Source organism: Leptopilina heterotoma, unplaced genomic scaffold, assembly GCF_015476425.1.
Source record: "Leptopilina heterotoma isolate Lh14 unplaced genomic scaffold, ASM1547642v1 Lhet_68, whole genome shotgun sequence".
Lineage (NCBI taxonomy): Eukaryota > Metazoa > Arthropoda > Insecta > Hymenoptera > Figitidae > Leptopilina > Leptopilina heterotoma.
The window spans coordinates 6,504,582-7,036,425 of record NW_025111157.1 but is presented as its reverse complement, the minus strand read 5'-3'; the positions used below and the strand labels follow the sequence as shown (position 1 = coordinate 7,036,425).

Genomic DNA, 531,844 nt, shown 5'->3' with positions numbered 1-531,844 from the left:
AGGTCTTAGGTTTACTCTTACCACTAATTATCATGTATCCATTCAATGTTAGTGTATGAAGTCACAAGTATATACCAAATGAGGATATAATATCACAAGCAATACAGTAGATGATTGCGTATAAATACTCCTGCTTTGATCATATGTTTGTGTCATATTCCCTCGACGGACATCATTTTCTTTTGTACAAACACATTTTATATTTGGAAAATTCATCTATTATTAATATTATTAATATTAATACTATAATATTTATGGAATTAATAATACTATTTTTATATTTAGTATAAATATTATTACTATTAATGATAATATTTATAATATTTATAATAAGAAAAATAACAATAATAAGATAAATAATAATTATAACAAAAATAACAAGGTTGACAAAAGAAAGGTCATGGTCAGGAAAATCAGGGAAATGTCAGGGAACTTTATCAAAATTACTGCAAAAATATCAAATTTCTGGAATTATTACAAAATTCTGTTTTTTGGTGTTTTGGTCATAAATATTTTTGAACATTTTTGGAATTACTACAAAATTCTGTTTTTTCGTGTTTTGGTCATAAATATTTTTGAACATTTTTGGAATTACTACAAAATTCTGTTTTTTTTGTGTTTTGTTCAGAAGTATTTTTGAACATTTCTGAAATTTCTATAAACTTCTGATTTTTGGTGTTTTTTCCGAAAATATTTTTGAAAAACTTGAAAAATCTTGAATTCTCCCTTGAATTTCTTTTCCCCTGAAAAACTTTTGAATGACAATGAAAATTTAAAACAATCCTTGATTTTTTATTATATTTGCAAACAATTAAATTTATTTTAAATAATTGAATTCTAGATAAAAAAAATTTTTGAAAGTTATTTATTAAATCTAATTAACTTAGAAAAGATTTTAGTTAAACATTGCTGAAATTTTCAGAAATAATTGAATTTCAGAGTAGATTTTAAATTAAAATTGTAAGAAAATTTAATTGTGAAGAAATTAATAGTAATTAAATGTTTATTTAAAAAATTATTTAAGTTTTAAATAATTGCCTTTAAGATTCAAATAATTTTATTTAAAATTATAAAAAATGCGGTTTTTGAGAAATTTTAATTCTATTTTTTCAAGATACTTCAATTTTTAAAACAATTTTATTAAAGAATTATAAAATTATGTTTTAATTTAAACTTCTTAACTGACTTGAAATATTATGAAATTGAAATATTTATGTAAATAAATAATGTACATAAAAATATTTATTTAAATATTGAATTTGAAAATAATTAAGTTTGTCAGAGCATTTCATTACAGATTTTGAAAAAAAGAAATTTCAAAGAATTTTAATCTAATAGTTAATTTTAAGATAAGATTTAAATTAAAATTTATTTAGTTTGAAGAAAAATTTTTTAAAAAATGTTAATTTTATAATTAGTCAAATTTAATAATTTTAGGAAGATTTAGATTAACATTTATTTATTTAAAAAAAAGAATTTTCAAAAAATATTAATTTGATAATTAGTTAATTTTAAGAAGATTTCAATGAAAATCTATTTATTCATTTATTTCCGAAAGGATTTATTTAAAATTCTAAAAAATTTGGGTTTAACATTTTCAATTTTATTTTTTTTTTAATAATTGAATGTTTATAAATAAATAATTGAAAATTTTGAAAACAATTGAAATTCTCTGAAATTGTATTAAAAATAATTGAAGTTTTGGTTAGAATTTATTGCAATTTTTGAAAATTTATATACCTATTTATAAATTTATTTCCGAAAAGTTTTATTTAAAATTCTGAAAAATTTTGGTTTAAAATTTTCCAATTCTATTTTTTAAAGATAATTGAATGTTTAGGTATAAATAAATAATTGAAAATTTTTTAAACAATTGAAATTCTCTGAAATTGTATTAAAAATAATTGAATTTCTGGTTAGAATTTATTGCAATTTTTGAAAATAATTACAATAGTAATGATATTATTATAATAAGAAGAGAAAAATTAATCAGTTAATTTTATTCTTTGTTACTTTATTGAACAATTTTAATGTCCCTTAAAGTTTTCAACGTTCAATAATGAATGAATATTTTTTCTTTATTTTAAATTTTATTATACAATAATATTGTGTCGAGTATTAAAGAATAAAATTCAAAGTTCCAAAATTTAGGAATTAATTTTTGAAAATAGTTATATCGAATAAATATTAATATTAATTAATAAATAATAATATTAATAAATCCTTCATTTGTATACTTTTAGAATTTCAATTTTGTTATTTTATCAATAATACAGTAATAATATATTTAAAAAATAATAAATAATATTTTTGTTAAACAGGAAATAATTTTTTCCAATTTTTTATTTTTAAAAATTATATTTAAAAGTTCACGTTTGTTTTCTCTTTATTTCGGTTATTGTATATTCAGTATACGTATATATGAGGTGAATAAACTTTTGTAGATTTATTGGGAAACGTTTAATTAGAATTTTTAAAAGAAAGGGGAATTATAATGATTCAGTTTTACATTGAATGATGAAATAGAAATGTACTTGATTCACTTTTTCCTGTTTAAACTTTAAACAGACAAGAATATATATATATATAAAACAAATTTGCCACGATTCACAACGTGTTCAATTAAATGTAAGTTCATCCGCGTACGTGACAACTCACATGTTTTATACTTAATTTCATTCTAATACATATCCTGTAATTTTGGATTATGATCTTCTCAAGACAAAAATTTTATACTCTGATAATTTCAAATGAGGTTAAATCAACAGCAAAAAAAAAAGTTTCTTTTCTTTTTGTCGCATGCGAAAATCGAGCAGACAATTACAATTATACACTTATTGTCAATTGCTGATAATTTTAATTACATTTTTTTTTCAATTAGACTTTTATTTAGTGTTCTGATTTTTTTTTATTTGTACCAAAAAATACAGCCGAAGGGGATTATTTTCTAATAATGTAATAATATTATTATTAATTTTGTGATAATAGTTTTTTTGGAGAGGAAAGTAATAGTAATAATTATTTATACTTGACATTTGTTATTTGGACAAAATGACTTAAAAATTTTTTATTAACGTGTTTAAACTTTAAAATAACTTTGATTTAAGTTTTTGACATTGCTTTTAAATCAAAATATTTTCTTATGCACTTTTTTTTCACGAACGACTCATAACATTGCCGATTTTATGGGAGGGACTTTAAAGAACTGGACGTACAAGTTTTCATGGTCACGTATATTTTTTTACTTTTTTTTTTTGTATTAATTTTTTTCTTTAAACGAAAACTTTAAGACATGATGATGAATCACCATATATATACAAATTCCAAATTTGTAAATGTTGGTATAGGTGTAATCATCAATATAAATATATATTGACTGTATCATATCTTTTTTAAGCTAATTTTTATTCCTTTTTCCATAATGAATAAAATGTAGAAACAAAAATTTTTACTCTATGAATAAAATATAGAAGCAAAATTTTTTCATAATGAATAAAATATAGAAACAAAATTTTTTCACAATGAATAAAATGTAGAAACAAAATTTTTATTCTATGAATGAAAAAAAGGGGAAAAAAAGAATAATAATAAAATTTTTTTACCGTCAATATAAATTAGGCAATTAGAAAAAAAAGTATGTAACTTCTTCAAGATCTGCGTAAACGTGTTTTGCAACTAATTATAACGTAAAAATATAATCATGTTTGTTCTTGTGCCTCATGAACCAAGGATAGCGTTAAATTTGCATCGCTTGAGGCTTGTTTGCAAATCTTTTTCAATTTCACAAATCTTGAACGCGACGAAAATAAATTTTTTTTAGTATGTAATTTTTTTATATTTTTCTATATTTTTTTTGTTATAAAGTGTTTTTTTTATTTTTATTATTATTTTCTTATTTTGGAAATAAATATTCAATTTATTATTATTATTATGCAGATTACAAAATTTTTTATTTTCAAATATCAATTTTTGTATAATTTCAGATTCAAACTTTTAAAAAATTCAATTATCAATTAATTTACTAATTAATTATTCTTTTTTTATTAATTTCAAAAATTTTAATAAAGTTCTTAGCAAGAATTCAATTATTTTTATAAATAATAACATTTTTCGTAAGAATTCAATTATTTCTATAAATAATAAATTTTTTTACAAAAATTCAATTATTTTTAAAGAAAGTTTTAATAAAATTTCACAAATGAATTGAATTATTTTCTAAAGTTTTAATAAATCCTTAATAGAAATAATTCAATTATTTTTTTAAATAATAAAATCTTTGCAAAAATTCAATTATTTTTCAAAAAATTTCACGAAAGAATTCAATTTTTTTCTTAATTCGTTATAAAATATTTCAATATAATATTGAATTAATTATTTAATAATTTCAATATTTTTTCGAAAAAATTCAATTATATTTATAAATAGTAAAATATTTGCAAAAATTAAATTTATTTTTCAATTCATTATAAAGTATTTCAATAGAATATTTTTATTAATTATTTAATATTTTCAATAATATTTTTTCGAAAAAATTCAATTATATTTATATGTAAATAGTAAAAATCATTTCAAAAATTCAATTATTTTGGAAAAAAATTTCACGACAGAATTCAATTTTTTTTTTTAATTCGTTATAAAATCTTTGCAAAAATTTAATTATTTTCAAAAAAATTTCACTAAAGAATTAAATTTTTTTCTCAATTCGTTATAAAATATTTTCAAAAAATTCAATTATTTTCTAAAAAATTAAATAAAATTTTATTAATCGAGATTTTTAATAAGATCTCTTTTTAATTACAATTTTTAACAAATACGATTATTTTGAAAACTTCAAAGAAATTGTTCATGAAGTTCAATTATTTTCAAAAAAATTTCACTAAAGAATTCAATTTTTTTCTTAATTCGTTATAAATTTTTTCAAAATAATTCAATAATTTCTATAAATAATAAAATTTTTTGCAGAACTTAAATTATTTTTAAACAAAATTTTAATAAAATTTCAGGAACGAATACAATTTTTTTCTAAAATTTTAATAAGTTCTTCGAAACAATTCAATTACTTTTTTTAAATAATAAAATCTTTGGAAAAATTCAAAAAATTTCATGGAAATTTCACGAAAGAATTCAATTTATTTCTTAATTCGTTATAAAGTATTTCAATAGCATTCAGTTATTTTCTAAAATTTTTAATAAATTCTTCAAAAAAATTCAATTATATTTGTAAATATCAAAATTCTTTGCAAAAATCCAATCATTTTTAATACAATTTTAATAAAACTTCTCAAAAGAATTTAAAAAAAAATTTTTTTGAAAAAATTCAATTATTATGTTTATTAATAGTAAAATTTATTGCAAAATTCAATTATTTTCAAAAAAATTTTTTCGAAAGAATTCCATTTTTTTTCTTAATTTTTTATAAAATTTTTAAGAATTCAACTATTTTCTAAAAATTTTAATAAAATTTTATTAATCGAGATTTTTAATTACAATTATTAATCAACACGATTATTTTGAAAACTTGAGAGAAATTGTTCATAAAATTCAATTATTTTTAAAACTTTTAATTAAAATTTTTAAAGAAATTCCATTATTTAAAAAAATCCAAAGAAATTCTTCAAAAAGAATTTAATTAGAATAATAAAAATTTTTAACATAATTCTTCACAAGAATTCAATTATTTTCCTAAATAATAAAATTCTTCGAAGGAAAAAAAAACTTTAAAAACTGAATATTACATTGAAAGTAGAAGTGAATATTATTTAGAATACATAACAATGATTTAATACTTTATTGCGCTGTAATTTATTATAAATATTGAATTCTGCATATTTTCGAATATTAAATTCAATATTCTCGAATAATGGAAAAATTTTTTCTCGCGTTTAGAGACGCAAATATTTCACGTTAGAATAAGTTTATTTTAATTGAGTTATTATTGTGTAACGCCATTTATACTGAATATCTTTTTGCTACTTAGTCAAGGAAACAAAGTATTGAAAAAATTTTAGTTCTCGGTAATTAAAGTTCGGTTTCCTCATCCTTGAAAAATGACCCTCATTGATTACAAGGATTCGTATTACTCGTATTTGATACTTTTTTACACTCTGTATTTCTGTATAAATGTGTATATTTTATCATGAAGGAAAAATTAAATTTTCAAATATATTTATTTATATTATTAATTTTATTATGTAGTTAATATATTTTTATTTTAATTTATTTTATTGTCCACTGAGAAAATTTTTTTTTTATTCAAATAACCGATTACTTATTGCGTCTATTATCAAACAAATATTTACTTGAATAAAATAACTTTTATTTAAATCAAGTATATATTTGATTCAAATACTGAATTTATTGTTATAAATGCAATTTATTTGATTTAAATAAAATAAATTTAGGAATTAAAATAAATTTATTGAATAAAGTTTTATTAAACAAAATTATTTGATTCAATAGTAAATATTTATTTTATAATATACAATAAGTAATCGGTATAATTCGAGTTAAATACATTTTTTTCAGTGTTAAACCGCGCACTTAAGTGATGTGAGCGAAAAAAATCTCTCACACTTTTTTTTCTCCTCGTTCGGTTAAATTTTGAAGTGAATTTTTAGAGTGAAAATAATTTATGCTCTTTTTTCACTCATATGTATATAGTTGACTTTCGTGAAACACGCGTTTTTTCGACTACTGTATATAATAGATTTATATAACACTTGTGTCATGTGTCATTTCTCTTAGGGCGTAAGTGGATCTACTTCCTGACAGTTTATGTCCTCTTTTAAACATGTATATATTTATATATAGTTATAGTCAGCTGGGCAACTATATTTGATTGGTATGACTATATTACAGACGCATTTATTTAAATGTTATCATACGACGATAACTTTGACACAAATAGAAATTGTACATATAATGCGGAAGTCCTTTTTTCATTTGTAATTTCCTTCATTTGTAAATCTTCACTTCCTGTGTCAGAATCCGTGAATTATATAGATATATCATTAGTCACCGGAAGTTGGGGATTAAGAAAACAGTTTTTGCTAAATGCAGCCTTTCGTCTGGACGAAATTCATTTTTGAATTTTTCTTTTTTTTTGACAGTTTTTAGAAAGTTTTTTTAATGATAGAATTTTGTTTGCCCCATGAACTATATGAAATTACCGTGAATTCTAATACAAAACCTTCGATTTTTTCCATTTCTGACAAGAATTTAATTTTAAATAACTTAATTCTTAAAGAACTATCGTAAAATTATTATTTATAAATTATTTAATTTTTTAATATTAATTTAATTTAAATTAATTAAATTTAATTATTAATTTATTTAATTTAATTATTAATATTAAAAATAATAGATTTATAAAAGAATTTTAGGTAAAAACACTAAAAAAAAATTGAATTTTGAAGAAGTAACAAATAATAATTGCAGAAATTCAATTATTTTCAAAAATAAAAAAATTCTTCGCAAAAATTCAATTATTTTCAAAATTCTTTAAAAATTCTCGTCAAAATTTCAATTATTTTTAAAAATAATGAAATTCATCTCGGAAATTCAATTATTTTCAAAAATTGTAATGAAATTCTTGGCAAAATTTTAATTATTATCAACAACTTTCCTTAATTCAATGATTTTCAATATCTAATAATTTAATAAAATTTTCAAACAGAATTCATTATTTTAAAAAAAATTTAATAAAATTCTGCGCAAACATTTAATTATTTTAAAAAATAATAAAAAATTTCACGGGAATTCAATAATTTACAAATTTTTTATTCACAATAATTCAATTATTTTTTATAAGTAATACAATTTTTACAGGGATGAAATTATTTTCATAAATAATAAAATTCTTTTTAGGAATTCAAATATTATCATAGATAATAAAACTTATCGTAGAATTTTAATTATTTTTTATTCAATTTAAATCGAATTCATTGAAAAATGAATTTCTTATTCTTAAAACTTTTATTAAAATACTTCAAAAGAATTCAATCACTAAAAAAAAAATTTAATAAAGTTCTTTGCATGAATTCAATTTTTTTCATAAATAAAATTCTTCTCCGAAATTCAATATATTTTAAAAAAATTTAGTAAAATTCTTCTCCAGAATTCAATTATTTTTATAAACAATAAAATTCTTGGAAAGAAATTAATTATTTTCATTAATAGTAAAATTCTTTGTCGAAATTAAATTATTTTCAGAAATAATAAAAATCATCACAGGATTTTAATTATTTTTGATACAATTTTAAATCAATTCCTCGGAAAATGCAATTATTTTTAAAAATTTCATTAAAATTTTTTGAAAGAATTGAATTATTGAAAAAAAAAAATTTGACTTAATTTGTGTGATAGAATTTAATAATTATTTGCAGTACATTTTTAATTAAATTTCTTGAAAGAATTGAATTATTTTCAAAAAATTTAATGAAATTTACCATAATAATTCAATTGTTTTTAAAAATTTTGATAAAGCTCTTTAGAAGAATTTAATTTTAAGAAATATTTGTTCATTCAATAAATTATTTATTTCTGTATTTAAATAATTGAATTCTCATAGAGCTATTTCTAATAAAAATTTATTTGAATGGAATTTTAGTTAAAATTCTAGGTAATTGAATATTAGAAACGTTATAGTGTGAAAGATTTTTATATTGAAATCTTTGTTATAAAACTGTAATAATGTTAAAATTTTTATTTTAAAAGAAAATAATTAAAGTTTTGAATGACTTTTTATTTATAAATTTCATCAAAAATATGATTGAATTTTGATAGAATTACAGTTGTAATTTTTAGAAATATAGAATTAAATTTCGAAAAGGCTTTACATTGAAATTATTTAAAATATTTTAATTCACGTGGGAAAATTAATAGTTATTTAAATATTTATTTAAAAGAAATTATTCTATTTTTAAATGTAATTTTAATTTAAAAATTATTAAACAATTGAGTTGTCAAATTTAATTTTTCAAAAGCTACTTTTTTTCAGTCTTAAAGCTACTAACTTTGTCAAAAATTGTTAAAAATAATTTAAAGAAAAATTTTAAAGAAGAATTTTAGTTAAAAATCCTAGAAATAATTTTACAATTAAAAAAATTCGTAAATAAATGTAATAGAACATTTTTTTTTAATATCTAATAATTTTTGGAGTGATTCAAAATATTCTTTAGGGAAAAAGTGAAAAATTTGTCTGGAAATTAGGGAAAAACAAATTTAAATTTTTATGACAACTCTGTAATAGAAATTGCTTTAATAATTTAAATTTCAAAAATAAGCGAATCAACGAAGATTAATCCAACTGGTATTTTAATTTACTTGCAAAATCTTCGTTTTGCCAAGTTCATCTATTTACATGAAATATCAATTGTCCTTCGACAGCTGCGGTAACGCAGAATTAATTAGGGAGCGATGAGGAAATCCTATACGAATAAAAACTTTTATCTTGCGAAATATTCAAATGATTTCTCTCGCCTATATCTATATAGAAATTTGTGTATCGCACAAATAAGATTGTAGTATTATAATTTTTGGATTTTTAATTGTAATTTTTAATTTTTATTTTTTAATGGAATTTTTAAAGGAAATATTCCATTGGAATTTTAATTGGAAGTAAAATACAATGCGATAAAGTATATAATTAGTGGAGTTTAAATGAAACAAGTAAGACTATTAAGATAAGTGAAATTAGAATTTTGAAAAATATATTTCACAACCTAAAAATGAAAAATGAAAAAAAAAATGAAACTGGCTGAATCTTACATAATGCTTTTATATACTCGTGTATTTATAAGGAATGTTACAAGTAGAGATAAATACAGTCAACTTCAATTTCCTATAGAGACATTTATAGATATTTTTATAATCTCCCCGGTTCTATATATGTGTCTATATGTGTTTTATAAAATTTTTTGAACCGGTTCGTTTGGCCATTTCGAATTATGAGAGAAGAAAACCTGCTTGAATTCTGTGTCGTAAAGAATTTCTGAATATTTGCAGATTAATTAAATGGTTAAAAAGTAATTCATATTGAAAAATAAATAATTAATGAAATACAAATAAATATCAGGGATCTTGGTCACACTTTTTTTTCCTCTTTTACCCTTTTTGTTATTTCTTAAGTTAATAAAATCCCCGAAAAAAACAAAATCCTAAAAACTCAAATTTATTAAAGACAAAATTGTTGTTTTCTAAAGTTATTGTGTTTATTCTTGAAATCTAATTTCACTTAAATATTTCAAAATTAATTCCATTTTAAAAGAATTGCGTTTACAATTTTTATAAGCAGATGAACTTTAAAAGATTTTGATTTAAAATTTTGTAAAATTTCTATTTTATATAATATATATGAATTTAATTATAGAAATGTAAAATAACTTAGTTTTAAAAACAAATTTTTATAACTAAAATTCTTTTGAAATTAGTTAAATTTTTTAATATACATATTTAATTGATTATAAAAAAGAGAATTTATAGAAGAATTTTAGTTAAAAACATTAAAACAAATTGAATTTTGAAGCAATTACAAATTATTGTAGAAATTCAATTATTTTCAAAAATAGTAAAATTCTTCTCAAAAGTTCAATTATTTTCAAAAATTTTAATAAAATTCTTGGAAGAATTTTAATTACTTTCAAAAGCTTTCCTCAATTCAATGATTTTTAATATCTACTACTTTAATAAAAATTCCTCGAAAAAAGTTATTAAATATTCTTAAAGATTTTATTAAAATTTATCAAAGAAATTTAATTATTTTAGTAACCTTTGCTAAAATTTATTTATTAGAATTTAAGTATTATATTTAATGAATTTTTCATTAAATTTCTTTAAAGAATAAAATTATTTTCAAAAATTTTAATGCAATTCGTTTTAACAATTAAATTTTCTTTTCAAAATAATTTTAATAAAATTCTTCGTAGAAATTTAATTACGTTTAAAAATTTACAAAAATTCTTGTCAAAATTTCAATTATCTTTATAAATAATAAAATTTTTCTCCGAAATACAATTATTTTTAAAACTTTTAATAAATTAATTCTTGTCAGAATTTCAATTATTTTTAATACAATTTTCATCAAATTTCTTGAAAATGCAATTATTCTTAAAATTTTTGTTAAAATTTGTCAAGAGAATTCAATTATTTAAAAAAATTTTTGATAAAATTATTTATGAAAATTCAATTTTAAGAAATATTCAATTAATAATAATAAAGTACATGTTCCGGTAATCTGTTCGCAGTTTGAAGAATTTTATTAAAATCTTTAAAAATCCTAATTAAATTCATTCGAAGAATTTCTTTGAATTTTTTAAACTAATGGAATTTCTTTAATAATTTTAATTTGAAAATTTTGAAAGCAATTGAATTTTATGAAGAAGAATTTTATTAAAATTGTATTGACATTAATTGCATTCTAGCGAAGAATTGTACTATTTATGAAAATAATTGAATTGTTACGAAGAATTTATTAAAATTTTAGAAAATAAATTAATTTTTTGTTAATATTTGAAAATTTAAATTCTTTCGAGGAATCCTATTAAAATTTTTTTGAAAAGAATTAAATTTCTGCAAAGGATTTTACTACTTATAAAAATAATTGAATTATTGCGAAGAATTTTATTATTTTTTGAAAATAATTGAATTCTTTGAAATTGAATTTTATGGAAATTTCTGAAAATAATTGAATTTTTGCGTGTAATTTTATTTAAATTGGATTAAAAATTATTTAATTGCTGCCAAAAATTTTAGTATTTATAAAAATAGTTGAATTGTTTCGAAGAATTTATTAAAATTTTAGGAAATAATTGAAATTTATGGAAATATTTAAAAATATTTGAATTCATCCGAAAAATTCAATAATTAAACTTGTTTTGAAAATAATTGAATTCCTACAACGAATTTTACTATTTATAAAATTAATTGAATTCTTGCGAAGAATTTTACTATTTATAAAAATAATTGAGTTTTTTCAAAGGATTTATTAAAATTTTAGAAAAAAATTGAATTTTTTCGAAATGTGTTAAATTTTTTTTCAAAAATTGAATTATTTCGAGGAATTTAATTAAAATTGTTTTGAAAATAATTGAATTTTGGTAAAGATTTTACTATTTAAAATAATAATTGAATTTTTTAGAAGGATTTATTAAAATTTTAGTAAATAATTGAATTCGTTTGTGAAATTTTATTAAAATTTTTGAAAATATAGAAATATAGGAATATAAATAAATATTGAAGTATAAAATATAGGAATATAAATAAATATTGGAGTATAAATAAATATGGTAATATAAATAAATATTGAAGTAAAAATAAACATGGAAAAAATTGGGAAAAAAACTTTCGTTATTCGCAAACTTTGATGTGAGTAATAATTTGGTTGAAATTTTTGTTATTTGTTCGTCTAAAAATACAACTTTGTACGTCTCTCAGAGTCTCAGAAAATTTTTTTGTTCCTTTTCTCGCATATTTGAAAAGTGAATTCTGCATTTTTGCCTGCTTACTCTTCAATCTTTTTGATAACAAATTTTCCACATGATTCCACACTCGTCCCACGTATTAATGTCGCGGCAACGAAAACGCGGAACGTGTTCCAAATTTATATTTTAGAGATGTATTTGCGTGAACAGGCGAGAATGTAAATTATAAATATACATATGCTTGCGCGCGGGTAAAAAGATACGGAATTTAAAGGTTCTTGTCCGTATATATTGTCGTAGATCAAGTGTTTTTTGCAAGTGTCTGATATTTGTTTAAAAAAAAAAAAAAAATAAAATGAAAATACGAATAAAGTCGCAAGCAGGAAGTGTTGTAGGAAAATGAAACTTCATAAGATTTATTTCTGCACTCGTTTACATAAAAATATGAAACGAATTTAGAATTCTTTTGAATTTTTTATTTCTATTGAAATATTTGTATTGAAATATTTAAAATATTTGGTATTTATTGTATAATTGTTATTATTAATTATATTACTTAAAACTTACACTGACAGAAAAGTTCTGCGCTTTTTTGGCAATTTTTACCATTTTTGAAGTAAAAGTCTACGATTTTTGTAAAAATTAGTTCGAGGGTAGTAAAATTTACTTTAAGAATAGTAAAATTTGACGGAATTGTTAATTAATTGAGAAATTATTTTTTTTCCAGAGTGAGTGGAGACTGAGATGGGACGAAGAATGCTGAGGCTAACTTTATCAACCGTCTTCGAGAAATGTGAGTAATTTTTTCTATTTTAAAATTTTAACTGTTCTTGAAACCATGTCATGTCATTACTACAGCGAATTGCGAGCGTTTTCTTATCGAAAATCCAAACCTTTGAGAAAAAGTAAATTCCTTGAAATTAAAAATTAAAAAATTTAGATACATTAAAATTTGAATTCAAAATCAAAATTCAAATCTCGAGTTCTGTTAAAAATCCTAATTCAGGGTTGCCACAGGTCAGAGAAACTTCAGGGAAAAGTCAGGGATTTTTATTAAAAGTAGGGGAAGAAATAAATATTTAGAATTCATAAGAAAATTCTGAATTTTGATGTCTTTTTTGTTTGCGCCTTATTAATAGAAAAACTTTTAAAAAGTTTCAATTTAAAATTTTAGAAAATTTCTATTTTGAATGAATTTAATTGGAAATTTTAAAAACTTAGATTTTTGAAAAATTGTAATACTTCCAATTCTTCTGAATTTAGTTAAAATTTTAAATATATATTTAATAAATTATTAACAATATTTATAGATTTATAGAAAATTTTTAGTTAAAAACACTAAAAAAAAATTGAATTTTGAAGAAGTTACGAATAATTGCAGAAATTCAATTCTTTTCAAAAGTAATAAAATTCTTCGCAGAAATTCAATTATGTTCAAAAGTTTTAAAAAATTCTCGTTAAAATTTAAATTATCTTTACAAATATTAAAATTCATCTCGGAAATTCAATTAATTTGAAAAATTGTAATGAAATTCTTGTCAAAATTTCAATTATTTTCAAAAATGATCCTCAATTCACTGATTTTCAATTCATATCTACTATTTTATTAAAATTTTCCAAAAGAATTGAATTATTTGAAAAAAAAAATTCAATGAAATGCTGCGCAAAACATTTAATTATTTTCATAAATAATAAAAATTCCACAGGAATGCAATTATTTATAAATTTTTTACAAATTTCTTCGCAAGTAATTCAATTATTTTCAAAAATAATAAAATTTTTAATAAAAATAAAATAAATAAAGTAATAAAATTCTTTGCAGAAATTGAATTATGTTTAAATTTTTTTTTTTAAATTCTCGTAAAAATTTCAATTATTTTTATGAATATAACAAAAATCATTTCCGAAATTCAATTATTTTTAAAAATTTTAATAAAATTCTTGGCAAGATTTCAATTATTTTCAAAAATTTTCCTCAATTCAATGATTGTCAAAATCTACTGTTTTAATAAAATTTGCCAAAAGAATTCAATTATTTTACAAAAAGTTGTAATAAAATTCTACGCAAACATCTAATTATTTTCATAAATAAGAAAATTCTTTGCTGAAATTCAATTATTTTTAAACAAAATTTTAATAAAATTTCACGAACGAATACAATTACTTTCTAAAATTTAAATAAATCCTTAGAAACAAATCAATTATTTTTTTAAATAGTAAAATCTTTGCAAAAATTCAATTATTTTCAAAGAAATTTCACGAAAGAATTCAATTTTTTTCTTAATTTGTTATAAGATCTTTGCAAAAATTCAAATATTTTAAATAAAGTTTTAATAAAACTTCTCGAAAGAATTCAATTTAAAAAAAATTTTTAATAATATTTTTCGAAAAAATTCAATTATATTGACAAATTATAAAATTCATTGCAAAAATTCAATATGTTCGAAATTAAAAAAAAAATCTGATCAATTTTCCATAATCTTAATAAATAATAAAATTCTTCCCCAAAATTTAATTTTTTGAAAAATTTTCAAAAAGAATTCAATTATTTTAAAAATTTTATAATAAAATTCTACGCAAACATTTAATTATATTTATAATTCATAAATAATAAAATTTTGTAACAGGATTCAATAATTTTCATATAAATAATAAAAAATCTTTTTAAAAATTTGTTAATAAAATTCTTTATAGGAATTAAATTTTAAGAAACATTTAATTTTTCAATAAATTATTTATTTTTCTATTTAAATAATTAAATTCTCGTAGAATTTTCTAATAAAAATTGATTTAAAAATGAATTTCAGTTAAAATTTTATATATAATAATTTAATATTAAAAGCATTATAGCGTGAATTTTTAGAATTAATTTAATTTTGAAAAGATTTCAAACTAATTATTTAATATTATTAATTAAATAATTAGTTTAAATTAGTATAAATAATTAATAATCACTCCGAGTCGATTACTCGGAGTTATCGATATCTTCATGATTTATAATAATTCTTACATTGTTGTTTAATTTCAAAAAGGTTTGAATTTGAAATTTTTGAAAATCTTAATTCTTTTGGAAAAATAATAATGATTAAATATTTATTTAAAAATTAAGTTATTGATATTTTCGAATAGTTTGACAATTATACTGTAAGAAGAAAGGTACTAATTTAGTATCAACTTTGCTACTAAATCGTAATTTGATTTTATTTTAATACCGAAATAATTTCTAATAAAGTTTTCTTTTATACAGTGTAAAGAAATTCGTAAATAAATTTAATAGAAAATTTTTTTGAGTATATAACCCTTTTTAGAGTGAATTGGAATATTCTCTAAGGTTTTTAAAGTGAAATTTTGTCTGGAAATCAGAAAACAAAATTAAATTTTTTGTGGCAAATGTGTATTTATTTAAAATCTTAATTTCCCATAACAATTCGCGATCTTAGACAATCAAAATCTAAAATTCAAAGAACGACTAGGTAAAAGTAACATTTTCGTTAAAATTTTTGTTTTAATAGAAGAAGTTGCATATGAAAACAAAGTTACAAGAAAAAATTTCGATTCATATATATTTTGTAATTTAATTGTGAAAGTGTTACAAGTTTGTGGTATTTAAATGGGAACTGAGTCACGAAAACTGGCGAAGAAAAATCGGCAAGGAGATTTAAAGTCTTTCTCTCTCTCTCTGTCTCTCTGGGTTGGGACCATGAGCCATAAATCGAAGGTCCTGATACATGGTCTTAATATATAATATATATAAGAGCGAAGATAATGTGCCACGCGCTACCCACTTGCATCCTGTTGCACGGCTGCTTGACACTACACCGGTCACCGCAATATGTTCCCTTCCCACTCACGTGTGCGTATTTTAACGAGAGAAGAGAGAAGACTTCAGCAGCCAACTGGCTAGAATACTATAGCATCAGATCTCGATCTCTTTTCTCGACTCGTGCTGCGCCTCGGGTACATTTTCGTGTGTATGGTTTCTCTCTCTCTCTCTCTCACTTTATACACCTTTTCCTTTTTTTAATACCAGTACTACTTTATACTGGTAATGCTAACTTCTTCCTCGTCCGGTCGACTGCCTCTCTCGTAGCAGCAGCAGCAACAGCAGCAGCTGCTCACGTCCATGCACAAAAGAAATAATCATGCCTGCAGGATGTTGCACATCCTTTGGGGAGTTTAAATGGATCCCCATTCGCCTTCGTTCGCATCCCATTCACTAATTTAACTCGCTTATTTCACTTTCAATAGTTTTCCGTCATTTTAATTATATTCTCTCAAGGATAATACACGCTCTCTGTTGTTGTGCCGAAAAAAAAGTTGATTACAATAATCTTTAGTGCGGTAGTGCCATACTTTTTTGTAGGTATGTTCGGCTGTGGGTACTACAATTTAAAAGCGACAATCAGCAACAATCTAGGTTGTTAAGAGTCCATAAAAAATAATAGAATTGAAAAGGATTTAATTTAAACGTCTTTTTATGATAATTATGATCTTCTGCTAGTGTTCGGTTGTGGATACTAGAAATTAAAAGCGTTAAAAAATTATAACAAATTTTTTTATCCCTCAGGATGTTGTTCAGCAAAATTCCAGAAATATTCTAGGTTGTAAGAAGTACATAAAAAAATATTAGAATTGAAAAGAGTTTAATTTAAACGTCTTTTTATGATAATTATATGATTAGCTAGCGTTCGGCTGTGGTTACTATCATTTAAAATGGCTTAAACGTTACAATAACATTTTTTAACCTTCAGGATGTTGTTTAGAAACATTCCAGCAACAATCTAGGTTGATAGAAGTCCATAAAAAATAATAGAATTAAAAAGAATTTCATTTGAATCCTTCTTATGACAATTATGATCTTCTGCTAGTATTCGGATGTGACTGCTAGTATGTAAAGAGCTTAAAAGTCACAATAAAATTTTTTAACCTTCAGGATGTTGTTCAGAAACATTCCAGCAACAGTCTAGATTGATAGCAGTCCATAAAAAATAACAGAATTGAAAAAAATTTAATGAAACGCCTTTTTATGACAATTATGATCTTCTTCTATAGTGTTCGGCTGTGGCTACTAGAAATTAAAAGCGCTTAAAAGTTACGAAAAATTTTTCTATCCTTCACGATGTTGTTCAGAAACATTCCAGCAACAATTTAGGTTGGTTGCAGTTCATAAAAAATAATAGATTGATCAAATCAATGATTAAAGTCATTTTTACCGCCTGTGATTGATCGGTTAAGGATTTAATCATTGATTAACTTTTAATCGGAGTTGGTGAAACTGTCCCTTAATCATTGATTAACTTTTAATCGTTGTTGGTGAAACCGAGGCTTAAAATTTAATTTTTAAAATTAAGTATAGTTGATGATAACTGCAAGTTTCAGCTTCATTTAAAAAAATATATATATGTCCACACAATTTCTCCATGTACAATCAAACACAGAGATGATAATTAATACATACACAATTGTAGTAACCTTTTAATCTAAAAATTCAATAAATTTTCTCGTCGATCCTTTTTCCATGACAATATTGCGAGAGTTCGGAATAAATATATACACATACACACAGAAAGAAGGTTTTGCGAAAAAAAGCCTGGATCACGATTTCGATAAAACAATAAGAGACATCGACGGAACGGTGAGAGGTCTACAATAATATAAAGAATAATTCTAATGTTGATTTGTGACTCATGAGGGAATTATATAGTCGCATTTCGATATCATTCTCACGTAATCAAATTCCAGTTGTTAATGTCATCGTTCGCTTTGTTAGTTTCAATTTTTTTTCTTTCTTTTTTTTATGTTATTCAATTATTATAAGCATATGGAATATATGGCGTAACTTTTGAGACATTTATCAATGAAGAAACAATTGCATTCGGGGAAATGTATAGGGAGAGAGAGAGAAAGATATTAATTCTTTGTGATCGCAACTAATTTTCGAATCCTACAAAAATAAATTGTATATTCAGCTTATGTCTAGATACTTTTGACGATTCAAACCGAAGGAAAAGTTTAGAACCATTTTCGATCTTGAATTCAGACTATACATTTGAATAGAAACTACAGAAAATATTAAATCATTTTTGATCTTATATTCAGCCTATAACTTTTGACTGTAAAACACTAGGTGCTTAAAAGTCCATAAAAATTATTAAAATTAAAAAGAATTTAATTTTAACTTCTTTTTATGACATTTTTTATCTTCTGCTGGTTTGCGGCTGTGGTTACTTTTATTTAAAAGCCTTTAAAAGTTTTTCAATAAAATTTTTTATTCTTCAGGGTGTTGTTAAACAACATCCCAGCAACAATCTAGATTGTTTACAGTCCATAAAAATTATTAAAATTCCAAAATATTTAATTTTAACTCTTCTTTCAACAATTTTGATCTTCTGTAAGTTCGCGGCTGTTGTTACTTTTATTTAAAAGCCTTTAAAAGTTACAATAAAATTTTTTATTCTTCAGGGTGTTGTTAAGCAACATCCCAGCAACAATCTAGATTGTTTACGGTCCATAAAAATTATTAAAATTAAAAAGAATTTAATTTTAACTTATATTTTTATGACAATTTTGATCTTCTGCTAGATTCTGGCTGTGGTTACTTTTATTTAAAAGCGTTTAAAAGTTTTAGTAAAATTTTTTATTCTTCAGGGTGTTGTTCAGCAACATCCCAGCAACAATCTAGATTGTTAACGGTTCATAAAAATTACTAAAATTAAAAAGAATTTAATTTTAAATCCTTTTTCGCCAACTTTGATCTTCTGCTGATTTGCGGCTGTGGTTACTTTTATTTAAAAGCCTTTAAAAGTTTCAATAAAATTTTTTATTCGTTTGGGTGCTGTTTAGCATTATGTTAGCAACAATTTAGGTAGTTAACAGTCTATAAAAAATAATAGAATTTAGTAGAATTTAATTTAATCTTTTTTGTTTGTCTTTATGCTTTTTCGTTGTCATTCTTATGATCATATAAAAAATTATACAATAATAGTGTTTAATTGTTGATGAAAATTTGACCTGGAAATTTTTAAAGATTGACCGTGAAAGACAGGGAAATGACTAGGAACTTGAATTTTAAAAAAAACTCGTTACCCTGAACAGAAAACAGTAGAACCATTTTTGACTGAATTTTAGCATTTGGAGTATAGTTCAAGTCTTGCATTAGATTTAATTTATTTTTAAGCTCATAGTTTTCCTATGGATAGAAAAATTGAAAATTTCTTGATTGTTTGTCGGATTCTTCCCTAAACATCGCAGAATTTCGGTTTTTAAAATAAACATTCCTTCTTTTAGTTAACATTACAAGGTAAAATCACTGTAAATTCTCTGTGAGATTTAAAATTTGAATATAGGTTGTAAATTTGCATTTATTTATGGACATTTATTTTTAATTGGAAAGATTTGGGAATATTTCGTTTTGTATATCTTGCCCTACTTTTGTCGGTTAATTTTTTTTCCTCTTTGCTCGAGTAATGAGTCCATTTCTTAATTTCAATTGAATTGAACCAAGCGTTCTATTGCGTTAACTCTTCTTTCTCCCTTTGATGTCGGAGATCTTTTTCGGATTGCGAACTTTGGAGGACTTTGTATGTACACATGGAGAGGATTTAAAGTGCGCGAAGGAGAAGTGACGGTCATGGAAGGCCAAGTTACTCACTTGACCTCGCACTTTGGCAAGTGTAGACCAATTTTTTCCTCTCCCAATTTAAAAAAAAAAAAATTTTTTTTAGATTTTTGTTTAGATTTTCGTTTAGATTTTTGTTTATGATTTTCATTTAGATTTTCGGCTAGATTTTCGTTTAGATTTTTGTTTATGATTTTCATTTAGATTTTCGGCTAGATTTTCGTTTAGATTTTTGTTTATGATTTTCATTTAGATTTTCGGCTAGATTTTCGTTTAGATTTTTATTTATGATTTTCATTTAGATTTTCGGCTAGATTTTCGTTTAGATTTTTGTTTATGATTTTCATCTAGATTTTTGGCTAGATTTTCGTTTAGATTTTTGTTTATGATTTTCATTTAGATTTTCGGCTAGATTTTCGTTTAGATTTTTGTTTATGATTTTCATTTAGATTTTCGGCTAGATTTTCGTTTAGATTTTTGTTTATGATTTTTATTTAGATTTTTGGCTAGATTTTCGTTTAGATTTTTGTTTATGATTTTCATTTAGATTTTTGGCTAGATTTTTGTTTATAGAAACGGGTTTTTCGACGTTTAGAAAATCTGAGGCAAAAACCTTAGCGATTTTTACCTTAGCGATGATTATTTTTTCTCGCTCATCTCTCGAGCGACGACGACCCTTTCAATGTTGCGCCAATGCAATTTGCAATATGGCAAAATACAAGCGATGCCTGCAAGCGAACAAGTGCTATAAAATAGTATTAAAAGGCAGAATTATGGCGCAAGAATCTCTTAAGAAATAAACGTGTCATTCGTTCCTCTCGTGTCCATTTTGTATTTATATATTTACCGAGAATTTATTACCTTTCCGCTTTTAACGGAAGCGCGTTTTGTATTGTACGCACTCGTACCTTTTTTTTCCAAATAAGGGACCTTCGAACGTGCTTTTCGGCAAATTGCTGTGAAGAATTTTCACAGCTTATGAAATCGAGATTAGACTTGCCGAGGGGAATCAGTTTCACAGCATTGGGGTTTTGGTAAATATTTTAGTACCTTATTTTTTTTAAATATGGTCAAAAATTCGAGTTAAAAAAATCTTTTCTCTCTTAAAAATATAAAATTCAAGTTACAAATAAAATTCGGATTCAAAATGTTAATAAAGTTCAACATGATTCTAAAGTTCTGAACGTTTATTTTTTCTTCAAATTAAATTTCTATTACAATAATTTTTCGTCACTATCAAAGCAGTTAATTATAATTTTACTAAATGTAAAATTTAAACCTTCATTTTTTTATTCCTATCAGTAATTTATAAATATATTTTTATTAAAAAACATTTCGTTTAATTCAGGATTGCCACAAGTCAGGGAAATCAGGGAAAAGTCAAAAATAAAAATAAAATTAAAATTAGGATTTAAAAAAAAATTAGTAATTAAAATTCCAAGTAACTTTCTTATATGTTCATTAATGTTTATTAAACTTTTTCCCATGTACTTTGACATTATATTGAGTACTTGTGACATCCGCTCCATTTGTAATTGGACAACATCTTGCATCATTATTTTAACCTCGAACCCAATTTCACTGATATTTCTTAGTAATTCAAGACCATTCATATATAATTCTGTTACATATTTCACTTACTTAATAATGGAAATAGTTACAGAAGCGTTTCATTAAAATTTCTTGATTAAAAAAGCTGTCTCCTGTTTCAAAAAAAAAAAAGAAAAATATTTTATTGTTATTGCATTTTTTTCAGTCGGGAAATTCTTTTCTGTTTTTGTCCTTATCAGGAGTCAATCACTGATTCGCATGTCCCTGACCAACACACATTGAGGAAAGTAATTAATTGAGAAATTTTCGCAAAGATAACAAAAAAAAAACTCTCTGAATTTGTAAAATCGATATTTTAATTTTGTAATACAAATTTCTACTAATTTTTAGTAATTTTTTCACTAAAAGTTTAGTAAACAATTCGAAAATAAATGTTAAATTTTACGAAGAGTTAGTTGAAATTTTTTTTTATTTAAATTAGTAGATTTCTCACTAATTCAAAATTAAGTGATTTCGAAAAATTACTCTTTATTGCACAAGTTAATTTTTGAGTACAATTTTCGTCGTCATTGATCGAATCATAAATTTATTGTTGTGTGTATTAGTGTATAACTTAATGTTAAACAATATTAAACAAGTAGTTGAGTAAACAAATTATTTACGTAGCTCATTATTATTGTTGTCATAAAAAAAGAGAAGCACGGCTCTTGTCATTAATGAAACGTCACTTTTCAACGAAAAAGCAACTCTTTGTCAACTTTCGTCATTTATGAAACACTTGGAAGGAATTTTTCGTCTTCAGATATAAGCTTCTAGTTAATATTCTTTTTCCTAACGATGACACATCACTTCCACTGTTTCCTTGTTTTATAGCTTTCAAAAAGGAAAAGACAAAATTCAAAAACTCGGTTCTGTTTCTCCTTTTTCCTGTTTCCTTTCCTATTATATAGATAAATGAAAACTTTTCTTCAAAATCTTACTATACAATGAAAGAAAATATTTTTAGAAACAAATAAAAAGTCTAGTTTATTTTGAGTCAAATATATTTTTTCTGTGGGTGTAAGATTATTAAAATTAATTTAATAAAATGTTAATGAAATGATAATAAAATGTTAACAAAATGCTAACGAAATTTTAATAAAATCTATATTCCGCGGTAATATGTTCGCAGATTGAAGTTAGTTGCTGTTTGCTTTTTTGTTACCGAAATTTTTAAATAATTTTTTTTTCAAATGTTTAAAATTTTTTTAATTACTGTACTTGAAAAAACCACTGAATTCTTGAAAAGCATTTATATAATAATTTATATAATTAATTAAAGAATTAATTTAAAGAATTATATCAACATTTTCTTCAATAATTGAATTCTTTCGAGAAAATTCGAGAAAGTAATTAAAATTGTATTGGAAATAATTTAATTCTTGGCGAGATTTTTATTAAAATTCTTTAAAATAATTGAATTGTTTTTAAGAATTTATTTCAATATTCTTCAAAATAGTGGAGTTTTTTTTAATAATTTTTACTGAAAAAAAAATGAAAATTTGAAAGTAATTGAATTTTATGAAGAATTCAATTATTTTCAGTAATTGAAATAAAATTCTTTTGTAAAATGTCAATTTATAAATAATAAAAATCTTCGTTAATAATTCAATTATTTTTATATAAATAATAAAATTCTTATCAGAATTTCACTTATTTTCAATACAATTTTAATTTATTTCTTTGAAAATTTCAATTATTTTTAAAAATAATTGAATTTTTCAAAGGAGTTTAATTATTTTTGAAAATAATTGAATTTCTCACAGGAGTTCAATTATTTAAAAAACTTTTAATAAAATTATTCAATTATTTTCGTAAATAATAAAATTTTCGATGAAATTCAAGTATTTTAAATACAATTTTAATTGAATTCCAGGGAAATAGTCACATTTTTTTTTAAGAATTTCATTAAATTTCGTAAAAATAATGTGATTTTTTAAAGTAATTTGAATTAAAAATTTTGAAAATAATTGAAATTTACAAAGAATTTTATTGAAAACTTTTGACAAAAAAATTATCTTGATTATAATTGAATTTATTCCTAAAAATTTAATTAAAATTTTATTGAAAATAATTAAATTTCTTAGAGGAATTTTATTATTTACAAAAATAATTAAATTCTTGCCAAAAATTTTACAGTTTATAAAAATAATTAAATTGTTTAGAAAAATTTTTTATCTGAATTGTTGAAAACAATTGAATTTTTATTAAAAATCTTGAAAATATAATTGAATTTAAGTAAGAGTTTTTTCAATAATTGAATTTTTTCGAGAAAATTCGAGAAAGTAATTAAAATTGTATTGAAAATAATTTTATTCTTGGCGATGTTTTTATTAAAATTCTTTAAAATAATTAAATTGTTTTTAAGAATTTATTCCAATATATTGGAAAAAAAAAATTTTTTTAAAAAAAATTATTTTTAAAAAAATCCACTATTTTGAAGAATTCTTCAAAATAGTGGATTTTTTTAAAAATAATTTTTACTGAAAATTTTCAAAATATTTGAATTTTATGAAGAATTCAATTATTTTCAGTAATTGAAATAAAATTCTTTTGTAAAATGTCAATTTATAAATAATAAAAATCTTCGTTAATAATTCAATTATTTTTATATAAATAATAAAATTCTTATCAGAATTTCACTTATTTTCAATAAAATTTAAATTTATTTCTTCGAAAATTTCAATTATTTTTAAAAATCTTGTATAAATTCTCCAAGATAATTCAATTATTTTAAAAAATAATTGAATTTTTTACAGGAGTTCAATTATTTAAAAAAACTTTTACTAAAATTCAATTATTTTCGTAAATAATAAAATTTTCGCTGAAATTAAAGTATTTTAAATACAATTTTAATTGAACTCCAGGGAAATAGTCACATTTTTTAAGAATTTCATTAAAATTCGTAAAAATAATGTAATTTTCTAAAGTAATTTTAATTAAAAATTTTGAAAATAATTGAAATTTACAAAGAATTTTATTAATAACTTAAAAAAAATTATCTTGATTACAATTGAATTTTTTTCTAGAAATTTAATTAAAATTGTATTAAAAATAATTAAATTTCTCAGCAGAATTTTACAGTCTATAAAAATAATTGAATTGTTTATAGAATAATTTGTTATCTGAATTGTTGAAAACAATTGAATTTTTATTAAAAATCTTGAAAATAATTGAATTTAAATAATATTTTTAAAAATAATTGCATTCTTTCGAGAAATTTTATTAAAATTGTATTGAAAATAATTGAATTCTTCCGAAACATTTTATTATTTATGGAAATAATTGAATTCCTTTGTAGAATTTTCTTATTTATGAAAGTAATTGAATTCTTACGAAGAATTTTCTTATTTATGAAAATAAATAAATTCCTGAGAACCGTTTTATTATTTTTAAAAATAATTGAATTGTTTCGAAGAATTTTTGAAAATAATGATTTTTTAAAAAGAATTTCATCAAAATTGTTGAAAATAATTGAATCTCATATTAATATTTTGAAAAATAATTGTATTCTTTCGAGAGAGAATAAAAAGAGAAGAGAAAGAATAGAATATTGTATTAATAAAAAATACAATATTATTCCTATTATAACTTGTTTCCATAAATATCTTTGTTTGGCAAAAGATTTCATCCCCTTTTTTCTCAAACAAACAAAAAAAGAAGAAGAGATGATTTTTATTTCTTTTCTGATGTTCAAATTTATATCCTAGACCTTGGCTCAGAACTCTGACACACACGGAATAAAGTTCTGACTCGTGTTGGTCGTGACGCAATTCAAAAGTATCATATTGGCTCATGCATTTGTATTTGTATATTTTCATAAATATCTACACCATTTTGTCTTTTGTATATGTGCACATCCGGCGAAGAAGTACCGTGCCTGTGTATATGTAACGTCCGAAAACAAAAATTCTCATGCAAAGCGTAGGTTGATATCGTCAGACAAAACAGGATCGAGAAAGATTCAAAATGGAAGTGGTATAAAATAGCACATACCTGCGCTGTGCGAAGGCTCAATGAACTTATATCAACGAATTTCTAGAAATAAGAGAAACAAAAAATTTCCTTTTCTTTTTTTTTTCCTTTCTGTTTCTCTTTTTCATTTCCGAAAATCGTTTGCAAAAAACATTTTCAAAAAATATTTTTTTGACAATAAAGAAACATTTTCCTTTCGGTGTTTAAACTTATAAACTTTTTAAAAACATTTCTGCTTGATTTTTTTCAAAAAGGAAGCAAAGGAGGAATTTTTTTCAAAATTGCGAAATTTCAAAAATCTGTACTCAGAAAATATATTTGACTCAGAGCCACACCCAGAGAAAAAATTTATTTAGACCAAGTGTATAATTTATTTCAGTTTAATAAAAGTATATTTGTCTTGGAGCCTAAAAATTATTTATTTGATCAAAATAAATTTTAGTTGAAACAAATAAAATTTATTTAAAACAAACAAAAAGTTTAGTTACCTCTGAATCAAATATAATTATATTTTTTCTGGGTGCAACTAAAGTTTCTATTTGTTCCAAGAAAATTTTATTGCTTCTGAAAAAATTTGATTTGGTTTGAATAAATTTTATTTGATTCAAATAATATTTGATTTCGTTCAAATAAAATTCGGTTTCGTTCAAATAAAATTCAGTTTCGTTCAAATAAAAAAACTTTATTTGTGTCGAATAAAATTTTTATTTAAAAGAAAAATTCAGCATTCTCCGAAACAAATATACTTGTACTTAACTCAAATAAATTAAATTTTGTTCAAATAAAATTTTTATTTGGCTTAAATAAAATTTTATTTAATTCAAATAAAAATTGTTCGCTTTACATTATTTTCCATTTTGTTTAGTATAATTTTCCAAAAAAAAAATATATTTAAACAGAAACATTTTTTTGATCATTCGAATGTTTTAAATTTTATAGAAAAATGATGAAAACTATTGGATTTTCAAAATATTTCAAATTTTAAAGTAATTCTTGTGATCTTAAAAATTATTCTTAAATATATTAAATTCAATATAGGAAATTTAATATTTTCAACTGTAGTTTATGATGATTGCAATAAATCTTGAATATAACAGGTGCAATATTGACACAATATTACATCATATGATATTACGATAAAAGAAATCATAAACAAAATTGCGTGTATATGAATAAATTATTCCCATTAAAGATAATAGAAAATTAAAAAAATTTCTTTTTTTTCAATATAAAATTTTACGAGACGTATAGAGAAAATGAAAAATTATTTTATTGTACACACAGAGAAAAAATATTTATTTTTCTCAGTGTCTTCTAAATTATTTTATTGTTTTAAGTAAATTTTATTTGGTTCAAATAAAATTTTAGTTAGTTCAAATAAAATTTTATTTACTTCAAATTAAAATTATATTGCTTTGGAAGAAATTTTTTACTTAAAACCAATAAATAATTCAGTAGACTTTGAGATAAATATGTTTTTTAATTAACTCAGATAAATTATATTTGGTTCAAATAAATATCATTTGAATCGACTAAATTTTATTTGATTAAAATAAAATTTTTCTCCTTTTTATTTATAAAAAATAGAAAATTGTTAATTGTTAAAAAATTATAATTAGGAAATAGGAAATATTTTATGCATAATTTATATTTCTCGATAACAATATTGTTCAGAAACTCATTCTTTTCTTTCTTTTCTTTCATTCATTTCATTCCTTCCTTTCATTCTATTCTATTTGTCAATTACAAATTTAAATTGAAAATGAAATTGAAAATTTTTAAATTTTTAGAAAATAAAGGAAAAAATTTTACTAAAAAAAAATGTTCTATTACATTTATTTACGAATTTCTTTAATTGTATAAAATTATTCGAAAACATCAATAACTTTTTTTTTAAATAAATATTTAATCAATATTATTTTTCCAATTGGAATTAAAAATTTCAAAAATTTCAAATTCAAACCTTTTTAAATTCAATAACTTATAATAATATTAAAGATGACCGAGTGATAAAATCATTGTTTTATATTATAAGAATATTATTACAATAACTTTTTCAAAATTACTTTCATCATTTCCAAATCAATTATTATTTTCTACAATTTTTAATTATTTTTTATGAAAATAATTGAAAAAATTTTATTATTTATAAAAATAATTGAATTTTTGCCAAGGAATTTATAAAAAATTTGTAAATAATTGAATTCTTGAGAAATTATTATTATTTATGAAAATAATTATATATTTGCGTACTATTTTTAGAAATTTGAAATTGATTTAAAGAAATTGAACTTTCGGGAACAATTTTGTTATTTATAAAGATAATTGGGATTTTGACGAGAATTTTTTTTTAATTTGAAAGATAATTAAATTTTATCACTCTTGGAAATAATTGAATTTCTGCAATTATTTGTAATTTTTTCAAAATTGGAAATTTTTATTTTTTTTAATTTGAAATTTCTTTTAAATTCTATTATTTTTAAAATTGCTAATTTTATCCTAAAAAAAATTGTATTATCAATTTGATCTACTTTGGTATTAATTTGATGTTTTCAAGAAAACTGTCAACGAACAGAATTATTTGATTGAAATTACCAATTATTTGTCCATTATCAAATAAATATTTACTTGATTCACACATTTTTTATTTGAATCAAATAAATTGTATACTTGGGTCAATAATTTCAGTATTTGTAGCAAATGCCATTTAATTGACTTGAATAAAAAAGTATTTGAAATAAATAAATATTCATTTGATAATAAACAATTATTTTAGAATTTTAGTGTTTTACTTTAATAATTAATAATAACTGGAATAGCGGCAATAATTCAAGTTATAATTATACAAATATAATATTATAATTATTATTTACTGTATAAAGTTCAAGCCTTTCAGCTTTGAACGTGTTATATATTATTATTAATAATTATGATAATCATATCAATAATAATTATTATTAATAAATATAATAATTTTGATATCACAATTTTTCCAATGATATCAAATTGAGACAAAAATGTATTAAAATTGATGTGATGTCACGCTTATATACTTTTTTTTGTTTCAATTTGATATCCTTAGAAAAATTGTGATAATAAAATAATAGTGATTAATAAAATAATAAATAATGATTAAAAATTACAATAATTATAATAATAATTATTAGAATTACAGTAATAATTATCATAATTATAGTAATAATAAATTAATAACTATTTAATTAAAACAATATTGACGCGCGTTAAATACGTATTTAAACTGATAACACACACATAATTATGATTATATGTATCATATTTATATTTGAGGCGGTTTGAAAATTAACATAAATTTAACTTATTCAATTTATAATCATAAATAATCATATATGCGTCTCATTTTTGAGGTGAACAAAATGAGGAAATTATTAGTGACGTACTATAATTTATGAACATTGATAAGTTACATATTATATCTATACATTTTTTTTCATGAAATTTTTTATTGTTCAATAGAAAGAAATTTAACATCAGCAATATTTTCAAAATTTTAAACATTATCATAATATTCCATTAGCTGTTTACTTAGAGACTGAATTCTTGAGGTTTTTTTTTATTCCGGCGGAAATCGCGTCATCAATTACACGATCTACTTCCGTTTCGTTTTATATTCAGTAGGTACTAAATTATTCATTATTCGGTTTATAAGCGAATGACTAAGTACATACATTCTTTTCGAATTTCAAAAACTGATACCGTTTTGTGATAATTTTTTAGCTCAATGAGCAATTTTTTTTTGTAAAATTTTTTTAATATTTTTTTTGTCTTGATTCTTTCTCTTCGTTGAATTTTTCTTTTTTATAAATAGTTTTTATGAAAAGGGAATAAATTTTTTAATTGAAGATGAAAGATTTTTTTTTTTTATTATTATTTAAGTATTATTTTTTTAATGTTTCTCAACATTAATTGGAGTTTCGGCAAGTCCTTATAAAATAAAGTTTTTTTTTGGAAAAACAATCTAACACCTGTGTTTAAAATTTAAATCGGTTTAAAGACCTCGTAAAATTAATTTTACTAAATATTTAGTAACGAATGTAAAATTATTTGTACAAAGATTATTTTTGTTTTCAATTTTTTCGTTTTTTGAATTAATTCAGTTCAAAGAAATTAAATTATTTTTATTTTCTTTGGCGTGTATTTTTTTAATTTCTCAACTTTTTTGGCTACCTTGTTTTTACAATTGTTTAAACGATTGAAGAAAAAGGTGAATTCGACGACGAGGATAAATATTGCACAACAGTAAAAGTCGAAATTGAAATTTTTCAAGTGAAAAATTATTGTTTGTTAATTGATTATTTAGTTATTCAATTTAACAAGAAATTCTATTTTTTTCTATTAAATTTTAATAATTTTTCATTTTCATTTTTATTTTAAATTAAATTTTTTTTTTAAATTTAATTTTTTAATATATTAATTAAATGTTAAATTTTGCAATTTTTGTCCAATAAAATTTTTATTTAAAACGAATAAATAATTCAGTATTTTCTGAAGCAAATATACTTTTAAATGACTCAAATAAATTATATTTGGTTCAAATAAATATCATTTGAATCGAATAAATTTTATTTTGGTTTATATAAATTTGATTTGTTTCAAATAAATTATATTTCTTTCAAATAAATTTTATTAAGTTCGAAAAAAATTCTATTTAAAAAAAATATTTTTTAAAATGAATGAATAAAATAAATGAAAAAATAAATATTCTTTGCAGTAAATATACTTTTATTTAAATCAAATAAATTATATTTGGTTCAAATAAATTTTATTTGGTTAAAAAAAAAAATTTTATTTTCGATCGAATAACAATTTTACTTAAAACAAATAAACAAATAAAATTTGTTAAAACAAATAAATTCGATATTCTCTGAAAAAATATACGATTTTTGAACTCAAATAAATTAAATTTTATTTAAATAAATTTTTTCTTCGCTTGTAAAAATAAATCAACTTGCGGTCAATTTTTGTCTATTTTTATTTTTTTTGGCAAATCTATAATTTTCTCTCATGTCGTTAAATGGTCAGGGTACATGCCGTCATTGGAAAAATGAATGGAAGCCCCAGGACGTTTCCTGCTTTAACCTAATTGCTTTTTAAACATTGTGGCATTATAATAAGGGACTTGTGTACAAACTTTTCTTAAAAAGGAAGAATTACAGATATTATAGGTATAGAGAAAAAAAAATGAGAAAAGTCTTTTTTTTGGGGGGGGGGAGACTTTGAAAAATTTCAATAAACCGGATGTTAGTAGCAGAGAATCGGTTTATCGTCGACTTCCGGGTTTATATATATTCATTTTTAAATACGCATCTTTCTCGTCCTTCCTGACTCTGTATTTCCAGTTTTATATATTTTATCCCCAAAAGTAGGATTATAAAATATAGGTAGGGGGATTTTTCCGTTTTCAAGTTTGACAGCTGCATTTTCCTACATCTATTTCTCTCTCTCTCTCTCTCACTCTCTCTATATTTTTCTTTAGGAAAAATATTTACCCTTTCGATTTTTTTGTATTTTGAAATAGATTTATTTTTATCGCTTTTACTCATGCATTTTATTTTTCTTTTCAAAAGGAACGTGCATGTTTACTTTTCTTCTATTCATACTAAAATGGAAAATTTTTTCGTTTTGTTAAATTTTGTTTTTTCTAAATTTATTTTTTTCGTGAATTTATTTTTTCAAACATTGGAAAAAAGAAATTTGTTCGATACAAGTATTTTTATTTGATAATAGACAAGTAATCGGTTATTTGAATCAATTTTTTTTCAGTGTAGATTTATTTTTTTTATTTTATTTCTTCATGAATTTACTTTTTTTTATAAATTTATTTCTTCGTAGATTTATTTACCTCGTAAATTTATTTCTTCATAAATTTATTTTTTTCAAATATTTATTTTTCCATAGATTTATTTTTTACAGTATTTTTTTTATAGATTTTTTTTCCAAATATTTTTTTTCATATAGATTTATTTTTTAAATATTTTTTTTCCATAGATTTACTTTTTTCAAATATTTATTTTTTCATAAATTCATATTTTTTAAAGTATTTTTTTTATATATTTTTTTCCAAATATTTTTTTTCATATAGATTTATTTTTTTAAATATTTTCTTCCATAGATTTATTTTTTCAAATATTTATTTTTTCGTGGATTCATTTTTTTAGAAATTTCTTTTTTCATTAATTTCTTTGTCGATTAATTTATTTTTTTCATAAATTAGTTTTTTTTTTATTTACAAAACAATAAAATGAAACCAAAAAAAGAAATGTATTTATAATAGTTACAAATATTATGTTAGTGATGATAATTGTTCGTCAAGTAATTCGTTTGATTTTTAATTTCTTAATTTTGTTAAAAAATGATTATTTATATTTTACGGAATTATTAGTATTATTATTTTTAATATTATAAATGAAAAAATATTTTGATGACATGTGATACTGCGCAATTATTACACCTGAAAAGTGAGAATAAAAGTGCAATACTTTTCCTGTGTTTGTAGCCAAGTGAAGAAATATTGTGAAATATTTGTGACCTTTTAGAAACATTGAAAATAATTATAAAAGAATGTTGAAGCAATTCAAGATTTTAAGTTTTTCTGTTAAATTTTATATTTTTTTAAAAAACAAAAAAAATCTTCTGTATCAAATTTTAATGAATGTTTCGAAAAATATTTAATTTTCAAATATTATTTTTATATTCACACAGTTTTTAAATTATTTTTATTATTAATTTATTTTATCAATTGTTTAATTTTACTCTTTTATTTATTATTTGTTAATTTTATTATGATTATTATTTATATATATTTTTACATAATATATTTATTACACTAATAATTAATTAATTAAAATAAAAAAATAAAAAATATAATTGAATATTATGAAAATTTAATTTGCAGTGAAAAATTGAATAATTGAATGAAATTGAAAATTTGAATAATTCTATATTTTTTTAATTAAATATTAAAATTCAATTATTTTTTCTTAGTTTTTTTTTAATTAATTAATTATTTAAATGAATGAATATAATAATAATTATTAGTAGTAGTTGTGAATATTTTAATGAATAATTGAACGAATTTGAAAATTTGAATAATTCTATATTTCTTCAATTGAATATTAAAATTCAATTTTTTTTTATTTTTTTTTAAATTTTTATTAATTAGATATTTAAATGAATAATTGACTGCAATTGAAAATTTTAGTAAATCAATATTACTAGAATAATTCAATTTTATTATTTAGTTTTTAATTTTAAATAATTTTTTATTTGAATGAATTTTAAATAATTAATTAGTATTTGTTAATAATTGAATGAATAATTAAATTAAATTGAAAATTAGAGTAATTCTATATTTCTTGAATTGAATATTAAAATTTAATTATGTTCTTTATTACTTTTTTAATTTCGAATTTGAAATAATTAATTATTAATTGAAAAATTAATTAATTAAATATTAATGGAAAAAAATTAATTGAATATTTAAAGAAAGAATTAATTAATTAAATATTAATAAAAAAAATTAATTGAATATTTTAAAGAAAAAATTAATTAAATTTTCAAAGAAAAAGATTAAATATAATAAAAGAGTAGAAAATAACGATTAATAAAATAAATTAATAACAAAAAAAAATTAAATGCAGTACTTTAAAATTTTTTTTTGTTCCTATAAATGAAATTTAGAAGAAATAAAAATGAATTCGAATTCTAATTATCGGTTATTGTAATTTGATTTCATACAATTTTGAAAAGAAAATAAATACAAGTCTAATTGAATATTTTGCTAATTTGAAAATAATTATCGTCTTTGTATCGAGTTTGATTGTATAATAGAAGTTATCTTTTGAAGGCTAATTTCTATACTAATTATCAAATAGATCCTAATTACTTTTAGCCTTGCAAAACTGAGATCTCTTATATAGTTATAATTGGTCTTAGAATTATTGCACTCCCACGAGTTTGAGGTTTGGGTTTATGACCTACTAAAGTAGGTGATGAGCTGTAGGTTGTCATGTGAAATCGTTTACACACTCAAAGAAAAAAAAGTGACGAAAAAGAATTATTTTTACCCTCTATTGCATAAATTTTTTAATTTTAAAAAGATGAATTTCTTTATATTCAAATTTCAAAGTTGAAAAATAATTTAAACTCAAAACTAAATTCAAATTAAAAATAAAATTATAGCTATAAATAATTAAGTGAACAATAAAAATAAATTAACTTAATTTCGTAAATAAAAGTAAATAAAAACTAATGTTAATATTTAATATTTAATTCAATTAAAGTTTAATATTTATTCAATCAATAATTGTTAATTATAATTGTTAATGTTACAAATTAATTTTTTTAACATTAAAAACGTTGAAAAATATAAAAACGTTGAAAAAATCGTTTAACTGAAAGTTGAAAAATAATTCAAATTAAAAATGAAATTCAAAATTAAATTAAAATTAAAAATAAAATTGTATAGATAATAATTAAATAAAGAATAAATTAATTGAATTTCGTAAATAAAAAATATTGTTAATATTTAATATTCAATTCAATTAAAGTTTAATAATTATTCGATTAATAATTGTTAATGCGTTACAAATTGATTTCTTTTAACATTAAAAACGTTTTGAAATTTGAATACGTGGGTAAATTTCAATTTCAACGTTAATGATCAATTATTATTCAGTAAAAATAAGTTTTACGTAAAAAGGAATATTTTTTGTTTACAAATTTTTCATTTTCAAAATTATTAATCAAGAAATATTGTAATTTTTTCTACAGATATTTGAAGGAAAAAATATTTTTTCTCAGTTAAAATCGTTAAAAACTTCATCAATTTCAATAATTTCGAAAATTTTTGTTATTTCTTCAAAAAAGAATTCGTAGTTTTTTCGCTTTGAATTAAAACTCCGCCTTTTAATGATTTTCATACGTTTGAAAGGAAAATAAAGTAAAACATCTTGACAGGGTAGTAAACGTATTTTTTTTCCTCCGCCTCCAATTTACATTTTCTTTCTTCTTTTATAAAAAATAAAAAATGTCTAGCTGACCAACAGATTTAGAAATGTATTTTTATATAAGAAAAATCGAACAAACTGTTTTTTTTTTGGAATCTTAATACATAAATGGTCCTGTATTTTGACAAAGCGAACAAGCCACACCAACATCTGCTGGATGAACCAGTATTTATGTATCGGGAGAGAACTATAGCGTGAATGTATATATTCGAGAAAGAGAAAAATTTCGTGAGCATTCGATAGAAAGACAAGTACGTGTCCAGGTTGAGAAATTGGGGCCCCCAAAAATCGGATCCAATTTCTGGCACCTGCCTCTTTTCTGGTCGCCAGTCCCTGATGAAAGAAAGCGAAAAGCATTCAAAATGAGGAAGGCTCGTGCTGCAACTCGATTCCTGTTCACCTTTTATAACAAACGTTTTAGACTCGGGATGTTTCTTCTCCCGAAAATACCTTGGGTGGTCATTAGCTTCAGGCTTCCTGAATTTTTTTTTCTCTCTTAATTTTCCTCTCATTCTCCAATGTTCGTCTATATATCTTTCAGGTAGAACGAATTTAACCGGAAGAGAGATTGTAAATGTTTTTCGGAAAAATCTCATTTATTTCTAACTTTCTGCTCGTTGGTGTTCATATATTTCACTCTATTTCTACTCTATTTTCACGTCAGGGTTGCTACAGGTCAGGGAAATCAGGGAAAAGTCAGGAAATTTTATTAAAGTACTAAAAAAAATTGAATTTTGCAGAAGTTACAAATGATTGCAGATATTCAATTATTTTCAAAAGTAATAAAATTCCTCGCAGAAATTCATTTATGTTAAAAATTTTTAAAAAATTCTAGTTAAATTAATTTTTTGTGGCAAACCTGCACATTAGTTCACTTTACTTTTGATTTAAAATTACTTTTATTTTATAGAAAAAAATTTTTTCCTCAGTATTTCTGATTTATGTATTATAATATTTTCTATCATTAAATCTATTATAAAATTTTTAAATTTTCCGTAAATTAAAGAATTTGACTTTCTATTTCTAAATTAGTGAAAAAAGTGTACAAGAAAGTGGAAAAATTGTTCATATTTTGCAAATAATTTTATTTAGCAATTTCGTCCTTTTTTTTATAAAAGTTTTACAATTTACGTATTGCGTAGAACTTATAAATTAGAACTTTGACTCGTCTTAATCGTTTGAATGACCAAAATTATATTAAAATTAATAATAATAGTAATAATAAAAATAACTACAATTTTCTATTTTTTTTTTTTAATAGAAACTAATTTTTAACATCTAATTATTAAATAATAACGAAGAATAAATTGAGAATAAATTAGACATTTAAGGAAAATTATTTTCAAATAATTAGATTTCTTTTGTAACGCACGTTACAATTTAGAAGGCACATAATTGAATTTGAAAATCACATTAAAGTTCATTTTATATTCAAAGACTAAGACAATAAACTAGAAATTGATTTTCCTAAAATAAAAATTGTTGTCTGGGGTCGTGGAAATTTTTGAATAAATAACTAGTTGAAATAAATAGATCAAATTAATTTGCGAATAAATTTTAACACTAAGATTCACAATTATTTCCACGTAGAAGAATTTAGGATTTTTATACTTCTAAGATTTTTAATTACTCTACGAAGGTTAATTAAGGTTTTTGCATTATTTTTATTCCTAAAATTTCTAATTATAGTATAAGTAACGATTTACAGAAGACTATTGTATTTAAATAGTAATCAATAAATTATTTCGTCAAATTGTAAAAATACAAATTGTCATTGAATTTGAACTATAGTCTTTTTAAAACAAAAGGACAATAATTATTAGCAGTTTGCGGGCGGTTAATTAAATTTACGATGATATTCCGGGCAAGCAGCGCCGTAGTCTTGAAGACTAAATAGCGAACTACTGTTTTTGTGCATGTACCTCAGAAAATCGTGAATGTGAAGAAGAAGTAATTGAATACTTCTTTCATCTAGTGGCGTATATGATAACATACTGCCAAGTTTTACTGGAAAAAGAAAAATATTTCATCAATTTATTCAATTAATTTTATTCTTTTTAAAAAAGAAAATGATACTCTAAAAATATTATAATTATAATATAATAATAATAATAATAATAATAATAATAATAATAATAATAATAATAATAATAATAATAATAATAATAATAATAATAATAATAATAATAATAATAATAATAATAATAATAGTAATAATAATAATAATAATAATAATAATAATAATAATAATAATAATAATAATAATATAATAATATAATAATAATAATAATTATAATATTATATTTTAAGTCGCTTACCAAAAAGTCTCAGTAAATGAAAAGAACCGTAAATTTGACTCGGAGTGGAATTTGGTTTTTCGGACATAATTTCTCCGTATTGTTGACGTTCCCATCTGTATAATAATTGGGTTCCTAACATTACATTGAAATATTCCTTCAGACCTTTCGTAACTTCTAGAACGGCTACTTCCCTGGAAGGAGAACATTTTTTTTTAATATAATAACAATTATAATAACAATTTTCGATATTACTTTCAGACGCCTACAAATTTTTTTAGTTGATTTAAAGTTGGAAAAAAATCGAAAAAAGAGTTTATTTTATTCTAATTTCGAAAAAAGTTTTTCTACTCTCTTCCTTATTTCGATAATAACTTTAATTTTATGTTTTTGGCAAATTCAATTAATTTCAAAACAGTTTTTCAAATTTTTTTGAAAGTTTTGAAAGTTTTTTTCTTTAAGCATACGATTATTCTCAAAAAATTGTAACAAAATTCTTGAAAGTATAAATTTTCTTTGATATTGAAATTCAATTTTATTGAAAGAAATTTTATATTTTGAAGAATTTTTAATGAAATTTAATTTTATTGAAAGAAATTTTATATTTTGAAGAATTTTGAATGAAATTCAATTTTATTGAACGAAATTTTATATTTTCAAGAATTTTGTTTAATTAGGATTATTTGACAATTTTTCAATTAATTACTTTTGGAAATTCAATTATCTTCAAAAAATTGTAATTGAAATTTTTCAAAAATCGAATATTTTTAGAATTTATAAATTCAATTATTCAAACATTCAATAAACTTGTTAAATAAATATTTAAATATTTACAGTAATATAAATATATTGTAACAATAAATAAATATATTGTAACCCACAGAAGTTAAAATTTAAAAAAAATGGCAATTTCCAACCTTCTGAAATTCTATTAATTCTAAAAATTGAAATTGAAATTCTTTCAATATTTAATTTTTTTCTAGAATTATGAACTAAAATTACTTGAAAGTTGAATAGATTTTGAAAAATAAAAATTTAAATATAGTTTAATTTCTACATCAATTAAACTTCTGAAATTTAATTATTTTGAAAAATTGTTACTGTAACTTTTTAAAAATTCAATTATTCTCTAGGATTTTTAACCAAAATTCTTTTAAAGACAATTACTTTTTAATAATTTTGAAAAAATTCTTTAAGAATCCAATTATTAAAAAAAAAATAAACACTTTAGAGGAAAATATTTGGCTGTAGTCATTTTTCACAGTTTGAAAATCGAAAAAATCGTAAATCGTACTGTCGGAGGCCCTGAAATTAGGAGTTAAATTTATAGAATAAAAATTAACTCTTTCATTTCTATTTAAAGAAATTCAAGATTTGAATTTCAATAAAAATTCCTTTTTCCATTCACTTACTTGTTGGGAGTATTTGTCTTGCTAGAAGTTTTAAATTTAACATAATCATCGAGAATTTGATCGACAGTGTGTCGAGCTGGTAAAATTGCTAATTTCCTTTGTCTACTAATCGCGTCCCAATCGTCTACCAACCAAGGTTTCAATTCGTCCGGAAGTTTTACTTTAACTTCGACCTTTGACAAAAATTGTTCTTCTGTTTCAATCGAAGGATCTAAACGACTGAAAAATAGAAAATCATTTACGTTATCAAATAGAAAATAAAATATTGAATAAAACAAAAATTCATTTTTCACGAGAGAGTAAAATTGAACTGAGAGAAATATTTATCTAAATAAATGAAAATTTATCTAGAAATGAAAAGAAATGAATTTTGATTGACTATTGGCAGAAATACCTTTTCTTTTTTCTTGGAACATCCGATGAGGAATCATTAGATGTTGGTGTTATAGATCCGCTATTTTTAGCCGATCGACTATTAATTTTTTCATTTGGCAAACTTGGAGTTGAGGAATTACTTTCAGCATCTTTTTCTTTAACATTCTCTCGACTTCGACTTTGTGTTTTAGATGCGACCGTTACTTTCTTTCCTTTTTGAGACGTTTGTTGAGAAGCATAGGCTCTTTGTACGTCTTTTTGTTTCTGAACATTTGCCTCATTGTACTTAAGAACACGACTTTCTGGCACCCATTCATCCCAACTATTTCACAAAAATACATTTTTATAAATTTCAAACACGAATTCAATTCCTTTCAATCTTTCTCTGAAGAGGTTATGTTTCGCAGAATTCCCCCAAAAACGATATTTTAATTAATAGTATTATTTTAATGTTTGTAAAAATAAGTAATTATGATAAAAAAAAGGATATCAACAAGAGAAACTATTAAAATGTAAATGTAAATTATTTTTTGTTGTAGAAAGTGTGGACTTTTAAAATATTTTTCACTTCACTTTCTACAGTTTAATAGTAAAAAAATAACTTACTTTTTATTCCAACCCGCGTAATGAATGAGATATTTAATTTGTTTCTCTTTAGTTACTGTTGATTTTAAACATTTTGCTTCGTATATTAATGGACCATGGAAGCAAAGGACTCTTTCTCCTGTTAAAGAAACGAAAGAAAACAAATCACTTTGACGTTACGTACAAATTTTTGTTAAAGGAGGAAATATATTTCTTACCTTCATTAAATTTATAGTTTGGAGTCATTAAGATAAATAATTAAATAACTTGTTTTTTTTTAAATAAAAACACTAATTGTTGCGTCTGGTTTGTTGACAGACAAACACAAGCAAACTGACACAAACACCAAGTAAATATTTTAGTAATTTAGTTCTCCCTAGGGCCGCTACAATCTTGCCAACCTCTAATTTCTCCAATTTACTTCGATCAAAATTAGAAACATACCGACGATAATCAAAAATGTTTATAAAAAAAATTATTAATTTACAATTATTTAATTTATGTTAAGTGTTTTTTAAAAAAAAATCCAAACGATTTGGTATTTATTTTAAATTTGCCGCTAAATATCCCCATTGACCAGTGTTATTTATCCACCGGCAAAGTAATATTGGCAGCAATTGTTCCGTGATACCAACTTCAGAGTATACTGCCGTGCTGGAGACGTCTCTTGTGTTTTTTGTCGTTGTTTTGTCGGTCGATTTTTGTTTATTACTATATTATTAAAAAATATTAGTGCAAAAACAAGAGAGAAGTTTAAATAGAGAAGTGTTTAATTGTGATTAATTTTGCAATTGCAAAAAAGTGAAACAAAATGAGTGAGGAGAAACAACAATTGAATGAAATGGATGTGGATGAAAACAATGGACTTTCGGGTGATGTACCGATGGAAATTGCACCTATCATCAATATTGAAAAAGAACATACAACATCGACGAATTCAAATACAGCGTGTCGAATAATGGCATCATCGGGAACAGTTGGTTCTGTTTCAATTAGTCTCCATCCTTTAGTGATAATGAACGTTAGTGAACACTGGACTAGGTTAAGAGCACAAGAAGGCAGTGATCAACTTGGTAATTATATCATTATTTAATTTTAATCATTTAATCAATTTATTCTATTTTTCGATTTATTTACAATTTTTATATTTTTCATTAATTTTTCTAATTTTTGGGTAATATTTTTCTTTTTAATGTTTTATTATTATTAATGTTGCAAGAAATAAATTTCAATTAGTTTTCAGGGTGGCCACATGTTAGTAAAGTCAGGGAAATTAGGAAAATTGAGACTTTTTTCGATTTATTTAAATAATTGAATTCTAGAAAAACTTTCGAAAAATTATTTAATAATTGATTTAAAGATGAAGTTTAGTTGAAAATTGTAGAAAATAATTGAATTCAGGAAGGGTTAGAATTGTAATTTTTACAAGTTATTAAAATTCATAAATTTGTCTCATTTTTCGTAAACTTTTATATTTTTCTATAAGAAGAATTTTGTCAAGGAAAATAATTTTAATGTCAGTAAATTGTCAGGGAAATTGATAAACTGAAACTTGTAACCATCCTGATTTCTTTCTGGCAAGTTTTTTAAAGAGTTTCTTTTTATTCTGAATTGTATAAATTTATGTGATTTTAATTGCAGTGTATGGAGCTTTGATTGGAAAGCAGAAGGGGCGTAATATTGAAATTATGAATTCGTTTGAATTATTATTCAACTGTATAGGCGACGATGTGATAATTGATCGAGATTATTACAACACAAAGGAGGAACAATTCAAGCAAGTTTTCAGCGAAATGGACTTTCTTGGATGGTACACAACAGGTGATATTCCAAACGATAGGGACATTAGAGTACACAAACAAATATGCGAAATTAACGAGAGTCCAGTGCTTTTAAAATTAGATCCAAGACCAAAAAACGCCGATGTAAGTAAAATATTTATTTTTCCTCTCTGGTAAAATATTTTTTTTCATTGTTAGAATTTATTAATTTATTTTCATCTAAATTGTTAATAACTTGACTAATTTCTATTTAATAATAATATAATTTTTATTTTATAATAATTAATCTAATTTTCATTTTATAATGATGGAACAAGTTTCTATTTTAATAATAATTGAACTAACTTCTATACTAATTATTATTTGGAGAAAATGAATATTTTTAATGAATTTTGTTTCAGCAATTACCGGTTTCAATTTACGAATCAGTAATTGATTTAGTCAATGGACAAGCTACGATGTTGTTTGTGCCATTAAATTACACATTGGCTACAGAAGAAGCTGAGAGGATAGGAGTCGATCATGTTGCAAGAATGTGCAGTAACGATCAAGGAGAGAGTTCCTTAGGTAAAATATTGTGGACAATATTTGCCAATTGTTCTATAATTGGCTCGTGATTAATTTTGATATTTTTTCTTTTTTAGTTGCTGAACATTTAATTGCTCAACATAGTGCCATTAAAATGTTGCACTCGAGAGTGAAACTTGTTTTGAGGTATGTCCAAGCTGTTGAGAGTGGAGAGTTAAAAGGTAATCATGAAGTATTGAGAGCTGCTTGCTCATTGAGCCATCGATTGCCAGTGTTGAATAGTTCAAAATTCAAAGCCGATTTCTACAACGTAAGTTTCAATTTCTGCAAATTTATCAAATTTATAAAAGTTCAGGTCTTGGATAATACGACTTTTTTTGAATTTTTACAATTATTTTTAAAAAGTACGACTTTTTTTTTGACTATTTAAAAAAAAAATACGATGTTCTTTGACTAATTTGAATAAAATACGACAATTTCTACTTTTCTTCTACATATTATAACAAAATAACACTTTTTTTAATATGAAACGATTCTTATCTTGATTTTCAAAGTGTAAAAAATATCTATAGTCAAATATTTTCCTCTAAAGTGTTTTATATTTTTCTCCAAATTTATCGATTTATAGAAATTTTGTAAAATTGAATTGAAAAGAATTTCATTTTAAATTATATTTAATACAAATTTTTTTTAATGTTTAACAACTTCGTTCTTTAAAAGAAATGTAATTCAATTTCTTTTAAAATACTAGATTATTAGTAATTTTTTAGAATTTATATACATATAAATTTAATTGAAAATTTTTGCATAACTGAAATTTTGTAAAGTTGAATTGAACACAATTTAATTTTAAATTGTATTTGATGGAAATAGTTTTTGAATCATTCAATTCTTGAAGCACTTTCTGAAAATTATTAAAACAGTTTGAATTTTTAATTGTATTTTATATGAATATTTTTTGAATATTTTAATTGTCAAAGAACTTTCTGAAAATAATTAAAACTAATTGACTTTGAGAAGAATGATTTAGTTTAAAATTCTCAAAAATAATTGCCTATTGGAAGAAATTTTTGAAAATAATTAAACTTGAGAAAGTTTTAAATTAAAATTTTTGAAGGTTTGAATTTTGAATAATTTTAATTAGAAATTATAAATAACTTAATTCTTAAAAAAAGTTGTAATTGAATTTCTTATAAAATACTAGATTATTAGTAATTTTTTAGAATTATTTAATATAAATTCAATTGAAAAAATTATTGAAATTAAAAAGTAAAAAATAATTTAAATTGAATACAATTTAATTTTAAATGGTTTTTAATGGAAATAGTTTTTGATTAATTCAATTCTTAAAACACTTTCTGAAAATTATTAAAACTGTTTGAATTTTTAATTGTATTTTATGTGAATATTTTCTGAATATTTTAATTCTCAAAGAACTTTTTGAAAATTATTAAAAATAATTGATTTAGAAAAGAATAATTAAGCTAAAAATTGTAGAAAATAATTGAATATTTGAAGAAATTTTTGAAAATAATTTAACTTGAGAAAGTTTCAAATTAAAATTTTTAAAGGTTTGAATTTTGAATAATTTTAATTAGAAATTATAAATAACTTAATTCTTAAAAAAAATTGTAATTGAATTTCTTATAAAATACTAGATTATTAGTAATATTTTTGGATTTTTGAATATAAATTCAATTTAAAAAAATTTTGAATAATCAAAATTTTGTAAAATTGAATTGAAAACAATTGAATTTTAATTTGTATTTTATCTGAACATTTTTTGAATAATTCAATTCTCAAAGATCTTTAAGAAAACTTTTGAAAATATTTCCTTTAGAGAAGAATTTTTATTTTAAAAATTCTATAATATTATTGAATTTTGTAAGAAATTTTTGGAAAAATTTGTTTAATTTAATAAATTAATTTTTCACAACGTTTCGAATTTAAATTTTAGAAGGTTTGAATTTTGAATAATTTTACTTAAAATTTTTAAACAATTTAGTTTTTTAAATAATTTTAATTCAAATTCTTCTGAAATTAGTTAATTTTTTGGAATTTTCAAATATTTATTCATTTGAAAAATGTTGACTAATTGAAATTTTTGTAAAATTCAATTGAAAAAAATTCACTTTTAGACGTATTTTAAATGAAATTTTCAGTTTTTTCTTGAATAACTAGATTTTTAAAGAACTTTCTCAAAATTATTTAAAAGTAATTGTTTTTAAAAAAATTTTAGTTAAAACTCCTAGAAAATAGTTGAATTTTGAAGAAGTTACAGTAGCAATTTGTAGAAATAATTAAATTTCAGAAGTTTTCAACTTAATTTTTGAAAATTTTAATTGACCTAGAAATTAAACTATAGGTATTTAAATATTTATTTTCAAAAATTATTTAACTTTGAAGTAGTTTTAGTTCAAAATTCTAGAAAACTATTAAATATTGAAAGAATTTCAATTTTTAGAATTAATAGAAATTCAGAAAGTTTGAAATTGAAATTTCTTTTAATTTTATTGGAAAAAATGTGATATTTTGAAGAATTTTGTTACAATTTTTTAAAATAATCGTATTTTTGAAGAAAAATTAATAAAAATTTGCAAAAAATTTTGTGAAATTAATTGAATTTCTACAAAAATCCGAGACCTGTAAAAGTTATTTTTATCCTGATGTGATAATTCATTTTGTGTTAATTTTAATTAATTTAATGAAATTTAATTAATAAATTTGAATTTTAATTGATAAAAAAATCGATTGAAGCTAAAATAATCATTTTTAATTTTCAGCAATGCAACGATTTTGGTTTAATGACCTACCTCGGAATAATAACCAAAGGCTGCAATGATTCAAAACAATTTGTAAACAAATTTAATCTGCTCTATGAGAGCCAGAGATTTGGTCAACGCTTAAGAAGTCTCTTCTTCTCTTGATTGTTCAACTGCGTTGCTTTTTATACTAGTTTTTGTTTTTCTACAAAATCAATCATCAAGGGCATTTTTTGTCACATCACTAAAAAAAACAAATTGGCATTATTTTATTTTTGCGGGCTACAAATTTCAACTTTACATCAAAATGCCCGTCGTCACGTCATCGATATTAAGGAAGAAATAAAAACCTAGTGTTGTGAGTTGATTGATTTTTTCTTTTATTTTTCATTTTATTTCAAAATATACTCTTTTTACGTTTCTAAGTTGATCCAATATTTTGTACGTGACAAGTTTAGTTGTAGTTCGAATTTAGAATAACGATCGTTTAATATTTGATTTTGAATAAAAAGGAAAAATATTGCATATTGTAAAATATAATATCGCATATTCTTAAAAACAAGTTTTTTCTTATTTCACTTTTATTTTTTTCACATATATTTTTCATAAGGAATTATTAAAAAAAAAATTTTCTGAAAGGTCTTTTTTGGGTAAATGAACTAAATTTAAATGGCATAAAAATTTATTCATTTGCCTAAGATACATACTTTACAATTTACATCTTTTGACTTGAAACCATTTTTATTATAATCGGTGATATCCGTTAGGATACTTTCACGTGTTTTGTTAAAAATTTCTTTTATGGAAGACCTTATCAATCGGCACGTTATACCGAACGTCTCTTTTTTTTATAGGCCACAAACGTCAATTTCTTAATTCTACATCAATTTGGAGTGAAAATTATTTTTTCTCTATATGAAAAATAAAAATTATCTGAATTTTCGTGAAAAGTTGAATTTTTTTTTCTCTGTAAATTAGTAAGATTTGTTTTCGTTTACTGTATAGTATTTAAAAAAATATTTTAACCCAATCTGATGAAGAGTTAAGATAAAGTTTCTTTCTTTCTTTCAATATACAGAATCATAAAAATTGCAAATAGTTTTTTATACTGGTAAAAATGCTGTCACTAGGCTCGTTTATTTATTATTATTATTATTATTATTATTTTTATTATATATAAAACATTATTTTCTAAAAATGGTTTCTAAAAATCTATAAGTGACTAATTTATATACATATTTTTTTTTTCTTTTTGGCTGTCAGTATACATATATAACATATTGAAATATCACTGTACAAAATATAGTATAGTATACTGTGCATTGGAAAATTATTAATTTTTTCCGTCAGTACATTTAAGCCGTTTTTGATAAAATTTCCGTTTATCGTCTTTATAGGTATTTGCAGTGTCTTAACAAAATTAGACATTTATTTTGTGCATGACATTGGCAATATACATCTTAATTTCATAAAATTATCTATATAAACAATGCGATTGATTTCATATGTTTGACGTCTATTCGTCACACTGTGATATTTAATTGATATGAGGAGATTAAAAAATCCCAATCGTCACGCGGAAAATGAGAAATTGTCAAGTATCTCTAATATTAAAATTTCTGTCTTGAAAATTAAGTGTTTTATAAATTTAATTAATATTAATTGAATACAAATTTAATTAATTTTTTTCTAAAATGTAATTGATAATTAATATTAATAGTAACCTTTTGTTAGTTAATATCAATATTAATTTTATTTGATTAATATTAATATTAATTTTACTTTATTAATATTAATTGAATGCAAATTTAATTGATTTTTTCTAAATAAAATTGAAAAATTGTTATTATTATATTGTGATAATTAATATTAATAGTAACTTGTTTTTTAGTTAATATTAATATTAATTTTATTTGATTTATATTAATATTAATTTTATTGAATTAATATTAATATTAATTTTATTGAATTAATATTAATTAAACACAAATTTATTTAATTTTGTTTTAAATAAAATTAAAAAATTGTAATTCTTATTTTGTGATAATTAATATTAATTTTATTGAATTAATATTGTTATTAACAATATTTAAATAATATTAATATTAACTGAATATAAATTTAATAAAATTTTTTTTTAAATTGAAAGGAAAATATACAAATATTATATTGTGAAAGATTTAATTATTTTAGCGATTGTTATTCTCTTTTATTTAGTTTTAAGTTATTTCGTTTCGTTTTTATTTTTTGAAAAAGATACTTGACCGAATTATCTCCGCGTAATTTTCATATTTATTTTTATTTTTAATCACAAGTACGTCCTATATAATTAAATGCAATAGAAAAAATTTAATTGTGCTTTGTTTTAATTATAGATTTTGTGTCCAGCTCAGCTGAATTAAGTTTGTGTGTTTAAAACAATTTCATAAATTTTTACATTTAAGTACTTTTCATTTTTTTTTAATGTAACATCATTTTTTGCGTTACTTCTGTAAAAAAAATTCTTTTAATATTTTCTGTTTTTTTTGTTTGATAAATACATATGTTTTTTTTGGTATTTTTCATTTTTTAAATACATTTTTTGCAAATGTTCCATTCGTTTGCTGCTTTTTTTGTGTTTTGAGTACTTGTTAAATTTTTTTAAAATACTTTTCATATTTTTTGAACACTTTTCATATTTTTGAATATGTTTCACATTTTTGAGTATGCGTCACATTTTTTCTAGTGTTTTTTATTTTGAACATAAATTTTCAGTGGGTTCAATGGGTTTATAGTTCATTGAGTAGTTGTTGGGAATTATTATTTTGAATTAAATAAATTTTTTTCCCCTAATTTTCGTCTCTTTTTTAAAGAACTCAAGTATTAAACCCACTTTTAGTTTTATAGAATTTTTTAATTGTGGTGTAATTTTTTTTTAATTTGATTAAATAGACATTTCATGATCCATACAAATGGAAAAGCCGTCTTCTATCATTGAGGCCAGAACGTCAACCATGACGGATATCATTGTATTGGGCTAAGGACTCGGTTTATCCATTCCTATTAAATCTTCAAAGAGACTATTTCTACTTTCCAGTCTTTCTTCAATTGTTTGAATGGCGAATCTTAATGTAGCTGCTGCTAAATTTCCCACCGTCCAATGCCTGTCCATTAATATTCTACTCACTGTGTCCAACTGAAAGGAAATTTAGAAACGTTTATTTATGTTCTTTTATTTTTCAATTCTTCTTCTAATTTTAAATAATGATTCGAAAATTTAATTATTTTTTCTCAATTCGAAAAATAGTTTACTAAATTTTTTACTTCTAAATTATTTTTTTCTGAATTCGAAAAATTGTAAATTAAATTTTTGACTTTTTAACTATTTTTTCTCAATTCGAAAAATAATAAATTTGCGACTTCTAAATTATTTTTTTTTCAATTCGAAAAATAAGTACTACTTTTTTGGATTTAATTATTTTAAATAGGAGAAAGTTGATTACTTTCATTTAATTAATTAATTAATTTTATTGTAGACTTTACTGGACTTATTTGTGATTTTTCTTTTTTAGTCGGAAGCGGATATTTTGATATTTGGATTTTTGCAGTCGAAAGTGGGCAAAATTTGAGATTATAAATTGAGAAAAATACCTTTGATAAACTTTGATGACCGGAAGTGTAGTATATTAATTTCGGAACACCCGCCAAAGAGGCAGCGAGCCATTGAATTACCAGTTTCAATTGAGGATCACCTTTCAAATGAGATCCACATCCCCAATTACCAGTGGCTACTGATAATAAGCCACCTCCAAGAGGGCTATTTTCCCTCGGCATCTAAAAAACGAATTTTTTCTATATTCTTTTTACTGGTTACGGTATTTTTCTATTTTATCAATAATCGTCACTATCATATTTATTTTATACATTTAAATATTTAAAATGACTTAAGTTTTTCTAGTTTTTTTTTGTAGAATTATAAATTATTATTTATTTAATTATTATTTTTTTTCTATTTTCTTTGCAAGAGATTTTTACAAAATTAAAAATAATAAAAGCATTTTTTGTTTTATTTAAATATTTTGTTAGAAATTGTCGAAAATAAAATCTTGAAAGAAAATTAACTATGTAAAGAAAAGTAGATAAGTAAATAAATTAAATTAATTGGAGAATGAAAGCAAAATACCTACATTTTGAACTTCTTTTTACTGCAGTTAAAAATATATTTCTCATTCATTTTCCAATTCATTTTAATTTATTTTGTTTTCATATTTATTTTCTTTTTTATTGTTCGTGTCGTTAATTTGTTTTGAATTAAAATTATTTTGAGTATGAAAGAAAAATACAGTTTTTTAACTTCATTTTACTTTGTGTTGAAACTGCTTTTTTCTTTTGTTCTAAAATTAAAAAAAAAAAATTTCTAGTGAATAAATATTTTGGATAAAATAAATCAAAATTTATTGGAGAATTGAATGAAATATATGCATTTTTAACTGATACAAAAAGTTAGAAATATATTTTTCCTTCATTCTCCAATTTATTCCAATTTATTTTATTTACAAATTATTCTAAATAATAATTCTAAAAATAAATTCTAAAAAATAATTATAATAAATAATTATGTTTTATACTTTTTAATTATTTTTTAAATTTTAGTTTACATAGTTAATTAATTAATTTTTTTACTTATTTTATTTATTTATTAACAGGACAAGCCGTTAATTTGTTTTGAAATTTGTTTCGAAGATTTTATTTTCTAAAATTTTAAACAAGTATTTTAAACAATTTTTTTTCTACATAGTAAATAAATAAAGAAATAAATAAAAATAAATTGGAGAAGGAAAAATACATATAAACTTTGGTAAAAAGAATTTAGAAGATAAAGTTAAAAATTCCCATGTTGGGAAAACCAAATCAAGAAGCACAATAGAACGAGAGACAGGTTTACAGTAATAGATTAGAAAAAATTATTTCAAGAAAGTTACAGTAAAAGTGTAAGGGAATTGTTATTAAATTGGATTCAATTTTCGTGTGTATTATTTTTTTTAAAAGTTATTTCGGTTAATTTTGTTTTCGGAAAAGTTTTTTCTGCGCATTTTTACATTAAAACTCGATAGTTATTGAAGATAGCAGATTTTCAGCGAAAGCGTAGTCAGTTTGCAATTTTAGATATTAAAGAATATTTATATCCTACAAAAAACATTCCTTGGGGAAAAATTTACTTCTACTGTAAAAAGAAAATTTTTTTTATTAATATTCAATTAATAAAAGGAAAAATATTTTAATTTCTGTTAGATTAGTTTTGCATATTAAGCCGAAATTAAAAGTTTAGTATCCTGAATTTCGATTTTCTTTTTTTTTTTTTTTTTTAATGGCGCAGCACCTGAAAATTTTCCGATGGTGCATCATTTAATAGATTCCGTTTGATATTTCCCACGAAGCTTGCGAAACATTCTAATAATTTAGAATTAGTCTCGACTTGAATTATATCCGGTTTGGATGATGGCAGAGAAATTGTTGTCTCTTCATCGATTAGTGTCTGGAATACTTGTGACGTAAAATTTATCGCCCAAAGTTGTTTTCTTCTTTGCGAAAAATTTTCTTCTTCTATTTTCGTTGTCGAATCATCCTCGCACATTGTGTCCTCGTAACAAGATGCTTCTTCAAAATCTAAATCCTGCGTAACGTTTTACGCGAATTCACTTTTGCTTTCTTTTTTTTCTTTAATTTTTTTCAATTAGTTCACAGTAGAGAGAGGAAATTGTTTATTAACAGAAAAAAAAAATTATGACTGCTTCTTCAAGTTTGTGTGAGTTGTGGATCGAAAAAAATTTTTTTTAACAGTAAATAATTAATTATTAATTTATTTGATAATTAATGTGAGTTATTAAATAATTCTGTAATTTATTTAATAATTATATCAGGGACCACAGACTGTCAACTTTCCATCTTCTTTTACCTTTTTAAAATTTTGGCACCTATTTCAACTGTTGCATTATTTTTTACTTATTTTTTTCTTCACCTATTTTAAATAATTTGTTTTAATTAATTAAAACCATTTTCTAAATTTTTTGACAATAACTGAATTCTTCCCAGGAATTTAATTAAAATTTTTAAAAATAATTGAATTATTTAGATAAATTTTATTAAAATAATTGTTTTATTAAAAATAATTGTATTTTTTCGAGAAAATCTATTAAAATTATATTGATAATAATTGATTTTTTTTGAAGAATTTTTTTAACGGTTTTGAAAATAATTGAATACCTGCGAAGAATTTTGTTATTTGGGAAAAAATTGAATTCTTGTCAATAATTTAATTACAATTTTTGGAAATAAGTGGATTCTTTCGAGAAATTGTAGTATTTAAGAAAGAAATTGAATTTCCTGCCAAATATTTAATTAAAAATTTTGAAAATAATTGAATATTCTTTCGAGAAAATCTATTAAAATTTTATCTATTGAAAATAATTGAATTCTTGCTAAAAATTATATTAACAATTTTGAATTTAATTGAATTCCTGGGAAGTATTTTGTTATTTACGAAAAAATTTGCATTCTTGACAAGAATTTTATTACAATTATAATTGTATTGAAACTAATTTAATTTTTGCGAAAAATTTTATGTAAATTTTTGAAAATAATTTAATTTTTTTGTAGAATTTTATTGCAAAATTTTCAAATTAATTAAATTCCCACTAAGAATATTATTAAAATTTTTGAAAATAATTTAATTCTTGCGGAGAATTTTATAAAAATTTTTGAAAATAATTCAATTCTTGACAAGAATAATTGTATTAAAATTTTTGAAAATAATTGAATTTTTTTGAAAATTTTTTATAATAATTAAATTATTTCGTAGAATTTTATTGAAATCTTTGAAAATAATTAAATTTTTGACAGAAATTGTATTAAAATATTTTAAAATAATTGAATTTCAGTGAAGAATTTTGTTTTTTTCTACAATAATTGAATTCCTTTGAAGAATTTTGTTATTTATGAAAATAATTTAATTTTTGTGAGGAATTTTATAAAAAATTTTGAGAATAATTGAATTCTTTCGAGAAATTCTATTATAATTGTATTAAAACTAATTTAATTTTTGCCAAGAATTTTTTGAAAATTTTTAGAATAATTGAATTTTTGCGAAGAATTATATGAAAATTTTTGAAAATAATTGAATTTTATTATTTATGGAAATTATTTAATTCTTGTGATGAATAATATTTAACAAAATAATAATAAATTTCTTTTTTAATTGTATTTATTTATTATAATTTTTTCCCTTTTTGTCACTTATTTATTTAGAAAATAATTCACTTTTTTTCTATTTTAAGGAAAAAAGATACTGTGATCCCTGTTATATAACTAATTTAACAATTGTATAATTTATTTATTAATGATATAATTTTTTTAATAGTTATATAATTTATTTGATAATTACATAATTTAATTTATATAATTAGATAATTAATTTAATATTTATGTTTAACAGTAATTTGAGATAAAATCGAAAAATTTATTTTTTGATTCACGGATAATAGATTTTACCTGGAACAGCGATAACTTTCTCTAGAATAGCGAAAGTCTTAACTAAAACAACTAAAAATTTTGCTAATGTAGTGAAATTTATAGCTGCTATAGGCAAACATTTTTTTCGTGTTTAATAAAAATATGTATAGTTTTTTGCAAAAAAATTATTTGTTAGTAGTAACAAGTTACACTTTTTTAAATTTATTTTTCGATCCAAACTTGTGCACTTTTATTGAGTAAAAAAAAAAGAAAAATTTTTACCGACTGGTTTTCTGTCTCTCATTCCATTTAAAGTTGTGTGTTTGTAAAATGTAAGTTAGTCTCCGTGTACAAATATTTATTTTAATTTAATTTGGACAAAATTTCAAAGAAATATATTTCTTCATGATAAAATTTACAAATATTGCTCTTGATGCTATAGTTAAAATATTCAAAATAATAATTATGTATTAAATAAACTAAATATTAAAAAGAAATATTAAATCAGAAAAAACAAATTGAAAGTTTTGTGGCTACCATGTAAATATTAATTTTCAACAAATATTTATATATACTTTCGAGTAAAAATCTAATAAAAAATTGAATTTAATTTCAAAATATAATGGAATGACCGAATTTATTTTTGTATTTAGAGAATTTTTGGAGAAATTAATTAGTTGAGTTAATTATTCTTAATATTGTCTGCGTCACTTACAGATTGTTGTCGTTTGTTTTTTTGTCGAGCGAGTTCTAAACTCAAACTTCTCACAGCCAATGCTAATTTATGCCTTTGATGAGCATCAGTGGAATCGATAAGTGGTTGTGGTTCGCCCTCCTGAACAGGAACGCCGGCAAAAGATTCACTCAATGCCCTCTTGAGAAGAGATCCCGCAAATCTCACAACCGCTTGATCTCTTGGATCCATTTCTCGATTCTCATCAGCCTCTCCCGGCTCCTCTAACCATTTTGATAATTGCTCATAAACCTCTTCCAATTCTGAGCAAAAATCTAAAGGCAAAAAAAAAAAGATTTAGAATTTTCTCTAAATTGTAAAAAATTTAAAAAATATGTTTTTTCTTTTCAATTTACCTGAACTGTATTCGGTGCTAAAACTATATCTACTGCTGGCGCTACTATCTTTTTTCTGAAACATGGCCGGTTGACTTTGTCGAAATCTTCCCAACCATTTTTGTTCAGCTTCGAGGGACACTTTCAAAAATTCCTCATCCACTGTCTCGTCCCTGAGGACAAAACCTCTCGATCCACCTCTTCTGAGTCTGAGAAATAACAATTTATTTTTATTTTCTGTTAACTGTACATTTTTTAATTATTATACTATTTAATTCTTTTTTACGATTTCCAACTATTTGGAAACTTTTTTTTTTAATTGAGACACTGAAACCTACCTTTTTCTATATTTCAAAATTTGCATTACTTCAAATTTAATTAAATTCAATTTGAATTCATAGATAAAATTTAAAAAAAATATTCCCAAAAATTTTTATAAAATTCTTATACTGAAAAAAGATTTATTTGTTCCAAATAACCGATTACTTGTCTATTGTCAAATAAATATTTATTTGAATCAAATAATTTTTTAGTTGAGTCAACTAAATTGTATTTAAATCAATAATTTCAGTATTTGTAAAATAAATACAATTTAATTGACTCAAATAAAATTTATTTCATTCAAGTAAATATTTCATTGATAAGTGAAGTAATCGGTTATATGAATCAGTTTGATTCAATCAAAAAAATTTTTTTCAGTGTGGAAAGAAATCTATAAAATTTATTCAAACGATTCAATTATTAAAAAATTATGGACAAAATTTAATAAAGTTCTTTCCAAGAATTCAATTATTTTCAATAAAATTTTTAAAAAATTCTTGTAAGAATTTAGTTATTTAAAAAAATTTTAATCAAATTCGTTGCAGGAATTCAATTTTAATAGATTTCCTCGAAAGAATTCAATTACCTATTTTCAAAATTTTTAATAAAATTATTGTCCAGAATTGAATTATTTTCCAAAATTTTTAATAAAATTTTTGTTAAGAATTCAATTACTTTTATAAATAATACAATTTTTCGCTGGAATTTAATTATTTTCATAAATAATAAAATTCTCAAAAATTCAATTATTTTCAAAAATTTTCAAAAAATTATTCGCAGAAACTAATTTTTATTTTCAAAAAATTTCCATAAAATGCTTCGAAAGATTTTAATTATTTTTCATACAATTTTAATAAAATTAGTCTAAAGAATTCAATTATTCTAAAAAATTTTCATATATAAATCTCCGCAAGAATTGAATTATTTTCGAAAATAATAAAATTCTTAGCAAGAATTCAATTATTTTTAAAAATTTTAATAAAATTCCAAGCAAGAATTTAATAACTTTCAAAAATTTTAATAAAATTCCTAGCAAGAATTTAATTACTTTCAAAAATTTTAATAAAATTCCTAGCAAGAATTTAATTATTTTCAAAAATTTTTAATAAAATTATTCCTGTCAAGAATTTAATTATTTTCAAAAATTTCAATAAAATTCTACGAGATAATTAAATTATTTAAAAAATTTTCCAAAAAATTTAATTACTTTTAATACAATTTTAATAAAATTACTCTAAAGAATTCAATTTTTTAAAAATTTTCATAAAATTCTCCGCAAGAATTGAAATTATTTTCGAAAAGAAGGAAATTCTTCTCCAGAATTCAATTATTTTTAAAAATTTTAATAAAATTCTTGTCAAGTATTCAATATTATTTTCAACAATTTTTAAAAAAATTCTTCGGATTTCAATTATTTTAAAAAAACATTAATAAAATTCTTCGTAAAAAATTATTTAAAAAATTGTTTAAGTATTCAATTAATTTTAACAATTTTTAATAAAATTCTTCGCAGGAATTCAATTATTTCTAAAAAACATTAATCAAATTCTTCGTAGAAAATTAGTTTAAAAAATTGTTAGGAATTTAATTATTTTCAATATCTCTACAATTTAATTAAAATTTTCCAAAAGAATTCAATTTAAAAAAATTTTTTTTAATACAGTTCTTCGTAAGAATTCAATATTTTTATAAGTTATAAATTATTTTCGGAAAATTCAATTATTTTCAGTACAATTTTAATTAAATTCCTCTTACCAAATTCAATTTTTCTCGAAATAATTGAATTCGTGTTTAAAAATGTTATTTTTTTAATAATTTTTGTCTATTATTTTCATAAAAAATAAAAGTTTTCCAGAAATTCAGTAAATAATTAATTAAATTTAATTATAATTATTTTTAATACAATTTCCAATGAATTCTTTGAGAAATGCAATTATCCTTTAAAATTTTATTAAAATTCTCCGGAAGAATTCAATTATTTAAAAAATTTTTGATAAAGTTCCTTTTATAAGAATTCAATTTTTAAAAATATTCAATTATTCAATATTTATTTTTCTATTTAAATAATTTTATTTAAAGATTTTAACAAAAAAATGTTTGAATTTTGGACAAATTACAATTGTAATTTTTAGAAATATAGTTAAATTTCAAAAATGCTTTACATTGAAATAATTTAAAATATTTTAATACCTGTGGAAAAAATGGGTATTTAAATATTTATTTTAAAAAAATTATTCTGTTTTTGAATATAACTTAATATTTAAATTATGATTATAATTTGAGAAACAATTTCAATTTGTAAAGTTAAAAAAGCCTACTTAATGTTCTGATCTCCCACGTGGCTACCAGTGACACTAATTCCAACTGCATAGCTACTTTCGGTGGAAGAATTATTGGAAGATGTACAAGTAGCCGAGCTTTCTCGTTTTAAAGCTTCCTTAAGTCTTTGAGCAAATGTTCCTTTTCTCTCCGAGGAATCCATCTGAGTGAAGCGTTTGAATAATTTCTGTTCATCGTCTTCTGTTTAACAACAAAAAATTTTCCTTTACTATCAGAAAAATAATCAGATATTTTGGACCTTTTTTTTATTATTGATAGGTATTTATTATTTTTTTCATAAATATTAATTAGAAGCGAATAGAGTACATAAATCTGTTGCAGTTGAAATATTTTTTTCTCGCTGCAAGATTCGAAAATTAAGAAAGAAAACATTTAAGTACCTGCATCTTCGTCTATTGTGTCCTTAGCACTATGAAAACTGTCAGTACTTTGACTATTACAACTACTGTAAACTGACATTTGGCCTATTGATTTTCGTGTGACTGGTAAAATTTCTCCACTCGATCCTAAAACTATAAAGCGATTTTTTCTATTCGGACAATTTAGTGTTGCATTTGTTAGGCCAGGATTCGATGCTCCATTTCCTCGTGTTCTAATTTCTTTCGTGCCCTCACAGGTTTCATTGAAAATCGTCTCATTTGCTGCAAAAAAAATTATCCCATCAGTTTGCACATTTAGAATTAGCGTCTAAACTATTTTTTGTCATGTTAACTATTTAGAAGAACATTCTAATTAATATAACGATTGGTTATTAATTGAGTATAGACTATTTTCGAAAATTCGAGTATGAAATTGACTATAAACTATTTTTGAAAAATTCGAGTATGAAATTGACTATAAACTATTTTTGAAAATGTTTTGAGAATAAATAGAGAGAATTTTGAATATTGAACCGTACTTTGACTTCCGGTACTATTTACAGTTGGCGGTTTTAATTCCTGATCGATTTCCGGTGGTGTACTGCTAAAACTTTCTCCAATTGGCGATAATCTTCGGGCACTTAAACTTGCTTCAGAATCGGATTCAGTGCGCACTGGGTCCGTGGGACTACTTGGAATATGTCTTTGTCGAAATCCCAAAAGAGATTTGTTCATTTCTCGTAAAATATTGTCTTCTTCGAATTGACTAATTGGTAGGTGAGAATAATCTTCCGCATCCATGCAGCATACCGTTACCTTGGTTCGAAAATTTTTGATTTACAATTTAAAATTTCTTTGAAAAATAAATCTTCTTTTCCTTCTTTAAAAATCTTTGTATAGTTTCATAGTTTTGCTGCAGATATCAAATTGAGACAGGGTTGCCACATGTCAGGGAAATTAGAATTGGTCAGAGAAATCAGGGAAAAGTCAGGGGTTTTTAGTAAAAGTATGAGAAAAAATTAAATTTTTTAAATTCATAAGAAAACTCTGAATTTTGATGTTTTTTTGTATAAACTATGAAATGACTACAAATTCTAATACAAAACCTTCAATTTTTTCTATTTCTCACAATAATTTCTCACAATAATTAATTGAATTTTACAAGAATTGCGTTTACAATTCTCATAAATAGATCAACTTCAAAAGGTTTTAATTTAAAATTTTACAAAATTTCAGTTTTGAATGAATTTCATTAGAAATTATAATGAAGTTAGATTTTTCAAAAATTTTAATAATTCAAATTCATTCATTTTTCAATATATATTTAATTAATTATTAAAAATAATAGATTTATAGAAGAATTTTAATTAAAAATACTTTTTAAAAAATTGAATTTAGGAAAAGTTACAAATGATTGGAGAAATTCAATTATTTTCAAAAGTAATAAAATTTTTCAAAGCAATTCAATTATGTTCAAAATTTTTTTAAATATCTCTTCAAAATTTCAAGTATTTTTATAAATAGCAAAAATTTCACAGTAATTCAATTATATTTACAATTTCTTATAAATTTCTTCTCAATAATTCAATTATTTTCATAAACAACATTTTTTACATGGATTCAATTATTTTCGTAAATAATAAAACTCATCGCAGAATTTCAAATATTTTTAATAAAATTTTAATTTCAATTCTGAAATTAGTTGGATTTTCAATTTGTATTTAATATTATTTCCAAAATTTTAACGCAATTCTACGAAAGAAATCAATTATCTTGATAAATATCAAATTTCATTATAGAAATTCAATTGTTTTCAATAATTTTAATAAAAATCTTTGCAAAATTTAATTATTCTCATAAATGATAATATTAATCACAAGAATAAAATTATTTTCAAGAGTAATAAAATTCTTTTCAGAAATTCAATTATTTTCAAAAATTAAAAAAAATTCTCATCATGATTTTAATTATTTTTATAAACAACAAAATTCTTCGCTGAAATTCAATTATTTAAAAAAATTTTAATAAAATTCTACGCAAACATTCAATTATTTTCATAAATAATAAAAATTTTTCAGTTTTTTAATTATTTACAAATTTTTTTTATAAATTTCTTCGCAATAATTCTATTATTTTTATAAATAAGAAAACTGTTCTCAGGAATTTAATTATTTTCATAAATAATATAATTCATAGCAGGATTTTAATTATTTTTAATACAATTTTAATCAAATTTCTCAAATTGATAATAAAATTTTTGTCAAAAATTCAATTATTTTCAATGCAAGTTTAATAGATTTTCTCTAAAAAAATTCAATTATTTTCAAAATTTTTAATAAAATTTTTGTCAAGAATTCAATTATTTATAATGCAATTTTAATAGATTTTCTTTAAAAAATTCAATTATTTTCAAAATTTTTAATAAATTTTTTGCGAAGAATTAAAATATTTTTGAAAATTTTAGTCAAATTCTTGGCAGAAATTAAATTATTTTAAAAAATTGTAATAAAATTTAAATAAAATTCTTCGTAAGAATTAAATTATTTTCATAAATAAAAAAATCCTTTTTAGGAATTCAATTATTGTGGGAAATATTAAGTTTCTTTGCTAGAATTAAATTAGTTTTCAAAAATTTTAATAAAATTCTTGGCATGAATTTAATTATTAATTATTTGCATAAACTTCAATAAAATTCTACGAAGTAATTCAATTATTTTAAAAATCATCAAAGAATTCTTTTGATTAATTCAATTTAAATTTCTTCGCAATAATTTAATTATTTTTATAAATAATAAAATTGTTCTCAGGAATTAAATTATTTTCATTAATAATAAAATTCATAGCACGATTTTAATTATTTTTGATATACAATTTTAATCAAATTTTTCGAAAAAAGTAATTATCTTAAAAATTTTATTGAAATTCGTTAGAAGAATTCAATTACTTAAAAATTTGTTGATAAAATTCTTTATAAGAATTCAATTTTAACAAACATTGAATTATTCAATATTTTATAATTATTCAATTATTTTATTTTGAATTTAAATAATTGAATTATTGCAACGAATTTTTTATTACATATTTTTTAAATGATTGAATTCTTTTGAGAAATTTTTCTACTTGTAAAAATAATTGAATTCTTGTGAAGTATTTTATTAGGATTTTTGTAAATAATTAAATTTTTTTTGAAAAATTTTATGGTAATTTAAATTATTATAAGGCATGAAGATATCGATCACTCGGAGTGATTGACTTCTTATCATGTTTTACAATAAAATTTTGTCTGGAAATCAGGGAAAAGTCTGGGAAAAACAAAAATAAACATTTGTGGTAACCCTGGCTAAAAAATTGTGTTAAGAGAAGAAAAAATTTTTTGAAATTCGATTAAATTTATTTTAAGAAAAGGCAAAAAAAAAACTTACGGTACACGGTTGAGAAATAGCTTCAAAAGAAGTTCTGTTTCTGGGATCATTTATGCGGGAAAAATGTCTTGCTCCCTCTACTATCAAAACTTCGTTGTCTTCTAAGGCCTCGACAGATAGCATTGCAGAAAGTAGTTCAGGATGTGTGCATAACTGGAAAATTTTAATTAAATAAAAACATTTATTGTACTTATCATCAATCAGTACATTATTTATTAAAAGAGGTTTTTTTTATTTTCGAAATGTTAATATTTTTCTTTATTGTTGTTATTTTGTTCGATAAAATCAATTAGATTGGAAATATTTTTCATTAATAGTTAAAATAAAAAATTGTATACTTACTTACATATATAGTTTCTTGTGAAAATTGTTCTTCTAAAACTCCACCACCTAATCTCGAACTTGAAAAACAAACGTGCAAAACCTTTGTTTCTGCTTCTATTCGATCTAAGCGACCTTCATGTCGAATAGATAAAGGACAAAGAGGTACACTACACTCTAGCCAGTCTTCAATTGTTAACCATTGTTTGGACGTCATTACCTATTTTTATCAGAAAGAAAAAAATTATTATTTAAATTATAAATTTTAATCTAAATTAACAAATAAATTATTTAAATAATAATTTAATTATATTTATTATATTTTAATTTATTTATTAATATTTTAAGTACCAACGGGCTTAGTTTTATTATTTTAGCCACTTTACTTGATTATTAATATTTTTTTATTTTTGTCCATAATTTACAATTTTTCGAAAATTTTGAATCAAAATTTTTGTTAGAATTCTACTTTTGCTTTAAAGTTTCCAAGATTTTTACTAAATTAAAAATAAAAAAAGTAAAAATTAGTAAAATTTACTTCGGAATTGGTAAAAAATAATATTAAAATTAATTTTTTTCGCTTTGATACTAAGTGAATAAAAAAATAAATACAATTTTAATATAAATTTTAATATTAAAATTACTTTAGTAATTATAATTTAATATTCATACCTGTCTTGATATTGTGATTTTTCCCTCTAACGCGTTTTCCTTCTCTAGATAATCGAAATAATTGAATATACATCGTAATTTAGCTTTCTGCGAGTTTCTGAAAAATTATTTAATGATGAAAAATTGCAATTATTATTTTTTACCGGAAAAATTTATCTATTTTATTTTAATTTATTCTCATCATAAAATGAGAAGAACTTACAAATGTAAATTTCGAAAAAAATGGGTGAAATTAAAGTCCCTGAGTGTGGGATGAGTCTTTGCTGTTCGTTTTGGATAAGTTGAGAAAAAAGCATTCGCTATCAATGATGATACAAAGCCATAATTATAATCTACAGTGTCACCTGAAAAATAACAATAATATAATTTAAAAAATAAATTTTAAATATTTTTTCCGAATCGCTGTAAGTTATAGAATGAAAAAATAGCAAATAAAAAAAAATAAAAATTCAAAAGTAAATTAAAACTATGAAAGTAAAACTAAAAAATAAAAATTAATATTAAAATTAAAAAATAAAATTAAACTAAAAAAATAAAAATTACAAATTAAAATTAAAATTTAATTAAAGAAATAAAAAAATATTCATAGAATGAACAAATTACAGAAAAAAAAATTAAAACGATTTACCTTGTTGTTGTAAACTGAAATGTAAACCCAACGGTGGTTTACATGATCTCAGAGCTTTTGCTCTTTCAACGATTTTTGGTATTGTCTTTAAAAACACTTGTTTTCGTTCTGCGGCTGTGAGATCGTCCTCTAAAAATCGTTCAAAAGCGTCGAATAAATCGGAATCGTGATTATCCTCATCAGGATCGAGACTGATGCTAAAAATAAAATTTCAAAGTTAATAAAAAATAGTTTTTTTTTTTCATTTAAATTTCAAACAAAGTCTGTAAACATATACTTGTCAGCAGGAGGTGAATTTTAATACCAATATTTTATTCTCTAAAATTCCTCAAAAATTCTCTGCCACAACGCACGTCTTACGGAAATAGAATACATTTTAATTTTTGACACAAATTTCATCAAAAAAAAAAATCTAAGACACGTTTTGAAATTCTTAGAACATTCAAAATCAAATTCCTAAAAATTATGCTACTTTTCAACATTTTTTCTTTTTTTCATTTTTAAAAATTGTTATTACAAGAGGAGCCGAATTTGAAAATATTTATTTACTAATATTTAAATTAAAAGAGGAATTAAACTGTCGTTCAAAATTTACGTCCCTTAATTTTTTAAAGTTCAAATGAACGACATTTTATTCCTATTTAAATAAATAATTAATTTGGTATTGTTTATGGAATATAAATAATTGAATACTGAGAAAACAATATGTTTGTATCAAACAAAATTATCTTTGTTATAAATTATTTTTATTTAAACATAATTATTTTGTTTCAATATTTAATTCAATAAAAATTTAATTAATTTAATTATTAAAATTTATTAATTCAATAAACTTCAATTATAAAATATGATAATATACTTTTCTGGTGGCTACTTATTTTTGAATTAAAAAAAATTTTTCTCAGTGAATTGGTATTGTTTATTAAATATAAATTATTGAATTGGTAATGTTTTTTGAATATAAATAATTGAATTAAATAACTAAATATATAAATAAATTTAATTCAATAAATATTAAATATAATAGAAATAATAATAATTAATAAATAATTTATATATTGTTATTTATTTATTTATATAAATAAATAAACCAATAAATAATTTAATTTTGTTTTGTATTTAAATTTTATTATAATAATTTTGCGATTGCGTATTAAAATATAATTTATAAAGTTCAATTTTTTTTTATTTTTTTATACAAAATTAATTTAAAAAAAAAATTCAAATTAATTTTTAAATCATTTTTAATTTTCAATTTTTAATAATTTAATAATTTAATAATTTAATAATTTATAAAGTTCCAAAAATTTACAAAGTTCAAATTTAATTTAAAATTTGTATTTTATTTTTAATGCAAACTGCAACTATTTTTGAGAATTTTTTATATTGAAAAAATATTTCTTTCATTTTAACGTTAAAATAGTTGATAAGACACGTTTTGAAATTTTTAGAATATATATTTGAAATCATATTCTTAAAAGTGATTTATTTTTGAAAATTTTTGTTTGTTATTGTATGTTGCATATCGTATAATAATTAAAATTTTCAATAAACAATTTTAAAATTTTTTAAAAAGTTAAAATAATTTTAATTTTTTTAAAATCGATTTTTTGTAAATAGAAAGTTTAGTAATATTTTTTTAATAACGTAAATAGTAGTAATAGTAATAATAACAATTGAATTAATAATAATAATTATTATTATTATGGAAATAGAGCAGTGTGATAATAATTAATAAATTATTGTTGAATAATAATTATTTATTATTATTATTATTATTATTATTATTATTATTATTATTATTATTATTATTATTATTATTTAATTATTTATCAATATTAAATAGTTATTATTATTAATTTATTATTGATTATTTACTATTATTATTTTTTTTATTTTGTTAAAAATAACACATGACAATCGTTTAAAAATAACAATAGCTCCTAAAAATAGCAGTAAAGACGAACTAAATTTGATGTTTAGGATAAATTTTTATCGGAATTTTAATATGATAAACGTTTTTGGGTCAAATTGAGAATTTTGAGAAACAAGGCAAATGTCAAAGTATGTTTGGAAACACGCGTCCAGTAGTGATTTATTTTTAATTCAATTATAGCGTGGACAGTGTTATATAGAAAGCGAAATAGACACTGCGGCTATATAGTGAGATCAGAGTCTGAATATAACTGGCTACTGTACATATAGAATACGGATGTTTGCAGCTGACAAGCATCGAAACAGGAACTGTTCTCATTTTTGAGATATGTTGATTAAAGGGAGAAAAAAAATTATTAAAATACATTTTTTTAATTTTCAAATATCGAGTTTCATTAATTATATATATATAGAAATTTAAGTAGAATGGGAGGAATTTTTTTTTTATTTTATTTTATTTTTTTTTGATACCTACTTGCACATATCGTGGAGCTTTAGCATTATGTCTAAAAGCTCTTTTGTATTTCTGGCAGCCGCTGCCTTGTCCAATTGTTTTATCACTGCTGGCCACCATGGCAGGTCACAAGGCAGCATTACCAATGCCATGATAATTAGGCCAGATCTGCGAATAATAGAAATGTTAACAATTAATTATTTATCTATAATTTTATCGAAAATATAATAATATATGTTAATTAGTCATTTTTAATTGCTTTTTAATAGTTTTTTAATTGATGTTTTTAATTGAAGTTATCACACTTTGTGAAAAGTAATTATTATTTAAAATTCTAATTAACAATTTTTTTTTACTTTTTAATTAAATTATTAATTCACAATTTTTTAAAATTCTAATTAAATTAATAATTCAACTATTTTGATAATTAACGATTTTAATACATTAGTATTTAAAGTTTCCTCCAATTATTATTTATTAAAAATTTATTTATAATTCAATTGTCATTTGCTTAATAATTTTGACAAATTATTATTTAAAAGCTTAATTATTTATAATTTTAACAAAATATTATTTGAAATTTGTATTTAAATTTGTACGCAAATTGTAAATTTAAATTTTCAGAAATTATTATATGGAATTTCAATCAATTATTATTTAAACATTCGTTTACTTACAATTGAATTGTTCTTTACAAACTTTACACAAATTATTATTTGACTATTTAAAAAAATTATTTTTTTTAAATTTCCATTATTTTTTTTACTTATAATTTAATTTTCACTTAAAATTTCAACCAATTATTATAGTTAAAATCTATTTATTACTAATTTAATTGTTATTTATTTAAAATTATAACAAATTATTAATTGTATTTTCAACCAATTATTTAAAAAAAATTTATTTGTTTTTTTCAAATGTTATTTAAAGTTTTAATAAATTTTTATTTTCAATTTTTAAGTAATTTCTTTTTATGTACAATTAAATTGTTAGTAATTTAAGAATTTTAACAAATTTTTGTGTTTTGTTTAAATTAGTTAAAATATTACTTGAAATTTTAATTATTTAAAATTTAAATTTTAAACTTATTATTATTTGAATATTTAACAAATTCTTATTCAAAAATTCAATTAACAATTATTTTTCATTTCTAATTGAAATTTTATTTAAAATGATATAAAATTATTATCTTAAATTTCAACTAATTATTTAAAAAAAAATTTTTAATAGTAATTTAATAGTTTTGTACTTAAAAATTTTAACAAATTATTATTTGAATTCTCAACAAATTATTAATTAAAAAATTTTTATTTGTTTTTGAATTGTTTTTACAGTTTCAACAAATTTTCATTCGAATTTTGGACAAATTATTATTTAAAACTTTAACCAATTATTAATTTTGTACTTTTTTAAATTGTTTATTTATAAAGTTTAACAAATGTTTGTGTTTTGTTTAAATTTGTTAAAATATCACTTGAAATTTCAATTATTTAAAATTTTAACAAATAATAATTTGAAATTATGATTAAAATTTTTTTGTTTCTATTTGAATTGTTAAGCATGGATATGGATAAGTATTTTTAGGTATATGAATTTTGGAGCAAATGGTATTAATTATAGTGTTAAAAAAATTATTTATTGTTGGAATCAAATTTACATAATTGTTTTCAAGTTTTGTAATTGATGTGTAATTTAGTTAAAATAGAAATATTTATTCTACAGATATTTGTGCTTTTTTTCGATAACTAAAAATTTAGCCAAAATATAAATATTTATTTTACAATAATTCGTGCTGCTTTTCTTCAAGTAAAAAATTCAAACTTCTGAAAAATATAAATAATACAGATATTTATTCTTCAGTCTTTTGTCCCTGTTTTGTCTTTATGTAATCAACGATATCACAATAATAGTGAAAATCCTTAATATCCAGCGAATTAATATCGGCCCCATATCTCGTCAATAAATCAATTGTCTTCTTGCGATCATATCTCCACGAATAGGAATAATTGTAAATAGTATCACTCACATTTTGCAAAGCTGTTTTACCATTGTTATCCTTAGCGTGAATATCTGCACCGTTCTTCAGAAGAAATTCGAGTAACTTTATGTCAGAACATTTAGTCCCATAGTGTAAAAGAGAACTACCATCTTTGTACTTTTCATTGATATCAGCCCCACGTTGCAGCAAAAATTCAGCAATCTCAAAATTATCCGTTTCACACGCTAAATGAATTAATGAAGAACCCATTTTATTTTTGTATTTAATCTGATCTTCGCATTGCTCCAGTAGAAGTTGAACCAAATTCGAGTGGTTGTAGATAACTGCTGCTTGTAAAATGCTCCTACCGTTTTGATCCTTGCAATGTACGTTGGCTCCTTTCTCTATTAGATATTCAACCGTCTGTCGGCTACCACTTTCAGCTGCACAATGCAATACGGATCTGCCTTCGTCATCTTTTGCGTTAACATCCGCGCCTTTTTGTATCAAAAAATTCACCATCTCAAAGTCACCTCTAATTGCCGCAATGTGCAAAATCGTTCGTTCATTTTCGTCGGCAACTAAAATATTCGCTCCTTTTTCTATCAAAAATTTAACAATCTCAAAGTTTGTATACTCAGCCGCCAAGTGCAAAATTGTTCTGCCCCGTCTATCCATAAAATTCACCTTGGCGCCTTGATTGACCAGAAATTCAACAATGTCCTTGTTGGCCGATTCCATCACACTGTGCAAAACCGAATAGTATTCCTTATTTTTAGCATTAACGTTCGCTCCTTGTTCAGTTAGGAATCGTACCATCTCTAAATTACCAATTCTTCCTGCAGTGTGCAAAAGAGTAGTCCCAAAATCGTCCTTGCTTCGTGCTATTTCGTCCTCATCCACATCGTTCATTAGGAATTTTACCATTTCCAAATTATTAACGTCCACAGCTCTGTGCAGAACAGATCTACCACTTTTGTCTCTAGCACGCACATTAGCGCCGGCAGCAACCAAAAATTTTACCATTTCCAAATTACCAGAACCGGCAGCAGAGTGTAAAATGGATCTGACATACTTGTCCCTCTCGTTGATCTTAGCTCTCTGCTTCACTAAGTATTTAACAATCTTCAAATCGCCCCGTTCTGCCGCGTAGTGCAAAACAGATTTCCCATCCTTATCCTTAGCATTCACCACAGCGCCTTTCCGTACAAGAAAATCAATTAGTTTTAAATTGCCAAATTTACAAGCATTGTGTAAAATTGTCACACTGTGTCGATCCTTATCATAAAACTTAGCATCGTTCTCAATCAAATACTCGACGATTTTTTGGGTGCCGAACTCGACCGCATAGTGCAAAACAGACCTTTCCTCCTGGTCTTTAGCATTACATTTCGCATCATGTTGTATCAAAAATTTGACAATATGAAATTGTGCCTTCGTTACTGCATAATGCAGAACCGATTTTCCATTTTGGTCTTTAGCATTCAAGTTAGCACCGTTTTTGGCTAGAAATTCGAATGTTTGTAAACTGCCACTTAGAGCTGCAGTGTGCAAAAGAGTTTTATGAGAATAGTCCTTATAATTAATCATTATGTCGACATTTATACCGTGTTTTATCAGAAGATCAATCATATCGATTGTAGCCATTTCAAACCCTATGGTCCATATTGGTATTCTGTAATTACCCTCGATGTTGATGTCCGCGCCTTTCTTTAGTAAAAATTCGACCATCTGCAAATTGCCTGATTCGAACGCGTAATACAAACTTGACCTACCATAACAGTCACGAGCATTGACATCAAAATTTTCTTGCAGTACAAATTCGACCATATTGAAATTTGATATTTCCACCGAGTACTCCAGTAAAGATTTGGAATATCTGTCCTTGGCGTGAATATCCGCTCCCTGCTCTATTAAAAATCTGACCATTTTTAATTTGTCAATTTCTGATTCTGATTCAGATACAGATTCAGATTTGAGGAATTCATGCTGGAAAAAATTCGAATCAGCAGCTGTTTTTAAAATTTTGTGACCTAATTTATCTTCGCAATTGACATCTGCTCCTTTCTTTAGTAAAAATTTGACAACTTTTAAATTTTCAGTTGCAACTGCAGTGTGGAGGACTGTTGCATCGATTGTGGCACCCAGGTTGATTAGAAGTTGTACAATGTCGAAATTAGTAGATATTACTGCAGTACACAAAAGAGATGTTCCGTTTTCGTCCGTAGAATTAAGATCCATTTGGTCAAAATTGTCTAGCACGAAATTTACAATTCCCGGATTGTTTTCCTCGATTGCCCTAAACAAAATGGTTGGGTGATAAAGTTCTTTTTCGAAACAGACGTCTTTAGGTCTTTCCTTCAAGAAATAGGTGTTTAGGAATTTTCTCATTATTCTAAAATCCGGTTCCACTAGTACTTTTGTGAAAAATTTCTTTTTCTCAGCATTCGGGAATTTGGTCCCATTTTCTCTCTTCCATTTTCGTATCCAGTTGGTGAAAATTTTGGTTGAGAAGTATTCGCTAAAAATTGGGTGGGTAAAGTTGATTGATGATGGAGTAAAGTTGACTGTTGATGGAGTTAAGTTGACTGATGATTGAGTCAAGTTACTTGATGATTGAATAGAGTTAATTTGATGATACCGAATAGTTCCAACAGAAGAAACGATTTCCTTCAATTCCTCCAAATATTCCTCTTTGACTGATTTGAAAAGTAAAAATTTCGCCAAATCTTTGTGGTACTTGTCGAAAATTATTTTATCTTGCATCCTTCTTGCAGTGTTCTCTTCTGAATTTATCTGAAAGTAAATATTATAACTTCTTTCAATAAAATTTTCCAATACTTCCCAAAGATCATCGCCTACATAACTGAAATCCGGAACCTTGTTTTTATCTTGAAGCCATGTTTTGAAATGTTCTGCAGAACCGTGTAGGATTAAATTTATCAGCAGGGGATTGCCAAAACTTTCGGAACAATTGAACACTTTTTGCATTTTGGCTAAAAGGGATTGTACGTATGTTATTGAACTTTCTTTTTTACTGTCATCATCTTCTGTGTCTGATGGAAAACTGAAATCTTTTTTACTATCATCCTCTTCTGTACTTGATAGCAAACTGAAATTGTTTAAATAATTTTTGATGAATTCGGTTGTTGTTGAATTATCCATAGCTTCGAGTTTTATAGCAAATGTCGATAGGGAAGCTTCTAAAATTTGCTGACAATTGGGAGGAGTTGTTATCAAAAGTTTGACAGGTGTTTTCTCCTTTAAAAATTTCAACAATGAGATAACATTGCTTCTGTTGTTTTCGTTTAGATTATCAAAGCCGTCAAAAGCGAGTAGTAACGGTCTTTTGAAATTTTCGTCACGTAGGGCTAAATTCAGCAACGTTTTGGTAAAACTATTCTTTTGAGTTTCTTGCAAATCTAGCAAGAAATCTACTACTTTGTCTAAGTTGACTGGAGTATTGATATCATCAGCATCATTATCGGTAGCATCACTATCTTTAGAATCACTACCTAATGATAGTGATGATAATGATAGTGCCGTTAGCAGACTACCAAAAGCATCATTATCATTAGCATCATTATCAGCAGCATAATTATCTTCACCATCATTATCATTAGCATTATTAGCATCATCATCCTTACCATTGTCATTATTAGCATCAGGATCCTTACCATCATTATCATTAGCATCATCATCATCCTTACTAAAATTAATTTTTCCCACCTCTTTCATTTCCAGATCAATTCTAATTACCCAATGGGTCTCTTCTGAACCAAACTTTTCCAATAATTTAATCATACTTGTACTTTTTCCGATACCTGGACAACCGGCAATAATAACACATTTTTGATTCCTAATTTTTTCCATTAAATCTCGTTCGTCTAGTAAAGATTTACTATTTTTGTACTTCTCACTTCGGTGTTTACTCAATTCTTCCAAGGAACCGTGACTTTTGAGCAAAACAATCTGACCTTGTCTAAATTCAAGTAAATGAACGGCTTCTTTTGGATTTTCGTCGTCTATGAGTTGAGAAGTGTTTTTAAGAATACATTCAAAAGAATTTTCGTTTGATGTTACAAATCTAATTCGATGATGTTCGTAATTATGTTCAAATTCAAATTTCTTTCGATCATTGGGAAATTGTAACCAACTTGTTAACTGCTTTTTGGTGATATTGATGAAAATAAATGTTTCCGATAATTTTGGACTTGATAGTAGTTGTTTTATGTTCCTGTCGATAATTACTTGATCATTGAATCTCTTTGCCTCGAGATAAAAATCAGTTTTGTAGATTTTTGTCAATTTTAATTTTGATTCTTGTAATTTTATCCAATAAATCCTTTTGTCAAAATTCTCTCCACATATTTTTTTGAATTGTTTGAATTCAAATTGATTGTCAAATATCTGTATTCTTGTGTTAATAATTCGGGTAATGCTCTCTTCGAAATCTGTTATTTGACTTTTAATACTTTTGTCAATGAGATTGTCATTTAGATGCTTAATTAGAGTTTCCTTTTTATCGTCTCCTGCTATTCCGCTAATGATGTAAATATTGTGATTATCGTGTTGTAATGTATTAATGAACCCTTTCATACTGATTTCTTCAAATAATGTAAAATATGCTCCTTCTAAATCTCTCGATCTTGGCGGCTTGGTTCCAATTTTTATTTCTTGATTCATTTTGAGTTCCACTAATGTTTCAGCATCAATAATCTGTTTTAGATTTTCACTTGAAATTAATTTATTTAAACTGATTTTTTCGTTCTGGAATATTATTTCTCGTTCTAAAAGCATCTTTTGTGTTTCTTCTGATAAGTCCTCAAAGTTCTCCATTGTTGAAATTTCCTAGAAGGTGAAAAGAATAAAATTTTGTTGATATTTATTTTGAATGTATTCTATTAATTAATTATTAATTTACTTATAATTCGTTTTTACCTAATTATTGACTAATTATTTATTTATAATTTATTCACTTATTCATTTATTCTTAACTAATTAGTCATTAAATATTTATTTACAATTTACTTCTAAGTAATTAATTATTAAATTTTGCTAGTATTTCGTTAAATATTATAATCAATTTTTTAAGGATACTTACAAATAAGTATTTTTTTTAGAGTTGCTTGAAATGTTGATTATTGTTGATGAAAAAATAGAACGATGATTTAGTAATTGCAGACGGAAAGATAAATTGTAAGAGTAATAAAGCAAATTCACTTTATAGATTTTCTTTTCTCTTTTTGATTTCGTTCTGAAAAAATAATAAATTTGAATAAAATAAATAACTATCTATTATTTATGATTATTAATGATGTATAAATAATTAATTATTTACTAATATAATGTTACACTGTAAGGCCCGATAAAGTTTATCTTATCTTATAAAATAAAATAAAAGAATCGATTAAAAAAACTACAAAGCAATTTTTAATTACTATGATTTTGATTATTATCATTATTATTAATCATTATTGCAATTCAAAATAAATAAAATACTTACATATAATTAATTATTGCCTAATTTAGTGTCATATTTTGTTATTTATCTTTAAAAATATAAAAAGCGAATCTTTTTAGAAAAAAATTACGGGACAAATTTTAATTATTAGAATTAGTAATTAATATTATTATTATTATTATTATTATTATTATATTATTATTATAATAGATAAGTAATGAAGTAACTACAAATAATTAATTAATTATTGCCTAATTTACTTTCAAAATTTGATCTTTATCTTTTAAAATCAAAAAAGCGTTTCGTTTTAGAGAGAAACTACGGAACAAATTTTAATTAGTATAATTATTAATAATTAATTATTATTATTTTTCATTATTATTACAATAGATATCTAATAAAATAATTACATATAATTAATTAATTAATTATTGCGTAATTTAGTGTCATATGTTTTTATTTATCTTTTAATATCAAAATAGCGAATCGTTTTAGAAAAAAACTACATGGCAAATTTTAATTATTATTATTATTTCTTTATTATTATTACTTATTATTATTATTATAGTAGATATGTAATAAACTCACTGCATATAATTAATTGATTATTGCCTAATTTAGTGTCATATTTTGTTATTTATCTTTTAAAATGAAGGAAGCGAATCCTTTTAGAAAAAAAAATACGGAACAAATTTTAATCATTATAATTATAAATTATTATTTGTACACATTATTACTAATTCTTATTATAATAATTATATAAATAATAAAATAATTACATACAATCCATTAACAATTGGCTTATTTAATGTAATATTTCGTTTTTAAATTTTATAAAATCAAAAACGAATCGTTTAAAAAAACAAGGGAACAAATTGGAATTATTATAATTTTTCCATTACTTTTATTATGTTAAAAAAATACTTACCGGCTTCACAAGTTGAAACTTTACTTTTAGGTTATATTCGGTTTACTTTTTTTTACTGTTACTTCAAAAGGACAAGGTGTATAATCAGAAAAATTATTTTATTTTCTACTTTACGTTCCGATGAAATAAATTTTGTCACTTTCCCAGGCAGTGAATCAGAAATGAACTGTCAATTCACTTGCTTATGTATATGTAGTTCTGCAGGACTGAACTATGTCGGCTGACTAAAACTGTTTATTGCGAGAGATGAAACAACATTATGAAATAAAGCGAAATGAACGAAATTGTTGAGCGTCTCCTCTAAGCTCTAATCATGCGCATTTGTAAGGTTTATATCGCACGCCTGTGGATAAGCAACCTGTTAACCTGCGAGCCTTTTTTTCTGACTGTTGTCCACTGTCAGGAGCAATAAATATCGATTTAAAAAATTGTCTGACCAAAATTGATTTTTACTACTGAATCGAAAAAATGTTTTGTGTTTAATTAATAATTATAAATTATTAATTAATATTTATAATGTAATTAATTACAACTATAATTATAACATTATATAATAATAATTATTATTATTATTGTTATAGGTAGTTAATTAATCAATAATTTAACGATATTTTACTATTCTGATAATAAAATAACTATTTTTCCTACTAGAAAGTACTTTCTACTGTTTACAAGTAGCAGAAGACTATTTTTTACTGCTTACAAGTATTTTTAATCATTTTGTACAACTTACAAATAGTTTTAACCAGTTTCTACCATTTACAAATTATTATTTTAAATTCACAACCAATTATTATTTGAAATTTTTTTTTCATTTTTGAATTGTTATTTACAGTTTTAACAATTTTTATTCGAAATTTTTAAAAACTATAGGGTAGTGGCACCAGTGAAAGTAACATTTAAGAAAATGTATACTTTCGATATTTTTTACATTTAATTGACATTCTTCAATCATATTTTCCTGATTACGCACCCAGAGATATTATTTAATTGCACGTGAAACTTGTAACCTTTTTTCTGTTTATGCTTCGTTTATTTATCATGTTCATAACCCACCAAAAAATAAAAAAATTATTTTCAGAAATAACTTGCATATTAAATCAATTTTTTTGATCAAAAACTATATTTTGAAGAAATAAGAAACTAAAAAATATTTTTTGTATAGTGCTTTCACTGGTGCAACTACCATATTATTTGAAATTTTAACCAGTTATTAATTTAATTTGCTTTTAATTATTCATTTAAAAATTCTAACAAATGGTTGTTGTTGAAAATGTTTGTGTTTTGTTTAAATTTTTTAAAATATTACTTGAAATTTCAATTATTTAAAATTTTAATAAATTATTTATAAAATTTTTTTTATTTATAATTGATTTGTTAATTATTTAAAAAATATTTAACAAATTGAATTGCGAGGCTCAATTATTGTTTAAACTTTCATCCATAATTTTTATTTAAAATTCTTTTAATTATAATATTGAATTGTTATTTATTTAAAAATTTTGACAAACTATTATTTGAATTTTCAATGTTTATTTAAAACTTCAATCAATTATTATTAAAATTTTCTTATTTATAATTAAATGATTACATAAAAGTTTTAACAAATTAGTATATATTTTAACAAATTGTTATTTAAAATTTTGACTTTTAATTATTGAAATTTCAAGAAAAGTGGAAAAGGATCTTTTTGTTTATGAAATTTAGAGCAAAAGGTATTATGTACACTACCGTCGGGAATTATCGGTACGGCTGCACGAGCACGGCCCAAAAACATACTAATCTTTAAATCACGATTCTTTTGTAAATACAAATGTCAGAAAATTAACAAATATACCATTCGAAAGATAATTAAATTCTACGATTAATAATACATAACTGAAAATTTTAATAATTTATACAAAGATTGCAGCAATCGACAAATTTGACAAAAAAGTTTTAAAAGTAAATTTTTTTTGGAATTTTTTTCAACCCCTGCACGAACCGAATAAGATTTTTAAACTCTTTTGGTCATAAATTAAAGATGAGACTTGAATGATCACACCTATAGAAGTTTTAAATTTTTTCTACATATTTTAGAAAATGTGCAGGGTTTGAAAAAATCTCCAAAAAAAATTTTATTTTTAAAATTTTTTTGTCAAATTTGTTGATTGCTGCAATCTTTGTATAAATTATTAAAATTTTCAGTTATGTATCATTAATCGTAGAATTTAATAATCTTTCGAATGGTATATTTGTTAATTTTTTGACATTTGTATTTACAAAAAAATCCTGATTTAATGATTGGTATGTTTTTGGGCCGTGCGCGTGCAGCCGTACCGATAATTCCCGACGGTAGTGTATAGATAGTTTAAAAAAAATTATTTATTGTTCAAATCAAATGTACATTTCAAATTTTTGAAAAATGTAAGTAATACAGCTATTTATTCTGCAGTCATTTGTTCCTGTTTTCCCTTTATATAATCAACGATATCAGGATAATAGTAAAAATCCTTAATATCCAGCGAATTAATATCGGCCCCATTACTTGTCAATAATTCAATTGTCTTCTTGGGATCATGATCATTTCTCAATGAAGAGGAATAATTGTCAATATTATCACTCACATATTGCAAAGCTGTTTTACCATTGTTATCCTTAGCATGAATATCCGCACCGTGCTTTAGAAGAAATTCAAGTAACTTTATGTCAGCATATTTAGTCGCACAGTGTAAAAGAGAACTACCATCTTTGTACTTTTCATTGATATCAGCCCCACGTTGCAGCAAAAATTCAGCAATAGCAAAATTATCCGTTTCACACGCTTTATGAATTAGTGAACACCCCATTTTATTTTTGTATTTCATCTGATCATCGCATTGCTCCAGTAGAAATTGAACCAAATTCCATTGGTTGTAGACGACTGCCGTTTGTAGAATGCCCCTACCGTTTTGATCCTTACAATATACGTTGGCACCTTTTTCTATTAGATATTCAACCGTCTGTTGGTTACCATTTTCAGCTGCACAATGCAATACGGATCTACCATTGTGATCTTTTGCGTTAACATCCGCTCCTTTTTGTATCAAAAAATTCACCATTTCAAAGTCACGTTTATTTGCCGCTATGTGCAAAGTTGTTATGCCCCATCTATCCATAACATTCACCTTGGCACCTTTATTGATCAGAAATTCGACCATGTCCATGTCGGCCGATTCGATCGCAGTGTGCAAAACCGAATAGGAATGCATATTTATAGCATTAACTATCGCTCCTTGTTCAGTTAGGAATCGTACCATCTCGAAATTATTATTTTCTGCTGCAATGTGTAAAAGAGTAGCCCCGTAATGATCCTCGCTTCGGGCTATTTCGTCCTTATCCACACCGTTCATTAGGAATTTTACCATTTCCAAATTATTAACGTCCACAGCTCTGTGCAGAACAGATCTACCACTTTGGTCTCTAGCACGCACATTAGCGCCGGCAGCAACCAAAAATTTTACCATTTCCAAACTGCCATAACCGGCAGCAGAGTGTAAAATCGATGTGATAGAATTGTCCTCCTCGTTGATCTCAGCTTTCTGCGTTACTAAGTACTTAACAATCTTAAAGTCGCCCCGTTCTGCCGCGTAGTGCAAAACAGATTTCCCATTCTTTTGCTTAGCATTTACCACAGCGCCTTTCTGTACAAGAAAATCAACTAGTTTCAAATCACCAAATTTACAAGCATAGTGCAAAATTGTCTCACCATATATATTCTCATCATTAAGCTTAGCACCGTTCTCAACCAAATACTCGACGATTTTATAAGTACCAAACTCGACAGCATAGTGCAAGACGGATTTTTCATTTAGGTCTTTAGCATTAAACTTCGCACCATGTTGTACCAAAAATTCGATAATATGAAATTGTACCTTCGTCACCGCAAAATGCAGAACCGATTTTCCAAATTGGTCTTCAGCATTCAAGTTAGCACCGTTTTTGGCTAGAAATTCGAATGTTTGTAAACTGCCACTTAGAGCTGCAGTGTGCAAAAGAGTTTTATGAGAATAGTCCTTATAGTTAATCATCATGTCGACATCTACACCGTTTTTTATCAGAAGATCAACGATTTCGATTGTAGCTGTTTCGAACCCTATGGTCCACATTGGTATTCCGTTATTATCCTCGATGTTGATGTCCGCGCCTTTCTTTAGTAAAAATTCGACCATCTGTAAATTGCCTGATTCGAATGCGTAATACAAAACTGTTCTACCATATTTGTCACGAGCATTGACATCAAAGTTTTTCCCCAATAAAAATTCGACCATTGTAAAATTTGATATTTCCACCGAGTACTCCAGTAAAGATTTGGAATATCTGTCATCCTTGGGGTGAATATCCGCTCCCTGCTCTATTAAAAATCTGACCATTTTTAATTTGTCAATTTCTGCTTTAGATTCAGATTCAGTCTGTAGGAATTCATATTGGAAAAAATTCGAATCGGCTGCTATTTGTAAAATTTTGCGACCTAATTTATCTGTGCAATTAATATCTGCTCCTTTTTTTAGTAAAAATTGGACAACTTCTAAATTTTCAGTTTCAACTGCAGTGTAGAGGACTGTTGTATCGATTGTGGCACCCAGGTGGATTAAAAGTTGTACAATGTCGAAATTAGTAGATATTACTGCAGTACACAAAAGAGATGTTCCGTTTTCGTCCGTAGAATTAAGATCCATTTGGTCAAAATTGTCTAGGACGAAATTTACGATTCCCGGATTGTTTTCCTCGATTGCCCTAAACAGAATGGTTGGGTGATAAAGTTCTTTTTCGAAACAGACGTCTTTAGGTCTTTCCTTCAAGAAATAGGTGTTTAGGAATTTTCTCACTATTCTAAAATCCGGTTCCACTAGTACTTTTGTGAAAAATTTCTTTTTCTCAGCATTCGGGAATTTGGTCCCATTTTCTCTCTTCCATTTTCGTATCCAGTTGGTGAAAATTTTGGTTGAGAAGTATTCGCTAAAAATTGGGTGGGCAAAGTTGATTGATGATGGAGTAAAGTTGACTGTTGATGGAGTTAAGTTGACTGATGATTGAGTCAAGTTACTTGATGATTGAATAGAGTTAATTTGATGATACCGAATAGTTCCAACAGAAGAAACGATTTCCTTCAATTCCTCCAAATATTCCTCTTTGACTGATTTGAAAAGTAAAAATTTCGCCAAATCTTTGTGGTACTTGTCGAAAATTATTTTATCTTGCATCCTTCTTACAGTGTTCTCTTCTGAATTTATCTGAAAGTAAATATTATAACTTCTTTCAATAAAATTTTCCAATACTTCCCAAAGATCATCGCCTACATAACTAAAATCCGGAACCTTGTTTTTATCTTGAAGCCATGTTTTGAAATGTACTGCAGAACCGTGTAGGATTAAATTTATCAGCAGGGGATTGCCAAAACTTTCGGAACAATTGAACACTTTTTGCATTTTGGCTAAAAGGGATTGTACGTATGTTATTGAACTTTCTTTTTTACTGTCATCATCTTCTGTGTCTGATGGAAAACTGAAATCTTCTTTAATATCATCCTCTTCTGCACTTGATAGCAAACTGAAATTGTTTAAATAATTTTTGATGAATTCGGTTGTTGTTGAATCATCCATAGCTTCAAGTTTTACAGCAAATGTCGATAGGGAAGCTTCTAAAATTTGCTGACAATTGGGAGGAGTTGTTATCAAAAGTTTGACATGTGTTTTGTCCTTTAAAAATTTCAACAATGAGATAACATTGCTTCTGTTGTTTTTGTCTAGATTATCAAAGCCATCAAAAGCGAGTAGTAACGGTCTTTTGAAATTTTCGTCACGTAGGGCTAAATTCAGCAACGTTTTGGTAAAACTATTCTTCTGAGTTTCTAGAAAATCTAGCAAGAAATCTGCCACTTTGTCTATGTCGACTGGAGTATTGTCATCATTAGCATCATTGTCCTTACCATCATTATCATTAGCATCATGATCCTTACCATTCTTATCATTAGCATCATTATCATCATGACTAAAATTAATTTTTCCCACCGCTATCATTTCCAGATCAATTCTAATTACCCAATGGGTCTCTTCTGAACCAAACTTTTCCAATAATTTAATCATACTTGTACTTTTTCCAACACCTGGACAACCGGCAATAATAACACATTTTTGATTCCTAATTTTTTCCATCAAATCTCGTTCGTCTAGTAAAGATTTACTATTTTTGTACTTCTCACTTCGGTGTTTACTCAATTCTTCCAAGGAACCGTGACTTTTGAGCAAAACAATCTGACCTTGTCTAAATTCAAGTAAATGAACGGCTTCTTTTGGATTTTCGTCGTCTATGAGTTGAGAAGTGTTTTTAAGAATACATTCAAAAGAATTTTCGTTTGATGTTACAAATCTAATTCGATTATGATTGCAATTTTGGTAAAATTTCAATATTTTATGTTCATTGGGAAATTGTAACCAACTTGTTAACTGCTTTTTGGTGATATTGATGAAAATAAATGTTTCCGATAATTTTGGACTTGATAGTAGTTGTTTTATATTCCTGTCGATAATTACTTGATCATTGAATCTCTTTGCCTCGAGATAAAAATCAGGTTTGTAGATTTTTGTCAATTTTAATTTTGATTCTTGTAATTTTATCCAATAAATCCTTTTGTCAAAATTCTCTCCACATATTTTTTTGAATTGTTTGAATTCGAATTGATTGTCAAATATCTGTATTCTTGTGTTAATAATTCGGGTAATGCTCTCTTCGATATCTGTTATTTGACTTTTAATACTTTTGTCAATGAGATTGTCATTTAGATGCTTAATTAGAGTTTCCTTTTTATCGTCTCCTGCTATTCCGCTAATGATGTAAATATTGTGATTATCGTGTTGCAATGTATTAATGAACCCTTTCATACTGATTTCTTCAAATAATGTACAATATGCTCCTTCTAAATCTTTCGTTCTTGGCGGTTTGGTTCCAATTTTTATTTCTGGATTCATTTTAAGTTCCACTAATGTTTCTGCATCAATAATCTGTTTTAGATTTTCACTTGAAATTAATTTATTTAAACTGATTTTTTCGTTCTGGAATATTATTTCTCGTTCTAAAAGCATCTTTTGAGTTTCTTCTGATAAGTCCTCAAAGTTCTCCATTGTATAAATTTCCTAGAAGGTGAAAAGAATAAAATTTTGTTGATATTTATTTTGAATGTAGACTATTAATTAATCATTAATTTATTTATGATTTGTTTTTACATAATTATTGAGTAATTATTTATTTATAATTTATTCACTTATTCATTTATTCATAACTGTTTGGTCATCAAATATTTATTTACAATTTACTTCTAAGTAATTAATTATTAAATTTTGCTAGTATTTCGTTAAATATTATAATCAATTTTTTAAGGATACTTACAAATAAATATTTTTCTTTAGATTTGCTTGAAATGTTGATTTTTGTTGATGGGAAAATAGTGTTTAGATTTTTTTCTCTTTTGGATTTTGTTCTGGAAAAAAATAATAAATTTGAATAAAATAAATAATTAATCTATTAATTATGATTATTAATGATGTATAAATAATTAATTTTTGTCTTATATAATATCACACAGTGAGGCTCAATAAATTAAGACGAATTAACCTTCAAAAAATCGAAGAAAAGTAAAGTTTATTTTAAAAGCCCTAAACCAATTTTTTTCATTTCAATCTTATAATCTTTTAATTTTATTAGTGAATAAATACCTGAAAAATAGTTTAACTGATAAAACTTTTGAGTGAAACTTCGTCGACTATTAATTATTAATTTATTTATTATTCATTTATTTATAACTAATTAGTCATTAAATATTTATGTACAGTTTACTTCTAAGTAATTAATTATTAATTTAGTTTATATTTCGTTAAATATTATAATTAATTTTTTAAAGATACTTACAAATAATTTTTTTTCTTTAGATTTGATTAAAATGTTGATTTTTGTTCATGGAAAAATATAGTGATGATTATTGATTGCAGAAGAAAAGATAAATTGCAAGAAAAACAGAGAAAATTCACTTTCTAAATTTTTTTCTCTTTTTGATTTCGTTCTGGAAAAAAATAATAAATTTTAATAAAATAAATATTCATTAATAAAGTATAAGTAATTAATTATTGTCTAATATAATGTCACACGGTGAGGCCCAATAAAGTTTAATGAATAAACCTAAAAAAAATCGAGTTTTTTTTAGAAGCATTAAACAGATTTCTTTTATTTAAATTTTATAATCTTTTAATTTTATCAGTGAATAAGTGTCTGTAAAAATAGTTTTAATAATAAATCTTTTTAATATAACTTTATCGAGCCTCACTGTGTGTTATATTTTGTTATTAATCTTATAAAATAAAAAAAATCCGGTTTAAACAAAAACTACAAGGCTAATGTTAATTAACTATTATTATTTTGATGATTATTATCATTATTATTAATTATTATTTCAATACGAAATAAATAATAAAATAATTACATATATAATAATTTTTAATTATTGACTAATTTAGTGTCATATTTTGTTACTTATCTTTTAAAATCAAAAAAGCATTTCGTTTTAGAAAAAAGTACAGAATAATTTTTAATTAGTATAATTAGTAATATTTAATAATTAATTATTATTGTATTATTGTAGTAGATAAGTAATAAATTAACTGCATATAATTAATTAATTATTGGCTAATTTAATGTAATATTTCATTTAAAAATTTTATAAAGTTTAAATAAACGAATCGTTAAGGTCATATTATTAACGTTTTTTTTTATTAGTAACGTTTTTCCATAGTAAAGTGTATGTGGCACGTGGCCACTGAATAACATAACCTTAAAATAATAACATAACCTTAAAAAAATAACTAGGGAACAAATTTGAATTATTCTAAGTTTTCTTATTTTATTACCATTTATTATTATAATTTTTCCATTATTTTTATTTTGTTAAAAAATACTTACCGGCTTCACAAGTTGAAACTTTACTTTCAGGTTATTTACTGCGTACTTTTTTTTACTATTACTTCAAAAGGCAAGGTTTATAATTAGAAAAATTATTTTATTTTCTACTTTATGTTCCGATAAAATGAATTTTGTCACTTACTCAGGCAGAGAATCAAAAAGGAACTGTCAATCCACTTGTTTATGTATATATAATGTATAAAATGTATAAAACAACATTATGAAATAATGCGACATATATCGCACGCCTGTGGATTAGCAACCTGTAAACCTTTGGGCCTTTTTTTCTGACTGTTGTTCAGTGTCAGGGGTAATAAATAACAATTAAAAAAATTAACTACCAAAATTGACTTTTACTGCTGAATCGACAATATGTTTTGTGTTTAATTATTAATTATCAATTATTTAATAATAATTTATTATAACTATAATTATAATATTATAAGTTTTATAATTAAGCTGAGAAAATTATTTTTTAATTCATAAATAAGTAGTCAACAAAAAAATCAACTTGTCAGTAATTCAAAAGTTATAGTAAAACTACTTTGCTAATAGTAAAGAATATTATAAAAAAAAACTGCTTGTATGTAGTAAATAATGGTCACAGCTACTTGAATATTGCAGAAATGATTTCAACAGCTTGCAAGTAGTTCAAAATATTTATTTAAAAAATTTTTTAAAAACATTTATTTTTATTTATAAAATCTAACTACATACTTGTACGTAGTAGAAATTGTTAGTAAAAGTACTTGTAAATAGTAAAAAAATGGTTAAATTACTTGTAATAGTAAATAGTGCAATATTGAATATTGCAAAAATGGTTATAACAATTTGTAAGTAGTAAACAAAATTTATATTAAAAAATTGTCTTTGATATTTATATTTATTTATAAAACCTAACTACTTTTAAGTATTAAAAATTGTTAATAAAATTACTTGTAAGTAGTAAAAAAATGATTATAACTACTTGGCAGTAGTTAAAAATATTAGTAATTCTACTTGTGAGGATGAAAAAAAATTTTTAAACTACTTTTAAGTAGTTAAAAATTATTAAAATTATACTTATAGGTAATATTTTTACAAGTTCCAGGTTCGTTAAACCATTTCTTCCTATTAATAAGTATTTTTTACTATTTTTTACTACTTACAAGTATTTTTAACTATTTTTGTACTACTTACAATTTTTAAAACCATGTTGAACTTCTCACAGATATCATCAGATATCATATATTTTAATCAGTTTTTACTATTTGCAATTAGTTACACTAGCATTGATAATTATAATTATTAATTTTAAATTATTATTTATTCTATTTAATAATAAACATTTTAATTACAATTGAATCTAATTATATTTAATTATTGAATATAATTATTATTTCATAGTAAATATATCATTTAATAGTTTTGTTATTTAATATTATTTATTAAGTAGTATTTTTAACCACTGACAAGTAGTTTAATATTTTTTTTATTTTCTGCTAACTACTTGTCAGTAATAAAAACAAAATATTAGTAAAACTACATGTAAATAGTAAAAACTAGTTAAAACTACTTGTAAGTAGGAAGAAATAGTTTAAACTACTTGTGAGTAATAAAAATGGTAGTGAAACTATTTCTAAATAGTAAAAAATTTTAACTACTTTTAAGTAGTAAAAAATGATTAAAATTACTTGTAAATAGAAACAAGTAATTAAAAAAACTAGTTAGTAGTTAAAAATATTAATAAAACTACTCATAAGTAGTAAAAATTTCTAGTAAAACTATTTGTAAGTAGTAAGAAAATGGTTAAAACTACTTACAAGTAGTAAAATACTGTCTTTTACAACTTGAATTAAAAAAGTAGTAAAAAATAGTAAATCTACTCATTAGTAGTAACTATTAACTAATTAATTAACTATTAACTAATTAGTAGTAACTGTTAAGCAGTAAAAAATGATCAAAATTACTTGTAAATTAAAAAAAAGTGATTTAAACTTCTTGTAAGTAGTAAAAAATATTAGTAAAACTACTTGTGAGTAATAAAAATGTTGATAAAACTACTTTTAAGTAGTAGAAATTTTTAGGAAAACTACTTGTAGTAAAAAATGTTACTAAAACTACTTTTATATAGTAAAAAAATTCTAGGATACCTACTTGTATGAAAAAATAGGTAAAACTACTTACAAGTCGTAAAATACTGTCTTTTACAACTTTATTAAAAAAAATTAGTTAAAAAATAGTAAATCTACTCATTAGTAGTATTATTAACTAATTAATTAACTATTAACTAATTAGTAGTAACTGTTAAGCAGTAAAAAATGATCAAAATTACTTGTAAATTAAAAAAAAGTGATTTAAACTTCTTGTAAGTAGTAAAAAATATTAGTAAAACTACTTGTGAGTAATAAAAATGTTGATAAAACTACTTTTAAGTAGTAGAAATTTTTAGGAAAACTACTTGTAGTAAAAAATGTTACTAAAACTACTTTTATATAGTAAAAAAATTCTAGGAAACCTACTTGTATGAAAAAATAGGTAAAACTACTTACAAGTCGTAAAATACTGTCTTTTACAACTTTATTAAAAAAAATTAGTTAAAAAATAGTAAATCTACTCATTAGTAGTACTATTAACTAATTAATTAACTATTAACTAATTAGTAGTAACTGTTAAGCAGTAAAAAATGAACAAAATTACTTGTAATTTAAAAAAAGTGATTTAAACTTCTTGTAAGTAGTAAAAAATATTAGTAAAACTACTTGTAAGTAATAAAAATGTTAATAAAACTACTTTTAAGTAGTAGAAATTTTTATGAAAACTACTTGTAGTAAAAAATGTTACTAAAACTACTTTTATGTAGTAAAAAAATTCTAGGAAACCTATTTGTATGAAAAAATAGGTAAAACTACTTACAAGTCGTAAAATACTGTCTTTTACAACTTGAATTAAAAAAGTAGTAAAAAATAGTAAATCTACTCATTAGTAGTAACTATTAACTAATTAATTAACTATTAACTAATTAGTAGTAACTGTTAAGCAGTAAAAAATGATTAAAATTACTTGTAAATTAAAAAAAGTGATTTAAACTTCTTGTAAGTAGTAAAAAATATTAGTAAAACTACTTGTAAGTAATTAAAATCTTAATAAAACTACTTTTAAGTAGTAGAAATTTTTAGGAAAACTACTTGTAGTAAAAAATGTTACTAAAACTACTTTTATGTAGTAAAAAAATTCTAGGAAACTTACTTGTATGAAAAAATAGGTAAAACTACTTACAAGTCGTAAAATACTGTCTTTTACAACTTGAATTAAAAAAGTAGTAAAAAATAGTAAATCTACTCATTAGTAGTAACTATTAACTAATTAATTAACTATTAACTAATTAGTAGTAACTGTTAAGCAGTAAAAAATGATTAAAATTACTTGTAATTTAAAAAAAGTGATTTAAACTTCTTGTAAGTGGTAAAAAATATTAGTAAAACTACTTGTAAGTAATAGAAATCTTAATAAAACTACTTTTAAGTAGTAGAAATTTTTAGGAAAACTACTTGTAGTAAAAAATGTTACTAAAACTACTTTTATGTAGTAAAAAAATTCTAGGAAATCTACTTGTATGAAAAAATAGGTAAAACTACTTACAAGTCGTAAAATACTGTCTTTTACAACTTTATTAAAAAAAAATTAGTTAAAAAATAGTAAATCTACTCATTAGTAGTAACTATTAACTAATTAATTAACTATTAACTAATTAGTAGTAACTGTTAAGCAGTAAAAAATGATTAAAATTACTTGTAATTTAAAAAAAGTGATTTAAACTTCTTGTAAGTGGTAAAAAATATTAGTAAAACTACTTGTAAGTAATAAAAATGTTGATAAAACTACTTTTAAATAGTAGAAATTTTTAGGAAAACTACTTGTAGTAAAAAATTTTACTAAAACTACTTTTATGTAGTAAAAAAATTCTAGGAAACCTACTTGTATGAAAAAATAGGTAAAACTACTTACAAGTCGTAAAATACTGTCTTTTACAACTTTATTAAAAAAAAATTAGTTAAAAAATAGTAAATCTATTCATTAGTAGTTACAAATCAAGTAATGTCACAGGAAATTACTTTAAAAATTTGTTTTTCAACTTTTTTCCTAATTTCGTGAAAATAAACACAAAAAGAAAAATTTCTATTTTCTTTTGCAGTATTAAAAGGCAATACAGAGAATCTTAGCACAGTTTATGTGTATTTATATACATTTTTTTTTTTTTTTTTTTTTTTGACTGTTATAATTTTAGAGAGTCTTTTTTTTTTCTATCGCCGCATGTTTCGAAAACTTGTGAAATTAACGCCCCACGTGCTTCAGGTTTTTGAATGTAAATGCCGCATGAACATGACATAATATACTATCAGATATCGTATATATAGTGGAAAATTTACGGATTGTGCGTTCCATAATGTATTTAAAGTATATTACGCAGCCGCGAATAGAGAGGCATCTTGTATAATAACCTCTCTTGTTCACTTCTCTGCCACCGGGCCTGGAGAGGGCTCAGCACGAGTATAATTAGTTTCCCGCTATTCCGGAAGAGACAACCTCAAAAAAATTAAATTTTCTTTTTTTCTAAACCAATTTTTTTAAAATTATTTTTATACTCTTCGAGTATGTGGACTATTATGACTATTATTGACTATTATTGACTATTATCACTATTATCACTACTTTATAGCTTTTATGTAATCTTACCTATTTTAGCAAAATTCTCCGCGCCCTTTTCTCTCTTTGCTCTCCTTCACTCTCTTGAACACTTGGATTTTTCAATTTTCACATTTCACAATTTTATTTTATTTTCTTGTCAAAAATCCATTATTTTGAGTTTTGATTCACTTTTTTTTCACCCTCCCCCCCCCTATTTTAGGCCTGTGCTTGATTTTAAAAATGGAAAAATTTTCTTCATTCTGAGAATGATGGGTCGAAGTTTCTTGCTTCTTGTCATTTTTTTTTTCGATGATAATTTTTTTAGCCGCGCGAGTTTAGCCCCATGGTATAATAATCGATGTTTGCGAGTTTGACTTTCAACCCTCTTTTAGTTTTCTTTTCTTCCCCTTTCGTTCTGCTTTTTTTTTGTTTTATTGACTTGGGAGTTAATTGGTATTTTTTTGTAATTGCTTTTTTGTAAACTTTTTTTGTAAACTTTTTTTTTGTTGAAACACTGTGTGAGAACTGAGAGGGGGGGGGCAGAGAGGGGGGCTTGGGTTTGAGTTTTATTGTGAGAGAAATGAAGGGTGAGTGTTTGCGAATGCTCTCATCGCGAAATTGTATTGAAAAATAGGAGCACTTTGTGAGGAAGTGCAAGTGGTGGAATACACCGTGCAGTACTAGGTTTTTAGTTCTTGTGTGAGCCACCGGCAAACAGAAAGCGCAGTGCAATCTCTATTTATAGAACGGCGCCGGCGCTCTGCCAACCCTTATTTAGAATCTTGACAATGCGCACCAAGAAAATCAGTGACGAGTTAAGTGAAAGGGCTTTTTTTTTTGAAAATACTTTATTTCAATGGGTTCATATAAGATTTGTTTGTTTTTCTGTACTATTCTACTTCTTTTTTCCTTTTTTTTTTTATTTGAAAGATTTTCTTCTATATCGTATTTTAAAATTGAATTTTTAAGTTATATAGAGGGGAAAAATTTATTTGATACTATATTTGTGTATTGACAAATAAAGATTTATTGGTACCAAATAATTTTATTATTATTATAATAACAACTTTTTTTAATTAATAATTTTTTTTAGTCAATTGGTATTTGCTTACAACAACTACTGAAATTATTGGTTCGAATATTATTTGTTTGATTTAAATACACAATTTAGTTGATTTAAGCAAAAATTATTTGATTCAAAACATTTATTAAAAAATCGTTCAAATAAAAAGAATTATTATTAAATAATTGTTATAGAATACAAACAATAATTATTACTTGAAATTAAAAAATAATTTAAATACTGCTTCTAACTTTTTATAATTAAATTTCCATATTTTTTAAATTTGATTTACATTGCGTGAAAAATATCATTTTTGTCTAAAACTATACTCAAGAATTTATTTATACCTATCACGAGACTTAATTTAAGATTAAGTTTTAATAACAGCAGACTTAATTAGAATGAAATTGATAAAACTATATTTGCGCAGAGTTGCTGTATATAATATTTGCCATATGCATGGAATTTTTCAATTAAAGTATTCATTACTGATGATAAAGTAGAATATATGTTAAAAGAGCTGTTCGTTGTCGATAAAGTAGATAACTCGTATGGAAATTCTAGAATAGAAGTGGAAAAATAAAAAGAAATCGATATTTTCCTTGAAAGTTTCAAGAGTTCTTGTTTGCTGGCGCTATAATACCGAATCTATTTATAAAATAACCAATGTAGGCTTGGAATTTTTTTTTTTTAATGAAACGTTTTGAACTGATATATTTATAAAAGGGTAAATTATGAACATATTCATAAATAAAGATGTCTGACTATTTGGATTTTTTACTACTAGTATGATAATTGTTAAAAAATGACAAAAAATGTCTGACTGTACTTGGGTTTTACTACTTAATTTACGAGATTACAAAGATTAGGTAAAAATGGCTGATTATAATTGACTATTACTACTTAAGTTATAATTTCGAAGATAAAAAAGTCTAATAGTAATTAAAATTACTACTTAAAATCAAGAGTTACAAAGATAATATTGTCTGATTCAGTTGTTATTTACTATACTGAAAATAACAATTAAAATAGATAAAAAAATGTCCGACTGCAATTGACTTTCACTACTGAAATTACAATTAAAATTAAAATTACAATAAGTTTATTTACAAAATGTCGGACTCTAATTAAATTTGACTACTTAAATTTCAATTACTAAAATTTAAAATGTCTAACTTGACGAACTTACACTACTATTTTTACAATTCAAAATTTTTTAAATGTCTAATTTGAACTATTATATGCATTACTTATATATCTTAATGATTTAAAGTAAAATATGTCTGATTAAAATTGACGTTTACTACTTAAATTATAATTACAAGGATAAAAATATCTCTGATTGTTATTGATATTTACTAATTAAATTGTAATTAGAATGATAAAAAATGTCTGCTTGCGATTCAGTTTTACTACCTAAATTGCAATTCTAAAGATGAACAAAAGTTTTATTATAATTAACTTTTTTTTTTCTTAAATTACAATTAATAAGATTTACCAAAAATGTTTGATTATAATTGACTTTTACGACTTAAATTTCAATTACAGAGATACAAAATTTCTGACTATATAATTGACTTTTACTACTTAAATTATTACTACTGTGATTGACTTTTGCTACTTAAATTTTAATTATAAAGAAGTAAAATGTCTGAATATGATAGACTTTTACTACTTGAATTTCAATTATAAAGAAGTAAAATGTCTGACTATAATTGACTTTTACTACTTAATTTTCAATTATAAAGAAGTAAAATGTCTGACTATGATAGCCTTTAGTACTTGAATTTAAATTAAAAACATATAAAGTGTGTGAATGTGATTGACTTTTGCTTCTTAAATTGCAATTATAAAGAAGAAAAATGTCTGACTGTGATTGACTTTTACTACTTAAATTGTTATTACAGAGATTATCATGTCTGACTATGATTGACTTTTACTACTAAAATTTCAATTAGAAAGATAAAATTTATTTGGCTTTTACTGATAAAGTTAAAATTACAAAAGTAAAAAATGTCTGATTATAATTGACTTGTACTACTCAAATTAAAATTACAAAGATAAAAAATGTCTGACTGTTCAATTGACTTTTACTACTTAAATTGTTATCACTAGTTATCAGAAAGATTATAATGTCTGTCCGAGATTGACTTTTACTACTTAAATTGCTTTTGCTATATAAAAAAATAAATAAAAAAGTCTGACTCTCGATTTACTTCTACTACTTAAATTTCAATTCTAAAGATTAAAAAATCTGATTATAAATTTACTTTTACTACTTGAATGTAAATTATAAAGGTACAAAATGTCTGACTATTAATTGACTTTTACTACTTTAAAAAATTAAATTTAAAATTTCATGGATGAAAAATGCCTGACTGTATAATTGACATTTACTACTGAAATTACAATTACAAGGATTTTCAAAAAAGTGTCTGACTGTGATTGACTTTTGCTACTTAAATTGCAATTATAAAGAATTAAAATGTCTCACTGTTATTGACTTTTACCGCTTAAATGGTAATTACAGCAATAGAAATGAACGATTATGATTGACTTTTACTACTTAAAATAACAATTACATAGATAAAATAATTTCGCCTGTTTAATTGACTTTTACTACTTAAATTGAAATTACAAAATTAAAAAATGTCTGATTATAATTGACTTTTACTACTTAAATTAAAATTACAAAAGTAAAAAATGTCTGATTATAATTGACATTTACTACTTAAATTTAAAACTACAAATATAAAAAATGTTTGATATTTACTATACTTGTGATACGAAATTTTTTTCGTAAAAATCATTTATTAAAACGTTTTAATAAACATTTACTTACTGATTGTAAATTAATAAATATTTTATAAAAATTACTTAAGACTAGAACGGTATTTTATTACTTAAAATTATTGTAAAAAAATGCTGGAATTACTCTATTCATTTAAAAGATATTTACTACTTGTTTCGAATTTATATGCGTACACAAAGTTGTGCCTCACTTTACTGGTCTTTTATTACTTACACTGTAATTTGAAAGTTTATAAAAATGTCTGACTACACTTGATCTTTACTACTCACAATATAATTACAAGGGTTTTAGAGAATGTTTTACTCTGCATGACTTGCCCTATTTAGATAAGAACTAATAAATGTCTCACTTTACTTGACATTTACTACTTAAAAAAATAATAAATAATTTAAGAAACCTCTGCTCTGCCATAACGAACTACACTACTTGATTTTAAACCTAGGAAGTTGTGTGCAAACAAAGCCAGACTTTTTTATTTTTTGATTTTTAAAAATTCTTCCTTATTTTCGAGAATAAAATTTAAATTAGTAGTTAATTTTTCTTTAGAGTTAAAAAATGTCGTGTTTTCTTTTTTTTTCTTCAGAGTTAAAAAAATGTGTTTTTTAAATTTTTTTTTCGTTACAGTTAAAAAATGACACATTTTGATTTTTTTAAATTGAGAAAATGACGTGTTTGCCTTAAAAAAAATGGAGACACGATTTTTTTTGTTTTCTTTTTTTCGACAGGGTGGCGGGGGAAGGGGAAAGCAGTTAACACTGTAGATGCACGATCTGCATGGGAAAATGATGGTAAATGCAAGACGCGTATTAGGTAAAATGGATATACATTATCGACTAGTCACTCGTCGAATGTATAATGGAATTCGTAAAGAAAAGAGTACTGGACAATTTCACACAACGGGAATTTAATAAAGTAGAAGGTTGCCATTGCTTAGAAAAGAAATGGACGTAGAGCGTGTCCAGCATGCACACGACTCTCCTTTTCCTCTATTTTGACTCCCTCACTCACTATATAAATATATATATATACTTCTTTTTCTTTGTTCTGTAAAATTTTTCTCCCTCCCCATTTTCTCTCCCCTCTCTTTTCTCTTTTCCTCTCCCTCTCTCTCTCTGCCACTTTATTTTCTCCTCTCATTTTCTCCTTGTACTTTTTGCCTATTTTTCCCATTCATCCTCCCCTTACCCTCTCTCTAATCTCTCGCAGTCCTTTTTTTCTTTTCTTTTTTTTTTTTTTTTTGTTTTATATCCGCCTCTGTCCCCATAAGATATATGAGAGAAGCACGATATACGTCTGAATCTGCTTGGTCAACGAACTCTATTTTTATTATTTAAGTTCCAACGAGAGGAAATCTTTCTAAGAACTAACGGATTCTATTAATAATAATTACTATTTTATTGAAGAGAAGCTTTTCTTGGAATTTTTTTAAAAAAATATATAAAACTCAATTTTAAGTTCAATTGATATTAAATTGTTAATATTTTAAAATTTAAACAAAATTATTATAAATTTTTATTACATTATTTTTTCTTTCTTCTTTTGTTATACTTTAGATATTTTTATTATTTTTGTATTCAAATTAAAATTTGGATTAAATTCTATTTTTTTTATTCTTTTTTATTTTTTATTCAATTTTCTTTTTATTTAAGATTTTATTATTGTTTGATTCTACTTTATATTTTGCTTTATTTATTTAATTTAAAAATGTCTGATTATAATTGACTTCTACTACTTGAATTAAAATTATAAAAGTAAAAAATGTCTGATTATAAATGACCTTTACTACTTAAATTGTAATTACAAAAGTAAAAACTGTTTGATTATAATTGACTTTTATTAATTGAGATTACAAAAGTAAAAATTATCAGATTATAATTGACTTTTACTACTCAAATTTAAATTACAAATATAAATAATGTCTACTTGTGAATTTGTGATACGAATATTTTTTGTTAAATCATTTATTAAAAAGTTTTATAAACATATACTACTGATTGTAAATTAATAATTATTTATTATTTATTTCTTGAACTTTTTTAAAAAATATAAAACTCAATTTTAAGTTCAATTGATAAACAAATAATTAAATAAATTAATTAATAAAAAATTAGAATTAAAAATAAATAAATAAATAAATAAATTAATAAATTTAATTAAGTTAATTAAATAAATACAATTGGGATTTTTAATAAATTCTTTTTTGACATAAATTGAATTTTTATTCGAAAAAAAGGAAATGCGTCAAAAATAGTATTTGTATATAACTGTCGATATATATTGTAGACGTGAAATATTCACGTGAGATGATTTTTTTCCTGTGATAAGTTTTACATATATAGAGTGGCGCATGGATTCAGTGAATTTTCACAGAGGAAAGAGCTGACACGATGCGCCATAGTTCACTTATATATAAAGTGTTGTAGACAAAATGACTGTCATGTATGAAAAAAAAATAGTAAATAAAAAAAAATAAAAATAGTAACTATATGAGTTTTTAGTTGATTCAATGTAAGTAGTAAAACTCAATTATAGTCAGACATTTTTAAATTAATTGCATCTTAAGTACTGCTTATTTATTATAGTCGAACAATTAAAAAATTTTGGAATTTTAAAGAAAGCAGTTTAAATACCAGTGAGGTCAGCAATTTGTTTCTTTATAAATGTAATTAAAGGAGTTACAGTCAGACATTTTTTTATTTTTGTTAGTGTAACTCAAGTAGTACAAGTGAATTATAATTAGAAATTTTCAATATATGTAATTTTAATTTAAGTAGTTAATGTCAATTACCGTCAGCCACTTTTTTGAAAATTCTTGTAATTGTAATTTTAGTAGTAAATGTCAATTATACAGTCAGGCATTTTTTGTCTATAAAATTTCAAATTAAGTAGTAAAAGTAAGACATTTTTTATCTTTATAATTTACATTTAAGTAGTAAAAGTCAATTATACTCAGATTTTTTAATCTTAAGATTTGAAATTTAAGTAGTATAAGTAAATCGAGAGTCAGACTATTTATTTTTGTAATTTAAATTTTAGTAGTAAAATTCAATCACAGTCAGGACATTTTAATATTTGTACTTAACGTTTAAGTTGTAATAGTCAATTATAATAAAATATTTTTTATCTTAGTATTTACAATTTCAGTAAAAAATTCAATCAATTGTATTTTAAGTAGTAAAAGTCAATTATAGTCAGACATTTATATTATTGTAATTACTATTTAAGTAGTAAAAGTCAATCACAGTCGGACATTTTAATCTTTGTAATTGTAATTTAAGTAGTAAATGTCAATTATAGTCAGACATTTTTATTGTACTTGTAACATATGTAGTAAAAGTTAATTATAGTCGAACGCTTTTTTAAATTTCAAATTTTTTATTATAACTAAAAAATTACAGTTTTATGCAGCTATTTGAATTAATTTTGCAATTTTCACGAAAGTAGTAAAAGATTGTAAGTGTCAGACTAGATCCCAAATTATTTAATAATTTTTTCATTACTCCAAGTAGTAAAGGTCAAACAGAGTCAGACTTTAATAAATCTTTTTAGCACTATAAGTAGTAAAGGTCAAACACTGTCAGACATTAATTAATAAATTTCTTGTAAGTAGTATTTCTTAACTCTAAAAGAGAATAAATAATAGAAATTTCTCGAGCAATAAAAAATCGAAAATTTTCTTCAAAAAATTTAAGAAATGGAAATAATTTAAAAATATCAAAAATAGAAAAATAATCCATACAAAATAGGGTTAAGGAGAAAGTCGTAATTTTCAGGAAAAAGTTGAACTTGATGTAATTGCAACCAAGAGAAATGCATTTTTAAAGGCAAGCTTTCGAACTAAAAGAACTTTAACAAAGAGAGAAAGCTTTCGTAATCGTTATTTACTGAAGGTTTTCTGTTGGTTTGTACCATCTTCTTTTTTTTTTTTGCTCGGTTCTCTTTGTCAGCAACAAGTTCACTTTGTGAAGAATACTCGAGCTCTCCTATATACCATATATATGTATAAGGTCTACTTATCTGAATTTTAAATCTACTTTAGTTGCATTGTTGATCCCGTTAACATATAAAGCACTTGTTTACATCCATCTTCATTTCAAATTTAACAATTATAATTTCAAGGATATTAAGTTGCATAATTACTTCCACTTTTATTTACTTTTATACAGAGAAGTTTATTTTTAGTTCATTAAGAAAGTTTATATAAAAAACATAATAATTTGTGTTTTTCCCATTTGTGCTTTTAAATTTAAGAAAAACGAATTTTACTATTTCCATTGTTAATTTTCGCTTAAAAATTTAAAATATTTTTCTTTTGTTTCAGGTGAGGTAAACTACAAATATTTTCTGTCGAGTTCATTTCGTGAGTAAATATAATTTTGAGTAAATATAATTATTCTATAAGTTAGATATATAATCATGAAAGGAATGAATTATAAATTGTGTTTCGTTTATTTAACGAAAAATACTATTTTCGCAGTTTTTTTATTTTTGGTATTATCAAGCACCAGTTTTTTTTATGATACTGACAATTAAGTTGAAAGGAAAAATACAAATTTAAATTTAAAATTTAAATTTTAAAAAAAATCGAAATATATATATTCGCTTTGCGAAATTTCCTTCCTATTTTTTAGCGACGCACTCGAATTTATATTGACACTATAATTATTTTCGTAATTCGTGACTTAAAAGAATTATTTTTTATTTAATTTAAAAATTTTCCTTTTTTAAACTAAAAATAGTTTTGTATTCTCTTTATAAGAGATAAGAAAAATTTCTAGTGACCCACGAGATCTACTTCCTTTCAATGAAAAAAAAAAATCTGTCAACTTTTTGGTATCCACTTTAATTTGAAATTTACACACGAAAAAATATAACAATATTTCAAAAGCGCATGTTGTAATAAAATGTTCTTCAGAGGAATAAAAGAAAATAATACCGTCAACAAGGAGCAATCACGGTGAAATATAAAAGATGGAAATATTTTAAAAACGAGAAATAAAGAGCAAAATTTGTGAAAATTGTATATATTCTCGGGTAGAATATTTTTGTAGCATAGTAATCTGCGATATATCTCGGAGGTAAAATATTTTTTTCGTCCAACTATAAAAAAAATGTGTATTTATTCATTATATTTTTTCCAACACGCTCATTTAACATTCTTTTCTTCATTTTCTACCGGTGTGAATAATAGAATTTTACATGTTTATAATTCCTCAGATTTTAGTATAAAAAAATAATTTTGCCCGAAACTTTATAACGAATTTTAATTTTATTGGGTGGTAAAAAATATTTTTTATGTTCTTTTGATCCTATTTTAATTAAAAATTCTAACTCTAAATTAGAGCTGATTTTGGCATTAAAATGGAACCAAATTACGATTTGGTACCAAAATTGGTAATAAATTAATAAATTAATAAATAATAAATAAATAATAAATAAATAATAAATAAATAATAAATAAATAATAAATAAATAATAAATAAATAATAAATAAATAATAAATAAATAATAAATAAATAAATAAATAAATAAATAAATAAATAAATAAATAAATTGGTATCTTTCTTTATATAAAGTAAAGTAAAAATAACAAAGATACAAAATGTCTGACTGTGATTGACTTTTACTACTTAAACTACAATTATAAAAATTAAATATTTCTGCCTGTGATTGAATTTTACTACTGAAATTTAAATTACAAAAATAAAAAAGTCTGACCCTCGATTTACTTCTACTACTTAAATTTCAATTCTAATAAATAAAGTTCGATTACAATTAACTTTTACTACTTAAATTTCAATTTTAAAGAAAAAAATGTCTGATTATGACTGACTTTTACTACTTAAATTGTAATTACAAAAATTAAAATATCTGACTGTAATTTTCTTTTACTAATTAAATTAATAATTACAGTTAAGAAATGTTAAACAGTATAATTGACTTTTACTCTTTAAATTTTAGTTCTAGTGGTAAAAAATACTTTTTTATAATTGACTTTTGCTACTTAAGGGAGAATTATAAAGATTATACTTTCTGACTGTGATTGACTTTCACTACTTAAATTTAAATTACAGATATAAAAAATGTCTGATTGTAACTGATTTTTACTACTTAAATTAAAATTACAAAGGTAGAAAATATCTTATTATAATTGACTTTTACTACTTAATTTGTTATAATTAAATTAATAATTACAATTAAGAAATGTTAAAATGTATTATTGACTTTTACTACTTAAATTAAAATTACAAAAATGTAAAGTGTCTGATTATAATTTACTTTTATTACTTAAAATAAAAATACAAAAAGAAAAAATGTCTGATTGTAATTAACTTTTACTATACTTAAAATGCAATTGTAAATTTATAAAATTTTTGACTATGATTGAATTTTACTACCAAAATTTAAATTACTAAAGAATAAAAAAACCGAATATAATTGATTTCTACTATACATTAAATTGCAATTCTAAAGAAGAAAAATGCCTGACTGTATAATTGACTTTTACTACTTAATTTTCAATTATAAATATACAAAAGTCTGTTTCTAGAATTACTTCCACTACTTAAATTTCCATTGTAAAAATTAAAAAGTCTTATTAAAATTTACTTTTACTAATTACTTTTACTAACAACTATAAAGATAAAAAATATGTCTGACTCTCGATTAACTTATACTACTTAAATTTCAATTCTAAATATTAAAAAGTCTGATTATTATTGACTTGTACTACTTAAATTACAATTGCAAAGATTTATCAAAAATGTTTTATTATATTTGACTTTTACTACTTAACTTCAAACTACAAAAATATAGTGTCTGATTATAATTGACTTTTACTACTTAAAATAAAAACATAGAGAAAAAATGTCTGAATTGTAATTGACTTTTACTACTTAAATTATAATTTCAAAATTGTAAGGGACTGATTATAATTGATTTTTACTTTTCAAATTTAAATTATAACGATAACAATATTTTACTGTTTAATTCCTTTTACTTCTTACATTTGTAATTACAAAGATTAAAATGTCCGAATGCGATTGACTTTTACTACTTAAAATGCAATTATAAAGATTAAACATTTTTTACTGTGATTGACTTTTATTACTTAAATTTGAATTATAAAGATAAAAAATGTCTGAATCTCGCTTTACTTTTACTACTTAAATTTTAACTCTAAAGAATGAAAAGTCTGATTATAATTGATTTTTAAATATTTAAAATTTAAATTCAAATTACAAAAATGTTGAATGTCTGATGATAATTGACTTTCACTACTTAAAATATAAATACTGAGGAAAAAATGCCTGATAGTATTTGATTTTTACTATACTTATACTAGAATTTTGAAAAATGTAAAGTGTCTGTTTCTACTTGAATTTTACTACAAATTGATAGCGGAGAGTGTAACAAATAGATCCCATAAAGTGTTAAATTGTTAAAAAAAAACAATTTCATACACCTTGAAATATACATTATTTGTGTATCTAGATGCATAATTTCCTTAAAATCTTAATGTGCTATAATTACGTTGTTCTGCAATACACTGAACACTGTGCGCCATGTGTCAGATTCAGATTTTAACCCCTTGATGAAATTCTCAAAAGCAATATACGCTAACAATTTACGTCTTCGTGTAAGGCCGTTGAAAATTGACATAAGCAAATGTCACTCAATTATCTTGGAAGTAATTCCCTTTTGTTTGCAGCGTATTCAGAATTTAACAGTATGACATTAGGAGACTGATTATTCCCATGTATATTATTGCAGTCTCTCTCTCTCTCTCTCTCTCTCATTCACTCCTCTTCTCTCTCCAATACCGTCTTCTCGAATTTATATTAAATCTAATTTATCAACTGAGATCGATACAAACAAATTTTCTACACAGAAGAAAATACAAAAAATATATTTAAAAATACATTTTACTTACTCTAGCCAAAATTAAAATTAATTTAACTAAAATTCGAATTTTTTTATCGTTTACAATTTTTCAGCAAAGTTCAAATGTATTAATTATTAACGAATTTTAATTTTCATACAGAATTTTAGTAGAACAAGTAGTTAAAATCAGCTGTAGTCAGACAGTTAATTAACTTCGAAAATATGATTCAAGGAGAAAACGTTAATTATATTTAGACATTTTTAATTCACTCTAATTAGAAAACGAGTAGTAAGAGTCGATTACAGACAGACATTTTTTACCTTTATAATTATTATTTTAAGTAGTAAAAGTCAATTATAATCAGACTTTTAAATTTTTGAAATTTTAATATAAGTATAGTAAAAGTAAATTACAGTTGGAAATTTTTGTCTTTGTTATTATAATTTAAGTAGTACAAGTCAATCTCAGCCAGACAGTTTATTTCATTGTAATTGTAATTTAAGTAGTTAAAGGCAATCATATCAAGACATTTTATATTTTTATAGTTGTAATGTAAGTAGTAAAATTCAATTATAGTCGGACATTTTAAATTCTAATTGCATTTTAAGTAGTAATAGTTTATTATGGTCAGACAGTTAAAAAAAGTTTGTAATTTATTTAAATACATTGTATTTAAATACCAGTGAGGTCAAATATATTTTTTTCTTTAAAATTTTTGTAATTGTTAATTTAAGTAGTAAAAGTAAACCAGAGTCAGAAATTTTCATCTTTGTCATTACAATTTAAGTAGTAAAAGTCTATTAAACTCAGACATTTTTACCTTTGATATTGTAACTTAAGTAGTAAATGACAATTATAGTAAGACATTTCGCAAGTTTGGAATTTTTATTAAGTAGAAAGCGACAATTTCAGTCAGCCATTTTTTTGTAAATTCTTTTAATTGTAATTTCATTAGTCAAAGTCAACTAAAGTCAGAAATTATTTGTGTATCCTTGTAATTGTAATTTTTAGTAGTAAATCTGAATTATAGTCAGTCATTCTTCGTGAATCCTTGCAAAATTGTAATTTAAGTAGTAAAACTCGATTATAGTCAGACATTCTTGAACAATTTTCTAACTTTAATACAAGTAGGAAAAAATCCAAAGATTCTGACAGAACTTTTGGTAACCTACGTTAGCAATTTAAGTAGTAAAAGTTAATTATAGTCGAACAGTTTTTTAAATTCTGAATTTTTATTCTAAGTAGAAAAATACAGTATTATCCGGCTATTTGAATTAATTTTGTAATTTTCTCGAAAGTAGTAAAAGATTTTAAGAGTCAAACTAGATCCCAAATAATTTGATAATTTTTTGATTACTCCAAGTAGTAAAGGTCAAGTAGAGTCAGACTTAAAAATATTCTTTTTAGTATTATAAGTAGTGAAGGTCAAACATAGCCAGACATTAATAAATCCTTTCAGTATTAGAAGTAGTATAGTATATTTTAGTCAAAAATTTAAAAAAAATTTCGTAAAAATTTCAATTCTCTTTATAAATAATAAAATTCTTCTCTGATATTCAATTATTTTACAAAATTTTAATCAAATTCTTGTCAAAATTTCAATTATTTTCAAAAGTTTTCTAAAATTTAATGATTTTCAATATCTACTATTTCAATAAAATTTTCCAAAAGAATTACATTAATTAAAAAAAATTTGAATAAAATTCTACGCAAACATTCAATTATTTTCATAAATAATAAAAATGTTTACAGGAATTCAATTATTTACAAATTTTTTTATAAATTTCTTCGCAATAATTTAATTATTTTCATAAATAATAACTTTTTTTACAGGGATTCAATTATTTTTATAAATAATAAAATTCTTTTAGAAATTCAATTATTTTAATAAATAATAAAACTCATTGCATAATTTCAATTATTTTTAATGCAATTTTAATCGAATTCCTCGAAAAATGTAATTATTCCTAAAAATTTTATTAAAATTCGTCGAAAGAATTTAATGATTTAAAAAATTTGTTGATAACATTTTTTATGAGAATTTAATTTCAAGAAAAATGAAATTAATAAATTATTTCTTTTTGTATTAAAATAATTAAATTTTCGTGGAATTTACTAATAAAAATGGTTTTAAAAATGAATTTCAGTTATAGATTATAATTAAATATTAAAAGCATTATAACGTGGATTTTTAGAAATAATTAAATTTTGAAAAAGTTTCAAATTAAAATCATTGAAATTCTTAATTTTTCATATTTTTGACGAACAATTCTGTAGAATTAATTCTTTTTAAAAGTTTAATAAGATTTTTATTGAAATTATTTCAAGTTCTTACCTATTTTTCAATATAATATTTAATTGCAGAATTTCCGAATAATTGAAATTTTATGAAATTGAATTGTAAACGAATGAATTTGAAAATTCTTAAAGAACGTTTTTAAAAATTATTGAAAATAATGGATTTATTGAAGAATTTCAGTTAAAAACGCTAGAAAAAAATTTAATTTTAGAGAAGTTAGAAATTATTGCAGAAATTCAATTATTTTCAAGAGTAATAAAATTCTTCTTAAGGATTCAATTATTTTTACTAATAATAAAACTGATCGCAGCGTTTCAATTATTTTTCATACAATTATAATTGAATTCCTTGAAAAAAGTAATTATGTTCATGCAAGTTTTAATAAAATTCGACAAAAGAATGTAATTCTTTAAAAATTTGTTTATAAAATTCTTTATGAGAATTGAATTTTGAGAAACATTCAATTATACAATAAATTATTTACTTTTACATTTCAATAATTAAATTCTTGTAGAATTTTCTAATAAAAATTGATTTTCATTTCATAAAAATGAATTTTAGTTAAAATTTTAGATTATAATTGAATATTAAAAGCAATATAGCGTGAATTTTTAGAAATAGTTGAATTTTGAAATTAATGTTTTTGAAAAAGTTTAATTGAATTTTCTTTTATATTGTTTGAAGTTTTTATATTCTAATATGCATTTAATTAAAGAATTAAGGAGTAATTGAAATTTCGTGAAATTGAATATTGTAAACAAATGGATTTGAAAATTGCCAAAGAACTTTTTCGAAAATTATTAAAAATAATTTATATAAAGTAAAATTGTAGTTAAAAATTTTTGAAAATAATAATTGAATTGAAATAATGAAAATAATTTTGAAGAAGTGAAATATTCTTATAATATAAAATAATGATTTTATCAATTTACCATCTTTAATTATTATAAAATATGAAGAAATCGGGACTGTCCTGAAATTTTGCAGGTTTATTTCAGTCATTAATACCTAAAATCTGACACAAGGATTTTCAAAAATATCTACAAAATTTTGTTTTTATACAATTTTTTTAAAATTCAGAAAAAATTTTTTTTTGTATTTTTTGAAATAATTTTTTTATTTGTTAATATTTTCATTAATTATTCTTAAAATTACATTCCTGACAAGAAAACGAATCGATTGATGTATACAAAGTATATATTTTATTAAAATTTATAAAATTAATAAATATTTTTCTTTTTCACAAAAAATTCAAATTTTTGAATTTTTGAATTTCAATTTCAAAATTTTGTACGTAAATTACCTCACGAATTTCTATTTATATATTGAGGAAGCTAAATGGTCATGAAATGAACAACTTGTTTATTATTTTATTTATTTTATTATTTATTTCTTTATTGGTATCTTTTTATGGAACTGTTAATTTATATAAACAGTTAACGTCAATTTGCTTTTCGAAATTTTTTGTTTACAATGTCGAGAAAAAAATTTACGAATCAAAAATCTTAAGCTGAGGTCAAATTTCTATTTGAAGCGGACATTAAATGAAATGAAATTGAATTAAATTCTTACCTTTTTGTGCAACAAGTTTATGTTGAACAATAACTCTCTGAATCATACATTTTATTTTTATTCTTACGTGTCGGAAATACACAATATCCTGTGTTTTCCGCTCCACATCTCATAGCACGATATCTTATTCTGGTGTCTGTATACAAAGAAAAATAATATTTATCCATTTTGTCAGTATCCTAGAAGCTAAACCAAATAAAAAAAATTAATTAATAAATTCGAATTGAATATTATAATATAAATTATTATTTTATTTTAAAATATTCCAGATTAAATGAAAAGATGGATAATTTGAAATTTTTTTCATGTCCCTTGAGATTGAATTTATGGAGAGTTGACTATGTGTCTTGAGTTGACTGTAACCGTGTCTTTTTGATGACAGGTGGAAATAAAGTTAAAAGCATATTTATGTACTTTTACGAAATTAGATAAAAAAAAAGTTATAGTTATTGCTTATCGGTTTGTTCTAGAAAAATAAAAAAATAAATTTCACTTTCATTTGCAGTAATTTTTTGTTTCTCTTTTTACGAAGAAATTTTTCAAAGTAGATAACGAATGTTCATTGTGATAATAAAATTATTTTTACTGTCTACATAAAATTAGGCAAATATTTATAAAAAGTTAAAGTTAAACTGAATTGTATGTCAGAATATCACATCTCATGCAACAGCTTCACCTGTTGAGTTTTGAAATTCAATTTAAAACTTATAAGTAAATTCACCTGAAACTTGAAATTAATTTAACCTTGTTATATACCCAAACTTGTTTTAATAGAAGATTAATTTTGTTGTTTGATAAACATAATTTATTTGCAATCAACTGATGATAATGAAAAAAATACCGAATTTAATGAAAATTAATAATAAAAATTGTTTTGTATAAAAAAATTGTAATTGTCTACTAAAGATTATTTATCGAAAGATACGAATTTTTACCAATTTTTTTTTCTCTTTTCTCTCTTTTTCTCTTTCTGTAAAAATTTATGTTCCTAAAGTTTCGAACTTTCACATGAACGACAATATTTTATTTTTCTAAATATTTGAACGTTCAAGAGAAGAAAATATTCTTCTGGACTTCAATATTTTTATAAAAATTACTTTCTCGAATGAAAAATATTCAAATTGATCATTTATTTAGTTTAAAGTTATTTTTTTGCAATTGCAAAAAAAAAAATATTAATTATTTTTCTGGTTTTTCTGGTCAAACCTGAAATTAATCATTGTGTTTGTTTTCTTATTTTTTCGGTTTTGATAGTTAAAATTTTATATTTCAAATAATTTTTTATTTAATTTTAAAATATTTTTCTTTTAAAGACATGAATACTTTCAAAAATAGTAATAAATTTCAATAAAATATGACGAAATTTTCAACTTTTTTTTTGTCAATTAATTTTTTTCGGGAATTCAATTATCTTGAAGAAATTTTAATTCATTTTTTAGAAATCTAATTTTTACAGAGTTTTTAAATTAAAATTAAATTAAATTTTTAAATTAAAATTTTTTAAAATTATACATTTAAATCTTCTCAAAATTTAATTATTCCTAAAAAATTACAATTGCAATTCTTCCAAAATTCAATTATTTTTTAGAATATTTAAATTATTGGAAATATCAATTCAGAACTCGTTTTAAAAAAACCTGAATAAAAAGTTTTTAAAAAAACTAAGTTGATGAGAATTTTTAATTTAAATTTTTCAAAATTCCAATTTGTAAACTTTTAAATTTTTATAAGATGGTAACTTAGTTTTTTCCGTGATAATATTTATTATAAGATGGTAAAATTTTAAATTTTTAGTTGTAATATTTGATTAGAAAATAATTAATTATTTTTAAATTTTTTTTCTGTTGCCTTTTATACTTTTAAATTGACACAATTTTTTAATACAAAAACGTAAATTTTTTTTTATTTATGACAAAATAATTGAACTTTACGAAATGTGAAATTTATGAATAATAATTTTATGATAGATCTTCTAGAATTAAATTATTTTTTAAATAATTTTACTTAAAAATTCAGTTTTTAGAAAATTGTAACTTAATTTAATAAATTTTTAAGTTAATCAAATTGTTGAATATTTATAATTAGAAAATTTTTTCCATTCGAATAATTGAAATTTAATGAAATTGAATTCAAAACAAATGGATTTCAGAATAATTTTCACTGAAATTTCTTTTGTTTGTTTGAATAATTAAATTCTCAAAGAACTTTTTCTCAAAAATTATTAAAAATAAATGATTATTCATTTCGTGAACAATTATATTTAAAAATTTTTAAATTAATTTTAAAAGAAATTTCCAATTCTATAAAGGATTGAATTTCTAATAGTTTGAAATTAAAATTTTTCAAAAATTTGACTTTTAAATATTTTTAATTTTAATTTTTGATTTAAAATTTTGTAGTAGTTAGTTTTTTGAAAAATTGTAATTTAAATTGTTTTCAGATTGTTCGAAATTTCAAACTTTTTCAAAAATTCTTCAATTTAAAAAAAAGTTGTTAAAAATAATTAAGTTTTAAATAGTTGTCGGCATAACCGATTTTTTTAAAAATTATTAAAAATATTTCACGTGTAGAAGAATTTTTGTTAAAAATACTAAAAAAAGAAGTAAAAAAACTCAGAATAGTGATAATTTTGAAAATATTCAAATAAAAAACAAGTTCCGTTCATTTGGACGATCAAAATTTTTTTTTTTTTTGGGAATTAAAATTTCAAATTGTTTAAAATTTAAAACTTTTTCAAAAATTATTTAATTAATAAGAGTTATTGACTGTGTCGATTTTATCAAAAATTATTAAAAATAATTTATGTAGAGAAGAATTTTTGTTAAAAATACTAAAAAAATCGATACACTGAGAATAGTGATAATTTTAAAAATATTCAAATAAAAAACAAGTTTCGTTCATTTAGGCGTTAAAAACTTTTTTTAAAAATTTTTCACTTATAATAGAAGTTGTCGACATTTTTTTCAAGTTTTTCAAAAATTATTAAAAATAATTCATGTAGAGAAGAATTTCCATTAAAAATACTGGAAAAATAAATCGAAAACCTGAGAATAGTGATAATTTCAAAAATATTCAAATAGAAGACAATTTCCATTCATTTGGACGATCAAACCTATTTTCTGGGGGAATTAAAATTCGAATAAATGGAAAAATTAATTTCAAGCAATAAAACGAAAATCTCGCTGCAATAAAAATAATTCAAGTGTACATTTTGTGATGATTCAGAGAAAGTTAGATGGTGTCTTTTTCTTTTGAAGAAATAAAACAGTAATTTCTCTTTCAATTTAGTTGAATGTTTCATTAATCTTTATTTTCCGTGGTTGCGATCATGCGATAGATGTATATAGTACATAAATTACAGGGTAAAATAGATAAATTTTCTCCTCAGGGGGGAAGAAAAAAGAACTTGCTTAGTATTTCCATTATGAATAGGATGAGTTTTGAAATGGTGAATCAGTGCTCGATCGAGAGGATGAGACATAGTGTGTGTATCATGATTCAAAGGTTGTCCTTTCCTCTTCCTTTCAACCCCTATATTTTCCTTATTCCATTGTTCGTTTAATGCGCTTGTTTTCCCCCTCCAAGTAAAAATTATACTCCAGTAAACGAAAAATTACGTCATTTTCTTTTATTCAACAATTTTTATTTTCATACTCTCTAAATTTGAATTAGTAAAAATGTTTACTAATTTTTTATTTAATTTTTAATTTAAATACAATTTAAATAAATTACGTCATTTTTTTTTATTTGACAATTTTTACTGTCATACTCTCAAAATTTGAATTAGTAAAAATGTTTACTAATTTTTTATTTAATTTTTAATTTAGATAAAATGAAATAAAAATGAAATAAATTACGTCAGTTTATTTTATTCGACAATTTTTATTCATACTCTCAAGAATTAGTAAAAATGTTAACTAATTTTTTATTTAATTTTTAGTTTAAATGAAAATGAAATAAAAAGAAAAGAAAATTAAAAATAGAAAAAAAAAAATGAAAAAAGGCATTTTTTAAATTACAAGTTGTTAATAAACTTACGGTTTACAGTAATTTACAGTAATTGCAATAACCGAAAATAATTATTGTAGTAATTGTTATCTTGACAAGAAAATTAACCAAATAAGTTTTTTTGAACTTAAAAAGTGGGACACTTTTTCGTATAAATACCACAGTAATTTTGAAGTCAAACATCTATTCTTTTCGACAGTTAAACAGAAAATAACAATGAAAAGCATTACTCTAACTCTATTAATGATTGTATTCCTCATTACTATCTTTCACTATACCGGTGAGTAAAAGTTTAACAAATTAGAAATTTCTTAATTTTTCTCTTCGAATTTTTATATATATACAAGTTAAAAAATAATTTAAAATCAACTTTACCGAATTTTAATCGAATCTCAATGATTTTTTATACCATACATTTATCAGTACAATTATTTTTTACAAAAGAAATTATTTTCTATAAAAGAAATGATTTTTTATACCATACATTAATTAGAACAATTATTTTTTACAAAAGAAATTATTTTCTATAAAAGAAATGATTTTTTATACCTTTTCTTTTATAAGAAATGATATTTTATACATACATTAATTAGTACAATTATTTTTTACAAAAGAAATGATTTTTTATACCATACATTAATTAGAACAATTATTTTTTACAAAAGAAATTATTTTCTATAAAAGAAATGATTTTTTATACCTTTTCTTTTATAAGAAATGATATTTTATACATACATTAATTAGTACAATTATTTTTTACAAAAGAAATGATTTTTTATACCATACATTAATTAGAACAATTATTTTTTACAAAAGAAATTATTTTCTATAAAAGAAATGATTTTTTATACCATACATTAATTAGAACAATTATTTTTTACAAAAGAATTTATTTTCTATAAAAGAAATGATTTTTTATACCATACATTAATTAGAACAATTATTTTTTACAAAAGAAATTATTTTCTATAAAAGAAATGATTTTTTATAAATAAAGAAATGATTTTTAATACAATACATTTTTCGACAATAAACTTTTTATACAGTAAATTATTTTTCTAATCTAAATAATAATCTTCGAATGTTCTCAGTTTAAAGTTATAGTTGTTTTTCTACGATTTTTTATTCACTAATTTTTATGCGATAATTTTTATTTTTGAATTTTTTAAATTCAAGAATTTGATAATTGGATTGTTATTCTAAAAATTTTATTATTTTTCGGAAAATAATAATAATAATAATAATAACAAATTAATCAGTTAATGAGTGAATTTTTTTAAATTTCGAATCTGAATATTTATATTGAAATATTGAAAAATTGAAATTGATGTTTAAAAATAAAAACTATTGATAATTTTTTGCTATATTTAAAAAAAATTTTATAGACGCAAAAGCGGGGACCCGCTTGAAGAGATGTGGTTCAGGTAACTCAGGTTATTGTGTTTATCCGTCATGGTGTAAGAATAAAAATAAAATGGATGATCCAGAGAGTGATTGTGGAACAAGTCAATGTTGCACAAACGTAAGAATTTTTAATTTAATATTAAAATACTTATAAAAATACTAACACTAAAAATTAAATTAAATTATTTCACAAGATACATTCTTTTAAGTAAAAATTAATTATTTAAATTCAAAACAAAAAATTATAAAATTTACCTTCCTCCCAAATGTAACTTTTGGAAAAATTTTCTCCTTATTCTAAAATTTTCCATTTAAATTGGTTAGAAATTTTAAAAACTAGAAAAAAAGAGGAAAAATTACTTAAACTTTTATAGATTATACTTGAAACAATTTTTTAAAATAAAAAAATGTAAAATTTTTATGTTACAGAAGGGATAATGAAAGTTTAAAAAAGCAGTTTTGCTCGTGTAAAGAGTAATAAATATGCAATTTATGAAACAATTTATTTTTGTACCTACCATTATTTTTTACCATTACTACTTTTCCATACAATCATTTTTTTAGTCAACAAATTTAAATTTTCAAAAAAATTACATAAAATTTATTTATTTAGATATATAAGAACGGGTGATAAACCCTTTAAATTTTAAAATTAAAATAATTGTTATCAAATACTTAATTTTCATGTCGATATTTTATAATTTTATATTTAAAAAAAATTTTTTTTTTACTTAAAAATTTTATAATTTTCTTTTTTTGAAAATGAAAAAATTATGGGAAATTTAAATATATTCTCCTCAATAAACCTCTTCCTCTCAGTAAATTCTCTTTCAATTCGGAATAGTATAAGATATCAGGAACATGAATTATGATCTTCTATAAATTTTGACATGATTCTCTTATTTAAGACGTAGATTATACGAGGGTGATAAAATTTCACATTTTCTCATCCACAATGTTTACTTAAATTTCATGAAATTTTTTTCCCTTATCAAATAAATTGGGTATTTCTATTTTTTTCTATTTTTTCTTTATTTATGTTAATTTTAAATCAGATACTGTGTATTTTCGTGATGAATTTATGAAAATTTTTACTTACTTGTCTAACTAGCTTTAATTTTATTGGCAATTTTTTTTCTCTAAGAAATATTTTTAATATTCAAAAAAACAAGAGAAAAGAAATAACGAAAATAATTTTTCTACTAAAATTGTGGTTATAAAATAGAAATTTGCCAATTTTTGCATTTATTTCAAAGAAATGGACAATAAATACAATTTTGTGTCCTTTTTTTGAAAAAGAGTCAACTGCGAAGTTTGTACAAAAATTATAATTATGAAATAGAAATTCTGTATTTCTAGAAAATTATTTGAGAAAATTTATTCCTAGAAAAAAAATAATAACTTCGTTAAAAATCATGATTATGAAATAGAAATTATGGAATTTTTTTTCTTTTTTTTTTAAAGACATACTTGAAAATTAAAATTTTATTAAAAAAAAAATTGTGATTCGTAACAATTTTTCTTTTTTTTATTTCTGAAAAAAACCTTGGAATTTTGTTTGGAAAATTGTAATTGAGAAATGTAAATGGTGCAAATTATTTTCATTTTTCCAAACAAAAACAGAAATTTGGTAAAAAATTGTGATTAACAAATAGAAAAAACTTTCCAAAAAAATTTATTTATTTATTGAAAAGAAAAATTTACAGAGAATATTTTTTTGACGAAAAGTAAAATTTGTTGAAATAATATGTTAATAATTAAATAATGAGTTAAAAAAAATATTAGTGAGAATATAATTAATTGTCACAGTAAACAATTATTTTATTGGAAATATTATTTATTAGGCAAATAAATTATGTTTATTTGCTTAAATTTGTTTATTATCAAATAAACATTTATTTGTATCAAATAATTTTTAGTTAGGTCATAATTAAATCATATTTGCTTCAAAAATTGAAATTATTGGTTTAATTAATATATTAATAATACAATTTTTTTTTTATTGAAATATTTATTTCAATAAAAATTATTTGATTCAAGTAAATATTTATAAGATTGACAAGTAATCGATTTTATTATATGCTTTTTTATAACAGATTTCGTTTGACTGATCTAAATTATGCAAACTTTACTTATTCACAAATAATATTTTTTATTTATAAAAAATATTATAAAATTGTTTATTGTTAAAAAATTATGATTAAAAAATAGAAAATATACCCATTTTATGCATAATTTCTATTTCGCAATAACAATATTCTCTTCAAAATTTTTTTTATAAAATTCTTCGTAAAAAATTCCATTATTTTCATAAATAATATTTTCAAAGAATATTTTAATTATTTGAAATACAATTTTCACAAATAAAAATAAATTCTATTTGTCAATTACAAATTTTAATTGAAAATTAAATTGAAGCTTTTTAAATTTTTAAAAAATAAAGGAAAATATTTTAATCAAAAAAATGTTCTATTAGATTTATTTACGAATTTCTTTAATTTTAAAATTATTCGAAAACATCAATAAGTTCTTTTTTAAATAAATATTTAATTATTATTATTTTTACACAGGAATTAGGATTTTCAAAAATTTTAAATTCAAACCTTTTTGAAATTAAACAAGTTATAAAAGTATTGTTATAAAACATGAAGATATCGATTGCTCCGAGTCAAAGTGATAAAATCATTATTTTGTATTATAAGAATTATTGTTACTGTAACTTTTTCAAAATTATTTTCATCATTTCAATTTAATTATTATTTTCTAGAATTTTTAATTATTTTTTATGAAAATAATTGAATTCAATAGAAAAAATTTTATTATTTATGAATGTTTGGGGAAGAATTTTGTTATTTATAATTTATAAAGATAATTGGGATGTTGACGAGAATTTTTTTTTTTTAAATTTTCAACATAATTGAATTTTATGAAAGGAGAAATTTATTACTTTTGAAAATAATTGAATTTCTCCAAAACTGAATTTTTTTTTTTAGTGTTTTCAACAAGAATTTGAAATAAAAATTTCTAAATTCTATTATTTTCAAAATTGCTAAATTTATTTGAAAATGTAATTATTTTTTAAGTGTTTTCAACAAAAATTTGAATTAAAAATTTTTAAATTCTATTATTTTTAAAATTGCTAAATTTATTTGAAAATGTAATTATTTTTTTTAGTGTCCTCAACAAAAATTTTAATTAAAAATTTTTAAATTCTATTATTTTTAAAATTTCTAATTTTATTTAAAAAAAGTAAGTAAGAAATTAGCTGCGCGCTTTAGCGCGTGAATTTTTGCTAGTTATTAATAATAATTATTATAATAATTATTATTGTAGATAGATAAATAGATAATAACAAATAATAATAATAATAATAATAATAATAATAATAATAATAATAATAATAATAATAATAGATAAATAAATAAATAAAATAGAGGAATCAGTAGTGTATTAATAAATTGGAATTAGTATCGAAGACTTTCTTTTCATTTCGACAAACATTTTTGATGTTATTTTTAATCACCACTAAATAATAGTGGCAAAATTAAAATTGTTAACGCTTCTTGAAGCGGAAACGATAAAAAGTTTTTTTTTTTTTGATAATACAAAAATAAAACATGAACAATTTATCAAACAGTTTTGAGCGATAGAAAAAGTCAGAAAAGCATTCAATAGGAATGCGAATGATGTTACGAATCAGAATGCAGTGTATTTGAAGGATAGTTTTGTAGAAGGTAGAGAGCGAGTTAGTATCAAAACTCTCTTTGTTTTATGTCTTGTCCCTTGCATTGTCGGACAACATAAACTAGCTCTCTCCTCTCTCTCCTCTCTCAGTTCCAGTGACCAGAAGATTCATTTAAACCGTGAACCAAAATGAATGTGTACAACGATGCGAGAAGTATGACAAAGGAAAGGGGGTGGATAAAGGGGAGGAGGAAATACAGAAATCTGGGATTGAGGGTGGCTAACTGTAAGTCAGTTATCGTCTGAAATGTAGCGAGATGAGAGGTGTACACCCTTCGTTCCTAACACTGGGTAATCCCCCCCGAACTGCTATGGGAAAAGCGTATTACTCGAAAATTCAGTTTGTGAGGATTGTTTCTATTCTCTCTCTCTATATAAGTTTCGATATATACGTGTAAGGGCTTACATTGAAACTTTAGAGGGAAATTAAACGCTTATAGTATAAAGAGATGAGTTTCTCTTGTTCGATACGTCTGTAACGAATTTTCTCAAAAAAATTCTATCAACAAAACTTTTTCTTTTCTTCTAAAACATTCAAGAAAACATTTCACAAACATTTTTGTGAACAAAAAATTTTTTGAAGATTTTTTCCGATTTTAATTCACTTTTGAAAAAAAAGGAGATTAAGAAAAAGAAATCATCTGTTTTTCTTTTTCAAAATTATGAAAAAGGTTCCATAGAATTTTACTGGAATGATTCCATAGAAAAAAAAAATGTTGAATTTTGAATTTCGCGCCAAAAGAGTTCTTAAAATTACCGCCTAGATGGCATGAAAGTTCTCTCACAAACGGAATGAAGCGAAGAGAGAACATGAATTAGGTTTGGATTTTTTAAAGTGCCCGTATACTACCACCAGTGATGCAAACGTGACAGAATTTTTTTTTCCCCTATTTCTCTCCGGTCGTGGACTTTCAATGAGTTAATTACATAATTAATTAGTAGATTTTTAGAGCTTCTTCAAAATTGGTTTTTTTTATTACTCTAATTGCCATTACGTAACTATTTGGGATTTTTATAATTTTAATTATAACTTCACGAAAATTGATTTCTTTATTTTTTAAATTAGTATATTGCGTGACTATTCGTGTTTCTCCAATTTTTTATTTATTAATCTAATATTTTTCTAAAAATTAAAACACTAATTCTTCCAAAATTCAACTGTTTTCTAGAATTTTGAAGTAAAATTTTTCTCTAAATCAATTATTTTTAGTGATTTTGAGAAAGTTTTTAGAGAATTAAATTAATTTATAGAAATAATAGTTCATTTAATTTATGTAATTTTAAAATTCAATTCAATTATTTTCAAAATTTGTAGTAATTATCTCTAAAAATTAGAACTTTAATGTTTAATCCCTCCAAAATTCAAGTATTTTCTAGAGTGTTTAATTGAAATTCTTCTCTAAATTAATTATTTTTATAGTAATTTTCAGAAAGTTTTTTGAGAATTAAATTATTTTAAAAAAGAAAAGATTATTTAAAATACATCTATAAAAATTCAATTATTCTCAAGTGAAATTTGACGATATTTCAATTAGTCACAATTTTTCAATTAAATATATATTTAAAAATTGAATTAACTTCTAAAAAATTTGCAGGAAAATTTTCCAAAAAAGTAAGTGCTTTAAAATGTTTTACTTTAAATTATTCAAAGTTAAAATTTCAAAAAATTACAATTCTTGAAGAACTAAAAAAACTATTATTTAAAATTTATTTATGAATAATTCTACTTAAAAATTCAAAATATAATTGAATTTTATAATAGTTGTGTTTACCGTTCTTATAAAAAATTGAATTTCAAAAAGTTTCAAAATTCAGTAAATTTCAGAAAATTTAATTGTTAAAGAATATTTTAATTAAAAATTCTAAACAAATCAGTTTTTGAAAAATTGTTACTCAATCTTTTTCGAAATTAATTAATTTTTTTGAACACATATTTATTGGAATATTTTCTAATAATTTCAAAAAATTTAAATAATAAATAATTTTAATTAAAAATTCTAACAAAGTCAATATTTGGAAAATTATAACCTAAATTTTTTTTAAATTAATCGAATTTTTTAATAATTTAATTTTCAAGGAAATTTTTCAAAAATTATTAAAGTAAAAATCAATTAATTAAAAATTATCGAAGTAAAAAATATAGAATTAAAAAATTATCGACGTAAAAATAATTCATGAAAAAATTAGTAAAGAATTATTTGAGCCAAGAAAAAAAATTTTTATTACCACTATATACCATTTTGATAAGTAATTGAATTTTTAAATTTTAGTGACAAATAGTTGAATTTTCAGAATTTTAAAAAATTTGTATCTTAAATAATTTTAATTAAAAATTCTAAAGAAGGTAGTTTAATTGAAAAATTTTCGAATAATTGAAATTTAGTAAAATTCAATTGTTAATAAATGGATTGCGTAATAGTAAAAATTATTAGAGTAAAAAATACTTAGATAGAAATTATTGCAGTAGAAATTATTAAAGTAAAAAATATTGTAATAAAAGTTATAGAAGTAAAAATTATTCATGAAGAAATTAGTAAAGAATTATTTTTATCAATTCACCTATTTCCATAACGAAGGAAAAAATTAATTTTAAGTCTTGAAAATACTAAAAACAAAAATATATTTTAATGAATATAATAAGAAGTTTTAAAATAATATAAATAGAGAAATTGTAAATAATTTCAAAAACGAAGCAAACAAAATATCTTAAAATGTCAAATAAGAAACAATTTGAATTCAAATTTTACAAGAAACTAATTTCTTCATAATTTTAAATTAACATTATTTAAAATTCAAAAATTTTTTTAAATGGCATTAAAGATTAAATTCCAACTGTAAAAGTATTTTTTTTAATTAAATTAAATTGTTTTTTTTAAATGGCATTAAAGATTAAATTCCAACTGTAAAAGTATTCACTGTTTTCCATCAACAACAAACTTCTCGGGGGAATTTCAAAATGCGAGCATTATTTTTAGTAACCCCCCTTTAACCGCAATGCCATATCGTCTGAAACAAGTTGATTCATCTTTTGAGAATAAGAAAATGATAAATGGTTGTGACTTTCAACGAGAGTGGATTTCATCCCCTTTTCCTCAAGCATCTCTTTTAATAAACAAAAAATTTTCTTATATTTTTTAATTTTTTTCCACTCTCCTCAAAGCTTACAGGAGCGACGTATAGTCGCAAATACTCTCAAAAATTATTACGAATAATGAATAATTTATTTAGTTGCAGTACTCTAAAAAATTATTAATAATAAATAATAATTGATTTAGTCGCAATACACTCAAAAATTATTTAAAATAATGAATAATTGATTAAGTCACAATACTCTAAAAAATTAATATTAACAATAATTAATAACTGATTTAGTCCCAATACTCTAAAAAATTATTAAAAATAATGAATAATTTATTTAGTCGCAATACTCTCCAAAATTATTAAAAATAATTAATAATTTATTTAGTCGCAATAGTGTCAAAAATTATTGCGAATAATTAATAATTTACTTAGTCGCAATACTCTAAAAACTGATTACGAATAATTAATAATTTATTTAGTCACAATACTATCAAAAATATGTAATTAAGAATAATTAATAATTTATTTAGTCGCAATACTCTCCAAAATTATTAAAAATAATAAATAATTTATTTAGTCGCAATAGTGTCAAAAATTATTGCGAATAATTAATAATTTACTTAGTCGCAATACTCTAAAAAATTATTACGAATAATTAATAATTTATTTAGTCACAATACTATCAAAAATATGTAATTAAGAATAATTAATAATTTATTTAGTCGCAATACTCTCCAAAATTGTTAAAAATAATAAATAATTTATTTAGTCGCAATAGTGTCAAAAATTATTGCGAATAATTAATAATTTACTTAGTCGCAATACTTTCAAAAATTATTGAAAATAATTAATAATTGATTTAAAGAAAAATTTTAGTTAAAAATTTCAAAAGTAATTAAATTTTATAAAATACGTCTATTAATATGCCCAGATAGTAGCAAGAAAAAAGATTAAAACTGATTCTGTTATTTAAACAAAAAGAAACGAATAAAACAAAAAAAATAAATTTTTTTTTTATCACTCTGCTTGTAAAAAAAGAGAAACTTTTAGAGAGGAAATTTTTTTTATTACTAATTCCTGTACACGATATATATAATGATATATATATGAAATATTGGAAAAACAGAAGTAGACACATTTTTAATCTGGGATTTATTAGACTCAATGGGTTCTAGAGACAAGGAGGAGTTGGTGGCGCGGCGGCGTCTCTCAATACCCATAGAGACGAGAGATGCCTCTGTGAATATATATTATACGTTCTATCAATATTCAGGTACGAGATACAGAGTTTGCTTGACATAGAGTGAGGGAAACCAGAAAAGCGCATTTCATCGCGGCTCAGAGTTTGAATCGTGAAAAGAATCGTCCATGGGATTTTCATTTTATTTCCCTTTCTATATATATATGTATATAAATTTCACTCACTTTTACAGTCCATCTTTGTAACCGAATGATACAAACAAGGAAACTTTCCAAAACCCTCTCTCATTCCATCGAATTTCCAATAATCCACGCTTTTGTAACTGAAAATATTCCAATGCGCCGAAAAAAATTTCAATATAAAACAGTGAAATACGATTGATTTTCCATTTTCCGATAAACTGGCTAAATAATAATTTTTTATCATTCGAAAATTGGAGAATTTTTCTCTATTGTTATTTAAATGTGTAAAGTTTTTAGAAAATTGAAATTTTTATTTTCGATTTAAAAAAAAAATTAATATGTGAAAGAAACGAAGACTTAATAATAATAAATAATAAAATTTAAATGTTTTAGTAACATAATAACAGATTTTTAATGTTTTAATAATATAATAATAGTCTAAATAAATTTAGACTATTTTATTTATTCAATTAAATTTTTTTTAACAGTTTGCAGAAGAAAGCAAAAAAATATCTTTAAGTTTCAAGAATTACCTACTAAAAACTATTATCCTAAAGTTCTGAACGTTCATATGAATGAAATTTGTTTATTTTTTCTTCAAATTAAATTTTTATTGCAATAATTTTGCGTTACTATAAAAAAAATAATTCCTAAAGTTTCTAATTGGCAAATTTAATTTTTTAACTTTTATTACAATCAGAATCAGCAATTTAGGAAAATATTTATATATATAAATTAAAAATTTTAAATATTAAAATAAATATATTAAAAACCCTGATTTCTAGATAGAATTTTGACTTCTGCTTTGACTCAAAATAATAATTTAATTTACATTACTGTAACTTAATTAATTTAATTAAATAACTAAATTATTTTTGAGATTTCAATTGAATTATTTTTTTTAAATTTTTAACAAAAATTCTTCTCCAAATAAAATTATTTTTATTAATTTTTGAAAAATGTTAAAATTTCCAAAAATTTAAGAAATAATTGAAATAAAAAGTTTTCAAAAAACTAACTTCTTCGAAATTTTGAATTAACATTATTTAAAAATTAATTTTTCTAAAATTTCAATTTGAAACCTTTAGAAATTTCATAATTTAGAAAAGTTTTAATCGCATCTCTTGTAAAATTTAATTATTTTTGAAATTTTTAACTAAAATCCTTCACTAAATAAATTATTATTAATAATTATTGAGAAAGTTCTTTGAAAATTCAATTATTCAAACAAAAAAAGAAAGTTTCACTTAAAATTATTTTGAAGTTAGTACCTAATTAAAATTTTTCTAAACAATTCCAATTTACTAAATTTCAATTATTCGACAAATTTTCCAATAAATATGTATTCAAAAAATTTAATTAATTTGGAAAAGATTTTAGTTACAATTTTTCAAAAACTGACTTGTTTAGAATTTTTAATTAAAATTCTTTAACAATTAAATTTTCTGAAATTTACTGAATTTTGAAACTTTTTGAAATTCAATTTCTTATAAGAACGGTAAACACAACTATTATAAAATTCAATTATATATTGAATTTTTAAGTAGAATTATTCATAAATAAATTGTGAATAATAATTTTATGATAGTTCTTCAAAAATTGAAATTTTTAACAAATTTTAACTTTGAATAATTTAAAGTAAACTTTTTTAATGCACTTAGTTTTTTTCACTTTAGTTTACTTAAAATTATTTTGAAGTAAGTAATTAAAATTATTCGAAAAAATTTTAGTAACAATTTTTCAAAAACCGATTTGTTTAAAATTTTTAATTAAAATTCTTTAACAATTAAACTTTTTTGAAATTTTCCGAATTTTGGAACTTTTTGAAATTCAATTTTTTATGAAAACGGTAAACTCACTATAATAAAATTCAATTATATTTTGAATTATTAAGTAGAATTATTCATAAATAAATTTTAAATAATAATCTTTTTAGTTCTTCAAAAATTAAAATTTTTTTAAATTTTAACTGCGAGTAATTTAAAGTAAACTTTTTAATGCACTTAGCTTTTTGAAAAATTTTCCTTCAAATTTTTCAGAAATCAATTCAATTTTTAAATATATTTATGTGAAAAATTGCCAAATAATGAAATAATTGAATTATCGTCAAATTTCACTGGAGAATAATTGAATTTAATAGATGTATTTTAAATAAACGTTTCTGTTTTTAAATAATTGAATTCTCAAAAAACTTTCTGAAAATTACTATAAAAATAATTAATTTAGAGAAGAATTTCAATTACACTCTAGAAAATACTTGAATTTTGGATGGATTAAAATGCTAATTTTTAGAGATAATTAATACAAATTTTGAAAATAATTGAATTGAATTTTAGAATTACATAAATTAAATGAATTATTCTTTCTATAAAATAATTCAATTCTCAAAAAACTTTCTCAAAATTACTACAAATAATTGATTTAGAGAAGAATTTTACTTCAAAATTCTAGAAAATAGTTGAATTTTGGTAGAATTACTGTTTTAATTTTTAGAAAAATGTTAGATTAATAAATAAAAGAATTATAGAAACACAAATAGTCACGTAATATTAATTTTAAAAAAATAAAGAAATCTATTTTCGAGAAGTTATTAAAATCATAAAAATCCCGAATAGTTACGTAATGGAAATTAAAATAATAAAAAAAAACCAATTTTGAAGAAGATCTAAAAATCTACTAATTAATTATATAATTAATCCATTGAAAGTCCACGACCGGAGAGAAATAGGGGAAAAAAAATTCTGTCACGTTTGCATCACTGGTGGTAGTATACGGGCACTTTAAAAATTTAAACCTAATTCAACTTCAGTATTCTAAGCTTTTTGGGGTCACTGAATACGTTCTTGATGTTCGATTTAAAAAATTCAAAATGGTGCCTCTAAAATGAAGACTAAAAATTAAAAATCTAAATCCCCTTAAATTTTTTGGTTTCCCCAAACGAATTTTAAAATACTTTTAAAAAAACAGTGACAATTTTATATTCTTAAGGAAATTTATAGCATATTTTACTTCTACTTTCAGTGATTACAAAAAATTCCAAACGAAAATTTTTAAATTACACCGTAATTTAATTTTAATTTACAATTAAAATTAAATTTTAAATTATTAATTATTTAATTAATTAATTATTTACGCAATTTTTTTTATATACTCTTAATTTTAGACGAAAATTTTTTTTACATTCTTTGTCCGTATAAATTTAAACAAATAAATAAAATAAAAAAATTTTTCACAGTATTTTTACTACAAGAAGAATTTATTTTCATTTGAAAAAAGAAATTAGAATATTTAATTATTTTTTAATAAAAATGACAATTGTATGTGAAGTGATTATACAAAGATCGCCTATCAATTTTGAAGAGCTTCTAATTATATGTATGTCATTAAATAATAATATAATTGGCAGTAGACTTAATTAATATCAATCAATTTAATCGACTCTCATATAGACGTATCAAATTTTTCGTCTAATAAATTTAATTCGCAAATTGTTTGACGACGAGCTTTCGAGAATTCAATTTCCGAATTTTGATATTTATACGATTCTCGTACATTGTACTTTTACTCTCGAAGAGGAAATGGATTTATCTTATTCGTTTAAATTCAATTTCAAATATATTTTGCAACACAACTACTATAGTGTAGCCGATTAATAATATTTTTCCATTTTATAAATAAAGAGAAAATTTACTTTATTAGTATTAAAATTTTATTTTTTATTAAATTTTTTAGAAATAATAAAATAATAATAGTAATACCTATTAATAATAATAGTAATAATAATTTTTAATACGAATATTATTAATTATTACTAATTCAATTAATTATTAAAAAAAAACTTTCTTTTTATTTTGCTAAGTTTTCTTATAAACTAAATTTTTAATCATTCGTAATTTTCAAAATTATCGAAAAAAATAAGTAAATAAATAAACTTTATGTATTTACGAATAGAAATTTATAATTAAATTATTTACACAATTTTTATACAAATTATTATTATTATTATTATTATTATTATTATTACACTGAAAAAAAATTATTTGACTCACATAACCGTTTAATTCTGTAGCTGTTATAAATATTTATTTAAATAAATTAATTTTATATGTCAATTAAATAGTATTCCAGTTCAAATACTTAAATTAATGGTTCAAATGCAATTTATTTGATTTAAATAAAAATTATTTAATTGAAATAAAAATTATTTGATTTAAGTAAAAATTATTTCATTGAAATAAAAAAAAATTTAATTGAAATAAGAATTATTTGATTTAAGTAAAAATTATTTGTTGTTTAAATTAAAAATATTAAAATATTTATAAGATTCAAGTAAATATCTATTTGATTAAAATAAAAATTACTTGATTAAAGTAAAAATTATCTGATTAATGTAGGTAAATATTTATTGGATTCAATTAAATATTTATATGATTCAAGTAAATATTTATTTGATTCAACTAAATTCTCAAAGTGCGTATAAAGAGTTGCAGTTTCTTTTTTTTTCTTTTACAAAAAAATTTGTCAATTATTTAATAATAATAATAATATTAATAAAAACTATTCAAAGTAAATTTGAAATTTGAATTATAATTTATAATTCAATAAGAATGAAATTAAAAAATAATAATTAAACATAAAAAATTTTGTAAACTCTTACATTTTTTCTTTTTTTTTGCATAATTTTTGTTCTCTCATTTGCACGTGTCTCCTCCCTGGCTAGTTAATAGAAAATGAGTGGGTGACATTTGTGGGATTTCGGTTGAAAAATAGAACAGCGAAATTAAAGTAGAATAAAAAAAAAGAAATAACGAAAAATACGTATAGCAGCGGAAAACAGGGACTGAATTCGCGATGCAATTTCCTCTACTCGCTCGTTTCCGCACGTCGCTTTTTTGTTACCGACCCTCGTTTTACACAATATCTTTTACTCTTTGTAAATACATTTTCCCGAGACTTTTACTTTATAAACTTGCTTTCACCGAAAAATTTTTTTTTCTTTTTGTTTTTTATTGCACATTCATTATTTATAAACTGGGAGAAAGAATTACACATATATCTATAGAGTATAACTTTTACTATTTATTTCAATAAAAAAATAAAAAATTTTTTGAAATATTTGAAAATTTCGACGTATTTTTTATGCTTGATAAAGAAAAAAGGGGAGACAATTTTCTCTGAAAATTGTAAAATTTACTAGTTTTAATATTTTTTATTACACGCAGTGAGAAAAAGGAGATTCTTATTCTCATTTCTCATTTTTTGATGATTCTATTTTTCTGACCCTAGTTTCAACTTTAGAGATTCAAATATTTTATTACTATAAGAAAATGAAAATTAAATTCTTGTTGAAAAGAATTTTTTATTTTATTTACGACTTAGTTTATATTTATTTTTCTTCATAATAACAAGCGTTGAAAATTAATTTTCTCAATTAGTAAAGGAAATTAAAATTTTATTACTTTTGACATTTTTTTTGTTACTAAATTAAAAAAAACTACAATTGAGTTCTTGAAATTATCGAAATAATAATAATAATAATTGTTAAATCAATAATTAATAAGTAATTATCAATATAAATAATTATTAAAATAATATCAGACAGAATTAGTCTAAATTTGAAAAATTTTAAATAATTAAAAAATATTGAAAACAAGAATTAAAATAATATAAAAAATAATATTAATAATTATTAAATTTGTAACTAATTATTAAAAATACATCAAGAAAAAAGTTTTTGTTAATTTAAAGAAATTATTTGCTTTTAGTTGTTTCTAAGATTGAAAATTAATTTTTCTTTGATACAAAGATTTATTTAATTAAAAAGAACTTATTTGATTCATAAACAATTTATTTGTATCAAAGAATTTGTTTTCAATTTTAGATTAAAGATTTTTCTTTTATTTAAAGAATTTTTTCATTAAATTTTTCATTTTATTTGAATGAAAAAATTTCTTTGATTTAATGAAAAATTTTTTGACTTCAGAGAAAATTTGTTTAAATCAAAAAAATTGTCTTTGATTTAAAAAATCTTCTTTTGTTTGAAAGAAAAATTTATTTTAAATGAAACAAATAAAGTTTAAAAAACTAATTTTTTAAAAATTAACAAAGACTTTTTTTAGGTCTGTAATTAGAATTAAAATAATATTCTTGAAAAAAATTAACTGTAAATTCAAAAAATTCAAAAACTTCAAAAAAAAAATTCAAAAACTTTTCTAAAAAAATTGAAATAATCGAAAAAATAATTTTAATTTTTAAATTATAATAATTAATACCTATAATTAATTAATATTACTTATTGATACATAAGTATTAATCCTTCAAAAGAGTAAAAAAATGCAGGAAATAAAACTTTCCCGAATTTCAATTTACAAATTAAGTCCTTCAATAAATTCAGATTACTTTTTACCTTTCGTTTTGTTTCTGAAAATAAAAATAACTGCAAAAAAAAAATACTCCCGCCGTTTTACTACGTTAAAATTAATAGTTTGAAAATTTTTGAATCAACGCTTCAATTTTTTTTTTATAACACAGTTTGCGAAGAAGGGAAAACAATTTATTGTTAGTTCAGTAAATATTTTTTCTCCCCCAAAAAAAAGACATGAAATTCGAAAAAATGTATATATGTATAAAAGTTATTGAAAAATAATTGTTTGCCTTCTGGAAGAGTGGAAAAAATGAACAGAGTAGTATTTTTTTTTTTTTTTTTTTTGAAATCGCAGAAAATATTCTGGTCAGTGAGTTATGGATTCGTATTGTACGTGAATGTTTGCAAGAGACGTGTGTAACAAAACGACTGTCTGACTCATCAATTGGGATCAATTGCTCCGCAGCCTCTGGTTAGTGGCTGCAACTCTAGTCGTTGGCATTCCCTGGAACACATTTATTTTTCTTTTTTTTCCCCCTTTCCCCCCTTCCTTCTTCCTACCATAAAGTCAATTACGTTGAAACCGTTGAGCGGTCCAGAGATGCGATAAGGACTAAAGAAGATCAAGAAAAGGATTCGGATTTCCAAAGAGAAAATGCTGGATCGTGATAACGAGCCAAGGAAATCCGAATTCCTTTTCTACCCAAAAAAAAAAAAAGAAAAAAAAAGAAGCAAGGATAGAGTCTAAAGCTCCAATTTATTAAATGCTATTGTTTATTTCTCGTTGTAACCTATTTTTTAATTACACTCGATTTCAACTGCTCCCCAAAACGAAAATTTCTTTATTTACTTAATTTACTACCTACTTTTTAATTCTTTGTATTTTATTTATTTACTAGCTAAAATTATATTTTGAAAATCAAAGTAATTTAAAATTAATTGAATTTTCAAAGAGTTGCGTATACAATTTTCATAAAAAGATGAATATTGAAATTTTATAAAATTTCATTTTTCAATGAATTTTATAAGAAATTTTAAAGATTACTTAGGTTTTTAAAAATTTTAATAATTCACATTCTTCTGAAATTTGTTAAATAAATATTTAATTAATTATTAAAAATTGGTGGATTTATAAATGAATTTTACTTAAAAACACTAAAAAAGATTGAATTTTGGAAAAATTATAAATTATTGCATAAATTCAATTATTTTCAAAACTATAATCAAATTCTTTTCCACAATTCAATTATTTTGAAATTTTTTAATAAAATTCTTGGCAAAATTTAATTTTTCAAAAATTTTTGTCAAAATGTCAATTATTTTCAAAAAATTTTCTCAATTTCATATGAATTCTATATTATTTACAAATTTTTAAAATTATTTTCAATAATAAAAATTTCTACAGGAATGGAATTATTTTCATAAATAATAATAAAATTCTTTTTAGGAATTCAATTATTTTCATAAAGAAAACTCATCTCAGAATTTCAATTATTTTTAATATAATTTTAATCGAATTCCTCGAAAAATGCAATTATTCTTAAAAATTTTATTAAAACTCGTCAAGAGAATTTAATTCTTTAAAAATCTGTTGATAAAATTCTTTATGAGAATTTAATTTCAGGAAATATTTATAATTAATCAATAAATTATTTATTTTTGCATTTTAATAATTGAAATCTCGTAGAATTTTCTAATAAAAATTTTTTTAAAAATGAATTTCAATTAAAATTATAGATTTGAATATTTATTATTCAAATTATTTCGAGAAAATCAATTATTTAAGAAAATTTTTATACAATTTTTCACAATAATTCAATTTTTTTCACTAATAATACAATTTTTCATGGAAATTCAATTTAAAAAAAAAATTTTTGATAAAATTCTAAGCAAGAATTCAATTATTTTCAGAAATAATAAAACTAACCGCAGAATTTTAATTATTTTTAATACAATTTTAATCAAATCCCTCGTAAAATGTAATTATTTTTAAAAATTTTATTAAAATTTATTGAAAAAACTCAATTATTTAAAAAAATGTTAATAAAATTCTTGTCAAAATTTCAATTATTTTCAAATATTTCCTACAATTCAATAATTTTCAATATCTACTATTTTAATAAAATTTTTCCAAAAAAAAATTCAATTATTTAAAAAAAAATTTAATAAAATTCTACGCACAAATTTAATTATTTTCATAATTACAACAAATATTTCACAAGAATTCAATTATTTATAAATTATATAAATTTTTTAGCAATAATTCAATTATTTTCCAAAGTAATAAATTTTGTTATGGGGATTCAATTATTTTTAATGCAATTTTAATTAAATTTCTTGAAAAAAGTAATTATTTTTAATAATTTTATTAAAACTCGTCTAAAGAATTCAATTATTTACAAATTCGTTGCTAACATTCTTTATGAGAATCGAATTTGAAGAAACATTCAATTATTTTTAAAACAATTTTAATTGAATTAAGAAATAATTAGAATAATTTGAATTAAGAATTAAGAAATAATTCAATTTTGAAAAGGTTTCAAAAATTAAATTTTTTGAAAATCTAAATTTTTTTATGCTTAACCAACAATTCTGTAGAATTAATTATTTTGAAAAAGTTTAATTGAATTTTTTTCTGAAATTATTTAAAGTGTTTATTTTTTAATACGTATTCAATTAAAGAATTTCTGAATAATTGAAATTTCATAAAATTGAATTGTAAACAAATGAATTTGAAAACTCTCAAAGAACTTTTTTAAAAATTATTAAAGATAATTGATTTGAAAAAAAATTTTATTTAAAAATTGTAGAAAATAATAATTGAATTAAAATTATGAAAATAATTTTTAAAAAATTACAGTAAAAGTATTTCTATTATATAAAATAATGATCTTATCACTCGGTTATCTCTCATGTTATCGAATAATTTTATAATCGTTTCTAACAAATAGAAATTTTGTAAATATTTTTTCCAAAATAAATTTAAAATTTCTTAAACAAAATTTGATTTATAAAATTTTTTTTTCTTAAAACATGTACTTTGTTTATAAATTGTAATTGTGAAAATGCTAATTTTTTTAGAAATAATGAATAATAACATTAATAATTGTTTTAGATTAATAAAAATATTTTTGCATTATTTGAAAAATAAAGATAATTTATTATTAAATTAAAAAATAGTAAAAAAAATAAAGAAGTAGGTATAATTAATTTTTTAATTTTCTTATTTATTTCTGTATTTATTATTAACTTATTATTTAAATGATATTTATTTTAAATAAAGCTATTGATGTTTTTGAATAATTTTACAATTTAAAAATAATAACAAAAATTACAATAATTACAATTATTTGTAGTGGAAATGAAAATTGATCGCACTGAATTCTTTTCTCTGAACTTTATCGTAAAAAAAAAAAACACTTGAAATATTCCTTATTGCTGAAATCACTTAAAAAGTTTAATCTTCGTATTAATTTCGTTATAATAGAGGTTTCTCCTCCTAATGAAAAGTACTCGTTCAAGTAGAATTTAATTTTGTTAATTCATTCTCAACTGTGGAGCAAATTTAAGAATATATTAAATATTTTATAATCAAAGTCCTCCGCAAAGTATGACGTCTTTTATCTTTCAAAATTGTTTGATGGAATAAAACGGAGGAATTTATCATTTTAAATTAGGAAAATTAATTTACCAGCATTATTACGATAAAAGCTTATTATATTTTCTAGATTCGAAACATAACATTGTATATATGTTATTTCTCCTATACCAAAGTATACACCTTATTAATAGGAAACCCCAATTAAGAAAATTTTATAACTTTGTCATTATTCTAAAATGCACTTCATCTCCTTTGAAGGAATTATATAGAGAGTGTATATTAAAGCACACTCAGTAAAAACTTACTGCATAAAATGTGCACAAAACTTTATTAATTATCGACTTCAAGGAAAATGGTTAAAATAAATATTTAATAGTCTTATTTTCAAGACGAATTCAATATATGATAAAAATTAATAAATTATTAAAAACAGAAATTGATTAAAATCACAGCAATGTAATTTTAATACCGAAGCTAATTAAAATAGGAAAAAATTAATCTCTATTTTCCACATCTCTATGAATATTAATTCAAATAAATAATCCACAAGTTTTTCAATTCTCAAATAAACGAAATATCTTCTCTCAAAAAATATTCCCATAAATTACCAATCTGCAATAAAAGTTAAAAACTTAAATAGAAAACAATTTTTTTGTGACGCAAAACTATTAGGAGAAGAATTCAAAGAAAAATTCAAAAATAAATTCAAAGATAAATTGAAGAATTAAATCGTTTCGAAATTAAGAAGTATTTTAAAATTAAGAAAGTAAAGAAAAATAATTTTACTTCTTGAAAATAAAGGTATTCAGAGGTTAAATTGCAGATTTTTGGAGAAAAGTGTACTTTGAAGAAAGTTATATGAACAAACAGAAAAGCGCAACTATTCTCAGTTTGAATGATGCAGCTGGTAGCGTGATTTTTTTGAAATAGAAAATTCCTCCTAGACTCTTTACTGTATATCATCGGCATTCTTATTATGATATACCAGAGCGTCCATTTCTCATTTCTACCGTAAATTTCTACTCCGACTGACATGAAAAAAAAGGTGAACAATTCAGGGGAATTCATGTTTTCTAACTCAAGCTTTACTTCTTGATATATACTTTTTGAACAACTCTTATTTTTCATCTGTTATTTTCATTTTTGTAGCATAAATAAAAATTAAATGAAAAAAGATTTAATAAACATGAAAGTAAATAAAAGTAAATAAAAATAAATAAAAATAAATAAAAATAAATAAAAATAAATAAAAATAATTAAAAATGAATAAGAATAAGTAAACAAGTATAAAGTTTAATTAAAAAAGCAAATAAATAAATAAATGTAAATATAAAAATAGAGATTTAGAGTAATTTAGAGAAATTACAAATGAATGCAGAAATTTAAATATTTTCAATGGTAATTCAATTCTTTGCAAAAATTCAATTATGTTCAAAAAATTTTTTTAAATTCTCGTGGAAATTTCAATTATTTTTAGAAATAATAAAGTTCTTCTCCGACATTCAATTATTTTGAATAAAAAAAAATTTTAATGAATAAAATTATGTTAGCAAAATTTCAATTATTTTCAAAAATTTTCCTCTTTTCAATGATTTTTAATATCTACTATTTAAATAATATTTTCCAAAAGAATTCAATTATTTAAAAAAAGTTGAATAAAATTCTACACAAACCATTAATTATTTTCATAAAATAATAAAAATTTCACAGAAATTAAATTATTTACAAATTTTTTAAATAAAATTCTTCGGAACAATTCAATTATTTTCATAAATAATAAAAATTTTTCCAAAAATTCAATTATTCTCTTAAAAAAATAGGATTTTTTGGGTGCCGTGAAGCTAGCGGCCCGCCATAATTTCTGTCACTATAGAGTTAAAATAAATGTTCTAGGAACATAATTTAACATAAAAATCATTTGTTTAATAACAATTGAATTTTTTAAAGCTCTTAACTTCGTAAAACTTGAGAATTCCATTGTCTGCTAATTGGCGGATGGATTGTTGCCTATTGTTCAATAGATGTTTATTTACACAAATTTACATTTGTAAAATAATTTTGGGCAAAATTCCTAATCAAAGTACTCAATCCGCCAATTAGCAGACAATCAAATTTTTGAGTTTTTCGAGGCTAAGAGCTTTAAAATTTCTATTGTTAATAAACAATTGGTTTTTTTGTTGCCTTTTGTTTATTAGATGTTTATTTACAAGAAATTACTTTTGTGAAATAATTTTAGCCAAATTCCTAGTCAAAATATTCCATCCGCCAATTAGCAGACAATCGAATTTTTGAGTTTCTCGAAGTTAATAGGTTTAAAAAATTCAATTGTTAATAAACAATTGGTTTCTTTGTTGCCTTTTGTTTATTAGATGTTTATTTACAAGAAATTACTTTTGTAAAATAATTTTGGTCAAATTCCCAGTCAAAATTCTCCATCCGCCAATTAGCAGACAATCGAATTTTTGAGTTTTTCGAAGTTAATAGGTTTAAAAAAATTCAATTGTTAATACACAATTGGTTGCTTTGTTGCCTATTGTTTATTAGATGTTTATTTACAAGAAATTACTTTTGTAAAATAATTTTGGCCAAATTCCTAGTCAAAATTCTCCATCCGCCAATTAGCAGACAATCGAATTTTTTAGTTTTTTGAGACTAGGAGCTTTAATAATTCAATTGTTAATAAACAATTGGTTTCTTTGTTTCCTATTGTTAATAAGATGTTTATTTACAAGAAATTACTTTTGTAAAATAATTTTGGCTAAATTCCTAGTCAAAATTCTCCATCCGCCAATTAGCAGACAATCGAATTTTTGAGTTTCTCGAAGTTAATAGGTTTAAAAAATTCAATTGTTAATAAACAATTGGTTTCTTTGTTGCCTTTTGTTTATTAGATGTTTATTTACAAGAAATTACTTTTGTAAAATAATTTTGGCCAAATTCCTAGTCAAAATTCTCCATCCGCCAATTAGCAGACAATCGAATTTTTGAGTTTCTCGAAGTTAATAGGTTTAAAAAATTCAATTGTTAATAAACAATTGGTTTCTTTGTTGCCTTTTGTTTATTAGATGTTTATTTACAAGAAATTACTTTTGTGAAATAATTTTGGCCAAATTCCTAGTCAAAATTCTCCATCCGCCAATTAGCAGACAATCGAATTTTTTAGTTTTTTGAGACTAGGAGCTTTAAAAATTCAATTGTTAATAAACAATTGGTTTCTTTGTTTCCTATTGTTAATTAGATGTTTATTTACAAGAAATTACTTTTGTAAAATAATTTTGGCTAAATTCCTAGTCAAAATTCTCCATCCGCCAATTAGCAGACAATCGAATTTTTGAGTTTCTCGAAGTTAATAGGTTTAAAAAATTCAATTGTTAATAAACAATTGGTTTCTTTGTTGCCTTTTGTTTATGAGATGTTTATTTACAAGAAATTACTTTTGTAAAATAATTTTGGTCAAATTCCCAGTTAAAATTCTCCATCCGCCAATTAGCAGACAATCAAATTTTTTAGTTTTTCGAAGTTAATAGGTTTACAAAATTCAATTGTTAATAAACAATTGGTTTCTTTGTTGCCTATTGTTTATTAGATGTTTATTTACAAGAAATTACTTTTGTGAAATAATTTTAGCCAAATTCCTAGTCAAAATATTCCATCCGCCAATTAGCAGACAATCGAATTTTTTAGTTTTTCGAAGTTAATAGGTTTAAAAAAATTCAATTGTTAATAAACAATTGGTTTCTTTGTTGCCTTTTGTTTATTAGATGTTTATTTACAAGAAATTACTTTTGTAAAATAATTTTGGCCAAATTCCTAGTCAAAATTCTCCATCCGCCAATTAGCAGACAATCGAATTTTTGAGTTTCTCGAAGTTAATAGGTTTAAAAAATTCAATTGTTAATAAACAATTGGTTTCTTTGTTGCCTTTTGTTTATTAGATGTTTATTTACAAGAAATTACTTTTGTAAAATAATTTTGGTCAAATTCCCAGTTAAAATTCTCCATCCGCCAATTAGCAGACAATCAAATTTTTTAGTTTTTCGAAGTTAATAGGTTTACAAAATTCAATTGTTAATAAACAATTGGTTTCTTTGTTGCCTATTGTTTATTAGATGTTTATTTAAAAGAAATTACTTTTGTAAAATAATTTTGGTCAAATTCCTAGTCAAAATTCTCCATCCGCCAATTAGCAGACAATCAAATTTTTTAGTTTTTCGAGACTAGGAGCTTTAAAAATTCAATTGTTAATACACAATTGGTTTCTTTGTTGCCTATTGTTTATTAGATGTTTATTTACAAGAAATTACTTTTGTAAAATAATTTTGGCTAAATTCCTAGTCAAAATTCTCCATCCGCCAATTAGCAGACAATCGAATTTTTGAGTTTTTCGAAGTTAATAGGTTTAAAAAAATTCAATTGTTAATACACAATTGGTTGCTTTGTTGCCTATTGTTTATTAGATGTTTATTTACAAGAAATTACTTTTGTAAAATAATTTTGGCCAAATTCCTAGTCAAAATTCTCCATCCGCCAATTAGCAGACAATCGAATTTTTCAGTTTTTTGAGACTAGGAGCTTTAAAAATTCAATTGTTAATAAACAATTGGTTTCTTTGTTTCTTATTGTTTATTAGATGTTTATTTACAAGAAATTACTTTTGTGAAATAATTTTAGCCAAATTCCTAGTCAAAATATTCCATCCGCCAATTAGCAGACAATCGAATTTTTGAGTTTCTCGAAGTTAATAGGTTTAAAAAATTCAATTGTTAATAAACAATTGGTTTCTTTGTTGCCTTTTGTTTATTAGATGTTTATTTACAAGAAATTACTTTTGTGAAATAATTTTAGCCAAATTCCTAGTCAAAATATTCCATCCGCCAATTAGCAGACAATCGAATTTTTTAGTTTTTTGAGACTAGGAGCTTTAAAAATTCAATTGTTAATAAACAATTGGTTTCTTTGTTGCCTTTTGTTTATTAAATGATTATTTACAAGAAATTACTTTTGTAAAATAATTTTGGCCAAATTCCTAGTCAAAATTCTCCATCCGCCAATTAGCAGACAATCGAATTTTTGAGTTTCTCGAAGTTAATAGGTTTAAAAAATTCAATTGTTAATAAACAATTGGTTTCTTTGTTGCCTTTTGTTTATTAGATGTTTATTTACAAGAAATTACTTTTGTAAAATAATTTTGGTCAAATTCCCAGTCAAAATTCTCCATCCGCCAATTAGCAGACAATCGAATTTTTTAGTTTTTTGAGACTAGGAGCTTTAAAAATTCAATTGTTAATAAACAATTGGTTTCTTTGTTGCCTTTTGTTTATGAGATGTTTATTTACAAGAAATTACTTTTGTGAAATAATTTTAGCCAAATTCCTAGTCAAAATATTCCATCCGCCAATTAGCAGACAATAGAATTTTTTAGTTTTTCGAAGTCAATAGGTTTAAAAAATTCAATTGTTAATAAACAATTGGTTTCTTTGTTGCCTTTTGTTTATTAGATGTTTATTTACAAGAAATTACTTTTGTGAAATAATTTTAGCCAAATTCCTAGTCAAAATATTCCATCCGCCAATTAGCAGACAATCGAATTTTTGAGTTTCTCGAAGTAAATAGGTTTAAAAAATTCAATTGTTAATAAACAATTGGTTTCTTTGTTGCCTTTTGTTTATTAGATGTTTATTTACAAGAACTTACTTTTGTAAAATAATTTTGTTCAAATTCCCAGTTAAAATTCTCCATCCGCCAATTAGCAGACAATCAAATTTTTTAGTTTTTCGAAGTTAATAGGTTTACAAAATTTAATTGTTAATAAACAATTGGTTTCTTTGTTGCCTATTGTTTATTAGATTTTTATTTACAAGAAATTACTTTTGTGAAATAATTTTAGCCAAATTCCTAGTCAAAATATTCCATCCGCCAATTAGCAGACAATCGAATTTTTGAGTTTCTCGAAGTAAATAGGTTTAAAAAATTCAATTGTTAATAAACAATTGGTTGCTTTGTTGCCTATTGTTTATTAGATGTTTATTTACAAGAAATTACTTTTGTAAAATAATTTTGGCCAAATTCCTAGTCAAAATTCTCCATCCGCCAATTAGCAGACAATCAAATTTTTTAGTTTTTCGAAGTTAATAGGTTTAAAAAATTCAATTGTTAATAAACAATTGGTTGCTTTGTTGCCTATTGTTTATTAGATGTTTATTTACAAGAAATTACTTTTGTAAAATAATTTTGGCCAAATTCCTAGTCAAAATTCTCCATCCGCCAATTAGCAGACAATCGAATTTTTTAGTTTTTTGAGACTAGGAGCTTTAATAATTCAATTGTTAATAAACAATTGGTTTCTTTGTTTCCTATTGTTAATTAGATGTTTATTTACAAGAAATTACTTTTGTAAAATAATTTTGGCTAAATTCCTAGTCAAAATTCTCCATCCGCCAATTAGCAGACAATCGAATTTTTGAGTTTCTCGAAGTTAATAGGTTTAAAAAATTCAATTGTTAATAAATAATTGGTTTCTTTGTTGCCTTTTGTTTATTAGATGTTTATTTACAAGAAATTACTTTTGTAAAATAATTTTGGTCAAATTCCCAGTTAAAATTCTCCATCCGCCAATTAGCAGACAATCAAATTTTTTAGTTTTTTGAAGTTAATAGGTTTACAAAATTCAATTGTTAATAAACAATTGGTTTCTTTGTTGCCTATTGTTTATTAGATGTTTATTTAAAAAAAATTACTTTTGTAAAATAATTTTGGTCAAATTCCTAGTCAAAATTCTCCATCCGCCAATTAGCAGACAATCAAATTTTTTAGTTTTTCGAGACTAGGAGCTTTAAAAATTCAATTGTTAATACACAATTGGTTTCTTTGTTGCCTATTGTTTATTAGATGTTTATTTACAAGAAATTACTTTTGTAAAATAATTTTGGCTAAATTCCTAGTCAAAATTCTCCATCCGCCAATTAGCAGACAATCGAATTTTTGAGTTTTTCGAAGTTAATAGGTTTAAAAAAATTCAATTGTTAATACACAATTGGTTTCTTTGTTACCTTTTGTTTATTAGATGTTTATTTACAAGAAATTACTTTTGAGAAATAATTTTAGCCAAATTCCTAGTCAAAATATTCCATCCGCCAATTAGCAGACAATCGAATTTTTGAGTTTCTCGAAGTTAATAGGTTTAAAAAAATTCAATTGTTAATACACAATTGGTTTCTTTGTTGCCTTTTGTTTATTAGATGTTTATTTACAAGAAATTACTTTTGTGAAATAATTTTAGCCAAATTCCTAGTCAAAATATTCCAGCCGCCAATTAGCAGACAATCGAATTTTTGAGTTTCTCGAAGTTAATAGGTTTAAAAAATTCAATTGTTAATAAACAATTGGTTTCTTTGTTGCCTTTTGTTTATTAGATGTTTATTTACAAGAAATTACTTTTGTGAAATAATTTTAGCCAAATTCCTAGTCAAAATATTCCATCCGCCAATTAGCAGACAATCGAATTTTTTAGTTTTTCGAAGTTAATAGGTTTAAAAAAATTCAATTGTTAATACACAATTGGTTGCTTTGTTGCCTTTTGTTTATTAGATGTTTATTTACAAGAAATTACTTTTGTAAAATAATTTTGGTCAAATTCCCAGTTAAAATTCTCCATCCGCCAATTAGCAGACAATCGAATTTTTTAGTTTTTTGAGACTAGGAGCTTTAAAAATTCAATTGTTAATAAACAATTGGTTTCTTTGTTGCCTTTTGTTTATTAAATGATTATTTACAAGAAATTACTTTTGTGAAATAATTTTAGCCAAATTCCTAGTCAAAATATTCCATCCGCTAATTAGCAGACAATCGAATTTTTGAGTTTCTCGAAGTTAATAGGTTTAAAAAATTCAATTGTTAATACACAATTGGTTGCTTTGTTGCCTTTTGTTTATTAGATGTTTATTTACAAGAAATTACTTTTGTAAAATAATTTTGGCCAAATTCCTAGTCAAAATTCTCCATCCGCCAATTAGCAGACAATCGAATTTTTGAGTTTCTCGAAGTTAATAGGTTTAAAAAATTCAATTGTTAATAAACAATTGGTTTCTTTGTTGCCTATTGTTTATTAGATGTTTATTTACAAGAAATTACTTTTGTGAAATAATTTTAGCCAAATTCCTAGTCAAAATATTCCATCCGCCAATTAGCAGACAATCGAATTTTTTAGTTTTTTGAGACTAGGAGCTTTAAAAATTCAATTGTTAATAAACAATTGGTTTCTTTGTTGCCTTTTGTTTATTAAATGATTATTTACAAGAAATTACTTTTGTAAAATAATTTTGGCCAAGTTCCTAGTCAAAATTCTCCATCCGCCAATTAGCAGACAATCGAATTTTTGAGTTTCTCGAAGTTAATAGGTTTAAAAAATTCAATTGTTAATAAACAATTCGTTTCTTTGTTGCCTTTTGTTTATTAGATGTTTATTTACAAGAAATTACTTTTGTAAAATAATTTTGGTCAAATTCCCAGTTAAAATTCTCCATCCGCCAATTAGCAGACAATCAAATTTTTTAGTTTTTCGAAGTTAATAGGTTTACAAAATTCAATTGTTAGTAAACAATTGGTTTCTTTGTTGCCTATTGTTTATTAGTCGTTTATTTACAAGAAATTACTTTTGTGAAATAATTTTAGCCAAATTCCTAGTCAAAATATTCCATCCGCCAATTAGCAGACAATCGAATTTTTGAGTTTCTCGAAGTTAATAGGTTTAAAAAATTCAATTGTTAATAAACAATTGGTTTCTTTGTTGCCTTTTGTTTATTAGATGTTTATTTACAAGAAATTACTTTTGTAAAATAATTTTGGTCAAATTCCCAGTTAAAATTCTCCATCCGCCAATTAGCAGACAATCGAATTTTTTAGTTTTTCGAAGTCAATAGGTTTAAAAAATTCAATTGTTAATAAACAATTGGTTTCTTTGTTGCCTTTTGTTTATTAGATGTTTATTTACAAGAAATTACTTTTGTGAAATAATTTTAGCCAAATTCCTAGTCAAAATATTCCATCCGCCAATTAGAAGACAATCGAATTTTTTAGTTTTTCGAAGTCAATAGGTTTAAAAAATTCAATTGTTAATAAACAATTGGTTTCTTTGTTGCCTTTTGTTTATTAGATGTTTATTTACAAGAAATTACTTTTGTGAAATAATTTTAGCCAAATTCCTAGTCAAAATATTCCATCCGCCAATTAGCAGACAATCGAGTTTTTTAGTTTTTCGAAGTTAATAGGTTTAAAAAAATTCAATTGTTAATACACAATTGGTTGCTTTGTTGCCTTTTGTTTATTAGATGTTTATTTACAAGAAATTACTTTTGTAAAATAATTTTGGCCAAATTCCTAGTCAAAATTCTCCATCCGCCAATTAGCAGACAATCGAATTTTTTAGTTTTTCGAAGTTAATAGGTTTAAAAAATTCAATTGTTAATAAACAATTAGTTTCTTTGTTGCCTATTGTTTATTAGATGTTTATTTACAAGAAATTACTTTTGTAAAATAATTTTGGCCAAATTCCTAGTCAAAATTCTCCATCCGCCAATTAGCAGACAATCGAATTTTTGAGTTTCTCGAAGTTAATAGGTTTAAAAAATTCAATTGTTAATAAACAATTGGTTTCTTTGTTTTCTATTGTTAATTAGATGTTTATTTACAAGAATTTACTTTTGTAAAATAATTTTGGCCAAATTCCTAGTCAAAATTCTCCATCCGCCAATTAGCAGACAATCAAATTTTTTAGTTTTTCGAGACTAGGAGCTTTAAAAATTCAATTGTTTATACACAATTGGTTTCTTTGTTGCCTATTGTTTATTAGATGTTTATTTACAAGAAATTACTTTTGTAAAATAATTTTGGCTAAATTCCTAGTCAAAATTCTCCATCCGCCAATTAGCAGACAATCGAATTTTTGAGTTTCTCGAAGTTAATAGGTTTAAAAAATTCAATTGTTAATAAACAATTGGTTTCTTTGTTGCCTTTTGTTTATTAGATGTTTATTTACAAGAAATTACTTTTGTGAAATAATTTTAGCCAAATTCCTAGTCAAAATATTCCATCCGCCAATTAGCAGACAATCGAATTTTTTAGTTTTTCGAAGTTAATAGGTTTAAAAAAATTCAATTGTTAATACACAATTGGTTGCTTTGTTGCCTTTTGTTTATTAGATGTTTATTTACAAGAAATTACTTTTGTAAAATAATTTTGGTCAAATTCCCAGTTAAAATTCTCCATCCGCCAATTAGCAGACAATCGAATTTTTTAGTTTTTTGAGACTAGGAGCTTTAAAAATTCAATTGTTAATAAACAATTGGTTTCTTTGTTGCCTTTTGTTTATTAAATGATTATTTACAAGAAATTACTTTTGTGAAATAATTTTAGCCAAATTCCTAGTCAAAATATTCCATCCGCCAATTAGCAGACAATCGAATTTTTTAGTTTTTCGAAGTTAATAGGTTTAAAAAAATTCAATTGTTAATACACAATTGGTTGCTTTGTTGCCTTTTGTTTATTAGATGTTTATTTAAAAGAAATTACTTTTGTGAAATAATTTTAGCCAAATTCCTAGTCAAAATATTCCATCCGCCAATTAGCAGACAATCGAATTTTTTAGTTTTTCGAAGTTAATAGGTTTAAAAAATTCAATTGTTAATAAACAATTGGTTGCTTTGTTGCCTTTTGTTTATTAGATGTTTATTTACAAGAAATTACTTTTGTAAAATAATTTTGGCCAAATTCCTAGTCAAAATTCTCCATCCGCCAATTAGCAGACAATCGAATTTTTGAGTTTCTCGAAGTTAATAGGTTTAAAAAATTCAATTGTTAATAAACAATTGGTTTCTTTGTTGCCTTTTGTTTATTAGATGTTTATTTACAAGAAATTACTTTTGTAAAATAATTTTGGCCAAATTCCTAGTCAAAATTCTCCATCCGCCAATTAGCAGACAATCGAATTTTTGAGTTTCTCGAAGTTAATAGGTTTAAAAAATTCAATTGTTAATAAACAATTGGTTTCTTTGTTGCCTATTGTTTATTAGATGTTTATTTACAAGAAATTACTTTTGTAAAATAATTTTGGTCAAATTCCCAGTTAAAATTCTCCATCCGCCAATTAGCAGACAATCGAATTTTTGAGTTTCTCGAAGTTAATAGGTTTAAAAAATTCAATTGTTAATAAACAATTGGTTTCTTTGTTGCCTATTGTTTATTAGATGTTTATTTACAAGAAATTACTTTTGTAAAATAATTTTGGCCAAATTCCTAGTCAAAATTCTCCATCCGCCAATTAGCAGACAATCGAATTTTTGAGTTTCTCGAAGTTAATAGGTTTAAAAAATTCAATTGTTAATAAACAATTGGTTTCTTTGTTGCCTATTGTTTATTAGATGTTTATTTACAAGAAATTACTTTTGTAAAATAATTTTGGTCAAATTCCCAGTTAAAATTCTCCATCCGCCAATTAGCAGACAATCGAATTTTTGAGTTTCTCGAAGTTAATAGGTTTAAAAAATTCAATTGTTAATAAACAATTGGTTTCTTCGTTGCCTTTTGTTTATTAGATGTTTATTTACAAGAAATTACTTTTGTGAAATAATTTTAGCCAAATTCCTAGTCAAAATTCTCCATCCGCCAATTAGCAGATAATCGAATTTTTTAGTTTTTTGAGACTAGGAGCTTTAAAAATTCAATTGTTAATAAACAATTGGTTTCTTTGTTTCCTATTGTTAATTAGATGTTTATTTACAAGAAATTACTTTTGTAAAATAATTTTGGCCAAATTCCTAGTCAAAATTCTCCATCCGCCAATTAGCAGACAATCGAATTTTTGAGTTTCTCGAAGTTAATAGGTTTAAAAAAATTCAATTGTTAATACACAATTGGTTGCTTTGTTGCCTATTGTTTATTAGATGTTTATTTACAAGAAATTACTTTTGTAAAATAATTTTGGCCAAATTCCTAGTCAAAATTCTCCATCCGCCAATTAGCAGACAATCGAATTTTTGAGTTTCTCGAAGTTAATAGGTTTAAAAAAATTCAATTGTTAATACACAATTGGTTGCTTTGTTGCCTATTGTTTATTAGATGTTTATTTACAAGAAATTACTTTTGTAAAATAATTTTGGCCAAATTCCTAGTCAAAATTCTCCATCCGCCAATTAGCAGACAATCGAATTTTTGAGTTTCTCGAAGTTAATAGGTTTAAAAAATTCAATTGTTAGTAAACAATTGGTTTCTTTGTTGCCTATTGTTTATTAGATGTTTGTAAAGGAAAGAATGAAGAATTGATTATTTCTTATTATTCAGTTGCGACGCTTATGGATTTGTCATGTTTTTGGCGGATGGCGGGTCGCTAGCTTCACGGCCCTATTTTTTTTGGAATTCATTTATTTTTATATGTAATAAAACTCATTGCTGAATTTTAATTATGTTTAACACAATTTTAGTGGAATTCCTAGAAAAATGTAAGTATTCTTAAAAATTTTATTAATGTTCGTCAAGAGAATTCAATTTTTTAAAAATTTGTTGATAAAATTCTATATGAGAATTGAATTTTAAGAAACATTGAATTATTTAATAAATTATTTATTTTTGTATTAAAATAATTGAATTATAGTAGAATCTTTTTTTTAAATTAATTTAAAAATTAATTTTAGTTGAAATTTTAGATAATAATTGAATATTAAAAGCATTAGAGCGTGAATTTTAAGAAATAATTAAATTTTGAAAATGTTTCAAATTAAAATTTTTGAAAATTTGAATTTTTTATATTTTAAAGTAACAATTATGTGGAATTAATTTTTTTGAGAAAGTTTAATTGCGGATTTTTTTATATTATTTTAAGTTTTTATTTTCTAATATATATTTAATTGAATAATTTGCCAATTATTTGAAATTTTGAAGAAAGGAATTGTGAACAAATGAATTTGAAAATTCTTAAAGTACTTTTTTAAAAATTATTTAAAATAACGCTTATATAGAAGATTTTAAGTTAAAAACACGAAAAAAAATTTAATTTTGGAAAAGTTAGAAATTATTGCAGATATTCTTCAATTATTTTCAAGAGTAATAATATTTTTTGCAAAAATTAAAAATAAAATTCTTCTTTGGGATTTAATTATTTTCACAAATAATAAAACTCATATGAGAATTTCAATTATTTTTAATACAATTTTAATTAAATTTCTTAAAAAATGTAATTATTATAAAAATGTTATTAAAATTGGTCGAAAGAATTCAATTATTTAAAAACAAACTGATAAAATTCATCCAAAATCCAATAATTTTTCATAAATAATAACATTTTCACAGGAATTCAATTTATTTGGAATATAATTTTCAAAAAAATTTCGAGAAAATCAATTACTTAACAAAATTTTTATACAATTCTTCACAATAATTTAATTACTTTCACTAGTAATAAAAATTTTTGTAGAAATTCAATTTTTTAAAAAAAGTTTTGATAAAATTCTACGCAAAAATTTAATTATTTTAATAATTATAACAAATATTTGACAGGAATTCAATTACTTATAAATTATATAAATTTTTTAGCAATAATTCAATTATTTTCCAAAGTAATAAATTTTGTTATGGGGATTCAATTATTTTTAATGCAATTTTAATCAAATTTCTCGTAAAATGTAATTATTTTTAAAAGTTTTATTAAAACTCGTCTAAAGAATTCAATTATTTACAAATTCGTTGATAAAATTCTTTATGAGAATTCAATTTAAAGAAACATTCAATTATTATCATAAATAATAAAAATTTCGCAGAACGAAAAATACAAAGAAAGCAGTATATTTTTAATTATTTGTTATAAATTATATTTATTACAAAAGAATACTTGTCAGTTCTCTCTCTTTCTTTTATTCCTCTCCCTCAATATATTGAATAAAAAAAATAAATGAAACCTTCCACAGTCCAATGTTGGATTAATTTCCAGCAGACAATTTAAAGATCATAAAGTAAATGTCCAATGTAATAACTGTCCTTATCCAGAGGAGTATAAAACCTTTTCATACTTTTCCGTATATTTTTCATGTCCTGTTGGTGGCTTTATTGTTCTAAGAGGAAAGAGAAAAAAAAAAGAATGCGGACTTTCCGGGAGATGGGCATAAGAAAAATATCTTTTTATGTGCGCGTACCTCTTTCAACTTTTACTTCGTCACGAGGAATCATCTTCATAATCGTAATTTAAAGAAAAAGAATAGGTTTCAAACTTTTATTTTCCATAAAAAAAATTATGTTAAACAGTTTCATTGCGAAACTGTTAAATTGCAATGAAAGTAGTATGATTATAAATTTTACTAAGTGATCATTTTTTTTTATTTTTTTATTTTTTTGTAAATTTTTATCCAAATTATTGTTAAAATACTTTTTCCATTTTGACAAAAATTTAAAAATTGTTCGCTAAACAAATTAATAAGCGATCATTTTTAAAAATTTTTTATGTACATTTTTACCCAAATTATTGTTAAAATACTTTTTCAATTCTGCCAAAAATTAAAAAATTGTTCGCTAAACAAATTTAATTGAATGAATAACGGACTTTTTCAGAGGAAAAACAAACTAAGGACCACTTTTAGTTTTCTAATTTTCAATTTTAACTCAAGCTTTATACCGCTTTCGAGAGAACTTTCATGCCGTCTAGGCGGCAATTCGAAGAACTACATTGGCGCGAAATTCAAACGAAGGAAAATTTCTCTCTTCTAGTAAAATAGTGTAAAATTCTTTTCGACTAGGGAGTTTGTTCTCTTTTTTCAATTCTTTCAAGAAGAATATAACTGAACACAAAAAAAAATAAAAATATAATTGTAACTAAAAATAAAAATCCTGTTAAAAAAATAAATTTTTTCTCCTTTTGCAACAAAAGTGTAAAATTTCTTCAGTTTTATAGACGTTCAATAATAGACACTTTGTATAACAAAAATTTCTTCTGAAAGGTGCGCTTCATTCACCCGTGAGGAAATTGCTCACGATCAAATAAGCAATCTCTCTCTCACTCTCTTCCACATTTTTCACGGTCCATCGAATTACACTTGATTTTATTCAATGTTGGTTTCTCCCTAAACTATAAATATTTATCAATAAGTCCCACTCTGATATAATCAACGCAGTCCTATAATATATTTCCCTATGCAATAGTAGTCTCTTGCAAATATGTATTTATATCGAGAGATGAATTTCGATATCTACACAGGATATTACATTTTCGAATAATAATAATAATAACAATAATAATGGTCGACAACGTTCGTGTATATGTATGTACAGATATTTGTGTATAGGATCTTACAGTTTGAATGTACTGGGAGCTCTTGCTGTGAATATTCATGAATCAAATTATCGCTATTCTAGAGTCTTAGACTCCAGACATGTACATATATATACATACATATATACATAAGGGTGAAACCTACTTGCTCAGCAGTTTCCTAAATTAAGAGGAAAATGGCACATTTGCTAAAAATATAAGGCTCACCGTAAAATGAGGGATAATAATAAATTAATAATGAGAACAAAAATAGTAATGATAATAACAGGAAAAATAATAATAAAACTAATAATAAAAATAATAGTAAGAACAATAAAAATAATTATAAAAATAATATTAATACTAATAATAACAATAACAATATTTCCTGAAAATTATTTTTTAATATATACATATCACTGGATGTACGAAATTTTGAATTTAATAATAACAATATAATAATAATTGAAAATAAAATAAATCTATGAAAAAATGAGAGATTAAGTCTGAAAATAAAAAACTAAAAATGAAAACTAAGTTTGAAAATTCAAATAAAGTGATAATAATAATAATAATTAATTTTTTACGTCTGAGAAGTATTTTAAATAATTTTAATCTAACGAAGACATTACACTGACACAATAATTTATTTGATTCAAATAACCGATTAATTGACTATTATCAATTAAATATTTAATTGAATCAAATAATATTTATTGGAGTCAATTAAATGGTTTAGTTCATATTTGCTTCAAATACTAAAATTGTTGGTTCAAATACCATTTAATTGACTCTAATAAATATTATTTGATTCAAATAAATATTTCATTGATAATAGACAATTAATCGGTTATTTGAATCAAATAAATTTTTTTTCAGTGTAGGAAAAAATATTTAATTCATTTATTTTTCCACTAGCAAATGTTACGCGCGGAACGAAATATTCAATTTATTACTGTTAGGCAAATTAAAAAAAAATTTATTTTCGAATATAAATTTTTTAAATAATTTCATAATCAAAATTTAAGAAATTCACTTATTAAGTGCAAAAATAAATTATTACTGTTCATATTTTCAAAAAATTTAATAAAATTTCACGAAATTATTCTAAAATGTTCTAAAATTTTAATAAATCCTTCTAAACAATTCAATTATTTTTTTTAAATAGTAAAATCTTTACAAAAATTCAATTATTTTCAAAACAATTTTAATTGAATTCCTCGGAAGAATTCAAATATTTTAAAATATTTTTATAAATTTCAATTATTTCCTAAAATTTTAATAAATTCTTTGAAACAATTCAACTATTTTTATAAATACTAAAATTCTTTGCGGGAATTGAATAATTTCTAATCCAATTGAAATTAAATTACACGATAGAATTTAATTATTTTCAAAAATTTCCATAAAATTCAATTTCAACAAGAATTTAAAATTCTCTGAAAATAATTTAATTATTCTCAAAATATTTTTAAAAAATTCTATATAAAAATTAAATTACTTTCAATGCAAGTTTTAAATATATTTGTCCAAATAATTGAAAGAATTCAATTATTTTCGAAAGAACTTTAATTGAATTTCACGAAAAAATTTCATTATTTTCAAATATTTATATAAAATTCTTCATAACAATTTAATTATTTCTTAAAATTTAAATAAATTTTTCGAAAAATTTCAATTATTTTTATAAATAGTAAAATTCTTCGTAATAATTCAATTATTTTTATAAATAGTAAAATCCTTTGCAGAAATTCAATTCTTTTCAAAACAATTTTAATAGGATTCCTCGAAAAAATTGAAATTTTCAAATATTAACATAAAATTCATTTATTTTCTGAAATTTTAATAAATTCTTCGAAAACAATTCAATTATTTTTATAAATAGTAAAATTCTTTGCAAAAATTGAATTATTTTCAATTCAATTTCAATAAAATTCTTCTTCATAGAATTCAATTGCTTTCAAAATTATTAAAGAAACTCCATTAGTTTAAAAAAAAAATTCAAAGAAATTCTTTAAAAGAATTTAATTAGGATTTTTAAAAATTTTAATAAAATTCTTTGCGAGAATTCAGTTGTTTTCCTAAATAATAAAATTCTTTAAAGAAATTCTATTCTTATCAAAGTTTTTAATAAAATTCTTTGCAAGAACAGTTCAGAGATTATATTTTCTGTAAATGTATTTTTTTAATTTTAAAAGATGCCAAGTTTTATTAGAAAAACAACGCTTTCCTTATTTTTCTTTATTTTACAATCGTAAATAATATTTAATCTTTAAATAGAATTTTATTAAAATTTTTTTCTTGAAATTGAATTTTTTCAGAGATTTTTATTAAATACTTTTAAAAATAGCTAAATTCTTTCAAAAGAATTTAGTTAAAGAGAGTTTAAAATAATTTATTTAAGAATTTCATTAACATTATACTGGAAATAAATTCAATTCTCCTGAAGAATTTTATCAAAATCTTCGAAAATAATTAAATTCTTTCGAGGAAATTTATTAAAACATATAAAAATAATTTTATTGAAATTGTATTGAAAATAATTTAATTTCTCCAAAGAAATTAATTATTTATGAAAATAGTTAAATTCTTGTCAAGAATTTTATTAAAATTTTTGAGAATAATTTAATTTTGCCAAAAAAAATTGAATTTTTTTCGAGAAATTTAGATAAAATTCTATTAAAAATAATTGAGTTCTTATAAACAAATGCATGAAAATTTTTGAAAATAATTAAATTCTTTCGACGTATTCGATAAAAAATTAAAAAACTAATTGAATTTTTCGAGGAATTTCAGTTAAATTGTATTGAAAATAATTGAATTTTCTTAAAGAATTTTCTTAATTTTCTATAAAATAATAATTAATTAATTATTATAAAATTTGTTTTAAATTTTGAATAAAAAATCATTTAAAAATTGAAATTTATGTTTAAAAATAAGAAAATTTGAAATTTGCATAATAATAATTTAAAAAAAAAATAATTTTTTATTTAATATACTAACGAACGTAAAATACTTTTAATAATAATTAATTACCTTAAATAATAACAAATAATTAAAATACGTCCGTTTCTTAATTTTATGAATGAATTTTGGACACAAAAAAAATTGTTTTTAAATGTGGTACATTAATTTTTAAATCGGTCGGTTCTATTAAGCAATTTATCTTATTAGCATCTTGATTATGAAGTGGGCGTCTTTCCTCGTTTATGAAGCACAACAGGAAACTTTTAGCGGACCTCTTCTTTTGATAGAATAACTCTTTTATCTAATAATTGCAATTTTATTTGTTTTTCTGTCTTTTAAAAATGACTATTCTAATTATCTTAATTTTTCATTGATTACGTAAATCATCTCTCAACGTGAAGTTAAATTACCATGCAGGCATTTTTTTTCCTCAATAATTCCAAATAAGATGAACAGTAAATTTTTGAGTTAATAAAATAAGAATAGAGGTAATAAAAAATAGTTATTAAAAATAAAACGATATTTTTTTTAACTTTATTGTAATACTTCTAAATTTCAGAATAATTTATTTCTTGAATTTTTCTCCTAATAGTTTTGCGATACAAACAAATTGTTTCCAATTAATTTAAGTTTTTAACTTTTATTGCAAATTGGTAATCTTTCGCATCATCTATTCTTTTATCTCTATGATTAATTTCTTTTCCTATTTTAATGAAATTCTGTATTAAAATTAAATGCATCGCTGTGATTTTAATCAATTTCTCTTTTTAATAATTTATTAATTTTTAGCATATTGAATTCGGCATTAAAATATGACTATTAAATATTATTTTAATATTGAATTATTTAGTTGAAATAAAAATTTAATTTATAAGGAAGAATTTATTAAAAATATTGCAAAAATAATTTGATGAAAGTTTGCAACATTCTTGCACCTTTGATAATAAAAATTTTGTGTAAAATAAAATTTTCAATTCGTTCGGAATAAAATTTCTATTAAAAAATTTAAAATAAGTAAATAATAAACTAGATTCTGTGACAAATGTACTTTTAATTTACTCGAGTAAAATTATATTTGGTGACAAAACATTTCTCTGGATGTACATTACAAAGACTAAAAACGGAAAACGAATCTCGAAAGTGCGTCTTGTTCCTGAACTAAATATGAATTCAATGAAACTTTTTCTCAATTGTAGAAGTTCTTTTGTTATTGAAACACCTTTGACCGTTTCAAACTCTTTGCAATAGGTATAAAGGATAAAAAAAAAAAAAAAAAAATTGCAGAAACTTGAAGAAGTTGTGATGCAAAAATCGAGGGGTGTGAGATGAGGGGAAAGGAATCAGGGAGATCCATACTTGGGACCATAAGCTGAGAATGTGGGCGTTTATCCAATATATACGATAAAGGGTGGGGGTTAATTGTTGAATTAACCTTAATTATCGGACCCTCCATGCTTCTTCGTTCTTGCTCTTATGCGAGTTATCCTATAACTATTCAACACTATTCATTATCGTTTACTCTCCAGTAGTAGTTTGTTACACGATATTGCTCGCCTCTGGCCTTGATACAATTTTTTTTTTTTTTTTTTAATACAAATTTAAATCTTCTGTGATTTTTCTCTCCTTGATACTGTTTTTTCTTCTTCGAAAAGAAAGTATAATTTTTAACCACTGTAAAAAGAAACAAAGTTCAAAACATTGTTTTTGTTTTTTTTCTTTTTTGTTTTTTTTATTAAATAAATATAAATTCTTTCATTATTTAAAAAAAGAAAATTTATAAAAAAAAATTTTTTTTGTCCTACCTGCACGAAAAGTATGTCATTTCGGGCACTTAAAGTGGGCGCAAAGTAACTGATTCTCGCCCGGGGCCGGGGAAGCGGGCGCAAAAGTTATTTTACGCCCGCTGACGTCACACAAGCGGGCGCAAAAGTACTTTTGCGCCCGCTTCATCTAGCCCGAGCGGGCGCAAAAGTACTTTTACGCCCGCTTCGCTCGTGCCCTCAATGCCATACTTTTCATGCAGTTAGGACAAAAAATTATGTTCGCAACATGGGCGCAAAGGTGATTACGACTTTGGCGAGATTTCGGGACCTCGGGTACACTTTCGCACCCTCGGCTTCGCCTCGGGCGCGAAAATGTCCCCTCGGTCCCTTCATCTCGCCATCGTCGCAATCACCTATTTTGCACCCTTGATACGATAATAACTATTTTGGTTTTTTTATTAAATAAACATAAATTTTATAAATTATTATAGGAAAATAAAAAATAAAAGACGAAAACCATGTATTGTCGTGGTAATAAATAAATAATTTTTCACTCAAAGAAAAAATTTTGAAATGATTTTCAAAAAAATGTCGCAGTCACTCTTTATTTTTCCTTTTTCATTTTCAATTGTATTTATACACATATATTATTTTTAAGCGTACGACAATATATTAAAGATACTTAATAATAATTGTGTATAGTATTTTTAATAAAAAAATGTCGAGCGAGCATTTTGTACAATAAATAAAGACTCTAAAGCGATTTAAACACAACGTCACATAGCTCTCTTTACTATTCGATAGTATCGAGTATTATTTATTATTTTTTTTTTTTATTAATAAATCGATTTTTATTATTTTTCTCAACACTTTGCATTTATAGTCTCATTTTTTTTTTTTTTTTTTGGTTGCATTTTTCTTTTGCAAAAAATATTGCAAAAATAATTCGATGAATACAATTTTTTTTCAATGTTCGTAATTATACATAATTATATTATATAAAAATCGTAGAATAGGAAAAAAATGTACAGAATTACAATTTCTTGGAAAATTAATTTTTTTTTGTATGCAAATTTTAGACGATTTGATTTTTTTTCGCCAAATAAAAATTTAGACAATTTTGTAAAATATTCAGACGATTTTATTTCTTTTGCAAAATTAATTTTGACGATTTTATTTCTACTGCAAAATTTATTTAGACGATTAAATTTCTTTTGCAAAATTAATTTTGACGATTTGATTTCTACTGCAAAATTATTTATGACAATTTAATTTTATTTTGGGAAAATTAATTTAGACGATTAAATTCCTTTTAAAAAATTAATTTTGACGATATTATTTCTGTCTGCAAAATTAATTATGAGGATTTAATTTATTTTTGCAAATTAGACGATTAAATTTCTTTTGAAAAATTAATTTTGAAAATTTTATTTCTGTCTGCAAAATTAAATTTAAATATTTTTTTTTGCAAAATTAATATTTTTTTGCGAAAATAAATTCAGACAGTAATAAATAAATAGAAAAGTGAATTTTTTTGCGAATAATATTAAGAATTCGATAAATTATAAATAAATAGCTGGAGTGTATAATATATATATATATTAAATAGATGTGTAATTCAACAAATGTGATTTCTACTTAAAGATAGTTTTTTTTAAGTCATCTCCCATTTATGACTTCATTCATTATTAACATTTTCACAAGAGCATTAAATGTTTGTAATATAATTTTTACTTTTATCTCTTGCTTCTGAATCGAGAAAGATTTTTTTAAACTTTTAATGTTGTAAATTTTTAAACTTTAACTCTTTTTTTTTCTTTTGACGTTTTAAGGTCTTTTACATCGGACCATAAATTTTTTTATTTCCGCTTTATTCAACAATTATTTAAAGTTTGGTGGAGAAATGGGGTCAATTTATATTTTTTTGCTTGAAACCTTATTTTCAATTAATAAATAACAAATATAATAAAACAAATATTAAATAATATTACAAATTAAATTTTTTGAAAAAATAACTTTTTGGTAATTAACAAAATTATTATTCATTATAATGATTGTTTGTTATTTGTTTTTATTCTGTTTGTCACTTTATGACAAAATTGTTTAATAACAATTGAATTTAAATAATAAAATTGAATAAAATTTATTTATTAACATATGTTAATAAATAATAAAATTTTTATTATTAAATAATAAAATTAAATGAAATAAAATTAAATTAAATTAAAAATCAAAAATAATAATAATAAATAATAAATAAATAAAAATGAAATTGAAAAAAATGTATGTAATTTTCGATATCGAAATAAAATCGAAAAACAAAAAGATAATTAGCGGAAAAATTGCACAACAGCGACATAATTGTTATAAAAATTCTTTTGCGATATTCAAGATCAAAAATTGGATTATAACGTTTCTCTTGTTTGCTTTTAGTAATTTTCTAATTATTTGTGACAATAGTCGAGTTATTTGTTCAGAGAGAATGAATAGATTGTCCGTATGTATATATCTATATCTATATATACGTGACAGAGAGAGAGAGAGAGAGAAAGAGAAAAAAATATGCAAAAGGAAAACCGGATGGAAAATATGAAGCAATCAACATGTAAATACGAAGTGCAAATACGAATCTCGTGGAGGTAAATTAATTTTTCACGTAACTCTTTGTCTTGTTTACTTTAACGGAAATGAAAATTATTAAATGACATTATTTTTCCAAAGGCGTGAAAAATTTTTTCACTTTTTTATTTTGCGAAAGAAATTATATTAATGTTCTCATATTTTTCATCATTCGGTCTCACAATCAGTATTTTTTTTTTAAATAATGATTTGTAATTACAAATCATTTCCCTAATTAAGGTAATTTTTTTTTGTAAGCAGTAGAAAATTTAATTTTAAAAATTGATTTACGTTGAGTTGAATAAATTGGAATTATTAGTCAAGAATTTAATTCGGAAAGTGATTAATTAATAATTTTTCATTTTTTAAAAATTTTTTATTTTTAAATTTATTGAAATTTTTAAATTTAAATTTTTTTTCGTAATGAAAAATGTTATTAATAAAAAAAATAATTTGACAAGTATTAACTACTATACTAATACTAATTAATAATTGTATTAATTAATGGTAGTATTAACTAACAATAATATTAATTAATAATGAAATTAATTCACAATAATATTAATTAACACTAATATTAATACTAATAAGTTAATAATAGTGTTAATTAACAATAATTTTAAATAATAACAATTTTAATTAATAACAGTATTAATTAGCAATATTATTTATTAATAATAGTATTAATTAATAGTAGTATTAACTAACATTAATATTAATTAATAATAAGATTAATTAACAATAGTATTAATTAATAATAATTTTAATTAATAACAGTATTAATTAGCAATAATATTAATTAATAACAGTATTAATTATCAATAATATTAATTAATAACAGTATTAATTAATAATAGTATTAACTAATAATATTATTAATTAATAATAGTTTTAATTAATAGTAGTATTGATTAACAATAATATTAATTAATAATAAAAAAATAAAAATTAAGTCTTTTGTAAAACAGCAAACTAGAATTTGGCAATTTTTTCAAAAGCGAATTTTCGAAAACAGTTTTTGATAATGAATTAACGCAAATAAAAAAATAATTAATTTTTTTCTCTGAATATTTAAATATGTTTCAACGAATTTCGATAATAAAAATATAAGGAAAAGAAAATGAAGAGAGGAACTGACCCAGAATGTTCTGAAATTAGAACATTAGAACAGACTGTGTCTTGTCATTAACAACTTTACCATTGACCTCTATTAAAATTGACCCCAGTCTCCCCCATACATTCATAGCATCCGCAAATTTTATAATATTTTTTCTTTTTTTTTTTTATCTTCATTATAAGGTACGCTTATGTGAGAAGTAAAATTTATATCTTCGAAAGGAGAAGGGCTCACTACACATACAGTCACTTAATTATAATTAATAGACGTCTTAAAATTAAGGTTCTGTACAAAAGATAGATATAAATAAGAACACTTAATTATGGCCAAGGTTTCCAAAGGAAAAACCCATTGAAAATTATTACCACAAAAAAAAAAAAAAAAATTTGTGACTCGAACAGGTTCGCCTTTTATAATATTTATGTAGAAAAATTTACTTTTTTTTCCATTCACTAATATTTTTAAATTTTTACACATGTGAAAAAATTCTTGGCATTGATTTTTATATTATTTTTCGTGAAGAAACAATTTTTTTTTCTACTCTATAAGTGTATTTTGTCTTACGTCTGATATGTTCTAATCGAAAGTAATCTTGACGTTTACACTCAATCTATTCTTTATAGAAATTGATTATTCAATTAAATTAATAAAATTTTTTTTGTATTTTTAATACTATTGGGAAAATAATTGATTTTTTTTTAATAACAGGGAAATATGAGATATTAAATTCTGTTTATTTCTTGTAAATATTTATAAATGTTTTTAATTAAAAATTCAGTACGTTTCAAATAATATTTATTTATTCATTTTTTATTTGAAAATATTGTTACGTTTTTAATTAAAGTCCGATTATACTTTTGTATAATAAAATCTGACAGTCTTTCAATGTAAATTCAGAAAAAAAAATGTTGAATTAAAAAAAAATGGTCTACATCAAAAAAATTGCTTTTTCGTTAAAAAAGAATTTTTTATGTATAGAATAATTTTTTCCTAATTCAACATTTTTATAATTTTCAACAAGTTTTTTTTTTTTAAGGAAAAAACTATTTTTTACTTAAAAACAAATATTTTTAAATAAAAAAGAAATTTTTTTAAAGAAAATAAAATGCTTATTTTACTTAAAAAAATTCTTTGAAAGAAAAAAAGGGATTTTTTTTAATAAAAAATATTCTTTTAAAGAAAAAATAAATTTTTTTATTACAAAAAAATTTATTTTTACTGAAAAAGCAACTTTTTACTAAAAAAAAAATTCTTTTAGAGAAAAATGCTATTTTGTTCATTTAAAAATTTGTTACGCTTTTAATTAATGTCCGATTATACGTTTATATTAAAATCTGACAGTCTTTCAATGTAAATTGAAATAAAATAGTGAAAAAAAGGTTTTTTCTCTAAACACAAAAAAACGAAAATTCAGAATGGTATTTATTTATATTTTATATTTCCGAAAAAAAGAAAAAAAAATTCGTCAAATTTATCAAAAAATAAATAATAAATAAATTCTAGATTCTAGAAAATATTTATTATTAGAAAAAGAAATTTGAAAAACTTGGCTATTTTTTTTGTCATCATGGCAATGAAGTAATGAAAAATTTTTGCTTCGATTTCGAAGAATATAGCCAATTAATGGGGGGTTAAGACTATCGGCCAAGTCCGGAAAGTATTGGAACTTTTATAAGGCAATTTAAAAAAGTGCCCCCACATCACGAACGAATTGGTCCGATATATAAAACCTCGGGCACGATAAAATAGAGCCAGATGATCCGGAAGTATATTGCTTTTTTAATTCTTTGTTTATTCCAACATTTCGCTATTATTAAGAAAGTTAAAAATTCTTCATTTAAATTCAAATCTTTTTTCTTCGTATTTTATTTAAATTTTCAATTAAATTTTTAATTTGGATTTTTTACTCTGAATTTTGAATTTCATTTTTTAATTAAAAATATTTATTTCATTTTATAATTGCAAATTTTAATTTAATTTTTGAATCTCAATTTAGAATTTTATTTTTCGATTGAAAATTTAAATTCAAATCCTTAGTCGTAATTTTGAATTTAATTTTTCCATCGAAAATTGAAATTTAATTTTATGTCTGAATTTTGAATTTAATTTTTTAATTCGAAATTTAAATTCAATTTTTCAATCTAAAATTTGAATTTAATTTTTAAATCGAAAATTGAAATTCAATTCTTTGGTCTCAATTATTAATTTAATTTTTCCATTGAACATTGAAATTTAATTTTTTTCTGAATTTTGAATTAAAATTTTTAATTCGAAATTTAAATTCAATTTTTTAATCTGAGATTTGAATTTAATTTTTAAATCGAAAATTGAAATTCAATTCTTTAGTTTCAATTTTTAATTTAATTATTCAATTGCAAATTGAAATTCAATTATTTAGTCTGAATTTTGAATTTAATATTTTAATCGTCGGAAAGTGGGGGAACTATAGTTTGGATGTGCTACGTTCTCAATTCGGGAAATCTGCGTTCCCATGTCGGTGGCGCTGAACACCCAAGATTTGAGACTCAAAACTTGGGACTGCAATAGCCGCATCTTGGGCGTTCAGCACGCCCAAGTTGGAAATGCAGCTCCTCCAAACTAAAGTCGTATCGCATTCGTACATTTTCGGTCTACTTGGAACGGCACGTCACCCAAGATTTTTTCCGTGTTGATTTTATTTAAGAATTTAATTTTTCAATCGAAAATGTAAATTCAATTCTTTAGTGTCAATTTTGAATTTAATGTTTTAATTCGAAAATTGAAATTCAATTTTTTGTATGAATTTTCAATTTAAAGTTTTAATTCAAAATTTAAATTAAATTTTTTAATCTGACATTTGAATTTAATTTCTAAATCGAAAATTTAAATTCAATTCTTTAGTCTCAATTTTGAATTTAATTTTTCAATTGAATTTCTATTTTTTGTCTGAATTTTGAATTTAATATTAATTCGAAAAATGAAATTTAATTTTTTAATCTGATATTTGAATTTTATTTTTAAATTGAAAATTTAAATTCAATTCTTTAGTCTCAATTTTTAATTTAATATTTTAATTAAAAATTTAAATTCGATTTTTTATTTTGAATTTTGTATTTAATTTTTTTAATCGAAAATTGAAATTCAATTCTTTAGTCTGAATTTAATTTTATAATTGAATTTTAAAAATATTTAAAATGAAATTCAAAAGAAAAAATAATTGAAAACAATTTTATTATTTTATTTTCAATTTTGAATTTAATTTCTAAATTGATATTTGAAAACAAATTGGGAAAGAATTAAAAATAAATTGTAAATAAAAAATATTTCGAAACAATTTTATTATTTTATTCTAAATTTTTTAATTTAATTGAATTTAATTCTTAATTGAAATTCTAAATTTAAACTTTCTTCTCCCTCTTTAAAAAAAAAATTATGCAATAAAAATATAGTTAAACTTCTCACTCGTTGGTATTTTAATAAAAAAAAATTTATGTTTGATAAAAATATAAAATATTTTTTTTTTCACTAATTTTCTGAATTCAAATTTAAATCTGCAATTCAGTGAATAAAAAATAAAAAAATTGTTGAACTCACATGAAAGGAGATCATAACTGTTTGGCCAGTCGCCAATTTGGTCTTCGTGTTTCCTTCAAATTTTGACCAAATAATCATGACCAAACGAGAAAATTTCTTCTTTCGAATCTATTATTAGCAAATTTCATTTGCACACGAAATTTCATCTTCTCATATCTCGTGTCTCTTTGTAGAAACACGGAGAGATCTTTATTACTTTATATCTCTCTTTAAATATATTACGTTTTATCTCTTTACTACTTTCTACATTTTCATTACTTTATATCTTTATTATTTTATTACAATAATTTTTTTTTTGTTTCCATAACTTTTATCACATTTTATTCAAATTATTTTACAGAGTTCGTGGAAAAACAGAAAAAGTTTAAATTTGAAAATTTCCATACAAATCAAATTTTTAATTCTATTTGTAGGAGAAAAAACCTTTTTTTCATTATTTCGATTTCAATTTCAATTATAAATAGTTTTTAACAATTGTATTTGTTTTCATTTTTGTTAATTCCTATTTTTTTCCATCATATTTTTTTTGCCGTTTCTTTCGCTTCTTAGTTTAATTTGCAATTTTTCATAAAGCAATCAAAAATTTTCCGATAAAATGGAAAAATATTTTTCCCAAACAAGAAATGTTGTAAAAAAAGAATTCAGAATGAAAGTATTTTTTTCTAAACTTTAAATTACATTTTGAACACTGGCGCGCATTTAGTATTATTATCATTATTATCGAGTTATATATAATATATTTAATTTTAAATTCAATAATTCGTATAATTTTCATTCTTTTACGAAGACGCTGGTAATTATCAAATATTTTTTCTTTTTTACAAATGTGTAAAAAAAAGTGTAAAAAAATGATTTTATTTAATAATGTGGTATTTAGAAAATGAAGAGGTCTCTCAACCTTCGTGACAAGAAATGGAATTGTCTATAATGATCTCGAGCTTAATCTCTAAATTGAGTCCGATTGATGATGATGATGATTACGACTCAAAGAATGAAGAAGCTGAGAAAGCACAGAGTTCAGAATTTAAACAATTTTCACACTTTAATTATTTTTTTACTAGTGTGTGAAAAAGAATGTTTCTTGAAAAAAAAATTTTATTTAAGAGTTCGCGTAACCTTTTTCGAAATCACGTATTATATCTAATTTTTTTTTACTTTACTCTATATATATAATAAAAATAAATAAATAAATAAAGAACACTGCATCTTTATCTAAAAATGTTATCTATATATTCTCAACTTTCATTTACATTATTCACTTCCGTTTACAGGGATCACAGTGATTTTTACATTTTTTTTTCATGTAAAATTGGATAAAAAAAAGGGGATTTTAATTTTTAGAAAAGGGGATATAATTAAAAAAAATTAAAAATAGAAAATGAAAAAGGAGAATTTTTCCAATTAAGAGAAAAATTATTTTATTATAACGATTATAGTTTATTTTATTGTTTTTTTACTATTCTCTTAACTGTTAATTGCAGCTTCTTTAAACCAGACTGTTTTTAAAAATTTTTTTTGTCAACTATTTAATTTTTATTTATATCTTTTTCCAAAAGTTGCAATTTTTCTAAAATTTGAATCAACATTTTAATAGAATACTACTTTTCAATTAAAATTAGAAAAATTTACTTTAGAAATAGTAAAATTTACTCTGAAAATAATAAGTTTTAATAATATTATTAAAACTTATTATTTTCATTATTTAAATATTGATACTACGTAGAAAATTTTTTTTATTTTAATTTTATACCAAAATTTAAAAAGTGAAAATAGTAAAATCTGATACTAACGATTGTTATTACCAAAGTAAATTTTGGTAAAAATTATAATAAAATTTAATTCGGTCTTGGTAAAATTTCCTCCAAGAACAGAATAATAATATTTTTGCAATAATAAACTTTTACTAACTTCAAGAGAAATTTAACAAATTTTTATACTAAAATTAACTGTGCAAATAGTAAAATTTGCTATTGGGAATTTTTATTTCCAGAATAAAATTTATTATACCTCTGAAGTAAATTTTATTAATAAAGAATATTAAAATTTACTTCAAACTGGAAAAATTTTTTTCAAAAAATAGTAAAATTTACTATTCACACTTTTTATTTTCAAAATAATTTTTACTATTATTTTCTTGAAGAATTTACAAAAATTAGGGAAATTTACTTCAGAAATAGTAAAATGTACCAGGGAATTATAATAATTTTTAGTATTTAGTAACAAATTTTACTTTGTTTGAAGAAAATTTAAAATAATTTTCTACCAAAATTTAATAAATTGTGGCATAATTAAAATTCGCTATAAAAAAATTAATATCTCCAGAGTAAATTTTAATCAAAGTAAAAGTAAAATTTAGTTCCAACCTTGTAAAATTTCAGCCAAAATAGGAAAATTCACTATTAAAAATTTTTTGATCCAGAATAAATTTTGTTTCCTTGAATTTATAATAATTTCTTTAGAAAAATTAGAAAAAATTACTGCAGAAGTAGTAAAATTTACTCTGAAAATAATAATTTTTAATTATAAATTTTACTAAGTTTGAAAAAAATAAAAAAAAAATGCTACCAAAATTGTCTCTGGAAATAATAAAATTTATTATAAGAATTTTTATTTCCAGAATAATTTTTTTTTTATTTTGTACAAAAATTAGTAAAATTCACTGCGGACTTTGGAAAATTTCATTCAAAAAATAGTAAGATTTACTATATTAAAAATTTTTATTTCCCGAAGAATTCTTGTTGATTCCAAAGAAAATTCCTGAATAAAAATCAGAAAAATTTACTTCGATAGTAAAAATTTATTATGCAGTTATAATGTTTAAAATCAAATTTTTATTACGTTAGGAAAAAATTAAAAAATTCTGTTAACATTTATTTATCAGAATTTAATTATTTTCATAAATAAAAAAATTCATCGAAAGAATTTAATTATTTTTAATACAATTTTAATAAAATTATTCGAAATAATTGAACTATTTTTTTAAATTTTCATAAAATTTGTCAAAAAAATTGAATTCAATTTAATTTTTATTCAATTATTTAATAAATTAATTAATTTTGTATTATTTAATGAATTGAATTCTCGTAGAATTTTCTAATAGAAATTGATTTAAAAATGAATTTTAGTTAAAATGTTAGATAATAAGTAAATTGAACATTATGTTCTAAAATTTTTAAAAATTCTCGCCAAAATTTTAATTATTTTCAAAAGTAATAAAATTCTTATCCGAAATTGAATTAGTTTCAAAAATTAATATAATTCTTTGTCAAAAATTAAATTATTTTCAAAAATTTTGATAAAATTCTTCTTCAAAATTCAATTATTTTAAAGATTTTTAATAAAATACTTGTCAAAAAAATTTTGTTTAATAAAAATTGAGAAAATATACTTTCAATTAAATAAAATTTATTCTAGAAACAGAAATTTCTTGACAGAAATTCGAAACAATTTGAGTTTTACTTTGTAAGCAAAAATTTATATTTTTTTAGATTTTATTTAAAGGGAGAAATGGTTTTTAGGGATTTTAGGTTTTTTTTTTAGTGAATTTTAGTAATTTAAAAGGAAAAAAATTGATTGTGTAATAAAATTGACTAACTGTGATCCCTGCGTTTAATTTCTAGAAATTTTCTATAAATGGAACTATAATATTTCCAGTCGAAACAAAAAAAAGAAACAGAAAAAAAGAAAAAAATATTAGAAAAATAATTTTAAAAATATTTAAAAAACATAAAAAAAATATTCGAAATGAAACATCATTTACAATTCATAATTTTGAAATTAGAGAAACAATAGTAAAAAATTTAGATTCTAAAAATATTTTTTTTTCTATACATTATGAAAAATTTCGAATTGAGGAAAATTTGGAAAATTATACAAGATTAGAATTATTATAAATGAGATTTTTCCTCAATCCTCTCTATCTCTCTGTCTCTCGGTACTTTTCTATACAAATAAGATTTATCTATTCGTACAGAGAGTTAGAGAGAGAGAGAGAAATTGAACAATTTTTTTTTCCGAATTCGAATCACGTAATGTCAAAAGATTGACTGTGTCAAAGATCCCGAGGAGTGATTTGTAGGATTCGATTTTAAAATCTCAAGGATCTTGAATCATGTCAGAATTGCTTTTCAAATCCGATATTCCAGGAAAGTGACTTTTCATGCACTCTGAATTTCGAACAATTATATTCTAAGCGCGAGTCTCGCGTCGAATATCGATATCTTTTTTTTTCCGAAAATGATAAAAAAAAAGAATTAATTAATGCCAAGTGAAACTTGAAAAGAGGCCGGAAGACGTGATAATTCCCAGTAGGACCAGCCAACCGAAATTAAAATTACTTATTATTTGCGAATTAGCGCCACCATTGGCGCATGATTTTTTGATTTTTGATATTTTTAAATCACGTCGATTTAATAATTTGTGCACTCCATTAATGTCATTGATACTTAAAATATGATCACGAGACATTAATACAGAATAGAGTAGTCCAGGATGTTGATCTGTTGATGATGAGCAGAATGTCAGGACCATGTGCGTTCCCACGGCTTTCATCACGTAAACCTTACCGTAAAATTGCAAATAATTGTAGTCCACCAATGTACCTATAAGAAAAAAAAAATTATTACCTTAGTTAATTCATGTTTAATTTAAACTCGAAATCTGAGTCAAGCGAAAATTGTGCCACTAATTACAATTAGTACGAGGTGGATGGGAAAAAAAAAATTCTTTACTTTATTTCATTTTTATCCAAAGTATGAGAGCTTGAAATTTAATTAATTACTGGAGAAATAATTATTGTACTTCTTTTCCATTAATTAATTCAGTTCTCGTGCAAAAAAAATTTTTTAGTCCAAGAATTCGAAGATAAAAATATTTTTAATGGACATATTAATAGAGGACATTTGTTTTTTATTTTTTATTATGCTCTTCGGTCTTAATTTAATCGATTTAATATTGTCTTTTAATTATCTACGAAAAAAAAGGAGTGAGACCTCATATACCGTATGAGGCTGAAGTCCGCAACGTTTAAAAAAACGAAAAATTAAAAATTAAAAAAATAAAAACTTTTCAACGCAAAAACGTTTTGGTTTTTTGCCAAAAAAATCCCGAAATTTTCATCCCAGCCTATCAGGCGGTATTATTTTTTTTTTAATTAAAATTGTTATTACAATTTTAATTATAATTCCAATTGCTATTACAATTTTAATTATAATTCCAATTGTTATTACAATTTTAATTATAATTCCAATTGCTATTCCAATTTTTATTATAAGTCCAATTTTTATTACAATTTTAATTATATGTAGTCTTAATTTTAATTTAAAACTAAATGTTAATTACAATATCGTTTTTTTAATACTAAAAAAATTTTAGAGCATTATTAAAAAATTGCTTTAATAACCTTTGTTAAAAATATGTTTGACTCCATACATAGTAAAGAGAACCTAAAAATACCTCGAGGCATTGAAAATTTATAGGTATATTAAAATTTTTTTTGTTCGTATAACAATGATCTGCTTTTTTTACAAAATTTTTACAAAATTTCGAAACAAATTTACTCTTTTGAACGATACATTACTCTTTTGGAAAAATTTTTTTTTTTAATGAACAGAGTTGCCACAGGTCAGAGAAATCAGGGAAAAGTCAGGGATTTTTAATAATAAAAGTACTGGAAAAAATTAAATTTTTTAAATTCATAAGAAAACTCTGAATTTTGATGTTTTTTTGTTTGACTCATAAACTGAAATTAAACTGAAATTGACAAGAATTCTAATACAAAACCTTCAATTTTTTTCTATTTCTCACAATAATTTCTTTTAAAATAACTCAATTCATGAAGAGGAGCTATCACAAAATTATTACTTATAAATTATTTAATGAATAATTTTATTTAAATATATCTAAATTAATTGAATTTTACAAGAATTGCGTTTACAATTTTCATAAATAGATCAACTTCAAAAGAGGTTTTAATTTTAAATTTTACAAAATTTCAATTGTGAATGCATTTAATTAGAAATTATAATAAAGTTAGATTTTTCAAAAATTTTAATAATTCAAATTTCAAATTCTGAAATTAGTGACACTTTTTAATATATATTTAATTAATTATTGAAAATAATAGATTTATAGAAGAATTTTAATTAAAAATACTAAACAAAAATTGAATTTTGGAAAAGTTGCAAATGATTGGAGAAATTAAATTATTTTCAAAAGTAGTAAAATTCTTCGCAGAAATTCAATTATGATTAAAATTTTTTTAAATATCTCGTCAAAATTTTAAGTATTTTTATAAATAATAAAAATTTCACAGTAATTCAATTATATACAAAATTTTTTATAAATTTCTTCTCAATAATTCAATTATTTTTATAAACAAAATTTTTTACATAAATTCAATTATTTTCATAAATAATAAAACTCATCGCAGAATTTTAAATATTTTTTATACAATTTTAATCAAATTCCTCGAAAAAAGTAATTATTCTTACAAATTTTATTACAAATTTTTGAGAAATCAAAAATTTTTTGATAAAATTCTTTATGAGAATTCAATTTGAAGAAACATTCAATTATTTTCATAAATAATAAAAATTTCGCAGGAGTTCAATTATTTAGAAATTTTTTTTATAAATTCCTTTGCAGTAATTCAATTATTTTCAGAAATAATAAAAAATTTACAGGAATTCGATTATTTACAAATTTTTTTTATAAATTTCTTCGCAATGATTCAATTATTTTCATAATGAATAAAAATTTCACAGGAATGTATGTAATTGTTTACAATTTTTTTTTAATTCTTTCGCAATAATTCAATTATTTTCATAAATGACAATATTAATCACGAGAATAAAATTATTTTCAAGAGTATAATAAAATTCTTTTCAGAAATTCAATTATTATCAAAAATGAAAAAAAAATTCTCGTCATGATTTTAATTATCTTTATAAACAGCAAAATTCTTCGCTGAAATTCAATTATTTAAAAAAATTTTAATAAAATTCTACGCAAACATTCAATATTATTTTCATAAATAATAAAAATTTCTCAGAATTTCAATTATTTACAAATTTTTTTTAAATTTCTTCTCAATAATTCAATTATTTTTATAAATAATAAATTTTTTTTAAGGAATTCAATTATTTTAATAAGTAGTAAAATTCATAGCAGGATTTCAATTATTTTTGATACAATTTTAATCAAATTCCTCAAAAAAAGTAATCATTTTTAAAAATTATATTAAAATTCGTTAGAAGAATTCAATTACTTAAAAATTTGTTGATAAAATTCTTTATGAGAATTCGATTTTAACATAAATTCAATTATTCAATAAAATATTTTATTTTGAATTTAAATAATTAAATTTTTGTGAAATTTTCTAATAAAAGTTCATTTAAAAATGAATTTTCAAATAATCGATTTATTATTTAGAAAAATAATTGAATTCTTTCAACGAATTTTATTACATATCTTTCTAATAATTGAATTCTTTTGAGAAATTTTACTACTTGTAAAAATAATTGAATTGTTGTGAAAGATTTTATTAAAATTTTTGTAAATAATTAAATTTTTTTTGAAAAATTTTATGGTAATTTAAATTATTATAAAACATGAAGATATCGATCGCTTCGAGTCGAAGACTCGGAGTGATCGATTTCTTCATGTTTTACAATAAAATTTTGATAAGTTGTTAATTTTAATACGTTTGATTTAAAAATTTTTTTAAATCTTAGTTACTATGGAAAAATAATAATGATTAAATATTTTTTTTTTAATAAAACTATTAATGTTTTCGAATAATTTTACAATTAACGAAATTTGTAAATAAATTTAATAGAATTTTGAGTATATAATAATTTTTAGAGTGAATTAGAATATTATTTAGGGTCAGGGAAAAAGTGAAAATTTTGTCTGGAAATCAGGGAAAAACAAAATTAAATATTTGTGGTAATATTAATATTTATTACTAAATAAATATTTAATATTAAATAAATATTAAATAAATATTTATTATTAAATATTTGTTGAATTATCTGAATTGAATGAACGTATAAGAGAGAAGACAAAAATTCTAATTAGACTAATTAGATAATTTTCGTATGGTAATTCATTTGATATAATCCATAATAAACTAAAGTGCAGAAGCAAGTTCAATTAGACTGAAGTAGATTCTGACTTGAATAGGTCTGGTTACATTGACTTATCGGATAAGTAATTCCATTAGACGACTGGTCAATATCACCTGAGTAATCGACAGATACTTTAACCCCCCATGGAAACTTGCTTCGCATTACATTTTGCTTCAAATAATGCAAACATTCTCTTTATCGACAATAATAGTAGTTCTATTATAAAGTTTTCAAACGTTCGAGTGAATAAAACTTTTCTTCTGTTTCAGTATTTTAGGAAAATTGTACTACACTAAAATGGAAAATAACGGCAAATTGAACATTCATTTAGTTGAGAATTAATTTTTTTTATTATGCAAAATAAGTTTTTTTGTTATGAATTTAAACTTTTTTCATGTATTTTTGCCTGGGAGAATTAAAATTGAGTTTCAGTATTTTATTCTACTGCGTGTATTCCAGGGGACAATGAAGAAAATATTCCAAATTCTCTCATTTAGGTATAAAAAAATAAATTTTCAAATTTTTTTTTTTTTCTGTGAAAAATTTGGATTCATCGCAACTTGAATGCGGATTTAAAGGTGGGTTCGTGTAGATTTCTCTGTCTACGGGAAATGAAAATTAATATCCTTAATTGCAGAAGCCTTGGGTATTTGGCTCTATGCCAAACCACTACAATACTCCCTTGAAACATGAAGGGCTAAAATGAACGAGTAATGCGAATTTCAGTCTCTTGTGATTTACAGCTTCGCTAATAGCTCAAATGACAACAGTTTACTCATCACAAGTGTTCATGAATGAACTCGAAAAAAAAATTTTTTTTTATTCCTAACAGCAATTTCTCAGATCTTAAATTAGAACAAGTCCCCGGAATATTTTATTTTAATATTCCAAAGAGCAGTGAATTTTTTATTTTAGAATTTCCCTAGAATAATTTTATGACACTTTTTGTTTATTTATTTAAAGAAAATATTTTTTTGTAAAATTCTATAGAATCATTTTAACTGGATTAAAAAATTAATGTTTATTTAAAAATACATTTTGAATTTAAACTTTAAAGCAATTTTCAATTTATCACATTTCGAAATATTTTTATTTCAATAGTTGTAAATTTTCTATACACTATAATTTTTGCATTTGAACATTAAATAAAAAAGAATATTTTAAAATCAATCAATGTAAATTTATTGAAAACGTATTTTGATCCCCGGGATGTATATAAATGTAAATAAAAAAATATATATATATGTTTGAATTATATAAGCGAAATGTGGCAAAAATATGATATGCCCGACGAATACAAAATTATAAATACAAAATTATTATAAATACAGAATTATTAGAAATACAAAATTATTGATACAATAGAATGATCCTTTTTGATGATAAATAGTTTATATTTACATTTGAAAATGATGTATATTTATTAATTATAAATAATGGTTTTCCCTCATATGCATATTAATTATTATTTTATGCGCAGATTTTAGTCGTATTATTATCCACCGAAATTATGTCCTAGTTACAATTATTTAGCCATATTATTCGAAAATAATCTAATTTATATTCCCAATTTAATATATTTGCATAATCAAACAAAAAGTAAGGGGAAAATTTTATTCATTTATTTATAAATTTTCATATCGATATTTTAGATTCATGACATGAGAAATTCTATATTCCTGTAATAATTGAATATTTTTTAATTTATATAATCTGCGATGTGAAACTTTTTTTATCTTTTTGCTACGATATATTTTATTTTTCTATCAAGTTGATTGTAATTTTTTTTTTATTTTTCAATTTTTAATTCTCATCAATTTTCTTTGTTTTCATATTTCCAGTTTAAATTTAATTTATTTATTTAATTCAAACGGTAAAAATGGTAAAAAAATAGTCAAAAAATGGTCTATTTTGCCTATTTCTACTATTTTTTATTCTCACTTTATTGTAATTTGTGATTTTTGATATTTTTATTTTCTAAAAGATCTGAATGAAACATTTTTTCACTAAACATATTTTCAAAAAATTACCGACTGAAATAAATATTAAAATAAACATATTAAATATTGAAAAATATTCGAAATTCAATTATTTTCAATATCCAGTATTTTCATAAAATTTTGCAAAAGAATTCAATTATTTAAAAAAAAAATTAATAAAATTCAATTATTTCCATAAATAAAAAAAATTTCACAGGAATTCAATTATTATTTTCAATACAATTTCAAATATATCCCTCGTAAAATGCAATTATTCTTAAAAATTTTATTAAAATTCTTCGAAAGAATTCAATTATTTAAATTTTAAAAATTGTCGAAAAAATTCTTTAAGAGATTTCAATTTTAAGAAACATTGAATTATTTAATAAACTATTAATTTTTGTATTTAAGTAATTGAATTCCCTTTGAATTTTCTAATAAGATTTGATTCATAAATAATAAAATTCATCCTATGAATTCATTTATTTTTAATACAATTTCAATTATATTATTCGAAATAATTCATCTATTCTTTTAAGTTTTAATAAAACAATTTTAAAAAAATACAATTATTTCCATTTTCAAAAATTTTAATAAAACTCTTTGCTAAAATTTAATTTTTATAAATAATAAAAATTTCACAGGAATTTAATTATTAACAAATTTTTTATAATTTTCTTCGCATTAATTCAATTACTTTTTAAACAATAAAATTTTTCACATGAATTCAATATTTAAAAAAATATTTACTAAATAAAAAAATAAAATTTCGTTGCAAGAATTCTATTATTTTCAAAAATAATAAAACTCTTTGAAGAATTTCAATTACTTTTAATACTATTTTAAATTAATTAATGAAAACATTCAATTATTTTCACAAATAAAGCTTTCCATAAGAATTCAATTATTTAAAATAAACTTTTTATAATATTTATTATAATTTGAAAAAATAAATGATCTATTTAAAGCAATGTTTATAAAATTCTTATAAACTATTCAATTATTTTGAAAAATAACAAAATTTTTTACAGAAATTCAATTCTTTTTTAAACATTTTAATAAAATTCTTCTCAGGAATTCAATTATTTTTGGAAATTTTAATAAAATTCTTTGCAACAATTCAATTATTTCCATAAATAATAAAATTCATCGCGGGAACTATTTTTTCATATGAACTATTTTTAAGGAATTGTTAAAAAAAATGTAATTATTCTTAAAAATTTAATTTCAATTCATTGAAAAAATCAATTATTTAAAATTTTTTTTAAAATTCTTTGGAAGAATTAAATTATTTACAAAAATATTAGAATTTTTACAGGAATTCAATTTTATTTTCAAATACCTATTTTAATAAAATTGATCGAAAGAAATCAATTATTTTAAATACAATTTTAATTACATTTTTTTGAAATAATTCAATTATTCTTTTAGATTTTAATAAATTCTTCCCAACAATAATTGAATTATTCAATTATTTACTTAAATCATTTTTCGAAAGAATTTAATTATGACGATAAATAACAAAATTATTTTTGAAAATTCAATTATTTTGAGGTATTTTAATTAAATTCTTTGCAAAATTTAATTATTTTCATAAATGACAATATTCATCACAAGAATTCAATTATTTTTAAAAGTAATAAATTTCCTCTTAGAAATTCAATTATTTAAAAAAATTCTATAATAAAATCGTTCACAAGAATTGAATTATTTTCATAAATAATAAAATGCTTTTTAGGAATTCAATTATTTTTAAAAAAATTTGATAAAATACCACACAGACATTCAATTATTATCAAAAACTTTATTATTTTTAAAAACTTTTCGCAATTCAATGATTTTCAATATTTACTATTTTCAAAAAAATTTCCAAACTGAATTCAATTATTTAAAAAATTTTTTGTAAAAATCTTCGTAAGAATACAATTTTTTTATGAATAATACAAATTTTTCAGGAATTTAATTATTTAAATTAGAATTTGCATAAAGTTAGTCGCAAGAAATCAATGATTTAAAAATTATTATAAAATTCTTGACAAGAATTAAATTATTTTTATATTAAAATTCTTTCATGAATAATAAAATTCGTTGCAGGAATTTAATTAATTACCAGGATAAGAAAGAAGTAAATATTTTTGATGAAAATTAGGAAAAAGTCAGGAAAATAAAATATAGAAAATGGAATTTTTATCTGTTTTGTAAAGTATCTAAAACGAGTTTTTTTTATCGTCAAGTTTATTTTTTCGGTAGCTACTTTTTTAATACTTTTTCTAGTTTAAAAGCTACTGTTTGCAGCAAAAAAAAATTTTGTTTAATTTAAATTAATTATCGAGTGCGAAGAGTGTTATTAATTGAATTTTTTATTTATACGTTATTAATAGTTAATAATTAATAATTAATTATTGTTAATTATAAAAATATATTTAAATTCAATAATTTTTTAATGCCATAAAAACTAATTTTCTTTTCCACTGAAAAATGCCTCCGGTACCTGATAATACTACACTTCTTGCGCATGATATTTAAATGTCAGATACCAATCAAATTTTCTCGCCTTAGAAACGACGATGAAAAGTCTGAATTCTCAATTACCACATTGTGGCCTACAATGATTATCTGAATATAGGAATTCTTCTAGAAAATTTCGAAAATTATGTCGCATCTGTTTAATGCGACAAAAGTCATTAGGAGATATTTCATCTCGTTTTCCACAGTAATTTTCATTTGGTAGTAGGGGAAGTGACTCTTCTCTTTGATTTTAATGCCTTTTCATATTCTCTCTCTCTCTTTCACTTATACATATATACATATATAGTTTATCTCGTTGATAAAATTGAAATGAAAAATAAAAAAAAAAATACTTCAACTCTGTGATTTTGAAAGAACTCTCTTTTGTTAATAATCTCTTTTGTTCAATTTGGTAGAAATTTCGTAACGTGAAAAGAGGGATTTTTGATTATCTTCATTCCATTGACTAATTAATTCTCAGTGAAATGGTGTGAGATTTCATACAAATAACTCTTCTGATTTACTCTTAAACTTTTTACTGTATTTAAAAGTTTCGCAAATGTTTCACTAAAGTCCTCGTCTATTAATGGAAATTTAATTCCATTATATTATTTTCCTTCGGCAGTAATAATTAATATTAAATTCACGTTCAGTCAAAATATAAAAAAATTGAATTTCTATTTTTAATGTTCCATATGAGAGAAGAAATTTTTATTTCCTTTTATATATTTATTTCTTTTTTTTTTTTTTTTGATTGAAAGAAAATTGATGATATCTTGAAATTTTAATAACGTACGTAGAAAAAAAATTCTCCTCTGAAAAATGTATGTATGTAAATCTTAATTTTTAATGTATACGTATAAATATATCGAGAATCGATTTTAGATGAAGACGGAAATAATTTTAATGGAGAAAACGCATTTCCTGAATTTTTAAGATGGAAAATTCCCTCTGTGACTTATTTTCAAATTTAGAATGCTTGCAATAGAAGCTGTTACGCGGATAATCAGTGGATCGTAAATTGGCAATCGTTAAGCCGTCAAGCACATTCGACATTGACGAGAATACGACGGTGGGTGAGCTTTAATGGACCAAAATCTATACATATGTGGTTGCTGAGTCCACATTAAATGTTATATTCAGGTGACTGCATTACTATTAATTAATCTATTAATTATTATTATTATTATTATTATTATTATTAAAAACAATGACAATGAAAATTAAAATAATAATAATAATAATTTTTAGTCATTAAATTTAATTTTTCGACAGCCACTTTTTTTACTACTTTTTTCTCTCTTAAAGCTACTTTTTAAAAATTAATTATTGAGTGCAAAGCCTGTTATATCAATTTTTGAAAGTTGAAAATGAAAAATAAGTAAATAAAACAAAAAAAAAGGGGAAAATTAAATGAAAATTGAAAAACAAAATTTAATAGTGAATTTAAAAATATTAGCAACTTGAAGAAATTGTAAGACTTTTTTTCCACTATGGGCAGAGAGTAGAAAAGGTGTCATTGAACGACCGTAACGATTCATTAAGTTCGTATCAGGAATCAAACAGAAAAGGCAACTCGAACCAAGAAAATTTCGTTCTTAGAAGTGAAACGAGTCGTTTTAATGGTCCCCGCTTTTAACTTTCAACTCAAGTCATTAAATCGTTGGGGAATATTATCGATTCATAATATAATAATTGAAAGTTTTTACCATTATTTTTTACGGTTGTAAAAGTTACAAACAATTTTTTCTAAAAAAAAGTAATTATTCATTATGTTATTGAAATTCACTCTCAAGTTCTCCTATAGTTCTAGTTTTTTTCTTTTCTTTTTGAATCAAAAGAATATAATTTTAACGTTCTTCTATCTCTACTGCGGAATTCTCATATTAATAATATTTTAATTATACAAAATAAAAGTGTTTAAGGGATAAAATGGTGGTTTAATTTCTCCACTTGAGAACGCCAAGGTCACCACCAGGTGGCAAGGGAAATTCCAAGAAGGAACTAAAGTGCCATCTAGCGGTGATAATAAAATTTTTCAAAAAAAATTTAATTATTTACAAAAATCTTAATAAAATCCTTCAGAAGAATTCCATTATTTTTACAAGTAGTAAAATTTCTCAAAAGAATTCAATTATTTTCCTAAATAATAAATCGATTATTTGGAAATTCATTTTTAAATGAACTTTTATTAGAAAATTTCACAAAAATTCAATTATTTAAATTCAAAATAAAATATTTTATTGAATAATTGAATTTTTGTTAAAATCGAATTCTCATAAAAAATTTTATCAACAAATTTTTAAGTAATTGAATTCTTCTAACGAATTTTAATATAATTTTTAAAAATAATTACTTTTTTCAAAGAATTTGATTAAAATTGTATCAAAAATAATTAAAATCCTGCTATGAATTTTACTAATTATTAAAATAATTGAACTCCTTAAAAAAATTTATTATTTATAAAAATAATTGAATTATTGAGAAGAAATTGAAAAAAAAATTGGAAATAATTGAAATCCTGAGAAATTTTTATTATTTATGAAAATAATTGAATGTTTGCGTAGAATTTTATTAAAGTTTTTTAAAAACATTTGATTTGTTACGAAAAATTTCAATAAAATTATTAAAAATAATTAAATTCTTTCGAAGAATTTTATGGAAATTTTTTTGAAAATAATTGAATTCCTCCAAAGAATTCTTTGAAAATTTTTTAAATAATTGAATTACTTCGTAGAATTTTATTGAAATTTATGCAAATAATTAAATTCATCCAAAAATTTTGATAATATTTTTGAAAAATAATTTAAATCCTGTGAAGAATTTTGATATTTCCTACAAAATAATTGAATTCCTGAAAAGAATTTTTTTATTCATGAAAATAATTTAATTCTTATAAAGAATTTTATTACAATTTTTTAAAATAATTTAATTCCTGCCGAGAATTTGACTAAAATTTTCAAAAATATTTTAATTCTTCACAAAAATTTTATTAAAAGTTTTGAAAATAATTGAATATTTTAGAGAAAATCTATTAAAATTGTATTGAAAATAATTGAATTCTTGACAAAAATTGTATTAAAAATTTGAGGAATTTGATTAAAATTGTATTAAAAATAATTAAAATCCTTCTGTGAATTTTATTACTCATAAAAATAATTAAATTCCTGAGAACAGTTCTATTATTTATAAAAATAATTGAATTATTGCGAAGAAATTTAAAAAAAATTTGTAAATAATTAAAATCCTGAGAAATTTTTATTATTTTTGAAAATAATTGAATGTTTGCGTAGAATTTTATTAAAATTTTTTTTTAAATAATTGAATTTCAGCAAAGAATTTTGCTCTTTATAAAGATAATTAAAATCATGACGAGAATTTTTTTCAATTATTGAAAATAATTGAATTTCTGAAAAGAATTTTATTACTCTTGAAAATAATTTTATTCTCGTGATTAATATTGTCATTTATGAAAATAATTAAATTTTGCAAAGAATTTTATTAAAATTCTTGAAAACAATTGAATTTCTGGGAAGAATTTTGATATTTATCAAGATAATTGATTTCATTCGAAGAATTGCGTTAAAATTTTGGAAATTAACATTAAATACATATTAAAAATTCAACTAATTTCAACAGAATTGAAATTAAAATTGCATTAAAAATATTTGAAATTCTGCGATGAGTTTTTTTATTTATGAAAATAATTGAATCCATGAAAAAAAATTTTGTTTATGAAAATAATTTAATTATTGAGAAGAAAATAAAAAATTGTAAATGTAATTGAATTACTGTAAAATTTTTATTATTTATAAAAATTCTTAAAACTTGATGAGATATTTAAAAAAAATGTTAATCATAATTGAATTTCTGCGAAGAATTTTACTACTTTTGAAAATAATTGAATTTCTCCAATCATTTGTAATTTTTCCAAAATTCAATTCTTTTTTAGTATTTTTAATTAAAATTCTTCTATAAATCTATTAATTTTAATAATTAATTAAATATATATTAGAAAATGTAACTAATTTCAGAATTTGAATTATTAAAATTTTTGAAAAATCCAAGTTCATTATAATTTCTAATTAAATTCATTCAGAATTGAAATTTTGTAAAATTAAAAATTAAAACCTTTTGAAGTTGATTTATTTATGAAAATTGTAAACGCAATTCTTGTAAAATGCAATTAATTTAGATAAATATTAATTCAATAACTTTTAATTTTGAAAATAAATATTTATAACGATGAGAAAAATAAAAAAAAATTAAAGAAAGATTCATTACTTGAACAGTAAAATAAAGCAGAATTCTTTAAAATAATCATCAGCATTCATCAAAATAAATGGATATTCATCTCGAACTAAATGAAATGTTCACATGCATAAAATCAATAAATTTATCCGGGGGAATAATATTCTAGCTATTATAGTTTCCTATAGTACAAGGCACACGCTTTACGTTTTGCTCGTTAATCCAATTTAGTTTATGTTCTCTAAACTTTTGGGGCCTCTGTAATTTCCATTTTGATGATTATAGTGACTGGTACCAGTCGAAAGCTTATGATAATCGCCTTCCAAAGGAGCTTAAATTTCTCCACTTCTCTCTTTTGTCAATTTCCCAATCATCTTTTCTTCTTTTCCCTCCAATCTGATTGCTTATCGATATTCAATATACTTATTGAATTTCATTTTGGTGAAGAAAATATATTTTCGAAATTTTTTTTCTTTTTTCCAACTTAATAAATTTTTCCTTTAAAACAAGAACTCTTGTTCTATTTTTTTAAGTGGAAATTTTTATATTCCTTTTTTCGTGGTTTAAATATTTTTATGTAGAAATATTTTTATACTGAAATATTTTTATACAGAAATATTTTTATACAAAAATATTTTTCTATATTAATCCTTTTTTCGTGGTTTAAATATTTTTATGTAGAAATTTTTTGTATACTGAAATATTTTTCTACAGAAAAATTTTTCTACAGAAATATTTTTATACTGAAATATTCTTCTACAGAAATATTTTTATACAGAAATATTTTTATACTGAAATATTCTTCTACAGAAATATTTTTATACAGAAATATTTTAATTTTGCTTTAATTTACTTACCGTTTTGTTTGATTTCGGTGTACCAAGATCCCTCACGTTCGGGTTGAAAAAAAAAATGATAGGCCACATCTCCAGCCTCCTCGCTCCAAAATAATTTCAATGAACCTGGATTAGTTGATTTCAGATGAATAATTGGACAAGTATTACTCTCAAAAACTGCATACTGATTTTGAAGTGGACTATTTTCCTGCATATGCTCCAAAATTTCGACAACGTACCACTTGCCCATTATCTGTAAAAGAGAAAATACCAATCAGAATTAATTTATAGACGAAGAAGACCGCAAGAAACTTCGATACGCGATAAGCTTAAGATAAATTATCTCCCTTTACCAGCTGAGGTATCGCCCCCCTCACCCTTCTCTTTGCCCGCCATGAAAATCCATTTTACTTAACAATATTAATGGCACAAGCAATCAAAGTCAAAATTTATTTAATGAAAAATGTTCATTATATTAGCCAATAATGACACGATATTCATTAAATAATTTGCAATTTCCCTTTAGTGGTATTGAATCAAATTTGTTAACTTCAATTTTTTAATTTTCTTGTTAAATATTTTTAATTTTTTAATTTCAATTTTTTAATTCTTATTTATTAATTTTAATTCAATTTTAATTTTTTAATTTCAATTTTTTAATTCTTATTTATTAATTTTAATTCAATTTTAATTTTTTAATTTCAATTTTCTAACGAACTTAATTGGTTTAAGCTTAAAAAAGCAATACGCGTTTACTAACACAAGGATCGACTTTAACGAGCCAAAAAAGTCCGCTTTAGTCGATTAAAAATAGGAAAAAAAAGTCGAAACAGTCGTTTATTTAATTCATTGTTGTCACCAATTATTTTATTTTCTATTTCCCTGATTCTTCTCTGATTTTTAAATTCAATTATTCAAAACTCGAATAATTTTGCTAAACAAATATTTAAATACATCTTAATTCTTTTTTTACGCAAGAAATAAAATTTAAAAACTTCAACTTCTGAAATTTATTAATTTGTAAAAATTACAACTATAACCCTTCTAAAATTCAATTATTTTCTGGAATTTTGAACTAAACTTTATCTCTAAATCTATTATCTATATTAATTTTTAAAATAATTTTCCGAAAGTTCTTTGGGAATTCAATTATTAAAATACAAAAATTCAATTTTTTATAATAATTGAAACTGTCCATTTTTATTTTCAAATATTAGAAAAACTACAAAAATATTTTTAAAGATTTAAAATTCTCCAAAATTTTAATAAAGAAATTCTTAAAATTTTCTAAAAATATTTCTAAATAATTTTTTACAATTACAATACAATTAAGAAAGTCTAAAAAAAATTGAATTCTGGTAAATTCTTTTAAAAAATAATTGAAATTTGTTAAAATCTTTGAAAAATAATTGAAATTTTGTAAAATCTTTGAAAAATAATTGAAGTTTGATAAAATCTTTTCAAAAGAATTAAATTTAAAAATTTTTTTTAAAAAATAATCAAATTTTTCAAGAATTTTAATTTGAAAATGATTTCTTCAAAATTTTAATAAATCTAAAAAAGTAAATTTTAAAAAATTTCAATTTACTTTGTTCGAAGGTAATTAAGTCTTAAAAAATTATGATAAAACAATTTGAAGAATTACGTTTTTGTAAATATTATTATGTAATTTTTCGAAAATAATTGAATTTCTAAAAAGAATTTTTGTATGGTAATTTAAAAAAAAAGGAATTAATTTTTTGAAGTATTTTAATTAAAAATTTTGATTATGATTTTTGTCTCCAAATTGTTTAAGATAATTCTAACAGGTTATTATTTTTTTATGTATTTCAAATTTCAATTTTTGAAAATATGTAATTGAAAAGTATTGAAAATAATTGAATTTTAAAAAATTAGAATTAAAAAAATTCTGAGAATAAGTTTATTCAAAAATATTTTAATATTATATTTATAGTATAATTTTTCATTAATTTTTATTTTTATTAAATTTACACTTGAAGATTTTTCATTAAAATCTTTGAAAAATAATTGAAATTTGTTAAAATCTTTTTAAAATAATTGAATTTTTAAAGAAAATAAAAAAAATAATCAAATTTTTGAAGAATTTTAATTAATAATGATTTCTCCGAAATTTTAATAAATCTAAAAAAGTAAATTTAAAGAATATTAATTTACTTTGTTTGCAGATAATTAAATCTTAAAAAATTATTATAAAAAAATTTGAAGAATTAGTTTTTTATAAATATTGTAATGTAATTTTTCGAAAATAATTGAATTCCTAAAAAGATTTTTTGTATAATTTAAAAAAAGTACATTATTAATTTTTTGAATCGAATTTTAATTAAAAATTTTGAACACAATTTTTTTCTCCAAAATGTTAAAAACAATTCTAAAATGTTATTATTTTTTTTTATGTATTTGAATATATTCGGAAATGTGTAAATTGAAAAAATTGAAAGTAATTAAATTTTTAAAAATTAAAATGGAAAAATTCTAAGAATTAGTTTAGTTACATAATTTTTTAACTGTCTGACTAAAATAAACTATTACTACTTAAGATGTTAAGATGCAATCACAATAAATATTGTCTGACTATAATTGAGTTTTACTACTTAAATTACAATTACAGTAGTATAAATTTCTCGCTATAATTAGCTTTTACTACTTAAATTACAATTACAAAAATATGAAGTATCTGACAGTGATTGACTTTCACTACTCACATGGTAATTAAAATTAATAAAAATGCGTAAATATAATTAATTTTTACTCATTGTATCAAAATTACAAAGATTAATAACTGTCTTGTTACTCACTTGTGCTACTTATAATACTAAAAAGAATTTATTAATATTCAAAAATATTTTAATATTATTCTTATAATCTAATAATCTAATTTTCATTAATTTTCATTTTTATTAAATGTACACTTGAAGATTTTTCATTAAAATTTTTGAGAATTAAATTATTTTCAAAATTTTGCAATGAAAATTCAATAAAAGTTAATTTTCAAAAATTGTAGGTAATAGAATACTTGAAAAAAAAAATGATTTTAAAAATACGAAAAATTTAAAGAGCAAAACAAAATATGCTTTTTACGGAAAAAATTTAAAAAAAAAGGAATGTTTATTTTTTTTAACATTCCATTGAATTAGAATTCAATTAAAACATTGTTTTTGAGTAAAATTCTCTTTTTTTTATTCGCATATATATAAACGTATACAGAATAAAAATCGCTCATATTCAGCGGGATAAAAATGCAATTAACGAATCCTATTTGAAAATAATTATTTATCGATTCGCAGATGTATCCAACGGAGGTGAAATGAATTTTTCGCAATTTCGCACAACATTGAAAATTTGCCTTTAATAAATATTGGTGCGAATATGGTATATATATATGTATATATGTACACAGTTTGCTGGAAAATATATATACAATTCTAAAATTGTTATACGCTTGATATTTGGCGGACCAATTTGCCTGTTCATTACTTTAATTGGTGACCGTCACGGGCCAAAATTACGATTCTCTATACGTATATATATATATATATATGTACAATTTTGACCATGGAGCTTTGCTAGTCCCCCCCCCCTTCTTTTCCCCCCTTTTCCTCGACTATATAACTAGAGAGTTCGTTTTGAAAAGCGCGTGCCCCCACCAAAATGTACATACATATATCTTAAAATACGATTACACAAGTTGTGCTATAATATGAGAGAAGTTGGGCATGTGTGCAAATGCATGATTATTATTCCACACGAGTTACAAAATAGCCCACGTTGGTCGTTAGATTCTACACTCGCTCGTCATTAACGCTAAAATGTCCTTTTCCTCTACACGCTGCGATAAAGAGAATCTCTTTTCTCATATTATACCCGATTGAATGAGTCGAAAAATTTTCTCAATCTTCTTTTATATAGTCGCTTGAAAAATATAAAAAAGTTTTTTAGAAAATATAAAGTAAATAAAAAATAAAATTGTAAAAATTTATAAAGAAATTTGTAAAAAGAAATTTTTATCACAAAAATACAATAATAGATCGATGGGTGTTAGGACAAAAAGCACAATCGAGATTTGTGATGAAAAAACAACACCCTAAAAAAAATAACCAAAAATATAGTTTTCATTATAAGTTTTCTGTACAAATAAAAAGAGTTTTTTTTCGAATTTTTTCTTTCATGTTGTAATTAAAAATTTAATAAAAATTTTAAAAATGTAATAAATAAATCAAATTATGTTTGGAAATTAAAAGTTTATTTTTTCATTTAAAAATCGGGAGTGTTAGTTTTCTTGCAAAAAAATTTTTATTCTTCGTAACACCCATTGAGATATCGCAGTCTTAACTTTTATTCTCGAGAAAAGGTGAATTTTTTTCTTCAAAAAGAAGACAAAAAATATAGTACTAAAGAACAAATTAAAATTTGTTAAAAGTTATATTAACTTAAATTTCTTATAATTTCTTACAATTGGACAAAAATTTCTTATTAATATTCAAATTTCCTAGAGTTTTGAATTCTTTGGTGAAAAATAACTTTACAGGATTGCCACAGGTCAGGAAAATCAGGAAAATGTCAGGGATTTTTATTAAAAGGGCAAAAAAAAAATTTAATTTTTAGAATTCATAAGAAAATTCTGAATTTTGGGGTTTTTTTTTGGTTTGCCTCATAAACTATGAAATTATCACGAATTTTAATAAAAGAACCTTCAAATTTTTCTGAACCTTATCAATTTCAAATTTTTCTAAACCTTTCAATTTATTTCTGACAACAATTTCTTTTTAAATAACTTAATTCTTGAAAAACAATCATAAAATTTATACTTAAAAGTTTATTGAATTAATAATGTTACTTAAAAATTTTTAAATTAATTGAATTTTAAAAAAGTTGCGAATACAATTTTCATAAATTGATTAACTTCAAGAGGTTTCAATTTGAAATTTTAGAAAATTTCAACTTTCAATCAATTTAATTACAAATTTTAAAAAATCTTAAATTTTTGGAAAATTTTAATAATTCAAATTCTTCTGAAATTAATTAAATGGTTTAATATAATTATCCTATATTTAATTATAGTTTTGAAAAATAAAAAAAATTGAATTTTGAAGAAGTTTTAAATATTTGCAAAAATTCAATTATTTTTAAAAGTAATAAAATTCTTGTTAAACATTCAAAATTTAAATTTTTGTCAAAATTTTAATGATTTTAATAAAGTTTTCTGTAAGAATTCAATTATTTACAAATTTTTTATAAATTTTTTCCCAATAATTCAATTATTAACAAAAATAATTTCTAAATAAATAATATATTTTTCTATAGGCATTCAATTATTTTCATAAATAATAAAATTTCTTTAATGAATTCAATTATTTTCATAAACAATAACACTCATCGCAGAATTTCAATTATTCTGTATACAATTTTAATCAAATTTCTCAAAAATTTCCTAATTATTCTTAAAAAATTTTATAATTCAAATTCTCCTTTATAATTCAAATTGTTAAATTTTTTAATACACTTAATTAATTATTAAAAATAATCGATTTATAGAAGATTTTTAGTTGAACACACTTAAAAAAATTGAATTTTGGATAAAGTACAAATGTTTGCAGAAATTCCATTATTTTCAGAAGTAATTGGTAAAAATTTAATTATTTTCAAAAATTTTCCTCAATGCAATAATTTTCAAAACTCATTATTTTAATAAAATTTTTCAAAAGAAATCAATTGTTCACAAATTTTTAAATTAATTTCTTCGCAATAATTCAATTATTGTCAGGAAGAATAAAAATTTCACAAAAATTCAAGTATTTACCAATTTTTTTTAGAAATTTCTTCGCAATAATTCAATTATTTTTAGAAAGAATAAAAATTTTACAGAAATTCAATTATTTACAATTTTTTTTTATAAATTTATTCGCAAAAATTCAATTATTTTCATAAATAATAAAAATTTCACAGGAATGCAATTATTTACAATTTTTTTTTAATTCCTTCGCAATAATTCAATTATTTTCATAAAGAATAAAAATTTTACAAGAATTCAATTATTTACAAATTTTTTTATAAATTTTTTCGCAATAATTAAATTATTATTTTTATAAGCAATAAAAATTTGACAGGAATGCAAATTGTTTACAATTTTTTTTTTAATTATTCGCAATAATTCAATTATTTTTATAAAGAATAAAAATATTTCACATGAATTCAATTATTTACAAATTTTTTAATTTCTTCGCAGAATTGCAATTATTTTTTAATACAATTTTAATCAAATTTCTTGAAAAATTTATATAATTATTCTTGAAAATTTTATTAAATTTCGTCGAAAGTTTTCAATTATTTAAAAATTTATTGATAAAATTTTTTATGAGAATTAAATTTTAACAAACATTCAATTATTCAATAAATTATTTATTTTTGTATTTAAATAAAAATTGAATTCTCGTAAAAATGTTCTAATTAAAAAATTGATTTAAAAATGAATTTCAATTAAAATTTTAAATAATAATTAAATATTAAAAGTATTATAGCGTGAATTTTTAGAAATAATTGAATTTTGAAAAGGTTTGAAATTAAAATCTTTGAAAATCTGTAATTTTCATATTTTTAATTAACAATTCTGTGGAATTAATTTTTTTGAAAAAGTTTAATTGCTGATTTTTTTTTTGAAATTATTTGAAGTTTCTATTTTCTGATATGTATTTAATTGAAGAATTTGAGAATAATTGAATTTTTTTAAAATTGAATTGTAAACAAATGGATTTGGAAATTGTTAAAGAATTTTTTCGAAAATTATTCAAAATAATCGATTTAAAAAAGAATTTTAGTTAAAAATGATGAAAATAATTTTGAAAAAGTTTCAGTAACAATATTCTAATAAAACAAAATAATGATTTTTATCACTCGATCATCTTTAGTAATTAATTATTATAAAACATGAAGAAATCGATAACTCCTCAATTTTCTTATGTTTTATAATAAATATTCTCGTCAGTTGTTGAATTTCAAAAAGGTTTGAATTATTTTTTCATTTTGCCACGACGGCTAATTATTCTCATCGTACCTTTCTTTTTAAATATTAACTTCGCAGATTTTTTATTAAGATTTTATATATATACATACGCGTCATGTTGACGCGAAAAGAAAATTGATAAGGAATTTAATTAAACTCAAAAGTTAAATTTTCTCATCGGAAGACAGATTTCAGTAATAAGTGTGTTTCGAGAGAAATTACATTTTATATTAAAAATTCTTTTATCGCATTCATCTGTTTCCGATATATATTCTCAATGTATATAGCACATATAATTCAGAGCAAAAAAAAAAAAAAACTTTTTTTCTCCCTTTCTTTCTTTCCCTTTCTCATTTTTTTTTCATATTTTTTGTGTAAATATAAATCATGTCCATGGAATATTTTTGTTGCATATTCATTAAATTGAGCGCATGAAACAAGCGCCAATTCCAATCGTTTCATTCACACTGGAATGTCACAAAAGATTCTTTTACTGCAATTGAAACATTTCATATATATTTTTTCGTCTTTTTGTTCATTTCTCTCTCTCAACTACATCTAGCGATATATATGTATGTATGTATGTATCAAATTGAAATCACACATTTTTATTAGAACTGAAAATTCTCTATTCATTTAACACATTCAACTGTTAAAATTGCCTATCATCAAAAATATCTTTCAATAACTGTCATTTTCACATTTTATCACAAAATGTATTTATGAAACGTTTATTGATTTACTTTAATAACCATTTCTCGTCGATTGTGCATTAAAAATAGAAAATTGTAGATATTTAAATGAATTATGAAATAAAATAAAAGAAATTATGTAAATAATTTTTTTTATGTTCGACAATTTCAAGGCTCGAAGCAGTGAAATTATTTAAAAATACGGACTTACGGACAGAAAATAAAAAATTACGTACCAATTATTACTGAAAAAAATATAAGCAGTCCGAGTCAAATGAGAGAACATTTTACTAAAAAATATAAATTTTATTTTCAACATTTCAATTCAATTACTATTTTCTACAATTTTTAACTAAAATTCTTCTTTAAACAATTATTTTTAATAATTTTCGAGAAAAAATTCTTTGACAATTTTCAAATTCTTCAATTAAATATATATTAAAAAATTACAACTTCAAAAAATTTCAAAAAAAAATCCAATCAAACCTTTTGAAAAAAAATTAATTTCACAAAATTGTTAGTTACAATTTTAATTTTCAAAGATTTTAATTTACAACCTTTTCAGAATTTAATTATTTTCTAAAAATCCATTCTATAATGCTTTTAATATTCAATCATTATCTGTAAATTTTTCATGAAATTCATTTTTAAATCAATTCACTAGAATTCAATTATTTAAATATAAAAATTAATAAATTATTAAATAATTGAATGTTTCTTTAAATTGAATTTTCATAAAGAATTTTATCAACAAATTTTTAAATAGTTGAATTCTTTTGACGAATTTTAATAACATTTTTAAGAATAATTACATTTTTCCAGAAATTTGATTAAAATTGTACAAAAAATAATTGGAATTCTGCAATGAGTAGGAATTATTATTTATAAAAATAATTTAATTCATGTGAAATTTGTAATCTTTATGAAAATAATTGAATTATTGCGAAGATATTTTCTAAAAAAAATTTGTAAATAATAGAATTCCTGTGAAATTTTTATTGTTTATGAAAATAATTGAATTATTGCGAAAGAATTTATAAAAAAATTTGTAAATAATTGAATTCATGTAAATTTTGTATTCTTTATGAAAATAATTGAATTATTGAGAAAGAATTTATAGAAAAATTTGAAAATGATTGAATTCCTGTAAATTTTTTATTCTTTCTGAAAATAATTGAATTATTGCAAAGAAATTTATAAAAAAAATTGTAAATAATTGAACTCCTGAGAAATTTTTATTATTTATGAAAATAATTGAATGTTTCTTTAAATTGAATTCTCATAAAGAATTTAATGAACAAATTTTTAAATGACTGAATTCTTTTGACGAAATTTAATAAAATTTTTAAGAATAATTACATTTTTCAAAGAATTCGATTAAAATTGTATTAAAAATAATTGAAACTCTGCAATGAGTTTTATTATTTATGAAAATAATTGATTTCCTAAAAAGAATTTTATTATTTCTGAAAGTATGTAATTGAATCTTTGTAAAAAATTTTATTATTTAAAGAAAATAATGAAATTATTGCGAAGAAATTTACAAAAAATTTGTATATAATTGAATTCCTTGTGAAATGTTTATTATTTTATAAATATATCTAAATGTTTGCACAGAATTTCATTAAAAATTTTGTTGAATAATTGAATTATTTTGGAAAATTTTATTAAAATGTTAGATATTGAAAATGATTAAATTGAGGAAAATTTTTGAAATTAATTGAAATTTTTGCCGATAAATTTTATTAAAATTTTTTTAAATAATTGAATTGATTCGAAGAATTTGATAACATTTTTTTAAAAATAATTGAATTCTTGCAACGAATTTCTTTAAAATTTTCAAAAATAATTAAATTCTTACGAAGAACTTTATTAATTTTTTTTTTTAAATAATTGAATTCAAACGAAGAATTTTATTAAAATTTTCAAAAATAATTAATTTTTTTCAAAAAAATTTTATGAAAATTGTGTTTAAAAATAATTAAATTCCTGCGAAAAATTTATTATTTATAAAAATAATTGAATTCATAAAAAGAATTTTATTATTTACGAAAATAATTGAATCTCTGTAAAAATTTTATATTATTAATGAAAATAATTAAATTATTGCAAAAAATATATTAAAAATTTGCAAATCATTGAATTCTAGTAAAGAATGTTTTTAAAAAATTTTATAATAATTGAATTTCTTCGAAGAATTTTATTATTTATGAAAATAATTGAATTTTTGAAAAGAATTTTATTACAATTTTCCATAATCTTAATTAAATTGTTTTGAAGAATTTCTTTGAGTTTCTTTAATAATAATTTTAATTGAAAGTTTTCAAAGTAATTGAATTGTATATAAACAATTTCTTTCTACTTTTTACAATAATCGTCTTTCTTAATAATTGAAATTAAACATTTAATTCTTGAATTTTATTAAAATTTTTAAAAAATAATTGAATTTTTTCGAAAAATTCTTCAATTTATTGAATACAATTGAATTTGTTAATAATTGTATTGAAAATAATTGAATTTCTGAAAAGAATTTTTTTATTTATGAAAAATAATTTAATTCTTATGATGAATTTTACTACTTATAGAAATAATTGAATTGTTTCGAAGAATTTATTAAAATTTTAGAAAATAATTGAATTCTTTCGAAAAATTTTATTAAAAATAGACTAATTTTGCAATTATCATCTCGACAATTAAAAATACATTGAGTTTCAAAAAGGTCATAGTCGTTAAAAAGAATTTATATACTATTATGTAAATAAAAATAAAAATAAAAAAAAAAGTCGAAAGTATGCCCACGTGTACACATTGTAAAGGTAAATCCCAGTAAAGTTATCCCGTATAAAAGCAAATAACACGAAAGTCTGCGCGAGCTTTAAGGATCGTGAAAGGGACAGGAAGGATCATTCAACCCCAGAGGTTGGACTTAAAAAACATTGGAGAAAGACACGCAAAAAGCTAGAAAAGACGGAGATATTTTCTATGAAAAGAAGACATAGCAAACTCTCCGTTTACATCGCTTGGTAGTCTTTTTTATATTTAAAAATCAATATCTTACACTGTGTGTGGTGTGGTGGCGTCTAGTTTTTCTCTACTCCTCTCTTTTATACCATCGAAATTTTCCCGAGGTTACTCACACCGTGAATATTGACCTTATCGCTCACAAGACCCTCTCACACCCCACATTATATGATCTCTTTATTCCCAAACACTTCATAAGAGTTTTTCTTTACTTTTCTTCCTCCTATAATAACAATGTGGATGAAATAAGTGTTATTCAATGTTTCTCCCATAATTGCAATGTTATTTTTAATTTTATTTCAATTTTAGTTTTATTTTCATTTCAATTTTTTTTATTTGAACCAAAAAATATAATTTCAATTTTATTTTTATTACCATGTTTTTTTTTATTTGAACCAAAAAACAGAATTTCAATTTTCATTTCATTTCAATTTTTTTTTTATTTGAACCAAAAAATATAATTTCAATTTTATTTCTATTTCCATTTTTTTTAACTGGAATCAAAAAATAGTTTTATTTCAATTTTAGTTTTATTTTTATTTCAATTATTTTTATTTGAGCCAAAAATACTTTTTTATTTTTATTTTAATTTGTTTTATTTGAACCAAAAAATATAATTTTAATTTTATTTTTATTTCCATTTTTTTTTATTTGAACCAAAAAGCAGAATTTCAATTTTCATTTCATTTAAATTTTTTTTTATTTGAAACAAAAAATATAATTTCAATTTTATTTCTATTTCCATTTTTTTTAACTGGAATCAAAAAATAGTTTTATTTCAATTTTAGTTTTATTTTTATTTCAATTATTTTTATTTGAGCCAAAAATACTTTTTTATTTTAATTTGTTTTATTTGAACCAAAAAATATAATTTTATTTTTATTTCAAATTTTTTTTTATTTGAACAAAAAAATACAATTTTATTTTCATTTCAATTTTTTTTTATTTCAACCAAAAAACAGAATTTCAATTTTATTTTTATTTTCATTTTATTTTTATTTCGATTTAATTTTAAATTCCATTTTTTTACTTGATAGAAGGAATACATTTTTAATTTTATTTCAATTTCATTTTAATTTAATATCTTTTTATTTTAATAAAAAAAACGTTCAATTTGGAATTATAAAAATCGCTTTCTCTCATTCGCAAGTAACGAATTTTTTTTGATATTTATATTTCCTGATGTAATAAAATTTCAATGAATTTAAATTCTCAATGAAGAAATTAATTTGAAAATATTGAAAACGTTTTTTTGTCATTCGCAAAAAACTTCACAGAAGATTTCCAATTATTTTTAGTAATAAATTAAAATTGTCTTACAAAAATGAAAAATTTTCCAAGTATAGATAAATATTAAATTTGTCTCCTGTTATTTATAAATAAAAATTAATATAAATAAATATATAATAATATAAATATAATATAATAATAATAAATAATAAAAAATAAAAATAAAAAAGAGAAATGAGAATAAAAATAAAAATATAAATATAAAAGTAAAAATATTCCCTTTTTACTACTTAAGTAAATGAAAATAAAAATAAAAATATGAAACTAAAAATAAAATATAAATAAAAATTGCACTTTGTCTGCGTGGAAATAGAGGATAATATGAATAATTTAATTTGTCATTTCACAATTTTGTTTCGTGACATTTTCGACAAATTCAGATAGAGTTTTTTTTGTGCATGCCAAATTTTTCGATGAATAGTTAAAATAATTAAAGTTAATTAAATGAATATTAATTTATTTGACCTTTTTCTGTCAATTTCAATTTTCATGGAATACAAATTTTACAATTTATTTCAATGCACACTAAATGTAATGTATTGAATTTCAGAAGCTAATTTATCAAACGATGAAAATTATAGTTCAGCGTACGCGAAACTTCTAATTTAATTTATTCAATTAAAAGATAATTACTCTGATCCCAACGATTTTGAATTCCCAGTTATTTTAAGTATTATACACATGTTTCCGATATATAATTTAATATTAATTAAATACATATTTTCTCAGTCCTTTGCACTTTAAGCATATTACTGATAAATTAATTGCTCCATTTTAATGAATAAAATTACAAGAAATTAGTTTATTATTGTCTAAAAATAAAATTTTTTTCTATTTTTAATATTAGAGGGAAAAAAAAAAGGTTTTACAGTCAGTGACTAGATTTATTTTGAAATAAACCATCCTCTTGAAAATGCAATTTTCTTTGAGAGCTATTTAATAAAGTTTGGAAAATAGTAATAAAGTTATAAAAGTCGAAATTTGTGTACACATGTATAATCATGTTTTTACTAGGGAAAAGGGAAATATTGCTTTTGGTAATGTTGTGCTTTCACTAAAAGCAAGATCCTTCCCTCTTCCTCTTACTGAGAGCATATTACATGATGATATTTGGTAGTTTGAAGCCATTTTCTAAAACAAATGTTGTTCACAATTATTCCTAAGCTCATCAGGAAGGCGCATATAATATAAGGGAAGAGAGAACTTGCGTAGACAGAAATGCTCAATGCAAGTTGAATCGTTGCATATAACCCCCGCTAAACTTTGACTTTGCTTTTAGACTATAGAGAATAACGGCTTTATTTATGCTTATACTTATGAACTGAATTTGCATATCTGCACGTGTTTCACTAGGTCAACTTGAAAGGGTGAAACATTAAAATTACGCTTGACCGAATTCGTGACTGCAAAAAATTCTCAAATTAAAAAACTTAATGGCAAATTATGTGAGCCACTGTAATTTTTATTAACGACTGTGACTGCATTTCTAGATGCGAGAGAGATTATTTTTATTATTATTTATTTTAATAAAAAAAGTAGAAGTAGAAGACGTGACCGTCAGTTACCAAAATGAGTTTTGGGACGTTTCCTCTCTATGGAACCCTAAAAAGGTCTAATCTACTTTTACATAGTGCAAATGTTTCCTAAAAGTTTACTTAACATTCTTGGCATAATTAAAAATTGTGAAAATATTTTAAAGTTGTAATAAAAAAATTTAAAATAATTAAAAAACAATAGAAAAATATTATAAAAGTAATGAAAGAATATTTAAATAATAAGAAAACAATAAAAAAGTAATTAAATAATTAAAAAACATTTAAAAAATAATAGAAAAGCAAGGAAAGAATATTTAAATAATAAGAAAGCAATAACAAAAGTAACTAAATAATTAGAAAACAATAGAAAAATAATAGAAAAACAATAAAAGAGTATTTAAATAATAAGAAAACAATAAAAAAGTAATTCAATAATTCAAAAACAATAGAAAAATAATAAAAAAGCAATGAAAAAATATTTAAATAATAAGAAAACAATAAAAAAGTAATAAAATAATTCAAAAACAATTGAAAAACAATAAAAAAATATTTAAATATTTAAAAAACAATAGAAAAATAATAGAAAAGCAATAAAAGAATATTTAAATAATAAGAAAACTATAAAAAAGTAACTAAAAAATTATAAAACAATTTAAAAATTATAGAAAAGCAATGAAAGAATATTTAAATAATAAGAAAACATTAAAAAAGTAATTCAATAATTCAAAAACAATTGAAAAACAATAAAAAAACATTTAAATATTTAAAAAACAATAGAAAAATAATAGAAAAGCAATAAAAGAATATTTAAATAATAAGAAAACAATAAAAAAGTAACTAAATAATTATAAAACAATTTAAAAATTATAGAAAAGCAATGAAAGAATATTTAAATAATAAGAAAACAATAAAAAAGTAATTCAATAATTCAAAAACAATTGAAAAACAATAAAAAAACATTTAAATATTTAAAAAACAATAGAAAAATAATAGAAAAGCAATAAAAGAATATTTAAATAATAAGAAAACAATAAAAAAGTAACTAAATAATTATAAAACAATTTAAAAATTATAGAAAAGCAATGAAAGAATATTTAAATAATAAGAAAACATTAAAAAAGTAATTCAATAATTCAAAAACAATTGAAAAACAATAAAAAAAACATTTAAATATTTAAAAAACAATAGAAAAATAATAGAAAAGCAATAAAAGAATATTTAAATAATAAGAAAACAATAAAAAAGTAACTAAATAATTATAAAACAATTTAAAAATTATAGAAAAGCAATGAAAGAATATTTAAATAATAAGAAAACAATAAAAAAGTAATTCAATAATTCAAAAACAATTAAAAAACAATAAAAAAACATTTAAATATTTAAAAAACAATAGAAAAATAATAGAAAAGCAATAAAAGAATATTTAAATAATAAGAAAACAATAAAAAAGTAACTAAATAATTATAAAACAATTTAAAAATTATAGAAAAGCAATGAAAGAATATTTAAATAATAAGAAAACAATAAAAAAGTAATTCAATAATTCAAAAACAATTAAAAAACAATAAAAAAACATTTAAATATTTAAAAAACAATAGAAAAATAATAGAAAAGCAATAAAAGAATATTTAAATAATAAGAAAACAATAAAAAAGTAACTAAATAATTAGAAAACAATAGAAAAATTATATAAAAGCAATGAAAGAGTATTTAAATAATAAGAAAACAATAAAAAAGTAATTCAATAATTCAAAAACAATAGAAAAATAATAAAAAAGCAATGAAAAAATATTTAAACAATAAGAAAGCAATAAATAAGTAATAACATAATTCAAAAACAATTGAAAAACAATAAAAAAATATTTAAATATTTAAAAAATAATAGAAAAATAATAGAAAAGCAATAAAAGAATATTTAAATAATAAGAAAACAATAAAAAAGTAACTAAATAATTAGAAAACAAAAGAAAAATAATAGAAAAGCAATGAAAGCGTATTTAAATAATAAGAAAACAATAAAAAAGTAATTAAACAATTGAAAAATAGTAGAAAAACAATAAATAAACACAGAATAATTAAAAAATAATAGAAAAATAATAGAATAGCAATAAAAGGATATTTAAATAATAAGAAAACAATAAAAAAGTAACTAAATAATAAGAAAACAATAGAAAAATAATAGAAATGCAATGAAAGAGTATTTAAATAATAAGAAATTAATAGAAAGGTAATAAAAGAATTGAAAAATAATAGAAAGACAGTAAATAAATACAGAATAATTAAAAAAATCATAGGAAAATAATAGAAAAGTATTGAAATATTAAGAAAACAGTAAAAAGAAGTAATTCAATTAAAATTTTTTTAATTAAAAAATTAAAAAATAGTAGAAAATGATAAAAAAATAATCATAGCACTACGAAGGAGTTGTCTGATTTTTAAAAAATTTGTACTCGACTAAATGTTCCTTATTAAGGATTAAATTGTAGTAAAACCTCACATACCGTTGGTAGCGAGTGGGGGTAGATTTCAACTAGTGACGCTTTTCCCCCACGCCCCTCTTACAATAACCAATAAGCAGCCAGGTCCGAAAACACATTACGACGCTACCTGAGTTTTCAGAGTTTGGTGCCAACTAACGTTCGACGCTATTCGATTTCCTACTGAATTTAATTTTACAAGCAGAAAAATTAAGTAAAGAAATATTTTTTCTTTTAAATTATTTTCATCACCACTCGAATCTCGCCTCTTTATCTTAAACATGAAATCCATATTTTCCAACCCAGAAAACATTTATATTTATCAAGTAAATTGTTTTCAACTCCACTGAAATTTTCTTTTGAGCAAAAAAAAAAAAAGAACAATTCTTTAAAATTTTCAAATTTATCTTTTATAACCATATTTTTTCCACTTTTAAATAGTAGAGCATCTTTTCATTAAATTCTATGGAAAATGAATTATTTAAATTTTATTCATTTTCAATTTTCTCTTATCGTTCTGTTTTTACACGCTTTGAGTGAAGTTTATTGAATCATAAAATGAACAGTAAAGCAGATTTTATGGATGATAAAAATGATGTAAAATATTATTTATTATTATAAAAAAAAAATAGATTTTGCTGAAATATTATTATAATATATGAAAGTCTTGAATTTTTCAAAGGCCAATTAATTTATGAATGCAATTTTATTTTAACAACGTCAAAGAAATAATTTTTTTTTATTTAATTTTTACACTCGATAGGCAGTTGAAACAAAATAAGAAAAAAAAAGAAAGAAAAAGGTCCTTAGCCTTTTCTTTTTTATTATACAAGAGATAAATGTCGGTTCACATAAAAATTCTATATATTTCTTTCTAAAGATAATTTCACTCTCTGCAATCTTTGGCGGAAGTTTTATTCTAGAAAATGAAAAGATTATAGAGAAGGTGTTTTTTAATAGTAAATTGATAAAATTGAAAATTTATTTTTGTTCTTATTTTTATTTTTGTTATATAAATTTTTAGTTTTATGCTTTTTATTTTACTTTTTATAGGATTTTTAATTTTGTTTTCTTTAGTTATAATTTTTTTTTAGTTTTTTCAAGGTGTCTACAACACCTGGAAAATTTAGAAAACCGGAAAATGTCTGGGAATTTTTTCGAAAGTCAAAGAATTTTTTTCATCATGACTTGAAATACTCTTAAACAATATTTTTAATGCCCACAATTAGTTTTACAAATTTTTAGTTTAATAGTAATAATTAATATTGCCTTTCCATTCAATTATGTTCAAAAATTTTTTTAAATTCTCGTCAAAATTTCAATTATCTTTAGAAATTACTAAATTCTTTTCTGAAATTTAATTATTTTCAAAAATTTTTTTAAATACTTGTAAAAATTTCAATTATCTTTATAAATAATAAAATTCTTCTCCGAAATTCTATTATTTTCAAAAATTTTAATAAAAATCTTGGCAAAATTTCAATTATTTTCAAAAATGTTCCTCATTTCAATTTTTTTCAATATATCTGCTATTTAAATAAAATTTTTCCAAAAGAATATAATTATTTAAAAAAATTTAATTATTTTCATAAAATAAAAAACATTTCACAGGAATTCAATTATTTACAAGTTTTTTTATAAATTTCTTTGCAATAATTCAATTATTTTCATAAATAATAAAAATTTCACAGGAGTTCAATTATTTATAAATTTTTTATAAATTTCTTTGCAACAATTCAATTATTTTCAGAAATAATAAGAATTTTACAAGAATTCAATTATTTACAAATTTTTTTATAAATTTCTTCGCAATATTGTAATTATTTTTATAAATAATAAAATTTTTACAGGAATTCATTTTTTTACAAATTTTTTAAATAAATTTCTTCGCAACAATTCAATTATTTTCATAAATAATAAAAATTTCACAGGAGTTCAATTATTTATAAATTTTTTATAAATTTCTTTGCAACAATTCAATTATTTTCAAAAATAATAAAAATTTTACAAGAATTTAATTATTTACAAATTTTTTTATAAATTTCTTCGAAATAATTCAATTATTTTCATTAATAATAAAAATTTCACAGGAGTTCAATTATTTACAATTTTTTTTTTATTTATAAATTTTTTGGTAAAAGTCTTTATGAGAATTCAATTTTAAGAAACATTCCAATTATTCAATAAATTATTTATTTTCAGAAAAATTTTAGCAATGCATTTTTTGTAACCCCTTATTATGTCGATTCTTAAAACTTGGAAAACAAATTTTAGAAGGCCTGCGGAAAACCTGGAAATGTCAGGGAAATTTTTTTCAGAGTTGTAGACACCCTAATTTTTTATTAAGTGATTGTAACTAACAGTACTGAATAATATTTTTTTTAGAAAAATAATAATTTATCAGATTCAAGCTCCGTCGGAAAATATAACAGATAAATCTTAATAACTTGAAAGAACAATTTTTCACAGGATTATTTTTTTCCTTATCGGAATTGCAATTTTTTTCTTTGTTGTAAAATAATATAAATATCGTTTATGTGCTTGACCAAACGTAAATATGGCTAAGTTTATCTCGAATCTATGGCTTCGTTACTTAACGTCACAGGATTCTGACTCTGCATGGGTGTTTGTTGAGCTATAGAATTTCGTTGAAGTTGTACGAAGTTAATCCTAACTTCACTTTTCAGCTTTAACGGATTCCCATATTTCTGTTTAGCAGTATTTGTTCACAAAAAGGGAAAGAAAGAAAAACGACTGGAAAAAGAAAAGGAGGCAATTCTCTGCAATTGGCTCAATTCAATTAGTAATTGGAAATAAATAAATTGAACCTCCGTCTTCAATGTTTCACCTACAATCTTGGAAAAAAATTTCCACTTTATATACTTTTTTTCAGAAATGAAAACTTTTTAACTAAATCTACCGAATGAAAATTGGTTCTTCAATTAATTAAATTAATTTTCTTTTCCTGTCTTTCTAACTTTTTCAGATGGAGAAAAAGGATTGAAAAAAATTTTGCTATCTGCAGAGAAGAGTAAATTTTAGTTTTCGATACGAAATTAAAGTAATGATAAAAATGATTTTTAATTTTTAGTTGAAAATATGTCTAGACTGAGGTTTAAAGGTGAAACCTGAAGAATTAGAGGCAGATTCGTCAATCTTATAATCGGGTTAAAAGAGACCCTCTCGAGGTTCATGAAACCCTAAAGCCTATTTGGACTTGAACTCGGGAGATTTCAAGGAAGGCGTACAAATACGTTTGTTGATGCAAAAATACGCGACTACTTAATGGCTAATTGGTATTGACTTCCCACATTACTTTTGCTCGAGTTGTTGAACTTGCTTTAAAGTCAATGTTGACATCGATCTTGCAGAAACCCCCAAGACCTATTCTTTATTACTCTCATTAAATTATTTACACTAATATTTAATATATTGTTGACTCTAAAAATTTCTATTTTTATATTCTCATTAAAACCTATCTTCTTCAAATGTTCTCTCTGTCGAAAATTCAATTTTTTTTCAATTTTTTTTTCCCCAACAATAAAATTTCGAATATATAATTTTTTCCAATAGTTTTTAGAAGCATTCATACTTTTTTTCTCCCTCAAAAAAAAAAAAAATGAAAAATGACGGTGGCATAAATTTGAATAATTACTCGGAACAGTTGTGTTGATCTCTCAATTAAATTTTTCTCCTCGGAAAGGAGAAAGTTGGAAAATCTGCTCGGAGATTAGCATTTAAACTCGTGGAAGTTGCCCTAGAGTGAAGCAAGAGAGAACCGCCATTAGCTTCTCGTGGCATTATTGTATTTTGTATTTAACTGAACTTTGATCGCTGTTACGTGAAAGTTTAAGGAGGAGAATTTAAAGTTTTTTTTTTCAAGAAAAATAACTATTTTTGAAAACATTGAATATTAGGATGAAATGCTTTATATTAAATTTTATCAAAGGCATAGTTTTCATTTCATTCTTTGTGGCATTCAATTTTTGGTGTGCTTTCATTCTCCTGATATGCTCTTTCTTATTTTTAATTACTGTCATTTTACTTCTCAGCCCTTATACTTGTCCTTAATTTCCCTCGCACACAGTAGCTTTACAGCGTGCTCTCGCAAACTTTGTAATACCCAAGAGTAGAGTTATTTTGTTCACGTAAGTAGAACAAGTTGTGTAAAGTTGTCTTCAAGATAAAACCTAATCGTCTTTCAAAATTGTCTCCTTATAGAATTTTTTTTTTCTAGAGGATTTATTTCAAACTCCAATTTTCTACTGCGAGGAATTATTTTTATCTTTTTTAGTCTTCTAATTAGGATTTTTATTTTTTAGTAAAAAAAAAAATAAATAATTTACTATTTTTAATTATTAATAGATAATATTAATGTTAATAGGTAGGGGAATGTAGTCAAGGTTGGCCTACTGTCTAGGTAGGCCACTCGCGTTTTTTTGTCAAGTTCACTAGCGCCACCTACGCGCATTTTTGTCGAAGCTTGTCTTAGTGAAACCTAACTTTTTGTTCAATTACATTTTCGGAAAATCGAAAATTGTGTTTTCTGTGACGTCGGTACAAAAAAAGCTCAAAAAAAGTTTTGTGCATAATGTGAAAAACCATTAATAAAAGATAAAAAACAAATTGAATCGTCAAGGCAAGTATGCAGAAAATTTGTGGGACTCATGGTTGAAAGGAAAACAAAGTAAAAAATCGAATCCCGAAACGTATTTCTTTATGGTTACAACAATTCGGTAATGTTACTTACTGTCAAGGTCGGCCACTATGTGTTTAAAATGCGCAAAGTTGAGGACGAGCTACTTCATTTGCAAAAACTGCAATTCTGTATAACTCATAATATAATTGATCATCTTATTAATATTTTTATTTAATTTTATTAATATTTTAGTTCAAAACTTTTTTTTATTTATATTTATTTTTTTATATTGTTTATTGTTATTATTTTGTTATTTCATTAAGTTACAAACTGTAAACAATAAAGAATCAATTTTCCGTAACTCCAAACATGTTATTTTATTTTTTAACGATTAATGCCCTTTGAATTTTAAACATGGCCGACCTTGACTGTAATGGCCAACCTGGACTACAAATTTTTTTTTTTTTAAATCTTTATAACTTTTTCATTTTTAAACCTGTCAATTTACTTTGTACAGAAAAAATGTTCCTATTAAACAGGACTTTCCAACCATATACTTCAATTGTCCAAATTCATTTTTAAAAAAAAGTTATAAACAAAAGTCAAAAAGGTGGCCGACCTAGACTATGTTCCCCTACTCCATAAAATCGTAGCAGACGGAAGCTGACGAAGTATGCCGAATCCGATTCTTCAGGACACAAACTGCACAACTGCACTCAGGGTGAGTTTTCCTAAAAACTTTTTTATTTTTTATAGTATACTAAATAATGAGGAAAAATTATAAAACATATCAAGAGCCTAAGGAGGGTCATTAGAAAGTTTGCGTAAAAACTTTTCTATTTATTTATAAGTCTAATAATTATTATAAAAAATTATAACAAAGTATTTCAAAAGCCTATAAGGAAGGTCGACGGAAAGTTTACCTAAAAACTTTTATATTTTTTATAATAAAAATAATTACAAAAGAATTAAATAAAATATGCCAAAAGCCTAAAGAGTGTCGACTGGAAGCTTTCCTAAAGTTTTCTTTTATTTTTTACAATAAAAAAAATTTTTTAAATATATAAAATATATCAAGAGCCTAAGTAGAATCAGCAGAGAGTTTGCCTAAAAACTTTTTTCTTTTTTACAATAAAAATAATTGCGAAAAACTATAATAAAAATGTATCAAAAGCCTAAGGAGGGTCGGCAGAAAGTTTGCCAAAAAACTTTTTTATTTTCTGCAATTTGAATAATTACAAAAAATTATAATAAAATATATTAAGAGTCAGGGATTTTTAGTAAAACTACTGGATAAAATTTAATTTTTTAAATTCATAACAAAACTCTGAATTTTGATGTTTTTTTTTTTTTGTATAAACTATGAAATTACTACGAATTCTAATACAAAACCTTCAATTTTTTCTATTTCTCACAATAATTTCTTTTAAAATATCTTAATTCATGAAGAGGAGCTACCACCAAATTATTGCTTATAAATTATTTAATGAATAATTTTATTTAAATATATCTAAATTAATTGATTTTTACAAGAATTGCGTTTACAATTTTCATAAATAGATCAACTTTAAAAGGTTTTAATTTTAAATTTTACAAAATTTCAATTTTCAATGAATTTAATTAGAAATTATAATGAAGTTAGATTTTTCAAAAATTTTAATAATTCAAATTCTGAAATTAGTGACACTTTTTAATATATGTTTAATTAATTATTAAAAATAGAAGATTTATAGAAGAATTTTAATTAAAAATACTAAACAAAAATTGAATTTTGAAAAAGTTACAAATGATTGGAGAAATTCAATTATTTACAAAAGTAATAAAATTCTTCGCAGAAATTCAATTATGTTCAAAATTTTTATAAATATCTCGTCAAAATTTCTTGTATTTTTATAAATAATAAAAATTTCACAGTAATTCAATTATATTTACAATTTTTCATAATTTTCTTCTCAATAATTCAATTATTTTCATAAACAAAATTTTTTACATGGATTCAATTATTTTCATAAATAATAAAACTCATCGCAGAATTTCTTAAAAAAATTTTAATACAATTTTAATTTCAATTCTGTTGAAATTAGTTAAATTTTTAATTTGTATTTAACATTATTTCCAAAATTTTAATGCAATTTTTCGAAAAAGATCAATTATCTTGATAAATATCAAAATTCTTCACAAAAATTAAATTGTTTTCTAGAATTTTAATAAAATTCTTTGCAAAATTTAATTATTTTCATAAATGACAATATTAATCACGAGAGTAAAATTCTTTTCAGGAGTAATAAAATTCTTTTCGGAAATTCAATTATTTTCAAAAATTAAAAAAATTCTTGTCATGATTTTAATTATCTTTATAAACAGCAAAATTCTTCGTTAAAATTCAATTATTTAAAAAAATTTTAATAAAATTGTACGCAAACATTCAATTATTTTCATAAATAATAAAAATTTCTCAGCATTTCAATTATTTTCAATTTTTTTAAAAAAATTTCTTCCCAATAATTCAATTATTTTTATAAATAATAAAAATGTTCTCAGGAATTTAATTATTTTCATAAATAATAAAATGTAGGTATAGCAGGATTTTAATTATTTTTAATACAATTTTAATCAATCCACCTCAAATTTTTAATAAAATTTTTGTCAAGAATTCAATTATTTTCAATGCAATTTTAATAGATTTTCTCTAAAAAATTCAATTATTTTCAAAATTTTTAATAAAATATTTTTGAAAATTTTAGTTAAATTCTTGGCAGGAATTAAATTATTTTAAAAAATTGTAAATTGTAATAAAATTCTTCGTAAGAATTAAATTATTTTCATAAATAAAAAAATTCTTTTCAGGAATTCAATTATTCTAGGAAATATTTAAATTATATTTAAATTATATTATATTATATTTAAATTATTTAAAAAAAATTTTAACAAAATTTTTGTCATGAATTTAATTATTTGCATAAATTTCAATAAAATTCTACGAAGTAATTCAATTATTTAAAAAATTTTCAAAGAATTCTTTGAAGGAATTTAATTATTTTCAAAAAGATTTCCATAAAATTCTTCGAAGGAATTTAATTATTTTTAATAATTTTATTGAAATTTTTCGTAACAAATCAAATGTTTTTAAAAAACTTTAATAAAATTCTACGCAAACATTCAATTATTTTCATAAATAATAAAAATTTCTCAGGATTTCAATTATTTACAAAATTTTTTTTAATTTCTTCGCAATAATTCAATTATTTTTATAAATAATAAAACTGTTCTTAGGAATTTAATTATTTTCATAAATAATAAAATTCATAGCAGGATTTTAATTATTTTTGATAGAATTTTAATCAATTTCCTCGAAAAAAGTAATTATTCTTAAAAATTTTATTAAAATTCGTTAGAAGAATTCAATTACTTAAAAATTTGTTGATAAAATTCTTTATGAGAATTCAATTTTAACGAACATTCAATTATTTAATAAATTATTTTATTTTGAATTTAAATAATTGAATTTTCGTAGAATTTTCTATTAAAAGTTAATTTTGAAATGAATTTCCAAATAATCGAATTATTATTTATGAAAATAATTGAATTCTTGCTAGGAATTTTATTACAATTTTTTGAAATAATTGAATTCTTTTGAGAAATTTTACTACTTGTAAAAATAATTGAATTCTTGTGAAGAATTTTATTAAGATTTTTGTAAATAATTAAATTCTTTTTGAAAAATTTTACGGTAATTTAAATTATTATAAGACATGAAGATATCGATCACTCCGAATCGAAGACTCGGAGTGATTTATTTCTTCATGTTTTACAATAAAATTTTGATAAGTTGTTAATTTCAATAGGTTTTAATTTAAAATTTTTAAAAATTTTAATTCTTTTGGAAAAATAATAATGATTAAACATTTATTTTTAATAAAACTATTGATGTTTTCGAATAATTTTACAATTAACGTAATTTTTAAATAAATGTAATATTTGAGTATCTAATAATTTTTAGAGTGAATGAGAATATTTTTTAGGATTTGCGAAAAAGTCAAAATATTGTCTGGAAATCAGGAAAAAACAAAATTAAAAATTTGTGGCAACCATGCAGAAAATTTGCCTAAAAATTTTTTCACAATTTTTTTTCTTCCCCATTTTTTGGGGAAATATCAAAATATTACTAATTTTAACTAATTATTTATTTTAAATAAATAAATATAAATAAAGAAACAAACTAAAATAAATAAATATAAATAAATAAAAAAAGAAAGAAATATAAATAAAAAAAAAAAGAAAGAAATATAAATAAAAAAAAAATAAAGAAACTAAAAATTCCCCAAAAGGAACACTAATGTAAATGTAATATCATAATTTTCGACTTAAGCGATCTGGAATATCGCGCTCTGATTTGAAATTCTGTTGAGTCTACTTTGTGAGGTTCGACAAGTCCCTTCTACAAGTCCAGCGTACACGATAAGCACATTAAGCCATCGATATTCGATAGTAGAGTGCATGCAGGCATTATGTACACGCGTAATCCTTCACACGCACGACCAGCTATTTTGTATACCGATTTTGCCAGGAAGTTTCAAATGGCTTCTTCTGCATCACAGCAATATTGAGTATATGTATATATCTACATATATATATGCAAACAAAACTGGAAAATATTTCCTTTCCAACTCTTCTTATATAGGTATAGAGAGAAAAATATAATTCCTTCAATCCAAATGGATCGTACTTTAATTTCTCCACTTTTATACGAAATAATATTTTACATATTTTGTGAGCTTTACGATAAAAAAAAATAAAATAAAATATACCGTATAAAATTTATTTTATGAATGCTTTTATCGTAATTTTATTGTGAAAAAACGATGTAATTAAAAATTTATAAATATAAATAAATTTATGTATAAATATATAGGATAAATTTATAAATATATATAAAATTATAAATGTAAATAAAAAATAAATTTATAAATATAAATAATTTTATAACTGTGCATAAAATAACAACCAGAAATTATTTACAAATAAAAATAATTTTAAACCAGCGAGAAAATCTCAGTTATTTTTTTTCTCGCGAAGCATTTTTAATTTATCGAAAAATTTTTATTGCCCCCCAAAAAAATGTTACACAAACTTTTTTGTATTTTCCAATTTTTGAATTTTGTAAATAAAAACAATTTTAAAATTTTTTTAACATTTTAACTGATTTTTAAAAAAGGGGTTTTTAATTACTATTTTAATTTGGTAGAACTAGAAAGTTTGCACTTTTTTGTGTTCGTGGGTTTAAATAATAATCTCAATGCTAAAATGAGAAATATGTATATTTGTAAGAATAATTATTTTGCTTCCAGAGCACAAACAACATCCATTATATTGAAATATACACATAAACACATGCATGCATGTATATATATGTATATTAATACCACATTTATTTTGCTTTCATTTACCAACCACCCATATAAAAGCAAGCATTGAGTTTCTCACATTTCTTCCGCAGATATTAAAGCTTTTATAATCCCGTGAAATTTATTTATGTAAAGAATTGTTTTTCCGTTTTCGCTTTATTCGAAAAATTAACATAAAAGAAAAAAAAATCAAAATTCCGTGCCCAAAATAAATGTTTCAGAATTCGATGTATTTTTTTTTAAAAAGTTTTAATCAAATGGACAATGGAAATCGTTATGCAATTATTTTCATTGTTAGCAAATTTTCAATTTTCGAGAAATTGCATTGTAATGCAAATTAATTACAAATGAAAACATTTCTTTATTTTTACTTCTCTTTTCTATTTAAAAAATAGTTTTTTTTTTCCGGTTTAATACTAATTTTCTCTTATTGTTATTTTCCATAAATTAATTAAAATTCAATTGCTAATAAAATTTGAGAATTTATGGTCATAATGGTAAAATATAAACAAAAGGTTTAGGAAGTTTTTGTCTTTTGTATGGAAATAAAATAAATTCGCTTCGATACGAGAAGGAATTCCTTAGTATAGAACAATGGAGCTAATAAACGAGCTCACCCCAACGGCCTTCACCTCAGAAGATTATATTCACCACTTTACGAGGGATAATTTCGAGTTTGCGTACAAGAATATAGGTCAGAATAAGGAATTCCTTCTTTATTTCTACAAAATATGTAGTGTCAACCATAGAAATATAAATATCAAAAGATTTTTCAGGAAAAATATTTTTTGAAATAAAAAATTAAATTACAAAAGTTAAAAAAGTTTCCAAAAAGAATTTTCAGGATAACAAATTTGTTTTTACTATATAACGGAAGTTAGGAAATTATTTAGAATCTCCATTATTTTTTTCGCCATAAAAGTGATAATAATGATAAAGAAAAACAAAAAAGAAAAAGAAAAGTGGGTAGCAAAAAAATCAACGTAAAAATCTAACTTGTGAGTTTAAAAAATTCTCAAGACAAGTCCTTTGAAAGCTTGTGCACACGTCTAAGAAATATGTTGAGATAGTAAATCTATTTGCATGAATAAAGTGTGTTCTTCACGGTTTACAAAACTTTATCTCTAAAAGTTCTGTTCTCGCCTCATTTTTTGTAAAAGAAAGCCCGAGTGCAAAATAATGTTAAAAGAAAATTCTTCTAAAGGGGATATAAGAACTTATTTTCAAATCAAATTTCACTCCCTCTCATTATAAACCAGGCAAAAAAAAAATGGTGCAACAAATCTGATAAAAAAAAAAGTTGTTTCTCTCCTGCTAAAAAGAAAACACGATAGCAATAAAAATAGTCATAAAAGAACAGTCCTTAACTTTTTTTATTGAAAGTCAGTGTATTTTTTAAAGAAGTAAATTTACGAGAAAAATTTTCGATTTTGATTTCTTAGAAGATGATTCGTCGCATAAAAGAAAATTTCTATTTAAATGAACAAAAAAGTAAATTATAACTTTAAAATTAAACTAACAACAATTACTCGCTTTTTTAAAAGAAAATTAGCAATTTTAAAAATAATAGAACGTAAAGATTTTTAATTCAAATTTATTTTCGTAAAAATAAAATATGAATAGTTTTAATATAATTATAACTATAATAATCATATATTCAAACCCAGAAAATTCAGGGATTTTTATTAAAAGTATTGAAAAAAATTAAACAAGCTTTCATAAGAAAATTCTGAATTTTTGTCTTTTTTTTTGTTTGCCTCACACTATGAAATTATCACAAATATTAAAACAAATCCTTCAATTTTTTCAATTTCTGAAAATAATTTCTATTTAAATAACTTAAATCTTAAACGACTTTCAGAAAATAAGTAAATTATTTAATGAATAATTTTACTTAAATATTTCAGAATTAATTCAATTTTAAAAGAGTTTGCGTTTATAATTTTCATAAATAAGTGAACTTTAAACGGTTTCAATTTGAAATTTTATAAAATTTCAATTTCAAATAAATTTGACTAGAAATTAAAGAACTTAAATATTTTTGAAAAAATTTTATAATTCAAAATCTTCTAAAAATAGTTAAATTTGTTATATATTTAATTAATTATTAAAAATAATGGATTTATAGATGAATTTTAGTTAAAAACAGTAAAAAATTGATTTTTGAAAAAGTTACAAACGATTGCAGAAAATCAAATACTTTCAAAAGTAATAAAATTCTTCACAAAATTCAATTATGTTCAAAATTGAAAAAAAAAAATATCGTCAAAATCTCAATAATCTTTATAAATAATAAAATTATTCTTTAAAATTCAATAATTTTCAAAAAATTTAAATAAAATTCTTGTCAAAAAATCAATTATTTTCAAAAATATTCTCCTCATTTCAAAAATTTTGAATATTTCTATTTTAATAAAATCGAATTCGTTGAAAAATGTAACTATTCTTAAAAATTTTATTAAAATTCGTCAAATGAATTCAATTATTTAAAAAATTTGGTAATAAAATACCTTATATGAATTAAATTTTAAGAAACATTCAATTATATAATTTACTTTTGTATTTAAATAATTAAATTCGCATAGAATTTTCTAATAAAAATTAATTTAAAAATGAATTTTAGTTAAAATTTTAGATAATAATTGAATATGAAAATAATTTTGAACAAGTTACAATTTCAATATTTTTATAATATAAAATAATTATTTTATCTCTCGATCATCTTTAATTATTATAAAAAATGAAGAAATCGATATCTTCATGTTTTATAACAATATTTTTAAAGTTATATATTATTTCAAAAAGTTTTGAATTTGAAATTTTTAAAAATCTTAATTCCTATGGAAAAATAATAATAATTATATATATTTATTTGAAAAAGAAGTTATTGATGTTTTTGAATAATTTTACAATTAAAGAAATTCGTAAATAAATGTAACAGAATATTTTATTTTAGTAGAATTTTTTCCCTTATTTTCTAACAATTCAAAAATTTTCATTTTCAATTAAAGTTTTTAATTGAGAAATAGAATTTATAAACATTTTTTTTTCGTTTATTTTTAAAAACCTTTTTTTTTAATAATTTTAATTAAAAATTTTGGAAAATAATTGAATTAAACAAAGAATTTTTTCGATTTTTTAAAATAATCTTGTCTCTTTATAATTGTAATTGAAAATTTAATTATTTCAATTTTATTAAAATATTTAAAATGTATTGATACTAATTGGATTTCTGCAAAGAATTTAATAACAATTTAATTATTTATAAAAATAATTGAAATTTTGAGAAGAATTTAAAAAAAATGTTAAACTAATTGAATTTCTGTGAAGAATTTTATTACTTTTGAAAGTAATTGAATTGTTTTTTTAGAATTTAATATCAATTTATGAAAATAATTGAATTCTTGTGGAGGATTTTTTAAAAAAATAATATTCAAAAGAATTTAGTAAATCTAAAGAGTTTTGCTATTTTTATGGAAATAATTGAATTCTTGAGAAGATTTTTTTTCAGTTTCTAGAAATAATTGAATTCTATCGACGAATTTAAAAAAAATTTTTAAGAATAATTACATTTTTCTTGGAATACGATTTAAATGGTATTAAAAATAATTGAAATTCTGCAATGATTTTTACTGTAATCATAAAAATAATTGAATATATTGCAAAGAAATTTTTAAAAATAAAATTATAATTACGGTGACTAACTTTCCTTGATTATTTTCGAAAAATTTAAATAAAATTCTTTAAAAGAATATAATTATTTTTAATAGAATGTAAAGAAATTTCAAAAATTTTTAATTATTTGTTTATAAAAATTCAATTATCTTGAAACAATAGAATTGAAAAATTTCAAAAATCTTATTTTTCGGAATTTTCAAAAAAATTTTGCAAAAATTCAATTTTATTAAAAAAATTTCAGTATCTTTTTTTAAATTAACTAATAAAAATTTTAATTATTAATCTTCGCACTAAGAAACATGAATACATTAGAATGTGACTCTTTATAAAATTCAATTTATTAATCAAATTATTGAATTAAAATACTTTTGAAAATTCGATTTGTTAAAAAGTTTTTAATGAAGTTCTTTAACAAATTTAATTATTTTATTTATTTTCAGTTGAATTGCACAAAATTTCTATTAATTCGATAATTTTTTAAAAATTTAATTACATACTGCATTTAAATCAGTTACTGATTTTTTACTATCTAATTATTTTTAACTAATTCAAATTTAGAGAACAGTATAATTATCTATAAAAATTAAAATAAAAAGCGATTTTTTAAAAAGAAATTAAAATAATACATTTTTTTTTAATTTGGTAAAAAAATTCCCGGTTTGGCATAAAATTCCCGGCTTATTCCCGTTTTTTCCCGGTCGAATTAAATTCCCGGCTATTTACGTAGAAAAATTGACGAGGAAATTCTCCCATAAATTATTTATAATAATATTCCTGAATATATGAAAAATTCCGGAATTTGATAGTTAGTTAATAATTTTCAGGGTTATATTATGAGCAGGTAACAATTTCAAAATTAATTGAAACTATTTTGGGTAACTTAGTAGCTTCCTGCGTCGATATAGGGGAAAGCGAATACGGAAGATGTGTTGCGAACCCAGCAACTCTCGAGAAATAATTTTGTAGGAAAAATGGGGAAATTCTCCTACGATCAAAAGGGGAAATTGTTTCTGTCAATTTTATAAAATTTTCAAAGAATTAATTACATACGAGAAATAAAAATTTCCAAAAATGAAAATATGTTAAAAGAAATGAGGATAATAGTTTGCAGTTAATTCTGAATGTTGTTTAAATCTGCAGAATCATAAACACAACACAAAAATTTCTTTCCGAAAAAGAATGCAAGTTCTAAAATTTTTCCGATAAAAGAAAAATCTCTCAAATTTCTACACCGTAGTAACAGACTATTATTAATTTCAAAAATCTCTGCAATATAGCATCAAAAATAACAATTTCTTTTTCGAGAAGAAAAAAAATCTTTTTTCCTCTTTTTCATTTCGCGAACAACATATTCTTAGGAGATATTTTCTATAAAAATTTTTCCCTCGATTAAGAAATATAAGATTGGATAAACTATAAAAGTTTCTTTCATCTTTCGATAAAATATAAAGATGGGATAGAAAATTTTTGTGACATGGTCTGTGTGTAATATGTGCGGACATACACGCGCGGGCCAAGTGAAGCTTGAAATGTTTAGGTGTTCAATAGCATCCATCGCGTTATATAGAATCAGAGAAGAGAATCAGTTCGTGCAAGGTTGGTCGAGTTGGAGGGCGTTTAGAACTGGAAACTCAGAGGGTGTAACAGGACGTGACGTCACGATCAAAATGCATTTCTATTCCTGTGTATTATGAAGCATTTGTGTGCTTACAGTCACACACACACATACAGACACACAATTGCAAACATATTGCTTGCTAAACACAAACATCTGTATTATTATTTCTCGGTTATAGTATATAGCGAACATACATACTATAGGTATTGTTTACACGAGACGATTGTCAACTTTTTCATTATAAGTACTGTTTGAAGTTAATTTTCGAAGAAAAATTGTTCCTTTTTTTCATTTTGAAGGTAATTTCAGAATTTATCTGAATTTTCCTCTACCGATTTATTTAATCTTATTTTTCAAAGTTGTAAATTTCTCTAATACTTGGAAAAATGTTTACTTGTTCTGTAACAGACTTCGCACTCGATAATAAATTTTAAAAAAGTAGCTTTCAAATAAAAAAGAAAATAGTAAAAAACAGTAGCTATCGAAAAATTAAAGTTGATGACCAAAAAAGCTCGTTTTAGAAACTTCAAAAAACTGACAAAAATTCCATTCTGTATTTTATATTCCTGACTTCTTCCTAATTTTTTTAAAAAATATTTACTTCTTTCTCATCCTGCTAATAAATTGATTTCCTGTAACGAATTTTATTATTCATGAAAGAAATTAAATATTTATAAAAATATTTTAATTCTTGCGATGAATTTTATAAAAACATTTAAATTATTGATTTCTTTCGACTATTTTAATGCAGATTCTAATTTAAACTTTTATTATTCATGAAAAGAATTGAATTCTTACGAAGATTTTTACAACAAAAATTTTAAATAATTAATTTCTGTTTGGAAATATTATGAAAATAGAAGATATTGGAAATCATTAAATTGCGAAAATTTTTTAAAAATAATTGAATTCCTAAAAAGCATTTTATTATTTATGTAAATAATTGAATTCTTCGGAAGAATTTTATTGAAATCTAAAAGAATAATTATTGAATTATTTCAAAAAAATTTAGGTAATTAAAATTGTATTTAAAATAATTCATTTCTTTCGAACAATTTTATTAAAATATTTGAAAATAATTGAATTCCTGTGAAAAATTCTAATATTTTTTCTAAATAATTGAATTCTTGCAAAGAATTTAAAAAAAAGATTTTTTTAAGTAATTCAATTGTTATTAAAATTTTTACAAAAAATTGTTTAAATAATTGAATTCTGTTTGGAAATATTATGAAAATAGAAGATATTGGAAATCATTAAATTGCGAAAATTTTTTAAAAATAATTGAATGTCTGTGTGGTACTTTATTACATTTTTTTTTAAAAATAATTGAACTTTACAAAGAATTGTATTAAAATGTTTTAAAATAATTGAATGTCTGTGTGGCATTTTATTACATTTTTTTAAAAATAATTGAATTTTACAAAGAATTCTATTAAAATGTTTTAAAATAATTGAATGTCTGTGTGGCATTTTATTACATTTTTTTAAAAATAATTAAATTCCTAAAAAGCATTTTATTATTTATGTAAATAATTGAATTCTTCGGAAGAATTTTATTGAAATCTAAAAGAATAATTATTGAATTATTTCAAAAAAATTTAGGTAATTAAAATTGTATTTAAAATAATTCATTTCTTTCGAACAATTTTATTAAAATATTTGAAAATAATTGAATTCCTGTGAAAAATTCTAATATATTTTTGTAAATAATTGAATTCTTCCAAAGAATTAAAAAAAAAGGTTTTTTTAAGCATTTCAATTGTTATTAAGATTTTTACAAAAAATTGTTTAAATAATTGAATTATGTTTGGAAATTTTATGAAAATAGTAGATATTCAAAATCGTTGAATAGCGAAAAGTTTATAAAAAAATTAAATTTTACAAAGAATTCTATTAAAATTTTTCAGAATAATTGAATGTCTGTGTGGCATTTTATTAAATTCTTATTATTTATGAAAATAATTGAATTCTTGCGAACGATTTTATTAGAATTTTTTAAATAATTGTATTTCCAAGAAGAAATTTATTACTTTTAAAAATATTTGAATTCTTATGATGAATATTGTTATTTATGAAAAGAATTAAATTTTGAAAAGAATTTTATTAAAATGCCTCAAAATAATGGAATTTTCGGGAATAATTTTGTTATTTATCTTTAATAATTAAATTCTTTCGAAGAATTATTTATGTAAATAATTGAATTCTTGGGAAAAATTTTATTAAAATCTAAAGAAATAATTGAATTTAAAAAAATGTAATTTAAATTGTATTTAAAATAATTGATTTCTTTCGAAAAATTTTAATAAAATATTTCAAAATAATTAAATTTCTGTGAAGAATTCTAATATTTTTTTTAAATAATTGAATTATTGCAAAAATGTTTTAAAGAAGATTATATTTTTTGTACAATTCCTGTAAAATTGTATTAAAAATAATTGAAATTCTGCAACGAATTTTATTATTTGTGAAAATAATTGAATAGTTGCAAAGAATATTATTAAATTTTCAAAAATAATTGAATTCCTCAGAAGAACTTTATTATTTATGAAAAATAATTGAATTATTGTTTAGAATTTTATCAAAATTTTTTTTAAAAAATTGAATTTTCATGAAAAATGTTAATATTAGTAAAAGTAATTGAATTATTGTGAAGAATTGTATAAAAATTTGGTTAAATAATTGATTTTTTAGAAAATTTTGTTGAAAATGCTGTTCTAAATTAATTCAATTCCTATGAAAATTTAATTATTTATGAAAATAATTGAATTTTGGATGAATTTTATCAATTTTATTTTTAAATAATTGAATTGTTTTGCGAAATTTTATGAAAATACTAGATATTCAAAATAATTGAATTTCGAATATTTTTTGAAAATAATTGAATCGTTTTAAAGAATTTGATTATAATTTTTGAGAATAATTTTTGATTTCTAGTATTAGCGAATTTAAAGTAGTGGAAATTTAAAAAAAAAACAGAAATAGTAACTTTTAGTGGCTGAAATCTAAAAATGTACCCAAATAGTATCGTAACGTAAAAAAGTAGTAAATAGTATAGGTTTTAGTAGATGAGTGCAAAGCCTGCTATAATATTTACTTGTTTATACAATTTACGATAAACATGTAAAAAATATTCGAAGATTCTCAGACTGCTTTTGTACAGGAAAATATATTTTTGTTTAAAGAAGAAAATGATTAATATTTAATGAGTAGAAGGAGAAAAAATTGTTTTATAAGATTTTACTCTCGAGATTCACCTCTTCTATTTCTGAAGGGATTTCATTTTTTATTAAATTTACTTTACTTCTTTTGAATGTTTTATATATTACTTTTAGGAAAAAAATTGCAATTTAAAATTTTCAAGTGCGTAAATTTTCTCTATTGTTCAGAGATAAAAGAAGTGCAAGAGGAAGGAAATGTGCTTTTTTAATACTTAATTTTGCTAAAAGTCCCTTAATTTCCGAATGTTCAAACGAACCTAATTGTAAATTCACAGTAATAATTTATTTCATCCTCGAAATTCAAATTTTATTTTTAATATTAATATTACGTAACACAGGAAGAAATAATTGTTAAATTCTGTTTAAATATTTTTTTTGCTCTGTATAATAATTTATTTTAATTTTATTTCATTTTATTTGTTCATTACTATTTGCTTTACTTCGTTTGTGAGAGAATTTTCATGCCCTCTAGGCGGCAATTTAAAGAACTGTTTTTGGCGCGAAATTCAAAATAGGAAAAACATAATGAATAAATTTTGATAATAATATATCACTGATTGATACTTCTTAAATCAAGTCTATTGTTGAGAATAAAATAGTTGGAGAACCAATAGTTTAGTTTTCCTTGAAGAAAATAAAAAATGAAACGCTTTTTAGAGAAAATAGAAAAAAAAGAAAAAGTAGAATAAATAGAAAATTAATAAACAGTGTAATAACGTGTTACAGTTTTGATAGAAATTTTTCTTCAATTTACAATAAACAGAACAGAAAACATTTGATGGTAGAATAAAAAAGTAGCAAGTGTGTAAAAACGGTTTTAATTTCCCTATGCATTCTGTCTGAAAAAGCAGCACACTTCAGCTGGTTCCATTAACTAAGCCACAGCTTTAAACCTGCATCACGGATGAAACGAATGAAATATTCCGCTGCTTTACACAGCAACGAAGCTCATATTTTTCACCTACATTGTATATTACACTTTCTCTTTATCCATCTTTCTAACGAGTAGCATCCAAGCTTTCTCTCTCTCTCTCTCTCTCTCTCGCTCCTTCCATCTCAACCTAGAAACCACGCACACAATCCACAATCTCTTTGCCTTAACTCACCCCACATTTTCAGCCTCGTATTTCTTCTCCCACATCCCTATACACTGACGCGCTACTTATTTGTCAACTCGAGTTTTATCTCGGCAAATATCGACATCCCACACTTTTTTTTTGTGTCGATATACAAGACACACAATACATACACAATATTCTTTAGTCTCACATGTAAGATTGTATTTGTGAACAATAAGGAAACCACTTCTAACTATAATTTTTCATCCATATATCCGCCGATTTTCATCATTTTACCGATTTTTCTCTTGCTCGAAAAAAGTGCGAAAAAGGAAAAATAGTGTACGAAATTTTTAGCTTAAAATGTATTTTGTTTTCCTAAAAGATAGGACAAGAGAAAAATAATTATTAAGTATGATAATCTTGGTTTTTTATAAATAAAAATAAAAAAACAAACTAAAATATTAATTAGTAATATATTATTAATTATATATTAGTAGAAAAAAAAATTATATTATATTATCATTAATAAATAATAGTAGTAAATTTTACTTTTTTTGAATTTCGCGCCAATACAGTTCTTTAAACTGCCGCCTAGATGGCATGAAAGTTCTCTCACAAGCGAAATGAGGTGAATAGACACACATGAATTAGAGTGTTGGTATAGAATTGTTTCGTTTTCGTTGTAAAATAAATAATTATAATTATAATAATTACTAAAATTACAATAAATTACAATAATAAATAATTTGTAAATAATTAACTATAACAGAGTTGCCACAAGTCAGGGAAATCAGGAAAAAGTCGGGGATTTTTATTAAAAGTACTGGAAAAAATTAAATTCTTAGAATTTATAAGAAAATTATAAATTTTTGTGTTTCTTTTGTTTGCCTAATAAACTTTAAAATTAACAAGAATTCTAATACAAACCCGCTTCAAATTTTTCTATTTCTAAAAATAATTTCTTTTTAAATAACTTAATTCTTGAAGAACTATCATAAAATTATTACTTATAAATTATTTAATGAATAATTTTACTTAAAAATTTCAAAATTAATCGGATTTCAAAAGAGTTGCGTTTACAATCTTCATAAATAGATGAACTTCAATGGTTTCAATTTGAAATTTTTTAAAATATCAATTTTTAATGAATTTAAACAAAAATTTTAAGAACAGCTAATTACAGAAATTCAATTATTTTCAAAAATGATGAACTTTTTCGCATAAATTCAATTATGTTCAAAAATTTTTTAAAACTCTTGTCAAAATTCCAATTATTTTTAATAAATAATAATATTCTTCTCTGAAATTCAATTATTTTCTTAAGTAATAAAATTCTTCGGAGAAATTCAATTATTTTCAAAACATTTAATAAAATTCTTGGCAAAATTTCAATTATTTTGACCAATTTTCCTCATTTCAATTATTTTTTCTATCTAATATTTTATTAAAATTTTACAAAAGAATTATATTATTTAAACAAAATTTTAATAAAAATTTCAAAGGAATAGAAATACGTACCAATTTTTTATATATTTCTTCGCACCAATTAAATAATTTTTAATTTTTAAATAAAGTTTCTCCAAAGAATTCAAATATATTCAGAGAATTGAAAAAAAATATTTTTGAGAAATTCAATTATTTCGAAACATTTAAATAAAATTATTTTAAAAATTTTATTATTTAAAAAAATTTGAAAAAAAAATTAAAAAAAATCAATTATTTTGATAAGTAATAACATTTTTCTCGAAAATTCAATTATTTAAAAAAATTTTGATAAAATGCTTTATAAATTTGAAAAATTATAATAAAAGTGATCGTAGAATAAAATTATTTTCGTAAAATATAACATTCTTCCTAGGAATACAATTATTGTTAAAAATGTTTGTAAGAATCTTCGAAAGAATTCAATTATTTTTGTAAAAAATAAATTTCTTCAAAGCAATTCAATTATTTAAGAAATTTTAATAAAATTCTTCCCAAGAATTCAATTCTTTTCAAAAATAAACATTTTCATAGGAATTCAATTATTATTTAAAAACGAATTTTTTTAAATTCTTTGTCATATTTCAATTATTTTCAATTTTTTAATGAAATTTCTCGATAGAATTTAATTATTTTCAAAAAGTTTTAAAAAATTCTGAGAAATTCAATTATTTAAAAAAATTTTAATAAAATTCTTCACAAGAAATTCATTATTTTCATGAATAATAATATTTTTCTCCGGAATTCAATTATTTTTACAAATAAAATTCTTTACAGGAATTGAATTCTTTAAAAATTTTTTTAATAAAATTCGTTGCAAGAATTTAATTATTTTCATAAATAACTAAACTTATTGCAGAATTTCAATTACTTTTTATACAATTTTAAATATAATTATAGAAAATTGCATTTATTCTTAAAATTTTTTTTTTAAATTCACCGAAAGAATTCAATTTTATTTAAAAAAATTTTTGTAAAATTCTTCATAAAAATTCAATTATTGAATAAATTATTTATTTTTGTATGTAAATAATTGAATTCTTGAAAAATTATCAAATAAAAATTGATTAAAAAAATGAATTTCACTTAAAATTTCAGAAAAATCAGGGAAAAGTCAGGGAAAAACAAAATGAAAGTTTTGTGTCAACCTAGTATAATAATCTTGGTATTTTTTCATTCATTCTCATTGCAGTTTAAAGTTAGACTTCTTTAAAGAAAATTATGATTCAGAAACAGAAAATATGTGAAATATTTTCCATTTTCAAAACTTAATTTTTTAAGAATATTCTAATTGTTTTTTCTTTTGTAAGGAAAAAAAATAAACCAACTTAATTTCGATTTGTCAAACAAATAAGTTTTTTACAGAAAAGAATATTTCTTTCTAAAAAAAGAAGAATTTAATTAAGAATTAGTGAAATTTACACTGAAAAGACAAATTTTTATAGCAACAAATTTTATTTCCTTTCGAAGAAAATATATCAAATATTATATTGCCAAAAATGAACTGTGTCGAAAGTTATTTCTTAAAGAAGGAAAAAATATTTCCATTCAGAACAGAAAAATTATATTTTTTTAATATTTCTTCATGGTAAAGATTATTATTATAACAATAATAAATATTATTTTTGTGTTTTTTTGTTTTTTGACCTCATTCAACATTATTATCACAATAATAATAATTATTATTATTATCATTATTATAATTAATCCAAGAAAACGAAAATTTCTTTATAAAAATTAGAAGAACTTGTTAATTAGTAAAATTTACTTTATAGAAATATAACTTTTCAATAACAAATATTATGTCGTTCGAAGACAAATGAATGAATGAATGAAAGAATACAAAGTTATTATACCTAACTATTTATATTAGTCGTACATTTTGTTTTATAAAGTTTTTCCTTTTTTCTGAAATTTAATTAAATTCCAGAAACATGTTCTTAGATAATAAATTCTGTTTATTTTTAAACAAAAGAAATAATATATTTTCTTTAATTGGAAAAAACGAGGACTTTTCTGTGTAGAGAGTAAAAGAGGGAGAGAGAGAGAGAGAGAGTAGAAAAAGAAAAAATAAAAGTATAAAGAAAAAAAACTATTAATAATGTATATAAAGAGCAAGTATAGGAAAATAGAGAAAAAATATATTAAAGAAGAAAATAAAGTTTAAGTATAATGAAAGAAAAGGAATTGCAAATGCTTATTAATAATAAATTACTATAAAGATAATATAAGGCGATATTCAACAATTAGTATTCCAGGGAATATTGAGGGGGGGAGGGGTGGTAAAGAAAAAGAAGCTACGTGATTTGCATTCGATTTCTTTTTTCCGGGGTTTTTTCACGAGACCACTACTGACTCGCAATAATTATTATGCAAGATAGTACTTTTCTTTTCTTACAATTTTCTTGAGATATTGATATCTGGATTTAAAGTAAAACGTGAACGTAATAAAAATTTAGTCCCTGGAATTCTATTTCATGCAATTTCGCTTCAAGAAATGCCACCACTAAATTCACTTGGACCCCTTTTTTTACTCACTAAAAGAATTCCATTTGGATATTAAAATTCACTGTGTTTGTGTCTCGTAATTTTTTTTTTTTTTTTATTATTCCATTTCAATGGGGAAATAAAATATTAGGCATTTTTAAACATATTTAATAGTAATGACTGAATGCCACCCAAAAATATTTGTAATTCTTTTCCCATTTTGGAAATTTTTTATTTAAACCTTAAAAAAAATGTTTTATCTTATAAAAAAGAATTTTTTTTTGTTTATAATTATTTAAAAAAAGGTAAAATTTTATTTTTTATGTATTTAAAATATTTATTAAAATAAAAAATAAAGTAAATATGAAATTTTTTAAAAATTACTAAACAATAAAATATTAATTCTGGAGGAAATTTCTATAAGAAAATAATTCATTACCGAAACAATTGAGAATATAATTTTTCATATAAAACACGTGCGTTTGACATTTCCCACATATATGACAAATTTCATTTAATTCTGGCTATTATAATTTCAAATAATTTTCATTTAAATTCAGTTTAAATTCCAAGATACGTGACACATTACCACTCCACTTGTCAATTCATTAAAAAATCATGCTTCTGATTAAAAATTATGCCTTGATTATGCAACAAAAGGTCAAATTAAAATTTTATTTTTAATATTGAAGATAGAAAATTTTATTTCTTCAAATAAAAATAAATAATAATAATAATAAATAATCAAATTTTCTCAAATCATTTGTTTTAAGAAAATTTATTTTTATATTTAGGTAATTAGGTAAATAATAATGATAATTTTAATTATTATTAACATTAATATTACTCTCTAAAAATAAATTAGTAGATGTTACTATTTATTAGTTAATTGTAAAATTATTCGAAAACATCAATAGTTTTATTAAAAATAAATATTTAATCATCATTATTTTTCCATAGGAATTGAGATTTAAAAAAATTTTAAATTCAAACTTATTGAAATTAACAATTTATCAAAATTTTATTGTAAAACATGAAGAAATCGATCACTCTGAGTCTTCGACTCGGAGAGATCGATATCTTCATGTCTTATAATAATTTAAATTAGGCCATAAAATTTTTCAAAAAAATGTAATTATTTACAAAAATCTTAATAAAATCTTTCACGAGAATTCAATTATTTTTACTAGTAGTAAAATTTTTTAAAAGAATTCAATTATTTGAAAAATATAGAATAAAATTCGTTGCAAGAATTCCATTATTTTCATAAATAATAAATCGATTAGTTGGAAATTAATTTTAAAATTAAATATTAGAAAAATCTACGAAAACTCAATTAATCAGATTTAAAATAAAATAATTTATTGGATAATTGAATATTTGTTAAAATTGAATTCTCATAAAGATTTTTATCAACAAATTTTTAAGCAATTGAATTCTTCTAACGAATTTTAATAACATTTTTAAGAATAATTAATTTTTTTGAGGAATTTGATTAAAATTGTATCAAAAATAATTAAAATCCTGCTGTAAATTTTATTATTTATGAAAATAATTAAATTCCTGAGAACAATTTTATTATTTGTGGAAATAATTGAATTCTTGCGAAGAAATTTATAAAAAATTTATAAATAAATGACATCCAGAGAAATTTTTATTATTTATGAAAATAATTAAATGTTGGCGTAGAATTTTAGTAAAGTTTGTTAAAAATACTTAATTTGTTACAAAAATTTTTAATAAAATTATTTAAAATAATTAAATCCTTCGAAATCCATCGAAGAATTTTATGAAAATTTTTTTGAAAATAATTGAATTCCTCCAAAGAATTCTTTGAAAATTTTTAAAATAATTGAATTACTTCGTAGAATTTTATTAAAATTTATGCAAATAATTAAATTCATAGCAAAAATTTTGTTAAAATTTTTGAAAAATAATTTAATTCCAGCGAAGAATTTTGCTGTTTATAAAGATAATTAAAATCATGACGAGAATTTTTTTTAATTTTTGAAAATAATTCAATTTCTGAAAAGAATTTTATTATTCTTGAAAATAATTTTATTCTCGTGATTAATATTGTCATTTATGAAAATAATTAAATTTTGCAAAGAATTTTATTAAAATTCTTGAAAGCAATTGCAATTTCTGGGAAGAATTTTGATATTTATCAAGATAATTGATTTCTTTCGAAGAATTTCGTGAAAATTTTGGAAATAAAATTAAATACAAATTGAAAATCCAACTAATTTCAGAATTGAAATTAAAATTGTATTAAAAATATTTGAAATTCGACGATGAGTTTTATTATTTATGAAAATAATTGAATCCATGTAAAAAATTTTTTTTATGAAAATAATTGAATTATTGAGAAGATATTTATAAAAAATTGTAAATATAATTGAATAACTGTGAAATTTTTATTATTTATAAAAATACTTGAAATTTTGACGAGATATTTAAAAAAAATTTTGAACATAATTGAATTTCTGCGAAGAATTTTATTACTTTTGAAAATAATTGAATTTCTCCAATCATTTGTAACTTTTCCAAAATTCAATTTTTTTTAGTATTTTTAATTAAAATTCTTCTATAAATCTATTGTTTTTAATAATTAATCAAATAAATATTAAAAAATGTAACTAATTTCAGAATTTGAATTATTAAAATTTTTGAAAAATCTAATTTCATTATAATTTCTAATTAAATTCATTTAGAATTGAAATTTTGTAAAATTAAAAATTAAAACCTTTTGAAGTTGATCTATTTATGAAAATGGTAACCCTAGAACGTTCAAATAATGAACGAAATTAATTCATTTCTTCTTCAAATTAAATTTTTATTACTAATTTTGCGTCATTATCGAAAAAATAAATTTTATAGTTTCTATAAATGTTAAATTTAAGGTTTTAATTTTTATTAGAGAGTATTATTGCTATAGTATTTAAATTTTATTTTATTATTTAAATTCTATTTTATTATTTAATTTCTATTTTTTTTAAATTCTATTATCATTATTTAAATAGGAATTATCATCACATCGTTAAATATTAATTAGGCGAATAGAAAATTACAATAAATTATAACTAATTTGAAAATCCGAATACATAAATCGCCTGTAGGGATGCACCCACAATTATTTATCTTTTTCATTTTCATATTGCGTTGGAAAAATTTTCTGAAATATTTTTTCCGAAAACAATAAAAGAAAAAAATTATGCTTGTCAGAAAAATATAGTGCGGGTTAAAAAGATACAAATTTCTTTGAAAATATGTCGAGTTTCATAAAAGATAAAGGAGACTAGCAAACAGTCGTGACATGTTATATTTGAAACTCAGTTTCAGGATTCTGTTTATGCATGTGTGGGACAGAAAGGTCGACTATGCTCGACTCTAAAACATATACATATATATATATATATATATATTTGTATACATATACATTTATTTATATACCTATATACACTTGTATAATTCTAACTCAATGTTGAAAGCATTTCATAGTGCTTTTCCCCAGTCGAGCTTTTAACCTCTGATTTCCCCAGTTCCGACTAGAATTGCGTTTTGCGATTCTACTTTACATCAAGTAAAATTCTATAATAGTAAAATATACGCCAAATAAAAATTCAATAATCTAATAAAATAACTTCAGAGAAAGATGAAGATTATGTTAATTATTTTCGATTAAATTTTAAATCTCTCTTTGATTATTTATCAAATATTTGCAGTTATTTTTTTACTCTTCGATTAAGATTCGATTTTTTACTATTTCCTTATTTATTTCTCATTTGTATTTATACTAATTAATTAAAAAATTAAAAATTAATTTGCAAACTAATTTTTATCCAAAACTTGAAGGTTCAAATGGAATTTTTTTTTCATTATTAGTATTATTTTTATTATTATTATTTTAATTCTTTTTTGTACTATTTTTTTATTTTTATTAATTTTATTATTTTTTGTACTATTTTTTTATTTTTATTAATTTTATTATTTTTTGTACTATTTTTTTATTATTATTATTTTTTTTATTATTATTTAGGAAGTAAAGAAGTAAAATAAATTTGGTTCTATTATACATTTTAATAAAAGAGAATTTAAAAATACCAATAATGCAATATATGTTGAGGTTTGGTGCACATCCTTTTTAATCTCACGTTTATTGCTGTTTTCGATTTTAATCGTGGGTTTTGATTACATTTTTTATGTAGAAAAAAAATCGAAATTTGCATTCTTTAGTTATAATAATGAGAAATTATTTTTTAATTTATTTTCGAGAAATTGATCAAAAATATGAATTATTGTCAATTAAATTAGTCATTATTATTATTAATATTATTATTTTTAAACCTTTTCTTAGTTTACGCATATTTTAGTAATTTACTTGTTTTTATTTAAGAAATTAATTAATTAATTTTAGTCTTTAATTAGAATAATTAATTTTGGTAATAATTTTAGTAACTGATTATAGTTAATTAATAATTAATAATTGATTATTAATTAATAGTTAATTAATAATTAATAATTGATTATTAATTAATAGTTAATTAATAATTAATAGATAATTCATAATTCATTAATAAATAATAGTTCATTAATAAATAATAGTTATTTAATAATTAATAGATAATTAATAATTAATTAGTAATTAATTAATTATAGTTCATTACAGTTCATTAGCAATTAATTATATTCAAAGTGCACCAGAATAATTAAAGGAATAGATTCAGACAAGTGGTTTTAAAAAAAATTAAAATCAAATTAATCAGTTGATTAAATTTATTTAATTAAATTTATAAATAGTACTATAGTAATTAATAGTAAATAGTAGGTAATAGCGAATAGTAATAGCGAAAATAGTACCTAATTTGTGAAACATCAATTAAAAATTCATTTAATTTGTCTTTTCTTTGGTAAAAAATAATTTTCCCAAGTTTATTATCCATGAGAAATGAAATGTTGGCGTAAAATGAACATTAAAAGGAAGAAGTTCTCAGTCGTCTTTTTTATTTTATTTTTTTCTTTATTTAATTGAAAAAGACAAAATTACCTTTTTTTTTATCGTTAAAATAAAAAATATAATTAATCCCCTCAAATGATAGGTACTTTTAAAATCGAATGAATCGCTTTATATACTATATATAACGTTCTAGAAAATAAATAGCCATTTGAGGCGAATGCATTCGATTGGTTTTTGAAATGGTCCATAATTTGAAAGTCGTTGCCCACTTAAGTCATTGCAATCATTTCAGTCACAAATACAACCTAATCGTTACACTTCATGAGGGTAATTTCTTTAATTGTCGATTGCTTTTATCCGCACTGGCTTGCTTTTATCCTCTAACAGAATCACTATAAGTGCCACTCATTTATCAGTTGTTTGGTAAAATATACAAAAGGTGGGATTAAAAAAAAAACAATATTATATAAATACTGTTCTTTTTATATTTTTATTTATTTTTTTTTATTTATATTTTATTTTTTATTCTTATTCATTTTTTTGGAACTTTTTTTTCAAAGTAAAAAATAAAATAGAATTTTGTTAAAAATCGTGATAAAAAAATGAAAATGATTAAAGTTTTTTTTAACAATTTTCTAATTTTCTTTTTAGAAGAATTTTTATTTAATAAAAATTTATATTTGTCAAACAAGTAAATTTTCTATAGAAACAAAAATTTCCTCGAACGATATAAAATTTATTATTAAAAATTTGTGTTCCCAGAGTAAATTCTACTAATTCCTAAGTTCTTCTAATTTTTATAAAGAAATTTTCGTTTCTTTGGATTAATTATAATAATGCTAGGAATAATAATATTTTTATTAAAAAAAGTTTTTGACGAAAAAAAAATGTTTCGGTAGAAATTCTGGGAAAAATTTAAATATTTATTATTGTTATTATTATTATTATTATTATTATTATTATTACTTTATAATAATAATTTTTACCAAGTAAAAATATTGAAAAGTGTAATTTTTCAGTTCTGTATGAAAATATTTTTTCTCCTTATCTATATAAGAAATTACTTTCGACTAGTTTAATATTAAATTGACTGTCACTCATGATAAAAGTAAATTTTCCTTACGTTCACTCAAGTGTGAAGATTATAAAAGTGTACATCAATTTTATCAATTTATTGAAGTGCTGTATATTGTAAACCTTGAGAAAAAAAATGTATGTATCGAACTTATTTTACAACCATCATTCTGCCATATATGTGCAGCCTTACATTTTTTATGAACCATGTTTTCATCATTCAAGTGTCACGCTGTATATTTTCAAACAATGGACTTTTTTTTATACGCCTATAAACAAGTAAGCAATCTACATATACACTTTTTTCCCTTTTTATTGGAAAGTAAACTATATAAAATGCAATTTGAGTTGAAAACATCTCACAATTTACAATTTATTCAGAAACACACTTGTAATTTCACCTTTTTCCTGTTTTTGCAGAAAAAAAGGTATATAGTTTTGTCTTTAATTATTAATGTAACATTAAGAATTGGAAAAAAAATTATAATTATATTTCATATTTACAAGTGAATAACATTAATTTCTCTTTAAATTTGAATTAGTAAATATAAACGGCTATTAAATAAGTAAAGTATTTTTGAGGAGCACAAAAATATTGAAGCTAAAGGCCATAAAAAAGAAGAAAAAATGTTGAATTTTAAGAAATTCGGTTTTTTGAATTTTTGATAAATTTTAATAATTTCAGATTTTTTACCAAAGGGTGGAGACTTTTAAATAAGTAAAGTATTTTTAAGGAGCACAAAAATATTGAAGCCAAATGCCATAAAAAAGAAGAAAAAATGTTGAATTTTAAGAAATTCGGTTTTTCGAATTTTTTTATAATTTTTAATGATTTAAAATTTTCTATTAAAGGGTGAAGACTATTAAATAAGTAAAGTGTTTTTCAAGAGCTTAAAAATAGTGAAGCTAAATGCCATAAAAGAAAAGAAAAAATCTTGAATTTTAAGAAATTCGGTTTTTTGAATTTTTAACACCTAATTTTTAATAATTTTAAATTTTTTACTACAAACTAGAGACTAGAGTTGTGCAAAATAATTCTAACCAAACTGTTCGAATTATAAAAAAATTCTTTTAAGAAATTCAATTCTTTTCGAAAAATTGCATTACAATATTTAAAAAAAATAGTTTTTTCTTGTAATTTTTATATCTTAATTTTTTAAGACTCAATTAACTTCGAACAAAGTAAATTAAAATTTTTAAAAATTTACTTTTTTAAATTTATTAAAATTTTGGAAAAATCACGTTTATATTAATAATTAAAATTCTTCAAAAATCCAATTATTTTTTTAATACAATTTACCAAATTTCAATATTGTTTGAAAATTTTTCAATTGTATATATAATTGAAAGACTATTATAAATAAATTCATAAATAAATTAAATTCATTCATAAATTATTTAAAAAATGTTTTTATAAAATTAATTTTAAGAAATTCTTTATTTTAATTTTTTGAAAATTAATTAATAACTTAATAAACCTGGATAGTTACGATTATTATAAAAAACTGAATTTTTGTATTTAAATAATTGAATTCTCTAAGAACTTTGCGTAAAATTATTGAAAATAATTGATTTTAAGAAGAAGTTTGATTAAAAATTGTAGAAAATAATTGAATTTTAAGAGAATTGCAGTCGTAATTTTTAGAAGTTTTTAAATAGAAATTTTTTAAATTTTATTCCCGTATAAAAACAAGCAAGAAGAATTTAAATATTTATTTAACGAATGTATTCAAGTCTTGAATAATTGAATTTATAAATTAATGAAAGATGAGAAAAATACAAAATAAAATTTTTGTGATAACACTGAATTAAATAAACGACTTTTTCGATTTTTTGTATTTTAAATCAACTAAAGCGATTTACTTGCGCCTTAAAATCGATCCGAGGCCTGTAAATTTTTACTAATAAATATTTTTACTAATAAATTAGTAGAAATTACTATTTTTTAAAAAAATTTAATAGTGAAAATAAATTAATTTTATTAGTAAACTAACTAAATATTTTTACTAATAAATTAGTAGAAATTACTTTAAATTATTAGCAAAATTTAATAGTAAAAATAAATTTATTTTATTAGTTAACTAATTCATTAATTATCTTTACTAATGAATTAGTAAATTAGTAAATTAGTAAAAATTATTAAATATTAGTAAAATTTACTAATTCAAAAGCTAAAAGTTAGTCACTAGTTTAAATTCATAATTATTTTTAATTTTTTACTAATTACTAATTCAAATTTTGAGAGTTGATGAATAACAAATAGATATTTAATATAAATCTTTTTATAATGAATATAATATTTGAGTTTCGACTCTTTAAATACCAAAAGTATAATTATATAATTAATCCATTGTTCAAAAAAATTGATTAGTCATTATTACGCTTGAGAGCATACTTTGATAAGTATAAACCATTTAATTAAATAGAATTTGATGTGCAAATAAATCGAACACTTGATTGAAACGTGACTAATTAAATTTATTAATGACCTCATTTTAATTAATCCCACGGAAAGAATTACTATGTGAATTATAAATTTTAAGCAAAATGAATTATCTTTTTAAAATTTAAAAAAGAAAATAAACCCCTTTTTTCGTAAATTAGAAATAATTTTAGTTCTCCCCTTAAATTAATAAAATTAACTAATTTTATTATAATTGAAAGGGAGACAATATTAAAAAAAAATTTTTTAAAGAAGAAAAGTGAAATTGGTAAAACATACCCAAATTCTTTTACTATTTTAATGAAAATACTCTGAAATTTCCACGAGATTATGTCAACTTTTATTATTTCCGTATATTATGATGACAAATTTTCAATTGTACATTTTACTGAACTTAATTTTTATTAAAATTCACTTTATTCGGAAATAGTAAAATTTACTCCGGCAGTAGTAAAAGTTAACATTGCGCAGAAATTTGAGACACTTTCAGGTTTTATTGTATATTATATGAAAATAGTAAAAGTTTATGTTTCTTTTTTCTTTTTGAGTGAAGAAATTTGGGAAAATGGGGAAAATTGTTTAGAATATTAGAATATATAAGGAATTTAATGGAAAACGGGTTTAAAACAGAAAATGCACTTGACTTGCGAGTGCGTCAGAACTAAATTTCCAGATCCTTGATCTTTCCGTCATAAATTGTAAAAGGGGGATTTTCATCGTAACGTCACTGCAGCGTGCTGAATTCCGCAACAGCTTGCCCATAACTCGGATGAGAGTAAGCGCAACCGACGCTTTATATTCAGTGCATGGATTTAAAACTCGACTTATGCTAATCGTGCCCAAATACCGGTTTTGAAACAAGTTGGATTTTATACTTTGAAAAACACATGGAAAACTCACGTTCTTCCGTTTTTTACTTCTCAAATCATCAAACGCTTTTCTTAAATTACTTGGCATTTTTTCTTTCTTGTGATAAATTTATTTTTCCAAAGACAAACAAAAAAAAAAAAAAATTGAAAATCTGCAGATTTTTTATTCTTTACTTCTAAGGAAAATTAGAAAATTGTTAAACAACTGTGATTAAGAAATAGAAAATTTAATTATTTTGCATTATTTTTCTTTATGAATCACATTTTTTTTAACAAAATTATTATTGTATTTTAGAAAAAGAAGAAAAATATTTGCACAATTTCTATTTTTAATCTTATTTTTGGAACAGAATTCCACAAGAATTAAGACATTCAAAAATTTCAAATTCAAACCTTTTTTTAAATTAAACAACTTATAAAAGTTTATTATAAAACATGAAGAACTCGATCACTCCGAATCTTTGACTCGGAGCAATCGAATTCTTCATTTTTTTAAAATAAATTTTAGAAAATTTTTTGAAAATAATTGAACTTTGGAGAAGAATTTTGTTATTTATAAATATAATTGGGATTTTTACGAATAAAAATAAAATTAGAATTTAAAATTTAAATTTAAAAATTAAAAATTAAGATAATTTCAATTAAAAATTATAAATCTAAAATTACAAATAAGTATTATAATTAAAAATTATAAATTCAAATTTTAATTAAAAGTAATAAATTAAAAATAGAATTCAAAATTACAATTCGAAATTAAAAAATGTGATCTACAATTAAAAATTTGAAATTAAGTTTAGAATTGAAAACAATAAATTAGAAATGAAATTGAAAATTCTAATAACAAATTATAAATTAAGATTAGGATTAAAAATTAATAATTCAAAATTCAATTAAAAATTATAAATTTAAAATTACAAATTAGAATTATAATTGAATATTATAAATTCAAATTAGAATTAAAAGTAATAAATTAAAAGTAGAATTCAAAATTATAGTTAAAAATTTAAAAATAAAAATATTAATTATAATTAAGAATTAGAAATTAAGTTTAGAATTGAAAATAATAAATTAAAAGTAAAATTAAATATTCTAATAACAAATTATAAATTAATAATTAAGTATTAAAAATTAATAATTCAATTAAAAATTATAAACCCAAAAATTACAAATTAGAATTAAAGGTAATAAATTGAAAGTACAATTCAACATTCTAATAACTAATCATAAATTAGAATCAGTAAAATTTTACTAATTTTTAAATCTATTCTCTAAATTTCAATTAGCAAAAATGTTTACTAATTTGAATTAGTGACTGACTTTTTGCTTTTAAATTAGGAAATTTTACTACTAATTTAATAAAAATGACTAAATTATAATTAAAAATAAAAATTATAATTAAAATTAGAAATTAGAAATTAAGATTGCAATTTATTAAGAATTATAAACCCAGAATTAATTAATTTAATTAATTATATTTTTTATTAGAAAAAGGGTACAAATCACCAGCAAAAAAAAGGGAAAAAAGGTGCCAATTCATCAAAAAAGGTAACAAAATTTAAAAAGGGAAAAAAGGGACAAAAGGGGAAAAGGGGACGATCTGTGATGTCTGATTTTTACTAATTTAATTTTAGAGAGTGTGTAAAAAATATTTTTCCTCTAAAATCCAATTTTGTACAAAAAAAATAATTTTACCACAAATTTAATAAACAAATATTGTTTTTCGTTTCCCCATAAATATTGACTGAATTTCAGAATAACAATTTTTAGATTCTAAATTTAAATTCAAGTATGTCTCTCGAAATTTATTTCTTAAAATTTCAGTTGTTTATATTTATAGTAGAAAAACTAATAATTTTTGTATGAAATTCTCTTTGCGGCAAAAATAACTTTTCCGAATGTATTATAATGTCTTAATATTGTGTTCGTTTATATTTATAAATAAAGGAACGAAATTTAATTAAAACAAGACAATTTTAGCTTTTATCAATCCAATCCAATATTTTCTCTGTGCGGTCGTATTTCAATCAATTGACAGTTATTAAAACGTGAATTTAAATTAGTAATCATTTTGTTTCATATTTTTTTGTTTTTATTACCTTTAGAGGCATAATAAAAAATCTATGAAATTAATTTACTTGTTTCCTTTAACAACTCAAACATAAAACTTTTTCAGCCACTTTGCAAAAATTATTAATGAAAAAATCAATTTTAAACTATAAAAATTTTGGTTTATTAAAGAAGAATTTGTTGCGAATGAAAATAAATTTTGTCATTTCATTAAATTGAATAAATATTAAATAAAATCCTTCCTCTCTGAGGAAGAAATCGAAAAGAAATATGTAAATTAAATAAAACACTAAATAAATTAAACAATTTTTTCTGCTGATACAGTTTGTAAACGCAGTAAATACATTTATATTTTTTTAATTTTTTTAATTACTTCTATTCTTTAATTAATATTTTCTCAATTACTTCTATTTTTCAATTATTATAAGTTTTTTTTTAATTATTATTATTTTTTTAATTGCTATTCAATTTTTTTAATTGCTTTTTAGTTTTTTTTAAATTTCTATTATTTAATTGCAGGGAAAATATTTTGAAATTAAAATAACTGCAGTTTAATGTTTATTAAAGTGAAATGAAATTTCATGAATAAACATATCGGGTTTAATATATGTTAATTAGCCGCTGTGTATACGTGAATTTCGTTACAATAAAGAGCAGAGATTTCGATAAAATTTGCAAGCTCCGTAGGTTTTAATTTATGAATATATATACATAGTTCCCAAGAATACTTTAATACTATGTTAAAAAGATGAAACTAGGATTCAATACCCTTTATAGTTAATACTTTTGGCATCAATTTTAAATTAGTATTATTTTTCAGATTTTAAAATAATATTATTTTTTCAAATTTTAAATTAATAATACTTTTTTTACTAGTTTTGAATTAATACTAATTAGCTAAAATAACTAAAAATATTTTTTATATTTTTCAAAAAGAAGAATATTTTTTATTCAAAACTTTGTGGTTGAAAAAGCAGAAATTATGCCAATTTTTTTCATTTTTGTAAAGAAAATAGAATTTTATTAACAATCGTGAGTGGAAAATAGAAATTGTAAAAATTTATTTACTCTCTTAAAAAAATACTTGAGATTTCGTTAAAAAATTATACATAAAAATTAACTGTAAAAATAGTAAAAATTTTTTTTTAAATTTATTATTTCCAGAGCAAATTTTACTATACTAAATTTGAGTAAAAATTAGTAAAATTTAATTCGGTGTTGCTAAATATTCATTAAACATTTTTAATTTCAGAATAACTTTTATTATTTCTGTTAGAAAATTTCTTAATAAAAATTTGAAAAATTTACTTTAGAATTAGTAAAATTTACTAAAATTTACTGAAAATAATTCTTACTAATAAATTTTACTATTTTCGTTAGAAAGTTTCTTAATAAAAATTTGAAAAATTTACTTCGAAAGTCGTAAAATTTACTATGAAAATAATTCTTACTAATAAATTTACTATTTCCGTTAGAAAATTTCTGAATAAAAATTTGAAAAATTTACTTGAGAAGTAGTAAAATTGACTATGAAAATAATTCTTACCAAAAAACTAAACTGTAGATACTACGTTCGAAGAAAATTTAAAAAAATTCTATCTAAAACTTTACTGCAAGAATAGTAAAATTTGCTACTAAAAATTATTATTTCCGCATGTAAATTTTACTATACCAAAGTAAATTTTAGTAAAAATTCGTGTAACTTAGTTCTGACTAGGTAAAATTTATTACTAAAATTTTTATTTCCAGAATAACTTTTACTGTCTATTAATTTTTATTATTAAATAAATAAATGAACTTGATAATTTTGCAAATAAACAAAAAATTATTTTTTCCCATAAAATTTAATTAATTAATCAATATTAAAATTTGTAAACAAAAAAAGTAAATTTACTATGATAATAATTCTTACTAACAAATTGTAGACACTATATATTGGAGAATTTTTTTATTTTTAATTTTATCCAAAACTTTACTGCAAGAATAGTAAAATTTGCTACTAAAAATTGTTATTTCTGCAGTAAATTTTACTATACAGAAATAAATTTTAGTAAAAATTATTATAACTTAGTTCTGACTAGGTAAAATTTATCACTAAAAATTTTTATTTCTAGAATAACTTTTACTGTCTATTAATTTTTATTATTATTTTAATAATGGTTTGGAATGTCCCAATATATTATATATTAATAATTATAAGAAAAATTGTCAATCTTTATTATTATTATTAAATAAATAAATAATTTGTTTTCTATAAGATTTAATTAATTAATTAATACCTTTTAAAATTTGTAAACAAAAAAAGTAAAAAGTGACTTTTCACCGATTCAGATTTAGAATTAAAACAAAAAATATCACGTAGAAGTGAATTTACTATATAATTCATACAATAATTAGATATAAAAAGCAAAAAAAAAAGAAAAAACGAATTAGTGAAAAATTTTTATATTCTCATTTCTCGTTTCACAGAAAGAATATGTTTATTTTTAGTTCCAAACATACAAAATGAATGTATAAAATCAAGCCTGCAGCACAGTGCGAGTAACCCTCAGTTGTTACCCACTTGTGGCTGTTCACTTATATTTAATTATCTCTCGACGGGATTTTCTCCTATGATGAAAATTTTACCAAGTTTAGATTGCAAATAGCGAAAAAAAATGCCAACATGTAAAATATTTAATTATTCAACCAAAAAAAAAAATGTTTTTATCATAACTTTTAGAAAACCAACTAAACAGATGCAATAGGTACAAAAAAAAATAGTGAGAATACTATAAAAGTAAATTAGAATCTTTTTAATTAAATGGAAGTACATGAAGGAATCTAATTATCAACAATGAAATTGCGTAACTCGAATTAGACAACATACGAATTTCTCTACTTTGAATTCAAGAACTTTGCAAAGCTCAAAATTTACTTCAAAGCGAGAATGTAATTGAGTCATTTGTGCGAAAAAAAACGCACACACACAAATCCAATCTTTAGATATTTCAGAAAAAGAAACTTCGATTTTAGTGCTTATTGAACTCAATAACCATAAAATTTCGTGTTCGTGATATATATACACCTCTATATCCATTTACACATAGCTGATAAAAGAAGAAAAAAAAATTGAAACTCATATACAGTTTTTCAAATACAGATTTATAAACCGGATTTCGTTTTTTATGCGGATTCATCAAGATTTTTTTCTACTAAAAAAAAAAAAAATTCCGTTGCAAACCACAACTTTGGAAATATTCTGGTGAACGATTTTTCATTTAAGAAAATAAAAATTGGAATTTTTTTCTTTTTGATTAGTTGTGTAACTTTATTATAAAAGGAATATACGTGCTTGCAGAATCTCCATCTAAATGTGAATATAAATCACAAAATTTACTAATGAAACGCATTGTAAAATTGTCTATTAACTGAGTTTGTAATTTATCTAACGGAGAAACTTAATTTCGAGTCGAAATCTAAGCTCTAATTTAATCCATCCTAGGAGCTGAATTAGTTCTCCTTTAGTGACCTTTTAGCCTCAACATCATCCTTTAATTCTCAAAGTAATTGTCCCGCGACTGAAAATACATTAATGGAGAAAAAAAATTTTTTTTTCTGTATAATTATTTTTTTAGTATAAAAAAAACAAGATTTTTGTTTGACATTTTTAATTTTTAAAATAAATTTTTTAATTGACTCAGAAATTACTCAACTTTTTATTTGTTTCAAGTAGCGAAATAGCTTTTTATTAGTAAATAATTTAATATTAAACTATTCTTAAATTACTAATATAAATATTGTTAAAATAAATTTTTTTAGAAAGCCATATAATTTAAGATCTTTATTATTTAATATAAATATTATTAAACTGAAAGATTAATAAATATTAATTTATTATTAAATTATTAATATTAAATTATTTGTTTTAAATAAATATTATTTTTGACATATTTGTAAAAAAACTAAAAACTACAGAAAGAAACTACAAAAATAAAAAAAAAGAAAATGACAAAATAATAATAAGTTAAGTAATTAAGTAATTAAAAATAATATTAAAAACAGTAGTAAAGTTAAAAATTAAAAATAATATTAAAATATAAATAATAAATTCTTAATGTTTTGATCAGCTTATGTTCCTATTCGAAACCACTAAAAGTTAATGTAAATAATAAAATTTTAAACTCTTGTTGAACTTTCAATAGTCCAGCAACTATTAAATTATTAAGTGAACAAAACTTTTCGGTTCGTGCAATAATAATTAATGTTATTTAAATTTTTATCAAAAATTAACTTTCACTGAAGAAGCAATTTAAGTACTTTCTATATATTTTTTACTTTTTTACAATAATAATGTTAGTAATAACAATAAAAAAAAACTATATTTTTATGCTGATATAGAAAAATATAATAAAAAATAAAATAAATAAAAAGAAATAAAAGTAAAATAAAAAGAAATAATAATAATAACAATAATGATAATAAATTAGTAATAAAATATAATTAATAATTCTAAAACAAATAATACTTAGTGTTCTGAATATTTTTATATCTTTTGAATTAATATTTAAAAAGTACTTTCAAAATAAAACCAAAAAAAAAAAAAAAACTGTTGGAAAAAATTTTAAAATATTCATAATAAAAAGGAAAAATTAAAAATTCGTTGAGAAAATCTTTTTTAATTTAGATATTTACATATTAATTTCAGCGAGAAGCAAAAAGAAACAAAAAGTTAGTAAAATATGTAAAAATAAATTTTTCTACCATTCAAAAATATTGTAAGAGAGAAAATGAAAATTTATATTTATTATAAAAAATCGTACTCCAGAGCTTTTATATTTTATATTTTCAAGCTTTTTACAAAAATACATTAACCAAATTGAAAGTTGTTAGAAAAGGTGATTTTATTAGCAAAGGTTTTTTTTTATATTGTTCGAAAAATTTATTTCAGGAATTCAAAGCTTTTATATAAAAAATGCATTTAACAAATTAAAAGTTATTAGAAAAGTGATTTCTTCAGATAAGGTAATTTTTTTTAATAAAAAAAAAAGAAGAATTAGAAAATATTTTTTAGAAAAAGTCACAAAGTACAAAAATCGTAGTTAAAATTACTTTTAATTTTGAGGCAAATTAATAGTTTTTGTAATTATTTTCTCGATTTTTCTACAAAATTTTCTTTTCTATTCTATTTCTTTTTCAAAATAGTCGGGAAAACTTGTAAAAAAAAGGATTTCAAACGGAAATTTTCGAAATTTACATAGGAAAATATTTTTTTCCTTCTAAAATCGTTGATTATTAAAATTGTGAATTTTTTTTTGAAGTATTTTAACGTCAATGAAGTTCGCAACAATCATAATCAACGTCTAAAGGAAAAAAGTAGTTTTTAAAATATTTTTTCTATTTACGAAATTTTTTTTTGTACCTAGCCAAGAAAATTAAAAAATAAATGTTTCCTACAAAAACATTAAAAAATTTACTTGGAAAAATATTTTTTTCAATCGTTGATCATAAAAATTGTGAACTTTATTGAACTACATATTTTAATGTCGACGAAGTTCGCAACGTTTATCATCAACGATTGAAGGAAAAAAGTTGTTTTTTACCATTTAAATAATTAATTTTTTTATACATTTTTCTTTTGAAAATAGTTAAAAAAAAAATTTGTAAATAATTTTTCAAAGGAAAAGTTATAAGAATTTACTAAAAAAAACATTTTTTTTTTCTAAAATCGTCAATCGTGAGGATTGTGAACTTCAGTAAAGTATTTTAACTTCGGTGAAGTTTTATAATGAAATCAACGATTTATAAGACGATTTATAATTTATATAATCAACGATTTTTAAGAAAAAAAAGTATTTTTCACAAAATAAATTATTTATTTTGTGAAAAATACTTTTCTTTTTTTAAAATAGTCAAAAAATTTGCAAATTTCAAAGAAAATATAAAAAATTAATTTTAATTTTAAATTAATTTCAAAACATTAAAAAGAAAAAAATTACTATTTTTCATTCAAAGAAATTGAAAAGAAGCGCAAAAATTTATAACAAATAATTCCGACCTGTATAATATCAATTGAGACATTACGCTCCACTCTTCTCAATTCAAAATACAATCATCAATCACGGAGGTCACATATATAAATATATACACACACACATTTATTTTTCCACTTTATATTTTCTCCCTTGAACTTTTGAAATTGAAAGATCTTCAATTAAACTGATCTTAATTAAATGTGAATCACGATCAATCTCAATCGTCTACAAAATTACTTTTTACAGAAATTAATTTAATAAAAAAGAACGAGAAATAAGGAAACAAAAAATTACCAAAGAAAGAATCAAAGGAAAAAGACAAAATTTGTAATCTTGTCTTTTTTCTTTGTTTCTTTCTTTTAATAAATAAATAAATAAACAAATAAATAAAAAAATAAAAAAAATTAATAAATAAAATTAATAAGAATAAAAAAGACAAGATTACAATTGCAACAAGAATAAAAGAAAATGTTTACAAACCTCTTTAAAACCAAGTGATTCCTGCGATCTTAACTCAGGGCACAAAAAATGATGATTTCTATTCATCAAATTTAAAGAATTTGCAATGCAATATGTGACGCTCAAAATGAGGATAAAAAAGATCCTGTACAATTTCATCTCGTCGCACTTGTGAGTTTTCTTCGATTCTCGATCGAAATGACACTATAATTTTTTTTTTGTTGAATTTTTTGAATTTTTTTGGCGCAAAAAAAAACACTTTTCTCGTGAAGATGAAGTCGATTTATCGAAATAATACTTCAGACTATTATCTCGACATAACAAAGATTTTGATAAAAATCGTTTTCTGCTTTTAATGGAACCCGCATGTACGTTATTATTACACTGACCGAACTTGAAAGTTCAATTTCTCTCTCACTTATCACACAGTCACTCGAACATCCAATCTGGAGTCTCTTTAACGGATCTCTCTTTTTCTCTTTCTATCTCTCTCGCTCTCGCTCTCTTCCTCCCTCTTGTGGACTATTCAATTTCAATCTTAACGTCCGCACGCGCACCTCTCGCGTCGCCGCAACACTCAAATTTTTGCAATAACATTCAGTCCTTTTGTTATCTTTTTTTTTTGTTATTATTTTTATGCTTTTTCGAGTGTTTTAGAAATAGTTTGGAAATTTGACAAATTAATTCTCTTTGTCTTCTTCCTTAAAAGAAAAAAATGAATTTTAGAGAAAATGCAACTATTTTTATTTATTTTATTTTTTAATTAATTTATATTCACAGTTTTTATTAGGATATCAAATTCAAACACAAAATGAATCAAAAGTGTTGCGAAGCAATGTTTTGATTCAATTTTCGTCTGAATTTGATATCCTAATAAAAACTGTGAAAATGAAAACAGGACTTATTTTTTTTATTATTATTGTTGTATAGTATTTTTTTATTTTATTTGATTGCTATTATTGAGTATTTTTTTTAGTACTAGTACCTAATATTTTGTAGGTATAGGTATTTATTACAATTATTTAGTATTTTAAATTTTTCATTATTTTTACAAGTTTTAGGATTTAATTATATTATTTACTATTATTTATTATTTATTTACTATTTTTTATTATTTTTTATTGTTTATTTTATTATAGTATTTAGTATTTACTATAGATTAGTATATACTATAACTATTACTATTTACAATTTTTTATTATTTTTGTTTGCATTTTTAGTATTTGGTATTGTTTTAATTTTAGTATTTCTTTTTATTTAATATTTAGTATTTTTATTTTGAAAATTTTTTTTCTTTAATGTTCCTTCAGTCCCATTTGTGTATTTTTCGAAACTATTTTATTATTATCTATATTATTTACTATTATTTATTATTATTATTTTTTTTGTTTTTGTGTTCTAGATTGACTATTGTTCATTCCTTTTAACTGTTTTTATTATTGTTTTAATTTTTATTAATTATTTTTTTTAAATCATTTCCATATTATATTGCAACAAAATATTTAATATAATTTTTACAATATTATTTTAGAATTATTGTTATTAGAAATTATGCATTTTTTTCTTTTTTCCTAAAAAAAAAAATTTGCATTTTGTAACAAAAATTGTAATTCTCAAATAGAAATCATACAAATTTTTATCATCTTTTCTTTTTCTACAAAAACTGATTTGTTTCAAAAATTGCAATTAAGCAGATTTATTCTCTTTTCTTCTTCGAAAAAATTAGAAAATTGTTTAAAAAAATTAAGATCAGGAAATAGAAAAAATTTTGCATATCTTCTGTTTCTCAATTACAATTTTTTTCACAAAATTATATGAGTTTCTTTTTAAAAAAAAGAAGAAATTTTGTTGCTTAATTCCTATTTCTATTTTCAAATCACAATTTAGATAAAAAAAATTCTAATTTTTTGGAAAACAGGAAATAATTTGCACAAATTTCTATTCTTCAATTCCAATATTTCAAACAAAATGCCAAGTATTTAAAAAAAACGGAAAATTTTTTTATAAATCACGTTTTTATGAAATTTCAAATTTTCTTTTTGCGGAGAAAAAGGAAAAAAATTTTCATTATGTCTAATTGTTAATTACGATTTTTACCGAAATTACAATTTTTTTTCTTGTAATAAATTTTTTTAATTTAATGAAAAAAAATTACATACAATTTCAATTGAACAATCATAATTTTTCTGTACAAAACTTTTAGTTTTTTTTAGAAATACCTAAATAAAAAATAAGCATAATTTCTATTTTTTCGTCACAATTTTTTTCACAAAATCTCAACTATTTTTTAAAAAGAGTTAAAAAAAATTTGCATAATTTCCATTTTTTAAAGAAATTTGTTATTTTTTTTTATATAAATGAAAAAATTGTCATAATTTCTATTTGATAATCACAATTATTTGTGACCAATATATTTTTTCTGGGGAGTGAGGGGGGATATTTAAAATATTTCTCGTAATTGCACTTGTGCACCCTTTTCATTAAGTTTTACTCCAAAAAGTCACTTTAGAAATATTTAAAGTATACCGAGCATTTTTTTATCGTTTTCAATTTGTGTTAAGAAAATACTTGAAGAGAAAAAAATTTTTGTTTTATTTTATAAAAAAAATGTGAATTGGTAATAGGCATTATTGTTAAATATTTATTCACATTAAAGAAAAAAAATAAAGGCGCGCTTTAGCGCGATGTAATTTAATATTATTTACAATTTTTTTTTTTTTTTGGATTTTAGTAGTTACTAGGTATTTATTACTTATTATTATTTTTATTATTATACTATTTGCTACTACATTGAAAAAAATATTATTTGATTCAAATAACCGATTACTTGGCTATTATCAATTACATATTTACTTGAATCAAATAATTTTTATTTGAGTCGCAATTAAATGGTTCAATTTATATTTGCTTCAAATACTGAAATTATTGATTCAAATTTAATTGATTTAAATAAAAATTATTCGATGCAAGTAAATATTTATTTGATAATAGACAAGTAATTGGTTATTAGAATCAAATAATTTTTTTTTTTCGCTGTAGTTACTCATTTTTATTATATTATTTAAAATTATTTATTATTATAACAGATTTTTCCAATCTTGTCGTTAATATATTATGTTGTATTTTTATTAGTAGTTGTTTTAGTATTCTTAGTTTATAATATTTTTAATTTTTCGTATTATTGACTCATTTAAAATTTAAATTTTATTTAAGTTCGATAATTTTATCATTAAATTAAAATTTAAATACCTTTTTAAAAAATAAATTAAAAATAATATTAAAAAAATTTAAGAAAATAAAAGATCAAAACAAAAATTATTTGATTCAAGTAAATCGATTATTTTACTAAAGTAAATTTTTTTTCATTCTGTTTATCAAAATAATTTTTCAAAAATCTATTTTATTATTTTATAGTTTTTAATGCATCTTTTTTTATATTTGTAAAACAAATTTTTTTACTTTTAATACAAATTTTTTTATTTTTAAAACATATTTTTTTTTATTTTTAATTCATATTTTTAGAATATATATTTTTCGAATATATACTTCTCGAATATAATTTTTTTTAAATCCGTATTTTTGTCAGTTAATTATCACTTTTGAATCAAAACACTTTTTATCGAATAGACCGTAAAATGTATTTTTCAAATGGATGTGAACGCGGAGAAGTCTGAGAGTACTCTGTCGTTTGAAATGATCCTGGTTGGTCGACGTTGGTTCGGCCCTCCGTCGCGACGATAGACGTAACGATAGAGAGTGAGAGAGAGAGAGAGAATTAGAGTCTACATCGGCGCAATGAAAACTTCTCATTCATTCAATCTGCTTGATGGCTCAGTAGCGCATTGTGCCGATGATAAGTTGAGAAAAGAAAGAGTGACGCAACGTATTGTCAGCATGAAAATGTCCGAATTGTGTAAATAAAAAAATTGGGACAGGAGGTCAGTGTGTCCCAATAATATACGTTCTATGCCACCAAGGAGCAACCTGTCGCAGGCATTAGAGATTTTGTCCCCCTTCTTCAATTTTGTCCTTTTTTCAGCTTTTGTCTCCTTTCTTCAATTGTCTTTTTTAATTTTGTCCCATTTCTTCAATTTGGTCCCTTTTTCAAATTTGAAGCCGTTTTAAGCTTATGTCCCTCTCTTCCATTTTGTCCCTTTTTTAATTTTGTCATATTTTTAGCTTTTAATCCCTTTCTTTAATTTTGTCCCTTTCTAATTTTGTCCTATTTCTTTAATTTTGTCACCTTTTTCAGCTCTTGATTACTGTCTTCAATTTTGACATTTTTTTAGCTTTTATTCCCTTTCATTAATTTTGTTCCTTTCCTAATTTTGTCCCATTTCTTCAATTTGGTCCCTTTTTCAAATTTGAAGCCGTTTTAAGTTTATGTCCCTCTCTTCCATTTTGTCCCTTTTTTAATTTTGTCATATTTTTAGCTTCTAATCCCTTTCTTCAATTTTGTCCCTTTCTAATTTTGTCCTATTTCTTCAATTTTGTCACCTTTTTCAGCTTTTGATTACTGTCTTCAATTTTGACATTTTTTTAGCTTTTATTCCCTTTCATTAATTTTGTTCCTTTCCTAATTTTGTCCCATTTCTTCAATTTGGTCCCTTTTTCAAATTTGAAGCCGTTTTAAGCTTATGTCCCTCTCTTCCATTTTGTCCCTTTTTTAATTTTGTCATATTTTTAGCTTTTAATCCCTTTCTTTAATTTTGTCCCTTTCTAATTTTGTCCTATTTCTTTAATTTTGTCACCTTTTTCAGCTCTTGATTACTGTCTTCAATTTTGACATTTTTTTAGCTTTTATTCCCTTTCATTAATTTTGTTCCTTTCCTAATTTTGTCCCATTTCTTCAATTTGGTCCCTTTTTCAAATTTGAAGCCGTTTTAAGTTTATGTCCCTCTCTTCCATTTTGTCCCTTTTTTAATTTTGTCATATTTTTAGCTTCTAATCCCTTTCTTCAATTTTGTCCCTTTCTAATTTTGTCCTATTTCTTCAATTTTGTCACCTTTTTCAGCTTTTGATTACTGTCTTCAATTTTGACATTTTTTTAGCTTTTATTCCCTTTCATTAATTTTGTTCCTTTCCTAATTTTGTCCCATTTCTTCAATTTGGTCCCTTTTTCAAATTTGAAGCCGTTTTAAGTTTATGTCCCTCTCTTCCATTTTGTCCCTTTTTTAATTTTGTCATATTTTTAGCTTCTAATCCCTTTCTTCAATTTTGTCCCTTTCTAATTTTGTCCTATTTCTTCAATTTTGTCACCTTTTTCAGCTTTTGATTACTGTCTTCAATTTTGACATTTTTTTAGCTTTTATTCCCTTTCATTAATTTTGTTCCTTTCCTAATTTTGTCCCATTTCTTCAATTTGGTCCCTTTTTCAAATTTGAAGCCGTTTTAAGCTTATGTCCCTCTCTTCCATTTTGTCCCTTTTTTAATTTTGTCATATTTTTAGCTTTTAATCCCTTTCTTTAATTTTGTCCCTTTCTAATTTTGTCCTATTTCTTTAATTTTGTCACCTTTTTCAGCTCTTGATTACTGTCTTCAATTTTGACATTTTTTTAGCTTTTATTCCCTTTCATTAATTTTGTTCCTTTCCTAATTTTGTCCCATTTCTTCAATTTGGTCCCTTTTTCAAATTTGAAGCCGTTTTAAGTTTATGTCCCTCTCTTCCATTTTGTCCCTTTTTTAATTTTGTCATATTTTTAGCTTCTAATCCCTTTCTTCAATTTTGTCCCTTTCTAATTTTGTCCTATTTCTTCAATTTTGTCACCTTTTTCAGCTTTTGATTACTGTCTTCAATTTTGACATTTTTTTAGCTTTTATTCCCTTTCATTAATTTTGTTCCTTTCCTAATTTTGTCCCATTTCTTCAATTTGGTCCCTTTTTCAAATTTGAAGCCGTTTTAAGCTTATGTCCCTCTCTTCCATTTTGTCCCTTTTCTAATTTTGTCATATTTTTAGCTTTTAATCCCTTTCTTCAATTTTGTCCCTTTCTAATTTTGTCCTATTTCTTCAATTTTGTCACCTTTTTCAGCTCTTGATTACTGTCTTCAATTTTGACATTTTTTTTAGCTTTTATTCCCTTTCTTTAATTTTGTCCCTTTCCTAATTTTGTCCCATTTCTTCAATTTTGTCTCTTTTCCAAATTTGTAACCTTTTAAAGCTTTTGTCCCTCTCTTCAATTTTGTCCCCTTTTCAATTTTGTCATCTTTTTAGCTTATATTTCCTTTCTTCAATTTTGTTCTTTTTTTCAAATTTGTTTCATTTCTTCAATTTTGTCCCTCTTTGAAATTTGTAAACTTTTAAAGTTTATGTTTATAGAAATTTTTTTTTAACTTTTATTCCCTTTCTTCAATTTTGTTTTATTTCTTCCATTTTGTACCATTATAGTTTTGTCTCATTTCTTAAATTTAGTCCCTTTTTGAAATTTGTAACCCTTTTAAGCTTTTGTCCCTCTCTACAATTTTGATCCTTTTTTCAATTTTGTCATATTTTAGCTTTGATTCCCTTTCTTCAATTTTGTCCCTTTTTTATTTCATCCTTTTTAATTTTGTCCCATTTCTTCAATTTTGTCTCTTCTTCAAATTTTGTAACCTTTTAAAGCTTATGTCCCCTCTCTTAAATTTTGAAAGGGAAAAAATTGGAGAAAGGGAATAAAAGCTAAAAAACTTTTATTCCCTTTCTTTAATTTTGTCCCCTTTCTTCAATTTTGTTTCATTTATTAAATTTTGTCACTTTTTAATTTTGTCAAATTTCTTTGATTTCGTCACCTTTTTCAGCTTTTGTTTCCTCTCTTCAATTTTGACAATTTTTAACTTTTATTCCCTTTCTACAATTTTGACATTTTTTTTAGCTTTTATTCCCTTTCTTCAATTTTGTTTGATTTATTTAATTTTGTCCCTTTTTAATTTTGTCCCATTTCTTGAATTTGGAACCTTTTTTATAATTTTTTTCACCTTTTTCAGCTTTTGTTTCCTTTTTTCAATTTTGTCCCTTTTTTAATTTTATCACCTTTTTTAGATTTTGCCGCCTTTTTTAATTTTGTCACCTTTTTCACCTTTTTTTTTGATGATTTGGTACCTTTTTCCCTTTTTTGGTGATTTGTCCCATTATTTAACTTTTTCTAATAAAAATTAAAGTTTTTCTTTTTTAACTCATTTTAATTTTTTCGGTATATTTTTTTGTCCCCCTTTTTCAGAAAAAAATTTTCCTTTTCACCTTTTTTTTGAGAATAAATAAAGCTACTGTGAAGCCTGTTGTCGAAAAGAATTCCGAAACTCGAGGCTGCTTGGAAAATTGATAGAAAAGTTCGAGGGGACAAAATAGAAGATAGCGGTTAGTGATATAGACACCTCAGATTACTAAAAGAAGGAGAAGAAGAAAAAGAATAAAAAAAAAAAAAAAATGTCGATGATGATGATGAGGAAGAACAAGAAAAGAGTATCCAAACTCTCTTCATTTTAACTAACTCTCGAACCCTTTATTTTTTTTCCACCCAAGAAAAGCATGAAATCAGAAAAAGATGTTAAGGAAACTTCACTTCGAATTCCTTCTTTTTTTTCAGTGCTGTATAATTTAATCTTTTAAATTGCTCCAATTCTCTGAACTATCAATCAAAGATTTCAGGCGTAGTATTGGAAAAGTTTTATATTTCTTTTGTGAGAAAAACATGTTTTTTTTTTTTGCTTTTTTTTCGTTTGTTGCATTCTCGCAAATCACAATTGAGAAATTATTATTTATAAGTACTTTCTAACTCTAAATTAGTAGATTTAAAAAAATTAGGAAAATATTAATGAGTTTCAGATGGACTCATTAAATTTTAATTAGTAGAAATGTTTACTAATTTTAATTAGTGACTCACTAAATTTTAATTAGTAAAAGTGTTTACTAATTTCAATTAGAGACTGATTTTTTACTTTTGAATTAGTAAATTTAATAGAAATGATTAAATTAGAATTAAAAATAAAAATTAGAAATTAAGATTAGAATTAAAAATTCTAATAAAAAAATCATAATTAAGTGTTACAAACTGAAATTATAATTAAAGATTATAAATTAAAATTAGAATTAAAAATTTGAAATACAAATTATAATTAAAAACAATAAATTAAAAGTAGAATTCGAAATTATAATTAAAAATTCTATTAACAATTTATCAATTGGAATTAGTAAAATTTTGTTAAATTTTAGATCGACTCTAAATTTTAATTAGTTAAAACTAAAAATATTTATTAATTTGCATTAGTGCAAATGCTTTTAAATTACTAAATTTTAGTAGAAATTACTATTTACATATTAATAAAATTTACTGATATTTGAATATATTTTCTATTTATATTATTTAATTTACATTTTTTTTATTTACTTAAATATTTTAATTAATATTTTGAATCAGAAAATTTTACTCAAAAATTGGTCGAAATTACTGTTTATTAGTAAAATTTACTAATTTAAATAAAAAATTCAGTGATTAATTGAAATTAGTAATAATTTTTACTAATTTAAATTGAGAGATGTGAAAAAAGTCAAAATTCTGTCTGCAAATCAGGGAAAAGTTAGAAAAAAAACAAAAACAAATTTTCGTGACAACCCTGAAGAAATTAAATAATTATATTATAAAATTCTATTTCTTTGTCATAATTAATTAACTCCTGGAGACACAGATTAACAAAATATAAAAATGCTATAATTTTTTTCCAACATTACTATAATTGGATTTTTATTTTCTTAATTACAATATTTTAAACTCGTTTTACTCAAAAGCAAATTATGCAAATTGTGCAAACTTATGCAAATTTAGACAATCATGGTGCTTACAGTATACAAAATTTTATCCCTTAATGTTCAAAATTTATGTTTCTATATGTTTTAAATATTAAAAGTCAATTAAAAATATTACCCTACTTAAAAATAAAATCAAAGAATAAATTAAAATTATATTATTTTGTATTATAAAAGTAAATTGTACAAAATATTGTGTTTAAAATTATTAATTATTCACGGGCTCGCTAAATTTGAATTAGTAAAAATGTTTACTAATTTGAATTAGTGACTGACTTTTTGCTTTTTAATTGGAAAATTTTACTAATAGTTAGTAATATTTTAATACTAATATTTTTTATTTAAATTATTTAAATAATTTTTTTTATTTATTTAAATATTTCTATTAATATTTTAAATTACTAATTAAATTTTGAATTTACTAATAAATTATTAGAAATTACTATTTATTAGTAAAATTATTAATATTTAAATAGGTACTAAATATTTTTTTATTTAAATTTGGAATTGGCACAAATATTTGTAAATATTTATAATTATTGTATCACAAATATAAGATATTCAAACAAAAAAAATGTTTTCTACATTAATAACTCGAATTAGATAGAAAAATATCCGAAAAAAGAATGTAAAAACAAAATGTAGAACTCTATAAAGAGAATGTTGGCACATTAAAAATTTAAAAGTTTTTCCACAGAAGTTCAATTCCCATCGGATAAGTATATAAAAAAAAAGAAGGAGGGATGAGAAGGGGTGTGGGGGGTGCGAAGGAAACATTGATCAGCGAGAAACATTTTTCCAGATTCCAAGAAGTTGGTCCAATACATGTGAATGAAACTTGAAATCTAAGATTTATTTTTACAGGAAACAAACTGGAAAAGTGAAACGTGAAATGTTGCCAATTTCTTTTACACTAGCAATATATATATAGAATTATTAACTCCCAATATATTTCCCTCCACCTCATAAAAAAGCAATTTTTTTTTTCAAATCTTTAATATTCTTCTCTCAAATTTCTTCCCCCTCCTCTTCCAAAAAAGCAAGTTTTTTTTCAATTTTTCACATTTTTCTCTCAAATTTCTTCCCCCCCACCTACCTTCTTAAAAATACAATTTTTTTCCATTTTTTAATATTTTTCTCTCAAATTTCTTCCCCTCTTTATTTACCCCACCCTCCTTCCCCGAAAAAGCAACTTTTTTCAATTTTTAAATATTTTTCACTCAAATTTCTTCCCCTCATTTATTTACTCTCCCCATAAAAAGCAATTTTTAAAAAAGTTTTAATATTTTTCTCTCAAATTTCATCCACTCTTTTATTTATTCTCCCCCCAAAAAAAAGCAATTTTAATTCAATTTTTAATATTTTTTCTCTCAAATTTCTTCTTCCTATCTTTTATGAAAATATAGAATTAAAAAATGTCGATAATTAACGGTAAATAATAATACGAGAGTTTGCACACAAAATGTCTGTTAAATTAAAAATCTCTTAATTAAAATGTGGATTAAAATGCGAAAATCTTCATTTCACGTGTCGAGTTTGAATAATTAATTGGAGAAAATTCGCAATTTCTGCTAATCCAATTAATAAAATTAATAAACACACTTCAAATATCATCAATAAAGTTAAATTACGTGGAGAAAAGTTTGAATTTTTCATCTGCTTATAATTTATATTGGGAATTTTAGTTATATGCCTTCGTTCAATATTAAAATTATTGTTGATTAAAAAAATATAATTAGTCATTAAAAATTAAAAGTGTAAATTAAAAATTAGAAATTAAAATTGCAATTAAAAAATTCTAAACCCAAGAATTCAAATTAAAATTATAATTAAAAATTGAAAACACAAAAATTAGAATTATAATTGAAAATTATAGATTAGAATTAGAATTAAAAATTAGAAATTACAATTTATTATAAGTAAAAATTAGAATTAAAATTTTAATTAAAAAATATAAATTAGAATTAAAATTAAGATTGGAATTAAAAATTATTGCAAAAAATGATAATTAAGTGTCACAAACTGAAGTTATAATTAAAAATTATAAATTAAGATTATAATTAAAAATTCTATTAACAAATTATAAATTAGAATTCAAAATTAGAAATTGGCAATTTTAGTTAAACACCTTTGTTCAATATTAAAATTATTAATAAAAAAATATATAATTTAGTCATTAAAAATTAAAAGTGTAATTAAAAAGTATAAATTAAAATTGCAATTAAAAATTAGAAATTAAATTTGCAATTAAAAATTCTAAACCCAAAAATTCAAATTAAAATTATAATTGAAAAATACAGATTAGAATTAAAATTAAAAATTAGAAATTACAATTTATTAGAAGTAAAAATTATAATTAAAAATTATAATTAAAAAGTAGGGTAGAGTGGGGTGAAAAAGCCATGGTGTAAAAAAGCCATTTGAGTTTTATTTAAAAACTATTAAGCCGATTTATCAGCTGTTTAGAATATAAATACTATTAGGTAATACGCAACTTTTGAATCTAGTTTGAATGTTGTACCTAGATTAATATTGTTTTTATTGTAATTTTAATTTTTTGTTTCTTTTTTGAAAACATTTTGGTGAACTTTTCAAACATATTACAATCTGATTAAGTGAACGAATAATAAAAGTAAATGTTTGTACATAAGGAGAAAAGTATACCGAAAACGTATACAATGTTAATTTTTGGAAATTGAACTGAATTAACAATTTATTTTTGCTTTTCTAATAACTGGTTTTGGGTGTAAAAAAGCCAGGGCAAAAAATCCATTGAATATTTTGTGAAATTCACTTGTTTTCTATTTAAACTAACCTTCTTATTTTACAAAATTTCTCGTGTTTATTTAATAAAATAAATTAAACACGACGAAAAAGTAGTTCAAAGTGCATTTAAAAAATAAACAATGAATAAACGGTTGCAACGAAATATGTTATCTGTGGTGAAACTTAAAGAGAACTTCTAAAAAAGGTACGAAAAATTGGCAGTGCAAATCGAAAACAGGTAAACTTAATATAATTTTCAATTTTGCTTGCTAAAAACTCTTTCATATTTATTAAAATATTTTTCAAATAAGACTATTTGTCATATAAATAAAGGGAAACTATAAAAATACCTAAATTGATAACATGTTTTGCTAAAATCGTAGGGTGGCTTTTTCACCCCACCAGGTGGTGCAAAAAAGCCACTTGCAGTGCTTTCGTAAAACTCTTATAACTTAGTCCTTTCATGAGATAAAAAATATTTCCGTCAAGAATTTTCAAGCTTAATAACTAAACTTTCAATAACAATTGGAAATTTGAGAAAAAAATTTTAAATACAGATTTTACAGCATCAAAAGTAAAAATGTGGCTTTTTTACCCCACTCTACCCTATAATTGAAAATCACAAATTAAAATTTCTAAACCCAAAATTTCAAATTAAAATTAAAAATAGAAATTATAGATTAGAATTAGAATTAAAAATTAGAAATTACAATTTATTAGAAGTAAAAATTAGAATTAAAAAAAAATATTGAAAATCACAAATTAAAATTGTATTAAAAAAATATAAATTAGAATTAGAAATAAAAATTAGAAATTAAGGGCATTTGAACCATTATGACGTCATAGGTTCTGCAAAGCATGTGTTTTCAGGCTGTGACGTCATCATGGTTCAAATGCCCTTAAGGTTGGAATTAAAAATTACATAAAGAAATAATAATTAAGTGTCACAAACTGAACTTTTAATTCAAAATTATAAATTAAGATTAGAATTTAAAATTCTAATAACAAATTATAAATTAGATTTAAAAATTATAAATTGGAAATTGTGAATTTTAGTTAAAGACCTTTGTTCAATATTAAAATTATTAATAAAAAAAATATATAATTAGTCATTAAAAATTAAAAGTGTAATTAATAAGTATAAATTAAAATTGTAATTAAAAATTCTAAACCCAAAATTTCAAATTAGAATTATAATTAAAAATTAGAAATTAAAATTGCACTTAAAAATTCTAATCTCAAAAATTCAAATTATAATTGAAAATTATAAATTAGAATTATATTTAAAAATTAGCAATTACGATTAGAAGTAAAAATTAGATTTAAAAAGTATAATTGAAAATCACAAATTAAAATTATATAATTAAAATATATAAATTAGAATTATAATTAAAAATTATAAATTAAGATTAGAATTAAAAATTGCAATGAAAAATGACAAATTTAAATTAAAAATAACTAAAAATTGTAAATTAAATTTATCCTTGAAAATTAAAGACCAAAAAATAATTGAAAAGAGTTGGAAATTCTAATCACAGAATATTACAAAAAAGTGAGAGAGAAATATAATTTACAACTTCGCTCTTATACGATGAGGGTATATAATTTAAAAGTGTGAATAACAATTTATCATTTGTCAAATATGAATAGATCAAACACGCACAAATTATACCGCGCATCGTGACTAATATTGCGCCATATATAGTGTGGCCAATGAAAAGAAAATGCAAAAAATGAAAAAATAATACAAAAATCGAGTAAATGTATATATGAGAACTGAGAAGATATACTGTTATTGCCTGGCATCACGGTTTATTTCCAGAGTTTTTCCGCTTTATCCAATATTCTTTTTCGAATAGGACACTGAGTCTCTAATGTGCCACGCACTCGATTCAATGACACTGTGCGCGCAAAGTGTAATTAAGACAGGTGGCCAAACGAGGAATACCCATCTGCTTTAATTAATTTATTGTCATCGATTTTTTACAACATTTATATTACAGATAGCAAAAAAAGTTTTCCGAAAAAAAAAAAACAAAAATTTATAATTCGGTTACAAAGTTTATAATTTTTTGCATTCAAGAGTCTTTTTTGGTAAATAAAAAATATTAATTTTGAAACAAAAATTATTAATTAAATAATTAGTTGGAAAAAATAAAAATTAAGATAGTTTCTCTACGGATATCAAATTGAGACAAAAAACGAAAAAAAAAAAATAAAAAAAAAAAACATTTTTGCTTCGTTTTTTGTCTCAATTTGATATCCGCAGAAAAACTGAGTTATTAATTAAATAATTAGAGAGAAAATTTATTATCAATTAAAATTAATTAATAAATAAATAGGAAAAATATTAGTATAATTAAACTTTATTAATAATTAAATAATTAGAGAGAAAATGTATTGTTAATTAAAATTAATTAATACTTAAACATTTAGAGAGAAAAAATATTAGTAATTAAACTTCATTAATAATTAAATAATTAGAGAGAAAATATATTATTAATTAACAGTAATTAATAATTAATTAGTTAGTCATTAAAAAGTATTATTTATTAAATAATTAGTTCGAAAAAGTATTGAAATAAAAATTAATTCACATTTTTGTCTCAATTTAATATCTGCAGAAAAAATGTCTTATTAATTAAATAATTAAAAATAAAATACATTATTAATCAAGATTAATTAATAATTAAAGAGTTAGAGAGGAAAAATATTAGTAATTAAACTTCATTAATAATTAAATAATTAGATGGAAAATGTATTATTAATTAAAATTAATTAAAATTAATTAATAATTAAATAGTTAAAGAGGAAACATATTAGTAATTAAACTTCATTAATAATTAAATAATTAGAGAGAAAATATATTATTAATCAAAATTAATTAATAATTAAATAGTGAGAGAGGAAAAATATATTAGTCACTAAACTTAATTATTAATTAAATAATTAGTCAGAAAAAATATTAAAAAAAGGCAAAAAATACAATTAATTAAAAATATTGATTAATACAACAATCATCCAGAAAAAAAAAATTATTAATTAAAAATTAATTAAATAATAAGTATTTACTAATTTTTTCCACCAATTTTCAAAATTCAAAAAAACATAAATCTGTACTTAGATAATTAATTTTGAAAACGAGTCCCGATAAAAATCTTTTTATAATTGAAATTTTATCAAGTAAAATATAAATAATTCGAAATTATTTACAAAACTCGAGGTTTTTAAATAATTATAAAAAATAATATCTGTAAAGAAAAGAAAAAACAAAAAAAAATTTTAAAATTGATCATTTTTTTTTTTTTTTTTTTTTTTAAGAGAAAGGGAAAAATACACGAATGTTAAATAGATATGCTTAAAAAAGAAGTGCCAGACAACATTTGTGTTTAAAATGCGAAGAACCAAAATGAAAGAAGAAAGGAGCATTACAAGCAGGAAGTGGTTTCATCGAGATCCTAGAGTTTCAGTAGTAGATCTCAATGACGAGTCAGCCATTATGCAAAGACACCCTAAGAACGAGGTTTTCTCTTCGTGGTAAATTAAACTCGGCTTACGATGCGACAATTGTGTCGGAAAAACCTTTTTTCTTTTTTCTTCTTTTATATGCTCTGTTTTTTTTTTTCTTTTCTTACTTTTTCAATTTTAATGACGCAGCTCACGTATCTATTCTAAAATGAAGGCGCAAGGGCGCTATTCAAATAACCGGATATGCACTCTCTGATAATAATAACATTTTTTTTCCAAATATTTAAAATATAAACTTTTCTCGTACAAGAAAAAATCCCCCCCCCCCCCCTCTTTGTAAAAAAAAAGAAAATTCTCTTAATTCAGAAAAACATCTTTTTAACATTCGACTTTTTTCGTATTGTTTTTTTTATTTCATATTGAATAAAATTTGAAATAATTGTATTTTTTAATTATTCTCGTACATTTTCTTTGTTTTGTGTTTATTTTTTTATTTGTTATTTATTTGTTATTTATTGATTTAAAAAAAATTTTTTATTTATTTTTTTATTTATTTGTTTGTTTTTTTATTTATTTTTTTAATTTGAAATTTTCATTTATTTATTTATTATTATTATTTATTTACTTTTTTTTACTTGACATTTCATACGTGTTTTATATTTTTTACTTTAATTTATAAAATTTTATTTTATTGAGTGAAATTTGTAATTGTATTTTTTAATTACTCTCACGTACATTTTCTTCGTTAATTATTTTTTTAATAAAATATATTAAAATACTTTATTAGAAATTTTAAATTTTAAAACACTTTAATTTATAATAATATTTGTCTTTGAATCTTTCCTGTGATTTTAGTATTTTTTTCGCCTTTTTTTAGGGGGTAGAGGAGGGGGGGATTTATTCAATTATTGTAGACTGTAAAATTTTCATGTTGACCAACAAAAGCTGCTTATGACTTAGAGTCTCCTATGAATGCTGAACTTTCTTTCACTTAAAGTCGCGCTTTTCGTCAAAGTTTCCGTAAATTTTTCGAGAAAAATAAAAAAAAAAAATTAAAAGAGAGGAAGAGTTTAGAAACTCAAGTTTTCGGAGATAAAAGCAAACTTTTAATTTATTTCACCTCATTTATTTTGCAGATTAATAATTTAATATTTCATTTAAAGAACTAGAGAAACTTTGGTGTAATTTGTTTTTTAAATCTAAGAAAAATCGTATCATTTCTGTTTTATTTTCTACATTATTATTTTTAATAAATCACTTTAATCTCAAATCCAATCAATTTTTTTTTAAGAAAAGTTTTTGTCTTGAAAAAAAAATTGGAAACTATTTTTCGATTTAATGAATAAATTTTAATAAAAATCGTGTTTTTCTGAAAAAAATTGTAAATTTTTCGATTTGATTACTACCCGTGTAGAAATCACCATGCTATGCCTAAAATGATTATTGGCCCTAGCTTGGACCTAACTTGGCAACCCCTTTTTATATATCCTAGGCTGGTCCTAACTTGGTACTAGCTAGGAGATCCAGTTATGACTTAGAAAAATTTTTAGGAAAATAAAGTGTCAAAATTGATACATGAAAAACATGTAAAAATTGATAAATATTCTCAATTAATATTTATAAAATTAATTGATAATCATTTTTGTTTAAACAATTTATTGTTTGACATAAATCAGAAAATTATACAAATACTATAAAATAAAGTTAATTTATTAATTTATTAATTCAGCAATTGTTTAAACAAATAATTGTTATTTACTAACTTTTTACACAATCAACCTAGAAACTAGCAGTTTTTTCTAATTTTGCAATAAGTAAATACTCAGATTAGTTAATTGCAAAACTTTAAAAGACTACAAGTGTCTAGATGCTTTATTGTCTTAAGAATTAATAAATAACAACAATTTTTTGTTTAAACAAATGCTGAATTGTTAAAATTATAAATTATCTTCATATTTCACTACTCAAGTGTAATAATCGCGAAGTTAGATAAAAAACTGCAAATTTTTAAGTAATTTGTTACAAAAGTTAATAAAACAGCAAAATTTATTTATTTATTTAAACAGATACAGACTGCAATATAATTATCATTAGTAAAATATATTTCTAATTTCGTTCGCTGATTTTAAGTTTCGTTTAAGTTGGTGCTAAACACTAAGAGATATTGCAATTCGAATGTGGGCTGACCCACCCAGGTCCAACCCAGGACCTACCTGGGCTTCCTAGTTTCATTAGCAAAAATTTCTAAGTCCAAGTCTAAAAAAATTTTTGCAACAAAAAATTAATGCTTAAAATGATTTAGAATAATGAAAAACTTGTTTTTAACATAAATTTTTTTGACATTTTTTTAAAAAGTGGATTACCCGCTTAATTAATTAGGAAAAATTTCCAAGTCCAAAAGACGAATATTTTTTTTAGACCAAGAAATTAATGTTAAAAATGATTGAGAACAATGAAAAACCTGTTTTTAACGAAAATGTATAGATATTTTTTTTCTTGATATAATATAAAAATATTAATTTTTGAATTTTTATATTTGGATATTATTTTATTATTATTGTTGTTGTTAAACTATTTTTTTTATTTATTATTGTGTATTAGTGTCAATAATTACTATATTGAATCATCAAAAGCAAGTCCACAAGTCACTGACAATAAAAATTTTGATCTCAACTAGTTTCATTAGCATAGTGGTTAGGGCGTTAGTCTCGTAGTCCGTAGGTCGTAGGTTCGATTCCCGCGTGCGTTAGATTTTATTTACTTCTTAGGTTTGCGTTTATTCCGATTTTTCTGCATTGTATTCGTATAAGTATGCAATTTAATGATTATATATACTGTAAAATAATTTAATTAACAAATTTCTAATTTTTTTATAATTTTTAATGTATATATTAGAGGAATATATATTAATCTCTACATATACTAACATTATTTATGAATTCGCTTTTGGTCATCACTTAATTGAAAAAAATAATAATTAATTAAAACTAATACTTATTATTAATAATTTAGGTTATTTCTTTAACAAATATTATTAACTAATTAAAATTATAATGAAATAGAAAATACTGTCTGAGATGGTCCTTTCTAGGTCCTAAAATGGACCCATAAACTGGTCCTAACTAGGCTCCCAAGTTAGGACCAGGCTAGAATCGCATCACCACCCATTGTTGGTCCAACCTACACTGCCAACCTAGGACCAAGCTATTAACAGGGCAAAATAGGTAGGACCTGGCTAGGACCAATTTTCATTTTCCACACGGGTAATTAAAATTATACCACTAGAGATTTTGTTTTTCGATTTTTATAATTTAAATCCGAGCCTTGAATCTAATAAAAAAAAAATAATTATAAGTTTTAATAAATTTTTTTTTTTTTTTTAAATAAGTGTAAACAATTTTTCGATTTAATAAATAAATTTTAATATAAATGTTTTTCTGAATAAAGTGTAAATTTTTCGATTTAATTATATAAATAAAAAATTTTTCGTTTGTCTGAAAATAGTGGAAAAAATGTTTTCCAGTGAATAAATTAATTTTATCAAAAGTTTTTATGTTTTTTTTTCGTTTTAAAGGGAAAACAGTTTTTTTTTTAGTATAAAAGTGATAAAAATGGTTAAAAAAATATTTTTCATTGTTAGGAAAGCAGAACAAAAAAAAACAGTGAATTTTTGTATGGAATATTTTTCAGTTTTTTGTCATCAATCTACTTTTCAATTACAACATTCGTGTCGTCTGTACAAATCCTCTGTGGATTTACATCGTTCATGATGGTTTCATTGTCGGTTCGTCAAAGTGGCAGATCAATTCTGCCATGAACATTCGAATATGAAGGTTACAGTGTTCGCCACAGTGTTATATTCTTGTTAATACATGAGAATTACTCAATCGCAAAATGTGGTAAGGCCATCGAAAATCAAATTTTTTTTTTCATTAGATTCAAGCCTCGAATTTAAATAATGAAAATCGAGAAAGAAAATCTCTCTATTGGTGTAATATCATTAAAAAATTAAATATAAAAAGAATTAAAACAAAAGTCGATCTAGAGAAAAAATATTACTCTCTAAATTTTAATTGGCAAAACTATTTACTAATTTGAATTAATGACTGATTTTTTGCTGTTGAATTAGTAAATTTTACTAATAAATTAGCAGAAATTACTATTTATTAGTAAAATTTACTAATAAATTAGTAGAAATTACTGTTTATTAGTAAAATTTACTAAATTAGTAAATTTTACTAATAAATTAGTCGAAATTACTATTTATTAGTAAAATTTACTAATGTAGTAAATTTACTAATAAATTAGTAGAAATTACTGTTTATTAGTAAAATTTACTAAATTAGTAAATTTTACTAATAAATTAGTAGAAATTACTATTTATTAGTAAAATTTACTAATGTAGTAAATTTACTAATAAATTAGTAGAAATTACTATTTATTAGTAAAACTTACTACTACTACTACTAATAAAATTTACTAAATTAGTACATTTTACTAAGAAATTAGTAGAAATTACTATTTATTAAACAAATTTACTATTGCAACAGCAAAAAGCCAGTCACTAATTCAAATTAGTAAACATTTTTACTAATTCAAATTTAGATAGTATTTAACTAATTTTCATTCTTTTCTTTAAAATTAAAAATTTTTTATCTAAAAACTAGGTTTCATTATTATTCTCAACTCATTATGATAAATATTATTCTTAATTTTAAATCATAAATCAATTTTAATAAATAATAAATAATAATAAATAATAAAGTAAATTTCAAATTATAAATTAAATTTCAATTTCTTTACGTGGCAAAACTGAAATTTTGCAGATATGGAAACACAGTCTTTGATAAAAATTTTCGTTTTATTCAAGAATTCATTTTCCACATGAGAAAATTTCCTAGCCAATCTCTTTTATCCATACGTCGCAATTTACTTCCGAAAATACCATTAAATATATAGCGATAGAATTAATTTCTTTTAGCAAAATTGTCTCATTATATATTTATTCAAAACTTTATGATAATTAAATCCAAAAAGGAGATTTTGAAACAAAATTAATAAAATTTAAATTTAATTAATAAAATTACTTCCGAAAATACCATTAAATATATAGCGATAGAATTAATTTCTATCAACAAAATTTTCTCATTACATTTATTCAAAACTTTATGATAATTAAATCCAAAAAGGAGATTTTGAAACAAAATTAATAAAATTTAAATTTAATTAATAAAAAATCGAAAAGAAACAAAATTAAAAAATAGTTTTTTTATAAATAGATTGTTTTGCTAGTTTATATAACAATAAATTAATATACCTAGTATGAATAAATATAATCAGAAAATTCGTAAATGAAGTTTATAATTATTATTCTCGTACATTTTCCTTCTTTACACTGATGAAAAATGTTTTTAATTCAAAAATAAGTTGCCAATCACGAAAATTTGTTTAAATTAGTCATATTTTATAGTTAATTAATTTGAGAAGCCAGATATAAAAAAAATAATATTATAATTATTATAAATCATAATAATATAATAATAATTAACTATAATAATCTTCGTATTTTATTCTTTCATTCTGTCTGTCCACACTTTGAAATTACTTTTTGAGAATGCATTTATTTTTTTTTTTTTTGTTATTTTTTGTTATTTGTCAATTACAAATTTTAATTGAAAATGTAATTGAAACTTTTTAAATTTTTAGAAAACAAAGGAAAAAATTTTTTGTACTCAAAAAAATGTTCTGTTACATTTATTTACAAATTTCTTTAATTGTAAAATTATTTGAAAACATCAATAATTTTTTGTTTAAATAAATATTTAATCAATATTATTTTTCCATAAGAATTAAGAATTTCAAAAATTTTAAATTCAATAAATTATAAGAATATTTTTATAAAACATGACGATAGCGATTGCTCCGAGTCGAAGACTCGGAGTGATCGATGTCTTCATGTTTTATAAATAATTAAAGATGACCGAGTGATATAATCATTGAATATTATTACAGTAACTTTTTCAAAATTCTTTTCATCATTTCAAATCAATTATTATTTTCTGCAATTTTTAATTATTTTTTATGAAAATAATTGAATTCCTAAAAAAAAAATTTATTGAATTGTTGCGAAGGAATTTATGAAAAAAATTTGTAAATAATTGAATTCCTGAGGAATTTTGATTATTTATGAAAATAATTAAATGTTTGCGTACTATTTTTGGGAATTTGAAATTTATTTGAAAATAATTTAACTTTGGGGAAGAATTTTGTTATTTTATATAAATAATTGGGATTTTGATGAGAATTTTTTTTTAAATTGAATATATTTGTCGGTTTGTATTTATTTATTCGGAATTTTTATTTTTATATATTTACTCATTTATTTATACGGCAATTGAGTGAAATAAATAAATATAAAAATAAACGAAAAACGTATCCTTCTTTATAAAAATTCTGAACGTGAATATTTAAAAGAAAAGAGAAATTGACATGAAACAAAAAATTGTCGTAATCAAAGAATTTCACAAGCGTACATGTTATTATGAGCATATTTTAATAAATTCCTCACTAAACTATCCGTACTATTCAGTCCGTGCGTTTCGATGTTAAAAAATCGTTGTCTTTCGTTTATGAAGTAAAAAAAAATAATATTTAAAAAAAATTTTTTTTTAATATATATAATCCGGTTTTTTTGTTTTCAAATAGATTTGAAATACATCAAAGTAAAGTAGAAGATAACAAGATTAGTTTTTAAAAGAATATAAAAATTCTCAAAATGAATTTAAAAATAGGAAAATATCCATAAAAAGTAAGTATCGAGTGAAATATTTGATAAGTCAAATTCTTCGGGCAGAAATAAGCTTGCTACTATTATAAATTGAACAAGCAGAAAAGGAAGTGATCAAAACTTTTCTAAATGTTGGATATTAAATTTTTATGAATTGAAAAATGTGATATTTATTTTTATATCCTGGTTATGTATATTAAACATTTCAATTCTTACATCTACTTTGTAATTCATTATATTTCGCTACTTTAAAGAACATATAAAAATATAATTCGAGACTTATGTCTTCATATATTTTCCTAATTTACGTTTAATAATTTTTTGCAATTATAATTAAGGAAATTTTCATAATTTTCTGCACTCGTTTGAGAGCGAACTTTCATGTCATCTATAGGCGCCAAATTAAAAAATTGGCGCAAAATTCAAAAAAGGAAAAAATTAAAAATAATTTTTTTAAAATTATTATTGTAATAATTTTTATTATTATTATTAATAATTTTTATTATTTTTATAAATATAAACTTCGAATAGAAAAACTAGAGGTATTTTTAAATTGACTATTTCTTTAAATTAAATAATAGTGGACAATTTTTATTAATTTTTAAAAGTAAACAAATTTTGTAAATAAAAACAAATTTCTATAAAGATAACTTAAGGAACAGATGGAAAAGTGCAAAACAATTTACCAACTGATTATTAAGTGTACACAGGTAATAAACTGAGACGATAAGAGCAAGTGTGGCAATTAATATTAGTTTACTCCAAACTTTGGATGGCAATAAGTTAATAAATGAAACTACTAAATTATAACCGCAACTTGATATATATATTCTAACGTACTACTTTTTTTTATGTATTTCTCTTTCCAATTAAAATTAATAATCAAACATTTTATCAATTTAAACAATTTTTTTTCCTTCTTGTCAAAAAACATTTTGTTTAAAAAAATTAAATAAATATTTAAATACTTATTTATTATTATCTATGAAAATAATTAAATTCTTGCAACGAAATTTATTAATTTTTTTTTAAATAATTGAATTCTTGAGATGAATTTTATTTTTACTAATCAAATCTTTTTTGGACAATTCAATGAGAATTCAATTATTTAAATACAAAAATTAATAAGTTATTAAATAATTGAATATTGATTAAAATTGAAATCTTGTGAAGAATTTAATCAAAATTATTGGAAATAATTGAATTTTTTAAAATCATTTTTTTAAAAGTTAAAAAAATAATTCAATATTAATTGAATTATTATATAAAATAATTGAATTCTTGGGATGCATTTTATTATTTATGAAAATAATTAAATTCCTAGAATGAGTTTATTAAAACTTTTGAAAGTAATTGAATTCTTGCGAGTAATTTTATTAAATTTTATTGAAATAATTGAATTGCTGTGAAAAATTTTATTTAGGTATTTGTAAAAATCTAAAAATAATTGAATTTTTTTAAATTATTTTGTTAAAAGTTGAAAGAATAATTCAATATTGTATCGAATAATTTAATTAAAATGGTATTAAAAATAATTGAATTATTGGGATGAAATACAAAAATTAATAATTTATTAAGTAATTGAATTCATTCGAAAAATTTTATAAAAAATTAAGAATTGCATTTTTTGAGGAACTCGTTTAAAATTGTATCAAAAATAATTGAAATCCTGCAATGAATTTTATTATTTATGAAAATAATTAAATTTCTTGGATAAGTTTATTAACACTTTTGAAAGTAATTGAATACTTGAGTAGAATTTTATTAAATTTTATTTAAATAATTGAATTCCTGTGAAAATTTTATTATTTGTATAAATAATTGAATTCAAGCGAAGAATTTTGTTAAAATTTTTGGAAATAATTGAATTCTTTCGAAAAATTTTAATAAAATTAAGAATAATTGCATTTTTTAAGGAATTCATTTAAAAATGTACTAAAAATAATTGAAATCCTGCAATAAGTTTTATTATAAAATAAGTTTATTAAATCTTTTAAAAATAATTGAATTCTTGTGAGAAATGTTATTAAATTTTATTTAAATGATTGAATTCCTGTGAAAATTTTAATATTTGTAAAAGTAATTATTGTATTTTTGCAAAAAATTTTATTAAAATTTTTGGAAATAATTGAATTTTTTAAAATTATTTTATTTAAAGTTAAAAGAATAATTTATTTAAAATTGTATAAAAAATAATTGAAATCCTGCGATGAGTTTTACTATTTATGAAAAAATAATTGAATTGCCCGTGTGGAAAATGAAAATTGGTCCTAGCCAGGTCCTACCTATTTTGCCCTGTTAATAGCTTGGTCCTAGGTTGGCAGTGTAGGTTGGACCAACAATGGGTGGTGATGCGATTCTAGCCTGGTCCTAACTTGGGAGCCTAGTTAGGACCAGTTTATGGGTCCATTTTAGGACCTAGAAAGGACCATCTCAGACAGTATTTTCTATTTCATTATAATTTTAATTAGTTAATAATATTTGTTAAAGAAATAACCTAAATTATTAATAATAAGTATTAGTTTTAATTAATTATTATTTTTTTCAATTAAGTGATGACCAAAAGCGAATTCATAAATAATGTTAGTATATGTAGAGATTAATATATATTCCTCTAATATATACATTAAAAATTATAAAAAAAATTAGAAATTTGTTAATTAAATTATTTTACAGTATATATAATCATTAAATTGCTTACTTATACGAATACAATGCAGAAAAATCGGAATAAACGCAAACCTAAGAAGTAAATAAAATCTAACGCACGCGGGAATCGAACCTACGACCTACGGACTACGAGACTAACGCCCTAACCACTATGCTAATGAAACTAGTTGAGATCAAAATTTTTATTGTCAGTGACTTGTGGACTTGCTTTTGATGATTCAATATAGTAATTATTGACACTAATACACGATAATAAATAAAAAAAATAGTTTAACAACAACAATAATAATAAAATAATATCCAAATATAAAAATTCAAAAATTAATATTTTTATATTATATCAAGAAAAAAAATATCTGTACATTTTCGTTAAAAACAGGTTTTTCATTGTTCTCAATCATTTTTAACATTAATTTCTTGGTCTAAAAAAAATATTCGTCTTTTGGACTTGGAAATTTTTCCTAATTAATTAAGCGGGTGATCCACTTTTTAAAAAAATGTCAAAAAAATTTATGTTAAAAACACGTTTTTCATTATTCTAAATCATTTTAAGCATTAATTTTTTGTTGCAAAAATTTTTTTAGACTTGGACTTAGAAATTTTTGCTAATGAAACTAGGAAGCCCAGGTAGGTCCTGGGTTGGACCTGGGTGGGTCAGCCCACATTCGAATTGCAATATCTCTTAGTGTTTAGCACCAACTTAAACGAAACTTAAAATCAGCGAACGAAATTAGAAATATATTTTACTAATGATAATTATATTGCAGTCTGTATCTGTTTAAATAAATAAATAAATTTTGCTGTTTTATTAACTTTTGTAACAAATTACTTAAAAATTTGCAGTTTTTTATCTAACTTCGCGATTATTACACTTGAGTAGTGAAATATGAAGATAATTTATAATTTTAACAATTCAGCATTTGTTTAAACAAAAAATTGTTGTTATTTATTAATTCTTAAGACAATAAAGCGTCTAGACACTTGTAGTCTTTTAAAATTTTGCAATTAACTAATCTGAGTATTTACTTATTGCAAAATTAGAAAAAACTGCTAGTTTCTAGGTTGATTGTGTAAAAAGTTAGTAAATAACAATTATTTGTTTAAACAATTGCTGAATTAATAAATTAATAAATTAACTTTATTTTATAGTATTTGTATAATTTTCTGATTTATGTCAAACAATAAATTGTTTAAACAAATATGATTATCAATTAATTTTATAAATATTAATTGAGAATATTTATCAATTTTTACATGTTTTTCATGTATCAATTTTGACACTTTATTTTCCTAAAAATTTTTCTAAGTCATAACTGGATCTCCTAGCTAGTACCAAGTTAGGACCAGCCTAGGATATATAAAAAGGGGTTGCCAAGTTAGGTCCAAGCTAGGGCCAATAATCATTTTAGGCATAGCATGGTGATTTCTACACGGGTGGGATGAATGTTATTATTTATGAAATTAATTGAATTTTTATAAACAAATTTTATCAAAAATTGTTAAAAATAATTTACTTCTTTTAAAGAATTTTATTAAAATGTTTCAAATAATTGATTCCTTTCCAAAGAGGTTTTCTAAAAATTGTAAACTTTTGAAAATAATTGAATTCTTGCGAAGAATATGAAACAATTTTACATATTTTTTCGAAAAATTAAGTTCCTTTGAATATTTTATTATTTATGAAAATAATTAAATTTCGAAAAATTCTTGAAAAAATGTTATCATTTTAAAGAATAATATTTAAATTTTTTTGAAATGTTTTTAAAAATAATTTTATATTAACATTTTTTAGAATAATTTTTTTATTTCAACTGTTAGCCAATTTAAAAGTAGTGAAAATTCTGATGAAAAAGGGAATTATTTTTAAATTAAAAAATGAGAAAAATTCATTTAAAAAAATTGAATAAAATTATATTTAAAAAATAAAATATATTTAAATTGATTAAAAAATAAAAATAATATAATATTATATTTGTCAAAACATATCAAGGAAACAAAAACAAAAGAAGTTCATATTCAAACTGCGAACAGAATGAATAAATAAAATGAATGAAAGAATACCAAAATTTTTATAATTAATTCCATTTTATTATTTCATGCGTATAGAGTATTTTTCTATTAGTTTCGCAAAACAAATATATTACGATTTATGAGAATTTTTTCACATTGCACAAAACAATAAATATTGTTCTTTATTTTTATACACCAAGGAAAATATAAATTCGACATTTTGAATTTTTTCTTTTGATTTTTTTGCCTGTCCTTCAATTCAGATCTTCTTTAAATTGAACTTTCAGTTTCTCCTTTTTTTCTCTTTTGCATTTCAAGTTAAACGTCTCTTTTATGTATTTCAAACCTTACTCTCAATTCGCTTCCCTTTAAAATTGATTTTCACGTATATAGAAATACATGGTCCACATTCAATAGTTTCAAACTTGTTGTTAACTTTCTCGAGAGTACAACTTTAAAAATCGAGATAAAAGCTGCAATTTTGTTCTAATTTATTAATTTTTTATCTTTTATCTCTATTTTTATTATTTTTTTTTATCTTAATAAGTAGAAGAAAGAAAAATTAAAGATTTGGTAAAAAAAACCAATTTTATTTAATAACTTTTAACTACTTTGATTAAAGTTTGTTTAAAAAGTTTGTAACTTGTATTTTAAATTGTTAAGTAACAAAAAAAAGGTGTGAGAAAACGGATTTTTAGTATAACACAGAAAGGATTTTAAGAGAAACGTGAATTATTTTTTTTTTCTTTCTTTTTTTTCCGAATTGATAAAACAAATCTGCTAGGAAAATGGTGATTAGCATTTTCCGGTGAAAGAAAAGTAGAATAAATGGTTGTAATTTGTATGCAAGTCGTTCAGGATTTTAACTTTTCTTTTTTTCTTTTTTCTTTTTGGGGTGCGTAAAAAATTGCGCTTGCAGCTGGTACACTTTTATAAAATAGGTTTAGTAACGCGAACTGAGAGGCGGGGGGGGGGAGTGTTTAAAATTCGAGTAGTCTTAATTGTTGGCTTCGGAGGTTAGGCACACAAGTATAACCCTTAAATGCTCTACTTTTGAAAAACAAGACTCCTCGCACGATTAAAGAGAGGACTTTCAACACGCTATCCACCCATTGACCGTATTTACCCTCCTAACGTGCGCAAATCTTAAATAAAAAACCCTCGCACTTTAAATGATATTCCGCACGCTTGAAATTATTCCAAAAAGACCACTGCAACTTTAAAATTAATTTTACTCAAAGAAAAAATTATTTTTTATTACTGTAGAGTAAATATTTGAAGAAATTTTAAAAATATATCCCACTCTCTATAAATCCAGACTTTATCTACTAAAACCTATACTATTTGAATAATAAAAAAAAATAAAAAACTACTATTTCGTTTTTATTAAAAATTTACACTACTCAGAGCTCGAACCAGTGAAAGTATATTTAAAAATACGGACTTTACGGATCAAAAATGAAAAATTACGGACCAATTACTGACAAAAATATAACCAGTCCGAGTCAAATAAGAGAAAATTTTACTTAAAACTATAAATTAAATTTTTCATAATCAATTTTTTATAAGAAAATTCCACTAGAATTCAATTACTTAACTACAAAAATTAATAAATTATTAAATAATTGAATTATTTGCAAATTTTTTTAAAAATTAAGAATAATTCCATTTTTTGAGGAAATCGTTTAAAATTAAATCAAAAATAATTGAAATCTTGCGATGTGTTTTATTATTTATATGAAAATAATTGAATTCCTAGAATAAGTTTATTAAAACTTTTGAAAATAATTGATTTCATTAAATTTTATTTAAATAATTGAAATCCTGTGAAAAATTTATTATTTGTAAAAATAATTGATTTCAAGCGGAGAATTTTACTAAATTTTTTTGAAATAATTGAATTTTTTAAAATCATTTTATTAAAAGTTAAAAGAATAATTCAATTTAACGAAAAACTTATTGAAAAATGAAAATTGTATTAAAAATAATTGAATTCCTGCGATGAATTTTATTATTTATAAAAAAATAATTGAATTCTAGCGGAGAATTTTATTAATATTTTTGGAAATAATTGAATTTTTGTAAATCGTTTTATTAAAAGTTAAAAAAAATTATTCAATTATATCGAATAATTTAATTAAAATTGTATTAAGAATAATTGAATTCTTGGGATGAATTTCATTATTTGTGGAAATAATTCATTCTTATAAACGAATTATCTCAAAAATGTTTTTAAATAATTAACTTATTGTAAAGAATTTTATTAAAATGTTTCAAATATTTGATTCCTTTTCCAAAAGTTTTTTATCGTCTTTCGACGAATTTTAATAAAGTTTTTAAGAACAATTACATTTTTCGAGAAATTTGATTAAAATTGTATTAAAAATAATTGAAATTCTGCAATGAATTTTATTATTTGTGAAAATAATTGAATCCCTACCCGTGTGGAAAATGAAAATTGGTCCTAGCCAGGTCCTACCTATTTTGCCCTGTTAATAGCTTGGTCCTAGGTTGGCAGTGTAGGTTGGACCAACAATGGCTGGTGATGCGATTCTAGCCTGGTCCTAACTTGGGAGCCTAGTTATGACCAGTTTATTTATATATTTTATTATAATTTTAATTAGTTTATAATATTTCCTAAAGAAATAACCTAAATTATTAATAATAAGTATTAGTTTTAATTAATTATTATTTTTTTCAATTAAATGATGACCAAAAGCGAATTCATAAATAATGTTAGTATATGTAGAGATTAATATATATTCCTCTAATATATATACATTAAAAATTATAAAAAAATTAGAAATTTGTTAATTAAATTATTTTACAGTATATATAATCATTAAATTGCATACTTATACGAATACAATGCAGAAAAATCGGAATAAACGCAAACCTAAGAAGTAAATAAAATCTAACGCACGCGGGAATCGAACCTACGACCTACGGACTACGAGACTGACGCCCTAACCACTATGCTAATGAAACTAGTTGAGATCAAAATTTTTATTGTCAGTGACTTGTGGACTTGCTTTTGAGGATTCAATATAGTAATTATTGACACTAATACACGATAATAAATAAAAAAATAGTTTAACAACAATAATAATAAAATAATATCCAAATAAAAATTCAAAAATTAATATTTTTATATTATATCAAGAAAAAAAATATCTATACATTTTCGTTAAAAACAGGTTTTTCATTGTTCTCAATCATTTTAAGCATTAATTTTTTGTTGCAAAAAATTTTTTAGACTTGGACTTAGAAATTTTTGCTAATGAAACTAGGAAGCCCAGGTAGGTCCTGGGTTGGACCTGGGTGGGTCAGCCCACATTCGAATTGCAATATCTCTTAGTGTTTAGCACCAACTTAAACGAAACTTAAAATCAGCGAACGAAATTAGAAATATATTTTACTAATGATAATTATATTGCAGTCTGTATCTGTTTAAATAAATAAATAAATTTTGCTGTTTTATTAACTTTTGTAACAAATTACTTAAAAATTTGCAGTTTTTTATCTAACTTCGCGATTATTACACTTGAGTAGTGAAATATGAAGAAAATTTATAATTTTAACAATTCAGCATTTGTTTAAACAAAAAATTGTTGTTATTTATTAACTCTTGAGACAATAAAGCACCTAGACACTTGTAGTCTTTTAAAATTTTGCAATTAACTAATCTGAGTATTTACTTATTGCAAAATTAGAAAAAACTGCTAGTTTCTAGGTTGTTTGTTTAAAAAGTTAGTAAATAACAATTATTTGTTTAAACAATTGCTGAATTAATAAATTAATAAATTAACTTTATTTTATAGTATTTGTATAATTTTCTGATTTATGTCAAACAATAAATTGTTTAAACAAATATGATTATCAATTAATTGTATAAATATTAATTGAGAATATTTATCAATTTTTACATGTTTTTCATGTATCAATTTTGACACTTTATTTTCCTAAAAATTTTTCTAAGTCATAACTGGATCTCCTAGCTAGTACCAAGTTAGGACCAACCCAGGATATATAAAAAGGGGTTGCCAAGTTAGGTCCAAGCTAGGGCCAATAATCATTTTAGGCATAGCATGGTGATTTCTACACGGGTAAGAAGAATTATGAGTTATATTATCTATGAAGAATTACATAATTATATTATGTTTGAACAATATTTAATTTTTGTGAGGAATATTATTACTCTTGAATTTTTCTGAATTTAATTAAATTTCTGCAATAATTTGTAACTTTTCAAAAATTAAATTTTTTGTCGTGTTTTTAACTCAAATTCTTCTAAAAATGCATTGTTTTTAATAATTTTTTAAAAAATTCCTTTAATATTTTCAAATTCATTTGTTTACAACTCAATTTGACAAAATTTCAATTATTCGTAAATTCTTCAATTAATTATATATTAGAAAATAGAAACTTGAAATAATTTTTAAAAAAATCCGTAATTAAACTTTCTCAAAAAAATTAATTTCACAGAATTGTTAGTTAAAAATATAAAAAATTCAGATTTTCATAGATTTTAATTTGAAACTTTTTCAAAATTCAATTATTTCTAAAAATCTACTCTCTAATGCTTTTAATATTCAATTATAATCTAAAATTTTAACTGAAATCCATTTTTAAATAAATTTATATTAGAAAATTCTTCTAGAATTCAATTATTTAAATACAAAAAACAATTTTTTGAATAATTGCATGTTTTTCAAAAATTGAATTCTGATAAAGAATTTTGTCAATAAATTTTTAAATAATTGAATTCTTTTGACGAATTTTAATAAAATTTTAAAGAATAATTACATTTTTCGAAGAATTTCATTAAAATTATATATAAAAAAAATTGAAATTGTGCGATGAGTTTCACTATTTATGAAAATAATTGAATTCCTAAAAAGAATGTTACTATTTACAAAAATAATTGAATACCTCAAAAAATTTTATTATTTATAAAAATAATTGAATGATTGCGAAGAAATTTGTAAAAAATTTGTAAATAATTGAATTCCTTTGAAATTTTTACTATTTTATGAAAATAATTGAAATTTTGCCAAGAATTTTATTAAAATTTTTGAAAATAATTGAATTTCAGAAGAAGAATTGAATTATTTCTGAAGATAATTGAAATTTTGAGGAAAGTTTTTTAAAAATTTTGAACATAATTGAATTTCTGCGAAGAATTTTATTACTTTTTGAAAATAGTTGAATTTCCGCAATCATTTGTAATTTCTGTAAAATTCTCCCAATTATATCGTACAATTTACGAACTTATTGAGTACGTAGCCTGTAAATCTAAATTAGTTTTAAAATAACTGATTGTCAGTAATTAATTAAATAAAAAATTTAATTTAGCTTTTTTGAATTTCGCGCGAAAAGTTCTTTAATTTGCCGCCTAGAGGGCATGAAAATTCTCTCACAAACAAAATGAAGCGAATAGAGTACTTATGATTGTGATATAAAATAGTTTCGTTTTAGTTATAAAATGAATAATATTATAAATAACAATAATAAATAAATTGTAAATCATTCTTATTAATGGAAAAAACGGATAAAATTAGGAAAAATAAAATGAAAGAATTAATATTAATAAATCATCTTTAACTTCCAGATAAGGGCAAAATATTTTTGTTCCCAATTCTTTTTTATGAAAACAGTATATAAATTCAGTTATAATCATAAAGAATTTCCAAAAGTTTTAAAACAAGTTGAAAGTAAAATTTATAGAGATCGTTTTTTAAAAAAGAAGAAAAAAAGAAAGACTATTATTTATAGAACTCTTTTGATATTCATATTTGTATACTCTACGCAGTAAATGGTTTTTGTATATTCGCGAGACGTAAAATGAGCAAAAAAAAACAAAAAAAAAAAACAAATGTGTAATCGGTGGTATATTGATTATTTTAGGAGAGTAAATGAAATTATTTACACAAACACGTTTTGTGTCCCCTCTGGGCATTAGTCTATCGAATGTATACATATATGTATATTGTATATCCTCTGAGAGATCGATTTCCCAGGAACACAATTTTCGATTTTGCTCCATTACCTGATCGTATTTTCTCCAGAACATTAATTACTCATTATTATCGACCATTTCGCACGCTCTTCATGCAAATTATATATCTATAGATAGATACTCAAATTTATGTACATACTTTTGATATTATAATTTCCACCCACCAAGGAAAATTATTTGTTTATTTGTTGCACTTTTGTTCTTTATCTTTATAAACAATAACTAGTTAACTTCTTACTTCCATTTTTAAATAAAATTAGCAATTTTAAATGTAATAGAATTTAAAAATTTTTAATTCAAATTTTTTTTTCATAAAAATAAAATGTAAATTGGAATATAACTTCAATTTTCAATATAAATATAATAATCATATATTCTGAGACAGGGAATTCAGGGAAAAGTCAGAGATTTTTATTAAAAGTACTGGAAAAAATTAAATTTTCAGAATTCATAAGAAAATTCTGAACTTTTGTGTCTTTTTTGTTTGCCTCATAAACTGTGAAATTACCACGAATTCTAATACAAAACCTTCCATTTTTTCTATTTCTGACAATAATTTATTTTTAAATAACTTGAAGAACAGTCATAAAATTTTTATTAATAAATTATTTAAAGAATAATTTTACTTAAATATTTTAAAATTAATTGAATTTTAAGAGTTGCGTTTACAATTTTCAGAAATAGATAAACTTCAAAAGGTTTCTATTTTGAAATTCTAGAAAATTTCAATTTTTAATGAATTTAATTAGAAATTTTGAAGAACTTAGATTTTTGAAAAATTTTAATAATTCAAATTCTTCTGAAAGTAATTTAATTGTTTAATATATATTTAATCAATTATTAAAAATATTGTATTTATAGCAGAATTTTAGTTAAATTGAAAAAACACTAAAAAGAATGAATTTAGGAAAAGTTACAAATGATTGTAGAAATTCAATTATTTTTAAAAATAATAAAATTCTTCGCGGAAATTCAATTATGTTCAAAAATTTTATTTAAATTATCGTCAAAATTTTAATTATCTTTATAAATAATAAAATTCTTCTTTGAAATTCAATTATTTTCAAAAACTTTAATAAACTTCTTGGCAAAATTTAAATTATTTTCATAAATAATAAAATTCTTTCAAAGAAATTTAATTATTTTCACAAATAATGAAATTCATCCCAAGAATATAATTATTTCTAATACAATTTTGATTAAATTATTCGATATAATTGAATAATTTTTTTTAACTTTTAATAAAATTGTTTTAAAAAATTCAATTATTTTCATAAATTTTAATAGAATTCTTCGCTAGAATTCAATTATTTTTATACAAATAATAAACTATTTCATAGGAATTCAATTATTTAAATAAAAATTTAATAAAATGCTTGTCAAGAATTCAATTATTTTTAAAAGATTTAATAAACTTATTCCAGGAATTCAATTATTTTTTCATAAATAATAAAACTTATTGCAGGATTTCAATTACTTTTAATACAATTTTAAATAAATTATTCGTTAAATTAAATTATTTTTTTAACTTATTTTAATAAAATTATAAGAAAAAATTCTATTATTTTCAAAAATTTTAATAAAATTCTTCGCTACAATTCAATTATTTTTACAAATACTAAAATTTTCACAGGAATTCAATTATTTAAATAACATTTAATAAAATTTCTCACAAGAATTCAATTATTTGCATAAAAAATAAAATTCATTGTAGGATTTCAATTATTTTTGGATACAATTTTAAACGATTTCCTCAAAAAATGCAATTATTCTTAATTTGTTAAAAATTTTTTCGAATAAATCTAATTATTTAATAAGTTATTAATTTTTGTAGTTAAATAATTGAATACTAGTAGAATTTCTAAAAAAAATTGATTTTAAAATGAATTTCAGTTAAAATTTTACCATTCATCTTTAAAATAATTTAATTATTTTTATAAATAGTAAAATTTCTAGCAGGCAATTCTATTATTTTCATAAATAATAAAATTCTTCAGAGGAAAGAAATTATTTTTAATACAATTTTTAATAAAATTTCTCGAAAGAATTCAATTATTTTTAAGAATATTGTTAATTAAATTTAATTATTTTCAACAGTGTTGAAAAAATTCTTTAAAAAAATGAACTATTTTTAATCATTTTAATAAAAATTTTCGATTGAATTCAATTTTTTCAAACGTTTTTAATAAAATTCTTCACAATATTAATATTATTAATTATGATTAATAATAATTCACAATATTCAATTATTTTCAAAAATTCTGATAAAATTCTTCGAAACAATTCAATTATTTAATTATAAATTGTAAAATTCTTCACAAGAATTCAATTATTTTCATAAATAATAAAATTCTTTAAAGACATTCAACAATTATTTTTTATACAGTTTTAATCAAATATCTCGTAAAATGTAATTTATTCTTAAAAATTTTATTAAAACTCATCGAAAGAATTCAATTATTTAAAGATTTGTTTATTAAATTCTTCATGAGAATTTAATTTTGAGAAAGATTCAATTGTGCAATAAATTTATTTTTGTATTTAAATAATTGAATTCGCGTAGAATTTTCTAATAAAAATTGATTTTGAAAATAAATTTCAGTTAAAATTTTAGATTATAATTGAATATTAAAAGCATTATAGCGTGAATTTTTAAAAATAATTGAATTTCAAAAAGGGTTCAAATTAAAATGTTTGAGAATTTGAATTTTTCATCTTTTCAAATTGACAATTCTGTAGAATTAATTTTTTTGAAAAGTTTAATTGAATTTCTTTTGAAATTATTTGAAAGTTTTTATTTTCTAATAATTTATTGAATTGAAGAATTACCAAATAATCAAAATTTCGTAAAATTGAATTGTAAACAAATGAATTTGAAAATTCTAAACGAATATTTTCAAAAATTATTGAAAATAATTGATTTAAAGATGAATTTTAGTTGAAAATTCTAGAAAATAATTTTGAAGAAGTTACAGTGTTTTATAATAATATTCTTTTAAGTTTATATTCTTTTTGAATTTCAAAAAGGTTTGAATTTGAAATTTTTTAAAATCTTTAATTCCTTTGGAAAAATAATAATAATTGAATATTTATTTAAAAAAGAAGTTATTGATGTTTTGGTATAATTTTAGTAAAAAAATGTTCACTAATTTGAATTATTGGTTAACGAATGTTTACTAATTTGAATTTAGTGGACAAATTTTCAGTTATATACACGTATACAATATAGAGCAGTAGACTAATATATAATATATTTGTGAAAATCACGTTTCTAAGAACATGATATCTGAAGATGGTTTCCTACATGAAATTTCTAGATCATTGCTTGAGTTGCATCTCTTCCAAGTTTGACGTTAGTTCGGTCTTGTATGTACACACAGATGAAAACTCTTCCATGTTAAACATATCTACACGAAACTAATAAGTTTAATAGAAGATAAAGGTGAAGAGATATATATAGTTATATGGGGTTTGAGAAAGTTGAGATAAGCAGTGCTTCACTATTATAAGTAAAAGTACTCATATTATGTCACTATTAATGTGTGCTCGTGCAGGATTTCCCAAAGTCAGGTCAAAGGGCAAACAACCATCTTCAGATTAGGAGAATATTGATTATCGAAGGTATCTTAGATACAGGTATAATCAATGAATATATTTCCAGTCAAATTCAATGTAAATTGTAAATTCCGTTTCAATATTATTTACATACACGAATATTAAATTATTAATACAGGGTGTCTACTATTTTCGTTCAAACAAAATTCCCGGTTTTTGTTCTCATCAATTAAAAAAAAAAATTTAATTTTTTATTAGAGTTTTTATGAATAATTAAATTCTTTTGACGAGTTTCTTTAAATAGTTTTTTAAATAGAGTCTGCAAAACAGAATGCAGACCTCTAGAAAATAAATTATTAATTAATTCTTTAACAAAATCCCAAGTTTTTTTAAACGAGAAAAAATTTGCTTAATTTCTATTTTTTACCCACGATTATATTTTAGCTTATTATTTTAAAGAATAAACAAAAAAAAGAATTTAAGAGCCTGTAAATAAATTATTTCAATAAAGTAAAAATAATGTTGATATTTTCACATCACCGTTTTCAATAATATATTATCTAAAATGTAGAGACAGAACACTGTTTCTATTATTAATGAAAAATTCCTTTTCAACTGAATCAATAAATAACACAACCATATAAAACTGTCAATACTGAAAAATATTCACCTTGCCAATTCACGTTATATTTACAACCAAAAAAAATAAAAATAAAACTATATAAATTTATTCTCTAAAGAAAATCGATTTCAAATTTAAAAAAAATAGGTAATTTTCCTTCTACGTTCCAATAATATTTTCAATTAAAATACACCAGTGCTGTATAATTTACATTCTTTCTCTATTTTTACCAATTTGATATTACTCTTTTTTAATTTAATCTTATTGTTTCCACTCCAATATTTTCAGTGGAGAGGAAAAATAATGAATGCATGGACGTTGGAGATATTTTTTCCCCGCACGTAATATATTTTAAGAGATATTTTTTTTTTAAATAAAATCGATTCAGGGAATATAACTGCGAGTAAAATATTTATTTTGAAAAAATTCTCTCCCCTTTTTTCTGTATTTCTATATCATTTATTTATTTTCTAAAATAAATACATAAAAATAAATAAATAAATCAAACAAGTAAATAAATATAATAAATAAATAAATAAAACAAATAAATAAATAAAACAAATAAATATAATAAATAAATAAATTAATTAATTAATTAATTAATTAATTAATTAATTAATTAATTAATTAATTGATTAAATAAATAAAATAAATAATCAAAAATAAATAAATAAAATAATTATTTATTTTAAAAAATAAAAAAATGGTAGAAAGATTTATTTTCTAAAATAAATAAATGATGGAAAGACAGAAAAAAGGGGAGATAATTTTTAGAAAAAATTTTTCTTCTATTTTTAAATTAAGTCTTTATAAATTTTTGAAAATTTCTTTTAAATAAATTACGTCTTTACAAAATATTGACGTCGCACAATGATATGATTACAGATAAACTATTCTTGAAGTTATGAGGCAGAATATGTCTCGTGAACTAGAATTTATGCCACAAACAGCTGGTGTACACGGCCTGATGTTTCACATATTTCCGGACACTTAATAATTAGCGAAATTATTACAATTCCGAGTGGTCTTTTAGAATTTTACATATTGTTTTTTTTTGTTGCGAGTCAAAATGGAAAAAACATTTTTTATTACTTTTTTTCAGAACAAAAATTAATTAAGTTGTGATATTAAATTAATTTTTATATAAAAATTTTTTACTTTTAAATTAGTAGATACGAATAAATAATAATTTCTACTAATTTATTAGTAAAATTTACTAATTAAATGTTATAGTAATCAATGTTAGAGAAAAAATAATAATTTTTTAAAAATAATAAATAGTAATGAAAAATAATAAATCAATAATAAATAAAATAATATTGCAGTTATTTGCAGAATTTTATAAAAAACAGTTGCAAAAAAAATTTATATCATATGCACGTTATATTTATTCATAGAATTTGTTATTCGTTTCTAAAAAAAAAAAAAAAAAGATTCTGATAAGACTTGGTAACAACGAATTCAAGTCATTGAATGAAAACTGAAACACGAATAGGAAGCCATTGTCGATGAAGATAAGTTGAACATGAAAGAGGGACAAGCAGATATAGTTTTCCTATTCGCAACAATATCTCAAAATGTTTCGCCCCTTTTAACAAAAAAAAAAAAAAACAAAAAAAAGCTTTTCTAAACATGATAAAATTTAATCTTGTCATGAAAAAATATATGAGCGATACATAAAAATTGATTGGCTGAAATATATTTTTACACATGTGTCGAACATTTATGTCAGTTTTATACATAGGGGAACATAGTCTAGGTCGGCCACCTTTTTGACTTTTGTTTATAACTTTTTTTTAAAAATGAATTTGGACAATTGAAGTATATGGTTGGAAAGTCCTGTTTAATAGGAACATTTTTTCTGTACAAAGTAAATTGACAGGTTTAAAAATGAAAAAGTTATAAAGATTTAAAAAAAAAAAAATTTGTAGTCCAGGTTGGCCATTACAGTCAAGGTCGGCCATGTTTAAAATTCAAAGGGCATTAATCGTTAAAAAATAAAATAACATGTTTGGAGTTACGGAAAATTGATTCTTTATTGTTTACAGTTTGTAACTTAATGAAATAACAAAATAATAACAATAAACAATATAAAAAAATAAATATAAATAAAAAAAAGTTTTGCACTAAAATATTAATAAAATTAAATAAAAATATTAATAAGATGATCAATTATATTATGAGTTATACAGAATTGCAGTTTTTGCAAATGAAGTAGCTCGTCCTCAACTTTGCGCATTTTAAACACATAGTGGCCGACCTTGACAGTAAGTAACATTACCGAATTGTTGTAAACAAAAAGAAATACGTTTCGGGATTCGATTTTTTACTTTGTTTTCCTTTCAACCATGAGTCCCACAAATTTTCTGCATACTTGCCTTGACGATTCAATTTGTTTTTTATCTTTTATTAATGGTTTTTCACATTATGCACAAAACTTTTTTTGAGCTTTTTTTGTACCGACGTCACAGAAAACACAATTTTCGATTTTCCGAAAATGTAATTGAACAAAAAGTTAGGTTTCACTAAGACAAGCTTCGACAAAAATGCGCGTAGGTGGCGCTAGTGAACTTGACAAAAAAACGCGAGTGGCCTACCTAGACAGTAGGCCAACCTTGACTACATTCCCCTATATAAACCACATTTTATGGTTATTACTTGAAAAATATGCTCACGTATATAAAAATTGAACCCTTTTTCCGATCAACTTGATAATCGAAAAATGAGATATATTTTTTTATTCAAATTATTAATAGTAATATTATTAATTAATTACAATTATTAATATTGTTAATATTAACATTATTGTTATTATAATCAGTTATAATTCATAATAATTACTAATATTATTAACATTATTATTAATGTTTTACTAATACATTTATTATCAATATTTATTAACACGTTAACCATTATTATTAAAAAAAATATATTTTTATTTTCTTACAAACATTTATTTCTTCTTTGCAATTATTGACTGCATTGAGAAAAAAATTTTTTAATCCAAAAATAAGTAACCAACAAATATGTTTAATTCAAACATATTTTTTTGGTTGGCTGCTTATTTCTGGATTAAAAAATTCTTTTTCTCAGTGATAATTTCGATAAAATTATTTTTTAATTTTAAATTAAAACTTATTACATGTAAAAATAATGAAACGAAATGAATTTAAATAATAATTAATAATAATAATTGCATAATATTAATTAATAACAGAGAAGATATTTTTTAGTTAATAATAATAATAATAATTAATAATATGAGTTTAAATAACATTCACTTTCTTTCTCCAGGTCTTAGATACGAAATAAATCTTTTAACTCAATGTATTAAGACTATTCAAAGGACAATTATATATAATAATGGAATGAATCTTCACATAGAATGTTCTAATTGTTACGTTTCATTTATATCTATATAAAGTACATATTACATTGTACTTTGCTGTTGAATGGCGAGCTCTTTATTTATTTGTCATAATTGTGAGGAGGTTGTCAAGAACAAGGGAATTTAAACGTTGGGGATGATAATTCTTGAGAAAATGCTTTTATCATTTTGCCTTAATGAAATCTAAGAGCTTCAAGTCTTTTATGACTTATAACGAAGAAAAAGTCACGAAACTTTCTTTTGTGTATAACTAATAACGGAAATTTAATTACAATAATTGAAAACTAGTGTCTATTTCAGTCAAAAAAAAAAGAATTTCTATTCACAAAAATGTTTACACAAATAAAATTAATTTTTTTTATCATTTTTTCTTTATTTTTCTATTAAAATTCTGAATTCTCTTTCCCTTAATATTTTTAATAATATTTATTAACAATTAGGAAAATATTGCTAATTATTAAATAAAAAGAAAACAAAAAAAAAATACAGAAAAAAATCCTGAAAAAAATGGTGAAAAAAATGCAGAAAAAAATTAAGAAAAAAATCCTGAAAAAAAATATAGAAATAAATCCTAAAAAAATCCTGAAAAAAATGGTGAAACAAATGCAGAAAAAAATCCTGAAAAAAATTAAGAAAAAAATCCTGAAAAAAATATAGAAAAAAATTCTGAAAAAATCCTGAAAAAAATCCTGAAAAAGATGCTGAAAAAAATGGTGAAAAAAATGCAGAAAAAAATGCAGAAAAAAATCCTGAAAAAAATGGTGAAAAAAATCCAGAAAAAAATTTAGAAAAAAATGCTGAAAAAAATGATGAAAAAAATGTAGAAAAAAATCCAGAAAAAAACCAAGAAAAAAGCAAAGAAAAAAATGAAGAAGAAAAGGCAAGAAAAAATAAAGAAATTTAATTTTTTTTTCATTTTATCCTTTATTTTTCAATTAAAATTCTCCATTCACTTTCCCTAAATTTTTTTAATAATATTTTTTAATAATTAGAGAAAAATGGCTAATTATTAAATTAAAAGAATGCAGAAAAAATCCAGAAAGAAATAAAGAAAAAATGTAGATAAATAAATAAATGGAAAAAATGTAGAATAAAATCCAGATGAAAAAAATCCTGAAAAAGATGCTGAAAAAAATGTAGAAAAAAATCCTGAAAAAAATGATGAAAAAAATATAGAAAAAAATGAAGAAAAAAATCCTAAAAAAAATGGTGAAAAAAATCCAGAAAAAAATCCTGAAAAAAATATAGAAAAAAATCCTGAACAAAATGCTGAAAAAAACCAAGAAAAAAATGAAGAAGAAATTCCACATTGGTTTCAGAAATTGTTGAAGGGTGTTCTTTAAGTAATAAACAATAAATGTTAAATTATGCTTATTGAAATGTTTGTTTTAAATTATTATTATCTGAGTTTTCTCTCTTACCCTGAAAAAAATTGATTAAGTGATAATAATTTTTAAATTATTGGTTAGCAACAGTAAATAAATAGTACTAATTGTTGATAAAATCATTGTCAACTCTCGGAAGGTAACTAACAGTTACCTAAAGCTGAAAGTTCTCGATCTCTTTCCTTCGCGTCCGTAAGAGAGCAGCAGCTATCGAAATTTATTATTTAAAATAAACAATTTCTACAAAATAGAAAAAAAGAATTTCAACATCAGAAATTATATCATCAGAAAAAAGCAATTTATTCTAAATTTGCTTTTTAAAATTTTTTTTAAATTAGTAAGTAAATTAAATTTTCTTTTCTACAATGAAAATTATTTAATTTTGAATAATTTCTTAAATTCTATTTTTAAAGTAAAAAAAAAATTTCTTTTTAGCAAAGAATTTTTTTTTATTTTGCAAATTATTTCGATAACAAACGTATCTAATAAAGTTAGATACTGCAAAAAAGGAAATGAACTTAATTATAAAATCAACAGATATAGGTGTGTGGGGGGATTTTTTAATTTTTCTTTTTGTCTCTTATAAACCGCAAGGACAGAGAATGAGAAAAAAAATTAAGAATAATGTCTGGAATCAGCAAAAGCTATTTTAATATACTTTATCTAACAGTGTTTGATTTGCGTTTTGCGTCACACTTTGGAATTAATAGCCACTATCTAGTTCAGTTTTTATTTTTAATCTTACATGTTTATAACTATACAGACTGTCGAATCTAATATTCAGGAAAATGTTCATTTATGGAAGAGAGTATCTCATCTTAATTGAAATTTCAGGACATTGATTAACTTCCTACGTTTATTAAATTATTCTGTAAAATTTCCCCGTGATTGATCATCTTCCCACAAACTTCTTTATTATTTCAAAAAAAAAATCAAATTCCTAACTCATTTTTTCTTGAATTTATCTTTTTGTAATTTTTTAATTTTCATCCAAATATTGTAGTAGATAGAAATTTTAATCAAAATTATAATAGATAAAAATTTTAATCCAAAATAGTAGTAGATAAAAATTTTAGTCCAAATATTAGTAGATAAAAATTTGAACCCAAATAGTAGTATAGATAAAAATTTCAATCCAATTTGTAGTTAATAACAATTTTCTAAACTTCCAAAAAAAGCAAAAAATACAAAAAAATAAATAATAATAAATAAATAATAAATAAATAATAAATAATAAATAATAAATAATAAATAATAAATAATAAATAATAAATAATAAATAATAAATAATAAATAATAAATAATAAATAATAATAATAATAAATAATAAATAATAAATAATAAATAATAAATAATAATAATAATAAATAATAAATAATAAATAATAAATAATAATAATAAATAATAAATAATAATAATAAATAATAATAATAATAATAATAATAATAATAATAATAATTATTAATAATAATAAATACTTTTTTAAATTCTCTAAATAAAAGAATATAATATAGTAGAAAATATAACAATTAATAATAAAACAAATAACACTTTGAAATGAAAGAAAAAAATTAGTACTTAGGAGGAATCTCGATAAGAAAAAAAGTATGTCAATGGAAAAAGAAATTATCGAGATAATCTTTATATAAAAACTGTTTAAATGCGAATGATCTTTAATTATCTACTATATCATTTTAAATGATTATTATTTGTTGAAGTTTTGATAAGTAGCGCCTGAAACATAGTTCTTAAATTATCGAATCAATGACCGATAAAACGCTCACAGACACTTTTAACGCTTCTAACAATTCTAACAATTTTAATAATTTTGCAATTAAAAAAAAAAGAAACTAGTTTCTGCTATTATTAACGCTCCTTTCGTGTCAACTTAAATTTCTTTGTACAAATTACTAAATTACATGCAAAAACATTAGAGAAAAAATATTACTCCAAAATGTTTCAATTTTTAAAACTATTTTTCATTTCCTTTTGGAAATTCTATTTCTCTTTTTTTTAGAAACTTATATTTTTTATGAAGATTTTTTTTAAATAATTTTTTTTTATTTCATTTATAAATAAAGAATATTTAAAGTAAATATTTTTGAAGAAATATTTATGTTTCTTATTTAAAGTAATATTTATATTTCCTATTTAAAGAAATATTTATATTTACTATTTAAAAAAATATTTATATTTCTTATTTAAACAAATATTTAGACTTCATATTTAAAAAAATATTTATTTATTTATTTTATCGAAATTCTTAATCCCAAGGATTATTAAGAGGCAACAAATGTTAAATGTTAAATTTAAAATTTAAAAACAAATTTTAAAATTAAATTAAATTTAAAACCAAATTTTAAAATTAAATTAAATTTAAAAACAAATTTTTAAAATAAATTAAAATTGTAGAATCTAACAAACTTTTAATATAAAGAGAAAAATATTGAGTATTTGTCATTTAATCTTAATTTTTTAATTAAAAAACTATATTTTCCATTGGAAAAAAATTAAATTAAAAAAAATTAAATAAAATTGTAAATCGATTATTATAAATTGAACTACTTTAATTATTGTCATTTAAAAAAATAATTTTTCAATCACATTTATAATTTTAAATAGTGATTAAATGCCCTGTAGATTATAATTCAATTATTCTTCCAATTAAATTAAAACTTAATTTGATTTTACTTTGAAAATTTTAATTTAATTATAATTTAACTTAATCGGATTTAATTTTCCAATTGATTATTTATTTTACATTAATTATTTAATTTAATTAATTTTTTTTAATTTATACTTTTATTTAATTTTAATTCAATTTAATTATTATTTATTTAATTTATACTTTTAATATTAAAAATCTATATTTTAAATAATTGAATTGTAATTAAAAATTAAATCAATTAATTGATTTTTTTATCTAGATTTTTTATTAAATTGAAAACAATTTTAAAAAAAGAGATTTTTTAAAAATAAAATCAATTAAATACCTACTAAATTGAACTAGTTTATTTATTAAAATTTAAATAAATAGTTTTTCAATCACATTTTTCTAATTTTAAATAATGATTAAATAGCCTTTTGATTATAAATTCGATTATTTTTCGAATTAAATTAAATTTTAATTTCATTTTATTTAAAAAAACGTAATTTTAATTTAATTTCAATTCAATTTTAATTTAATTTTAATGAAATTTAATTTAATTTAGTTATTTATCTAATTTATAAGTTATTTCATTGGAAAGACTATATTTTGAATAATTAAATTGTTATTTGAAAATAGACTGAAAATTCAATTAAAAATTTAATTAATTGAAATTACCAAATCTAGATTTTTTTCTAAATTCGAAAAAAAAATTTGAGCGGAATTTTTTAAAAATAAAATCAATTACTGAATTGAACCAGTTCAATATTATCGAAATTTAAATAAACACTTTTTTGAATCAAATTTATATTTTTAAATAATGATTAAAAAAAACCCCTTTTCGATTATAATTCGATTACTTTCATTTACACCAAATTTTTTGAGGTCTTTTTTTTATTTTCTTCTTCCAAAATCCATTGAACAGAAACAATAAATAAAATAATTTTTTTTCACAATACAAAACTTTTTTTTTCACTCTTTTCCTACTATCTTTGATATCAAAAAGACTGAAAAAGCTACATGTGATATATCTTGAATTATCTTGGCAGACGTCATAGCTTTACGATCTATATTCCGTATAGAAGAGAAGAAAACAGGTTTTTATTTCGAGATATATAATTGTCTATATATGCAATTGATGAAAAGGTCGAGGTAAATTGTGTATTTTCTCTCAAATACATAAAATAGATCACAATCGTGTGTATATGAGACATTTTTATTTAGATTTCATTATTTTATTTATATTCGATTTTTCTTTTGATATGTATATATATATATTTTTCTTTTTTTTTCGAATAATGTGCGGGCGAAACTTTTTTCGCGTTGGCGCGATATAAACCCGCGTGGATTTTCTATATAATCTAAAGGGAGATTCAAAGTTCTAGGAGGGTCCCTGGAATTGACGTCAAACCAACTGACGTCAACCAGAACCGTGTCAATACACTTTCGAACCCGTTGGAAATAATCTAATGAAATAAATTTTATACATGTAATATTATCGCACACGCAGTCATTGTCATCGTAATCAACAGTCTGTATATTTCCTAAGTTTACAGGTATAATAAAAAAAAAGGAAAAGAAAAATTTAGATTTTTTTTATCGAAGTAGGAAAAAGAATTAGGAATGAGTAATAAAGTAGTTTTTTAATTGACGGAAAATTAAAGTAATGAATTCATAAAATTTTTATTTTACGTGAAGAAAAATTTACCCTGGAACAACGATAAGTTTCTCTAGAATAGTTAAAGTCGTAACTGAAAGAATTGAAAATTTTGCTAATATAGTGAAATTTGTAGTTGTTGTCGGTATAATTTTCTTTCTGTATTTTGAAGATTATTTTTATTTTTTTATTTACTCTTCTATTTTAAAAGATTATAAATTTTAGTTCCAAAATATAAGAAAATTGTTTTCCAATTTACACTTTTTTATATATATAAAAAATACCACTACACTGTAAAAAAAGGTACTACTTTAGTAACAATTTTGGTACTAAATCGTAATTTGGTTCTATTTTAATACCAAAATCAGCTAAAATTTAGAACCTTTTATTTACAGTGATAATTTACAAATTATTTTTTTCTATTTAAATTTTAATTTTGTGCCTAATTTTACCATTTTACTTTAATTTTTCGTAATTAATTATCTTGCACTTAAATTAAATTTATTTAAATCAAATAATAAATTACTTAACTATTATAAAAATATTTATTTGAATCGAGTAATTTTTATTTAAATTCGATAAATTGTGTTTCGAATCGAAAAAATTACTCACTTCGTTTCGTTTGTGAGAGAACTTTCATGCCCTCTAGGCGGCAATATAAAAAACTTTTGGCGCGAAATTCAAAAAAATGTAGAAATATAAAAACATGAAATTCTGTCTATGAATAAATACAAGTTTAAAAAAAATAGATTATTAAGAATAAAATAATCTTTCCCGGTATTTAATTAGGAAAGTAATTGTTTTTAAAATTTTACTAATTATTAGTTAAGTTTTACTAAATGATGGTAAAATTTTTTTGATAAAATTAAAAAATTTTTCAAATTGTTAGAAAAATTTTAGGGGAACATAGTCTAGGTCGGCCACCTTTTTGACTTTTGTTTATAACTTTTTTTTAAAAATGAATTTGGACAATTGAAGTATATGGTTGGAAAGTCCTGTTTAATAGGAACATTTTTTCTGTACAAAGTAAATTGACAGGTTTAAAAATGAAAAAGTTATAAAGATTTAAAAAAAAAAAAATTTGTAGTCCAGGTTGGCCATTACAGTCAAGGTCGGCCATGTTTAAAATTCAAAGGGCATTAATCGTTAAAAAATAAAATAACATGTTTGGAGTTACGGAAAATTGATTCTTTATTGTTTACAGTTTGTAACTTAATGAAATAACAAAATAATAACAATAAACAATATAAAAAAATAAATATAAATAAAAAAAAGTTTTGCACTAAAATATTAATAAAATTAAATAAAAATATTAATAAGATGATCAATTATATTATGAGTTATACAGAATTGCAGTTTTTGCAAATGAAGTAGCTCGTCCTCAACTTTGCGCATTTTAAACACATAGTGGCCGACCTTGACAGTAAGTAACATTACCGAATTGTTGTAAACAAAAAGAAATACGTTTCGGGATTCGATTTTTTACTTTGTTTTCCTTTCAACCATGAGTCCCACAAATTTTCTGCATACTTGCCTTGACGATTCAATTTGTTTTTTATCTTTTATTAATGGTTTTTCACATTATGCACAAAACTTTTTTTGAGCTTTTTTTGTACCGACGTCACAGAAAACACAATTTTCGATTTTCCGAAAATGTAATTGAACAAAAAGTTAGGTTTCACTAAGACAAGCTTCGACAAAAATGCGCGTAGGTGGCGCTAGTGAACTTGACAAAAAAACGCGAGTGGCCTACCTAGACAGTAGGCCAACCTTGACTACATTCCCCTACTAATTGCTATTAGAATTTGACTAATTTTTTAGCAGCACTTCACTAATTAGTAATTACTAGTAATTAAATTCACTAAATGAATTAGTAAAACTGTTTCATCAACTTAAAATAAAATCATTCTACTAATTGGTAGTAAAATTCTAGTGACAATTAGTTGTCACTATAGAAAAAATTTGACTAATTGCTAACGAAAATTATTACTAATTTTATAGAATTTTACTGGAATAACTTTATAGAATTTTTACAGGAATTTTATAGTAAAAATTTTGCATTTAAGTAAAAAAAAGGTAAGTAATTTAGAAACCAATTGAAGTAAAGAGATAAATATAAAAAAACAACGTAAAAAACTAAATAAGTAAAAAATAAAAAAATAACAATATAAAAACAATAAATTATGTCCATAAATAAATAAGGTGGGAAAGTAGAAAAATAAAAGTAGAAAAAATTGATTAATATAGATAAAATAATCTATTTCATTTATTTATTATATTTGTTTATTTCTTTATTATTATATTTATTTATTTTCTATAATTTTATTCATTAATTAGAATTATTTACAATTTTGTATATTATTGTAAATTATAATTTTATTCACTTTAGAACTGAAACGAAATAATTTTGATTTGCTTTATCTCGTTTATGAGAGAATTTTCATGCCCTCTAGGCGGCAATTTCAAGAACTGTATTGGCGCCAAGTTCAAAATAGGAAATACTCAACAAATAAGATTTTGATATTAATATTAATATAATCTAAAAAAAATTCTGTAAATTTCTAATTAAAAAGAAGAAAAAATTGTTTAAATTTCTACCTAATAATAAAAAAAATATAAATTTCGACACATCTAATATTTTCCAGAATGTTCATTAGCTTTTGCTTAGAATCCTGCTATTAAAATTTTCCAGATAATATTTCATTAAAAAATTCTAGTGAAAAATAATTTCTAATCATTAATTTTAGTAAAAAATTTAATTTAAATTTAATTAAAAAAATGTTTTTAGTAAAATTATATGAAATTTTGATAACTGAGTTTGGATCAATAATTTCTATACTTGAAGCAAATTTTCTTTGATTCAAATAAATCTTATTTGATACAAATCAATATATTTAATTAATTTAATTTAATTTAATTTAATTTAATTTAATTTAATTTAATTTAATTTAATTTAATTTAATTTAATTTAAATTAATTTAATTAATTAATTAATTAATTAATTTAACCAAATTAATATTTAATCAATTTATTTAATTCTTTATAATATTTGAATTAAATAAATTTTTTATCTATTTCAGTGTATTTACTATTTTAAATTCAAATATTTGTGTTTAATTCTTATTAAAATTGGTAACAAATTTAATTTTTCTCTTATTCTACGTTTTTAGAAGAGAAAAAGGCTCTAATAAAAATCTTAGACGAAGTTTTACGATGTTTAACAAAAAAAGAATTCTCCTATGCATTTAAATTAATAGGAGGAAGAGTCATGAAACGTGTTGGTCACGAATAGGAATTTCGAGAATGATATATATAAATAATAACAAATCTATTAATTTAATATCAAGTCTTTTTAGAAGCTTTTTTTAAAGTTAAAAAAAAAGTTTTATTTCCTACCTTAAATCCTTGAAGAATAAATTTTTCCCAAGCAGAAGAATGGAACCATTTCGATCTAATTTCGTTCCTCGTTTCTATCCTGAAATAAAAGAAAAACATCAAAAATTAATAATTTCATTTTAAAAATCTAAAAATAATCTACTCTTTATTTCGAAATATACTCAGAAAATATAATTACTCGATAAATTCATATATTTTTCCCTGAAGAGAGGATTAAAATTTCGCGAATCAAATAAAATATCTCTATATATAAAATATAAATGTTTATGAAACAGGAGAAATAATCCCCTCCTATCGCAAGATTAAAAAAAATTAATTAAAAAATTTTCTGAAACAACTAATACATAATTCTCGAAACAAAAAAAATTTCTTTTTCAATTTTTATATGGAAATTAATATTGTTTTTTTTCTCATTCGAAAAAAAAATTTACGATGAACGTGATTTGTATTATATGACGTCTTTAGTACTTTTTCATGACGAGGAAAATAAATAATTGATTGTTATTTAATGGTTATTGTGACTTTACAAAAATTCTTACAAATCACATCTTTGGTGTCCAAGGGAAAATTTTTAAAAATAAAAATTAAATAACAATTTTCTGTTTCATCCTCTATGTACTATATATATATAGAAAGAGAGAAACTTCTTGACTATGAATTGCATTAACGTTCTCAAAAGACGCGTGATTAAAATTCCATTTACATCTAATCTCATTTAATGAGATTAAATGAATACTGTTTTTTTTTTATTCTTTTGTCTCGAAATAGCGTTTCATTCCTTGTCCTAGTTCTAAAACAATTCATATGAAAAACGATTCAGTAGTCTAACAAAAATTTTGTTCAATTTTCATTCTTTACTTTTTATTTCAAAGATTTGTTTCTTTTTTTTCGAAAGAGGACATACACAGACAGAAAAAAGAACACTTTTTTCTTTATTCTGAGATTGGATTTTTTTTCATGAGAAAAAAAAATATGAACAATACGTCAAAGCAATATATATACACTGTACATTTTATAATACACACACACACATGTGTTTATATATTTATATGTAATTTTTCATCGATTAGTGCCACGTTTCATCTTAAAAACAAGTCATTTTTCATTTACGTGCATATATTAAATATTCATAACATTATTTTATAGTTCAAGTACTTGGCGTTGTGAAATTTTTATATTGAAATCAATTTTTTTAATTGTGGACATATTTTAATAATAAATCAATTTTCTTTCATTATTATCGTATATAGGTATTGTTCAAAGATTAAACATTTTTTTAAATTCTCGACTCTTGAGAGAAATTGAAATTTTAGACTTGTAAATTGAATGAATCAAATAAATAGTATAATATGATAATTTTTTTTATTTACAAAAAATAATAAATGAAAAATAAATTTAAAAATAAAGAATTCACTTTTTATAATAACATAAAAATATCCCTCTATTAAATATTTATTTATTATAATTTATTATAATAATCTTGGTATTTTTTCATTCATTCTATTCGCAGTTTGAATTTCGATTTTTTGTATATTTTTTATATTTTATATGATTTGACAGGAATTAATTTAAAAAAATGTTTATTAAACTAAAAAAATTATTTAACGTTTTTATTTATTATAAATTTTCAAATAAAGTGCAAATTATAAACACTCATAAAACAGAAATTTAGAAAATTTGAAAAAATGTTAAGAAGTTGTTATGCAGAAAGGGAAATTATGCAAATTTTTTTTCTCAAAAAATAGCATTTTGTAACAAAAATTGTAATTGACAAATGAAAATCAAGCAAATTTAAAAAATTTTTTTTTCTTTAAAAAACTTATTTGTTTCTCAAATCGAAATTATACAGTTTAGTTTATTTTCTTAAGAAAAAAAAATTAGAACTCAAATTGTTCAAAAATTAAAACAGTGAAATGGAAAATAATTTGCCTATTTTCTGTTTCTCAATCACAATTTTCTTCAAAAAAAATTATGAGTCACTTTTAAAAAAAGAAGAAAAACTTTTGCATAATTCCTATTTCTATTCACAATTTATTAACAAAATTTTGATTTTTTGGAAAACAGGAAATATATTTTGTATAAATTTATATTTTTCAAACAAAATTCCAAGATTTTTTTTTTAAAATAAAGGAAAAAAAATTTTATGAATCACTGTTTTTTTTTACAAAATTTTAAGTTTCTTTGGCTGAAAAACAGAAAAACATTTCCATAATTTCTATTTAATCAAAAAATTTTTAATGAAACTATAATTTTTTCTTTGCGGAAATAAATGAAAAAAGAGAATAAATAGTTGTATCCTTGATATTTCTCATTCACAATGTTTTAACAAAACTTCAATTTTTTTAGAAATAAGTAAAAAAAAATATAAATTATTCAAATTTTTAAATTTATTTAATGAAAATAAAATTTTATTTAAAAATTGTGATTAAAATAGTATAAATTTGCAAATTTTTTACTCTCTAAATTTGAATTAGTAAAAATGTTTACTAATTTGAATTAATGAATGATTTTTTTTCTTTTGAATTAGTAAATATTATTAATACCTGAATAGTACTTTCTACTAATTTATTATTAAATTTACTAAAATACAAAAACAAAAAGTCTAGAGCAAAAATTTTACTAATAAATAATTATTTCTAGTAATTTTTTAGTAAAATTCAACAGCAAAAAGTTAGTCACTTATTCAAATTAGTAAACTTTTTTACTAATTCAAAAGAGAGTAAAAAAATATTTTTTTGGCAATATTTATACTTTTCAATCAGGAATTTTAAATAAAATTTTATATTCTCTAAATAAATGAAAAAATTGTCATAATTTCGATTTTACAACCACAACTTTGGTGAAAAATTTTGTTTTCAGACAAACTACACATGTGCTTTAGCAAAGGCCATTTTTTTTACAAAATAAACGAATAAATAAATTAATAAATAAACAAAAAATAAAGAAATACTAAAAATAAAAGAATTTTATAATTAATACATTCAAAATTTAATTTAAAGAACAACTCAATAAATAAATATTTAATATTAATTAACAAGAGTCTGTGCAATTTTTTTTGCCATAAATATAAAATTTCCCAATTAAAAATAATAACAAAAGTGTAAAATTTTTCTCACTTTTGTGTATTTTTAATTGGAAAATTAAGAGAAATGGTTGAAACTGAGTTCCAAGACCTATTTTTTTCAATATTTAATAATTTTTCCTCGCATTTTTATTTTACGTTTTGCAGCAGAAATTTCGAGTTATACGTTTATTTAGATAAATATTCCATGTTTGAAATGAGAAACTCGAGTAAAGAGCAGAAAATGAGCGCTCAAGGTACACTAAATGATTTATTCATAAAGAAAAAGTGTAGCGGCTCACTCGTCAAGTGAATTTTATCAAAGAAACCCCCCCGTCGCAGAGTACGTATATATAAACTCAGCTCTCTCGAAAGAAAGTTTTCGCATATATATATTTTATACGTCCAAAATTGAAAATTGGATACATAATATACAAAAAAATAATTAATATAGAGTAATAATAATAATATATTATAATTATAATTAATAATTATTATTATTACGCATTAATTAACTAGCAAATATTACGCGCGCTCGCGCGTGGAACGTGATATTAAATTTATTATTGTTATGCAAATTACAATATTTTTTATTTTCAAATTTAAATTTTTTAAATAATTTCATAATCAAAATTAAAAAAATTCACTTATTAAGTACAAAATTAATTATTATTGTTCATATTTTCAAAAATTTTAATTAAATTTCACGAAACAATTCAATTATTTTCGAAAATTTAATAAATTCTTCGAAACAATTCAATTCTTTTTTTTAAACAGTAAAATCTTTACAAAAATTCAATGATTTTCAAAACAATTTTAATTGAATTCCTCAAAAGAATTCAATTTTTAAAAAAATTTAACACATTTCGAAAAAATACAATTTTTAAAAAAAATTTTTAAACATTTCCAAAAAATTCAATTTTTTTCTAAAATTTTAATAAATCCTTCGAAAAAATACAATTATTTTTATAATTTGTAAAATTCTTCGCAAGAATTCAATTAATTTTATAAATATAGTAAAATTCTTTGCAGGAATTCAATTATTTTCAAAACAATTTTAATTGAATTCCTCGGATGAATTCAAATATTTAAAAATTTTTCCATAAATTTCAATTATTTCCTAAAATTTTAATAAATTCTTTAAAATAATTCAACTATTTTTATAAATATACTAAAATTCTTTGTAGGAATTAAATTATATTTAATTAAATTTGAAGTTTCGTAAAATTAAAATCATGTAATGAAATTACACGAAAGAAGTTAATGATTTTCAAAAATTTTCCATAAATTTCATTTTCAACAAGAATTTAAAATTCTCCAAAAATAATTCAAATATTCTAAAGATATTTTTAAAAAATTCTATATAATAATTAAATTACTTTCAAATTTTTAATGCAATTTTTAAATATATTCGTCAAAAAAATTGAAAGAATTCAATTATTTTCAAAAAATAATAATAAATTTCTTGTGATGAATTCAATTATTTGAATAAATTCTTCGAAACATTTCAATTATTTTTATAAATAGTAAAATTCTTCGCAATAATTTAATTATTTTTACAAATAGTAAAATCTTTTGCAGAAATTCAATTCTTTTCAAAAGAATTTTAATAGTATTCCTCGAAAGAATTTAAAATTTTTAAATTTTAAAATAAAATTAAAATAAAAAAAAAATAAAATTAAAATAAAAAAAAATAAAATTCATTTATTTAAAAAAATTTTAATAAATTCTTCGAAATAATTCAATTATTTTTATAAATAGTAGTAAAATTTTAATTGAATTCCTCGGATGAATTCAAATATTTTTAAATAGTTACATAAATTTCAATTATTTCCTAAAATTTTAATAAATTTTTCGAAATAATTCAACTATTTTTATAAATATAGTAAAATTCTTTGCAATAATTCAATTATTTTCAATTCAATTTTAATAAAATTCATCTTCATAAAATTCAATTGCTTTTAAAATTTTCAATTAAAATTATTAAAGAAACTCCATTAGTTTAGAAAAAATTCAAAGAAATTCTTCAAAAGAATTTAATTAGGATTTTAAAAAATTTTAATAAAATTCTTCTCGAGAATTTAGTTATTTTCCTAAATAATAAAATTCTTTGAAGAAATTCTATTATTATTAAATTTTTTGATAAAATTCTTTGCAATAATTCAATGATTTTCAATACATTAATTTTAAAATTGAAAATATTTGAAATGAAAAATCATTAAAATGTTAAGAAACAAAAAATCAAACAACAACTAATTTCAAACGGCGAACAGCGAGATTACCGGACCATGTGCCTTATTATTATTTATAATTAATTAATTACTAATTAATTAGTTAATTATTAGTTATATTATTGTTTTTTTTTATTTTATTTATTTTTTGTTTTTTCTTTGGTTTTTTTTTTTTGTTTCTTTACACTTTATTATTTTTATTTTTTACCTTTTCTATTTCTATTACATTACTGACTTAAGTCAATACGGAAAAAAATGTTTGTTTTTTATTTTGTTTTAACTTTTTACTTCTATTGCATTACTGACCAAAGTCAACACGTGTCGGAAAAAAATTTTGTTTCGTTTTTTTGTATGGGTTTTCTTATTTTTTTGTTTTCTTACATTTATTTATTTATTTATTCCATTTTTTAACTCATTTATTTTAGTACATTATTCTAGCCTAGGTCAACACCTGTCGAAATGTTTATAAAATTAAAAAAGAAATTAAAATTGAACAAAAAAAAATATAAATTCCCGAGGTCAGAAAACTATATATAGTATATATTTTAAAGAAATGCAATACACCGTTAAAAAAAAGTATATATTGTCACGAGTTGTAACAGAACATTTTACAATCCCTGACGTCAATTGTCAGAAGATAACGGACGCAGAGAAGTGCAACGAAATCAATTATCTGTCATCTTCAATCAGAGACCTGCGGAATATATGATTCACGTCTCGAAGACTCATATAATGTCGGCAGGGAAGATTCCTTATTGCCAGAGACTTTGAGTTTTTTCTTTATTTTTTTTTTTTTTTAATTTTTTTTCAGGGACGTATATTTGAAATCATATATATATGAACATTAAGACTAAACTTTTCTTGACGTCAATGGCATATAAAACTCGATAATTCTTTCGTTTGAATTATTGCACAATTTTTTTTTATTTTTTTTTCTTGTGAATATATATATTACCTAGTATATCCTGAAAATTGTGTACAATTTATTTTTCCGGCGAAAATGTTGAGTGTGCAGTAATATAATTTTTTTATAATAATACACTGGGAAAAAAATTTATTTGATTGAAACAACCGATTACTTGACTATTATATCAAATATAATAGTCCAAATAATTTACTTGAATCAATTTTTATTTAAATCAAATTGTATTTGAAATAATTTCCATTTGAACCAATAATTTCAGTATTTTAAGCAAATACTATTTAATTGGCTCAAATAATTTTTTTTCAGTTTAATCATAATAATAATTTATAATAATAATCAATTATTAATTAATAGTAATAATAAAGTACATGTTCCGGTAATCTGTTCGCAGTTTAAAGTTAGTTGTTGTTTGCTTTTTTGTTTCTTAACTTTTTTATAATTTTTCTTTTCAAATATTTTCAATTTTAAAATTAATGTATTGAAAATCATTGAATTGTTGCAAAGAATTTTATATAAAAAAAATGATAATAATAGACTTCCTTCAAAAAATTTTATTATTTAGGAAAATAACTGAATTCTCGCGAAGAATTTTATTAAAATTTTTAAAAATCCTAATTAAATTCTTTTGAAGAATTTCTTCAAATTTTTTTTAAACTAATGGAGTTTCTTTAATAATTTTAATTGGAAATTTTGAAAGCAATTGAATTTTATAAAGAAGAATTTTATTAAAATTGAATTGAATACAATTGAATTCTTGAGAAGAATTTTATTATATTTATAAAAATAGTTGAATTGTTTTGAAAAATTTATTAAAATTTTGGGAAATAATTGAAATTTATGGAAATATTTAAAAATATTTGAATTGTTTTGAGGAATTCAATTAAAATTGTTTTGAAAATAATTGAATTTTTGTAAAGATTTTACTATTTATAAAAATAATTGAATTATTACGATGAATTTTACTATTTATAAAAATAATTGAAATGTTATATTAACATTATAATAATAATGTTATAATAACATTTTTCTCGAGAATTCAATTATTTAAAAAAATTTTCCTAAAATGATTTATAAATTTGAAAAATTATAATAAAATTGGTTGTAGAATAAAATTATTTTCGTAAAATATAATATTCTACTTAGAAATACAATTATTGTCAAAAATCTTTGTAAGAATCTTCGAAAGAATTCAATTATTTTCGTAAAAAATAAAATTCTTCAAAGCAATTCAATTATATTTAAGAAATTTTAATCCAATTCTTCCCAAGAATTCAATTCTTTTAAAAATTAAACATTTTCACAGAAATTCAATTTATTTAAAAAAGAATTTTTTTAATTTTTTGTCATATTTCAATTATTTTCAAAAAGTTTTAAAAAATTCTGAAAAATTCAATTATTTAAAAAAATTTGAATAAAATTCTTCATAAAAAATTAATTATTTTCATGAATAATAATATTTTTCTCCGAAATTCAAATTTTAAGAAATAATTAAATTGTTATGAAGAATTTTATAGAAATATTTGAAAATAATGAAATTTTTTCGAGAAATTCAGTTAAAGTTGTTTCTAAAATAATTGAATTTCTTTAAAGAATTTTATTAAAATTAAGTATATTCAAAATAATTGAATTCATCACAAGAATTTTATTATTTTTTGAAAATAATTGAATTCTTTCAATTTTTTTGACGAATATATTTAAAAATTGCATTGAAAGTAATTTAATTTTTATATAGAATTTTTTAAAAATATTTTGAGAATAATTGAATTATTTTTAGAGAATTTTAAACTCTTGTTGAAATTGAATTTTATGGAAATTTTTGAAAATAATTAAATTCTTTCGTGTAATTTTATTTAAATTTCATTAAAAATTATTTAATTCCTGCAAAGAATTTTTGTATTTATAAAAATAGTTGAATTGTTTCCAAGAATTATTTTAAAATTTTAGGAAATAATTGAAATTTATGGAAATATTTTAAAATATTTGAATTCATCCGAGGAATTTAATTAAAATTGTTTTGAAAATAATTGAATTCTTGCAAAGAATTTTACTATTTATAGAATTAATTGAATTCTTGCGAAAAATTTTACTCTTTATGAAAATAATTGAATTTTTTTGAATGATTTTTTAAAATTTTAGAAAAAAATTGATTTTTTTTTAAATTGAATGTTTTTGAGGAATGCAATTAAATTTAATTAATTAATTTAATTTTTTAATTAATTTAATTAATTTTTCTTTTGAAAATAATTAAATTTTTGTATAGATTTTACTATTGAGAAAAATAATTGAATTGTTTAGAAGGATTTATAAAAATTTTAGAAAATAATTGAATTCTTTCGCGATATTTTATTAAAATTTTTGAAAATATTAACAGTAATATAATTATAAATTATAATATTATATTAATTTTGCCTATATATATATATAAAAATTGAATGTAAGTTCAGATGTATTGTAAATGTGCGTGATGTATTTAGCATGCAATTATATATCGACGAGGTAATTAGTGTGTGCAGAGGAATGAGGGAGAGGAAAATGCAGACAAAGAGGAATGACGAACATTGACGTCAATAATTCGCTAAGGCTTTAAACTATAAAGACGATCAAAAACGATTGCACACATTCTTCATGTGCGACTGTGTATATACAGAAAATGAAGAAAAAAAAATTAACTTCAAAATTCGTCACTATATTGATATGATATTATATTAAGAACAAAGAAACTACGTTTATTTCTTTGAAAATTTTGAAAGTAATTTTACTTTAGTTAAAGTTTTATTTATTTATTTATTTTCTAATTTTAAGGGCAATAGCCGTTCCAGGGGAATAAGAAGCCTGAAAAATGACCAACTCTCCTCCCTATTTACTATGCACACGACTATTAACGACCGCAGATTCAATTTACACTTTAAAGAGTAAAATGAACGGTAATTATGTTAAATTTATCATGATTTATAAAATGAGGGAGAATTTGTAATATTATTCAATTTTTAAATTAATATTTTCCTTTTATAAGAAATATTTTTGTTTCAATTTTTGCGGTAATGTATTTTTATTTTTTTTTTTAATTATTTTTTTATTAATTAACAATTATTAGGTATTTTTCTATTTTTTTTTGTCTATTTCTACTTCCTATTTTTTATAATGAAGCATTCCTATTATTATTAAAAATATTTATTTATTATTAAGCATAAAATATTATTTTAATTTTATTTATTTGATTTACTATTTTGATTATTTTGATTTATAATTATTTAAATATAACAAAATTTTAAAAATTTGTACTTTATTGTCTAATTTCTGAAAAATTGTAATTCAAAAGTATAAATTTAATTTGTATGCCTATAAACATTTTGTAGGTTTTTTTAATCATTTAATTAAATATAAAATAAATAAATAATTTTTTTTATATTTTCATTTTAGTTTACTGTAAGTCCATTTATCCTTTAAATAAACAAGTATTGAATTAAAAGAAAATAGAAAGTAAATAAAATAAATAATAAAATTTTTGTTTTGTTTTAAATTTTTTTTTTGTTACGTTTTTCTTTTTATTTTGTAGAAAAGCGAGAAAAAAGTGATTTAATTAAAGGAAATCGCTACGTGTATAGTGTTAATAATTACTAGTTATCTGGAAAATTATTATTTTACATCTATAATAACGTGTCCTAAAGTTTAAACAAAAGAACAATACAATTTTTTTGATAACTATGTTTAAAAAAACTAGTTTTCCCAAAAGATAAGATAAAACACAAGTATTTACCTCCAATTGGTAAAATAACTATTTTCATATGACTAAGAAACACCTTGACAATTACGAAGATAAAAAAAAATTTTGTTTCATGTTAAAAATATTTTGTAAACCATTTTTTTTCCAAATCTAATCTGTATACTAATTTTATAACAAAAATTATCATTTTTAATGGTAATAATAGTAATAATAGTAATAATAATAATAGTAATAATAATAATAACTAAAAAGAATAGTAATAATATTAATTAAAAAATAATAATAAAAATCTAATAAAATAAATATTATACATTGGAAAAAAATTCATTTGATTCAAAGAAACAATTATTAAGTAATAAAAAAATTCATTTGATTCAAGAAAAACAATTATTAAGTAATAATATTAATTAAAAATTAATAAGAAAAATAACAATAAAAATCTAATAAAATAAATATTATTCACTGAAAAAAATTCATTTGATTCAAACAATCATTTATTTGTCTATCAAATAAATATTTACTTAAACCAAAATAATTTTTATTTGATTCAACTAAATAGTATGTATATTTGCTTCAAATACTGAAATTATTGATTAGAATATATACAATTTATTTGATTTAAATAAAAATTATTTGATTCAAGTAAATATTTATTTGAGATTAGAAAAGTAATCGGTTATTTGAATTAAATACATTTTTTTCCATTGACAATAAAAAAAAATTAATAATAATAATAATAGTAATAATAATAATAATAATAATAATAATAATAATAATAATAATAATAATAATAATAATAATATTCTTCTTTAAAAATTATTATTATTTTTTTAATAAGAAAACAAAAATAATTTTTGTGAAAAATATTATTTTATAATTATTTATTATTTATTCAGTTCTAAAAAACGATAATAATATCAAGTTGATAAAATTTATTTGATTTTTGAACTTTTAAAAAATTATTAAAGAACTTTCCTCGTCATAAATAAAAGGGAAAAAATCATGCGTTTACAGCGCTTTAAGTTTTTGCAGTAGATACAGGAGTGTCCAGTCAGACAGAGCGCAAGGAGAGCAAGTTCGTATCGTAAGCCAGCTCTGTATATTTCATTTACATTTAAACATTTTACTAAAAAAAAAATAGGGAAATTCAACTTTTTTGTGCCATTTTATAAAATTACTAATAAATATTTATTATTTTAATCGTATATATAACGAGTTATCATTTTTTTAAAACTAAATAAACAATATTTAAAAATAACTAAAAAATATTTTTAAACAGAGAATTACTAGTTTAAAAAAAATAAATAAAAGTAAAAAAAGTGAAAAACAAAATTATATGGAAATATAGAGAGAAAAATCAGTTTTTCCCTTTTATAAAAGAATTACCTTTTTTTGTCAAGGTAAAAACGTAAAAAGTTTCTTTTCTATAATAATTAAATAACACAAAGGCTAATTATTATGGACATCAATACTTTTAACTCCCGAGTAATTTACCTCGCTTTATTGTTTGAAAACTTTATTATGTATATATAACTATATAATTTGAGTGGAACGGAAAAAAGGAGGAAATTTCAACACTTATTGCAATAAGAGATAAATTTTTTATGTAAAAAAAATTTTGTTAAATAATAGCGTTAATTGTATAGTAATTACTAATTAGTATAGACAACAATAAAAATGTTATGCACTATTATGTGCTATGTATTATGTAGATATATTCTCTTATATTTCTATATAATACAGTGACAAAAAAAATTATTATTAATATTATTATTATTATTATTATTATTATTATTATTATTATTATTATTATTATTATTATTATTATTATTATTATTATTATTATTATTATTATTATTAGCCTTATATTATTTATTACATTATTATTATAATGAATATTAGAATTCATTTAAATTTGTCTAAATTAGAACTGCAATTAACTCTTTTGAGCGTTCTGACAAGAGGAAAGATACAAAAAAAATTAAGTAGTACAACTCAATGGTAGTAAAGTAGTACAACCTTCATAAATGAAATTCAGTAATTTCCAGGATAACTATATATTTATATTTTTTTTCTTTTTGCAAATATTATTTTATCTACTATTTTAACTATTAGTAGAAAATAAGTAAATAACTTATTTGAGTAGAAAATAACTAATTATTAGTAGAAAATAACTAAATATTAGTAAATAAATATCTGATGTTTAGTAGAAAATATCTAAATAGAAGTAAATAAATAACTAATTTTAATAGAATATAACTAATCATGATGAGTAAAAATAAATAAATATTCATAAATAAATAACTGATTATTTGTAAAAAAAAATAACTAATTATATTAGTCGAAACTAACTAAGTTCTAGGAAAAAAAAATTAAATCTATGTAAATAAATAAGAAAATATTAGAAAATAAGTTACTAAAATAGTAAATAAAAATGACAATCAGTTGAAAAATAAATATTTTATAACTGATATCATCAAATATTGGTTTTACTACAAAAATATTAAAAAAATAAAACAATATTTTTTAGTTTTTACCAGATCTTCAAATATTAGTTTTATTAATAATTATTAATAATTATTTAATTTTTTATAAAAATTAAAAAAAAGTAATATTAATAAAGTTTTAAACGTTCAAGAGATCGAAATATTTTCATAAATAACTGATTCCAATATAAAATAAAAAAATGCAAATTTCACATATTTTAGAAACTTAATTTATTTTCTTGATGGTAACTCAAAATTATTGTAATAAAAATTTAATTTGAAGAGGAAATAATAAAATTTGGTTCATTTGAACGTTATTCAGAATTTCACTTTCTATATTTTAATTTTTAATTCAAAGTTTTTCTTCTGCAGATACCAAATTGAGAGAAAAAACACTTTGCAACACTTTTGATTCATTCTTTTTCTCAATTTGATATCCCTTAGAAAAATTATATTTGTAAAAATGTTCAGTAATTTCAGTTAGTTACTGACTTCTTGATGTTGAATTAGTAAATATTAGTAAATAAATGGTAATTTTTAATTATTTATTAGTAAATTTTCTTTTTAGACTTTTTTCTTTTGAATTAGTCAATATCACTAATAAATAGTGTCTTCTACTAATTTATTAGTTAAATTCTTTTACTCTCTTAATTTGAATCAGTTAAAAATCATGGTTTTACTTTTAACTAACAAAAAAAAATTGTTTAATATAAGTAAATATTTAATTGATAAAAGTCAAGTAATCAGTTATTTGAATCAAATAAATTTTTTTTCACTGTAAAATTTACTAATTCACAAGCAAAAAGTTAGTCCCTACTTAAAATTAGTAAACATGTTTATTAGTAAAAAGAGGGTTTATATTTACTCGGCCCATAATGATCAAATAAATAAAAAATATCTTTTCAGCTAAAAAAATAACAATAACAATAAAAATCTAATAAAATAATCATTATACACTGATAAAAAATTAATTTGATTCAAATAACCAATTACTTGTCTACTCTCAAAAAAATATTTATCAAATAATTTTAAATTGAATCAATTAAATTTTATTTCCTTCAAATACTGAAATAATTTATTTAAATACAAGTTATTTGATTCAAATAAAAATTATTTGATAAAAGCAAACATTATTTGATTCAAATAAAATTTATTTGATAAAAACAAAAATTACTTGATTCAAATAATAATTATTTGATAAATAAAAATTATTTGATTCAAATAATAATTATTTGATAAAAACAAAAATTATTTGATTTAAATGAAAATTATTTGATTTAAGTAAATATTTAATTGATAAAAGTCAAGTAATCGGTTATTTGAATCAAATAAATTTTTTTTACCAGTGAACTAATAAATTAGTGGAAATCCTATTTATTAGCAATATTTAATAATTCAAAACCAACAATTCAGTCACTCATTCAAATTAGTACAAATTAAAAATAATTCAAATTTAGAGAGTATACTGAAGAAAAAATTTATTTGATTCAAATAACCGATTAATTGACTATTATCAATTAAATATTTACTTGAATCAAATAATATTTATTGGAGTCAATTAAATGGTTTAGTTTATATTTGCTTCAAATACTGAAATTATTGGTTCAAATACCATTTTATTGACTCCAATAAATATTATGCGTTTCTAGTAAATATTTAATTGATAATAGTCAATTAATCGGTTATTTGAATCAATAAAATTTTTTTTTGTGTTTCTCTGTTTTTGATTTGGTAAAAATCATAGTTTTAAATGAACAATCAGTGACTGACATTTTGTTAGTTATTTTTACCTAACAATCAGTTATTTTTAACTTTTATTTGATCAGTAGAAATATTATTATTTAAATTGACTGAATTTTTGCTTCTAAATCAGTTATTTTTACCTGATTAAAATTTAGAAAGTACTTTTTAAATTTGAATTAGTCTAAATGTTTACACTCTAAATCTGAATCAGTGAAAATTTCACTGATTTAAATTCAGTAGCCCAGTTTTCTTTTAATTCATCAGTGGAATTTCACTGAGCATCAGTAAAAACCACTGATTGTCAGTGAAATTCCACTGAATCATAAAAAAAACTGAGCCATTGAATTGAAATCAGTGAAATTTTCACTGATTCAGATTTAGAGTGTAATAATTTGAATTAGTGACTGACTTTTTGATTATGAATTTGTAAATTTTACTATACACTGACAAAAAAATTTAATTGATTCTATTAACCGATTAATTGACTATTATCCATTAAATATTTAATTGAATCAAATAATATTTATTGGAGTCAATTAAATGGTATTTGATTCAAATAGGGTCAATTGGGGTAAATGTAAACGGAATATGTATCTTTCACTAAAAACCTTAGTTTTTTTTTGTTAAAAGGTAAAACGGACGAATTTCTTTTGCATGAACTTGTTGCTAGTGTTCCCTAGAAAAATTTTATGAGGTACAAAAAAATATTGATGCACCTGAATCGCCTAAAACTGACTGTTTACATTTACCCCGAGATTTTGAAATTTTCCTAAAATTCGGGGTAAATGTAAACACCACTGTAGTTAAGCGAGGTTTACGATACAAGTTATTTCAAGTATACTACTGTTTTAAGGGATGGAAAAACTGAAAAAAAATTTTTCGTAGATGTATAGTAAACCAACCAGTTGACTGATAATGTATCATATAAATAAACAATCAACCATTACAAAATTAGTAATGTAAAAACTTGAATAACTTGAAGAAATTTTAATAGATTTTCATTCAACTTGGTAAAAAGAAGTTTTCAAGGTTGCTGAATAAGAATCTAAAATCGAATTTTTAAATTTCAAAATGGTGGATCCAATATGGCGGATGAACCTAAAAATAATATTTTTAAAAATTGATCAAATTTGCTTGAATCTGTCTACTCGGGGGTTTTTGAGGTCGCTGTATACGAATTTGAAGTCAAATTTTTAATTTTGAAAGTGGCGGATGAATCTAAGAATATTTTTAAAAATTGATCAAATTTCCAAAAAAAAAATATTTTTTTTTTCTTATCAAATTTTTTTTTTTTCAAAGAGGACCTAATTTCTTTTTCTATGTAATTTTACATTGCCAAATAAATAAAATTGTGAAATAGAAGCAAATTTATTCAATTATTTTCTTTTAAAATGTAGTTCAAGTTCTGTTTACATTTACCCCGAGTTTTCGAATTCTCGGGGTAAATGTAAACACTTAATTATTTATTAACTAAATTGACGAAAATCAGAAATCAAAGTCAATTTTTGTTAGGGGCATTAATAAGGAAGAATTACATATTTTTGTTTGATTTTTAAATTTATTTTTATGCAAATGCGAGACAAAATACTGAAACAGTAAAATTTTGATTTTCAATCTTTTTTGCATTAAAAAATAACTTACACTATGGCATTGCCAATTGTCAAAATAAAATATTGGCAATACTCAGAACATCGTGTAGGTGAGCTGAGGTAAAAATATTGACGTCGTACTTATTTTTAAATTTGTAAATTTAGCTGAAACATCTACTGTTTACATTTACCCCTTGTTTACATTTACCCCAAATGACCCTACTGAAATTATTGGTTCAAATACCATTTAATTGACTCCAATAAATATTATTTCATTCAAGTAAATATTTCATTGATAATAGTCAATTAATCGGTTAATTGAATAAATTAAATTTTTTTATTGTAGTAAATTAGTAGAAATTACTATATTTATTGGTTAAAATTTCTTCCCTTAAAATGAAAATTTCTTTTTCAAGAACAAAATAATTGAAAATTAACCTATTTTTTGTCCAAGATTAAGACAAAAATCAGTAAATTTTAGAAATTAAAATCATCTCAAAGTTGAAATTCGATCAAAAAAAAAAAAAAAAAAAAAAAAAAAAAAAAAATGTTTCTATAATTTTGACGTTTTCAGTCAAAAAAGGGAACTGAAACTAAGATTTATTTTCCACCCGCTGTGTATCTGTACTCTCTATCTCTCTCTCTCTCTCTCTCTCGCCATTATATATTTGATTCGCAAAAATTTTGATACGTCATTCAAGTTATTAGTATAGTTAAAGTTATAACGGGTCTTGAAATGAAATATCGTCGTCCCTGGTGGCAATGACGTAATGCGTGCGTACAAAGTCGCGAACGACGTTGAATCACGCGGTACAAAACGAAGGGTGGGAGTCATCAAGACAGGTCTATTGGGGTAAAATTAGGCGTAGTGGGAGGGTTGGTAGTGGAAGACACACGACGGTAGCGGGGGTTAGTAACATGGCTGCCAGTCAGTCGGTATCGAACCGCCTAGTTGTAAAGTACCGACATGACCTCCGCCAAGAGGGCAAAATCCGGGAAGTGAAAATGCGATTCTCCATCATCATTGCCAATGGAATCGGACATTGAGAAAATTTCAAAAATTACCAGGTGAGAAAAATTCAATTCTCTTCATACTTCTATTTATCTTCTCGCGATCGAATTTTGTCTCACCCCAAAAAGAATTCTTTTTTTTTACCCCGAAGCTTTTCTTTTTTTTTTTTTGCTGTATATAACAAAAAAACTACCAAGGGGTGTCATGACCCGGCTCTCTCTCAAAAAAAAATCTTTTGCCTTTTTTTCCCTTTTTTCAATATCGAGAATATTGAATTTGCACTTTCGAGGATTTTGAAGCACTTTACCGGAGATTTCGCGGCTTCGAACGACCCCGCTAAGTCAATAGTCGAGAGGCCGTCGTTCGGATGACGTCAACTCGGTGAATTCGCATCCCACCGTACTTGTTGCAGAGTGCTATTGGCCTTTATGCATTGACCTCACTGTGAAAAAAGAACCAGAGTCGATTTTTTTTTGTTTGTCTTAAAAGAAATTATTTTTTTTCTCGAGACGTTGGGGAAAAAAAATTTCCTTTTTGAGCACCACAGGGTTGATATATACAGGGGGTTGGTTGAACTAGAGAAAGAGAGAGAGAGAGAGAATGGAGTTCAATAGTAAACGTGGACTATAATGATATATCCAAAGGGAGAGAATCAAGTTGAAGGTTTATGCTCCTTTTTCGTGTATAACATTTTAAGGGTCAATTATTATTCCCCCTCTTTTATATAATTTTTTCATCTACTGTTTAATATTTCTCCCTTACTTGACATTTATTGTGTAGTGAAATTTACTATATTACGTTGTTTAACTATCGGGAGATGAAATATTACATCAATTAGATGGTCTCGTATTTGTATGATAAATAGTTGACAAAATTATTAGTTAATAGACTAATATTTTTATAGTGGAATTAATATTTTAACATCAGTATAAAAATATTTTTTTATAGTTTTTTTTCTATCCTATGCTCTCTAAATTTTAATCAATAAAAATGTTTACTAATTTCAGGTAGTGACTGACTTTTTGATTTTGAATTAGTAAATTTTACTTAAAAATTAGTAAAAATTACTATTTATTACTAATATTTACTAATTCAAAATCAAAAAATTAGAATTATTATTATTATTAATAATTTAATTAATATATAATTCAAACTAATAAACATTTTAGAATATTGAAATTTTTGAAAGCCAGAAACTTTTAGATGGTTTATATTTATTGTGACTGACTTTTTGCTTTTGAATTAGTAAATTTCAGACTGTAAAAAAATTTATTTGATTAAAATAACTAATTACTTGACTATTATCAAAAAAATATTTACTTAAGTCAAACAATTTTTATTCGAATCAAATAATTTTTGTTTTTATTAAATAATTTTTATTTAAATCAAATAATTTTTGTTTGAATCAAATAATTTTTTTTATCAAATAATTTTTATTTTTTAATCAAATAATTTTTATTTGAATCAAATATTTTTTTTTATTAAATAATTTTTATTTGAATCAAATAATTTTCGTTTTTATCAAATAATTTTTATTTCATTTAAATAATTTTTGTTTGAATCAAATAATTTTTTTTTTCAAATAATGTTTATTTGAATTAAAGTCAAGTAATTCCTTGACTATTATCAAATAAATATTTACTTAAGCCAAACAATTTTTATTTGAATCAAATAATTTTTGTTTTTATCAAATAATTTTAATTTGAATGAAATAATTTTTGTTTTTATCAAATAATTTTTATTTGAATCAATTATTTCAGTATTTGAAGGAAATAAAATTTAATTGATTCAATTAAAAATTATTTAGTAAATATTTATTTGAGAATAGACAAGAAATTGGTTATTTGAATCAAACAAATTTTTTTCAGTGTACCAATAAATTAGTAGAAATTACTATTTATTAGTAATATTTACTAATTCAAAAGCAAAAAAATCATTTACTAATTCAAACTAATAGACATTTAAGAAAATATTAAAATTTTAAAAAGCCAAAATTTTTAGTAAACAGATGTTTTTTATTTATTTGGCCATTAGGCCAAATAAATATAAAACATCTTTTTACTAATAAATATTTTTACTAATTTTAATTAGTGACTGACCTTTTGCTTGTGGCCATTAGACCAAAAATATAAAACATCTTTTTACTAATAAACATTTTTACTAATTTTAATTAGTGACTAAGCTTGTGCTTGTGAATTAGTAAATTTTACAGTAAAAAAAAATTTATTTGATTCAAATTACTGATTACTTGACTATTATCAATTTAATATTTACGTAAATTAAATAATTTTCAGTTGAATCAAATATTTTTTTTTTTTAATCAAACAATTTTTATTTCCATTAAATTTTTATTTTTTTAATCAAACAATTTTTATTTGAATCAAATAAATTGTGTTTGAATCAAATAAATTGTATTTGAATCAAATAAATTGTGTTTGAATCAAATAAATTGTGTTTGAATCAAATAAATTTTATTTGAATCAATTATTTGAGTAGATTTGAAGCAAATACCATTTAAATGATTCAAGTAAATATTTATTTGAAAATAGACAAGTAATCGGTTATTTGAATCAAATAAATTTTTTTTCAGTGAACTAGTAATTTAGTGGAAATTACTATTTATTAGTAATATTTACTAATTGAAAAGCAAAAAGTCAGTCACTAATTCAAATTAATAAACATTTTTTAATAATTTGGAGTAGTGACTAACTTTCTGCTTTTTAATTAGTAAATTTTACTAATTAGTAGAAATTACTATTTATTAGTAAATTTTACCAAATAAATTTGTAGATTTATTTATTTAGATTATTTATTAGTAATTCACGATTTATTTACTATTATTATATATTTATTAAATCAAATACAAAAAATCTAATAAAAATTACTAATAAATTAGCAGAAATTACCATTTATTAGTAATATTTATTAAGTTTCTAAAATCTGTAAAATTTGTGTATTTATAGTAACACCAATATTTGAATATCAGTTAAAAAATATTTATTTTATTCCTACAAATATTTTTCGCTTTTTTAATCAAGTTTTTCTTTGCTTGAAATTTAAAATCTTTAAATTTAAAAAAAAAAAAATTCTAAAAGAGCGTAAGTTTTAATTTTTTGAAACTAACCGTAAAAAATATTATCGTATTAAATTCACCGTTACTTTAAACTTTACTCACTCCCATTGTTCAAAAGAAGTAATTAAATATAAAAAGCGACAGTTTTAGTTCATTGAAAAAAATGTATTCATTTACAATTTTAATTTTTAAACAAGTATATTCAGTTTAAAAAAAGGGGGTTTCTAAATTAAGTAAAAAAAAATACTTTATTATAGTGATTATACATATTTATTTTAAAGATTTGTTACTTTTTTCCTTGATTACAGATTTTTTAAATCTGATTTTTTTGTCCAATTATTTTTTTTTTAATAATTAATTTTTTCCTTAATTTTTTTCTCTTGTCTGCAATTTTTCTAAATTTAAAATCATAATTTTCTTCTTTTATTTTAGAATGAAAAAATTTTTGCTATATCTTAAGTTACTTTTGAGTAAAAATGAGTAAAAATTGTTCTGAAGTAATAAAATTCACTCTGGAAATAATTTTAAAATTAATAAATAAATAACAAATTTGACGTTTGAAGAACAATTTAAAAATTTTCCTACAAAAATTTACTGGGGAAAATGGTAAAATTTACTACGAAAAATTATTATTTCCAGATGTAAATTTTGGTAATAAAAATTAGTAAAATTTAATTCCAACTTGGTAAAATTTCGTTCACAAATAGTAAAATTTTGTTTTTAAAAAATTTTATACACAGAATAACTTTTACTATTTTCGAAAAAAATTTCTCTATTAAATAAAAATTAGAAAAAAATTTAAAAACTTTAGAAACAGTAAAACTTCCCTAAAAATAATGATTTTTAATAAAAACTTTTACTATATTCGAAGAAAATAAAAAAAAGTGTATAGAAATAGTAAAATTTACTATTAAAAATTTTTATTTCCAAAGTAAATTTTCCAATACTCCAAATATATAAAAAAGCCACGTTTAAAAATACACCTAAATCCCCCCCTTTTTTCCTCTTCAGAAAAAGAAAATAGAAAAAAACCAAACGGAAATTAATTAAAAATAAAAATTCAATCGACTGAAAAATATTGAGATTAATATATGTACACCTACACAATCATTTCCTACTCTCAAAATAAAAATTTTATTTTAAAAGATATAATTCAATTAATACCGCATTTCTATTATTTACACCTTACGAGAAAAATCAATAAACGTTTATATATTTTCAATTGTTCATAAAAAAAAACGTACAGGTATTATAAATATTCCATTAAAATCCATTAATTAAGTGATCCATTAAATTAACCGATAAAATATCAACGGATTTAATTTTAGAATAGCTGGATATTTCTAGATTATTATTGTTCCAAATATAATTCTGAGTTGGTTGAATAAAATTTTTCAATGTGTATTTATATATATGTCTCTTTTAGCCTTTATTGTCTTTCAACGATTTTATTTTTGCAAAAAGAAAATAAAATAAAATTTTACTTATAAAAATAAATTTTTTAACGACAAAGCATTTTAAGGAAGTTAATAAATCAGTAATTTTTGTAATTGTATACAAAAAAAAGTGTAAAAAAGTTTAATAATAAAGAGAGTATTACGAAACGTAGTGAAAACGTTTTACTTACTCGGAGAGAAAGGATTGTTACTTTGACAATTGGATTGTAAATGCAGAACTTGCAAATTTATTTTGTTATCCTAAAAATTCCGATTTGATGTAATAAAAATTATTTGGTCTAAATAAATAAATACATAAATAAATAAATATAGAAATTTATTTATTATTAAATATTAATTTTATATTTTTATTAATAAATATTAATTTATTTATTTAGTAATATTTATTAATATAATTCATAAATTTATTAATTATTAATTATAATTATAATTCATAAATTTAGTAATTAATAATTATAAATATAATTAATAATAATTAATCGATTTTAAAAATTCTTTTCTTCTCTGTGTAATAATTGAATATTAATATAATAATGAAAAATGCTGATTATTCATTTTTAATTTAATAAAATTTGTTTAATGAGCGAAAGATTTTTTTCAGATTTCTTTTTAAGTAATTTGAGTAATTTTCGATGTTTTATTTTTCAGATAAAAGAAAACAAGAGTCTATGAATATTCTAGACTGGCTAATTAAAATTTAACACAAGAATAATGGATACAGGAGGAGGAACAAACAAGAAACAAATCCGAGTTGGATTTTACGACATCGATGGTACCATTGGGAAAGGAAACTTTGCTGTGGTTAAATTGGCAAGACACCGAATTGCCAAGACCGAGGTAATAATAATAATAATAATAATAATAATAATAATAATAATAATAATAATAATAATAATAATAATAATAATAAAAAACAAATTATTTTTTTTATTATAATAAAGAAATAATAATAATGAAAGAATAATAATAAATAAATAAATAATGATGATAATAACAATAGTAAATATACTTAATAATAAAAAGTATTATTATCTATTATTATTATTTTTTTACATAAGTTAACGGGGCAAGCCTTTTATTATTAATATTATTATTATTATTGTCATTTGGATAACAATAAATAAATTGTTATTCATTATTATAATAAAAAAGAAATAAAAAATAATACCACGAATAATAATTTAAAAAATAAAAATAATTTTTAAAAATAAACGAAATAATAGATTGTTTCATAAATTCATTGAAAGTTTAGTGAACTCGTTTGGCATGCACGTGTTCATAAATAATTTATGAATATTTTTGTTCTATTTGCTATAAATTATATATGATTATCATAATATACAATTATCATTATTTGTCAAAAATTTTATTTGAAAATTTAAATTCTTATTTGTTTAAGAAAAATATTACGTAATTTTCATTCAATGTATTACACATTTATAATTAATTGTTCTCGTAAAATTATAATAATCCTGACTTTTTATGAATTTTTTCTTTGGAAAATTTAAAATTGTGAAAAAATTTCATTTTTAAATTAAAAATTTTGGTTCTTTTTTTTCTCTAAACAGGTAGCTATTAAGATTATCGATAAGACTCAACTAGATCCAACGAATCTTGAAAAAGTTTACAGAGAAGTGGAAATTATGAAACAATTAGAGCATCCACACATCGTTAAATTGTATCAAGTGATGGAAACAAAAAATATGATATACATGGTAAGAGAATTCTTTTTGACCATTTTTATTTTTTTATTTTTTTTGCAAAGAATTATAATTAGCTAATTTTTAATTTTAATTATTAATATTTTTAATTTTTCAATAATTTTAAATTTAATACAATTTTTCTCAATTTCGAATAATTTTTAAACTTTGAATTGAATTGAAAAATAAATAACTACAAAGAATTAGAATTAGCCAACTTATAATTTTAATTTTTAATATTTTTAATTTTAAATAATAATATTAAAATTTAAATAAATAATAGTATTTAAATAAATAAGAAAATTAAAATTTAATCAAATTTTTCTTAATTTCGAATAATTTTTAAAACTTCGAACAGAATTGCAAAATAAATTAAAATCAGAACGAAAAATTTAAATGAATATTAAATTGACATTATTTTTCTTCATTTAAGAGTGGAGAGTAAATTTTAAAAATATTTGAACAGAAAAAATATTTGATTCATTTGAATGTAAAAAGAATGTAGGAAATTCCAATTATCACATGTTATTTATTTACAAGAATGATGAGTATATGTTTTATGTTTGAAAGAAATGAGTCATAATAGTGTTTGTACTAAATGCTCAATTTTTTCATAACAAAATAAAAAAAAATTGAAATTTGTATCTTTTCAAACACAACTTAGTATTTAAATGTTGTATTCATAATGCAAAAAATGTTTAGTTAGTATTTAAATATTTTTTTGCATGCATAATTTTTTACATACAATGTTAAATAACAATAATGAAATGCAGTTGCAATAAATCTTGTCATATTTCAAATTTTTTCTCTTTTTACTGAAGAAAATTAGCGAAAATTTATAATTAATATTCTTTTCTTTATTAAATTTTTATTTTATCAAATATAGTAAAATTTAAGAAATTTTAATTTTTTCTGTGTCAGTTTTTATAAGATTTGGATTTAAATTAAATTTAATTTAATTTTACTAAATTTGTAAGTTTTTTTGTCTTTCACAAAAATTGATATAAAAATATATAAATTAACAATTTTTTGAAAATTAGATTAAGAAAGTTAAAAACTGCGGGAAAATTAATATTATTTGAAAAAAATTATTTATAATTATCTTTTTTTAAATTATTATTATTAATTTATAATTATTATTTTTATTACTTAACTAGCCTAAAATTATTTAGAAAATTTTTAATTTAGAAAAAAGGACTTATAAACGATGAAAATTTATAGATTTTAGATGCACTTTAATTTTATTTTAATATTGTTATTATGTAAAAAATTAAGTATGCGACAAAATAAATATTTAGATACCTACTATATTCAATAAATATTTTTTGAATGAATCAAAATTAATGAAGTACAAAAATAAATTATAATTTATAAAAATTTTATTTATTAAATTATTAAGGTCATGTTATTTAGTGGTCACGTGTTCCCATAGTGAAGTATATGGAGCACGTGACCACTGAATAACATGACCTTAATTAATAATTTTATAAACAAAATTTTTAATTTACTGAAATTAGTGATATTTTCGTGGATTCCATACCCAGAGAATAATTTTATTTAAGTATAATTTATTTGTGTAGAATAAAATTATATCTGTCTCAGAGACTACGAAATTATTTATTTGCTTTAATTAAAAATGTTATTCGATACAAACTTTTTGAAATTTTGTTTCTACAAAATAATTTGTTTTCTAAATTTTATTTCAAGCAAATAATATTTACTTAAAACGAATAAAAAGTTCAGTGGCCTCTGAGTCGAATTTATCTTTTTTTTTTTTAAATTTTATTCCAAACAAATAAAATTTATTTAAAATATAAATAAAAAGTTCGGTGGCCTCTGAGTCGAATTTTTTTTAGGTTCAATTTCTTAGCTTTGTTTTTAGTTTTAAAATTAATTTATTTGATAAATTAAAATTTTAATATTTTTTAATTAATTTTTAAAAATGTTGATATTAATTTACATTTTCTGAATTTTTTCCAGGTTTGTGAATACGCGAGCAGAGGCGAAATCTTTGACTATATTGCAAGATATGGAAGAATGGGCGAGCCACGAGCCCGATCAACGTTTGCTCAAATTTTATCAGCGGTTGAATATTGCCATTCGACGGGTGTTGCTCATCGAGATTTAAAAGCTGAAAATTTACTTCTCGATGCTCAAATGAATGTGAAAATTGCTGATTTCGGTTTTAGTAATAGATTTACGCCTGGAGAACGTTTGAGCACTTGGTGCGGAAGTCCACCTTATGCTGCGCCAGAAGTCTTTCGGGGGAAACATTATGCTGGACCGGAAATTGACGTTTGGGTAATTAACCAGAAAAATAGTTACAATTTTTTTTTTGTCTTTAGAAAATTATTTTTTTCGAGACAGATTTTTATATGATTCTAAAGTTCCGAATGTTCAACTAAAAGAAATGTTTGTCATTCCTTAACTATAATTTTACGTCACTATTGAGAAAAGTTAATTATAAAGGTTCTAAATTTTTATTTTTATTATAGTCAGTAGTTTTTAAAAATATTTCTAGTGAAAAAAGAAATTTTATTTGTTTGAACGTTCAAAATTTGTGAATCATGATTTTCGGAAATATTAAAATGAAAATTATTTCAGAGTCTTGGTGTTGTTCTCTACGTATTGGTTTGTGGAGCACTGCCTTTTGACGGTTCAACTTTACAATCATTAAGAGATCGCGTTCTAAGTGGGAGATTTCGTATTCCATATTTTATGAGCACAGGTTTGTTCCTCAACTATTCACAAGAAAAATTCTTCTAATCAATGATATGGAAGAAAAAAATATTTTTCCCATCAAATTCTTTTATTAACTTTTGTATAATAAAGTACTTTGGCAAAGTTTCTTGATAATTTTTCTAAAAAGAGTAATTTTTAGAAAAATATAATTTATTATTCAGAAAAAATTTTATTCAGACAAAAATATTTCTTTTTTTGAAAAAAATATTTCTTTGGAAAATATAAATTGTTTTTTAATCGCTGATCACAAACGTTGTTAAATTTAGGATATAATTATGTAAAATTTCGAATATAAACTTAATTTCGTTTCAAAAGAAAGCAATTTTCAAAATTGTAAAGAAAAATATGCGATTTGAGAGAGGGAGGGAAATATTTGAATATAAATGAAAATATTAATTAAAAATTTTCGAAAATTACAGAATGTGAGAGTTTGATACGAAAAATGTTAGTTTTGGAGCCATCGAAACGTTACACAATTCCGCAAATCAAAAGACATCGATGGCTCGCTGGAGCCGCTGATGCAATTTATACAACAGCTTCTACAATTCCGAGTGCACAACAGGAACCCAATGATCAAATTCTAAGACTTATGCACAGTTTGGGAATCGACATCACACGTACAAGAGAGGTAAAAAAATTTAAAATCGAATTCCGAACTACAGGATTCTGATAATACGACTATTTCCACTATTTTCAAGAAAATGCAATTTTTTTTTATTTATTTTCAAAAAATACGACTTTTTCGACTTTTCTTCTAAATATTGCAACAAAATAGAACTTCTCTGGCATAAAATGCAACTAATTTTTATTTTTCTAGTACATAACTATTTTTAATTAAAACATAATTTTATCAAAACATTCAGAAATTATTTTTGAATAATTTTTTAAAGATAATTAAAGTTTTGAAAAATATAATTAAAAAAATTTTTAATAATTGAAATTTTCTAAAATTTCTAAGGAAAATAAGTGATTTTTTTAAGTGTTTCAATTAAATTTTTGAAATCCTAATTAAAAATTTTGAAATAGTTGAAATTTTGCAAAATTTTAATGATAGTAAGTAATTTTTTTAAGTGCTTCAAATTAAAGTTTTTGAAAATCAAATTTTAAAGAATTTGACTTGCAAATTTTGAAAACAATTAAGTTCTTAAAATTATTAATGGAATGTCTTGAAATGAAAATTTGAAAATGAAAATTCAAAATTAATAAAAATTAGATTCATAAAATTACTTTAAAATATATTTTTTTTAAAGTAATTCTTAGAATTTTTTCATTAAATAATTTCTTTAAAATTCAATTAAAATTATTCAGAATTTTTCCAAATATTTAATTAAAATTCACCGAAAAATAAATATTAATTTTTTAAATATTGTCCAAAAATTCTTATAAGAAATTCAATCATTTTTGAAAATTTTACATTACAATATTTCTAAACGACTAATTTTTAGAATTTTTTAGCATAATTTTTGAGATTCCATTATTTTTCAAAAGAAGTGAATTAAAATTTTTTAAAAATCAACTTTATCTGAACTTATCATTAAAATTTTGTAAAAATCATAAATTTTAGTATTTGTAATTAAAATTCATCAAAACTTGATTATTTCTTTATATTTTTCAGTTATTTTTGAAACATTTTACTAACATTCGATTCTTTGGAATTTTTAATTTTTCTTGAATTAAAGAATCTTCAAAAAGTTATTTTTAAATATTTTTAAAGTTAATTTAAAGAATTTCATTTTTTCATTGTAATTTTTTTTAAATTTAGTTATTTTAACATTTTTGGTTAAGAATTTTCATTAAATCACCTTAATAATAACTTTTCAAAAATATAATATATAAATATATAAATATATAATTTTTATATAATTTTTATATAAATATATAAAAATATAATATAATTGAATTCTCGAAAAACCTTCGGAAAATTATTAAAAATAATTGACTTAGAGAAGAAATTTTACTTAAAAATTGTAGAAAATAATTAAATTTCGTTATAAAAATTACAGTTGTAATTTTTAGAAATAATTAAGTTTCTGAAGGTTTAAAATTAATATTGAATTGAAATCTATTTAACAAAATTAGTAAAGTTTTAAATAATTTAATTTATAAATCAATTCAACATCCAGAAAATTCAAAATGAAATTTTTGTTGCAATTCTGAATAAACTATAAACAACTTTTATGGTTTTTTGGACTTTTTTTGTATTTTTTATCGAATAACGAATAAACGACTTTTTTTGGCGCCTAAAAGTCTAGCTGGGGGATTAACTAAAATTTTAATTACTCCAAATTTTTGGAAATGCAAATTTCAATTAATTTTATTTTCTAATCGAATTTTTCTTGTTTTGCAGTCATTGAGGAATAACAGCTATGATCATCACGCGGCAATATACTTTTTACTGTTAGAACGAGTAAAACAACATCGGACCAGTAATTCCAACAACAGCTGTTGGTCTTCAGTGCCAAGACAAAAAGAGGACAAATACAAATCAAGGTATGAATATTTTTTCCGAAAGCACATTTCTTAATTCAATTCTTTTGCACAATTCACAAGTTTTTCGAACACTTTCCTTAATTTTTTCAATTTTTTTCTTTTTTTTTCTTGTTTTTTTCTCTTTAGAATCTTGCACAATTAATTTCTTTAAACAAAAATCCAAAAGTGCAAAGAACCTTGCACAATTAATTTTTTTAAACAAAAATGTAAAATTATTAAAACTGAACAAGAAACAAATTTTTTTCGAAATGAAACAAAAAATACAGAAAGCGTAAAGAAAGCAGAATCAAGATTAAAATATTCAAGTATTATTAAATATTATTCAAATATTCTATATAAATATTAGAATTTGTGTAAAAGGATTGAATGTATCAAGAAAAAGAAAACTTCCAATCCTGCCTGCTAAGAAACAATCGACCAACTCCTCTGATACATTTTGACAATTATTTTATTTATTGATTTATTTATTTCCAGCGATAGCTTAGTGGGACGTTGAACGTAAATGATGATGCAGAAAATTGGAACATTTTTCAAAACAGGTTGGATTGGAAGATCGATGGCTGTCTTTTTCTGTTTTTGGTAATTTATCATCCTTCCCTAAATAAATCCTCTTCAATTTTTATTTTCATTATTTCGATTGTGTTAATTTAAATCTTCTTCTTCTTCTTCTTTCGTTTTGATCCTAGTTTTTCTCCAATTTTTTTTTCGATAATTAATCTCTAGCCAATCGATGATAATCTAATCTCTATTTTGTCATAAATCTGTTCATTTTTTTTTTAATGGGGTCATAAATCAATTAGTAAACTTAACACCAAACTAAGTTCAGAATTAACACAAAACTAACACAAAACTAACTGCAAAATTAACACAAAATTAAGTAGAAAATTCACTAAAAGATAAAAAAGTTACATTTACGAATTTTGAAAAAAATTGAGATTTGTAAATATCGATTGCAGAAGGGAAGAAATGGTGAGAGCAGGAAAAAGATTCAGTTCAACGAGTTCGTCAACGGACGAGGGATGCTGCAGTGCTGAGGGCGATTTGGAAGAGGGTCCAAGTGGTGATGAATTGAGGGAGGCGCAGATTAAATTAGAGGAGCACAGATTGGGTCTGGATCAAGATATCAGTCAGAGAATTGATAGTCAAATTGTTAATAAAAGGTTGAGTGATTATCAGCAACATCATTTTGATGGTCCAATATTGGACTCGGTGGAATCATCAAGTAGAGCTGTGCTTTTCGCGACTGGTTGCAGTCGCGGTAGTTCATCATCAGAATTATTTGAATCCAGTTTTGACTCTGGCTGTCCACCCGATTATTCAGTAACAAGTGCATGTTTCACGAGCAGTTTGCCCTCCTGCACGCCTCCAATACCACAAAGTCCATCTCCTGTAGCTAGAATATCAAGAGCCTCTCAAGGAAGACGAGCTTCTGACGGAGGTCCAAGATTATTATTTAGTCAGCAAGGTGGCGGCGACAGGCCCGTCAAGCAGCGAAGCATTCAAGGTAAATAGAAGAAATTAATAAAAAAAAAACCCCCCAAAAAAAGCATCTGTAGTCTTGATTAAAAAAAGTACTTGAATGCACCTATAAATTTAGTTTGTTGGAGAAAAAAGACACCAGAGAAAATTTCATCTTCAAATTTAACAAAATATTCAATCCATTTTGCAATCAGATTTTAATTTCTAAATAAAAATTCCAATAGTCAAAAAATAGAAACGTAGAAAAAGAAAACTCAAACGAAAACATGATTTCAAAAGGGACGATAATTATTTATATTACGATTATAATTTTATTTACTTTTTGCCTATAAACTCGAATTCTTCATTCACAATTAAAAATATTCATTTATTTATTTAAATGTAATTTTGTTACAAATAACGATATAATAAAACGTTTCAGACTCGGGAAAGGCAAGAGGCCACTTGGATCTTGTACATTTGAGATCGCCCTCAACACCACCGCAAAATCATCAATCACATTTCAAGACGCGGGCAGAATCTGGAACTCAATTGCAATTATTGGTCCAGCAGAGAGTGCTCCAGCAGAAGAGAAATTTATATCACAGACACAGAAGTGGCGGTAGTCCAACACCGATTCCTGTGCCTTCGACTGGTTTCTCCCGATTGGGTGATAATGTTTCACGTCAAGATAGCTATAAATTTGCTCAAAGAATGCAAATTTTACCCACATTGTCTCAAGAGCATGGAGACGATGATTTTGCAAGAAAAAGAGAACGCGAGGAAGAAAGGTGGAAGAGTTTGCCGTCACGTTTGGCGGCAGATTGTCAATTAGCCGAAAGAACACTCCTATGGAGTCATCAGGTAATCTCATAGTGAGCTTTAAGTTAAGTACTCTAATTTCAGTGCAGTTAAAATTCTCAGGATTGAATTTTTTATTCAGCAGGGTTGACACAAATATTTAATTTTGTTTTTCCTTGACTATTCCCTGATTTCCAGAGAAAAATTTTGACTTTTTCTCTGACCCTAAAGAATATTCTGATTCACTGTAAAAATTATTAATTAATATTTAATCATTATTATTTTTCCATAAAAAAAATTTTTTTTAATTTTTAATTCAAATCTATTGAAATTAACAATTTATCAAAATTTTATTGTAAAACATGAAGAAATCGATCACTCCGAGTCTTCGACTCGAAGTGATCGATGTCTTCATGTCTTATAATAATTTACATTACCATAAAATTTTTCAAAAAAAATTTAATTATTTACAAAAATTTTAATAAAATTCCACACAAGAATTCAATTATTAGTACAAGTAGTAAAATTTCTCAAAAGAATTCAATTATTTGCAAAATATGTAATAAAATTCGTTGCAAGAATTCAATTATTTACATTAATAATAAATCGATTATTTGGATATTCATTTTTAAATTAACTTTTATTAGAAAACTTTACAAAAATTCAATTATTTAAATTCAAAATAAAATAATTTATTGAACAATTAAATGTTCGTTAAAATTGAATTCTCACAAAGAATTTTATCAACAAATTTTTAAGCAATTGAATTCTTCTAAATTTTAATAAAATTTTTAAGAATAATTACTTTTTTCGAGGAATTTGATTAAATTTTATAAAAAATAATTAAATTCCTGAGAACAGTTTTATTATTTATAAAAATAATTGAATTATTGCAAAAAAATTTTTAAAAAATTTGTAAATAATTGAAATCCTTAGAAATTTTTATTATTTATGAAAATAATTGAATGTTTCCGTAGAATTTTATTATCTTAATAAAATCTTTCACAAAAATTCAATTATTTTTGCAAGATAGTAAAATTTCTTAAAAGAATTACATTATTTAAAAAATATGTAATAAAATTCGTTGCAAGAATTCAATTATTTTCATAAATAATAAATCGATTATTTGGAAATTCATTTTTAAATTATTATCTTTTATTAGAAAATTCTACGAAAATTCAATTATTTAAATAGAAAAATAAATAATTTATTAATTATTTGAATGTTTGTTAAAATTGAATTCTCATAAAGAATTTTATCGACAAATTTTTATTCTAACGAATTTTAATAAAATTTTTAAGAATAATTACTTTTTTCGAGGAATTTGATTAAAATTGTATCAAAAATAATTAAAATCCTGCTATGAATTTTATTATTTATGAAAATAATTAAATTCCTGAAAACAATTTTATTATTTATAAAAATAATTGAATTATTGGGAAGAAATTTTTAACAAATTTGTAAATAATTGAAATCTTGAGAAATTTTTATTATTTATGAAAATAATTGAATGTTTGCGTAGAATTTTATTAAAATTTTTTTAAATAATTGAATTTCATCGAAGAATTTTGCTGTTTATAAAGATAATTAAAATCATGACGAGAATTTTTTTTTAATTTTTGAAAATAATTGAATTTCTGAAAAGAATTTTATTACTTTTGAAAATAATTTTATTCTCGTGATTAATATTGTCATTTATGAAAATAATTCAATTTCGCAAAGAATTTTATTAAAATTCTTGAAAACAATTGAATTTCTGTGAAGAATTTTTATATTTATCAAGATAATTGATTTCTTTCGAAGAATTGCGTTAAAATTTTGGAAATAATATTAAATACATATTAGAAATTCAACTAATTTCAACAGAATTGAAATTAAAATTGTATTAAAAATATTAGAAATTCTGCGATGAATTTTATTATTTATGAAAGTAATTGAATCCATGTAAAAAAATTTGTTTATGAAAATAATTGAATTATTGATAAGAAATTTATAAAAAATTGTAAATATAATTGAATTACTGTGAAATTTTTATTATTTATAAAAATACTTGAAATTTTGATGAGATATTTAAAAAAAATTTTGAACATAATTGAATTTCTGCGAAGAATTTTATTACTTTTGAAAATAATTGAGGGGCTGGATGCTATAATGTGTTACGCGCCATGTTAAGTGAATGGCGCGTAACACATTATAGCATCCAGCCCCTCAATTGAATTTCTCCAATCATTTGTAACTTTTCCAAAATTCAATTTTTTTTTAGTATTTTTAATTAAAATTCTTCTATAAATTCATTATTTTCAATAATTAATTAAATATATTAAAAAATGTAACTAATTTTTTGAATTATTAAAATTTTTGAAAAATCCAAGTTCATTATAATTTCTAATTAAATTCATTCAAAATTGAAATTTTGTAAAATTAAAAATTAAAAATTTTTGAAGTTGATCTATTTATGAAAATTGTAAACGCAATTCTTGTAAAATGCAATTAATTTAAATATATTTAAATAAAATTATTCATTAAATTTTTTATAAGTAATAATTTTGTGATAGCTCCTCTTCATGAATTAAGTTATTTTAAAAGAAATTATTGTGAGAAATAGAAAAAATTGAAGGTTTTGTATTAGAATTTGTAGTAATTTCATAGTTTATACAAAAAAAACATCAAAATTCAGAGTTTTCTTATGAATTTAAAAAACTTAATTTTTTCCAGTACTTTTACTAAAAATCTCTTACTTTTTCCTGATTTCCCTGACCAATTCTACTTTCCCTGACTTTTTTCTGAATTCTCTGATTTCCCTGACCTGTGGCAACCCTGATTCAATATTTCGCTTTTAATAATAAAACTCTCGAGTTTCAATAATAAATTATTATTATTACTACAACTTAATATTTCGTAATAATAAATAGATAATATTCATTTTTTTATTCGAAATAGAAAGAAAGAAGAAATGAAATTAAAATAAAGTACAGAGTTAATTAAAATTGTACCAATTATCTCAAACTGAGTGAAAAATGAAATCAATAGCAATTCAATTCCTGAAAATTCTAACTTGTTTTCATTAGCATCATGAGAAAAATTAGATAATAGAAAAAGGAAAATTAGTTATAAATTAATCGTATTCTATTTTAAACACCCTTAGACAACGAATTGTTAAATTTTCATTAATTTAAGAAATTTTTCATTTTTAATTAGAATATAGACACAATTCACGAGTAGTAGTTATGTAGCATGTGTTTTTTAATTTCTTCACGAGAGAAAACCTCATTAGCTCACAAAACTACATATCCAAACACGAACGCATTTTTTTTTTAATTTGCTCTTATTTAAGTTCCCTTTTCTGAAAGAAAAAAAAACCTCAATATTGAAAAAAAAATTCAGACGAGGCGATTTTATTGTATATTACCGAATATTTTACATTATTTGTATAACGATCACACAATCTATAGCTAGTACCTGCATTCTGTTCCTAAAAGCGATTTGTTTGTTTTGAATAAATGATTATTTTTCTTTATGCGTTACAAATTATTCTTATTTGCCTTTAATATTCCTTTGCCCGTTTCTCTCACTTCATTCAAAATTATATTTATATAACTGTATATTTGCGAAATTATTTATTTTTGCATATAAAAATTTGTGACGATTTCCAGGAGTATTTTCAAATGAATGTAAAAAAAGAATTATAAAAATTAATGGGAAATTTGACATTAGGTGGGTTTGGGAGGAGGCGCATCATACTTACCACCCGGAAGTGTGGGTGGTTTCTTATGGCCTCCAGGAAGCAGTCCTCACTCAACGATTTTTGAAAATGTCAACGATTCAATGGAGTGATTAAAAGTCTCTACTTTAAATTTTAAAAGAAAAGAAAAAAAGAAGAAATTTACAAAGATTTTTTGAAATCAATAAGAAAATATAGCCAATTATCCAGGCTGAATAACTGTGGTCAATATTTATATAGATTTTTTCATTCCACAAGAATATTTGTAATTATTTTCTACAATATTTCCATTTTTTGACATCGACCAGAAAACATTTATATATTTTCTTTATCGTAATTTTTAATTAACAAAAATACTAGATTTTCAGAATTTATTCCAATATAGTCAACGTCGTCTTTCCAGATGTTGATTGCTTATTTATTAAATTTTACGATTTTACAAACTTTACTTTCTTTTTTTTCTAGAGAGAAATGATAAATAATTTATGAAACGGCTGATGGCACGTGCTACCAAAATGTTATCGCTAAAAATATATATATATAGAATAACTATAATCTTTAGGGTCTCTTAGAGTCTCTTCACGCATTCATGTAGGGCATGGTCATCAAAACTGTGCTTTCTTGAAATTTATCGCGGCGATATAGTCGCGATGCGACGTCAGCCGACTTTTATCAATTTTCTTTTTGCAAAAAAAAAGAACAAACAAACATTCAACTTACGCAAAAGAAATTTAATCTTCTTCTCGCAAAAAAAAGTATCACGTAATATTTTCTTGCAATTTTGAACTTCTTTCCGAATTGTAAAAGCAAATATTATTAAAAACAAATAAAAAAAAATTAAATATTTTACATTAGGCTCAAAAAATCAGATAAATTTTTTAAAAGGTGTCCTTTAAATTCAGTGAAATTGTAATAAAAAAAATTTTAATTTTACACTATTTTAAGGGCGTTCATCCAAAGAAATGCAAAATTAAAAAGAAGTCAAATAAAATTTAAAGATTCAATTTTTATAACTAATAGAATTTTTTAGAAGAATAAATTAATTTTCAAGAAATTTAAAACCTTCAAAATAAATTTTTACATAGTCGATTTTTTTCTAGAAATTAATTCTTCTAGAAAATATAAAAATAATATTTTAAATTAAATTTTTATTATCAATAGAGTTTTCGGAAGAATAAATTAATTTTCAAGAAAAGAAATTTAAAACCTACAAAATAAATTTGTTTGTCAATTTTTTATTCTTGAAAATTAATAAATTTCTTTCTCTAGAAATTAATTTTTCCCCAAAATAGAAAAGTGACATTTAAAAATTTAATTCTTATTATCAATAGAATTTTTTGGAAGAATAAATTAATTTTCAAGAAAAATATTTAAAACCTACAAAATAAATTTTTAGATTGTCGATTTTTTTCTAGGAATTAATTCAATTAGAAAATATCAAAGTAATATTTGAAATTAAGTTTTCATTATCAATAGAATTTTTGTAAGAATAAATTAATTTTCAAGAAAAAAAAATTAAAACCTACAAGATAAATTTGATTGTCGTTTTTCTATTTGCAAATTCTATTGGATGAATCGCCTCAAGTGGAGAAAATTATGTTAAAAAGAAAAAATTTCTTAAAGACTTTTTCTTAAATTTTCTAATTGTTAAAAAAATTCTTGCACAATTTTCCCCAAGAAGGAAAATAGTGTCTTGAAGTACAATTTTTTTCTAGAATTTCACTGAAAAAAAGGTGCATTTAAGATGAAAATCAAATTAAAAAGGGAATTTTTTTCTTTTCGTAATATTCGATATTATTAAAATTGAAATTAATAATATCGTAATATTCATTTTTAGATTCTTAGATTATTTGTTAAAAAAAATTGTCAGTAAAGAGCAAATATTGAGTAATTTCAAGTCGTCCAATATCGGGTCGCGATTAAATTGTGTTGTTTATTGACGTTAATTATATAATTAATAAGAAAAACAATAATCATAATTAATGAATAATGCAGCGTCTCGAAAGGTAGCACGTACGCCTTATAATACGACTGATATATATATATACAAACAAACATATATCTATCGAATACCACAGTTTTATGATAGACTGATAATGTTAATTAAGCAACACCAAAACTATTAAAAAAAAAAAAATCGTCAAAGAACAAAAGTGACGTGAGTCTCATTTTCTAGTGTTCTATTTTGTATTATTAATTATTGCGCTTTTAGTGGTAGTGTTATAAGAACCTGGAATTGTGAGGGTTGATCTCGTTATATAATCGAGAATTAAGTTCAGATAAAGTCCAACATTCTAGTCCAATCTCTGCATTTTTTTTTCTTTTTGTATTAAATTCAAAGATGAGTGAAAATTTTGTCAGAAAATGGAGGGGAAAAAAAATTCTTTCTGCTCATCTTTAATTTTTATCGACTGCCACAATTTGTAAATATTTATATAGAAAATTTGTGCTCAAAGCTCGAATAGTTATTGTTACGAATAGTTGTTTCAAGAATTTATCAACGCAGTGATTCTGGCTGCGAATGTAGGATCTTAAAAAAAAGGTACATATTTGAATGAAACTCACGTCACAAAATACGATAAAAGAGTGGAAACAAAAAAAAATTGTTATTAAAATAAAAAATACATCGATCGCCTAATGATACGTACAAAAAAAAAGAAATAAATAAATAAACTTCGTCGTGTCTCTTCCACTCTTAATAATAGTGTCCAAATATTTAATGATGATAATAAAAGTTGCAATTAGTCTTTAAAAAAAAGTAGTTGATGCAAAATATAAAAAAGATTAAAAAAAAATAGTCTTTCAATAAAATCAGATAGCTGGAAAGTAGTTAAATAATAATAAAAAAAGAAATATAAATATAAAGTTAAATAATCGAATATATAACTTTATATAATAAAAAATTACAAAAAAAATATTAATTTTTGTCACGAATTATCCAAGGACTATCTGATTCTATTGAAATTTAGCGAAGAAGGAAGAAGTGTTGCGTTCTTTAAATTTTTTTTACTGTTTTATGAAATACTAATCAATATTAAAAATCATTCTTAGAATAAAATAATACAAACATCATGTCTATTAAAAAGAATATATAGAGCCGGCTCAAAAAAAAATTGCCACTTTTTGATAAATGTAAAATAGAATATTTATTCCCGAAGAAAAAGACTTAAAAAAAGCGAGAATAAGGACTAAATGGAATTTATTGGAATTTTTCTACAATAATCGAAAAATCTACATTAAAAAAAAAAAACCTTTTTTCATCAATTGTGATTAGTGAAGAAATAATTCGCAATTATAAAATATTCTCTAATAGTCAATTATGCTTAAATAGTCCAATTATTTCCATGAGAATTTAAAACGAACGAAAAATGGATTAATAGAAATAATAGAATTAACGAAATATTATTTCAAGAAAAATAAAACAATTAGAACAAACTTAATCGAAACTTAGTATAATTTTCACCATTTTTGCAAATTTTCAAACCAACGATTGGATTTTCCATCTTTTTATACATTCACCCTGAAAAGTTTACAAAACTCGCTGCCTTATGGAATTGAGCCGGCCCTAGTTGGTTAAAAAACAAATAGTGAGAACAATAAAAAAATCGTTGAATTTATAAATTTAAATGAAAAGAAAAACTAACTGAAAACTATTAAAAAAAAACGTTTATAGAAGATGGACAATCGATGAATAATTTGAAACCAAAAAAAAACAAGGTACATATACTTATTACAGTGTTAGAATTTACGAACTCGAAAAAAAAACACTGAAGACGTCACTTCTTTCTATACATACGAATAGTTGATAAAAATATAAATTGTAAAATGTAGGTCGATAGTTGTATTAGAAAGCAATTTACCGGCCACAAAACATAAACTATAACAACGACTACCATATTCGAATTCTCCAGAATTTTTTACCCATCATGAAAGAAATAAAAACAAATTAATAAAGAAAAAAAACAATCAAACTTCGCTCAAGAATCTTTTTGATAAACGCATCAATAGATAATAAGTTTAAGCTTAAATCTCGATGAATCTATCATTCTCACTACAGGCAAAATAAAAAAACTCTTCAATAACCAAAAAAAATCAATTATTTGTGAAATATTTTTAAAGGTCAACTCTTCATAACTAAAAAGCCCTCGACACTTGGACAATACTGTGAGAAATATTTTTACAAAATAATATGAAACCGAAAAAATTCTATTATCATCGTGAAACGAAAAAAAAAATGATGTTTGAAGGAAACAGAACAAAAAACTAAAATTTAGATTAAGTTTTATTTAGAAGTTCGACAAAAGTTCATAAAAATTTTCTTTCTGCTTTTTTATTTTCAAAAAATAACTTAAAAAAAAGTGAAAAGAAAATTCTGAACTTTGTGAACATTTATACCTATAGAAATAAAAGAAGCGAAATTTCCATCGAGATTTCCAGAGAATATTTTTCTTTCAAACCCAAAATAAATTTAATTTGTCAATTAATTATGTGAAATTTTACTTATATAGGAGAAAATCAAACCTTCGTTGCCTTTTTAGAATGATAGCATTCTAAGAATAATTTAAATTACCAATTCTTTTTATAAACTGATGGAAGAAAAGAAAAAAAAATATGTTAATTGTTATTTTTTTTCTCAATCAGCAAAAAGAGTGCTGCAAGATTTTTATGGGTGCATTTGTTACTTTAAATCACTGTCTTTTTGTACATGGTATGTTCGTATAAAATATGTGTAAGAAAATTATTTCTTGAACATAAAAATTGCGTAGTCAATAATCATATGTATTTTTTAAAGTAATTATTTGCTATCAATGTTAAAAGACGAAGGAGAGAAGTAGAAGAAAACGAAGACGAAGAAGATGAAGATGAAGAAAAATGGGAAACGACCATATCAGAATGTAAAAAAAAGAATGGACAGAAAAATAATTAAGAACGATAGTAAATAAATACTATTTGTAAATTATAGGACTGTCAATGATGTATACAAGTGGATTTAGCGTAATAAAAATAAAATCTGTATGAATTAAAATCGCCTCTTTTCATTATTTGAATTTATGGATTTAAATCAAAATTCAGACTTCGCACTCAATTTAATTCATTTTAGAAACAGTAGCAAAAAGTAGTTTTAATATTGAAAAAAATAGTAAAAAAAAGTGGCTATCGAAAAATAAAATTTATTGTCTAAAAATCTAGTTTTTATCGATTCACAAAACTTACAAAAACTTCATTCTGTATTTTCCTGACTTTTTCCTAATTTCCATCAAAAATATTCATTTTTTTTATTCTGATTCTACTTTTCTAAAATTCAATTATTGTCCAAATTTTTTCATTTAGAATTCTAAAAATATACGAAAATAATTTTTAAAAGTAAAAGAAAAATTCTTTAAAATATAAAATTTATTTCAATTAAATTTTACAAAACTTCCAATTAATTGGAAATTTAATTTAATCTTTTTAAATTACTTACAGAAATTTAATTATCTTCAAAAAATTTTAATTACGATTTTTCAAATTGTTTCCCAATACTCATTTCTTTTTCATAATTTCTAAATAAAATTATTAAAAACTAAAATCATTTTTTTTTAAATAAATAATTAAATTTTTATTTTTTCAAAGAAAGTCAAATTTTTAATAATTTCAGTTTAAAACTGTTTTGAAATTTAACTATATCTAAAAATTACAACTGAAATTCTTTTAAAATTCAATCTTTTTCTTATTTTTAATTCTTAAATTCTTATAAAGAAATTTATCAAAAATTTTGAAAATAATTGAATTCTTTTCAAAAATTATAATAAAATTTTTAAGAATAATTGCAATTTTCGAAGAATTCATTTAAAATTATATTAAAAACAATATTTAACTAAATAATTGAATTCTCGTAATGAATTTTATGAAATTTTTTTAAATTATTGCATTTCTGTAAAAAATTTGATTATTTATGTAAATAATCGAATTCTTACAAAAAATTTAAGTAAAATTTTTAAATAATTTTGAATTTTTTACTCAAAATTTAAAAAATAATTATTCTATTCTTTCCAGGAATTTAAATTACAATTGTATTTTGAAACTGTATTCTAATGAACAAAATTTAAACAACATTATTAAAATTATTTTTTTTCAGGGAATTTTATAAAAATTTATTTAATTATTGAATTATTTCGAAAACTTGTAATAAAATAGAAGATTTCGAAAGTAATTGTATTCTTTCGACGAATTATAAAATTTATGACAATAATTATATTTTTATAAACAAATTCTATGGAAATTGTTTAAAATACTTGACTTCTTTTGAAGAATTTTATTACAATATTTATCTATTTTATTTTTAAAAAAATAATATATTTCTTTTAAAAAGTACTCTTAAGTGTTTTTTTTTTAATAATTGAATTTTTTGCCAATTTTTATTAACATTTTTGAAAATAATTGAATTTTAGTGAAAAATTTTATTTGTGAAAACAAAATTGAATTCCTATAGAGAATCTGATTATTTTTGAAAATAATTGAATTATCTGCGAAGAATTTTATTAATCACAAAAAATAATTTAATTTTTGGGAATAAATTTTTCTGAAAATCTTAGAAAATTAAATTTTGTTTGAACAATTTTCTATTAGAAATTTTAATGAGTGTGAAGACTGAAAATTTCTATTCGATTATATTAAGTTTTGAGAGACGAAAAATTCTATTTAGCGAATGTCTTTACATCTGCAAAATGGAAATAAGTTTTCTAAAAAAAACTAGTTTTCCAGAAATGAAATATTCGTAAAAAGTTAAGAAAGAGCTATATTTACCTAAACTTTATTTAAGAATATTATTCATTAGTTACTATTGTTGTTTAGCCAACGACTTTTATATAATATAAAACTCTTAATTTTTACTCTTAATTTTTTAATTTTATAGCAGCATCAGCTTTTGCCTTTTGTAAACTGTTTTGAATCCTTTTTTGGTAAATGTCAATAACTTCCTGTTTGTCAACTTGAAATATATCGGCACCAGTTTTTAAACTTTTATTTTTTGCTTCCTCTGCTGTGAGTTTTTCCTCGTTGCTTGGATTTAGTGATTGACCATCAGGAGCTAATTGTTTGTTATGATAATCGTCTACAATCTTATTTAAGTATACTGCATTAAATAAATCCTGGGCAGTAAATTCACTCTGATATACGTCTTCAGATTCATATGTGACATATGGCTTTAAATTACAATCCTTTAAATCAGGAACAATAAGTTCTGGTATCATTTCCGGAACTGGAATGTACTTTGTCCCACTTCTATATCCAGAATGTTTTACTCCCCGTGCTATAAATATTTTATTAATTAAATTCCTAAGTCGATTGTTTTCAAATTTTATTTATTTCTATTTCAAATTTTCAGATTAAAATAATTTTTTTTTTTACTTTTAGAGATCTTTGATTACTAATCTCGTCTTTTAAAAATTAATTTTGGTTAGAAATTTCTTCCAAATTTTGAGAATTAATTTGTCCGCGGGTTAAAAACAGACGGAAAATTTGTTACCATTTTAGAAATAAAATCGCTAATTAACATTATCATATTCTTCTTAATAATATTAGTTTTTGTCTCTAAAGTTTCGAACGTTTGAATATTTTTATCACTTCTTTTACGAATTTTATTCAAAAAATAATGTTTTTTATAATTAAAAAATCATTTTTAACTAAATAAACAATCAATTACAATATTTTTCCATTTCAGTTTAGTACTTTTTAAAAATATTGGAGCACAAAAAAATATTTCGTTCTTTTCGAAAGTTCAAAACTTTAGAAAACTTTTTCTCTTAAATTATAAAAAAAACAAAGAAAATACAACTTACTATAAAGTGGGAGTTCTGGATTTGGACCTGCTTCACGTTCTCTGTGAAATCTTGATCCTCTTTTACCGTAAAGCATAAATTTTCGGAAATTACGTTTTCCATAGTTTGCACTTGATGTAGAAATTCCTCGACTTATAATCAAACATGCCGAAGCCATTTTTATTTGTAAATCTAAAAAACAAATTTAATTATTATAAAACTTCCTGATCTTGACTATACATATTATTTATTATAGTTTATTATCGCTATTATTGTTATGAATTTATGAATATTTTATTTTTTGAGGTTATGTTCGAAAATCATGCTTGAACCACGAAACTGGGAAAGAAGATTAATTTAATAGATTTTTTATAAAATCTTTAAAGAATAAAGATCACATACCTGCACACTATAAAAATAATAATCCTTTTACAGAATTTAACTGTAGAAATTATTAAATTCTATGTACTTTTACTACTTTAATTGCGGACGATCGGTGCAAAATTGTACACTTAGTTTTCTAATATTTTGAACATAGAAATAACGGATTGTTTACTTTTTAGACTCTAATTTACATCTCTAGATAGTAAAAATGTAATTAAAACACCTGCTATTAATAAAAGAATACAAAATGTTTGTAATAATCAACAATAATTACGCGCACTTGAAAGTTAAAACTGTGTATGCTATTATAGCAGACGACAAACGATTAATTTTTAAGAAGTTGGCAACACTGTAGTTTTCAAAATTCAAAAATTTGAAATCAAAACTTTTGTATTACAAAATGTAAATTATTAATTTACAAAAATTAATGAATTAATTATTATTAAAAATAATATTAACTAATAATATTAATATTAATAAAATTAGTAATATGATAAATATTAATATTATTGATATTAAACATAATATTATTAATATTAAATATAATATTATTATTAAAATAATATTAAAATTAATATTCATGAAGTAATGATTTTCTCTCTCCTTTGATTAATAATTATTTTTTTTATTATTATAATTACTAATTTTCAAAAAAACTTGAGTTTTTTCAATTTAATTCTAATTTAACTTTTTTTAATTTTCAATTTAATTTAATTTTTCCCAAACTGTAAAAATTTCAGGTAATTAATAATTTAACAACACAAATTCAATTTAATCGTTTAAAATGACTTTATAAATTAAGTCTAAATTACAATCATGTCTTACAAAGTTGAACGTGTTCAAGTACACAAAGTAATTACATTTTACATACCTATACATGTAAATGTGTTAAACAATTGTTTCTGAAGATGTTCTTTCTTTCTTTCCATTTTTTTTTCTAAATAAATTTATAAAATAGTGCACAATAAATCTGAAACATTTGTTTTCAATTTAACGTTTACATAAGTAATATCATTTCTAAAAAAAAGTAAGTAAATAACTATTAACATTAAATTTTTTTCCACAGAGAAAGAACATGAAAAATAATTTTATTTTATATGAAATTTTCTTATTTTTTCAAAAATTCTACAATGCAATATACAATAGTTTAGTAATTTTCATTACTATTATTATTATTCTAAAATAACAGTACTTGATCGAGATTTCGTGAATTATTTCTACAATTCAAAGAAAAAAAAACTTCTTTTTTTATTTTAAATCAATATTTGAAGCTACGTATAGCTTTTAACTGTGAAATACAGTTGATTAAAAAAAAATTGTCAGTCCGTTGGGTTTTTAAAGTCTATTCACAAAATTTCAGTGATACTTTTCTTCTTTCTTCTTTTGCTTCTAATTCTTCTTCTTCTTCATCTTCTTCTTTTGTTGTTGTTGTTGTTCTTCTTCTACTTCTTCTTTTTCTTAAAATTTTTTAATTGTTTGGTAACATCGATTTCATTTATAATTTGATATTTCTCAATATTATAAACAAAGTACCAAATGAAATTTAATATTAATTCCAACGTGGATTTCCATGTTTTTTAGAATAAAACTTCGGTCATATATATTTTGTTCTCGTTAGTGCACTCTCTCCTTTTGTTGGATCCATCATTCGATTCCAATTTGTATGACCGACTACGAAGCCTACAGCTCTCATTTTTTCTTGCTCTTTCCGTTCTTCTAAATCTGCCCATCTCACCTGTAAATTTTAAAAACAAAAATTTTTATTTTCTCTTTTTTGATAATCGCATCTTTTATTGATATTTTTCCTAATAGTAACTTAAAATTCAATATTTATAACTTATTATTTTAAAAAAATGGAAAAAGATGCCAATAAAAAATAATAGAATAATAATTGAAAATGAGAATGAAAAAAAGTACGTACCCTCTTTTTGCCAGAATTATCCTCCATATTGTAATAATCTGGCACTTGAAGAAAATCTTCCATTGTTTGTGGCTTTCCCTCGTGTTTCTTTTTGGCTAAACCGTCCAATCGATCTGCGTACAAACGAAGAAGAAAAATTCAATTAATTTCACTATTATTTTCAAGCAAAATTTATAAAGCACTTCGAATAAATAAAAAAGAAATAGTGACCTAATTTATTTTCTGCTTCCATTCGCTCCCATTTGCTAACCCCCTGTGAAATGATACAATTGTTATTTTTTAATTAATAAATCGCTGACTTTAATATTAATTAAAATCTCTCATAATACTCTCTAAATTTAAATTAGTGAAAAGTCTTCCTCTAATTTAAATTAATAAATTTTCTACTAAATCTACTAGTTTTATTGTCCACTATTATCCGCTATTTGTAAGAAATTTAAAACTTCTTTGATAATTATAAAATTAATAAAATAGTAAAATTTTACTAGAAATTAGTGGAAATTTTCAAATTATTAATTTGAATTAGTAGGATTTAATTAGAGAGTAAAATGTATCAAAAAGAAATAAAATGTATAGCAATAAAGACATTTACCAATCCTTGATCTTCCTGACTATCCTGACTGTCCTCACTGCCTTGAGCTGGTTTCTCCAAATTTTGAACATCTTCCATTTGAACATCCTCAATGGCTGCTTCTTGCAAGAAAGTACTTGTGTCCAATTTCTGATGATGCTTCGGCGTTGGTTCAAAATAATCAACTATTCTATTGACCTCGTCCTCGGAGCGATTGTGAATATTTCTCTTCAGGCAAACTTGAACGTCCATTTCCATTTCACAGACGAACACTTTGAAACCTTTTGTTTTAGCGAAACTCCACATATCATCGTAATCGGATATTTTCTCATTAATCGAATCTAAAATAATAAAACTAAAGTAGCCATCCGTTATGTTCTTTTTGAACGCTTTCACCAGCGATGCAAGGTAACTCGATTCCACAGCTTCTTCATATTCGTAGACCATTTCCTACAGGAAATAAAGTAAATCATTCATTTTAAAAATTAAGATTAATTTTAATAATTTAATTTAATTGTAATAATATTTAAATAATATATATTCTTGACGTTGATTAATTTATTAAGTTATTAATTTCTTTAATTTATTATTCAGAAAAATTATTTGAAATGTCAATAGTTATTTTTAGATAAATATTTAATTATTATTATTATTATTTTTCCATACTCTCTAAATTTGAAAAAGCGATAAATACACCGCAGATTACAATTAGCGTGTATACGCAATGCGCAAATATCACATTTACACTAATTGGAATCTGTGGTATACTAATCACTGGGAATTAGTGAAATTTCGAAAATTCAGATTTAGAAAGTAGAAATAAAGATTTTCGAAAATTTCAAATTTTCAACCTCTTGAAATTCAATAATTTATAAGAATTACTACAGTAACTGTTTCAAAATTATTATTAATTAAAATAGCACTGAAAATAATTGAATTCTTCTAAAGTATTTTAACAAAGTTTTTCAAAATAATTTAATTCTTTCAAGAAATTTTACTGGAATTTTTAAAAATAACTGAATTCTTTCAAAGAATTTTATAACTTATGAAAATAGTACAATTCTTGTGCCCAATTTTATTAAAAATTTATTAATTAAAATAAAATTAAATAATTGAATTATGTCGAAGAATTTCATTAAAATTTTTAAAAATAATTAAATTCTTTCAATAAATTCATTAAAAAATGTATTAAAAATAATTAAATTCTAATAAACAAATTTTACCAAAATTTTAAATTGAATATTTTTGAGAAATTTTATTTAAATTGTATTAAAAATAATTGAATTCCTGCCAAGGACGTTATTATTTACAAAAATAGTAAAATATCTAAAAAAGTAAAAATCCAATTGTTTCGAAGACAGTTTAAATTATTTGGACGAATTTAATTAAAATTCTACTGAAAATAATTGAAATTTGTCAAAGAATTTCTTTAAAATTTTTAAAAATAATTGAATTCTATAAATAAATTTCGATAAAATTGTATTGAAAATAATTGAATTCCTTCCAAGAATTTTATAATCCATGAAAATATTTCAATTATTCTTGCGAAGAACTTTATTAAAATTTATGAAAATAATTTAATTACTTCAAAAAATTTCTTTAAATTTTTTTAAAATAATTGAATTCTATAAAGAAATTTTGATAAAATTGTATTAAAAATAATTGAAATCCTTCCAAGAATTTTATAATCTACAAAAAAAATTGAATTATTTCCAAGAATTTCATCAAAATTTTTAAAAATAATCAAAAAAAAATCAAGAAATTTAATTAAAAATGTATTGAAAATAATTAAAATCAAAATAAACAAATTTTATCAAAATTTTTGAAAGTAATTGAATTTTTTTGAGAAATTTCTTGGAGGAAATTAATTTCAATTATACAGAAAATAATTGAATTCTTTCAAGCAATTTTAAAAAAATTTTAAAAAATAATTGAATTCTATAAAAAAATGTTAATAAAAATTTTATTTAAAATAATTGAATTCCTATGAAGAATTTTATTATTTATGAAAATAATTGAATTCTTGTGAACAATTTTTATTAACGTTTTTGTAAATAATTGAATTGTTTCGATAAATTTCATGAAAATTTTGTGAAAATAATTAAATTACTGTGAAGAATATTATTACTTCTCAAAAATAATTTAATTCTTGCAAAAAATTTCAATATTCAAAAAATAATTCAATTTTTAAGACAAATTGTATTAAAATTTTTCAAAATAATTGTATTATTTCGAAGAACCATAAAATTCTTTCTAGGAATTTAGTTAAAATTAAAATTGAAAGTAAAAGTGTCTAAATTTTTGAAAATAATTGAATTCTTTCTATCAATTTTATAAATTTTTTTAAAAATTAATGGAATACTTTGAGGAATTTAATTTATATTGCATTGAAATTAATTGATTTCTTCTAAAGAATATGAATTTGTGAATAAGAATAAAAATTTATAAATATAACTGAATTCTTATGAAGAATTTTATTATTTTTGAAATTAAAATAAATAAAATGACCGTAAATCCTAAGAAATTATTCCACATTTTAATTAATATATTCAAATGTGTATTTTACCTTTATTACTATTTTCTTTCCATTATCATCTTTAGTCTCTCTTTCCTTTTCGACAAGGAAATAATCATCGATGCTTAAAATTCGTGGTGCCGACCCTCCTTGTTCCACTTCTTTGTCCTAAATAACAGAAATTATGCAATTAGTATAAATAAATTAATTAGTATAATTAAAATAGGTAGAATTAAAATTAAGTAGAATTAAAATACGATTTTGAGAATCAAATTGAGAATAAAAATAATTTCTTATAAAATTTTCCTTAATTAAACAAAAAAATGAACCTTAATAAGTTTTGCGAGAAACGATTTTCCGCTGCCAGGTGGCCCTCTTAAAATAATAACTATTTTTGGTGGTCTGTTCTGACGTCCTGGTTGGTACAGTATATCTTCGAGAACCGTGAATGTTGGTATTTTCGGTAGCTCAAGTGTCTTACTTTGACTATCTGATGTAATTTTCTTGACATCTTGACTGCTGTAACAAAATAGTGCCATTTTTTTTACTCCACTTGTTTGCTTCGATTTCTTTTTCTTTAAATTAAACATAATATTAATAATTAGGTAAATTCACATTATTGAATACAAAAACAGAAAAAAAATTTAATTATTTTGATATTGTGTAAATTCGCGGAAAGCTCAACAAAAATTCTTGAGCACTATTACATATTAAGATACTATATAATGTAAGAGCTACTTAATTATGTCGGTTTTTGCAATATGGTTAATATAATAAATTGATGAATCAGAAAATTTTCTGACTTTTAAGTCAAATTTTGTCTTGTTCATTAATGTCGCGCTTTGCGCGTTTTTTTCTTTTTTTTTTAAATTGAAAATTCAAAGCTAACGGGAATAAAAGACAATTGTCTTTGTTAGCCAATTTAAGGGTCAAGAGAATTTGTTCAATTTTCGATTTTTGTTTGTTCATTTTGGTAATTAAAAAAAGGAATTAAAATGCATATTTGTAAAATATGAGACAAATTGCACTTTTTTCTGGATTTTCTTACAATTTTATCGCTTCTTTTACGATAAAAAGCAAATTTTCGTATTTTTCCTATAAAAAATCAGGTTTTCGTTTCTTTTAAGGACAATTTAAATATTTTCATAGAAGGATAATATACAGTAAAATTTCGGGTCAAATTTTAAGAATTAAGAAAATATTTTGGGTAAGAAATTTTTCAAGGAGAGAAAAAATTTCACTTTCTTTTAAAAAAATTGTTTCGCCGAATTTTTACTTGAAACTTTTGTGAAATCAATAATCTACGAAGGAGCAATTTCACATTAAGAGATATTAAAAATTTTTTTTCTTAATTTATTATCATTATAATTAAAAAAATTTAATTTTTCTTTACATGAAAATGTCTCGGTAATTTCTTGTAAAAATTTCAAGCAAAGTGTCATGTGTTTAGTTTTCTTATCTTAAGTAAACAATTATATTTCGCTTGAAGTAAAGGTAAGAAAAACTTCTTATTTTTAGAAACGAACCTTAAAAGCATAAATAAAATAATTTACTTAAAATCAATCAACTAAACTATTATTATCGTTTTTTTCAAAAACTTGAATTTCATTAAAAACAAAATTCAAACATCCGCAAATGGATGGAGTGAGGAGGCAAAAAGTGGGAGAAAAATTCTTTTTTCCATTTCTTGGGGGCTTATCAAAATACAAATAATACAAATTCATATTTTTTGCAGGAAAAATTTGTCGTAAATTTTAAGTAAAGCATAAATTATATACTCATTTATCTGAGTATCCATGTTGTGTTAATTCAATTGAATTAAAAATTAATTTTAACGCTTAAAAAATATTCTTGAGAATAATTTTTCTTTTTCTTTAAATATACAATACACAAAAAAGCGTACCTGGAATCCACCAATGAAGTGTCTGAGGTTTTCTTGCTCGGACTGTCCTGCCAGCTATTAAACTCCGATGATCTAATAAAATGTACACTTTTTTTTTAAAAAAATCATTTTTCATAATAATCTTGGGAAATTTTTTTATATATGGATAATCTTCTGTTTTTTTCTATTTTCTATTTTATCTATATTCTCAATTATCTCCGTTAGCAACATTCTTGATTTTTTTAAGAAGGATAAAATTTTTTTTTAATACACAAACGAATTTTGTATTAATTTTTCTTTTTCGCTTCTTTAATATTTTAATTCCTTAAAAAAAATTAAAGTGCACAAAGAACATTCAATTATAACAATTTAATGTCAATTCAAAATTGTACATATGGGAAATATATTTGGAAAATTTTAATTTTACACAAAAGAAAAAAAATCGACAATAGATAGTTACCTTTCATTTTCATTTTTATCAGATTCCTTTAAATTTCTATCATCGGCGTCCGGATTTTTCCCTGTGAAAATTAAAATAGTTAAAACATTTTTTCCTTGAAATGAATTAAAAAAATTAATTGAATTAAACAGGAATAAATATTAAATATATTATGCTTAAATAAAATTTGAAAAAAAATTTTTATGGAGATTCTTTAATTGTGCAATTTAACGTGAAATCTTTTATCCCAAAAAAGGTTTTAATCTCTTTTTTAAAAAAAAACCTTATTTTTCGACTTTTACAAAAACTACCTTTTTCCATTCTTTTTATCATTTTCATTCGAAAGCTAAGATTCTTTCCATTCTTTATTAATAAATAATTTTTATTAATGGAAAATAATTATAATATATATAAAAAAATATTTAAATAAAAACAATTTATTTTATTTTATAATAGAAACTTAATTTTATTTATTTTATTGTCTTTCTAGTTTTATGTAGAATTAAAAATGATTTCTTAGAAATTTCAAACCACATTTGTTTTAATCTGAATTAATTTAATTCTTGCAGAGGATTTTATTCAAATTTGTAAAAATAATTCAATAGTTTCAATAAACACAATCTTATTAAAATTCTTAAAAATAATTCAATTGTTTCCAGAAATTCAATGAGAATTGTATTGAAAATAAAATTGAATTCTTATAAACAAATTTTAACAAATTCTTTGAAAATAATTGAATAATTTCGAGAATTTTTGTTAAAATTCGTAAAAATAATTAAATTTCTGACAATAATTTTATACACATTTTTAAAAATAATCTAATTTTTTAAAGAATTTAATTAAAATTTCTAAAAATAATTCAATTACTGCAAAAAATTTAATTATTTCTGAAAATAATTGAATTCTTACGAAGAATTTTATTATTCTTGAAAATAATTAAATTCTTGTGAATAATTTTATTAAAATTTGTGAAATTAATTAAATAATTTTGAAGTATTTTATTAATATTTTTAAAAATACATAAATTTCTGCTAATAATTTTATTGTTTACAAAAATAATTTAATTCTTTTGAAGAATTTAATTACTATTTTTGAAAATAATTGAAGAATTTAATTAAAATTTGTAAATATAATTGAATTTATGCAAAGAATTTGATTATTTTTGAAAATAATTGAATTTCTCCAAATAATTTTATTATTTAAAAAATAATTTAATTCCTGCGAAAAATTTTATTACTTTTTAGAATAATTAAATTCTTGAGAAGAATTATAATATTTTTTTAAAATGATTCAAATTCTGCGAATATTTTTTTTATTTAAAAAATAATTGAATTCTTGCGAAGAATTTTATTATTTCTAAAAATAATTGAATTTTTGCAAAGAATTTTATTACATTTGAAAATAATTGAATTCTTGCGAATAATTGAATTGATTCAAAGAATTTATTAAAATTTGTGAAATTAATTGAATTCTTTTAAAGAATTTCATTATTTTTTTAAATAATAAATAATAATTGATTTGCTCCGAAGAAATTTATTATTTATAAAAATAATTGAATACTTGAGAAGAAGTTTATTATTTCGGAAAATAATTGAATTTCGAAAAAAAATTATGATTAAAATTGTTGAAAATAATTGAATTCTTGGGAAGAATTTTATAAAAATTTTGAATATAATAATATTTAATTAGTTAATTCTGATTTTTCTTATTTTATCAGTTCACGTAGAATTGCTCAATTAGAAAACTTGAATTTTTTATTTTCCCAGAAATTTTCTTGAATAGCACACTTCAGAAGATAAAAAAACATAATAATAATAATAATTTTATTTTCTACTCACCAGAATTGATATCACGTTCAAGGCCCCAATCTTCATCACCCCAGTCAAGATTATCCTTTCTAAAATCCACATCTTGCGTGAAGTCCTGCACCTCCTGTGCGGCACCAGTTTGCATATCGCCCTCAATTTGTTGATTAGCATCACTACTCTCAAAAGTATCCAATCTATCATCAATATCAAATCTCTCATCAATTTCCTTTCGATGATCCGCATCTTTTCTAAAATCAGAATCCTTTTTACTCTCCTCCTTCTTATTATCAAACTCCTTTCTATTCTCCAAATCTTTCTTATGATCAAACTCCTTTCTATGATCCGAATCCCTTCGAAAGTCCGAATCTTTTCTATGATCCAAATCTCTCCTATGATCCGACTCCTTTCTATAATCAGAATCTTTTCTATGATCCGAATCCCTTCGAAAGTCCGAATCCTTACGACGATCGAAATCTCTTCTATGATCAGAATCCTTACGATGATCCGAATCTTTACGATGATCCAAATCTTTCCTATAATCCGACTCCTTTCGATCTTTTCTATAATCCGAATCCCTACGACGATCATTATCCTTCCTGTAGTCATCTCTTCGATCTCTTCGATCACGATCCCTCTTGATATCACTCTCCTTCTTGTAATCCTTTCTATACTCGTCCCTATTTCTCTTGAACGATTTCTCATCATGTTCGGAAATATCATCACTCCTCAATCGATCAATACGCTTCCACTGATAATCCTGTTCGTAGGTTTTCATCTGCTCGGAATATTCCTGTAAATTTTGTTCCGTTTCTTCCCATCTGGTGAAATCTCTTCGTCCACTAATTTCATGTTCCGGCACATCGGGATGTAAATTACCGTGAGCGTAATCAAACGATTGCACTGGTGTTAAATAGTCGTGTACCATTGTACGTTTCAAGTGATTATAGTCAATTACTTTCGGTGCCACATAGTCCGTGAATTGTTTCTCCGGCATTCGACCACCATGATTGTAATTAAATTGCCTCTCGATGCAAAATTCCGGTTCTGGTCGTCTTCCACGATTTTGATTGAAAGCTGGTGGTCCTCCAGTGAATGGCGATTGTGATCTCTCAAATTGTTGTTTATTTTCCAATTCTGGATTATTTAATGACTGTTCCATTTCATTTCCTCCATCATTTCTCTCGCGATCGTCATTTTCGAAAATTACCGGCTCATTCGAGTCGGTATTTTGAAACGGCATTCTTTGATTCGGTCCCATACCTTGATTGGGAGGGATTCTTTGATTCGGTCCTTGGTTTGGTCCTTGATAGGGTCCTTGATTCGGTCCTTGATACGGACCTTGATTCGGTCCTTGATTCATTCCTTGATTCGGTCCTTGGTTTGGTCCTTGATAGGGACCTTGATTCGGTCCTTGATTCAATCCTTGATTCGGTCCTTGATTCATTCCTTGATTCGGTCCTTGGTTTGGTCCTTGATAGGGACCTTGATTCGGCCCTTGATTCGAATCACGCTCCATATTTTGACCGAAAGGTTTCCAGTCTGGCAATTTCGCACCTTTGGCTCCAAAATTTGGAGAATCCCGGTTCTCGTCGTCGGGATTAATTTTCGGTGGATCGAACGGCGAATTAATCTCCGGGGGTTTTAGCAAAGTTTTCGGAGGTTCGAACTTCATGGACATTAGCGAAGGAATCGATTTTTGACTATCACCAACAGGTTCTTCGATCCTTTGCTGAAAATTGTTGAATCTAGGACCGAAGCTTGCGTCGAATCGTCCTTGGGGTCTAAAGTCGCCTGGCCCCATCGCTCGATTATTGAAAGGTCGCATATTGTTGAAATCGCCCGGTCCTCTGGGTCCAAAAGGCGGGAAGGAATTGTCACCGGGACCGCGTGGAGGAAACATTGGCCCTCGTGGTCCAAAAGGCAGAAGGGGTCCTCTAGGTCCGAATTGATTGAAATTCGGAGGAAATTCCGAATTTGGTGGTGGGCCCTCAAACTGAGGATTTTGAATAATAGGACCTAGATTCGGTAAATCCGGTGGTGGTTCCATATTCAGGTCTTCAGGTTTCGGATCGTTTTCGCCCATGAATGGAAGATCGTTCGACTTTGTGATTGGAGCGCTCTCCTTGTTTGAATTCTCCTCTTGAATCGGTGGAACATCGTTTGGAGTATTTATGGGAATTTCTTTAACTTCTGTTTCGTCCAGGGCGGCGGTCATCCAGAGCGGTTGCTCCAGAGGGGGTATTGTCTTCGGTATTTCCTCGATAATCGTAACTTCCTCCTGAGACGCATTTTCGATAATCGTCACCTCATTGGGATCGACCGCAGCCGAAGTTTCCGTATTCTCGATAATTTGTATCGGAAAATCTTCCGGTGGTTTCAATTCTTCAACCGGTGGTTCGACAAAAGTCTTCCCTTCCCCAAAGTTAAATGGCATTCTCTGCCAACCATCGGGACCTGGTAATCTTCCACGAGGACTGAAATCCGGACCCCTAGGACCAAAGTCCGGACCTCTTGGTCCAAACTCCGAACCTCTCGGTCCAAAGTCCCTTGGACCTCGTGGTCCAAAGTTACGAGGACCGAACATTCCGCGAGGACCGAAATTATTGCCCCCACCAGTACGGGGAGCAAAATCGAAAGACTGCTCGAATTTCGGTTCGGAATCGTTATTATCCTGTTCGGAGTCCTTCCCCTCCTCTTGTCGTTTCTTCAAGAAAGGCGAATCACCCGAAATCTTCTTGAAACTCTCACGAAGTGATCCAACTTCAAAACTTGTATTCGAGGTGAAAAATGAATTACTACTCGGCTTAAAAGCGTCCATCGCCGCCTTTCTCTTCTCCATCAATTTTTTCAATTCTGGTGGCATTGTATTTTTCGCAGCCGACTCGAAATTTCTATTATTTCCAAAGTTATCACGTTTATTGAAATTATCATTCTGAAACGAATCATTCGAATCAAAGCGATCATTGAAGGGAAATTGTTGATCATTTTGGGAACCAAAACGATTTTGAGCGAAACGATCATTCTTGGGTGGAAAACGATTATTATTATTGCTATTTGGACCGAAACGATCATTTTCGTTCATACTGTCATTGAATGTACCACTTTTATTGAAAGAATCGTTGTTGAATGAATTATTGGCGGACTGATCGCGTAGAGGACCGTTAAATTCACGATTATCGGGATTGAATCTACCTTGAGGTGCGAAGGGTGGTCTTTGATTCATGGGGAAATTTTTATCATCTCCGGATGGACCGAAGGAGGTTGACTGTCGGTCGGGTGTATTGAAACCAGGAGGTGGGAGGGAAAAATTCGGCGGTGGTCCCCCGAGGTTCGGAGGTGGACCACTCATATTCGAGGGGGGTCCTGCGATGTTTGGCGGCGGACCACTCATGTTCGGTGGTCCCCCCATATTTGGTCCTCCCATATTCGGTCCTCCCATATTTGGCCCTCCTAAATTTGGTCCTCCTAAATTTAGTCCTCCTAAATTTGATCCTCCTAAATTGGAGGACATATTCGGTGGTCCCCCTAAATTAGAATTCAAATTCGGTGGTCCGCCAATATTAGAAGACATATTCCCTGGTCCCCCTAAATTAGAGGACATATTCGGCGGTGGTCCGCTCATATTTGGATGACCGGCCATGTTCATAGAACCGGGGATATTCCCTCCCGCAGGTGGAAAACTCGGCGGTGCCGTTGAATAATTCGGGGGTGCATTCGCAAAACTTGGCGGTGGTTGTGAATAGAGATTCGGTGGCGCCGCTCCCATTAATGGCTGATAGTTTTGGTAATTTTGTACTCCGGGATTGTATTGAGCGGCCCATTGCTGTGCGGCCCAGGCTGCTTGATTCATTTCGGCGGTCATTGTCGGTGGTGCCATTGATGTTGATTGTGTCGGTGCGACTGTTGGCGCCTGGGTTGGAACTACTTTCTCGTTATTCGGCGGTGGTGGCGGTGGCGATGCTGTCACTTCCTGCTTACCAGTTAGGCCGAGTGTTTTACCAATTCCCAGGAGATTGTTTATTAGACCCTGATTTTCCGTGTTCGATAGAATGTTGAGAATTTTATCACCACCGGGTAAATCCTTTTTCTTCTCTGCCTCTGCTTTCAGTGCCATTTGTTTCTGTTGTTCGCGTTTTCGTCGCATTTGTTCACGGCGTTCGATTAATTTCTCCCTCCACGAGGTCCATTTTGCTTCGTATTGTTGATATTGAGACTGTAAGGGGGAAAAAATTCGTTATTAATCCAAAGTTCAAAAAGAGTAATTTTTTTTACTATTGATTAAAAAAAGGAATTTTTATTTAAATATTATGATAATTTGAAGTGTACCTACCTTATCGGGATGATTGGCATTTTGTTGTTTCCACGTATTAAATTTTTCTTCCCACTGTTTAAACTGAGAATCAAATGTTTTTTCGGCTTCACTTAATTCTTCGTCTTCGATTTTTTGCTTTTTTGCACTAGGTTCTGAATTTGAATTATCATTATTAGTATTACTCTGTTTACCTAATAGACTCGAGTCACTTGTTTGTGTTGGCAAAGGTGGTTGGGAAGGTAATGGTGGATTAGTGCCTTGACTCTGTGAATTTTCAACTTTCGATGGGAATAGAGGTAAATTATTTTGATGAGGAGGTGGTATTGATGAATATTGATATTGATTTGAATTGTCAGGTGGTAATGGGGGCTTGGAATTTTCATCTCTTGGCAAAGGTGGCTGAGATGCTGGCAAAGGTGGCGCTTGTCTAGTAGAATTCGACATATTTGTTGCTGCATACTGCTTCATTGTTTCTTGATACTGAAACAAAATTCAAGTAAACAAATTAAATTACTTTTAAATTACATCAAAAGTAAATTTTTTTCTAATTCAGATAATTTAAAAAAAAGTACGTACAAATTTAATATTTATTTAATATTTACACAGTTTTTCTAAGGATATCAAATTGAGATATCTCAATTTAATATACTTAGAAAAACTGCGTACTTAATAATAAGGTATAATTATACAAAAGCTTGAAATTAAATTTGTTCGACAAATAAAAATTCTAATAAACTATTCAAAAAGTTCACGTTTCGTAGAAATATAAAAATTCTTTTAGATATTAAGAAGGGAATTTTTTCCTTTTTAAATTTCATTAATACCTTTTCTCCATATTGAGCTTGCCATTGCTGATATTGCTGCTGCCACTGTTGCCACTGAGCCCAATTTTGTTGTTGCGCTGCTGACCATTGTTCAGACGTATAACCACTTGGAGGCTGATTAAAATTTATTAACAAAGAATTTATAAATAAAAGAATTCCAATTGAAAATGAATTTCAAAAATAAACATGGAAAACAAATATTGAAACTAAATATATAGAAAATAAATATTACATCACAAAATTTTAAAATAAATATTAAAAAGTAGTTTTAAAACTGAAAAAAGTAGTAAAAAGTATTCGTCGAAAAATTAAATTTGACAACTAGAAAACTTTTTTTCGTCGATACACAAAAATTACCAAAATTTGAATTTGGATTTCGGTGACATTTCCTGATTTCAATAAAAAATATCCTCTTTCTTTCCAGTTCTGGTAATAATTTTAATTCTAAATTTTTATAAAATTCAATAATTTTCCAAACTTTTATAGTTAGAATTCTTCAAAAATTCGATAATATTTAAAAATAGGTACTGTTTAAAAGTAAATAAATAGATTTTTTAAAATATAAAACTTATGTTAATTAAATTTCAATTAAATTTAAATTAATTGGAAATGTAAATAAATATTTTTAATTTTTTACGAGAATTTAAGTATAATTCAAAAATTTTAATTAAAATTTTGTCAAAAGACTAATTTTTTTAAATTTTGAATCAATTCTTTTTAGAAAGTTTTACGAGAATTCAATTATTAAAGTACAAAAGTAAGTAATTGATTGAATAATTAATTATTTTTTAAAATTGAATACTTGTACAGAATTTTATCAAAATTTTTGAAAATAATTGATTTCTTTCGAAGAATTTTATCAAACTTTTGAAAAATACATAATTACATTTTTCAATCAATTTATTTAAAATTGTATTTAATATAATTGAAATCCTGTGAAGAATTTTATTATTTATGAAAATAATTAAATTCATGCGAAGAAATTTTATTAAAAAAATTTTGTTAATAGAATTTTTTTGAATCATTTTATGAAAATTTAGAGGAATAATTCAATTATTTCGAATAATTTATTAAAAATTGTATTATAAATAATTGAAATTCTTTGATGAATTTTATCATTTACAATTGAAATCCTAAAAAGAATTTTATTATTTATGAAAATATTGAATTCTTGCCAAGGATTTTATTAAAAAATTTCGTAAATACAATTTTTTTAATCATTTTATTAAAATTTAAAAGAAAAAATTCAATTATTTCGAATAATTTAATAAAAATTGTATTAAAAGTAATTGAAATTCTTTGATGAATTTTATTATTTATAATTGAATTGCTAAAAAGAATTTTATAATTTATGGAAATAATTGAATTACATAGTAAATATTAAAAATCATTGAATATAGAAAAATTTTTTAACATAATCGAAATTTTGTTAACAATTTTATTAAAATTTGTGAAAATAATTGAATCCCTGTGGAAAATTTTGTTCAAAATAATTAAATTTGTAAAAATAATTGAATTTTTGCAAAAAAATTTTCAAAAAAGATTGAAAATAATTGATTATTGTTCCAAAGAATTTTATAAAAAATTTTTGAATTATTTCTAAGAAGAATTTTATTAAAATATTTGAAAATAAATTCTTGAAGTATCCAAATAGTAGCTAATCGTAAAAAGAAGTAGTAAATAGTAGGTTTTACTAGATGAGTGCGAAGCCTGTTTTTTTTTAACAAAAGGAAATTTTGACCAAAAAAAAAATTAAAATGACTGGAAAAAAATACTTGAAATGGGAAAAATGAAAATTAAAAAAAAACTACTTACTGGTTGGCTATAATACTGCATATAAGACTGCATCATAGCCATGGGATCTGCTCCTGGAGCAGGAGCAGGATAACCAACCGGTGGTTGTGGCATTGTCGTTGCCGGCACGGGAGCTGCTGGTAGTTGCCATTGATTCCAATTTTGCATTTTGAATCCTCTGTGTTTTATTAACTACCATTCACAGTAGTTAACTCATTCCGTTGACTTTTTAAGGGTTGCTGTTCTATTTCATGTTCAGAGAAAATGTTTATTATAAAAGCATACATCGCGATTAAGAAAATATTTTTTTTTTATACTTTGATCAATTTTTTTTATGAAACGGAAATAGCACAACCTAAGTAAAAATGGATTAATAAAAAACGCAATTGTGATATGAATGAAAAAAAAGTATTGGCCTATAACACATTTCAGTGTAATTGGATAAACCACAATAAAAATCAGATCAAAATCTATTTATAATGTAATGATTAATATAACAATAATTCCTAAAAGAAACAGGAATTCAATCATTATTGTCTAGATAAAAAAAAAATATGGGTCATTACTATTGCAAAAATTTTCCGATATTAAAAATTCACAATATTTGTATGCGAATATAAAATTTATCAAGAAATACAAATATTTTTTAAAGCAATTTTTATAGACTGTTTTTTAAACAGTCTAATAGTGGGATTTTTTTGTTTTCGTTAGCTTTAGACTAACTAAAAATTTTTCAATCAGTATTTTATGGGTTTTATTCAGTTTTAAAATACCTTAAAACTAATTTGATAGAACAAAAAGTTTATCAATGTCATTTCTCTGACGGGTATATTTGTTATACTTAAAAAAAGGTCACTTAAAAATCACTCAATTGAAAAAACTATTTCAATAAATTGTTGGTAACCAGGATAACTCAAGTTCATATCGACCAAGCATGATTTCTTTCTTTTTTTTTCTTTTCTTCAAAGACCGTTGTCGACAAATAAAACTAGAGTTAATCTCAAATATGCTGCGAAAAAAATATTTCATTTACAAGTAACAAAATATTTTCTCCTTATTTTTTATACCAACAAAAATATTTTTTTTCCTGTAAATAAAAGACCTTGACAAAAACATTGTTTTAATTTGAACAAAAGTTTTTATTATTTTAACTATTAAAGCTTAACAGAAATTAAGTCAAGCAATTTAGTTGAAATATTGAAAAAAAAATTTTGCCAATTAAACGAAGTTGTATTTAAAAACAAAACAAAATGCCAATAAATTACAGTAAACAAAAAAATTTTTGTTGATGAAAAATACCAATAGAATATTTTGTTTTGTTACAAAATTTTTTTTTAGAAATATATTTTCTAAATATACCTCAAATATTTATATGCTGAAAAAAAATTTTTTTCTTATATAATCACCAAAATATTTAAAATTTTATAATACTAATTTGAATTGATTCAGTTCAGAAACAAATTATCTAAATAGTGGCAAAAAATGGATTTACATAAAAGGGTTTTGTACTATTCTTTCTATAAGAAAGAAAATATTAAATGAGCTTATGTCAACATATAATTTAAAAATCAATTTATATAGATTTATAGTGTCTCTCACGTGAATAGCATAGAAACAACACATTTATATGTAAAATATTAATTTTAATAATTAAATTTAAAGAAAATCGTTATTTTCAATATAAATATTAAATCCAGATTTAGAGACCTAACATTTTATTAGAGAGAAATTTATAAAAATTGTTCAAATAAAAATTTAACATTTATTATATGAAATATAAAATTAAATAATTATTGAACAATTTTCAAAAATTACTTTTCTTTTTAATAAAATGGAATTAAATCTTAATTTAAAAAAAACATTGAGTATCAACGAAAAAAGATATAAAAGCTGTCGAAAGTAAAATTATGAAATTTTACAATAGGGAACAAAAGTGGCGTTCAAAAAAAATGGATTAAAATTGTTAATATTTTCGTATCGAGAAGTGCAAATTTCATGCACTATTTCTCAATTTTTTTTATGTAAAATACATAAATAAACTTAAAAAAAACCGCAGATCATCAATTTCCTGTCGCTTATATAAATGTGTCAATTTTATTTCAATATAAAGAAAAAACACTTTTTCTTTTATTATTATTGATTGTCGCTATTGAAAGATTTTCAAAAACACATGTAAATTATGTGTTTGCATAAAACACTGGAATGTTCGAAATTACTTTTCATTATCTTTAAAACAAGGTATCCTTTCCATCTTGATAAAAATTAAATCTTTTAATTAGAGTGTCAATTGATCTATTTATTAGTAATTTCCATTTGGCATAGAAAAAAAATACAAGAAACATATTGTGCAAAATTTTCAATTACAACCTTGAGTAATTAAATTACAAAAAAAGATTGTTAATATTCTTTTCTTCCAAATAAAGGATTCATCCAACCCTTTTGAAACTAATTCGGTAATTAAATTTTATAAATAATATCGCAAATTCTGGGTAGTTATCTAAAAATTGTCTCTCCTTTGTAAATGCCCACATTTATAAATTGAAGAGAGATATAAAATTTTTTTCCTAAACTGTAAAATTAGTTAAATGAAATCTAAAATATGAATACTTAAATATTTTCTATTTCTTTCTGATAAAAAGTTGTTATAAAAATTTTAAATCGAGTATTGATTATTATAAGTGTGTATAAGTGGATATAAAGGGAAGTGTTTCACGAGCATCCCAAAATGGGAGACAAGAGTGGAAACGATTCTGTAAAATTGAGGTTTGCATAAAGCATGTCAATTGAATTAAGAAAATTCTTATAAACTATTAAATACAACTGCGATATACTCACAGTAATGCTTGATCTGGTTGATAATTATTATAACGAAATACACAAAAACACGGCGAATATTTTGCGCGACTCGACGAGAGACTCTTTCACTAGTAATAAATGGTGACAAAATGGCCGCCGATCAAGCCGGTTTACTTTCTAGTAACAATATGAAAAAAACTCCCTATGATTTTCACTCTTCTGGACAAGTAAATAAAACTCACGAATTTGATTGGTTTTCCATTTTCTATGTATGAGTGTCTATATTTCCCCTATTTTCTAATTTTTAATATATTTTTCCTATTTTTCTTTATTTCGAGACTAAAAATATAAAAGGACTAAAATTGAAATAATTTACAAATAGAAAATTACAAATAAGTTAATTATTAATTTGAATGTTTGTTTGTTTTTATTTTCATAACGATTGGTAGTACTAAACTGTCAGATACGTAGACAACTTCATGTCATACGTCACTAATCTAAATGTCACTTTATTATAACCTAAAAAAATTATTATTGCATATTTTACTGATTTTACCGATTTTACTCACGTATACTTGTATTATTGTTTATGTCAGAAAATAATTATTTTGACTCTCTCATTTCTACAATGAAGGTAAATATTAAATTAAAAATCAAATTAGAAAAAATATAAAGAATCTATTTCTTAAGAACATAAAGGGGGGTTAAAAAAATATTTAAATATTAAGATAAATTATAATGTTATTAATTTAATGTTTTAATTTACAATTAGTTTTTTTTCCTTATTCGACTTTTTACTCTGGCATTAAATCTATTCTTATACTGTCTTTCTTTCTCTTATAACAGAGGAGATAACCGGTTGTACGACACATGAGAGATTATAACGATTGTAAGTTTTTTTTCTTGAATTTGAAATATTTATACCGGAGCATTGTGTCAGAGATTACACACATAAAAGTGATAATGTCATCAAGTATTGCCACGTATAAATGTAAATTTCTTTTACGTGAAATTTTTCTATGGAAAGTATGATATATAAGAATGCAAGAAAAATTATTATCCAAAACTAATATCGAAGTAAATATGAATTTTCAAAGACAACCACGATGTTTTCGAACGAGTCAATTTTTTGTTATGATGAATGTAATAGCAATTACGCTCATTTGTTTATATGGTAAGTAATTTTGTATTGTTATCAATTTGAATTTCTTCTATTTTAATTATTTAAATTCGTATTTTCTAGAATTTTGTTTACAATGATTGTTATTATTTTTATTTTCAATTATTATTATTTATAATATTAAAAAATTATTTAAGTTTCAGGCCTCGGCCTCGAAATTAAATAAATTTCATCCGAGGCCTGAAGTTTATCAATTTAATTTTTATTTTTATTAAATTTTATCAATTTAATTGAATTATTAAATTTCAGTTTGGCAAGTGGAGGACGACAAGTGTAAAAGTAAACTATCATCAATGGTGGAGAATATAAAGTCATTTGGTTTATGTGAGAGATCGATAATAAATGAGAAGACATTTCGCGATTTGACAAGACTGAAATTATATAAATTGGATTTAGAAATATCGCGACAGGATAAGGCGATTTTATCAACATGTCTCAATAAAGTGGAGGAATTATTGAATTCACTGTATGAAGATGCGCCAACAATTTATGCCATAACGCCAACATTTTCGAGACCAGTGCAAAAGGCCGAATTAACACGTTTGGCGCAAACATTTCTTCTTGTTCCAAAATTCCATTGGATTGTCGTTGAAGACGCGGCTAATAAAACTCGATTAGTTACAAATTTATTGTCCACAAGTTTATTGTCATATACCCATTTGAATATTGCGACACCGCCTAATTATAAACTTGGAAAACGCGATCCAAATTGGAAGAAACCACGTGGAGTTGAACAACGTAATGCAGCTCTTCGTTGGATTAGAGAAAATTTAAGTTCTAGTCATAATGGAATTGTATTTTTTGCTGATGACGATAATACTTATTCCATTCAGATTTTTGCTGAAGTGAGTTATTCAGTTTGTTATTTAAAAGAATTATTTATTATTATTTATTTTGTAGTTATAGAATTTTTTTCTTTTTTTGAATTAATTAGAAATTATTTCTCGCAGATGAGCCGAATTAAAAAGGTCGGTGTCTGGCCTGTGGGCTTGGTTGGAGGGTTAATGATAGAAAAGCCAATTTGCGACAAGGCTACAAAGAAAGTAATTGGATTTAATTCAATGTGGAAACCAGACAGACCATTTCCAGTTGATATGGCAGGATTTGCAATAAATTTAAAACTCGTACTTGAAAATAAAGACAGTTGGTTTTCGTTCGAAGTTGAGGGCGGATATCAGGAGAGTGAAATTTTAAGGCAAATGGTTACGAGAGACGAGCTGGAACCCTTGGCCGATTTATGTACGAAGGTATCTAAAAATCAATATTCTCAATAAAATATAGAACAAAATTTTTTAAACTACGTTAACAAAAATTTGAAACATTTAAAAATCTACAGGGTTGCCACTGGTCAGGGAATTCAGGGAAAAGTCAGGGAAAGTATAATTGGTCAGGGAAATCAGGAAAAAGTCAGGGATTTTCAGTAAAAGTACTGGAAAAAATTAAATTTTTTAAATTCATAAGAAAACTGAATTTTTATGTTTTTTTTATAAACTATGAAATTACTACGAATTCTAATACAAAACCTTCAATTCTTTCTATTTCTCACAATAATTTTCTTTAAAATAATTTAACTTATCAAGAGGAGCTATCACAAAATTATTACTTATAAATTATTTAATGAATAATTTTATTTAAATATATTTAAAATAATTGAATTTTACAAGAATTGTATTTACAATTTTCATAAATAGATCAACTTCAAAGGGTTTTAATTTTAAATTTTACAAAATTTCAATTTTCAATGAATTTAATTAGAAATTATATTGAAGTTAGATTTTTTTAAAATTTTAATAATTCAAATTCTGAAATTAGTTACATTTTTTAATACTTATTTAATTAATTATTAAAAATAATAGATTTATAGAAGAATTTTAATTAAAAATACTAAAAAAAAAATTAAATTTTGGAAAAGTTACAAATGATTGGAGAAATTCAATTATTTTCAAAAGTAATAAAATTCTTCCTAGAAATTCAATTGTTTTCAAGAATTTTAATAAAATTCTTTGCAAAATTGAATTATTTTCATAAATGACAATATTAATCACGAGAATAAAATTATTTTCAAGAGTAATAAAATTCTTTTCAGAAATTCAAATATTTTGAAAAATAAAAAAAAATTCTCGTCATGATTTTAATTATCTTTATAAACAGCAAAATTCTTCGCTGAAATTCAATTATTTGAAAAATTTTTAATAAAATTTTACGCAAACATTCAATTATTTTCAAAAATAATAAAAATTTCTCAGGATTTCAATTATTTACAAATTTTTTTAAAATTTCTTCGCAATCATTCAATTATTTTTATAAATAATAAAACTGTTCTCAGGAATTTTATTATTTTCATAAATAATAAAATTCATAGCAGGATTTTAATTATTTTTCATACAATTTTAATCAAATTCCTCGAAAAAAGTAATTATTCTTAAAAATTTTATTAAAATTCGTTAGAAGAATTCAGTTACTTAAAAATTTGTCGATAAAATTCTTTATGAGAATTCAATTTTAACAAACATTAAATTATTCAATAAATTATTTTATTTTGAATTTAAATAATTGAATTTTCGTAGAATTTTTTAATAACAGTTAATTTAAAAATGAATTTCCAAATAATCGATTTATTATTTATGAAAATAATTGAATTCTTGCAAAGAATTTTATTACATATTTTTCAAATAATTGAATTCTTTTGAGAAATTTTACTACTTGTAAAAATAATTAAATTCTTGTGAAGGATTTTATTAAGATTTTTGTAAATAATTAAATGTTTTTTGAAAAATTTTATGGTAATTTAAATTATTATAAGACATGAAGACATTGATCACTCCGAGTCGAAGACTCAGAGTGATCGATTTCTTCATGTTTTACAATAAAATTTTGATAAGTTGTTAATTTCAATAGGTTTGGATTAAAAATTTGTTTAAATCTTAATTTCTATGGAAAAATAATAATGATTAAATATTTATTTTTTAATAAAACTTGATGTTTTCGAATAATTTTACAATTAACGAAATTTGTGAATAAATGTAATAGAATTTGGAGTATCTAATAATTTTTAGAATGAGTCAGAATATTCTTTAGGGTCAGGAAAAAAGGCAAAATTTTATTTGGAAATCAGGGAAAAGTCATGAAAAAAACAAAATTAAATATTAGTGGCAACCCTGATTTAATTAAATACTATATTTTTATTTCTAATAATTATTTATTTGTTAATTTATTATAAAGATATGATAATTATTTGCGATTTTTAGGTCTACGTTTGGCACACGAGAACGGAACATCCACTTCTTCGGACTGAACAAATGCTGATTAAAAAAGGGAAACCATCAAATTTTGGCATTGAAGTGTAATAAATTTACATTCTTTACTTTTTAAACTTTTTAAATTGTTCTATAAGTTTTAAAAAAATACCAATATCAAAAAGCTATTTTTAAACGAACAAATCAAATTTGGAAAAATAGCATATCATAATTAATGTAAATATTTTTTTATTTTCCAAAACCGATAAATTCTAGAGACATTCAATGAACTTTGAAAGCGTGAAATATTTTAAATATTCTCGAAAAAAAATGTTAAAAACGTCGAATAACTTCCAAGTACTCTCATTTATTAAATACTGTAAATATTTGAAATTGTGCCACAAGTATTATAGTTAAGAAAATATTTTTAATTAATTACAAATTTCTACATTTTAGAAAATAGGCGAGTTATTTAATAAAAAAACTACATAATCTTTAATTCTTGTTTATTGTTTTCTTTCAATTAATCATATTTTTTACATTTTTTTAAAACGTAAATTTAAAAACAAATGGAGGGAGAAATAAAAGAAACGACGAATTCAAAATTTCTTCCTGTTTATTTATGAGTTTTTGACTTTTTCGCATACAGAAAAAAAGCAAATACATAAAAAATATGCCCTTACCTAAAAAAACAGGTTTTTGAAAAACTTTCTCGAAATTGGAAGATTTAATACTTTTTTTTGTAATAATTAATTTTTATAGAAAGCTAGAAGATTTTTTTTCTTGGCAACGGGTATAAAATAGATGTGTTGATTTTTTTTCCCCACAAATTTTCTATTTAATAACTGTCATTCCCAATATCGTGTTTATAATTCTTGTTTTTTTTATAATTATAATAATAATAATGTAATTACCTTACAAGCTAATAAGTACTATAATATTTGGCAAAAACTTCTCGTCACATTACGTATAAAAGCTACTTTGCGTAGAAAAAGCATTCGAGTATTTGTGCAGAAATTTTCCTTGAAAATATTTTTTCTATTTCCCCATTTTTGGGGGGGAAAAGAAAACGTTGACTATTGTGCAAATTTTTTTTGGCAGTCTTGTTTTTTTTTAAATATCAGCGTAAAATTGTGCAGTTTTTTTTTACTTTTGAATAATACTTTAAACGGATGTTTTTTCCACGCTGGGATAAAAATGTTTTCTAAATATTTAATTACCAAGAATTTTTTCATTTAAAGATTATTTAACTTACACGCTAAAGGGAACGTTTACAAGCATTTACAAAAAACTTATCACATTTTAACTGTCTCCTTGCAAAAGAGCCTTCGATTTTTTTCATCTATAACTATATGACATTTTTTTTTTAATGTAAAGAATATTTTACATACAGAATTAGTTTTTGAAGAATTAAGTCGTAGGTACTATTTTGCAAGGTATACCTGAAATGCCGTTTTACTTTTCTATGAATGTTTCAAAAATTTCATTTTATTTATTTTATGAAAAAACTTGATTTTCCAAATAAAATCGATTTTTTGTCACATCCATAACGAATTCTGTTTTGCAATATACAAAACGTGTATTTATATATAGAGAGAGACTTCAATGTGTGATTCAAGAAGAGAAAAACGAGTCTAAAAAAAATAATCGTAATTTTTCTCTTCAATCTTTTGACAAACTACTGATATTTTCGCAGAAGTCCACTTTCAGTAGTGCGTACTTTTTTTTTTCTTTTAAATCAGTGCATGACTAATACCAAAAGCAGGCTTCGAATTTGAGTGATGTTTTCTATTACACTCATTTTCAGATAAAATATTTTTGTTCTTAATTTTAAAAAATGCATAGAACTAAAAGATTCGCTTTAAATACTAAAAAATATTCACAGTAGAACTTATATAAAGAAAATAATCGAAATTTTAAAATATTGGAAATTTATAAATTTAAATTACTGAAAATTCCAAAGAAGGAAAGAATTTTTCTGACTAAAAAATAAACATTGTAAAAAAAATATAGAATATTTGTTCTGTCGTGAATTTCTATAAACAAAAATTCGCTCTCTTGAATAAAAACAAAATAAGAAAAAAAAGTGTCCTTAATAACTATTTGTGTTTCTGTCACTAAAGAACACATTGGACACAACACGTTGGTGGACACATTTCCCAATCCATTTTTCCCAATAGTTAAAATTCCCAATCTTTCTTTTTCCCATAGTCAACTTTTCCCAACCTTTTATTTTCCCAAAGTTTTGTTTTCCAAAAGTTTTCGTTTTTTCAGTCTATTGTTTTCACAATCTTCAATCTTTCAACCAACCAACTTCGTATTACACTTGTCAATCTTATTTATTTCGTCTTGTCAAACTGCGTCAAAATTGTCTAGTCTTTTTCAATTTAAATTCAATTAAGTTTCCAAATTAATAGTTATAACTATTCTCATATTTTAAAATTATGAAAAAAATGCTTTTCTTTCTGTCCATAGTTCGCCATCCTTTCCCCATACTTTAAAAATAGAAAAAAATAGTTTTTCTCCATATTATGCCCATAGTTTGAAATTATAAAAAATGATTTCCTTTTTTCCCATGGTTTGCCATCCTTTGCCCATAGTTTCAAAATAGCAAAAAATAGTTTTTCGCCATACTTAGGCCATGGTTTGAAATTAGAGAAAAAATGGGTTTCTTTCTGTCCATAGTTCGCCATCCTTTTCCCATACTTTAAAAATAGCAAAAAAATAGGATATTGGAAAAAATTTGAGCTTTGGGAAATTTAGGTATTGGGAAAATCTTTCTTTGGGAATTATTGGTTGTGGGAAATATGTCCTTTGGGAAAGTTGGACTGGGAATAATGGATTGGGAAATGTGTCCTACAATCCATTTTAATAATTATAAGATTTTAAACGCAATCTTTGAATCACATTTTCCACGGGATATTTTTTTTCGTCACGAGTTTAAATTAAAATAGTTAACACAAAAATTCCAGAATTATCTGTCGGACTAAGCGCATTAATATTCCCAAAATGAAAAAAATCTTCTTTCGAATAATAACTAAAAACTTTTAGTTAAACTTCGACTTTCATTCAATTTCAAACTTGAATAATTAAAATTAAAAATTAAAATAAAAATCAAAATAGTAAAAATATTCAATAAAGAATATTATACAGTACGAACATTTATTATTATTGTCGGTTAATTAAAAAAGAATCAAGAGATTTTTCGGGAATATTGATGTTCTTTTAACAATATATAGAAATCGGGCGAGTCGATCGTGTGACTGAAACTATTTAATATACAAAAACGTTCGACTCTTTACAACTAAAAAAATGGTATCAGTCTTCAAAAACAAGTGATAAAAACCCGATTGATGACACTGAAGAACGTTTAAGCTGAATATTTGTGGCTGAGCCTTAATATTGTGATATAAGCATTAATTATATGCGCAACAACGAACAATTATCATAATTGTTTTTTTTCTTTTAACCAAAAAAAAAAGGTAAACAAAAAAGAAAAGTGCAATACCTATTTACAAAGAAAGTGCCAACAAAATTTCTTTACGAAAAATTTACTCCGCTATATATTTTTTTTTTAATTTTTGATATCTGGATTAATAAATTTTGCAGACGAATTTTTCGAAATGAAATTTTGTTATTGCACACTCCAAAGCCGGCGTACTAGATCGCAATTATCGTAAATGATGTTTGTTATTTTTATTTTCAACTTTTTTTTGTTTCTGTCTTTTTTTTCCCAAGCAGTGACCACTAACAATTATTTTCTTTTTTTATTCGATACACTTACGGTGTGCTATAAATTTTGTACATTTCCTTTTTTTCGCTTTAGTTTTTTTTTATTTTTCTTTAGAACGGCCTAACTAACGTTTATTTCTCTTTCTAGTTCTCTTTACTAAAGTGCTACGCTGCGATACTTTTACAGGCTTTTTTTATTAAACCACGAAAGCAATTCACTACGGGGGGGGGGGGGGGCTTTTCTTAGTGAGGGGAAAAAAGAATTGTACGAAAAAATAGATTTCGATTTTTTTGGGGGGAAACAAAAAGATAGAGAAAAATTGGAAATCTATTTTTTTGTTCAATTTTTGTTTTTTTAGGGGAAACATTCATGATTCTCTTTTGCAAATTTTTTTTTATTTTTTCTAGAAATAAAAGTATTTCTCTAATTTTTTTTGTTTTGAATTTTTCGTATTTTTTTAGACAAAAATATAGAGAAAAGGGGGAGGAAGGAAAAAATTTGCTAATTTGATATGCATTCTTTTTTATGATGAAGCTCTTTTGGAGAATTTAGACACTCGATTATACGTTTTATATAAATTTGAAAAATTTTACCCAAGTATTTATTTTTGACCAAAATCTTTTTTATCTTCGAAGCTTTTTCAAATTTTCCCAAAATTTCTTATTTTATTATTTTTATTTTTGAAATTTTATTGAATTTTCTCAAATTCTGTATTCAATTAATTTTACATTCGAAACTCTTTCGAATTTTCTCAAATTTTTTATTTTAATATTTTTATTTTTGAAAATTCATTGATTTTTCTCAAATTCTGTGTTCAAAATTTTACATTCGAAAGTCTTTCGAATTTTCCCAAATGTATTTTCTTATTTTTATTTTTCAAACTTCATTGAATTTTCTCAAATTAATTTTTATTGAATTAGTTCATAAACAATAAATTTTATATTCGAAGCTTTTTCGAATTTTCCGAAATTTACGATTTGATAATTTTTGTTTTTGCAAATTCATTAATTCATTAATTTTATATTCGAAAATTTGTCGAAATTTTCTCAAATCTAGTATTTTATTTAGTATTTTTACCTTCATTTATAATTTTAATTACCTTCTGTTTAAAAAAAATTTATTTCAATTTCATAACTTTTTCTATATGAAAACTTTTTGAATTTCAAAATACCTGAGTAAAATTTAATAATTAATTTTACAACGCAGAGCATTTTCTTAATTCTCATCTAGTGGAATGAAATTATAATATTTATCCTCAGAAGAAAAAATCTTTTGTTTAGCACAGAATAAAATTTTCTACTCAAACTTTCTGAAAAGTTGCAAAAGGGAAAAATTTAACAATTCTTTTTTTTAATTGTGCTGGGAGAGACTAGCTGCCGTCTTTGTGAAGTTTTTACCTAATCACTTTTACTTTACATACAATATTACACGAAAAGATTTTCAAGTTCTTTTTGCATCAGGATAAATTCGATTTTTAAAATCGAAATTCCCTGCACTTTCCTGCATCAAAATCGACTAATGATTTTAGAGAAGAAAAAATGAAAGAATAACAATGATGCAGTTTTGCATTAATTGTGATATGAGTCAACGTGCACAAAACGCCAGATTAGAAAGGTAAACAAACGTGTAAACATTAAAATCCGAAACTCTTTTTGTTGACTCGAGTAAAATTCAAAAGCAAAGGAATAGAAAGGCCACTTCGTTAACGATCTCTTTAGTTCAATCCGGATGAATTTTGAAAAATTGTTTTTTTTTCATTCTTATTAAATTTGATAATTTTTTGAGTTTTTCTCTGTTCAAAAATTTCATCCGGAGATCGCGATCTGAACCATTTACAATCTAGTACGCCGGAAGAATATCTAGACGGCTGAGTCCTTGCCGACAAAACCGGTCTTTGAAATTGATCTTTTACCATCGAATGTGATGGACGTTTCTCGTCGAAGTCCAGAGTCAATAATTGGTGTAATTTTCTTCTCCTCTCGCAGTGGTTCCTTTTCATCTCTAAAAAAAAGAAGAGAATGCCAAAATTCATAAAATGTTAGTAAATTTTTTTTTGAGAGCGAGAATGCGACGCTTAGTACAAAAAAACATATGCATGCTATATTTTATTGAAATTAAAAATACAGAAAAATTAATTTAATCAGAAAATACTTCCTCTACAAGGAAGTAATTAACTTAGTGAAATTAAATTTTCCAAATGTACAATTTACACTGACAATTATTAATTATAAGCAATAATATCATCAACGGAAAATTGTATTGCAACTTGAATTGTCATATAAATTAAAATTATATTAAATTTATTTTAATTAAATTAAATTTACTTTTATTATTTATACAAAATATTTTATATTAATATTTAATATTTTAAAGACCAAACATTTAAAATAATATAATAATAATATAATCTTATAAAATAATTATCAATTATCGTTTGCCGAGGGAAATTTTGAAATAATTCCGCAGAAAATTTGGTAATTTGATATAATATTATAAAAATGTATTTTTTTTGACATTCTCCCAATGGAATTTTTCTTTAGAAAATAGTAAACAAAAGATAGAAAATTTTAGTTTATAAAAACTTCAAATAAGAAAATATTAAATAAAAAGAAGAATAATTAGAAATTATTAAAAAGCAACTATTTTAAAAATGAAAAATATTTTATAATAATAATAATAATAATTTATTGTAACTTCAGTCTTTAGGCCTCAAAGTGGATTTAATTTACATTTTATTTAATGTTTTCTAGAATTAAATTATAATTAAATTTACTTTTATTATTTATACAAAATATTTTATATTTTAAAGACCAAACATTTAAAATAAAAAAAGCAGAATAAAGAGTAAAAGTTAAAAACGATTCGAGAATCATCGCCACGATATTGAAATAAAAAGAAAAAAAATAATAAATTTACTTCTTTTTATGAAATGTGAAACATGCAGCATAGCCAAAGCAGAGCGAATAATGTCCATGTCCTAAGCGAGTACAGAAAATATAAAGAAAAAAATAAGAAGTTTGTGTGTGGATAATGATTGTCGAAACACATAAATTACAGAAAGGAACAAGGAAAATATGAAGAAACGAAAATCACATGCCCATCTTTCTTTGTTTTTTTTTTAATTGCAAGTGCACTAATTATTTATTGTGCACACACAATTTTATTATTAATTTCTTGTCAAGATTTTACTTTATTTTTATTTATGATCTCAAAAAAGACATTTTATTTTGCATTTTATTTGAATTTTATTTAATTTTTAATTAATTAATTTTTTCATTTTTAATTAAATTTGCTTCTCTCGTATTTTTACTCCAAGTCAAATTTTGCATTTTGTTCGAATTTCTTAATTTTATTTAATAATTAAACTTGTTTCTTTCATATTTTTACTTCATAAATTATAATAATAATTTTTCACGTAAGTAATTTTATTTTAATTTTTTAACTTTATTTAATAATTAAATGTGTTTCTTTCATATTTTTACTTTGGAAAGATAAAGTCTAACAGGTACAAAAACATAAAAGATTTTATACTTCATTAGAGCCATTAGAGGTTTATTTAATTTTTTATTTTAAATTCCATTAAAATATCACGATTTAAACTTTATTATAATGTCCTTTGGAAAAATTAATAATTAGGTACAATTTTCTTTAAATAAGTAATTAAAATTTAACTCGTTTTTTACTATCAAAAAACTTTAATCTTCATATAGAAATAAAATTTTTAACGATTCAAAACATTAAGAAGAAAAAAATCTGTTACAAATTTTATCTTTAGCTGTTTTTTTCGATTAAAAATTCTTTCTTCTATTTTTCAATAGAATCGTATTTAATTTAATTATTCAATTTAATCGAATTTAATAGAATCATATCGAGAGTTTAAAGAAAAAAATTAATAATGCAAATAAAATCTCTTTCTTGGTGCACTAAGAATTTAAATTTAGAAAAAAAATCACGGACAAAAAAAACAGTAGATAGCATGTAAAAAGGAACAAAGAATAATAATTTTCATGCCAAGTAAAAAGCAGTGTTTTTTTTCAAGAGTTCCTCAGAGAGGTGCCATGCTTTTTACAAAATTTTTATTGAGTCTCTTTTTTTTTGTTTTGAAAAATTTCTCTTACATGGCAGTGTGTTTGACCAGTCTAATGGTACTTTTACCACTACCCGAATCTTGGATGGCCGTCACCCCGGCAACATTGGCCATTTTTTGATCGCAATATGGAAGTGGAAACCGCCAACCGTAAAGACTATAATTAATAAGAAACAAATAGAAAAGAAAGAGAGTATGATAGTTTCTTCTTCTCGACCATCGTAAAAAAAATTCATTAATTCCAATTACCAATCAAATTTAACAGAAAAACCACCAATAAATATTAATTTTTTCTAAAAATCCAATCGTAACCGAAACATTTTATTAGTAAATTAATAAATTAAAATAAAATTACAATAAATACTAAATTTCTAAAATAAAAAACTTTTTTTGTTCTCTCTTCTTTTCAAAAGAAAAATAAACTAAACAAAATGTTTCGGTAAAAGTTAGAAATTTTACTAAAACTGCCCAAAAAGCCGAAAATTCAATATAAAAAAAATTTGAATTATATTTTTAAAATTTAAAGAAAGAAGGAAAGAATCCTTCTTTCTTCTATAGAGAGAAGAAAATAATGAAATGAAACAAAGATTGCAATGAAAATATTAAATGATTAAATCTAATGAAATTGATAACTATATATATGAATGAAATGATCTAAATCTAAGGAAGTTATAAACTATATGTTTGTGTATAAAAAAAATGACGAACGCGATCTAAATGAGTTTTGTTTGGTAATTTTTTATAAAAATCAAAAAATCGTGTAATCAAGTGCGATATTTGATGACATGACAGCGCCAGATTTTGCCAAAGCACAAAATATCCAAATATAGGAACAAAAATACACGAGATTGGAAATGTTGAAAAGATTTTTCTTTCTCTTAATTTATTTTTATAAAATCCAAAATCATTATTTATTTATTAATGAAAAATTGGAAAAACATACCTTCCGAGTTTCACGTCTTCCTCGTCCATTGGTTTTCTTCGTGACCTCTCGCACACGTAGAAAATGATTCCTGAAAATTTTTCGATTTTAATAAATATGTAAATTAAACTCTATTTGTATTATATAAATTTATTTATATTAATTAATTAATTAATTTTCAAAAAATTATAATAAACAAATTCTTAAAATTATTTTTTTTTAAATATTTATAAAGTAATTTATGAAAGATAATAATTTTTGAATTATATACAATTGAAAAATTTCCAAACAATTGAAATTTGGTAAATTCTATTAAAAAAGTAATTGAATTTTTGAAGAATTTTAATTATTAATGTAAACGTGATTTCTCCAAAATTTTAATAAATCTAAAAAAGTAAATTTTAAAAAGTTTTTATTTATTTGTTTTTGAAGTTAATTGAATGTTAAAAAATTAAGATAAAAAAATTACAAGAAAAAGTTTTTTTTTTAAATATTGTAATGTAATTTTTCGAAAAGAATTGAATTTCTTAAAAGAATTTTTGTACAATTTTAAAAAATCTGATTTTTTGAAGAATTTTGATTTATTTGAACATGATTGTTATGTTGTTAAAATATTAAAAATAATTGTAAAAAATTGTAATGTTATTATTTTTTGTATATATTTGAATTTTTGGAAATTTGTATTTGAAAGTATTAAAAATAATTGAATTTTGAAAAATTTGAATGCAAAAAATCTAAGAATTATTTTTTGCAAAAATATTTTAATATAATTTTTAGAAGCTAATTTTCATTAATTGCCATTTTTAAATTTACACTTCAAGATTTTTCATTACAATTTTTGAGAAATCAATTATTTTAAAAATTTGCAATTAAAATTCTTCAAAAGTTGATTTTTAAAAATTTTTATAAAACCCTTTGAAAAAATCAATTATTTTCAATTTAATTTTAAAAAATTTCAATTATTGAAGCTCTTTTTTATTGTAAATTTTGAAAATTTAATTAGAAAAATTATTAAAAAATAATTTTTGAAGATTTGTCTATAGTTATTTTTCACATTATATAAAAATCGAAATAAGTTGCATTTTATACTAAAAATTATTGTAATATTTAGAAGAAAAGTCGAAATAAGTCGCACTTTTTGAAATTAGTAGAAAAAAGTCGAATTTCTTATTGTTAAAAGTTAAAATTAACAATTAATTTTAGAAATCGAAAATAATCACAAAAATTTCAAAAGTAAAAATAAAAATTTATAGTAAAAAAAAATTTACCTGTCTTTTGGGCGCAACAGCAGATAACATCAATAACAATGATGATGACGACTAGAATGGCGATCACAATACCAATTATGGCACCGCTGGAAATTAGCGCTCCTCGATGATGTACCACAGGGGAATCGTTACCTTGAAAAAAGATAAAAAATTTTAATTTACGAGTTCTTTTTACTTTATTAAATATAATATTAGTGATTGGGTTAGTGCGAAAAGCAGTATTTGAAAAATGTTTGGTGATTATCTACCACCGTGAAAAACGCGAAATTCTTCCCCTTCAAAAAGAAAGAAAAATCTAAGAAATCATTTTTTAAATTTCAATTTAATTTAAATTAAATGAAAAAGTTAAATTAAAATTTAATTAAATTTAATTTTAATAATTAAATTAAGATTTCATTTCATTTCATTTCATTTCATTTAAAAAATAAAAAGAAAATCCTGAAAGAGTTAAAAATTTTTGGCACCTTAAAAATTTCTCCAAAAACAATTTTTTTTAATAATTTTTCTAATTTTAATTTAAATTAAAATTTAATTTAAATGTTCCATTGAAATTCGCAGTTTTTGCTTTTTAAATTTCTATCTCCATTTCAAAACCAAAATTCTTTAGTAAATCAAAGAAGTATTTTTTGCCTATCTAAAAAATCCAATTATTGTACTGGTACGTCTCCTGTGAATAGAAAAAAAATTCCTTCTTTTTTTGACACACAAAAATCGATGAATCGAAAAGTACATTTTTTTCTCCACACGAGTGTGATATCACCAAACACATTTTCAACGCAAAAAATTTGTTAATTTCCTGAAAAAGAAAAAAGGTGTGCCAAAAATCCGTCTTTATCGGAAGCAGTATGTATTTACAAATAAAGAAAAAAAAACCAAACAAAACAGTAACAAAAAAAGGAATGAAAAACCAGAAAAAAAAGTAATTCCAAATCAAAGATTTTGAGCGATACAAAACACGAGCGAAAAATTCAAAGGGAGATAGTTAGTGAAGATTTTTTCTTTTTTTTTTAATTGAAAAAATGCAGCCACGAGAGGAAAAGAGGAAAGAGGAGAATATTCGATAGTACAAGTGAGTGCCAAAGAAGCCCAAGAAAAGGAGAAAAGCCCATTTTTTTTTTTTTTTTGCTTTATGGTGTTAGTTTCTAGCGCTACTACTCTACGTAATTGCTTCACACCACACAAGCGTTATTTTTTTATTTTTTTTTTTTTTAGTGTGCCCTCAATATTTTTCTCTCTTTCTCCACTAGCAAAAAACAAGAAAAAAGTATAGGATTTACACAGTCTACGATGTTTAGCAGTGCTTTCATTTGGTCGTATATTTATATTTACCAGTTTCTCTCTTTCGGCTTGAGTTGCTTTTCCGCAGGGCAAAAAGCAGGCGAGAAGCGAAAAAATAAATTGAGTTGGTTATGCGGAGGGAATCGTCTCAAATTTCCACCTTTTATTCATTTCGAAAATTCAATTACACTCAATATTCATTTAATTTACGAAAGTCAAAAACAAAATTAAATATAGTATTTCATAATTTATATTATACATTTTACGGGACAGAGAAAATCAAATTCAATATTAATGTCGAATATTTAATTTCAATAATTCTGTACTCATTAATTAATAACTGAATTAACTTTTGAATTATAAATTTTTTTTTACAGAAAAAATTTTAGGTGAATAAAATTGAATTCGGAAATATTTGAAACAATTTCTCCGCAAAAACCGATCACGTATTTTTTTTCTTGGACATTCCATGTATTTCTTCGGATTTCTTTAAATTATTTACAATAGTTTTTTTTTCACATTTGACAAGTAACCCTTGCTCATAAATATATATCATCATATCGTAGAATATGCTAATTACGAGTAATTAAATCTACACGTAAATGTATACATATCTTAACGATTTTTACTATCTAGATTATCTAAGAAATAATTTCGATGTTTCTCTTTTTTCGTCGCCTTGAAAAGAATAAAAAAAATCGCTCTATATTTACATAGTCAGAGAAAAATTTTTCGATTTTTCTAAATCTGGGCAAAAACAAAAAAATGGCATCCCACTATTTATAATATACGTTTTCTTTTTCTCTCTCTCTCTCTAATTTTTTTCGTTCTATTTTTCATCTCCCTTGGAATAGATTGCGAGAGAGATTCGCGAAATGAACTTGATGGTGCGAAACTATCTCTCTCTCTCTTTTTCTTCTTCTGTCGTCTTTAAATTTAATTCTTCTTAGTAGAAAGCTATTTGTAGCAGTTCGCATACTGAAAGCTCTTTTCAAGTGACATTTCTCCGCGAAATTATCATTATAGTGATGAGAAATAAACTCTCTTAATTTTCCCAACAATATTCTCAGAGACATTCTCTATGGAAAATTGTAGAGGGAAAATTTCTTTACGCTTGAGTGATATAGAAAAATATTTTCTTTTTCGAAATTAGTAATTTTAAAATTGTGATAATTAGTAATATTGTAATTTTTTTATTTTTTCCTTTTAATTAGTTTTTGATTTTCGAATGGAGAAAAATTTCTTTCTTTCTTTACTGAAATTAATTACAATTAGAATCAGTAATTTTTTGCTCAATTTTTACATTTGAATTAGTTTTTTTATTTCGAATGGAGAAAAATTTCTTTCTTTCTTTACTGAAATTAATTACAATTAGAATCAGTAATTTTTCCCCTAATTTTTCCATTTGAATTAGTTTTTACTTTGCGATGGAGAAAAATTTATTTCAATTTTTTTTTAATGAAATTAATTACAATTATTATCAGTTCATGAAAAAATGAGCGCAGTGAAAATGTCACTTGAAAAAAAAGTTACTGGATGTCAAACTTGGGAGAATTTAAACGTTCCACGAGGAGTGTAAGAATAAAATCCTCTCTTCACAAAATTTTCAACCCTCTTTATTCATTCACGCTTTTTTTTGTCAGTCCTCGTCATTATCTGTCGACTATTGTCTTCGAATAGAGCGAGTCTCACACCAACGAGTTCATCCTTTTTTTTCGCCCCTCTCGTAATACTGTCCATTTGAAAATGCAATCTCAGAAAGCACCTCTCAGCCTCCTCCTCCTCCTTTTCCTTTTCCTTTTCCTCCTTCTGTATATAATAGTTTCCCCGTTATTTCAAGTTTCTCTTAATTTATCGCTCTTCATTCATACAAATATACACGAGGCGAGAAAATTAGTTACAAAAAACGCTACAATAAAAATGACAATTTCTTTTCCACTTCTTTCTTTTTTTTCTTTATATAATAAATAAGATTTCTTAATCGCAAAAATTACCTACGGAAAAATAACGAAATTATTTAACTTCAAAGAAAATTATTTTTTACAAACAATTTTTTTTCCAAAAAGAAAATTTTTTTCACAAACGATTTTTATTCCAAAACGAAAATAATTTCATACAAACGATTATTATTTCTAAAAAAAATTATTTTTTTACAAAACTATCTTTTTCTTAACGAAAATTACTTTTTACAAACGATTTTTTTTCCCCAAAGAAAATAATTTCTTACAAAAGATTTTTATTTAATAAAAAATGATTCCTTAGAAACGATTTTCATCCAAGGAAAATACAAAAGTTTTTCAAACGGCCAAAAAAAATTGCAAACTGCAAAAGATAATTTTTCTACAAATTCTCAGTCTTGAAAAAATATGAAATTTAAAAAATTCTCGCTTCACGAAATAAAAAACTTTTGTTATTCAAAAGTTTTTGTTATTTTGTTATTCTCTAAAGTATTTTTCTCCATTTTAAATAAAGATTCGATGCTTTAAAAATTGTAATTTTAAGAATAATGTCGACGTTTAAATCTACAACCCGTTCATTAAAAATATAAAGGAAATTCGCTTTAAGGGAGAGAGAGAGTGTGAGAGAGAGGAAACAGCGTACATGATGCTAATTAAAAATAAATATTTCAAGAGAGAATAAAACGAAGAAAAAAAATTGAAATAATAAAATTAAGCACATGCCATGCGATGTGGAAATAACCAAAATACTAAGTCTCAATCTCGAAAATAATAATTATATCAAAAAGAAAGAAAATATAAAATAAAATTCGTTGTTTTACCAAATAAAAAAGATTCGTTGTTTTCAATTATATTTAGGCGAGAATGAATGACAATGAAAATTTTTTTTAATAAACTACTGACAGCGATTGTTAAAGAAATATATAAAATATAATATTCTAAACGTAGTAAAATAATTATAATAATAAAAATAATAATAATATTACAAATATTGATAATATTAATAATATTAATAGAATTATTAATATTAATGATACTAATAATAATATTAACAATATTAACAATATTAACAATAATAATACTAATAATAATATTAACACTATTAATAAAAAAATACTAATAATAATATTAATAATATTAATAATAATAATTAATAATTAATAATAACTAATAATAACTAATGCTTAATAATACATGATTGTAATATTAATACAATGATAGTAACAGTAAATTAAGATTCATAAATCTATTCACACAACATGCGCACTAAAAACACGATTTTTCCGTAACTAATCAAGCCAGGACTGAATTTCAAATCCCTCGCAAAAATATCGAAGTGAAATTCAAATTTATTTTTACTCAATTTACTCAAACTTTTTTTCGAAATTTCTGAAAGGTGATATTTTTCACCCTCTTTTTTTTAATAAAAAAATATTTTTCCGGGTCTGAATTTGATTTCTTTTCAAAATATTAGTAATATTAATTTTTTTTATTAATATTTATTCATTTTTATTAATATCGTAATATTTCTCGAACTGATTTCGATTTCTATTTAGAAGAAAAATAAATTTTTATTATAAAAATTATATATTTTTAATAAATAAATAAATTCCAAGAAAAAAAAAAATCAAATTCGGACAAAAATTTCGAAAAGTAAAACTAATTTGAATTTAAAACTAGCGCCAGGGGAAAAGAAAATTTTTGTTTTTAATGAACCAGAATGTGAAATAATTGAAATTAGCCCAGTTACTTGGTCAGATTTGTATCTTTCATGCAGTTATATAGTTTTAAAAACTACGCTATGTGTTATTTTCAGAGAGGTTTTTTTTTCATTTTATTTTTCTTTTTAAAGAAACAAGAGTCGGATTCTTTGGCTTTAAACATGATTGCATGGACCAGAATACGACGTAAACCTGTGAAGATTCATCTACACTAGATAATAATTCTACTTTAGTATTGTTCTTTTTAGTATTTAATACAAACGAAAAAAAGTCCTTTATTTTCTACAGAAAAAAAAAATTATAATAATAATAATAATAAAACGATAAAAACGGATTTCGCACAGGATTTGGACGCTGGTCCAAAAGAATTTATATATGTAGAAGAGTATAAGAAAAAAAGAAGAATAAAGACGATTTTCGAGATTTCCTCTCGAATTTTCTCTTTTTCTTTTGTAAACGATTATCTAAAAATACTTTTTATCTTCTAACTCGCTAAAAGACAGAAGCGTTTTTATTTCCATGTTGGTAGATTTCTTTTTTTTTAGAGAGAAAAAAAATATATTGATCACTTTGACGAATTAGATTCTTTTTTCAATTACCTATTAAAAATCGCTATAGGCATTTGGCAAATTATTTTAGGCAGTAAGTTTTTTTTCCACTTAATGCACACCAAACACTAAATGCAACGTCATTCACACCAGAATATTGATTTATTTTTGGCAAATTTTTTTCGAAAAACGATATTCGTTTTGGACAAGCCAATTTTTTTTACTAAAACAAAAAGAAAATGAAAAAGTAATAAAACGAAAAAATAAAGCAAAATAGTAGTAAAAAAAAGGAGAGAAGGAAAAAATATTGCCATTTGGAAAAGAAAAACTAAAAAATATTAAAAGATGAAAGGCGAAGTTTTTCAATTTGGTGTGAAGTGACGCGTAATCTGATGTCGCGCTAAAGGAAGTCAAGACATTCATACGAAAAAAAAATGAAGGAGGACTTTAGCTTATTGTAAAAGGAAACGTACCAGTACGTTTTCAACAATGAGCATTCAACAACGAGTATAAATACATTTTTTTCTTTTAAAAGAAATTGAGGAGGACAATCAGATCTGTGTAGAGAAAAATTTCTTAATGAGATATTTTTCAATAAATAATTTCTATTCATGAGATTCACGATTATTTATAATAATAAGAGTCGAAATTAAAAAAGTTTCACTATTTTTTCGATTTTACAATTTCAAAGTTAAATATTATAGAAACTTTTTTTCCCTCGACTTTGATTCAATTTTTCCTTAAATTCTAATTTTTACTTTAATTACAATTTTTTTTAAATAAAAAAAAATTCTTTAAATAAATTTTCCTTTATTATCAATTTATCAATTTAAAAGAAAACGTTACAAAAACTATATTTTGTAAAAAATAGAGATTTTAACAAAAATCTTTTAACATCCTTTTAAGGATTAAAGAAAATTAATTTTTGAGATTCAAAATTATTCGATTTTCTTACCTAGAAAATCTATATTGAGATTCACTCTTTGAATTTTTCTATTCAAAAAGTTTTTAGGAAAACAAGAAGATACAAAAATAAAAATAAAAAACTATCGAAATTTTCAACTTTGGGAAAATTTTAAATTAACCTTCATTTAAGTTTTGGATTTTTTCTTTTAAATGTTCTCCTCACTTTCTCAGATCTAATCTATCACTGGTCTAGAAATGAAGCCAAGAATCTCACTTGATGAATGTTCGTTCTACGTCTTTTTTTTTCCTTCTTAAGACTCTTAACTTCGGAATGTACCGCTCTCGATCTGGTCGTAATTCGTCTACAATCTAGATAAATGAATTTATCGATGGCCTATTAAACAAAAAAAAAGCACTTCGGCTCCTCATTTAACGATTTTCTCGAAGTCCTTTTGATTTCACGCGGTCGAGACTAGAGTGTCGACGACGATATTTGTCTTTTGTCTCTTTCATCTCGATTAACGAACGCTAAACAAATCACATTTCGTTTTTTCTTTGTCGTCTTTTTTTTAAATATTACTCGATATTAATAGTTATTTTTTTTCTCGTTTTCGAGAGATTTAACACTAATTTTTTCAAATGGAAAATATCGACGCGATTCTCGATTGACGTGTTTGTTTATAATACAAACGAGTAATTAAAACAGGTACAGTCGAGTGTAATCGATCCCCATTTTTTTTTTGTTACACTTTTCTTGAAAAAGACGATTTTTTTTTCATTGACGGCTCTAAATGACTAATGATAGAATCGATATTGTTGTGGTAAAGGCGATCAGGACGCCGAGCCTGGTAGTATCCCCAGAAGATACTAACGAGTAGTCCACAGTGATGCCGGAAGATTCTGAATGATAATAAAAGTGTTCTTGTACAAACGTCGGTGCTGGTTGATTTTTTTTTTCTATTTTTATACACACGGATTTTTTTATAAAGGACCTAAGGTCTTCTTTTTTGTGAAAAAAAACTCAACTAGTATTCTATGAAAACTAGAAGAGAGCTAAAAAGCCTTTGCGTATCTTGACTTATGTATATATATAGCTTTGGAATAAATTGTGAAAAAGCTGGTGCTTTAACGAAAAAATTGTAGCAAGAATAATAATAATAATAAAAAAAAAACGTCAAAAGGAATAACTAAAAAAGACAGAAATTTCTCAAGAAGAAAGGATAAGCTCCTTTCTTCTTTGAGTTTCCTTTAAAATTTTAAAAAATCTTTCTAAATAAATTAAATACTTCCGGGGAAATTTACTGCAAACCGAGAATAAAGTTTTTCTCTCAATTTGAAGATTTATCGATAAATATGATTTTCATTTCCATTCTTTAAAATTCTCATTCTTTTCAATATTAAAATATTAATACTAAATATTAATATTAAAATTAATAATTCTAATAGAAATTTTAAAAATTGTATAAAATTGTCTAAACATTGTAAAAATACCGCGAATCATTTTTTCAATAAATCTTCAGTGGTATTTCATAATTTTTTTTTTTTTAAACAAAAAATAAAAACAATAGACACTTACCTCGATTTGTTTTAATTTTAATTTCTCCAGAATCACTGAGACCCAAGTAGTTCTTTGCTCTGACTTCAATCTTGTAATAAGTATCGGAATAAAGATGTTTCAGCCAATATGTCGTTCGCTTACCACGTTCCTCCTTAATTTGACATGTTCCCGGTATTATCTCCCAATCGCCGGAAACTCTTTTCAATTGACAGTATTCAATTTCATAATGCGTTATTTGCTCTCCATTATCAACGGGCACAACCCACGAGACTTCATATTGATTTGAAAAGGGAGAAATTTCATATTCCATTCCTTGTGATATTTGTGAACGAATTTTTGGTATTCCTGGTCGTGATTTGACTAATGTTGATTCAGTTAAATGATTACCCCAATTTGCAAGGCCAGCGTCATTCGAGGCGGCAAAACGAAATTCATAATGTGTATTCGGTATTAAATTCTCGATAATGTATGTTGAGTCTAAAAATTTTAAACGTAAATATAATTAGTTAATTATATATGTACTTAATGAGTCTTAAAATTAAAATTTTCACTGAAACGAAATTTTTAAGGAAGAATTTTTAATTAAAGAGAATTCTCTTTAATTAATTAATTAATTAATTAATTAATTAAATTAATTTAATTCTCTTCATTTAGATGAATCTATAATATTAAAATTCGTCTGAATTTCAATAATTTTGTAAACAGATTTATAGTTTAAATAAATAGCTCAATAAATAAGTAAATATACAAATAAATAAATTAATTGATTAATTAATAAGTAAATTAAGTAATAAATAAATATGCAAATAAATATTCAAATAAATTAATTAATAAAGGAATATAAAAATAAATAAATTAATAAGTAAATATTCAAATAAATTAATAAACAGACATAAAAACAGTTAAATAATCATCTTATAACTAAAAAATGAAAATAAAAATATTAATAAATATCTTTTCAACTTACTGACTGCCCAGGTCCTATTGTACGCATGAACCCACGACTGTTCAGAGGGTTTATACTGAATATTGACAGTTTTAATCGGCAGCTCATCGTCATGTGCTGGTAACAATATTTCAAAAATTGCCGTTGTTGCCGTCATTTCGGCAATTCTCACTTGAAGAAGATGTCCAGGCCTTTTGCCCTCCTTGACAACAAATGGAAGTACATTCGAGCCATGAATATTCGTGGCAACGCATCGATAAGTCGTGAAGTAACGTGAATCTCTTGGTTCAACGATTAAAGAAGAAATTGGTCCATTGCCAATAATTTTATGCGGCGCATTTGATTCAAGTCGTTGAGTTTCATACACTCTCCATTCAATTGTCGCATTTGGAATACTTGTCGCTATACATGTCAAATTTCCTGGATGATTGTTCCAAGCAAATATTGTACGATTATCATTCACTTCAAATGATGGAGGAAATTCTACAGTCAAATGGCCAGTTTTAATACTCTCACCGCCTTTATTTATTCCTATGCATTCGTATAAACCGTCATCGTACCTGTAATATTAAGCAAAAAAAAAATGGAAAAATTATTTTTTTTATTAAAAAATTTTGCAAATTTGGCAATTCATGATAATTGTATTTTTTAATCGAATTAATTACAATTCGATCAAAAATTAAAAATTTGATTAAATATAATAGAAATTACGTTTAATAAAAATTCGGTTCGATGCTAATTCTCTACTTTATGAAATTCTATTTCTATTTTTCTAAAGAGAACGGACCAAAAATGAAAAATTACGGATTAATTGCTGACAAAAAAAAACCAATCCGAGTCAAATAAGAGAACATTTTACTTAAAACTATAAAATAAATTTTTCATAACTATAAATAACTATAAATTAAAGATGACAGAGTGATAAAATCATTATCAATTCAATTATTATTTTCAAGAATTTTTAACTAAAATTCTTCTTTAAATCGATTATTTTTAATAACTTTCGAAAATGTTCTTTGACAATTTTCAAAATCCATTCGTTTACAATATTCAATTTTACGAAATTTCAATTATTCGAAAATTCTTCAATCAAATATATATTAGAAAATAAAAACTTCAAATAATATAAAATAAATTCAATTAAACTTTTTCAAAACAAAATTAATTTCAAAATTCAATTATTTCTAAAAATTCATGCTATAATGCCTTTAATATTCAATTATTATCTATAAAATTTTATTTTAAATTTATTTTTAAATCAATTTTTATTAGAAAATTCTATCAGAATTCAATTATTTAAATACAAAAAAAACTATTTATTGCATAATAACATGTTTCTTAAAATTGAATTCTCATAAAGAATGTTATCAAAAAAATATTTAAACAATTGAATTTTTTCGACGAATTTGAATAAAATTTGTAAGAAATAATTACATTTTTCGAGAAATTTGATTGAAATTGTATTAAAAATAATTGAAATTCTGTAATGAGTTTTATTATTTATGAAGGTAATTGAATTCCTAAAAAGAATTTTATTATTTACGGAAATAATTAAATCTCTGTAAAAATTTTATTAAAATAGTAGATATTAAAAATTATTGAATTGAGGAAAATTAAAAAAAAAAAATTGAAATTTTGACAATTCTAATAAAATTTTTGAATATAATTGAATTTTGAAGAAGAATTTAATTATTTCTAAAAATATTTTAATTATTTCGAAGAATTTATTAATATTTTAGAAAATATTTGAATTCTTTCGAAAAATTTATTCAAATTTTGGAAAATAATTGTATTTTGGAGAAGAATTTTATTATTTATAGAAATAATTAAAATTTTGAAGAGAATTTAAAGAAATTTTTGAATATAATTGAATTCTTTGACGAATTTTAATAAAAAATTTTAAGAATAAATACATTTTTCGAGGAATTCGTTTAAAATTGTGTTAAAAATAATTGAAATTCGGCAATGAGTTTTTACGAAAATAATTGAATTCCCAAAAAGAATTTTATTATTTACGAAAATAATTGATTCTCTGTAAAAATTTTATTATTTATGAAAATAATCGAATGATTGCAAAGAAATTTATAAAAAAATTTGTAAATATTTGAATTCCTGTGAAATTTTTATTATTTTATGAAAATAATTAAAGGTTTGCGTAGAATTTTATTAATTTTTTTTTTAAAAATTGAATTCTTTTGGAAAATTTGATTAAAATAGTAAATGTTAAAAATCATTGAATCGAGGAGAATTTTTCAAAATAATTGAAATTTTGACAATTTTATTAAAATTTTTGAATATAATTGAATTTTGGAGAAGAATTTAATTATTTCTAAAAATAATTGAAATTTTGATGAGAATTTAAAAAAATTTTTGAATATAATTGAATTTTTGCGAAGAATTTTATTACTTTTGAAAATAATTGAATTTCTATACTCATTTGTAACTTCTCTAAAATTCTCCAAATTATATCGAACAATTTACCAACTTTTCGTCTTTTCTCAATCAAATTACGGACTTTACCAATCTTTTTTTTTTTTAAATCGTCTTTTACGGACTGGAAGCAAATTTACTGTCATTTACGGGATTTACGAACCTAGTTCGAGCCCTGTTTTAAAAAATTTAAGATACATTAAGAAAACAAACCTTTGAACTTGATTGATAGTAAGAATACCAGTTGTCTCATCATTACGATCATTCTTTCGATTCTCGAGCATTATTCTATCGTCATTACGTTGTGCGCCAAGTTCAAAACGTCTTTCGGATGTGTATTTGCGGAAAACAATTTCTGGTGGTGGACGACCAAATGCCTTGCATTCAATTTTCACTTGTTTCAAAAGTGGAACTGTTTTATTGACAAATTCCATAATTTTCGGCTTCACAATAACATTGAGCCTAATGTCCCAATCATCAAAGCCAGCGGGATTTTGTGCTCTACAACGATATTCACCGTCATCATCGCGTTGAACATTTTTTATTGTCATTACACCAGTGTAATTATTGACACCAAATCGATCGGCTTTCGATAAATCCTCATTATTTATTGTCTTCACCCAACTATATTCCGGAAGTGGCTTGCCTATCGCTTTACATGCAATGTCCGCCGTGTCGCCTTCGATCGCTTCAATTGTCGTTTCGGATTCTTCAATTTTCGGCTTTATGTGAACCTGAAATTTTTTTTTGGATTGTTATTAATTAATTTCAATTCTAAATATAAATAAAGAAAAGTGAAAAAATCGGATTTTAATATTTTCGGAAAAATAATACTTCCATGAGGGAGCAATTTATTAATGAATAAATAAATTCATTATTAAGTAAATTAATTAATTAATCAATGAGTGAAGTTATAAGTAAATAAATTAATTAATAAAATCATAATTAAATAAGTAAATATAGTAATAAATAAATAAATTAATTAACATATTAAATAAATTATTAAAATAATAATGATGAGTAAAACTAAAAAAAAAAAATAAATAAAAACGAATGAAGGAATAAGAAAAATCTAAAATGTCTATAAAATTCAACTCTGAATGAAATAGTCACCTCGACTTTAATATTTCGTTCCTTAAGTTCGCCGGTGGTTGCGACAAAAGCCCTGCAAGTATAGGTACCATCGTCGAGTTCGGTGACTTTTTTGAGCTTCAGGGAATGCGTCTCGATGATGTAGTGCTCGTTAGTTTCTATCACTTCCCCATTAAAGAGCCAGTCAACCGTTGGAGATGGTTGTGCGACGACTTTGCACATAATATTGAAGTCTTCGCCGAGAATGGGATTCTGATTTAGCGGAGCGTCGTTCCACGTTATGGCAACTGTAATTTTCAAAATAAAACGATTGAAAATTTATTCAAATAAAGAAAAAGAAATATAAATTCTTTTTTATTAAAAAATTCGACAAAATTATACTAAATTGAATTTGGAAAATAATTTTAAATTACCACTAAATTTGTTGATTAAAATTAAAAATTTTTAATTTTCAATAGAAGTAAAAATTGTTAAGGATTAATGTTTTTATTATACAAAATCTTTTTTTTTATTTCACTGAAATTTTGAAACATTAAATAAACGAATTTCTTTTCCCCTTTTATTATTTTCCAAAGTTACTAAATTGAATTTGGAAAATAATTAAAATTTACTACTAAATTTGTTGATTAAAATTTTTAATTTTTAACAGAAGAGTAAAAATTGTTAAGAATTAATTTTTCTAATATACAAAAATCTTGTTTTATTTCATTGAAATTTTGAAGATTTAAATGAAGGAAAATTTTCCCTGTTTAATTACTTTCGACAAAAATTACCAAATTGAATTGGAAAATAATAATTCAAATTGATCATTAAATTAGTTTAAAATTTTTAATTTTTAGTAAAAGTGAAAATTGTTAGGAAATTATTTTTTTAATGTACAAAATAATATTTTTCAGTAAAATACAAATTAAAAATAGTAAAAAAAAATATTAAAAAATATTAAAAATAATAATAATATTAGAAAATTGAAAACTTTAACCACGTTTTTTCTGAAAAAATCATTTTTCGTTTCCTTTTCATAATTTATATATAAAAGAAAAAATCTATTATTATTTTTCTTTACCTATTGTTTCAATGGCAACTTCCTCAACCAATTCCTCGTTATTGGCGAAAGTCGCTCGACATTTGTACCTTCCGCCTTGTTGAGTTTGAAGATTCGTGAACAAAAGGGCCAGTGTGTGTCCATGACGCTTTTCGGTGTACATTGTGGACTTTCCATTTCCTTGCCTAATTTTAAAACAAAAAAATTATTTATTAATTTTCATTTATTACTTTCCTTTATCAAAAAAAAAATTGGATTTTTAATAAAAAGAGTATGAAAAACTGTTCTAGTAAAAGCGTGTTAAAAAATAAAATTTAATATCCAAAATATTTACAATTTTCAGTAAAACAAATTTTTTTGAAAAATTTTTTTTAGGTGCAGAAAAAAATTATTTAATTTTTAACTAATCACAATTTTTTTTGAATTTAATTTCTGATTTATTGATTAATAAATTGATTTTGAATTTTGAAAAAATAAAATTAAACAAAAATAAATTTAATTTTAAGAAAAGAAAATTTAATTTAATTTTGAAAAAATAAAACTGAACTTAAAATAAAATTTAATTTCGAAAAAATAATTCTTTTCTTTGCCCAATTTTTTTAATTTCGAGTTTCCCGCGTTGTTTTTTCAATAATTACAATCCAATGGGTTTTGAAATTTGTCTCATTAAAATTATTGTATGTAATGAATGAAAGAAAATATTTAGTTGAACGTGCTCGGAAATTGCTAACAGTATCGCATTCAACAAAATTATTTCCTTCGATCAGAAATGCTTGGAAATGTTTTTTTCAAAAACAAAGGCAGCAACTCACTTTTATTTTTATTATAAAAAAAAAAAATAAAAATAAAAATACTTTCGACAAGGTGTTTTGTTACACTGAGTTTGGGACGTATTGTTTTTTTCCTCTCTCTCTTTCTCTTCGCACATAACGAAAGTGATCGTCAGTTTTTTCGAGAGGGCGTGATTGATTGTATAAATAACGTGTAACAAAAGATAAAACAAAACATATTGTTGCTGCGTTTGCGAAAAACAGGGGAAAAAAAATAAAATAAAATTGTAATAAAAAAAAAAAATTCGTGCTTCAAACAAATGAGTGTCGCAAGTGGATAGGTAACGAGTGACAGTAAAAAAAATATTTTAAAAAAAAATTAATATATTTTTTGCGCTAAATAAAAATTGCCATAAATTTGAAAAAAATAAAGAATAAATTGTAAAAAAAAAATTAAAAAATAGGAACATTTATTAAGATTTGAAAAAGCTTTTGAGAATTTGTTTCACATACACTATCAGAGCAAATTAAAAAGGCAATCAAAAAATTTTATTTTAATGATTAATAACAATTATTATTATTATTATTTTATAATAATTTTTTTATAATAATTTTTTTATTAAGTGAATAAATAATTTTTTTAATCATAATTTTTTTTAAAACAAAATTTATCATTATTAAACAAATAAATAATTATTCAAGTCAACTTTTCTGATTTTCGTTGCAAAATTTAATTAATTTTAATATTTCAACTAATTTTATTTATTTATTTACTTATTATAAATTTTAATTTAATTATAATTAATTTTAATTAAATTTCAACTAATTCAAATCTAATTTTAATTAAATTTCAACTAATTCGAATCTAATTTTAATTAATTGCACATAATTTTAATTAATTTTAATCTAATTTATTCAAAAAAGAATATTTATCATCATTATTTAAAAAAATTGCGGTCATAAATATTAATAACAATAAATATATACATTTTTCATTTGAAAAGCTGAGAAAAACAAAATCATTGAAACACTTAAAACTCATGCAAGAAAAAAATAAAAAAAAAATTAGAATATGAATGAAAATTATTGTGAAAAAGTGAACTACATTGTGTGTAAGCATTAATATACTCGCCCTTCCAATTGCTGGACCTGAAGTCTGTGTGCAGAATAAATGAAAATTTGTTAAATTAGTGCTGCGAGTGTTTGAGTGCAAAAGTGTATTTATTTTAATGTATATAGTGTTTCTTTTAAAGCACAAATTAGTATCACAATTATTTCAAAGCCAAATATTTATCTTACAAATTGCGCAATTTTTTTTCGCAGGTGGAATTTAATTTTTCATCTTGCCAATATAGAAAAAATATTCTGAGTTTCTTTTTTGCAAAATTTTCTAGTTTTTAATGTTTTTAATGAAATTATTCAGATGGAAAAATTTAATGAGGAATGAATAATAAAACTTATTTTGATTTTTAGTCTATTAAATGTTTTTTTTTAGTTCTATTTTTAAAATTGTTTAAATTTTTTTATTATAATAATTTTATAATAACACTAATTATATTTATTACAATTTATTTATTATAATAACTTTGCTATTGTAATAACAAGAATTATTTCAATTAAATTTATTATTACAATTTTAGAAGAATTATTATAATTAGAAAATTGTAATAATTTTAATTAGTATTATAGCAAAATTATAGTTATAATTAGAATTAAAATTATTTCAATTTAATTTATTATAATAATTTTATAATAATAGTAAAAATCAGAAGTGAAATTATTATAGTTTGATTAATTGTAATAATTTTATAATAAAAATAAATATCATTAAAATGATTACAGAACAAAAAATTCAATCAAAAAAATCTAGACCGAAAAATTCAAGAAAAAAAAGTCCAAAGTACAAAAAATCCAAAATAAATAAGAACGTGTCTAAAATAAATAATGAAATATATGAAAAAGCCACGTTTTTACTTTTTACGCTATAAAATTGGAAATTAAAATGTTAACATTAAAATCGCAGGATTTTAATTATTTACATAAATAATAAAAATCTTCACTAAAATTCTTTTATTTTTATAAAAAAAAAATGTTTCACAAAAATTCAATTATTTTCATAATTAAAAAAATTTCTAGAAAAATTTCAGCAATTTTGATAAAATTCTTTAAAAAAATTCAATGATTTTTTTTTAAAATATAATTTCAATTAACTTACTCGATTAATTTAATTTTTCAGAAATTAAAAGTGGTTTACCTACATACGATTAAAAGATTTAAATTTTTTATCTCAATTTTTTTCCTTGAAAAAATAATTTAAAAAATTAAATTAAATAAATAAAAAATTAAATTATTTAAATTAAATCAATTAATTAATAATTAAAATAATTAATTTTTAAGAAATTAAAAATCAATTTTTAATTTCTTTTGACTTTTTAACCAGGGCAAAAAATCCAAAAAATAAGTTCAAAGTGAAAATATATTTTTTTTTAACTTTTTTGGATTTCATTTACTTTGGAATTTTTGGTTTGGACTTTTTGTTTTGGACTTCTTGTCCGGATAATCATTAAAATTGTTAAGATTTCTTTCATTACAAAAATTTTGCTATAATAATAATTAAAATTATAACAATTTTTTTTATTATAATAATTTTACTAATAATAACAATTAAAATATTTAATTAATTTAATTAATTTTGCTATAATACTAATTAAAATTATTTCAATTTGGGTCATTATAATAATTTTGCTACAAAAGTAATAAAAATTATTTTAATTTAATTTATTGTAATAATTTAATAAGAATTATTATTAGTAATATTATTACCTATTATTATTCTTATTATTATTATTAAAATTATTACAATTTGATATATTGTAATAATTTTGTAATAATAATAAATATGAATAAAATTATTACGATTCTTTATTATTATAATTTTACTAATAATAATAATTAAAATTTTTTTCTTTAATAATTTTTTTTATTACTAATTAAAATTGTTGACATTTGATTTATTATAATGATTTTGAATTAATAATATTTTCAATTAAAATTATTACAGTTATTACAAAAAAATTGTTCAAGAAATATTAATTAAAATTTTTTTGTTCCATAATTTGAAAATTAACTTAATTTGAATTGGAAATTTTTTAAATTAATTTATTTTTCATTTCTCGTTAAAAAATTTAAATTTTAATACTTAAATTAAATAATTATTCGAGGAAGAAAATAACATTTTTATTTCATTTCTTTTTGTCTTCTATACCAAGTAGAACATTTTTTTACTAATTCAATTTTATATTTATAATTTTCATTTGTAAATTTGCATTTTTTCCCATTAAAAATTTATATCTATGAATTTATTTTACTTTATAAATAAATAAAAAAATTCTTAGAAAACTTTGCATTTTTTTTTAGGAAAAAAAAATGGAATTTGAAGAAAAAAAGAAGACTTACTTTAAAGAATCAATGACACGATCATAAGGATCAATCCATTCCATGTTTGAAATTAAATCTGGATTTGTGACGTTTGGTTTACATGTTAAAATAATGCTCGACCCCACTGGCTTTGATTGCACTTGCCCATTGGGCAAGATTTCCAATCTTTGCTCCGCATTGCTGTAACCTGTAATGAAAAAGAAATTAAAAATTTATAAGCTGTTTGGGGGTGAATAAATAATGTTTATATATAATTAACATAATTTCCGTTATATAAATATCAAAACGAAAAAAAAAAAATGATCAGATTGGAAATAAGGTGATGATGGATTTTTTATTTATATTCCTTTTTTTGTTTATTGATCGTGGGGCGATCGAGCGTCAAATTGCCAAATGCAATTAAGGACGTCGACATACTGAACAACGATCAACAGGTAGTAGGTGCGCTCTCAGAGGTGCTTAACGACGTTGAAATTCCATCGGATTACAAGGATAATTTCGTAAATTATCGCTAACAACCAGGTTTCTTCGCACCTTGTTAAATTTAAGAAGATCTCTTATTTTCGACTCTTATTTTCGCTCCCTTATAATATAGACATAAATTATTCACCAAACAAAATTGGGGGAGTGTTCTTTTTATAGGAAATTTAATTTTATATTTATGTGAAGGAAATTTGTAATAAATTCTATAAAATATACAATACCAAAATAAGTGTGAAGGGGAATTTTTACTGAAATTTTAATTAGTGATGTATTTTCAGAATTTGGGGTTATTTTCAACACTTGGAATATTTTTGCGGTTATTAAAAAAATACTTTAAAAATATTCTTAGGGGCTTGGCAGCACTTCAAGAAGATTGAAGATTACTTTGAGGCATTTCAACAACTTCAGAGTATTTTAAATTACTTCAGAAGGCTTAGAAAATAATTTGAAGCACTTTGGTAACTTTGGAGTATTTCAAGAAACTTCAGGAAGCTTAGAAAAAACACTTAGATTCACTATTTAAAATTTAAACTATAATTATTTATTATCTATTTTGATACAAGGTTTTTTGTCTGACTAAAAGTAGTTTTTACTACTGAAAGTACAATTATTTTTTATTTCTTCGAATTTTAATAGTTTTTGGCTGACTTGAAAAGAGTTTCACTACTTAAATTGCAATTATCTATTATCTATTTTGATACAACTTTTTTTGTCTGAGTAAAAGTAGTTTTTACTACTGAAACTACAATTATTTTTTATTTCTTTGAATTTTAATTGTTTTTGTCTGACATAAAAAAAGTTTTACTACTTAAATTGGAATTATTTTCAATCTATTTTAAAATATTACTTTTTCTGTATGACTAAAAATAATGTTTACTACTGAAAATAGAATTTTATTTAAATATTTTAATGTATAACTGTTTATGTCTGACTAAACATAAGCATTACTACTGAAAATAAAATTATTATTTTTTATTCTTATTTTAAACAACTTTTTGTCTGATCCGATTAAAGATTTACTACTGAGACTACAATTATTTTTCTCATCTATTTTGATTTTTTTAATAATATTAATTAAATTTTATTTCTCATAATTAAACAAATACAAAAGTTTCAAACACATATTAATAATTGTTTATATAACGAGACGAGATTAAATAAATAAATAAATAAATAAATAAAATCCAAATAGAGTTTTACTACTGAAAATGCAATTATTTTTAATCTATTTTGATTTTTTTGATTTTTGATTTTTGTCTGACTGAAGATAGGTTTTACTACTGAAAATACAATTATTTTTAATCTCTTCGACTTTTAATGTAGTTTTTGATTAGAAACATTTTTTTTTTTCTAAAATCGTTGATTACGTTCAAAAATTTTTTAAATTTCAATAATCTTTATAAAAAATAAAAATTTTCTCCGCAATTCAATTATTTTCAAAAAAATTTTAATAAAATTCTTGGCCAAATTTAAATTATTGTCGTAAATAATAAAATTTTTTCCAAGGAATTCAATTAGTTTCATACATAATAAAAATCTTTTTAAGAATTCAATTATTTTCATAAATAATAAAACTCATCGCAGAATTTAAATTATTTTTAATACAAATTTAATCGAATTTTTCGAAAAATAATTGCACTTTCGTAGAATTTTTCAATAAATATTGATTTAAAAATGAATTTTAGTTAAAAACACTAAAAAAAATTGAATTTTTGATAAAATTGACAAATGATTGGAGAAATTCAATTATTTTCAAAAGTAATAAAATTCTTCTTCTCCGAAATTCAATTATTTTCTAAAATTTTAATAAATTTTTCGAGAGAATTCAATTATTTTCTTAAAATTTAATAAATTCTTCGAAACAATTCAATTATCTTTACAAATAATAAAATTCTTCTCTGAAATTCAATTATTTTCGTAAATTCTAATAAATTCTTCAAAAAAATTTAATTATCTTTACAAATAATAAAATTCTTTTCCGAAATTCAACTATTTTCTAAAAGATTAATAAATTCTGCGAATCAATTCAATTATTTTTATAAATAATTAAATTCTTCTCCGAAATTCAATTATTTTCTAAAATTTTAATCAATTTTTCGAAAGAATTCAATTATTTTCTTAAAATTTAATAAATTCTTCGAAACAATTTAATTATTTTCAAAAGTAATAAAATTCTTGGCAGAAATTCAATTATTTTAAAAAATATTTTAATGAAATTCTTGTCAAAATTTCAATTAATTTCCATAATTTTTTAAAATTGTCTTCAAAATTTCAATTAACTTTACAAATAATAAAATTCTTTTTTGAAATTTAATTATTTTCTAAAATTTGAATAAATTCTTCCAAACAATTCAATTATTTTTATAAATAATGAAATTCTTCTCCAAAATTCAATTATTTTCTAAAATTTTTAAAAATTTTTCGAAAGAATTCAATTATTTTCTTAAATTTTAATAAATTCTTCGAAACAATTCAATTATCTTTACAAATAATAAAATTCTTCTCTGAAATTCAATTATTTTCGTAAATTTTAAAAATAAAATTCTTCTCCGCAATTCAATTGTTTTTAAAAATTTTAATAAAATTCTTGGCAATATATTTCAATTATTTTCAAAAATTTTTAAAAACTGTCTTCAAAATTCCAATTATCTTTACAAATAATAAAATTCAATCATTTACGAAAATTGTAATAAATTCTTCGAAACAATTCAATTATTTTTGTAAATAACAAAATTCTTCTCCGAAATTCAATTATTTTCAAAAATTTTAATAACATTCATGTCAAAAAAAGTTTCCAATTAAAATCCTTGAAAATCAGAATTGAATAAATTGAAGAATTCGCGAATGATCGAAATTACGTGAAATTGGATTTTAAACAAATGGATTTGAAAATTCTCAAAGAACTTTTTCGAAAGTTATTAAAAATAATTGATTTAAAGAAGAATGTTAGTAAAAATAATAATAATTAAATAATTATTAAACAAAAAACTATTGATATTTTCAAATAATTTTACAATTAAAGAAATTCGTAAATCACTGTTTTTACATTTATTTACGAATTTCTTTAATTGTAAAATTATTTTATTAGAACATCAAATAAAATACATGCAGAGAAAAAAAAGATTTAAACAATTTACCATTTTCATTAAAAATATTTCAATAAAAAAATTCAATTATTTCAAAGAATTACAAAAGAAACACCGCACATTTCAAAATAATTTACATACTTCAAGATACTTCCAAGTACTTCAAAAAATTCCCGGATACTTCACATCTATACACATACAGTCCTAAAGTAAAAAAAATTGAATAATTCAATAATTAAATAAATTAAAATACAAAAATTTTCCTTCACTCAAAAAAAAAAAAAAAAACACACAGAAAAGCCAGGAACAAATTCCGTTAATAAAATTTAAATAAAACCTTTAACATCCGATTTTTCTCAAAATGTAAATTCTCCCAAGATTTTATTCCCTTGAACTCTGATATAAAAATTTGCATTCTCTGTAAATCAATTCCGCGTTGAGAATAATATTGAGTGCCGCTCGCGAGTGCAAAGAGAGAGAGAGAGAGAGAAAGAGAAAAAAATAGAAAATAAGACACGAAAATTTACAGATGGAGAAACCTTTGGTTCACACCCAGCTTGATATCTGATTATATGTGTGTATATATATAGAGAGGATATTGAGATTTATTCAGATCGAAGGAGAGAGATAAAAAAAAGCGTCAAGCACGACACTACTTTGAATTTCTTACTGAGTCGCTGAGAATGAGACGTTGGTGCCCTGAGCACGTAAAAGCAAAGGAAAGAGATGCAAATAGACGGTTCGGCGACGTTCATGATGCGATCATGATGCGTCACGACTAAAGACGATTGGCGACTACCACTGGAAAAATGTCCGTCTGGTCAGAGAGAGAGAGAGAAAAAAAATTCTCGTTATTTGCAAACTAGAAGCCCACCACCCTTTACTTGTTTTTTCTTTTTTTTTTCTAAACGAATTTATTCGAATCTATTAAAAGCAGGAAATGAAGAATTGACTCTAATTGAGTATCTCGCAATGCGCGAGAGCGACAGTGTAAAACTACAAAATAATTCTATCCGCGAATTTAGAAAATACAAAAGGAAACTTAAAACCTCTCACGCTCACGTGTTTTTACAAGAGCGATATTACACTCTTTAGTATGCATAACAATTATTACAGTGAGTGAAATAAAAAAAAAAAAATAGAGGAAAAAAAAGAGAATGGAATGAAAAGAGAAAAGGAAAAGAGAACAAGAATAAGGGAAAAAATATGAAAGAAAAACATCATTGAAGTTCCGTATATCGTGGGAAGAATGACCATGGTTTGTGTTTATATACGTGTGTCTTGAAATGGTAGAGTTAACGAAGCGTGAAAGTTTATGGTAAACTACTAACGAGTAAGTCGTCATACGAGTCATACTTTATATGTGAAGAACGAGATCTACATTTATGGCGATTCTCGTTTACTCTACTTTTTTTTTCCTTCAATTTATGTCTGCTTTTCATTTTGCTTGTTATTATTACTTTTTTCTTCTCTCGAAAAAGCACTGCAAAAAACTAGTTGTATTTCTGTTTTCTGCTATGGCCAAAAATAAATCTCACTTCTCGCTTTTATTTCTAAAAATCTGTTTCTCGTATTTTTTGTTCAATTTTTTTTTTTATGTACTTTATTTTATATTTTTGAAAACTATTTTGTATACATTTCAATGGATCGAAAATGGAAATATTTATTCGTGAGAGCAACTAGAAATGGTTCGAAAAGTTTCGAATGTTCAAATGCACGAGGATATTTTGTTTACTACTTTTAATTTGTATTTTATGGTAAAAATTTTTTTTTTATTAAAAAAATAATTATTGTCTAAGTTAATGTTTAATTTTACTTAGTTCGTTTTCTCTAAATTTGAATTAGTAAAAATGTTTACTAATTTGATTTAGTAAGTGACTTTTTGCTTTTCAATTAGTAAATTTTACCTATAAATAGTCAACTCTACTAATTTATTAGTAAAATTTACTAATTCAAAAGTAAAAAGTCAATTACTATAATTTTTACTAATTTTAATTACTTAGTGACTGACATTTTGCTTTTGAATTAGTAAATTTTGCTAATACATTAGTAGAAATTACTATTTATTAGTAAAGTTTACGACAACTAGTAGTAAAATTTACCAAATGAATAAAATTTACTACTACTACTAGTAAATTTTACTAATAAATTAGTAGAAATTACTAATAGAACTGAGTGGAGAAAATTCATAAGAGTTAAAAGAAGAAGAAATAATAAAAAATTACATAGGAAATTACTAATACTAAATAATAATGATTACTACTTTATTAGTAAATTTTACTGATTCAAAAGCAGAAAGTCAAATTAGTAAATTCGTGAATTAATTAAAATTAGTAAACATTTTTACTAATTCAGAGAGTTTATTAAAAAAAATAGAATTTCATCAAAAATCGTGATTAAAAAAAATTATATTAAAAAAGGTCTTAACTCTTTTAAAAAAATTTGAGATTTTGTTAAAAAATTCTGATGAAGAAATGGAAATTATGACAATTTTTTTTACTGATTTCTAAAAAAAAACCGTAAGTTTTGTTAAAAAATTCTGACAGAGAAATATAAATTATACAAGTTTTCTTCCTTTTTTCAAAAAAGAAATAATTGAGAATTTTGTACAAAAATTGTAATTAAGAAATAATTTCTATTTCTGAATCATAATTTTTGTACAAAATTCTCTCTTTTTTTATTTCTTTCTAAAAAAAATTAGAATTTTGTTAAAAAAACAAGATTAGCAAATAGAAATTATGTAAAAGTAACTTAAAATTTTTTTTCTCTTTATTTCTAAAAAAAAACTTGGGATTTTGTTTGAAAAATTATAATTTAGAAATAGAAATGGTGCGAATTATTTCCTCTTTCCCAAAAAAAAAACAAAATTTTGTTTAAAAAAATTGTCTTAATTTTTTAACAGTTTTAATTTTCTCATTTTTGTTAGAAAAAAGAAAATAAACCTGCATAATTTTGATTTGTTAAACTAATAAGTTTTTTATAGAAAAAAAATGTGAATCATAAAAATTTTTTTCTCTTTATTTTTGAAAAAAAACTTGAGATTTTGTTTAAAAAATTATAATTTATAAATAGAAATGGTGCAAATTATTTGCTCTTTTTCGCGAAGAAAAAACAAAATTTTGTTAAAAATTTGTTTTGTTATGTAAAATTCTAATTTTTTCAGACAAAAAGGAAAAATTATTGCATAATTTCTCTGTATTTTTAAAAATATTTGACGGAAAAAAAATTTTTATCATTCGAAAGCTCAAATGAGCGTCAATATTTTCTTCTACTTCATTGAAATAATTTTTTAAAAATAATAAAATAATTTAATTAATATAATTCCTTCATTCGAACATTTGAACGATTTTTTTTACTTCCTTTAATTTCTATAATTTTTTGCTAAAAAAATTATTTTCTTTGTTAAAAAAATAAATTCTCAACTAAGAAAATGCTTAATTTTAAAATTAGTTTTATTTCTTATATAATAATTCAAAAAAAAAAAAATATTTTAACCGGAAAAAAATTTCGTTCATTTTAACATTAAAAAATTTAGAAAGCAATTGGCAAACATAATCCGAAATCTTGTACATCTTCAAAATATTCTCGACGATTTCAAAATATTAAAAATTTACTTGAAATACTCTTGAAGTTTTTAGAAAAAATAAATAAATAAATTTTCCATTAGCTTGGATTAAATTTGTCTCTGAAATACTCAACCATTTTTATAAATATTCTAATATTTTATCTATAAAAATATATATTTTTGTAAAAATTAATAAAAATGTAAACTAAAATAATAAAAATCGAGAGATAAAAATAAAATTTTTAAATAAAATATAAAAATAAAATTGTAAAATAAAATATAAAAATAAAATTGTAAAACAAAATATAAAAATAAAATAGTGAAATAAAATATAAAAAGAAAATAGTAAAACAAGAAAATACAAAAATAAAATAATAAAAACAAAAAAAAGATGAATAAAGGATATAAAATAAAAAAAGAACTATTTTTATCTTTAAAATATAAAATATTGGGAAAATAAATGATTGAGATAACAATATTTTCGAACACGACTTTATAATCTACATTTTTCTGAACTTAAAAAAAAAAAATTCTCATGGAAAACTATTTTCAGATATTTGAAAATATTTCCCTTGTTAAAAATTCTTCTTCGTTCGCCGAAGAATATTTCCTGCTGGAAAAATTCACTTAGCAGAGTTTATTCAATAAAGTGCGAATTTAAAGAGGAAGTATTTACAAATTCACTCTCAATAGCGGGAAGGAAGCTCTAGAATTTTATTAAATCAATGAAATTCATTCGCCATATGGCAGAGAGAATTATTTCAATATAATTTCAACAATCAGCTATGTATCGTTATCGTTAAAAATTTATAACATTCTTTAAAAAAAATCAGTCGAAACCTTTACAAACTTTCTATATCTAATTCTCTGAATCGGAATTTTTCTTTACTTTTTTTTTTAAAATTTTTCTGTAAATTAATAAATTTTAGTAAAAAAAATTTATTTATTAAAAATATTAATTCCTAATTATATTTATTAAAAATATTAATTCTTAATTAAGTGAATGTTTAATTTTACCTATTAGTTTTCTATACAATAAATTTCTATAGTAAGAAAAAATTATTTTGTTTTCGACTTCTTGAAAAAAATGTTGGTCGACATTGAGCGTCGACTCTAAATTGAATAAAGGCGTGAGTTATACTGCGAGAGAAAAGCCAGAAAAAAATAAAAACGGAATACGAAGGAAATTAATATGAAAATAAAGGATAAGTTTCCCGTCTTTATCCTGAATGGTCAGCGAAAATTGCGAACATCGCATCGGACTAGAAGGATTTATTCAGTGGGCATGACAATATTATACATAAAAGCGAATCGGTTTCGGTGGAAGGGCCGAAATTCATAGACATGTTGTTTCCGGTTTACCGCGTCGTGCAAGGATGCGTAAAGCTAAGCGAGGAGGCTCAACTTCACTTCGAAATCTTCGAGGTGAAACTTCCCTAATTGGTGTAGAGTTCATCGAAGCGAGGTCCTACCGGGGTCGATTAGTTGACTTTGCTCAAACCATCTCATATTTGCTGCAATTTCGATAAATTCTCCAGTAAAATATTCTCCCTTGTTAACTTCATTACAGACTCGTTCCCTTCATCCCCCTCTAACTCCTTTTTTACACCCTTCTCTCTCTTTCTCTGTCACTCCATCTCTCTCCTCAATAACTTCATTTTCACGATTAATCTTTTCAACTCAAATTAACAAGAATTTTCGCTAATTTCAATTAGTGGCTGTCTTTAGGCCTTAAATCTCTGTCTTTATCCCTCAAGGAAGGGGACTTTGTATCTCTCCTCGTATATTTAAATAAATAATAATATTTTCAGCTCTCGGACTGAATTTTGAAATAAAAAAAAAAAAATATGAACTAAAAATACAATAAATTACAAAAATTATTCTCACAATAACTATTATTAAGCGAATTTAAAGTACTTCTTGCTGCCTTTTTAAAATAAAATTAGCAATATTAAAAATAATCAAATTTGAAAATTTGAAAATTTAAATTTTTGTTAACTAAAAAAATTCAATTTTTGAGAAATTACAAATAATTGCAGAAATTCAATTATTTAAAAAAAAATTTTAATTCTAGAAAATAATAATTGAATTAAAATGATGAAAATAATTTTGATGAAATTACAGTAACAATATTCTTATAATATAAATTAATGATTTTATCTTTCGATTATCTTTAATTATTAGAAAATATGAAGAAATCGATCACTCGGAGTGATCTCTTTCTTCATATTTTATAATAATTCAAACTTGTTACTTTGTTACTGTAACTTTTTCAAAAATTATTTTCATCATTACGATTAGAATTTTCAACTAAAATTCTTCTTTAAGTCAATTTTTTAAAAATAATTCTTGATAAAGTTCTTTGTGAATTTTTAAATTCTTCTATTTACAATTTAATTTTACGAAATTTCGATTATTCTGATATTCTTCAATTAAATATATTAGAAATTAAAAAATTCAAATAATTAAAAAAAATTCCATTAAACTTATTGAGAAAAACTGATTCTATAGAATTTTTAATTAATAGTATGAAAAGTTCAAATTTTCAAAGATTTTAATTTGAAATTCATTTTTAAATCAATATTTATTAGAAAATTCTACGAGAATTCAATTATTTAACTATAAAAATAAATATTTTAATAAACAATTGAATGTTTCATAATTGAAATTTCATAAAGAATTTCATCAACAAATTTTTAAATAATTGAATTCTCTTGACAAATTTTAATAAAATTTTTAAGAATAATTGCATTTTTCGAGAAATTTGATGAAAATTGTATTAAAAATAATTGAAATTCTGCGATGAGTTTTATTATTTATAAAAAAAATTGAATTCCTAAAAGAAATTTTATTATTTATAAAAATAATGTAATTATTACGAAGAAATTTATAAAAAATTTGTAAACTATTAAATTTCTGTGAAATTTTTATTATTATTGAAAATAATGAAATGTTTTCGTAGAATTCTATCAAAGAATTTTTAAATAATTGAATTCTTTTGGAAAATTTTATTAAAATAGATATTGCAAAATTCATTGAATTGAGAAAAAATTTTGAAAATGATTAAAATTTTTCCAAGAATTCTATTAAATTTCAGGAAAATAATTGAATTTCGGAAAATATGTTTATTACTCATAAAGATAATTTAAATTATGAAGTCAATTTTTAAAAGAAAAATTAACAGAATTAAAATTTTGCCTAGAATTGTATTAAAAATTTGAAAATAATTGAATTCTTATATTCAGAATTTTATCACAAATTTTGAAAATAATTGAATTCTTTTGAAGAAGTTTTGTTTGAAATTGAAAATTCTCACGAATAATTAAAAAAAAATTTTGAATATAATTGAATTCTTTTAAAGAAGTTTTTGTTAAAATTGAATTAAAAATAATTGAAATTCTGCGATGAGTTTTATTATTTATAAAAAAAAATTGAATTCTTAAAAGGAATTTTATTATTTATAAAAATAATGTAATTATTACGTAGAAATTTATAAAAAATTTGTAAACTATTAAATTTCTGTGAAATTTTTATTATTATTGCAAATAATGAAATGTTTTCGTAGAATTTAAAAAATTTTTTTAAATTTTTAAATAATGGCATTCTTTTGAAAAATTTTATTAAAATAGATATTGCAAAATTCATTGAATTGAGGACAAATTTTTGAAAATGATTAAAATTTTTCCAAGAATTCTATTGAATTACATAAAAATAATTGAATTTCGGAAAATAATTTTATTACCTACTCATAAAGATAATTGAAATTATGAAGAGAATTTTTAAAAAAAAATTTAACAGAATTAAAATTTTGCCTAGAATTTTATTAAAAATTTGAAAAATAATTGAATTTCGGAGAAAAATTTTATTATTTATAAAGATAATTGAAATTTTGACAAGAATTTTTTTACATTTTTAATATTAAAAATGTATTGGAAATAATACTGAAATTCTAATAAATAAATTGTAGCAAAGGTTATTAATATAATTAAATTTCTTATATAAGAAATTATGTTTCTATATCTTTAAGAATTTTTAAATTTTATTTTAATAATTTTATTATATTATTAATATAATAATAATAGTTTATTATATAGTTATAGAAAATTAAATTTATAGTTTTAAGTAAAATATTTACTCGATTCAAATAATTTTCTATTCTAATTTATTCTAATTCTACTCTTTAAATTTGAATCAGCGGAAAGTCGCTGATTGGGTAGCTATAAAAAAAATATTGAATTTGGAAGTTTAAAATTAAGGACATAAAAAATTTCCAGGACCGAAGCAACTTTTCCACTAAATCGGAGTTCAAGTGAAAAAAAAAATTCTTTACTTTTATTATTTCCCAAAGAAACGATATCATCATCATGAATTTCCGCGATCTATTTCCCCCTAGTCATCGCATCATTTATACGTATTCCCAAAGCCATATGTAAGTCTCCTGGATTACTTTCGCCGGATTTACATGTCAACGTTACATAGAAATATATACAAAGAAATATGAAAAGAGATTTATGAATTTATGTTCTAATGTTGAAATAAATCCACCGTGTCTATATATGAATTTTGATTACTAAGTACTAACCGAAGAAAAAAGAAACTAATCAGGAAAAAAAGGGAAATCAAAAAAATATCCAGTTTATCAAATAGCCGGATGTAAAAAGTACAATAGAGTGAATAGATTCATCGAATAGTCTATAACAATAATAATGATGAATATATACATGAATTTTTTATTTGCCGAGGGCAAATCGAAGATAAGACGCACGTGCGTGTAAGATAATAGAAAAGTAGTAAATGATTTTCTATTGGAAGTCAAACCCTCGGCAATATCGAATTTAATAGTCCCCCTTCTTCAAACTATATCAAGGGCCAGGTCCTTTTCGTGATAAAAATCCTACAAGTTTCCTCTCTCTTTTTTTCTCTCTAGTGCAATCACTGCGCACGAATGCCACCGTTTCGTACGATTCAATTCCCAAAAATTAGTTTCGTCGCAAAGGAGAAGAGAAAGAGTGAGAGGATAAATTGTTGCTCTTGAGACGACCTTTTCCCAAGTGACAATTATTACTTCATTCCACCCCAACCAATTAAATGTACAATATTATATATATTATTTATTTCCTTTCTTTGCCCCTTCTGCTTAGCTTCTTTTTCGCTTATTCATTCTTTTTTATTCTGATTTCTTTTCGTTTTTTTATAGTATTTTTTTTAATGTTCTTTTCTAACTAATGTCGGTTCTTTTCTCTATAAATCTAAAGTAATGCAATTTTACTAACAAATGGTAAAATTTTACTATAATTACTATTTATTAGTAAATAATTACTAATTATCAGTAAATAAATAACTACAAATGAATGCAAAAATTCAATTATTTTCAAAAGTAATAAAATTCTTTTCAAAAATTCAATTATTTTCAAAACTTTTAATAAAATTCTTGGCAAAATTTTAATTATTTTCAAAAACCTTCCTCAATTCAATGATTTTTAATATCTACTACTTTAATAAAAAATTTCTAAAAGAATTAAATTAGTTAAAGAAAAATCTTAATAAAATTCTACGCAAACCTTTAATTATTTTCATAAATAATAACATTTTTTACAGGGATTCAATTATTTTTATAAATAATATTTTTAATATAATTTTAATGTAATTCCACGAAAAAAGTTATTATTCTTAAAAATTTTATAAAAATGCTTAACAAATATTATAATTTTATATTATAATATAATTAATATAATAATGAATATAATAATTATTAACGATGACGAGGGGAGAAAATCATTATCAATTCAATTATTATTTTGAAGAATTTTTAACTAGAATTCCCCTTCAAATCTATTATTTTTAAAAATTTTCGAAAAAGTTCTTTAAGAATTTTCTAATTTATTTGTTTACAATTCAATTTTACAAAATTTCAATTATTCGTAGATTCTTCAATTAAATATATATTAGAAAAAAAAAACTTAAAATAATTTCAAATTTCCCATCATCTTCTAAAAATAAAAAAAAATTTCTTTATAAATATTTTAATAAATTTTAATTTGAAACCTTATTCTTAAAATTCAATTATTAGCTAAAAATTTTAACTAAAATTCATTTTTAAATCAGTTTATTCGAAAATTATACGAGTATTAAATTATATTTAAAAAAAATTAAAATTTATTCTGCGATTAGCTTTATTATTTATGAAAAAAATTGAATTTTTATTGGGAATAAATTAATAAAAAATTTGTAAATAATTGAATTGCTGTAAAATTATTATTATTTACAAAAATAATTAAATGTTTGCTTAAAATTATATTAATATTTTTTTTTTAAATAATTGAACTTTTTTTAGAAAACTTTAATAAAATCGTAGATATTAAAAATCATTGAATTAAAGAAATTTTTTAAAAATAATTGAAATTTTGACAAGAATGTTAATAAAACTTTTGAAAATTATTGAATTCTTTCAAAGAATTTATTAAAATTTTAGAAAATAATTGAATTTCAAAGAATAGTTTTATTATTTGTAAAGAAAATAGAATTATTTCGAAGAATTTATTAATAATTTAAAAAATATTTGAATTCTTTCGAAAAATTTATTAAAATTTTAGAGAATAATTGAATTTTGGAGAAGAATTTTATTATTTATAAAGATAATTGAAATTTTGATGAGAATTTATAAAAATTTTTGAAAATAATTTGTATTTTTTCGACGAATTTTAATAAAATGTTTATGAATAATTACATTTTTTGAGGAGTTCGATTAAAATTTTATTAAAAATAATTGAAATTCTACAATGAGTTTTATTATTTATGAAAATAATTGAATTCCTAAAAAGAATTTTTTATTTACGAAAATAATTGAATCTCTGCAAAAATTTTATTATTTATGAAAATAATTGAATGATTGAATTCTTTTGGGAAATTTAATTAAAATACTAGATATATTAAAAATCATTGAATTAATGAAAATTTTTGAAAATAATTGAAATTTTGACAATTTTTGAATATAATTGAATTTTGGAGAAGAATTTAATTATTTCTAAAAATATTTGAATTATTTCGAAAAATTTATTAATATTTTAGAAAATATTTGAATTCTTTCGAAAAATTTATTAAAATTTTGGAAAATAATTGTATTTTGGAGAAAAATTTTATTATTTATAAAGATAATTGAAATTTTGATGAGAATTTATAAAAATGTTTGAAAATAATTTGTACTTTTTCGACGAATTTTAATAAAATGTTTATGAATAATTACATTTTTTGAGAAATTCACTTAAAATTGTATTAAAAATAATTGAAATTTTGCGATGCGAGTTTTATTATTTGTGAAAATAATTGAATCCCTAAGAAGAATTTTATTATTTACAAAAATAATTAAATCCTTGTATAAATTTTATTATTTATGAAAATTATTGAATGATTGCGAAGAAATTTATAAAAAATTTGTAAATAATTGAATTCCTGTCAAGTTCTTATAATTTTCATGAAAATAATAAAAGTGTTGCGTTGAATTTTATTAAATTTTTTTTAAATAATTGAATTCTTTTGAAATATTTTATTAAAAAATAGTAAATATTAAAAATCATTAAATTGAGAAACATTTTTGAAAATAATTGAAACTTTGTCTAGAATTTTATTAAAATTTTTATAATTGAAATTTTGTCAAGAATTTTATTAAAATTTTTGAAAATAATTGAAATTTTGCCAAGAATTTTATTAAAATTTTTGAAAATAATTGAATTTCGGAGTATAATTGAATTATTTCTAATAATAATTGAAATTTTGAAGAGAAATTAAAAAAATTTTTGAACATAATTGAATTTCTGCGATAAATTTGATTACTTTTGAAAATAATTGAATTTCTGCAATAATTTGTAACTTCTGTAAAATTCTCCAAATTATATCGGACAATTTACGAACTTTTTGTCTTTTCTCAATCAAATTACGATCTTTACGGACTTTTTTTAAAAAAAAAAACTCAATTTTACGGACTTGAAGCAAAAAAATCAGGAGAAAAACTACTGAAAGTTTTTTTTGTTGCAATCTTTCGTTTCGCAAGAAAGCAATAAAAGAGTGAAATAATGTGTTTTCGTCTGTTGGGATATATATTGTAATCCAGAGAATGTGGTTTTCCCAGCTGATATTCAAGGTCTAACCCCCCACGGACTCGAGAAGCTATTTTAGGGGTTCCACCGCACTGTGGCATAACGTCTATAAAGGAAAATTCGCAAATTCATCGTTTTCTACGCGCACCCGCGGTGTACGTCTCGAAATAGAAGCATCGCAAATTCGCAAGGGAAGAAATATACGAACGCACACTCGGTTAAGTACTAAAGTCACGTATATTTAAGAAAATTTGCGCATGTATATAATATATACCACAGGCACGACAGGGGAGAGAGAGAATAGATCTTTACTAAGAAACAACGTAATTGGCCTGGAGGTTCATCAGGGCCGTCTTTATCATAGCGCCCAGGGTACACTGCTCTCTCAGGACATCTTATTTACGTTAGTTAGGGTTTGTTGACGCAGTCACCCCAGGGACCATTCGATAGCCAGCCCTTGAATTATATACCTATATACATACACATTCAAAGTCTTATCTTTCACCCTCCCCCACCCGATTTCTCTTCTCTTGCTCGTTTGGCGAAACACCCTCATCGTACAAAACCCGTCAACCTTCCCCACGAACCGAGAAACCCCACCTGTACGTGCTCGACACAACAAAATTTCTATCTCTCACTCTCTCTCTCTCTCTCTCTCACTCTCTCGCAAGATGAGACGTGAAATTCTTCAAGAATACCTTGTAGGCTTTTTGCTGGTCGATAAAACGTCAAGTGCTAAGGTGAATTTCAATAGAGATTCAAGTGGAGAGCGAGTGGGGGTACGTATATATAGAAATAAATTTATGAAACGAAGATTAATGTTGTTGAAAATATTCCCCGAGCGAGAACTTTTGTATTTTTATACTGAAAAAAAAAGAAATCCATGACTGAGAAAAATCAAAAATGTACGTGAAAGTATTTTTATATTATCATACTTATTTGGGACTCTCAGAAAAATTGAAGATCAGGATTAGCTACATTTTATATTTTACAAAATTAAAATTAAATTTTTCGTTGAATCAACGTTGGTAACTTCAGTTTTTATATACAATTATGCAAGTAATAAAAATATTTATTTTCGAAAATTTGCGATTATAAATTCATGAGTCGCCGGTGTGCCCTTCATTACATCTATATAGAGACACACAACATCTGAGCCGCAGCGTAATTGGTGAGATTATATGAACTTAGTGTGGATTATTGTTGAAAGTGCTGGGATGGTCGCCAAAGTGCAATTTCAGTTAGCCTAAGATGCAAGTAATGGCGAAAGTTTTAGCGAATTTTGGAAAATTTATTTCACCAGAGAAGGGAATAATAATACGCACACAGTGCACAACCCTTATATTTGCGGGTTAGTTCCATCTCTCACCCTGACTATCTAGCCAATTCGATATCGGAATTTGATCAAATCCTCTCTATCTCTTTCTCTCCTTATCTGCTCGCCTCCCACACGCACAAGCCCACCCCTCTCATCCAGTTTCAACCCTCTTAGATCGAGTTCTTCCAGCTCGAATGACATGTCGCCAAGTTTACTCGGCTTCCCTGGGCGGCGAAAAACTCTTGCCTGCTCTTGCCTCTTTTTTTTTTTGTAGTATGGCTCTTGCGTTTATATGTATAAAATGTATAAAGCGTATAAAATGTACCAAGGGTATATGGGAATGTTTGCTTATAGATATATTCAATTTTATAAGAAGAAAAAACAGAGAGGAGAAGTGTTGGGATGAAATTCGTTTAAGGATTAGGTCGAGAGTAAAATGGTTTGATGCTGTGTGGTGAGAAATAGAAGATGATGATGATGATTCAAGATTTTATGATCAGAAATATGGTTGATTTGATTTTTCGATTGCGAAATTATTTTGCTTCGAGTGTTGCTTATGTTGTTAGAGTGCAACAAACTAATTTAATAAAAGCTAAGTAGTCGTTTTGATTTTGGAATCGAAGGGGGAGAATTTTTCTGTCAGTTCGGTTAAACATTTAAAGGATGTTCCTAAAGTTTTAAACTCACCGTTTTTCTAAGGATATTGCAAATTGAGACAAAAAACGTATCGAAACGTTGCTTGAACAACTACTATCAAAAATCATAATCATAATTATCATAACTACTATCAAAAAAAGAAATTTTTTTCCTATTGACACTTTCCAATTTTATTGTATTTTAAATCTTTAAGCTAAATAAAGAACAATGTCAATATTTTTCAACGAAATAATTTTTTAAAGTGGAAATTAATATTTCGAACCTACCAAAATTCAACACAGTAAATCGTAAGGTAATAAAAAGTGTTGCAGATTAAATTAACACAAAAAAAATTTTAATTATCAATTTTGGTGTTATTTTTTACAATGAATAAAATTTTAGTTCATTAAATTTTTTTATAACTATATAAAACATGAAGATATCGATTTATTTATTTATTTTTTTAATCGATTCCTTCATATTTTAAAATAATTAAAGATGACCGAGTAATAAAATCATTATTTTATATTATAAGAATATTGTACTTCTTCAAAATTATTTTCATTATTCCAATTCAATTATTATTTTCAAAAAATGTTAACTACAATTTTACTTTATATAAATTATTTTTAATAATTTTCGAAAAAGTTCTTTGGCAATTTTCAAATCCATTTGTTTACAATATTCAATTTCACGAAATTTCAATTATTCCTTAATTCTTTAATTAAATGCATATTAGAAAATAAAAACTTTAAATAATATAAAAGAAAATTCAATTAAACTTTTTCAAAAAAATTAATTTCAAAATTCAATTATTTCTAAAAATCCACGCTATATTGCTTTTAATATTCAATTATAATCTAAAATTTGAACTGAAATTCGTTTTTATGAAATGAAAATCAATTTTTTTTAGAAAATTCTACAAGAATTTAATTATTGAAATGTAAAAGTAAATAATTTATTGAATAATTGAATGTTTCTCAAAATTCAATTCTCATAAAGAATTTTATAAACAAATTTTTAAAGAATTGAATTCTTTTGTCGAATTTTATTAAAACTTGCATGAACATAATTACTTTTTTCAAGAAATTCAATTATAATTGTATGAAAAATAATTGAAACGCTGCGATAAGTTTTATTATTAGTAAAAATAATTGAATCCTTAAGAAGAATTTTATTACTCTTGAAAATAATTGAATTTCTGCAATAATTTCTAACTTCTCTAAAATTAAATTTTTTTCTAGCGTTTCTAACTAAAATTCTTCAATAAATCCATTATTTTCAATAATTTTAAAAAAAGTTCTTTGAGAATTTTCAAATTCATTCATTTACAATTCAATTTTACAAAATTTCAATTATTCGCAAATTCTGCAATTAAATATAATTATATATTGAAAAGTAAAAACTTGAAATAATTTCAATAAAAATCCTATTAAATTTTTAAAAAGAATTAATACTACAGAATTTTTTTTCAAAAATATGAAAAATTAAGAATTTCAATGATTTTAGTTTGTAACTTTTTCAAAATTTAATTATTTCTAAAAATCCACGTTATAATGCTTTTAATATTTAATTATAATCTAAAATTTTAACTGAAATTCATTTTTAAAACTATTTTTATTAGTAAATTCTACGAGAATTTAATTATTTTAATACAAAAAGAAATAATTTATTAATTTCATTTTTCTTGAAATTAAATTCTCATAAAAAATGTTATCAACAAATTTTTTAAATCATTAAATTCTTTGGAAGAATTTTAATAAAATTTTTAGGAATAATTACATTTTTCGAGGAATCCGATTAAAATTGCATTAAAAATAATTGAAATTATGCAATGAGTTTTATTATTTATGAAAATAATTGAATTTCGAAAAGAATTTTATTATTTATAAAAATAATTGAATCTCTGTAAAAATGTTATTATTTATGAAAATTATTGAATTATTGCGAAAAAATTTATAAAAAAATTTGTAAATAATTGAATTCCTGTAAACATTTTTATTATTTATGAAAATAATTGAATGCTTGCGTAGAATATCATTGAATTTTAGAAAACTGTTGAAAATAATTGAAATTTTGACAAAAATTTGATTAAAATTTTGTAAAATAATTGAATATCAGAGAAGAATTTTATTATTTATAAAGAGAATTGAAATTTTTACGAAAATTTTTTTAAATTTTTGAACACAATTGAATTTAGTAACTATGTTACTAAGTTAGTTAGTAAGTTAGTAACTAACTTACTAACTTACTATTCTCCCTGGAGAAGCTAAATTCGTTGAATTTTTACAAATCGTTGACTTTTGTGTTTTATTTAAAGTAAAATTTCATTCATAGTCAAAAATAACACCAAAATAGATTATTTTAATCCTTTCTGGTTTTATTTTAATCCTAGAGGGATTAAACTATTGCAGATTATTTTAATCCATTCTGGTGTTATTTTAACACCTCACGTTTTACTGTGAACTCAAAGAACTTAAAAAAGAATATTTTTAATGATTTCAATGTTCAAAGGAACGATATTTTTTTAATTTTATAATTAAAAGCAAGTTGTTGACTATATTTAGCTTCCTCAGCCTATAAGCAAATAAATTCTACAACTAATTTTAAAAAATATTTCAACAGAAATAAATTTTTCCCTAACTCAAATATTCAAAACGCCAAGAAAAAGAAAAAGAATCAGAATTCGCGCAGAAATTAATCAACGAAAATCAAGATTAATGCCCCAAGAGGAAAGGCAATTTAAAAATTTAATATTTAACCAGCTTAAATATATACTTGGAAGAAAAGTTTCTATATATTTTCTCTTGTGATTCTTTCAAAAATACTTGATAAATCTCCCTCCCACCTTCCAAAAAAAAACAAATATTTATTCAAATTAAAAGCAAAATATTTTTTAAAAACAAAATTCATTTTTTAAATTCTAATGAAAAAAAATTTTTTTTTTTCCATCACCAAAATTGATTCTCTTTCAAAAGGAAATATCTATAGCAATAAATTTATATATGCAAAAAGGTCGGTAAATAAAAGTGTATATGAAAGTCATGTATGAAAGTGCAATAAATCTATAAATATAAAATTGAATAGAATCCATAAATAAACATATATAACATGTATATGCCGTGGTATAAAAATGAAAAATCCATAATTAAAAATTTAAAATACCCGCGAGAGCGAGAGAGAGTGAAAGATAAAGGGAATAAAAAAAATATTTCTTTCTGGGTAAATTTTAATAGTTCGCAATATTTACAGAAGCAAACGATGATAAAGAATGGAAGTATAATAATAAATATAATAAAAAAAGAAGTAGAACGACGAGCGATTTTTTTTTTTTTTTGAAAAAAATAAAATAACGCGGAAAAAATGGGAAATTAAAATGTAGAGTTTACATCTCTTTCGAAAGTGTATTCAAAATATTCCAAACAATCATGAACGAAATATTTTTCTATTGCTGATATTTTCAAAATGTTAAAAGGACATAAAAAAGTAGTATCAAAAATTGAATGTTTTTTACGAAATTTTGGATGTATTTTATCAAAAACTTTTTTTAAATAATCGAATTGTTCTGCGAAATTTTATGAAAATACTAGATATTGAAAATAATTGAATTTTGAATATTTTTTTGAAAATAATTGAATTAAAGAAAATAATTGAAAATAATTGAATTAAAGAATTTGATTGTAATTTTTGAGAATAATTTTTTTAATAATTTGTCTTATATAAAAATAAGAATAGGAGAAACAGAAGTAAATAATTTCCAGAAATTGTTCTGTTAAAGTAACATCGAAATGCTTTAGAGGAAAGTGGAATGGGATAAGGGATAATACTCTCTTTATCTTCTATATAAAGATTTGAATCAAACTTATATCCTCTTGCAATCTTCTTTTTAAAATCCCTATTCTTTTCACTACAGCATCGCTGCCGAAATCCATTTCAATAGCAAGAGAGAAAAATCAGGAAGTGCCGGACAATCTTTTCTGATAAATTTCCGATATATATCCACTCTCTTGATACAAATACAAAAAAAAGAAAAAAAAGAAAAAGAAGAAGAAGAAGAAGAAGAAAACTCTACAGAAGTTCGAAAATACAGTATATCAAGTAGTAATGCTATTTTGGTCGAGGGAGAAAGGAAAAAGAATTTTCCCGCGCGATCGTGAATACAAGAAGAAAGCCGACTTTACTTGAAGACAATGAAAGACAACGATTCAGCCAACGACTTTTTTCGAATACAAATGGTTCATCGGTAGTGTACTATGGTCTATACGTGTATATAGGAAGAGTCTTCTTCGTCGTCTCAAGAAAAGAGGGAAAGCGTTGAAGAACCTCGGGAGAATTTGATCGAATCTCGACATCGAGTTATCGGAAGTGAACGAAAAGAGGGTTCAACTTGGAAAACGTTGAAGGCATCGGGAAAAGTTTCACGATATTGGATAACCAACGTCACTACATATATAAAAGATTGAGAGAGATTGGGAGAGAGAGAAAGAGAGACAGAAAGGAAGAAGTGATAAGCTGTCGCGATTAAACTAGCAAATTGATGTGATATTTCATGTCTCGATATACGACTCACTCATAGGGATATTACCATTATAAATGTCAGAGTTTATGACCTCCCAGAAGTAGAGTAGGAAATCATCATTTTTATGAGGTCGTGTCGTTACATTTAAATAATAATTCATATTTTCATTATGGTAGATATCAAATTGGCGAAAATTAGTCTCAACTATGGTTTAAGTATCTGAAAATTGCGTCAAAAAATATTTTCAACACAAAAATTAATGTTAATAATCTATAAACTTCTAAGAGGTTTGCCAAAGAAACCTTTAGTTTCTATGGTCAGAAAAAGGTCAGGAAAAGCAAGGAATTCAGGGATTTTTACTAAAAGTAGGTATAAATCTATAAATAATAATAAAATTCTTTTTATTAATTCAATTATTTTCATAAATATATAGAAAAAATTCATTAATAATTTCATCACAAACATTCAATAATTTTAATAAGTAGGTAATAAAATTCTTCTCCGAAATAAAATTATCTTTTAAAATTTTATTAAAATCTTCGATAGAATTCAATTATTTTCTAAAATTTTAGTAAATTTCCCTAAAGAATTCAATTATTTTTTAAATATTAATAAATTAAGGGCAATAATTCAAATATTTTTAGAAATAATACAATTTTTCAAAAGAAATCAATTATTGTCTAAAATTTTTATAAATTCTTTGAAACAATTAAAATATTTTTTATAAATAATAAAATTCTTCTCCGAAATTCAATTATATACGTAAATAAAACAATTCTTTTTAGCAATTCAAATACAAATCTTTAAAAATAATCAAATTTTTCTCCAAAATCAAATTTCAATTTTTTTTAATAATATGATCCTAATCAAATTCTTCGAAACAATTCAATTATCCTTAGAAATAATTAAATTCTTCACAAAAATTTAATTATTTTCAAAAATTTTTATAAAATTCTTGTCAAAATTTCAATTATTTTTAAAAACAATAAAATTCATTTGCAGAAATTAAATTAATTTCTAAAATTTTAGTAAATTTTTCGAAAGAATTCAATTATTTTTTAAAATATTAATAAATTATTCGAAATAATTCAAATATTTTTAGAAATTATACAATTCTTCTCTAAATTACATTTTTTTCAAAAATTTTAATAAAATTCTTGGTAAAATTTCAATTATCTTTAAAAACAAGAAAATTCATTTGCAGAAATTCAATTATTTTCGAAAATTTTAATAAATTTTAGAAATTAAATTTAATAAATTCAATTATTTTTAAAAATATTAATAAATTGTTGGAAATAATTCAAATATTTTCAGAAATAATATAATTCTTTTCCGAAATAAAATTATCTTCTAAAATTTTATGAAAACCTTCGATAGAATTCAATTATTTTCTACAATTTTTATAAATTCTTCGAAACAATTCAATTATCCTCAGAAATAATTAAATTCTTCTACAAAGTTTAATTATTTTCAACAATTTTAATAAAATTCTTGTCAAAATTTCAATTATTTTTAAAAACAATAAAATTCATTTGCGGAAATTCAATTATTTTCTAAAATTTTAATAAATTTTAGAAATTAAATTTAATAAATTCAATTATTTTTTAAAATATTAATAAATAAATTGTTCGAAATAATTCAAAAATTTTTAGAAATTATACAATTCTTCTCTAAATTACATTTTTTTCAAAAATTTTAATAAAATTCTTGCCAAAATTTCAATTAATTTCAAAAAATTTTAAAAATTTCTCGTCAAAATTTCAATTATCTTTATAAATAATAGAATTTTTCTCTAAAATCAAATTATTTTCTAAAATTTTTTAAAAATTCTTTGCAAAAATTCAATTATTTACAAAAAATGTTTAAAAATTCATGGTAAAAATTTCTTTTATCTTTAAAAATAATCAAATTCTTCTCCAAAATCGAATTTCAATTTTTTTTAATATAATCTTAATCAAATTCTTCGAAAAATGTAATTATTCTTAAAAACTTTATTAAAATTCGTCAAAGGAATTCAGTCATTTTGAAATTTGATGATAAAATTTTTCATGAGAATTCAATTTTAAGAAACATTTAATTATTCAATGTTTATTCTTCTATTAAAAATAATTAAATTCAAGTATAATTTTCTAATAAAAATTGATTTAAAAATGAATTTTAGTTTAAATATTTAGTTAATAATTGAATATTAAAAGCATTATAGCATGAAATTTTTAGAAATAATTGAATTTTGAAAAGGTTTTCAAATTAAAATCTTTGAAAATCAGAATTTTTTTATACTTTTATAACTAACAATTGTATAGAATAAATTTTTTTGAAAAATTTTAATTGAATTTCTTTTGGAATTATTTCAAGTTTTTATTTTCTAACAAATATTTAATTGAAGAATTTCTGAAGTATCAAATTTTCGTAAAATTAAATTGTAAACAAATGGATTGGAAAATTCTCAAAGAACTTTTTTTAAACTTATTAAAAATAATTGATTTAAAAAAGAATTTTAGTTAAAAATTTTGGAAAATAATAATTGAATAATTGAAATGATGAAAAAGTCAGGGAAAAAGTCAAAATTTTGTCTGGAGATCAAGGAAAAACAAAATTAAATTTTTTTGCCAACCCTGTTCTAGTTCTAAATTTCTGTTCGCCAGTTCGAAGTTAGTTTTTGTTTGCTTTTTGTTATTTTACGACTATTATACTATTATACCACTTTTTCTTGCTATTTTCTAATTTTCTTTGTTAATAATTTTTCTTTTCACATGTTTTAAATTTGAAACTTAATGAAATTCTAATTTAAGATTTAATGAAAATTGTTTAAATAATAAAAAAATCATGGTTGTTCTGCAGATATCAAAATGAGACAAAAAACGTATCAAGAATCTTGCGAAGCAACATTTTTAATACATTTTTTGTCTCAATTTGATATCCTCAGAAAAACTGTGTAAAGAAAATTATTTCCACTGTATTTATTTGAATCGAATAAAGTATCTTTTTCACGGAATCGAATATTCTCCCCCCAGCAAAGAAATAAAAAATCACAAATAAGTGATACATTCACGAGAAAAAAAATCGTTCCGCATAATAAACAAATTTTTTTTTTGTTTAATTCTTCTTTTAATTAAGAGATTAACAATTGAATGGTAAATTTTTCCATCAGCGTTTAATTCTTCCTTTTTCCCATCCGCCGAAAGCAAATAAAACAGTTATTTAGAGAAGAGAGGGGTGTATAAGAGCGAGTTTCTTAGCGTGCGCAGAGATTGTCGGTACCTTGTATAGGACAAAGGGGTCAGATAAGTCGGTTTAATTAAAGGTCCAATAAAAGACTTGTGTGTGCCTTCGACCAAGAGAACCAGTGCCATATAGAGAAAGAAGCTCGAGGCCGACGCGCGCGACATAATCCAGAGCTGGTTTGGATGGCAGTGCAAATAAACAGGAGTGAAACTGTCATTTACACAAGACAACAGGACGTGCTCGAGATCAATCTTCTAAATAAACTTTCGACACCAAGAAAAAAATTCAAGACCAAGAAAAAAGACCAAAAATAAAGAAGAAAAACACAGTTTTCCTAAGGATATCAAATTGAGACAAAAAACGTATCAAAACGTTGATTCGCAACTATTTTCATTCCTTTTTTGTCTCAATTTAAAAATCGAATATTCTTAGAAAAACTGTGTTATTTAAATAATTAGAGAGAAAATATATTATTAATTAAAATTAAATAATAATTAAATAATTAGAGAGGAGTCACTAAAGTTAATTATTACAGGGCTTCTACAAATAATTCGATTATCTTTACAAATAATAAAATTCTTCTCCAAAATTCAATTATTTTCCGAATTTTCTGGAACAATTCAATTATTTTCTAAAATTTTTATAAATTATTCGAAACAATTCAAATATTTTTATAAATAATGAAATTCTTTTCCGATATTCAATTATTTTCTAAAATTTTTTAAAATAATCGTCAAAATTTCAATTATCTTTAAAAATAATAATCAAATACTTCTCCAAAATTCAATTATTTTCTAAAATTTTAGTAAATTTTTCCAAAGAATTCAATTCTTTTATAAAATATTAATAAATTTTTCAAAATAATTAAATTGTCTTTACAAATAATAAAATTATTCTCCAAAATTCAATTATTTTCCAAATTTTTAATAAATTTTTCAAAACAATTCAAATATTTTCTAAAATATCAATAAATTCTTCGAAATAATTCTATTTTCTTAACAAATAATAAAATTCTTCTCCGAAATTCAATTCTTTTCAAAAATTCAATATTATTTTCAACAATTTTTTAAAATATTCGTCAAAATTTTAATTATCTTTAAAAATAATAAAATTCTTCTCTAAAATTCAATATCTTTTCAAAATATTAATAAATTTCTCGAAATAATTCAAATATTTTTTAAAATATTAACAATTTCTTCGAAATAATTCAATTTTCTTGAAAAATCCTAAAATTCTTCTCCAAAATTAAATTATTTTCTAAAATTTTAGTAAATTTTTCGAAAGAATTCAATTATTTTCTAAAATAGTAATAAATTCTTTGAAATAATTCAATTATCTTTACAAAAAATAAAATTCTTCTCCAAAATTCAATTGTTTTAAAAAATTTTAATAAAATTCTTACCAAAAATTAAATATTTATAAATATTTTTAAATATTCGTCAAAATTTCAATTATCTTTAAAAATAATCAAATTCTTCTCCAAAATTTTAATAAATTCTTCTGATGAATTCAACTATTTTCTAAAATATTAATAATTTCTTCGAAATAATTCAATTATCTTTACAAATAATAAAAGTTTTCTATTATTAATTAAAATTAATTAATAATTAAATAGTTAGAGAGGGAAAATATTAGCCACTAAAGTTAATTATTACAGGGTTTCTAAAAATTTCTCCTTATAAAATTTTAATTGCAAATTTTTAAAATAATTGAATTATCAAAAATTTTAATGAAAAATCTTTAAAGGTAAATTTACAAAGAAAATAAGGTTCTAATTTTTTAAAATTCAATATTTTTAATATTTTCAATTACATATTTCCAAAAATAATAACATTTTAGAATTATTTTTAACATTTTGAATAAAACAATATTGTTCCAAATTTTTAATTAAAATTCATCAAAAAATTCATTAGTTTTTTTAAATTATACAAAAATTCTTTTAAGAAATAGAATTATTATTTTCGAAAAATTACATAAATTAAATATTTTTAAAAACTAATTATAAGAATTGTTTTGTAATAATTTTTTAAGATTCAAAATTTACTTTTTGGACTTATTAAAATTTTTGAGAAATCATGGTCCTGTTTATAATTAAAATTCTTCAAAAATTTGATCAATTTTATTTATAATTTTCAAAAATTCAATTATTTATTTATTTTTAAAAGATTTTACCAGATTTTAAATGTTTGGAAATTTTTCAAAATTGAAAAGCTATTATCGTTCAAAAATTATTTTAAAATATTTTTAAAAAGTCAGTTGTAAGAATTTCTTTATTATAATTTTTTGTAAATACCTATACCTCAATAATTTAAGAAAAAACTATGGAGAGTTACAATTATTATAAAAAATTGAGTTTCTGTATTTAAACAATGGAATTCTAGAAGAACATTTGGAAAATTATTTTAATTAATTGATTGATTTTTAATTTGGAGATGACAATTATTGTAAATTGTAAATTTTAGAAAATTATTAAAATTCATAAATTTTACTCATTTATTCCGTAAATATTAATATTTTCCTCTGTGAAAAGAATTTTGTCAGGGAAAATAATTTTAATGTCAGTCAATTTTCAGGGAAATCGATTAGTTAAAACTTGTGATCGGCCTTAGTAATAAAGAAGCGCGAATTAAATAATTAGCAAATATTTTGATATATTTTTTGGCTCAATTTAATATTCTTAGAAAAACCGTAAAGAAAAAAAACGAGGGAGAAAATTATTGATATATATACAAAATGTACTTATTATTTCTCTCTTTTTACCCCATTTCGAAACATTTCGTGAATTTCAATTTCTATTTGTTTCCTCGAGGAATACAATTTGAAACTCGTCCGTCTGGTGAACCGCACTTCCGGTTATACCTGATCACGTTACGTCCCATCGGTGGAGAACGGAAATTACATTGTTCGTCCAAGTTTCACGAGTTGCTTAATGTCGGGTTTTGGTTTCCGGATGAATTGACACAGACAAAATCTACCTGTGGCTCTTTAAAAAAAAAAAAAAACAGAAAAGAAAACAGTTTCTTCTCCTATATTTCCTTCTAGTTACTTGGGCCGGAAATTTGAAGAAATTGTGCGCGTTTCGTAAATTTTATTTCAAAATTTATACGTCAAAAAAGTGATTGTCTATTTTATTTTATCTATCGAAACATAAAAATCTTTCTTCTCAAAAACAATATATTTATAAATGTCGATGAGAATAATCTCTTTTCGTTTCAGACAGATTTTTCCATTTCATATCAATTTTTCTTTCAGTTAGATTGAAACATTTATTTAACTTTTTTCAATGTAAAAAAAAGGGAAACAAAATTTCAATTTTTAAATAATTTTAGATTGAAAAATTAAAAAATCCACATATTAAATACAAAATTAATTATTATTGTTCATTACATTAAAATATTTTTATCAAATTATTCGTCAGAATTAAATTATTTTCATAAATAATAATATTCTTTGGAAGAATTCAATTATTTTTAAAAAGAGTACAATTCTTTACAGGAATTCAATTATTTTCAAATTTTTAATACAATTTTAATAAAATTTCATGAAAGGATTTAATTAATTTTTTAAATTTCACGAAAGAATTTAATTATTTTCTAAAATTTTAATCAATTCTTCGAAACAATTAAATTATTTTCAAAAATGTTAATAAATTCTCCGAAAGAATTCAATTATTTTCTCTAAAATATTTTAATCAATTCTTGGAAACAATTCAATTATTTTCGAAAATTTTAATAAATTCTTCGAAACAATTCAATTATTTTCTAAAATTTTTATAAATTATTAGAAACAATTCAATTTTTTATAAATAATTAAATTCTTCTGAAAAATTCAATTATTTTCAAATTTCAACACAATTTTAAAAAAATTCAATAATCAATATTTTAATGATAATCATTAACAGACACGATAATTTTAAAAAGTAGAAAAAATTTCTTTGTTTAATTCAATTGTTCATTAATTATTGAATTAATAAATTAATTATTAAATTAATTTATTAATAAATTAATTATTAAATTAATTTATTAATAAATTTATTAATAAATTAATTATTAAATTAATTTATTAATAAATTTATTAATAAATTAATTATTAAATTAATTTATTAATAAATTAATTAATTATTGAGGGTTTCGAGCCCCAGCAGAGTAAGTTCCCCATTTTTTCATAGTTTTAAATTTCTTTTCAATTCTTATTAATTCGATTACAATTCGAATTTCAGAATTTTTCGAAATATTTATTGTTTCGTTTCTTTTTTAATTAATTACAATATATTTGTCTTGTTTGGTAAATTATGGAAAAAGTAAGTTTAAGAGAAAATTCTTTCTCGTATTTTTTAATATTACTTTTATTTAATTTACTCATTGTAATTAAAAATTTTTTTTTCGTAAATTATTTTTTCCTAAAAAATATGTTATTTAACTATTTTTTGTTTTATGCTACGCTAATCTTTTTTTATATTACGAGTTGATTACTTGTTTTACTTTATGATTTGATTAGTTTTTTTATTTTATGGCCTCTGGTTAACTTTTATATTTTACGACCACTAGCGTCCACACTTATCCGCAATATAACAAAATTAAAAAAATATTATTATTAACGATAATAATAATTATTAAAATTAATGTAAATTAATCTCAAAAATTATTATTTATATTAATTTTTGATTTCATTATTTTTATGACAGTCGAAGGTACCATAATTGGTAATTGCAAATTTGATTCTAATAAACTTAATTTGAATTAGTAAAAAATATTTACTAATTTGAAATAGTGACTGACATTTTTATTTTTACTAATTTAAATTTAAAGAGAAAATAGAAAACAACAACAATATTATTATTATTATTAATAAATAATAATAAAATTAAGTGTTGATGGATATAATTCATTGAGCAATATTGAAACATTGTGTGATAATTAATTATTTAAACTGTTTGTCAATTTCATTTGAATTGTTGCAGTGTTTGAATTATCGAGACAAATTAAAAGTTTAAAACACGTGTTTTTCTCCTCCACAGCAATAAATGTTTTGATAAAAAATTTTTTGAAAACAAATTTAATGACAAATTACAATATATTGCTGCAGAAAACTTAGCTGTCTTTCTATATAAAATACACATTTGGAGTGTGATTAAAAGCGATTGTAAATGTTGTAACAATGCAGTAACAATAAACTGTAATGGCCCCTTTGTAAATTTTATCTTTGTTTTAGTGGAACGTAAATTTCCAACATTAAATTAAACTTTTATTATAATTTACAACTGCATCACTCGAATTATATAGAGTTATTGGAGAAAATTATATTAAATTTGAAATGCTTTTTGAAACTGAATGAGTATAAACTGGAAAATTCTCTATATACTATTATAACTAAAATAAACTCAACTTCATTGTGTAAAGAGAGTAATTGGATTCTATTTTAGAAAATACGGGGAAATTTCTTGTTTTCTTTTTCTCCTTAATTTTCACATGTTCGTGAAGTTTGAAATGTTTGTAATCAACGATTTAGGGGGAAAAATATTCTTTTTATTCAAACATAGGAAAATTCTGGGAATTGTTGCTTCTAGTAAATTTCATTCTTTTGAAAAATTTTTAAAAGTTTTTTTTTGAAAAATAATGTAGAGAAGTGTTGTCAGGGTTGGACATAGTTGGAAAGATCTACTCAAATGCAATGTTTTTGCTGAAAATTGTATAAAAATTTGACCAAAAGTATCGGAGTCATAAGCAATTTAAAAAAAAAAGTTTCTTGAACATGGTTGTCAGAGTTGAGCCACTGCAGAAAAATAAATGAATTATGTACGTAAATAATTAAAAATGACCTTCAAATGATAGAGTGACACTAAGGGAATATGAGGATAGGAACCAAGAAATTATTTTCTTACTTTTTTTAATTTTATTTTCGATATTATTTACCTTTCCTCGGCATATTTGCTCTACAATTTGACTAACGAAGCAAATTGTCATGTTTCAATCAAAATCAAATCAAACATATACAATAATATTGGAAACCGGGACAAAAAAAAAAAGAAATATTGCTCAATTCAACTGTTGACTATATAACAAAATTGTTAGAACAATTACAGCAAAAGTTACTTAGCGGTTTCTGTGTGATCCTTGGACCGAGAATTAATCAAGACTCCTTGATCTCGGAGATCAAACATTTTGGTACTTGAAACTCGAGCATCTCTCTCTCATTCAAGTTGGTACGGTGAATCCAAGTAATTATTGCAAAGGCGTTAGTGCGTGTAGCAAGCTTATACTTGCGCAAAGAGCAAGGGCCAATAAGTCGATCTAATTAAACGAATTGAATTTCCTAGTTCTGATACTGTTCATGATATATGTATACCTACACGCGGTGAAATCAATTCTATCCATTTCCAAATGAAACGCAAGCTTTGCAATTTCAAAGACCGTATCTTGTGCACGCATATAAAAAAGGGTAAATTCAATTCATTCAAATAATAAAATAACCATCTTTCATTTCGGGTCAAAAATTTATTGACTCGCGAACTCAAAGGAAGAGGTCAAATATTTGTTTCGATGTTGATTATTAATTTTCGTCAGGACTAATTTTATAATTATTGATTAAAATTAAAATTAAAATTCCGAAATTTTAATATCACAGTAAATCTTAAAGGTATTAAAAAGTGTTGCAGATTAAATTAACACCAAAAAAGATTAAAATAATCAATTTTGGTATTATTTTTTACAATGAATGAAATTTTGGTTCATTACATTTTTTTATAACTATAAAACATGAGTCTTCGACTCGGAGTGATCGATTTCTTCATGTTTTATAATAATTAAAGATGACCAAGTAATAAAATCATTATTTTATATTATGAGAATATTATACTTCTTCAAAATTATTTTCATTATTTCAATTCAATTATTATTTTACAAAAAATTTTTAACTACAACTTTACTTTATATATGTATTATTTTTAATAATTTTCGAAAAAAATTCTTTGGCAATTTTCAAATTCATTTGTTTACAATATTCAATTTCACGAAATTTCAATTATTCCTAAATTCTTTAATTAAATGCATATTAGAAAATAAAAACTTCAAATAATATAAAAGAAAATTCATGTAAACTTTTTTTAAAAAAAATAATTTCAAAATTCAATTATTTCTAAAAATTCACGCTATATTGCTTTTAATATTCAATTATAATCTAAGATTTTAACTGAAATTCATTTTTATGAAATGAAAATAAATTTTTACTAGAAAATTCTACAAGAATTTAATTATTTAAATGCAAAAATAAATAATTTGGAGAATAATTGAATGTTTCTCAAAATTCAATTCTCATAAAGAATTTTAGTGACAAATTTTTAAATAATTGAATTCTTTCGACGAATTTTAATAAAATTTTTAAGAAGAATTACATTTTTCGAGAAATTTGATTAAAATTGTATATGAAAAATAATTGAAACGCTGCGATAAGTTTTATTATTAGTAAAAATAATTGAATTCTTAAAAAGAATTTTATTACTCTTGAAAATAATTGAAATTTCTGCAATAATTTCTAACTTCTCTAAAAATAATTTTTTTTCTAGTGTTTTTAACTAAAATTCTTCAATAAATCCATTATTTTAAAAATTTTTTAAAAAAGTTCTTTGAGAATTTTCAAATTCATTCGTTGAAAATAATTCAATTTTACAAAATTTTAATTATTCGGAAATTCTGCAATTAAATATATATTGAAAAATAAGAACTTGAAATAATTTCAATAAAAATCTTATTAAACTTTTCAAAAGAATTAATTCTACAGAATTGTTCGTCAAAAATATGAAAAATAAGAATTTCAATAATAATTGAAAATTTTTCAAAATTAAATTTTTTCTAAAAATTCACGTTATAATGCTTATAATATTTAATTATAATCTAAAATTTTAACTGAAATTCATTTTTAAAACCATTTTTATTAGTAAATTCTACGAGTATTCAATTATTTGAATACAAAAATAAATCATTTATTAATATCATGTTTCTTGAAATTAAATTTTCATAAAAAATGTTATCAACAAATTTTTTAAATCATACACAGATATACAAGTTAAAAACAGTGATGTAGAAAAATGTGTAAGTGTTCTTGTTGAACTGAATTGTCCTGGAGATGCAACAAGGAAGTAGTTTCACGTTACACACTGTAATGTAAAACTTGCTTTGTTATTCCCATTGAAACGCGCACTACAATTCTCGAAAATATATTATATACCTGTATATTTACATTTTTCTTTATCTTTTTTCTTTTTCGTATCAAGAATACAAAAATAGTTAATTGAAAAATATGTTTATTTACTTGAAGAGAAAAATTCGAAATATTAGAAAATTGTTCTAATTTTTAAAATAGGGAAAAATTAAATTTTAATTAAAAAACATTCGAGGAAAAAAATTTAGTAGAATTCATGTAGAAATTCTATAGAATCGTTCTAGTGAAATTCTATAGAATATTCACGAGAATTCATATAGAATGATTCTAGTGAAATTTTATAGAACTTTTTCAGCTTTGTGAGCACAATGAAAATAATTAAATGATAAAAAAAATAGAGTAAATTAGATACACCCACATGCAGAGAAAAATAAAAATTATATGACTGAAATTTGAAATTCAAAAATTCGGATATATATTTTTCGACAAAATATCTTGAATAAGTATGAAATATATTTTATCTCTTTGGGATACGCAAAATCAGTTTTCGAGAGTGAAAATGAACGGATGGCAAAATATGGGATCTCGTATTACCATTTCCGACACCTGTTCGCCACTTTATATTCTATAGTTATCGATTTTACAAACGAAAATTCGTAATTCCAAGTGATAAGCGAGTCAAGAAGAATTATTATCATCGCTTTCGAAATTTACATTCGAATAAAAATGCATTTCAAATGTTTGAGATTTCATCCCACATGTCCAAAAAAAACCTTTTATACTATTATGTATGCTGAATGGTTTATGTGAGAAAATATCCGAATTATTTACATACAGTTACGCTTCTGTTATGTAATATGGAAAAATGGATTTTGAAAAAAAAGCATTTTCAACTAAAATGGGTAGACTATTTTTAGAAATGGCTCAGTTACGAAATATTTAATATACAAAAATTGTCAAATTTTTGCGATCTACAAATTTTGAACGTTCAAATGATCAAAATCTTTGTTGATATAATTTTTTTTTTTTGACTAAATAATGACAATAATAGAAACTTATGAATTTAAAAAATTAATAAATTTTTTTCACTTAAACGTTCGTAACTTTAGGGGCACAAATGTTTTATACCCTTCATCGTAGCAGTGAAATATTTTTTCACAAAATTAGATGAAATCTTTTATTTCTTCAAATTTTCTATGAAAATATTTTTTTTATTCATAAACAGAGAGTAAAAAATTTTACAGCATGCAAATTGTTGAAAATTAAATTATTCAGATACCTTTTTCCAAGTATTAGGAAAATATGGAATATAAATTCTAATGAAAAATAAAGTAAATAATTATGTAATAAAAAGTGAAGTAAATAATTAATTATAAAGAAATAATGAAAATAGAATAGTAATAAAAGAGAAATAAAAAAGAAAAATTGAAAAAAAGAAATAAAAGTGAAATAAAATGCGTATATAATCGAATTTCGTCGCGCGATTTTCGGCTATAATTGATAACGACACGTCAGTGAACGATGCGGTGGGTTGATGTCCACAGAAAAGGATCGTCAGTGGGGTCGTAAAATTAGGCGAAATTCTATACAGGGTAGTCCACTTTTGGGGGGCATCAATTATTCACCGTCAAGTGTCTCAAAATGTGTGAGTGGCACCCTTTAACATGACACTTTATTACACCAAGGGTATATAAACTCTCCTCTCCTCTCCCCTCTCTCTCTCTCCTTATATACTTTAAACCAAGAATATTGGCCTTATTTCGTCATTAACTTACATCTTCCTATAAGTTTTCAGTTTTATCGCTTCATTATCAGGATTTATAGGCAGCTTTTTGTTTTAAAAAAAAAAGAGAAGAAAAAAAAATACTCGCCCGAACGCGAGCAACCTTTTGATATATAAGGTTTCAAAGTTTTTTCACGTCAGATTATGGTGTGTTCTTTTTTTTCTCTCTTTCTCTCAGTAGAGAATGGAAACTTTCTCTCAAAAACTTTTGAACATGAAAAATTGTCCAATTAATAAAAAAGTGATGAGAAATTATATTTTTTTTTAAATTGAGAGTTAGTTTTCAAAAGAGATGTATTATTCAATTATGTGCCTAATTTTTCTTTTTTTTTGAGAAATTAGTCGAAATAAAGAGTTCAACTTTTTTAACGAAATTCATTTAAAAAAAGTAAAATTTTTTATAACTACAGCCACAGAGTTGCCACGGTTTTGCTCTTTTCAAATTCCCTGACTTTTCCTTTCCAGGTTAAAAAATGGAATTTTTCCACGTTTTTAAAACGAAAATTATTCGAAAACATCAATAACTTAATTTTGAAACAAATATTTAATCATTATTTTTTTATAGAAATTAAGATATTCAAAAAATTGAAATTCAGTATCATAAGAATATTATTATAAAACATGAAGAGAGCGATCACGATTATTCATTTCTAGAATTTTCAACTAAAATTAATCTTTAAGTCAATTTTTTTTAATAATTTTGGAAAAAGTTCTTTGTGAATTTTCAAATTCCTTTGTTTACAATTTAATTTTACGAAATTTCGATTATTCTGACATTCTGCAATTAAATATATTAGAAATTAAAAACTTCAAATAATTAAAAAAAAAATCCATTAAACTTATTGAGATAAATTAATTATATAGAATTTTTAATTAATAGTATGAAAAGATCCAATTTTCAAAGATTTTAATTTGAAATTAATTTTCAAATCAATATTTATTAGAAAATTCTACGAGAATTCAATTATTTAATTATAAAAATAAATATTTTAATAAACAATTGAATGTTTCTTAAAATTGAATTTTCATAAAGAATTTTATCAACAAATTTTTAAATAATTGAATTCTCTTGACAAATTTTAATAAAATCTTTAAGAATAATATTTTTCGAGGAATTTGATTAAGATTAAATTTAAAGAAATTAAATTTTTCGATGAGCGTTATTACTTATGAAAATAATTGAATTTTTGGAAATAAATTTTTAAAAAATTTGTAAATAACTGAATTGCTGTAAAATTGTTATTATTTGCGAGAATAATTAAATGTTTGCGTAAAATTATATTAACATTTTATTTTAAATAATTGAATTCTTTTGTAAAATTTTATTAAAATCGAAGATATTGAAAATCATTGAATTTAGGAAAATTTTTGAAAGTAATTAAAATTTTGACAAGAATATTATTAAAAATTTTTGAAAATAATTTAATTTCGGAGAAGAATTTTATTATTTATAAAAATAATTGAATTGTTTCGAAGAATTGATTAATATTTTATAGAGAATAATTGAATTCTTTTCAAAATTTTTTTGAAAATTTAGAAATTTTATTAAATTTCTTTAAAATAATTGAATTTCGGTGTAGAATTAAATTATTTCTAATGATAATTGAATTTCTGCGAAGAATTTCATTACTTTTGCAAATAATTGAATTCCTAAATGGAATTTTAGTACTTATGTAAATAATAATTGAATTTCGGAGAATTTTATTATTTATAAAAAAAATTGAAATATTTACGAGAATTTTTAAAAATTTTTGAAAAAAATTGAAATATTGCTAAGATTTTTATTAAAATTTTAGAAAACAATTGAATTTTGGAGAAGAATTTTATTATTTACTAAGATAATTTAAATTTTTGATGAGAATTTATGTAAAATTTTTAATCATTATTGGATTTCTGCGAAAAAATTAATTAAAATTATTTTGAAAAAAATTGAATTTTTACGCAAAGAATTTCATTACAATTTTTTGAAAATAATTTAATTCTTTAAAGAAATTTAATTAAAAAATGTATTGAAAATAATACTTAAATTCTAATAAATAAATTGTAGCAAAAATTTTTAAAATAATTGAATTTTTTTTAATAAATTTTTATAAAATGTTTTAAGAATAATTACATTTTTCGAGGAATTCCATTAAAATTTTTTTATTTAAAAGTAATTGAAATTCAGCATTGAGTTTTATTATTTATGAAAATAATTGAATCCCTTTAAAAAATGTTATTATTTATTAAAATAATCGAATGATTGCAAAGAAATTTATAAAAAAATTTGTAAATATTTGAATTCATGTGGAATTTTTATTATTTCTGAATATAATTAAATGTTTGCGTAGAATTTTATTGAAATTTTTTTTAACTAGGTAATTGAATTCTTTTGGGAAATTTTAAAAGTAATAGATATTAAAAATCATTAAATTGAGGTAAGTTTTTGAAAATAATTAAAATTTTGCTAAGAATTTTATTAAAACTTTTGAAACTAATTGAATATCTGAGAGGAATTTTACTATTTTTGAAAACAATTAAATTTCTAGGGGAATAAACTGACCATTATTGTCCAGCTGGTCAAAAATGTGACTATTATTGCCTAGCTGGTCGATAAAGTGATCATTATTGCCCAGCGGGTCAATAAAGTGCCTATTATTGCCCAGCGGATCAATAAAGTACATTCAGAACACCAAGGACACACTTTAGGATCGTAAATTCCAAACTTTTTTTTCTTTTTTCCGCTATCAGTTTTTCCTCATAGTGGGACTTTTGATCAAATTTCCTAAACTCTTGTCGATTTCTGTCAAATATTGTTGAACGATTTTCCCCAAGCCTTCGCTTTGAAAATTTACCGGTGAAATATGATGATAAAAGAATTTGTTTTGGAAAAATGGTGTTTCGAAAAGGAAAAGACAAATATTGCGTCAATAAATATATATATCGTTGAGTCAGCTTCCAAAGTTTTATGATCGCACTTGAAATTGAGTTCTCAGCATACATAGAGAAAGAGAGAGAGAGAGAGAGAGAGAGAGAGAGAGAGAGAGAGAGAGAGAGAGAGAAGGAGAGAGTATGGGCAACAAAACTAAAGCAACGTGTACACAAGCGGATATGTCTGCCTGTGCGAATGGGCAAATAAAATTTGATGTTTTCCTTCGTTTTCGTCGCTATGGGGACGCCACGTGCAAAACCAGGAAAATATCGACGAGAGACTCTCTCTCCTCTCTTTCTCTCTCATCTGACAATTTTCCTACATTGATGACACACTATGTTTGGGGATTTCTCATGGAGCTTCAATTCCTCTCGTTGAAACAGCGTTGTTCATTGAGAGAGGGGAGCAACCATAGAATACGACTTGAATGCAAAATGACGACGAGAGAGAAAGAAAGAAAGAACCCGCATTTTAAATTATTTAACTTGAGATACTGCTTTTCCCTCTCATTCACTTTAAAAAAAAAATTCCCCCTCCTTTAACATCTCTGTCACTCGTTAGACTCAAACCCACCCAAAAATAACACAAGACTCTCTGGTTTTGTAAAGAAAATTTAATTTCTCCCCTGGGTAAAAAAGCCAAACTTTTCCCCCTCTCTCTCTCTTTCTCTGTCTTTTCCCTTGGTCATGAAGAAAAAAAAACGCTCTAATTGGCCGAACGCTTGCTATTAAATCATCTCCCAAGGATCTCGAGACTTCCGTCCTTATTATTTTTCACGAAAAAAAGAAGAAGACTGGTTGTGCTTTTATGAATGAAAAAAGACCCCCAACAGACGGGAAATTAAAATCATTTTTCAATTATAAGGAAAAAGTCAGTAGCTTCTAAGTTTGCTTTAATGAAAAATGTATTATGCCTGATTTATATATTTCTTTTTAAAAATTTGTTTCCCTTAGAAAAAGTATTATTTCCCATAATTACGATAATAGAGAATTTCACTCACTTGAACGTTCAGAACTTGTGGATCAAATAAAATTAAAATTTGGTTTATCTTTATCTACTTAAACGATCGAAATCGACTTTTCAAACGTAGTTTACAATATTCAATTTTACGAAATTTCAATTATTCGTAAATTCTTCAATTAAATATACATTAGAAAATAAAAACTTAAAATAATATAAAACAAATTCAATTAAACTTTTTCAAAAAAAAAAAAAATTTCAAAATTCAATTATTTCTAAAAATTCACGCTATATTATTTTTAATATTCAATTATTATCTAAAATTTTAACTAAAACTAATTTTTAAATAAATTTTTATTAGAAAATTCTACTAGAATTTTATTATTTAAATTGTTAAATAATTAAATTCTTTTGATGAATTTTAATAAAATTTCTAAGAATAATTACATTTGTTAAGAAATTTGATTGAAATTAATAATTGTATTAAAATTTTTAAATAATTGAAATTCTGCGATAAGTATTATTATTTGTGAAAATAATTGAATCTCTAAGAAGAATTTTATTACTTTTGAACAATAATTAATTTCTGCGAATTAATCTTGAAAATAATTAAATTTCTGCAATAATTTTGTAACTTTTCCAAAATTAATTTTTTTTTCGTTTTTTTTTAACTAAAATTCTTCTAAATATGCATTATTTTTAATAACTTTTGAAAAAACTCTTTCCAAATTATCATATTCATTTGTTTACAGTTCAATTTCACAAAATTTCAAATATTCGTAAATTCTTCAATTAAATATATATTAGAAAATAAAAACTTTAAATAATTTTTAAAAAAATCCACAATTAAACTTTCTCAAAAAAATGAATTCCACATAATTGTTAGTTAAAAATATGAACAATTCAGATTTTCAACGATTTAAATTTGAAACCTTTTCAAAATTTAATTCTTTTTAAAAATTCACCTTTCTAATATGCTTTTAATATTCAATTTTAAACATTCTCCGATGAGCTTTATTATTTATGAAAATAATTAAATTTTTGGGAATAAATTTTAAAAAAATTTGTAAATAAGTAAATTGCTGTAAAATTGTTATTATTTACAAAAATAATTAAATGTTTGCGTACAATTGTATTAAATTTTTTTTTAAATAATTGAATTCTTTTGGAAAACTTTAATAAAATCGTAGATATTAAAAATCATTGAGGAAAATTTTTGAAAATAATTGAAATTTTGTCAAGAATGTTATTAAAAATGTTTGAAAATAATTAAATTGTTTTGAAGAATTTATTAAAATTTTATAAAATAATTGAATTTTGGAGAAGAATTTTATTATTTGTACAGATAATTGAATTATTTCGAAGAATTTATTAATATTTTAGAAAATATTTGAATTATTTCGAGAAATGTATTAAAATTTTCGAAATTAATTGAATTTTGGAGAAGAATTTTATCATTTATAAAGAAAATTGAAATTTTGAAGGGAATTTTTAAAAAATTTGGAAAATAATTGAATTTTTTTTAAGAATTTTTAAAAAATTTTAGAAAATAATTGAATTTTAGAAAAGAATTCTATTATTTATAAAGATAATTGAAATTTTGACGAGAAATTTTTAAAAATTTTGAAATTAATTGGAATATTGTGCGCAAGAATTTTATAAAAATTTTTTTAAATAATTGAATTTCGGAGAAGAGTTTTATTACTTGCAAAGATAATTGAATTATTTCGAAAAATTTACTAAAATTTTAAAAAATAATTTAATTTTGGAGAAGAATTATATTATTTATAATAATAATTGAAATTCTGACAAGAATGTTATTAAAATTTTATTAAAAATAATTTAAATTTTCCAATGAGTTTTATTATTTATAAAAATAATTGAATTTCTATAAAGAATTTTATTATTTACGAAAATAATTGAATCCCTTTAAAAATTTTATTATTTATGAAAATAATGGAATGATTGCGAAAAATTTTATAAAAAATTTGTTAATAATTAATTCCTGTAAAATTTTTATTATTTATGAAAATAAATAAATAAGCGTAGAATTTTATTAAAAATTTTTTTAAATAAGGGACCATTCAAGTATTACGTAAGCATTTAAGGGTGGAGGGGGGGGGATGTAGCTATTGTTTATTTCCATTAGAAAAAATGGCGCTAATGCATATAAAAAATCTTACATGGGGGAGGGGGGGTCTAAAAACCTGAAAAATATGTTTACGTAATACTTGAACGGCCCCTAATTGAAAATAATTGAAATGTTGCCAAGAATTTTATTAACACTTTTGAAAACAATTGAATTTCCGAGAAGAATTTTATTAATTTAAAAAATAATTGAAATTCTGACGAGAATGTTTAATTACTTTTGAACATAATTGAATGTCTGCAAACATTTGTAATTTCTCTGAAATTCTTCAAATTATATCGTATAATTTATGAACTTTTCGTTTTTTTCAATTAAATTACGGACTTTACGGACCTTTTTTTTAAAAAAAACAAACAAACTTTCACGGACTTCAAGCAAATTTACGGCCCTAGTTACCCAAAAATCAGGGTATAATTTTCAAAGCAGGTTCTGTAGAAAATTAATTCTTAAGTAATAAATTAAATTCCATTTTAGATTAAAACAGTTAATTTCATGTTCTGAAGATTTAAGGTCAATTTGCAAGATACATAAGCGTGAAGAGTGCATTATTGAAAGAAACAAAACACGGTCCATAAACCACAGTGCATATCATCATCAGATTGTTTCCACATAATACAGCGGCAAATGACAAATTGTTGAATTACAGCTCATCTCTCCGATAATTCCCAATTAATGAGGCCATCGTCGACTTTGAAATTAATACACCCTTTCGAACACAAAATTTCAAATCAATTACTCGAGTCCCGTTTATGTGTGTATATATAAGCGTGGACCTACTAAATAATAGTGGGGATTGAGTCAAAAGCATCGAATGTCCTTGTTGATCTGTATATGGACAATAGGAGATTGGATGCAGAGGATGCTATATTGTGAAATACGACAGACACGCATTAGAGGAAAATTGATGAAAAGCGGTTCTACGCATTCCATTCACCTCATGGAAATTTCCAATATAATATACATATATATATATATATGTATTGACTATTCAATGAACGGAGAAATAAACATACACTAATGTGTATACAACATATAGGTGTAGAACATAAACGGTATGGGACATACACCGATTTCGTGAATTAGGGGTGGAAATAGGCTTTTAGCTGAGATCGTCATCAGGTGCGACTGTCGTAGTTGCGTGCGTGTGTAGGAAAACCCTTTTACCGAAATTGCTCGAATCGCTTTCGTATGCAGGATAACTGCTTCTCAGGACTATCTTCCTCTGGGGATGCTGTGTGGCAGTAGCAGAAGCAGCACAACGCAACAACGATAAAGTGCACCCGGTAAAATTTCCCCGGGAAATTGGTTTATCGTTCTCGACATGACTCCTCTCCTCAAGTGCCATCTCAATATATATACCTTTAAGTAGAGTAATAAATTTATGGAGAGATACAGTCTTGTCTCTCGGCGAAAAAAGGCTCTTTTATCGTCATTTTCTTTTTTGGGGTACAGCATATACATACACACCACAAGGAGGAAAATTAACGCTTCATCATCCAATTATGCTTCGAAAGGGTTCCTCTCTTTAGGAACATCCTCTTTCTTCGACGCTTTTCTAAAACGTATTTTATATAAATTTAAAAAAAAAACCTTTGTCGTAAATCGCTTTGTAGTTCTCTGGATCTTTATCATCTAATTATAAAGATTCAGTTTAATCTATTAATTTACGCCTTGGGAACTTTTATTCAATTACAAGCATAAATGAGTTGACTCTTCATAAAAAAATTCCTAGCGCGATAAAAAATTTCCACGTTTTAAAAATCAACTTCATTCAAATAGATCATTTTTGTTACTACTTTCAATTTTATACGATCCACAACCAGTTTATCAGCACCTAGTTAATTTTGATAATTACATTTTAAAGTTAAATATTTTTTAAGAAGTAGCACTCATAAGTTTGATTCAATAAAAATTAGGTTTAATTTAATCATAAAATATGTTCGCTTTTTTTTTGGTTCGCTAGTTACAGAAGATAGTCAATTATTTTTTCAACGCGTTCGGTTAAATTGTTTCTTAAAAAAAATAACCTACTCTTTATTGCTTCTACTATGAAATTAATTATTTATTATCATTACCAGAAAACCAAGCAACAGAAAAAATTCGATTGAGATATAAATAATCATGATTTTTAGCTGGTCTACTAAATGATAATCGGTAAAGTTCTGAACGTTCTGCTGAACGAAGTCCTTTGTTAGAAATATTTTCAAAAACAAGTTCAAAAATCACCAGACATGTATATAAAGGAAAGTTTTTAGTTTGACATTTTTGATTAATATTTCAGAAGGAAATGTATATAACTCGCCTGGAGGAAACGTTTTCCTGTCACTGGAAAATAATCGGTTGACGCAGGAAGTTGTAAAACTCTTGTAAATAATTCCTTCCCATGAACTGTTTCTATTTTTCAAATAATTAACCAACTGCTCGTTAAAATAGAAACTCTTTTTCTTTTCTAAAAAAAAAGAAGTTCGAAAAAAAATATTCTTTCGGAGCAAAATTTCTGTTGGATTAATGAGGCACAACAACCAGAGTTTAAAAATGCAAACTTTATACTTCGAATTTTGGGTGGAAACAGTAATTTGCAAACTGGATTTTCAACCCCTCAGGAGGGTTCTCGTAGGTGTGTATATACATGAAAGATACATGTGCTCTATAGTATTAATTCTCATGGAATTGGGGGGGGTAAGAAGGCATATAGGAAGCGACGTAAATTGAGCGCGGGCCCAAACAAACTCAATTTCTCCCGGTAATTCTGTGCTTCCGTTTTATAAGGGGTTCTCCACACACAACAACACAATGTTCTCGACTTTTCGAACTCTAGAGACCTATAACCTATATTTAATGACGACAACTCAGTGAGTGACGATGCCCTGTACGCTATACTAAAGCCCTCCTCTCTCTCTCTCTCTTGTCTTTCATAAATTATTCTCACGCTTCACGTCCGGAAATTTAAACAATTTTCCAAAAAAAAGACAACAACTTCCAGGAGATGTGTCAAAACTAACACTGTAAACATAATTAACCTTCTAAACGAGCAATATTTCCTCCATAAGACAAATAAATAAAACCCTAAGACAAATAACGATAAACTAACGAAAAGAGGACTTAAAAAAATGTGAAAGAAAAAAATAGTCACATTTTCTTTAAGTGAATTCTTAAACGCTTCCTTCTCTTTTCCCTCAGGACCTTTATCACAGGGGGTAAAGGGAGAAAAAAACCCCCCTGCGATAAAGGTCCCGAATTATTAAACTAATTTTCCCTCTTCCAGAGCCTTTGATTAAAAAACTTTGGATAATAATTTAAAGAATATTTTCCAAAAAATCAAATATAGCAACCAAACAAAAAATTTAATTATTTTCATTAAGTTTTCTCGAATAGAAGAAGGGGTGGTGTGCATAGAGTGAGAACATTTATCAAGGTCGCGGCATTTCCATCCAAGCGGAAGGCCAATTCTGCGACCCGAAATTTCTCTGTTGGGGTGACCTAACCCAAAATCGGGATAACTATACGACAGCGAAATTAACTGTCAATCTCAATTTCTCCCTCGCTTTCGATTCGAATCCCCATCTCCACCCCCCCTCCCCCACACTATATTCCCTTTCCACTATTTTCTATCTCTCTTTAGTACCGACCTGTCAATTATAAAACCGGGGAATGTTACAACCACCCGGCTCTCTCAACTGTCTCACCATTTGGTAACGCGTGTTACATATATAAATGTTCGACGTTTTTTCCAAACTTATATTCAATCTCTCACCCCCACCCCCCTCAACCTAGCACACGAAAAAAAAAGATGCTCCAGGCATGATCAGTCATATTAAAGGTATGACATATTTCTATATTTCTCCTCTATTTCGGAAAATTTTTTAGCCAGAAAAAGAAAGAAGAGGAAACTTTTTAATTTTAACTTTAAATCTACTGGAATTTAAATACTTGATTGAATTTTTATTATCAAAATTATTTAAGGGGAGGGTACACCTATATTTTTAACTATATATTAAAGAAATAATTTAAATATTCAACAAAATTATTTTTAGAAGTAATTTTTTGTGAAGAATTCAATGGTCATAAAATTAAAATAGGTCAAATAATATTTTGACACTTTTTGAATTTTTATTTTTCTTAAAAATTGGTGGATTTTGAAATCTATACGTAATTTTGTAGAAAATATGTTTTTGAATCTACAAGAAAATTTCCAAATAAAGAAATTTATTTTCATAATTTTTATAGCATTTTTTTGAAAAAAACCACCAATTTTTAAGAAAAATAAAAATTCAAAAAAAGGTCAAAATATTTTCTTACCAATTTTATTTCATGACCATTGAATTCCTCACAAAAAATTAATTTAAAAATAATTTTGTTGAATATTTAAATTATTTCTTTAATATAGTTTAAAATATAGGTATACCCTCCCCTTAAATGTATAATAAAAAATAATAGACGGAGAGAGAATATATTATATTAAATTTTACAAAAGTATTTTAAAAATTGGAGAACAAGAACGACAAAGCGAAATTTTGGTATCAAAAATAGTAAAGTTTAAAAAAAATTTTGTGAAATTTAATAAAGTTATATTAGAATTTAATTAATATTTTTAATATTTAATATAATTATACTAAATTTCACATAAGTTTTTTTAAAATTTAGTATTTTTTATATCAAAATTTTGCTTTGTCATACTTTTTCCCCAATTTGTAAAATGTTTTTACAAAATTGAATATATGTGTGTAATTATTAACTTTCAAAACTGTAATTATTTTCTATACAATTTTGAACTTAACTTCTTTAAAGTAACTATATTTTTAATAATTATTACAATTTCGAAAGTTCTTCGTGGATTCAATTATTTAAATAAAAAAAAATTTAACTTTTATTAATTTCCTTATTTTTAATAACAATTATTGTTACTAAAACTTTTCATGTGTTTTATTAAATTATTAAGGTTATTAAGGTGAAATATGTAACCAAAAACAATAGACCAAAATTAAATGAAATAAAAATAATAAATAATAAAAAGAGAAATAAATAAAAGATAAAAAAATACTAAATAAAAATTTTAACTTTTAACAATTTTTATATTTTTAAATTTTAATAACAATTGTAACTGAAATATGTAACTGATTTCGAAAAAAATTATATTAAAAAATTACTACAATTAGTTATGAAAAAATAATAAATTACAAAAATAATAAATGAAAAAATAGAAAATAAGAAGATAAAAAAATAAATAAAAAGATAATAAATAATATAAAACAAAAATTCCCAACTACAATTGAAATTTAATAAAAATTTTGGAAAATAATTGATTTCTTTTAGAAACTATTAAAAAGAATCAAATTTTTAAATTAATCACTAAATTAATATTAAATTATCGAATTAAAATTCATCGAAAATTTAATTTTTTTTAATAGATTCTAATAAAATTAAAAAAAAAAATTCTACAAAGTTTAAAAAACTAGATATTATCCAATTTTTTGAGAATTCAATAATTTTTTTAAATTTTGAATAAAAATTCCTCAAAAATTCTTCAAAAACTTGATTTTTCAAATATTTTTAAAAAAATTCAATTATTTTCAAAATATTTTACTAAATTTCAATTATAATTGAAAACTGTTTTATTTTATTTATTATCTCTTTATTTATAGTTTTATCGTTTATTCGTTTTTTTAATATCATTCTATTATTTCTATTTTATTTATTATCGAAATTTTATGCATTAAAAAGTTATCGAAAAATATTTTTAAAAATCTTATTTATTATAATTTAATTTTTGATAAAATTAATTATTTTCAAAATTTTTGGTTGCATATTTTCTGTAATTCACCTAAATAATTATTTACCTAAATTGTATACACGGAGAAAAATATAAAGTAACTTTTACTACTTTTATAGTAAAAAATTTCCGGTAAAGCATTTCTGTTAATTTTTACTACTTTTGGAGTAAATTTTGCTACGTTTGAAGTAAGTTTTACTAATTTTTACAAATATGTACTTCGAACGTAGTAAAATTTACTCCAAAAGTAGTAAAAATCATCAGAAATGCTTTACCGGAAATTTTTTACTATAAAAGTAGTAAAAGTTACTTTATATTTTTCTCCGTGTATATATATTCACCTAAATAATTATAAAAAAACTCGATGAAAAATTTAAATTACAATATTATTGTTATTAAAGATATTAAAATTGTTAAAAATTAAATTTTTGTATTTAAATAATTGAATTCTCGAAACATTTTTGAAATATTATTAAAAATACTTAATTTAGAGAAGTTTGGTTAGAAATTGTAGAAAATTATTGAATTTTGAAAGGTTAACAGTTGTAATAATTATTGTTGGCAATAATTGAAGATTTTCCATTTTTTAAAATTCAATTATTTTCCAAATTTTTGGAATTAAAATTCTTCGAAATTTTATTTCTCAAAAATCTTAATGAAATACTTAAAAAATCAATTATTTTCAATAAATTTTTACGAAATTTCAATTGTTTAAATACTTTTTAATATTGTAAAAATTCAATTTATTCGAATTAAATAAAAACAATGTAAAATTGGAGAGAATATGTGAATTTTGAAAGGTTAACAATTGTAATTTTGAGAAATAATTAAATTTAAAAGGAATGATATTGAAATTTTTAATTTGAATTCCTGCGAGAAAGGAAATAATTATTTAAAAATTTATTTATGAAAATAGAAATAGAAAATATTCTATTTTTTATACTTTTTTAGTAGAAAATATGCTATTTTTGATAATTTTGCATAATAGAAAACAATTCTGATAATAAAAATTAAAAATTTCGGGTTTAATTTAAAATTGCCTATAGAGAAAAGTTTAAACAAAAAAAATTGAGCATTAGGATTAATTTGTCGATCCCCTGCAATCGTATATTCGAGAAAGAAGCCTACCTCCCATAATCTGATTGATTTTGTTGATTGAATTTAGCTTGTGGAAAATTTGTCCAGCCGTTTTTATTCTATATAATCTCCGAACACCCTCGAAACTCGAGCCATTGGAAATTTTTGTGGTTTTCAACTGTAACCATATAGTGAAACCAAATCCTCCATTCATATCGATCAAATATATTTATTCGAATCTGCCCATTGTCCAGGGCTTGTCACACTCAATAATGTGTTCCTTTTTTTCTGAAACGGAAAAGGGCTCGCCAATTGTAAGATATGATGGATCGTTGTCCGTCTCATTAAAGAAGATTCTCAAAAGTGGAGTCCCTCTCTTTTTCTTCTTTTTTTTCTTCTCTTTTACTCTCTTCATGGTTCACATTACTTTATTGCATTTGAGATGCAAAAAGAAGGAGAATAGGCATGTGTCAGGCTTAATATGAATGATCACGCCTGCAACATCTTTTCATTGAATTAGTTTCGAAATAACGTTCAACATTTGCTGTATTAAGCGTTGAATATTGGAATTTTCAATTTTTAACAATATTTTTTATTAAAAAACAGAAATTCAAATTGTAAAATTAATTGAGATATGAATTTTTAAAAATTTCATAAAAAGTTTATTTGTTGTATATAAATTTCAAAACTAGACGTTGATTAACTTTATAACGTTTATAATCAACGATTTGAAAAAGAAAAAAATATTTTAAGCTCCTAAAATTTAGAGAATACGCCCTTTGAATTATTTATTAACTGAGGCGAAAATTTTAAAACGAATGCAATGCTAGAAATTGAGATATTTAATCTTAAAATTTCTAATTAATAAATTTTAAATTATTAAAATATTTTAAGCTCCTAAAATTTTGAGAATACACCCTTTGAATTATTTATTAACTGTGGCGAAAATTTTAAAACGAATGCAATGCTATAAATGGAGATATTTATTTTTTAAATTTCTAATTAATAAATTTCAGCACAGGAAAAATATGTTTCTTTCTGAATCGTTGATTATTAAACTTTATAAACGTCATCAACGTCTAAATAATAAAAATATTTTTAAAAAATCTAATCAAATAACTCGAAAGTAAAGATAACCAAAAAAAATCCCAAATCCATCAAAACAAATCCAAAAAAATTCGAAACATTCCCAAAAAATCGAATGTTAATTTCACACTCGAGACAACAAAGGGAAGAACCCTCTAATCTGACAATATTTTCCTCTCTATCAATATAAACAGAGGAGAAAAAAGAAAAAAAAAGTCTATACGTCAGATTGGAATTAGTCCACACACAGAGGAAAAAAAAAATATTCGACTATCTTCATTATCTCAATCCGTCAAAAAGCTCCCGTTGCGGATTTCCTATTGTAACAGATTTTTTTTTTGCGATAAGTGCGGGTAAAATCGTGACGAATTCTCATGAGTCTCGAAATATCCAAAGGGGAGGCAAAGATCATTCATGAAGAAAGGTTAATATTCTGTGAAGAATCCAGAAAAAAAAAAAAAAAAAAAAAATGAGGGGATCAAGTAAAGCGATCTATCGCGCGTCATGCGGCAGTTCTTGAATCTCGCGCGGCGATTGTTGTCGTCGTCGCGCCACTCGCAACAATCCCACATATATTGTAGAAAACGTTGCCCACGAACGTCAAAGAACTTCAATAGAATTGGAAATCGATCTTTTGAGCGTTCAATTCCTCTCTTTAAAATCTCGTTTCTGATCAGATTACCGCTTTTCAAATAAAAAAAAAAAAGGAAGGAAAAAAAATTGTAAAAAAGACCGCATTGAAACTTCCCCGAAAATTTAAAGAGCGACCCTTGAAAAAAATGAATTGCGAGCAACAATAGCTTATTGTCGGCAGAACCGCAAAGTTTATCGACAAATTTCATATATTATATTTAATCAGATAATAATTATTTCCTTACCTGAAACAGGAAAAGTGGATACAAAAGTTGTAGTTGTATAGAGAAACCAAACGCTTACCTGCAAAAAATTAAAGAAAAAATTTATTAGTATTTAATTTATTTATTTAATTTATTAATTTTTAATAAATGAAGAAATTAATATAGAATTAATATTAACTAAATAATATTAATAATTAATATTAAAAATTAATATTAATAATTAATATTAAAAATTAATACTAATAATTAATATAAATACTGATTCGAAGCTTCTATACTAATTTTATATTAATTCTATTCATTAACATTATTGACCTAAATTTTGAAATGAAGTTTGCCTCAAGTGAGCGTTTGATCTAAATTTTAACCTTACGTTCGCCGAATGACCTTTGAAAACCCCTTTCAAGAGGAAAAAATACCAAAATTAATAATTACTTAATACTGAAAAATTCCAAAATATTATTTTCTGCGATTATTTAGCTAAACTATAATTTAACTCTAAATTAATTATGTCTGATAATTTTCCGAAAATTCTTTAAGATTTCAATTATTTATTTAAATATACAAAAATCTTATTTTTAACAATGTTAATATTTTTAATTACAATTGTAACCGAAAATAAATGATTTAATTATTTTTTTTCTTTCTTTAAATTAATTCTTTCTTAAATTCTTTGCAAAAAATTTTACTATTAACAAAAATTCCCGATAGAAATAAATTATAATTATTTCGTGACTTCGAACAATTGAAAAATGCTATATAAATTTAGAGAAAAAGTTTTTGATAAATAAATTTGTAAGGTAATTTCTTTGTGAAGAATTCAATGGTCAGAAAAAATTTTGAATATTTATTTTATTTAAAAATTGGTAGATTTTAAAATTAATGTTTAATTTTCTGGAAAATATGTCTTCACAAAAAAATTGCAAAATGAACAAATAATTGATTTTCATAAATTTGAAAGCATTTTTTCTTAAATCTTTGTTTTTAAGATGAAAATGCTAAAAAATTCCAATATTATTCAATTTCTTTTATGACAATTCATTTGTTTGGTTTTCAAACTAATTGCAAATCATAATTTTTATGTAAAAAATAAAAAATATTTAAATAACTATAATCTAAAATTAGTTTAGAAAAATAAACAAATGAATTTTCAAATAAAAAAAAATTAATAATAATGGTATTTTTAGCCTTTTTAGCCTAAAAACAAAATTTTTTTTTTCATAAATGCCCGTGTGGAAAAATTTTAGGGCGCTGACCAAGCGCTTAATAGACTGTCTAACGTCTTTCTAGACCCAGGGCAGACGGTCTTGTCGAGCGGCTGTTCAGAATTGAAACGAAACTTCCACGCTATCGTCTAGAATAGACCAGCGTTTCTGGTCTGATCAGCAGTGCTAGTAAATTCTAATCTACGTCTATTCAAAATTTCTCATTATATGTTATGACAACTATTCTTAGAATGATAAAACTTAATTATATTTGAAATAATTTTAATGACTTTTTTTTATATAAAATTATTAAAAAATATTTTAACTTTCTGTATTTTTCACTTCAACTTTCTTTAAGCGTAAGGCTTTGTGTCCCTCCTAATCTTTGGCATTGGAGATAGTAGTCTTTTTGTAAAATAAAATTTACTGCAAATCAAAACAGCCGGATGAAACTATCAGTCGTACTTAGCACCAATCTTTAGGCGTCAACCACTAATTAATGAAATTAATAAATAAAAACTTACTAAATTTGCTATTTAGTGGATATTGATTCTCAAATAACAATACTCGATGGTTTTTTAAATCATTAAGTATTACAAAATTTGAAGGAGAGGCATATTTGTAGATGACGCCTAAACATTGATGCTGAGTACGACTGCTAGCTTCAGCCGACTAGTCAAAACACATAGAAACACATCAAAATCTATTTTTTCAGTGCACATTTAAAATTAAATTATACAGAAAACAGCAACAACATAGCACATTATTATTCACATAAAACAGAAACCACAACGAATACTAAAATTCACAAAGAAAATGCACCATACGCTGACTGATCTAACGACGCCAAACGACGCGACGCCATTAGGCGCCATGTTACTTAACAGCTGGGCATTCATCGACGCATGCGCATATAACATCCTAGACCAAATCTAGACGGTCTTAATAACACCGTACTAGACGGACATATTTGACTTAGATTTTTTCTAATAAGCCAATCTGTTAAGTCACTGATTCGGGACTTGATGGACCGTCTAGAATTAGACGGACTTGATGATTGCTAATCGGGAAATCATTGGACTCTAGACTGCCACAATATTTTTCCACACGGGTGCTTAAAAAATTATGAAAATAAATTTTTTGATTTGGCATTTTTTGTAAATTCAAAAACATATTTTCTATAAAATTACCCATGTATTTCAATTCTGCTAATTTTTAAGAAAAACAAAATTTCAAAAAGAGTCAAAATATTTTATGACCATTAAATTCCTCACAAAAAGTAAACTTAAAAATAATTTTTTGAAATATTTAAAATTATTTTCTTGATATAGGTAGTTTTAAAAATAACGGTGTACCTTCCCCTTAACTTGTGTTTTTGATTTTTGTTTTCGTGAGTGCAAAGAATTTTATTAAAATGACTCAAAAATAATTTTTATTTTAATAAAATTTTTAATTTTATTAAAATCTAACAGAATAAATGAATGATTTCAAAAGAATTTAATTAAAATTGTTTTTAAAATAATTGATTTCTTTCGAACAATTTTATTAAAATATTTGAAAATAATCAATTAAAATTTTAATATTATTGTAAATAATTGAATTCTTACAAAAAGAATTTTAAAAAAACATTTTTTTAAATAATTGATTTTTCGAAGAATTGAAATTAAATTTTTAAGAAAAATCAAATTTTTTGATCAATTTATGTAAAGTGTATTAAAAATAATTAAAATCCTGAGATGAATTTTATTATTTATGAAAATAATTGAATAATTACTAAGAATATTATTAAAATTTTCAAAAATAATTGAATTCCTGAGAAGAATTTTATTATTTATGAAAATAATTGAATCAATGCAAAAATTTTATTAAAACGTTTAAAAAGAATTGAATTCCTGTGAAAAATTTTATTATTTATGAAAATAATTGAATTATTGCGAAAAATTTTATTAAAATGTCTAAAAAGAATTGAATTTCTGTGGAAAATTTGGTTATTTTTGGAAATAATTGAATTCTTCATAAGAATTTTATAAACATTGTTTTAAATAATTAATTTTCTTGAAATATAATAAATGTTATGAATATTTTATTTTAAAAAATTGAATTCTTGTTGAAAACTTTATTTGTGAAAATAATCTGAATTTTTATATTAATTAATTTAAAATAATATTTAAAATAATTGAAATTCTTCGATAAGTTTTATTAGTTACAAAAATAATTGAATTCTTGCTTACAATTTTATCAACATTTTTTTTTTTTTAAATTGAATTCCCATGAAAAATGTTATTATTAATAAAAGTAATTGAATTATTGTATAAGAATTTTATAAAAATTTTGTTAAATAATTAATTTTTTCGAAATATTTTATAAATGTTATATCACTTTTGAATTTTGATTTGACTGTCCGTTCGATAGCTCCTAAATAGCTAATAAAAAATTGTTTCATTATTTACAATTTTTCACTGTCAAAAAAGCATGAATGGCTTTTTTATCAGTGAGGGCGACAACGAACGCTTTTATGTATAAATAGGTGCATAAATGATTGAAACCTACAGGATTAGATGAGTGAAAGATTATAAAGGACAAAGCAGACAAAAAAAATCAGTTGCACATGAAAGCCAGACATCCGCGTATAATTGCAAAAAAAAGAGAGAAATTCGAAAATCAGAGAGGTGGAAAATGATTTTAATTAAGAAAAAAGGAGAATAAAATTGTGTGGCGTGAGGAAAAGGGGGGTGAGAATGAGAGAGGGAAGGGAATAGAAACAGTGAAGCGGAAGGAAGGAAGAGGAGTCCGAGTTTCATCCCGGTGGAGTAATATTATCGGGAAAATGCCCCTCTCGAAATGGCAACAACCCTGGTGCATCAATATATCAAAATTACTCGTCCACGCGATATCGGAAAGAGCGAAATCACCCTCTTCATTGAACGCCGAAGGCTTGAACATTAAACCCCCTTTGCCCCCCCCTTGACCCCCCAGACGAGGGAATTATGAGGGAAGTCTAGGTGAGAGTTTAGTTGTCCAGTATTAACAGTGAGCACAAGGACCAGGAGAATTGGATTTTAGGAATTAGAACTCAAATCTCTCAAATTGTTGAAGCGGATGTTTTAGCTAATATTATATGAGCGCGTCTGGATTTTATTTGTTTGCTAAGGAAAATCATGGTAGAGATTAATTACCTCACGCGTACATTATTATATCAAGTATAAAAAGAATTTTTATTCTTCTGAAAAAATTTTTTCACAAATAATTCAATTATTGTCTATAATTTTAATAATTTCTTCAAAATAATTCAATTATTTTTTTAAATAGTAAAATCTTTGTAAAAATTCAATTTTCAAATTTCCAATACAATTTTAATAAAATTTCACTAAAGGATTCAATTACTTAGCTGCTTTTTTTAATTCTTCGAATGAATTTCATTATTTTCCAAAATTTTAATAAATTCTTCGAAACAATTCAATTCTTTTCAAAAATTTTAATAAATTCATCGAAAGAATTTAATTATTTTCTAAAATTTTAATAAGATCTTCGAAACAATTCAATTATTTTCAAAAATTTTAATAAATTCCTCGAAAGAATTCAATTATTAGCTAAAATTTTTATCAATTCATTGAAACAATTCAATTATTTTTTATAAATAATAAAATTCTTCTCAGAAATTAAAATGATTTCCAAAATACAATTTTAATAAAATTCAATAATTAAAATTTTAATGATAATCATTAACAGACACGATAATTTTAAAAAGTAAAAAAAATTTCTTTGTTTAATTCAATTTTTGAATAATTTCAGGTTTAAAATTTAAAAAATTCACTTATTAAATGCAAAATTAATTATTATTGTTAATTACTTTTAAAAATTTTAATAAATCCATTGAAACAATTCAATTATTTTTATAATTAGTAAAATTCTATGAAAAAATTTAATTATTTTTAATATAATTTTAATAAAATTTCATGAAAGAATTCATTTTTTTTTAATTGTTAATTATATTTTTCGAAAAAATCCAACTATTTTCTAAAATTTTCTCAGAAATTCAATTATTTTCAATAGAATTTTAAGAAACTTTAAACATCAAATATTTAAATAAAATATTAATTAAATATTTATATTTATTAACAAACACGATTATTTTTAAAAATTTGAAAAAACTCGTTAATTAATTCAATTATTTTCAAAATTTTTCAATTAAAATTATTCAAAAAGCAATTACTTTCTATATTTTAATTCGAATTTTTACAAAGATTTTACTATTTAAAAAAATAATTGAATTATTGCGAAGAAATTATTAAAATTATAGACAATAATTGAATTATTTCTGGAAAATTTATTAAAATTTGTTTTGAAAGTAATTCAATGAATTAAATTACTTTTGAAAATTGTAAGAAGAATTGAATTATTTTCTAAAAATTAAAATAAAATTCAGTAATTAAATGTTTAATTTCAATTAGTAAGAAACACAATTATTTAAAAAACTTGAAAGAAATTGTTTTTAAAACTCAATTCCTGTCAAAATTTTTAATTAACAAATTTCAATTATTAAAGAACTCCATTATTTAAAAAAAAATTCAAAAAAATTCTTTAGACGAATTTAATTAGGATTTTCAAAAATTTTAAATAAAATTAGAAAAATGTTAAAATAGAGAAAATAGTAATAATAATGAAATAGTTTTCTGCTTCCTGAGTTTGTCGAACGCTTGTGGGTGATATTTCGACGAGACAATAAAAAAAGAAAAGTGCATTTTTCTTTTTATATGGTGTATACCTATTTTTCTCTCACAATTTTTCATCTGAATTTCCGTTTAAATAAATATACGAATCGTTGAAAAATAGAGCAAACACGCACACACACACTAAATTGAATGGCTTGGCCTTTTATTAAAAAAAAAAAAAAAAAAAAATCGCCAACGGGTATTTTAGTGTATAAAGAAGGGATTTTCTTTTAGTCAAAAAATCACTCACCTCCACCTAACGTGGACGTTTAATAGTCAAATTTCACAGGGAAATTCTCTCATGTAACAATATAAAAATTCCCAATAGGAATAAATTACACGCGTATATAGGAGATATCTGCGAGTCACTTGAATTCTATTATAGTTTTTTTTCTATTTTTTTCGTTTTATGTTGTTTTTCCATTCAATCACGACATTTTTCTCTTGATGCGGTCTTTTATCGAGTTTTCCGCATGTCCGCATTTTTATGCCAACCACCCGTCAGGTTTTCTTGGGGCTATTCTTTTTCTTATTTTCTATCTTTTTTTTTTTCTTTTGCTCCCAACTTACGTCACTGATAGAATTTCCATTATTTTCTGGTGTCAAGAGACGACGAAGCGATTGTGTATACATGAGATTTTCTCCGATATCAATATGGGAAAAATAAAATGTTAAATCATGCGAGAAAAAGATTGTTTTTGAAATAAATTACAAAAAAATATGTCTTTTTATCTCTGTATAAATTTTATGGAATTTTGTTCCGTTTTTCCTTTTTATTGTTTATCTCTCTTTCTCTCTTTAGTAATTATTGAACTTTAATGCAAAAATTTTAATTCTGAATTTATTATGATTATTATGAAAAGAGTTCGTATTGTTTTTAAAAGTTTAAATGAAGATAGAAATTTTTTAAAAATAAACGAAAATAACATTATAGTGAAGAGGTATAGAGGGACAATGTCTTAAAATTTTAAACAGTTGCAAATGAAATTAATGAAGAAATATTTATTTTCATTTTGTTGGCAAAACTTTAAATTGTATATATGCATATGTACGCAGAAGACGAAATTAAATTCAAAACATTCGTGGAAACTTGAGGAATTTAATTAAAAATATTCCAATGAAAATGAAATTAATGAAACAAGATCTCAAAACATCCCAAGTCGTTTGAATTTTTTATGCGTCTGTCGGAACATTTTCGTGTGTATATTATACACAGCCGGAGAAACAAAATTAATAATGACGCCTCACATAAATATCGAGAGAGAGAAAAAAATGGTTTCTGGCGGCATAGAAAACGCGTTTTAAGATAATGGTTTTTCGGCTTTTCGACTAAAAAGAAGGAGAAAAAAGGGCGACTGCTTCGAGTTCCATCAATATAAGACAGGGAATAAAATGGACTTTATATGTATATTATATATATAACCAATAAACCCCGAAGGGAAACATATTAACTTTTACAAAAAAGGTCAAAACGAAAATTATATTAAGAGAAAATTAAATAAAGTTTGGGTATTGTTGCTACGCCTTCAAAAATTTTAATCATTTTATTATTTCTCATTAAATAATTATATACATATATATATATGTGTCTATATAAAACAGTGAAATAAAATTTACGATCAACATATTTTTGAAAAGCAGAAAACTAGACAATTTCTATTCTATTCCTCGTAAAATGGTAGGTAATTAAAATAAATTTTCTATACATATTTTTACTGCTTCTTTTATTACGCCCTTTTTTCGAAAATTTACTATATATACGCATTTTATATGAGGGGGTTTTTATTTCGAGTTTCCTAATTGCCTTTTTATATTTTCAACTGGTTGTAAAATTAGTTCCAAACTAAAATGTTCCAAAAATAACAAATGTAAAAATGAATGATTTTTATTTATTTCTTTCTTCTAATTAAACTTTTTATTACAATAAATTATTATTTATTACAATAATTAGTGTGACTATAAAAAAAAATTGTATAGTTTCTAAATGTAAAATTTATTTTTTTAATTTTTATAGCTTGTTAGTAATTTATGGAAATATTTTTAATTAGATTTTCGTTTCCTTGAATTTGGAAATTCGAAACTTTTACATTGGAAAAACAAAATTTATTTGATTGAAATAAACGATTACTAGTCTTTAATTTAAAAATTATTTAATTCAAGTAAATATTTACTTGAATTCAGTAATTTTTATTAAAGTCAATCAAATTTATTTAAACCAATAATTTTTGTATTCAAAGCAAATATAAATTGATTTAAGGAAAAATTATTTGATTCAAGTAAATATTTCAGGTTTGTCACAAAAATTTTTATTTTATTTCTGATTTCCAGACAGAATTTTAACATTTTAACATTTTCACTAACCGCTTTTAATAAAATTCAAAGGGAGTGAAAAAACTTTGATTTAAAACTTTAAGGTTGTGTGTCTATTTTAAAAATAAAATCAATTACTGTCTTCAATTTTCCTCGATTATTTTAAAAAATTTAAATATAATTCCTAAAAAATTCAATTATTTTTAAAAATAGAATTGAAAATTTTTAAAAACTAATTTTTTAGAATTTCAAATAAAACTTTTCGGAAATTCAAATTAAAAATTTTTTAATTTAAATCTTTCAAAATTAACTAATAATAATAATAATTAGAATAATAATTTTTGGACGCAAAAATTTTGATTTAAAACTTTAAGGTTTTCTATCTACTTTATAAAATTAATAACTGCAGTTAATTTTCTTCGATTATTTTTGAAGTTTTCCATAAAATTCCTTTAAAAATTCACTTATTTTTAATAGAATTTTAAAAAATTTGCAATTACTTGTTTATAATTATTCAATTATCTTTCAAAATAATATTAAAAGTTTTTAAAAACTAATTTTAGAGATTTTCAAATAAAACTTTTCGAAAATTCGAAAAAATTTGGAATTTAAATCCTTTTGAAATTCACTAATTATTTATTCACTAATGTACGGGCATTATTAAATTTAAATTCCTTGGAAAATTCGATTTTTTTAACAAATTTGTAAAGAATTATTCTCTAAAACAAATTTATTTATTTTGCATTCAATTTCACAAAGTTTCAATTAATTTGATAATTCTTTAGAAAGATTGGTTTAAAAATTGAAGTATCTTACAAAAAATTAAATTAGAATTTCTATAAGAAACACAATTTTTTCAAAATTTTCATCAATGTCTATAAATAAATATTGAATTATTATTCAATTTTTCACTAGCGCGCTGAAACTAGCAGTCGCAACCAGCAGCCTCCCATAGGCGTCCACCGCTCATATTTCAAGCATTTGCCCCTCCACTTAAAATAGCTAAAAAAGTACTATAAACATACGACAAACTTTTTGAAAATTACACAGGGCATATCCCTGAGTAAGAAACAAATTATAAACAATTATAAACAATCATAATTGTTTATTATAATGTACAGCAGTTGAGATTTTATTCTGAAAAATTCTAACTTCACAAAAAAGTCTGATTTCTGAAAAATTTAGGGGGGTACAAAACGACGAAACAATTTTTTTCTTACTGTAGATATGTCTCTCAGTTATAAAAAAAATATAAACAATCTTAATTGTTTATAATAATGTACAGCAGTTGAGATTTTTTTTCTAAAATATTCTAAGTTCACAAAAAAGTATAATTTCTGAAAAATTTATGGGGGTAGAAAACGACGAGATAATTTTTTTCTTACTCTACATATATCTCTCAGGAATCAAAAAAATATAAACAATCATAATTGTTTATAATAATGTACAGCAGTTGAGATTTTTTTTCTGAAAAATTCTAAGTTTAGAGAATAGTCTATTTTCTGAAAAATTTAGGGGGGTAGAAAACGACGAGATAATTTTTTCCTTACTCTAGATATGTCTCTCAGTATTAAAAAAAATATAAACAATCTTAATTGTTTATAATAATGTACAGCAGTTGAGATTTTTTTTCTGAAAAATTCTAAGTTTAGAGAATAGTCTATTTTCTGAAAAATTTAGGGGGGTAGAAAACGACGAGATAATTTTTTCCTTACTCTAGATATGTCTCTCAGTATTAAAAAAATATAAACAATCTTAATTGTTTATAATAATGTACAGCAGTTGAGATTTTTTTTCAAAAAAATTCTAAGTTTAGAGAAAAGTCTATTTTCTGAAAAATTTAGGGGGGTAGAAAACGACAAGATAATTTTCTTTTTACTCTACATGTATCTCTCAGTAATAAAAAAAATATGAACAATCTTATTTGTTTATAATAATGTACAGCAGTTGACATTTTTTTTCTGAAAAATTTTAAGTTAACAAAAAAGTCTAATTTCTGAAAAATTTAGGGGGGTAGAAAACGACGAGATAATTTTTTCCTTACTCTAGATATATCTCTAAATTATAAAAAAAATATAAACAATCTTAATTGTTTATAATAATGTACAGCAGTTGAGATTTTTTTTCTGAAAAATTCTAAGTTAACAAAAAAGTCTAATTTCTGAAAAATTTAGGGGGGTAGAAAACGACGAGATAATTTTTTCCTTACTCTAGATATAACTCTGAGTTATAAAAAAAATATAAACAATCTTAATTGTTTATAATGATGTACAGCAGTTGAGATTTTTTTTCTGAAAAATTCTAAGTTAACAAAAAAGTCTAATTTCTGAAAAATTTAGGGGGGTAGAAAACGACGAGATAGATTTTTCCTTACTCTAGATATGTCTCTCAGTATTAAAAAAAATATAAACAATCTTAATTGTTTATAATAATGTACAGCAGTTGAGATTTTTTTTCAAAAAAATTCTAAGTTTAGAGAAAAGTCTATTTTCTGAAAAATTTAGGGGGGTAGAAAACGACAAGATAATTTTCTTTTTACTCTACATGTATCTCTCAGTAATAAAAAAAATATGAACAATCTTATTTGTTTATAATAATGTACAGCAGTTGACATTTTTTTTCTGAAAAATTTTAAGTTAACAAAAAAGTCTAATTTCTGAAAAATTTAGGGGGGTAGAAAACGACGAGATAATTTTTTCCTTACTCTAGATATATCTCTGAGTTATAAAAAAAATATAAACAATCTTAATTGTTTATAATAATGTACAGCAGTTGAGATTTTTTTTCTGAAAAATTCTAAGTTAACAAAAAAGTCTAATTTCTGAAAAATTTAGGGGGGTAGAAAACGACGAGATAATTTTTTCCTTACTCTAGATATATCTCTGAGTTATAAAAAAAATATAAACAATCTTAATTGTTTATAATAATGTACAGCAGTTAAGATTTTTTTTCTAAAAAATTCTAAGTTTAGAGAAAAGTCTATTTTCTGAAAAATTTAGGGGGGTAGAAAACGACAAGATAATTTTCTTTTTACTCTACATGTATCTCTCAGTAATAAAAAAAATATGAACAATCTTAATTGTTTATAATAATGTACAGCAGTTGAGATTTTTTTTCTGAAAAATTCTAAGTTTAGAGAAAAGTCTAATTTCTGAAAAATTTAGGGGGGTAGAAAACGACGAGATAATTTTTTCCTTACTCTAGATATATCTCTGAGTTATAAAAAAATATAAACAATCTTAATTGTTTATAATATTGTACAGCAGTTGAGATTTTTTTTCTGAAAAATTGTAAGTTTAGAGAAAAGTCTAATTTCTGAAAAATTTAGGGGGGTAGAAAACGACGAGATAATTTTCTTCTTACTCTCCATGTATCTCTCAGTAATAAAAAAAATATAAACAATCTTAATTGGTTATAATAATAATGTACTTAACATTAAAAAAAATAAGTATTATTTATTATTTTTTTGAGGGTGGTAGAAATCAACGAGACCATTTTTTCTTACCCTATATATTTCCTTGAGTAAGAAAAAAATTGTATAGTCGTTTTCTACCCCCCTAAATTTTTCAGAAATTAGACTTTTTTGTTAATTTAAAATTTTTCAGAAAAAAAATCTCAACTGCTGTACATTATTATAAACAATTAAGATTGTTTATATTTTTTTTATAACTCAGAGATATATCTAGAATAAGGAAAAAATTATCTCGTCGTTTTCTACCCCCCTAAATTTTTCAGAAATTAGACTTTTTTGTTAACTTAGAATTTTTCAGAAAAAAATTTCAACTGCTGTACATTATTATAAACAATTAAGATTGTTTATATTTTTTTTATAACTGAGAGATATATCTAGAGTAAGAAGAAAATTATCTCGTCGCTTTCTACCCCTATAAATTTTTCAGAAAATAGACTTTTCTTTAAACTTAGAATTTTTCAGAAAAAAAATCTCAACTGCTGTACATTATTATAAACAATTAAGATTGTTTATATTTTTTTTATAACTCAGAGATATATCTTGAGTAAGGAAAAAATTATCTCGTCGTTTTCTACCCCCCTAAATTTTTCAGAAATTAGACTTTTTTGTTAACTTAAAATTTTTCAGAAAAAAAATGTCAACTGCTGTACATTATTATAAACAATTAAGATTGTTCATATTTTTTTTATTACTGAGAGATACATGTAGAGTAAAAAGAAAATTATCTTGTCGTTTTCTACCCCCCTAAATTTTTCAGAAAATAGACTTTTCTCTAAACTTAGAATTTTTTAGAAAAAAAATCTCAACTGCTGTACATTATTATAAACAATTAAGATTGTTTATATTTTTTTTATAACTCAGAGATATATCTAGAGTAAGGAAAAAATTATCTCGTCGTTTTCTACCCCCCTAAATTTTTCAGAAATTAGACTTTTTTGTTAACTTAGAATTTTTCAGAAAAAAATTTCAACTGCTGTACATTATTATAAACAATTAAGATTGTTTATATTTTTTTTATAACTGAGAGACATATCTAGAGTAAGAAGAAAATTATCTCGTCGTTGTCTACCCCTATAAATTTTTCAGAAAATAGACTTTTCTTTAAACTTAGAATTTTTCAGAAAAAAAATCTCAACTGCTGTACATTATTATAAACAATTAAGATTGTTTATATTTTTTTTATTACTGAGAGACATATCTAGAGTAAGGAAAAAATTATCTCGTCGTTTTTTACCCCCCTAAATTTTTCAGAAATTAGACTTTTCTCTAAACTTAGAATTTTTCAGAAAAAAAATCTCAACTGCTGTACATTATTATAAACAATTAAGATTGTTTATATTTTTTTTAATACTGAGAGACATATCTAGAGTAAGAAAAAAAATTATCTCGTCGTTTTCTACCCCCCTAAATTTTTCAGAAAATAGACTATTCTCTAAACTTAGAATTTTTCAGAAAAAAAATCTCAACTGCTGTACATTATTATAAACAATTAAGATTGTTTATATTTTTTTTAATACTGAGAGACATATCTAGAGTAAGGAAAAAATTATCTCGTCGTTTTCTACCCCCATAAATTTTTCAGAAATTATACTTTTTTGTGAACTTAGAATATTTTAGAAAAAAAATCTCAACTGCTGTACATTATTATAAACAATTAAGATTGTTTATATTTTTTTTATAACTGAGAGACATATCTACAGTAAGAAAAAAATTGTTTCGTCGTTTTGTACCCCCCTAAATTTTTCAGAAATCAGACTTTTTTGTGAAGTTAGAATTTTTCAGAATAAAATCTCAACTGCTGTACATTATAATAAACAATTATGATTGTTTATAATTGTTTATAATTTGTTTCTTACTCAGGGATATGCCCTGTGTAATTTTCAAAAAGTTTGTCGTATGTTTATAGTACTTTTTTAGCTATTTTAAGTGGAGGGGCAAATGCTTGAAATATGAGCGGTGGACGCCTATGGGAGGCTGCTGGTTGCGACTGCTAGTTTCAGCGCGCTATTTTTCACTGCAATTGACATTTTCAGAAATTTCAGTTTAAAATCTTTCGAAATGCAATTAATCTTTAAAAAATTGCAATAATTTTGAACTAAAATCTTTTTTAGATAATTATAATTTATTCATAAAAAAAAAAGTTTTTTCAAACATTCAAATAAACGAGAATATTTTTATTACTTCGTTTGATTTAAAATTTATTTACAAATATTGTTTTTCATACTTGAAAACTTTTTTTTTTAACCAAATAAATATTTAATCAAGATTTTTAAAAATTTAGTTTAGTAATTTTGTGAAAATATTAGAGCACAGAAAAATATTTCGACAATTTTTTTTGCTACATTTCGATGAATTTTGAGAATATCCAAAAAAAATTTTGAACTTTCAAGTGAAGGGAATATTTTTCCATGCTTTAGTATTTCATAAAATTAATAAACTAAATTAAAAAATATTGAAGCAGAAAAAAATATTTCGTTCAAAATTTTTGTAAATTTTCGAATTTTATCAGTACCGAAGTATAAAAAAAATCGTCGTTCATTTGAACGTTCTAATCTTTAGGGACTAAAGACATAAGTTAAATCGAATCACAATACTTAAATTATAATAATTAATAAATAAAATAAAAATAATATAATAATAATAATAAATAAATAAAATCATAATTAATAAAAATAATAAATTAGAGTAAATAAATAAATAAATTAATTAATTTTAAAAAAAGTTCTTGAGAAATAAAATGGTGGTTTATTTATTAATTTCACCACTTGAGAATGTGAAGGTCGCCACCAGGTGGCGGACGAAATTCCAAGAAAGAACTAAACTGCCATCTAGCGGTGACCTTGGCGTTCGCAGGTGGAGAATAGCGTCTCCATATTGAACCTCAAGATAATCGAATAAATAATCGTAATTTTATTATTTATAATCGAATCCAGAGAGTTTAACTATTAATATAAACAAATTTCAATTTTTCTCTTCTCTATATATAGGAAAATTTCGATAATTATCAAATTTATTTATTTTAGATCCAATGTTTAAATTGGAATTTTTTTTTGTAATTTCCTTTAGTTGTAGTGTTTTATTGTTATTTGTGTTTTTCAAAAGTCGTGAAAGAGTTGAAAAATACCAGATTATAAAGCTTTCGTCGAGGCATTTTACCCATAAGACTCTCGTATAAATTGGAGTTATTTTTGACTGTGTGTTATATACACACCTTTTTCATCCGTGGAAAATGCAAGAAATGAGCATACTCTCTCCTCTTAAAACTTAACGGGGGGATATATTCCCTCTCGTACTTTGTGTTTTCACCCCAACACCATAAGGCAAGTAAAGTCGTTTTGTCACAATAGTGATAAAAGCGAGCAACCAGCATGCGGAGAGTGAGAGAGGGAGAGAGAAAGCCCCCTTTTTGGTGTACTATGTGCGCGAACGCCCCCGCAATTATGCTGTTTATGTAAGGGCGTGGTTTTGCCCAGAACTAATTCAAGACCGAGAGTACCCGTTAAGCATAAATAAAGAGGGGTTATACCAACTACTATATATATCGTCTTTGAAGATTGGCATATCTTAGTTAATAAGGGGTCGACAGGGGTTTGTATGGAAGAGTGGGGCAAATGTGTGTCTATAGACATTGCCACGCGGCTTTTACGATTTAATTTTCCCTTGATTTTCCCCAAAATTAATTCAACTACTATCTTTTCGGGGACAAATCGGAAACTCTCCTCGGACCCTCTTCTCATTCAAAAACTTGGTGTGTCGCTGCGAATAAAATTCTCTCATATTTATATTCGTCTCTCATTTCTGTGCGAAAGTTCATTATAAAAGACAGCGGGTGGAATTCGTCGTTTCTTTTATTATCAAAGTTTTTAATTGACTTTTTAATCTGTGTTCCTTCTTCATTCAGATGAAATGAAATTTAAAAAGTAACATATTTTAATTACTCACATTAGTACTTCATTTGGAAAAGTATATACGTACTCTTTTTTCCTCTTTTTTTTTTTTTTTTTTACTTCTTTCAGGTCGTAATTTGCGAGGGGAAATATTGAATAACGAAATAAAATTAAAATATTTTATTTTCGTATTTAATTAAAGAAAATTTTTTATGAAATACTTATATAAAATTAAATTATTTAAACACAGGAAATATTTTATTTTATATTTCGTTTGGTAAAATATGTAATAAATTATATTTTTAACAATAATTGAATTTTTAAAAAATTTTATTTAAATAGGAAAATTGAACAGTAATTAATTTTATTTTTAAAAAATAGATATACAATCCTAAAGTTTTAAATCAATATTTTTTCTTTTACAAATTATCTTTTTATTAATAATTAAACACCCCTTTAAATTTTTTTTTAACATGTCAGGGAAAAAGAAAATCAAATTTTTGTGGCAATCCTGAAATATGTTTAAAACTTAAATAAATTGAATTAATAATTAAAAATTAAGAAGTAAAACTTTGTGCTTGTTGCTTTGAAAATTTCGAATCGAAAGAATTTTATTAGTATTAAAAAAATTTATTGGCCTTGAAAAAGAGAGAATTTGATATGTATCTACATCAAATATGTATTTAATTGAATGAAAGTTGTTTCTTTTGAACTTATTGAAAAACTAGATATATATATATTTTTCTGAAACTGACTGAAACTTTTCAAATATTTGATAAGATCGCTACATCAATAAAGATTAATACGATAAAACGATAAACTGTGTCAACAATAAGAAAATTGATAGAACATTCTGTTTACGTATATATATATATATATATATATATAGGTTAAGCAGATGCGTTTTTTCGACATATTTCTTTTATATTTTCCCGACCCAGTTGCCTTAGAAATTTACCAAATTCCATAAGAATGCTAATCCAAGTTTTTCTATTAAAATTTTTCGAATATTTAAGAAAAATATTTTCACCTTTAGGTACTGTAAAATTATTTAAAATATGGTAAATTATTACTATTAAATTATATTTCAAACAAATAAATGCATTAATTTTATTATAATTAAATTCCTGATAAGAATTTTATTATTTATGAAAATAATTGACTTCTTGCAAATGTTTTCGACGAATTTAGGGTAGAAGCACCAGTTTTATCCAGTTATTAATATTTATTGTAATTATTTATATTTAAGTTTATTAATTAAAATAAATAATTAAATGAAAATAGTCAAGTAATTGGTTATTAGAATAAAACTTTTGAATAAACATAATATCGTTATATAAATAAATAATTATTAAAACGGGTTTATTTGAAATTTGATTTTACAACAACGGGAATGTTTGCCATTATCTGGATTGTGGTGACATTGCTTTAATTACAAGCACTATTCAAATAATTTCAACAACTGTTTAGTAGCTTTGACTAATAAACGAGCAATTCGAGAGTAAGGTAATGAAAATGTCAATAAAATAGTTCATTGACTGCATTATATTCAAAACCAACTACTTTTTGTTTAAGGAGCAGTTACAATGTTTCGTGTCTTAAATACGCAAAAATTATTATTGCTTGCAATTAAAATAAATATTCATTGTTCCATTCAATTTAACATGCAAACATTTATTGTCTACAATGAAAAAAATTTATTTAAATCAAATAACCGATTAAAAAAAAATTAATACCAAACGTGGTATTTATTAGAAAAAATTAAAAAATTTTGAATAATTGATTTCTTTTGACTAATTTTATGTAAATTCTAATTTAAATAATTGGATTTCTGAGAAATTTTTCTTAATCATGAAAAGAATTAAATTCTTGCGAAGATTTTTCCAAAATTTTATTAGATTTTTTTGAAAATAATTGAATTCCTAAAAAGCATTTTATTATTTTTGACAATAATAGAATTCTTGCGAACGATTTTATTAGAATTTTTTAAAAATGATTGAATTTCTAAGAAGACATTTATTACTTTTAAAAATAATTGAATTCTTGTAATGAATATTGTTATTTATGAAAATAATTGAATTTTGCAAAGAATTTTATTAAAATGCCTCAAAATAATTGAATTTTCGGGAATAATTCTGTTATTTATCGACATAATTGTATTCTTTCTTATGTAAATAATTGAATTCTCAGTAAGAATTTTATTAAAATCTAAAAGAATAATTGAATTATTTAAACAAATATATGTAAAATTGAATCTAAAATAATTTATTCCTTACGAACAATTTTATTAAAATATTTGAAAATAATTGAATTCCTGTGAAAAATTCGAATATTTTTATAAATAAATTGAATTCTTCCAAAGAATTAAAAAAAAATATTTTCTTTTAATAATTTATTTTTTCGAGGAATTAAAATTAAATTTTTAAAGAATAATTACATTTTTCGAGCAACTCCTGTAAAATTGTATATTAAAATAATTGAATACTGCGATGAATTTTATTATTAATGAAAATAATTGAATAGTTGTTAAGAATTTTATTAAAGTTTTCAAAAATAATTGAATTCATGAGAAGAATTTTATTATTTATGAAAATAGCTGACTTATTGCGAAAAATTTTATTAAAATGTTTAAAAAGAATTGAATTTCTATAAAAAATTTTGTTATTTTTGAAAATAATTGAATTCTTAAGAAGAATTTTGTTATTTATGAAAATAATTGAATTCTCGAGAAGAAAATGCAAATTTTTGAGAATGATTATTGAATTCCTGACAAGAATCAAATAAAAAAATTTTTTTGAAATTTTTAAAAATTATTTAATTCTTGCCAAGAATTTGATTAAAAAAAAATTATGAATTAAATTATAATAAATAAATTTTATTAAAATTTTGGAAATTAATTGAATTCTTTCGAGGAAATTCAATTAAAATTGCATTTATAATAATACCTACGAAAATTTTTATTATTTATAAAAATAATTGAATTCTTAGAAAGAATTTTGTTATTTATGAAAATAATTGAATTCCTACGAAGAATTTTGTTATTTATGAAGATAATTGAATTCTCGAAAAGAAATATTTATGATAATTTTTGAGAATAGTATATTGAATTCCTGCCAAGAATTTAATTAAAATAATTTATGAAAATTCTTGAGAATTATTGAGAATTATTAAATTCTTGCCAAGAATTTGATTAATACAAAACTCGAGAAAATAATTAAATTATAGTGAATAAATTTTATCAAATTTTGTTATTTATGAAAATAATTAAATTCGTGAGAAGAATTTTGTAATTTTGAAAATAATTGATTTCATGCTCAGAATTTTATCAAGAATTTATTTTAAAAATTGAATTGAAAATTCTAATAAAACATGAAAAATGTTATTATTAGTGAAAGTAATTGATTTTGGGTGAAGAATAAAATTGAATACAAATTTTGTTAAATAATTGGTATTTTCGAAACTTTTTGAAAATGCTATTCTACATTAATTGAATTTCTGTGAAAATTTTATTATTTTTGAAAACAATTGCATTTTAGATGAATTTTATCAATTTGTTTTTAAATAATTGAATTCTTTGGCGAAATTTTATGAATTTTATGAAAATACTAGATATTGAAAATAATTGAATTTCGAATACATTTTTTTCGAAAATAATAGTAGATTTTAGGTAGATGAGTGCGAAGCTTGAGTTTAAAATAAAGAAGTAAAATTTCCAACTAACTAAACCTTTTTGCTACAAATACAAAAAAGGGACATTTACCTATATAAAAAATTTAGGGATCAGAAGGCATCTGAAGAAAATTTTTTCCAGTTAAAAATCGACTCTGAAAGTGAGGTAAGTAGGAGTGAAAAGAGAATCTATCATTAACTCCCTTGGGAGTTATTTTCTAATTACAATCAGTGGAGTTTAATTTCGAAATTAATACAAAAATTAATTTTAAAAGAACCATTTTTAGTTTTTTCGAATAAAAGTTTCTGCTTCGAAAAAATACCACTTGGGAGTAAAAATGTTTACTAACGTAAACATTTTTAACCCCCAAGTGGTATTTTTTCAATCAGTAACCAAAAAAAGTTCCTTAATAAATTTCCAATAGGAAGAAGAACCGAACCGTTCTCCAATAAGTGCGCAAACCTATGAAGAAAGAAAACGAAAGATTAAATAATTAAAATGAGGCAATGGCAACTCGTTCGAGAACTTATCTTCGAATGATGAGCGCGTATTGGAAGTAAGGATTTACTTCTGCACGAGCGACCATCTTAATTTCGCGTTCTCTAGACCGGAAATAGCGGAAGAATGAAGCAGGAAATTAAAGAGCCTCGAATCCGACCCGATTTCACATTATCTGATGTGTAAGAAGACAAGATGCCGAGTCTATATATATATATATATATATATATATATATATATCTCGAGTTGAAATCAAAGGACGCCACTTGCTCTTCCGATAAGGCTGTAAACGTTAAAGGGTCGTTGGCCAGAAGGTTTATCCTCGAGCTGTCTTACTCGAGTCGACGCCCTTTTCCATATACATATATACACATACAGGTTAAAAAGAATACTCGCACTCTTGTACTCTCACTCGCACTCTCACTCGTGTACTCGTACGAGTATGAGAACGAGTATGAGTACGAATACGAGTGCCAGTTCCAGTGCACAACTCATTTCAAATTAAATGCTCATCCGTCAACCTCAACCCCCACTGAGTAATTCGCTCCATTCTTTTTTTTTTCTTTCCTTTTTTTTTTTACTCTCAAGTCAAGGCTCATCGTTCCAAATTAACTGGTCAGTTCGAGGTTCGGTCCGATTTTCCTCGAGCCGTATCCCCATAAAACTTGACCCTTCGTCTCGTTAACCCTTGATAGTCCCAGGGTCACATTGACTGATCTCTCTCGAGAAACACTCTCTCAATTATCGTCCGGCGTTATATACCGCACGTTGCATTTTGTGAAAAAGAAGAGAGAGAGAGAGAGAGAGAGAAGGACGAAATAAAAGGAAATAGAAATTGCCTGTGTGTGTGAGTTTGCACTAAAAGGAAATGCGAACTTGAAAAAAAAGGAGTATGAAACCTCCTACTGCGAGAAAATAACAACTTTCGCGTAATTACCGATTTTATTGCCTGATAACGGCGAATGGAATGTTTCACGAGACTTAAACATTGGCGTAAAAGAGATATTTTACCTAGTTGAAAGAGAAGAAGAAGAGAGAGAGAGGGAGAGAGAGGGTATAAAAAAACATTTGCTATGGGAGTTTATTTACAGCACATGAGCCATAGAAAACTCGGATGTATACATATAAAACGAAATTATTCATTGAATTGATCCTAGTGAGAAAGAAATTGCGTTTATAGAAAGACTCGCCAATATTATCAACAACTATAGACGATGCTTTTTATAAACAAGAAAGAAAACAAAGTTTTATCCAAGTATTTATGGAAATCGTCACGAACTCTTGGTCACTGCCCTCAAAAGTACGCAAATAATTTTCTAGAGTTGTGTATTAAAAGTAACAATATGATATTCTCAATCAGACATGTTTCTCAAAACTTTAGAACTGCAATATTTTTTTATTACTTTTTAATTTTTATATTTTCTCTACTATTAACTATAATTGATAAAAATTTTTTTACAGAAATTCAATATTCTTTGAAAAACAATTAAAATACAAATTTTAAGAAAACTTTGAAAAGCAATCTTTTAAGAAAATATTTATTAAATAAATTGTTTAATAAAATTCTTTGAATAAAGTAAATTATTTTCAAAAATTTTAATAAAATTTGTTTATAAGAATAATTGAATTATATTTTCATAAATAATAAAATTCACCCCCAAAATTCAATTATTTTTAATACAATTTTAATTAAGTTATTCGAAATAATTGAATTATTCTTTTAATTCTATTTCTAATAAGAGGATTTTTTAAAAAATTCAATTATTTCCAAAAAATTTTAATAAAATTCTTCACTAGAATTCAATTAGTCAAAAAAAATTTAATAAATTTCTTAGAAACTTTTCAATTATTTTCATAAAAAATAAAATTCATTGCAGGATTTCAATTATTTTTAATACAATTTTACAGGAATTGTGTTGCAAGAATTAAATTATATTTTCCTAAAACATAAAATTCACCCACAAGAATTCAATTATTTTTACTACAATTTTAATTTAATTATTCGAAATAATTTAATTATTCTTTTAATTCTAATTCTATTCTAGTATGAGGATTTAAAAAAAAATCAATTATTTCCACAAATTTTAATGAAATTCAATTATTTCTACAAAAATTAAATTTTTTCACAGGAATTCAATTATTAAAAAAAAAATTGTAATAAATTTCGTTGCAGGAATTCAATTATTTTCATAAATAATAAAATTCCTCGTTAGAATTCAATTATTTTTACAAAAAATAAATTTTTCCACAGGAATTCAATTATTAAAAAAAAATGTAATAAATTTCGTTACAGGAATTCAATTATTTGCTTAAATAAATAAAATTCATCGCAGGAGTTCAATTATTTTTAATACAATAAATTTTACAGGATTTGCTTTGCAAGAATTCAATTATTTTCATAAATAATCAAATTCACCCCCAAGAATTCAATTATTTTTAATACAATTTTAATTAAATTATTCGAAATAATTGAATTATTCTTTTAATTCTATTCTAATAATAGAATTTTAAAGATCCCCAAGAATTCAATTATTTTTAATACAATTTTAATTAACTTATTCGAAATAATTGAATTATTCGTTTAATTCTATTTTAATAAAAAGATTTTTAAAAAAACTAATTATTTACAAATATTTTAATAAAATTTTCAGCTAGAATATTTTAACGCTTGTAATATTCAATTATTATCTAAAATTTTAACTAAAATTCAATTTTAAATCAATTGTTATTAGAAAGTACTACGAGAAATGAATTATTGAAATACAAAACGAAATAATTTATTGAATAATTAAATTATATATTTTGAAATTGCATTTTTGTGAAGAAACATTAAAATTTTTGAAAATAATTGAATTCTTTCCAAGAATTTTAATAACACTTTCAAGAATAATATTATATTTTTAAAACAATTTATTCAAAATTGTATTCAAAATAATTGAAATTAAATTAATTGAATAATTGAATTCTTGTTAGAATTTTTATATTTGTCAAAATAATAGAAAAAAGTAAGAAACAATTTTTTTTTGTATAAATACAAATTTAATTGTTTTTATAGAAAATTTAAGTTTGTACGAAAAATTTAATTAAAATTTTACTGAAAATAATTGAATTCTCCCAAAGAGTTTATCACAATTTTTTAAAAATAAGTAAATTCTGTCAACAAATTTTATTAAACTTTTAAAAAATTATTAAATTCCAATGATCCACAAGTTTTGAACGTTCAAATGAATGAATAATTTTTATTAGAGAAATATTTTTATAAATTACTGTTCACAATAAAAATTAAAAACTTAAATTTTACACTTAGAAACTTTATAATTAAATTTTTTTATAGTGACACAAAATTATTGTAACAAAAATTTAAATTGAAGAAGAAATAAATAAATTTCGTTCATTTGAACGTTCAGAACTTTAGAATCATAAATTCCATCAAGAAATTTTATTCATTTTGTATTAAAAATAATTGAATTTTTTTGAAAAATTTCATAACTTATGAAAATAATTCAATTCTAGCGACGAATTTTATTAAACATTTTAATTTTTTGGGGAAATTTTATTGAAATAGTAGATATTGAAAATAATTGAATTTTAACAAATTTGAAATTATCTAAAAAAATAATTGAAATCTATCCAAGAATTTTATTATTTATGCAAACATTTGAATTCTTGTAACGAAATTTATTAAATTTTTTTGAATAATTGAATTTCTATTTAAAATTTTATTTTTTTTTTTGTAAAAATAATTGAATTCTAGAGAAGGATTTTATTCAATTTTTTGGATATAATTGAATTTTTTAAAAATCCTCTTATTAGAAGAGAATTAAACGAATAATTCAATTATTTTGATTTAATGAAAATTGTATTAAAAATAATTGTATTCTAGCGAAAACTTTTATTAAAATGTTTGGAAAAGAATAATTCAATTATTTCGAAAAATCCAAAAAAAATGACTTTTTACAACCAATTGTACTAAAATTTTTAAAAAGAATTGAATACTTGTGAAGAATTTTATAACTTATAAAAATAATTGAATTATTGCGCCCAATTTACAAAAAACTTTTTAAATAATTTATTTTCTTATAAAAAAATTTTATGAATATTGAATAAACTTAAAATTATGTACATACTTCACAAAAATATTTTTCGTTTAAAGAATTTTAAATATCTTTATTATTTTGTGGAGAACTCCATGAAAACATATGTTATGCAATATTATAGGAAATAAATAGAAATAAACGAAAAACTAATTTTTAATTAATATCCATCCCGGTTAATACCAATAATTATAAGGTAAGCCACAATTTATACGCAGCCACATGATAAACTCATATTAGACACTAGACTTGAAGTTGTTATAATACATCATGCCAGAAATGTTGGGGAGTCATTAGCAAAGAAAATACCCTTTTTTAGGGAAGGACTTCATTTTCGAGGCACGAGAATGTTAATATCTACAAACAAAAAGGTCACCATGAGAGTGTAGAGCAGGCAAGATTCCTCGGCAAAGGGTCTTGGGTAGTATCCCTAAGAGGTTGCGAGTGGGGGGGGGGGGGGAATTAATAACATAACTCGTAATTACCATTAATCGTCCTTTACGTAAATTATGGGGCTATTAAGGTTTATTCCCAGGCGCCAGAGTCTACGAGGCGTGGTGTGTTTCAAATGAAAGTGTACGGCAGGAAACTTGTATGGTTTTGCTTAAGAGAGAATCGTGCATATGTTATAACAGAAATGTCAGTATTACGTAAATAGTATATAATCGATTTATAAATCTACTCTTGTGTCTGATAATACTATTTCCCACAGACGCTACACTCCATTTACTCCGTGCAGCTTATATACCTTCCGACTCTCTACATACATATACACCTATATACTTAAAAATTGTTTTCAGGGCTTTATGTTTATTTTCTCACCTGGATCTCGATATTTGCACTTCCACACTTTGCAATTGCGAAATAATACGTTCTCATAGAGCGTTCTCCACAAAGTAATATTTAATTTATTGCAAATTTTTTAAAAGAAACATATTATTTTCGTGGAAAATATTTTCCTAAAATACGTATACATTTCAAGTTTATTCAAATGCTAGAAAAGTTTTTTTCAAACTAAATTTAAAAGGTTTCAGCAATTCTCAGTTTTCAAATTCTTCAGTTCCAATTTGTTTGCTTCTTCAATTTTTGAGAATTAATATAAGTAAATTATAATAGTCTGGAAATAAATTTATTTGATAAACAAATTAATAAACTTATTTGATAAATAAATTAATAAATTTATTTGGTAAATAATTTAATAAATTTATTTGATAAATAAATTAATAATTCAGATCTAGAATATTTTCCCAAAGTTTTAAACGTCTGAAAACGCATCAGGTCGATAAAAAGAGTCATCCTATCAGCTAACGTCCCCTTCTTTTAGTCTTTGATTCTTCAGGGTTGCCACAAATAAGAAATCAGAAAATTCAGGGAAAAGTCAGGGAATTTTATCAAAAGCACTGGAAATATATTAAATTTCTAGAATTTATAAGAAAATTCTAAATATTGTTGACCAAAACAGCTTTTAGAAAAAAGAAAATATTCAATTTAACTTTAAATTCTTTCTATTTCTGTCATAAAAATTGAACTTTACAAAATTGATATAGAATTTATTTTCAATAATTTAATTATTAAATACCCTATCATAAACTTATTATTTAGTGAATAATTTTACTTAAAATTACAAGAATTAATTATTTTGTAACATCAATTTCAAATTTTGAAAAATTTCGTATTCAAAATATAAAAAAAATTCATTTATTTACTAAATATTTATTATTACAAATATTTACAAAAACTTTAATACAATTCTTTCAAAAATATGATTCAATTATTATCAAAAATTGTAATAAAAGTCTTTCCATGAATTTGAAAATTTTCATAAATTAAATAAAGAAAAATTCAATTATTTTAAATAAAATTTTAATAAAAACTTTTTCAAAGAATTCTGCTATTATCTTTAATAAATTTAATTTAAATTCTACATAAAAATTGAAATATTTTGAATACAATTTTAATTAAAGTCGTCGAAAACGTTTACAAGAAGACAATTATTTTTATAAATAAAAAATTCTTTGCAGGAATTCAATTTTAATGATATTTCTCGACAGAATTAAATTTTTTTCTAACTCTTATAAATTCTTCGTAAAAATTCAATTATTTTCAAAACTACAAAATTTTTCAGAAGAATTAAATTATTTTCAAAATATTTAATAACATTCTAGACAAGAATTCAATTATTTTTAATAAAATTTTAATAGAATTTCTCTAAGAAATTCAATTTTTTCTAAAATTTTAATAACATTCTAAGCAAAATTCAATTATTTTCAATAAAAGTTTAATATAATTTCTCTAAAAAATTCAATTATTCCTAAAATTTTAATAAAATTCTAGTCAAAAATTCAATTATTTGCAAAATTACAAAATTCTTCAGAAGAAGTAAATTATTTTCAAAATATTTAATAACATTCTAAGCAAAATTCAATTATTTTCAATAAAAGTTTAATATAATTTCTCTAAAAAATTCAATTATTTCTAAAATTTTAACAAAATTCTTTTCAAAAATTCAATTATTTTCAAAATTGCAAAATTCTTTAGAAGAATTCAATTATTTTTAAAATATTTAATAACATTCTAGGCAAAAATTCAATTATTTTCAATAAAAGTTTAATAAAATTTCTCTAAGAAATTCAATTATTTATAAAATTTTAGTAAAATTCTTGTCAAAAATTCAATTTTTTTTAAAATTACAAAATTCTTCAGAAGAAGTAAATTATTTTCAAAATATTTAATAACATTCTAAGCAAAATTCAATTATTTTCAATAAAAGTTTAATATAATTTCTCTAAAAAATTCTAATTATTCCTAAAATTTTAATAAAATTCTAGTCAAAAATTCAATTATTTGCAAAATTACAAAATTCTTCAGAAGAAGTAAATTATTTTCAAAATATTTAATAACATTCTAGGCAAAATTCAATTATTTTCAATAAAAGTTAAATAAAATTTATCTAAAAAATTCAATTATTCCTAAAATTTTAATAAAATTCTAGTCAAAAATTCAATTATTTTCAAAATTGCAAAATTCTTCAGAAGAATTCAATTATTTTCAAAATATTTAATAACATTCTAGGCAAGAACTCAATTATTTTCAATAAAAGTTTTATAAAATTTCTCTAAGAAATTCAATTATTTATAAAATTTTAGTAAAATTCTTGTCAAAAATTCAATTATTTTTAAAATTACAAAATTGTTCAGAAGAAGTAAATTATTTTCAAAATATTTAATAACATTCTAAGCAAAATTCAATTATTTTCAATAAAAGTTTAATATAATTTCTTTAAAAAATTCCATTATTTCTAAAATTTTAATAAAATTCTTTTCAAAAATTCAATTATTTTTAAAATATTTAATAACATTCTAGGCAAAAATTCAATTATTTTCAATATAATTTTAATGTCATTTCTTTATGAAATACAATTAATTCTAAAATTTTAATAAAATAGTCAAAAATTCAATTATTTTTAAAATTACAAAATTCTTTAGAAGAATTAAATTATTTTCAAAATATTTAATAACAACAAATAACAATTTCTAGGCAAAATTCAATTATTTTCAATAAAAGTTAAATAAAATTTATCTAAAAAATTCAATTATTTCTAAAATTTTAATAAAATTCTAGTCAAAAATTCAATTATTTTCAAAATTGCAAAATTCTTCAGAAGAATTCAATTATTTTCAAAATATTTAATAACATTCTAGGCAAGAACTCAATCATTTTCAATAAAAGTTTAATAAAATTTCTCTAAGAAATTCAATTATTTATAAAATTTTAGTAAAATTCTTGTCAAAAATTCAATTAATTTTAAAATTACAAAATTCTTCAAAGGAAATAAATTATTTTCAAAATATTTCATAACATTCTAAGCAAAATTTAATTGTTTTCAATAAAAGTTTAATATAATTTCTTTAAAAAATTCCATTATTTCTAAAATTTTAATAAAATTCTTTTCAAAAATTCAATTATTTTTAAAATTGCAAAATTCTTTAGAAGAATTCAATTATTTTTAAAATATTTAATAACATTCTAGGCAAAAATTCAATTATTTTCAATATAATTTTAATGTCATTTCTTTATGAAATACAATTAATTCTAAAATTTTAATAAAATAGTCAAAAATTCAATTATTTTTAAAATTACAAAATTCTTTAGAAGAATTAAATTATTTTCAAAATATTTAATAATATTCTAGGCAAGAATTCAATTATTTTCAATACAATTTTAATAGAATTTGCCTACGAAATTCATTTATCTCTTAAATTTTAATAAAATTCTTGTCAAGAATTCAATTATTTTCAAAAATTACAAAATTCTTGTCAGGAATTCAATTATTTTAAAAAATTACAAAATTCTTGTCAAGAGTTTAATTATTTTCAAAAATTACAAAATTCTTGTCAAGAATTCAATTATTTTGAAAAATTACAAAATTTTTCAGAAGAATTAAATTATTTTTCAAATATTTAATAAAATTCTTATCAAGAATTCAATTATTTATAATATAGTTTTAATAGAATTTCTCAAAAGAATTCAATTATTTTTAAAAACTATCATAAAATTTATTTATTATAATTTAATTATTTTCTGGTTTTTTTAAAATAAAATTATTGTCAAATATTTCCATAAATTTTCCTTTCAATTAAATGATTTTAATACAATTTTAATGAAAAGTCTTGAAAGATTACAATTTGACATTATTTTATTTATTATCTTCATAAATAATAAAATTCTTTGTAAGAATATAATTATTGTCATAAATAATTAAATTTTTCGCGCAGGAATTCAATCATTCTTAATATACTATTTTAATAAAATTTCTTTAAATAATTCAATTATCGTCAATAATTTCAATAAAATTATTACAATATAAATTAATTCCAAATTGTTAAAAATTTAAAGAGAAAAAGAAAAATAACGAGAATGACACAAGGATATTGGGATTTTTCGAAATATGATAACACGTCAAATATTAATTCGACAACAAGTAATTCAATGTGTAATGAAAATTGTAATACTGACATTTGGGAAATTATAATCATATGCACACAGTTGAAATTTAGATAAAACGGCAGTGCACAAATGTCAATTCCGCTAAAATGTAAAAGCTCCTCTTTGCATTAGCATAGAAAATAAAGCAAAAGTCGTCGAAAGGCGGTTTTTGAGGTTGAAAAGTAGACGACAGGATTTGCAGGAGTCTTCAACCTAAAATGCTGCATTTGCCTTGAAAATTAGAGGGATTTCCTCCGTCTCCATCCTCGGTCCTCCTCTTTCTCTCTTTTTAGTTAAGGACTCTAAAATCAAGGACGCTTAGGATCAAAGTGAACTTTAATTAAAAACAAGCACTGTCTCGTCGTGTGTAACGAAGTTAAGTTCAGTTAAAAAAAAGGAACAAGATATGTCCAGGGATCAAGCAGAGAAGGAGAGAGTGAGTAGCGCTCTGTGACCAAGGGGCGTTTAATACGCACAACATGGAACGGATGCATAACTTAATTTTTCCCTTGCATTTCCATAAAAGCCTTTGTCGACATGCGAATTTGGATGATCTAATTTCCCGCGGCATTTAATCAACATTTCGTTATAATCCCCCACTGGATTTGTATGTTTGTAAATAATCACATTGATGGCACCAATATATTCCGATCATTTGAATATCAACATATACATGAATATATATATGCGCGCATCTGATTCGAAATTAATTCAAAATGAATAAAAAATTTTCTTCATATTTGTCTATATGAAATATTTATATCATTTCGCGATTCACAAGTTTTTTTTTTTAAACCGTCAAATGAATGAAATATTTTTTATTAAAAATATTTCATTCATTTGATAGCTTTTTAAAATGTTTTTTTTAAACTATTTCAAAAATTATGGGCTCAAATTTTAAATGTAGAAACTTTTCATAATTACTTTTCTCTTTATAGTGACACATAATTGCTGTAATAAAAATTTAATTTGAAAAAATATTACGAACGAAATGGTTTTAATAAAAAATATTTCATTCATTTTGAATAGCTTTTTAAAATGTTTTTTAAACTATTTCAAAAATTAAGGACTCAAATTTTAAATTTGGAAACTTTTCATTATTATTTTTCTCTTTAGAGTGACACAAAATTGTAATAAGAATTTAGTTGGAAGAATTTATTTCTGTCATTTGAAGAGCGATGTTCAGAAGTTTAGAATCATTTTCATTTTTATCATGAAAATAAGGCACTAAATTTTTATTCATCTTTCAAATAACTATTTTATATTATTTCCAACGAGACTATTATTTTTACATTCTACTATATTCATGTCCCTAAGGATTTAAATTTATTATTTTTATTATTATCATCTAAATTTATTTCTTCTTTGCAGTTGAAAAATATTTTGTTTCTTTGAACGAATTATAGTAAAATAAATTTTTAATTGCAATAATATTGCGACACGTAATAAAAAATAAACTATAAAGATTCTAAAGGTTTAATTTTTTTCTTGAAAACATTTTTTTCATTTAAAAGTTCAGAATTTGCGAATCACTTATTTTCTAATTTCCTCTATTCTATATTTATATTTTTTCGACCTATTTTTTTTTATTATTTATTAAACAGAAAAGCTTTTTTTCAAAAAGAAAAGCAACTTTTCAAAAAGAAAATCACTAATTTTAAAAAAGTAAAATTTTACGGTTTCTAAACGAAAATAATTAACAATTGAAATTAAAAGCATGTTTGAGAATATTACATTATTGTGTCGAGACAATTTAAACACGATTTAAATTTTCAAATAAAAGGAAAGTTTGGAGAAATTAAAGTTTTCCAATGTTAAACATTGTGCATTAACTCCGGGAGAAATTCGAGTAGAGCACACAAGTTTTGAAGGAGTTTAAGGAGAGAAGATAAAGCGTGGAAATAGGAATATTTTTTTTTGCTTCTTTCTCTCTTTCTCTCTCTTTTTCTCTTAATTTCGAGAGAGATATCTGTTTTAAAAGTTCTCGACAGGTGATGTGCTACGAGTCGTGTAGCTTCATTTTGCGCTCCGTTCGCCCAGAACTTTTAAAATCAGATATCTTAGTATATAGGAATGAAAAATGGGGTCACGGTACTTTGTCACGCGTCATTGACTTTCTGTCTGCGCGGTCTACAATTTCAAACAATATAAATTACACGTTGCAAATGAAAATTGATTTCCCCCCCCCTCCCCACCCTCGGACTCTTCAATTTTTTGAACGTGATCACACGCCCGAAATATATTTCAGTACAAAGGTCTTCCTTTCAATCATCGATTTCATGTTTCAATAGTCGATCGAATGAAAAAAAAAATTTTTCTTTTTTTAAGCAATGGTTCAAAGAAGATGAGGGGGAAAATACCGACAATTACGGATTGTATTCGGCCGCGATGATCACTATGGACCAATGCTGCTCAAGAAAAAAAAAAAATAACTAAGATTATTTCGAAAAAAAAGATCGGAATTTTTTAATATTTTGAGATGGGTGATTTTTAAGATAGAAGGAAGACTGAATTTTTAATTATGTTATGAAGTAGTTAATAAAATTAACTAATAAATAATACAATCAAGAAAAAAATTAACTCAGAGCACTACTAATACTGAAATTATTGATTTAAATTCGAATCTCATCTGTAAATGTAAAAGCTTTTTGAAATTAAACAATTTCTAAAAATTACAATTGGAATTCTTTCAAAAATCAATTATTTTTTTTTAATTTAAAAATAAAATTATTCAAAACTTAAAAATTTTTTTAGAAAAATAATAAATTAATAATTTTTTTAAATTTATATTTTTACAATAAATTAACATTTTCAAAAATTTAATTATTTCTGAGAAACATTAATATTTTTAATATCCAATTATCTAAAATTTTAACTAAAATTCATTTTTAAATTAATTTTTATTAGAAAGCTCTACGATAATTCAATAATATATTTAAATATAAAAAAATTAATAATTGACAGAATAATTGATTATTTCTTAAAATTTAATACTTATAAAGAATTTTATCCAAATTTTAAATTAAATAAATTTTAAAAATAATTGAAAATCCATAGAAGAATTTTATTATTTATAAAAATCATTGAATTCTAGTGAAGAATTTTATTAAAATTTTTGAAAATAATTGAATTTTTGAAAATTATTTTATTAAAAATTAAAATAATAGGTAATTAAAATATTTCCAATAAATTAATTAAAATTATATTAAAAATAATTGAATTCTTGTGATGAATTTTCTTATTTATAAAAATATTTAATTCTTATAAACAAATTCTATCAAAAAAATATTCAAAAACTTTTATTAAAATATTTCAAATAATAATTGATCCCTTTCATCAATTATTTTAACAAATAATTGAATTTTTTGCGAAAAATTTCATTAAAAACTGAACTTTTTTGAGAAATTCCATTAAAATATAGCACATATTGATAAATAATTGAATTTCAGCGAAAAAATTTATTATTTTAAAAATAATTGAATTTTTACGAAGAATTTCATTAAAAAATGAACTTTTTTGTGAAATTCCATTAAAATACAGTAGATATTGATAAATAATTGAATTTCAGCAAAAAAAGTTATTATTATTTTAAAAATAATTAAATTTTTGCGAAGAATTTTATTAAAATTTTGGAAAAAATAATTGAATTCTTTTGAGAAATTTAATGAAAATAGTAGATATTCATAAATAATTGATTTCCAGCAAAGAATTTTATTATTTATAAAAATAATTGAATTTTTGCAAAAAAAAATTTTAAATAATTGATCCCTTTCTAAAAATTTTCTTAAAAAATAATTGAATTTCAGCGAAGAATTTTATTATTTTAAAAATAATTGAATTTTTTGCGAAAAATTTCATTAAAAATTGAACTTTTTTGGAGAAATTCCATTAAAATATAGCAGATATTGATAAATAATTTCAATTTCATCGAAAAAAATTTATTATTTTAAAAATAATTGAATTTTTACGAAGAATTTCATTAAAATTTTAAAAAAATTATTGAATTCTTTTGAGAAATTACATGAAAATAGTAGATATTCATAAATAATTGATTTTTATCAAAAAATTTTATTATTTAAAAAATAATTGAATTTTTGCGAAAAAATTTCAAATAATTGATCTATTTTAAAAAATTTTTTCAAAAAATAATTAAATTTCAGCGAAGAATTTTATTATTTTAAAAATAATTGAATTTCAACGAAGTATTTTATTATTTTAAAAATAATTGACTTTTTGCGAAGAATTTAATTAAAAATTGAACTTTTTCGAGAAATTCCATTAAAATATTGTAGATATTGATAAATAATTGAATTTCAACGAAAAAAATTATTATTTTAAAAATAATTAAATTTTTGCGAAGAATTTCATTAAAATTTTGAAAAAAATAATTGAATATTCTTTTGAGAAATTTCATGAAAATAGTAGATATTCATAAATAATTGATTTTCATCAAAAAATTTTATTATTCAGAAAAATAATTGAATTTTTGCGAAAAAATTTCATACAATTTTTAAAATTAAGTCAATTGTTTCAAAGAATTTTAATGGTAAAAAGTCCGCAAGGTTGAAGTCCGCAATGTTTTTGAAAACGAAAAAATAATACGACGGTTTTTTTTATTTTTGATTCAAAATCATGTTATCATGTTATCATGTTTTCTATCAATTGTTTTCTAAGTAACTAATTTCTTTAAAAAAAATTCTGTTTTGATTTTTTGTTTTTAAAAACGTTGCAAACTTCAGCTTCATGAATTTTATTAGAATTTTTGATAATAATTTTTTTATTTCCACTATTAGCGGATCGAGAGTAGTCCAAATTTGCAAAAAAAAAAAAAAAAAAGTAGCATTTAGTGTGACAAATTGTACACTGTAAAAAATAAGTCTTGTTCTAAGGCTAATTGTGATTAAAACTTACATTAGTCCAAATATTGACTAAATTTCTGATTAGAAACTTGATTTTAAGACCTATAATTGTTTTGTTTTTATAATAAAGTCTGTCTGTTACTCAAACGTTTCTTATATTTATTTTAAGCCCAAAAATAGTTGAAATTCGCCATAAAATGAAAATACCGTCGAATATTTTACAATTCCGGTGCATATCAATTTTCAAATCAAGCGAATAAAAGTAAACAGTACACAATAAATATAGCCGGTATTGCTTTGAATGGAAAAAGGGAATGTTTTTCCCTCCCTCGCTAAAAACTAAAATCCGGTGTGGATTTAAAAAGACTGAACGTAACCCGGTCTAATTGCCGAAGGCGAAGAGTCCGCGTTTCCGGAAGGGCATCATTCGCTCTTTTTGAAAGGAACTCGTTCGGAAGGCCGAGTTTTCCCGCGCGTGGAGAGGCAGAAGAAGACCGGCGCTTAACGGAGGAGAGACACTAGAAAAGTAGAGTGGAAATGTAATATAGAGGCCTTTGTGTCTGCGCCACTCAGACGACGGACCTCTCTTCTCTTCGTTCCAACAACAATGACACTATAGAAAACCGCGGGGATAATATGGCCGGTACAACCAACCGGCAAAGAGAGAGAGAGAGAGAGACAAACCCTAGACGAAATCGATTTCTCCCTTGTCCATAGGACTTAACCCCTCCCTAAACAGTAACCCCATACCCAACCCACTTGAGGTCCCTCTGTCACCTTTGATTCAGCGAAATTCGAGACGTCTTTCCACGCCACTCCCGCGCCATTGTTTCATGCGTCACTATAGTAGATTTGTGTGTATGCGAGAATTATCGAGAAATTCAAAACGAGATCTTCCTCTCTTTTTTTTTCTTCTTGTTTCCTTTCCTGTCATCCTCAAAATATATTCCTGGTAATTCTCTTTTGCCCACAAAAAAAAAAAAAAATAGAGATCTGGGTCGTGTGCAGATCAAGAGATATCGAATTTCCCTTCATCTTCATTCTTTTCCTTGGCAATTATTATTGTTCGCTGGTTACTTTTCTTTTGACAAACAATAATGAAAAATTTTTTTTTTCTACTAGCGGTTGACGGCTTTGTGACACAGGAAACCGCACGGCTGAGGGGCAAAATTAATCCTTTTCCGTGTACCAACGATCATTGAAATTATCAAATGGTTTGGAATTTAAAGAAGAAAGGAAGCTAAAAAGTACATAGTCTCATGTTTCCTTACGTTTCTTGACGTTCAAAGTTTTCGTTTATAATCAACGATTTGTAAGAGTGGATATTTTATTCGTTTTTTAGAAAATATTTGCCTAGATCCGAATTTTCGACTAAAAACCTTTTGTAAAAATATATCATCAACAATGATCCTAAAGTAACAATCATCCAAAAAGAACAAAATTTATTTACTTCTACAACAACAAAATTTTACCTGAAACAGCTGCAATTCTATGTTAGCAAATTTTTTAGTTATTTCATTTAAAACTTTTGCTAATCAACTAAAATTTATCGATGTTCCAAATGAAATTCCCTTTCCGTGTACTTTATTTTTCACTTAACAATCACAATTTTTCTAAGAATATCAAATTAAGGCAAAAAACATAGGTTTCAAAATTTTTACGATGCAAAGTTTCACCGCTTTTCTAAAGATATCAAATTGAGACAAAAAACGAATAAAAAATGTTGCGAAGCAACAATTTTGATTCGTTTTTTGTCTCAATTTGATATGTTTGGGGGGATTTTCCTCGCAAAAATAAAAATTGACAAAAAAAAATTAAAATTCACTAAAGAAATTAAAATTTCCCAAAAGAAATTCAAATTCACCAAAAATTAAAATTAAGTTAACAAAAATGAAAACTAAGTAGAAAAATAAAGCTCACCAAGAACAAAATATATAAGAGAAAAGCAATTTTCCCAGCGCGAGAAGCGGATATATCTAGTTAAAAAATAATTAATTGAGTCTCGGTTATAATAAATTTCACGGAGAGAAGCTACACGAAAATTAAATTCAAAGCACTAATTACATTATCTCAAAAAAAAAAACCTCCCAGTCGAAGGTTTATAAATAATAACAAAAAAATAACACTTCCGTAATAAAAAAAAAAAAAATAAAAATAAACCAACTGAGCGAAGAAATTCAATAAAATTGTCAACACAACACGTGTATTGTCACATTTGTTCGCCACATGTGTTTTCTTCGAGGTTACTATACAAGAGACAATATTGTAAAAATTCCAACTCACACCCTTTTTCTCTCTTATCAAACAATATTTGATTTACAACTCACCTTTTAACAAAATTGTAAATCAAATTTTCCAAAGTATATTTCCCATATATTTCAAAAACGAATTTTACGATTGTAAAACACCATCTGTTTGTATATATATAAGAAAAGAAGAAAATTTTTTTCTCTTTTTAAACTATAGAGTTTTGGACGAAGAAATTAAACCTAAAGCAATAAAATTTTATATACCTACTTTAGAGAAAAGAGAGCTTTGGGGGAAAAAAATACGAGTCTCATATTTTAACACTAACGGGGTTGCCACAAAAAATTAATTTTTATTTTCCTTGACTTTTCCCTGAGTTCCAGACAAAATTTTCACTTTTTCCCTGACCCTAAAGCATATTCTGATTCACTCTAAAAATGATGTTCATCTATTTAGTTAAATTATTATCTTCTAGAATTTTTAACTCAAATTCTTCTTTAAATCAATATTATTTTTAATAACTTTTGGAAAAGTTTTTTAAGAATTTTCAAATCCATTAGTATACAATTTAATTTTAGGATAATTTCGATTATTCGAAAATATTTAATTATAACTGGGTATTAGAAATAAAAAACTTTAAAGAATTTAAAAAAAAAAATTAAATTAAAATTTATCAAAAAAATTAATTCTACACAGTTGTTAGTTAAAAGTTATGAACAATTTAAATTATCAAAGATTTTAATTTAAAACCTTTTAAAAATTCAATTATTTCAAAAAATTTAAGACATAATTTTTTTTAATATTTAATTATTATTTAAAATTTTAACTGAAATTCATTTGTAAATATCAATTTTTATTAGAAAATTCTACGAGAATTCAAATATTTAAATTGAAAAAAAATAATAATTTATTAATTGATTCTTCAACTTCAATTCTCATAAAGAATTTTATAAACAAATTTGTAAATAATTAAATTCTTTTCACAAGTTTAAAAAAAAATTATTAAGAATAATAACATTTTTCAAGAAATTCTATTAAAATAACATTAAAAATAATTCAATTCTGTAACAAAATTTATTACTTTGGAAAATAATTAAATTATTGCTAAAAATTTTATATAATTTATAAATAATTGACTTCCTGTGAAATATATGATATAATTATGAAAATAATTTAATTTTTGCATATAATTTTATTAAAATTTTTTTTAAATAATTGATTTTTTTTGGAAAATTTTATTAAAATTGTAAATACTGAAAATCATTGAATTGTAGAAAATATTTGAAAATAATTGAAATTTTGACAGGAATGTTATTATAATTTTTTAAAATAATTGAATTTTTCGTTTTTCAATGAATTTTAATAAGAATATTTACATTTTTCGAGAAATTTGATTAAAATTAAATTAAAAATAATTGAAATTCTGCGGTGAGTTTTATTATTTATGAAAATAAATGAATTCCTAAAAAGAATTTTATTATGTAGGAAAATAATTGAATTATTGCGAAGAAATTTATAAAAAATTTATAATTATTGAATTCCTGTGAAATTTTTATTCTTTATTAAAATAAATAAATAAGCGTAGAATTTCATTAAATTTTTTTAAAATAATTTCTTCTGGAAAATTTGATTAAAATAGTAGATATTAAAAAACATTGCATTTTTTGAAAATAAATGAAATTTTGCCAAAAATTTTATTTGAATTTTTGAAAATAATTTAATTTCGGAGAAGAATTTTACTGATTTTAAAAATAATTGAAATATTGACAAGAATTTTATTAAAATTTTTTGAAATAATTGAATTTTTTCAATGAATTTTAATAACATTTTTAAGAATAATTACGTTTTACGAGGAATTTGATTAAAATAATATTAAAAATAATATTGAAATTCTGCGGTGAGTTTTATATTATTTATAAAAATAATTGAATTCATAAAAAGAATTTTATTATGAAATAATTGAATCTCTGTAAAAAATTTTATTATTTATGAAAATAATAATTGAATTATTGCGAAAAAATTTATAAAACACTGGTAAATAATTGAATTCCAGTGAAATATTTATGATTCATGAAAATAATTAAATGTTTACGTAGACTTTTATCAAAATATTTTTAAATAATTGAATTCTTTTGAAAAATTTTATTAAAATACTACATATTGAAAATCATTGAATAGAGCGGAAAATTCTTGAAAATAATTGAAATTTTTGCCAAGAATTTTATTAAGGTTCTTAAAAATAATTGAAATTTTGCAAAGAATTTTATTAAGGTTCTTAAAAATAATTGAATTTCGGGGAAATTTTTTATTATTTAAAAAGATTATGGAAATTTTGACGAGAACTCTTTTAAATTGAAGAACAAAATTGAATTTGTGCGAAAAATGTTAATACTTTTGAAAAAAATTGAATTTCTGCAATCATTTGTAACATTTCCAAAATTTAATATTTTTTTTTAGCTTTTTTTTAACTAAAATTCTTCCATAAATCCATTAATTTTAATAATTAATTAAATATTATTTTAAATTGTAATTTAAATAATTTTTTTTTATTTTATTTTTTACTGAATTTAAATTATTATTTTAGTAATATTATTCATTACATAATTGATAAGTAATAATTTTATGATAGTTTTTCAAGAATTAAGTTATTTAAATAGAATTTTGGTCAGAAATAGAAAAATTTGAAGGTTTTGTATTAGAATTCGTGGTAATTTTTTTTTATAAGGCAAACGAAAAGAACACAAAAATTCAGAATTTTCTTATAAATTCTAAAAATTCAATTTTCTCCAGGACTTTGAATAAAATTCCCTGACTTTTCCCTGACCAATTCTACTTTCCCTGATTTTCCCTGAATTCCCTAACTAAATACACTCCTATTTCAGTAATTTCTTATCGATTAAAAAATAGAGAAATAATTTTCAAAAAAATGTTTATACACTACCCTATATCGTGTCGTATAAAAATTGAAAAACCAATTTTTTTTCAATACAGTCCTACAATGTGCGGTACCGTAAACTATTTCGCAGTGAGGCTTTTATGATACCATTAGATACCCATGTTTTCTCTTGGGTGTCTCTCGTCGTAAAAAAATGTCTCTCTTCCTCTCTCTCTCTCTCTCTCTTTCTCTCGGGAGGAAGATGAAGAGGGTATTCGAGAGCGAGGACAGTTATTTTTAATGTCTAAAACTGCCGAAGCTACGCATATACGAGTTAAGTAATAATAGTAGTAAAAAAGTTTACATTACGCTTTTCCATATTTCATAATGTGCACGTGTATTAGTAAAGCGACGAGTGTTCATGTGCGGCGCGTATTTGCATTCCAAGTCGTACATGGCAAGCTGTTTCTATACACGCTGTAGATATATAATAGATTTCTGACGAAATAACAAATGAAAATTTTCAACAACAAAAAAATTTTTTTAATGGATTATTGCAGATGTTGAACAATATCAAGTGTTTATACTGACGAATATTGGATTACAGAGTAGTATTCGTTTATTCCAGCCAAAGGTGGAATGGTACTGTATTCATTTTGTTAATTTCCGCAGAGGAATTATTTTTTGAAATTTTTAAAAGATGCTGCAAGGTCCATTTCAATTTCTATTTGATAACTGTGTGGCAAATATTTATTCTACCATTTGTAAATTGGATTGTATCGCAAACAAAATGAATTTGGTACGGTGTTCATATGCAAAATTGGATATGTAACTTTTGGCAAAATTCGGATTTTTAACATTTTATAATCTCAGGATTTTCATAAATAATAACATTTTTTACAAAGATTCAATTATTTTCATAAATAATAAAATTTCATTTAGGAATTATAGAATTATATTCATCGCAGAATTTTAAATTAGTTTTAATATAATTCTAAATAAATTACTCGAAAAATGCAATTAATCTTAAAAATTTTATTAAAACTTGATGAAAAAATTTAATTTTAAGAAACATTTAATTATTCAATTAAATAATAAAATTAGTTGCAATAATTCAATTATTTTCATAAATAACTTTTAATTCGTCGCAGAAAATGAATTATTTTCAAACATTTCTAACTAATTCTGCAATAGAATTCAATTATCTTGATAAACAACAAAATTTTTCCCATAAAATCAATTATTTTAATATTTAAGGAATTTCAATAAAAAATTTTTTCCAAAATTCAATTATTTTGATAAATATCAATATTCATCAAAAGAATTCAATTTTTTAGAAAAATAATAAAATACTTTGCAGAAATTAAAATATTATGAAATTTTTTCAAAAATTCTCGCCAAGAATCAAATTATCTTTATAAATAGATAGCGAAATTCTTCTCAAGAATTATTGTCAAAAATTTTAATAAAATTCTTGGCAAAATTTCAATTTTTTAAACAAAATTTAATCAAATTCTTTGCATGAATCCAATTATTTACATAAATTATTATTTAAATTCTTCTCAGGAATTCAATTATTTTTAAAAATTTTAATAAAATTTTTCAAAAAGTTTTCAATTATTTTCAAAAATTGTTATAAAATTCTTTTATATAATAAATTTATTTCAGTAAGATTTGAATTAAGTTTCTTAAAAAAATTAAATATTTTAAAAAATTTTGATTATTTTCAAAAGCTTTCCTCAATTCAATGATTTTTAATATCTTCTACTTTAATAAAAAAAGAAATTAGAAACAGCCTAAAAAAATTCAATTAATTAAAAAAAATTTTAATAAAATTCTATGCAAACATTTAATTATTTTAATAAATAATAAAAATTTCACAGGAATTCAATTATTTTCATAAATAATAAAACTGAATGCTAAATTTTAATTATTTTTAATACAATTTTAATGGAATTCCTCGAATAAAGTTATTATTCCTAAAAATTTTATTAAAATTTATCAAAGAAATTTAATTATTTTAATAACCTTTGCTACAATTCATTTATGAGAATTTAAGTATTATTTTCAATAAATTTCTAATTAAATTTCTTCAAAGAATAAAATTATTTTCAAAAATTTTAATGCAAATATTTGCGTAACAATTCAATTTTTTTCAACATAATTTTAATAAAATTCTTCGCAAAAATCCAATTATGTTTAAAAATTTACAAAAATTCTTGTCAAAATTTCACTTATCTTTATAAATAATAAAATTTTTCTCCGAAATTCAATTATTTACAAAACTTTTAATAAAATTCTTTGCAGAATTTCAATTATTTTTAATACAATTTTTATCAAATTTTTCGAAAAACGCAATTATTTTTTAAAACTTTTTTTAAATTTGTCAAGAGAATTCAATTATTTAAAAATTTGTTGATAAAATTCTTTATGAAAATTCAATTTTAAAAAAATTCAATTGTTTAATAAAATATTTATTTTTATAATTAAATAATTAAATTCTCGTAGAATTTTCTAATAAATATTGATTTAAAAATGAATTTCAGAATTAAAATCTTTAAAAATTTGAACTTTTCATTCTTTTAATTAAGAATTCTATAGAATTAATTTTTCTCAATAAGTTTAATGGGATTTTTTTAATCATTTAAAGTTTTTAATTTGAAATATATTTAATTGAAGAATGTCAGAATAATCAAAATTTCGTAAAATTAAATTGTAAACAAAAAAATTTGAAAATTTACAAAGAATTTTTTCAAAAATTATTAAAAAAAATTGACTTAAAGTAGAATTTTATTTGAAAAAATTCTAGAAATGAATAATCGTAATGATGAAAATAATTTTTGAAGAAGTTACAGTAACAAAGTAGCAAGTTTTAATTATTATAAAACTTGAAGAAAGCGATCACTCCGAGTGATCTTAATATATAAATTATATCTCAATTTCTATAAAAAAATAATGATTAAATATTTATTTAAAAATGAAGTTATTGATGTTTTCGAATAATTTTCGTTTTAAAAACCTGGAAAACCTGGAAAAAAAAGGTGAAAAAGGGGAAAAATCACCAAAAAAGGTGACAAGTAATCGAAAAAAGGTGGAAAAGGTGACAAAATTGAAAAAGGGGACAAAAGAAGAAAAGGAAACTATCTATAATGCCTGTGGACCATTCACCCTGGCATTTTCTCCAATGGATTTTTTTTCGAAAAAGAATTCTTATTCCAAAATATAGGAAAAGTAAAGTGTCGATAGATTTATGATGCGATGTTTTTGTTTCACAAAAACCTTTTTGGGAAAAGTATATCGACGATGTTGCCAAAAAAATATTGTGTTCAATGTGAAGATTAATGGCAACACTTGGCATAGGGTAGAAAAAAAAGTGTTCTACAGTATTGGCGATTCTATTCGTTTTGCCAGTGACGTTAAAAGGCAGTCAAATTGCTTCTATTTTTCGTCCATTATTTATTATCCGTGTATGCAGTAGCCTCTAGCTTTTCATCGAATGAAAATAATATTCTTTTGAAAAAGTGCGCAATTGAAAATCAACTATATATAGTGGAACATTAATGACCTAATATTTGGAAGTCAATGATACCAATGCTGTCTGTAATAATGGGCCATTAGGGGGAAATGATGATTTCTCGACACACATTATTGTTGTTATTGATGTGCGAATACGAGAGGTTTGTGTACCATTTCCGATTCATTTAGGGGCAGCAGTGCTGGAGAATGTATTGTAGCGTTTACTAGATTCCGTCATTTACTGGAGAATTTCGTAGCATCTCCAAACTAGATTTTAGGATTTAGTGCTTTGGTTGGGTGGTTTATTTTTCGAATTTTTGTCATTGAGTATCATCTCGAAACTGGACTTGATGATTTATTATTTTTATTTTTTTTATGAACCTGAAGTTGGTACGAAATTCAAAATAGGAAAAACATCATGAATAACCTTTTAATATTATTAACATAATACCAATGAAAAAATAATTGTGATGATGTGCTACATCAAAGTCCGCAATTTGATTGAAAAAAGACGAAAAGTTCGTAAATATTGTGCGATATAATTTGGAGAATTTTAGAGAAATTACAAATTATTGCAGAAATTCAATTATGTTCAAAAACTTTTTTAAATTCTTGTCAAAATTTCAATTATCTTTATAAATAATAAAATTCTTCTCTAAAATTCAATTGTTTTCAAAAATTTTAATAAAATTCTTGGCAAAAATTCAATTATTTTCAAAAATTTTATTAAAATTCATGACAAAATTTCAATTATTTTCAAAAATTTTCAAAATTCTCTTCAAAATTTCAATTATTTTCAAAATTCTAGTTAAAATTTCAATTATCTTTATAAATAATAAAATTCTTCTCTAAAATTCAATTGTTTTCAAAAATTTTAATAAAATTCTTGGCAAAATTTCAATTATTTTCAAAAATTTTATTAAAATTCTTGACAAAATTTCAATTATTTTCAAAAATTTTCAAAATTCTCTTCAAAATTTCAATTATTTTCAAAATTCTAGTTAAAATTTCAATTATCTTTATAAATAATAAAATTCTTCTCCGAAATTCAATTATTTTCAAACTTTTAATAAAATTTTGACAAAATTTCAATTATTTTTAACAATGTTATTAAAATTCTTGGCAAAATTTCAATTATTTTCAAAAAACTTCAAATTTCTCGTGAAAATTTCAATTATCTTAATAAATAATAAAATTCTCATACGAAATTGAATTATTTTCTCAAATTCTCAAAAATTCTCATCAAAATTTCAATTACCTTTATAAATAATAAAATTCTTTTCCAAAATTCAATTATTTTCCAACTTTTAATAAAATTCTTGATAAAATTTCAATTATTTGCAAAAATATATACAATTTTAATAAAATTTCCCAGACAAATTCAATTATTTAAAACTAATTTTAATAAAAATCTAAGCTTATTTATTTATTTTCATAAATAATATAAATTTCACAGGAATTCAATGATTTACAAATTTTGTATAAATTTCTTCACATTCATTCAATTATTTTCATAAAATAATTTAACAAGGATTAAATTAATTAAATTATTTTCGTAAATAATAAAAATCTTTTTAAGAATTCAATTATTTTCATCAATAATAAAACTCATTGCAGAATTTCAATTATTTTTAATACAATTTAAATCAAATTTCTCGAAAAATGTCATTTTTCTTAAAAATTTTATTAAATTCCGTCGAAAGACTTCAATCATTTAAAAATTTGTTCATAAAATTCTTTATGGGAATTGAATTTTAAAAAACATTCAATTATTCAATAAATTATTTATTATTGTATTTAAATAATTGAATTCTAGTAGAATTTTCTATAATAAAAATTTATATATAAATGGATTTTAGTTAAAATTTTAAATTATAATTGAATATTAAAAGCATTAGAGCGTGAATTTTTACAAATAATTGAATTTTGAAAAGGTTTCAAATTAAAATCTTTGAAAATCTGTATTTTTCATATTTTTAACTAATAATTCTGTGGTATTGATTTTTTTTTTGACAAAGTTTAATTACTCATCACAGAATTTCAATTACTTTTAATACAATTCTAATCGAATTTCTCGAAAAATGCAATTATTCTTAAAAATTTTATTAAAATGCTTCGAAAGAATTCAATTATTTTGAAAAATTTTCCACAATTCAATAATTTTCAATATCTACTATTGTAATAAAACTTTTCAAAAGAATTCAATTAATTAAATAATTTAAAATATAATTCTACTCTCAAATTTAATTATTTTCATAAATAATAATGATTCATAAATATTAATAATTTCACAGGAATTCAATTATTTTTAAATTTTATATAAATTTTTTCGCAATAATTTAATTATTTTACAAAATAATAAATTTTTTTAATTGGATTCTATTATTTTTAATGCAATTTTAATAGAATTTCTTGAAAAATGTAAGTTCCAATTTTTAATTTACTTTTATATTATTCAATTATTTACAAATTCGTTGATAAAATTTTTTTATGAGAATTAAATTTGAAGAACCATTAAATTATTTATATAACAATATTTTGAATATTTTAATCAAATTTCTCGAAAAAAAATATAATTATTCTTAAAAATTTGATTAAAATTCGTCGAAAGAATTCAATTATTTAAAAATTTTGTTAATAAAATTCTTTATGGGAATTGAATTTCAAGAAACATTCAATTATTCAATAAATTATTTATTTTTGTATTTAAATAATTGAAAAAAATTAATTTTTTTTGAAAAAGTTTAACTGAATTTGTTTTATATATTATTTTAAGTTTTTATATTCTATTATATATATTTAATTGAAGAATTTACCAATAATTGAAATTTCATAAAATTGAATATTGTAAATAAATGAATTTGAAAATTGTCAAAGGACTTTTTCGAAAAATTTCCGTAATTGGTCCATAAATTTTTAATTTTTTGTTCGTAAATTCCGTATTTTTTAATACTTTCACTATGGTTAGAGCCCTGCATATCAGTAATTGGTAATTATTGGTATTTTTAGCCCAGGTGGACTAATTACGATAATAATTTTTCTGACGCTACATTTCCGGCTACAAAAACTGCCTAATGATGCATATAATGATACTGACATTTGATTTGCGCCCTAATTATTAACGACACATAACAGGAGTATTATAGAAATAATCCGCTAAAATCCTGACAAATAACAATGTAACTTTCGAGAGTGCACATCTGTGTGTGTGTGAATTTTACTGGTTCGATTCAATGATTTTTCTGATTCCCCTTCCCAATAATACACAACACTAGAGAGATCCTTTCGCATTGAATGCTAAATCCTCTCTAGGACCGAATTAGGCCTCAATGATCCAGAGCATTAGGAATTAGACCTCCGGAAGAAAGAGGGTAATCGAGAACCTGGTGCATGTGTGTATGTTCGTATGTGTGATGATCCTGGATAAGAACCCTTGAATAGAAAAGGGCATCTGTCGACTCCACTCTATATATATAAAGACACTAACCTCTCTCCCTCTTTTCTGGTTTCGAGATTATCGCGCAAAGAGGAAATCAGTATACGTGATCCAGGGAAAAATTGCATTCATTTTCACTTCGTTATGAGAGGAGCGGACAAGGGTTTCACCCCTTCAATTAACGTAATTTTGTTCGTAGAAATTCCCCCCTCTTTTTTTTTATATAAAAAAAGAAACTCAGGGTTCAGAGAGTGGCGGGTAAAAACATTCTCTCTCTCTCTTTCTCCTCTCCATTTTTGGCAATAGTGGTCCTCTCCTCTCATCCCTGGGGATCCGGGGTCTCGCCGAATTATATCCTTTGAATCTACAATTATGGAGTCCCACAGGCATGCGGGACACGTTTTCGCGAAAGTTTGCACGCGGAATACTAAAGTCACGTGGGTGGCAAACAGGATCAATACAAGAAGAGAGAGAAAATAGCGCGACGACTACCAATACTTTTCGAGTCGCATTTCTTGTCAGATGGTTTTTTTTTCTCTTCTTTTATTTTGCGGTCGTCTCTCCTTTCACTGTTTCTCAACCCTGACATTGAAACCAACCCTTGTCATTGTTCACCCTTGAATTGACCTTGCTAGGAATTGTATATTGAAAGAGAGAGGTCGAACACGATTGAACTTAAAATTAGAAAGCTAAACCACTTTTCTTCTAAAATTAGCACACTTTGTGTGTGTGTTTTTTTTTTTTTTCTTTATCAGGAGAATAAATTCTCTGATCAAAATTGAAGGTCCCGAGCAAGGAACCGGTTATAATTTCTTTTAACAAGGAATCATTGACCTGAAAGTAAATATTGTGGAAGTTTTGAATCTTTTCTTTCTTGGGTTTTGCAATTTTTATGCTAATAAATATTGGGAGGAAATAATTTCTATTTTAGTTTAGAAAAACATTTCGATTTTTTTTTTGGAAAATTCTAACTGGTTCTTAGATTGCGAAAAATCGTAATCATCATTATTTTTCCATAGGAATTAAGATTTAAAAAAATTTTTAATTCAAACCTATTGAAATTAACAACTTATCAAAATTTTATTGTAAAATATGAAGAAATCGATCACTCAGAGTCTTCGACTCGGAGTAAACGATATCTTCATGTCTTATAATAATTTAAAATAGGCCATGCAATTTTTCAAAAAAAATTTAATTATTTACAAAAATCTTAATTCTACGAAAATTCAATTATGTAAATACAAAAATAAATAATTTATTGAATTAAATGTTTGTTAAAATTGAATTCTCATAAAGAATTTTATAAAAAATTTTTAAGAAAAAATAATTGTTTTAAAAATACATAATTCAATATTTCTTCAAATTCAATTCTCATAAAGAATATAATCCAATGAATTTGCAAATAATTGAATTCTTTTAGACGAATTTTAATAAAATTTTTAAAAACAATTACATTTTTCGAGGAATTTGATTAAAATTGTATATTAAAAAGAATTGAAATTCTGGGATGAGCTTTATTATTTATGAAAATAATTGAATTTTTGGGAATAAATTAATAAAAAATTTGTAAATAATTGAATTGCTGTAAAATTGTTAATATTTACAAAAATAATTAAATGTTTGCTTAAAATTATATTCACATTTTTTTTAAATAATTGCATTCTTTGGGAAAACTTTAATGAAATCGTAAATATTAAAAATCATTGAATTGAGGAAAATTTTTGAAAATAATTGAAATGTGGACAAGAAAAAAAAATTTTAAATTTAAAATTTTTGAAAGTAATTGAATTCTTTCGAAGAATTTATTAAAATTTTAGAAAATAATTGAATTTCAGAGAAAAATTTTAATATTTGTAAAGATAGATGAATTATTTCGAAGAATTTATTAATATTTTAGAAAATATTTGAATTCTTTTCAAAAATTTATTAAAATTTTGAAAAATATTTGAATTTTGTAGAAGAATTTGATCATTTATAGAGAGAATTAAAATAAATAATAAATCGATTATTTGCAAATTCATTTTTAAATTAACTTTTATTAGAAAATTCTACGATAATTCAATTACTTAAATTCAAAATAAAATAATTTATTGAATAATTCAATGTTTGTTAAAATTGAATTCTCATAAAGAATTTTATCAACAAATTTTTAAATAATTAAATTCTTTCGACGAATTTTAATAAAATTTTTAAGAATAATTATTTTGTTCGAGGAATTTGATTAAAATTGTATCAAAAATAATTAAAATCCTGCTATATGAATTTTATTATTTATAAAAATAATAAAATTAAATTCCTGAGAACAGTTTCATTATTTATAAAAATAATTCAATTATTGCGAAGAAATTTAAAGGATGCCTGTCGTCGACGGGCGAAAGCTAATAAATAATTATTAAAATAATATGAATGGATTTTTTTAAATAAACAAAATAAGATCTCACTAAATTTAAAAAAATTTTGTAAAGAATTGAAATCGTGAAAATTTTTTATTATTTATGAAAATAATTTTATTCTCGTGATTAATATTGTCATTTATGAAAATAATTAAATTTTGCAAAGAATTGTGTTAAAATTCTTGAAAACAATTGGAAAAATTGAAATTGGAAATTTTGGAAATAATATTAAATTCATATTTAAAATTCAACTAATTGCAACTGAATTGAAATTAAAATTGTATTAAAAATATTTGAAATTCTGAGATAAGTTTTATTATTTATCAAAATAATTGAATTCATGTGAAAAATTTTGTTTATGAAAATAATTGAATTATTAAGAAGAAGTTTATAGAAAATTGTAAATATAATTGAATTACTGTGAAATTTTTATTATTTATAAAAATACTTGAAATTTTGACGAGATATTTAAAAAAATTTTAAACATAATTGAATTTCTGCGAAGAATTTGTTTACTTTTGAAAATAATTGAATTTCTCCAATCATTTGTAACTTTTCTAAAATTCAATTTTTTTTCAGTATTTTCAATTAAAATTCTTCTTTAAATCTATTATTTTTAATAATAATTAAATATATATTAGAAAATGTAACTAATTTCAGAATTTGAATTATTAAAATTTTTGAAAAATCCAAGTTCATTATAATTTCTAATTAAATTCATTCAAAATTGAAATTATGTAAAATTAAAAATTAAAACCTTTTGAAGTTGATCTATTTATGAAAATTGTAAACGCAATTCTTGTAAAATGCAATTAATTTAGATATATTTAAGGAAAATTATGACAACCCTGTCTGAAGATATCAAATTGAGACAAAAAAAGAATCAAAAGTGTTACGAAGCAACGCTTTGAATCGTTTTTTGTCTCAATTTGCGATATCCTTAGAAAAACTGCGAGTTCGAGTTGAAACGAAATTGTCAAATAAAAAACAGTGAATCTTATTTTATGTCAACGTAAGTATTATGAAGCAATACTTATATAATTTTAAGAATTGAAACAAACGAATGGTAATAAATTTTGTACCATGCAAAATATAATTGTGTAACAATTAATGGAAATCGTTTGTTAAAAGAAACAAAACATGTTATTTAAAGTGGCAAAACAATCAAATTTCTCGAGTAAATGACGTTATTCTGTTCGAGTTTTATAGGGTCCATATTATATAGTATTGTATGTTTATAAATACAAATAGAAAATAGATTTTATGTAAACTGATACGGCTCTTAATATGCAGTTTTGAACCCGGCTAATTATAGACTCTCCATCTCAGAAACCAATAACAAAGAAACTATATTCGTAAATTTATTACGAAAAACATCAATATTCTCCTGTGTATTTATAATTTATAAATCAATTTCAATAACAATATTACTGATGTAAAGAGAAAATCTTCTATATTACGAGAAACATAAAATTTAAACGTTTTGAAAATAAATCTCGTTTTACTTTTAGACAGGAAATTTAAATTTAAAAAGTAAATTTTATTGCAACCAGATAAATAAATGTTTTATATTTAAACCGAATATAAATTATTTGTGTCCAATAAACGAAGATCCAAAATTTATGAAATTTCAAATGAATAAAAGGTAAAAAATTAATTTTTACATTTAGAAAGTTAATCATTAATTTTTTTAATATTGACGCGAAATTATTTTAATAAAAATTTAATCTGGAGGAAAAATAAAATATAAATGAATTTCGTTCATTTGAAATTTCGAAACTTTAGGAGATGAGTCACTGAATGACTAATTAAGTACTAAATTATTTTTTTGCTTTAAATAAAAATCTTATTTTAGCAGAAATTTAATTTTTACTTGAATCATATGAAATTTAATTGAACCAAATAAAATTTAACAGGACCAAATGAAATTTAACTGAACCAAAAAAATTAAGTGAACCAAATAAAATTTAACAGGACCAAATAAAATTTAACTGAACAAAAAAAAAATTAACTGAACCAAATAAAATTTAACTGGACCAAATGAAATTTAACTGAACCAAAAAAAAAATTAACTGAACCAAATAAAATTTAACTCGACCAAAAAAAAATTAACTAAACTAAATAAAATTTAACTGAACCAAATAAAATTTAACTGGACCAAAAAAAATTAACTGAACTAAATAAAATTGAAATGAACCAAATAAAATTTAACTGGACCAAAAAAATTAACTGAACTAAATAAAATTTAACTGAACCAAATAAAATTTAACTGAACCAAAAAAATGAAGTGAACCAAATACAATTTATCTGGACCAAATAAAATTTAACTGATCCAAAAAAAATTAACTGAACTAAATAAATAATTTAGTATAGGCTCAAAAATTGTGTCTTGCAAATGTAACAAATTAAAAATAAAATTAACATCTTGTCTTAAATTAAGATTTTTTTTCACAAAACATTCTTTGGAAAAGGTTACATTTTTTTACCTCATGAAGAACTTTTGGTCTTTTACTTATTATTCTCAAAAATTCTCCCAAATTTTCTATTAATTAAAATTTATATTCACACTCACCCCAAAGTATTTATTGGACACCATTTTGCATTTTTTCAATCATCAAAATTAGTAATTCCTTACGTACCTGTAACAGAAAAAGGTAAAAATTAATTTAAAATTAAAATCCAAATTTTGTATGACAATTCTGATGAAATTTACATAAAGAACAAATCGTTAAGACCCTTATGAGGTCTACATCAATTATTAATTTTTAATTCATAAGAGACCGCTTTAGCGATCGTAGTAGACCTGATAATAATTAAATTTTATTAAATTCTAAATAAAATTTTAAAAAATGTTGCAGTAATTTCGTACATTATTTTTTTTTTACCACGCAGTGCTTTAGTTTTTTGCAGTACAAAGAATTCTTTTATAAATTAATGTAATTTGCATAGGAATTGAGAATCGGAAAATAAAAATTGAGGAAAATGAGAAATCTCGAGAATTCGTTTAACCTACAAAAGGCGAATCTAAAAAAGACGTAATCAATTGAGTCTGGAGAATGTCCCGTAGAGTTGAGTTTTAAATCCTTTGTCATGAATTCGAGTGAACTTCATTCTTATCCCTTTTCTTTCTGTTCATTCCCCCCTCCACTCTCTTCTCTCTCTCTCTCTCACTCTCTGACTCTATCATCAATTTTCCCTCTTCTCTTATTCTTATTCTCCTCGTCTAATCTAATACTGTACCTTTTTCATTCTCAGTTATTTGGAATGACTACCGGGTTGGCAAATAGCCGAAGTAAAATAAGGCTGATTCTGTTCTTGTTATTTTCGATGCCACGCCTTTTTATGCTATTAAAGTTAGCTCACGAGAAGAGAGTCTTCTTAAACAAATATAATACCTAGGACTTTATTATTTTGTGGTGTAAAGTGACATTTCTCGAGAGAATGTTTGTTTGGATGACGTTTTGCAATCTGAATGGACAGAGAGAGAGTGAGAGAGGGACACAGACAGGCTGTCTCTTCATGTGAACGCGGCTTCCGCGGTTTCCCAAACCCCCCGTTGAATCGACGATTAAACTCACACGCTGACCCGTACACTCACTGCCTGTTGGCAAAACGACGAGAAATTGTCGCCTAACGCCTGCCACAAGGCGATCTCGTGTGTTGTGTGTGGCCCTGTGGCCTGTACCTCAATTATAGGATTTCCAGATTACCGGATGAATGAACGAATGAATGTGTTGGACGGCCTCCTCCTGTTTCGTGTTTCAAAATGAGAACTGAAATGGACAATTTGAAAATTACTTTTTCTTCTCCCAAAGGGGGCGGAATGTTTTTGTATTCCACTGGGCAAAGAAGTGGAAGTAGTTTCCGGTTTATATTCTTGCAATGCGCCTTAGAATTCAAATGTTTTCTAAAAAAAAAATACTTATCGTGTCATTAAATCATATCAGAACAAAGTACACAATTTGGACACAAACAGTTATTTTAATCTTCTTTTTAATTTACCAAATAATTTTCTAAAAAATAAAAATTAACAGAAGTACTAAAATTTAAACGATTGAAAATTTACCATATTTTCCAAAAAAGATCAAAAGAATAAATAACTAGTAACCAAAAAACGATTTCAAAGACAAATTCCCCCCCCCCCTATAAACATTATCAGGAAATTTTGAAAACAAGTAAAATATATTAATTAAATCCCCTTCCCCCCCACCAGTGAAACATCAATGAAAATTAATTTGAGATAAATATCCCAAAATTCAACATTAATGACTGCCGCATATTTACAAATGTTATATAATCAGCTTTGAAGTACAACTCCATTACAAATTATTATATTAAAATCCATATATATACACTTGTTCGGAGAGGAGGGAATATTTTCATATCACTGGAATCATGATTGAAGTTTGTTTTAAATAAAGTTATAATAACAGTATTACATGAGAATCATAGAGATTATAAATTTCAAAATATTATGACTATCCCAAATGATTCACTGAATATCAAATAAATATGTCACTTGATATATTCCACGGTGTCATTTTTGTGTCCGTACCATCTGTTTTAATGACTAATAAGAGAGAAAAAGAGAGAAATGATTACTATCATTATAATGAGAAATATGATTTTCTGATTGTTGATGAAATAACGTTTTTTTTCTTCTTCTTCTTTTTTTTATTTAATGCAGAAAGAAAAATATTTAAATTTCGAGTGGCAAACAATGAACGTTTGTTGAATAAACTTGAGGAAGAAATTCTAAAGCTCAAGATAATATAATTAGACATAATGTCCTAAAGCCTGGGAAAGGATCTTGAAAAGGAAAAGCGGAGAATTTATTCAGCTCTTTCGTTGTTTCTCCTTCAAACAAGTAGACACAGAGAGAGAAAGAGAAATTTAGCAAATCTCCAGACATTTTCTTTCCAGATTAGAAGAAATCCACTTAATTTTGAATAAAACACGAGAATTTAAAAAAGAAGTATCAGCAAAATCTTCAAACGATTATTGAGTATTGCTATTATTATTTTTATGATTATTATTATTATTTTTATTATTATTATTATTAATTATTAATATTAATATTAATATTTTTACTATTAATTTTCCATTTAATTGTTTAAACTAAAATTCTTTAAAAAAATTATTTAATTTTTGTTCGTTTCGCAGAAATTAAATGTTTTTTTTTACGCTTAACCTCGACGCTAACTTCAGAGACCCATTTGAACTTAAGATTCAGTTGCCCTGAAGTTAGCGTCAATGCGAATCGGCGAAAACAATGTTCGTTTACGAAATCGAAAAGAAACAAACAATTGTTTAAAAATTTTGATATTATAAAACTGTCCTGATTTTTTTAACTCACTATTTTTTTTAAAACGAATCAAAAGTGCTGCATTGCAACACTTTTGATTCGTTTTTTTGTCTCAATTTGTGATATCCTTTAAAAAAAAAACTGTGCTCCGAAATGAAAAAAGTGAAATTCAAGAAAAAATAAAAAGTTCATTTACAAACGTTCCGGAACTTTTAGGAACTTGAAATCAAATGCATGCAAATGGTTTACAGAGGAACAAGAAAAATTAAATTAAAACAATTCCGAGAGTAGCATGAAAATAAAAAATAGCTGAATTTAATAAAAAAATTCATGTAATAAAAATTCAAGTTGGTCTAATTTCTGCATCAGCAACCAGATGCACTATTCATATGTAGGTGTAAGTAAAGGATTACAAAAGCAACAAGATTTCCTGAATCTCATATTTCTCGGCTTTGTTTCGCTTAAATCCAAGTGGTTAGTGTCATGTTATATAGGAATGTGATGTCAACTTGACTCTCCCTCTATTTCTCTCCATCTCTCTCTCTATATATATATACGCGCATTTGACGACCAGTTTCAGATTAACGTTTTGTCTCTTCAGTTCCGAATGAGAGCATTGAAAGAGAGAGAGAGAGAGAGAGAGAGAGGAGAGATCCCTTTTACTTTCAGTTTCAACGTTTTGCTACCGTTAAAGGAATTGCAACTTGGTTTCAGCACCTGTGAAAGAACATAAAATTCTTATGTGCCTTGTTTCTGTATTTGGATCTTTTGGTGGAGAGAGTATATACAGTTATGGGAATACAATAGTAAAGTACATTACGGTAAAAGAACTATCAATTCTCAGCTCCGGAAATGTAATGTCTCTCTGTATTCTCTATACTCTCTCTATTCTCTCTTTCTCTCTCTGCTCTCTCTGTACGCATATATGAAATATATATGTGACTCAACTGAAATTCCACCACCCACCATGACACACGACTCTTGACTGATGATCCCGATACTATTAATTATTCATTAAGCCCCTCGCGCGTATACACTGCAGACGTATTGTTGTTTGGCGAACCTCGGATGATAAAAAGTCTCCTAACGACTTACGCGACATCGACCACTGAAAAATTGCTTTTTCAACGTTTATCCACCGTCGAGTCGTTCATTAATTTTTCCCCCACCCACTTGACCGCAAACGCTCTTTACGATTTTTTACGATTCCCGAAATTTTTTAAATATTCCTCTCTACTTATACAAAAGCTCCAGAGATAAAATTTTGAAAAGTTATTTTAATATCATCAAAATTGAAATAAACCACGCAATTTTGTAAAGATTACTTTTTGTGACACTAGTTTCGAAAGTTGAATTTTACACCCTGGAAATAGTGGGCAAAGTGTCCTCACAGTGGGTAAAATAACTACTTTTCAATACTTGATGCTACATTGTGCATCAAAAACAAGCAGCAACAAGCTTCGCTCAAGCAGCAATTTACAAACTCATCTGCAAACGTCGTGTACTCGAAGATCCAAAAGTTCATACACAAAAAAACCGACGTAAAAAATAAAAAAAAGCCCTAATAAAAATAATGTAAATTCGTTTACTTAGCCAAAAAACTTCATGAAGACCACGCTAAATTTCAAAGTCATGTATTAGCGAATTATTTATTTACTGATAAAGAATAAACAGTGCGCAAAGCACCACTTTTTCCAACAGTTAGTAAAGCATTTACTTTCCAAAGAGTAAAAGTACTTTTTTTCCGTATAAAAACTCAAACTTTATTTCCTCTTTCGCATTCGGTTAATACAACACTGAAGAAATAAAAAAAAATCGCATCCCTCCAATGGTATGCTAGAGAAAACATTAATTACCCCCAAGGTTATAAAATATAATTGCATTCTTGCTAGAATAACTCAAAAGCAGTATTTGTTTTTGCAATAAAGGTGTTAAGACGAAAGTAGTAAATACCTGATTAGGAATAATTCAAGACCCAACGGTGATTAAAATATGGAGATAATTCACGGCCGCTTGTTATTTTAGCAAATCCATTCCCTGGTGTATTTCCCTTAGATTTATGGGCAGCTCTCGCTTCTCTCTCTCTCACTCTATTGCTCGTTCTCTCTTAAGAGTCAGCACTTCATGGGTGAATCGATCATTTATGCATATACGCAGGTGCTTGATAGGGTTACATTCGAGCTTTCCTAAAGCTATTGTACTTAGGGGTGGTTTTCAATGATGGAATGAGTGGGGAGGATTTCAAGCATCAAATCCCCTAGAGGTTTAATTTCATGAAACAAGTTTTCGCGTGTAACCTTCAGAGTTTCGATGCAGCAAAGTCAAACTTTCAGTGTGCTTCATCTCTACCCCCCCCCCCACTCTCTCTCTCTTTCTCCCCACAAGTTAACAACTCGCTTCAAACAATTAAACAAGTCAAGTAGATTTGCAGTCATTTCAATTTTGGTATGCACTCTCAAAAAAAAAAAGTTTCTGTAAATTTTCCACACTAATCTAATCAACACATATGAATAACAAATTTCCCCCTTTGGATCATACTGAATAAAATTCCGACTCATTTTATTTTAGATAAGAACGGAAAAACAGAATTTTCTTCGTGAGAATTCTCTTATCTATTTAATAAGAATTGCTTTTATCAGTGTGAAATTTTTCTCATTAAACAAATGATTAGTAGACGCACTTACACGAATTTCTTCCTGTGGGCGTGAAAGTTGAAACTATGCGGTTGCAAAAGTCAAAGTACTTCCCAAGTCGTGAGAGATAGACAGAAAGAGAGAGAGAGAATGAGAGAGAGAGAACGTATATTTCAGATCGGGGGGTTAATTTCACGCGATTCGATTATCGATTACCATCCACCTTCACTCTATGGTAATTACTTTTGATCTATTCGCTCGTGGTAATTTGCCACTCACGTGTGTGATGCTGAACGAAAGCTTTCCGCACTGGCAATATGGAAAATGATGAAAAAAAAATAAAAGAAAAAAAACGTGAAATGCCTAATGAATGACTACCACACACGAATATACAGAGTCATTTATCCAAATGACTGTATATCCTTCCCTTGATGTATTAATTACGCATTTATATATTGCCAAAGAGTACATTAAAAAAAACAGTTCCGCGCAATCCCTTATTATTTATTATCATTAATATATGTATATGAGAGACACGAGCCTTTTACGCTGACAATATAAGTTTTACTGCCACCTTATATTTTACATATAGTGCTCCATATATAATATAATATCCCGTGCAATTTCAACCTCACAAATAATAAGAGGGAATGAAAGCTTTATTGCACAGCTATTTTCACGACAGAAAATGTAAAATTATATATGCAAACATAAGGAGCATGTATCCTGTATCTCTCTATATAGAGGAACGGAAAAATACAACAAAAAAATAAGCATATCTTTTGAGATCCTATCTGCATTTTAGCTTAGGAATTTCATAAAATTCCAGGTTATATATATGAAACAGTAAATTTTCTCTTAGCGACATTTCTATATTAAAAAAAAGCTTCTTTGCATGTCAACAAAATACTATTATGTTGCATATGTAATCTAAAAAAGGAATAAATACATGTAATTTTATTTTTGTTGGCAAATTTTTCAGCTTTTTTATTATTAATTATTATAAATCATTTAATTATAAGCAATATTTTAAACAACTAATTATTAGAAATTACAATAATTCCTCCATAAAGAGGAAATATAAAATTTATAAATAATTTATCCAGATAGGTAGCCGATCCAGAATATCAGTCGAAATAATAGTACATTATACACCAAAGGCGAAAAGAAGATGTTTTTCAACTTATCAAAAAAGGTCTCCTTTTCGCTCTTAGTACATATGGTGCTTTCGAAATTCAATTATTTGTAATATTAACTATTCTTTAAAAAAATTCCAAAAGAATTTAATTATATAAAAAAAACTTGTTGAAAATTCTTTCAAACGATTCAATTGTTTTAAAAATTTGTTTCAAAATTCAATTATTTTAAATATATTTACTATTAAAAAAATAATTTCCAAAAGAATTCAATTATATAAACAAAAATTTTATAAAATTCTTTAACATTGAATTATTTTCATAAATAATAAAATTTTCACAGGAATTCAATTATTTAAAAAAAAAATTAATTAAATTTTTCGCAAGAATTCAAACATTTGAAAAAAATTATTACACTTTTTCGCGAGAATTCAATTATTTTGAAAAATAATAAAATTATTTTCGCAAGAATTCAATTATTTTTAAAAACTTTAATAAAATTTTTTGCATAAATTCAATTATTTTCATAACTAATAAAACTCATTACCTTAAGGATTTCAATTATTTTTAATACAATTTTATAAAAATTCTTCAAAAGAATTGAATTATTTACAAAAATTTCGCTATAATTTGTTTCTTAGAATTTAAAAATTATTTTCGATACATTTTTAATTAAATTTCTTAAAAGAATTTAATTATTTTCAAAAATTTTAATAAAATTCTTCGTTTAAATTTAATTAATAACAAAAATTTGTTGAAGCTATTTGTTATTAATTATTTTCATTACTTACTATTTTAAAAGAATTTTCCAAAAAATTCAATTATGTAAAAGAAAATTAAAAAAAAAAATTCGTCACAAGAATGCAATTATTTTTATAAGTTATAAATTTCTTCGAAAAAATTCAATTGTTTCACAATTTTCTTGAAGGTATCAAATTGATACTAAAGTTGATCAAATTAATGGCAAAAATTTAGATCAATTTTTGATTTGATCCACATGTTTGGTATTAATTCGTTGCAATTTGATACTGTTAAGTTATCAGAGTTTAAAAAATTTCGATAAAGCTCTTTATAAGAATTGAATTTTAAGAAATATTCAATTATTGAATAAATTATTTATTTTTGTATCTAAATAACTGAATTCTCGGAGAATTTTCTAAGAAAAATTTATTTAAAATTTTAAATTAAAATTTCAGTTAATATTTTAGATAATAATTAAATAATCGAACGGTCATAGTGTGAATTTTTAGAAAAAGTTAACTTTCAAAAAGGTTTCATATTGAAATCATTTGAAATATTTTAATATCAGAAAAAAAGTAAATAGATATTTAAATCTTTATTTATAAAAAAATATTCTATGTTTGAATCTAATTAAATTTATAAGTTATGAAAAAAATTGAGTCTTTACTCTCTAAGTTTGAATTAGTAAAAATATTTATAATATTTTTACTAATTAATTCACTAATAATCAGTCACTAGTAAGTCACTAATTTGAATTAGTGACTGATTTTTTTTTCTTTTGAATTAGTAAATTTTATTAATAAATTAGTAGAAATGACTATTTATTAGTAAAATTTACTAATTAAAAAGCAAAAAGTCCGTCACTAATTCAAATTAGTAAACATTTTTACTAATTTAAATTTAGAGAGTAAATTTAATTCTTTGATAGCTGCTTTTTTTTACTACTTTTATCAAACTTAAAGCTACTTTTTTTAAAATAACGAAGTACGAAGTCTGGATTAGAAATTAGAGTTTCAAAAAATAATTTTTACCAAATTCGCAAAACTTGGAAAGATATTAAATTTTCTCAAAATTAGTGTTTAATATTTATTAAAATGTAACCATTTGGCACAAATTCAACTTTAGAGATTAGTGATGCAAAAAGTAATTGTTGCAATAGAATTAAGATACAAAAATTTCAGTTTGAAAATTAACTGAAATTAACTGGAAAAGTGTTGCTTTTCTTTAACATAAATGCAGCACAAATTGGTTTTTTTTCTGTATGTTCTTTATACGGCATAATTTACACTGTAATCAAAATAAAATTACATTTAGTTATGAAAACAGTATTAAAAGAATTTTACACAAAGCATCTTGTTTACTACGTGCGAAAAGAAGCTGTTTTCAGATGAGTTTGTAAATTGCTGCTTGAGCGAAGCGAGAGCAGTAATTTTCAAACTCATCTGAAAACATCTTCTTTTCTCTCTTGCTGCACAATGCAAAAAAAAAAATAAATAAAAACACTACTTTCTCAAACAAATAATATTTCAAGCAACAAAGATTTAATTAGGAAAAAAAAAGAATTTCTCCTGACAGATGACATAATGCAGCACACAATCACTAATATCCAATCCTTTTGTGTTATTATTATCATCATCACTAAGAAAAAAGAAGGAAAAAACGAGGAAAATGAAGAAGAAGCATTTATAGTTGACAATGGGAAATGAAAATTGCCAGACAAAACAATACGAAATCATCCTCTCATGTTTTCCAAGCAGCGAAGACTTATAAGGGATGAGACTTGTCCCGCAGGGGGAAGTGATGGGTGAGGAGGGGAATGAGCCTCAGTATGGGAGAGAAGCCTCACAAATTAATTGAAGAGGCTGCTGATGGCTGAAGAACCATTCAAGGGGGGAAAGGGGTTCTCTCTCTCTCTCTCTCTCTCTCTCGATATGAAAGAGGGGGAAAGGGTGTGTAGACGTCGTCATGAAGCAGCCCTTCAATCTAAATTCAATTATTTACTTGCCACCCTGATGTAGCTTCGACACTTGAAAATCCTTTGTAAAAGACATACTTAAACAGACACACGTAATTGTTAGTCTAGACAATCAAAAATTTTCTAATAATTTTAATTGCGAAAAAGAACAAAGTTTCAGTGTTGAATCTTATTCTTATTTTCTTCAAACTTTTAGTCACCAAATAAATTTTGACCGATTTCGGCTAAAGTCGACGCTTAGGTATAATGATAATAATAATTTCGGTCTTTTGATTAAAAAAAAGGTCGTAACAAAAAACAGCTAATAGCAATAACAATAAAATTTCTAGAGTTCAATGATCTTTTCAGAGAATAAGGTAATAATTGCAGACCACGTCATATGGCTTGGATCAGTTTGTCGGCTAACTATTTCACTTCAAGCAACGTAAATATCCTTAGGAACTGTAAACAGGAACACGTGTGGACTCGATTGGGGTCTCTATGTAGCAAAACTAACAGATTCCATATGCCAAGTCACACTAAAAGTAAACCCAACAAAGTGCCATGCCGATAGAAGTAAATAAATCCTGTCAATTTGTCACCAACAAGTACTATATTGAATTCTTTGATGAGACTTTTCTTCAAACTGACTAATGTCTAATTACACGACGGATCACCCTCTCATTCTCTCCCTCCATCTCTCTTTTCTTCTCTCTCGAGGATTGAAAGATTTGTCAGAGGGGATTTCAGTCAAAAAAAAGATCAGGATTATTTATCCGATAAAATGGAGATGTGACGATGAAAGATTTGTTTCAACCAATTTCTCAACAGATTATATTTCTTATCCGCTCTCCTCATTTCTTAAATTTAATTAGGACATTAAAAATAATTAAACAAAAAAGAATTTTTTAATTAAAATTAACTGTCAGACATTTAATTTTACAAATATTTTAACGTTAAATATTTTTTCTAAAGCTGAAACTTAAAATACCAATTTTTTAAAATTTTATGTTGGTTTTAAAACAAATATATTTAATTTCAAAATTAAGTCAGTGCCATATCTTCAGCTTCATAAAAATAATTTTTAAAACTTTGTGCGACACACTAGTTTCGAAAGATAAATTCTTCGAATCGGAGTGATCGATTTCTTCATGTTTTATAATAAATTAATTAAAGATGACCAAGTGATAAAATCATTATCAATTCAATTATTATTTTCAAGAATTTTTAACTAACATTCTTCTTTAAATCGAATATTTTTAATGATTTTCGAAAAAGTTCTTTGACAATTTTCAAATTCATTTGTTTACAATATTCAATTTTACGAAATTTTCATTATTCGTAAATTCTTCAATTAAATATTCTAACAATTTTAATAAAATTTCTTAAAATAATTCAATTCTTTTGAGAAAAGTAATTAAAATTGTATATTCAGGGCTCAGATCGTCTTTAAGACTCAAAAAAAGTCGCATAAATTCACAACAAAAGTCACGAAAAGTCGCCAAAAAATTTCCGAAAAAGTCGGAAAAAAGTCGCATGAAATTTTAGAAAAAACGCCATAAAGGAAACAAGAAATTGTCAAAATTGTAAAAAAAATCACATTTCTCGACAAACACATACTTTAATATCAAACAATCCGGAATAATATTTATTAAAATTTAATAAAATTCATAGCAAAATTTTAATTAGGTATTTTTAACATTTTTTTTAAAAATCTGTACAAAATTTCAATTATTTTTACAAATAATAAAATTCTTCTCCGAAATTCGATTATTTTCAGAAGTAATAAAATTCTTCGCAGAAATTAAATTACTTTCAAATTTTTTTTTTAAATTCTCCTCACAATTTCAATTATTTTTATAAATATTAAAATTCTTCGCAGAAATTCAATTACTTTCAAAATTTTTTTTAAATTCTCCTCACAATTTCAATTATTTTTATAAATATTAAAATTCTTCGCAGAAATTCAATTACTTTCAAAATTTTTTTTTAAATTCTCCTCACAATTTCAATTATTTTTATAAATATTAAAATTCTTCTGCAAAATTCAATTACTTTTAAACATTTAAAAAAAAAATATGTTCAAAATTTCAATTATTTTTATAAATAATGAAATTCTTCTCTGAAATTTAATTATTTGCAAAGAATTTTAATAAAATTCTTGTCAAAATTTCAATTATCTTTATAAATAATAAAATTCATTCTAGAAATTCAATTATTTTCAAAAGTAACAAAATTCTTTGCAGAAAATCAATTATTTACAAATTTCTTTTTAAATTTCTCGTGAAAATTATCATTATCTTCATAAATAATAAAATTCATCAGGAAAATTTAATTATTTTCAAAAGTTCTGATAAAATTCTTTGCAAAATTCAATTATCTTCAAAAGTAAGAAAATTCTTAACAGAAATTCAATTATTTTCAAAATTTTTTTTTAAATTCTCCTCACAATTTCAATTATTTTTGAAGATATCAAAATTCTTCTTCAAACAAAATTCTTTTTAACATTTTTAAAAAAAATCTGTTCAAAATTTCAATTATCTTTATAAATAATAAAATTCTTGTCAAAATTTTAATTATTTTTATAAATAATAAAATTCATCCTAGAAATATAATTATTTTCAATTTTTTTTTTAAATTTCTCGTCAAAATTTTATATAAATAATAAAATTCATCATGGAAATTTAATTATTTTTAAAAGTTCTGATAAAATTGTTTGCAAAATTTAATGATCTTCAAAAGTAAGAAAATTCTTCGCAGAAATTCAATTGTTTTCAAAGGTTTCTTTTTTAAATTCTTCTCAAAATTTCAATTATTTTTAAAAATATCAAAATTCTTCTTCAATATTCAATTACTTACTAATGTTTTATAAATTTTTTCTCAATAATTCTATTATTTTCTTTAAAAAAATAAATTCAATTATTTTCATAAATAATTAAAAATTTTTTTTATTTATAAAGTCTTATAATATAAAATAATAATTCTTTTGAAGAATTTCAATTCCTATGGAAAAATAATAATTAAATATTTATTTAAAAAAGAAGTTATTGATGTTTTCGAAAAATTTGAAAGAAATTTGTAAATAAATGTAACAGAACAATTTTTGACTAAAACTTTTTCCTTTAATTTTCTAAAAAATTTTTAAATTTCAGTCGCATTTTACTAAAAAAAAAAATCTCGAAAAAGTCGATTAGTCGCATTTTTTCACAAAAAAGTCGAAAAAAGTCGAAAAAGTCGCACAATCCGAGCCCTGATATTGCAAGTAATTATACCTATTCTTATAAAGATTTTTATTAAAAGTTTTTGAAAATAATTTAATTCTTATAAAGAATTTCATTGCAAATTTTGAAAATAATTGAATTCTGTTGAAGAATTTTATAAAAATTGTAAAAAATTGAATTCTTTGGAAGACTTTTTTTAAAAATTGTATTAAAAATAATTACATAGTTTTTTTTTGTCGAGAAAATTTTTTTTTTCATATTCTTTGACTCCGCATTTTAGGTGATATTTCATTTTGAAATTGAATGTCCAGTGCAATTTTTTTTCATCGATAAAGTATTTGTATGGAAGGAAATACGCTTTGCTTGAATCCGCAAAGTAGTCGGTATATTTATCTTTGCGAGTGACTCCATTTCTCTGCTTTCGATGGGTAAACGGGCACGAGTCATCTCTCTCTCTCTCTCTCTCTTTTATCAAAGGATGATTTATTTACTTGGATCAAATGTTTACCATTGAAGGTCTCTTTGACGGGTTAAATCGCAAGGGTTTATGTCCTACGCGCCTCCCTCCGATTTCATACTATAAAGGGTTAAGAGGGGGAGGGGGGGTTTAATTTCCACTGTGTTGTCGATTTGCAAAGGAAAAAATAATACAACACCGTGCTCATGGGGTTGCTCACGCAAGTTGTAATAATAATTAATAATAATAACAACTATTGAGCTCACACACCCCATACGTCAAACTCTAGTTGTCATTTTGTTGAATGGCTCGTAATTCAGGTGCGACCATCGTTACCATCCATTGAATAGACTCTAATTTCTGTTCTGGCCGACGCGTGTGACAAGACGTCACACTCTGATCGGGGTGAAAAAAAAAGAAAAGAAAAGAAGGAGTCGCAAAGATTGATACTGATTGATAATAACCGACCGCAATTTTCAAGTTTCTTTTCTCACTCTCTAACCCTCTTCTTCCCTCTAACTCCTTTTTTTATACTCTTTTCTTTATTTTTCAAAAGAAGAAAATTTCATCCTCCTCTGAGAAATTGGCCAATTTTTACTTGAAAAGATTCTTCTCGATTGAATTATTTCTAGTTGAAATGTCATCTGTTTCACAAAGGAGAGATCGTTATATTTTTTTCACGGAAAAAAAAATATTTTTTGCATAAAAAAATTTAATTTTTTTCCCACTTCCGGAATATTTTACTTTATCAAATTTTTCTGTTTAATTTTTTATTATTCCTAAAATAAATAAATAAATCATTCCCATCAATAAAAAATTTCACGAAGCAAAAATTTAATTAAAAATCAATTCAATACATCATAAATAATAAAATAACAGACAATGAATAATGTACAAACAACAAATTTAGAAACAATGACAATAAAAAATTGTACAGCGAAGAATTGATCATTAAACATATAATCGATTACCCGTGAGAATAGCAAGTTCCGGGAGGTTTGTATATATATAAATAATAGTAAAAAGAAGAAGAAGAAAATAAAAAATTGAAAGTTAATAGTAGAGCAGAAAAAATCGAACAAACCGATTCGAAATACGAATGTAGAACAATTGCAGAGAAAGATCAGTCGTGTAAAGTTCAGTCAGATCGTGATCGGCAATGATCAAACGCCTTCATTTAACTGTTATGAATTACCAGAGCGTATCTCCGGAAACTCCTTCGCATGTGCACATGTATTATATTGATATTTTTTTCCTCTTCATTTTTTTTATCTTCAACTAATAAATTTTAAAGTGAAAAAAAAAATTAGGCGAAAAATTATAAATATTTAAATTTTCATCTCCATTCTAATATCAAGTGTAGAAAAAAAAATTCAATCTTACGATGAAATTAAATTGAGAATTACATTTTTTTCCTCTTCATTTCTATATTTTTAAGTAATAAATTTCAAAATAAAAAATTTTGAGAAAAATTATATATTTACATAATTTTTTCCTAATCTAATATCAAACGTAGAAAAAAAATTCAATCCTATTAAAGAAATTAAAATTTTTTTCCTCTTCATTTCTATATTTTTAAGTAATAAATTTTTAACTAAAAAATTGGAGAAAAATTATATACAGTACCGGCCAAAATTGTCAGTCCACACATTTTTGAAGGAATGAAAAAAATTTTTTAACATAAAATGTATAAAAACTCAAATTTTTTTGGTTTATATTTTGAAAGACGATAAAATTTTGAAAAGAATAAGACCTCACAGAAGTCATTTGGCAAATATTTTTTCAAGATATTCTTAAAAAATCGTCATTTTCAATGTTTTACAAAAATTTAAATAACTTCTAAAATAATGAACGCTTTTTAATAATCTTAGGCTTATTTTAAAGGTCATTTTCTACAGAATAAGAATTACTTATAGGCATTAACCTGTAATTTTTTTCTTGGAATAAGCATGACGTCAAAGTTGGACAAAAAAATTAGAAAAATTTGAAATAAATTTTTTGTACTAAAAACTATTCTAGAACATATATAAAACATGATATGGTGTAGATTCTTCAAGAAAATTTAATAAAAAAATATGTTTGAATTTCAAAAATTATTTTTCTTTTAATAATATTGTTTCAAATTTTTTGAATTTTTTTGTCCAACTTTGACGGCATGCTTATTCCAAGTAAAAAATTACAGGTAAATGCCTATAAGTAATTCTTATTCCGTAGAAAATGACCTTTAAAATAAGCCTAAGATTATTAAAAAGCGTTCATTATTTTAGAAGTTATTCAAATTTTTGTGAAACATTGAAAATGACGATTTTTAAGAATATCTTCTACAAATTTTGGCCAAATGACTTCTGTAAGGTCTTATTCTCTTCAAAATTTGATCGTCTTTTAAAATATAAACCAAAAAAAAATTTAGTTTTCATGAATTTTATGTTAACAAATTTTTTTCATTCCTTTAAAAATGGGTGGACTGACAATTTCGGACGGTACTGTATTTACATATTTTTCCTCCAGTCTAATTTCATATGTGGAAAAAAAAATCATCTAAAAATTTTGATTTTAATGTACAGTTAAAATTTATCTTGGATATTTTTCAACTTGATATTAGAATTTTTTTCTTTAAAACAAGAATTTTTTAACAGTGCTATGGGGGAAATTTACACCTATTTTTCTACAAATTTCTAAAAATAAATTCCTGTAAAGAAATTTATTACAACTAATTGAATTACTGCGAAGAATTTTATTATTTATGAAAATAATTCAATTTTATTAAAATTTCATTAAATAATTCAATTCTTTTGAAAAATTTCATTAAAATTGTATTGAGAATAATTGAATTATTGTAAAGAATTTATTTTATCCTAATTTTTGAAAATAATTGAATTCTTTCCTAGAATTTTATTAAAATTTTTTAAAATAATTAAATTCTTTCGAAAAATTGTATTAAAAATAATTGAATTGTTGCGAAAAATTTTAATATCTATGAAAATAATTCGATTCATTTGAAGAAGTTTTAGTAAAATGGAAAATAATTGAATTCTTTCAAAAATTTTTTTCAAATTCTATATTAGAAATAATTGAATTTCATCAAAGAATTTTGGTTGATAATAAAAATAATTGAATTTTTTTGAGCAATTGTACTAAAATTCTTTAAAGTATTTCAATTCTTTAGAAAAATCTAATTAGACTGGTATTGAAAATAATTGGATTCATATGAATAATTTTATCAAAAATATTTTAAATAATTGAATTCTTTTGAAGAAGTTTCGTTAAAAAATTAAAAATCAAATTAAAATAATTAAATTCCAGCGAACAATTTTATTATTTATAAAAATAATTGAATTATTTACAAGAATTTTATTTAAATTCTAAAAAATAAAGAAATTATTGCAAAGAATTTTACAATTTTTGAAAATAATTCAATTCATTCAAACAGTTTTATTAAAATATTTAAAAATAATTAATTTATTTGAAGAACTTTGATTAAAATTGTTTTCGAAATAATTGAATTCTTCTGAAGAAGTTTTTGTTTAAAATTAATTGAATTCCTACGAATAATTTTATTAAAGTTTTTGAAAATAATTGAATTCTTTGCAAGAATTTTTTTTTTTAATTTAAAAAATAATTTAATTCTTGCAAAGAATTTTATTATTTTTGAAAATAATTGAATTTTTCCGTACAATTTTATTAAAATATTTAAAAATAATTAATTTTTACAAATTTTAATATTTCTTTCGAGAACTGTGATTAAAATTCTTTTCAAAATAATTGAATTCTTATTTAAAGAATTTTATTTCAAATTTTAAAAATAATTCAATTCTTTTAAAGAAGTTTTGTTTAAAATTGAATTCTTAGCAAAAATTTTGTTAAATTTTTGAAAATAATTGAATTTTTGCAAGAATTTTTTTTTAATTTTAAAAAATAATAAAATTGTTGCAAAGAATTTTATAATTTTCGAATCTAATTGAATTTTTTCGAACCATTTTATTAAAATATTATTTTAAAAATAATTAATTTCTTTCGAGAACATTGAAGAAAATTGTTTTCAAAATAATTGAATTCTTATAATAATGAATTTTATCACAAATTTTAAAAATAATTGAATTCTTTTGAATAAGTTTTGTTTGAAATTGAATTCTTACCAATAATTTTATTGAAATTTTTGAAAATAATTGAATTCTTTTAAAGAAGTTTTGTTTAAAATTGACTTAAAAATAATTGAATTTCGGGAAGGAATTTTATTATTTTTAAATCTAATTGAATTCATTACAATTTTTTCAAAATAATTGAATTATTTCGAAGATTTTCGTTCATTTAAACATTTAGAATTTGAGAGAAAGAATTTTTCGTAAAAATTCAAAATTTATCAATCGATAAATAAAAAATTCAAACTCACCGCACTGCCCATTGAAAATTAAAGCCCATTGATTGAAAATACTCATTTACGTACCTGTAACAGAGAAAGGAAAATATTATTTAAAAAAAATTTTTTTCATTCACAATTCAAAATAAAACGACATAATATAAATTACGGTTATTATAAATGTAGTAGATCGCATAAAGTACCGGTTATGTTATTTTAAGCCTTGAAAAAAGAAACACGATGATGAGGGACAGAGATAGAGAGAGAGACAGAGAGAGAAAAAAAGGTAAAGTACATCATTCTCAGTTAATAAAAGCATCTAGATTATTCCTGTCAAGATGACGATGCGATGGTGGGGGACATTATGGCAACGAGGTTCTCATTCATGCTTTTCAAGTGCGTACTCTTGGTTCTGTGCACGCGAGTAAAAATACTTTTCAACACGAGAGAGAGAGAAAAATATACTCGACTTTAACACATAATGCAGAGGCCGGTTTTCGAAGAGCGCCTCTCTCGTATACGCACTCGCGCAATATGCAAGCGAGACTAAACAAACACATCATTTTTCATGGCGTACTCAACAAGCCCTGCAAGCGTGAGATTTTATTTCACCAAAAGAATAATAATCCTAATTGAATAATAAAGCGTTGTTTTTTTTATGTTCTCAATATCCACACCGCGTGTTTTATCAAAATTCATATTCATAACACCCTTAAAAAAAAAGTGACAGAGAGAGAGAGAGAGAGGCAGGAAAAAAATAATAAATTCCACCTTCAAAAATATCAAAAAATTTTAAAAAGTAAATAAATATATTCGAAAATATTGTTTCGTTCTAAAATAGGAATTTTTTATCAAAGTACTTGTAGAAGATAATAATAGATACCAGATGAATTTATAAAATTTATAAATTTACTAGCTCTTCCGACGGCCGCAAGCGGCCGTCTACGGTGCTAGTTTTTATATGTCTATTGTCCAAGTCCATTATTTCATTAATAATAATATTCAAATTTTTTCAGTTAATAATTTGCTTATTTATATTTGAAATGTTGACGTTTTTTGACAATGCAAAATAAGATTTATTATGAGTACTTTCTCTTAACAAAAATAAAATTTATATATTCGCGCTCTTTTTAAATAACATACGACTGCAGCGCCACCTTCACATGTACAAACAATTTTAAAAACACCCTTCTATTAAGATTTTACATTCTCATTGCCCATTCTTTACTTCGATACTTTTCGATACATTCGACCTTTCCACTCCATGTCTTTTTTAAGAAAGGATAAAATTTATAAAATTTATATAAATATTTATAATAAAATTATAAATTTATAAAATTTATGTGTATAAATATTGATAATTATAAATTTATAAAATTTATATAAAAATTTATAATAATAAATTTATACAGACGTTCGGTTAACTTTACTCACACGAGAAAAAAATTTATTTCATTTAAGTAAACGATTACTTGCCTATTTCCAAAAAAATTATTTATTTGTATCAAATAATTTCTATATAATATGTTAATTTATAATTTGTCAATTTTTCAAATTCCTGTCGGAATGCAACTGTATTTAAAAAATTTTTTTATTCAAATCCAAATGAACAAAATATTTTTTTTTGCACCCAGAGAAAAATTTCATTTAACTAAATAAAATTTATTGGAGTTATAATAAAAATACATTTATCTCAGGGTCTACGAAACTATTTATTTGTTTTAAATAAGAATGTTATTCGACACAAATAAAATTTTTATTTGCAACCAAATAAAATTTATATTTGAAGCATAAATGAAAAGTTCAGTTGGCTCTAAATCAAATATACTTTTTTTCCATGTGTGGGTTCGAATATTTTTAAAATTTACTAGTCTGAAATAAAAAATAGTGTAATCTTTAGAGAAATTTTAATGAAATTGTAAGTGTTCAAAATAATCGAATTAAAATATTAAATATAATTGAATTCTTTCGAAGAATTTGATTTCAAATTTGAAAAATAATTTAATTTTTTAGTAAAATTTTATTGGAAATAATTAAATTCTTTCGAAGAATTTAATTTCAATTTTAAAAAATAATTCAGCTTTTTCGTAAAATGTTATTGGAAAGAATTGAATTCTTGCGAAGAAATTTGTTATTTTTGAAATAAATTGAATTCTTTCAAAAGAATTTTATTAAAATTTAAAAAAATTATTGTATTTTTCCAAAAAAGATTCATTTCTTTCGAAAAATTGAATTGAAAATAATTGAATTACCTGGGAAGAAATTTTATTATTTATAATAATGGAATTATTATAAAGAATTTTATTTAAATTTTTGAAAATAATTGTATTCTTTCAAAACGTTTATTAAATATATTAAAAATAATTGAATTTCTGGGAAGATTCGTATTATTTATAAATATTATTGAATTTTTTCAAAGAATATTTTAATTTTCAAAAATAATTCAATTTTTTCGTAAAAATTTATTAAAAATAATTGAATTCTTGCAAAGTAATTTATTATTTATGAAAAAAAATTGAATTCTTTCAAAGAATTTTATTAAAATTTCAAAAAATAATTCAATTTTTCCAAAAAAGATTAAAAATCTTTCGAAAAATTGAATTACTTGGGAACAATTTTATTATTTAAAAATTAATTGAATTACTATAAAGAATTTTATAGAAATTTTTGAAAATAATTGTGTTCTTCCAAAACTTTTATTAAATTGCCTTAAAAATAATTGAATTGCTGCGAAAATTCGTATTATTTTTAAAAATAATAATTGAACTTTTTAGAACAATTTTATTCAAATTTCTTTCAGTATTTAAATTCTTTCAACTATTTTTTATTAAAATTGAAAATAATTAAAAATAATTAAGATCTAATAAAAAATTATATCAAAAATTTTGATAAGTAAATTTTTTGAAGAAGCATGTTAAAAATACCTAAAGTCATGTAACCACCCGATAGATAACAATAGAGGTTAAACAAATAATAAATTCGAATAATTAAAATTTATCTATAATAAAAGAGTGAACTTCGAGAATTATTAATTAACATTCGGATTTAAATGGCAATTTGGTTAAATAACCGTTTTGATTGAATGAAATGATTCGACAAAATCAAATACTCTTAAACAGCAATAAGTCTTAATGAATGTTAAATAATTAAACGCTAATTTGTTTTTGTTAAAAAACTTTTTTATACTCTTTGGAGTGCAACGCATGTATTAAAAAAAACCACCAAAGCGATTATTGCGCAAACACAATTTTAAGTGGAGGGATAAATGCGATTAATAATTAGCGAGTAACGTCGGCCTGCAAACTCTATGGGAATGAACAAAATTGTAATTACTGGCATTCGGTTGGATCGTGAGTGGCTTGATCGTGTGTTGTTCGATTCCAGCGCATGTTACGATGATTAATGGAAACTTGATCTGATCGATTCGTTGTAATAACTATCAAGAACTATCAATGTGTGTATGTAATCTATAATCCATAATTCCAGGATCTATCTTCCTGGGTCACAACCTCAAATTTCAGTGATTTTTTGTGATACCCTTTTTTTAAATTTCTTTCCTTTTTTTAATCTTCGAACATATGTATACAGTTATGTTTCGTACGTAGACAATTTAATACATTTATTTACGAATTTCTCCAATTGTAAAATTATTCGAAAACATTAATAGTTTTATTTCAAATGAATGAATAATCATTATTATTTTTCCATAGGAATTAGATTTTCAACAATTTCAAATTTAAACCTATTGAAATTTGTATTGAACATTTGTAACTTCTCTAAAATGCAATTTTTTTGTGCTTTTAACTAAAACGTTCTTTTATAAATCCATGATTTTTAATAATTAATTAAATACATAGTAAAAAATTTAATATTTAATTTTTGTTTTTAAGAATAAAAGATTCGAAATTATTTTAGTTCTCTTATGTTTTAAATTAAATATGTCCTTCAATAAAAATAAATCAAAATTTTCTCAATTAAAAATATATTTTTATAACTAAATAGCTAAAGTTGTCGCGGGGATTTGTGTCTGGACTATCAATTTCAAGCCCTGGGTTCAAGTCCCCTTGGAGAAAAATTTCTTTTCGTATCTCCAGCGAAAATATTTTCATAACACAATTTTTAACCCCCCTGAAATATTCCATAAAGAAAAATATTTAAAAAATCAGAATATAGAATGTAGAAAATAAACAGAAAATCAAAGTACATATTTTCCTAACCTCGACTATATTTAAATCCCAAAACCACATATATTTGTATTCAAAATTTTCAAATGGAAAAAAGGGCCTTCTCCCCCTCGAATCGAAAGAAACATTTGACGTATGAATATTCGTATACACGATATTTCATCATGACTACATACATATATATATATGGAGAGTGTGACGATCAATTTTCATTATTTGGGATATCTTTTCCGCGCGATTTGGAAAATGTAATTAAGTGTGGCCAAATGGGAATAGAAATGATGAATTTTATTTGTCGATGTTGGCTTATAACAAGAGTTGCAAATAATTGGCGTACACCCTTGTACAAAAACCAACGAGTGTGGCAAACTGAACATGAGCTTCCGTGCGACTGAACATTGCAATTTTCCGCGAGCACCGTGCGCGAAAACCAACAGACAAGGGGTGGGGGGTGAGAGAAAGAGAGAGGGTTGGTTCTATATATGCAAATCTCGCAGTGAACGATAATAAATTACTTGCACGGATGAACACACAGATATAAACGAGGATCACCTGTATTATGCGCTCTTCTCTTTTAACATTCATCCTCTTGCATTTATATACATATATCTCTCTATATATAACTATATCTATATATATATATTGCTATGCTATTATATATATATATATATATATATATATATATATATATATATATATCGTTTACTTTTCCCTTTAAACTTCAATGTGGACATTTCATGCGCACTATTTTAATTATACAAATGAAAGTTAACAAATTATTACATCGTCAATGAAAAACAAATTAGTATAAATAAACATTGGGTATTTTCTGTATGCGCATAAACTGACGAAAAAATTTATCCACTGGGAAAAAAATTTATTTGATTTAAAAAAATAATTACTTGTCTATATTATCAAATACTTATTTTGTATCAAATAATTTCTAAGTCAATTACTAAGTATTCCACTTCAAATACTAAACAATTCAAATACAATTTATTTGAATAAAAAAAAATTATTTGATCTAACTAAAGATTTATTTAATTCAAGTCAATATATTTACAGGATTCAAGTAATTATAATTGAATATATTAAAGTGAATATATTTACTTTAATCAGGTAAATATTTATATATGATTCCAGTAAATTTTCCTTTGATTTAAATAAATTTCCTATTAATCTACAAAACTTGTTCTTTGAATCAAAGAAAAATTAATTTTCAACCAAAGAAACTCCTTGAAACAAATAAATTGTTTTTAAATTAAAGAAAATTTCATTCAGGGTGGTCACAAGTTTCAGTTTATATTCAATTCCCTGACATTTTCCTGACATTAAAATTATTTTCTCTGACAAAATTCTTTTTACATGAAAATATGAAATTTTACTGAAAATGAGTAAAATTTATAAATTTTAATAATTTTTAGACAATTGCAATTATAACCCTTCCTAAATTTAATTATTTTCTACAATTTTCAACTAAACTTCATCTATACATCAATTATTTTAAATAATTTTCCGAAAGTTTATTTAAAATTCAATTACAAAAATTCAATTTTTTACAATAATTGAAACTGTAACTCACTGTCCATGTTTTTTTCTTAAATTATTAAGGGCATTTGAACCATTATGACGTCACAATTTGTGAAAAGCATGTGTTCTAAAATTGTGACGTCATAATGTTTCAAATACCCTTAAAGAAATAATATTTTTAAAAAAATTATAATCAAGACATTTATACAATTAATTTTTTTTTAATATTTAAAAATAATTTTTGAAAGATAATAGTTTTTTTTAATTATTACAATTAAAAAATTTCCAAACAATTGAAATATGGTTAAAATCTTTTAAAAATAATTGAATTTTTGAAAAATATAAATAAAAATAATCAAATTTTTGAAGAATTTTAATTATAAATATGACCATGATTACTCCGAAATTTTAATAAGTCTGAAAAAGGATATTTTTATCAATTTTTATTCACTTTGTTCGAAGATTATAATTGAATCTTAAAAAATTATGATAAAACAATTTTAAGAAATAGATTTTAAAAATATGTAATTTTTCGAAAATAATTGAATTTCTTAAAAGAATTTTTGTATAATTTAACAAAAAGTAATTAATTTTTTTGAATTTTAATTAAAAATTTTGAACAGAATTTTTTTTCCCAAAATGTTAAAAATAATTCTAAAATTGTATTATTTCTTGTATGTATTTGAATTTTCGGAAATATGTAATTAAAAGTACTGTAAATACTGAATTTTAAAAAATTAGAGGCTAATTTTCATTTTTAAAATTACGTTATTTAAAGATTTTTCATTAAAATTTCTGATAATTCAATTATTTTGAAAAATTGCAATTAAAATCCTTCAAAAGTTGATTTTCAACAATTCTTACAAAATACTTGAAAAAATTAATTATTTTCAATTATATTTTACAAAGTTTCAATTATTCAAAATCTTTTTAATTAAATTGTATAGTTCGAAAATTTAAATAGAAAAATGATTCAAAAATAATTTTTGAAAGCTTTGTTTACAGTTGTTTTTCGTACTATAAAAATCGATAATATTTAATACTACAAATATGGTATTTTGTTGTAATATTTAGAAAAAAGTCGAGAAAGTCTCAATTTTTAAAAAATAGATCGAAAAAATTTTAATTTTCTAAATTTCCCTGACAAATAATTTTTTCATGTTATTTCCCTGATTTTACTAACAAAAAATTTGTTTTACTGACATTTCCCTGACATTACTGACTTAACTGACATGTGGCCACTCTGAATTCTACAGTAAATATAATTTGTTTAACTTAAATCTTTATTTGATTAGAATCATTAGTTCGTACTTCGTAATAAAAAATTTTTTTTCTAATGACATATATGATTTGATAAATTGAATCAAATTTTTAGTTGAACCAAAACAAATATTTATTAAACTGTAATAAATAAAAATTTATTTGATTACTCGCGCCTATTATGAAAAAAATTTCCAAATTTTATTTTACAGGACAATTTTTGATTTAAAATAATAATATTAGGAAAATCTATTTTGAATTCAGAAAATCCATATTCAAAATTCAAATAATAAGATCAAATAGGTTTCCTCCTAATCAGATGTTTGCTTAAGACTACAACTTTGCTTGAATTAGCATAAAACTTTGTTATCAACAGCATTTATTCTTTGTTATACACCTCAATAATTAAAAAGTGAAAACAAAGAAATTATGCACAAAGAATTCACTTTTCAAACCGCACACATTGCGTGTCAGTAATGGGGAGAGAGAAAAAAAAACCGAGTTTCTCGAAATGCATCGAACCAAACAAAGATTATATGCTCGTGATTTAAAAAAAAGAAACAAAAAATGCTTTTAAGAAACAATAAAAATAATAATGAAGCTGTTAATGAGAAGAAAGGGAGTAGAGTATGAGGATGAAGAAAAATAATACTGAGTATGCGAATTCCTGACCTCGATTTGCAATTTGTCGATGTTATATGCATATAAAATGTATAGAAACAACTTGCCAGTGAAACAAACGTTATATTCCTCATCGTTTGTTGTATATATATAGCAAATATATACGAGAATGACTAACAAACTATAGAGAAATTCCAGTGGATTCCTGGCTCGTGACTAATCTACGGGGTGCATGGCTTGATTATGAAATTATTTCATTATTCAACTGTATACTCTCTGGTAATTTCGAGCGTATAACCATCGAGTCAGAGCTAGCCGGTTCACGCCGATCATCGTCATTGAAATCACATTGCTCATTTTGGTATTTACTTTTTTCAGCATAAAACCCATCAAAATTAGCAGTAGTTACGTGATATCGAATACATACATAATATTAAATTTCATTTTAATCAATATTCATCAATTCTCCGTGTTCAATTATTCATATTGTTAATATTATTATCATCTCTCTTATCTTATCAATATTGTTGATATTATTATAATTATTACTTTCCCTTATTGTTATTAATTTTATTATTATTGAGCATTTCTCTGGGTGTAATAATAATACTCATGTATTATTATTACACCCAGAGAAATGCTTTATTTAAACCACAAAGTACCTTAAGCACCTAGTGCAAAAAGAAGATGTTTTCCGATGAGTTTGTAAATTGATGCTTGAGCGAAGCGAGAGCAGTAATTGACAAACTCATCGGAAAACATCTTTTTGTACTGTTTTCTTTCTTTTAAATAAATCCATTTCTGAATAAATAAATTAAATAAATCTTTCTATTATGTATAAAAAAAACCCCAATCAAAGTAAATCGTGAGGTATTAAAAAGTGTTGCAGATTAAATTAACACCAAAAAAGATTAAAATAACCAATTTTGGTGTTATTTTTTACAATAAATGAAATTTTAGTTTATTAAATTTTTTTATAACTATAAAATATCACCAAGAAATAAAATCATTATTTTAAATTATAAGAATATTATACTTCTTCAAAATTATTTTCATTATTTCAATTCAATTATTATTTTCAAAAAATTTTAACTACAATTTTACTTTATATCAATTATTTTTAATAATTTTCGAAAAAAATTCTTTGGCAATTTTCAAATCCATTTGTCTACAATATTCAATTTCACGAAATTTCAATTATTCCTAAATTCTTTAATTAAATGCATATTAGAAAATAAAAAATTCAAATAATATAAAAGAAAATTCAATTAAACTTTTTCAAAAAAAATTAATTTCAAAATTTAATTATTTCTAAAAATTCACGCTATATTGCTTTTAATATTCAATTATTATCTAAAATTTGAACTGTAATTCATTTTTATGAAATGAAAATCAATTTTTTTTTCAGAAAATTCTACAAGATTTTAATTATTTAAATGCAAAAGTAAATAATTTATTGAATAATTGAATGTTTCTTAAAATTCAATTCTCATGAAGAATTTTATTAACAAATTTTTAAAGAATTGAATTTTTTTGTCGAATTTTATTAAAACTTGCATGAACATAATTACTTTCTTCAATGAATTCAATTATAATTGTATGAAAAATAATTGAAACGCTGCGATCAGTTTTATTATTAGTAAAAATAATTGAATCCTTAAGAAGAATTTTATTACTCTTGAAAATAATTGAATTTCTGCAATAATTTCTAACTTCTCTAAAATTAAATTTTTTTCTAGCTTTTTTATCTAAAATTCTTCAATAAATCCATTATTTTTAATAATTTTTAAAAAAGTTCTTTGCGAATTTTCAAATTCATTCGTTGACAATAATTCAGTTTTACAAAATTCTAATTATTCGGAAATTCTGCAATTAAATATGTATTGAAAAATAGAAACTTGAAATAATTTCAATAATAAAAATCCTATTAAACTTTTAAAAAGAATTAATTCTACAGAATTTTTTATCAAGAATATGAAAAATTAAGAATTTCAATGATTTTAGTTTGAAACTTTTTCAAAATTTAATTATTTCTAAAAATCCACGTTATAATGCTTTTAATATTTAATTATAATCTAAAATTTTAACTGAAATTCATTTTTAAAACTATTTTTATTAGTAAATTCTACGAGAATTGAATTATTTAAATACAAAAATAAGTAATTTATTAATTTCATGTTTCTTGAAATTAAATTCTCATAAAAAATTTTATCAACAAATTTTTTAAATCATTACATTCTTTGGACGAATTTTAATAAAATTTTTAAGAATAATTACATTTTTCGAGGAATTCGATTAAAATTGCATTAAAAATAATTGAAATTATGCAATGAGTTTTTATTATTTATGAAAATAATTGACTTTCTAAAAGAATTTTATTATTTATAAAAATAATTGAATCCCTGTAAAAAAAAGTTATTATTTATGAAAATAATTGAATTATTGCGAAGAAATTTATAAAAAAATTTGTAAATAATTGAATTCCTGTAAAAAATTTTATTATTTATGAAAATAATTGAATGTTTGCGTAGAATTTTATTAAAGTTTTTTTTAATAATGGAATTCTTTTGAAAAATTTTATTGAAATAGTAGATATTGAAAATCATTGAATTTTAAAAAACTTTTGAAAATAATTGAAATTTTGACAAGAATTTGATTAAAATTTTGTAAAATAATTGAATATCAGAAAAGAATTTTATTATTTTTAAAGAGAATTGAAATTTTGACGAGAATTTTTAAAAATCTTGGAACACAATTGAATTTAGTAACTATGTTACTAAGTTAGTTAGTAAGTTAGTAACTAACTTACTAACTTACTATTCTCCCTGGAGAAGCTAAAATCGTTGAATTTTTACAAATCGTTGACTTTGGTGTTTTATTTAAAGTAAAATTTCATTCGAAGTCAAAAATAACACCAAAATAGATTATTTTAATCCTTTTTGGTGTTAATTTAATCCTAGAGGGATCAAACTGTTGCAGATTATTTTAATCCATTCTGGTGTTATTTTAACACTTCACGTTTTACTGCAGATAAAAATGGAAAATACTTAAATTCTTTAGTAGCATTTTCTTCCAAAGTTCCAACACTAACAATAATCCACTAAAATTCTATTCGTGATATCAAAAAACAATCTAATTTAATTAGGGGTAAAAAAATCCCCCTCCTCTAATTGAAATATAATTTTCATGCGAGAATATAATTGTTCGAATCGAGGCAAACTAATGAAATACTCGATACGATTTGGGTACATTCGATACCATTTGTGAACAACGATATCATTGAAAGAAGTAAAATCGGATTTTCTGGATGAAATTATATACGTGTCGAACAATTTGCTCCAAAATGGAAAATGTAGAGGCAAAAACGAAAGTGAGAGATTATGTAGGGTTGGATTATTCTCGTTAGGCTCTTGTTCCTTCATAACAAGTCCGATGGAAGGAAAAGCCGATACACAAAAGGTGGTCAACTGTGAAAATAATGTGATTATCGTTTCTTTATTTAGATTAACTATATGGATGAAAGCTTCCGGTCATCTTTGGTACTGTACTCTCTCTCTCTCCCTCTCTTTCTCTCTCTCTATTCTTTCTCCTCTCTCGCCGCTAGTACTCCACTTCCCACGTGCGATTTTATGGTCGAGGCCAAGTTCGTTCTAATCCAGTTCCCGTGAAAACGAACATAACGGAAATACGTGCGCAATGGAAGAGGGAGACACGCCTCAAACTCTCAAACTTTAATAATGAACCCTACTTCGATAATCCATGTAATGACCAAAAACTCCCTCTCTTGTTATAGAGCAAAAACAAATTACAAGAAACTTTCCGAAAATCTCTTTATACGTTCGGAATTCATGGCAAATAAAAAAAATAGAGAAAAGAAATGAAAATTAAGGTTGACGTTCAATTGACAATCGACATTTCCTGTCACTCCCTTCATTTTTGATCGATTGTCATTTCTCTCTTTTAACAATTACTCTCATATTGTCGATCATTGCCCCCCAGCGAATTATTTTCTTTTTTTTTTTTGCTTTTCCGGAAATGTTTCTTCCGCCAAATAATTTTTCTGTGACTATAAAATATATTACTGACACTTATTTTAACCATGTTTGTAAAAAAGGGACATTTTTTGCAAACTCTCTCTAAATTTGAATCTGAGAACAATAACAGTTACACTAAAATCATGTGCCAATTTTCTATATGAAAAATTTTATTTGTATCAGAGAAAAATTTCATTTGAAACGAATATAATTTGAGTTCAGTACACTTGTTTCAGAACCTACTAAATTATTTATTTGGGTTAAATAAAAGTAGATATCACAGAGTCTACTTAATTATTTATTTTTTTTTAAATAAAAATTTTATTCGTTCACAAAACTGACAAAAATTACTTTCCATAATTTATTTTCCTGTCTCTTTCCTAATTTTCATCAAAAATATTTCTTTCTTTCTTATCCTGGTAATAAATTGACTTCCTGCAACGAATTTTATTATTCCTGAAAGAATTTAAATATTTATAAAAATAATTTAATTCTTGCGAAGAATTTTATAAAAAATTTTTAAATAATTCATTTCTTTCGACTAATTTTATGTAAATTCTAATTTAAACAATTGAATTCCGGGTAAAATTTTTATTATTTAGAAAAAAAATTGAATTTTTACGAAGATATTTATAAAGAATTTTTTCAATAATTGAATTCGGTTGGGAAATTTTATGAAAATAGTAGATATTGAAAATCATTGAATTGCGAAAATTTCTTTAAAATAATTCAATTTTACAAAGAATTCTATTAAAATTTTTGACAACAATTGCATGTTTGTGTCGTATTTTATTAAAATTAAAAAAAAAATTGAATTCCTAAAAATCATTTTATTATTTATGAAAATAATTGAATTTTGCAAAAAATTTTATTAAAATGCCTCAAAATAATTGAATTTTCGTGAATAATTTTTTTAATTATCTACATAATTGAATTTTTTCGAAGAATTGTTTAGGTAAATAATTGAAATCCTAAAAAGCATTTTATTATTTATGAAAATAATTGAATTCTTGCGAACAATTTTATAAGAATTTTTTTTAAATAATTGAATTTCTAAGAAGAAATTTATTACTTTCAAAAATAATTCAATTCTTGTAATGAATATTGTTATTTATGAAAATAATTGAATTTTGCAAACAATTTTATTAAAATGCCTCAAAATAATTAAATTTTCGTGAATAGTTATTTTAATTATCAACATAATTGAATTTTTTCGAAGAATTATTTATGTAAATAATTGAATAATTCTTGTCAAAAATTTTCATATTTTTGTAAATAATTGAATTCTTCCAAAGAATTATAAAGAAATATTTTTTTTAAATAATTGATTTTTTCGAGGAATGGAAATTAAATTTTTAAGAATAATTACATTTTTTGAGCAATTCCTGTGAAATTGTATTAAAATTTTCAAAAATAATTGAATTCCTGAGAAGAATTTTATTATTTATGAAAATAATTGAATTATAGTGAAAAATTTTTTGACAATTTTTAAAAAGAATTGAATTTTTGTGAAAAATTTTGTTATTTTTAAAAATAATTGAATTCTTCATAAGAATTTTATTAGCATTGTTTTAAATAATTAATTTTTTCGAAATTTAATAAATATTTATGAAAATTGTATTTTAGATAATTGAATTATTCTGGAAAACTTTATTTGTAAAAATAATTGAATTTCTCGATTAATAACTTTAAAAAAGTATTAAAAATAATTGAAATTCTTCGATGAGTTTTATTAGTTACAGAAATAATTAAATTGTTGCTTAGAATTTTATTTAAAATTTTGTTAAAAAATAAGAATTTCCATAAAAAAATGTTATTATTAGTGAAAGTAATTGAATTTTTGTGAAGAATTGCATAAAAATTCTGTTATATAATTGATTTTTTTTTAAATTCTTTTGAAAATGCTATTCTAAATTAATTGAATTTCTGTGGAAATTTTATTTTTTATGATAATAATTGAATTTTGGATGAATTATTTTATTAATTTTTTTTAAAATAATTGAATCGTTTTAAAGAATTTACTTATAATTTTTGAGAATAGTTTTTTTTATTTCTATTATTAGCGAATTTAAAGTAGTGTAAATTCTAAAAAAAAAAACCGGAAATAGTAGCTTTTAGTGGCTGAGTAGAATATACATTCATTTAGGATGTATATAAATAAAATAATGAATAAATAAATTGAATGTATCAATAAATAAATAAATAAATAAAAATAGTAACTAAGTAAATACAGTCCTAAATTCCCCAAACTGATATAAATTGAATAGAGGATATATGTATATATGGAAATAGGAAGAAGTAGAAAAAACATCTAATACCACATCTAAAACAGAGACTGAGAATATCCGCTGTACAAACAAACAGAAAATTAGAAATCCCTTCTAAAGCCATAGAAACGGACCATTTGTCACGAAATGGGAACGTCTTGAAACTGTAAATGGAGGAAAAGGAAATCTTAAATGGTTAATTTTCACACTGTAATTTTCTCGCTTTGATGAGTTCATTCAAGCATTGTTGCCGGGCGCGCGCGCGCGCGACAGATCGAAATTAGAAGCGGTGGAATGAAAAGCTAAAGACGGAATCCTTTGTCCACCCAGGTGTGTGGAGCAAGTTCCTGACAGGTTGTTGGCAGAAATCCAAAACAGGTTTCCACAAAACCTATGCTATATGTATATATACGCAAGTTCTCTCTTCTATCTCTCTCTCTCACACACTCTCCACATCTCTTCCACTTTGACGAAATATTCTCCCTTTTCATTCTTCGCCAATTCTCTTCCATTTTCTTTCGTCTCCTCACTTCTTGCTCGCGGCAAACGTTTTCGTATGACGGTTGAACTAGATTTTTTTTTATTTTTTTGCCCCTCTCTTTCTCTCTTACTCGTTATTTTCTATTCCGGCTCCACAATCTCCGGGCATATCCTACGTCAATTTGACGAGTATTCAAAGCCGGCGAGACCAAAGCCGCATAAAACAGGTGCATCTGTTAACACTGATATCTCTCTGATATTTGTGCCTCTCGAAAAAATTTTTATTTTTTACTCTCGTTTTTTGTTCTCAACAGTGGAAAAAACTCAGGTGAAATTATGGGATAGTTTATCACGATTTTTTTAAAGTAAAAATTATAATAAATAGACAGACTTTATTTTTTCTCAATTTAAATTTTTTTTCGTCTGTCTATTTATTATAATTTTTACTTTATTTTTTCTCAATTTACATATTTTTACAATAAAAATTGTTTTATATAATTATTAAAAAAAAAATAATAAAAATATTAACAAAAAAATTATTTTCATTGATGAACAATTACTTTAAATAAAAAAAAAATTTTCATAAATAAATAATGATTGCCATAAAAAAATACTCCAAGATTATAATTGAAAAATTTCTTTCTCAAGCCTAAAAATGTCAACTGCACTTTTCTGAGAAGAAGTTCAGAAGCGTCTTTCAATCCTCAACTCAATAAACCATTTTCGAGAATTGTTTTGAAAACTAAACTGGAGGAGAAAAGAAAGCAAGTGCGTGGAGGAGGGTTAATTAATTTTTGTCGCCTACTTCTGACACCATTTTTACGAGCTCGTAAATATAGTTCCTCATGCAGGAATGAGAAATATCTTTTTTTTTTTCCCGAAGCAAAAGTCCCAACCAATATTTCTCCTAAGGTTAATCCCCAAACAAACAAAATCATTTCCCAAATAGATTTTTCTGTAAGTTTTACGAGCCGTCGCGTGCTTATTTGAGATACGCTTTTACGACCTCCTAAAAAAAAGAGAAAAAAAAAGAAAAAAAATCCTAAACGAGACGGGATAAACACTTGACCACTTTTGTTCAACCTTCAAAAATTATTCTATTCAAAAAAAAGACGCAGACAAAAACCAGATTAAATTACAAAAAAAACTGCCCTTATTTTTTTTCTTTGTTATCTGAAAGAATTTTCCCATCACTAAACCGAATTTCACTTTTCATTTAATAAAAAAAAAAAAAACCGCCTGTTTATAATTCGTGAGTGCAATAACAAGAACGAAAACAGAATTCCTTGGGAACAAAGTTTGATTATGAAAACTTTAAAGAAAAAAAAAAAGTTTTACCGAAATCATGTTCTACGAGTAAAAGGAAGTCCGTTTTATTCAACAATAATAAAAACTTTTATATTAAATGACTTTTTCTAGAATGTGAGTAATCTAATAAAAAACTATACTCCTTTGAAAGAATATATCTCTGCAAAACTTTTACATTTCTCTTTTACTACTTCTTTGATTCTAGTGGAAAAATATAATGTCCCCTCTTTAAAGCCTAAAAAATAGTCCGTTCTCCTTTATATGAAAGAGGGAGTCTTTCATATAAATCATAGTAAAAAAAAATTCTTTCAATTTACTAACTTCCCTTTAAAAACAAAAAGAAAAGAAAAAAAATATTGATTTAAAAAAGATTTATTCTCCTTTGCTCTCTGATTAACAGACGCATTCCTTCTTATGGAAAAAATCTGGTATTATTTTAGTAAGTTCATATAATCAGCCCTTCAGAAAAATTAGTGGGTGGGCGTCAAACTTAATTCTCCTCGAGTATTTAGCCAGTTAATCCTACGGGTCGACTAGAGAAGACGTCATACACGTTTCCTTCAGATCATTAAGACGTCTGTCAATTTTCATTTGAAAATAAAGCCAATTTTATGCCTGATAAGTAAAAAAAAAATAGGGAACAGGAAACTTGTTTTAATTTCAAACAATATAAAATTAACTAGAAAAAACAGGGGTAAAACCTCGACAAAATGATTGATGATCATCATTTGCTTTCACAATAAAATTTAATTATTAAACTATTATATTTATTTTTTTATCGTTTAGTTTTTTTGTACAAATCACCTAAAGAAATGTTTCATTTCAATCAAATATAATTTATTTGTGTCAAATAAAAGTATATTTTTTCCTAAAGTTTCGAACGTTGAAATAAATTCACTTAATATCATGAATAATAAAATTTTCCCAAATATTCAATTATTTTTTTATCATTTCAATTCAATAAACATTTTTTAGAATTTTTAACTACAATTCTTCTTTAAATCAATTATTTTTAATAATTTTTGAAAAAGTTCTTTGACAATTTTCAAATCCATCTGTTCACAATTCAATTTTATAAAATTTTGATTATTTAAAAAATCTTCAGTTAAATATATATATATATTAGAAAATAAAAACTTGAAATTTAATTTTTACAAAGAATTTTATTAACAACTTTTGAAAATATTTAATTTTTTTTAAAGAAATTTAATTAAAATCTTACTGACATTTATTATATAAAAGAATTTTATAACAAATTTTGAAAATAATTGAAAACTTTTTGAAGAATTTTATTTAAATTTTTAAAAATAATTGAATTCCTGAGAAGAATTTAAATAATAATTTATCTAAATAATTGGATTCATGCGAAGAATTTTATTAGATTTTGTTTAAATAATTGAAATTATGCCAAGAATTTTATTAAAATTTTTGACTATAATTTAATTCTTGAGAAGAATTTCGCTATCTATTTATAAAGATAATTTGATTCTTGACGAGAATTTTTAAAAAATTTCGTTTAATTTCTGCAAAGTATTTTTTTATTTTTCTAAAGAATTGAATTCTTCTGATGAATATTGATATTTATCAAAATAATTGAATTTTAGAAAAAAAATTATTAAAATTCATTAAAATAATTGATTTTATGGGAAAAATTTTGTTGTTTATCAAGATAATTGAATTCTTTTGCAGAATTACTTAAATATTTTTGAAAATAATTTTATTATTTTATTGAATAATTAAATATTTGTTAAAATTAAATTTTTTCGTCAAGTTTTAATAAAATTTTTAAGATTAATTGCATTTTTCGAGGAATTTATTTAAAATTGTATTAAAAGTAATTTAAAATTCTGCGATGAAAATAATTCGAATTCCTAAATGAAATTTAATTATTTATGAAAATAATTAAATGTTTTCGTAAAATTGTATCAAAATTTGTTTTTATTAATTCAATCTTTTGATAAATTTTATGAATTATAGTGAATATTGAAAATTATTGAATCGCGAAAAACTTTTAAAAATAATTGGATTTTGCAAAGAATTTTATTTAAACTCCTAAAAATAATTGAATTCTTGTAGAACTTTTTATAACAATTGATTTAAAAATACATTTCAGTTAAAGTTTTAGATAATTGAACATTAAATGCGTTATTACAAGAATTTTCAGAAACAGTTAAATTTCAAAAAGCTTTTGCATTAAAATTTTTTAAAATATTAGATAATTTCAGTGGAAAAATGAAGAAGTATTTAAATATTTATTGAATGAAAATTATTCAAGTATGAATTTAATTTAGGAATTATGAAAAAAATTAGTCTTTTGAAAAGTTTTAATTAAAATTTTTTGAATGTAGCTAAATTCTCGTAGAAATTAAAAATTTTTATTTAAATTTACTATTAATTGGAAATTTTATCAAATAATTTAATCCAGGTAAATTTTATATTTAAACAAAATAATTAAATTTTATAAAAATTTTAGAATTGAAGTTATTACCAGGAGAAGATTGTTATTTTTATTAAGAATCGACAAAAACGAATTTTTTAATTGTCAAATTTAATTTTTCGACAACTACTTTTTTTGCTACTTTTTTCAGTCTTAAGGATATTTTTTGCTACTTTTTTAAAATTAATTATTGAGTATACGAAGCCTTGAATTGAAATCAGGATTTTTTATTTTAGTTTAATAATTTTAGAAAATATTGATCACTGGAAAATATTTTGTTCATTTGAACGTCCAAAAACTTTGAAAAAAAAAAATAATAAATAATAAAAATGAAAAAATTTATTCCATCATTCATCGAGTGGTAAATTCATCAACATAGTAATAAATAATAAATATTGCCAGGTGGAAAAATTCAAAAAAATAACTTTTACGTCAAAGTGACATTTTTTCAAACATGAATTGTTAACTACACAATATTCACGTGAAACAGTTCAGATAAATATTGTAAGTATTTGTACTGAAATTGCAAGAGAGACAACGAGAATGGTTATAAAAAAAAACTGTTATCCAAGCAGACTGAAACGAAAACACTACATTTCCCAGCAATGTATTTCCTCCTCTTTTTGCAGTTTAATGCTCGGAAATTTTACAACGTCAAGAGATAGAGAAAAAGCAATTCAAAAAAATTGTCAACAATATTTATCCTTTACAAATTGCATTTTGCAATAACGTAAATAGAAGGAAATTGAAAATATCCGACAAAAATTGCTTCTATAATAAATGTTACCATAAATTATAAATATTCCATAAAAAAAAAAAAAAAAAATTGTATACAAAAACTAAAAAATAGATTATTAAAATATTCAATAAAAGATAAAAATACTTCTAAAGTTTTGAACGATCGAATGAACGATTTCTTTTGTTACTTTTTCCCTTTTTCCTCAACTTTGAATTTTGGTACAAAATATATTAAATTAAAGATTAGAAAATAAATATTAAACTTATTTTTTATTTCTCATAAAAATAGAATAAATACTGAATAATATTGAATATCGAGAGGGAAATAATGTTCACTTAAACGTTCGAAACTTTAAAAACATTATATCTTCTCGAATTTTTTACCAGCAACAGTCAATAAAATCGTGCAGTGAAAAAAAAATCCACAAAGTTTTTTCTTTTTTTCAAAACAAAAATCCCGTTCTTCAGTTTTATATTTGGTTGAGTTAAAATCGACGTCACTTTATCGAGTCCACATATAAAAATTTCATGTTTGCATGGAATACGCGTGATATGAAACGGGAGTTTTGTTCAAGGGAAGTCTATCGATATTCTGGTCATTATCTGGCATGCTAACGCAAAACGTGAGTGCACATATGGATTTTGTGCGGAATATATATATATATATGTTGTACATAACAAAAGATACAGAGAACACCCAAGAAAATAACGACAAATGTACATACATATTATATGTATTGTATATATATACATGCATAAAGGTATATATTTATACGAATATATATTGTATATATACGTATTTATATAAGCATGTATATAAAGTTACGTGTACATATATTTGCGTCTACATATATGAATTATAAATAAATTTTACTATAGAAAATACAAGGCAAATAGTTAAATATTAATCGAAATTTATCCCACCTTAGATAAGAGTATATCATAGATAAGATAGAGTCATATACCGTGAAACCTACGTCTGCCTTCATTTAAACCCAAGTCAGTCATACGTCGAGTTATTTTATGACTCAGGATGATAATTTAATAGATTTGACCAGTAATAGAAAAGTCACCCTCTTCCTGCTTTACTGAGAGAAAATTTATTTAATTCAAATAACCGATTACTTGTTTATTACACAAAAAAAAAATATAAAGTAACTTTTACTACTTTTATAGTAAAACATTTCTGGTATAGCATTTTTGGTCATTTTTACTACTTTCAGAGTAAATTTTACTACGTTCAAAGCACATGTTTGTAAAAATTAGTAAAATTTACTTCGAACTTAGCAAAATTTACTCCAAAAGTAGTAAAAATCACCAGAAATGCCTAACCGGAAATTTTTTACTATAAGAGTATTAAAATTTACGTTATATTTTTCTCCGTGTATCAAATGAATATTTACTTGAATCAAGTAATTTTTATTCGAGTCAAATACATTTTTTTCAAATAAATGTTACCCATTTGAAACAATAATTTTGAAACTAACACACATTTATCAGCATCTACTTAATTTTCAAAATTTTATGTTGCTATTAAACAAAAAAATATAAGTTGAAAATTTAATTATATAGGTGAAAAAAAAATAATAATAAATTAAATAAATTTTTCTTTCAGTATATATTAAAATATTTATCGCTTGAAGTAAAATATTAAACGATGTAGTTAAATTTTCAAAAAAAAAAAATTCACTTCTTCAATGCCGAAAGATGGGGAAAAAATTGAAGAATGCAAAAAAATATTCAATATCAGAATACACTAAAGAAATTTATCAGCTTTTCTTATTATCATAGAAAAGAATTTAGATTATTTTTCAAAAGAATTTAAAACGTTCATCGAGAAGAATTTAGCATTTGCTTTATCAATTAGTCGTGAAGCTTTAAAAAAATTATGAATATTAATTTATATGAAAAAAATATCCAAGATTGAAAATTAATCAAGTTTTAAAACTATTCAATTTGCAAAAAAATTTAAATTAGAAAATATTCCAGTTAATAAAAAATTTGAATTAAAAACTATTCGAGTTAAACAATTTTAAAAGTTTAAAATTAAAAAAATACTCATGTCAGAAAATAGTCAAAGTAAAAATAATATGGAAAAATATTGAAGTTAAAAAATATTCAAAATAAAAAAAATATTCAACTTAAACAATTTCCAAAATTAAAAATATTCTAGTTAAAAACATTCAAATTAAAAAATATTCAAGTTAAACAAATTTTTAAGTTGAAAAATATTCAAATTAAAAAATATTCAAGTTAACAAAAATTTAAATTAAAAAATATTGGATTTAAACAATTTCTTATTTTAAAAATATTCAAATTAAAAAATTCTCAAGTTAAAAAACATACAAAATAAAAATAAAATGGAAAAAAAATATTTAAGTTCAATAATTTATAAGTTTAAGAATATTCAAATTAAAAAATATTCTTATTAGAAAATTTTCCAATTAAACAATTTTAAAGTTTAAAAATATTCAAGTCAAACAATTATGCAATTTTAAGTGTATTCAAGTTAAAAAATAATAGAATCAAAAAATTTCGATCTTCAAAAATACTCAAATTAAAAAATATTCAAGTTAACAAACATTTAAATTAAAAATATTCGAGTTAAAAAGTATTCCCATTAAAAATTATATTCAAGTTAAAAAATATTTACATTAAAAAATATTCAAATTGAAAAGTATGCCTTATAAAAATTGTATTCAAGTTAGAAAATTTTCCCAATAAAAAGTATTCAAGTTAAAAAATATTTACATTAAAAAATATTCAAATTGAAAAGTATTCCTTATAAAAATTGTATTCAAGTTAGAAAATTTTCCCAATAAAAAGTATTCAAGTTAAAAAGCATCGAATTAAAAAATATTCAACTTCAAAAATACTCAAATTAAAAAATATTTTGGTTTAAGAATATTCAAATTAAAAAGTATTCCAATTAAAAATTATATTCAAGTTACAAAATATTCCCAATAAAAAGATTCAAGTTAAAAAATAATGGTATTAAAAAATATTCAATTTCAAAAATACTCAAATTAAAAAATATTCAAGTGCAAAAATATTTTAGTTTAAGAATATTCAAATTGAAAAGTATTCCAATTAAAAATTATACTCAAGTTAAAAAATGTTCCCAATAAAAAGAATTCTATTTAATAAATAATCGATTTAAAAAATATTTAAGTTCATAAATACTTAAATTAAAAAATATCCAAATGCAAAAATATTTAAATTAAGAAATATTGACATTAAAAAATATTTAAATTAAAAAATATTGACATTAAAAAATATTTAAATTAAAAACTATTCCAATTAAAAATTATATTCAAGTTACAAAATATTCCCAATAATAATATTCAAGTTAAAAAATAATCGAATTAAAAAATATTCAAGTTCAAAAATACTCAAATTAAAAAATATTTTAGGGTAAAAATATTTTAGTTTAAGAATATTCAAATTAAAAAATATTCAAATTAAAAAATAATCGAATTAAAAAATATTAAAGTACCAAAATACTCAAATTAAAAAAATATTCGAATTAAAAAGTATTTCCACTAAAAATTATATTCAAGTTAAGAAATATTACCAATATTACAAATATTGGATATTTTTTAATTCGATTATTTTTTTAACTTGAAATAATCGAATTAAAAAATATCCAAGTTCAAAAATACTCAAATTAAAAAGTATTTCCATAAAAAATTATTTTCTAATTAGGAAATAATCGAGTTAAAAATGTTGAAGTTAAAAAATAATCCACTTAATTATTCAAGTGCAAAAGTACTGAAATTAAAAAAAAATTCTGAAGTGCAAAAATATTCCCGTTAATAAAAACAAATTATACGATAACATATTTACTCGTCTCGGTAAATGAAGAAATAAATTGAGTGGCTACTATTTAGTCGGGGGCACTGAACGAATAAATCAGTGCGTTAAAATAATGCGATGCATTCAATTGACAATATTTCATATATGAAAGCCCATGCATTGAATTGATGAATACAGGGAGGCAGCAGATGAGTGTATTTATAAGGCAATAAGGAGAGCGGCAGAGAGGAGGGAGGGGACGACATTAAAAGAGAATGTAGGCGCGGGAAATATAAATTCGCGCGACTCGCCCCATAACAATGGCTTACATTGCGGTCTCCTATCATTCCGCACGCTTTGCAAAAACATGGACGACAACGACGACGATCGAGGAGGACTCTCGGGCATTGTTAGTTAAACAGCTACCAAGATAATAGCCAAACTTCCCAGTTTACGCTGGCAATAATCTCTTCCTATACAAGTACCTTGCACGATTCAGCACAATTCCTATATTTGTTCATAACATTGTTCTACAATTCCAGCGAGACCTACTTCTCCAACATCATCCAAACTTGTTTCAAGTACCATCAAATAATTTTCCCTTTAACCCCTCACCCCCCCTTTCCCAATAATCTTCTTTCTCACCATTATGGAAAATTTATAATCGCTCATAATTATTTTTCAAACACTATTATTACTTTTCCATCTATTGCCCTTTTCATCCTTTTCATAAAAAAAAAGAAAATCGAAAAAAAGTTTAAATTTCCAATTATAAAATCCGAATAACTTAATTTCAAACTTAATACTGAATATGCTCGAAGAAATATTCTCGCCCATTCATTCACAAATCTCCGCATCTTCTCTATATAATAAAAAAAAAGTTTTCATTTCTAGAAAACGAGATTAATGCGCGTGGGTTTTAATAAGTCCATAAATTTACTAGTCACACAGTGACATATTTCTCGTCCCACTTCAATTAAAATTCAAGTCAAAAAAAGCACTACTCTTCTGGTATATATATTTATTCACTAGTGCGGCATCATTCATTTTTGTCAAGTTGACAATGCAGTTTGTTGTGTGATTTTTCGAAAAAAGGGGAGAAAAAAAAAGAATTGACCTGGAATGAAAAATAAAATAAATTACGTTGTTGTTGACTGATTTTTTTTAAAGTGAAGAGGTGAGAGAGGGAATTTAAAAATAAGCTCCCTTTTATCATTATTATTCTCTCTCTTCACTCTCTATCTATACACTGCGAGACGGTGTATACACAATTTTTTTTTCCGGAACACACTATGCAATAACTGTTATTACTCTTTTTCTTGTGATACTTGTGATTCTTGTGAATAATAACGCTCTTAGTCGCTTGTCTTATTACCCTAGAGATTTCTGTGTGTCTCTTCCTGTTATTACGTCATTTCCGTCTTTTTCTAAATTCGTCCCTTTGAGATCACAAATGTCTCCGCAGATACATGTCATTGTTACGTACACAGAAAAAAAAATTCCTCGCGACAACATTTTTACATAATTTAAATTCTACATTACGTCAATTTTAATAATTCTCTCTAAAGAATTTTTCAATATTTTTGGAAAAAAATTTATATTTGATTATAATAACGAAATTCCTTTTAGTAATTCAATTATTTTTCTAAATAATCAGGATTGACAAAAAAGAATTATTTTTTTTCCTGATTCCCAGACAAAATTTGGACTGACCCTAAAAAATATTCTTATTCACTCTCAAAATTAGTAGATACCCAAAAAAAATTTCTATTACACTTATTTACGAATTTCATTAATTGTGAAATTATTCAAAAACATCAATAACCTATTTTTTAAATAAATAATTAATCATTATTATTTTTCCATAGGAATTAAGATTTTTAAAAAATTCAAATTTAAACTTTTAAAATTCAATAACTTGTAAGAATATTATTATAAAACATGAAGATAGCAATCACTCCGAGTCTTCGACTCAAAGTGATCGCTATCTTCATGTTTTATAATAACTTAAATTTGCATAAAATTTTTCAAAAAAAAAAATCAAATTTAAAAATTTTTTAATAATATCCTTCGCAAAACTTCAATTATTTTTATGAGTAATACAATTTTTCATATCAATTGAATTATTTTTTAAAAAATTATTTTTTAAAAAAAAATAATAAAATTCGTTGTAAAAATTCAATTACATTTCACAAATAATGAAATTCTTCGCTGAAATTCCAATATTTTCAAAATCTACAATTTTAATAAAATTTCTCAAAAGAATTCAATTATTTTGAAAAATATAATAAAATTTTCGTTTCAAGAATTCAATTATTCTCATAAATAATAATAATAATCTTCACAGGATTTCAATTATTTTAAGAAAATTACAATAAAAATTCGATGCAAGACATCAATTATTTTTCCAAATAATAAAATTCTTCACAGGATTTTTAATTATTTTTAATACAATTTTATTATGTAAATTCTACAAAAATGTGATTAATTTCAAAAATTTTATTAAAACTCTTCGACAGAAATAAATGAACAATTATCAATTATTTTTAATAATTTTTGCAGAAGTTTCCTGAGAATTTTCAAATCCATTTGTTTACAATTCAAATATTTTATGAAATTTTGATTATTCAGAAATTCTTCAATTAAATATTTAGAACATAAAAGCTTAAAAAAATTAAAAAAAAAACAATTTTTATTAGAAAATTCTATGAGAATTCAATTATTTAAATACAAAAGTGAAAAAAATATTGAATAAATGAATGTTTCTCAAGATTGAATTCTTATACAAAATTAAAAAAAAAAATTTTTAAATAATCGAATTTTTTTATGAATTTTAATAAATTTTTTAAGAATAATTATATTTTTCGAGAAATTCGGTTAAAATTGTATTAAAAATAATTGAAATTCGATTTTGAATTTCATTATTCATGAAAATAATTGAATCTCTGTAAAAAATTTTATTATTCATGAAAATAATTGAATTATTGCGAAGAAATTTATAAAAAATTTATAAAAATTATAAATTATAAAAAATTTGCAAATAATTGAATTTCTGTGAAATTTTTATTAGTTATGAAAATAATTGAATTTTGGAGAAGAATTTTATTATTTTTAAAAATAATTGAAATTTTGACGAGAACTTTTTCTAATTTTTGAATATAATTGAATTTCTGCAAACATTTTTAACTTCTCTAAATTCAATTTGTTTCAGAGTGTTTAATTAAATTTTTAAGAAGAATTTTATTATTTTTAAAGATAATTAAAATGTTGACAAGAATTTTTTTAAATTTTTGGACTAATTGCGTTTCTGCTAATATTTTTATTTCTCTTTAAAATTCAATTTTTTAGTGTGTTTAACTAAATTTTTGTGAAGAATTTTATTATTTTTAAAGATAATTGAAATTTTGACGAGAATTTTTTTTTATTTTTTGAACATAATTGAATTTCTGCAAACATATTTTTAACTTCTCTAAAATTCAATTTATTTCAGAGTGTTAAATTAAAATTTTAAGAAGAATTTTATTATTCTTAAAGATAATTAAAATGTTGACAAGAATTTTTTTTTGAATTTTTTAACATAATTGAATTTCTGCAAACATATTTTTAACTTATTTTTAAAATTCAATTTTTTAGTGTGTTTAACAAAATTTTTGAGAAGAATTTTATTATTTTTAAAGATAATTGAAATTTTGACGAGAATATTTTTTAAATTTTTTAACATAAATGAATTTCTGCAAACATTTTTAACTTCTCTTAAATTCAATTCTTTCAGTGTTTTTAATTAAAATTCTCCTATAAAGCCATCATTTTTAATTAATTAAATATATATTAAAAAATTAAATACAACTAATTATGAATCCTGCAAATTTAATTTTTTCCAGTATACTTTAATTAAAATCTCGGACTTTTCCCTGAATTCCCTGACCTGTGGCAACATTAATAATAAAACTTATCGCTGAATTTCAATTATTCTCAAAAAATAATCAAATTCTTCTTTCTTACTGTATAAGAAGAGTTTAAATAAAAAAAGATGTAGCCTTTAGTTTTTACTAGTTTCGATATACTAATGCTCAACAACTACATCTCGAAACAAGATTTGTTCTCAATACTCAATAGTAATTCGATGATGAGTTCTCAATAAAATATTCTCTAGATAAAGAAGATGACGCGGGGGTGATAATTGTCCAATACAATTCAGATGCTAATGAATGCTAGTGTAATTACGCTTGAGGTGTCAATATCGTTTAGTATAAACGTCCTCATGAATATTCATAAGAGACCCTCTTTAAGCCTCTCTTCATCCAAGTTCGACAAGTAGTTTCGAATTTCAGCGCAAAGCCGTTTCCGCGCGCTCACTATCTTTCAATAGGATCAACAATGCTTCCATTATAATTCGAACAATTCACCATTCCTCGCTTCATTTCACGTATGTACAAAGAACTTGAAACATTCTTCATATCGCTTTACGGATATTTAAAAAGAGGGTTCTCTTTCTCTCTCTTGGCAAGTTGACATGCTCAGTTGTATAAAAGCGGCTAACCACCGAAGTAGAACATTGAAGCTATGTATGTCCTTATTCAGTAAAGGTATTTGAGTTGCTTATCTACAATTCTTCACAATCAGTTTGCTTAATGCTTTTAATACTAAAGAAAGGATTGGTCCAGGTATGTATATGTATGAAGAACTTGACGGTGGAGATAAAGAATGTCGTTCTTCTTTTCTCTTGTAAATAAACGTTGCTCTCTGTGTGTGACCCTTTTTTTCGTGGATCACCGCACTTTTGACTACAGGCGCCTTACAGTCATGAGGTCATCGACTTGCTTCTACCATTTTTTTTACGTCGCGACTTATTGTTAGGGTTTTTTTTAAGTGTATAAAGGAGCTTTCTTTTCTAATTTTCGGTTTGTTTTTTTATTACACTTTTTTTCCTTCTTTTCTCTCTTTTGCATTTCTTTTCTAGGGAGGGGGGGGGGTGATATATATACACAGTTTTCCGCTATTCTTGAAACCATTGAGCAATGCAGACTGCATTTTTTCTCGTATTGTAGTCTTTTATTCATCATTTTGCTTTCTCTACAAAGAGCAAGTAGACTATTTTCGTTCTTTGTTGAAAGACTTTAGGATTTTACTGTGCAGACAAAAAAAAAGGAGGAGGAGGAGGAGGATAGTTTTTATTAGGCGAAATGAGATATATTCAATTTTTCTGCTTTGAAATACGAAAACGTGTTCGAATTGAAAATATTGAGGATGGGAAAATTGGATATCTTTCTGTATAGTGAAATTCATAATATGGTGCATTAAATAGGTTTTCAGAATTTCTTATTTTTGAAAGTTTTCTTTTTCTACGAAACTAAAGTTGCCAGATGAAATTTATATAAAATGAGTTATAGGTCAAATGAGAGTTATGTTAAATAAATTTTCTCAAACAAAAAGCATCAAACAAGATGAAAGTCAAATGTGACTTACATCAAAAGAGATTTATGTTAAATGCCATATTTCATACGAAATTAACAAAAACTTTAACTTTCATGTTAAATATGATTCAATGTCGAGTAAATTTTGCGAAAATGCTAAAGAACCTTTCACGTCAAATAAAAACAACGTCAAAAACAACCTTACAGCAACAAATGAGTTTTACGTTTAATTAAACATTGCATCAATTAAAATTCACAAACTTTATTTCACGTGAAATTAAAATTAAACGAAAATTACGGCAAGTGATTTTTATGTCAAATGAGATTAATGTCACGTGAAATCTGTTGAATATTCATGCGCCTTATCTGATATAATAAAATTTAATTTGTCAGCAACAACAAGAACATTCATGTCCATGAAGTAAAAATACTAAAAGAATTTACAATAATTCTATTATAGAAAAAACTATTCAATTTCAAATGCGCAACGCTTTTGAAACATAAAAAAGAAATGCTTCGCTCCGAGTCACGTCGGTCACTTCTCTTACGGTAATTTTATTGATTTAACGATAAGAAGAGCTTTGAAGTAGACTTTTTCTTTATCAAGATCCCGACGATAAAACAATTACTGTATTCAAAAAAAAAAATAAATCTCCGTAACGAGAAAATATCTTGGTAAAATTTTAATAACACACCCCAAGGATAAACATTTAAAATGTGTTCGAAATTAGTGACTATTAGTAAAATGGGCGTTATTAGTTTTTTTCACCATTAAATGATACCGACTTATTTCGACCTAATAGAAAAAAAGAAATTAATTACAAATTGTAAATCTAGAAAGAGTGAATGTTTTCTAAAAATGCCTGGGAAACCTACTCTCTTATTAGTCTCTCTCAGTTCACTAATTACAGTAATTAGACATAATTTTCTACACATGTACCATTTCGAAAAAATCTAAATTCCAGAAATTGTTTTTTTTGCATATTTATTTTCTTTTTAACATTTTAAGAATGTATATAGGATGTACTTTTAAAAATATATTTTCCGTATCTTAATTATTATTGAATGTTCATGGCTCGTCGCCCGGGTTGCGTTTGAAAGCGAAACGGTTCATGTTTTCCCCTCTTTTACTCGCTTTTATGAATTACGAACTAGTGAGCAAGCACGCTTTTTTAAAAAAGAAAGGTCACTAGGCGAGAAAAAAAGAGGAATAATAAGATGGGTAAATGTTACGTAAAAACCAAGTAAACAAAAGAGGGGAAAAAGTCAAAATGGAAACATTTCTTCAGTGACCACTTCTTTAAAAAAAAACAAATAAAAAAAATTGTTCAGCTTTACATTTCCCTCTTGAATAAGAGAAATTAATTATCAAAATTATATTCATTGCTTAACAATTTTTATTTAAAGCAAAAATTTTCATTTGCAGTTCCGTTATTTTTCACTAATTATCAGAGGTAAATCTCAGTGAACTGCTCTGTGAACCGAGAGAATCATAACTTTTAACGTTTTACACTGATTGTGAGCGGAGCTAAATTCGATTTTCTGGAAATAAAAACGATTTTTTAATTTACGACACAAACCGCTATATTCTCATTTCTCAAGTGCTAGAAGTTTCGTTGTTAAATCGTAAATCTTCATAAATGTTTCCTTGGAAAGTACTCATTTTTTTGAAATTATATTTCCTTCGGTAAAAGTGTATATACATTTTCTTGAGTTCGAACATGAAAAACCTTCGCGATTTGTACAGCTTTGGTCATTAACGGAAGTCATGTAGTAAAGTTAAAAAAAAAGGGCGTAGCGATGCTCGTGTCACGCCTCAGAAAATGACTTGAGGATAAAGAGAGAGAAAATTGTCGACTGTGGGGAGAAAAAATTTATTTTTTTTTAGTCAAGAGTAAGAGCAAACGTTTTCCCCCTCTCATTCACCTGCTGCTATTGCTGAGTGATGCACCTTACTCTTAAGAGGCTCCCTCTTCTGTTATATGCCTAACAATAGATTGAGGTTCTTCCGACTCCCTGTAACCGCGAGAAAAGGGAGAGCCCTAAGAAATAAGTTACCTGGAGTGTTAGCATCTCTCTCTCTCTCTCTTTCTTTATTGTGCGTGCCTTAGGTACTGCTTCCAAGGACTCTCTGACGATCTACATAGTTCATCTACCTGTATGACAAACTGTAAAAAAAAGTAAAATACCTTTTTTTTTTCTTTTTGACAAACTAGCTTTCGACGGATGCTGGGAATTTCGATTAGCGTGACAACTGTCCCGAGAATTGCGACTCAATCTTCCTCTCTTTAGGTGTCTTTACACGCTTCTTCTCATTTAACGTTTCAGCATCGTCTCTTTTGTGTTTTGTGATTTATGGCAAATGGCGCACTTTCTCTTCCAATGATCTTCAATTATTAGCTGCTATGTAAGGTTATTCTTTAAAAAAATTCCTTCTTTTCGAACACCTTTGTGCTTTTTCAAATCCTTAATTTTACCATAATGGCTGTTTTTTTGTCCCTAACGTTTCGAGCAACATTTTTATTACTTCTTCTAATTTTATTTTTAACGCTTTGAAGTCCTCTGACCCAAATCTTATAGGTTTGTTTTAACTTCAGTTTTATATGCAAAAAATTACAACACTCTGAACTTGAAAGTAATTGAAGATCGACAAGTTTTGAACCCATGAACGAAATTTTCATAAATCACTAATTGCAAAGGTCACTGAAGTTTACGTTTACTTACTTTTTTCCAAATTCAAATTTTATTGCAATAAATTGAACCAAGTACATTAAAAAATATGAATCCGAAACTGACACTCCAACAAAATTAAAATTTAAAGTTAGATCTTTTTTGTCCAAAACTAATATTAAATATCGAAACATTAACTGGCTGTCAGTTTCAGCTTCATTCAAAAAATACTTTACATGCTTTCAAAAAAATTTAATTTCCCTTAAAAAATCAGTGAGTAATTTTTGAATATATATCAGAATTTCAGAATCTTGTAAAACAGAAATTTAATAAAATCTTGTAATAATATTTGCCAACATGAACGAGAAATTTTATAATGAGTTGTATATTGTTTCGGAAATATTCATTTTCAAGATTTATGCTAATCTCTCCCTCTCACTTCATCTTAATTGATGCTAAAAGATATTCACCCCTTTTTGCCCTGATGTGAATTTTCTTGTGAAAATAATATTCTTTTATTTACTAACGTTTCTATATAGGAAAGAAGAACAAGAAGACAAAATGAAGAACCCTCGAAAATGCATAACGAAGATGTAGAGAGAGGGAGAGAGAGAGAGAGATGAGAAAATAGTAAACTACGAGAAACGATTCATATTGATGAGACGAGATCCCTAATTAAAATTAATTACTCTCGTTTCTACGTAAATAAGAACTGGATGAACGATTAAAAGGAAAAGGTCTGAGCTTAATAAACAGACTATACACTTTGACACTGAATAATAAACATTCACATATACAAAATAGAATTTACAGAGAAGTAAAGAATTTCAATGTTTGAATTTTATTTAAATGTTAACTTTTATATCATTTTATTTCAATCTCTTATGCGAAAATCAAGAAATTTTCAAGTAAACTCTTTGATGAATTCACATTCATCAAAGAGTTTACTGAAAATTTCTATATCTGAAAGAGAGAGAATATTAATAGTTTAGAACGAATATATAATTTTACTGCTAAATGAAACGAGAGAGAAAAATTGGTATCAATTTCAGAAATGACCATTTTAAGACTATCTTTTTTTTATGGAAGAAAAAGATTTGAGACGAAAATTTTTTTCGAATATAATAAAAAAAGGAGACTCATAAAAAAGTTCATTTTATTGTGCGATGAGAAAAGAGAGAAAGAGAGGACTGCCATTTAAATATAGACCGTCAGGGATGGAAATATACATTTATGGAAATATTTTAGAAGAAGATAAAGAAGAAGATTGGGAAAAATGCGTTTTTCGTTTATTTCTACAGGCAACTAACTAAGATAATAATTCAGAGAACAGGTTGTTTCAACGCTCGCCACCTGCTTCTCCATCAGTAGCATAACAGCAACGACGACGACGACGATGAGGACGAGGACGGGACTATATAGGGATATATTCTAACTCCTAACGCACCAAAGCAAGCACCTCCAAATTAATTAAATTCCTCCCTCCAAACTAACCCAAGTATCATCATCCTTATGGCTGTACGGTGTCACAGGTGCAATAGTCAGTAACCCCAGCTAGCAGGTATCATTAACCTTTCTTCTCCTTCCGAGCTTATAATAGATAGATAATCCCTCACATATCTTTTTGTCATTTCTCCAAAAACGGTATGATAAATTTCTCCTTTTCAACGTACAACATCACAAAGGCCAATAATTTATTACTTTCAGAGTGAGAGGAAAGAATGTTTATTATTAACATTTTTAATGTTGAATTTCAAATAAGTTTATAGAAATGTGCATTAGGTTCCTAATTGTATTTACATAACTGTAGTTACATTAAGGAAGGCACATTTCTGTATACGAGGTGACGAAATTTACGAAAGGGCCTGTCCCGTTTAATTTTAAATATAAATTTTATTTTCAGATTTGTGGGAAAGTCAGTTAGGCGAAGCATAATTCAAGTAAAATAAGATTTTAGAAATTAGTTTTGATCTCTAAATTTAAATTAATCCTTCTTTAATGCATAAACCATGACATACAGTCGGCAACGTTTCTAAAAACGAAAAATAATCAGACGATATTTGTTATCACAGCTTCTTTTAATCATTTGTAGGTAACTATCCCGCACTGTTAGGTCGAAAGTATCAAATTGTAACGAATTGACACCAAAAATGTAGATCAAATAAAAAACTGAGTCAAATTTTTGGTATCAATTTGATACTTTTAAGAAAACTGTGGGCCTCTAAGAAAGAGTTCATTTTTCAAAGATTCGTGCACATCAAAATTTGACATAAATTTACTTGAAAAATAATTATTGCTCATTTTTTGTCTTTAAAAACGTTGTAAACTTCAGTTTCATCCGAATTATTTATTAAATTAGATCTGATTAATTTCAGAGAGTAAAGAAACAGTTTTAACCTCTGAGACTGAATTAATGAAAAGACGCTCTTACTAATATTTAAATTAGTAAAAAATTCTACAGTAATTTTCCAGTTAATTTTCACTGAAACCCGAGTAAAATTTTTTAAACCACTAAATTAAAGAATAAAATTTGACTAAAAATTAATAAAAATTATTACAAATTTAAATTAGAAGACGACTTTTCACTAATTCGGATGTAGAAGTCCCTGAAGTTCTCATTCTCACTAATATTTAAATTAGTAAAAAATTCTACTATAATTTTCAGGAAATTTTCACTAAAACCAAAGTAAAATTTTTTAAACGACTAAATAAAATAGTAAAATTTGACTAAAAATTAATAAACATTATTACAAATTTAAATTAGAAGGCGACTTTTCTCTTTTCTAATTCAGATGTAGAAGTCCCTGAAGTTAGCGTCGATGCTCAACGTCGAAAAATGTTATTTGGAATTTTTAGTGTCAAAAATGTCACTAATTTCACTTTCATACTAAATCTAATTGTTAAAACTTTAAAAATTTTAAATGAAAAGAAAATTCTAGTAAAAATAAAAATTTTTTACTAATAAAACAGTAAATTTGAACTAATTAGATTTAGAGTCTAACTAAAAGACCAAAGTCTAGAGTCTGATAAGATTTAGAGAGTAAATGTCACTTGAATTAGTGAAAAACTAATTATTTATACAAAAATACTAATTATACTCTTAGCAATCAAGCTAATTCAACTCTTTAAAGCTAAAATAGCGGAAATTGAGCGAAAAATTTACATTTGTTAGAAATTTTACTAATTTTTAGTCATTTTTCACTAATACTAAAAAAATTATTTCACTAACAAAAATTATAACTACTAAAATTAGATTTCTTTTCCTAAACACAAAATTGTAAAAAAATAATTACAAAAAAAGAAAATTTTTCAAATTTTCCGCAAAAATAAATCTTTCTCTCATTTTATAAACACAATGAACACAAATATATTTCTAAAAATAACTTTTCCGAGAACAAATGACTAGGTAAATTAAAAACTTTTGTTCACATGAATATTTAAAACTTCGAGAATAATAAAATAAGAAGGTTTCTATAGTCCAGTGTTTTTTTAAAACATTATCGACAAATTCAATACATTTCAAAAGTATAATAATAAATTCTCTAAAGCTAAATTTAAAGAAAAATTTTATTTTTTTAGAAGTTAAAAATGATTTAAAGCGTCTGTAAAAAGACAACCATTTTCTATTTAAAAATTAGTAAGAAGCGAATTATTAATAAAAAAAAATAATTATTAATAAAAAAAACTAATTGTTAGTAAGAAAATAGTAATTATTAGTAAAAAATTACTAATAATGAGTAAAAAATATGTCTAAATTATAAATTTTTAAACGAATAAATAAATAATTAGTTATTTTCAAAAAGTCAGCCAACATTCTACTAAAAATTAGTCATTTTTAACTATAATTCAGATTTAGAGATACAATTTATATTAATTTTGAAGATAATTTTTTAGCAATTTTTTCAACAATTTAAAAACTAATTCAGATATTTAAAACAAAAAATATGAAAGCAGTAAAAAAACAATCAAACTTCTCAAGTTCTAAACGTTCACATGAACAAACTTTTCTCTACTCTCCTTTTATATACAATTTGAAGCATTAGAAATAGAAAAACTTGCACAAGTTACATAAAACATGAAAATTATAATGATCATTATTTTACTTAATTGGTCAATAGTTAACTATATAAAACTTTTAAACAACATTATTCAAAGAAATATCCTATTTCATTAATTAGGAGCAATTACTTTAATTACGAGACAAATAAAAATGCAATTCAGATATAGTTTCAAATTGCGTGAAACACGCAAATTCTAATTATTAATAATAATTTTTAAACTATTTTATAGAAATACAATAAATAGCATATCCAAAACTAACGCTCTGTTAAATTAATATTCATTAATTTCACTAACATTAAATTATTCTTTGCACCAATTCGGTAAATGTTGATCAATTAATTTGATATTCATCAATACTCTATAATTTCATGTAATAAATTTAAGCCTCCTAAATTTAATATCATTAATTCAGTAGAACAAATTTTGCAAAATTAATTTAATAAAATAAATTTCCCAAAATGAATTTAACAAAATAAATTTCACAAAAGAAATATAATAAAATAAATTTCACAAAATAAATCTAATAGAATAAATTTAACAAAATAAATTTAATAAAATAAATTCGACAAAATAAATTTAATAAAATAAATTTAGTAAAATAAATTTAATAAAATAAATTTAGTAAAATAAATTTAGTAAAATAAATTTAACAAAATAAATTTAGTAAAATAAATTTAACAAAATAAATTTAATAAAATAAATTCCACAAAATAAATTTAATAAAATAAAGTCAACAAAGTAAATTGAATAAAATAAATCCAACAAAATAAATTTAACATAATTAATTAAATAATTCTATTTAATTAAACCACTAATTATGAAATTAATATTCTCCAATTGTCAATAATTAGCAAATCTCATTAAAAATACATCAAATTGCTTTGGTTTCAACTTCGCACAATATAAACATTTTCAAAACTTTAGAAATAGATTCTGATAAATTACACTGGCCAATAATAAATCACTCCAATAATATAAACGTAAACAAAACTCAAATCTTTCAACGAAAAGTATTCTCTAAATTATTTTCACAAAGAGTGCGCGCGAGAAAAAAAGTAAAAATACGCAATTTTCGTATTTTTTTTTATGTCAAATATCCAGATGGATTTTTTCAAAAGAGATAAATAAATATTCGTATATGTAAAGCGTATATTTTGAAAGAGAAGCGCGTCTAGATTTGAATGACCGGCCAACAGGATCGAACGTGCCGCCGCCGGTTGCGAAAATTCAAATCTCCAAAATATTGACAAAAAATTAAATTTTTCAAAACAATAAACAATTTCTACAGGTATAAAATTCAATGTTTGGATATAAAATTTTCCACATCGATAGTTATCCCCTTGACTTTTATCCCTCATCCTATAAACACCCATAATCCGCTATTCAAAATACACTTTTACCTGCCGAAACCGGTCTCGGGTTTTAACGAGAAATTTTTAACCATTCTATCAATAACAGATGATAATTTCACGGCATTAATTCACATTTTCTCAGAAATTTCCAACAGAGATTGACCTTTATTGCATAAATAAATAATTCAAGATTCTAGAAAAGTGTTTCCCTTGGCTTTGAAAACTTGTAAAATATTTGAAGCATTCAACCACCTGCTGGAGCGTCGACTATAGAGAGCGAGAGAGAGAGAGAGAGACTAAGAGAGTGAGAAAGATAAATTTTCCGTTCGTTTACACGGATAAGGATAAGAGAAGTATGAAAATCGAACGTGCAATGACGCATGTGAAGATGTTTTTTTTTTTATCTCAACTCACCTGTTAGGTGTAACAGCACAAGAATCACGACAGCAGCAGGATACCAAAATACTGCCATGATGTAAAAAAACGCACAACTTTTAAGTTTCTACTGCTATAATTTTCGAAAGATATTCGAAATGTCACTATGAAAAATCACTACACGCACGAAAGAAAAATTTGTTTTTTTTTATCTAAAAACAAAGTTATCTAAAAACTAGGTGTGACAGAACATTTGGTCTCTTTTAACTTCACTATACAAACTCTTGTGTGTATTATACGTCGTAACGTCACGCTGGCCGATTTTCAACTGTGGCGGGGAGAATGCCATTCCCGCTCCGATCAAACTTCGAGCTCATTCGTACTTGTTCGGATATGTTCGGTACGCTCGGTTCTCCAACAGAAATGAAGGCGCAACACATAGAATATACTTCTTTCAAAACCCGCAACTAAAGTGGTGAACCGCACCCGCACGTTTTTATTATTATTTTCCTTTTTTTTCCTTCCTTCTTTCTTTTCTCTCTTGACGAATTTAACATTAAAGAGTTTACTGTTAAAGTGTATACTAAAAGTTTCTGACACTTCTTTAAGCTTTGAGTGTTAATTGGAGGATCTGCTGAAAAATAGCCATGAGGAAAAGCGTCTTAAAGGATGAAAGGATTATGCACCGCGGAAATGGTAGCAGTTTTCCTTTTAAAATGTCCGTTAGGGTTTTACAGCTTGAAATTTTTGCTCCAATTAGCATTTTTGAATATGTAGGTCTGCATTTTCTTTTTGCCGAAAACTAGCCAAACTTTTATTTTTAATGGATTTTTTTTATTTTTATTTATTTAATTTCATTTAGATACCTATCTAAATTTTAATTTACTACTCTTTAAATTTGAATCAGTTAAAAATAACTGATTTAGAAGCACAAAGTCAGTCACTAATTCAAATAGTAATATTTCTACTGCCAATTATAGTTAAATAACTGATGTTTCAGAAAGTTTTTGTTGACTGATTCAATTAGTCAAGTTTAACTAATTTTTCAGTTATTTTTTACTGAAAATCAGTTATTTTTAACTGATTCAGAAGCAAAAAGGCAGTCACTGATTGTCAGTTAAAACCATGATTTTTAACTGATTCAGAGTATGTATTTAGTTTGTTTTACTAGATTTTCATTTGTTTATTTTTGATCTAGTTTTATCACTTATGAATTCTAAATTTTTTTTATTATTTACTTCTTTACCTATTTTTACTCTCTAAATTTGAATCAGTCAAAAATAACTGATTTAGAAGCGAAAAATTGGTCACTAATTCAAATAGTACTTTCTAAATCTGAATCAGTGAAATTGCATTGAAAATCAGTAAAATTTGACTGAGAATCAGTGACTCTATTCTCGCGATTTGAATCAGTGGAATTTGACTGAAAATCAGTTAAAAATAAATTCAATTTCAGTCATTTTCCACTGATTCGACAATTAAAAAACTACTGAAAATTTCAATAATTTTTAACTGATCTTCAGTGAAATTTCACTTATTCAAATCGCGAGAATAAACTCACTGATTCTCAGTCAAATTTCACTGATTTAGTTTTAGAGAGCAATATTTTTACTGATATTTAGATAAAAATAACTGATGATTCAGAAGATTTTTTAAAACTAATTCAATTATTCAATAAGTTTAACTAATATATTATCAGTTATTTTTTACTGAAAATCAATTATTTTTAACTGATTGCAAAACCAAAAAATCAGTCACTGATTGTGAGTTAAAACTATGATATTTAACTGATTCAAATTTAGAGAGTACTATAACCGCAATTACTCTCTAAATTTGAATTAGTAAAAATGTCTTGAAATTCAAATAAGTGACTGACTTTTAGCTTTTGAATTAGCAAATTTTACTAATAAATAGTGATTTCTAATAATTTATTAGTAAAATTTACTACTTAAAAAGCAAAAAGTCAGTCACTAATTCAAATTAGTAAACATTTTTACTGATTCAAATTTATAGAGTTGTTAATAATTAGTTAATAATACTCTCTAAAACTGAATCAGTGAAATTTGACTGATTTTCAGTGGATTTTTACTGATTCAGATATTTAGAGAGTAACCTTTTTCATAGTTAATACTATCATTTTTAACTGATTCAAATTTAGAGATTACTAACCAATTAGATAATAATAACTAATTATTAGTTAAATTTAGTTTCAGTTTAGGTCAAATAAATTAAAAATTTTCTTATTCAATTAGTGAAATTTTGAACTATTTTTATGGTTTGCTTATTTACCCTGTAAATTGAAATCAGTTAAAAATAACTGATTTAGAATAAAAAGTCAGTGACTAATTCAAATAGCAATAATCCTGCTAATCATTTAGTTAAAAATAACTGACTGTCAGTTAAAAATTGCTAATGTATTTTTTACTGAAAATCAGTCATTTTTTTCACTATTATGATACTTTTTATTGATTCAGAAGTAAAATGTCAGTCGCTCATTTAAATAGTAATATTTCTACTAATCATTTAGTTGAAATTAACTGATTTCAAAGCAAAAAATCACTTTCTAATTGAAATAGTAATATTTCTACTGACAATTAGTTAAAAATAACTGATGTTTCAGTAAATTTTTTTTGACTGATTCAATTAGACAAAATTTAACTAATTTTTCAGTTCATTTTAACTGATAATCAGACATTTTTACACTGACAATCAGTTATTTTTTATTGATTGCAGAATAGCAAAAATTCAGTCATTGATTGTCAGTTAAATTGTGATTTTGAATTAATTCAAATTTTGAGAGTAATAGTTAGTTATTTTTTACTAATTTAAACTTTGTTTATTTAATTTGCTCTTGCTGATAAAAATATTTAAAAAAACATAAAAATAATACCTATAAATTATGAAAATAAAAATATTTTTAACAAATTTTGAGCTTTTTATATATCATTCATTTTTTAAAATATTATAATTTTCCCCTGTCTTGAACACACTTGACATGCAAAACAGGCGAATTCACAAAATGAAATGCAGTCGAAATTATATTAACATTTGGGCGGAGGTATTCAATAAATTTTCGATATTGAGACAATAAACATTAATATGTTCCGCATATTTACACCAATCGAGGCAGCGATATATCTGCGATATTCTCTATTCACATCAACTAAATACAGACTGCATCGAAATTAATTCAAGAACAATACTTAATTATTTCCTCAACAAATGAAATTTTAATAAGTTATTGTTTTCTCTATATGCTTAAACGTGAATTTTCCCCAATTCGAGAGAAATAATTTCCAATAAACATTACTTAAGTAATATTAATTAAGTAATAATAAATTATTTATTATTACTTAATTAATAATAAATAAATTATTATTACTTAACTAATGTTTATTTGAGTTTTTATTTTCTGTTAAGTAATAATTTTACTTGATAAATAAATAAATTCATATGTATTGAATTTTTTTCAAAGAAGAACAATATCGTGCGTTTTACTTGTTCTTTTTTTTGCGGGATACTAGAATAAAATGTCCTATAAGCGTTTGCGCAGTCATTACTTATTAACCACTTTATCCCATCCCCTGAACTTCATACACAGTTCTTATTTATGGGGTGACGTAATTATCTCTTGTCACGCAATTTGTACTGCTTACATCTTCGCATAAAATGTTTGCAAAAATTATTTTTCAATTTCAAATATGTGGATTATCGATCTTTTAAAGCAAACTCGACGCATCTAATAGTAATTTTTTCTTCAAAAAGTAAATAAATGCCATTTCCCTCCCCCATCAAGAGTAAAATTTCTTATATTTTTATATAAAAAAATATATTTTATCCAATATTTTTTTTTGCTCATACTTTCTTTTTAAATTCCAACTATTATTTTTCCTTAATACTCCCACTAATCTATAATTATATAACAAAAAATCGATCATCTCATTTTTCTCTCAAAGCATTATAAAAATAGATGAGATTCCTCTAATTAACCGCAGAGCATTTATGAAATGTCAACTATTCAATTCCACAGATTTCTTAATAGATATATCAACAGATAAATCAAGAAGACAAGGTGAATTGAAATATTCATCAAAAGGGGGGAGCGCTTGAAGAGTGGTTTATGAGAGAATCCTATGATGGTATTTTGAATGACTTGAAATATTTTTCACATATTTTAATTTTTTTTTCTCCATTACTTTTTTTTTCTTCCATTATTTTTTTTTTCCTGCTCGACATCTTGCAGTGACAGAAACGATTAATAAGTGGATGACAAATGTGCGTCAATTCAAAAGGGATATAATATACATATATACATATATAGAAAATGAAGAGATGCCGACTCTTTGACTATAAAGAGAACAAAAGAAAAGTTAAAGAGAAATCCGTGACAAAATAAGAATGATGCTCGAGAGGAAGAGAGAGTGAGAGAGAGAGAGAAGTTTGTATCTACTTTTTTCCCTTGGGAGGGTCGTTATTAAACACTTAAATCTTTTCTCATTGCATAAAACAGGTTGCGCAGTTCAGTTTATGAGAAAATATAAATAAAAAAGACAAGAGAAAATGAGATGACATTACGCATTTTACTTTCGGAGAGGACTAAATCTTGGAGAACTATATACGAAAGCTTGGTTTATTAGATATTTAAATGCGATGATCATTTAAGAATAAAAGATGAATGTAAATAAAAAAAAACAATATAAATGTGGAACTAAATTTGAAATTGATTCAGTGTAATGATCAACAAGTTTAATTTAAATGTTCAATTGAACGAAACATTTTTTAGTAAAAATATTTTTATAAATTACTGATTGCAATAAAAGTCAAATTTTTTTGCATTGAAAAGAAAATTTTGTCTGGTTGTACATTTAAAAACTTTATAATTAATATTGTTGACTGTAATGCTCGCTGTAATGCAAAATTATTCTAATAAAAATTTAATTTGAAGAAGAAATAAATCCAACGTTTAGAACTTTAGAATCATTTTTATCAACTTTTCAGCTAATTTTCAAAAATAAAACCCTATCGTATAATTATATAAATTTTTTGTATTAATTCAAAGAAATCAGTATCTTACACTCGTTTTGTTTCATTTAAAACAAATTTTTCTCTCAAATCAAAAGAGTTTTTTTTTATTCAAAAGAACCGTTTTTTTAATTTTAATAAATTTTCTTTGAATCTAATAATTTATCTCTAATTTATCTAATAATTTATCATTCATAAAATTTAAGATGAACAAAATAAAAAAGTAAACGAAGTAAAAATTATTCTTTTAAATTTATTTATTTTCTTTAATTAAATTAGAAATAAAATAAAAAGAATATTAAAAAGAAGTATTACTCACTAACAAATCAAGAATGAAAAAAATTGTATTTATTCATTTTAATTAAAGTAAAAATAAAATGAAAATAATATCAAAAAGAAGTATTATTCACTAACAAGCCAAGAATGTAAAAAAAATACATTTATTTATTTTAATTAAACTAAAAATAAAAAAATAGTATTAAAAATAACTATTATTCAATAACAAACCGAGAGACGGCAAAAAAATTATCTCTCAGACACAAAATTAACAAACGATTCTTAGTAAATTTTACTCTTGGTTGGTTGAAAATTGCCTTTTTTTCCTTGAAGAATATTACATTTTTCCTGATTCGATATAAAATTGTTTTCCGACTTAATGTTGTTTTTGACTTTATAGAGAAAAAGTTGCTTTTGCGAATAGTGCACTAATTGATGCAGTTAAAACTGTGCTAGCTTGAATCGATAACGCTGACCCCATTCATAAAGCAAAAGCTTTAAGTTCCAAGAGTTAGCAAACAGAAACAGTCTTATAATTGAATTATAAGACATTAACATCGTAATATATATACACATCTTCAATATAGGAAATATCATTTTAAACGTAAAATTCTCAGCACGTGAATAATTTTTCCTCCTTTCATCGCAAAAAAAAAGAAAAATAATACTATTAAATATTATTTTATTATCATTTTTAACTGAAATAATATCATGAAAATAATTCGAAATACATGACTTCATATATTTAGGTCTTAAATAATCTTTTAACAAAAATTCGCACTGTAAAAAATAAATCTACTTTCAAACTAAAAAAAAGTAGTAAAAAAGTAGCTATAGTAAAATTAAACTTGACAACAAAAAAAACTCGTTTTAGACACTTCAGAAAACTGACAAAAATTCCATTCTATATTTCATTTTCCTTACTTTTTCCTAATTTTCATCAAAAATATTTACTTCTTTCTTATCATATTGCTAATAAATTGAATTTCTGCAGACAAATTTTATTATTCATGACAAAATTTAAATATGTATAAAAATAATTTAATTCTTGCGTAGAATTTTATACAAATTTTTTAATTATTGATTTTTTTCGACTAATAATTGTTTGCAAATTCTAATTTAACATAATTAAATTTCAGAGAAACTTTTACTATTCATGAAAAGAATTGAATTCTTACGAAGATTTTTACAACAAATTATTTAAATAATTGAATTCTGTTTGTAAATCTTATGGAAATAGTAGATATAAAAAATCATTTAGTTGCGAAAAGTTTTTAAAAATAATTAAATTTTACAAAGAATTCTATTAAAATTCTTGAGAATAATTGAATGTCTGTGAAGCATTTTAATAAATCTTTTTGAAAATAATTGAATTCCTCAAAAGAATTTAATTATTTATGAAAATAATTGAATTCTTGCAAACGATTTTCGAAGAATTTTTTAAAAATAATTGAAATCCTGCAATCAATCTTATTATTTATTAAATTAGTTAAATAGTTGCTAAGAATTTTATTAAAATTTTTAAAAATAATTGAATTCCTGAGAATATTTTTATTATTTATGAAGATAATTGAATTATTGCGAACGATTTTATAAGGATTTTTTTTAAATAATTGAATTTCGAAAAAGAAATTTATTACCTTTAAAAATAATTGAATTTTTGTGATGAATATTGTTATTTACGAAAATAATTGAATTTTGCGAAGAATTTTATTAAAATGCCTCAAAATAATTGAATTTTTAGGAATAATTTTGTTATTTATCTTTATTAATTGAATTCTTTTTAAGAATTATTTATGTCAATAATTGAATTCTTCCAAAAAATTAAAAAAAAATTTTTTTTAAATAATTAATTTTTCCGAGGAATGAAAAAAAATTTATAAATTTTTTGAGCAATTCCTGCAAAATTGTATTACAAATAATTGAAATCCTGCGATGAATTTTATTATTTACGAAAATAATTGAATAGTTGCTAAGAATTTTATTAAAATTTTTAATTGAATTTTTGAGAAGAATTTTATTATTTATGAAAATAATTAAATTATTGCGAAAATTTTATTAATTGATTTAAAAGGAATTGAAATCTTGCAATGAATAATTTTATTATTTATGAAAATAATTAAATATATTGCTAAGAATATTATTAAAATTTTCAAAAAAAAAATTAAATTCCTGAGGAAAATTGTAATATTTTTGTAAATAATTGAATTCTTCCCAAGAATTAAAAAAAACATTGTTTTAAATAATTGATTTTTTCGAGGAATGAAATGAAACATTTAAGAATAAGTATATTTCTTTAGCAATTCACGTAAAATTGTATTAAATATAGTTGAATAGTTGCTAAGAATTTTAAAAAAATTTTTGAAAATAATTGAGTTCCCGAGAAGAATTTTATTATTTATGAAAATAATTGAATTATTGCGAACGATTTTATAAAAATTTTTTTTAAATAATTAAATTTCCAAGAAGAAATTTATAACCTTTAAAAATAATTGAATTCTTGTGATGAATATTGTTATTTATGAAAATAATTGAATTTTGCAAAGAATTTTATTAAAATCCCTCAAAATAATTAAATTTTCGGGATTAATTTTGTTATTTATCGACATAATTGAATTCTTTTGAAGAATTATTTATGTAATTATAATTGAATTCTTGGGAAGAATTTTATTAAAATCTAAAAGAATAATTGAATTATTTCAAAAAATTTAA

General features: G+C 22.8%; 10 protein-coding genes across 16 annotated transcripts; 3 read left to right on the top strand and 7 right to left on the bottom strand.

Annotated features, from left to right (window-relative positions):
* Positions 1-35,717: 35,717 nt before the first annotated feature.
* Positions 35,718-39,669, bottom strand: LOC122510248 (mortality factor 4-like protein 1). The gene is made up of 6 exons (XM_043624743.1): positions 39,537-39,669; positions 39,340-39,457; positions 38,753-39,055; positions 38,359-38,577; positions 36,968-37,140; positions 35,718-36,656 (listed from the first exon to the last, which is right to left on the bottom strand). The coding sequence occupies exons 1-6, from the start codon at positions 39,562-39,564 to the stop codon at positions 36,487-36,489; spliced, it is 1,011 nt and encodes a 336-aa protein (XP_043480678.1). The 5' UTR covers positions 39,565-39,669; the 3' UTR covers positions 35,718-36,486.
* A 279-nt stretch (positions 39,670-39,948) lies between these two features.
* LOC122510333 (COP9 signalosome complex subunit 6) lies at positions 39,949-44,814 on the top strand. Its single transcript, XM_043624899.1, has 5 exons — positions 39,949-40,391; positions 40,960-41,243; positions 41,501-41,666; positions 41,744-41,937; positions 44,411-44,814. The coding sequence occupies exons 1-5, from the start codon at positions 40,130-40,132 to the stop codon at positions 44,552-44,554; spliced, it is 1,050 nt and encodes a 349-aa protein (XP_043480834.1). The 5' UTR covers positions 39,949-40,129; the 3' UTR covers positions 44,555-44,814.
* Positions 44,815-47,014: 2,200 nt separating this feature from the next.
* On the bottom strand, positions 47,015-86,225 carry LOC122510220. Of its 2 annotated transcripts, XM_043624691.1 has the most exons (15): positions 85,451-86,225; positions 63,419-63,565; positions 61,009-61,205; positions 60,583-60,724; positions 60,381-60,477; positions 59,734-59,928; positions 59,388-59,540; positions 56,505-56,781; positions 55,987-56,247; positions 55,585-55,786; positions 52,967-53,154; positions 52,593-52,885; positions 49,749-50,042; positions 48,020-48,202; positions 47,015-47,564 (listed from the first exon to the last, which is right to left on the bottom strand). In XM_043624691.1, the coding sequence occupies exons 2-15, from the start codon at positions 63,547-63,549 to the stop codon at positions 47,406-47,408; spliced, it is 2,772 nt and encodes a 923-aa protein (XP_043480626.1). In that variant the 5' UTR covers positions 63,550-63,565; positions 85,451-86,225; the 3' UTR covers positions 47,015-47,405. The 2 variants fall into 2 exon arrangements, with proteins under 2 accessions (XP_043480626.1, XP_043480627.1); XM_043624692.1 differs by lacking the exon at positions 49,749-50,042 and having other exon boundaries at positions 85,451-86,218.
* Positions 65,008-80,981, bottom strand: LOC122510197. Its single transcript, XM_043624665.1, has 5 exons — positions 80,735-80,981; positions 79,691-79,841; positions 79,172-79,262; positions 74,194-78,918; positions 65,008-70,226 (listed from the first exon to the last, which is right to left on the bottom strand). The coding sequence occupies exons 4-5, from the start codon at positions 78,904-78,906 to the stop codon at positions 65,247-65,249; spliced, it is 9,693 nt and encodes a 3,230-aa protein (XP_043480600.1). The 5' UTR covers positions 78,907-78,918; positions 79,172-79,262; positions 79,691-79,841; positions 80,735-80,981; the 3' UTR covers positions 65,008-65,246.
* Positions 86,226-155,765: 69,540 nt separating the features above from the next.
* LOC122510374 lies at positions 155,766-231,156 on the bottom strand. Of its 2 annotated transcripts, XM_043624969.1 has the most exons (4): positions 230,697-231,154; positions 227,172-227,851; positions 169,668-169,899; positions 155,766-156,544 (listed from the first exon to the last, which is right to left on the bottom strand). In XM_043624969.1, the coding sequence occupies exons 2-4, from the start codon at positions 227,307-227,309 to the stop codon at positions 156,201-156,203; spliced, it is 714 nt and encodes a 237-aa protein (XP_043480904.1). In that variant the 5' UTR covers positions 227,310-227,851; positions 230,697-231,154; the 3' UTR covers positions 155,766-156,200. The 2 variants fall into 2 exon arrangements, with proteins under 2 accessions (XP_043480904.1, XP_043480905.1); XM_043624970.1 differs by lacking the exon at positions 227,172-227,851 and having other exon boundaries at positions 230,697-231,156.
* A 61,774-nt stretch (positions 231,157-292,930) lies between these two features.
* Positions 292,931-311,484, top strand: LOC122510145 (MAP/microtubule affinity-regulating kinase 3-like). The gene is made up of 10 exons (XM_043624585.1): positions 292,931-293,124; positions 298,247-298,435; positions 299,167-299,313; positions 301,279-301,599; positions 301,903-302,026; positions 302,460-302,668; positions 304,388-304,530; positions 305,487-306,034; positions 306,431-306,852; positions 310,504-311,484. Exons 2-10 carry the CDS (start codon positions 298,310-298,312, stop codon positions 310,621-310,623), a joined length of 2,160 nt encoding a protein of 719 aa, XP_043480520.1. The 5' UTR covers positions 292,931-293,124; positions 298,247-298,309; the 3' UTR covers positions 310,624-311,484.
* A 5,803-nt stretch (positions 311,485-317,287) lies between these two features.
* On the bottom strand, positions 317,288-319,008 carry LOC122510144 (39S ribosomal protein L41, mitochondrial). The gene is made up of 3 exons (XM_043624583.1): positions 318,712-319,008; positions 318,331-318,501; positions 317,288-317,801 (listed from the first exon to the last, which is right to left on the bottom strand). The coding sequence occupies exons 2-3, from the start codon at positions 318,485-318,487 to the stop codon at positions 317,386-317,388; spliced, it is 573 nt and encodes a 190-aa protein (XP_043480518.1). The 5' UTR covers positions 318,488-318,501; positions 318,712-319,008; the 3' UTR covers positions 317,288-317,385.
* Positions 319,009-319,458: 450 nt separating this feature from the next.
* Positions 319,459-337,717, bottom strand: LOC122510143. Of its 3 annotated transcripts, none has more exons than XM_043624581.1 (13): positions 337,595-337,717; positions 334,781-335,003; positions 332,966-333,079; positions 332,160-332,621; positions 327,860-332,042; positions 326,043-326,103; positions 325,604-325,675; positions 324,030-324,219; positions 323,752-323,868; positions 321,207-321,635; positions 320,825-320,867; positions 320,615-320,727; positions 319,459-320,428 (listed from the first exon to the last, which is right to left on the bottom strand). In XM_043624581.1, the coding sequence occupies exons 2-13, from the start codon at positions 334,925-334,927 to the stop codon at positions 320,288-320,290; spliced, it is 6,072 nt and encodes a 2,023-aa protein (XP_043480516.1). In that variant the 5' UTR covers positions 334,928-335,003; positions 337,595-337,717; the 3' UTR covers positions 319,459-320,287. The 3 variants fall into 3 exon arrangements, with proteins under 3 accessions (XP_043480516.1, XP_043480515.1, XP_043480517.1); XM_043624580.1 differs by having other exon boundaries at positions 334,781-334,998; positions 337,595-337,692; XM_043624582.1 differs by having other exon boundaries at positions 324,030-324,216; positions 334,781-334,998; positions 337,595-337,692.
* A 302-nt stretch (positions 337,718-338,019) lies between these two features.
* On the top strand, positions 338,020-342,470 carry LOC122510429 (galactosylgalactosylxylosylprotein 3-beta-glucuronosyltransferase I). Its single transcript, XM_043625066.1, has 5 exons — positions 338,020-338,189; positions 338,402-338,729; positions 338,985-339,580; positions 339,686-339,982; positions 341,984-342,470. The coding sequence occupies exons 2-5, from the start codon at positions 338,597-338,599 to the stop codon at positions 342,080-342,082; spliced, it is 1,125 nt and encodes a 374-aa protein (XP_043481001.1). The 5' UTR covers positions 338,020-338,189; positions 338,402-338,596; the 3' UTR covers positions 342,083-342,470.
* A 4,309-nt stretch (positions 342,471-346,779) lies between these two features.
* On the bottom strand, positions 346,780-524,179 carry LOC122510427 (fasciclin-2-like). Of its 3 annotated transcripts, XM_043625063.1 has the most exons (11): positions 523,874-524,179; positions 369,687-369,855; positions 365,482-365,645; positions 364,440-364,705; positions 363,540-364,060; positions 360,918-361,456; positions 359,969-360,427; positions 351,982-352,113; positions 350,735-350,804; positions 349,823-349,948; positions 346,780-347,705 (listed from the first exon to the last, which is right to left on the bottom strand). In XM_043625063.1, exons 1-11 carry the CDS (start codon positions 523,929-523,931, stop codon positions 347,564-347,566), a joined length of 2,646 nt encoding a protein of 881 aa, XP_043480998.1. In that variant the 5' UTR covers positions 523,932-524,179; the 3' UTR covers positions 346,780-347,563. The 3 variants fall into 3 exon arrangements, with proteins under 3 accessions (XP_043480998.1, XP_043480999.1, XP_043481000.1); XM_043625064.1 differs by lacking the exon at positions 349,823-349,948 and having other exon boundaries at positions 523,874-524,178; XM_043625065.1 differs by lacking the exons at positions 346,780-347,705; positions 349,823-349,948; positions 350,735-350,804; positions 351,982-352,113 and adding an exon at positions 358,400-359,292 and having other exon boundaries at positions 523,874-524,177.
* Between the last annotated feature and the right edge of the window lie 7,665 nt (positions 524,180-531,844).

Excerpts from the sequence above, each read along its gene's own strand:
- LOC122510197 (XM_043624665.1), bottom strand. The coding sequence starts at position 78,906 with ATGGAGAACTTTGAGGACTTATCAGAAGAAACTCAAAAGATGCTTTTA. Across the intron at positions 70,227-74,193 it reads AGGAACAAATGACTGCAGAA|GAAATTTCAACAATGGAGAA; the intron begins TAAATAGCTGTA and ends TTCACCTTCTAG.
- LOC122510429 (XM_043625066.1), top strand. The coding sequence starts at position 338,597 with ATGCAAGAAAAATTATTATCCAAAACTAATATCGAAGTAAATATGAAT. Across the intron at positions 338,730-338,984 it reads TACGCTCATTTGTTTATATG|TTTGGCAAGTGGAGGACGAC; the intron begins GTAAGTAATTTT and ends ATTAAATTTCAG. Across the intron at positions 339,983-341,983 it reads TGGCCGATTTATGTACGAAG|GTCTACGTTTGGCACACGAG; the intron begins GTATCTAAAAAT and ends TGCGATTTTTAG.
- LOC122510427 (XM_043625063.1), bottom strand. The coding sequence starts at position 523,931 with ATGGCAGTATTTTGGTATCCTGCTGCTGTCGTGATTCTTGTGCTGTTA. Across the intron at positions 369,856-523,873 it reads TGTGCTGTTACACCTAACAG|GTTACAGCAATGCGGAGCAA; the intron begins GTGAGTTGAGAT and ends TTTTCATTACAG. Across the intron at positions 352,114-359,968 it reads TAAAATTAAAACAAATCGAG|GTAACGATTCCCCTGTGGTA; the intron begins GTAAGTGTCTAT and ends TCTTTTTTCAAG.
- LOC122510248 (XM_043624743.1), bottom strand. The coding sequence starts at position 39,564 with ATGACTCCAAACTATAAATTTAATGAAG. Across the intron at positions 39,458-39,536 it reads AAACTATAAATTTAATGAAG|GAGAAAGAGTCCTTTGCTTC; the intron begins GTAAGAAATATA and ends TTTCTTTAACAG. Across the intron at positions 36,657-36,967 it reads TCATTTACTGAGACTTTTTG|TAAAACTTGGCAGTATGTTA; the intron begins GTAAGCGACTTA and ends TTCTTTTTCCAG.
- LOC122510143 (XM_043624581.1), bottom strand. The coding sequence starts at position 334,927 with ATGCAAAATTGGAATCAATGGCAACTACCAGCAGCTCCCGTGCCGGCA. Across the intron at positions 323,869-324,029 it reads TTCTCGCAAAACTTATTAAG|GACAAAGAAGTGGAACAAGG; the intron begins GTTCATTTTTTT and ends TCTGTTATTTAG. Across the intron at positions 320,728-320,824 it reads GGAAGCAGAAAATAAATTAG|ATCGATTGGACGGTTTAGCC; the intron begins GTCACTATTTCT and ends GTTTGTACGCAG.
- LOC122510144 (XM_043624583.1), bottom strand. The coding sequence starts at position 318,487 with ATGGCTTCGGCATGTTTGATTATAAGTCGAGGAATTTCTACATCAAGT. Across the intron at positions 317,802-318,330 it reads TCCAGAACTCCCACTTTATA|CACGGGGAGTAAAACATTCT; the intron begins GTAAGTTGTATT and ends AAATATTTATAG.
- LOC122510145 (XM_043624585.1), top strand. The coding sequence starts at position 298,310 with ATGGATACAGGAGGAGGAACAAACAAGAAACAAATCCGAGTTGGATTT. Across the intron at positions 302,669-304,387 it reads ACATCACACGTACAAGAGAG|TCATTGAGGAATAACAGCTA; the intron begins GTAAAAAAATTT and ends CTTGTTTTGCAG. Across the intron at positions 306,853-310,503 it reads CACTCCTATGGAGTCATCAG|GTGGGTTTGGGAGGAGGCGC; the intron begins GTAATCTCATAG and ends ATTTGACATTAG.
- LOC122510374 (XM_043624969.1), bottom strand. The coding sequence starts at position 227,309 with ATGAAATTGTACAGGATCTTTTTTATCCTCATTTTGAGCGTCACATAT. Across the intron at positions 169,900-227,171 it reads AATCACTTGGTTTTAAAGAG|ATAATGGGCAAGTGGTACGT; the intron begins GTTTGTAAACAT and ends TCTCTTTTACAG. Across the intron at positions 156,545-169,667 it reads CACCGAAATCAAACAAAACG|GTACATTGGTGGACTACAAT; the intron begins GTAAGTAAATTA and ends TTTTTCTTATAG.
- LOC122510333 (XM_043624899.1), top strand. The coding sequence starts at position 40,130 with ATGAGTGAGGAGAAACAACAATTGAATGAAATGGATGTGGATGAAAAC. Across the intron at positions 41,244-41,500 it reads CAAGACCAAAAAACGCCGAT|CAATTACCGGTTTCAATTTA; the intron begins GTAAGTAAAATA and ends ATTTTGTTTCAG. Across the intron at positions 41,667-41,743 it reads TCAAGGAGAGAGTTCCTTAG|TTGCTGAACATTTAATTGCT; the intron begins GTAAAATATTGT and ends TTTCTTTTTTAG.
- LOC122510220 (XM_043624691.1), bottom strand. The coding sequence starts at position 63,549 with ATGGCATTGGTAATGCTGCCTTGTGACCTGCCATGGTGGCCAGCAGTG. Across the intron at positions 60,478-60,582 it reads TTTTTTCGAAATTTACATTT|AAACTCGCAGAAAGCTAAAT; the intron begins GTAAGTTCTTCT and ends ATAATTTTTCAG. Across the intron at positions 59,929-60,380 it reads AAATCACAATATCAAGACAG|GTAATGACGTCCAAACAATG; the intron begins GTATGAATATTA and ends TGATAAAAATAG.